At 43.9% G+C, this 457,741-nt stretch overlaps 14 protein-coding genes and 1 long non-coding RNA gene across 50 annotated transcripts in view; 6 read left to right on the plus strand and 9 right to left on the minus strand.

The window, feature by feature from the left end:
- DNAJB12 (DnaJ heat shock protein family (Hsp40) member B12) overlaps window positions 1-227 on the minus strand; it is a 14,106-nt gene extending 13,879 nt beyond the window's left edge. For all 5 annotated transcript variants that reach the window (XR_002439960.1, XR_002439959.1, XM_021400619.1 and 2 more), the window contains exon 1: window positions 31-227. Coding sequence is in view for 3 of the 5 variants with exons in the window: in XM_021400619.1 (XP_021256294.1) it covers window positions 31-163 (133 nt within the window). In the remaining 2 variants the exon portion in view is untranslated. The remainder of the gene's footprint in view (window positions 1-30) is intronic.
- Window positions 396-96,891, minus strand: MICU1 (mitochondrial calcium uptake 1). 6 transcript variants are annotated; one of them, XM_021400614.1, is made up of 14 exons: window positions 96,823-96,891; window positions 94,173-94,269; window positions 83,824-83,985; window positions 66,940-67,117; window positions 60,571-60,733; window positions 51,392-51,435; window positions 37,729-37,734; window positions 36,677-36,791; window positions 27,649-27,731; window positions 22,725-22,922; window positions 13,403-13,540; window positions 7,493-7,601; window positions 2,237-2,326; window positions 396-690 (listed from the first exon to the last, which is right to left on the minus strand). In XM_021400614.1, the coding sequence occupies exons 3-14, from the start codon at window positions 83,982-83,984 to the stop codon at window positions 530-532; spliced, it is 1,446 nt and encodes a 481-aa protein (XP_021256289.1). In that variant the 5' UTR covers window position 83,985; window positions 94,173-94,269; window positions 96,823-96,891; the 3' UTR covers window positions 396-529. The 6 variants fall into 6 exon arrangements, with proteins under 6 accessions (XP_021256289.1, XP_021256286.1, XP_021256287.1 ...); XM_021400611.1 differs by lacking the exon at window positions 37,729-37,734 and adding an exon at window positions 38,003-38,068; XM_021400612.1 differs by lacking the exons at window positions 37,729-37,734; window positions 96,823-96,891 and adding exons at window positions 38,003-38,068; window positions 96,480-96,704.
- Window positions 98,834-180,756, plus strand: MCU (mitochondrial calcium uniporter). 5 transcript variants are annotated; one of them, XR_002439710.1, is made up of 9 exons: window positions 113,860-114,108; window positions 164,101-164,170; window positions 168,754-168,924; window positions 170,140-170,244; window positions 172,482-172,642; window positions 173,111-173,314; window positions 174,775-174,891; window positions 176,219-176,871; window positions 178,276-180,756. XR_002439710.1 is itself a non-coding variant. In XM_021399967.1 (8 exons), the coding sequence occupies exons 1-8, from the start codon at window positions 98,849-98,851 to the stop codon at window positions 176,294-176,296; spliced, it is 1,035 nt and encodes a 344-aa protein (XP_021255642.1). In that variant the 5' UTR covers window positions 98,834-98,848; the 3' UTR covers window positions 176,297-178,185. The 5 variants fall into 5 exon arrangements, 4 of the variants coding, with proteins under 4 accessions (XP_021255642.1, XP_021255641.1, XP_021255643.1 ...); XM_021399967.1 differs by lacking the exons at window positions 113,860-114,108; window positions 178,276-180,756 and adding an exon at window positions 98,834-98,977 and having other exon boundaries at window positions 176,219-178,185; XM_021399966.1 differs by lacking the exon at window positions 178,276-180,756 and having other exon boundaries at window positions 176,219-178,185.
- OIT3 (oncoprotein induced transcript 3) lies at window positions 181,279-211,344 on the plus strand. 3 transcript variants are annotated; one of them, XM_021399959.1, is made up of 9 exons: window positions 181,279-182,038; window positions 189,524-189,898; window positions 190,182-190,292; window positions 193,642-193,764; window positions 196,905-197,027; window positions 201,991-202,151; window positions 202,643-203,058; window positions 206,343-206,442; window positions 207,841-208,800. In XM_021399959.1, exons 2-9 carry the CDS (start codon window positions 189,655-189,657, stop codon window positions 208,018-208,020), a joined length of 1,458 nt encoding a protein of 485 aa, XP_021255634.1. In that variant the 5' UTR covers window positions 181,279-182,038; window positions 189,524-189,654; the 3' UTR covers window positions 208,021-208,800. The 3 variants fall into 3 exon arrangements, with proteins under 3 accessions (XP_021255634.1, XP_021255633.1, XP_021255632.1); XM_021399958.1 differs by lacking the exons at window positions 181,279-182,038; window positions 207,841-208,800 and adding exons at window positions 182,045-185,920; window positions 210,495-211,344; XM_021399957.1 differs by lacking the exon at window positions 181,279-182,038 and adding an exon at window positions 182,045-185,920.
- PLA2G12B (phospholipase A2 group XIIB) lies at window positions 211,494-220,980 on the minus strand. Of its 4 annotated transcripts, none has more exons than XM_021399980.1 (4): window positions 219,909-220,980; window positions 215,445-215,533; window positions 213,972-214,137; window positions 211,494-212,998 (listed from the first exon to the last, which is right to left on the minus strand). In XM_021399980.1, the coding sequence occupies exons 1-4, from the start codon at window positions 220,138-220,140 to the stop codon at window positions 212,880-212,882; spliced, it is 606 nt and encodes a 201-aa protein (XP_021255655.1). In that variant the 5' UTR covers window positions 220,141-220,980; the 3' UTR covers window positions 211,494-212,879. The 4 variants fall into 4 exon arrangements, with proteins under 4 accessions (XP_021255655.1, XP_021255656.1, XP_021255654.1 ...); XM_021399981.1 differs by having other exon boundaries at window positions 215,457-215,533; window positions 219,909-220,892; XM_021399979.1 differs by lacking the exon at window positions 219,909-220,980 and having other exon boundaries at window positions 215,457-217,708.
- On the minus strand, window positions 223,151-252,458 carry P4HA1 (prolyl 4-hydroxylase subunit alpha 1). Of its 5 annotated transcripts, none has more exons than XM_021399960.1 (15): window positions 252,305-252,458; window positions 248,525-248,646; window positions 247,526-247,622; window positions 245,350-245,501; window positions 242,642-242,779; window positions 240,333-240,572; window positions 239,416-239,606; window positions 237,919-238,095; window positions 234,030-234,100; window positions 231,074-231,173; window positions 229,772-229,825; window positions 228,105-228,170; window positions 227,530-227,598; window positions 227,049-227,145; window positions 223,151-226,624 (listed from the first exon to the last, which is right to left on the minus strand). In XM_021399960.1, the coding sequence occupies exons 2-15, from the start codon at window positions 248,610-248,612 to the stop codon at window positions 226,554-226,556; spliced, it is 1,611 nt and encodes a 536-aa protein (XP_021255635.1). In that variant the 5' UTR covers window positions 248,613-248,646; window positions 252,305-252,458; the 3' UTR covers window positions 223,151-226,553. The 5 variants fall into 5 exon arrangements, with proteins under 5 accessions (XP_021255635.1, XP_021255637.1, XP_021255638.1 ...); XM_021399962.1 differs by lacking the exon at window positions 229,772-229,825 and adding an exon at window positions 229,889-229,942; XM_021399963.1 differs by lacking the exon at window positions 234,030-234,100 and adding an exon at window positions 235,205-235,275.
- NUDT13 (nudix hydrolase 13) lies at window positions 252,167-260,402 on the plus strand. 7 transcript variants are annotated; one of them, XM_021399976.1, is made up of 10 exons: window positions 252,167-252,283; window positions 252,660-252,801; window positions 255,188-255,296; window positions 256,025-256,164; window positions 256,775-256,882; window positions 257,251-257,357; window positions 258,237-258,362; window positions 258,509-258,620; window positions 259,248-259,402; window positions 259,967-260,402. In XM_021399976.1, the coding sequence occupies exons 3-10, from the start codon at window positions 255,217-255,219 to the stop codon at window positions 260,168-260,170; spliced, it is 1,032 nt and encodes a 343-aa protein (XP_021255651.1). In that variant the 5' UTR covers window positions 252,167-252,283; window positions 252,660-252,801; window positions 255,188-255,216; the 3' UTR covers window positions 260,171-260,402. The 7 variants fall into 7 exon arrangements, with proteins under 7 accessions (XP_021255651.1, XP_021255652.1, XP_021255646.1 ...); XM_021399971.1 differs by lacking the exons at window positions 252,167-252,283; window positions 252,660-252,801 and adding exons at window positions 252,808-254,320; window positions 254,660-255,098; XM_021399977.1 differs by lacking the exon at window positions 252,660-252,801.
- On the minus strand, window positions 266,732-275,014 carry ECD (ecdysoneless cell cycle regulator). The gene is made up of 13 exons (XM_021398430.1): window positions 274,794-275,014; window positions 274,582-274,699; window positions 274,414-274,501; window positions 273,645-273,823; window positions 273,107-273,299; window positions 272,600-272,728; window positions 271,104-271,229; window positions 270,306-270,391; window positions 269,414-269,520; window positions 268,898-269,075; window positions 268,475-268,542; window positions 268,132-268,352; window positions 266,732-267,591 (listed from the first exon to the last, which is right to left on the minus strand). The coding sequence occupies exons 1-13, from the start codon at window positions 274,981-274,983 to the stop codon at window positions 267,361-267,363; spliced, it is 1,914 nt and encodes a 637-aa protein (XP_021254105.1). The 5' UTR covers window positions 274,984-275,014; the 3' UTR covers window positions 266,732-267,360.
- FAM149B1 (family with sequence similarity 149 member B1) lies at window positions 274,981-290,168 on the plus strand. Of its 4 annotated transcripts, none has more exons than XM_021398433.1 (15): window positions 274,981-275,119; window positions 275,704-275,796; window positions 276,450-276,582; window positions 277,540-277,682; window positions 279,371-279,490; window positions 279,956-280,126; window positions 281,543-281,730; window positions 281,976-282,106; window positions 282,678-282,731; window positions 283,204-283,316; window positions 283,849-284,058; window positions 284,758-284,884; window positions 285,205-285,330; window positions 286,334-286,415; window positions 287,487-290,168. In XM_021398433.1, the coding sequence occupies exons 1-15, from the start codon at window positions 275,070-275,072 to the stop codon at window positions 287,558-287,560; spliced, it is 1,815 nt and encodes a 604-aa protein (XP_021254108.1). In that variant the 5' UTR covers window positions 274,981-275,069; the 3' UTR covers window positions 287,561-290,168. The 4 variants fall into 4 exon arrangements, with proteins under 4 accessions (XP_021254108.1, XP_021254106.1, XP_021254109.1 ...); XM_021398431.1 differs by lacking the exon at window positions 287,487-290,168 and adding an exon at window positions 287,105-287,477; XM_021398434.1 differs by lacking the exon at window positions 287,487-290,168 and adding an exon at window positions 287,136-287,477.
- DNAJC9 (DnaJ heat shock protein family (Hsp40) member C9) lies at window positions 290,229-293,350 on the minus strand. The gene is made up of 5 exons (XM_021398435.1): window positions 293,102-293,350; window positions 292,887-293,027; window positions 292,511-292,765; window positions 291,648-291,734; window positions 290,229-290,909 (listed from the first exon to the last, which is right to left on the minus strand). The coding sequence occupies exons 1-5, from the start codon at window positions 293,279-293,281 to the stop codon at window positions 290,790-290,792; spliced, it is 783 nt and encodes a 260-aa protein (XP_021254110.1). The 5' UTR covers window positions 293,282-293,350; the 3' UTR covers window positions 290,229-290,789.
- TFAM (transcription factor A, mitochondrial) lies at window positions 293,782-301,905 on the minus strand. Its single transcript, XM_021398436.1, has 7 exons — window positions 301,755-301,905; window positions 301,513-301,649; window positions 301,313-301,383; window positions 299,709-299,858; window positions 299,135-299,230; window positions 295,189-295,245; window positions 293,782-294,517 (listed from the first exon to the last, which is right to left on the minus strand). Exons 1-7 carry the CDS (start codon window positions 301,820-301,822, stop codon window positions 294,308-294,310), a joined length of 789 nt encoding a protein of 262 aa, XP_021254111.1. The 5' UTR covers window positions 301,823-301,905; the 3' UTR covers window positions 293,782-294,307.
- On the minus strand, window positions 305,236-320,299 carry UBE2D1 (ubiquitin conjugating enzyme E2 D1). 5 transcript variants are annotated; one of them, XM_021400699.1, is made up of 9 exons: window positions 320,100-320,118; window positions 313,728-313,791; window positions 313,599-313,630; window positions 312,644-312,747; window positions 311,379-311,496; window positions 310,818-310,895; window positions 310,432-310,537; window positions 308,873-308,966; window positions 305,236-306,128 (listed from the first exon to the last, which is right to left on the minus strand). In XM_021400699.1, exons 5-9 carry the CDS (start codon window positions 311,427-311,429, stop codon window positions 306,083-306,085), a joined length of 375 nt encoding a protein of 124 aa, XP_021256374.1. In that variant the 5' UTR covers window positions 311,430-311,496; window positions 312,644-312,747; window positions 313,599-313,630; window positions 313,728-313,791; window positions 320,100-320,118; the 3' UTR covers window positions 305,236-306,082. The 5 variants fall into 5 exon arrangements, with proteins under 5 accessions (XP_021256374.1, XP_021256372.1, XP_021256373.1 ...); XM_021400697.1 differs by lacking the exon at window positions 312,644-312,747 and having other exon boundaries at window positions 320,100-320,163; XM_021400698.1 differs by having other exon boundaries at window positions 311,379-312,747; window positions 320,100-320,117.
- On the plus strand, window positions 320,408-331,738 carry CISD1 (CDGSH iron sulfur domain 1). Its single transcript, XM_021400701.1, has 3 exons — window positions 320,408-320,532; window positions 324,591-324,796; window positions 329,214-331,738. The coding sequence occupies exons 1-3, from the start codon at window positions 320,502-320,504 to the stop codon at window positions 329,301-329,303; spliced, it is 327 nt and encodes a 108-aa protein (XP_021256376.1). The 5' UTR covers window positions 320,408-320,501; the 3' UTR covers window positions 329,304-331,738.
- LOC110400649 lies at window positions 321,585-337,524 on the minus strand. Its single transcript, XR_002439991.1, has 2 exons — window positions 337,237-337,524; window positions 321,585-321,827 (listed from the first exon to the last, which is right to left on the minus strand). It is a non-coding gene; the product is annotated as an uncharacterized LOC110400649 (long non-coding RNA).
- On the plus strand, window positions 337,599-373,609 carry IPMK (inositol polyphosphate multikinase). The gene is made up of 6 exons (XM_021400695.1): window positions 337,599-337,997; window positions 342,286-342,371; window positions 357,045-357,141; window positions 362,551-362,723; window positions 367,089-367,170; window positions 368,145-373,609. The coding sequence occupies exons 1-6, from the start codon at window positions 337,751-337,753 to the stop codon at window positions 368,777-368,779; spliced, it is 1,320 nt and encodes a 439-aa protein (XP_021256370.1). The 5' UTR covers window positions 337,599-337,750; the 3' UTR covers window positions 368,780-373,609.

A 457,741-nucleotide genomic window follows, 5' to 3' on the forward strand; every position in this document is an offset into this window, starting at 1 on the left:
CGCCCCGCGCCCGCGCCCGCCGCCGCTCACCGCGGACCCGCGGCGAGGGGTAGAGGCGCTGCGCCTTCTCCAGGAAGCGGCGGGCCCGCTCGGGCTGGTTGGCCTTGACGGCGGCCAGCGCGATGCCGATGCACCGCTCCGCCTCGTCCCTGTTCGACTCCATGGCGGCGGCGGCCGGCCGGGGCGCGGGCGGTGCTGCGCGCGAGGTGATGACGTCGCGCCCCGCCCCCCCTCTGGCCCCGCCCTGCGTCGTATTGCCGCGAGGGCGGGCGCACGCCGCCGCGGCGCGACGCCGGCGCAGTCGGTGCCCTCCCGGCCCACCGGAGCGGCAACGAGACACGAGATAAAAGCCGTGCGGTTTGTAATGGCAACTAGAAGTGAGGGAGTACAGCGTGCAACCCCGCCCTGCGAGTGAGGGCAGCACAAAACGTCCCCTTTCCTACGCGAGAGGAAAGCGGAGGGCCCGAGGCGGGCAGCAGCAGGTCCCGGTTCTGGGAAGCGGTGCCGCCCTCCAGCACAGGCGGCCCCGCTAGGGCCGGGGCAGGGTGAAGTCCCAGGCCGTCTCCTGGGCGCACTTCCACATAGCGCGCATCAGGCGCGTGAAGCCCATGTCCTTGGGCTTCTCCAGGCCCCGCATCAGCCGCTGCTTCATGATGGCCACAAACTCCTTGTTGCTCAGCTCGCCGTTCCCTGCGAGGAAAGGAATAGGTCAGGAACACCTGGAACCACCGCCAGGCCCCCAGGACACCCAGCCCAGCCCAAAGGGAAGGTGCATTTAATGAGCCACTTTCTTCATCTCAAAGTGTTTTTTTCTGCATTGCATCTAAATGCAAATCTGGGCAAGGAAACTCCGTCAAAGTATCGACGAGTGAGTGAGAGTCTCCCTGGTGCCAGAGGTAATGTCTACAAACACCAGTGGAGCTATAGACCACAAAGAGTTCTGCACTGCATTTCCACTTGATGCCTCCCTCACAGAGAGTGGAAATGGAGCCAGCAACAGTTCTTCCCCACAAAGCTTTGCTATCTAAATATTCAGCAAGTCTTCCTACAAGAGGGTGCCAATGGAGAACACGTGGGTACCCTTCAGTTCACCACAGTCTGAGCATCTGCGTTGAGGATGTGATTGGGAAATGACACTGAAGCACAGAGGAAAATAAAACAGATGCAGCACTGAGTGGTGCACGGCAGCAGGTGGAGCTGAAACCCAGAGGAACTGTAGCCAAGAGGCAGTACAAGAGATGGCACTTTTCTATGCCCCTATTTAAATCAGCAAACAGCGTCCCGGCCATGCATCGTTGCCACTGCATCGCAGCAGGATGGCTGCAGCACCAGGGCACCAGCTTGGGCTCTGGTTTAGATGCTGTAATTTTGGACAAATGCAGAATTTTGCTTCTCCCAAACCAAAACCATATTCCTCTTGCCTTCATCAGTGCATTTCAAAGGCCACTCTGAGGCTTGCTGTGCCCATCCGTAGGTGTGAAATGCCAAATGCCACTGAAACAATGGCAACCGTGGCCTATGAGCCATATTTTTGGGGGAAGATCCTGCCAGATTGCTTTGTGTTTCTCTGCAGTGGTGCCTACAGCCCTGATACACTGCAAGGGGTTATCAGCCAAGGGCCACGAGCAGCATGTCCAGTGCAGGAGGTACTGCCTGAAGCATCTCTAACTCAGGGCGAGCTCAACAATTCCACTGATTCCTGTTACCTCAGCCCGAGGTGGCTGCAGCCGGGCACTGAGGCTTTTGCTACCCCAAAACGTTTGCAGCCTGCAGGCCATTGCTGCACCAAGCTTACTGCAAGGCACAGAGCTGCCAGTAATTAGTTAGGCTGGCATGCGTAGAGGACTTTGGAGCTACAAAGTACCAGACTGGCTGATTTCCAGTGCTACAACACAACCACTCATTTTCTCGAACAAATCAGAGTCTGGTGAGAAAGAGAGAAGCTGCTTCCCACTGCAGCCAACCTACATCCAACACTTCTTCCACGTGTGATGTTTTAAGAGCAATGCATCGGGAGCTGTGCACTATCGGACACCCTTCCCAGAAAGGCAGCTACAGACCTATGGCCACACAGCAGAGCTCAGCGCGAAATGGGTATCTGCTAGCACACAAAACCCGAGTGAACCACTGGGCAGTTTACAAGGTGGCAGCCTTCTCCCTGCACTTCTTGCCCTGGTTCAGCTCTTGCCCATGCTGGCTGCAGCCGGCAGCGGTCACAGGACACTCGGTCACTCACCATCACAGTCGAAGAGCGCGAACACCACATCGCAGACATGGTCTGACAGCTCCACCTTTGCCACTGTCCTGGCCACCTGCTGCATCGTCACTGCGTGAGAGGAAGGCACACGTTAGTGGGACACCAGCACCCGTGGCTGCCACCGAGACAGGCAGAAAACTCTCCCTTTTCCATTTTAGCAGCCATAGACTCAGTGCAGGGTTAGGCAGTTGATTTTGCTGCGCCAAGGAAGTAAAAACCCAAACCCTCACAGGTCCGGTTTAGCCATTCCCTGCAAATAGTAGTGCCCATCCGACTACCTTTTGCTGTCTCTCTGAGCTAGCTCAGCATCATTTGTTGTGGCTGAAGCACCCCACTCTAGCCTCTCCATGCAATGGAAGAGCTCTGCACAAGCATGTTTGCATCTACCCTTCATTCAGCTGAGCTAGAACCCAAGGTGAATGACTGAAGGCTCCCATTAGAAGCAATTTCATTTTGTAATGCATCACCATGATGTGCATTCAGATGGTACCACGGGAGGAAATCTTGCAGGGGTGAGAGCCACCTAGCACTGTGTGCCCCAAAATTCAGCTTTCTGGAGCACTGGCCCCATTTGCACCATTATCTCTATATTTAATTTAAAAAAGCTGTTTTCCAACCAGTTGCACAGCAGCTCTGTGGCACTCCACCGAACTGAACTGGCCCTTGAAGCAGAGCAGTGAGCGGTGTTTGCAGGGAATCCTGTCCAGTGCTACCAGAATAAAGCTGTTTCCAAGTCACTGCTGAAGAAAACCCAAATTAGTTTGAGTCCCCAAGATGCAATGTGGTCAAAGGAATGAACCCAGGTGATAGCATTCCCCAGCCCTACAAAGAAGCGTGTTAATGGTCCAGGATTTAATCAGCTCACACTGACATCAAATGCTCACAAACTGTAATTAAATTCCCAAGCTGACTTCAGCTTCCCCTGCTTCAGGAAAGGAATAAAACCATAAATCTTTTAGCAAAGGCTGGTGCACGCCAGGTCAGAGGCACAGGAGGACATGGTATAATTAGATTATGTCATGCTGTCCTTGGGCTGATGCCAGCCACACCTCTAGACCCTCACGAAATGCCTTCACTGCAGAACTGCTGTTCTTTGCTGACCTACCCTCTGTTTCCTGCCCCTGCAGCTGAGAGCAAGCTGCCTGTCAGCTCTGCTGAACCTCTGGAATAACCCAGCTGCAGCACTGGGAGCTGCAGCAGAAGAGCATGGCAACAAGGGGAGAGCTCCTTACAGCTTCCTGCAAGGAGGCTGTGGCCTGTGGGACAAATCAACATCATCTCAGGTGCTCTCCTGCACTGAACAACACAAGGGAGAAGTCACAGGAGAGTCACAGAATCATAAGGCTGGGAAAGCCCGCTCATCAGCTCACCCACCCCATCCCCAGCCCACCCCCACCTGCCCACTGCCCACATCCCTCACTGCCACATCTCCACAGCTCTGGAACACCTCCAGGGATGCTTCCCCACCTCCCTGGGCAGCCTGTGCCCATGCATTACTATGCTTTTGGAGAAGAAATATTTCCAACCTGAGAAGGAAAGAAGCAGCCCTGGAGGAGAAATGCCTTTGGAGCAAAACCCTCTCTCTAGCCACAGCACAGCACAGCTCTCAGACAGCTTTGCTTTTGTAACAGCATCACAAATACCAAACAGAAGAGTTTGCACGGGTACAATATAGGTCTCTGGCAGCAGTACAGGGGTCAACTCTCATCTTCATGTGCTTTCTCTGCAGGCACAGGAGCAGGAGCTCCCATGACCTGCAGCACACCTGGAGCAAACAGCTGTCAGGGAAGCCCCCTCATCCTCAGCATCCCGGTAAATGGAGAGCCCAAGGCTGTTCAGAGACCTTAACTGGGGCCACAGGATTGGGTTAAGTGCTCAAGCTGTCCCCATGATTGAGCATGTTCATAAATGTGAAAAACTCAAGGAAAAAGAAGCAACACTGGTTTTAAAAAAAAAAAAAAGAAAAGAAGCACTGAAAAAGCTTATCTATACTTATCTCTCAGCTTAATTTTCCCTACCTGTCAGCACATGCTGCAGAGGTGCTGTAGCACACCTAGGCTTAGGGAAGGAGAGAGGCTTTAAGTGCTGTAAACCACCACATAGCCAAGACCAATCATCTCCAACAGCAGAAGCAGTCTGTATTTCCTCAAACAGCAATGCTGAACGTCATCACAGAATCACAGAATGGTTTGGGGATCATCTAGTTCCAACCCTGCTGGCCACAGGCAGAGACACCTCCCAGTAGGCCAGGTTGCTCACAGCCCAGTGTCCTTCAGTTCCCTTCAAACACAAACCTTCCTGAGAGGTGCCAGATCAAGCCCTGACTCCACATTCCTCTGCCGCAGGCACCCCAGTGCACAAGGTGTTTCAATGAGGTAAATAAAAGTAAAGTGAATCCATGAATATAATTTCTTTGCCGTTTTAGAAAATCAAAGAGGTGCTATCTGGGGAAACATCTCATCAAACAGCCTTTTCCCTATTTGGATTTTGTGATAGCAGCATCAATCTCTACGCAGGGATGTCTCTAGGATTTCATGGCATCAAATATTAGTTCTACTATTCCATCTCGAAAGCTGTTTTTCTTTAAAGATTTCAAGTGTTGCAGCTTTACGCCAGCTCCTTTAACGAGCCATTGGAGCATTTCATGCAGGGTTAGTGCACGACAGTTCTCTCTTCCACCCAGCTCCCCAGGATCACACCAAGCAATGCCTCACAATGTGCTCAGCACACAGGGTTGCATGCGTCAGGAACGTGCCAGAGCCCAGGCAGATGGCAAACGTCATTTTTCTCTCTGTCTTGAGATTAATCATTTGGCCAAAGTAACAACAGATGGATGTTCTATCTCACTTATCTTGAAGGCTCTGTTTCCTTCTACTGCTGAAGCATAACTTCCTCTTGCCTATACTGCAAGTCACTCAAAGGCACTGCCTCTTGCCTTATGACGCAGGGGAGCTGTACCGCGGCACTGCCACTGCCAGCAGGATTGCTGCTCAGAAAGTCTGGCTGCAGATGGTGCCAAGCAAGTGCAACTCACACCCTCACCTCAAAAGGGGACTTAGCAATGAATTCCGTGCCAGCCTGCTGCCAGCTGCATGCCCCAGCAAACTGCCTGGAGCCGTCTGCTCAATAACGTTTGTCTGTGATTTAAGAGAACAATGACTACGTGTTTCCAGTGGAACCAGAGAAGGATGAATGAGGAATCTCCATGATAGTTTGTGGGTCAGTTTTACTATCCTCTTTAGAAGAGGCTTCCTTAATTGAACACCAAAAAGGAGTTGCCCAGCTATGGCTGTTTGGTGCCATCCATTTTTCCTGTTTCACATTGAACAGCACTTCTAGAACCTAACAGCCAGTCTCCTGCATGAGGTTAGCAGCAAGGATACAAACTGTTCTTTTTCTCCTCCCAGTAGGATAAGCAATTTTTATATTTGTTGCTTTTTAATAAGCAACCCTATAAGAACTTGGCTTTTGGAGGAGATGTAGCCCACTTATTGCTGATTTGATTTGTAGGTGTAATATCCAGATGAGGTGAGAATGAGCGTGCATATGGGAAACGTGTTGCATGCAGACAATTTAGGTGTGTGAGCATGCAAATTCCTGCTGCAAAACCCAGGCATACTGCTGCAGGTTGATTTGCACCCGCATTAAGGCTGCAGTAAAACCTTCCTCATGCATCCTGCCACAACTTACAGCAGCATCCCTGGGCTGGGCAGTGCAGATAGAGGGAAGGGGTAACTTGTGCCAGCTGCCAGACACAGACAAAGGAGAGGAACTGCAGCACAGCTCTCCTGCCAAGGCAAGAAGGGCTTGAACCCAGGAATGGCAAAGGGGTGGTGGCTGACACTTCTGGAGCACCCACACTTTGAGGCTTTTTCCACTCCTCCCTGGTTTGCAGAGTGTTAACTAGACCTATCCCCGTGGCTTTCCTGCCCTGCAGGCTCCTGGCAGCAGACCTGGAAGACTCCTGGCAGAACACAGCAGCATGAAGCCTCCCACGGCTTCTTCCTTCAGCCAAAAGACTCCTCAATCAACGGCTGTAGCTCCAGCACAAGCTCATTAATTGTACATAATTAAACAGTAATCACACTGATTTACCAACTGCGCATGGACCTAAATACTCCACAAATACATATTTTGTGACTGGGCAATTGCTAATTTACTGAAGATAGTGAGAAAATTGGATTTACTAGGCTATTATTACCACACTGCAGACAGGGCTCTGCGCAGCAGCAGCACATCCATATTTCATATACGGTACATCTTGCTCATTTTCACTTTCAAATTAGAAGGGAAAAAAAACGACAACTATCTGATTCTTTCAACTTTAAGTCTTAAGATGCTGTGATCTAAAGGAAAGAGTACAGATGATTCTCCAAAAATTCAGAGATGAGGAGAGCTGTTGATGCATGCAGGAAAAGATGCAACTCCTATAGCAATTCCACTGCCCAAGAACCTAATCATACCCTAACATTCCTGCAACAGCTGGACAAATAACTTGCTTCTGAAACACCTGATTTTGCAGCTGATCTAACTTGTTAGTAGACAGGAGCTTCCACGAAGCTTAAACTCTGGACAGAGACTTCAGTGCTCAGCCCAGGAACTCAATGGAGCCCCAAATTCACATGCCATTACTTGGATTTTAGACCAGAAGTGCAGCACGTAGCTATTCTTTCTAAGCAAAGCCTCTTAATTTTAAAGAAAGAGGAACCAGTGGTTGTACAGTGCCTACCACCAGCTCCACTGCTGGTTAGTGCACAGAGACCTCTGCAGGAGAAAACCCGCAAGAAAACTTCTTAACATACCACTTGTCATTTCCAACATTTTTTCAAGCATTTGTAAAAGGTTGGAAAGATGTCCCTCCCAAGACTGGTCTGGAGAAGAAATCTTGAGGTGCCTGGGCTGATGACATATTCAGGGGTTTGTTTTGCCTCTGTACACATCTGACCTGAATGGTTCTTTTGAAGAGCTTTATCACAGCTTACTGATCTATTCAGGCTATATATTTCAGCATTTTCTTCCACTCTATATCTAAAATGGAAAAAGTATAAAACCCCAAATCCCTGTTTATCCACGCACTGCAGCAAGTTAAACCTCTCATCACAGGGAAGAGCTGCTGTTTTGTGACATGTTTAATCCATCAGACAGGGCTTGTTGGCCAGCTCTAAGCCCAGCCACACAGTGTAAGCTGTGCTGCCTCATGCTCACAGCATCTATGTGCCTCATAAGCTTCAATACCTTTATCAAGTGAAGCTCCAGCCATGTGGTAAAAGCTCAGTGCCGTGTCCACGTCATTTATATTCTTCAAAAAAGTGAAGAAGTTCTCCACCTCTTCAAATGTCAGCCCCTACAATAGAAAAAGAGGGTCTTAAGTGACAGGAAAGGTGGAGTGTGACTCAATAGCGCGACCTTACAGCTGGGGTTTGGGACACTACTACAAGCAGGTTTGCGTATTAGATGTACCTAAATTAGCTTTGCTATAGGATGCTGCAGAAGGGGTCTATTTGCTCTACCTACCTGTACAGCACACAGGTAGAACAGCTGGTGGCAGAACAGTTGGTGACTGGCGACTCCCATCTCCATTTAGCTGCAAAATGCAGCCCGACGGCATTGACCCCTTTGCATTGCACTGAGAGCTGCAGCCTCCAGACCACCTGAGCTGGTGCTCCATCACAGCAGGGACAGCCATCCGGCTGCCCTCTCTGCAGTGATCAATCAGCCTGTCACAGGAGTTCCGGCTCAGCCTCCTCCTGCCACCTCTAGCCAGAGAGATGGATGCACTAAGACACTGAAACCACAACTGCGTAACATGGCACTGCTTCAGAGTCCGGATGAGAGAGCACACACTGCAGCTGGTGCTGCCAAATATAAACTCCTATGATCTGCTGTCACCCTGTTCAAGCTGCTCCCAACAATTTCCAATCAGGGAAGAAATGATCTATCTTTTTTGAATATAAAGCACTTTAAAAACAACAACAACAACAACAACTTCTACAGACACAGCACCTCTAGGACTGTAAAAAGAACTACAGAGAATTTGTAGCCTACCCAGAAATGCTTCAGCCTGTTCCTGTCCTCCATGTAACTGAGTACGTGGCTGTGCACAGCTGATACATGCTGCAAAGGATGCACACCAACTGCAGCAGCAGGGTTTGTCAGCGCTGGATTCATAGATCCAGAACAAAAAGGATGAAGTAGCAGAGTGCACACATGGACAATGCATTTAAAAAATCCCCAGTCACCGCACAGGGGACTTTCTTCAGATGTGTACCTGCTCTGTTTCCCAAGCGGTATGCTAACAGCCACGTGGCAGAATCAAATATTATGCTGTCCCAGCAAAAGAAAACATCAGGTGCTTTTGCACAAGGCAGCACAAAGACTCCTGCTTTGTACCATGCAGCTACAAGAGAACAAATCTTGGCAATTCAGACACCCACCCATCCAAGCACCTCCCTGCTGGGTGTGTGCGACTGAGCAGAGCACTAACAGTTCAGAAACTCCATGGGAGCTAGGATCTGCACAGCCACTTTCAGGCCAGCAGAAGACACTGTGCTCTAACTTGCCGATCATATGACATCCCATAGTTGTGGCAGCGGCCACAATGTACCCCAGCAACCACTGTAAGCAGAGTCCCAGTGTAGCATTTTCCTGGGAACTTCCACCAGGAAATGGCCAACGTTGAGGCCAAGCAATGTTTCTCTTCATGCCAAGTGGCCCCTTGTTCAGCAGTTTGTGGTGGTTGCCGTTGTTTCAGCCAGCAGCAAAGAAGGTTACCTGCTTATGTACAATCTTGTGGTCCTTGTCACTGCTAGAAAGCAAAAGCAACGACACATGGAGACATCCTACTAATCCAGGCTTTCGTGGGACACACATACTAAACCTCCACAGCAAAAATCCAGCTGGTATTACAGAACTGAAGAAGTAATGAATTCTGTCACTGAGGCTGGCAGCAACATTTACACCTTCCCAATTCTCTAAAACTGGAGAGCTGCAGAATTGTGCTGACAAGCTGACAGCAGTGAGCGATCACTATCAGCCAGCAGCTGGGTATGGGGATTAATCTGTCCCCGTCATTCTGTCTGTCAGCGCTGCTCAGTTCTCCGTAAGTCACTCATGTCTCTGCTGAAAGACCAATAGACACGAACCTACTAAAGGTTCTGTCTTTTGTTCCTCAGGACCATTTCCACCCATATCTGCTTTCTGTGGCTTCTACCTGAATTTTCATTCCTTCTGCTCATGTGGAAATAGCATGCAGAGCAAGTCCTTCACCTGTTCTCTCCCTTGCTCTGCTGTCATCGGAGTAAGAAAATGCAGTCTCAACACAAAATCATACTGCACAGCCCCAGGCAGCCAACAGCCCTGAAGCACGTCCAGAAGATGACCTGGATTAACAGCTTCTGAAGAGCCAGCTTGGTTTTCTGTTGGTTAGGGAGATATAAAACAAATGTCTTGCTTGCAAATACTGCAGACAACACAAGTCCTTTACTAGGAGGAAAGCATCTCAAGGGGGGGTCAGAAACAATTTTACATAAAGCAGCAGCTCCAGTGAATACACAGAGGAATGCACGTATGCACAGTAAGGTGGGATTTTTCAAGAGTACAAGTGAGAGCAGGCGAGCAATTATACAAGAAAATACACTATTCCCAAAGGCAGAAACACAGAATGATGACGTTGGAAGAGGGGTAAAGGTTTGCCTGAAACCACAGCTGTAATGATCAGGGGGCTGGCAGGGTCACTGTGCCCAGAATGGATAATTGCAGCAGACAATGTGTGGAAATTTAATCAGAAAGTATTCGAGGTAAAATGCATTTCCAAGGTAATGCTGGATTAAAAGCTTGCAATGTAGTTACTGTCCAGCTCTCGCCATCCCCTCTCCACACCACACTGCCCCAGCTGTTGTATTCCCACTTTGACAGTAACAGCAAGTCACAGCTCCTGCTGCTTTTGGTGAGATTGCAGCAGGTTACTAAACCATGTGGATAATGGTTTAACATGACTTTAAAAGCGTGAAATGAAGGGATCCAGAGAAAAACTCTCCCCACAACATACTCACATCAAGTTGCTGTGACCAAGAAGCTGTCCAGTAACAGGAAACAACTACAGGACAAATGGTGAAGTGGCCAAGTGGCTTCAGCATCTCTTTGAGGTCTGGAACCCAAAGGGGGGCATGGAAGAGCACCAGCTCCATTCCTTCTCCACAGGTGAAGAGCAAAGCAGAGTGTGATGCAGCAGCTGCTGGCTCTGCAGATGTCTCAGTTGCAGAAGCACTGCCAGCACTGAGCTCCTGCTGTTCCCAGTGAAGAGCACTTCCTAACTTAATGCTACCCTCATTTACAAGGGCAACTCTGCAAGCACATCCCTAAATAAATTAGTAGGGAAGCTCAAAAGGCAATTTTGAATGGCGATTCTGGCAATGGCAGTCCTATTTCTAAAGAGACGAGGAAATTTAAGCGACATAAAAGCAATAACATCTGCACCTGTGCGATCCAATAAAAGCACATCAGCATATTTAGATACAAAGTGCTACACACAGACCTGTGAGGGATACCGTCCTCTGCAATACCCCAGGAGAACAAATACTTTCAGGAAGAGGTTCTCTTGTACAAAAGACATTGCAACGTTAGGCACCAGGCTGGGCTGTCTGTGAGCTAAGGCCTGCCGAAACAGATGAGTGTGGTGCCTAACTTCTGCCTTGCGTAAGCACAGCCTTTGAGCAGTGCTTACTGGTGGCCAGAAGGTTTATCTGCTTCTGGGTAAAGAAGCTGCCACTCCTTGCATCCTTTACTTCTCCCTAAACCAATGTGTATCTTTTTAATAGAGGGACTGTCGCGTTTTAGGATTTGGTTGCTTCACCTCCCCCAGCCTAAGGAATTATGCATATTCTAGCAATTCTGTTGTTGAAAACATTTCTTTCCCCTTAAAAGTTATTGGAATGAAGAAATAAAAAGACTTGCTCAGAATCTGTCTATTACCTACAAATAGAAACACCATCTGGCTGCCTTAGGGATGAGGAATAAGGTAAAAACAAAAGTTCTTCCTCTGCCACAGATGTCAGGTTTCTGACTGACACATGGAAGGAAGGGAACATCTGCTGTAAGAAACCTTCCAAAAATAACTCCCTCTGACTAATTTCTCATACACCCAGTTACTGTTCCACATATATATAAAATCACAGCAGAAAATCGACAGTTTGTAACAATAGAGTTGACGTTTTCTATTCCACAGACATCACTCTGCTCAGCCACAAAGTATTTGTCCCCAAGAAATCAAATAATTCCTGTTAAAACTCAAGGGGAGCAGAAGTATTGGAGGAGTAAAACCCCCAGTGTCTCACTCAAAAATCCAATAAATGGACTCAAAACTGCAGCCTTGGAAACACTGATGGTCTTATTTAAGCTAGTGACCAACGGCTTAGGAAGTGAGATTTCCATGTATTGACAGGCAATTTTCTTCCTGCTTTTGGGCATTGTTTGCTGTGACAAACAATGCATCATGAAAGCACCTGAGCTCAGGCCTCCCCATGGAGTTAGGACAAATGAGATGTTTCTGAAATACAGAGATTGCTGACGAGGTTCCACTTGAGAGAGGCACTCCGGGGATGCCCAAATATGCTCAGCCTCTGCACTGTGCTGGGAGAGATCAAAACTCACTTGACATCGCTTGTTCAGCTTTAAAGGAACGCTCCCAGGAGCATCACCTGGGGCTATGCAGTACATGAGCTATGCTGAGGCTCATGGATGCTGCAGGCTCACCATTTCTGACCAGTATAACATAAAAAGTTTTGATTATGAAGATTATGTCTTCGGTGAACATTACTTTTTGAGATGAGAAAACTCACTTGTGGCTGAAGATCCTGGTTCACAGCTTCCATGTTCACAGCTGTGTACAGAAAGACCCCTCAGCTAAACCAGAGAGTTTTCACCTGGCTGCAGCACTGCCAATGGGAAAAGTCCCAACAACCTAAGGGTGGCAGGAGCTTGACCTCAGGGTATGTCAATAGAGACCTACTGGTGTATGTGCTCTGCTGCTTCAGCGTGTCCAAATTCTCCTGTGCAGTCTCAACACCAGCAGAAAAGGGAGGACAGGAGAAAAAGTCACCGATGCGGCTTTGTACGGACTGAGGATTCCTGAACACTGAAGGAGTTTTGGACAGTTTTATTTACAGTCTCCCCCAAAAGACAGAAAGGACAGACTCCAGCCAACACTGCCGTCCTGTAACACATTCTGCATCTAGATCTATCGAGAAATAAACACCAGTTCTGATTTCATGAGAAAGTGGCTTTAAGAGTCAGGCCAACCCAATGTGTAGGCAAAAGCCTTCCATCCATTCTCATTTTGGTTAATTGTATGTTTATAACCTAGTTAATAAAAGAACAATCTATCTTTACAGAAGCAGACATGAAATTCTAATACTGAAGTAATGCAGCACCCCAGACTTGCCTTACCTGATGAAACATGTCCTTTTAAGTATGCATATTTTATTCCAAGGTCTCTTGCTAGATTAACTGGTGCAGGATATGCAGACTTATTCCTCTCTAAATCATAAGTAATTCAAATCATTTTTCACATAAGTTCATAACTAAATAATAAACTGCCCAGCCAGAGCAGCTAATTAAACCAAGGTCGAGCCAGTAAGTAGGTGTGCATCTTCAGCATTCATTCTGGCTTCACACCCAGAGTGCTGCTTCCTAAACATAAGTTTTGTAAAGTGCAGCATCGTGTCGGTAGGGAGAAGCCTACACCCTGATCAGGACATGATCGCTACACTCCCACCTCCTGCATCTCCCCACTCCTGGAAAAGACTTATCAACTCCAAAGTCAGCATGTCTTTACAGATTGCTTTTCTCTGGATGACACGGATGGCTTGTTACAGAAGGACAGAGCTTTGCATGCCAACCTATTGCTTAGGAAAGTCATTTCCTGCCCTCAGCCCTTCACAGGGTATAAAATCCTCAGGGGTTTCTTCCATCTCTGCCATGAAGCATCACTCAGCTATGAGCAGTTTGGAAAAGGTAGTGGAAAAGACCATCAGTGCAATTTCCTCTATAAGCGTACTCACTGAACGCAACTCACCAGCTCATCCCTCAGCATGCTGCGAGAGATGGTTGCCTGCACCCCTGCCCCCCAGATTCCCAAATTTGACTGACCTCCCCATCTTGGAAGTGTTTCTTGAGCTGCTTCAGCATGACTGTGAGCTTCTTGGACTGCACGCCGCTGTAGGCCAGCAGCATGCTGCCAAACTGGCGCTCTGTGATCCGCCCGTCCACTGGGTCGTGACGCTCAAACTGCAGGGAAAAAAGATGATGAAAACAAGGGTGTAAAAAAGGCATGGTAATAACAAATGAACATCACAGCAGATGCACTTAGAAAAGAAATCCCAACGCATTTGATTAGTTGCTTCTCCAGGACTGTTTCCCTCAGAATCAGTGTTTCCTTGCATGGGCAACTTCTCAAGAAGTTTTTGCACCTAGTCCTCCTGGCTGCATCTTATTGGAGGCTATTTGTAGAACTGGATTTGAATAAGCAGGATGATTATTTTAATCTGAAACCAAGCTTGTGTCCACAGGTCTCCAAAGCAGTGAAATACAAGAAAAAATACTGAGGTGCTCTTTGCACGAGCTTCCAGCTTAGACATTGAACAAGGACCTGAACAAGTGGTGTTGCAGCAGCTTCCTCCCACCTGCTCAAAGACTCCAGTTCCACACATCTCAGCATTCAGAATCCCTTTCTTGATTTCCATAAAGTACATCGGAAATGCACAGCTGATTACAAGCCCGAGGATGACATTTAACAACGGAATTAATTTTTAAACTCCTACGGAACAACTCATTTAGCTCAAGAGTAACACTAATTTGACATAACACGGCTGTGTTAACCGTACCTGCCTCAATCACTTTTCTGCACTTAATTACACGGCTAACACAAAGCCAGCAAGGCACCCTGCTGAGATCAAGGTGGGAGCAGGGGATGAAAGGCAGCAGCTCTGCCCGTGATCTCAAATTGCTTCTGAAGGGCTGAATTTCTCAGGAAAGCCTTGACTCAGCTTCCAGAAACACAGCAACCCTGTACCTGGCTCTACACTGAGAAGCCACAGTGCAGCTCCCACTGACTTACAGGTGGGGAAACAAAAACATTTAACCAAAACACAGGAGCCTCCAGTCAGTCCTTGGCAGCCAGGTACTACGCTCGCTCATACGGTGCGGTGAGTACTGCAGGGACGTCTAAGGAAGGGAGTGATGAAGTGTTACACCTGTAACACCACTGTTACAGATCAGCTGCTGTCTGCTGGGCTCCAGTCTCAAGTACAATCACCACTGAGCTGAGAAAATGCCATTTGCCAAGCAGCTATGTGGCAAAGAGAGTTCAAAACTTGCCTCCGGCTGGTGTCAGATACACTTAAGTTAACTGTGGGAGGGATGAGCAGAGAACACTGCTTAAAGAAGATGCAGAAAAATTTCAGAGGGAAGAAAAAAGGAAGTTTAGGCAAATACCCAAAAGTTGGTTTTAAAATAAGCCTCAATGCTTTGCAGGAAAACAGAGGATGAGTGCAGCGGGGGCTGCAGTGATCCCCATTTCCACCTCTGGGCTTCACAGGTGCCAGCGCTCCTGGATCAGGTGGTTTCTGTGCTCCTGGAAATCACCAACAAAATACATTTCCTGAAATGATACATTATGTGGTAGTGGTGTTTCTTCATCACGAAGCTTGGCTTCAAATGATTTGTGAGAACCTTGTTTTCAGCTTCTAAAAACACTGCCTAAGCTGCAGCAGCCCCTTCCCCAGCTACCTGCCGGGATGCAGGCGTGTTTTCTCCTGCATGATTAAGAGCATATTTCCAGTTATAAATCAAAACTTCAGAGCTGCTGGCTCTCTCTTGGCAAGCAGCAGGCACACTCAGATTGTTGTACACTCAGGTTGGGCAAGCTCTTGGCAAGCCCAGTGCTGCCGGACAGCTTCCAGCCACCACCACTTGGTGCCAGCAATGGATTCTGCATGTGCACAACAGTAAGGCTGCAAGATTTAATAAAGCACAGAGCTCTCCAGTGTCACCCGAGGTGCTGTGCAAATTAGCCTAAAATATATTAGGCAATATCAACAGTCAATAGAAGACAGTGCGATGTGCAGGACAATCAAATGTGCCCCCCAAAAGGGCAGGAAGGCAGAAGAAATGGGTACAGTCAGAAGTCCCCAGAGCAGATATCCCAGCGCCAACCTGGAGCAGCTACCCCAGCCTGGTCCATGCAGCCAGCCCATGTCCACATCAGCCATTAAAGAGACCACCCACAAGCTGAAAAATGCACTTAATACCCTTCTTCCACCCCTACACCAAAAAATTAGACAAGTAAAACACCTCCATGTTTCTCTAAGAGAAATTTCTTATATATCTCTAACAATAAGCTTTGAAGTAGCTTTTGGTCTGAATAACTCAGTCTACCCTCTTTTGCTTCGGTGCATACAGGAAAGGCTTCATCAAATGAAGAAAGCAGAAGGCAAATAAAAAGAGACTCTCTTCTCTGCTTCTGTATCCCCTTAATTGCAGAACTCCTCATTGAAAGGCAATGCAAGAATCCACCACAGAACGACAGACCCGTAATCACTCCGCTCCCAGAGTTCACTGCTTGTTTTGACTAACCCACCCCACCTGCTCCTGGGGGAAATCAAACGCCAGCCCTGAAAAGCACCCAGCCCGAGCTGCTTCAGAGACACCACCACAAAAAGTATCTTTGTTCAGGAAAAAGCTGGGACTTCTTATACAAGGACATTGGTTTCCTCTCATCTCCTCCTGCTGCCACCAGCTGCAGTACTCACGGCTGGGTAATGAGGCAGCTCCGAGGGCTGCGAGCCACCTAGTATGGGCTGCAGGACCTGCCTGGGGTCCTCCCAAGCACAGGGAGTGGACATGGCCAATGTCACCATGGACTCAAGCCATCTGTCTCACAAATGTGGAGTTCTCAGGTCTGACAAAGAATGGGGCAGCAGGACTGAGTGTTTAAGCTTAAGGCACAGCAGCATCACGTCTCGAAGAGCTGCTTGCAGATCCCAGGCTCCGCAGGTCTCGGGTCAGGGCTGCATCGCTGCTCCCTGCCCTGCTTCAATACTGCTTTCATCCACAACACCGCAGTGTTTTGGAAAGAAAACTTGAAGATGATACGGTTGCTTTTTTTAATCTTAGTCCAGAAACAGCTCTCCTTCAGACAAAGGTCAGACTCGGGTACCAGATCCTTCTCAGGGAAGGTTTCTCATGTCAGCCCACTCTCCTCCTCTATACACTTGCCATAAGCAATAATGCTAAAAAGATACGTGCAGGGAATTTCTACCTAAAATCCTGGTGCTGGAACCCTGACTCCTCAGCAGCTGTGAGCACCAGGAACCACTTGAAAGCAAGGAGCAGGGATGTGGCCACCAGACCCAATTGTGCAAAGCAGCACCATGTCTGCACTGCCCGAGGGGGGTGCTGGAAAGCCAGGACACCCAGGGACAGCTGAGCACCATGCGCAGCCCGCAAAGTCCAGGGGACACTGTCATTTGGTTTTTAAACCAAAGCCAAACGCTCACCACCCAAACCAGTAAGAGCCTCAGCACCTGCCCAGCGATGAAAGGGACGTGCACGGCTGGGATGTGTTGATGAAAACACAGCTCTGAGTTTCTTCAACACCTCCCAGACTGTTTGCTGATTGGCTTTGAACTCCCAGCTCCAGCCGGCACAGAGGTCCTCTGCTTGGTATTTCTTCTCTCAGCAACACTTCCAGCAGCCCCGGGGCACTCAGTTTGTGGTGGGACTTGAACATCTTTATTGCACTGCCTTACCCTGTGACAGAACAATTACAGCACCCTGAGCTGCACAGGGGCTTGCTGAAAGCTGCTGCACAACTGTGCTGGTCTGCAAACACCAGGGAAAGTTATGAAACATGGTCACATCATGCAGCTTTAAAAGGGAGATTAAGCACAAAGCACAGCATTCATGCAGTGCAGGAGTCAGCATTTTCAAGTTATTGGTTTTTTTTTTATTATTATTTTTCAGAAATCTCCTAAACCAATCTTCTACAGTTTGATGCAGATTTCTCTGAAAAGCAAACTAACAGCAGCCAGGCATCCCAGTAACATAATGCTTATCCTCTTACACGCATTCCTATCCAGCTGTATTTTAGCAAGCTGTTAAATTGCTAGGAAGGCTTCTAGGCTTCTCCTAGAAAACAAACAATGCATAGGGCCCCTAAAATCTCAAAAGCAAGCACCTAAGAAAGAAATGTATGTGTGCTACTTCTTATTACCTGTTAAGACAGCAGGAAAAATATCTACAAGGGCTTTTGGGTGGAGAGAAGAGCACAGAGGATGATTTTTGAGCTTATTTATGTTGTTTAGACAAGCACCGATAACAGAAATATCACTAATTCTGTCAGTTCTAAGGGTACTTGACAAAGGTGACCTGTTTGGAAAGGTGGCAAAGTGCGTGTAATAAGGAGCCAAAGGGATCTGGGAAATAACGATTTGTGGGGTAATATTCAGATTCACAATCTATGACCCTTTAAAGTAGTATTTGCTCAAAGCTTGATTGGACAGGCTGTAATGCATTATTTATCTGCAAACTGCTGCAGCACTGGTTCTGTTTACTGTTCTGAAGAAACGTGCTGCCAGGATCTCCTGTCAAGTTGCATATACAACTCCGACAGAGAAGAAAAGCACTGTTCATCTTCTTAAAACCCAGCAAGCTCATCTGTCCAGAAAAAAAGGACAATCTGGGAGGAAGCTCTGGTGCTTGCAAGGACACCAAATTAATGCCAGAAGAGAAAGCATAGCAAAAGTTTCTAAATGGTTTTTAGTTGGAAAGATCAGAGGTCTCCAAACAGTCTTATTTGACCAGTTCTGGACACCACCCTTGCACACCAGGATGCCCGTGAAAGTCAGTCCAGAGCTAGATAACACATGTGGAAGCAAACCATGACTGCTCTTAACATGCAGATGTGGCACTGGGGGACGTGCTTCAGTGGACAGGTGAGCCATTTTCACAAAGGAAAAATCCCATCTTTTGAATGCTTTCCCTCTTCTCCCTTTGCTCTTCAAGAGCAGCTTAAGTGAATATGTGGCAGGAAGGTTAAAAATGTGCATCTGTCGGCAGCAGTGAAATCCTCGCAGAACAAGTGCTTTTTAGATGCTTTTGACATTTCTTTGGCCTTGGCACAGAACCACTACCTGCAAGGGGAAAAAATTAATTCCAACCACCAGCAACTTGTTACGCTTTAATGAGCAATTAAAAAGGGTTATGTAAAAATGGCTGTACCTTAACTTCATCCTCATGAATCAAAGTAACTTCTTGCCAGCTCTGAAAGGATCTGTATTTTGAAATCTCAAGTGTTGAGGGAATGAAATGAGAAAAATGTAAAAGAGAGGAATCTGTAATACTCAAGTCTGATGAATTAGAGTGAGGCATTCACCCAACTGCCAAGGGCAGAATGGGATGAGATAGAGTACCTGGCTCCTGCTCTGCCAGCCAAGAGCCTGGCTCCCACTGCTTCTCTCTGCCCTGACTGCATCACTGCCAACGGTACAAGTGACAATCTTCCTGGGACCCAGGTGTGAGGAGCGGAGGAGCTCCTCCATCCCATGTGCCCACTGGATAAGGAAAACACAAAGTTCAGAAATGTAATGAGCTCCTGACCTCTCTGCAGGAAAATCTGTTGGCTGGTTGCACATACCCAAGCCAAACAGTCTGGAAATCCAAATAAAAGTCTCTGTGGAATCAATGCACACGGTTTTATTACGAGTACATAGCTCTTTCACTGCCTGCTAGAGTTCACGCTTTTTCTGCTTGGCCTTGGAGCTCAATTTACCAAGAGAAAGTAAGTTAACTGCACTTTAAATCAGTTTAGCAGAGAAAAGGGAGTGAAAAGGGTAAAGGAGCTGCCCTGACCATCTCACATCACCCATCACAGCACAAACAAAGACAGGATTTTCCAGATGACAGCAGCAACTTGTGGCACCTCAGCCATATTTTCAGAATCCTGCTTTTCATCTCTCTGTCCCAGCACTCAAGACGACATTTTGGTTCAGGAGGGACCACTACTGGGGCATCCCTGATCCCTGGGTAAACAAAGATCTGCAATTGTCCTTATGTTTAAGCATAAAGATACACATCCATGTAAGGATCCAGCTCCTCAACCTATGGGACAAGCTCCTTCATGGGAAGCTGCAGCCACCTCCTTGAAGCACAGACCCCATTTCAGCCTGTACAAAGTGCAGGGCTGCATTAGGACCTGCTCTTCCGAGCCAGCTGAGAATCTATGCCCTCCCTGCCTAACTACCAGGGAAACATCGTGCTACAGAAATCTCACTGCAGGCACTTGCAAAAAATAATTCACTAAGGTTTGACACCGTAGGCACGTACCTCACTGCTGGCAATAAGAGAGCTGAGGAAATAAAACAAAGCGAAGAATGGTGATTAAATCACTGATCTTAGCAGGCTTGGGGTTGCATTTCAGAGAGCAAAGAGGTGATGCAGATGTGGAGAACAAAGAGCAGTCTTTCCTGCATCTACTTAGAGAATCACAGAAAAACGTAGGCTGGAAGAGATACATGGGCTGGCTGGGACTCTCAGTCCAAGAGGACCAAGGACATGGGAAGATCTAGGACAGATACTACCAAGCAGAAATAGCGTAAACGATGATGTCAAGAACTATCCATCTTCCTAACTCACAGAACTCACTCAAAACAACACTATTTAAGACAAATACTGCATATGGGACATACTGCCTGCAGAACCTGCACTGCCTTTTTACTCCAAACTTACCACCCTTTGTCACACTGATAGGAGAAAAGGGAGTTTTTCCAAAGATGCTAATACAACAGAACATGAAAGTGGTAAAAAAAAAAGGCTGAGGACTTGTTCGGGATCCTGTCCCATTGGTGGGTTGGTCCCCAGCATCCAGCCTTGGCTAACCCACATCAACCTGCCACACAGCAAGGATTCCAGCTCCACCCCTACCTACAGGAACTGATTTCAACAGGCAGAGCTGGCACCTGCTTATTGATACCTCTCCTGGAGGAAGCAGCAGCACTTCGCATGCACTTCTGCTCTGGAAGACAACAGGGAAGCAGTGAGATATCAGGGAAACCATCGAAACAGCCAAACCACAAAAAGTTATAACAAGTCATTAAAAGCTTCTCCTCTCCCTCTGGCTGTGGTTAGTTTTCTAATATTTTCCTTCCACAGCTGAGCTGAATGCTGAGTTCTCATGAAGTGATGGAAAATGTACTTTCATCAAAACAATAAGCAAAAGGGAAGAAAGCAGTCGCCACAGTTATTTAAACATGCCGTCAGCATTTCACCCATACAGGACAGGAAACGTCTGGGGCTTTGTCTGAGCTAATCATTCTCAAAAAGTTTCTGCATGAATATTTTGGTAAGCAGAAAAAAACAACCAGTAAGAAGAAAGTGGGTTCAGGTGGTCAGAAACTATTGTTCCACCTCCACAGCTGGAAGAAGAAACTAAACCTCTAGCTGCAGATATGCCTGGATCTGTCTTACCACGCTTTTCAAAGTGCCTGTGTTCATTAGAGCACGCCTTGGAAAAGGAATGATGCGAACCCACCAGGTATTGTGTGAAAAGCCACTTCAACATGAACATAACCATGAAATGTGAAGCAAGGAGAGAGGGTGGGAGATAACATCAGAAGAGATAAAAGCACTAGAGGAGAGAGGCCACGTTACATAATGCTGAGGACAGAAATAGGTCTGTATTACCTAAATCGGTGAAAACTACAAACAGAAAAATCAGGTGCTTTAATATCATGAATTCAGGAAAAAAACCCACAAGTTTGGCAGAACAAAACCATCAGCATTGCATGGGTCAATTTTTCAGTCAAAATCATACAAAAAATGCTAAGCACAGCATGGACCGTGTTCAAGGGTGCATATTCATTAATTTAGCAAGACATCAGTATCTTGTACTGTCCACAATTAACTTGTCAGAAAGGCAACTAACATTCATCAGAAAGAAGCACAACTGACTGATAACATTAAGAACTAAATTAGTACTTAACTGTTGCAAGAAGAACAGAACAAGTATGAGGAAGCTAAAAAAATCCCATTACTTCTTACTGAGCTAAGTGAGAACACACAGATGAACCACACAACTCCAGCACTGGGTTAGAAAAAATACTTCCGTGCCTGAACACTGCCTGACACTGGAGAGAAAGTGGCAGCGGGAAACCAGAGCAGAATGGAAAGTGAGGACAAAGTGATCTCTAGTTCTCTTCCCTTCGAGTTTCATCTCAGGTTTCTTAACCTTAAAAATTATTTCATTGATTTTCAATTTGTAGAGGAGCTGAAGAATCAACACTTCCCAGTCCACTGAGAACATTTTCCACCACCAACCTATTCCCCCTGTGAATGCACAGCCATGCCGCCAGCTTTAATGAATAGTTAAATGAAGCCAACTAGCTGGACAATTGCCCTCATTAAAACATTAGTCCTTGAGTCAGTTCCTTAGAAACTCCAAATAAAAAAGGGATCAATTCAGGTTCAGTTCACAGAGACTGATTTGATAGCAGCTTAATAAAAAGCTGTTCATCAGCTGAATCACACTGCCTGATCACGTGGACATTTGTGCATCAGACAGAAGCACTAGCGATCTCTGAATAGTACCTTAACATGTTATAGTTGTGAGGGGATCCAAGCACAAAATCCTCACTTGTGATTCAAAGAAGAACCTGGCTTTGCTCAAGCCAACTCAAACCTTCAGGCTTTTTCCAGAGAAAGGCAACGCATTAAACTGAATCAATTCCACTTTGGAACCAAGACAAACCCCAAGAAATCCACTGCTGCTGTTCCTGTACTCATATTATTCAAAAGAACCAAATGTTGAAGGCTGGTACTTGAAGTCAAGCTACGTGACTAAGAGGAGGAGTCTGGGAGCTGCTGTTAACTCACAGTAGTAGAAAAATAAGGATGCTTTCAATCCTGATGAATGGCAGAAGACTCAAAATAGACAGACATTTCTTATTCAATCCTAGGTTAACATACACTATAATGGAGGAGACCATGTATTTGGAAGACTCAAAGAAGGCTTGAATGCTTACACAGCAGAAATGTTTAGAGCAGTGAAGCAAAGAGGGAATGAGCTCAGATGAAGAGCTTTGGGAAGGCTGTAGCCCCAGGTCCTTAAGGGCACAGTTTGCTCAGGAGGACTGAGACAAACCTGCCTTAGTAAGGTAGCAGACTGCTCACCACCTCTGTTGTCTTTTTCTAGAGCATCTCAATCATCGTTGGGCAGCACCAAAGCATCAGCAAGGCAAGTACAACATAGAGGTACGTGTGTCTGGGATCCTGCATTCTGCTTCAACTCAGTAAAAACCACTAACAAAAAGAGCTGGAGATGCTCCTGGAAAGTGCAACATGCACTGACAAGTTCATCAGGAAGTCAACAACTGTTATACCACTCTACTCTCTCCCCATTCACAAAAATAACTCAAACCTCCAGCTTCAGAATATCGTGCTGCAGTTTGCGCTGGAAGTCGAGGAAGTGGGAGATGGTCAGCTTCCCCTTCAGATCCGCCCCAAAGAAGTATGTTGTCAGTGCTGAGTTGAAGCCGGTCTTCAGGGTGTTCCCAGTTGTGGATCGGTCTCTGTGGCGCATGCCCATGCTGGTTTGGGAGCGAATGATGCTCTGAACCTAAAAAACAAGAGAGAGAATGTTAGAATCAAAACCACCATGGGGAATTGTAAATCCTGGTTAGCCAGCACAAGGTCCACCTAGCTCACATCACACTTCCTTTCCCCCTGTGGACAAGGTTTGTTTGTTTTTTTTGTTTTTGTTTTTGTTTTACCCAAGGGCACTCTGCTATGGTTTTAAGCCACTAGTGCAGGCTGAGCCACAGACAGGGGCTCTCCAACACAGAGCAAAGGGCTCTTCAGACTGCATTAGCCCAAATGGACCCCCAGCACAACACCACACACTGCAAAAAATCTGAGTTATCAGCAGACAGATATCTGCCCCAACACAGTCAAATGTGAAATCGTGATGTAACAGTGGTATCTTGCAAAACCTCTGCTCTGGGAGCCACAGCAAACCATGTGGCATAGATTGCCTAGTGAAGATCTACAGTCAAGAGGTTAAATAAATCACCCAGAAAGCGAGAAGACAAGGATGCGGGAACAGCATGGAGAGCAATATAGGAACACTGCAAACATCCTCCTCCTTCTGAGCTCTCTGGAAGGTCCCACACAGCTCAAGCAGGAGTCACGGGACAGGGCAAAGACACCAAGGACAAGTTCACCAACTCCTAAGACATGGCAAAAGATCAAACACATCAAAGGATGTGACAGCTAAAAAAAAACAGAAGTCGTCATTATTTTAGGTAGGGTTATTCTTCACTTGACAGTGACTTCTTCCAATGTTCTGCCCAGCCCCAATGGGAGCAGAGCGAGAGGCTCCAAGGGGCTTTTCTGGAGCTCCAACAAAACCCACGGCTTTGCCCTCAGCCTTCTCCTGCTGACACAGATTGGAAGGAAGGAAAAGCAAAAGCAGCAGCTGCACAGAGCTTTAGCTGTCTAAAGGATCTGGGAACCTTGCTATGGCAGTATATAGCATGTTACATTTTTTGTTACAATCCCAAAGGGGATGCACTGGAGAACGTTGTGTACGCTTCCCAGGCTCACTGCCTCCCACTGCAAGGAACATCAAGTCACAGGGCAAAAGACAGAAACAAGGGGGTTGTTTTTCTGAAATATGCACTGTGATGTGAGGAAAGAGTTTGCCCCCTGGTTTGTAATGCTGCTGTAAATAGCAGCTCCTCCTTTTGCTTTGTGCTCCACTTTAACTGCAAGCTCTGCGCACACATTCCAGGCAAATATTTATAAACTGTCTGGAGTAATGCAGTTTACAACCAGCTGGGAAACCTGTCCCTTCTGCAAAGTGAATGCTCACCACATTGCAGGCTGTGTGACAGAGCATCTTCTGAGCATGATTCATATGGCGTCTCACGTTGCAGCCAGACTCATGCCCCTCTTTCCCTCCTCAACCACAGCAAGTACCAGACAGCCTGAACATCCATTTGTGGGCACCAGAGCCAAAACAAATGGCCTAGTCCCTATTTTGGGTAATTCTGATAGCCAGAAGTGCAGGCGCCCGCCGTATGTTCTCCAGCCCAGCCAGTGCTGTCCTCCCCCGCACCTCATCGATCGCGTGGTTCTGCACAGACGCTTCACTGTCTTTTTTTTAAAACACATTTCAGCCCAAGTGTTTGATCTATTTCATCTTTTGTACCAAGCAAGGGAAAAAAAATAAAAACTGATCAATGAAAATAGTTAAAAAGCAATGATTTGAAGAGAAACTCAAAGTAATGCTGCCTGCAAGTTAACTACTTTTCATCCAACATTTTAATTAAAAATAGAAGTGTAACTCACCAATTTCTGGTTTATATGCCGAAGGATGAAAACCTAAAGATGATAGTGATGCAGGCAGCAAGCTATTTAGTGCTACGCACTGAGCATATGCATCAACAGGAAAAAAATCTGTGGCTCTTCGTTGAGGCACGAGCAATTAACACCTTCCGGTTAGGCATTACAGCCTCTAACTCACACATCTGCTGCATTACTGAGTGACTGTTTTCCTTGATGAATACTCCAGATTTTCAGATGTTAATGAGAAGACAGACCTGTGGTTGGCTCTCTCCAAATGGAGTATGAAATCCATGCCCATAGCCAGCAGGGATGGCACAACGCTGAGGCAAACCTTTTCCTTCCCTTTTCCCCAGAACTGCATTGCTCTTTTAATGCTACCTCTAGCAACACACTCCCCAGGAAGGGGCACTTGTAGCTGTCCCTGCCAGGCCCATCTTATGGCACAGATTTTCAAACCCTGCCATCACCCTTTGTGCTCTGAGGCCTTTTCATAGGGAATTAAAAAAAGTGCATTTATTTTACAAATGATTACACATGTGTTTGTACACACACAAAAAAGGACGTGCCTCCCTCTGAAGCAATGTGTTTACCTTAATTACGTTTGCCAAGTGCAGCAAATCAGTTACAGCGCTATGTGCCCAGAGCAGATGGCAGCAATTTGATTTCACTAAGCGCTCGAGTCAAAAAGCTCATGTTCTCAGACACTTCTCCTTGTTTCGATATTGCCACATTCTTCTCACTTTCCAAAACAGCTCCTGCATCCCTTGACTCAAAGGCTCTGGAAGATCAGTCTTCACCAATACATTCTGATACTAAACAGCAATTTTATTCCTTTATATAGATGCAGTGACGCACGTAACAAGCTTAACAAAAATATGTTCCCCTTCCCAGGGATTTTTGTACGGCTTAACACACAGATAACTTCCTGATGATTTGAGATAATTTAATTCTACCAGATGATTTGAGATTATTTAAATCTGTTTTGTACTTTCATTTTCTGAGCACTTCCATAACAAGCATCCTGAGGAAACGTTCCTTCTTACTCTACCCACGGAATAAAAAAGCCAAGTGTGACACCTGCGCTAATGCTTTGGCTTCACTGCAACGTTAGTAGGCACTTAGCCATTTTCTGCTTTCCTTAAACTCATCTATCAATGCACTGATCTCACTTTAGAACATTAGTAACTACCGTAAAGTACCTTTTTGATTTGCTAAATATTACTAGATTCAGCCTGGAGAAGAGAAGGCTGCGAGATGACCTCACTGCTGCCTTCCAGTACCTAAAGGGAGCCTACAAACAAGAGGGGAGTCAACTCTTTACAAGAGTAGATAATGGCAGGACAAGGGGAAATGGTTTTAAATTGAAGGAGGGAAGATTTAGGTGGGATATCAGCAGGATGTTCTTTACTATGAGAGTGGTGAGGTGCTGGAACAGGCTGCCCAGAAAAGGTTGTGGATGCCCTGCCCCTGGAGGTGTTCAAGGCCAGGTTGGATGGGGCCCTGGGCAGCCTGATCTAGTATTAGATGTGGAGGTTGGCAGCCCTGCCTGGGGCAGGGGGTTGGAGCTCGATGATCCTCGAGGCCCCTTCCAACCCAAGCCATTCTATGATTGGATGCCTGTGGTGCAGTACTACTATATTCATTTACTTGTCAAACATACAAAGAGGAGCGGTATTCTTGACTATAAAAAAATCTTTCATTTCCTATTTTTCAAGCTAAATCAGTTTTTAGGGAGGCACTGCTACACAGCACAATAACATGGACATTGCTGTGAATTCAAATTTGCACTCAAATGAAAAAGAATGAACTCCTGGATTTATGTCATAAGCTACTCCTTCAAGATGCGTCGTGTTGGAAATAAAGCACACTCCACTGTCATCGCAGTCCAAAGCTTGCAGCTAAAACTACAGTTGGTCAGATAGATTACACAGCTCTGGAACAAACTGTTAATACCAAACCCACAGGAAATAACTTAAGGAGGATGGCAGCAGAAGAGTGGAAGCGGTGGGGTACATTTAATAGATCTACTTTGCCACTAGCTTTCTACATTCACAGCCAGTGTCCCCCAACCATGACCTCTTACAGGCTCTTCTGAAGTTAACCACTCATTCAACCAACCTCTGAGTAAGAATTTGTAAGAAGATAAGTAAAAGTAAAGGCAGGTTATTTTTTCTGACCACTGAGTCTTCTCCTTTGCCCAGAAGCAACATCTTCCAGTTGTCCATTGAATGCTCAGCCCCAAGAAACATGGAGTAAGAGACACTGTCGGGGCCCCATGGATTTCTGGTAGATGAGGAGATAACAAGGTAGGTAGCAACTTGGTATTCCAAATCTTGGTGAGGGAAGAGCTGAGTCCCCTTAACGCTGGAGAGGTCAGATAGATAGTTTCCCCACTGGCAGCTCAGGTCTTTGCTTTGATCTGTTCTCACCACTGCAGTATCATAAGTCACACCACACATGAAGGCATCACTTGTATCAGACACACAGGCTAAGCTCTTTAAAAAGTCAGCCTGCAAGCTCTTCACTAACAAAACTTTGCACGAAGCAAAGGAAAACTAATGGAACCAGCCCCTCAATAAATATTTTTACAATTACATTGAAATAAATGGGTAAATTCTTCTTTGAAGTAGGTTAGTTCCGGTTATTATCTGAAGACAAAACTAATAAATGCAATAAAAGCCACAGAAGAAAGTAACATCAAAATCCTCTGATACCAGCAGCAGAGTGAAAAAAATTTCTTTACCTGTGACACTTTGTAAAGATACCTTTGGGACAAAGTCTCTGGAAACAAGTTTATACTTAACGATGTTCTGGCTGAATGAAAAATTACATCTTTTTAAATAAAAAAGCAGAAACCAAGTCACAAGAGCAGAGCACAGCAGAAAAGGCTGTAAGCCAGCAGTAACCACAAATATAAACCACAAAACCATAGTGGAGAAGTGCTGCAGGTATGACTAAGATGTTGCAGCATTAAGTCAACCTGCCATTCAACTCACCTGCTCAAACTCTTCCATGTCCACTTCACCATCGCCGTTCAGGTCAAACATCTTGAAGGCAATTTCAAAATTCCTTTGGGGAGCTACATTGAAGAAACATAATAAAAAAGACCAGTTAAAGAGGCAAGTTTAAAACAAGGCACGAGTTACAAGCTCAGAACGACGCTAACCAAAAGTAGCTTTTCACAATACCTTCTTAAGGAGAAAACACAGCTCTCAGGGACCTCTACAAGCGTCATGGTGCTGCTTTTACCAAAGGTCTAGACATGGAGGTTGTTGGGGGAAGGAGATATTTCTTGAACAAAATGTATTCCATTTACAGATGGAAGAGGCAAGAAAACAAAACATCATCTCTTATTTGTAATGAGCAATCAAAAGCAAATGACACCGTAGCAGGAGCTGAAGCTTGTCGGACATGGTGTAATACGTACTTGGACAGCTGATGTCCCTCTGCGTCCTGTACAGCAGCTGCTGGGTGCAGAGCTGGCCAGGGCTTTGGGTAATTCTCTTCCAGACTCAAGCTCCTGTCACTGTGCAAATTTAAACAAATCACTGCCAACCCTGTCTCAGTCCAGCTATAACACGGAGACAAGACACGAGCTGGAGATCACCAGCTGGAAACCAAATGAGACTGTGACACCTTATTTTTCATTGAACTTCATCTGTGTTGTTAGAGTTTATCTAGCCAGAATTGTGTGAATGCATCAAGCTGACAAGTTAGCTTCACAGCAACCTATCACAGCAAAATTGCACTGTTATTGTGTATCCCAAGGAATTCCAGTATATTTCCATTCCAGGCTCTGTAATCCATCAACATTTAAAGCTACAACAGTGCAATAATTTTTTCCCCAAATTAAGCTAATGTAAGAGAGCACATCTTGTTCTGTTACTTTCAAATATATGCCACCTACACGGATTTTGGTATTCATTAGGATTCCAAGGGAATCCACCAGGCTCTAACTATTGCTCAGGTGACTTTAAACAATGCTGCTCAGCCCTCTGTTGTTCTGAAGGAAGTTCTTCCCCCCAGAGCTGGCAGCAGGATGCAGGCCACCAGTGAGGCTCAGCCCCCTTCAACCTCACCAGTTTTCATCCACTTTAATATCTCTTGCAGTGCTCAAAAAATAGGAAGATTTTCTGCAGCCACCTCAGTTCTAGTACCTCTTGGGGATGGGGGCACAAAGAGGAATCACTCAAAGAAATTAATATAGAATTAACTGAACTGGATTTTGTGCATTAGATACAGCTTCAATTTAAGGCCAGGAGATTTTACGTTGCATTTTCCCCTTGCTATAATAAAGTGGAACACTTCATGTTAAAAAGATTAAGCAAACACATTAATGAGGTTGGTTTTCCAATCACTTTGAGACTTACCAAGATGTACAACACCATCAAACCCAACAACAGGAATGGCCTGTCGCTCACCACGTGAAATACGCACCACATACAGCCCTGCAGTTACCATCTCCGAGTTTCCAGTTTTCCCACACTACACAAGCCATTACGTGAGCTTTAAATCACATACATCAAAACACCCCATGTGAGGGATGTCCCCTGTAACCACGTCAATACCCAGCATCACACTGTCTGGTATTTCCCCTTCCCTGCACCATTCTGCAGCAGAAGTGATGCCTACATCCCACTTGTCCGTCCTGCCCATGTGGGGAGATCCCACGGACAGGTCACCCCTAACACAGGCCAACCCCACGAGCCCTCCAATAATGCAGTGTCATGATGGGATTTATACTAATTTCTCATTTCCTCAATGAGTGACAATATTAAGAACCTTCCAGCTGCTTTCCCAATAACGCATCCAGTTCCATTTATTTTAATTGCAAGTTCTGCATGAAAACCCGTGGGCATTTCTCTTCATTAGCCCCAAAATCTAGTGCTGCACCGCAAGTCATTTGCTCTATGAGGAAATATGGAAACATACAAAACTAATCCAGTTACAAGTTGCTAGAAGAGAAGTAATTTACAGGTCTCTTCCTCCCATTTTCTCTGCCATGATACAATAATGTATATGCTGAGATGGTCAAAATTGTTTCTCTTCGTCAAAATATCATAGGGTTTTTTTTTCCCCCCTTTTCTTTAAAGGAGATATAATACCATGTTCCACTTGTGGAAACATAGCACGAACAGAGAAAGGAAGGCACTTATCCTACCCGCACAAAGGCCATTCCTTTCCTTTCCCTTCTCCAAAGGCACTGCCAAGAGCAGAGAAGAACAAGACCCAGAGGAGAATGACATTAAAGTGAGCAGTTCTGCACCAAAATCCTGCAGGGTCATTATTTTCTAGGGACAGGAAAGTGACTTTAAATTGGTAAATTCAATTACTTCATCCCTTTAATAAGCCAGACGGACTGTTTTGTCCTCCAGCCCATGTACCTGTCATCAGCTCTCCCAGCCAACAAGTGTGAATCACGGGAAGCAGAGGGCAGCAGGGGCTATGAGCTCAGCCAGCTCCTGCTCAGGAACACTTGTTCCTCAACGTGTATGCCGCTGGTCCCCGGACAGCTCATATTCATGTGTCCCAAGAGAGATGGCTGCTGCCTCTCCTCTTGGGCGCGATGATGTTGACCAAGATTTATTAGGAAACAATCACTGTGACAGCAGCTAAACCTAGCCCTTTCACACCATGCCCATCACTTGTGGTTACATCAGCCTCTGCCACTTCCACTTTGCTTCCTCTTATGTTGGCAGAAACTTGCACACCATTAAACTCACTGGCAGCAGTTAGCCTGCCTAACATCTGAAACCCACTTCTGGCTTGCCCCCAGTGCTACACTGCATTTCCAGCTCTTTGATGTTGCAAGCCATCTCCTCACAAGCCTCTCTGACATTATGAAGAATCAAGAGTTCTTATTACAACTCATTTCCCTGTAGCAGCAAGTCAGAAACTGGTCAGGGCAACTGCATTTTTTCTCCAACTTTACTTCTAGGCTTTAAGAGTTCAGCAGGAAAGTTCCAATATAGGACTCTCTGCTCATATTAACATTTTTAAATTTGAAATTGGTTGACAATTTAAAACTGACTTTTGTTCTTAAACAATTTGTTCAAATACAGCATTTTGAAACAGAAACGTGGTAGTGAGACCAGAAGGCACACACAGCAGCATCGAGAAGACAGCCAGCCTTCACCAACCAGCAATGCTGCCGCGCTGAGAACACACGCCTGGCCCATCAGCACAAAGCCCCAGGGGACCTCTAAGCAATTAGATGAGGCATTTTTACACCAATTCTGTCATTTTTAACTATTTTGAATTATTCAGGGGACCAATTTGCAGCACTCAATTGCTTTTTATTGCCATTTACTAACACCAGAAGCAACGTATTCTGAAAGGCTCTAAATGCTCACTGATGAGAAATGCCACATTTCGTTATTTTTGAGCTTGTTTCATCTTCTTTTCCTCTCTTTCAGGAGAAAACAGTGCTCTACACTTAAAGAGATTACTCAATAGGTCTTTCCCTGCCACTGCTGTAGGACCTCCTGCAGCACATCACTACAGTCACATCTATACAGCATCCATCTCAGAGGTACCAAGTATTTGGAAACCCACTTCAAACACCCTTGTAAGCTGACAAGATCAGCAAGGTAAATACAGCCAGGCAAGATCACTTTCCTCCAAGTACCTGGGAGTTTGCTTAGCAAACTGCACTCATTTGTATTTGTTCAATATAAATTAATACGCGTGCACTGATCAGGGAATGTTTACAAGGACCGGAGCACTCTCCCCCCAGCAGCAATCTGCAGCTCTTTCCACTACACTATTTCTTTTGGTGAAGAAGAATTAACATGGCTCCTTTCAGATGTAGTTGGAAAATTATTTGCCAAGGTGGGGGGGGGGTGGTGATGTTATTAAAGTACAACTTCTGGCTGCTCCTGCACTCTTATGGAACATCTTGTCTTCGGTGGGAACTTCAGCACGAAGCAGCTCACCACTTCAGCATCCGTTCTGAAGCCCAGCAACCCCAAAAGCAAGTCTAATATGGGAAGGGAGACCAAGCTTCCAGCTGGTGAGCTATTTGGAGAAAAACTAGTTATTAGAAGTTAAATACTCCGATCTCTTCTCCATCTATCACAAAGTTAAGAAAATGCATTTTCCTCAGCTTCAGGGGACATGCATCTTCGTAATCAACTCAAAATTAACAAAGTCCTCCTAAAGCAGAGGGAAATCATCTACAGAGATGGCTGTTAAAGCCTCACAGCTATAGCAATATATACGTTTTTTCCAGGCCACATTAAAAACATCTTACCTTCTCTCTCCCGACAAAGATTAAGCAAGATTTTTCCCCCTTCAGTTTATCAATTAGTAGGGCTATTATTCTGACTCTGCATTTTAGCCAAGAAATCTTTCTCTGTGTTGGAACTGGAACATTTCTATGTGAAGGAAAGAATCGGGGTCAGAGAAAAGCTCACCCTGACAAGACCGCAGCCAGCAGCGGTATCCAGTTCAGTGTATGTGATTACAAAGGTAGCAGGGAAGAATTTGACAATGCAGCTGTACATAATGATCTCCAAATACTGTAATGTTTTTTTGAGAACAGAGTAGAAGCCTTATAGGAAGCAACTGCCCGTAGAAAACAGACGTCGGAACCCTCATTACAATCAAGACAGAGAGAAAATGGAATATCATCATATTCCAGATATTTTTTCTCTTGAATTGCTCCTCTATTTCTGAAAATGAACACAGGTTTAACCAACCAGTTTTATTATTTTTAATGTTAATCTAGTAATATTTATTCACTTGGAACTACCATAATAAAGTCTGCAGCATGGAGTCTAAGCTACAGGAACTCACCACTGGAACTGGTGCTACCCGTAAACAGTGAACAGTCACTTCTTATTACAAGGAAGAATCAAGAATTACCTCTGACTGAAATAACACAAATACATCAGAATTAATCTTAGCATACAAACCCACTAAAATACAGATTTAAGCTTTAAGGCAGACTTGAAATCCCAGAAAATTAAGCTATTTGATTTTCAAACTCCAGTCAAAATCTAAAATACAGTGCTGCCTTCATGAGTGGGAAATAGGTCTTTCCTACACGGCAGAAGTCCATCCTACTTCCGTTACTAGCAGATGCTTAGGACAGGAGGCGGAAGCAGAAAAACTGATGATTTTCCAAGAGTCCTACCTTTGTGCTGGGAAGCAGAAAACGACACCTTTACAGCCCAACAACTTGCCAAAAATGTTACTTCCCAACCAGAACGGCACTGTTTTGGCTGCATTGCCTGGCTTGCTCTCAGTCTGAGACACCTGTGTCCAGGACAGCTGCATAGGTACCACCTCAAGGACCGAGGAGGCTGGTGGGATTGAAGACATCCCCACACCGCTGTGTATGCATACTGGGAGACTGAAGGGCTCGAAAGCTTAGAGTAATGATAAAATTAACATGAACAAATATTCTTAGTAACTCGGAGCAACCTCATTTCCTTTTCTTACAGGAACAAGCTGTATAGCAGTTGGTGTTGCTTTGCAGGATGAAAACACCATCAGTAAGATTACAGATCTCACTTTTGTGCCGAGCCCCACAAAAGGCTCATGATGCAGTCAGAAAATCATTCCCAAAGCTAGCTGCTTTGCCATTTATTTTCTAAACAGGGAAAGAAAAAAAACAACAGAAATTCAATCTGTCCCACACAAGAGACTTCTCAGGGGCCATTCCTGCAATGGCACCGAGAGTTTGGGTGGCAGCCAGGAACAAGGAGCGGGGAAATGAGAAATACCGCTGGCTGGCATGGTGCTTTGGACAGAGCCCTTAGGGCACAGGGGATGCAGCTGCAGGTCAGCTCTGAGAGCGCTGGCAAGGGAGCAATTCCTTTGGCATGAGCCTATATTATTTAAACCTCTTCCCGCATGGAGTAAACCCAGACACTGTGACAGTCCAATTATGGAAACACCACTGACCTATTCTGTTAATGCCCAGCTCCTTCCAGTACCCGTTAATCAAGCAGGCATTTTAGCATGCCTGCACAACAGGCCATGTTCCCTCTAAAAAGCTCCTTCTCCCCTTCCACCAGCTGTCCTGCTAGTCCACAAGGAAAAACCTCATTGCTTAGGGAGGCAGCGTCTGCTTTCCTATGGCACTTGAAGGGGTGCAATCCCACCTGTGTTCTGCACACCCCTTACTCCGCTCATCATTCTACCTCTGTCCCAGAACACAGAGAGCAGCTGAAGCACCAGAAGCCACGTGCTCTCCCCCCTGAGGCCATTCAAGCTCTAATTGCCTTTAATAGAAGGCTGGCTTTCTGAAGCCAGCTATTTTATTAGCTTTTTTAAAATACATTTTCACAGAAGTGCAGCAACCGATGAGAACTGACAGTGCTAAAAGCGAGAAATCGCTTGTAAATAGAATATGGTGACAGACTTCATTTCATGCGCAATATGCAAACAGCTCTGCAAGCAACGTGCAGATGAAGGCTTCAGCCCTCTCCTGCCTTCCCTCCCCAACAGCTGATACTCAGCCTGCATTTCAGGGAATCAAACCAAAATGAGTTTCAGCTGCAGCTACAGAGTCAAAGGAAACAGAATGAGGAGGGACAGCTCTAGCAGAGCCCAGCAGCACCTTCAGTAAGGGCAAGGAGATGGGCACAGGGAGTGCAGGACAGGCATGAGCCACCCCAGCACTCACTGGGCATCACCTCCCCAATGAGCACAACAAGATGCAGCCCTCCAGTCCGTTTGGTTTCCTGTTTCCAAAGGTTAGCATCCTTCTGAGCTCAATAAGCCAATCCAGATCATCAGTGATGTCTTCCTGTGACTTCTGAGCACAGCAGAGGAACATCTCTTCCTCCCACCACACATACTCGACCTCATTGTCCCCTTCTAAGCACCTTTATTGCTCAATAAACCATCCTCCCTTTTCAGTATTTTGTGACTTTTAACTATTTTATGTGATCTACAGCTCCCTCCTGTCTGAATACATTCTCAACATTTGAGTCATCTTGAACTCTCAGGTTCAAGAAACATTCTCTTCATTGTATTTTACTTCATTCCTAGAAGGAAAACCAAGCACTACTGGATTCCTGCAAGGTATGTTTACTACCAGGAGAGCAGAAAAGGTAGAGTGGCGTAACAGGCGATTTCTATCTTCACAAAAGGGCAAGGTTTAGTTTTATTTTATGAAAAGCAAATGCTTTAAAAATGAAAGCACAAGCCTTCACGGGGGGAACTGCTGTCTGACAGCAGCTCTGGAGACGGTCCTCTATCTTCAAGAGCCACTCAGCATGGTTCTTGAAGGACAAACCAACACAAAAATGAGCCTAAAAATCCTGGAATGTTTTCTTTTTTCCTCCTCACAGAATTTTCTACCCTGCCTGCCCTTCGCATCATTCTTCAAAGCACAAACCACCCAATTCTGTCTCCTCTTGTTAGTCTGATCCCCTAGTAATTGTGGACATGTTTAACAGCCTGAGAATAAAAGAGGAAAACCATCCTGCCTGCACAACGCTTTAACACAAGGCTGGCTGCTACTCTAGTGCAGGGTGGTAAATTGTTTTATTCTCATAACAAAGAAATTAAATAAAAGCAAGAAGAAATTGTCTTTATTTCTGCTGCCTGTGGAAGCACACGCAGTTTGTTTGGCACAGTGCATACTTGCTTAGCAGCTTGTTCACAACAACTGGTGCAGCCATAAAAAGATAAGGGCAATGCTTGCTAAGCCACATTCAGTAATGCGATACTATAGGTTTGGGTCTGCCATCTGCAGAGACTTGAATTAAAAGCCCTCACTATAAAAGTGAAAATACCTCAGATAATTTTGGCACAGTCTGGACTAATAGAAGAAAAGAACGGCAAAAATCTTGAGTCAGCTCTGAGACTCAAAGATGCAGATTAAAAATCCAAAGGAAAATCCTTGGCTCAGAGCAGCGTTATGTATCCATGTTTGTTTTTGCAACACGAAGGTCACATACAAGCCTGCCCTGCCAGGGCAGGGTGACAACAAACAGGACCTTGAAGCCCGTCCCATCACAGAGCCCCCAGAGCGAGGCATTCAGCAGACCAAGGGCTGCATTTTTCATTTGCCCATGTTACAGCATGGAAGAGCACAGGAAAAAATACAGCACCTGTCGCTTCTAAAGAATGCCAGTGACTCACCCGACTGACTCCAAGAAAAGCACAAAGCAGGCAGCAGTGGGGATTTAGAGTAAAATGCCAAGTACTAGGATTTCGGTTTTAATAACTTCATCATATGGAATAAAAGTTTGGTCCTATAATTGTGTATTGCCAACACATATAAACATTTTTCGAAGTCTGAAAATAAACTGTCTCCGTTCATTTGGAAAGTGGCATTGTTCTCTTCCAACGGGACTGAAAGATAACGAGGAATTTGTTGACTTCTTTTCTGGTGATATGGCACCTCCCAAGGTGTTTCACAAAGATGTCCTTGCTTTCCCCATGAGCAGAGGTTAGAAATGCCATTCGACATCACCAAAGGCTTCAGCTTCACCCTTCCTTGCCAACAAAATAAACCTAAGTCCCAGCACTCAGAGAGCAGAAAGCTTTGCTGGGACAGATCAGCAGATCACACAAATACCACGAATGTAAGTCAAGCACAGCAGTGAGAGAAGACAGAAAGTATCTAATGATGCTTGTTGAAATGTAAACTGACTAACTTCTCATCAGATTACATCCAGCACAAGTGTGAGCTTACCAAATACAGCTGGAGAAGAGTTTGTACAGTTCATCTAAACACAGCAGTATCATATAGTTAACACAACTCAAGAACATCTGTCCATTTACAGTTTTGAACAGTAGGTCAAAGGACCCGTTCCAGAAAAAGCCATGTTTTTAAATAAGAAATACTACTTTGGAAGTCATTGATCCGCTCATCTTTCTGAACTACTTGAAGCTAAATCTGAGGGAGATGAAGCAATGGCAATTGTTGACCCAGCTCATGTTTCAAGCAATCACCAGCCCCTTTTAGGGAAATGTATGCAGAGTACAAGGGAAAACTTATCGCTGGTAAACCTCCAAAACTTCAACAAAAGCAGTAATTGCAAAGAAAAAAACTGTACTTACTGGAAAGGACTGTCGTGAGGAAAATGTAGTCGGAAAAAGAAATGAGTCCACATTCTCCAAGTGCATAAAATATGCTGTCTTCATCAGCAAACTTCTCTCGCTCCTGAGACAACTTCTACTTGTTCATCCGACCCCATCCCAAAAAGAGAAAATAAGGCAATCGATTAAATACAGAACCAGAAGGCTTGCTTTGCGTCCTTACCACCAAGCCATTCACGTACACTCACCCCTACTGTCACCATTCATATTCAGCGGACCTTTTCCAGCCTTCAAATCTGTCAGAATTGGTCTGCAAAGGTCAGTGCTTCCCTATCTCAAATCAGGGATAAGGAATTGCACAACAGTTGGTTAAGACTAGCTGAAATACAGATAAACTAGGTCAATTTTGCTTAACATTGCCTGAATCTTTGAGGGAATACAGTGCTGTGTAAATGAGATCTTTGAGAACATAGGCTTTCCAAAGGAAATTATCAGATTTCATTAACAGCATTTTCATTTTAGTTGTACTCTGTAGTAGTAGCCAAGGAAGATCTATTTCACATGAATGTGGAGTATGATCAAATTTACTGGAACTCTGGAGCTATCAGAAGCACACAGTTCAGGAGTGGGTTTAGCAAGCTCACTGAGAAGGACCAGGACCAAAATCATACTCTGACTTCCTTGTTCCACTTCTTTTTCAACACGCTGAGGTTTTAATAGAAAATATCACATTTTATCACCTGATCTCCTTTACTAAGCTAAAAATCCAAGCCACTTTGGTCCGCTGAAGCTTCAAAGACTGAAAAGGATCCATAAAACTGTTAGGAGCTGCATACTGAATTCCACACTGGTGACCCATTTTAAGAACATGGCAGGAGGAGGCACTCACACACAGAGGAAAACAAAATTAATGTAAAGAACAACAGGCGTGGATGGGGTTATTTCATAGAAATCAGATCATGCAAGCATAGAAGCGTGGTCAAGGCAGGCTGAATTTAGGATCAGCTTTAGGAAAACCAACAACAAACACCACCACACGAGGGCCCAGCTCCACAGCTGTCCCCCACCGTTACCTCTGTCTAGCGGAGATCCCATCATATACAAGATAAAGGAAAGAAAACTGGTTAACCAACAATACAACAAGCAGACAAAACATAACATCAAGTTGAACGGTTAGACTTGCGAAGAGCAAGAAGGTGTTGAAGCAACCAGGTGGTTGCTTGGACCAGGGGCTGCTACGAAGCCTGGGGCCACATCCCAGCAAGGGTTAGCACCTCGCCCCTGGGGTCAGAGCCACGAGGCTGCAGCCGGCGTCTCTCATCTGGCCCAGTTTTTGAGAGAACTCACCATCACAGGTGGCAGCAGATTGGGGATGAGTTCAGCTAATAATTTAGATGAAAATTTAACCCGTATCTGGCTCGGAAATCACAAGAAAAGAGACAAAAATACAGTTTTCAGGAAAAGCGTTCAACTCTATTGATCAAGCACAACTCTTTACAGCAGCTCTTCATTTGCTCTCAGGAGTACCACAGGAATTTAACAAGAGGTGCATCTCTTACAGCAGACAACATTAATAGCATTCATTTCATGCAAAGTAAGTGATTTATGCTTACAGGATATCAGGTTGAAGCATCGTTTACTAAAAGGCTTTTGCCCCCCCTTCCCATCAAGGTGGTTCCCATGCAAAGCAGCCTTCAAGCAAACACATTAAGGACAAAAACAACACCTGGCTTTCTTTAAGACTGAAGGAAGGATCAATGAGAAAATCAGTTTTTTGCTATTGCTCCCTGGTGGTGCTATCAGCTGCATCTCACCTGCTCATGTGATTTATTGCCCTGATCACCTTCAGCAGAATTTACTATATACTAGCTGCTAGCATCCACCTGCTTCATTTGCTCTAGGACTCCACAAAGAAGTTCCAAAAGTTGATTTTTTTAATTTCCAAGGGTTCCACTTCTGTGCTTAAAATACACAGCTAGTGAACTGCTCAAATGAGTCTCTGTAAGCTTAAAAATGAGATCCATAGAATAACAATAAAAAGGATACTAAGTCAGCTGCACTCTGAAATGTAAAGGTTTATAGACAGATGGGAGAGAGAAGCATTTATTCATTTGCATCTTACTTTGAGTCAATAAAAAAGTCTTTTTTTTTTTCTTTTTTTTTTTTAAGTATTTACCTGTCAAGAACCTGAAGAAGAGGAACATATGCTGCCATAGCAGTGCCCAACCTGCCTGCCGCTAAGAGGAAAGAACATTGCTCCCACTGACCTTCTGCAGGTAAGTTAAGTGCAGCTAAGCTGCCGCAACAACAGCTCACTTGGAGGATCCAAGTTTGGAAAACACACAGCTCTCCCATTTTTTTTTTTCTGGCTTTATTGCTTTCCATGAAGCAGGATAGAAGCCCTCTCCACTATGGGAAAGGCTGAGAGCATCTTTTTCTTCTCCCTACCTTACAGACCATATTCTCATGATTTATATTTCCTCATAGAGGAAAAAAAATGATCAGTCAACCCTTTTCTCAGCGACAAGTGAATTTAGGCTAAGCTGACATTCTGTTGTCAGCTCACATACCCCGAGTCTTGCAGGTGCTCCCCTAACCAGACACCCATAACAGAACAACAGCAAGAATTGGGATGCCTCAGCTCACGTCAGTTTAACGCTGCTTGGGAATAGAAGAGGATCTGCAATTGGTATTCTGTGAGATGTGTAGGGCAAGAGCAGACCAGTGAATGTGTCCCAGCTGAAAACCTCCAGCACTGAGTCCGTACTGTTGGCTGGACACAAAGGAATTGAGCTTTCACAGATGGGTGATGGTTAATTAACAGAGGAAAATGTTAATCAAAAAAGGCAAATACTCAACAGGTGGATTTCACTTATTCATGCATTTTAAATACACACTGCATGTGAGCTAAGGCTTCCCAGCCAGGCAGCATGTCACGCTGCCTGCATTACCAGGCCTGTTGTGGGGGGCACAACCTGCAGCACAAAGTGAGTTTTCAGAGTGCTTGGTTACAAGTCAGACATCTTCAGTGTAATGATTTTCTACATCTTAAGCCTATTCTCCAAAGCAGAATAATTGGTTAAAACCACTCAGTGCTGCCCCAAGCGTACCCTAAGCTGAGCATGTGCAAGTGAGCAGGGCAGGGGAAGGGTTTACAGCTGTGATGTCTCCTGCCATCAGGCAGTGAACCTGTGGCAAGCACACACATATCCATTAACAGCTGCAAAAGAAAGCAAGCTAAATATACCATTCATTTCAGCCCAAGCACAGCTGTGTAAGGTCAGTGACAAACTGCCAGTTGTGGTGAAATAACTTTGTACACACAGTCAGGTAAATTCTCCTACAGTATCTCTAAACACTAACAGCAGGTAAAACAAATAGTAGCTTTTCAAAATGCCAAGCTTGTTGTGCACCTTCCAATTCAGACACAAAGGCAGCAAACAGCAGCTCAGAAACAAGCATCTCTCATGAAATAGCTGGCGTTTTCCCTCCGTTTTACGTCGCATGGGTTAAACACACGTCCGAGTGGCACCCCCAAGTGCCTGTGAATGCCACAAGTTGCAACCCCCCAGATTGCGTGATGCACAGGCTGCAAACAAGCAAAGCACCCAGAGATGTAGCAAAATTTCACATATTCTGCCCCAGAACTGATCAACTACCAGAGCATCCCTCAAGCCAAGTGCACAGTGCAGCTCCCAAGCACAGGCAAACATACACAAGATGGATCAAAGTTTCCAGGTACAAAGGATTTGGAAAACACGCTTGTTCCTTCCTTTGCTTGCTAAATGTCACCTTTACTTTGGGTGACAAAGTGGTTTTCCCATGGGTGAATGAGGAGTGAAAGGTGCCAGGGGAGGTACAGGAGCCCTTGGCCAACTCTGCCACACAGAGCCAGAATCGCTGGCATGAGTTCATGGTTAATAGATCAAAGGACACACTCAGCCTGTTCAATACTGAACTAAGCAAATCTGGAGAAGGATGCAAACAGCGAGTGTTGGTTTTGTTCTGCGCTCCTCACTGCAGCTAGGAAGCTGTATCAGCAAAATCCTTGCAGATCCACTTTGTTCTGCGTTTCAGAACTCCTTCATGAGCAGCACTTGACTTGCCACTTTGGGAAGAACATACACTTGGTAAGTCGCTTCAAGCTGACAGAGTGTGCTCCAGTCTGGAGAAGAAAACGTGCATTGTGCACGTAACACATTTGTGTTTCAGAATCGCCCTTGTACTCTGTGCAGCCAACCTTCGGGAAGTCATCAACCCCACATCATCACCCACCAGTGACTTATGCCTTCCAGAACCAACAAAACAAATGGCAGTGCATGCAAGATGAGCATTTCTTTAGAATCAGAAAGTAATCTTGTGAATTACTATGGAATTTCAGGTGAGCCATAACCATCTCTTATCAACATCATACCGAGTTCATTCCTTTTTAAAAAAACATCTGAAAGTTCCCAGTATTACTTGAGAAATACAAAACCGTGAACGTTTCAAATAGTGAAGGCAGCTTGCTGCAAAGCAATTCTCTTTCAGTCCCAACTGACCACCCTCAGTTATGCAAACGGTTAAAAGACAGCTATTTATACACTTCTTTTATGGTTAACAATAGACAGAGGAAAAGAAGTTTAGAAATGCAGTGTGCTTGGTATAGAAACAAATAGTTTTGTTTCACAGTAGGGGATTCCAACAATTCGCGCTATAAGTTTTCTCAATACATGCGTTTAAAATTTCTCTGATTAGGTCTGTCCTGAGTTTTATGGTTTCATAAGGTGAAGGTGACCTTCTGTATTCTTGCATTTTGGGGATATGCATCTCAAAAATGAACATGCATCTAAAAGAGCATGTGACCAAGGTGGATTTTATAGAGAGCAACCCCCTGCAATCTCATGTCAATCTCTACCCTATTTTTATCCTCCTTATAAACTCTTGCTAATCCACAAACTGAACACAGTCAAAATGGTATGCCTGGGAATTTTTTTTTTTTTTTTGGGGGGGGGAGCGGGGAGAACCACATACTACTCGTGAACACCAAATTAAGCAGTATGTATAAAGATAATGCACCATTAATCATGCTGGCATCCAGCTTGACACTTAGGGGTTTAACTCAGCAGACAGCATCCCTGCAAATAAAAGCCTATTAGGAGCCCTCCACTGCTGCTGGCAGAACAAATCTTCCCATTGTGTTTATTGGACAGCCCATTTAATGAATGCATTTTGAATGGCCTTTAGTACCTACCACCGGCATTGTTTGACAACTTTAAAAGCATTGCTCAGCCCCAGGCAGCTCACCGAGCTGTACCGCATGTAAACGTGCAGTGAGGAGGCTCCAGCTTGCCTTCCCAGAGCCTGCGGGGCAGCAGAGGCTGGCAGGGACAGACCTAGTCGCTTCCACCTGGGAAATGGCTGTGCAGGCGCTTGCTGCAGCACCGCGTTAGCCCATCACGAAAGCAAGAGAAGGAAAAACTTTCAAGAAATGCCAAGGCAAACTGCAGGCAATCTTGCCACAGCCACTGACAATACTGAACTTTGTCTGCATCCAAATGCTGGGCTAGCTTCTGAAATCGAGGGGACTTCTTTATTTTTGTTCATTTTTCTGAAAACAGGAGCTTTACAGAATGAAAGCCATTAATTTAGAAATTTCATGATACAACCCATGCTGGCACCTCATGCCCGCAACAAGAAAAGGGAAAGAAATAGAAAGGCTTTCAGAAGCAGATGGAAACACAGAGCCTCCGTGTTCCAAAGCCCTGTGGGGAAAAAGGCAGGGCAGGTCCCTGTGCTAGGAAACAAGGACAAAAAAGAATTTGAGGGGGAACAGAGTGCTTTAAGGCTTTTTTAAAAGCTAGCTTTAGAATGGGGATGTGAAATAAGTCATTTCAGACAGCGCACTTGGGACTTCATATCAATAAAGAAAAAAAAAGGTGTTTAGGTTGTGAACACTAACTAAGTCACTACAGCCCATGAAAGGAACTCAGTAATAATAATAAACCAGCGGAGAAGTTTATGGTATCATCAGTAATGACTCCAGATGATTTATTATGAATTCTAAGTATTAACATGGGTAAATGCAAACAGACTCTGCATGGCAAATCAGGGTGGTGTCAGAGCACGGGATAATTTGTGACTGCCTGGTAAATACTGCAGCTTATGACCTTTCATGAGCACATTTTAATAAAGAGCTTTTAAACTCGCTACTTATGGGGTTATTTATCTGCCTACACACACAGGAGACACAGATACACAGCTGGGCATAGATGAGGTTGTTCTGCATACATCTTTCCAAATTTGAATTTGGACACATACAGAGAATGAAGAATTAGGCATCAATTATTAGTACGGGTGGTCTCCTGAGACTGGAAAGAGAGATTTGCATTCGCTCCTTCCAGCCAGGCTGGAAATATTCATCCCCTTGCAACAAACGGCACCTGAAACACAAGGCCAGCGTTTGGAATGACCAAGAGAAATGACACAGACTTTCCAGACCCTCGGCAGGCAGCACACCCAGTCATGCACAGGAGGAGGAACCCCTGCTAGGAAAGCAGAAAGGAAATGCTTCTGAAAAGGGACAGTCTACACCGATGCTCCCTGCGCTGCAGTGCCACGCTCTTGGGCCAGAAAGGGGTTGTACATCCCATGCTCCTTCAATCAAATGAGCTAACTCATTCATGGCCACTGTTTTGGCTATAATGGCTAGCAATAGCTTCTGAGGAAATATTTAAACTTTACTGACTACACATATTAGCAGCTGATGCAAGTTCCCCCAAATCTCTCAAACAGGAACATCTGCAGACATGGATTATTTTTCACACAGGGGAAGAGAAAAGCCCTCAGTACTGAAGACAAACCTCTGAGCTCCAGACGTTTTCTACCCAAACCTACAGGAGATGAAGCTCTTCTGTTCCTGCTCTTCCCACAGTGGCCCTTCTCACGCTGCCTGGCGTACAGCTGGGACTCACCTCCAGCATCAGGTCTGCCCAACTGCTGCTGCCCTGAACTATTTTTGTTACATAACCACACACTTTTTTTCCCTATTAAGCACAAAGGGCAGGCAGTGCTTGGGAAATGCACGGACACGAGGTGCCTGTAGGAGCACAGACATGTTTGTCACAGAAATTTGGTGGGGGAGGACTGAACGGAGGCCCTCCATGTCCCAAATCCTGCTTCTGAATTGGAATGCCAATGAACGCTTAGGTCTCTGGCTGGAAGACACAGTACTGCCTTTTTGCATCTCAGCCCACATTGCAAAGATTCATGTGCCATGTTTAGAATATCACCTTCTTCCTCCACCAAAAAATCCCGTGTGAAAGCACAGGGTAAACTAGTTTCATTAATTTCACAAAATTAGAGGGCAAAGCCACTAGAAGCCCTTTTACAAACTCTAGTTCTTGCTACCCTGTTCTTGAACGTAGTTCACCCAACGTACTTCTGTATCTTTTAAAAAAAAAATCAGGAAAGTCTGCAAAAAGCACCTTCCCCAAATTCACACGCAGTCAAACACCCAATGCTTCCCTCAAGCATTTTACGAGCTTAGGCCAGTGAAATGCCTGTCTTTTCTCACAGAATAAAAATAATTCCACGGCCTCAAGCAGAAAATGTCATTTTCCAACAGAGACAGCCTACTGCTGCCTATTGAAACAAACAAAAACGTCAGAGGCCTCAAAAGACAGCAAGAAAACAAGAGGACAGGAAGGTGTAGACTTCAGCATTGCCATTAAGAGATCCCCAGAGGACTGAGTTCTCAACAACCTAAACTGGGGCGTTTGGCCATAAATCCTTTAGGTCAGGTCTCACGGAGAATGAGTTCAGGATTATTTCTTACAGGAGCAGGGAGAAGGGGTCAGCATACACTGTCCCTTTTACATGAGAAGTGCACATTATGAGGTCTGAAGCACAAAGTAATTAAAGCACATGCTGTCTGCTTTGTACCTGCCAGAAATCCTGGTGGAAGGGGAGAGGGTTAGAAAAGGGAAGAAAATGAGGGAACGCTCGGTTACACCAAAACCAAAGCATCATTAGAATAAAGACACAAGTATCACAGATTAGTAGCCAGAAGAAACACCCGCTGGATACCTGGAAACCAGAATGAAAGAACACATAGAGCAACCAGAGCATTTTAACAGGATCTGCCAAATGAGCCCTGTGAAAATGGGCAACAGAGTTAGTAGTACAAGGCAACAGCAGGGACAGCTCCCTTAAAACTGAAGTTTGCCCTGGAGGTTTGGTAGAAGAGGTAGGAAGGGATGGAGTGTGTTCTGCATGTGGAAGTAAAGCAACCCAGGAGTCCACAGGGATGTTTGTGTGCCATGCATTTACCTATGTTAGAAGCAACTAAGCCTTTTCTTTGATAAGATTCATTTTTACCAAAAAGGAACAAAGAACGTGCAGTTCAGTGTCACACAGGTTCCAGTGACCCCCACACAGGAGAAGGCAGTACGGAACACAGAAGTAACTCAAAATAGCCAACCACAGCAGCTGAGGGCCAAGTTTGGCTAGAAAGAGAAAGCCAGTGAGGAAAGAAACCCACAAACATGAGCAGCAGTGTCAGCAAAGAAAGCAAAGAGAGAAAGCACTCAGCTCAGCTCACAGGTTTGCTGATTACCTGCAGTAAGCAGCATCCCTGTTTGCTTTCCCCAAGCCACGGGAAAGAACTCTCCCTGCTGGCTGGTTGGAACACTTCGGGGAATGGTAGAGGAACTTGCATACAGAAGAGTGAGGTTATTACCTACCTGAGGTGCCTCCTGCTTGTAATGTAAACACAACCAGCACTAAGCAGGATCAGAAGCGGAATGAATTTAAAAGCAGGAAATCTGAAATTAGACACTGACATTTCGCAGGGATTACAGAACAAGCTATATGAACGCCTCGAGGAATCTCCAAGCTACAAGCAGCTTTAGCTGTTGCTGGCTTACACCAGCACCTCAAATGCTCTTACCAAATACATCAGCAGGACCTCATACAGCTGAATTCACAGGACTCCTCAACCGTTTCATTACACCTAAGGTAAAGCTCTGAGGATCTTCCTCAGCTAATGAGCTCATTAAATTAAGGGCTCACACACTTCACACTGCATCCTTTTGAGTAGAGGCACTTAACATCAGTACCTCTGATGTTAACAGAGGCACTTGAACATGATCCAGTGCTTGGCCCCTGAACCAAAGCAGGACTTGAAGCTTGTCCTGCTGCAAGCAGGGGTCCACAGCAGCTTACATCATTCTGGTGCAAAAGTCTCATGCCCATATATGAGCAGAGGGAACCCAGAAATTCAAACTAATGCATAAAAGCCCTCTTCCTTCATTTCCAAAATTAGCATCAAGGTCCTTTGATTCACCAGAAAAATCTATACTAAAGACGGTCCACCTTCCTCCAGTCTTTTCCATGGAGACCTTTCCTGAGCTCACTTTTTCAGGCTCCAGAGATGCCCTTTCCATCACCTGGCATGACATCTCCCTCCTGTGTTGCCTCCCAGCAGCTCTATAAGGCTTACTTCCAGGGCAGCTCTTCTTCCATGGACACACACACCAGTGACAGGAGCTCAGCAGATAAACACAGCTGAGGCCAGACCTTGCTCTGGTCCCTTACACAAGCCTGCCACCTGGATGACTGATTTATTTGTGGTACAGAGAGGCTCTTCACAGTGGGAGTGAGTTTCAGATGTTGTAGCGGTCTTTACCTGATTCTTCTGTCCTTATGCTTCAATCTCAATGGAGAATGTAAAAGAAACCAACACAAAAACACCATGTCATTTTGAACAAATTACCAGGATAACACAGAGAACACGAACTTGTAATGCAAGTCAGCAGTTAGAACATCTAGACACGCATCAAAACAATCCCCCTTTCCTTTTGGGAAGCAATAAGGACTGAAATGGATGTCTGCATGCTACAAGCAGCCCTACTTTCTCTGGTAGGGACTGACTTGCTGCTATCCAGAGGGGGAAAATTTCTTTCAGGAAGAGGTACGGAAACCATCAGAAGTATTCACCCTTGCCTTCATTTTGTTATCGCTCTGCATTTCTCTCAAGCATCCCAAAACATCTAGAGATGTGAACATAAATGCTGGCAGGAAGCACTTAATTTCTAAGTTTAATTAGAGGGCAGTGAAAGCCTCTCTAATTGCTTGCTGCAGCAATCATAGCATGAGGGTAAGCTGCTGCTGGGAGGTTGCAGCCTTTTGTTCGTATTAAGCAGCAGCAAGACATTTCTCCCACAGAAGAGCAGAAAGGGCAAGTCAAGTTTATTCAGCACCAAACTAATAAGCGAGCTAGGTTTTTTCTATGCTGTGCGCTCACCACACCAGTTTCCTGCCTTCACTCTTATGTTTATACCAGGCTGCACTGCTGAAAACTCCCTGCTCGGGGTCACCAGGATGGGGACCATGCTGAGCAGTGGGTCCTCTGTCTGCACAGGTGGCAGGGCGTGATTTGGAGCAGGGTGGATATGCAGACTGCTTCAGAGGAATACCACTAACAGGATCGCTTCTCTAGGACATTAAGCTTGTCAATCATTAATGCATAAGCTAAAGGAACAGCAATTAAACAATGCACGGAAAAGGAAATTTTTAAATTACATCTGTAACATGCACACAACATCAGTGAAGCCTGTGCAACTTACAGGTGCTATGAGACAGAATTCTGTTTAGTAATGTGAGAGCTTATTTATCACTATCAACTTGCTAAGCAAGAATGCAAGCAATGAGTGATGAAAGTACAAGACATTAATTTGAAAGTCTGATGCAGGAAGGAAGTCTTCATGCCACTCTCCAAAGTGCTCCTTCTGAAGCTCTGATGAGCAGAATGCAGCTGGGGAACAGTGCTCTGAAGTTCAGCAGGACTGCACTCCTAACAAGAGGGACACCTTCAAAGAAAGTGAAACAAGGAGGGACAAGATATTTTTCCTTCAGCACCAATGAGCAGAGTGCTTTGCTGATGGGCACCCCTCTACTCTGCTCTCGTGAGCCCTCACCTGGAGTACTATGTCCAGTTCTGGGGCACCCAACACAAGAAGGACACAGAACTGCTGGAGTGGGTCCAGAGGAGGGCCACAAAAGTGATCAGAAGGCTGGAGCACCTCCCCTATGAGGAGAAGAGAAGGCTTTGGATGGACCTTATAGCAGCCTCCAGCTGGGAGGGACTTTTTATAAGAGCAGGTAGTGACAGGACAAGGGGAAATGGCTGTCAACCAGAAGAGGGTAGATTTAGACTACATATTAGGAAGAAATTCATCACTGTGAGGGTGGTGAGACATCTGGAGGTTACCCAGATGGGTTGTGGGGGCCGCCTCCCTGGAAGCATTCAAGGCAAGGCTGAATGGAGCTGTGAGCAACCTGGTCTAGTAGGTGTCCCTGCCTATAGCAGGGGGGTTGGAACCAGATGATCTTAAAGGTTCCTTCCAAACCAAACCATTCTATGATATGACAAAATGCAAGAGGAGGAATTGTATTTAGAGCTACAAGCTGGAATCTGTCTGGTCTCACATCAGCCTTGTCACTAGAACTCCACCATCAGCCTACATGCCTGCTGGGGGAAGGTGCTTAAATGGCACTCAGGCTCAATATGATGAACACTTGGAACACTCTGTCCCCCACTGAATGAAGAGGAATCAAGGCCTCTTTCCCTCCGTTTCCAGAGGTCAGCTGGGAGAGAAAGAAGCACAGACAGAAACAGCCAGGGACAGAGCTGCCTCCCTGCACGTTCAGGATGGCAAAGAAAAGGATGGGGTCGTGTTGGGAAACAGATCTGACCAAAGATTTGCACTGTATGAGCATCTCTGGGGTTTTTGTCTCAAAATGAGTGAGGGAAAAGCATTTAGGATCAAATGACAGGAGCATTGTTCCATTAATAAGGCAGTACATTCACTTCCCTCTCCAGCCCCTCTCTAAATCATCACTAAGGAAGAGCAGGAAGAGGTAAAAAAGAGGCATTGTATTCTCACTATGGCATTCAATCACATGCACAGCAAGATGCTTCAGAAACCCAATACAACGACAATAGAGGCACATCGCTCCAAAAGTCCTTTGGCACTATCAGTTCCAATCACTGCACATCATTCAGCTGCTCTGATTACAATTTTAAGTAAATAAAATGTGTTCTCTGAGAAGAACAGCTCATATCTGCATATTAATGGCATGGCATTTCAATCTCAACCATTTGAGCTCGAAATTCACACCAACACTTTAAACTTGGTCCTCTAATATACAATGAAAATGCAACCGGCTGCACAGCTGTTTCTATTCTTTTTTACTGAATATCTTTCCAAATGAGTACTTACATGCAACCCTGGGTAGAAACCTTTGCTTGGAACCAGAATTATTTCTCTTTTCTGCTCTTCAGCCAGTATCCAGCTTGCATATTCCCTGCACTTTTTAGGAGCATAGTTTGCTCTTGTCTGAATACTTACATACTCCTCTTCCAAAAATGAAGAGGAAATTACCAGTGCAGAAGTTTGTTGCTTGGAGTGCATACCTGTACCAAAAGCCCCATTACACCCATGTGACATCTGTAGGGATGCTTAAGGGAACAATGGGCTCTCAGCTTGTTGTACAAGCTCGTTCTCTCTGCCCATGCATGAAATGAAAGGGTAAGAACTGCATCTTCACACAGGCAGAGCCACAGCTGAGCAAGGCCACCCCCATGCAGAGGAGGCTCTGATTCTCGAGAGGAAGCAGGAGTTGGACACAGGCAAGAAGGAAGAGGCGCAGAAGGAGTTGATCCCTTGGGTGCTGCTCTGCAACTTGAACCTGAATGAGGGTTGGTCCTGCAGCACCTTGAGTGCTGCCTGGCAGGGTAAGGTCTGTTTTAAACTGAAGCCCACAGCAATCAACAAAATGAGAAATAAGATGCTATCAAGACAGATCAATCTGCTGTCAGCTTTTCTTTACTGAGGGAGAGCCAAGGCCAACTTATTTCATGATCTCTTCAAACGATTGCCTCACCTGGACGTTACCACCACCCTAACAACCAAGGCCAGCTTTAGTAGGCCCCAAGGCACCTTTAAGCAGACAGCTAAACAAACAAGAGCCTCTCTTTCTTCATTTTCAAAATAGCAAACCGCTTCTAGAGTGTTATTAGGCCGTGAGTAAAACAGGTCCCAGGACAAGGTAACAATGAAGACCATTACAACACCCTAAACCTGCTGCCTCACTTTCAGACCACCCAAATCAGAGCATACAGACATCCAAGTGCAGCACTGCCATCCGTAAGCTGGATAAAACTGTTTCTCTGCTCTAGGGCCCAGAGGAGGAAATGGTTGTTGGTAAATCACATGCAAACACGTTCTGATTTAAGTCCTCAGTGCTGAGACTCAAAAGAACAAGAAGCTGAGTTCAGCAAACTGTTTCCCTTTGCATCTTGTACCTAACATGATAGGAAATGGTTGTACAGTGCTCCGGAACAGAACCACCAGCATAAATCGTGTGGGTTTCAGCATTCCTTCCCTGCAACGCTTGTTTATGCAAAGCCTAAGGGATGAATGTGAGAGCTTGACAAGATAAAGCGATGAAAGCAAGCTGATGTAAAACAGACTGCTACAAACCGGGGGAAGAAACATCTGACATTTTGCAGAGAATACGTACTTATTTTTAAATCACGAAAAGCAGACATCATGGTTGTGGGGAGCGGAAGAAAACAAGTGTTCACAACACACTTCACTTTTATGCATCAGAACAGCTGCCAAAACAATACCCTGCAATTGTCTGTTTTCAAGTCAGCTCCTGCTTTGCTGCCTGGGAAAGCACACATTGTACAGCACAGATGACAGGGACCCCAGGTATCTGATCACCTTATTTCTTTACTTTTCCCTACTAAACACCAAGCATGGGAGGGAACCGCATGCACTCAGCCCACACTGTGTTTATGTGAGTCTTTAAATGCAAGTTTCTCTGTCAAGGCTTCCTAGAAACGCCTGACATGTCAGGTATATCACTTCAGCAAGGAGGGGATCAGAGATGCTTACTTCTCTTTGGAAAAGCAGAAGCTTTATTTTCAGATGATGCAGATGGAATGAAAACATTGCTAGAAGCCAAGGTAACAGTATGTGCTCACAGTGAAAAATGGAAAATTAACTAACCTGCAGTTATCTGCGTTAGGTCAGCATGGGCTGGTAGTCCTAGGGCCAGAGCTACCTCCACGCAGTGGGGATTATGGTGGGGTTAACTGGGTCTTCAGTTTGCATAATAACAAGCAGGATGCCACATGCTCCATTACACAGGCAGACAAAACTACAGAGTATGCTCAGCAATTTACCGACGTGTTTCATGACACCACAAACATCCAGAGCATTTGTGTGCCACTGTGGAAAGGACCTAGGGTTCAAAAGGGGAATGAAGCAGAGGTATTTGATGTGGGGGAGACAGTGGAATATGTGCTTGGGATGCAGAAACAATCTAGTGTCTCCAGGAACCTGGAGACAAGCTGGAAGGGAAAGGTCAGGTGAGTTTTTCCTGAGAAGGCACAGTTCATAGGGCTCAGTCATAATGAAGCAGCAAGGAAATGTGATTACAACATAGAATTTTCTGGCATACCAGTTCTTAAGAGGCAGCAATATTTTGACTGTAAACATGACATTAAGCTCCCTTTAAAAAAAAAAATCTCTTATTCACTGTCACTATATCAAACACACTACAACGCTATAAAACCTCAGAAGACAATAATTTAATTCACTCCTAAGTGCAGTTAATAAGTACAGGACTCTAAGTTAAAAAACCCTATTGAATCATTAGACTGTTAAGTGTGTATGTGCTTACCTTCCCATCATAGCGTTTCACTATAAACTGATCCAGCCCCAGATCTGAAAGAGAAAAGAAGAGTATTTACAAAAAATGCCCTTCGAGCATAAAGTAAGCATTTCTCGGGCTTTCTGGTACTGTAGGGATTGGGAAGTAAAGCACAGTCTAAAGTATAAAGCAGAAAAAATATATTTTACTTCTTCGTGTTTGCAACACTGTATTTTGATCACGAAGGATAAACTCAAGGCATTAGAGAAGGAAATGTCTATCCAGCAGGGACAGTAGCTCCCAGCACTTCCCACAGGATCCAAAATGCCCACCCCAAACATGAGGACTCCTGGTGTGCCAACAGGCAGAGATTCTGCCCGCAACGCTCCACGTAAATACACATTCATAAGGCTTGTTCTTAGTAACAGCTTTTGAACGGTTCACAGATAGCAAAACAAAGAATTGTTCCCATAAATGAGAAATCCTCATACAAATACAAACCTCATTTTTGTTGTAGTATAGAACTGTTCAGAAGTCATCAGATTTTAAAGGCAAAGAGTTGTAATTGCATTTGAGTGCTTTAGCTAGAAGGGCGATTTGGAGAAAGGCAGAAAGGGAGGTTATGTATACTAGGAAATTCTAGCTCATGCCATCACAAAGTACTTGTCTATCCCTAACTGGGAAAAACAGCATTTGCAGAACAGGGGAGCAGAGCCCTCCATCTTAACTGCTGTGCATCCTGTACATAAGAGCAAAATTACAAAAAAAAGTCAGGGAGATTAATTTGAGCTTTGTAATACAAATCAGAGAGAGACATCCTGAGGAGATTAAGCAGAACTTGAACCAAATGCTTTCAGTAGTTCAGGAGCACAAGGGCCAATTTTCATTTCTCTGAAGAATAAAACCCCTCCAAATAGCTACATCCCATGCATTTTCTGCCACTGTTTATGATAATTATCACATGCTCATTTCAATTTAAATTAGAGAAAGATGGAAAAACAAAATAAAACCTCTTGCAGCTCATTCGGAGGAGCAGCGCGCAGCCTGCCTGTGAAGGAAGGTCATAAGACACCTCCCATCCCCTGAAGAAGTTCATAACGGTTACAGTGCTGAAAATGGAGTTATTCATCACTCCAGGGTGACCTCCTCAACCTTTATGAACCAAAACAGCTACAACTGCTCTGTCATCAATGTAAAAGGCAGAGGCGGCTGCCAGAGGGCTTTCTGGGTCTGTGAATACTCAGGGCACCTTCTCACCATTTTGCATGCCTGACAGAGGGAAAATTGCAAATTTGAGCACTTTCAGAATGCAACCTTCTCTCCTTCTGATGAACTTCATTTCTCCTCAAAGTTATATGTGCGAAGGCAGTAGGATGAGTACAGCCGCACCGAGAAGCAGGTTTTGTTTAATGCATGTGCTTATTTTGCCAGAGAGCAAAGTAGCTGGAGCACTACCCTCCTGCCCACCCAGATGCAGAGCGGGGCTGCTATATGCCATGAGTTGTACTCATGTCATTTTTCCTGCACACCCCATCTTCCCAGGCCTGGAAGGCGTGCCAGAGACACATCCCTGACATGTACTCACAGAAAGCTAAAAGAGGACACAGGGTAAAAATAGCAATTGGAAGTATGCCTTAATGGCAAACTGCTCTCACTCGGCACTGCTAGGAAAGCAAACGGGTTTCAAAGGAGACCCAAAACACAGGGGTGTTCAAACATCAAAAGAAAGATGAACAGTTGCTTTGATACATACACACAAATATTTAGAGGAGTTTGTACTTACATACAGGAAGTTATTAAAAAGAGCAAAATACCACCTCTAAAAAGACAACCCCAGTATGTATGCTAAAAGAAGAGGCAAATAATATAAACACAGTGCTCTCCATAGATGTAACACAAGGTGGGGAAAAGGAGAGGCAAAGAGGCTGTGACTGCAGGCAAGTACAGAGCACCTCAGAAGTGACCGCAATAGACAGCTGTGGGGGTGAGGGAGTCAGCAATGAACCACAATGATGAAGTTCTAACTGCAGCGGATTGGCTTCAGGACCAGTTCAGCCAGCACAGACATTTGCTTCCATGCATTTCCTCGCTTGCTACTGCAGGACATGGGAAACCAGAACACCCAGTTAGCCTAAGATTAACCCTGCAAGAGACACACCTACAGCTTTCTCCAACTCCATCCCAACATCCAAGCTGCCAGGTCTGTCCTCAAGCTGCAGAGCTCTGAGCATGTCTGTATTCATTGAAGAAACTGCTTCCAACATCACAGCTGCTACAGAACGGTCATCACTGTTACCTGTATCGTGTCAGGATGATTCACTTCTGAAGAGAGGCCAATAACTTTGTTTTATGCATCTCTCAATGAGGAGAGATTTAAACAAAAATACAGTGCACCAATGTGTCACTTTTGCTGCCCTTATCCATGTTGCTATGCCAGCATGGACTGGAAGAAAGCATTACACATGGCAAGCACAAGCACACTGGCTCACAGCAGCACTTCATGCTCACCCTGCCTCCCAGCCATGCATAACATCCCTTCTTTGCTGCATTACCTTTGCCATCTATTAAGTTCATCTGTAACATTCCCCTTTGCAAGAGGTCCTGACTAAGCTAATTCAAACACCATGAAAGATAAGCCCAAAAGGCACGCGTATTCTCAAGGCATACAGCTTTATTTCATACATTTTCCCTCCTCCAATAGTTTTGTGAGTTTTTTTTGATGGGCTTAGCTGCTTATTTTTTACACAAGTCCTTAATCTTTCAGGCCAACAGAAGGAAACCAAAAGGTGGACTTCTGCCTGATGCCTGTATTCTTTCTTTACATTACATACAAAAAACCAGAAGCCCCTTCCTATGAAAACATTAACACAAATGGAATTCAGCATACACATATGCTGTAAAGTTGAAGTGAGAGCCAGTAAAATGGAAAGGCTGCATGGAGGAAGACCAGTGGGAACAAGGAAAGGCAAAGGCGTTAGTTGTTACATTTCTGTGATCCACTGCCATCATTCTGTACAAAGCAGGGGCTGGAGTGCTGTTCTCCCAGAAACAGATTAAAGGATTTCCCCCTGGAAATGACCAGGAAAACCAGAAATTGCTTCAGGAGGGTTCCAGCAAGCCACGCTGCTTCATTAAACCTCCCATTTGCTGAAAGGCAGCACAAGCGGCACCACGGATACTCCAAGGCAGCTCAGCTCCAGTGCTCATTTCTGCTCTAAAGCACCCCAAGCATTAGCCACAGAAAACACCAGGAGCACCCAATGCACAACAATTTCTTTGTGCAAAGAGCCTTCAGCAAGTCATTCAGCCAAAGTAACTGGCTTGAACTCCACAGAAGAAAAATGAAAAAGCCATCTCCTTCACATATTCTGAAAAACACAGTGCTGCTTGAACACAAGCCCAGCATGAACTCATTTCGCAGGCTTTCTGGGATTCCTCCTGCAAAGTCATCCCATGCCAAAGAACAGCCCACAGCTTGCATTGGCTTGATCTCACTGCAGTTCTTTCAAGTTCCTGAGGGAAACCCAGAGCTACGATCCACCCCTAACCACATCTTTTACTTATGTGAAGCATTGTGCAGCAGCTTGCCCTTTGCTACATACCTGGGTTACCAAGGATCCTTTTGCCTACCCAGCCACAGGCTCTGCACCAGCCATTCACCGCCAGCAGCATGAATGATCTGCAATGATTTCCAAACCTGCCTGCCATGCCAGTCTATTTGTGGTCCTCAAGTACCACTGCATGTTACTCCTACAGACTCTGATAGCACCTCAAATATAAGCAGGAACCAAAAGGAGGGGTGCTGCCATGGGGGAAGCTAATGAAGTAGCATCACCCTATTGCTTCAAATTAGATTGACATCGCTCGGCCACCAATCTCAAAAATGTACTGCTGCACTCTTACTTGCATGATGGCAGGTTTCACAGAACTAAAAAGAAAAATGTTTCAAAGTAAATCAGAATGACTTATACTCACTGTCTGCCACACTGGGGAAAAGGCCATTCAATAGGAGAACTCTGTGCTTGCTTCTTTCATTTGCAGGTAGGAGGGATGTTTTATGGAAAAGAAAATATTGATACAAAGAAAAAAGAGAAAAAACCCACAGAACAACCTGCTGCTACTCATGTTCCACTCTAATAAAAAATCTAAAGTCAAATACTTGTTATGTTCATTAATCAATAGAAATATGTATACTCCACAGGTTCACACAAAGCTAACTAATTACCATGCTTGATAAATATCTGAACGGTTACCAAGCTCGTCATGCTACCCTGGAAAGAAAGCCATGGGCAGCAGATTGTAGACCACAGTTTTGAAAGGTATTTAACAAACGAGCATCCAGAAGAATGATTTCCTCTGCGAGGCCAACAGCTTTCCACTGTGATGGAACAACCTTTTCGGCTCCCTCTGGTCCTTAAATCCTTGTCAGATTTTCCACACTGTTTGGGTAACAGTTACTCAACTGCTTTTCCTTTCCCACTGATCATTACGACACAAACTCTTTCTTGCAAGTAGACGAGCAAAAGGGCCAATTAAGAAGACTGAAGCATGCAACTTGCTACATTAGGGAAGGAGAAAATACTGGATTGAGTTTTCACACCCGAAGCTGTAACCCAGCTTTGGTTTTCAAATTTTTCCCTGAATTTAAAATGTGACCTGCAAGCAAATAATGAGCTGCCTGAGATTTGTCAGAGGATGCCATCCTCTGACATGTGATATGCTGAAGTTAAAAACTGTTTTATTCAAGGAACTGTTCTGTTTACATCCATCTCCCCCTTTTCCGGCCAGCAAGTGAGCATCTCTGATATGTGCACTCATAACACAGCACAAGGGGGAACGGTCTTAAACTAAATCTGGCATCTCTAGTTTACTCTTGGGTCTTAGATATCCTTGTTGCATACCTTTAGGGTTTTGTACAAGCCTAGGGGATCTCTTCCCCTTGTCACAAGACTGAGCAAACACTTGTCACACAGCTCATGACTGCTTACTCTGTAGAACATGAAATCTGTACGTTACAAATCCAACTCAAAATAACAAATAACCACACTCAGTATAGTAGCAATTCAGAACCTATCTTGTGTTCAGCTGCTCGTGTAGCCCAGGTATGACAAATCATTTTAAAACCTGGAATTAATCTATACAGTCTGAACAACACCTTTCCCGTTGCTCCATACAGAGTTTCAGAAAATTTCTTCCAGTGAGGCCACAAGAGCTCTATCCTCCTTCAAGTGTTCACACCAAAGCACTACAGAACATGAGGAGTTTTGCTATGTACCAAACAAATAGTGGTAAAATTCTTAAGTCCAGCACCAAGCATTTCATATTGTGACTCTACATGCTCCAAAAAGTGATACTATGCCTTAAGGTCTGTTGCATTAAGCTGATTTTTTTCCCTCTTTTTACAGATTTGTTACATAAGCCTTCATATTTTTTCACAAATCCCACTCAACAGAAACCTGTACACCAGGGCTGCAGTTCTGCCCTTGAACAATATGGCCTCAGGCAACAACTTGGAAGAGTTCAGGATAGAAGACATCAGATCACTCTGTTCTTCACAGCTCCTCTCCTCCAACACCATCCTGCATGCAAATATTGCAGGGGCACAGCTGCTGCTTTTGGCAGCACGTTGCTGGTTTCTTGCAGACAAAAAGAGAAAAACATTACAGGGGTACATCCAAGACTTCGGGTTTTTGAGCTGCTGCAGAGTGTGGTGGATCTTGAAAAGACACCTATCATGCAGCAGTTTGGGTTAACTAGGGATGTTAATAGGCACGGAAGAACAAAATCGGTTTGGGTGTAACCTCTCACTCTCTCTAGTGTGCTGTCATAAGACACAAAGGCTTTTCTTCTTTTAATCCTTATTAAAAAGACCAAAAGGATAGCACTGGCTTAATACATCGGATCTCCCTTTTAGCTCAGGGCACCAAAACACAAGATGACCCCAGGAGCCCTAGCCATGCAGAAAGGAAACACAAGCTTGGAGAACTTTGGGGAACTCAGACAGACATAGAGGGGAGTGAGCAGGGAGGGCAGATTGCCTGCAAGCAGGTCCAAGCACTCCAAGACTTTCACACAGGCCTACAGCTATGTAAGGCTGAAGAGTGCCAGCAGTGACCTTCAAGTACCAGGCACTAGCTATGATTCCTCCGAAGTATCATAGTGTTGTATACCTTCTTCAGCAAAAGCCCACGCTGTCTTCAAGGAACTGTAAAGCCCAAAGTGGAGCTTTGCCCTTCCCACCTAAGACAACATGAGAAGTAGTGTTGTCAGTAGGTTTAGGGCTGGGTCTGGCTGAAGCATGCAGCAGGTAGGATACAACTACCCCTTCCCATACAGCCTCTCGAGTACAAGAAAAGGTAGGAGGAAAAAAAAGACAGGACTGCAGTGAGCAGATATCACCACCCACGTTTCTGCTGACACTTGGACTTTATAGGCAGCACAAAAACCACTTCATTTTTTAAAGCAGCTTTGAAGTTGGATGCCATTCTTCTTTGGCTTATTTTGACAGATGTTTCCAAGTTCAGCAAGAGTGTGTTAAAGCTTAGGCACTGCTTGCTGGCTTGCTTGGGAAGCCAATGGGAAGACAAAGCTGTGGCACCAAGTTTCACTGAACTATTAAGAGAAAGTAATGTGCATGAGCTAGCAAACTGGCATTCATTTTCCCCAAACTAACAAAAATGAGTATACACACAGAAGTGCCATGAAGAACATGAAGCAAATGAAGGCAGCAGGAGGATTTTCACAAGCCAGCCTAGGCACCCCCTGCAATGAGCACCACCACCCTTGTGCACACAGGCAAGGTGTGCAGGTGCAGGAACACGTTATTGCATGGGACTAGGAAGCAATGGCTTTGTAGCACACACCCAACAACACCATTTGCAGAATATCTTGGGGTCAGTAGGACTGCAGAGAAGCCCATAGTTCAGCTCAAGCATTAACCCATGATTACAGCCCATATGATTACAGCTGGCCATGCAATCGTGTGATGGAGATTTCCAAGGAGCACTCTGAGATGAAGGCAGGATGCTCCCGCCCTAGCGGAGGGCACACCTAAGTTGTGACTAAGGGAGAAAGCAGCCCCAGCACTTCCTTACACACCTACAATCTAGATTATCCTGTGAGTCAAAAGTATGAAACGGATGTTCAGTACAAAAATAAATCAGCCAGCAGGTAGCAGTGTGTCTTAATGAAATTTCTGGTTTTAAAATCAGATCTCTCATCTTTTACTACCAGCTCTTAAAAGATCTGAGAACAAGGTTATAGTTGGTTTGACTTTACTGTAGCACTAAACGTTTTATTTTTCTAGAGTTCATTATGTATTTAAAAACCATTTACCATGATTGGCGCTCATAAAGAACAAACAACCTAGCAGTAGCTTTGTCTGTAAGCAAATCCACAACAGTAATGGTCCTCAAGACAGATTTTCAAGCCAAGAAGATTAAAAGCTACCTACCCCCTGGCTTTGCCCGCTGGTGGGCAGCCAAGGCCCAATTTCTTTCTCATTCCACTTTCCAAGAGTACCTGTATGAATCATGAATGTAATTTTTTCCCCCTTACAGACTGCTTTGTGGCACTGACTGGAAGCACTTGCAGGCTCTTAAAGGCTGTGATGAGCTTCAAAGGGCCATTTAAGCAGCATACCTAGCCAGAATGATAGTTACAGTATAAGGTTAGCCACTTGTAAGATTGACAAATTATTCACCTTGGTTTGTCTGCAAAGCAGATGTTGCTGAGCACTCCTTCGCATTTTCCACATACACTTTAAAATGCACCAACGACTTGCGTTGCATGGAAGAAGTAGAGGAGAACAAGATGTCTTAAAATTAAGCATACGATGGTTTCTACTTTTAAGCAGGCTGAGAAAAAATACCTTAGATGGGAAGACTCACATTCAACCAGGTGCTAATGCTTTTCAAAGCACTAATTCAAAATTTCCAGAAGTTGTTGAAGACATTAATATCAATTCGACAGTATGTTCTAATGCTAATGACAGGATTATTTTTGACTTCCCTCCCACACACGCTTCATATTGTTGTTTTCTAAGCACAAGCATACACAGTATTTATTTAGCAGCTGTCACATCAGTTACGAAAACAGTTTCATAGTTTGTATATAAACCCCACTCTGAAAAAGCTAACATTTGCAGGTTGAGGTTCTACATTAATGCCTGCAGTCAGAAAAGGAGTTTCCTTCTTTGAGATGCACTGTGGGAGAATAAGCAGCCTTGTTTGCTACAGCTCAGCCAAAATACAAGCCTCCTCCAAAACAGAAGAGAGAAAACCTTCTTGCCACCCCACAAAACCCAGCCTATTACCAAATGCTCAGGACAGCTTTTCATACTAGGAGAAACAATGCTCTGCAGCGTGCTGCCTCCCAAACCCCTACAGGTGCCACAACTGATGTGCTTCAGAGCAAACAGCAGGGAATCTGGAGCAGGCAGAGAGGAGCCCCACCCTAGCCAGCAGCATCACAGCTCAGCCAGGCACATGAAGGCCTATACCCCTTTATGTACAAGGCTTTCCTTGCCAAAGCACCTCCTTTTACAGATTTAGGAACTGATCTGAAAGTGTTCCAACTGAAAAAATTCTTTCACTATTAAAATGTAAAAAAGCTATCTATTCAAGTGCTCATATTAAGGAGATCTGTTATACTACAATAGTACTTCAAGCACTGAGAAAGTGATCAGGCTAATCTTGTTTTTGCAGAATAGAGTTGGAACAGCTAGCTTCAGGAGTTGCTTTCTGTCCCCAGAAACCCCGGATTTAAAACTCCCCAGAAGTGTACTGGGATCAACACTTACAAATCTGAATTATCACCATTATCTGGGAACACTGCAAGGAAATCTTGCTTACAAGCTTACATGGACACGCAGCAGGCTCTGCTGAAGCGATGAGCACGGCTGGCACACAGCTGACTTGGTAGCCCTCTGCCTTATTCCTCTGCTCATCACTCCTCTGTTAGCCACTTGCACTCCATCACGTTAGCGTAAAGCGTGGGTTGAAAGCAACTTTTTTTACTGAGGCAGTACCCCAGGCACTAATCAGAGAGCAGTCCCCTGGTTTTGTGCTGTGCATGGCAATACAACAAGACAGATGATGTCTGTTGTCTCCAGCTTGATGGGAAATTTAAAAATCAGGTAAGTAGAGACTGCAGTTCAATCCCTGTTGCTGTACAAGTTTCCCCAATTATTACACACATACATCACTTACTTTCTGGTTGTTTTTCATTAGGTGTTATTGATCTCACGAAATCCTGCGGTGTCATGAAAACCTCAGATTCACCATGTTCATTTATCACTTTCAAAGTGGCAAAGTATCGGAAGATTTTGTCTGGCGTGGAGTAGGCTCTGATCCGGTTCTCATATTCCATCACCTGGGAAATAAATTTAACCAGCATTAGATGCACACAGTTTCACTTGCATTAGACTGGGAAGGTTTTGCCATACTGCAACAAGGTTGGGTGCAGCAGGAATGTATCTGAAACAAAATAATGCTGAAAGGTTCCAAAAAAATCCCTCCTATGCCCAGCTTGTGAGCCACCAGGAAAATTGCATGTTATCAGCTCCTGATGTCACAGGATTAAGAACACTACAATAATTAACTAGTAGTAAGCTTTGTTTCTCCTCTGCCATTGTGAAGAGTAAGATGAAAATAACCCTGAAGACACTTCAGTATCCATCTTAAACATAACAAAGCACCAACAGCAAGTTTGTTAACGCAGCTCAGCATTTCTAACCAAATTCACACTGCTGGAGGGTGTGGCTCCTGACTGGTATACGAACTGATGGAAAAAGAGCAATCACAGAGATGGGAGAGAACTTCACTTCCACGTTGAGGACTGGAAAAAATCACTTGGAGCCACAGCTGTTTGCTTAATCATCCACCCCTTTTTTTCCTCTCTTTTCTATCACCTTGGCAAAAATCAGCAGAAACATTCTTTAGTCAGCCCGCTAGACTCATTTGTTTTTTTTTGGTTGCCAGCAGTGATTATTTTGTATCTAAAACTATTTTCCCCCAAGTGTACAGCTATAATTAATCAAAGAGAACAGAAAACTTTTATAAACAAAATCACTCCCTAAGAGAAAAAAGGCAGAAAGGCCTACACTTCGTTAAGTGTTAGTGCAGAAGGCTTTCCTTATTAGTTTAGCTTTTCATTTCTGCATTATTATCAACCATGTTTAATAGCCCATCACATACTTGAAACCTTCAGCACTTCTGGCCAGGAGCCACAGAACAAAACCAACAATCTGCTGGAAGACACCAGCCAAGATCAAGGGTACTGCCAAGGCATCTGTAGATCATTTACTTCTTTGGTCCCGTTTCAGCCTTGTCCTTTAACCTGAACACCTCCACCTTGATGTTTAACAGAAAGATAACACCCTTTATAATCCATCATAGGGCTTATACTCCCCTGCCCAGGGAGCCCAGAGCCTTTCCCCAGCACGTGCTGCAGCTCAGCCCTCCAGCACCCTGTGCCAAAGGTCCGCTGCACCGGCAGCAAGTCCCACCTGGCACCGGTGGTGGTACTGATGAGGCTGACATTATATCAAGCCCTCCTCCCACTCTTTGGAGTACCACCATGGCTTTTCTGTAATCAAGTCCACCAGGAACACAGAAATATCCCTACAATCAGTTTCTTTTCCTGCAGTCACCTGTCAGTTCACAGAGCTTTTTTCTCACCTCTCCCTTTTGTTACTACCCTTTGCACCCTACAAACGTAACACAAAGTTCTCAAAGGTACTGATACTGGATGGAGACCAACTGTTTTATTGCTAAGTAACAAGACACTGCAGCCCCACTGATAGACACTACGTGGCAACACGCACTTTCCCAGCTCTTCCCAAACGCTTTTTGCTCCAAACCCCCACCTGACAGGCAGAACCTTGTTACGCCACAGCGATCTTTGACTTGCGCTTACAGGCCCTTATCTGACTTCTTCCTGTCCCACCGCCTGACCTCAGAACGGGGAACACCACACCCAACTTGATCAGACAAAAACACAGCAAGGCACTCCTACCTTAGAGTTAGACAACTAGAAAAGCTACAGAACCAAGAGCAGCTTCCTCCATCCACAACACCCTTCAGTACTGCCTGCTTTCTTGTCTATCTGCCTCAGACTTGATCTTATCCCTGATTTTCCAAGCCTGAGGAATAATATCTTGTGAGGCACCGTCAAATGCTTTCATTCAACCCAGGCTCACAGGTTGTACCACTTTTGCTCAACAACTCAGCTGTTGCAACAGAAACATTAGTCTTGATGATTCTGCGAGTAAAACCACGTTGCATTTTATCCCATTTGATTCGGTATCTACAATTCACCTCTCCTCTGTACCTGTTCGGAGATCTTGCTAAGACGCTACTTGGCCAGCCTGCGGCTGCCAGGTGCTCTTGGTTTTGAAGCATGGGCCCAGCAGCTGTTCCTCCCCAGCTGAAGGTACAAAGCCTGCCAGTTGTCTCCTTATCGGATCAACAGAATCAATGCCAATTCTCCTATCCCCACCTTGGGGAAATCCTCAAGGCCTCTGCTTTACTGCAGTGAAGCAGCTTACATTCTGCATTGACTTCAGACACAGCAACTTTCTAACACACTGTTCAGGTTCCACGCTGCATCCCCAAGCCCTGATGATCGTGATGATCATGTCTGGCAACAGAAGGAGAGTGTCCCTTTATTTATTGCATAAGCCCTTCCATTCCACCCACATGTACCGCAAAAGGCAAAGCTTCCCTAGCTGACTCCCAGGCACTCATGGGAAAGCCGTTCTGAACACATACCTTGGGAGCAGAGAGGATGCCACTCCTCCAAATGAGCAGCTGAACATCCCTGCAAAAATAGGATGCAAGAATGCAGCAGGTGGAGAGCTGACCATGTCATTTTGCATTAGGCCAGAGCAGCATCAGACTGCAAAGAAGGAAATTTAAGGGTTTTCTAACAGCGGAGTTTCCTGAAAACGTAGAAAGAATGATCCTGAATAACTTAATCTGGACCAAAAAGAGTAACATCTAACACATTTGTTAGCATCCAACAGGCTGTTCTCATCACAACTGAAATCACTTCTTCCTCACACTTCCCAGAGAAATGAGCAAATGCAGCAATACGTCTTCCCTGCTGCCCACACTGAACTCACCATCACCTCACCGTGGTTACATGATCTCACTAACTGGCAAAAACTAACCAATACGCTGTACAGCCTCTGACCACAGGGCTGGGCTGAACACGAAGGCAGCTCTGGAAAGGAGCGGCTGTGACCTGGCAAAGGGGAACACCTCCCTTGTTCAAGACTCAGTGCTAAGCGGGAAGCAGGCATTACAAGGATGCCCTGACTACAACATATAGGTGTGTTTTTCCTTTCCAAAGCAGAGAAAAAGAGCATTTATGCACACACACACCCTGCTTGTGATGTTTTTACGCTAATTCTAAACAATCTTGATAAAACCATCCTAGACAAGCCTCCTCCCACAGCTCTCTTGCCTACAGAATACTCCAAGAAACTTCCCTGGCAAAGCACACATCCATACAACTTCCTTCCCCCACTCCACAGAATCATTTGAATTGGAAGGGACCTAGGTCATCTAGTCCAACCCCCCTGCAATGAACAGGGATACCCACAGCTCCACCAGGAGCTCAGAGCACGGTCCAGTCTGACCTGGGGCATCTCCAGGGACAGGGCACCCACCACCTCTCTGGGCAACCCACTGTACTGGCCCTGGATGCAGTAGAGACTAGCCAAAAATGGTAGGCCTGTCCCCAAAGAACTGCAGTCTCCTGCAGGAAGGGGCCCCCAGATAGTATGCAACCAGAAAGGAAAAGTCCCTCTTAGGCATTTCTTTGAAAAGCACAGAGAAGAAAGAAGAGCAAGTAATCCCTACTGCATTACAAAACTGAAGCTGCTGTTGAGAGTATCACGTTTGCGCTAAGCCTTGGGTTAAAAGGAAAAAAAAAATCCCACACAGACATGAAAATAAAGCTCTAAATTAACATCTCTGTTCACTTCCAGAGCATCACCGAGGCCTCCCTGACTACAAGAGAAGGGGATCTCTGGCAGCCCAGCTTCACTGCACACCCCAGGCATACTAACACGGTGGATTAATTACTGTTTGTTTTCACGGAGTTTCCTGCTGTAATGCACACCAAGATGAAGTCTCAGCAGAATTACTGCTCCTGAGGCAGCAAACCTGCTGGACCCAGCAACTGCTGTACACAAATCTCCATAAAGCAGTCCTAAAGCTGCATGCAAGATCTTTAGCAAATCAATAAATCAACCCACTTGCATGATATACTCCTGCTTGTTAGCCTCTCAACGATGAAAACCCTTAACCTTTTCCTTTTTCCTTTTCTGCCCTATGCAGTGCACACATCACAACAGCACATGTCCTGCACCTGTCCCCACACCAGTCCTACACCCAGTGATTTGTACTGTAGTTTCCTCCTCGCTGAATCGCCGCCCAAAACAGCAATGTCACTTCTCATTTATTATTTCACCACTGATCAGCTTCATTAAAAGCAACACGGGGATAAGAAACAAGTGTTGAAATTAAGCTTAACCGAAAGCATTTTTCTCAAGGAAAACTCCCACACTATTCTCAGTTAATTACAGGAAGAGCCAGAGAAGATTTTTATTGCATTTTCACTTTGTTTTTCTGAACACACAGAAGAACCAGGAGTTCCCCAGGTGCTACACACAACTGCCAGGGGAGCAGCACACCCTGGGAACAGCCCTGAGTGAGTCAGGAGCCGGGCACACCTTCCTCTGCCATCAGAGCACCCAGGCGGACTGACTCACTGCTCCAGCACCAAGCACCCATCCACAGTAGGCCCGCTCAGCCACAGAGCACAGCGCCTGGAAGGCCACCGTTTTCATCCTGCATTTAATGAAGCAAAAGCAAGACCAGCGCTTGGTTCAGAAAAGGCACATTTGGCCTTCAGGCTGGAGAGAAAAGGGCCTGCATTTGAAAATGATTGTGAGATCTGTTCTAATCTGTACCTTCCCATTGAAGCTGCTGCTCCCAAGCCAAGCACTGAGCCTGAAGGCACACAGGCTGCGTTCCATTCCCACCATACCCCTTCGGCACCCTCCAAACCTGGCTCGTGTCTTACTTAGAAGCACAACCACATTCCTCCTGCCTACTATGGGAGGGAAGGAGCTGGTCAGTGTGGGCATGTCTTCTAATGACTGGCTGAAGTCCTAGCTTGCAAGAGAGCGTTCCCTGGTTTCCACAGCCAAAGCAACAAGACACGTAAGAGAGATCAATCGCTACGCTCACTATATTAAAAAGTGTTCTTTTTGAAAAATAAAAGCATGTGTGAAGGTGGATTGCATCTTTGCTCTTTGCAACCTGCCACCACCTGCCCACACTGAAGAAGTAATCTACTTTTCTTGAGTAGTACTGGCACAAGTGAAACCTCTGCTGAGGCTGTCAATTCAGAGTCAGGTAGCCTGACAAGAAAAATAACAGGAGCTGGGAACTCATATTCCCTGGACAATTCTGAAAATCTCAGTGTAGTAACTTGCAACATAAATTCAGACCAGAATGTCACAACAGGGAAAGTTCACAGCCCCAAACACCACATGGCAACTGAAATGTGTGTAATCTAATCAAGAAGAGAATAAGATTCAGCAGCCTCAAACAAAAGTTATTGTGGTTTTTTTGGTTGTTGTATGCTTTCTTTTGCTTTTGGTTGTTTTTTTTTTTTTTTTNTTTTTTTTTTTTTTTTGGTTTTTTTTTTTTATGAAAAGCTGTTGAGCCACTCTATGACTATCTACATTTTTAATACACAATTTAACAGATAATGCGATGCAGCCTCCAGGATATGGACTTAAAGTAATCACCAGAAGCAAATTATACAGAAAGGGAATTATGAAGAGCATATACTCCCATTGTCCTCTTTGGCACTGCAGAGATATTAAATCATCAAACATAGCCCAATAAAAATGACATCCAGACAGGTTTAAAAAATAAAATAGTGCAGCCTGCCAACTCTCAGTTACAGGACATTCCATCAGGCCAGATTGTACATCCTGTAATAACAGTGTGCTTACAGATAGCACCAAACCAGGCAGACACTTCTGAACAGCCCAAAGCTCTCGGGATTACCCACCAGCGAAGGCAGGTCACAAGGTGACGATACAACTCATCACTCAAGCTTTCCTCCTCTTGAAAACACATCTCATACGAAAATTAAATAGGCACTGCAGACAGACAAACGGGATACTTGCAGGTTTAAAGCCATTCACTGGTTCCCTGTTCCGCATTCACCACCCCAGCAGCTATGAAGCAGAGAGCCATCCTTCAGCCATCTAACAGGAGGGGGTTAAAGGGGTGCCATGATTCAGAGGCTCTGAATGCTGCACTTCCCAAAAAGGCAGGTTTAAATTTCAAGAAACTCAAGGTATCATGCCAAGAAAGTAGGTTCCCAAAATAGAACGGCCATTTTAAAAAACAAAGACAAGTACAGTCCAAAAGCCTGACTGAGTATGTCAATCAGTGCATATGAAAATATGAATAAAGTGTTCATCAAATTCACTCTGTTTTTCCACTACCATGCAACGGCTGCAGGTATAAAATAACTGAGTTTTGCACCTTACGATCCCTGAAGCCAGAACACTTCTTCTTCTTCCCTTCTGGCTGGGCTTCCTCGCTGCCCGACACCACGGCCCTCCTGCCCTCATCGCCGCTGCTCTCCCCCTCCTCCCTGTGCTTCACCTTCTCACTTGGCTCTGCCCTTGAGTCGTGCTTCACAGAGTCTTCTGCGTAGGCCCTGTAACAAGCAAAAAGGAAACACCAGCTCAGAAAGTTACTGAGAGGACTGACTGGGACGAGCACACCATACTTGCTCTAGCTTTAATTTCCACCCATTTCCCCAAAAAACATTTATACAGAAGTGACAGATGTGCATTCCACCACCAGCACTGAAGGATTCAGAAAGAACAGGGTCTCCATTTCAGCACAACTGATGAATTTGTTTTTAATCTCCAACAGCTGACAGGCTGTTTTATTTCTCTCTTCTACCAAAGACTTCTCTAAATTCCAATGTTTTGGGATCTGCAACAACAAAAACTGGAGTTACTCATCCTCACACTGGAAATGCACCTCTGTGTAGGCAGGGCAAAGAAAGGACCCTTCCTGCTGGTTGGATACATAGATCTTCAGCAACCCTGTCTGTAGCCAAGGCACTACTCAAAGTCATTCTGCCTGAGCAACATGCACAACAACTAGCTAGCAGTGGGGAGTTAAACAGAAACGAGACCCACCCATAAGCCCGACAAGGCCACATCTTTCCTAAGCCTTACCTGTAAGGCAGTTGATAACCAGACAGAGTTCAGACAACATAAACACCAGCGGGGTTATAATCTCTATGCATATGTTAACTTGTCACAAACTTTGCAGCTAACCGTTTGGTTAAATTCTTCCTTTCTGAGGACTCTTAACAGCTTGGGCAACCATCCCAGCCTGCCTGTAACTTCAGCTAAGGTACCACTACCTTTGCATTCCTGGGGATTTATTTTGGACTACTTACAACGTACAGGGCTCACATCCAGCTAGGTGCTGCTCATTAGCCAGCAGAGGAAGGCTGGTGCTTTGTGTTCCCTGCAGCCACAAACATGATTATTTACAGCAGCATGACGTGTTTCAAAAAAAGCTGCCCTCGGAGAAAAACAAAAGCTAAACAGGATTTTGGAAATCTCTCAAGCTTCAAGCAAAAGGCTGTGCTCATTTCATCCTACCAGCTTCCTAGCAAACACATGCGGCATGCAAAATAGAAGTGTGTGTACTTTTCTCCAGCAACACAGAGCTTTGCAGCATCCTAGAGTGCATGGGAGAAAACTTCCTGACACAGCTGGTGAAGGTGCCATCAAGGGGAAGCAAAATCTTGGACCTGCTGTTTGTTAACAGAGAAGGCCTTATGGGGGATGTAAAGGTTGGAGGCTGTCTGGGGCAAAGTGATCACGACATAATAGACTTCTCAATCCTTGTTGAACCTCAGAGGGGAGTCAGCAAAACTGCAACCTTGGACTTCCAGAGGGCAGACTTTGGCCTCTTTCGGAGCATGGCTGAGAGAGTCCCTTGGGAGACAGTTCTGGAGGGCACGGGAACCCAGTACAGCTGGGAATACTTTAAGGAAGTTATTTTAAAGGTGCAGGAGCTGACCATCCCCAAGTCACAGAAGACGAGCCTTCGGGGTAGAAGACTGGTCTGGCTGAACAGAGGCCTTAAACTGGAACTCAGGAACAAAAGGAATGTTTATGGTCTTTGGAAGAGGGGGCAACCAACTTATGAGGATTACAAATAAGTAGTGAAGCTGTGCAGGGAGAAAATTAGAAAAGCCAAAGCCCAGCTAGAACTGAACTTGGCCACTAAGGTGAAGAACAACAATAAATATTTCTATAAATACATCAACAGTAAAAGGAGGGCTAGGAAGAATCTCCATCCCTTGTTGGATGCTGAGGGCAACACAGTGACAGGATCAGGATAAGACCGAAGTACTTAATGCCTTCTTTGCCTCAGTCTTTAATAGTAAGACTAGTTACGCCCTGGGCACACAGCCCCTTGAGCTGGCAGATGGGGATGAGGAACAGAATAGGCCATGCACAATCCACAATGAGATGGTTTTGGACCTGCTCTGCAAGCTGGACACTCACAAGTCCATAGGGCCAGATGGATTGCACCATACAGTGCTGAGGGAGTTGGCAGATGTGGTTGCCAGGCTGCTCTCCATCATCTTTCAACAGTCCTGGCTAACAGGGAATGTCCCGGTTGACTGGAGACTAGCAAATGTGACTCCCATCTTCAAGAAGGGCCGGAAAGACGATCCTGGTAACTACAGACCTATCAGTCTCACTCTGGTGCCAGGGAAGGTTATGGAGCAGATAACCTCAGGATACATTGTGGATCAGTTAAAGGTCAACCAGGTGATCAGGGCCAGTCAGCATGGGTTTATGAATGGTAGATCCTGTTTGACAAACCTGATTTTGTTTCATGACAAGGTGACCCGCTTAATGGATGAAGCTAAGGCTGTTGATGTGGTCTACCTGGACTTCAGTAAGGCCTCTGACACTGTTCCCTACAGCATCCTTGTGGAGAAGCTGTTTGCCCATGGTTTGGATGGGCATACACTCTGCTGGGTGAAACACTGGCTGGATGGCAGGGACCAAAGAGTTGACGTCAATGGAGTTAAATCCAGTTGGCAGCCAGTCATGAGCAGTGTCCCCCAGGGCTCATTGCTAGACCTCTTCAACATCTTTATCAATGATCTTGATGAGGGGATTAAGTGCACCCTCAGTAAGTACGCAGATGACACCAAGTTGGGAGAGAGTGTTGATCTGCCAGAGGGTAGAAAGGCTTTACAGAGGGACCTGGATAGACTGCATCGATGGGCCAAAGTAAACTGCATGAGTTTCAACAGGACCAAGTGTCCCGCACTTTGGTCACAACAACCCCAGGCAACCCTACAGGCTTGGGGAGGAGTGGCTGAAAAGCTGCCTGATGGAAAGGGACCTTGGTGTGCTGATGGGCAGTCGGCTGAATATGAGCCAGCAGTGTGCCCAGGTGGCCAAGAAGGCCAATGGCATCCTGGCTTGGATCAGGAATGGTGTGGTGAGCAGGACCAGGGAAGTCATCCTGACCGTGTACTCAGAATTGGTGAGGCCCCACCTCAAGCACTGTGTTCAGTTTTGGGTGCCTCAGTACAGAAGAGACATTGAGGGGCTGGAGCAGGACCAAAGAAGGGCAACAAGGCTGGGGAAGGGCTTGGAGAATATGCCCTATGAAGAGAGACTAAAGGAACTGGAGCTGTTTAGTCTGGGGAAGAGGAGGCTGAGGGGAGACCTCACTACTCTCTTCAAATAACCGAGAGGTGATTGCAGTGAGAGCAGAGTTGGTCTCTTCTCACTGGTGAGAAGTCAAGGGGAAATGGCCTCAAGTTGCACCAGGGGAAGTTTCAGTTGGATATCAGGAAAAACTTCTTTACAGAAAGGGTTGTTAAGCACTGGAATAGGCTCCCCAGGGAGGTGGTTGAGTCACCATCCCTCAATGTGTTTAAAAGCCATTTGTATGTGGTGCTCGGAGACATGATTTAGTGGTGGGTTGTTAGAGTAGTATGGTTAGGTTGTGGTTGGACTTGATGATCTTTGGGGTCCTTTCCAACCTGAGCAATTCTATGATTCTATGAGCCTCAGCAGATCATGTTCCAAGAAGAAATGAGGCCAGGTGCTCCTTCAATTAATTTAGATGTTACCAAGGTAAACAACTCACTCCTTACCAACATTCAATTATTCACTAATAGTTACAGGACAGAATTAATTTCTAAGGGCTAAACAACTCCCAGTATTTTCCCTGTAATCATGGGAAACAAAAAACATTATAGAACAATCTCCCAAAGAGCATGCTTAGGAACAGAGAGGATCATTATGAAAGCAAATTAATTTCTGTTCCTATTGTGATAACTAATTCAGCAAAACTACCAGAAGCACTCCAACAGCTGCCACCAAGTGCCCAGCACTGCTTTGAACACAACAACCCACTGTCCTAAGGCTAGGTTAAAGCAGTTCAGAGACTTCTAGTCCACAGTGGGAGAGAATACATCAAACATAACATTTGGAGAGCTTTATTTAATAAAGCACACAAGTGCTTGGTGAAGAGGCGTACCAATAACGCCTCTTTGCACAAAACAGTAACATGTCAGCCTGTGCTTCCTGAAAAGGTCCTGAGTCTTTAAGTCTCACCATCAGACTTCCACTGAACCAGATCTGGTTCAAACTGCACAGCAGTTGGACAATGTGGGGAGCAGATCAGTGACCACAGGCTCTGTTTCGTTTTGGCTGAGGCACAGCTGGCTCCAGCAGCAGCGCTAACAAGGAAAGCCCTTCTGCAGGCAGGACATCAGTCCAAGGGAGCTCAAAGAGAACCTCTTGGGAAAAGGTTCTGGGGACAAAATAAAAAATCAGTAAAAAATGATTGCTTGTATATACAGCCAAGCTACTCTGTATCAAATATGCAAGAGGATAGCTGTATCAGTGAAGATTTGCTCTTGTAACACTTGACTGACAGCAAACCAGGGAAGGGATAAATAAAACTTACAAATCAACCATTTTCAGCAAAACCTACGCGTTCCTTCAGTCCATCATGCTGTCAAGCCAGCTAGCTATTGTGATGCAGACACAGGCTCTTCAAACACAGCAGGCTCTCCACACCCCCTTTCTAGTTTATCTAGGTAATTAACACTCCTCTACAGATGGAGCACCTTCACACCATACAAGCAAGACAAGATATAAGAATAAAAGCAGAATTCATTGCCTACTTCACAAGCAATGTTGCAAACAGTATCTGTTATTCCTTGCCCCCTGGCCAAAGTCCCAACTACTCACTGAATTCACCGCAGAAGGATCTGCTCCCCACATTCACCTACAATGAGGTAAGGTTATGTCCTTCACAATCCCCCTGTTTAAAATCTTGGCTTCCATCACCTGCAACGTCCATACTGCATCCACATAAAAGAGTTCTTTCTTTCGGCACAGCTGAAAGAACCCCTCAGTTCCAGAATCACACCCTGCTATCAGCAAGCAGAGACTCCACAGCCCTTTTGAGGGAGAACAACTTGCCACCTGTAACTTTGCTTCCATTCCCCTGCTCATATCAGCGTGCCAGCTCTTCAGGCAGCAACAGCATGCCTGCTGCCACAACTTCTATGCAAAGGGGAGAGGAAAGTAATCAAGACTCACTTCATCATGTGCCAAGATAAGCTGCCAGCCTTTCTCCATAAAGCGTGCCTGTCCTGGATGCCAGCTGCCTTGCTTGGAACCTTCTGGTTTCCTTGGGGTTTTTCCCTCCCTGCTGAATGGAGTTGAAGGCAAAGAGTACTCTTTTCACCTACCTAGTACTCTCTCCTGTTAACCCTCAGAGAAAGCCAACAATCAAGCCTAAGGTGGCATTCATCTTTCCCAAAGAAATAAACTTAGCTACCACAGTGGATTACTCAGTACTAGCTTCTCACTTCACAAATCATTCTTCAAAAAAGCCAAACACATGCAACCATAGGATCTACATCCAAGAAGGATCCTGGGATTTGTACCAGGGACTGGAAAGAGTCCAGCTGTAGTCTTCCCATTTAAAGAAGTTACAATTCCTCATTTTGAAGTGTTTTTCTCTTTCTTCTTCTTCTACATAAAAGAAACAGCGCTTTGAAATAACAAAGCTTTGTGCCAGAGATAACAGTGCTCAGTTATTCTAATCCTGAAAGTAGCAGAAGAGTACTTAGCTACCAGGTATTATGTAGGCTCAGAAGGAAACAGGGAATCTAATGAACTTGGGCATCCAGGTGTCAGCAAAGACCTTGCCACAGAACCAGGGGAGATGAATCCTGCCTGACAGATGCATTTGTCAGTAGAATGGAGCCGCAACGCTCCTTGCATATAAACATCTTGTCTGGAGACATCTAAGTGAGGTTTAAAGCCACTTCAGGCTTTCATAATGAAACGCAAGAGCAAGCTTCGTCTGGTTTGGATATAAGAGACAAAAATATGCATCCTCCAAGGACAAGAAGACTAAGTGAGGAGCTGCTCATCCTCAGCTCAACCACAACCAATGATTAGTAGGATATTAAGCTAAAATGATGAATATCCAAAGCCCAATTTTTCAGGACTTCGTCTTTCTCACAGAACTTTTTTTTTTAATACTACTTACTCCCTTATCTTCCAAAGTACTTGACACTGATACAAGTCAGTACAATTAATTTGTGGCCAGAACTGTAATGAAAACATGACAGTATTAAGACAGGTTCCAGAGACTAATAATACGAACAGTTAGATTGAGGAAGCTGCTCTTTGACATCAGCCATTACCCAAAATAGGTCCAAAGACATACAGAAACAGCAACATAGCCTGTGAGATGTGTATGTCCTTCCTTCCACCCCAGCAGGCAGCAGGCACATCCCTACTGAAAGCACATTCACAGCCACTAAAGGTGCATTCAAAGAAAAGCTGAAGGAAACCCAGAGAGCAGCAGGAATAGTTAAGAGTCCAGAACAGTATGGGAAAACATGACCTAAAGTCATCAGGTTGTTGTCAAAAAAAAAAACAGATGAAAAAGAGGAAGCTGAGATAACAGCAATATGCATAAAACAGCTGCTGCAGGGCTTATGTTGGTCTGGTGAGGACAGGACAAGCAGCAGATGTGCTTTGGGATGTCTTAAGGGAAGAGACTTGTACACTAGGGAAAGAGGGAGAAGCATGCGTTTACATGCGTATACACACGCAACCTGTGTAAGCTGAGGATCGAGAAGCACTGGAATCAGCTGTGGGAGTGCATTTATTCTATCACTGCTCTCTCCATCACCAGCCAACTCCTATAAATAGATGAGACATCTGTCTGTCAGGACTGGGCTGGAGGCACCCAGCCTTGCCTTGGCAGTAAACTAGCTGACTGCACACGCTCCCTCCCATTCCCTTTATTCAGTTTATGGGCTGGCACCAATATGCAATGCAGATGGACAGGTCAGAGCTTGAGGACCTCCGCTGCAAGCCCCCTCTGAAGGGGACTGCTGAGAAGAAAGGTGAACCTGAACTGTTTTAGGTCAGTCTTACCAGCTAACTCAGCTCATGCAGGATAATGTGCCACTCCTCAGAGACCTCTTCCTGCCAGCCTGCAGAGGAAAATAATTGCTTTGCAAAAGGTTGTCAACCCTAATGACACACCAGAGGCATCCTGCTGACATTACCCTAATACCCTAGTGAACTGTAAATCTCTGTACTGTAAGTCCTTAAGCCAGGAAACACTGCTTACGTTTCCAAGCAGAGCTCACTGAGTGGCAAACAGGAAGGTGCCCCTGGGTTGCAGCTGACTGATGCACATGGACATGGCTCAATTACATCTACCACACAGAAAAAAACTGAGCCTGGAGCCATAAGCCTGTATTCTTTACCTCTGATGCACTGCTCATCTGCGGCTTTCTTTATCCAAACTGTACTTTAAACATCAACAAGCTCAACAGCATCTTCCCAAATAAAATTACAGTTGCTTTCACTCAGTGCTGCAACTCCCCTTAAGCTTGTCCCTGGTCCAGCATGATTCAAGAGGACCAAGTAATCCTGTAAAGCTGCAAGGTGGGCAGAAACAGAAGTACAAGGCAGGATGATCACAGGAATTCAGTAAGACCATAGCTGGCATCCCATTCTCAATTCCTGGTCCTCCCAAAAGACAGCAAGCTCATCACCAACTGCAGCTGTCAGGCACCTGACTTTGTTTTCAAGAAATAAGATTATCTTCTGCTGGAGAGTAAGGGAGACAAAGCAGTCTCCAATTCCCAAACTTCTTAAGGTACCCCACAGAACACACTCAAGGCCAGTGTGAACCAGGCTTCTTCAGGCTGAAAACTGAACTTGATCACAGCCTGACTTAGAATAACAATCACGAACTGCTGAAAATAGTTTTACTGGATGTTTAATGCTTATACTCAAGGATGAGAAGGATGCCAGAAATACAACTTGAACTCATAAGAAAGCAAACACTAGAAACAGGGAAGCAGAAAAACCAGGAAGGACAAGAAGAGAATGTTAGACATACTGTATATAAATTAAAAGCTAAGTACTGTACAAAATTGGTAAGGGACAAACACCCAAGCAGCGAATAATGACCAACAGATTACAGATTTTTTTTACTGTCAGAGTTGTCAAAAACAACAGGAGCATGTAATAAATGAAGACTGTTTACTGCGTCATTGGAAGTGACAGATCTACAAAAACAGAGCAAGTATTCACTTCAAAACATAGTGGTTTACATTCTCTATATCCTGACCTTCTCAGGAGAGCAGAGACTTTCTCCACTTAAATGGTGCTAAGATCTACCTTACAAGCAACACTGTAGGTATGTATTTCTACCTTTCTGCAAGAATCTGAGGCTTAGTTTTAGTAAGAGCTGGCCAAGACCTTGTGCCTGACTGTTGAGGATACTCAATATGCTTCAACTTGGTGTTAACCATATTTGAAAAGAGTAAACAGGGCAACAGGTGTAATGACAGTCTTGTTATTTAGGCTTTTTAGCTAAACGAGGGTAAAGAAGAATTTAATGACAAGGGCTTACAGAAAGCAAGTCTTACGCTAAACAGATGTCATTTCTTGATGAGATTACCAGCTATGTTAATAATCACAATAACATCCACGTAATAAATGCAAGTTCCCATGTGGCATTCCACTTGCTATTAGACAATATCATGATAGAGTAACACAAAAATCAACATGGCACATTCAATGGATTAAAAATTGATGAATAACATATTTATTTACAAGTATTTGATCATCAACAAGCAGTCGAGTTTCTCCTGAGCTCTGACAAGGGTAAATTCATGGCCCTACACCACCTTATGCTAATGACCTCAAGGAGAAAGTCATTGAGTCCCTTGCAATCCACCAGCAGAGATTCAGAGCTTCAGCCTCACTCACTTGGCAAGCTGAGCACAAGCAAGCACACAACACCCATGAAGATGGCCAAAGAGCGAGGGGAATATCTGGGAACAACAAACAAAGATGCATCTACAAGACTGGTTTCACCCTTCCCAGAAGTTAATGCCTGTGAAAGCCACTTGGTGTTGAACATAACTCCCAGAGAATCTTCCCAGTCACAAGGACAAGTACAGGAGTCTCAAATCAAGGCTCAACGTTACATACTGCTCCTGTTCAGCACTTCTGGGAAGCTGCCTGCATTAGGTCTATTTTCACCTCCAGCAATCACATGCTTTATTTGTACAGAAGCACTACTCATTTAGCAGTCACATTACACACACCAAATATCAATTAAGGAAATACTGATGTGATTGGTGACTTTCAGTATTTACTTGCTCCGAGTTCCTTGACAGTATTTAGTTTCTCTAAAGACAGACAAGTCAAGTTTCTTGAATAATGTAAAACATCAACATAAGTTTATTAACCCAAAGAACACTATTTTCCATCAAGCTTAACAAGCCCGTACCAATAATTAGCCATTGTGAAGAAATTTTAAGCAAGACTGACCCCGGCACCCAGTCTTCTGGTTATTAAAGGCATGAATTCTCATCAACATCTGTGCTACAAGCCATGAAGCGAAAATGTACTACAACATTAATCACTGCAGCATCTGGTTCTGTTGTGCCAGATACAGGCTCAGTCCTGCAAAGCAAGAAGAAATTGGTGAGCCCACTCACATGTACTGCACAAGGCACATTTCCACACCAGAGCCCTTTATAGGTGCCCAACACACAGCACTTGTCCTACTGACCCTGCTTTTCAATCCATCTTCATTTCCACTGAGGAGGACATAAGAACATGAGAGCAAACATAGAGCGCAAATATAGAGCTAAGGTAAATGGTGTTGCCTGAGTACTGAAACTATTTAAGAGTGTTTAGAAATGAAGACAAACTCGAGCAAAAGAGTTGGGAGGAAAGGGAAAAAAAAAGTTTCAAGCATCTGACGGATGACTTCTGTAGTTAACTGCAAGATGGAGTTATTTAAATAGAGCAAAGATGTTATTGCTTTGGATACTTAAAGGACTGTACCATCTGACATACTGGCAAAAAAATATGGAGTATGAGATCACTTTACAGCGTTGCTTCAGGCTGCTTAATCCTCTTGGCCTTCTTAAAGAAGGGGAAGATTACAGGAAGGCAGTCAGAGATGAGGTGATAAGTTTCAGGCCATACAGTTATCACATCTGGAAGCCCAAAGGCAGCCACATCTGGTACCATGTCTGGCTCTCCAGCTTGTGACGCATTCACAGCTGCATACTGCATAGAATTTGGCCTCACGCTCTCCTGACCATAGTTCCAATGACTTCAGCTGCAAGTCAAGGAAGAAGCATTACCCCACTATGTGAATATTAATAACAGTTAAAAATCTCTTCTGCTGCAACATAAATTTAGGGGACTAATGGCATTATTTCCTTTCCATGCAGCCTAACCATCCCAGCCATCCAGGCATCCCTAACCATTCCAGCAGACTGAAAGCAGAAGGGCCACATCCTTTAAATGAAACCTCCTCAAACTCACCAGCCATTTGTTCTCTTTAGCCGATCCCAAGAGGAGCAGTAGTAATGATCCCATATGTAGTCTAGACACCAAATAAAGAGCATATAGGTTTTACCAGCAACTCCCAGCAACAGCCAATTGCTGGTGACAGCTGAAGATGTAGAAGTTTACAAAAAAAAAAAATCGAAACTCAAGATTTCTGAATCCTTAATTACTATGCATTGTGCTCATCCCTACCTTTCTCCCTCCCCACAAAGTCAGTCTTTAGCACAGCCCAGAGAGCACCTGGGACCAGCAGGTGGTGGAAGAGGCTGAACAGCTTGGGAAAGGTGACAGCAGTGACCAGACTTGACCCTAAAGCTGAGACAATTGACACTATTTCCACATCAGGAATTAAAGCTAGATAGGATTAACACAGTGCAAGTACTAAATCTCTCAGTTTGTGCTTCCTCTACTGAGCCAATAAATTATTCCCTTCACTTTGTTCCTCAATGATTTTGCTTCCTGAAGAGATGCAGCTTTCCAGATAGCATCTGAAGGGTAGCAGGGCATTCTATGGGATACAGACAAGGTGCCAACAGGTATGCAGTCTAAAGGGGAGGCAGCAGGTGGAAACTCTGCCACCAGAGGGCACCCATATTGTTTTTTTTTTTTTTTTTTTTAAAAAAAAGAGTAAAAAGTGCAACTTAAGCAATGTGAAAGACCTAGAGTTCCAACAATGCCTATCTGTGTTATGAGAATGAACTCCAAGTGTCACCCTGTAGGAGAAGCAGTCTCAAGTCATTTTGGAAAGTAGCTTCTGGCATTGCCAGCAGGCTTCCCTGCACAAATCCCAGATTTGATTTGCTATACAACATTTAAATAAGATACTGCACACACGTACTGATCCAACCACATGGCTCTGCATGTTTAGGACAATACCTGTGCTTTGAGCTTTGCAGTTCAGCTGAGGTCGCTCCCCACAGCATAGTTCAGATGTTTTCCTAATTCACTCACTTTGGCTCATTCCCTGGCATCAGATTCTTTCCTTCCACTGATGCACATGGGTAAAAATAATGAAGCCAAAAGCCATCAGAAAGGACACAGTGCTCTTTCAAGACACCACTCATAGATCAATGCACCTCCGAGCTTCAATGAAAAACCCTCAGTGCAGCAGCCCCAAGGAGAGCCCCATAAGGCTGTCATTTGTCACCGTGAGAATTAAAAATTGGAGCAGAGCTCTTAAAATAAAAATAGCATAGAGGGTAGTACCTACAAATTTTACATGCTTTCTCTCCTGCATCAGGTCAAGTGGCACCTGAGGCAGCTAGAGTTATAAAACAGGTCTCTCCCTTCTTGACTATAATTTACATGATATCCTTTGTTTTGCTAAAATGCAAAGTCACTTTCAGCTGGCATAAGGCATTTCCATCAATTTTGCTATTAAAAATGTATTCTAAGCAAATTACTCTCAAACTCCTAAGATTTTGCTGGAAAAAAAAGTAATGCATTCTTAAACAGTTTGCTAAGGGCTGATCTAAGCTTCAAAATTAATTCCAGAACCACTGAGAGAAAAGCCACATGAGGAAGACAAAAAGCCGTGAAGGTCAACAAATCAAGGAAGGTGATGAAGAAAGGGTGTCCCTGACAGAGCATATTCCAGGCAAGCAACTGGAGAATTGATACAGGATAGCCCAAGGAGAAAAGGGTTGAAGGAAGGAAGGAAGAATAAAGTTGAAACAAATTCTCAACCTATTTCAGGAGAAGGGGCAGCCAGCACCTGAACAGCTCAGCTTGGCAATGAGAAGTGGAGACTGAAAAACAAGAGCTTGTAACAGAACAAGGGTATACCAACACAGCTAGGAGACACGTATCTCATACTTGATTGCTTCATCTTACACAGAGGATTTGGCAAGAACCAGAACAAGCAAGGAATAAAAACAGAAGAATGCTACCAGCACGTTTGTCTGATGCAGAGAATCCCATTGCCAGTGTTTCAGGGCAAGACACGTGTCTTGTTCTTACCCTCAGTACTAATATATTTACAGAAGGATAAGAAATACAGCATAGCTACATACTTTCAGTCAATCAGGAACAGCCCTAGCAACACTCTGCTTGCAGAGATCCTTCTGCAACCCCCAGAGCTACCTTTGCTCACCCATGTCATTGAATATTAAGTTGATCATACTGACAAGCTTCAGCACCAAAATCCCAATTTAAGGGCTTCCAGATGCCAACCTACTGAGCCAGGATGTTTTGTGCTACCAAGAAGATAACGGTGGCCACTTAATACACCAAACCAGTATTAGGAAATACAAAGAGAATAAAAATTTTTACAAGACTGTATTTTCTTGCAACCATTAAGCTTGCTGCAAGCTAAGATTCAGTAGTTCCCACCCATACATTAATGCCTTATTCAGATCAGCCAATGACTGCACCAAGATTTATTTCAATTAATTGAGTTCATTATACTAACACCTAGCTACTTAATTGCTTCTGTTGTCAACTGGAAATCCCCTGGGTTTAAGTTATTGCTTAGAAAGAGTAAACTTCATTCGTCTAAGCTCAGCTATTTGCATTGCTGAAGCATACACCACCACAGCAGAACTGAGCAGCTTGTACTGTGTAATTATTTAGATGATATATACCACCAAAGGCAGCAGCAGCTCCTGGAGAACAGCAAGAACAGTAAGCTCGAGGCTTACAATGGATAGCTATGTAGAGGGCCACATGCAGGGAGCCTGGGCAGGTGCAGATCCAACTAACAACACACCCACCCAGCCAGCCCCAGACTCAGAAAGTTCGCCCAATCTCGCATCACACAGCCACTGGGGTTCAGGTACACCTTCTCCATTCTTGACTTCTACCCTTGTGTGGGCTTGCTTATCCCAGCACTGGCTTCCGATGACACTCAGAGCACACCCTGCAGAATTCATCCGAAATGCACTGGTTTCAGGCTGCACATAAGATACAGAAGAACCACCTGAGAAGTCCTGTGTCCTCATACTACTAAGCAGCAAGGGTAAGTTCAGATACAGGCACCACCACCTGAATCCCTTTTTGCAAGGTTCCTTGTCATCAGAAATACAAGAAATTTGTTACAAAACAACAAGTTTTGGAATTTTTTTTTTGTATAAGCACTGGTCAGAGATCCAGTGCTACTTTCAAAAGGTAATCAAGAAGCATTAGGTCATTTACACACAGCTCCATGGGGAGGACAAGAAGAACTACAAACTCCTTCCATTACTGCTCTTCCTCTAATACTGCATCACCTCCTACATACCTAGTCCAAGAAGCGTAACATTTTCAACAGCTTCTTAATTTAGTCTATATATCTCAATGCTTTAACTTAAAAAAAAAGAGATTTAAGGAAAGCAGAGTGAGACTTCCCCACAAGTGTTACCTTAAAAGAAAACGTCACTGACAGCCTACAAAAAGGTATCACTTGGCACCTTCCTCACTCAAAGAGTAAGGAAGCATCCCAGCTGGTGAGTGTCAGCTACCAAAGGGACATCATTTCTCTGTGATGCTAAGAGAGCTACACTTGGGAAGCACTAGACCCTCCCAGGAGGCAAATTGTGCAGCACAGCAAGGTTTCACCTGCCAACAGAAGTGCAGTTCCTTAGCCGAAGGAAAATAAACACAGTATCATTGGCATAGCCAACTTACTGCCCCAACAGAATTGGTTACATAAAGAGCCCTAACCTGGCTCCCATTTAAATACTGCTCCAGCATTTAATAAATCACAATAATTCACTAATGTACATATGGACACTCAGACGCATGCTTATATTTCTGTGTGGTATACGAACAGCATTTTCAGTGACATTTCCCTTATTTAATCCCCATAACTCCAGCTAGATGCATTATGTCTTTACCTTTTATAACTAATTCATTATACTTATTGCTGCTTACTGTAATAAACAAGAATATCATTTTGAATGCTTTGCACTTACCTACACGTACATTAATTCTTAAACTCTAACTGCCTGATTTATATATTTTGAAATACGAAGAAAACCTGGAGTTTCTCATCTGTCATTTATTTAGACATGGTTAAAACACTTATTTGAAAGTCTGTTTAAAAGTCCTACAGATGTCAGTACGAAATATTTTCCACACCAAGTATCAGTTTCGTTCTTCATCTTATTTAACAGCTGTATGTCAAGTAATTAAATGAATACCATGAGCCTGTTTTATTACTTCTGTTTTATGACAGATATACTGAATAGCTGAAAAAGAAAGTTTTCAGATTCTGTACATCGGTTTAACATTTTGCAAGTTTGCAGAAGACAGAGGAGAGCAAAGAAAGCAGAAAAATCATAGCAAGCAACTTTCTCCAGATAAATCAGGAGATCACAGGCAACAACACTCCAAAGACACTGCCTGTCTGCATTACCTGATGCTTATCAGTGCCCTCAGCTGAGCAAGATCACATCTGGTGGCAGTTCCCATGGGTCTCAGGAGCAGCCAGATACTCCAGGAGCTAAAAATCACTTCTGCAGATAACCCCTGAGCTCCATCAGGAGCTCAGAGCCCCGTCCAGCCTGACCTTGGGTGTCTGCATGGACAGGGCATCCACCACCTCTCTGGGCAGCCTGTGCCAGTGCCTCACCACCCTTACATGGAAAGTTGTTTTTACAGTATTCAGTCTAAATCTCCTATTTCATTTTGAAACCATTTCCCCATATCCTATCACAACAGACCCTGCTGAACTGTCCGTCCTCTTCTTTCTTACAGCCCCCCTTTAGATACTGACAGGCCGCACTTGCTCTCCCAGGGCCTTCTCTTCTCCAGGTTGCACAACCCCAGCTCCCTTAGCCTGCCCGTGCAGGAGAGGTGTTCCATTCCTTGGATCCATCTGTGGCCCTCCTCTGGACACACTCCAACAGGTCCATGTCTCTCCTGTACTGATGACTCCCCATCTGGATGCAGTACTCCAGGTGAGGTCTCACAACAGAGAGCAGAGGGGGAGATCCCCTCCCTCGCCCTGCTGGCCACACTGCTCTGGATGCAGCCTGGGATATTGTTGGCTTTCCAGACTGCGAGGGCACAGTGCTGGCTGATATCCAGCTGCCATCCACCTGTCTGTCCAGGTCCTTTCCAGCAGGGCCGTGCTTCGTCCTTACATCCCCTGCCTTTTACTGGTAGCGGGGGCTGCACCCCACAGGGGTATGTGAAGAGCAGTTGCCAGTGAAGACTGAGGCAAAAAAGGTCTTTCTCAGCCTTCTCCTTGCTCACTGTTACCAGCTTGCCTTACTGCTCACTGGGGGAGAATATGCCTTCTTGGACTTAACTCAGTGTCTTTAGGACAGCTTTATGTAGGGCATTACATCCTACCTACTTTACGATCATGCAGAAGATCGTTTAAGTAGAAAAACTGCTCACTTCACTGCCTGAAAAGTGTGTTAACTTGGCCATCACCAGAGGTTAAAGCTTCCTCCATGCTGCAGGGCTGCACATTCAGGTCCAGCAGATAAAGAGGCACTCTGAAAATGCACATTAGCAAACCGTAGCATAAGATGACACTGCTGAATCACAGTGTTCTTCCTTCATCTGAGAACTCCTTTTAACAAGCAACATCATGATTGACAAGGCTAGCAATAGCCAGAACAATTAGCATCTTCTTCCTCCCATTATATTAAAAGTAGATCCTTTCAGCCAAACAGGCTAGTAGAGAGGTAACAACAAGCCATACCATATTGGAACAAAAATAAGGTGGGTTTTGAGCAGAAACTTCCCTTTCACACTCCAATTGCAGCCATGAGCTCAAGTGGCATGGCTGGTGCCACACTGCTTTCGTGTTGCAAGAGATGTGAAGGGAGTCCTTCTGGATTTATTTCAGATGTGGCACAGGCACAGAGTTCAGTGAGGGTCATTGCAGGCAGGCACAGGTGCATCACCTTTCTCTACACAGTCAGGAAATCAAGATTTGAACTTCATGAGTTGGTGCACTCAGACTCCAGCACTTAAAAAACATCTTGCTTGCAGCTACCTAACCACTGAAAGATGGAATGCCCCCTTCCATTCCCCTGCTACATTTTTGTAGGTGCATCAACCAGAAGAATACAAAAAAAACCAGCATATCATCCTCTGACCAAGCTCATTGTTTTTGGCAGCCCCCTCAGAATACGGAAGTTTTCACCCAGCCTGGTTGAGTCAACTAGTTTGTTTGCACAGCACCACAGGCCTGTACAGCACAACCACGCAGGGTAAGTAAGCCTGGCAGCAGACCCCACCAAGGGCAAACAGCCTGTGCTGAGTACAGCTACAGAGGAAAATTCTTCAGCCCAGAGATTTTGTCATTTCTGACTACTCAGAACAGCGAGAAGCTCCAGGGGGCCACCAGCAGCGTTTCCTGTTTCTTCAATGCAGCCGTTGCAGGACAAGCAATAACACTTCACAAAGCCTCCTGCAGATCTTAAGCACATCTGCGCGTACTTACCACAGGATCTAGAGCTGCAGGAGGTCTTAGGAAGAAATCAAAAACCATTACCTCTGCCAAAGGAGCCTGGCGCTTGCTGTCACTGCGGTTGTCCCTACAAAAGCGGCCACCACAAGCCGACTCCGGGCCCTGGAGTGATGCGCTGCCTCGTGGTAAAGCCGCGAAGCAGCAGTCAGACCCACTGTGATGGGAAGAAATCGAAGACGGAACATCCTGCCAAGGAAGAAGAACATGTTACCAGAGGAATACTTTCCAGTAGCAGACACTCGCACCGACCCTCAGCGTGGAAGGAGAGGCCAACCAGCAGTATGTCTTTTCCTAAAATAGGAGAAGATGCACAAACTAGCTGCCACAGTTGTTCATTAGCTGTTCTGAAATAGGAGTGTAACTTGTCTAATAAAGTCTAATAAACAGTAAACTACGAGAGTTACATCTTGACACACACTTGGCTAACACACTCAGCTGTCACATCCTACTTAACCGCTCTTACAGCATTTCTTAAATTCCTCTTCCACCTTTCCCCATCACATTTCATTACAAGGAAATACTTGTACTCTCCTGCTCGAGTGCCAGGGCACAGAAGATTCAGGGAGATCTTAAAAGGAACTACAACAAATGAGTAAGAGCCATTTGGCCAGAGGGAAAGACAGTTGGATACCAGAAAGCAAGTAAAATCAAACAACAAGCAAACCAACCCAGCAAGAAAAACTTCAGTCATTTTAAACTTCCCTACAAAATAAAAAAACTACTGTTCTTAAGCTCTTTTTTTAAGTTAGCCTCAAGCAAAACTTTTATATTCAACTTTAAGTAGCAGGCAACTTTCAAAATGTCAACACTCATAAAGGACAATCCCTATCCCATTACACACAACAGTACAGAGACAAATGAGAAACCAGAACTACAAATCTAAATATTATTACAAAGTAGAAATTTGAACTGCAAAAATGCCACCTAATAACAGGCACCAGCTACAGGAGTCAAAGCAATTTTTGCCAGCTCACAAAATTGAAGGCTAAAGGCAAACGTTTGCTTCAGAAAGAAAAGCTGCTGCATTGTTTATTTTTGGGGGGAAAGAAAGGCTTTACTTTTACCAGATGTAAAATTCAGTCTTCTGATCACGGGGGCCAACCCATGCATGACAAAGCACGGGAAGACCTTGATTTAAGAAAAGAAACAGGGAGCAAAATGTTAACAGAATTCCCATGACCAGCAAAAACACTGGAAATGGAAAGCACTGGCTTGATTATTTTTGCTCCCCTTTGTTGTCCACTCTTGCTCTTCTGCTCCAATGCTGCCAGCCAGAGAATACAGAACAACAGAAGACAAAAATAAAATCACATCTAGTGGTTTCTACTTTATCACAGTGCAAGATGCTACCGCACTGTTTTACTAAAGCATTAGCTTCCAACAATGAGAATCTTGGGAGCACTTTGCACAAACACATCCTACACGTGTGGTGTATTAGCCCATTTCAGCTACAAAGAGTGGAACTTACTACTGCACTTGTCCTCCACTGAAAGCAACCTGCAGCCTAGGGTACCAGAACACAAACTGGTGATGCGAACATCAGGAGGAGAAGAAAGGAAGAAGGATCGAAGATAAATCCCATATACCCCACCAAATATTCAGCAGACAATTAGGAATGTCGTTTCTCTTTAAGGCAAGAGGCAGTAGAGATGCATGTAAAGGCTTTACTGAACAACCAAGGCTCAACCAAGGGAAAACAAAGATAGGGACAGCCTGCCTCACCGTTCCATCCTGCTCTATGTGCAAAGAAACACAATCTTGCTTCTCACAGCCAGCGTACCTGAAAGGCACTCTGTTTCCATTCATCTGTGCACGTATTGAAAACAAAGCTTGCACTCAGCATTACCATTTTGTTTATCCCTTTAAAAATAAATAGGCTTAAAATTAAAGCCTTAATGGAATTCAGCAAGTCAACATTGCTTATTCTTCAATCCTCTCCAGCACAGAACAACAGAAGATTTTGCTATGAAAACAGCTCTTATTTCAAATTGTTTCCATCCTACACAAACCTGATGCTCCTGTTTCTTCTCCAGGGATGAATTTCTTACACAGGCAGAGAAAAATCTGCAAGTGTTATTTTCACAGATAAGGTAATGTTGCCCTTATTTGGGTTCCCCTTCCTAATTACAGCTCTACATGCGTAAGATGCAACGGGGAACAGAAGCATTGCCAATATCATTTAATCAGTGAAAATGAAAATCAAGCCCCATGGTGCTTACTCCTGAGCTTGGGAAGATTTTACAACATTTCCAATTGCTGGCTTTAGTAATGCATAAATCTACCATCTGAGCCCTAAGAAGCACTACATTATCAGCTCTGCCCAACTGTTCTCGGTTCCTGAGGGTGCTGGGACACTCACGCAGGTAGCATCCCCTTGGTAGCAATCACCTGGGTGTTGAAAGCATGCGGTTCCTCTCATCATTCTAAAACAAAGAACATGCTTAGCTTAAAACAACAACAAAACCTTTGAGGCTGAATTCTCCACACTTTCCATCTGTGATTTTACTCTATTTTTTTTTTTAATCTCAAGTACCATGCTATTTGGCATGTTTTGTTAAAAGCTCCAGGCATTTAAGCCAAGACGTTCTGAGAAAGTTGATGTGTTTAAAAAAACATTTAAAAATAAGCATCTCACGCTGACCGCAGCAACCAGAAGTTCAATGCCACAACCTCCAGTTGGGTAAGAACTACAACTGAAATAAACTTCGCAGCTCCCGAGATCTGATGTGGTTATAGCTTACCTGAAGAAACAGTGCCAATTTCTGCACAACTGAATGCAATACATTTTTTTTTTTTGTACAGATTCAGACAGTGGTCTTAACCTGAAAACAACGGAAATAGACCAGACAAGTTTTCTTGATGTTCCAGCAACCTGTCCAACAGATTACCGGTACAATCAATCTGTAGGTCATATTTTTGTTTGTAAGAAAGAAACCAGTCTTAACTGAAGCTCAGGCTCGGCAGAACCCTACAGTTACTTTCAGAGCTTGGATTGCACCCCAGCCAGCAACTGTCACACAGAAAGCAGGAAAGGCCTCAGAGCCCCCGCTCTACAGGTACATGGTATTGCTGGCAAGTTGGAGAAGACTAAATCCTCATATATGTGCAATCAACAATAAACACATTGGTTTCTGATACCCAAGAAACCTATGAACACATCAGGAAAGCACCGCTTCCGAGTCAGGAAGCAACAGGTATTGCTCAAATGCAGGCCATGCAGATGGCTTTAAAAAAAATTTTAACAGCTATACACGTTCTTGCTTGATGTGAATGTTTACTTTTCCATTAGCAGAACTCTCTCCGCTAGCGTGTTTTGCAATGAAATTCAGACAGGTTCTCTGCTTTCCCCCTCATGCCACATCCACAGCATCAGTAGTCCAGCCCTGGGTCTTTCAGCACACATGAGAACTGGCACTGTCATCTCTTCTGCCTTTTTCTCAGCTACCAAGAAGAATGAAAAGACTTGTTCCCACATTTCTGGTGCCCTAATTAGCTGACGGTTTTGAGACTGAAAGCCCAGCTTGGGGAAGAGGGACTTCTTTGCATTTGGGTACCCCACAGAACTGAAGGCAGTTGTTCTTGACAGCCCAGAGCAGCCCCCATTTTCAAGACAGAACACACTTAAAACAGCTTTTTGATGTTGAAGCTGGCCTCAGTGGTGCAGGCATGGAAGATGAAGAACAGTAACTGAATAAGCTGACAGATGTTTAATTTTTAATCAGAGAAGGGTTCAGACTTTTTATTTGAAAAATTTTACTAGGACGTGGCAAGCTTGTACATTAGTGCAGAATGTAGATTGTAAATTTAAATAAAAAAATACTTTTATCTACCAAGATCTTAGATGGACATTTATGAGGCATTGCTTGGGCATCAAGTCTTCTGCAGGGATTGGCAGAGGTGGCCTCACTGAAAGAACCTTCTGAAGCCATTTGTCTATCAAAATAACAAAGTTTGACATCACCAGGGCACCAAGACAGCCCGACACAGCAGCTGCACAGCAAAGCTCCTCACCTATTCCCATAGCAGATGCTGTCTGTTTTACCCCGTTAAAGGAGCCAGTGCATTTCCCAGAGTAAACACAGGACAACAAAGCATGCTGCTGCTTGTAGTTCAGAGGCATTTTGTCACACTTAGTGCTTACAGCCTCTAAAGGCATAAAAAATACTTCCCTTACTTGCTCCAGCATCAGATACGACTCTGACAAGGTTAGGGACACTGACTACGAGCAAGCTTTGCCTTTGTTTTTCAAGACTGTGATTCAGCACACATCACAAGGATCAGTGGAACTGCCTTACATCACCAGAGGCAGCTGCCAATGTGGGGCCACGCTCCTCTCATGCTAAGGGACGGACAGAAAGGATGGACAATCCCCAGAAGTTGTGCTAATCCATTTAAAGCTTGAGACCACAAAAATCATAACAAGCGTGCCAGCTTGAGATACTTAAATAAAGGGGAAGAAAGCACTTGGCATCAACCTGCCTCCACCAAAACCCTCAAGTCATGCACTTATCCAAACTGGGTGTGGTGTTTATTTCAACAGGAAAACAAGACAAAGAAGGAACCCTTTGGATACAGAAGACCACTCAAGCTGAAGGCATTTTAGTTGACTGAGGTAAAAAATTCACAAGCTCTGTATTTCAGCAGCAGGTCTAAGCCACAGGTTTCTCAAAATCACATTTGCACATGCACATTTCACACCTATTAATGAACGTTATTTTTGCAAATCACATACCATGAAATCAAACCAAAGACAAGTCATTAATTTGGATTCTCCTCCCACCAATTCCCTCCGTACTTTCCATTTACAAAAATCTCTCAATTATGCTAGATTGTACAAGTGTAATTCGCAGAAAGGTTGTCGAAAGGTGAACTGCAGCTGCACAGGAGCCTGGATCCATTTCTTCCCTCTCCAAGAGAGATCAAACCGTTCCTACATTTTTCCTTCTTTTAACTCCCCATTTTCAGCTTACCTTCTGTAATTTTCAGATAAAGGATTACTCACATTACTGAAATTATTAGCTTACAAAGACACATAAATCAGTTATGAGAATGAAGATGAAATCTAATAAGCAAAAGCAATTTCTTCTCAGGTATGAGTTTAAGGCAATACTTGATAGCATTCATTACCAGAGAGGGGAGCTACATGTGCTTCAGAGCACAATTCAGACTGATGGATAGCATATAAAGCACCAATCCATAATACAACCAGGTCTTCAGCAGAAACCTAAGCCACTGCTTGGCAATTTCTTTTTAACTGTCATTACAGCAAGGGTACACCTCTTCCCAAACAGGTCAGCCCTGAAAACAGCCTGGTCAAAACGCAATCAGATGCTCTGAGCCCAAAGACTTCCTTTTATCTAATCTTTTATCCCTGCACTCTTTCCTTCCCATCAAACTGAAACGGCTTGCATCTTGTCAGCAGGGAGCTCTCACACTGGCAAATCTCCTCTAGCTTCAGCACAGCACCTTCCCGGTATTGTTAACTCTGCTGCGATTCACACAGAAAAACCTTAGCATTCATTAGGAACCTCTTTGGGGGGGGCATGCTACATCCTGCACTACTCCAAAACATAGGAGGAGCCAGCCTTCCAGGCTAGTGTTTGGAGGCAGATGCGTGTTCTTGAGAACTGGACGCTCCCTACAAACAGTAAAGGCTGCAAGAGACAGAAACTCTGCGCTGCACCCCTGAACCCGACAGCACCATTCCTCAGGTGCCCAGCATTTGCTATGAGCCTTCATTCTACTCTGAAAACAACTGCTATTAAAGACACATGGTTGTATTTCATAGCATTTAAAGCTTCAGTCTAATACTAAACTGGAAGACATTTGGGCGTTCAGCAAACACCCTGCTGTTACTGTGGCTTATTTAGTACACCAATTAACTCAGATTGTATCCATTAATATTCCATTATTTATGGCATGCTTATCTCGTCTGTTGCTTTTATTCTGCCAAATGGATCCACTTAGCATTAAGAGACACTTGGAACAAGAATAAGACAGAAAGGACATAGCTAGTTGGACTCAAACCTGTTCAAATACCACTTTTATGCACAGGTGCTCTCCCTCAATTTCATCTGTACATCCTTACTATCAGCTTTATCTGTCTTACATGACATGTAGGATCCTGTTGCTATCAGCTGCTATGGAAATGACAGACCATACTGTGATAGTCCGTACCCCACAGAACAAACAACCCTCCTTCACATGGGCTGCACGAGTCACCCATGCCCATTTGTAACTGGTTGAAGTCTTCCTTTTCTTCTCCCCCCACCCCAATGGGGCCTTATTTTTCTTGAGCTCTTCTACATAGGAAATGATCGTAAGCCCCAGCAGTGACAAACTCTCCAGAAGCACTTCCACAGAAGCCAGCTGATAACAACCGGGGCTGTAAAAAAAAAAAAATTAACCTTGTCCCATATTAAGGATAGCAACTCTGTTTTTACTGAGCTGTTTCTACCTTTATCAGCCCAATGTGGAATTTGTGTTCAAGTAACTTTTCAAATGATCAGGCCACCTCTGAAAACACCTGACCACAGCAGTAGCAGACTTTGGAAGCATTTTCTCAGGAGAAAAAAAAGTACACTGATTTGAAGGAGTCCATACATGTCAGAGCACTGGTAGTGAAGGGGTAGGAAACATAATGCTTCTGCCTTTTCTGTAGAAAATTAAAGCCAGCAGGAATACATCTGCTTAATGATTCCAGAGATTTAACTTGCCTTCCGCAGTTAACACTGATGGGATGCAATCTAGCTATTTGAATCAAGCAAGCAGATGCTTGGGACACAGAGAAAATGAACTGTGTAAACAACACCTGAACAGAGCAAATGCAGTCACCTTGGGCATCCATTAGCATAACAAAAACATACTATAAGGGCTAAAAGGAATTCCCAGAAACACTGCAAAGACCTTTTTTGAAAGAGTCCATTGTGAAATGACAAGGCTTATTTTTCTTGCACCTTTTTCCGGAGAATTCCTAACTTTCACAGCAAACAGAAAGACGCTCCCTGAAGGTCCCGCTGCTGACAGCGACGTACCTGTACAAAACAGCAACCAATCCCAGAGCACTCAAAGGAGATTCAGGAGGTGTTTACAGCTTACTTGCTGCTAAGAGAAGTGAAGTTAATCCTTAACAAATAAACTTTTCAAAACAAAATAATGCTGGAAGAAAAATAAAAGTAAGTAATTAGAAAAAACTTGAAGCCTCACTACACCGTGAACATGTTAATTGAGACTTGAGGTACCTGCAGATACACATTCAACTCCAGAAAAAAAGATTTCTTTTCAGAGGTAGACATGCAGCAGATGATCTCAGAATTCCTCACCATACAATCTGTACCTTTATTTCTTTCTAATACGGAGGACTACGGTTTATTAACTCGCTGAGATCATCATCTTCTGAGACCACCTGAGTACCACCATAGTGCGGCAGGGAGAGATGGCTCTATCTTCAACAGAAACATCACCTAACCCAGGCACAGATGCTTGCTTCTTCAGGGAACTTCTCTCCTCACTTTGACTCAACACAAAGAGAACAAAGAGCCTCACTTTGACTTAACACATCCAATGAGTTTTATAAATGCTACGAAATCAAACAAGAAAAATAAAGCACCTTGTAACACAATAGAAAGAGCAGCAGCAGCAATAGCAGAGTAGCAAGGTCCTAGGCTACAGCAACTGAGAGCTTGCTCAAATGCAACAGCTGTGGGCACAGAAATAAAGGAAAGAAGCTACCTACCTTCAGAGGGCCTCAGATATGCAGGGATCTCCAGCAAGATACCCTCACCTCCACTGCCAGCCCTTAAATGAAGGCTGGAAAGGGGTGGATCCTGGCTCCACCTCTTCCAGTCACACAGCTGCATTGCTTGCACCTGAGCTCCCCTGGGTTGGCCCTGCCTTCCCACCAGGTGATCACTAGTTCAAGCCATGACTTAGCGTTTTCTACTACACACCTGCATTTCATTTGCCAGACAGCAGTTATTTGCTAATTCAACACAAGAGCATTGGTGTCCAAAAAAGGGAAAAGTCTGATCTGTTGCAGTTGCTTTCCAGCAACAGGTTATCGGATTGATTCTGACTTGACAGAGAAAATGGGCACAGGTAAGCCTGATAGCTTGTTTTCTCCTAAAAACACCCTGCACTATCGGAGCAGATCGCTTCCAGCATTTGCAAGCCAGCAACAAACACTTGGCTGTAGCCAAGGTGGCAAGATAGATAGCACACTCACGTTCACTTGCTTATCTAGAAGCAGCACCCCACCGCAGGATGAAGCAAAGACCTGGATGAGTCAGTGTGAGCAGCAGCCACCCGCCACCCCCTTTGCTGCAGTGCTTGTCTATGCAAACAGAAAAGCAAAGTGTCTGTCTGCAGATGGAGGGAGTTTACCTTGGAGTCCACCTAAACCTCAGCCATAAAGGGAGAAAAAAAGGCAGTACTGTAATGGCACTAGCTTAAGTCAGGTGACAATCCTTACATATCCTCCTTGTGCTCGCACTGCAGCGAAGGCTATCACTGAAAGATACCACTGCTCTTCTAGCTCTTGAAGAGAAAGTGCTGAGACTGGAAGTTTGCCTCACGCTAACCATAACATAGCTATTAAGTTAAAGTGGTAGCAGCAAATACTGCCGGTCAATACTGACACTGGTCTGATTCCAACATTGACGTGCTTGGTCTGAAGGATAGAGAAGGGTGAGAAGCTGCCACAGGCTGCACAGACCGCAAAGAAACCCTGCAATGAAATAAAGGCTGCTTATGGAAAGTATCTAAGGCCACGTGTTCATGGTGGTTACACACCGGGACGGGCAGCTCACCTGCCCCAGGCTGTGCATTCCCACCGTGGTGCTGATCGCAGCACACTCAGCTACTCCGAATTCCCAGCTGCAAGGAGTAGTGCTCAGACGCAATCTCCTCCTGCTGTCCCGCGCCCAAAGCAGTGCTGCCCCAAACATGAGGATCCCTTTGCGTGGTACTGCTGCAGCCCAAAGCAGAGGCAGCATTGCAATTAAAAGCTGCTCTCAGAAGTTACACCCAGCACGCATGAAAGAAAACTCCAGGGCACATTTCTATGGGGAAAAATGCTCACTGGAGTCACAGACAAGGAAGAAAGCCAAGGTAACACAAGATTTACTAGCTAAGGACTTTTCAGACAATTTTACCGAAGTTGCAGTAAAATACTGCATGATCTGAACAAACTGCCTATTTTTTTCCTTTTTATAGTGCCTTAAATCTCTTTCAGTAAGGGACAAACCTGTCAAAGATTTGTGGATGGTATGTGCTTAGACAGTTTGTAGTAACTCAGACTTCACTAGGGCTCCTCGTATTTCCAAAGTGTCAAACATCATCCCAAAGAGAGGGCCACCTTCCTCACCAGGAGGCAGCTGTGCCATATGCCAAGCACTTCTCAAATTCCACTCTGTTTGGAGAAGGCCTATGACATAGGTTACAATATTCAACAGCCAAGACAATGCGACCCATGAATTACCTCAATTTCCAATAGGGAAATTCAGGTAGCACCAGCCCACCCAAAGTCACATCCATGCCACAAGACTTTTTTTGCTACCAATACCCTTGCAAAGTCCCAGCAGAGGCGTTCAGAACCTAGAAAAATATTGCAGTACTTTGCTAACCTGTACCAAGTGCAGCTCAGACGTACTGCTGAGGATAAGCAAAACAGACCAAATAAACTGGCATAACAAAGTAAGGGGCAGCCACATGCCTTAAAAATGATACCAATCCCCAGAAACACTTGCAGCACTCAGCCCTGGCCCTCTGAGACTCCAAACAATCTGCAAGTCTTGCAGCTCATCCTGCTAAAGTGCCAGAGGGTAATGGAACAATTTGTCCTCTGCAAACACTGCCACAAGCCCATCAGGGAAGCTGACCTCTCAGCCAAAGAGCTACAATAGGAATCCTCGTGGAGCACTTACGTTAAGACTAATACAACCCAGAGAGCTCCAGAGAAACCTACTGGGCAGAAAATAATGATATAAACAAGGTACGCCATTCATTTTCCTCCACAGCACAAACAGTTCAAGTGTCTTCAATTTGCATTTTTAAGATATTTCCCAACACTCAAAGAAGTTTTGAATGAGTACATACAAACAGTTGCTTTTGTTATATTTATTAACATGGTAGTGTACCGGGCTTTGGTTGAAAGGCAGTGCTAGGCAGCACTTCTCACACTTCAAAAAGGCAACCTACAGCATTAGGAAAATCCTGGGTGAATGAAACCTTCTGAACAAAAGTAATTCCGAGCAGGGGAGCCTTAAGAGTAAGTTTCAGCTAGGTAATTAGTTCAGCACAGCTGGAAGGAACTGAACGCAGGGCCCAACATCGAGCAAACTGTACACCCCAAAAGGCAGTGGCAGCATCCTTACTTGTATTGCAGGTGTCTTCACTCCCGGCTTGTGTTTGTAGGTCAAGCAGTCATGAAGAATGCAGGGAGTTAGTTCTTAGGTACTGAAGGGCTGTGTTCTAAAAATGAGAAAAAGAACAAACATTTTAACTTTGGCTGCCAGCAACATGTTTTGCACAAACCTGTCTCCCACCTGGCAATCACAGTCTGCATATTAGTAGTCACGCATCTCACCCCCAGTACTCACACTGTGAGCACTAACTCTGCGTAACCAATGAAGAAGAAGGGCCCTGCTGTGCCAGAAACCCACAAGCTGTCTTGAGAGACCTCCCTTAACATAGTGGGCTATACATTCAAGTGTAATATAAGCACCAGATTTATTTAGATTTAAACAGAGACATTTTCAAGGTATAGGCCTGCAGCCCTCTCCCACTCTGCTGCAGTTCAAGCATCCCATGAAACTCCGGGGAGCAAATCACTTTTCCTACAGATAACTGTTCTCCAGCACCTCTGCACCTAGAACTGTCTTCCCCACCTTGATGCACAGAAAACCCTGCTGACTGCCTCAAAAAAACCTTTTTCTAATCATTAAATTCTAAGAAGGAAAAGTTTGTTGATGTACACTTGGTATACACATTCCAAAGGAGCTAAGGATAGCCTGATGCTCTCGCTCCCTTTTCCCATCCTTCCCAAGCACCTCATTAAACTAAAGGCAGTATGACGTAGATAAATCACACCATGATGAGAACCAAGCCTTTCTACACTTCAGCAGCTTGTTAACCCAAATTCACTCTGCAGATCTTTCAAAAGACAAAATGCACATCAAATACAGTTCAGCCATCCAACACAATCAAAGTTATTTAATGAACAAGTACTAAGAAAAATTGCTTTGCTATGAGGTACAAAAGCTAAATTAGCAACAATGCATGTAGTTGGGGCAACACTGTTGGCAGTTACTTACAATAACAAGAAAAACAAATCAAAATTAGTTTGGAGAAACTCAACACATCACACAGCATGACACATGGAGAGCTATTGTGCTCCCACTTCTCCCTGCCCCTACCCTACCAACACACGTGGCTTTTCCAGCAGTCCAAAGGCTGGTAGCAAAGGAAAATGAATCTCCTATTGCAGATTTTCTCTCAACGTCTCACACACAGCAAAGAGCAAAACAAAATCCCAGCAACGATGAGGTGCTCTATGAAGGAGCACTGCAGACCAGCCAACACGGTGCTTTAAAGCAGCTTTTCAATGACTGCTGCAGGGGAAAGCCAAGTCAAGTCTTGCTCAGTGCAAGCTTCAGCCACTCCTTCAGCAATGGCTTTCACCAAAAGCACATCAGGTGGCTGGTTTTTTAAAAGGATTTCTAATTTCTCAGCTGTACATAAGTAGCTCCAGGTTGGTATTGCAATTAGCTGACTGCAGGAGCCAGCTATCACTCCTGCACCAACAGCAACCCAGCACATGAGAGCTGCACTCACACTGAACAAGATCCCTGTCCTTAAGCTCAGTCACGCCCTCCCAAGCCCATGTCACTTGCCTGGGCTAGCAGCCACTGACAGCAAGGGGACACCTCCTCACCCAGCAGGCTTTCAGCTTCTTCGAGAGGAGGCTTGTGGCCAACCAGCTTTCACCAGGTTTTTGCGTTATGCTTTGCGACACAAGGAAAGGCTGGAAGGGACAGGTGGTGGCACCCAGCATGGGGCAGCCCTGCAGTCCTGCCTGCCTCGCTCAGTGCCCAGCCACATGTCACTCTCAGGCAGGAACACCTGAACACCACAGTCCACGTACAAACACTAAGATTAATTAATAAAGAAGTGATCACAGTTCCTGTGGCCACACCAAACAGCTAGGCATGAGAGGAGAAGCCACAACATACCAACATCTTGTTTTGTCATCCCATAAAACTTTCTGAATACATGGCAAGACTTCTGAGCACTTTTCTTTGGCAGATTGCAGGATCACAACTTACTGAAAGCTTTCCCCCCACTGCTCAGAGGTGGACAACTCCACCCCCAGCAGCTGCGGCAGCACCCAGAGACCTCAGGCCCACAGGGGCCCATGCAGCACCAGCTGATTCCAGCAGCATTACCCAGCAAGTGCTGGGGGCACAGCCCCATGCCTAGCATGCAGCAGAGGGAGCACAGCCCCAGACCAGCTGCTACTTTCCAGAAAGGCACTGACCGTGTGAGAAAGGCACTAACCATGTAAGAAAAGGCTTCAGTGCACCTGCCAAAAGCAGACAGCAAGATTTTGGCTGCGAGAAGCTTTTATGCTACCTAATAACACACAGGAGGCAAAGGGAGTTAAATTTAGAACCGGCATCGACCTGAAGGAAGGCTTGTCACCAGCAGCCAGCATCAGCTCGAAGCAAAGCTCCTTCCAGGCACCCGGGCTCACCCCGAGCCGCAGGTCCGACTAGCAGCAGCTTTATTTCCCAAGTTTCAGGCTTCGCGCTGGCGGCCGCCACAGCGAGGCTTCACTTCGGCGGCTCCACAAGCAGCGGCCGGCGGGACAGCGCAGCCCAGCGCCCTGCGAGCCGCAGCCCCGCACCCTCAGGGTTCCCATCGCCCCCCCCTGTAGCTCCCCCGGCCTCAAAGGAACCCACAAGCACGTCAATCCACACCCCGAGGCCCGCAGCCCCGACCCCGCAGCGCCACCGCCCCGCTCACCTCAGCGCCGCCACGCCCCGCCCACCGCGCCCGCGCTTCCGCAGGCGGCACCGCCAGGGGGCGGAGCCATCTCCCCCTCACGCCCCGCCCCGCAGAGCGCGCGGGAAGGCGGTGAGTGCGTAGAGGCGCGAGGAGTCTTGGAAAGGGTGTAGTTCTGGGGCTGGGTATGTAGGGCCTTGGTGAGGAGTTTGAGGCGTGATGTGTGGGGTCTGAACACGTGTGGGGTCTAAGGGGTTTGGGTATATAATGGGAATTGGGAGATATTTTTTCCTGAAGATCACGTCTGTATACATATATATATATACATATATATACATATATATATAGGGTCTGAGGGGTTTACGTATGGGTCCTGGAAGGCCTGTGTATAGGGTGAGGGGTCTTATACATAGACCCTGAAAGGACTCTGAATGAGGCATGGTGCTTGTTTATAGAAGGTTATGAAAGGTCTGTGTATGAGAGCTGAGGAGGCTATGTGGAGGTTTGAAGGGATATGTAGATAAAGGTCCTGAAAGAGTCTAAGAGATAGGTGTATACATATGTGTTTGTATATAGGTCCAGCAAGGACCTATATATAATGTCCAAGGGGTTTGTGTATCACTCTTTGGATGTAGTGATTAGAGGATAGAATGAGGTGATTTTGGGTTGGTTTGTTTGTTTGTTTTGCTAGAAACAGTCTTCTGGAAAAGAAATTTGACTGAGCATCTGCTGTCTTGGAGTAGAAATCCCTGCCCAGAGTGATATGTGTCCACATGGGGGGTATGGTTCACCTCAGAACTGAAAAATGGTTTGGGAGCTAGAAACTCAAGCAAACAACCCTCCCCCCAAAGCCTCTTGCATCCACACGGAAGCACATCGCTGGAGCTGCCACACCTGCAGCAGGTGGAGCCTCGAATTAAAGCACTCAGGTAAGCTGATTTAGTTTTCAAACATCTAATTTGTTTGATTTATATTAATATTTTTATTATTGATGCATTCTCTGTAGTCTTCCTTGTCTTTCCTTGGGAAGAAGAAAGGCATTTAGTTTGTTGCCCTGCAGGTGCTGGGGCTGCATTTGCAACACAGACTCTTTGTGGAGATGGGCTGAGAACCTGTCAGCATTAGAGGACAAGTTTTGCTCTAATTGCAGAATCTAACTGCAGTCCCTTTGTGACGTGCTGCTGCAGAAATGCTGTGGCACCACAGATGGGCCCTCGAGTTATATATAGTGGCACTTCACAGAGCACCTGAAGGAAAGCTCTTGGCGATGCCAGCAAACTTCAAGTGGTTGCTGCTGTGCAGAGCCTAAGCGTAGCTGGGCACGAGCCTCTGGATTGCTCGGCTATCTCTGATGTAGATGCTGGACCCTGAAAGATGGAAAGAGAAGGATGCGATGGCAACTCTGAGGCAGAGATGGCATCCATGTGGAACTTTGGGGGCAATTTTTAGTGTGTGCTTTCAGCATTAGGGAAATTTCCCTATGCTGATTAATTGTTCCCCAAGCAATTGTTCCCTGTGGTGCTCAGCTTACAGAATGCATTTTATTTCTCCACAGGCAGACTGACTGCCCTGCCTGCGCTTTCTCCCCAGTCCTGTGCAATGAGCGTGGCAGCGCTGCAGACCACTGTAATCAGCGTTTTCCTTGCAGAAGGGGAGCAGCCACGTGCCACCTCACGGGCGCGTTCCCACGCGCGGCTCCCACCGCTGCTCTAGGACCGGAGCCCCGCCCCTCGGCCCCGCCCCTGAGGAGTTTCCTGCCCTCCAGCCCGCTCGCGGTTCCGCCCGCCGCCCGCAGGGAGTCGAAGGAGGGTGAGCAAGGCGATGACCAATCAGCTCTCTCGGAACGGCGGCTGCGCGGCGCCGATTGGCCGCCCGGCCTGGCTTGACGAGACCCGGGCCGGCGAGAGGAGGGCGCCGATTGGCCGTCGCCGCCCTTCGGCCCCGCCCCGCCGTTCCCCCTCTCCCCCACCCGCCGGGCGGTAGCAGCAGCGACCGCCGCCGCCGCAGCGCGAGTCTGGCCGTGCGCGCGGGGCGGCTCCAGCGCGCGATGGCGGCCTCGGCGGGCAGGTCCCTGCCGCTGCTCCTCTGCCGCCGCCGCGGCGCTGCCGCCGCGCTCTCCGCCGCCGGCTGCTTCCCGGCGCTGGGGCGGCGCCGGCAGCAGCAGCGACACCGGACGGTGAGTGAGGCGGGAGCGCCCGCCGCGGGGCCGTGCCCTTCAGGCGGCGGCCGGGGCGGGCGCGGGGCGAGGGGGCGGCGGGAGCTTTCCGTCCGCCCGCCCTCAGCCGGGCCCGGGGGGCGCTGCGGCGCCGGCGGCAGCTGCGCGTTATTCTTAGCGCCGCGAAACTTGAGCGGGGCGGCGGCCCGCCCCGGGCGGATCCCGGCCCCGCGAACTTCCCTCGGGCCCGGGGGGGCGGGGAGGAGCGGCGGCGGAGCGGAGCGGGGCCGGGACGGGCCGGGCGGGCGCTCTCCGGCCGCGTTGAGCTACCGGCGCGGTGGCGGCCGCCAGGTGGCGCGCGGGTAACCCGCGGGGTCGCGGCCGGCACGCGCCGTGCCTCGCGCCTCACACCGGACGGCCGCGTGTGTGCGGCGGGGCTTCGGCTGCAGGGGGCTGCGAGAGCTGGCCGCTCTGAAGGAGCGGTGAGTGATGCACGGGCACAGGCTGCACGGGGCGTGGGGGAGTCACCGTCCCTGGAGGTGCTCCAGAGCCGTGGAAATGTGGCACTGAGGGACGTGGGCAGGTGGGGTCGGGCTGGGTGAGCTGAGAGGGCTTTTCTAACTTCGGTGCTACTATAGTTCCAATCTGCTAAGGAGGTGAGGTAGGTGTAACTCGCATGCAGGGAGTCTCTATCGCTCAATGCCTCAAAGTGATCATAAATGGACTTCTTTGAAAGAGAGTGGAAATAGCAAATGCTCTAATGGGTGAGACTTTTCAACAGGAATATATTGGAAGAGCCAGCATCAAATGACTTTACTTCTGTGAGTGAATAACGGGTGAAGTATAAAGAATGGTGTTTAGATAACATCGAACGGAGAGAGTATGAAGGTCTGAACTCTCGGGTAAATACTTGGCTTAGGAGGATTCTGATAGCATTGCAGTAATATTGGGAGATGTAGACCTGAAATAAAGCATTTACTGCTTTCTGGCAGTGAAAGCAGTGACTGCACTGCTGTTAACTGGCATGAAAACTTCTCCGGTCCCCTTCTGCCTGGGGTGGGTGGATGGCTGCAGTTTTGTAGAGGAGAATGGGTGAGCCATTCATTCATAGAGCAAAACATCAGAGCTGCTGGTGTGGAGGGAGCTGTGGAGGTCTGAGTGTTGTTAGAACATCAGCCATGGACATGGGCGGTGGGAGAGGCAGGGAAGTAAGATGAGGTAGGAATCTGGTTCCTTTTCCTATGCAACAGTTATGTGAAAAAAGCGGTGAAGGATGGAAGCGGGTGTGATGGGGAGAAGCCTGGCTAGTGCTTGGCAGAAGAGATTTGGGCTGATGCTAGGCATGCTGCGGCAGTGCAAGCACATAATCCCTTGTGCTGACTTTGTGAGCCGTGCCAGCGGAGCTAAATGCTTGGTGGGCTGTCGGGGTATTGGCTCTGCTAACATGTAGCAGCACTCATAGCAGCCCTAGATGTTGAGACTACCTATTGGCAAGGCCTTTGTCCTCCAGTGCTTCCTGCTGCTTAAAACTCACTGCTGCTTTGCCGTCAGATAGCTTGTCCTCAGAAGTGTGGAGAGAAAATGAAGTAGATGTTCCTGAGAGGAAACTTTCTTAGGAAGCGAGAGAACGTCCTGGTTGGCTCCCTGCTCGTTCTGAGAGGTGTGGGTGTTAAGGGTAAGCTGCCAGAGGTAAAAGCTCTGCCGCTGAGATGCGGTGCGGGTGGGAAGCAGCCTTTTGTGAAAAAGCTTACTTCTTTATGAACCTAGATTTTTTTTTTCCCATGCATGATGATAGGTAGACAAAAGACTTAAATGCATGTCAAATGCTTAATCTTCATGGCTTTCACCTATGAAGATGAGTCTCTTGTTATTGTATTTCTTAGTGTATGTACCCAGCTGGTTCAGTTATGTTGGGTTAAGATGTAATCAGATGTTTCAGTTCTGGAGAAGAATACCTGCAGGAATTCAAGGGCTCAGCTGTATGTGGTGCTCTATGGTACTAAATCCTGGTGATTCTGGGTAGATGGCAGACTCCTTTTAGGCCTAAAAAAGGGACTATAGAGACCAAACTGCCCAAAGATAGCAAGCAATAGCAGGCAGGGTTTAAGAGCTGCCCTAGATGAGAACCAGAGTTACCCATGCTGATGGGTGTGCTGAATGGATCAGGTTTTTGGTGAGGGCAGTCTTGTGTTGTATTCCACAGAGAGGAGAGATGTGTCCTGCAAGCCGAGGAGTCCCAGGAGGAATTTGGGATGAGCACTGTGCCCAGGCTGTCTCCGCGTGGGTGTTAATGCATATAGCAGACTTCAGCTGGTCTTCCATGCTGTGGCTGAAACTGTTGCAGCAGCAGCTTTTAAAGAAGCTGTTGCTCGGTAGTGTCGGGGTAATGTGGGCCCAGTAGCTACCTCTAACTGGCCATAGTTTATTGCCATTCTGTTGCCTATCTCTTGAAACAAATGTATTTGATAGGTATTGCTTGAGGGTCACGGAATTCACGGAGTGGTGCTGACAGACTGCCAATACTGCAATTGCTGGAAGAACATCTTGGTGTGGTGTCTGGATTTTTGCTGAGGATGGAAACTTGCAGGCTTCTTTAATTAACTGCACTTCTGTTTTCCTGATCTTGCCTACTGCCGATCATAATTTTAAAATGAATGATTAACAAGCTGAAGAGCTGCTGCCTGTGCAATGGATTGAAGGGGCATAAAACAGTCACGCTCACTAGACCTTTGCCTACCCTGACCTTAAACGTTTCCCATGCTGGGATGAGGAATACTAAATTAAGCCCTTCCCTCCCCCAGGACTTTGCTGTGGAAGCCCATGTGGAGATTTTACAGCAGTTTTGTGTTGATTCTCTCTTGAGCTCTGATTTTTTTTTTTTTCCATAGCGTTGAATGAGTGGTACATTCATTTTCATGGGATCAATGGCGTGTGGGCTGTAGAACAAGAGAAGATGCAGTTGGTGTCACTTGGAAAGTCAAGATAGGATGTGGCTTGAACTGAAATATGAATAAATCCCAACATAGCAGAACTTCTACAATGTAAAGAGCCCTAGCAATTGTTCACTTTGCTGCTAAGATGTGTCTCTCCACCAAAACTCCCTTTCCTCCTGCTTCTTTCCTCACCCCCTTCCCCCAAGGATGTACTTGCTGCCCTGCTGACTCCTTGCCCACCTCGCCCTGGCAGAAGGTGGCTAAAGGGTAACAATTTCTGGTAGCTGTAGTTACCACCTGCCCACTTCAGTGCTGCCTAAATTGATTAAATGCAGGGCCAAATGAGATCTGCCACCTCCTACTAGATTTACTGTTACAACAGAAGTTACAGCTGAATGCTCCTTTGAAGGGTTCAAAAGGAAGGGAAACTTTGTCAGCATTTTAACCACAAATAAGGAAAGAGAATATGTCCTCAGCTAATGACAGAGCAATGGAACTAAGCTGGGAATCTTGTACTGCTTAGCCTTTTTTTTTTCCTGTTGTTGTTAGATTGTACTGAGATTGCTTGCACAACCAAAAATGATCAAGACGACCTGTTAGGTGTATAGAAGTGGCTAAACATTGATTTGTTCTTATAGAGCAAAACAGGTTTTGAAGGGCTGTTGAACTGAAAAAAAGCATTTCAGAGCTTTTGATGTGCCTGTAGCATCTTTTTTGTTCAGGGAATAGTAGAAAGCTTTGTAGTGTCCAGAAAATACCCTTGCAGGGCTGTATGTGTGAAAGGTGTGATACTCAGAGAGGGGTAAATGGTAGCAATGTGTGACAATTACTTGTAAATACTTTTTTTTATATATGCCAGTCTTTGGGAATAATCAAGAGTTTGTATGTAGGGCCTGTGGTGGGAAAGGAAGTTACGGTCATGTTAAGGTTGATCCAGCCATTAATACAGAAATGCCAGGGCAGATTTCCTTCCATATGGGGAATGTTTCTCAGCTATCCTCAGATAGAAGAGGTACAGCTCTGCTTATGAAAGTCAAGCCTGAAAAAGGAAGGGAAAAAAACACTTTTTGCTCATTTTCTGAAGCTGTTTTTTTAGCCTTAAAGATAAGATCTTTCTATGAGATTAGGTTGCATGCAGTCTTGAGGGTGAAACTTAAGTTTTATAACTTCATGTCACATTGGTGCTATAAGTCACTTGCTTGCCGTTCTATAGAATGGCATACAGATCACAAATTGGTCATTTAAGTTACATTCCTGTTTGCAAGTGCTTCCTGTCTGTGGAGATGCAGAAGTGTTTTGAGTTTTGGGGTGTTAGTTGCTTGTTGAGCAGGTATTTGTACTGTCAGCTGGCAGTCAGTTTTCCTGAGAGCTCAACTGCTGCTTTATGCTGTCATAGATAGTCCAGGGCAAGCCTCTCTGTTGAGGAGGAACAATTGCAATCTATAAAGTGCTCTCTAGATAAGAGATCATCTTTGATATCACTGCTTCATTGTTGATTGTGTTTTGGTACTTGCTTTTTGAGGGCAAACTAGAGCGAGTTGGCGTTAAGGAGTGTTCTGTCCTTGAGTGTGTAATGATGAATAGAAAATGATTTGTCTTTTTTCTGTTAAAGTTTTGGCAGAGTTTTCTTCCTAGTATTAAGGCCTCAAAATGATATGTCATCTGAATGAAGATGAAAATATGCAGTACTTGAATGTGACGTGGAATTATTTTCCAGTAGGGCAAGCCTATGGGACATTGCTTATGTCTTATGCGAAATATGAAGTATGGCCGCTATTGCTTTCTGCATTCTTGGCAGCTCTTAAGGAATTAAGAAACATAGAACAACTTGCATAAGTAGGAGAGGAAAAAATGTGGAAGGCAGCCTTGTTTCAGTGAATCGCTTTTATTGGCTTCCCCAGGAGGAAGGGATTGCCATGCGATGAGGTCACTGTCAAATCGCTGAAGCTGTTTATTGGAATAATTGAAACTGGAATTTTGTTTGAATAGATAACTTAGGAAGGATCTGCTGGAGGACGGCCATGGCTCCCTAAAAAGCAAGTTATTAAAGTGTGGCTACTTCAGGGTGACTGAAGCCCAGTGGGCTGCTTTCAAAGCACTTGGTATGAGGTTGTAACCATCCACAGAGAGTGAGGGGAAGGCGTCCTGGTCCATGAACAGACATTCTCCCTGAAGAGCGCTTAAGGGTTGTCTGGTCCTTAATGCTTTCAGAATGGTGGGTTTCCATGGGGAGCACAGCATTCCTGCCAACCTACAGAGTGTGGTTGCTGTGCCTTGGCAGGCTGGTGTGCCTGCTGGGCTTCTGTTGGGCCCGCACCAGGCTGTGCCAAGCACTGTCAGCTCACCTGCTGGGATAGGAGAGCATCTTACCTGCCGCCATAACAGAAACTTTGAATGACTGAGTTTTGCGTTCTGTCTTGCAGCCTTCCAGGAACAAAACAGCATGCTCCATGGTTTTAGCCTCAAGCTTTATGGGGTTGAAGAAAATTATTTGTGAAATGTATTGCTGTTTTGAGAGGATTTTGCTGTGGAATAGTGCTATGATAACCATTTCTACTGCTTACATCATGCGGATCTTTAGCTGTGTATGTAGCTATCTGTTCCTTCTGTTAAGCAAAGCTTACCCGGACTCAGAGAAGTGTGAAGTAGTCCAGTGGTTTCCAGATAAAAGTACAAAGCCAATGCTTTCTAAATGTACATAAAAGCAGGATTTATTTTTGTGTGTGTGGGTGCTGGGGGCACCTGAGCCCTCTCAGACAGGTGCTGCATGAAGCTTCTTGCTGCACAGTGCCTGAATATGGGGTTATGTGAGGATGCCTTTACTACAGCATTTCACTTCCATCATTTGATATAAATGGGTTGAAAGTAGGAAACCAAATAACTGGATTTATTATATTAATTTACATGCAATTTTGGATGGGGAAACTCACCGGTCGGTCCTTGAGTGAAGTGACCGCAGGCAGCAGTTGGCAAACAGCATCCTTTTCTTTCAGATGGAATGGAGTTTCCAGCCTGTCTTCCAATTTTCTAGGTCTGCTGCTGGAAAAGAGTCTAGCAGAGTCTGTTCTGCGTAACCATGTTACCTTGAAAAGCACTGAGCTAGGCAAATCTTTCTTTGTTTTATTTTGTTGTGTTGTATTTCCTTAAGCTGCATACTGAGTTTATTTGCATGGTCTCGTGTCAGTTATGGCTCTACCTTGGAGCTGCTAAGGAAGAATGCGTTCCCTAAATACAGTGATGTAAGTGTTTTGTTTCTACCTTTGGGACATGTATGTTTTAGAAAGCCTAAAACAGCAACTTTAAGAACCATTCAGTTAGGATCTGACATATGTTCCTTGTAATCCCGTAGCTTTGCCAACAATTTGTGAAAGATATAGCTTCCGATGAGCAGGAGGTACTTCTTTGACATATGGGCTTGCTCGCTGTCAGCTAAAATGTGACTTGGTGGTAGCTGCTGAGCCGTGACTGTTTGCTCCTTGTCAGCTGCTTTTCTTTGTATGGGTTCCTTCCTCTGTTCATCTACCTGTCACTTGACTTGGGTACTCCATACCCCTAGGTAAGGTAAGGGGTAAACTTCAAGCACTCTCCGTGGTGGAGTGCGCTAGGAAGTACATGATAAACCCAATAAAACAGTAGTTCTAACTTGAAGTAGAGCTTGGATTTCTGTAACAGTCTTTCCCAGAGTTCTTTTAGCTTAAAAACCCAAGCTTACATGCAACCCACGATGTGGTTACAGTGTCTAGCTTTTAATCTTATCTTTGTGATTAAAGCTTGTCTTCCAGCAGATCCAATAACCTCTTGAAGCGCCGTTTGTAGTCATGCTATGCAGGTTTGCTCTCCGAGGCTCATTGCTCTAGGATGTTCTTCCAATTTCTTTGCTTCTTGGAACTGCGGAAGTTTGAAAACACAGAAAATAATGGTAGATGTTGCTCTTAAACCCTGTTTTTCTTGGACCAAAAATACCTTCTAATGATGCTGAGGAGCTGCTTAAAAGTAATTTAAATTAATTGTGAACCTATCTGAAACACTGTAGAGATTATTCTGTGGGGGAGAACTGAGAGAGGAGGCTGGCAGAGAAAGTAATCTCTCACTCAGATAACAGTGAACTGGAAAAAGGGAAGAGATTTTGCAGCGGAAAAAAATGATTCCTTTTTTGTAGTGGAAATGCTTTAGTTTGTCATGTTACTTGGGAAATCCTCTTGGCTTCCTGCAGGGGGAAGGGGGAATTGCCTGATGTTCCATCAGATGATGGAGCATGGTGTGTTTGTGATGCATAACAGCGTCTGCTGTGTCAAAAGCACCCAAGGGAGACTGCTGCTCACTGCTGGGCTATTCCCCTTATCAAGGGACTTGTTTCAAAGCAGTGATAACAGAAATTCCATTGTCCAAATATTGGATAGAATTTATAATTACCCTAATACAGTGTTGTATTATTTCCTCTGAGTTTGGGGATATTATATTAAGAGAACAGGATTCTTTGTTTGGACTCACGTGTGATTCAAGAAAACCAACTCCAGTCTCTGTCTTAAGAAAGACGAGTTGTATTCCAAGCCATGTGTATTGCTAGTAATGAAACCAGCTCTTAGTGCTCCCCTCTGAATTAAAGGAATATGTTGAAGATTTTTCCCTTCCTGTTACAAGTTACAGATAAGCTGTTCTTGTGCTTTATGAACTGCCTGGAAAAAATACAAAGAAGTGCTCTTTGGCTGTCATTCAGACTGTGGCCAGCACCATGTGCAAGGGCTGAGATGAGGCGGCAGAGGGTGCGTAGTTTGAGATGGTTTCCGTGCAAGTGAAGGCAATGGGAGCAAACATAATGTGAAGATCCAGACTTTGTTTTGGCTGCAGCATCACGTGCAGCTGACTGCACAGGCTTACCTGCAGCCCGCTCGCTGCAGAGTGATGAGCTGTTTAATCACAGGCAGCTTAGCAGCGTACAGACAGCACATTCTTTTCTTCAAAACTTTCTCATTAATGGAGCTTTTCTGATTGTTTAAAAAGATTGTTACTAGAACTTCTTGCACTCTTCAAAACTGTATCACAATGCCGTACTATCTGCAGAATTTACTGGCATAACAGATGAGGTGAGACTCTGAAAGCCAGTCTTCCTGCAGACCTGTTTTCTAGGCACCTGGAAAATTGGAGTTGAAAGGAGCAACCATCACAAATACAGAAATGTTCCTACCTAACTGCTTGATGGAATGATGAGATTCTAATTGCCAAGGAATGAGAAGCTGTTGGTCCAAAGCAGAGCTTTACTTGGAAGCCAGAAAACCACCAACTTCTCTGACCACAAAGCTTAATATATTGATAGTGTCCAGGATTAGTTTCATCTCAAAAATAATTTTATCCAAAGATAAATAACATGACTCAAATTTGCACATGTACTCATTAAAAATATATCACAATTGTGAATCAGCTAGTCACTCTGGTGCGTAGGAATGACCGTTTCCATATTTCCTCTTGGCATTTAATGCTCGAGAGAGTAATCTTAAACAGTTCCACAAGTACTCCTCTTCATAATTTAGCTAAATTGAGTAGGGCAGGATCTGAGACAATGCAGATATGGTCTTTTGAGTTGGCAGGAATGTTAGAGGAAAGGACTGAGGCTTTGGGTGTAAGGCAATGAATTCAGTGGAGCTGCTGTTTTCATGACCTACTTCTTGGGAAAATGTGGAAATGGAAATGGCTGTTGGTGGCACAGACAAGAGATTTGGCTTTTTTTTTTTTTTTTTGGTCTTGGGCTGACCTTGAGGTTAGGAGTGCTGCATCCCCAAATTATTCCAGTATCAGTGAAGAGGAGGAATTGCCTGAGCGTAGGTCAGTTTTGCTTTCAGGAAATAAAACGCATAATTTAATCTCCTAAAGGATTGTTTGTTGTTGTGGTCAGTCTGTTGTAATTAATGTAGTTTGTACTCCAAAGGAAGGGGGGTGTGCAGCTGACTCATCCTGAACACTTTTCTCCACGTTTATACTTCAGGAGGTTTGGCAATGTTTGTGAGCAGAGTTGCTGTGATTAGACTGACATTTATGTAATGGAGTGCAGCATAGGGGGCTGCTCTTGGAATTAGTGTTGAAGCACAGTGGTACTTCTCAAGGCAGTATTTAGATAATTTGTATGGATTTCTACACTAGATAGCCTGCATTGCTGTACAACAGTCAGTTGATAGTTGTATTTCCATGTTTGCCATGTTAGCATATGGGTTTGATGGCAGCGGATGTGATTTATATAGCTACAGGTTGGTGCCAGTGATGCTTCACATTGGGTTCTGACTCAAGAATATGTGCAAGCTTTTTTATAATTGTGGGTATGTGGAAGTTGTGGAAGTGCATGAAGAAAACTGAATTGCTGTAATTGTGCTCTGAGATGCCATGAAGCGTACGTAGGCTGTACTGTGTGGATGATTGACTAAGCTGACTGGAAACTTCACTTTGTTCGAGGTGCTTATCAGTACTCGGGTCTATCATACAGTCTTTGCTAAAAACAGAAGTAAGCCCTCGTCTCATTTCTCCTGAACACACACTCGCCACACCCCCCCCCCCCCCCCCAACCAACAAGCAACACGTAATTGCTTTTTGATAACTTTTCTGAATGTCCCCTCTGATGTAGAGAAGACCACCACATCTGATATTCCGTTCGTAACTTGTCACCCTGCCCGCAAGGACTACTTTCTGTCCCCGGCCACCTCGTCGCATTTACACATCAATATGATGAGCGGCAAAATGGCGTTTATTGTTAAAAGCTACAAAACTATATAGTATATCTTATCTTTTACTAGACTGTTCCAGAAGCTCACGCAGGCCCCTGGCCAATCATATTGAATATCCTGCTCTGGCCACTCACTTCCGAAAGGCCATACACGGAGTTGCTATACACCTTGTTATGAAAACAAAGAAGGACAGCCTCTCCTTCTTATGTCGCGGGTTCAAGTAAAGTGGGTGAACCAATAGCAAGCATATGAGGAAGGGCCTTCCCCGTCACGTACCCGAGTGCCCTGTAACATGCCTGATACAACACCCTGAGATCTGTTAGCCTGCATCACCCTTCAAGCTTTCCTTAAGAAAATGGTGTGAATGATAAAGCTTTTCAACTCTCTGTCGCGTTTTCCAAGTTTAAGACACTTTCAATTTTCATAGTATTCATAAATATCTCATGATTCTTCTCTCTTTAGTTTATGGTGCTTAAGTTCTCAAAAGTATCTACCTTTTTTCCTGTTTGTAAACATGAAGTGGTTTAAAACACATCTAAATGTGTTATTTTGGCCATAATTTGCCTTGAAAAGAGCATCTCTGGAATGTTTCATTTGAGCATGGTTATATTTACTTGCTAGTGACTGGCTCAGTTTGCATGAGAAACTTACTTAATAGAAAGTGATTAGAGCTTGTGTTTTGTGATCTGTATTTATAACTGCAGCTCTCCAGCTTTAATTTATCTCTGTGCTGAGATGAAGCTTGCACCTTGGTATTCATTGTCAGTCATGCTAATCACTGAGACTCGCATGATGTTTTCTTATCCTCGTTAGCAATCTCTTCAAGCTTCCCAGCCTGAAGCTTGTCAGAATGAACAGATCTGCCTCTAGCTTGTCTGTTAACGGAAGAAATAGAAGTGGTCAACAGCATCTGCTCTCTTATTGCAAAGACATTTTGCTGAGTCCTTCAATTTCTATAGTGGGCTGTGTGAGATGCATGAAATGCTGGTGCATAAATGTGAGACAAGCACTGGAAATCTGTGTGGCTCCTTGGGAGGGAAATTCTGATTTATTATATGTTACCTGAATATAAAATCTTTCCAACTCTTGCTGTGGAAAAATACCTACATAATTCATGGCAGAACTGAAGGATATTATGCTGAGAAGACACTGTAAGTATAATACTTTTATCTTCTTTAAAGCAGATAATGAAGTTCAAGGTGAGCAGTATTGACAGTGAACTTGATAACATGCTAATCTGTATAAATCAGTCTCTCTGATTCCCAGGGAGGCTAGTTAGCCAGTCTGCAGGGAAGGATAAGGATAGCTCTGGAGAGAAGAGAATACTAAGAGCAGATGAAGAATGGAGTGCAGCTGAACTACTGCCACCTGTTGATGTTTCATGTGGTGATCTCTTGCTATAGTACTGCAAGGTTTTGATGACACTTCAAAGCACATGAGTGATTTCTTTTAGATTCTTGACTTACATTTCAGTAACTCCTGTGAGAAGATACTGTTGTTACCCGTGATGTGATCTTTTTGGTGCTGTTGCTGCAGTGTAGTTTTTTTTGTTCCCGTACTTAATAGCATACTTAAAAGGAGAACAATTTTTTCTTCAGTAGGGCTGTTGTCTAGTGATAGAAGATTTTCACTTCCTTCCGGTAAGAGTACCGAGTTGTTGTAGGGCTATTAGTTGTTCTTAGAAAATATAAAAAATAAGTAATGAAAAATCCTGGAGGAGCACAACCTTGCACATACCACAAAATGTCTCAGCTTTCAGCAGCTATGACTGGTGGTTGCAGGCTTGTGATGTGGCTTTCACTGATAACTGATTTGATAGGAGAAAAATAACCAGACTCTGACTTGACACTTGCTACTTTTCCACCCACAGATCTGATAAGCATTAGTCAGCTCTTCCTGTACACAGTAACTAGATAGAGCTATGAAGCTCAAAGGTTGGTTGTAGTATGCTAACCACTATGTCCTGAAGAGAGGAGACAGAGGTGTGCCTTCATGCTGGCTGTCGCGGTGATAGTGGCAGTGTAATCAATCCACTTCTTGTTAATTCCAGCTGGTAGGAATAAAAATACTTCTGTTTAGAACAGCTTTGAATTTAGGTGAATAAAAACACATGACAAAGCAATGCCATGCTTTGCTACCAAAAGCTGCCTGTTCCTCTCCTTGTTTGTTGCATTAGAAACATCCTGAGTTCATCCGCTGTACATGCTTTCACGTTGCAGCGTGGGCCTTGTGAATGTTAGCATTTGATTTGTCGGTTTAATCTAGTGCTCAGTGCTTCCTTTGGAGTGCAGGACCTCCTTCCTTTGGAGCAGCAGTCCTTGCTTCATCTCTAGTGCGACAGTCTTCCTGGAGTCTGTGGAACAAAATATGTCTCTTGCATATAGGCTTTTTCTTTTATCTTAAGCTGCTACTTAGATAGTAATTGCCTTTCAATCTCCAAAACAGGCCCCTGAATGCTCCTTGTGGCCTATGTGGTTGACTGAGTGCCGTTTCTTTAGATTGCCAAGAGCTACTTCCAGCTCTTGTGATACTGGAGGTACCCTTGCTGCTGTCATTGCTGATGTGGCTGCTATTCTGTCTTCATACAGGTACATACCTGAATGAGGAACATCTCCCCTAGTTCATCAGTCCTTTCTTTGTAGCGCTTGTTCTTGTGTTTCCGAGATGCTATGGCTATCTGTAGAACTACTAAGTGCGACTAATACCTTATTTGCTGAAAAAGCTAAGTACCAGTAGCTGGCAAGATTAAATGCATGTAATGTGCTGACTTGAAACTCCGGAGCCTCCAGTGATAAATGTCTTGCTTGCACCTTTCTCTGTCCTCTCTCTTTTCTTCTATCTCCTAACAACTATAGTTTCTGAAAGCACGCAGCAGTATGAAATGTCTGCTCAACTAGCGCACAGATTGTTATGGATCGCTCCCAGTCTCAATGTTTCTGCAAATTAATTTTTGATTAACAATTGTTGAAAAGCTGTTTAAAGCAGTACCCTAGCGAACCAGGCTGTTTTAAAACACTGTTGATTGACTCATCTTGTTGAGACCTTTCACTGGTGATAACTTTGAAGCAAGAAATGTATGCTGTAATTCTTAAAGCACTTCGTAGGGATCCTAAAACTTTTGGAGCAGTTTTTGGTCGTGAAGTTGGAAGCGCTGGGCTGTGAAGAGCCTCACCGATTTTGTGGTTAGTTACAGCACGCCCTGGCATTTCACTGTTTCCTGTGGAAAAGGTAATGTTTGGGTTAGAGGACTGCTCTGAGCCTATTTGAATTCAAGGCCTAAAGGTGTTTGTATCTTCATCAACAGAAAGCAGAGCCAGTGGACAGCTTCCCTGCTCAGAAACTGGTTTGCCAGTATGCCTGAGCTGTGAAATGTGCGTGAAGAGAACAAGCTGGTAGGAAGAACTGTGTTGGCATATTCCAGTATCAGTAAAAGTGCGCAAACTGGATATTTTCCAGGTTTTCAGGACTTGTAAGCGTGGGTTAATATGCAGGAGGTGCAGGGTAACCCTTACTTCAGGAATTTGCTGCAACTTGCTTTGTGCCCACTCTGTAGCTCTGTGCTGGGAAAGAGGCCACAGAGGAAGTAACTTCTGCAGTTCCTGCGCAGGCAAGTGATTGACCTTCATGAATCCTTCCTTGTCTGGATGCAAAAGAGCTTTTCAGAGCACACTACCACCCCTGTGTGGATTTCCCTAGGTATGCTGTAAGTAAATGTTTAGTTTCTAGGAATCTCTGCCCTTTGAATGGCATCCTTTGAGTCATTCCTGGAGAAATGAAATATTTCTTGGAGCTCATAAAGGATATTTGATTTGTGATGTTAAACTGGCAACTTTTTCTGTTGTTAAAGCTGCCTTTGGGATTGAGTAGTTCATGTTGCTGAAGTCTGAACTGGAAAGGGGGAAGTTTATTGTAAATAAGACTGCAACCAGAATCAGGCTGCCTGCTCCGCTCTCTGCCCCTGCTGGACTGTGCATATACATCTACTCCAGGATGCTTTGGGAGGGGGGTTTCTTGGTATGCAGCTCTTGTGGTTTGCCAGGGATAAGCACAAATGGATTGTTATTTAATGCCGTATAATGGAATAAATCTAATTAGCATTATACTTATTAGAGATATACAGTTGTACGGTATATACTATATTATTTAGAGATTATCAGAAGTTACTTTTCTTTGCATTGATGACATGTCTGCCTCTGCAATATGGCCATTAAAAAAGTCATATTTGAGTAAATCATTATGCTTTAGGAAATATGATTGTGTCAGGTACATACACGTGACTGTAATAGCACTGGAGTTAAATCTTGATTTGTATGCAGGGTAAATACAGCAGGGTGGTTGCTGCTTCAGATGAGTGCCGGAAGCTTGAGGGCATAAGTGCTTCATAGCTGGGGAAGCTGGCCCTCTTTGCCAGCATTCAGAAGGAACTGAGTTAATATTGCTTCCCAAATTGTACATCTCTTCTACCATCATATTAACTGGGTGTTTTCTCCGTGTGATATCTAGTAAACCTTGCCTTAAGTTTAGTGTTAGTGTTTTATTTCCCTCTGTACTCAGCCCTGGTGAGGCCCCACCTCAAGTACTGTGTCCAGTTTTGGGCCCCTCACTGCAAGAAAGACATTGAGGCCCTGGAGCGTGTTCAGAGGAGGGCGATGAAGCTGGTGAGGGGTTTGGAGCACAGGCCTTATGAGGAGCGGCTGAGGGAGCTGGGATCGTTCAGTCTGGAGAAGAGGAGGCTCAGGGGAGACCTTATCACTCTCTATAACTACCTGAAGGGAGGTTGTAGTGAGCTGGGGGTCGGCCTCTTCTCTCTTATAACTAGTGACAGGACGAGGGGGCATGGCCTCAAGTTGCACCAGGGGAGATTTAGGCTGGACATCAGGAAACACTACTTTTCTGAAAGAGTGGTCAGGCGCTGGAATGGGCTGCCCAGGGAGGTGGTTGAGTCACCATCCCTGGAGGTGTTCAAGAAACATTTAGATATAGCGTCGAGAGACATGGTTTAGTGGGGTTATTGGTGGTAGGTGGATGATCTTGTAGTTCTTTTCCAACCTAGCTCATTCTATGATTCTATGGCAGAAGTTGACAAACTTAGGATAGAAATCAAACCAGTTAAAAACTTAGGTAGTATTAAGGAAATCTGGTTTAAAACCAAAAACCACACAAATGACGAGGAGTTCAGTGCAGTCCCTTCTGTTGTGCCTTGTCTGTCTCTCTCCCCTAATGGGGGTTGTTCAGTCCCTCGAGCAGCTTTGCTTAGTGCTCAGAGTTAAACCAAATGGGTGGAGAACAGCTGATTTGGAGGGATGAGTCGTGCCTGGCCCAGCTCCCTCTTTGGTGCTTGAAGGGACTTGCTGCCTGCAACGTGTATGAGGAGCAGCTGTGTTTGCAACAGCAGAATAAGAAGCAGATTGGGAGGGGGCTGTGGCAGCCCCTGGGACAAAAGCATGGACTGAGTGGCACCTTGCTCAGCTGTGCATCAGCTTTGGCCTTCCTCGATCTGGAGTGTACGGTGAGTAATACATGTTATTTCTGCCCTGGGAGTTCTGGGCTCCTGCTTGAATTAGCCTTCTGTATTATTTAATATGTTGTGTTGTAATTATCTGGCTTCTTAAATCCTCTAACATTTCTTGGTGTTATGAATGCCCCGTGGCTGGGGAGGGAACAAATTATTTGCAGATCAAGAATGGACTGTTTATCACCAGGACAGTCCCCTCTGGGGAAACAACTAATAATAATCAAATATATATGCCTTATTTTCCCATTCGACCTTTCCCCAAGCTTCAAAGGGAGTTTATAGCAACCTTGGAAACTATGGCGCAGATACCTCCAGTGCCTTTCGTACTTGTTTGTGTTACAGTGGTATCTTCATGGGAGATCTCTCGTTCAGGAGGAAACATTTGAAAACTTTACAGACAATACTTGATGTGTTATTGGTTGTGTGTGTACTTAGATGAGAATAAGCCTTTTATATTGGCAGAGCACAGGACAAAGATTACCTTTTTCAAGCATGCAAGTGGCTGGATAAAGTAAATAAAGATAAGACAGTATAAACTTTTATCTGCTAGTTGGGTTGTGTGATGGGTGGGTATGGTGTGTGTTTATGTAAGTTATTTAAAAAAAAAAAACAACCAAAACTTGAGCGTGCACCCTAACTCCGTATCCAGTTTTTAATGAAGGAAAGCTGACTAAGGTTCTTACAGAGTCTCCGTGGAGTAGCTGGTTCTAGGTGAAGTTCTGAGTAAAACCTGGGTCTTCTCTGGTAATTTGTCTTGGGAAAAGGAGTGTATGTTATTATGTACATATTACACATACATGGCTAATGAAGTTGTGTTGGTTTTTTTCCCTTTTCCTGGCTTGCTGCTCTGCCCTGAAGCACGTCAGCTCTGTTCTGAGAAAGGTAGTCTGTAACTTACAGATACGATGGTTGCTTTTTCAGTTATTGGTTACCAACAAAGTGAACACCTGGTTTCTGTTTGTTGCATGTAATGGCATTTTCTAGCATATATGTAGTAGCTTTGAATAAAGAATCTTTTTCCAGTGAGCCTGTGCCTGTGAGAAGTTTGCAGGAGAAGTAGTTTGCCTTTCTGTTGTTTCTTCTTGCTGATGTTTCATGAATGTGTGATGGAAAATAACACCTGTAGTTCTTCCAAAAATAAGGTGCTGTTGATAAACAGGTACAGTCATGTTGTTTAGCGTTCTTGTTCCAAAACCCACAGTATCTGATCTAAATTTATAAATTCCTTTCTCTTGTAAACAAAGTTTTCTTTTTGCTTTTTAACGTAATAAATAAGTCAATATAAAAAAATCTGCAAGTCACATCATCCCACAAAATAGTGTAGGGTGTGATTGTCTGGGTTTTTCTGGAGATGGAAGTCTAAACAAATGCTGCTGGCAGATGTTTTCATTAAATCTTAATTCAGAACTTAAGTTGGTTTTTCTCATGACAAAATCCAAGTCAACTAAATAGCCTCAAGTTCTATGTCTTGTTTTTTTGTTTTCTTTTTCGTCCCTTTAGGGAACAAGATCATCCCAGTCTATGTGGGACTTAAAGTACATACGATCTGGCATATACAGGAGCACAGAGGAATGCTGCTTCTACAAAAATAAGTGCTAACAGAAACCTACAGTACAGTTCCTCCATGAGCTTGCCTTAAACTCAACATAACTATTTTCCTATAGAAAGAATGAGCAAATGAGCTTGCATATACACTTAACCCGCATGAGAAGTGATGAGGAATCTTTTGAGAAGCAAGAACATTAACTAATCACACCTGTTGTATAAGTAGTGTTTATAGGCTGCTGATTTTGCTTGCAGCGTATAAGAGTCTGGGAACAAATTCCATGGGGTTGTTATGTTAGGAGCTGAGAATGGAGATCTTGCAGAAGAGATTTTTGTTATATTTATAATTTTGTCAACGTTGGTAGAAGGTTGAATTTTGCAGGTTTTCCTGATCTGTTATTTAGTGGCAAGCCGAAATGGATGTTGAAAATGATTGGGAAGTGTAGGTTGGAGAGGACCTCTGGAAGCTGGCAACTTTGAATCTAACCATGCTCTGAGTTAATGCTATATCGGATGGCTTAAGGACCTGTCCAGTTCTGCTCTGTGAAGTGATAGCCTTCCTCATCAGTGCACTGGCTGCTCCCTCGCATTTGATGTAGTCTCAAAACCTGCTGCAAGCAAGATCTAGCTTCAGCCTGGTGGGTGAGGAAGGTACTGGTGTTGCCCAAGCATGACCTGAATTATATGTGGGTATGCAACTGAAAACAACCCCACGCTTCCCAATTTAGAGCTCTGCTTTTGCTTTCATATATCTTGCTTCAGTGCCACTTCAGTTGCCTTCAACTGCCTGAAATCTTGGGCTAATACACTTCTAGCTCAAAAATCTGTTTAGAGAAGTTTAGTGTCTGAAGTTAGTGGTACCGTTCTTTCCAGACTTTAATTAAACTCTTCCCTGACTAATGAGGTTCTTTACTGGTTCCCTGCCACCCCCACCGTGTTCTTTGTTCTTTATTGGTATCATTTTGTTCATCGTTTCAGTACTTTACCTTTTTAATCTTTGAGCTTTTGTCTACCAGCATAAAAGTAAAAACCTGAAAGTCTGTAGTAGTAAAGGTTTCCACAAAGGTGTGAGCTGTTAGAATGCTTTGAGAGTAACCTGAAAAGCTGTGCCGTGTATTTGGAGGTCCAGAAGATTTTTGGACTGTTGAGTACATCCTGCTGTTTATTAGCAAGGCTGTAATGTAATCTGGGAGGCACTAGCCTAGGTCTGTTCAAAAAGTACCATTAATCTGTTTTTATTTAAGGCTAACAGTTACTGACAAGTAGCTTTACTGGTAATTTAGAATAGGAATTGTGAATTGTTAAGGTAAGTCAGTGGAAGGTACAGAATGAGTCTCTATTCGATGTCATGCAGTGTTCCAAGACCTGTTGAAAAAAACAGCCAGATGATTAATACAGATACTAATCCAACATTCTTATTCATTCAGTAACTGCACTTCTCTGTCCTGTTTCCCTATGAATGTAGCAGTGTGTAGAATGTCCTGGCAGCTAAAACATGAAGACAAGATGGTGGATGCTTGTGACTCAGGAGCTGTTGAGTGTGGTGGTCAGAGCAGTGCTAGCTAGCAGTTACTGTAGTGCCTTACTGTCATTGCAGACACCAGCCTGCAGCTGAATGATGGCCTCCATTTAGAAATTATTTGTGTATCTTGAGTGCTTGCCTTCCTGTCTGAGGAACCAACTGCATATTTTGTTAGGCTGAGTGCAAGCTTTTATTTAAAGTTTTTCTCCTTAGTGGTTTTCTTATTCTTGCAGGTATTTAAATGGACTTTGTGAAGTTATGTCCTTTCTCTAGGTTGTAATACCACCTTAGATGGTTGTCAGCATGCAGAAGCTCTAGTCTAATGCTCTTGAGGACTATAGAAACCAAGATTTTCTTCAGTGCAGGCAACCAAATTGAGGGAAATTACTGGGGTTCTTGATGAACTAGGGGTGCCTGCTGGGCTGACAAATGTCTCAGCGTACAGCATGGTGCATCCTGACAATCACATTGTTGAGCTTCCTAATATTTGACCCAATACATGATTTAAAGCAAATCAACAGTTCACATTTTTAATGAAAAAATAATGGCATGGCAGATGAAAATGGCTTTTCTGCTTTGTATAACTGTACTTGACTCTTGCTCTCCTTTATGTGGCTTTAGTATGGCTACATGCTATGTGATAAGGCTGTTTTGATAAAGTAACGGCATGCTTGTACGTTCTGCATTATGTGTTTTCTTGTTCTTTTCCTCCTTTTAGGATATGCAGTATACTGAAGGCTGAGCAGGTGGTAAGGAGGGAGTTCTTTTATAACTGCTTCTCTTGTGCTGGAGTCTATAAACAGCAAGAGCAGGAGGACTGGTGCTAGAGGACGAATTTACGTTCTTGACACTTTGATATGTGTTCATCTAGCAGCACTGTAGAACCTTTGAGTACTGAAAGGATGAATTCAGTGTGTCCTGTCTATGTCCTCTAGTACTGCCTTGCAGTAGCCTTTGCTGTTGCAGCATCAATTACTTATTGCTAATGGTTAAAGTGACAGCGGGTGAGCTAGCGTTTTGAGGAGCTGTTGATGGCTTGAAACTAAGTTGGGACTGTATTTAGATCTCAGCTGTATATTTTGGATCGTGATAATTCTCTTGTTATGTTCTATGCATCTGAGCAGACGTACAAAATGTTTCCTGTGAACCTACAACTTTTCTCTCTAACTGGTTCAAATTATGGAGATAAACTTGTTCATGATGAAAATCATTTTACATTTGTCTGTCTCACCTTTATGGCTTCTGCCTGTTCCTGTCTTAGAGTGCAAGAAATATTCTTGAATATTTGTCTGATGGACTTCACGCTCTTGACTTGCATACAGTAGATTTATTTTGTGAAGGTTAGCAGATGCCATAATTAATGACTGATTTAGCTGATATTCTGTAGCAGGTCAAACATCTTGGGCAAATTCTGTTCAGTGAGCTTGTTGCAAATGATTTTTTGCTGAAAGTAAACATACTGTGGGGTATCAGGTCTGTTCTCTACCTTGCTTTTCAGGTAGCTTTTTGTAGTAGATGCAGTTTGTCATCATCAAGAGCCTTTATTTCATCTAACTCCTGCTTTTGTATTTGCAAGGTGCAGCCCTAATGTCAAGCCCTAACTTGTTTTGATGTTAGAATACACATGATGATTTCCTTTTTAGGCAGACTTCTCAGCACATACAGTAGCACTCGTGTTTTAAATGGGTAACACATAATGTGTCTTAAAAGGAGAAAAGATGTAGTTTGAATGTCTATGCTTTTCCTGTTCCTCACCAAAATGTTTCAGCGATGGGATGGGGGATGGTGGGAGAAGTGTGAGAAAGAAATGTCTGCTTTTTCATCTGCAATTGTTTTGACTTAAATCAAACAGCACAATGCTGAGTTGCACAGTCTGCGTTGAGTGCTCTCCTCTCTTCCAGCTATACCACTTCAAAGCTGAAGTGAAACTTGTCACGTTTTTTAATTGATAAATATGGTTCACTTCTAATGGCTTAAGAGAGAAAATGTTTTAATAGGAAGCAGATAGGATAGCTCTGGAATTAGTTCACTGTTTTCTTGAGGATCTCCCAGAGTTTCCTTCTAGGATAAACTTGTGCAAACCTGATCTGTGGCTGCATGTGCAAAGGACTGTTTTGATGCTGCTGTGAGATATTAATGCCTGCAATCAGCTTGGAAGCTGTGGTCTGGAAAACAAACTTTCAATACAATTAACTGTTGTACAGTTAATTGAGCTAACCTCACTCCATACCTTTCTTTCAATGCCAAGCTCACCTTCGGATAAACACATAGACGAAGTTGATGGCAAACAACTTGGGGGGCGGGGGGGGGGGGGAGATAATGGTATGCATGTGTTTTTCCAGGCCAGTGTTTGCTCTAGGTGCTTCCCCTTGTGGGCAGAGACCAAGATGGAAGGTACTGGCTATTTGAATTAATACAGGAGTGTTCCCCTCGGCTCTTGTCTCTGGCTTCTGTAGGCAGTGCTAGCAGCCTGTCAGAGCTGCATTAGAGGGTCTCCTGAGATGTGAAAGAGCGTTGGAAAAGCACTTTCTTCATGTGATGGATAGGAGCTTTGGTGAAATTTTAGTAATACTTGACCATGATTTTTGTTTTTCAGTGCTGTTATTCATTTTCTCCTTTGCCATTAATATAATTTTTGCTAAATTCTATTTGTAGTCTGACCTCAGTCAGGTGCAAAGCTTAGGTTGCCAATTGAAGCATAGAGATTCTGGCTTTGTTCAAACAAGTCTGTCTCACAGATGCAAAGCCAGATGATGTTGGATGCGGAGTTGTATGCAAACATGAATTCTGCAGCTTTATGATTTATTTAGAGCTTACCAAAAGTCTCAGAATCTCTGGGAGAGTACTGTGTATGGCCAGCCTATATCAGATTGTGACCAGCTAAGCTGATGCTTCAGGATGTGTTACCTGCACGTGTGCTGTCCTTTGTACTGATGAGATCTTTCCTTCAGATCTTTGTTTTTGAGAGTGGTTAGATTTTTTTGTTTTGCTTTCATAGTAGTCTGTGTAAATCAAATCAAGTTACTCAGTATTGGTGCTGCTGCCATCAGCTGATGAAAGACTGAGAAGGAAAACAAGAGGTAACTCCATGCTGTGATGTCTTTCATTTCTTCCTTGTATCAGCTAGTCTCATTCTCCCTAGCCACAGGAATTGGATGCAACAGGGATTTCTGCAGCACCTTAGAAATAGCTTTCCTATTTCAAATGCTTGAGTTCTATGGGCTTTCCTTAGATCTTCATGTGGACTAAATGTGATGATACAGTTACCAGCTGGAAAGTGTTTTTCTTGTTTCAAAGTTATATGTTATTGCAAGGGTTGTTACTGTGCTGAGTCTGTGGGAAGACTGAATAGAGGAAAAACAGCTGTGCATTGCAATAAAGGGCCATTTTATGCTCTGATAGGAACAGATGGATCTGAATTTCTCTTCTGAGTAATGAAGTCATCTAAAAGATTGAAGAGAAGTTGCATGGACAATGGTAGTACTTTATAGTACATGAACTGCAGTTACTTACGCTCCCTGTTTTTTCCCCTGATCCTTAACGGAAATGAACTCCTGACAAATGTTGGCTTTTTGCTATAGAACAGCTGCTATCCAGTTTAACATCTGGGTTTCTCAAGTGGAAATGTCAGTATTGCTGTCCAGGCTTCCTGCAGCAGCTGTAATTAAGAAGCCTGGCACATCACAGAATGCCACAGGTGCCTTGAAGATCCAGTTGACTTTAACCTTGTGGATTAAATGTTCTCTCTTCATCGTTAACTGCAGCTGGAACCTTCTTATTACTCTGCTATTTCTAAAAGCTCATAGACTGGTGTGGTCTTGAGTTTGGGGAAAGCAAAGAGGAAATGTTACTCTTAAATGTATTTTTGAGAGACTGTGTGTCTGCAGGCGTTTTCTTCTTGCGGTGAGTTTGTTGGTCTTGTTGGCTTGAAGGCCGTGTTTTCTCAGCCTTCCTTCAAACTGATGGGTGAGGAAAGGAATGGGTGAGATGTGTGGATCATCTTGATTCTTAACAATACCTCCAGGCTGGCATTATAAATTAAGTGGTTTATACTGGCTCAAGTGCTTGATAAAATTTCACTTGAGTTAAAATCAGGTGCTTTTGATTGGCCCCAAGCTATAGCTACTGGAGTGCTCCTGCTTCAGTGGGAAATTGTGGAGTGGTCCTCTGATCCAGGGCAAAGTGAAAACTGATCTGCTGTTGTATTACAGAAGCAATGCACTGACTACGTATGAGTAATTGCTCTAATGTATTCCTACCATCTTGTGTTAAGAGCTTGCCAAGTATATAGATCGAAGTTTTGTTTTTCCTTAAAATGTTCCTTACAGGAACTCTTGACTGGATAGTTGGGTTACACTGTATCTGAAGTGGGAGCTCTGAGTGTTTTGAAACGAGGGGCATACTGTTTTATTGCCTATCATGAATGCTCAACTGCATCACAGTGACTATTGTACATAACTGTACAGGCACATGGGGTATTTTTGTAGTGCCTGTATGCATCTATTCCCCAGCCAGCTTCCTCCTTAGAGGTTTGGGAGGCAGAGCTGGTGTGTGATATCTGCAACAAATCTTCAGTTTTTTCTCCTCATAAACCTGAGGAGAAATTAAAATGCTGTGGATGCTGTCTAGAGTCTGTTGCTGGAAGCATCGTTTGCCTTAAGGCTGTATAATGTATGTGGTTGGCTTCTTAGCCAGATCTAGGAACTGGGAATATCAGTCTTGCCCCATCACAGGTAAGAGGCTTGGGGGAAAAGGAAAGATTAGGTGTGAGGGATTAGGATTATGTGCTGAGCAGCATTAACAGGAGAAGAGTTCAAGCTCCCTTTCAAATTGCCAAGGAACCATGCGTATTTTTGCTTTGTGGTAAGTGTTCCTGTTGATGTAGTGCTGTGTTCACACTGATGTCACTTCATAAAAATGGCACTTTTATCTTGCTCCCATTATAAATACTCAGGAAATGTGTGCTGTAGCCTGTGTATCTGGAGGCCTGTGCCTTGCTTCTGAAAAACAGCTCAGACCCTCTGAGCACCATCTCTGGTACATGTAGCTGCTGCCCTAATCACTGGGTGCCAAGGGCATCTCTGGCTGGGAGCTCACTTAGATCAAAGTGGTGCTCTTATGAAAACTGCCTGTCTGAAAACAAAACCCTGCCAAAGTCTCTGGTATGAAGCTTGGAAGCAAGCTATCCTGAGGCTTTCCCAGATCTTTCAGTCCAACTGTCCATTCATTCAGTAAGTTCTTAGCAATAGGCATAACAATGACCACTCTCTATGAACTGCTTTGTGTGCTTTGAGTCTATATAAGACACTTGCTGTCAAAATCACAGACATCATTAAAGGCCTCTTTCTGATGGAGAGCTTCTATAAAAATGTTTTTGAGATTATGCAAGTTATTTGGTTATTTTTGAAATACTGGCATCAGCTGGAGCTACTTGCTCTGCATTCCTCTTTCCCCTTCACAGGGCGGCTGTAACTAGTTCCGATTTTAAAAACAAAACAAAAACAGCCTCCCCTTCAAGTTACTCTTCAGCGACAGTTTGGAAAAACAATTACATTTCTAAATATATTGGATGGGAAACTTCATTTGAGAAGCCCTCATCTTGAAAAGATCTGTTTTCAGAGTCAGACTTTGTTTGAAATTTGTCCCTGAATAAGTGTTGCCCTGAATCAAAAATGCTACATACAGAGATATTGTTGGAACAGTTCATGTTAATTATAGTAACAACTGTGTGTTCCAATGACTAGTTAACCAGTTTTTCCTTCCACCGGAATACTAACAGCATTGCTGTTATTGGCCATGTCAACTCTAACAGATGAGCCAACTGAGTAGTTTGGATGCTCCTTGTTAAGGAATCTCTTCTAAACTCCTCTTTGTACTTATTCAAACACATGGAAGTCTTTCCCGCTAGGATGCAACAATATTCTTGTAACAGCAATTGAGTATCAGTTTGGTTGATTTTTTTGATCTTTGCTATGTGGTGGGGATGTGGGCACTGTGTTTTCACTTCTCCCTACTGTTTTGGGGAGATAAAAGCTGTGGGCATCCTGCACTTTCCTTATCTCCTCAGATAAGGGCAAACATTCTTCTTTTGTCTGGTGGATGTATTTGGGGCTGTTGTTAGCTCTCAGCTTCATTGTTAGCTGTCTTCGCTGCTGTTAGCTTCGTGTTAGCTCTGGAGTAAAATACATGTAAGAGAGAATAACCTCAGGGTCTCAGAGGTCTCTTCCTTCCTGGGCTCTTCCTGTAGCTCTTGCCCTGATTTGTCCTTGGTGACCTGCCTGGCATGACTGTAGACAGCACATTGCATACAAACGATATTGTAAGGGATTGTCACTGTGGTCATCATGGCCCCAAAGCCTCCTACAACTCAATTTTTGCAGGCAATTGATAGGATTGGAAAACCAATGGAGTTTGAGACAAAGAGAAAAATAGATATACCGAACCAAAACAAATTGTTCAGCTTCTGTTGTAGCTTCTAGGATGTAGCCAGTTGGTGCCAAACAATTATATGCTCTCAGCTGGAAAGAGACTGCTTCATTCCCTCTAGCAGAATACAAAATTAATTTCCTGTGATTGTTTGCTCAGCCCTACTTGAATGTCCTGTTTGGGAGTTCTTGAACTGTCAAAAGGGTGAAGTTGAGGCCAGTGATGAGTTCCCCTGCATTGTGCACAATGTGAGTTGAGAATTTTCTAGCTCAGTTGCAGTGCAATTCTGGAGCTCACTGGCCCAGCCTTCCCATAAAGGAAATGAGTCCTCTTGTACCCCAAATTACTGCTGTGCTTATCCTGTTCCTGGATTAGACTCCTTTTGGTGTGAGAACAACCTTTTTCTATGCATGTAGCAAATGTGGAATGGTGTCCCACATGCATCTCTGGAAACAGTGCTGATGGTCATACAGCATGGAGCCTTTTCTTCTGGAAGATAACTTTAAGAATAAAGCAATAAAGCAAGAATAATTAAGTATTATATATGTATAACTTATATATATTATATTATATATATATATAATAATATATATAATATTATATATTATATATATATATAATCTTGTGTTCTTTCTGCCCTGCCTGACAAGTGTTATGTCAAGTTCAAACTTGCAGAAAGAGTTAGCTTTGGCTATGGGATAGAAATGTTTGTAACTTGTTGCCAGTATTATCTTTGCTCCAGTGTGCACTTGACAGCTGTATCTGAAATGGGAATCAAAGTGTTTGCTCATTTAAAGAGTGCATTTGTATTCCTGGCAAAGCCAGCCATTATTGAAGGGAGGCTTGTGTTGCAGGAGATTACTGATTGCAATGGCCCATTGGTTTTAAGTCCATGTAAACTCTGCCTCCTCTAGTGAAAGATCTGCGCAGCATTGCCAGCCGCAAGCCCTCACCCCACCCCATCACAATTGGCCTTACAACAGGAGCATGAGGCTGTGGTGAAGGTCCCTTAAAATTCCCTGTGCTCAGAAAAACACATCCTTGCACTGTAAATATGAGATGGTTGGTGTAAATGGGTGAAGCTGTGAAATAAATACACTGCAGGAAGAGATCTAGAGGAACGGTGGGCGTTGGTAGTTTGAGCACCTTTAAGCATGCTGCATTGGGTAATTGGGAAGTGAGATACACAACTATTTGGCTATACTAAAGGGTTTTAAAGTCTTATTTGCTGAACAGAAACCTTTTTTTCTCCCGGAAAACCCGTGTAGCTTGGCCTTTCTCATTTGGGATTGTATATGTGGTTTTCTTTATATCTTCTTATCGGCACTGCTGTCCAAATCATGATATTGAAACTTGACTCTGTTACCTGGAGGAAAACCTTCTTGTAGGTGAGATTCAATTCAATTCTGCAGCGTCTAATTCCTACTTGGTGTGTCAAGGAGTTCTTCATGTCTTATGGCAACTGGTCATCTAAATACTTGTCTCTAATTAGCTGCTTGGTGAGAAGTAATTTAGAATTAATTTTGAGGGAGGATTAAACTGCGTTGTCAGCACAAGCATTTAAGCCTCTGGAATTTCCATTGATACTAAGCCTCATGTAATTCTTCAGTTAAGATGCTCTATACCAAAATGACCTTAATTTGGTTTAGCTTTCTAGCTTGTGGGCCCACGTAGAAAACCCTCAGTCATTTTTTTTAGCCTGATATCCTAATCTTGCTTGCTTTGGGGTTTAACAGCTGGAATATACTTGCCTTGGGGTTGTGGAGCTAAATCCTGACTTCCTGCCCATTTGCGTCTTTTTAGAGGTTTTTACAGAGGTACTGCACTGTCGACTTAATTGATGAGCTCTGAATCAAAGGACATCGAAATTTAATTTTTCTTTCAGTGGATAGGCTCTTATCGGGTGTTAGGAATAGCCTGAAATGGCATGCATAGTTTGGGTAATAGTGCAGAATAGCTAGGGAATGGTGGCCACGCCCTGTGAAGCATCCCCCTTTGGCTTCTATACCAGGTGCATCTCCCTGTCTTTGAGCTCTTGATCTCTTTGCATGTTAGAGATGCAGGTGGGGAGCTAATGAGGCCTATGCTTGAGGCAGTTGAATGCCTAGTCTCAGGTGACTTTCAGCACTACCTATCCCTTCAGTCACTCTTACTGGAAAAAGTATAACAACTTCAGCAGAGATTTCTGAAGCTGTTTAGGCCTTTGGCGGAGCAGCCCACTTGAATCTGTCCCTTTCTAGCCTGGAGCGTTGCTTGTGATTGCAGCCATAGAGAGCAGTGGAGGCAGCATGGTGCTTGCACGGCAATAAACAACTAATGCGTTGCTGTGATGTAATGCCGCTCTTCTCTCTTTTTGCTTTTCATTTCTGTTTGTTTTGGGTCATATGTTAGTAATTTCTCCTTTTTCTTCATAAGGAGATTCTTCTGGGCTGCTCTTCAAGTCCTTTGATGTGTTTTGTTCCATATGGATTACTGTAAAAGTTATTGATATATCTGTGCTTCGGTAGGAGGAGAGGAGTCAAAGTCAGTTACATCTCATAGCAATAGTTATTTGGAAATTCCTGTAGTTGTACTACTCCTATTTACATAGGAGTACTTTGGTAAGTGGAAACTATTGATGTTAGCGACTCAATGCAGCAAAATGTGTAGTTACAGAAAAGTACGTATTGAAGACAATAAACTCTCAAACCTCTTAATCTGCTTACTTCACCATAGCAGCAGAAGCAGAAACTTCTCAACTGCTTGAGCTGTACTGGGGTGCTCTGATTTTCCTACTAGTCTTCTCTGTAGCTGTGCCACATAGTAACTCAAAGCTTTCAAGTCAGGCTTCATCTCTTCAGCCTCAAACACTTAGCAAGGAATGGACTTGCAGCTGGTGCAGGTATGGAGTGAAGTTAAGAAAGCTGCCGGCCAAATGCTGGGGTGAGCTGCTCTGAGGAACTGCCCATCCCTGGAGCACTGCATTTCTGGAGAATGGTCACAGTGTTGAGAAGAGGCTGATGTGGGAGACCTGTTCTCTTCTTCCAGTCATCAATGTCTTTGTTCTCAGGGATGATTTTTTCCATTTGTTTTCCTTGACTTGTATTCCTATGGCCTCTGCTGTGGATGCGATTTGGCTGATCACATGGAAGTAATAGTGTTGTCTCTGCCTCTTCCAGGTCATCACAGGGAAGCCATGTAGCTTTTGTTGGCACTGAGAACTGGTCTAATATCATTGGAAAAAACATTAACGTTGCTCTGCTTCTACCCTTCTTAAACAGGATGGAAATACCAGTGCAGACTGACTGCCAGGTCATTTAATAGTCTGTTAAATCAGGTAACAAACCTTGTGTGTGATGGGTTTGTTTAGGCAAACAGACCTTCTGTTAACACATGGGACTAGGAGAAGCTTCTAGTTCTATGCCAGCTTGGAAATTGAAGACATGGTTCTGCTGAGGAATTTTTTTATAAGGACAGAACAAGATCAGTATTTCCAGCAGAACTCTACAGGAGCGCTCACAAATAACAGCATCTTAATATCACGTAGCACTACTCTAATTTGTGAAAAAGGATCATTGAGTGTTGCCTGAGGGAAGACTTGGCAACTTGACCTTTAGAGGAGGACTAACAGACTGAGACTCGGAGCTCCCCAGAATTGCATGTAGGTGTCTTCCACTGGCTGCTTTGTTAGACCCAGCACAGTGCTCCAGGTCAGGACATTTCTATGAATGTGTAGAGTAAGTCAACTATGTCTCTTTATTTTTCTATGACAAACTTGAACCTGGAAGGGCTCATTAAGGTGTGTGTTGGGTCAGAGGCGTGCCCACAGCATGCCAACCTGGGACGCGTGCGGTGCAGCCTTCAGAGCGCTCCACTGTTTTGTTGGAAGCGCTGCTGCTTGAGCACAGCATCGTGGTGTGGGTACAGGTTTGGTTCATTGCCACATGGGCCAGGCACAGCCCAGCCTACCTTCTTTCTCAGATGTAAGTCTACGGTCTCTCAAGATTGTTGTGTTGCTGTTTGGCAAACACCTTAATCCAGAGAATGTTTCACGCCTGAAAGTTTGATCTATGAATATTAAACCTATAGTGCTAGACTGCAAGTTCTTGTTCAGATGGCAACTGTTGTTTCCATTCTTCTGTTTTCTTGTGTGATTAGTTGATGGGTTAGAGAGCAAGAATGCGTTGTTTGGAGAAGCTTTTTTGATAAAAAAAAACCTCTTCTCTGTGTAATTGTTATAATCATCGTCTTCTGAGAGATGGCAGCTTTTTTGAGTGGTACCATTGTTTGCATTTGTTGCTGATTTCTCTCTGCATGTGATACTATTGAAGTACTATTGAAAAGTACTACTGAAACAGTACTTCATTATTTCATGCTTCAAGATGATCTAAGTGAGTAATGAGTAGGGTAGGAGCTCCCTAAAAGTGGAGATCATAGTTATTCTTGTTTTGTGAATAGAAGTAAAAAATAAGATATATATTCTCTTCTGGAGGGGGAGAGAGGAATTTTGTGCAACTGATAACATAGCTTTTTCTTAACTGAATGTATATAACACATATTTAGAGTCTTTCTTTGGCAGTTTGATAGTCTGTCAGGATTCTGAAGCCAGTTTAGCCTTCCATGTGTGGATAAAAAGGGTGGGAAGGGCTTTTTCCTTTCCTTGAGCTTCTCCTAGCCCTGCTATCTTGTTTGTTCAGATGGTGTAAGAGGAGCCCTACTTCACAGACGATAGCTGATTCTTTTGGTTGTCAACTTTGCTTCTGGCTGGCAGGGGGACACTACTCTCCTTAAAAGACTTGGCTTTCTGCTGCAGGGAAAGGGTGGGGATGAGAAGCTATACCAACATAGTCTTTGTAACTGGGTTATCAGGGGAAAGTCAGGTTCTGCAGAGCAATTGCATCAGTAGGTTTCCAGATGCTTTAAAAATGACAGTGCAGACATTACTAGAATAACAGACAACTTTTTCTTCACCCATGTTTCCCTTGGTGCATATCTAGCCCGTGCTTGTTTTGTAATTAAACTGTTTTCTTGATACTGTTGATTCTGTAAATGCTGTACTTTCTCCTGGCTTTTAAGTTTTTCTGCAATACCACAGTTCTTGTCAGAATTATTCTTAGTCAAATTTCATAATTTTGTAAGTCTTGGCTTAAAATAATCTAGCAAAAAATCCAGGAGAAAGAGTTGAGTGCAAGGAATTTTGGTTGTTCAAGGAATGTGACTATAAAAAGATCTGTCTTCTGATGAATAATGCACCATGCTGGCAGCAGTCTCGGAGGCTGATCATAGCTCTGGGTGCAGCATGGGTGGTATAAGGCATGGTAGAACTGCCTGGGCAGCGCCCTGTGCTTGCTGCTGCATCAGCAGGCGTGAGCAAAAGTGAAGGTATTGTGGCACTGCTGAATGTGCAGAGGGCGATTTAGTCTGCTTTCTAAAATCAAAGATAGCATTCTAATCTTTGGAAACATGTCTCTAGCTATTGGTGGGGGGGAATCTATCATTAAATGCAGGGAAATACTGTAGGAACAGAAATATTTTGCTTTGGTCAACAGATTGTGCAAGCACATACCCTGTTCATATAAACAAATGGTGATATGGGTTTACAGTGTACCAAGAGGCCTTGATTACAGTGAATAGCTAAAGTAACAAATTGTACCCTGAAAACCTTGAGTTGTGATGATGATTGCTGGAGAACAAATGTTAGTGTATTGTGAGTTCTATTAAAGGGCTGTTATGACATGTAGCTGCACAGCAAATTGAGCCTGCACTGTGTTCAGTTCTCTTGCAGGGCTGCATGCTATGAGAAAAAGGACAGATTGCAGAAATGCCTTCAGTGTGTCAGTTTTGTCTCCTGCTTTTGGAATCCGTTGTTAGGAATTGGAGTGAAAAAGTTATAAATACATTCCAACTTCAGACGTTGCATCCAAGACTTCAGATGCAGATTAGCAGCTGTTTGAATTACCCAGGAGTAATCATAAACATTCGTCTCTGAGGTATGGCTTTGGTTGTCTTAGGCTGCTGAGCTGTTGTGTGCTGTATGAAGAGTGCACCTGAGTCTAATAGTTGATGCAATGTCTGGTTGCAATCATCATTCATACCATCAGGTATACAGTAAGCATGGTGAGGCACTGGCACGGGCTGCCCAGAGAGGTGGCGGGTGTTGTGTACCTGCAGACAACCAAGGTCTGGCTGGATGTGGTTCTGAGCTCCTGGTGGATCTGGAGGTGTCCCTGTTTGTTGCAGGGGAGCTGGGCCAGATGGGCTTTAAGGGTCCATTCCAACCCAAACGATTCTATGATTCTGGAATATAAGTTTTGCACTTGAAAATGCAAGTTACTCAGGTACTGAGACCATCTGAAAGAGATGTAAAACCACTGAAATCTAAGAGGAGTAGGGCATATGTTTTCTTTTGGGTTGTGTGCTATGACTTGGAACAGATGAAGTTATAAAAAAATAGTTTTTAAAAAGTGAGGACTTGAGTTCTACCTTGAGACTGTGAGAAAATAAGAAAACTGAACACTAGTTAAAATAGTTCAGGTCCTATTAAAAAAAAAACAAGTATCGTAATTGTCAACTTAATGACATCAGATTGCTAATATAGAAAATGATTTTGCACATCCATCACGTTGCCAGTAACCTGGCAAAAATCTCTCATCCTGTAGCACTTCTCTAAAGCAGTTGCATGAGGGATCATGGAAGGAGCATTTGGTGTGCCGTAAGCACTGCTAGGACCGTCTTTGTGCATATGTTTTTGGCTGTGGGTGCCTTCAGGGCACCGAGAAAGAGGTTTTTGGTTACTGAAGTTGCACTGCTGGAAGTGTTCCTAATCTGTTTTGGCTGGTTCTCCTAGGTGGAGGAATAAGGAAATGCTCAGTGCTTAAAATGTAGCTAATACAGAGGAGGATGACAATAAAAAAACAGTGCTGGACTCTTCTGGTTTTGCAGTTGGCTCATGCTGCCCATCGGTGCCCCAGTGGCAGGAGGCCTTTCTGGCTATTTGGCAGAGAGTATCAAGCGCTCGCTGGGGTTTCTGCCTGTGCACGTGACTACATGCAAGGCTAATGCAGCTGCGAACAAAGATGGAGCTATTGATTTCATATTTGAGAGCTGTTAAATACTCATGCTGACTAATATTTAGCTCATGAAAATATCCTGCAGTAATCTTGTTTCTCTCCCTGAGGATATGCAGGAGCAAGTACGAAACAGCAGCAGCTGTAACTTCATGTGAGGGGCTCACAGATCCTTCAGAGGCATGCCATTTCATCTTCCTTGAAATAAATCTTTCACTTTCTTTTCCTACAGCCAAAAAATTTTAATGCTCTGCAGCTTTATTACTGGGCAAAGATTTTTTCAGCTGTAGGTACATTAAGCTGGGCGTAGTAAAAACCAAGATGCAATCAGCTAAGGGTGAAATTGATGTGCTCTGCTTTCTGAAATGTGTGCTATCATTTTTTTCCATAATGACTTGCACAGTAAGGTGTTTTGTAAGTTCTTCTTGCATGTCATTACTTGTAAAAGCCAATAGTAATGAAAGTAAGGCAAAGTTAAGATTTACTGGGGCTCAATTCTGTGAAGCAAGTACAGCTGGTGTGATTGGAAGAGCTGTTTCTGTGATGTATCTGTAGTAGATGGGACGCTTGCCTAAGCGACCTGGGCTTGAATCTTCCTTCACAAAGCTGCACAGGTGTTTTGCATTATTTATTAAAGAAAATGCGTAATCCAGCCCTGTTTTCTATTTCTGTCTTACAGCAACAACAACTTCACAGTAAGAGTAACCTTTCAGAATTCCAAATGCAAAGTGAAATCCTTGTACTGTTTCCAAATGTTTTAAGTCCTGTTACTTTCAGTCTATTCCTCTAAACCCCGGAGTTCACAAATATGTAAGGAAATATTTCTATCTTTTAAAACGATAATTTTCTGCTACTTTGGCTGCAGTGAAAATGATTCAAGTGCAACGTAACTCTCCTCCAGCAAACACACGGGATGAGGACAGCACTAATGCTGCTTGTCACCTGATTTGTGCATGTCTTAACTCATGGGGATGACAAGAGCTTACCTGGAGTTTCATCAGGTGTATTTAGAATAAACAAACATTATCTATTCACAAAGCTGTACTGGAACTGTAGGCTCTTTGGGACAGGGCTTTTCATTCCATGCAGCCCAGAATATGATATGTGGTAGATCTGGAAGCTTGTCCCAGTTGCTATGGGAGGAGACGCAAAGACTTGCTCCTTTATAAGCTGCTTAGGTCTAAGACAAAGCTGATAGGCTAGTTGCCTTCTCTGTGTATTGCAACATGCTGCTGCTCTCCAGAGTGTTATTCGCTATTGGCATTTATCATTTGGAATTGTTTTGTTGTCTTTTTAAAAACAAGCAAGAAAAAAAACTTCGTCTGGAGAAGTATCTGTACACAGGAGGAGGTGGCTAGCTGAGGTAAATTGTTTCATTAGAATCCTTGCAGAGGGAGAAGGTGACTAATGAGATATAGGATCAAGTACATTAAAAATTGCCACTCTATTGGTCAGGCAGCTGCCTAGCGTACAAATTTGGCCTCTATTGTCTTCAACCTGATGTGAGTTTGCCTCAGACTGTGGGTGTCTTTTCCATGCTAGAAATGTGCTGCAGAGTGCTGAGTGAGTCATTCTGGACATTGGGGTTGCCTTCTGATTGGAAGTTTTTTTCTAATGGTACTCAGTAGATTTCAGCTTGGCTTTTAGCATTCGTCAGAGTCGCTAGGGAGCCAAATAACATAATGTGGAGAGAACTTGGATGTCTTTCTAAGCCTTAATGAAAAAACCTGCTATTTTGCTGATACTGCCTAGTAATGTGAGACCATGAGAGTGATCCATCTGAGAAAGCAAACTGGAGAAGGTGGTGGTGCTTGTGTGAAGCTAGATGTTGTCCAGAAGCAAACTGAGGTCCGCAACGTGCGTTGCAGTTTGTGGTTATGTATATATTGCATGCAGCACTGCCATGCATGGGAGGATTTGGATCCTCATATTCCTTCAGTGGCAGGAAGAAGAGTAGAGTACAGCAAAGGAAACCACAACCTTTGCTTGGCCTGATGCTGTTTTCCTATCTGCAACATAGCAGAGCATATGCAAATTGCTTGCTTGTGTTGCTCTTGAGGGTACTGTAGGTAGTATCAAATTCAAATGAATGGAAATTCAGCTTTGCAAGAGAAATTTTTTAACCTGTTTGTGTCACCTTGGATGGAAACTGAAGGCACTAAATGGTGTGTGATTGGAGATGTTAATAATGCAATCAAGCACTCTTCAAATTCGTCAGCTCAAAAAAGAAACACATCACTGACTTTATTTTTTTTCCCAACATCAAGCAAGTCCTTCAGCTCTTGAAATGGGAAAGAGTGCGGCTGATCGCCCTGAATAGGGAAGAAATTCTTTGGAGCAGAGTGTGACTTCAGCTCTATTTGGTGCTTAGCATAACAACCCTGGCATCAGATCTTGCTTTCCAGCTGTTAATGGTAATGTTGCTCCAAATGAATTTCCATTTTTCGCTCAGATTTTGAATGTAACTAGTGGAAGTATGGCTAGATTCGTGCTGGCAAACTCAACTGTGTGAATGGGTATTGCCAAAGAAATCAAATGTACCAACCCACAATGGGAGCAGTGTAAAATCCTTGTCTCTAGGGCACAGCTGCACAGTATGTGTTCTTATTTTCCATATATTTTGATGGGCTTTGAGAAGGTGTGATGTTTTCCAGGGTTGAAGTGCATCTCTGCTGAAGTCGAGACCATCTTCTCAAGCTTTGCAGAGGTCAGTTGGCACTGAATAGTTTTCCTCCTGTTCTAACAGCCTCATAAAAGCGATAGCTTTCTCTAGGTGGGAGGGAAGAGATGGCTGCCGCAGGGCACTGGGGCTCTGCCAGGCTGCTGGTGGCTGCAGTGTGGCTCTTACCTGCGGGAACTGTGGGACTGAGAAACTTGTAGACAAAGTAAGAATCATTCTTGTGCTGGCTCACTTGAATTTGATCTTTGCGTTAGCACGGGGACTGAAGACTTGTTTTACCATTTAGCCTGAATGCTAACATTGCTGTGTAAGAAAAATTGCTGTGGAAAATTGAAGATGCTTACTACACAGGAGCCAGCATAATGGGGTCACGTTGTGTTGTGACGTTGCCCTACATAAATGCAAGAAAAGAGAATTGGAAGTCGTCACTTGGGTATCACAAGATGGAGGGAATTGAGAAGAGATGGTTTTAATGTGAACGTACAATGTTCATCAAGTATGCTGCTGAAAGCTGTTTAGACACCCACACCAAGATCATACAGAGTACATTCTTGTTTCCTGTTCTCCCTAAATAGCTCGGAGGCTGCTGCTCGTGCCCTTGGTGTGCTGTGCACCCACCCTGAGGTTTGTGGGGTGAGGGGCTCTGGGGGAGCTGGGCAGCTGCCAGCGTGCTGGTGGAAGCGTACTGGCACAGCCTGCGTGACGCTGGCACAGCCTGCGCGCAGCAGATGCTTGACACGCTTTCCGAGCAGATCTAATGGAAAGTGCTGCCGGTGCGTGTGCAAGTCATCCAGAGCACACGGGGGGAATGTGGCGTCCCTTCATAGAAGGATCATGCAGCATGACATGTACGGCTGGGGATGTGTGCAAGAGGAAAGCTGCTGAGTGCTGTCATTTTGCCCTAGGGCTGATCCTTCAAATTGGGCTGTGCTGAGAAACGACAGCCGTGAATTTTATTTAATTTTTTTTTACTCTTGAGCGTATCATCTTCTAACTGTATATCTGTTAGGGCATCTAGGTGAAAGCCAAATCTCATTTGAGGAGTGCTGCGGGGTTCTCCAGGTTGAGTTACTTTCTTAATGCATATTACTAACATTGAACTTGGACATTGGTAGCCCTCTACAGAAAAGGTTGTAACGGGATTTGTAAGGCGTTGACAGCTATTTCACCTACCATGCCTGTGTAAGACAGCTCACTGTAGCTGGCATTAATTCATGTGAAATGCATCTGGTTTGATGTACGCGTTAGTTGGGAAGCCCAGTTGAAAAGCATCCTGCAGAAGACACTGTCTGTAATGATGGATGTGAACGCTGTTATTCAATCAAGCTTACAGCAATATTGTCTGTTCATAACTTAGCTTATGTCTTGTCGACAAGAAGGTTTAATTGCCTAGAATACTTACCCAAGTGAAGATATATTTGGACAGATTTTTTTGTAAATGTTTCCGGAGAAATCCATGCTTTTGTTTTTTCATTTTAGCTGTGTCTCAGAATGTTGCGTTCTTTTTCATGGCCATTGGCTGAAATATTTCTCCCTTTGATATTCCATTTAAAGCCATAGTAAAAAGATGCTAGAAATAACACGTGAAGGGAGGAGGAAAAAATAATAATTAAAAAAAAAAAGGGGATAAGCTTGTGTTCCTTCTGGTGTTTTTTTTTTAAAGTGAGCTGCCTGCCCAAGAATATTCCCCGTCAGAGCTATAGCTGGCTTGGATTTGATGGAAAGAAAAGTGGCACTCGGAGTGGTAGTTGTTACCTAAGCACTTACAGAATATCCATGTTTGTAATCCTCAGGTACAGCACATAGTTGTCTTGTTCCTGTCTACCTTGACTACCTGACCTTTGGCCAAATTATTATTTGAAAGACAGCAACATTCTTTGTGCGTGTATGTGACTGACTTGCATGGACAGGTGATGGACCTGCTGCTGTGTGGGGACAATGCTTTGTTTCCCTTTGGGCACTGTGGTCTTGCCTTCTGAGGCTCCTGGCCTGTCATGGGAGTATCTGTTTGGAAACTGCTTTCCACAAGAGCAGAAGAGGTGTGTAAAAGCTACGGGATGACCAGGTGGGATTTAAATATAACTGTTTCAGTAAATGCAGCCCTGAAAACGAATCTGCTCAGAGTTGTGCAAATAAATACCTGAATTACCTGTGCCCCCTTCCTGTGACAGTGTTCATATGGCATTATAGATGCCTTCTGGAAAAGATAAAACTGCCTTGGATTAGTGAAATAACTTAGAGTATTGCTTCTGTTTCTGTTCCTCTCATGCCTGGAGACACAGCAGGCTTTGCTGGAGACTAACCTGGGGTGTTTCCCAGCAGCTAACAGTATGTAGTCTGGGGTCTTGAACATCATGGAAACAGCTCTGTGAGCAGTGCGCTAGGACTCTGCTTAGCATCTCTTGCTGTTGAAGAAGCTGCCTACTTGGAGAGGAAAACATCACGCTTTAAGTGGAGCTTGTCTACCTTTCATTTTTATTTGAGAAAAAAATAGCATTAATATTAGAAGCAGTGCTTCCCTGCATCTCCTGCCTGGCGTTAAGGACCTGAGGTTAGTTAAGCCTCGCAACAGGGAGTGGGATATATTTAGAGCCTGCTTCTTGTCTGAAACATAGATGCTATGATGAGATAATAAAACAGTGCAAGGGGGTTCTGGTGCAGCAAGGCTAGAAAGTCATGTGATGTAAAAATAGAAGAGACAGGAGCAAAGGGGGGTGTCTTTCTGCCCACTTAGAGTTTGTAGTTGAGCAAGAAACATAAACTGTAGCTTGTATGTCCCTGTTTTCACTTATTTGCAAACTGAAATGTCTTATTTGAGGCTTGGGAGTCTCAGATGAATTGAGCGATGAAGAGAAGGGCTGTTTTCATTCACAGGCTGCACAGGGCTGGATGTTTTGAGAGCAGTCTCAATAAAACTTCCACATTGCTGGTTGCTATGTGAATGTGAGTTTATTTTTGTACGCGCTTACAAGCTCTGCCACCTCCATAAGTGAAAAGCATGGCTCACTGATAGCAACATGGGAGTGCAATGGTGAACACAAGAGAGCGGCAGGCTTATCTGCACTCAGTGTTGTACCATCTCTAATGCTTGGCAGGGTCACTCATGAGCGTGGAAGGCTGGTGGAAGCAGAGCTAGGTAGAGTTAATGTATAGCACTGCTCAGAGACGTTTGCTGCCTGGTGTGCAACCATAAGGCTGAAATATGAGGTTTTCCCCACGTTTTCATGCTATTAATATCACTCTGGCATAGATGAAATGTTTTGCTGTTTGCGTGCTCCCCCAGCTATGCAATGATCTGAAGGCTGCTGCCTTTGGGGAAATCATATAGGAGAGCTTCAGAGGGAGAGTGAGGGGAAAAGGAGCATGTTTACTTTCCCACTGATTTCTAAAACTATTGTAGACAGAAATGAGCTCATTGTGGAGCATATGCAGTTTTCTGTGTTACTGTGGATGTCCATTTTCACTCGTGTTAATGGAAACATAAACTAAATGGACATATACTGTCTGGTGAAGAATGGTTGGAAGTATTTCACCTTTTTTTTTAACCCTCCCTCCCAAAGTGTTTTTTGCATCTGTAGTATCCATAACATGTAAGACAACGGTAAACGAATGTCAACCTTCTGTTCTCCCATGGTTTTCATAAAACAAAGTATGTAACAGGATATGGGGTAAATACATAAAGCAAAATAGGCTTGAACCTAATAAGCTGGCAACAACTAACAAGCGCATTGTAAAACATCATACGCTTTGCACACTTTGTCTGCAGCTTTTCCTTCTGAGATCTGTTCTCTTTATCTCCCAGACATGAGCATCGTTGTGAAGAGAGACTGTTTAGTATTTGACAGGCTAAAAGCCTTGTGCAAGTGATTGGGCCGTAACAGAGTTTCACTGTCTGTGTTTTTCCTTATTTTGCACAGGGGAAATAGGTAACCTTTAATGGTGGTAACTGCTTGCTTTACAGTATCAGCACTTGTAGTCTGAGAAGTGTGCATTAGTTAAATGAGATGCAGACCTTGGGGATGGGGCAGCGAGTACTGGAGTTGGAAGGCTCCTACAGGTTTATGCAGGTAGTAGCTTTTCAGCGAGTGGAGTGACTCCATGGACTGTACTTACTGTGCACAGAATCTGGATGGGTCTTCATGTTCATCTCTTCTTGATTCTCTTCTGTCCTAAGGGCAGCAAGTGATAAAAGTGGAGGGTTTTTCCAACCTGACAAGGCAGGGTTTCTCACCTGAAGTGCAGCCACCTGGACTTGGTTGGGTGAGGTGCTGCAAGGCTCCTGTGTGTGTTGTGGGCACCAAGGACAGAAAACTCATTTTTCCAGCTGCATTCACTGAACTAACACACAGTCCCAATGGCTGGTGCTACAGCCTCATTTAAGATCTGGTTTCACCCCTGCCCTTCCTGTAGTGCTCTGCCAGGGCAGGAATATGGGTGATGAGTTGTGTTCTCTGCTTCCTGCTTTTGAATGGCTCAAGTTCCCCATCCCAGCTGTCTTCATGCACATAACTCGCTGAGATGCAGGGCTGTTTGGCTTCAGTGCCAGCACCCAGGCTCCCTTCTGCAGCCTCAGGGAACGTCTGCAGCAAACACTGCTGCCCTGTGTCATGAAGTGAGCAAGGTCGAGTACTGGGGAATTCCTTTCCACTTGAGAATTGGAACCACACTCCTGATACTAATGAATATTCATCATGTGCTTCAGAAAACTTCCAAAGGTGGGTGGTGTGCAGGGGGTGGGAAGTCTTCGCTTCTCAGTTTGTTTGCGGAAAACCTGAAGTTATCTTGCAAACATTAGCCCTTATCTAATTGCATGGTTAGCATCTTTAGTTGAAACAGATGCTTATCTCAAATACAACATAAAAGTCATAATACCGAGTGAGCAACAAGCTGCATAGGAATGCAATCCCAAGGACTCACAGCACTGTGTCCTCCTCAGAGCTGAGCCCTGACTGGTGTGTGGCTCCTGCGGCCAGGTCTTGGCAGCGGGCTGCAGCACTCAGCTGGCTGGTGCAACTGCAGCTGTGGGAAATGCACTGTTTGCTCAGTTCTCCTGCTGGAGAAATGGGCTTCTGGGGGAAGTGTCAATGTTCAAGTTGCTAGGAATTACCCTTTGCTGTTTATGCAGTTTGTTGTTAAGCTTACACACCACAAGCCTTTGCACAATTATTGGTTAGCTAAAGTCCCTGACAAATGACTGTCTTCATCAGGATGGATAAATGCAGAGCAACTTGAAGGGTTAATGTTTTTCAGCTCACGTTACGGATGCATATATAGAGAGAGGCAAAAAATATATTCAAACTATTGTGTGAAGGCTTCCTGCATCATTTTGGGTGGGTAATTTGGTGCGGTCTCATATTGCTTGACTGGTTTTCTAATGCTGTCTCCTCTGTATGCTGATTTTACAGGATCCTATGCTTTTTTGTTATTTCTTTTGCATTTGCACTACAAGTAGTGTAATTACCTCTGAGATAAATAATTTCCCAACAGAAAATTGATGAAGCAGAAGTGTAAAAATGTGTTAATATATTTACTGGGATTGCATGCCTTAGTGCACTCGAAGAACTGGAGTAATGGATGACAAAAATATTCAGATCCGTTCTCTTACCTCTGTATGTTCCTGTGGTTGCCTATCCCCTTAAATGCAAGGCAGAGTTCAGGCTCTGACATCAAAGCACCTGGGGAAAGTCCCTTCAGCATGCAGCAGTGTGTTGATGAGACTGCAGAATTGCCTCCAGTTTCTGATGCGTAGAGCAGGGTTTCCCTGCAGCAGAGGTAATTTCCCAAAGCAGGGGATGCTAACCATGCTCAGAAGGGGAGGAAAGAGGTGGAGATGCAGTTGAACTAAATTCCAAAGCAGTTTTTTTTATTATGCTGTATTGAAATGTGTTCTGCAAAGGCTTTTTGTTGCCAGGGGAGCTGGGATTCCTCGCAGCTCACCGCTCTGCCCCCACCTTCCCTCTTAGCATGCAAGGAATGCTGCATCATCCAGCAAGGGTATCTCCTGTCTCCCGCCTACGTGGCACGCTCAGCACAGCAAGCATCTGTGGGCATGGGCAGCCCCTGAGAAAGCAACCTTGGCGTTCCTGTGGCAAGGTTGTACTGCCTGCAAGCTATAACTTCATTCCCCATCTCAGGTTCTCTGGGGTGCCCTTTGTCTTTGAAGCAAGCTTCCTTCTAAATAATAGAAAGAGAGGGGATTGCCGCTGCCTTTTAGAGCACGCTGTGGGAAATGGTGCTGTTAGAGTAGCAACATTTGTACTAGAAAGCCTGCTTCTAAAGAGTAGCTTTCCTTTTTTAAAAAAGGAAAATACGTAGATAAGGAAACTGAAACAGATGGTCTTGGCGTTTGGTTTGATCAGCAAATGTAGAAACAATGGGGTGTGAGAGCTCTCAACCCAGACTGGGTTATTCTGGGGGGTCTGCGGAGCTGGGAGAGAATGGGGAGGCATTTAATCACAAGGCCTTGCCTCCCACGTGGTGCATGTGAAGTGAAAATCCCTTTGTATTCCTTGCACCATTCAGCCATCGTTCTGAGATGAGGACCTTGGTGTGTGACCTGGCTGCTTAAAGCGATTTTTACATGTAGAGCTTTCCCAGAGAGAGATTTTTTTTTTCCATCATCTTGCTTATCAAAGTGACTCTAATGCTTGGATCTGTAGACAACACAGAAGAACAATTGTCACTGTTAACGAGACTGTTGCCCACCTACATCTTAACATTACTGTCTCAATTTTTCTTGTGGTTATTGATGTTATATGGTGCAGACTGGGGGTGTTAAATACTCGACCTGTACTGGAAAATGTCTCTAGAAATGTGATAATTGGTGTGAGACTGTTTCAGACAGACGTTCATGTCTGAATAGGACATGAAGAGTTTGCTTCAGTTTGTGTTTTTTCAGGTGCCTTGGTGACTGCCAAGCCCCGTAGCATTCAAGCTCTGCTCTTGATGGCTCCCATTTAAAATACCAGTACCACTGTAGAGTTGCACTGGCCTTGGGGAAGGTGTTGCTGTACAAACCAGAAAAAGAAAACAACCAAACAAAAAATAAACCAACAATACTCTCTACATCCAGTCTAGTCTAGAGTCAGAATGAGAACAGTGGAAGTTACCTATGCTGCCAGTCTCTTGGTGGGGAAAACAAACAGAAAAACACTATGAATGCTCGATTTCAAAGGAACAAGGGAAACTTGGGGTTATTTTGTCAGGTGGATATGTATGCTTATGCTGATACAGGTGTGTGTATAGAGACTTGCATGTGAACATGAGTTGCTGTATGCTTTAAGTATATTCCTTACAGTGAGATATGTCAAGTATTTCTACATGCTATGGCCAAACATTCTGGGTTGTGAGGTGCAGTAAAATCCCTCAGTATTTCTGTTTGCTTCTTTTCCCTGCTTGCTTCAAGCCTGCTGAGCTGTGAAATACCAGGCAAGGGGACTACCGTGTGCATAGTCTCTGCAGCTTTGGGTCATCTCCAGAGGGTGTTCCTAGGGTCCAGAAGTACAAACTGCAGGAATAATGTGAAGCACAGACACACTGTTTCTGATGAAGGAGGCAGGCTGAGTGTAGTAAGGATGCTTTCCTCGCATGTGGAGAAGCTGGGTCTTTGTTTTGAAACCTAGTGAAGTTCAGTGGTAAACCAGTGCTGCAGTTCCACACAAACATACCAAGTGAGGTGGCATAACATTGCTTCTCTGTTATTTATTGGCAGAACTGAGAAATCCATCGCCAGTTTCTGTGCAGCTAGAAATCTGAGAAAGGTCTTGTTTTAAGGGCTTTCATGAGCTTTATTTTCCGAATAAATGCTTTCAAAACATGTTCTAAAAGCTTATGGTACTTGAACTGGAACTATGGTTCCTGAGATGGGATCAGAAAGGCGGGGAGGGAGCATGAATTGATTCTTTCTGCTGTGCTGCCCAGAAGATGGCAGCTGTGTTTTAACCTTACTTTCATGCACACTGCGTATGTGAAGGTGTTCTGCTTCAGTCCACGCTGAGTGAACCTGAAGCCAGGCCTTATACCCTGGCAGGCACTGCACGTGTTGCTGGTGAAGTAGTGTAGTAATTGATGAACTCTTTGTTTTCAAAGGGATACTTAGCAAAAAGCTTTGCGGAGCAACCCGCGGTGGACAAGAGGCTGGCAATCATAGGTTTGCGTTTGTATGCATTGGTGTTTTAGGCAGGAGTTCATCAAACTTTATTAACTTGTTTGATTTTTTTTTTTTTACAGTGCTAAAAAGCACTGGAAGGACCTGAAAGAGGAAACAAGGCAGAAAAAACATGTCCTTGGTTTATCCTACAAGCCCCTGGGAGGAGTACTGGAAGCATTCTTGACTTATTCATGCTATGCTTAAACTGTGAGACCTTAAGACATCATTGCTCAAGAGCTCTGGCTTCCAAAAGTAGAAGCCCAAACTGTTTAGTTGCGGTTGCCTGTCCTGCTTGTGTGCTCTTTTCCCCAAAGTCGAACTCCCCATGTAAGCTGAACTGTGTGAGCGGTTTGTTAGGTGCTGAGCACTGTAGCAGAAGCGGCCTTGCTACAATGCAAGGATTGGCATGCTGCAGCTGCCTGGAAATTAGAACCAGGCCAATGTGCAAAGGGATTACTTCTTTGTAAGACAAGAAGGCTGGAGGGGTGTGAAATGTGCGCTGCGGTCCTTGCTCTCTGTAGTAGAGGACTTCAAGGGAATATTTTAAGAATGAGCATTTGCTAGAGGAGAACGTGCATTCAGTAAATCTTGCAGCCATCAGTGTGAAACAAAGCTGGGAGTAATAGATCTGGATTGACAAGTGGGGCATGAGTAACCCTCACATGGAATGGTTACACTTGGTTTTATGGATAAATAGCGGTTGTACAAAAGGCTTTGGCAGCTCTCTCACTTGAGACAGACCTCTACCCTGTTTTACAAAGGATAGCAGAGTCTACAATTATTTGAGGTATGTCCTACTGGGTAATTTGTCTCCAGCTAACCTGGAAAGTAGAGACGTAGTAGTATTACTTTGCTCCCCATGTGTCAGTGTGAGGTTCTGCGTATTTCTTAACTGCCTGTCTTTCAGAGTTTTATGATCATGGGTAGCTTTGTGCATGCTTGCAGACAGAAACAAGTGAACATGAGTGAAGAGTTATGTCACATAGCTGCCAGCAGATCCAGGAGTCTTCTAAACTGGAATGTCTTGGATTGGAAGGGACCTCAAGGGATCATCGAGTTCCAACCCCGTGCCACAGGCAGGGCTGCTAACCACCAGATCAAGTACTAGATCAGTACTAAATCCTACTTCACTCACTTCCTGGAGCAAAGTCTAAGATGTGAATATCTTTTACAGCGATTGTAAAGCATGTTGCTTGAGGTTGAGATTTGCCTTGAGAGGTGGCTGTGATGTGGCAAAGCTTGTCTCTCGAGTAGAAATACAGTAGCAATTTCAGTTAACAGGATTTTGCTTCCTGCCAATTACATTGTTTGCTTTTCCTGTCCATTGAACAGCAGGGAACTGGGCTGGGGGAAAAGGGCAGAGTTTCTTAATCTTGTGTAACTGCAACCCTGAATTTGGATGGGGGAGCTCAAGGAGTTGCTTCTCCAGGGCCATTCTGTATAATGTACATCTCATTCCAGTGTATGTTGCAGCACTGGCAGGCCTGCCTAAGGAAAGCTCTGGGAGATGTTCACAGGAAATCTGTGCAAAATAAGACAAATGAGTTGGGCTGTAAACTTGGGTTTATTACAGGGTGATGTTGGGGTTAATGAGAAAAAATAGCTTTTCTGTGCGTATCTGTAGAGGGCTGATGTATTGAACAGATTCCAGAAAGTGTTAAAGCCCCCAAATTCATAGTGAAGCTCTTATTGAAATGAATGCTTTTGTAATTCAGTAATACAGTGGTCATTGAGAAAGTTAAGGTCTGACCTTGTCACTTGACTGTGTCATTGTGTGGGCTAAAAGGTACCACTGTTCTTTTATGGAAGTAAAACAGGACAATTAATCTGAAGAACCAATATCCTCCCTTCCTGGAGAGCAGAACCGTTAACGTAATATCAGAGATTTTACTTCTCCTCAGCTTTATTCAATTTTAAGCCACTAAAGTTGCAGCTGCCAATTTCAGCCACACTTCTGTGATTTTCATGGAGGAACAAGGATGGATGCAAACAAAGACCTGCTGACAGGTGATACAGTACTTAATAAGATTAAGCTTCCACTAATACTAGCCTTAATTTCTGCTTAGAAAGAAAATGTCAGGCCCAGATCTCAGTAGGGATGAAGAAGTATTTCTCATTTTCCAGCTGTAAATCCGATAGGGAGGAAAACGAGACATCGTGTGGCTGGGCAGCAAGCTGTATTGATTCTTAGCCAGCTGATAACTCTCTGCAGGAGAGCTTGATGCCCAGGAGAATGTGAGAGTGCAGTCATAGGCAGGTGGTAAGAAGACAGCCTCTCACAGCAGCAGGACAGCCTGGGGTCTGCTGAATTAAGGCACGCAATGGATTGTGCTCTGGTAGGTGTGGCTACAGTAGCAGTACTCATGATTGATGTAATTCATTTTAGTGTTAGCATTGACTGGTCCAGTGAAGCTTTGCAGAAGGCAAAAATGCTCTGCAGACACTTGAGCTGGTACAAGATTGTCCAGCTATCCTTGGAGTACTCTACCCTGGAAGTCTGGAGTGGGGAGCAGAACAATCTCCCCATGATTCAGGTGGAAACAGTTGGAAACCTACTTGATCTAGACTGTCACAAGTCCATGGGGCTGGATGGGGATCCACCTGAGGGAGCTGGTGGAGGTGATGGCCAAGCTACGTTCCACCATCTGTCAGCGGTCCTGGTCATCCTCTGGATGGTCCCAGAGGGTTGGAGGCTTGCCGATGTGATGTTGGAACTGCTGTTGGTGTATTTCTTAATCTGGTGGGAGGGGAAACCTGCCTCTCAGAAATCCAGTGGTAACTAAGGGGGGAAAATGAGGATAAAGAGGAAAGCGTGAGAAGAAAATGAGTTACGTGCTGGTCAGCCACTATTTGAGAAATCTGTCTAGAGATGTGGCTTAGACCATGGAAGAGGTGCTGTGATAGATGTATTTACCCTGGGCTCGTGTAGCGTTACTTTGCCTGGTTCAGCACGGCTGTGGAAAATGTCTTTACTGTTTGCACTTGGTTTCCTGCTGCTGCATTGGCAATAACTGGGGCTTTCCTTCACATCCCAAGCAGCACACAGGGACCTTTCTTGCAGGGGAATTGTAAAGGATAGGTTTTAAATAAATTTCTGACTTAGCTTGACTGCTGTCGGGGCAGAGAGAGGAAAAAAAAAAATCTTTTTTGCCTTTGGCTGCTTATACAAAATCATCAATTGAATAGAGTTGGCCTCAGGTGAATAGAGCTGTCCATCAGGGCTGAAGGACAAACTCAGAACTGGAGCTCGTGAGTTCAGCTGGGCTTGAAGGCATCTTCAGAATGGGAGTCTGCTGTTGATCTTGTGCTTCTGGACTGTGTTTCCTTGGGCAAACAATGTTCTTTAAAAAATGCTAACATTGCTTACCTATTGTCAGAGTTGGCTTGATTCAGGAAATAACTGCAAGACAGGGTTCACTGCAAGGGACTCGTGTACTGTGCTTTGAGTCTTGTGGATAGTCTAAGGCTATCTTTAGTTTCATTTTTTTCTGTTGCATGGCAGTTGAACTAATTTTCCCAGCTGGAAGACACCTGTTATTCAAAATGAATACATTACTGCTTGTTCATAGATCGTACCTGAAGGAAAGAGTCTTTTCAGATGAATACCTGAACTATCACGCTGCAGGGTTTATTTGGTCTCTGCTGTGAGAGCCACTTGCACTGTGAATGGAGCACTTGCTGCACTTGGAGCAGCAACACATCTGCTGTGGGGATCTTTGCCCTTTTGGTGTAAGGATGAGCAGTGGACTGGCTGTGAGCAGCACCTGAGTTCATGAAGCCAGTCTGTATCTGTAAGACTGCTCAAAGCTGAAAAAAAAAATAGGTGAGGTTCAGTCCTTACAATAATTGTTAGACAACTAATATTTTGAGAAATGCTAAGTCTGGCTTCCTTGCAAGCTTGTATTTTGCAGTTCCGTCACTCAGATGTTTATTTATACCCATTGATCACTGTAACTACTGTAGTGCTTTTCAAAGGGAATTTCTTACTAGAAATTGAAACTATTTTAATGGATTTCTCAGTTCAGTGCCAAGTTGGGAGGAAGGCGGATTATTTGCATAGTCTTAGTAGTAGGTCAGAGCTGGCTGAGTGAGCAAGCACAGGCTTCTCGCGCTTCGCTTGGCGCTGTTAGCACAGCAGAAGCTCTGTTTGAGTGTTTTGGACCAGATCTCCAGGCAACACAGCTCTGGTGGCAACAGCCAGTGTGACCTGCTGCTCCACTGTGTGTCCTCACTCATCTTGTTGTCCTGTGTGTGCAGCGAAGGCTTTGAGAGGTGGGAAAACCTTCCCTTGCGTAGTGCCTGTCCTTGTCGAAATGAGAATGGTTTGCAGGCGTTCGGCAGAAAAGAAATGTGAGCGATGAGTCACGATCCAAGAAAGGCCTTGCTCCAAATCCTGTGACAAAAAGGAGGTGTCTGCCTTCAGGCTTCTGCTGCACACACCTCCTTTTGTGCTGGTGCTGGAGAGACGGCAGCATCAGGTGAAACTGCTGTTTGCTGTCAGCCTTGCTGGCAGAAGGAAATCACAGAAGCAGTGTTACTGGGGTTCCCTGCTCTACATTTATTGACTAGTTCCAAGCACGGCTGAAAGCAATCAAAAGGAGAATGTGCTGGGCATGTGCAGTGTCATGCAGCTTTCCATGAACAAAACATGAATGGGGAGATTGCTGCTGAGATTGCATTCATTATTGATTTAGTTATAATATTACTCTACATTGTTCTTCAAGTATAATCATTGGCTGACTTCATGAGTGACTTCTCTTACAAGTCACTATGTTTGAACTGTGGGATAGAAGGTGTAATGGGTCTGCTGAAATATGTCAGCTTATTAACTTTTGGGAGGGTAGCAAATAGGGGAAAAAAAGTGAAATGGGCCATAGCTATTACTATATTCTCTTAAGCCTTGAAATGTTGATGTTTCAAAGGGAGCTGCTTTTTGAATGCAGGCTGGTAGGAAGGACTATTTCTCATCTTTGACATCACTTTACAGTCTGTGAATGTCAGAACTGCATTTATGATGTGAAATGTATGTTCTACCCTGGCAGCAGGAAATGCAGGCAGGAAAAAAAAGAAGTGTATGGGACTATACACTTGTAGAAATTTAGGCACCCAAAAGACAAATAGGCTTGCCTATGTTCACTTTTCTTTTTCAGTTTCCATGGAAGTTAGACATCAAACCGCTATTTCTTTTTGAAGTTGTGAAAGTAATTGGTTTAAAGAAACCCCGTTAAAATTGGTATTGAGAAAGCACTTGCCTGCCCCAATCTCCTATTCTGGCTGTTAAAACAAAGCTGGAGCCTGGAGACCAGACATCACAGATCACTTAGCCAGCATTTGCCCACTCCATTTAACCTGAACACTGAACTGTCCAGTGGCTCCAGGGGACATAATGGGTACCAAAACAGAATTTCCACCTAATAATGCCAAGGTAAATCACTTAAGCCAGTTATGATCTCTGTTATTTCTACCCAATTTATTTCAGAGGATTTGGCATATAAAATTCTGGAAAAACATTGTTAGATTTCAAATGGCAATTAACAGAGGTATTTCTTGGGGCTTTTGAGAGCAATGTAATCTGGATAATGCAAAGGCTTCAATCTAAATGAATTGACTTACCTTCACTATGAGAAAAAGAAAACAAGTCTGTTTGAAAAGCTGAGATGAGAAAAGCTCCAACATGGGAGTTTGGGAGCAGCGATTGATGCTCATCAGCTGAGGATTAAAAAGAGCAGAGAGGTTAGTTGTTAAATTCAGTTTTAACAAAGCAAAAAATAAATGTTACTGGATTTAATCAAGCCTGGCAAAACCTCCTTACATAATCTTCATGGTTGGTTGAACAGCACTGTAATACAAGATGGTTGTGGGATGTGACCAAGTAATTCCAAAAATCTTTACCTTTGACAAAAATGCAAGTCACTAAGTAGGAAAACTCACATTAAATAACAAATTGTAAACGCATTTGCCATTTCTGCTTGTAGTATTTTCCTGAAGCAATGCTCATGTCCTGTGACTAGTATACCCACATTCAGGTGCATTGATATGGACATTAGTCATTGCTCCAAGCATAACACCACATTTACTATCTCAGAAAATACACTTGTAATAAAACTAGTCACATCCTGTAAGATAGTAAGTAGTTTTTGAGTTTAAATCTAAATGAGATGTTTGTCTTATTCAACTTCAATTTGAAAAATAAATAACCAAGTGAAATGTAGCTACTCTAAGCATACTTGCTAGATCAACAAATATTCCAGAGACACATCCTTCCTCACCTTCTGCATCCTTCCAGCCTCTGCCTTTACAAGGGTATGTGTTCTCCTAGAAGTCTCTGCTCCCTTAGTGTTCGCCCTTTTCTAATGCAAGGGCAGGTTTACTGCCTGCTGCCCTCCTCTCGTGTCCTTGGGTGGAATACCGACTCGTAGATCAATTGCACATGTTTAACGGAAAAATTGCTCTAAAATATTTTCTTCTGTAATTGGATTGAACAGCATTTGCTCTCCAATTTAATCAACTATTTTATATCCGCTTCAGATAATAGACTGAACTGAATACGTTGTATCTTAACTCTTCTGCATTATTCATAGCCTATTGTCTCTGTTCGCACATTGTGAGATAAATGACCTTTGTTTTCAATAGTTAAATCTGATTTATTGTTTTTTTTCAGCCTGTGTAATATTTGAACAAATCGCAGACAGAGTTGGAAGATAATTTCTCTAAGACGTGAATTGTAGGAGTGCAGTCATCTGGAATCCATTGATGCATCAAAATGATAGCATCCATTTGAGGGGAAAGCAAACCAAGAAGAACTTACTTGAGGACTGCAAGTTTTAGCTTCCACAAACCAATTGTTTTTATCCCTGGCAATGCTAGGAAACCAATTTCTTTTAATCTTATCCTTATCTTATCCCAATGATTCATCCGCTCTTGGATACTATAATGCTATATAATACCAGAAACTCTACTGTGCTTTTTGGGAATAGAACTGTTTTAAAGTTCGTACGTGCCACTTTTCTGGCTTAACACAGCAATTATCTCTTCCAGCATTTTTCCCACAGCCAAACAGACTGTTCTGTAAGGAGTGCCCTGCACAGAACTCAAACCCAAACCACCTTGAACAGGATGTATTTGGCTTGTGTGGCTTCTGCCATGTCTTGGTAGTGTACTTGCTATTTACCTGAATTCCTTCTTTTGGCTCTTTTCTGTCTGAAATCTTAGATTTTGTAGACCCTAATGAGTAGTTTTAAGTTTGCAATTCAGAGATGATTCTTGAATGGTTTCTTATGCAGGCCCTTACTCTAAGGGATGAAGGGTACACATACATGCATTCAGAGAAATGCTGGGTAGTGTCTGTTGCATTATTTCTCCTTTTTTGGCAAGTCATTGAAAATAATTTTGTGATTAACTGAATTGATGTGCATCAGAATGTGGTGATCTCATGGATAAATTTGCTTAGAAAGTACTTTTTCAAGGATTATAGCAACTTTAGCCAAGCACTGACACATCTCTATTTTTTCGTTGCTTCTGTGCCACTAATATTTTAACTACATTAAATATCCTCAGATGTCTTAATGTGAGCCAGTGATAACTTCTTCTCCTCTGTCTGCGAGCCAAGGAGCTAATGAAGACTGTAGAGTTCAGTAAAATATTTTTCTAGGCTCTGCTGCAGTAGGGAAACAGATATGCAGTTTTCTCTGAACGGTAATGAAGGGCGATGAAATGTGGAATGACAAAAAGCAAGGACACCTCCAGAAGGTGTGCATTGTGAATGCCTGTGCCCTGGCCCGAGCCAGGGCTTTAGCAATGTGCTGTACTGATAACAACTTGAGGTCTTGAGGAAGTGGAGGTAGATCTTGCTGGTGGCAGACAGGGCCAGGGCAGCCCCTTGTACCCTAGTGCTAGAAGTGCTAGAAGTGCTAGATGGCTGGTGGCAGCTGATGGAACAGCTGCACCTGTTGGGCATGAGGCTGACTAATATGTTACATAGCCCAGCCATGCACCACTTGTATTTTAGGTTTGCTCTGAAAAGATGAGTAAATCCAGATGACTGCACTACATCTTCAGCCACCTTTTTGTGTGGGTGTTACCTGAGCTGTAAAGATACGCTTAGTTTGTACTGAAGCCCTTCTTGCCTGATTGCAAGTTGTGTTTAAAAAAAAAAAAAGCATGGAGAAAACTACTATCTGAAAAGTATGTGAGCTGCTTGAATAAATCTTGTCCTGTATGTGACCGTGACTTGTAGTTGCCAGCTACATATGCTATGTTGAATAGTGTTCTTGAAGGTCAAAAGAAAAAAAGTATAGAGGCACTGCTTTGAAGAATGTGAAGTTGTAGTAAATTAGTCCTCTGTCTCATCCTTGGAATTGTTTCTTGGTGCATTAGTGTTTATAACTTTCTGGCAAGAACTGAATCCCCTAATTTTTTGCTTCACATACAACAAAAAAAAATTGCTTTCAGATTGTATAAGGTTCTGCAAAGCTGTTTAAATGTTAGTGGTATTGACATAGAATCATTAAGGTTGGAAAAGGCCACTAAGATCTTCCAGTCCAACCGTCAGCCCATCACCACTGTGCCCACTAAACCGTGTCCCTGCTTTTATAGTACTGTCTTCAATAGCTGATGAATTTGCTATTCATCTTCTTGTTGATGGCTATTAAAGCTGCTAGCAGATGATGGCTGTGGAAATGATGGTGGCAGAGGCTTGAGACGCTCCCACTGCTACAAAATGTTGTAACGATGCCCATGGTACAGATCTTAAGTGCTGTCAGCAGCAGATTTAAAATCAGCCAGCTGACTTGGAGTGCCTTCTCCTGTTTGGGCAGCTTGTTCCACAGCTGTGGGGTAGCTTCTGCAATGGTCCCAGTGCATCCTCCAGAGATGCTTGAAACCTGTGCCCTATGAAGTGCTAGTAACTGGGCTTACCTGCCAAGTTACAGCACATAACTGCTGTAATGCTCAGCACAGCTCTTGCAGTCAGTTGTATTTGAGGCCAAGTGAGCAAAGGAGTCCTTTAAAAGCCCATCTGGAATCTTACTTGGTTCTCAGTGGTGCCAGGTGAGCTGGCTGTCCATAGCCTGGGGCTGTAGTCTCTGCTATTGTGGCAAAAAAAAAAAAAGAAAAATAAGGGCTATACAGCAAGAGACCCTGGACTTCTCTCGCAGTGCAGTAAAAAAGTGTGAGAAATATTCATTATGTGAATGCTTTAGGGATTCCTGTTATGTACGGGATAGGGAATGTGTTTAGTCTCAGTCAGACTCATCTTTTCCCCAGGTGCTTTAGCACGTAAGAGAGGAAATGAGAGTTATGTGAGGCGTACTTTCTATGAGGAGCAGACATTGATCCTGCCTTAACTCTCCATCATTATCTCAACCTTCGCTACGAGCGAGCTCTTTGCTTTTTCTTCCTGTTTTCGAGGACCAGATGAAATGGCTTACTGGTTAGGGACACTTGTCTGCTCAACAAGATGTGCCCAGTTCTTGTTGTGTCCACTATTGTGGGAGAAACTTTAGTCACACAGTTAACCTAATCTTTCTGTGTTGTATTAGAACTGGATTGCAATGGTACCTAGTGAGATCAAGCCAAGTAAGTAGATGAAATTTGAAACAGAGTGAAGTAGATATGAACTGTGGGGAAGCTGGGAGGAGCAAGTAGGATATGATGGAAGGAAGAGAGTCACAGCTCCAAAATTACTGGCGTTTATCAGGTGCTTTCCAGTCAGGGGTGAGACTGTGAAATGCCAGCTGTCGAGGCTGTAAATCCATTGCTATGAAGTCTTGACTTGGTAACTGCTTTTCATTCCCACACGGAGGAGGAGGAACTCCTTAATGGCCTGGTGGTAAGGCAGGGAGATAGCTGCTGTGGAACAGGTTGTTGGCCAGTGCGCAGCTGAGGCTGCTGCTGAAAGCACAGAAGAACGGTGACATGGAGGCCAATTAGTGCTGAGGCACAGATCCTGAAGAGGAGTAAACAGATATTTTGCATGTCCCTGCCTATGACTGCTTGATGCTCTGGGAATGAATTTGGGCATGATGACTTGTTAAATGATTTCCTGCTGTTTACTTACTATCCTGTTTAACGGTATCCTTAAGATCCTTGAAGATGGAATGGGGAGAAACCCATTTCATGAAACATTTCATTTGTAGAACATAGAACTTGTTGTTAGGCAGCGCCCTAAACTTGGTGTTCATTTGATTTAGCCTGCTTCAGGTGGATGTGAGGCACAGGAGCCTTTTTCAAATCAAAGGAGATGACTGAATGTGCTGATAAAGCACTGTTTCTGAGCTGGGGCTGTTTTGCTCTAATGCCACTTACTAGGAGGTGTCACAGGCAAGTCCCAAGCTTCAGGGTTGTAAAATAAATAAAAAGGAGGAGGTGTCTGTGCACAAAGGAGTACAGGTAGTCTTCTGCTGGCTGTTTTAGCTGCTGTGTACAGTAATGCTGAAATTACCAGCACATCACCCAGGTGTTATTCTTCTTGGGTAACCTTGGGAGGAGGCTAAAGTCACACTTGGCTTGCCTCTGTTAATGACAAGGTGTGGGGCTCCACATGTAGTGTGTTACCAGCTGTGCTGTGTGCCGGTGTCATCTAAGGATGTGTGGTGTTTGTTTGTCCCTGAAGTTCCCTCTCCCTCTGCTATAACAGAGCATTGCTCTGTCAGCTGGTAAAGATACAGCATGTCAGCTAATGATTTGCTTAATAGTGCAGTTAAGCACCAGTGAAATCAATCTAGTGTCAGAGTTAAAATTATATCCTAGTTACATGGGGAACTGAAGTCTCATTTTGGTGGGGGGAGGAGGTGAATAGGGTAAGACTGCATTTAAATGCAGTTCTAGGAAGTGTGCGGCATGTAGGGAGGTCTGTCCCCTCACTAAAGGGTAAGCCTGACACTTGGGTTAGTTATCTCTAGCTGGATCAAAATGAGCATTAAAGCCTCTTACTGTGTTGAAAATGGTGTGGGAGAGCTTACTGCAATTGGTTTCAGGCTATGCAGGCTTTATTTCTGTCATTTAACTTCCTAACTTTGTCTAGACAAGCTCCATGGGTGCTTGTTTTCCTTGCCTGAAAATATGCCCATGTCCTATAGGTGTTGATTCTTGTGTGCAGACTCCCTCTCTGGGGGGAGGAGGGGCAGTTTTGCATCATCTCCCTATAGATCTCCTGCTACTCCAAAGAGGACAAAGCAGCCCTCTGCCAAGCTGCTGGTGTTTGCATGTGACTAGGCAGCGCAGAGCTGGCTGTAAAATGTGCGTCCACAGTTTGTCTGGAAGGCACAGGATTCCAAAATAAAAGTTCAGATTGGGTGGGTTGAGAATAAGCAATGCCTGAGGAGAAGCTCCCTCAGCCTCCAGATGCTTTTGCGCAAGCCTGTCAACAGGTTTTCTCACCTGTCCCCCCCAAAACAAAAGGGTTCTGGTTCAGTGGGCTCAAGTAATGCATCTGAATGTTGTTATCTGAAGAGTGAAAGTTTCAGCAAGCCTTGATCATCCACAGTTACGTTGTCTCACTCACTGAATTGAAGGCCTTAAACTTAAATACATCTTCCCTTCCTACAGTGGGCAAATTAAAAATAGCAGACGACAGTTATTACTGATCAGACTTGTGAAATGTTATTCTGTCAAACTTGCATCTGTATTGTTAAATATACTGCATATATCAACAACAAACTCCGTCTACCATGAGAAATAGAATGGCTCTCACAAAAGGTTCCCAACAAATGACCTCAGCCTATGTTCTAGGCTATAAAATTATTCCTGTATCTCCTTATGGTTATTCATTCCAAGGTTGATATATTGTGTGTTGTAAACTATGTGATGATAGCAGCCTGCTGGTGTAAGCAGAAGCTTGTGATAACTTAAATTGGTGATGGTCTTGATCTGATAAGCTCGGCCAACCAGTGCTGTCCTGGTCTTTCCTTAGCAGCTCCAGCTGCACAAATGCTACTTACCTGCTGCATGCTGAGAACCTGTCAATGCCCCCAAAAACTGAACCAATAAACTTGAATTAATTCTGTTGTTCTTGTCTTTAGGCATATTGAAATGAACCTGCCTCAATTTCTAATCTGGGAAGAAAATGTCTTTAAAGAGAACAGTGTGGTGGTGTGCTTTTCTCCCACTATTCTGTGCATGCTTCCACAGGCTACAGTCAAGCTCTTGCAATTGCAACTTGATCTTCATTCTTTTCCACACAATTTTCCAATTTAATAGTTATGTCCTTGAATTACAGGAGTGCAACATGGAAGTGACTCTTCTGCCTCTTTAAATTGGGTAACTTCATAGCACTTCTAAAGCACGTTGTGCCCACTATGAGAGAGCGCAAGGTAAAAAGGTTTGCTTGCTCTTAGCTTGCTATTGGTACAGCCACAAGGTTATTCCAAATGCCAGCACAGGAATCATGCTCCTCTGTGGACAGACCATTTCTTCTTGAGTCATGTATGCAGAATGCGCTTTGAGTGGATTTGCTGTATTTTAATGTTCTGGAAAAATAACCCTAGCAATTGGTACAGGGTCCTGCTGCACCACACGTGCACTGCAGCAGGGCTGCGACCTGTCTGCCTTCTGCTTTGCTGCTCACTGACTGGGTACTGCTTTTCAGGCAGTGCCTAGTGAACACATTTGCTTTTCCATCATGACTAATTTCCTTCAAAAATTAATGATCTTTGTTAGATAATCTGTACTTGTTTTAAGTGTTACTACTTCCTGTGTCTAAAATAGTGGAGCCTTCCTTTTTTTTTTGCATCTAGAGCTATTACAGCATTACCTAGTTTCATGTGGACAGCCATTTATACTGCTTACAGCCAGCTATTTTAGTACTTCCCTATTAATGCTTTTTCAATGGCTAATGTGTTTGCACTGCTGCACTGGAAGCTGAGACTGTGTGTGCTATCTGAATCAGTTAGAGTGCTATCAAGGGACTTGGGCTGGGCAAACAGAAACTGCCAGTAAAGCCTGCTTGGTTGAGAGTGTCAGGACATGGTGGCTGCACTCCTAACTAGGAATGTCTTACTGCCTTCTGTCATAAGTAATAAGCTTTGTCTTTGTTCAAAAACAAAAAAAAACAAAAAAAAACCAAAAAAACAACAGCAAGCAGTGTGAAAAGAGGAATCTGCTTTCTGTCTCTTGAGAATATTTTTGGACATGCAAGCTTTTAGCAGAGGCAGTTGGAAATGATCATAATTAACAGCTGTGATGGCCAATTGTGATTCATTTGCAGGTTATTTTGACCCAATTCACTCATCAGCTAAATGGAAATAAGCAGGCAGGGATACAGGAAACTGCTTGTAACAGCACCCTAAACCTGAATCATTCTCCCCTTGCATCTGGATCTTCTAAGCTGGTTGATATCTATTTGGGAGATGGGTGCAAGCTATGTCTTGGTGTAGGTACAGGACTGCAGAACTGTGAATGAGGAGATGTCACAAGCAGGGTGTTGCAAGGAAAACAAAGCAGTCCTACCAGCTGTGGAAGTTAGCTCCCTCCATCATCCTCTTGCTTCATGTAGCTGAAACATGATTACAGGAAGATTCATGCTGCAGCTCTGGCCTGCTTTCAGATAACGGCATCTTGAAGTGGGAAGCAGCCCTAGAGTATAGGGCTCTTGACTTTTTTTCAGTAAGAAGTGACCTAAAACTGGCTGTTCCATCCTGATGGATGCCTTGATCACCTTTTGGTGCGTTGGCTCTGCTGCTGCTCTGGGGCCTGTAATGTGGGTGACATGACAGAGTACAAGCGCTGCTTGCCCATCAGAGCTGTGGCTCTCTGCTAGTAACTTGCAAAACTTGTGTGGTTGGAGAGTTTTCAGCTCATGGCCTGTCACCAAGGCAGATGGTAAGTTCAACTTCACGCATCCTGTCATAAGGTGTGGGCAACGGGGAAACAGGGGCCTTTAACCCAACGCATGCGGTTTGCAGCCTCCAGCCTGCTAAACTATTCACGTAGAGGGGAAGAAATTGTGGTTGAACAAACACTAATAATTAGCACTGGGTCAGAGGAAAAGTACTGGTTCTCAGCTCTGCTTACTTCAGTGAAAAAGTTGTAAGGTTCTTGGAGTAGTGTGGGGAGCCTCATTCTGTGCTGGCTGGGTCAGACTCCTTCCCTTGGTGCCTGTCCCTCCTTGGCTTTTCCAGGCTTGTTTTTTTTGCTCTGTTTCATGTGTGTATTTAACTTTCCTGAGGAGGATGATTCAATTTTCATTAACTAGCTGAACCTGTCAAAGAAAATACAAACTGTAAAGGTGTCTCTGACAGCTTGTGTAATTCAGAGCCAAGTGGTAAATTGCCGCCTCCTAAACCACTGAATACTTATCAAAATATATTAAACCAGTTGAATCAGTTTGGAAAAGCTTTAAGGAAGTGACCTAGCCAAACATCTCCATTGCTTTCTATTCCACTCCCACTTCTCCCCAGGATAATCTCTTTCCCCAGGGCTGTTAATTCTTCAATGGTCTCCATTTTTCTAGCTCTTTGTTTAATATGAATTAAGCCTCAGTATTCATAGCGGAAAGAAATGTGAACTGCAAACCCATCATAGCATGTACATTTGATATGTGTCTTACAGACTGTAATTTGGCAGTGAGCTGGCTTTTCCGGACTGGCTGCTGTAAACTGATTTACTTTGTGTTAAGTTTCTTTGTCTTATTCTTTGGGCAAAACTGCAGTGGTTTCTGTGGGAAACATTTTTAGATAGAGACATGAACACTGTCAATGTTAGATTCTGAATTTTTTAAAAAAATAGACATACTTGAGCTGAAACAACCTGGAAAAAAAAAAAGACTAAAATCTTACTAAACTCCTTGTAATCCGAATGACAGAATTAGTAGAAACCAGTATTTTTAAACCGAAAAACAAAACCAAATATTTGGGAACTCCTTTGATAATGCTCCCCTGTAATCCTAATTTATTGTGGACAACTAGATGACCATTGAAATGCATAGGAAGAGTTTTTGGTATGTTTTTCTTTGGGATTCTTGTAACTAGTGATTCAACATAGATCATTATGTAAACTCGAGGTATGCTCATGCATAGCATGTGTCCATAAACCTAGCTTCAGCTCATTTCCCCAAGATAGTGGAGGGAGGTTCAGGAAGTGGCAGAATTAATTAGCACTGATGAGGACCTGGCTGTGGGCAGCTCCCTGCAGCTCTGCCATGGTGCTGCTGGGCAGAAGCCCTTCCTGAGGGCATCCAGCCTCTTCCCCTGCCGCTGCTCAGCCTGAAGGCGTGACAGCCGTGGCTGAGTCTGCTCGGAGGACAGCACTGGCCTCGGATGAGATGATGGACTGAAGTTACTCATTTTCCTGAGTCTGTTTTAGTTGTCGGTGCCTCCGTTGCTCTTTGAGGCTATTAAATATAATTACATTGTTCAGTTTTGTAGTACAGTAATTCCATGCAGGAGATGCTAAAATGAATAGCTTTAAGCAAGCTACTGGGAGATGCTGTTAGAATAACTCATTTTCCAATTAAATCCTTTTGATCTCCAAGTCTACGCCTTACCTTCCTGGAGATGGCTGATGGTGAAGTGGTTGGTGCAGGCACTGGCATCCCAACGGCCCATTCACTGCCCAGGTCAGGAATAGGAGGTTTTTGGGAGCAGCCACACAGCTATTGAAAGCTCGCCTTCTTCAGAGGAGCAGGTTCAAAACACCTTCTCTGTACACTCACTAGTCAGACTTGTCACTGCTGAGGAAGTTGTAGAAATAGAGCTAACAAGCCTTCCTGAAACTATGCCTAAAATGAGATAGATGCAGTTCTGTATGGCTGTTCCTCATCTGGTATGGAAGGGGTCAACCCCACTTTATTTCTCTTCCCCTTATAGAGGGAACAGGTGAGATGAACTGAAGGAAGTTTGTCTGGGAAGCCTCTAGACCTGAATCTAACATACTGTCTAATGTCAGATTCAAAGTGAGTGTGCACTCTTAGTGCCCTCGATGAGTACACCAGACATGTGCTCCTGCAGAGCACTGCTTTTCACTTGCTTAACTTGTGCTTAACTGCCTTTTCTAGGCAGGCACGGTGTCTAGTGGAAAGATGTCAAGCATCCACTCTTCATCAAATGGAAGATTTTTCCAGGGCCTTGTGATGAGGTATGCGTAGGACTAGCAGAAGGATTGATTTTTTTACTGATAGCACCTGGTAGTACTTGGAAGTAATGTGAATGGAATGTAGGAAGCAAAGAAGCATTTCAAGATGAGTGCCCTAAGCTTTGATACATTTGACAGAACAAACTTGGCCTATACTAATTGGCAGTGGGTAGTTGTAACCATTTACCAAAGCCATGGGTTTTGTCTTAGGACCTGCACCTCTGAATGTGAGAACATCTGGTGCTTCTGGGTAATATATTTCAGATAAGTTTTAGCTCCCCCTACTTAAGTGCCTCATGAGGGATCCAGTCCTAAAGCCAGCTGGGTGTCTGAGCTCCTTTAGAAGTTTTAAGTCTTTCATGCTTGGACTGACTTGGTGTGACTTGGTGGGTGGGAAGGAGCTGCCTTGCACTGCCTGAGGCGCTCCTCAGCCACAGCTACTTGTTTCTCCTCTGCCAGTTCACTTTCTGAACCGAAGCCACATAAGGTTAGCTGAGTTCTCTCTTTCCTGCAGGAAAATGAGTAGGGAAGGGGTGGCGTGAGACTCCTCCAGCTCTGGGGTGCGAAGGACTGCAGTGGCCTGCAGAATGCTGTACCTCTGTTTCAGAGCATGCACTTTCTCTGAAGCTGTACAAGTGCTGGCGCTGGCCTGGAAGTCTGCAGGAGCCTGCTATTTCTTTTCAAGAGCTGAAAGCAGGCTTCCCTCCTTCCTGAGTTGATTTCACTAGAAAACCAGTGCGAGTTGGCTCCTCCCAAGTGTGGACTGAGGCGAAGGGAATTTCCTTGCACTTGTGGAAATTCAACTTGATAACTCTGCTTCTTGATTCATTCTTGATCGTGTAAGTGCCACGGTATGCCAGTAGGTGTTTCCTCACCACGAAGCTCGTGCTGCCTTTATGCAGAATGACAGCAAGGTGGGAGAAGAGGGGAAGGAGCTTATCTGCAAGCTGGCTTATATGCAGGGAATTGTCAAATGTGGTTAGGTAAGAGCTAGAGACAAAATCAAACAGAAATAACAGTGAACTGCTGTGCAGAAATCAATCTGATCCCATCTGTCTGCTTATACGGTCCTCAGATGTCAGTGGCTGAAGAAGGCAATCATGCAGCAGAAGAAAACTGAAATTAGTGGAATGAAAACAAACCAAACTGATGAAACTGTTTCTTTAACTTTGGAAGCCCCTTTCATTTGAGAAGAGTTAACAGAACAAGATTTGAGTAGTGAGTTGGGGAAAATTCCACTCTGCCTTGCCTTTGTGTTCAGATTGCAAAGCTGAAATGGGCTTTAAATATGGAATGGTATTTTGTTAGCTTTCCTTTGTATTCTGAAAGCCTGAAAAACAGAATTAAATTCTGAGGTTTGTTATTTTTCCAGTAACCATGAGTGCTGTATAAAAGAAATAGTTCAAACCAATCTTCTCTAGGAAAGCAAAAATATTTTAATAGTAAAACCGTGAGCTGGCATCACAAACTGCATGAGAAATGTTCCAGCCCCAATTTTTGACTGCTTGAGGTAGAAATGACTGTGAGAGGCTGAGAAGGAAGGAGTATGGTGGTCTAGAGTACTGTGGTTCTGTTTCAGGTCAAACAGGAATAGTGTAACACTCTGCAAGTTGTTGACAGTTGCAATAAAATTATCCTGAGGATTTTTGTTGTTGCTGAGAGGGGAGAAAAGTGGGACAGTGAAAGCATCAGGAAAGCACCTGATTGAAAGCTACAGGGACTGCTTGAACAAAGTGCTTAACGTGTCCGTTAAACTTTACCTTGCATCACCTCGCCTTCCTGCTCCTGCCCTCCCATTACAAAACTCATGGTTGCAGCATCTCCACGGCAGCAGTAATGCTGTGAGAGAGGTGCAGCGAAGAACAGGGAGCAGCTGCTTCACCCTCTTTAAATCTCCTCCCTCTTCCCCCCACCTCTTCGTAGACACTGGAATACCTGTCTTTAGAGGCAGATGGGCAGAGGGAGCAGGATGACAAGGTATTTATAGCTCACCTCCTGTTTGTGTTCCTCTCCTAGCAGATGTGATGTAGCTCTGTCCTCGCCCTGGGAGAAGAGAAAATTCAGGCAGGAGTGAGCAAAGTGGTTAACCAGGGACCTCATGTGTAGGTTGTACCAAGTGCTTCAAAACGCCAGGATTAACACTTCCCACATCTCACTGGCATTGCCTCTTCTGTGTCCATCTCCTCAGCCTGATTTAAAAATAAATACAGAAAGCAGTACTGCTGTTCAGACTGGTTCTCATTTTGACCTTCATCCACAGAAGCATTGCCCTGTGGAGGCAGTAGGTGCAAAGTGGTTTTTTTGAGGCAAAATGTGACTTTGCGAGTGGGATATGAGCAAGGATGTGCTTGGTAAAGAGCAAGAAATGAGTTCAAGCCAGTGGGATTTGGTCAGCTCCCAGGAGACGAGCTGCATGGTGGGAATGGCAGTGAGATCTTTCCTTCCCTGCCCCGCTTCAGCCTGTGCTCAAATGGTTGGTGTTTTTGTTGCAGGACATCAAAAATTTGTAGGTTGAGTGCTGCTTCTGCAACAGTAAGGGCTGTATCAGGGTGGCAGTGTGTACTTTATGGTATGCCACACTCCCAAACAGAAGCACACTGTGTTCTTTAGAGGAAATGTTTCATGTAATATTTCCTGTGTGGACATACCCAGAGACTTTAGCAGCAGTAAGTTGGAGGGACGGGGGCAGTCTCATCCTAATGGCCCCTCTTCTCCCCACATCTTGAATCTGAGCTGCAGTTCCAGGGCCAGATAGGATGCGTGAACAAGCTTTGGTATAGAGACCTGAAATGGTCTTGTCTGTGCTTAGAGCCCCTCAGTGAGGATGGTGGTACCCCTGTGGAAGTGAGCTGAGGAAAGGGCAAGGATGCTGAAAGAGAGGAATGAGAGTAGAAGAGAAGTGCAAGGAGCAGCCCTGTGAACCCTTTGGTAACCTTCACCTCCAATTTCTGGTCAGAACACCATTTCACTCTGTCTACTCTGCTTTGCAAATGCACATTGGTGTAAGAGGGGTGCGAAGTGAGAGGGCAGGACCGGATGACTTAGAATGGAAGCACCATTTGAGAGAGATCAGGATGTCACAGGCTGAATGTTGAAGGGAAAGATCAACAAGGGGAGCCCTTCAGCACTGCTGGCATGGCTGGATGGGGCAGGTGTGTAGCTTGGGGGATGCCTGCAGCAATTTTTGTCACTGAGATGCAGGCCAGGAGGTTTAATGAGCCAGCAAAGGTGGGATTTTTTTTGGTGCTGTGACAGTGGGGGGAGGGATAAATAGCAACTGGAAAGTTGAGCTGCTTCACCTGTGACTTGAGGCAGCTTCTGCTGAAGGAGGCCCCTTGGAGGTGGGTGATGCAGCTGGTGCTTGCAAATGTACCTTTTGCATTTCTCAGCATGTGTGAATTTATTTTACACAGGCAAGGCTCTGTTTCACAGAAGCTCTGTACCTGATGGTTAATGGCGTTCCAGGTAATGACTTAGCAGCATGTTTTACTTGTGTTTTAGACAGGTTCATCTTTTATCTTTTGCTTTATTTTTTTTTTTGAAAACTTTTCTCTGACTTTAGTCGGCCTTGGGAGACTTAGTACTCCATCATTTTGTTTGGTAATTGCACAACATGCAGAAGGTGAGCCCTGCCAGAGTGAGCTTGCTGGCCTCTAAAAGGTTGGTTTTCCAGTTTCAGCTTTGATTAACTTCATTGCTGGTGTAGATTTGAACTAACTAGTCAGACCTCTAGAGATGCTGGAGTTTTACCGTTGGATTGTCCAATGTAGACCTTGACAAGGCAGGAGGAAGTGTTATTTTAGACAAAGATGCTGTTGGTGCAGGCTTTTTGGTGGTTTTTTTTGTTTTTAACTCTTGCTCTCTTGATGGTTCTGGGAGTGAAGCTGCTGTGTAACCCTGAGCTTCCTACCAACACTAAGATAGGAAAGGAAGAACTGAATGGCTGCAAGAAGTAAATTCCTGCTTGTATTGTGTTCAAGTTCACAGTATCATGCTGGTACTTAGAGCTCCCTATTTCACTGCTGTGTGCTTTTCATACCCAGAGTACCACTTGCTTTGGAAGTCTCAGCTGAAACCTTGCTGTGGTTATGCCACACTTCGAAGCAGTGAGCTGTTGATGGTCTGCAGATGGTGAGATCAGGTCAGCCAAGCCTGAAACAAGTTCCTCTCCACCACCCTGTACTTAGTTTGATCCAAAACTTCAACCTTCTGTCACAGCTGCTATTGAATTACAGACATAGGATAAAAGGTTTGGGCATTTTGCTCCATCTCAATTTAAAAACAGTAGCCACCCTTCAAGAATAAAAATGATTGCTATTCCTTAAGCACTTACAAATCTTGGATGGCAGGAGATTATGTTTAGGTCTCTGCTGAGTTTATTTGTTTCTCTCTTTTGCTCTAACCAGTGGAGACTGCTTCCCTAGATAGGAGATTTCTGACAGCAGCATCGTAAGGTGCAGTTCAGAGCTGCAGCAGTGACAGGAGTAATCTAACCAGCGTCTCCTTGTCTAAAACGTAGTGCTGGTTACTGCTGTGTGGTTGGTGGAAGAAATGGTCCAAGATGTTAAGCCTGGGGATGCCTCAGCCTTTTCATTAGTCATCTGACATGCCCTGTTTTTCAACCCATTGCCAGTTCCTGTTCTTGCCTGTATTGTGTAAAGGCAGGGAGACTCAGAGCTTATGCCTGTCAAATGCTCATGGCCTTAAGGTAAATTCATTGCAGATGCTAGCTGATAATATCTTTCAGTTATATAGCTATTTTGTGGTGAGATAAAACTGGATTTGGTGCGTTTTAGGACTTCCTGAAAACAGCTAGTAAAATGCCTGGGCTGCTGTGCAAATCTGGTAGGAAGACAGGCTCCTGGTGAGCGGTATTTCAGAAATAATGGTTGCCACTATGCAAAAGGGAAAAAGAAAGCAGTGAGAAGCAGCCCTGCCACACGACTGGGTGAAATAAAAATGTAAATGGGCCTGTGGGGAAGTCTTTTCACAGGCCGTTCCATGTCCCACTTACAGTTGTATCTGATGTGATGGGTTTTTTTTTAGAAGAATAACAATTGAAGTTCCTGGATTCAAATAGGAAAAGGTCTGTTGGTTGTGGGGGTTTTTTGTTTGAATTTATAGATGTTTCCCCTTCTCAGGTAGCACTTGATTCTGAGTTCAGGCTCAAAACTGAGTTCACAGAATGATAGCGATGCTGAGACAGGACCTTGATTTATTTGAAATGCATGGCTGCGTATGTGTCTTCATTTTTTATATTTAAAACATCATCTGGCACGTTGGGTAGATTCCTCGTTACTTAGTAGTTGCACAGGAATGTTTATCAGTTCGGGAGACTTAGTATTTTCAAATGCCAAAAGGCAAACTTGCCTTTTGGTTCCCACTGTATAGGTGTTTTTAATGTTACCTCTTCCAAAATGTGCTGTTTCCCACTTCTGTGCAGTTGCAGCTGTTTAGTGCTGAGTTCTCCTTTGCTGTTAACTACCTAACTCGATTGTGGGAAGCTGAAAGTGCAGTTGCGGCAACAAGCAAAATTGAAAATGACTTCAGTGATTTCTATTCTCAAGACTGAATGGAGTGTAAATACAGCACGAAATAGTGCGTTTCCAGAGCTGTCAATGCATTGACCTTCTGGGCAGAGGTCCTGACTAGAGGCTGATGGAGCTGCGAGACTATCCAGGATTTGTGCAGCACTCTTCAGAAGAAAAGTGTAGTAGTAGAGAAAGCTAGTTGAAATAGGTCATTGAAAGTAGCTTCATAAATAATCAACAGTGCGGGTTTAGACTGCAGGCTTCCATCAGAAATCTTCTTGAAACAAGTCCTGTCTGTGAGCTACCTTCATAGACACGCAGGCTCGGCAGCTGAATTTCGGTAGTCACTTGACTGTATACCACTGTAAGCAGGTGAGAGCTGCTGTTGAGCTTAATTCTTTTCAATAATGCAGCTCCTGTTTGGCAGAATTAGAATTTTACTGGGTGGATGTGGTGAGTTCACGTCTAACCAATCTTAAATAACATCCTACAGGACAGATCTTAAATAGACTTTAAATCTGTCTGATTGCATGTTTTTATGAACAAATTGCTTCCTTACCAAGGTTGAAGAACATAAGAGCTATTCATGCACTTTCTTCTTTTATTAGACTGACTCTTTTTATAGCTCAGTATCAGGGTTTTTGTATCCGCCTTGGACAACTTGTTCTATGACCAGGCGTGTTTCCTACTTGTATCTTAGCTTGGCTTCCTCCTCTTTAAGGAGGAAAGAAAACTAAAGAGAATGAACCTCTTAATCAAGAACTCCCTCATTCTTCACCGCTTTACACTCAGAGCGTTGAGAGTGAAGTGTGTAGAGGTGAGCTTGGCCGAGGGGAGAGCCCTGCTGGGTGACAGATGGCAGAGCTGGGGCTGTTCCCGCAGGTGCTCCGGGCTGTGGTGGCTAGGAGGAAATGCCTTGCGCAGGCATTAGGGCGGGGGGCAGGAGGCGGCAGTGGGCTGTGATTCCTCCAGGCAGCGCGACTCAACATTTGTCCTTTTGCTGTGCTTGTGTTTTCTAGGTGCATCAGAGGCTTTCTCCTTGGCAGAGTGTGAGAGTGGTCTATTGCAGTACGGTAGTGCCCTCTGATGGTGAGTGACACAGAGAAACTCTCGGCTCGCTTTTGGCTGAGGTCGTGTTGCTTTGACCCCCTTTCTGGTTGAGACTTTACTGACTAGGAGGTAATCCCGTTTTGAACTGAGAAAGTGACAGGTCAGTCAAGAAGAATCAAGGAAATGGTCAACTTTTCTAATAACTGCCCTTATAGAACTGGACGGGCTTTACAGTGAAGGATGTAATTGTGTTTAATTGTCCAAAACTTTTGCCAGGCTTCTTCCTGATGTGTGGCCTTGAGGTCCATGTGATACGTTTCAGGATATTGTGTGCCTTGTTAACTTCTGTGTAATGAAAGTGTGGTTCATCCCAGGCACTTCAGCGGTTGAAAGCGCTGTGCCTGCTGCGGTAAGTTGTGAAGCCACGGCAGTTTTGTTCCTTTATTTAAATTCTGGGACAGCTCAAGCATTACGCTTTTTTTTGATAAGGTGGTTGTCATAACATAAAGCAAAGGAACACGCTGCTGAGGTAGGTGGAACTTTAAAAATCTCAGTATGTAAAATACAAAGAGGAAACAAACAGCTTTGAGACAACTGCCTGCTAAACATTTGCATGCTGCGAACAGAGACTGGAGTGCTTATGCTGACTGACACAAGCAGTCAGTGGATCCTCTTACCATTAAGGATTGTTAATAAAGCCTGAAGGCTAACAAAGTAAACGGCTCGGCCACAATTGCTTTCCCTGCTAAGATAGTGACTGTGTGCAAAAACAAAGGGAACAGGACTGCTGTGGAGAACTCAAAATAATTGAACTGGAAGGCTTAAACAGGTAGAAGAGCAGGGCACAAATACAAAGTTGAGAGAATAATCTCTATAGCTGCTTGCCTGATGAGAAGATAAATCTCATATTTTGCTAAAATATTTTCCTTTTTACTTTTTCCAATAACTTTGTATTTACCAACAGTACATGGACAAAAAGAAATCTGTATTGAACATACCTTTTTTGATTGTAGCTTGCTTTATAAAGTACTTGAGACCTGTTACTGGAGTACATATGTTTCAAAACTGGTGCGTGGATGGAATTTGTACCTCAAAGCAAGATCATGTTTAATATAGTGTGTAAAGCTTTTAAAATCCTTCTTCATCTTATTTAGCAGTGTTCTTGGCCAGGTTGTATAGGTTGTCTGTAAACTTAAGTGTTTGTGTACAATTACTTGTATATGCATTTAAATAGTGGCCTGAAACTTGATTAGTAATGATTAGCCCAAGTATTATTTCTAAGTAGGTGAATGAAGCATTTTGGCACCTCAGTAATTGTAATTATATAAATATGATAGAAATATTATATTAAATGTATGTATTGTATAAGATGTTTTGTCCACTTCATTGTAGTTGTCTTTTTGCAGATCATCTGTAGCGTTGTCAGAGCAGAAGGAAGCAAAGCAGACAGCCATATTGCTCGTTAATAACTTTTAATGGAGTTCTGTTGCTCCTTGTTAGGTTTGTGTTATTGACAAGCCCTTCAGGTGTTTGATTTGGTGTTTTTAACTTTCTTCTGAGCTCTTCCCTCTCCAATGCAGTAAAAACTGGACCAGACAGCTTGTGTGGGAGGTGATGAGAGAATCAAACTGCAATTATAGACTTTACTACCAGTGAATTGAGCTAGAGAAAGACTTCTTACAAGCTTCTTGTAAGGAAAACATAAGACAGCTGTAATTCTGGGCTTGCTGAGCCTTTCCTCAGAAGGAAACAATTTGGACTCTAATGCTTCCCTTAAGCTGCTGGAGCTAAGAGATTTTGTGCATGCTGCCAATGATGGTAACTGTTGGTACAGCCTGACCTATTGCATCTGTCACCATGGTCTCCATCAGGGCTGTGCAGGGTTAAAATGTGACCAGACTGGTGCTGTGCGTGCTTTCTTCACAGCTGGCACTCAGAGCTGGGCTGCTGGCTTGTGCCAACAGGATGAACAGAAAAGAGTTGGTGCAAATCCTCTTCTCTTCTGTTCTACAATAAGCTTGCTCACTGCCTATATGATCAAGGTAGCATTTTAAATTGCTTCTTGCGTCAATTGAGTTCTCTGCAGCAGTTGTGTAGTTATGTAAGCAGTACATAAGTTAATATTGTATATGTTGCTCACAGAATCAATGAATTCAATACCTAAGTAGCTGTTTTAAGCTTCTAAATGTGTTGATCCTACCTTGTGTAGAGAAATCACAAGGGTAAGCTAATGCTAATGTATTTCTTACCAGCCTCTTTCTCAAATACTTGAGTCAAAAACAGCAAAATCTGATGGCTGGTGTCAGAACAGCTGCTCATACGGAGCTTGAAATTCTGTCTAACTGTGCAAATAAACTGGCAGTGCTTTATTTTTTCAGTGAATATCTGCCTGAATTTTAAGAATCGAAACACTAATGCTACCAAAATCCTGCCAGGTGTGTGACTTTCGTGAATAAACATTTATCCCTTTCCAAGTACTGGGGCCTCTTGAGATGCTTTAGTCATTTTAGATGTCCGTATCTGGTCACTTCTACCTAGTCTTAAAGATGGCATGAGGACATCTCTGTCAACACCGGATAGCAATCTCCTGGAAGAGGGAGAAGGCCTTTGTATACTTCATTCAAATTGTGAAGGCATGTGGTGGTAAGCTCAAAGCCCTAGTGAACTCTTTTTGTCTTGTAATAATGAGTGATACATTGTGTAGCTTTCTTTTCAACATCCAGGAGTTTCCTTTTTCAGAAAAACATGTTGCCCCCAAGATGTGTCCCTACATGCAAATGATCCTGTTTTAAATGAGTTCATCTGGCAGCAGGTAACTCAAACGGGGAGGTATAAAGGCTCTTGTTGCAGAGCTCTCTGAATAGTGGAATGCTGAGGATTGCTTCCTTTGTTGGTTAAAATTACTTACCTCCACTTCTATTTGCACTGATTTTTTTGGCCTGCTGGTTTTGGTATTAGTTGCTTGATGAGACTTGGAATGTCAGTACAGGAATTAGATGAGTTAAGGTATGTAAGTTACTCTGAAAGTAATGCTCCTAATTTGTTTCCATGGAAACATGCAACAGATACAAAGAGCACAATAACACTTCAAGGCAGCAAATTCTCAGCTACAAAACTCTTTTTCAACACAGTTACCACCATCACCTATGCATTTTTGCCAGCAATGAACAAGAGCTTGCGTGCTACACTCATAACAGTCTGCACCAGTGAGGTGATCCTCTGCTGCCACTTCTGAAATGCACCACCCACCGCCTTGCTGTGCTCACATCCACTGTTTGGTCTCCATCGGTGTTCAGCCAGCATCAATGAATGTCAGTGGGTGCAGTTATTTCTGCATGGAAGAGTTCAGTTCCACACCTTGGCTTCATACAAGCCTTCCGTGTTGGACTCCATTTGGTCAGACTGCCCCTGTACTGCCATCTGTCGCACAGCAACAACATGTAACAGGGTACTGGTGGGAAGGTTCAACATCTACTGCCATACCATCACCATCTAACATCATGGGCCAACAGAATAAAATGGGAGGCATTACTTTTGGAGCAGCCCTTATAGATGGTGTGGTTTGTGTTGCTGGCCAAAACTACAACAGGTGGAAATACCAGGTGTCGTGTGGGTGGGTGTGACTGCATAATCTTTGAGACACAGTTTGCAACAAAAATGACAGGACATTTTTATGTAAGAAAAAGAAATGCAACTATTCCAAGAGACTCATTTTTAGGTATGCTTGCTATAACTTAACAATTACTACATTTAAGGAGATTTTTGACTGTTCATGACTCAGTATGGGGCTTAGGGAATGTGAACTTCTAACTTTTCAACATATGGATATCCTGAAGCACCCGGAGTGCGTTGTCTTCCCGGTGGTGAAATCATAACTAGCTTACAGTTCATACAGATCACCACAATAAATTCTAGGAAGGTGCACTGAAATCCTTGAGAACACTTTTGAAAAAGCTCCTGACAGCGCTAAGGAAATGGAAAAATCTACACTGAAGAAGTAATGTCTGTCTTCTAAAGTACAGAGTGTATTGATTCCATGAATTTTAAATGAAGTGACCTTGAAAGTTAAACTCAGAGTGCTGTTCCTACAACTTTATGCTCCCGGTGGCTCTTTTAAATATTTGTTGCTTCAGGACAAAGAGCAGGAAACCAGAACATAACAAGAATAAAAAGATTTGAAGTAAGCCTTCCTTGATATTTCCTAATGTACGCTGCCTGCCTTTGTCTTTTGGGCCATAAATCCTGCTAAGTGGTGCATGGATTGGTCTTACACAGTCGGAGATACTCTGGTTCTCAAAATCTAACCAATATGTGCCGTGCTGCCTTTAGTTACGAAGGTGATTGCTTAACCTAAATAAATACCTTCTTTTACTTTTCCATGAAGCTCTGGGAGTGTAATGGATACTGCCAAGTAAAACAGAACGAAAAACTATAGTGTCACTTAGGTTTTTTTGTTTTGTTTTTTGAAGGACATTTTGGTAGACAATGAACCAAAAACTTACTTTGTTTTCTGTTGAGCTCATAACCGTATTTTCCTTGTCTCTGTGGGACAAATACAGAACTATTATGAGAAGATCTGCTCATTTTTAAGGGTAACTTTATTTTCATCTTCTTTTTTGTAGAAGTGACGGTGGTTTACCAAAACGGCTTACCTGTGATTTCTGTGAATCTTCCATCCCGCCGTGAACGTTGCCAGTTCACGCTTAAACCTATCTCAGACTCCGTTGGTGTGTTCTTACAACAGCTGCAAGCAGAGGACAGAGGAATTGATCGGGTTGCAATCTACTCAGCAGGTACTCTTGTTTACAAACTCATTGATTTGCTTGCCAGATATTTTTATCCAGCCTTTCCGTTCTTAAGTAAAAGCTTGATATAATGTAAGTTCTCAGACGTTCCCAAGAAAGTAGAAACGTTATTTCTAGTGTAGGAGTATTCCCCTAATTGTCTCTGGTGTCAGGTCCATCAAGGAAATCAAATTGTGGTGTGGAGGAGGAGGAAAATGTTCTTAATGCTTAGCTTCAGCCTCTAAGATACTCTCACAATAAAGACGTTGTCTTTGTTGCATCTCTGTTTGCAGTTTGAATGATTTCAAAACACATAGTGAATGTAGAGATATCCTGAGCTGGAGCACTGCAAATTTACACCAATGCATTTGGGGGGATTGCTGCTTGAGGCAATTGATAACATGAACTTTATATTCAGAATGTATATTGTTATGTTACGAAGAAATAAAAAAGTATAACCCTGTGTTCAAGCTACTGATGATACGTAAGCAGCTGCTCTAGGTGGTTTTGTCTGAAAGCCTTAATTTTTCCAAGGTCCTTTTTTTTTTTACCTCTATTAGGACTGATGTCTGTGTTTCAGGTGAGTTTCCAAGTGTTTAATCTGAAGGTGCAGGGTGCCTAAATAGAGTTTCTAATCAATGTGTAGGGAACTAGGTGTGAAAGGTGGTACAAGGGAAAGAGTTTCTTATTTAGCTATAAATGCTGTTTTATTTCACGTAATGGCTTATTTTGCTGTGCTTTGCTCAATTACTATGCATCTGTTAGTCATCCAAGCACTAGAACATCATTAGGATGTCTTATGAGAGTGCTATCGAGGTGGTTATTTCTCTGAAAGTCTTGGCCTGAGAGAGGTGTTTATTAAGTTAATGAAGTCAAAACTGTCCAATATTGGAGATGGAAATAATCATCTCTAATCATCTCTCTAATGTCTGGGGGGGGGGGGGGGGTGAAGGTCCCTTAAGTGGATTGTACTGCTTAAGTTTGGTAAAACATTCAAGCTGCAGAGATGAAAGGAATTGCCTTTTATTGGATGACCCAAAATATTACCAATTTAGAAAGCAACTGCATCATAGGTTGGCTAGGGTTTGCCCTGTAAGTTCACTTTGCCTGGCTTGACACACAGTGTTGTCTGCAGGAAAATGTTGAAGTCCAACAGTCAGATACGGGATAGTGTTACAACTTGTTTAGGTCCTTCTACTAATGAGTTGTCTGTTTGCCTTACAGATGGCACTCGTGTTGCTTCCTCCACAGGCATAGATTTACTTTTACTGGATGACTTCAAACTGATCATCAATGATATCACATATCATGTTAGACCACCAAAGAGAGGTAAAGCAGCCTAGTTCTTATAAACTTCATAAAATCGTTTCGGCAGTCAGTTGATAGTAAAAACAATTTAATGTGCATGTTTGAGAATGAAAAGTATTTTTGAAGGAAACCTTGCAGTTTGTAACCCTACCTTTGCAGTCTAATTTAGCTGTATCCAAGTAGTGATAAAGTAGTGATGAAAAGCAAATGTTCACTCTGTTCAAGGCCGTTATTCCTCATAAGAGGAATAAAGGAAGAAATGAAGGGAAAAGTAATCTAATAGTTTTAACTTACTATGAGGTAGTTGAATACAAAATGAGAACTAGCCTGAAACTTATGTTAGCTGATTTTAAAGAATCATTCTCTTGTTTGACGGTGAAGATTGGTACTTTGAATGTTGGAAATGAAAAATCAATTGTAGTGTGTTATTGTTCACAATATAGAAATACTGTCAAACACTTTTAGTATTTTCTGATGATTCAGGGATCTGTGTGCTTAGCATGCAGGAAAACCAATTTTGGGAGTGAAACATTGAATGTGGTGCCAGTTCTTTCCTTTGTGTGAGTTAGGCTCACCTCTGCTAGAGAGAGTTTTTTCTCCTGTCTCCTTAAAAGCACTGTAAGAGAACTCTTCATGAAGACTTGGGTATTTAACTCCATTGTGGAACCACACAGAGACTGTTGCCCTCTCCTCTCCCACCCCCTGTGCACTATATCCTGGATGTAGTGTTTTCACATGTTTAAGACTTTATAAGCCAGAGAAGTGGAGCAAGGATTTGAACAAGACATTTTTTCCAGCTGTTTGCCTAGCTGTCTAATCTGTAACTTTCAATACAACTAAATGAGAGTGCAAACAAGGTGTCTGTTTCTGCACTGAAGAAACTGTTGTGCCAGGGTAAGCCAATTCGTGTGTCCCACTCTGCTACTGCTGGAGAGAGCCAAGTCTGTGCAAGGAGTTGATATCATTTTGGTTAGCTTGTTTATACGGTATGCCCACAGTGTGCTGACAGGTGAGCTCAGGGATCACCTGGGTTACTTGAAATTGCTGCCTCTGATTCATTTGCCAAGGAGATTTCTATAGTTAGCTTGTATTAAAATGATTGTACCTGTAAATAGGCTCTGAGATTAGTTCTGTTCAACGTTTTAGCTATTGCTTTTCCATTTTAACAAAATCACCCTGTGTATATTGAAATGTTAATGCCAGGACAGAGTAACTTCAAGTACTAAGGATCTCTTGTTGATGACTTCATAAGGTCGCAAAGGTTCTTTTTCTTCACAGTGGTATAGAAGATGCTTAGATGGGAATGAGTGGTGTTTGCCTACCATTTGCCTTGGCTCACACTGCTGAGTCATTTCTTCCTCTGGGTATGCTGGTGTTAAAGCTTAAGCTGTTAGGAATCAGAGCTCTTCCATTTGTTGCTCAGTTACAGCCCAAGTCTCCCTTTCCCAGAATATGAGTTGCTGAAGATTTTCTGTTAGTTGCGTTTTTTGTGTTGGTAAAATGGTACTTAAGACAACCTAAGGTTCAAGCCCAAGGATGCTACAATTTTTTTAAATATTTTATTTTGTTTGACTAATGTTGAGTTTTTTGCTTTAAACTTGCTTTTTCCATATGAAGTATGTAATCCAGTGCCACTTGTCACAACTTCTTCGTAAGCTGATTTCCTTCAGGAATCTTTTTTGTGTTGAAGTACAGGATTACAGACTGTTCCAGTTAGCAGCCATGTTATTGTCTTAAATTTAGTGACAGAGACATTCATTACCGTTAGGCAGCTCAACAGAGGGTTTGCCCACTGTGTATTTGGGAACAATTCCTGGCATCAGTACTTGAAATAATTATAAGATTGTGTGTTCTGGGGCTGCTAACCTAAGATCAATGGCTGCCATTGTCAGTGAGTATAATTGTTGATGATCTGTAGTCTGAATTCTGTTTCTTGACAGTTGGTGCAGTGGATCATACTAGTGGTTCATTTGTCTTTGAGTCTTGCATACAGCTACGGATCTAAAGCAGCTGTTGATCTCCGGCAAACTACTAGCATGCATCTTTTTTGTGTTCTTGTCAAACTTCAGAAATACCCAATAATAAAGCCTAATTTACTTTTGAAGATGTTGCATTGTCTTAATGTGCTGGAGTTCTTCCAAAAGCTTTTGCGTTAAAGATTGTTTCACGTGTTTCCGCTGCAGAATAATAGCAGTTTCTGAAGAGTGTGTAAGGAGTCTTGTGGATAAACGCACAAAAACAGTTTTTTTCTGTCTTAGAGCTCTTAAGCCATGAGAATGCAACCACGCTGAATGATGTCAAGACATTGGTTCAGCAGCTGTACACTGCCTTGTCCATCGAGGAGCACCAGCTGAACAAAGAGAAGGAGCTGATAGGGAGACTAGAAGAATTGAAGGAGCAGCTAGCACCGCTAGAAAAAGTGAGAAGCTTCCCATTGTATTTTATTTTTATCCTCCAAATGCAGCTTTAATTTATTTCTGTTTTTATTAAACCCTAACATGCTTCAAATAATTTTAAAATCACTGAAGGAAAATTAGCCACTTTGTATACCAAACCATGTCTGTTTCTGATGCCTACAGAAATATAGTTTCCTTTCTCTATAATGGAAATGAATCTGTTAGGGTAGACTGCGGCTCTAATTCAACAGAACATTTCTGAACACAGAGATAAGAAGAACCTTTGTAAAGTGTCCAAAATACACTCAGAGTAAAATAAGGATGATTGCGAGATATTGATGGAGAAGTCTAAAGTTGTTTATGTAACCTAGACTCAGTTATGTCACAACTTAGCATTAAACACAGATGTGTTATTTTTACATTATCTCTGAATGGTATCAACTCTTTTTTTTTTTCTGAGAATACAAGGCATGCGCTTCTGTTTTCTGCAGGTAAGGCTGGAGCTCAGCAGGAAAGCGGAGAAGAGGACAACCTTGGTGTTGTGGGGAGGGCTGGCCTACATGGCCACTCAGTTTGGAATTCTAGCCCGCCTCACCTGGTGGGAGTATTCTTGGGACATTATGGAACCAGTCACCTATTTCATCACCTATGGTAGTGCCATGGCAATGTATGCTTATTTCGTAATGACTCGCCAGGTAGGACTTGTTGTGCTGACATCAATGCTTCACTAGAAGACTTTATTTGAGCTCTACTCCCCAGGAAAGTAGCAAAATCGTGCCCGCTGGAAGTTACTTTGCCTCTTCCTTTCCCTGTTGGAGCTTAGATGCCACTTCAGTTAATTTTTGCTACCCAGGTTGATGATGTGGGGTTTTCTAGTGCTGGTCATAGCTCATTTGCTGGTTGTCTACCCATAAGCATTCATGTGCATTCTCTGACTGCTTCAGCTATATGGGTTCATACACTGACAGACCATGGTTTCCGCATGCATGCGCACACACTGACTTGCACTAGGGCCTGTAAGTGTTGTGACTTCTCAGCCCAAATAATCTGAGATACTTTCTGAATTTCAGGGAAGAACACATCTCCAACGTGAGTTGTTCTCTTTTTCTGAAGAGACAAGAAAGGCTCAGAAATCATTTTAGAAATGCCTTTTGTTCAGGTGTCTCATAGATCTGGCCTCCTAACCAAATGAAGCAGATACATTTGACTGCCTGCTTCTTGATGCAGTTCCAGATTCTCTGACTGTCAGGCTCAGTCTTTTCAAAAACTAGACCTGCTCTAATACTGCAAAATCTTTGTGCAAAGTGCAGCTATGCTTGTCTGGGTTCTCGTAGTTGTGATAGACTATCAGTGCAGATTTCTATTATGTGGTTTGTCTCACCGTTCCCACTGAAATGAAATAATCCCACTTAAGTAATGAGGGAGTAAGGGCTCAGTCTCTGCTGTTGCAAGACCACTAGAATAGATATTGTGTGTATTCCAGCATGATGTCCCAGGGCTCTGCTAACTGTGTCATTTGAGGGGCTGAGCACATTCACCCGTGTCACAATATTTTCTGTCAAGTACAGCTGTAACTTACCATGCTGAGTTCAAACACGGCAGAAAACATCTTCACCTGTATCAGCTAGTACCTTTCCTGCCAGACTTGAAATCTCATTGTTTCAGAAATGGCGTAACTCTGAAAACAGCTTTTTTTCTACCTGACAGCCTGATCGTTGCATGCATACCAGATGGAAGTTGTGTGATATACCAGTGCGAGGGAAAGTTAATTTCAGCAGGCAGACCTGTGTTGAAACTATGTGGGATTTGGTGTTAACAGCTCTGCTGCTTAGGGTTATCTGTGCTCTAAAAAGTTGTGACTTCTTGCAGTAGAGTATCCCAAGCAAAAGCTGCAGTACTGGACTCCTGTTCTTGCCTTTTGCCCTTCCAATTCTTTCAGTGACCCTGCTGAAGAGAAGTGGACAAGTGACTAGGTGGGAGCTTAGCTACCAGCTAGAGTCACACCACCTCACTGGTGGAGAGCTTAGTCAATGCAGTCTGGTTTTGTGCCTTAACTATCAGCAGCTAACTTGCAGAACACATCTGATATATACTATACTAATAGTATCCCATGTTGTGATGCTTTATTCCTAATTTCTTTTTTTATTATTTTTAGGAGTATGTTTATCCAGATGCAAGAGACAGACAGTACTTACTATTTTTCCATAAAGGAGCCAAAAAGTCACGATTTGATCTAGAGAAATACAATCAACTCAAGGATGCAATTGCTCAGGTAATAAGAGTTTTTTTTCCTTAGATAAGACAGATTACTGCTTGCAAGTTCTTCATCTGCTATTAATAGATGCATCTCAAATAAGAATGATTCTTAGGTTTTCAGCCTATTTTCTTGTCACAGCCCCAGTGCAATCACTGAATTAGCTTTGATGTGCCCAGGAATAGAACAGCTAGAAGTGTAAATCAACATGAAACAGTTCCCTGTATCTGTCTGTAAGGGCCTTTTTAGAGGCTGCTAGCAAATCTTGAGTTGCTTCAGGCACTTCATGCCTCAGAGAAGCCTAATTCAAGAGTTGTGTTCTTCTCAGTTCCTACATACCAGATGGATTTAGTGAGGACTGAAGATTTGCATCCATTCAATTTGTCTCTCCCTCACACAGCAATTCAGTGCACTGGGCTGCAAACCTGGAAAATAATGCTCAAGAGCTGGAAGAGACCTTCAAGGTCTTTTCAACCTTTTCATCTTGGAAAAGACCTTCAAGGTCATCTAGTCCAACCGCAGCCTAACCATACTACTCTAACTCTAACAACCCATCACTAAAGCATGTCCCTGAGCACCACATCCAAATGGTTTTTAAACACACTCAGGGATGGTGACTCAACCACCTCCCTGGGGAGCCTGTTCCAGTGCTTAACAACCCTTTCTGTAAAGAAGTTTTTCCTGATATTCATTGTTAGAGATGATGGCACATTTCTTGTAGAGGAGTGTACTTGTGGTAGGCTGTCCCCAGTATGGGATCTTACAAGCAGAAGAGTTGAGCAGAGACATTTCTCCTCATTTTTGAGAGACTTTATATTAAAAGAAGACATGAGCAGGAAAGGTAGAGCTACCACTTTCTCCTTCTCATTCTTCTATATCACTGTTTATTCTCGGGCTCTGCAAATGGCAATGCAGGATATCCAAGGCAAGATGCATTGCCCCTCTTTTTTTGAAGAAGGAGCTGCATGAAGAGTAGAGAAGAGTAGAGAAAGATCAGAGCAAGGCTGTGTGGAAGACTTGAGGTTTTCTTTTGCTGATCAATACTGATAGTCTTGGCCATTCCCATTAATCTATCTCTTCTTAAGTATAAAAGTTCAAGGAGATCAGTTCTTTCCTACCATATTCATTCTGAAGTGGTTGCATGTTAGCAAGTTCAGAGAAGTACAGTGCACGTGTCTTGATCTGATAGAAATGATTTTCCCAAATCTGAGCCTGTGACTTTTTCTTCCCTTCCAGACAGGAAAAATGAGGAAATACAGAAATTATTTCCATTTTGGAAAGGGGCACGGGGATGGGGAAAGGTGTACTGGGAGCTTGTTCTTTATAATGTTTCTTTTACTTTTAGGCAGAATTGGACCTTAAGAGGCTTCGAGATCCACTGCAGGTTCACCTGCCCATCCAGCAAATTGATGAAAAGGATTGATCAGCAAAGAAGCTCTGAACCCTGGCAAAAAACCTGTTCATAGCTCTTGCCTTTTTAATTAAAGCGTTGCAGGTGGAAATTGGGAGGTGGTGTGTGGGTGGAGGGTTTTTTGTTTTTTGTTTTTTTTACCTTTAATCAAGAGAAAGGACTGTAAGGGGAAAGCTCTTAAACTTGAAGATGGGGCATTGTGGAATGTTAGTTCTGAAAAGGGCTTGGCAGATAGTCATATTTAAAACTGTGTGAATGGTAATTGTGTACAAATACAGGATTGGGGGGTTCATGAAAAGAATGTAATGCTGGGGTAGGGATGTCTTCTTCCAGCTCTGCAGAGTCTGCCTCTTGATAAGACACCAGCAGCCTGCTTAGCTTTTTAAAGTTTCCTTTACCTGATTCAGTTCTCTCTTTCTCTCTTAACAAAAAAATAAAAGGGGAAAAAAAAGAACAAAGAATCCAAGCCACCTGGAGCTATGGCTGATGATCAGAACTTGCACTCCACCACCATTAACACGCACACTTCTGATCAGACCTGGTCTCTTTTATAAAGTTACTAGAAGACTGCTTTCTACTGGAAAACCGTGAGCTTCCCCTCCCCAGCCCTGTCCCATTTGCTCCATTGACTTCCTCCTTTGCTTATTTGTAGCACAGACTGATTGTGAGCCAAGTGAGAGAAGGAACACGTTCTCTTTTGGACATTTGATAATTGATATTTTGGAATATACCTTAATAATTATATAAACTTGTGTCCCAATGCCCTTGAGCTCCTTCTAAAAATAAATGGCAGCATTGCATGAGAGTTTTTATATTCAGTCTTAAGGGGTGGAGATTCCCCTCTTCAAACACCAAATCTGATAGCCACCTGGACTATGGAATTATGAAGGCTTAAGGGATTATGAAACTGTGTCAGAATCATGACTCCTGCTTAGCTGAACAGTTTTGGAATGTGGTATAATTAAACTTGATATTTGACTGTTTGTGTAATGGAATGAAAGGTCTTGTATGGTCAAAGCATTTTCTTTGCCCAAAGGCTTTTTGAAAGCCCAGGGCTCTTACAGTGCAAGACACAGAACTACTTCAGTTCTTCAGCACTTTCCCCTACTTAAGTAGCTTTAAATGACCTTTGCACCCACAGGTCATGATTTCTTAGGAATGGCTAATGACATCTCTCGTTCTTAGCTAAAAGAAATGGAGGAAGGAAAGTCAACCCATTGCCCTCTCTTCTAGCCAAGGCTGGCTGATTTCTAAGCAGATAAAAAGCATCTTCATTCAAAGCCAGTTGGTCTCTTCAGCATCCTGCTGATAAATACTGTGGAGACAGGATGAAGGTGGGAGAAGGGCACTAAGCTTTATGTATGGAAAAGCTTGCTGCTTTTTTGAAATTTCACTACTGTTCCTCACTGTGTCATGGAAAGAGGCGTCTGTTTTTGTTTGTTTCTTTTTTTGAGAACCATGTTTAAAAAAAAAAACAAACAACAAACAAATCAGTGTTAAGCAGATGCCAGGTGCCTTGCAGATGTGGATATACAGCTGGGATTGCTGCCTCTTCTCACTCAATGGCATGTTGGACCGAATGGGTGCATGTTTCTAGTTTTTTTCTCCCTTCCCCCTTTCCTCTGTCTTTCAATTTAATTACATCGTGAGATTATTTTTTATCTGTTATATCCTGTTTGTGTGATGAGTTTTAAAGGGGAAAAAAATGAACACAATCCTGTAGCTGAATCCGTGGTGTGTGTTTGGGATGAGGGGAGGGAGCATGGAGAAAAGTCCTTCTTTAAAAAAAGAAAACACACACAAAAAACCTGAAAATGTGTAAAATCCTGTATCATTTATGAAATATGTATAAAAGAGCAATGTACTTCTGGAACAATAAATAACTATTCAATTTTTTTGAATTGGTGCTCTTGAATAACATCACTTTCCCCAGCGATATACTGTATGTGTGGCAGCCATCTCCTGAGTTTCCTCCATTTCTTTTTGTTTAGGTGGTTTCTTCCTGACCTTAACATCACTGAGGCCATGGTGGTGCAGATAATAGCTTTCCTGAAGAAGCTCGGATGGAGATCTTGCTGCCATACCTAGCTGCGTAACACAGGGATCTCAAGAGCAATCGAGGTGGTGAGGTAGAAGTAGAGATGTCTGGTCTAACAAAGGTGGCTACCTTTGTTTGACCAGCATAGTAGTTCCCTGTGGAGGCTGACACCATCTGCAGAATAAGAATATATATGAGTAACACCCAGCAACCTAAAACATACCAAGCAGTGTTAGCATATTTCTGTAGTGCATTCAAATGCTGTTTCAAAGGAAAGTTCAAGTTTTAAGCTCATATTCCTTCCTTACTGAGCCTTTCAGTGGCTATGGTCTGATTATTTATGATGATATATCTTGAATTCCTTAACTTTATGTATCACCAGACTGTGTACTTAATCCTGACTTTACAGAACATTAGGATGAGATGTTCAGTGCCAGAAGATTTTTATCACGTCTGATTGTAAAATTTCATGATTGTCCGGTTTTCCAACGATGAAGTCTCTTGTATGTTTTTAAAGTCAGAGATGGGGGACTAGAGGCTGCTAATGGTGGTAAGATGCCTTTAATCACTGCTGAAAGTTCAGCGGTGCTGGCAAACCCTTTTCCTCCAAGCAGCCCTTGTCTGCTGCCATGTGGTGGCAAACAGCTCAGAACAATTGTGTAAGAACACATCCATTTTGGCATCCAGAAGAAAGTTTTGACACTTAACACCAAAATCTCTATTTTGAAAGCAAGAAAATGCTATAACAAAATTGTTCCTGCACGTACTTAGATGTTGTTCTACAGATAATAGTGGGGGAAGGAAGAGTAAAGTAAGAGTCTATAATTGTATCCTGAAATATGGGCTGTCCTGGGGGTCTTGTCAGTCTGGAAGCTTGCTGTCTTACTTGTCCGGACACTGCTGCACATGTGGTCTCTGCTGAGAGTGATACCACACACCTTGACTCAACTCTGTTTCTACTTTTGTTGACGTTCAGTACTAACATCGAAGGAGTTGACGTGTGTTTGTTCTCCTTTACACTGTTGTGTACCAACATCAGCAAAGTGTTTTGCAGTAGCTATTTCAAGCCTAGAAGACAGATGACTGAGAACTGGCTGACTGGCAGAACTCAAAGGGTTGTGATCAGTGGTTTAGAATGTAGTTGGAGGCTGTAACTAGCGATGTTCCCCAGGGGTTGATACTGGACCCGATCTTGTTCAACATCTTCATCAATGACCCGGGTTAAAGAAAGGATAGAGTCTGCTCTCAGCAAGTTTGCTGCTGGTACGAAGCTGGGAGGAGTGACTGACACACCAGAAGACTGTGCTGCTGTTCAGCAAGACCTGGACAGACTGGAGAGTTGGACAGAGAGGGGGTTCAACAAGGGCAAGTGTAGGTTCCTGCACCTGGGGAGGAATAACCACGTGCATCAGTGCAGGGTAGGGGTTGACTTGCTGGAGAGGAGCTCTGAGAAGGACCCGAGTGTTCTGGTGCAAAACAGGTTGGTCGTGAGCCACCAGTGTATCCTTGAGGCCAAGAAGGCCAATGATATCCTGGGATGCATTAAAAAGAGATGGCCAGCAGGCTCAGGGAGATGATCCTCCTCATCTACTCTTCCCTGGTGAGTCCACATCTAGAGCACTGTGTCCAGTTCTGGGCTCCTTGGTTCAGAGAAGACAGGGATATTCTAGAGAGTCTAGTAGAGGACCATAAAGTTGATGAAGGGTCTGGGGGATCTCCCATATGAGGAAAGGCTGAGAGACTTGAGACTGTTCAGCTAAAACTGAAAGATGATACTGTCTATATTTCATAGAATCATAGAATGGCATGGGTTGCAAGGGACCCTAAGGATCGTCAAGTTCCAGCCCCCCTGCTACCTGCAGGGCCACCAACCTCCAGATGTGGTACTATACCAGGTTGCCCAGGGCCCCATCCAACCTGGTCTTGAACACCTCCAGGGATGGAGCATCCACAGCCTCTCTGGGCTGTTTATAAATATCTGAAGTGCAGGAGACAAACAGATAGGGCCAGGCTTTTTTCGGTGATGTGCAGTGACAGGACATGGGGAAGTGGGCAAACACTGGAACACAAAGTTCCATACAAACACTGAAAAACTTATTTACTGAGAAGGTGACAGAGTACTGGAACAGACTGCCCAGATTAGCTGTGAAGTTTCCTTCTCTGAAGGTACTTAAGGCCTACCTGGATGCTTTCCTGTGCAACCTACTGTAGGGAACCTGCTTTAGCAGGGGGCTGGACTCAGTGATCTCCCGAGGTTCCTTCCAACTCCTGTGATTCTTGGAGAATTTGGCAGCCCATGGATTGGACAGGTATGCTCTTTGCTGGGTAAAGAACTGGCTGGATGCCTGGGCCTAGAGGGTGGTGGTGAATGGAGTTAACGTCAGCTCGCAACCAGTCATGAGTGGTGTTCCTCAGGGATAGGTTTTGGGATGTGTCTTGTTCAGTATCTTTATGGATGACCTAGATGAGGGCATTGAGTGCACCCTCAGTAAGTTTGCAGATGACATCCAGCTGGCAGGAAGTGTCGATCTGCCTGGGGGTAGCAAGGCCCTACAGAGAGACCTGGACAGGCTGGATTGCTGGGCTGAAGCCAATGGGATGAGGTTCAACAAGACCAAGTGCCGGGTCCTGCACTTTGGCCACAACAACTCCAGGCAATGCTACTGGCTTGGGGCAGAGTAGTTGCAAGACTGCGTAGAGGAAACGGATCTGAGGGTATCAGTCAGCACTCAGCTGAGCATGAGCCAGCAGTGTGCCCAGGTAGCCAAGAAGGCCAATGGCATCCTGGCTTGTATCAGAAATAGTGCAACCAGCAGGAGCAGGAGGCAATCGTCCCTCTATACTCAGCACTGGTGAGGCCACACCTCAAGTGCTATGTTCAGTGTTGGGCCCCTCATGACAAGAAAGACGTTGAGGCCCTGGAGCATGTCCAGAGAAAGGCAGCGAAGCTGTGAAGGGTCTGGAGCACAGGCCTTATGAGGAGCAGCTGAGGGAACTGGGATTTCTCAGTCTGGAGAAGAAGAGGCTCAGGGGAGACGTTACTGCCCTTTACAACTCTCTGAAAGGAGGCTGTGGTGAGGCAAGGGTCTACCTCTTCTATGTAACTAGCAATAGGACAAGAGGGTATGGCCTTGTTTTGCACCATGGGAGATTCAGGTTAGGATGTTAGGAAATATTTCTTCTCCGAGAGGGTAGGCAGGCACTGGAATGGGCTGCCCAGGGAAGTGGTGGAGTCACCGTGCCTCGAGGTGTTGAAGGAATGCTTAGATGTTGTACTGAGGGACGTGGTTTCATGGGAAATGTTGATGATAGATGGATGATTGCACTGGATGATCTTGGAGGTCTTTTCCAACCTTGGTGATTCTGTGATTCTCTAGTATGTTCTCGTCCCACTGACGCAGTTTTAAGAGCAGACGGTGCTACCAGAATCTTAATGCAACACTGTGTTCTTAAGACCTCATGAAGGATTAATAGCAGTATCTACTGCAATGTTCTGATGCCTCCTTTTCTACCAATTTTATTGTTCATTTGTTTTTAATCTCTCTCTTCTCATTTTCTGTGAAGGAACTTTCAAATAAACAAGTTTAAAATTGTCTGGAGAAATTTGAGATTCCCTTCTGTCATGTCTGCAAGGCACCAGAGGAGATGTTCCTGGCCTTTTTCTTGAGGACCACAGAAGAAACATGTTTTCTTTGTCCCTGTAGTTCTTTCACCTGGTGGGTAGTCACAGTGATGATCACTTTGCTGCAGCTTCTTACACTGATGTTTGTTTGCGTTTTGGCTGTCAAATCATTGTACTGCATCAGTCAAGTAAAGCTGGCTAAGCTTGCCTCACCTTTCTAAACTGGTGGAGCAGTTTATTTGATCTATGCTGTGTTTGAGTGTGGAATTGTAAATGGAAACTGCATTCCTCTGCCACATTGTATGACAATTTAGTTTTCACATGAGGGTTAATTTTTGTTGTATCTAAAATATTTTTTCTACCTGTTCCCATATTGCTCTTAAAATTGGTTTTATTTCTGCATTGACATAAAAAGGGTGAGAAATAAAATACAGAAATGGAAACTAAACCTGCAAAGTATCAAAACCCTGGACTATTGGAGAAGCTGATGTGACGCTGTGTCCCTGTAAGGTTGTAAAAGATGGATTCTGCCTGTTTCTGCCTGAGTTATATAATTGCAGGTTTGCTGTCTATATGGTAATTGGGAGTCATGGAAAAAACACTGCGTACTGTAGGACTTTTGGAGAAACTTTCTTAAACACCAAGTTCAACATCAGGGGGCTCAGGAAGGGAAGGGGAGTAACTGCTCTTATGCACTGGGAGTTGTGTACTTGTCTCATTTTAATATGGCTTTTGTGCTTTATGTCTATTGAGTTTGCTCGTACTTCACCAAACTTGTGCTCCCTCTCTGATCTCAACAGCCCTTCCCCTTGGGACTGTGTCCTGGGACAAATTGTTTACAGAAACAAGAGCTATCTCAAAGTCCTTGACATTCCTGCGATCCATCTCAGCTGCCTGTCTGGGCTTATTGTGAACATACATCCTCAAATCAATCGCAGACAAGGGTCCTGTCACGTGTGTTTGAGCTGCTCTTGCTCTTGGTGCAGGAAGTGCTGATTAGCTCTTCCTTCTGGGCAGGCTGCAGAAGCTGCCCGTGCCCAGCAGCTCTTCTTGGCACACTTTTCATCAAACATTGGTGGCTGAGAAAAGGCCGGTCTCAGCAAACACTGATGAAGCATCTTGATTTGTTAGTCTGTTTCATATAGCGTAAGACTTTCCAGCCCAGATCGTTTTTTGAAGAGTATGAATTCTTTCTGTAATGACAGTGAAGCCCCACATTTCTGGGAGAGCTGAGAAATGTTGCCACCTACACCATGTGCACCATTTATGGCATTAAGAATAGACATAGCTAAGCTTAGCAGCAAGAGTGGGAACTCCTGTCTGTTAGGTACCAAAACAAAATCCCAGCCCTCAGTTTTGGTATTAATTTTCTCTTCATATCTTTCAGCCTCCACCGATGACCAGTTTTAAGTAGTACTACTTTGATCCTCATTCTTGTTGCTGCTTGGGAAGTCAGGATTGCTCATCTTTGGTGGGAGGAAATGGAGGTCAGAAAGAACAGATTTGTCAGGTCTGCCTAGGAAGTGTAGGCCCTAGGGTGCTCCTCTGGACTTCTTTTGTCTCTTGGAGGGTCTGTTTGCAGCAGACTTTATTTCACCCTCAGGAATAATTGCTCCGGTCCCCTGAGGCAGAGATTCGCAGTGTTCTGCTCCAGTACAGAATAGTGTTATTTCTGGTGGAACCAGGCCTACGTATGTCACCTGAAGTAACTTGCATAGCAAAAAAAAAAAAAACACTGATAGAAGAGTTGCCTCAGCTGGTGCTTCTTCTGGAAGACTCAATCTGTCTTTCCTGTGGATCAAAAAGATGTTTAGATGTAGTGTGCTTCCTTCTTCTTCAACTTTGTACTGTTTTCTTGTATTAGGCAGCTACAGTAATTCAGGGTAGAGTCATCTCTGGGAATGCTGGGGCGACTCTGGCTTTAGTTCCTTATAGATAACTTAAAAGAGACTGTTTATGAGATCGTTGAGGCTTAAAACTGCTACGATGCAATTTATTTCCATATGTTAATTGCTAGTCACTTACATGTGTCAAAATACTTCTGTGTCAATCCTAATATACTACTTACAGGATAAAAGCAGCTAGTAATAAAATGGTTCGGAGAGAAGTGCACGTACCTCTAACACAAACAGAAAATTCAATTCAAAGCTGTCAGTTTTATTTACCCAAGAACTTAAGTATGAATCAACCTGTGAGTGAAAATGACACAATATAACTTCCTGTGCCTCACTGTATTATTCTGTGTTCAATTTTAGTTTCTCTTCTGGGAATTCACATAATCACCTTCTGAGGGTTATCTGCCATACTAGCTTTGCATAGTGAATTTTTTCTCCTTTCCTGTGTTTGAAAAAACTTTCCTGGTGCTGTAGGCTGTCAGTGTGATACAACCACAAATATTTTTGGTGTTGGTGGTGGGAGCAACAACAGTCATTTATAAAGCAGCTTTTGTTGTTCGCTGGAGTCATTCGCTACTGAGAAAGACCCCAGTGCTGGGGTGTAAGGTATATTGCACTATACTGCCAAGGGAAACACAGAGAGAAACCATTGAGAAGGTTTTATAGCGTACAGTGCAGGTGGCCTGTCTCCACAAAGTAGTCAAATACTTGACTCCGTGTCTCATGCAAATTCAAGATGAAAAGAACAAAGCCATTTTTTTCCCTCTGGGATTTGAAGCAAGCGCATCTGTCTTGATGTTCTCCCTTGCACCAGCCCACTGCAGAAATGTGGGGTGTAAGAGAAGTGGGAAAACTGCTTGACTGTGCAATTGCTGTAGGCTTAGCTTTACTCCTGTGGATGGAGAGCTTGCAGATGATTTCCTGGGGGAAACCGTACAACCCGTTTGTAAACAGGGAGAGACCTGTGTATGTATGGATGTATGTATGTACATATATGTTTAAAAGCTCTGCTTTGTCTGTTCTCTGTAATAGGAGTTACATCTTAGTGGAATTAGAAGGATCCCTTTGTGTTCCTTCACTCTGTTCTTTGCATATCTTGTTGACAATCATGGTGCTTGGTTTGCTTTGGTAGAAAGAGGTTTCAGTAAGCTGAGGACTAGCACAGTCATCTCATCTACAGACAGCATGAAGTTGTGACCTGTAACTTAGCCTAGCTGCCTTTCAACACGTAAGGCAGAGGTCCTCAATTGCTCAGTCTCATGTTGAAGTTAATTCAGTACTGTTTGGTTTCTTGCTTTTATTACTGAGACAGAAAACTTAAGATTACTACAGAAAGATGTCTTAGTCTTGCTTGATAATCTTGCTGCAGTGATTGGGTTACGTAATCAGAAGTGGAAAGGGTCTTTGCCTAGCATAGGAACAGCTTACTTCCCTGTGAGACACCATTCCATCACAATGAGTGATGTTCCTATTGTAGCCTAAGTCCCAGAACTCATTTGCAGTCTCTGCTCAGGATGTTCAGTTCTCCTCCTTTTGATCACTATTTCCTGTAGTTAAAGCTCTTTAGCTAGCATTTTGTCACTGAGGGGGAGCTATGAAGTTGTATGACTTGGGGAAGGAGCAGAGATAACAACAAGCACCCATCTGTTCTTCTTTTCCATCCCTTTGGGATGTCCGGGTGTCCCCTGGTTAGAATTCTTCTCCAGATAAGATAGTGGAGGTGTCACTGTGGGGCAGTCAGGCAAGAAAACAATAGTGAATTGAGTCCAAAACATGAGATCGATCAGTAAGTTGACAGTAAGGAGCAGAGCTGCTCCTTGAAGGTCAAGGCTGGAGCTGTATCCCACATCCCTTCAGCTTCTTCCTCTGATAAACTTCCAGGACAGCTATCGTAGTTGCTTTTCAGAGGGTTTGGGGTCAGAAGCTCTGCGGAGGGAAGGCAGCGCAGAGACGTTGTGTGTGCAAGGTCTTTCAAGGCTCTGTTACTTGACTGTTAACTGTTCCTTGGTTGAGTGGGATGTTCCAGTACTTGTTTTTCTGTTTCTGCTTCGTTGTCCAGCTGCAGCCATTGTCTTCAATGGGTGAGTGAAGAGGCATTGCCTTCAAGCTTATTCCGTTCCTCATCTTTAAGGTCCATGGCGGGCATCGGTATTCTCAGGTGAAAGGCTGTGAGACGTGAGAGAGATCTCTTTTCTTTGAAGGTGGTGTGAGATTCCCTCCAACCAGAAAGATCTTAGCAGAGCACAAAGCCTTCCATACTGGGAGAATCTTCACTGCCAAGTGCTGTGAGATTTCCTTCTCCTTTAGAAGGAGAGACTCCACAAGTAGCTACTGAGCTACTTTTTCGCTCACTTCCCTGACAAGTCTTAACTGAATTTGGAGTCATAATGCAGTGCTGCTCATTTCATTGCTTATTCGTGCCAGAGCAGAGACTTCGAGTTACACAATGCACACAGGATCAATCTCTGCAGAATGGTGGGCTTATGAATGCTTGCTAGAGCCTGATTTGTCATCTAGTATATGTGCTAGCGTGTCAGCTAGAGAGCTAATGATATCATCAAGGTTACAAATGGAAAAGCTTTACTTGATAGCTGGTGCTTGTCAGACTGAATTACTTCGGCCATGCAGAAGGCGTTGGGGAGGAAAAAATTGAGCCAAGAAAAATGAGAAATGGTGGGGACTGGAGACCATTGTATGTCTTGTGCAAAACCGTAGTGTTTGCAGCCTCTGGGGAGAGCGGATGAGAGACTGATTAGTTTGTCCTACATTTTTGTGGAGTTCCTTCTTAAGAACTCAAGTTAGTTTTTGGTAAGCTGTGCTGCCAAAGAGTGCCTGATGTCTGCAGGGAAGTTGGCCTGGGGCAGCCTTGGCAGTACAAGGGTGGCTGTGATGGTCTGTGGTGTTCCAAAGAGCAAAGTCTGCTTTTTCACATATCTGCCTCCCCTTTACTCCTGCCTGAACCTCTCAGATAAATGGAAGATGGGAGGGTGTGCTATTTCATTCCCCTGAAGTGCCTGCTTCCAGCTTCCTCTGAGCCATTGCATCTTCATTTCAGTAAATTTTGTCCTTAAATTATCTCCTGTCTGTTTAGGAGACAAAGTGATCTCCCTGAGTGAGCCTTTGCAGAGTCTATCTACAAAGGATATCTCATAAAGTTAATTACACTGTATGAGAGCTAATGAGCGTGTGTATTTTTGGTGCTGCCCGGCTGGGAAACCGACAGGGCATTCCTTGCTTTGCCTCATTTGGCTTTTAACACAAGAAGTATTTAGTATTAGTCAGTGACTCACCCTTAGGCCATACCAAATCATGTTGTGGAAACCAAATGCGGGTAGCCCTGAGGAAGCTGTTTTCAGCTGTGCACAAAGAAGAGACGGGACCCATCTTTAACTGCGCTGAGAAGTCAAGCAAGCTCTTGGAGGGTGGGATCAAACAGTGCTGCTGCTGCCTGTGGTTAGGGGGAGGCAAAGAGAGGCAGGAAAGAGAGCTCATGGAGAACCGCCTGGTGAACCCCATCAGAGACTCCTGCTGCAGTCTCCCTTCTCCTTGGGAATCCTGAGGACTGCTTTTGGTGGGAGTGAATTTGCTCCTCTGTGCATCTTGTGAATTGCTGCGTTATAGAGTCCCTGTGTAACTCAGACCTCTTCTCCTTGTGCCGGCTTGCAGCTCTGCAGCACTCTTGTGGGTACATCAGCTGCTCCTGTTTTTATACTGCGTTAGAGGCCAAACGAAATATGTCCGTGGGTGGTGATGGCATAACAGTTTTGTTCAAGAGAAACGTTATATTTATGAGAAGGTACAAGATAGCATGTCAGTGAGCAGATGTTTACAGAGGGTACAGCTCAAGTAGGGTGACTTGAAGCCCATTTTCGTAAGCACATATAGTTGTCACTTGAAAACCAGTGAAGCAAATCAAAATTCTGAACCAAGGTTTGTCCACATCCAGACCATTTTAATAGAAACAACGTAATGTCCCCCCAGATTGCATCCCGCTGTTGTTCAAACAAAATGAAAGGACAATTTTAGAACTTGAGATGTGACATGGAAAGTACAGTGTATTCCAGTCTGAGAGGCTTTAATCAGAATGATTGGTTTTATTAGCCTAATTCCAGCAAACAGAAATCAATTCTCCTTGCTCAAGACAATATTAGCATTTGTTTTGCTTATTAGGGGATTGCTAGTTACGGGTGGTGCTTAATCGGATATTAAATGTATGTGGAAATGAAACCCCTAGACTTCTACTGAGGAAGGTGCCAAATCAGGGTTAATGAGGAGAATGCTGAAAATGTAATGAACACTTCAATTCTTTTTTTTCTCCCTGTGCTGTTCTTCTGATGTAATTGTTTGCATAAGGTTTAGAAAGGCCTCTAAGAAGGGGCATGCTCCTCGAGCATGACATGTACATACCAAGAGGTTTGTGTGTTTAGATTTTGCCCTTTGCAAACACTCCATTTACATACAAACATCTGAACCCTTACGGAGCCAAAGAGGGTTTGCTGGCCTACAAGGAACATGACTGAGTAGAGTTGAACATTTTTTGTACAGACCTTCACGTGCTCTAGATTTTAGATGATGAAAATATGTGGGGAGGCTGTGCCAGATGCAGTGAGGCAATGTAATCGCACAAAAGCTCAGTAGATGCTGTAAATCATAAAGGTGGGCCGCTTTTGGCAGGGGGGAAAGTGGGCGACAGAAGGTGAAGAAGACCAGGGTACATCTAAGTGGAGCTTTAAATACAGGGGACTGCCACAGCCCCACTGCTGTGTTTAACAGAGCGTACAGACTTGAGTTATATCTCTTTAGTCTCAGCTTGGTATGAAAGTACAGAGCTATATGAGACATGATGAAGAACAAAAGTCCAGGTAAATGGAGCAGGGCCACTTTCTCCTACCTCACCTGTCCCGGTTAGAGACAGTCTGCTGGGCTATAGATCAGTTCCGTTGTGATCTGAGAGAGCAGCTGCTATAATTATCTGTTTAAAATTGTGCCCTGAAATGAGTAGGAGCTGTTAAATTATACTTACAGATTACTTGCCTTTATACGGGTATCTAATAATTGAATATTTTCTTTCTGTGCATCTTAAAGATAGCATTCCGGTTGTATACCTTGCAGTTTGCGTTTTAACTGATGCTTTGCAGGTGATCTTGAACTGTGGTTATGACAGCTCAACTGTGAAGGCTGAAATGAGCTGTAGGAGGATTTTCAGAGGCTGCTTAACCTGTTTGAATTCTGGTCCTCTTCTCCAAGGCATGTGGCAGTGCCACTAGGTGCTCACAGGTGCTTGGTTAGCACCTAACTCATGGGTGGATGTCCTAGGCTTGATCCAGTGCTCTCAGAACACATTTTCTCTGGCAAAATCGCTCCCCAGGTCTCAGATTTGCTTATATGTATATATTTCTGTCACTGTCCACAGCAGCTAAAGGCCAAGTCACACTGTTGCATAATGTTGTCAGAGCTCTGTTAGTTCATTTCTTCAAAGACATTTGAGTCAAGCCATCAGAGAATTTTCCATGAGGTCGTTACCTGGTATTGCTCTCTCACCCCAGGGATCTCTGTCTATCACAATGATTCCATTATGTCAGGAATAGAAAAAGAAATTATTTTGTATCCCTTGCAATTAAAAATCAACAACTCAATTTGATATCTACTAGATGTTCTCTCTTGTGTCTTCCTGCATACCTCAGCCCTGGACCCCTGCTCTGCCTACATCAGCCTGAATGAGCCCTGGAGGAACACCGATCATCAGATAAATGGCTCCCATGGCCAGCCCACGTGCGATAACCAGATCAATGGGGAGTGGTACCGCTTCACCGGCATGGCTGGCGACGCTATGCCTACCTTCTGCATCCCTGAGAACCACTGTGGGACGCATGCTCCCATCTGGCTGAACGGCAGCCACCCCCGGGAGTCGGATGGCATCGTCTCACGTCAGGCCTGTGCCAGCTTCAATGGGAACTGCTGCCTTTGGAATACCACAATTGACGTCAAGGCGTGTCCGGGCGGGTACTATGTCTATCATTTAACAAAGCCCAGCGTCTGTTTCCATGCATACTGTGGGCGTAAGTAACTGCAGCGGTTGCTTTTCTGAAATCTGTTTGTCCTTGTGATGCAGGAAAGGTGGTGAGAATCCATGTTCCTCAGAGAGTCTGACTGCGTTCTTGCTTTCTCACCCAGAAACATTAAACTAGACTCTGATCAGCTTCCAACAGTTCAGCTTTCTTGTTGTGGGACAAGTCTGTGACTGATGGGCTGGCTGCAAGCTGCAGAGGTGATGGTACAAATACAGTATTTTCAGTGTGTGGTCAAGTGGTTTGTATTGAAAACGCTCCTGTTGTGCCCTAGATTTTTATGACATCTGTGACGTGGTGGATTGCCAGGGCTCCTGCCTGGACACCAATGACTGCACGTGTTCCCTGGGGACTACACTTGGACCTGATGGACAGACGTGTCTTGGTAAGTGCAGAAACAAGTGGCATCAGTTACTGACATTTTCTTTCCCTTTTGTTTTTTCTTGCTCACGTTTCAATCTATGGTCTTGAAAAGCAGTATAAAAAGAATAAGTATGCTGACATGAATTTTCCCTGCGCTGCCTCGAACAGGTCTTTGATTCTGTAAATGGTTCCTGATCTCTCCACACGGGGCGATACGCAACATCGCACAGCTGAATACCTTCGTGCCCCTAGAGCTATGGCAGGCGGAGAGGCTAGATTTGCTTTCTTCATGGTCCAGCAGCAGGTTGCCCATGCTGAGGGCAGCCAGTAGCACAGTCTCTTTGCAGGATCCTGGTACAGCCTCATTGGTATTCAGGGAGGGCTCTGCACTCTCTCATTAGATATTTCCTCTCAGCCGCTCTGCTGAATGCCTCTTTCCTCCAAGACTCTTGGCTGGCCTAAGGCTACACATTAGGCTTTACCATACTTAGCCTCCTTGTGCGCCATTGTCCAGGGCCTGGAGTTGGAGAAAAGCAAAAGGATTGTAGGTTTCAGCACAGCCTCAGGTATTTCAGCAGCATGACACAGTGGTATTCAGTGTCTGGCACTTGGTGGCTGCTCTGCCAGAGTCCAGCATGTCTAGGAGGGATGGAAGGCCGTTAGTGAGAGCAGAGAGGGAAGGTGACCTTCAGGAATTTGAGGGGATCTACATCATATCCCCTCAGGATACGGACAGCTGTGGTTATCCATGTGGTGCTGGGTGGGCTTAGAAAGGTAGACTGTGGGGCAGTGTGAGGGGCCAGAAGGAAGTGGCTGTTGAGGACCTGCAGATCCACACTGATGGAGAGGAAAAGATGATGTCAGGGGAGGAAGGAGCGCTAGTATTTGGGGGAAGTAGGATCTCATCTTTGAGACTTGGTTTGGTGGAGAAGTTGAGAGCAGAGTTGGTCCAGGAGGCTGCGTGGCAGATAAGATTTTTCCACGCAAACTCTAGCTGACCAAGTAGGCATGGGTGGTTTTTCTTCACACTTTGTGGGCATGTCTGTGGGTATCAGAGTAGGGGCTGTGGTGGTTACAATCTGTGGATAGAGCAGCCTGCCCCTGCTGCAGATCTACACTTGCTCATGCTTTCAACAGGATGGTTTTGCTGAAGCTGCTCTACCTCTCCAGCTGAGTGACTGACTTAGCTCTCACAGCTAATTAAAAGCATCTATCAGCTGCTTCTCTGCAAGACTTCCAGGGACAAGTGCCCTTGCCTTGCACCAGCACTCAGTAAATATGTGGCAGGCTCTCAGGAAAGGAATTCCCACGGTAGGGAGGCACACAGGAGTCCTGAGTCCAGAGCCTGTCTGCACATGCTGGAGATACCTTCATCTCTCTGCAGCCAGGCAGGGCAGGATTTCTGCTCTGCTGCTTCTCCTCATGATAAACAGATGGCATTGTCTCCTCTGTAGTAATCACGCTGGTTTACCTGCCTGCAGCCTCTAGTCATATGGTACAATCTAACTTCTAATGCCTTTCTGTTGTGCTAGCTGCACAATCACATCTGCTTTGAATGCAATCCTGCTGACCTTCCAAAGAAACAGTATTAGCCTTTGCTATGTGGAGATTATTCCTCCTTTCCCAACTCACTGGGAGCTGGAGATGCTGCAACAATGCTAAGCAGCTCGTTTCTGTAAATCTCCTTTACTATGCAGACTTCTCTTCAGTGTATTATATGCTTTGAATCCCAGAGTAGAATTGCTGTTCTCAATTTATATTTCCATTTGAAAACTTACATGGAGGTTAAAATTAGCTCTTAGGTTTTGTCGTGGATCTACCAGCTCTGTGCATTGCCTTTGACCTCTTGAATACCTGGATCCATCCACAGTTAAAATGAGCTTAGTGCTTTCCCAGCCCAATCTCAACAAAACCAGCATGTGTCCCAGCATTGCTGGTTGTTGCTGGTGTGGAACAGCAGAGACAGATGTGCTGTGTGTTGCAGGGTTTGCAGGACCAGCAAGGTGTACTGCTGGGTACAGCCCTTGACCAAGCCAAGCTCTAGGACCTTCTAGCAGTATCTCTGTGCCTTTGCCAGTAGCCCTTTCCCTCTTCACCCTCTGTTTTTAAGCAGCTTTAGTTCTATTTTTATAAGGGAAAGCATGGAACATGTCACAACTGTGGAAAGTGAAGCATCTATGTCTCTGCTGAACATGGTTCCTCCCTCCCAAAGCTAGGTACCAGCCATTCCCTTGGATAAAAATACTTAATTCATGCTGCTTGTGGAAGGAGACAACACCGCCAGTTGCAAGCTGCAGATGCCGTCTATGTGTGGGACCAATTTTATCCAAGAAATCTCATCTCTGACCTGTCTCTTAACTTGGGATTTTTCTTTTTTCTTGTTTTTGGGCTTCTGACAGCTAGTAAATGGTAGCTTCTGAGCTGTTTGGGTGAAACCCCCCTGTGAACCTTGATTAATAACCTCAGCATTCTGGCCTGCCTAAGGGGAAATCATCGGCTCTGTGGCTCAGCAGTACCAGTGGTCGCACCTTCCTCTCTCCTGTTTGATTCACTTTTTCTATGAAGAGATTAAATAGAGCTGAAGAATGGCAATCTCAGAGAACGAAGTACCTTTCAAAAAAAAAGATGGATACAGACAAACTTTAGCCTTTAAAAGAGAGAAAATTAGAAGTTTTCACAGCTTTACCAAGAGATTCAAAAGCATCTTGTGTGCTTTTTCCATCAATAAATACCCTCAGCATCCCAAGGGGCTCTATGCAGCCAGCTCAGAAATGTTTCTTGGGAAAACTCCATGGAGTTCATTATATGTTTTGCTTTGATTTCAGCTTCATTTATATGTTTACAGTGTTTTTTTATTCTTGTGTCTTTATTTTGAAATAAAGGTTGAAACATTTAAAATTGCTGTAGGATAATTAGCCACGTGTAGCAGTAGCAGGTGCGATACAAAAATAGATAGGGTTTATTTTTGATGGGTTCTTGTATTCAGCTAGTTTTATTGGGCAGCAAGGTCATGCTCACTTTGTTTTAATGTCTTTGTGAGCAGGTTGGGAAATGGTTTAGGATGAGAATGTGGAACCAAATCGGATATTTCCCAGTGGGACTGTGTCCATTTTTACTCTGAAACAGCTGCTGTGAGCGTTCAGTCTTTCCTCACAAGTATGCTTTGTTCCTGAGTTAGACTCAGCATGACAAAACACTGCTACTGTCAGCAGACAGCAGCCTGTAATGTTCAGTGGGATTGCGCTGATGCATACCATGAGCCCAGGAAAGCCACCCTGCAGCCCAGCCAGCACTCACACGTAGCAGCAGCCCCTTTTTGCCAGCTGTGTTTACCGGGAGGCAGACACATTGTGACACTTTGTTCTTTGCAGATGAAAATGAATGTGAGCAGGACAATGGAGGCTGCAGTGAATTTTGTGTTAACCTGAAGAACTCTTTCCGCTGTGAGTGTGGGATTGGACGCACCCTGGGAAGCGACGGGAAAACCTGTGAAGGTGAGGTTTCAGCTATCGCAGTCTGCTGGGAGCACTACAAATCATTAAATCATTCCCTTCCCCTTGCAGTGCTAGTTCTGTCTTGGCTCCTTGAAGCTGGGATGGAACATCATTCCTCTCGCTTCCGTGCTTGCCAGTGGTTCTTTTACTGAAACAGCCTTCTAATCAAGCAGAGAGATGCCTCCTGGCCGTTCTCTCTGCCTTGTTCATTTCTGTTAGGATTTGCTTGTATTTATCTCTGTGGGAGGAAAGGCAGCAGTGGATCTATGAGGTTGGTTTTCCAAAGAGAGCCAGTTATTGCTGGAGATACTGGGATATGGCTCTGCAGATTTGTATGATGGGGGTGAAGGAACAGATGTAGCATTACTCTTTTTTGACAGGTGGCACTAGGCATAGGGTAATGTCATGACTTTAGAATAGAGTGTGAGGATTTAATAGCTTCCCATAATAGAGACCAAGGAGAGAGAGATCCAGTCTGTGGAGCAGAAGCTGGTGTTAAGATGAGGGCTGCATTTGGACTGTTTGTTTTTTTGTAAGCAGTGAGTTGTGTCTGCCATGAACAACGGCTGCAGCTCCCTCCCAGAGATGGCACTGCATGGTAGAAAATCCTTGAAGGGTTTAGACTGGTGCCCCGGCAGGGACTTAAAAACTGAGGTATTGTTTTGTGCTGTTGTCACTAGCAACGTGCAACAATCTTTGGGCAGAAATATGAAAAGCCAGCAAAAACTGACTGCTCCCTGATGTTTTCTGTGGTCAGCTGTGAAAAGCACTGTGGCCCTCACAGACAATGCTGCTGTCTTGCATGTTCACATACTGTGGGGCTTTAGACAAGACTAATAGCTAACAAAGTGCCTTTCTTTCAAGCCACCAATTTGCCAAAACTGAACACATCTGCAGCCTGTGTGCAGCCTTACTTAAGCTGCAGTGTGGCAGGCATCCATAGTGCAGAGATGGAGAGAGGGGTTGCCATTGTATTTTTGGGCTGGACACCACCCTTCTTTATGGTACTTTGACAGATAGCTCCAAGCTGCAGCTTTTGTCCCTTTTTCTCCCATTTGATAGCAAACCACCTTTCATTTCACTTTTGTGAAAAATCTCCTCTCCGAGCTCTGTTAATAAAACATCAGTCACCCAGATGACACTTCCCTGAGGAAAGCTGCTGTGCAGTGTGCTCCTGCTCTGCTTGTTAATTTGTGTGAGGCCAAAAGTGATCTGTGGGCTTGGTCCCTTCCACATCCAGCACTGAGCTGCTGGAGAGTCACATAAACCAGCTGTGCAACACGACAGTTTTTATTCTTGCTCACTGCACACTTCTAAGAGGGCTGAAATAGTCTGTGCTTGGAGACTCGTTTTTTTTTTTTGCTGTTTCCAAAGTTGGATTTTCGCACCCTTGATATGTCATTTAATTTCCCCTTCTGTAAGAAGGATTGTGCTTTCCACGAGTTTAACACTGCTGCTGGAGATTTTTACAATCTTGTTAGTGAGTTTTATTTCTAAAGATGTGCCCTCAGCTTTGTGAGCCATTGGAGTATGTGATTTACTTGAACCACTTCACAGCTGTTGCTGAAAAGAATGAATGTAAGAGATTTAGCTTGATTGCATGAACTGATGAGATGGAGTAGGGTTAAGAGTATCTCAGTATTTCCTTCATAATGCTTTACCTGCTGTTTCGACATATCTTGATTTTCACAGTGCTGTTGCCAATGCTGAAACGTACCACCTCGCTGTGCTCATATTCACTGGTTGGTCTCCGTAAACGTACAGCAAGCATCGATGAATGTCAGTGGGTGTAATTTTTTCCACATGAATGACATTTCTTTGCGTCATATGTACTTCCTTGTTGGACTTCATTTGGTCCGACTGCCTCTCTGCTGCTATCTGTTGTGTGGCAGCAACATATAACAGTACTGGCAGGAAGGTTCAGCCTCTACTGTCATACCGCCACCATCCGCCTCTGATGTCGTGGACCAACATAATAAAACAGGAGGTGTTACTTTCGGAGCAGCCCTCGTGTTTTGTCTTTGTGGTTTGTGTATATTATATTTATTCCCTGTTTTGCTGAGAACATCTAACAATGTTCATCCCAAAGGGTTGCAATAACAATCTAGCAGTGAAAGTTACTTAAAACAACTGCCTCCCATTCTGATATTTACCTTCTTATTTTCTTTGTAATATAAAACCAGCAACAACTGAAAATGATCTTACTTTCTTTAAATTTTCAAATATTCAGAGTATTATTTGGATGATCTTTCCAGGCTCTTTTCTGTAGTTGTAGAGGCTGGGAATATGTTTTGAGAATCTGAATTTTCATGCAAAGAATTGCCTCGGCTGAACAGCAACAGTGTAAGAAAAGACACGAGAAATCCCCCAATTAGCTGTGCTGCACACTTTAGACAGAAGGAATTTAGGAGCAGAATCAATCTTACACCATGAACTTCGTCATTCTGTTCCTGTAATAATGCACCTCAGGGCAACAAGCCAAGCCTTTAACTTGCACTGAGCAAGCAGAATTTCTGGTAAACTCTTACAAGCAAAGTTTCCTCCTCAGTTTACAAAGGGAGTGCAGGAGTATCTGGTACATCTACATCCATCACAGCTGGGAAAACCCCAGGTAGAGAGTGTGTCTTCTCTTTGCTGTGCCCTGCTGGAGATGGAACTTGGCTGTATGTGAGTCTGTCCTCCCTGAGACACCTGCCTTGCAAATCGCAGTGCTTTAATTCTGCTGTGACTAAGAAATGGGTACGGTCCTATGTGGCAGAAGTTTTGGGAAAGTTTTCCCTTGTCTTTTTGAAGTAAGAAACAACATAAAAATTTAGATTAAGGGAATGTCCCAGAAGCCAGAAAGGGCAAAGCTGAAGATTGCCTACTCAGCCACGTTGTGTATGTCAATTATAGCGTATGATTTAATTTGGTAAGCTTTTTCATGGAATTTCTTGTTAACTTCATGATAAAATGGCAAACAAAGGAAATCGGACAACTGAAAATAAGTTTCCATTGCATTTTCTTGAAAGCAAGCTCACTGTGCTGCTGCCTTCAAGCTCTGTGCTGGTCATGCTATTTGTTAGTCAGCCAGGAGTATGCTCCTGGGCCCTGACAGCTGCCTAAGAAGCAGAGTGTGCTGATTTCCCCTTCTTTTGCAGAAATTGAAGGCTGTCACAATAACAATGGAGGCTGCAGCCACACGTGTATTGAAGTGGAAGACACATACCAGTGTGAATGCCCGAGGGGACTTGTTCTGTCCGAAGACAACCACACCTGCCAAGGTACGTTGAGGACAGGAGACCCAGCAAAGAATCTCCCTTGACAGCCTGTGTTCCTTGCATGTGAAAAGTGTATTTGAAGGAAGTTTTCCTCTGCTTTTGTTGTTGAGTGCTCTTAGTCTCCCCTTTCCAGTTTGGTTAATGGAGCTTTGTCATGAATGACTGATCATCCAAAACTGAGAGCCTGGGGACATGGCTCTTTTTACCAAGCAGGAGAAGAGAGACACAGGACCCAGCTGGGTGCCTCTTGCATCACAGGAGGGTTTAGCAGTGTTCACTTATAATTAAGATTGCTTAACATCTCCCATTATATTTCTCTGCTTGAGCTGTGCGTGCCTTTGTCAGATTTATGCTGTTAGAACTAAAATTTTCCATGCCTCAAATTGGGCTTTTTAAACTTCAGCTGAAGTGGTTCAGTCACTTCCAAGAATGAGGTTAAAAGACAGGCATTTCTTGCTCAAGTTAATTTTCTCTGTAGCTGCTACAGTCAACACTCCCATATCTTGCAGGAGGAAGCCTTGGTTAGGTTATTCTATGGAAAATTGTCCAAGGTAGCATCTGAAAATTGACCATTGCTTCTGCTGTGCAGAGACAAGGGCGATATTATCCTTGGAAGACCTTGCATCTGAAGTCCAGTCCCTTCCTATACACAAGGAGTCCTTCTTGCCAACCTACCCACACCTGTGGCATGTGCCTGGAATAAACAGGTTCCCTTTCCTGAGTTGCAAGAGCTGAGTGAGATTCCTTTCAAATATGCCCAGGCTCCCAGGAGTCAGTCTAGCTCTAGCAGTGAGTGCAGGGAGCAGAGCATTAAGGAAGGAAGATCCTGAGGACACTAAGAGTTAGCTGGGGGTCTGTAGCACCTCATGCGATGACTTCTTACAATTTCGTTCTTGCATCCAGGATTCTTCTGAGTCTTAGAATCCTACAGCTAGCTGACCCACAGGGTACTGAAGGAATGAGCAGCCTGGATGTCTTAAAGAGATCTACTATGATCCTCTGCTGAAGAGACATACAGTTTAAGACTGCATCTTGAGGAGAGCCACGTGTGTATACTCTGGGGGCCCCATCTGGCTTGCAAGTCCACTTTTCAGATCTGGCAGGCTCAGTGTAAGTTAGAGAAGGTCACTGCTGCCCTGGTGGGGACAGACCAAGCTGGTAGCTCTCCACTCGTGCTCTACCTTGGTGGGCCCATGAGGAACCTGTGCAGTTGCTTTCAGATATTTCCATGGGACTTTGCTAATGGGCTTGGGCCATAGTCAGGGCAAGAAGTAAAATGAAGGAAACAGAGCCTGTCATGATCTGATTGCCTTAGGCTTTAGATAGTGCCAGAGAGGATGCATTCAGAGCTGAGTCTGTGGTGGTTTGATGTCTTACAAACTGCCCAGACATCTGTAAGAGATACAAATCCCGATATCATGGTGACCAGTGCAGCAGATCTGCCCCAGAGGGGAAGGTGAAATTGTTCCACTTGATGCAATTTCTGCTCTTTAAGCTTTTTAGAAATGCAAGCCATACAAAGGCACAGTGATGTAAAATCACCACCAGAATTAGAAGAAAGGCAAGTAATGCAGTAATGAAGACAATTCCACAGCATCTCTTCTATCTCATGTGGATGTGACTTAGTCTACATCACAGGCATGTTCAGTGCAAGGGAGGCTGGTGATCTTGCATGATAGGAGGCTGTTTGGTTGTAGATCTCATAGGTAGGTAGATACATGGTGAATGACATAGGGACATGCCTGGAAAGAAGCAAGTATTGCTGTTGAGGCAGGTTGGCTGCCCTTCTGGGATGCTACATCCCAACCTCACTCTCTTGGGAGTGACAACGGCAAGTTGTCAATGACAGTTCCTTCATCCCCTTCTCTCCTCCCATTTAAGTACCTAAGTGCTTGGAAGTGCTCGTGCAGCAGAAAAGAGATGCCAAGAGCTTGTGAGAAAGTGCGGCATCTGCAGAGATCCTGTGAACACTACTCTGCTGGCAAAGCTAAGGCTCATGGCTGCCTGCAGCAGGGCTGAGTTGCCCTCTGTCGCCTGGATGTCCTCTATTTTGGCATGCTGTAACCTGAGCTTGCTTTTCACACACAGAATCAGTCCTCTGCCCTCCTGTTTACAGGGTGAGCACTGCACATTTGAGTTTCAGTACTGCTTACTGCTCCACCAGATCCCAGTGGGGAGAAGGTGGTGGGGATTTCCAAGAGCTGTGATTATTCATATTGATTGAAGGTGTGACTAATGGATAAATGCCAGAAAAGAGCAATGTTCTTTAGTCTTGGCTCCCTGAGGCATCCCCAGCAGGATTAGGCGGCCATGCATTTCCCAGCCAGCATTTTTTCTTCTTTGGCGGCTGCTAATGAGAGCAGCAGCACTGCCGGGTGCCAAGCTGGGGCTTGCAATAAGACATCTCATAAAGTGAGATTGCTCCTCCTTTTGCATTTCATGAATATATGTCCCTATCCAATGGCCTGCAATTTTGAGGAGCTATGACAGAATTTATCAGGAACTGCACCGCACGTTTTTTTTATGGCATCTAATCAGGCTTACAGTTATATTATTACAGTTATAATACTGTATATATAATATATTTTATAACAATAATTATAACTGTATAATTGCCTGGAGCTATTATATCTGCACCATATAAGCCCTCCCCTATGCTGCTTATACATTCAAAACAAATATTAGTCTTCTTCCACAGATATGAATGCCTGAGCTGGAATCTACCCACAGGGATACCAGCCAGCCATACCACTTGGAATTTGGTGGACTTTTTTCATACCCCACCTCTTCTTGAAATGTGATTGTGAAATGCTTTTCTCCCCTCTCCCACATCCGAGCCTTGTGTGCATTCCACAGGGAATGATGATATAACTTATTTCTGCTTGTAGTAGTGGCTCAGGGTTCCCCAACACCAGAAAGCCTGCACACGAAGAAAACCCCTGCTCCAAGCGGTTGTACTTCGAAAGCCTGAGGAAGGAGCCACAGGCCAGTCAAGAAACAAGGTGCCAGCTGCTGGCAGCAGTGTAAGCCACAGAACTTGCCACAGAAACTTCCTATGGTGGTCAAGGTACCATACAGGCATTGACACAAAGGAGAATTTAAAGCGCAAAATGAGGAGGCCTTGCCAGCACTCAGGTGCTCAGCTGTGTGTGAACTGAAATGTTCAACTGGCAGAGTCTGAGTGAGGCCACTAAACAGGTAGAACCGAAGCTCAGTTCTTGATTTTGATTAGTCTTCTGAGTACAAATGTCTAATGTGGTTTGAATTACATTACCCGTTATTCTAAGGAGGTTTCCAGTGTGTTTTGCTAAGCAGAGAGTGAGCTTGAATCAAAAGTAGATCTGCCCATAGGAGTAGTGATACTTGCTTTCATTCATTTCCATGCACAGGTGGTAGGGTACACGTAGTTGTCTCCTGCAGCACCAGAGCAGAGGTTGAATGGCACAGCTGACTTACATTTCTCCCCTTCAGTGCCACTCAAAGACATTTAGAAACAGAGATGGCAGGAAATTTAGTCCTGAACTTTGGAGAATTGCACTGGGGATGCAGACCCTCTTGCCCAGAAGTACACCTTTATAAAAACACTACATGTTTCTGTTCATCAACAAGTCGCTAGAACAGTTGTCCAAAGGATGTTCTTCTTGCTGCCTGCATTCTAGTGTTCTCAAAGTCCCTTGTCTCCTTGTCTGCTTTGCATTTGACTTGCTCAGTTATTCCCACTTGCCTTCTATTGTCAGTGGAGGAAAAGTTAAGGTAATTCTTAGTTCTTTAGTTTTCCATTCTAATGCAGCAATGTTGTTAGGAACACATATTGCTTTGGGCACACTGCATACATTTTAGCATATCACCTTGAAAATGATGAGCTTTTTTTTTTAAAACAAAAAAACAGTTCCCTGCAGGTACACAGTAGCTGTTACAAATATACGTTAGCTGGGACATGAGAATTTTGTAACTGGGAGTAAAAGGCAGGTTTTAGCAGCTTTCCTTGTATCCAAAATCCATAATCCAAGATCGCATAAACTTGATCAGAATAGGGAAGGCAGATCATGAGATTCAGAATATAATTAATTTTAGGGAAAAGCTTAGGGAACTAGTGTATTTGCAGAAAGTTTTGTCATGTGATTTTAAAACATTGGAAATGGGGAGGATTCTGGGGGGATTCGTTTTGCTGGCTGAGAAGGGACTAGAATATAAGCAATAGTATGCTTGTCCTATATGTAGTTGAATAGATATATATACACTCTAGGGGTATGTGTAGCAATTACTTCTTTAATGAGAATTATTTCCTCTTTCCTTTTTCATTTTGCCCAGTCTCTACGCTTCTTCCCACTTCTTGTGTAATAGAGTTAATTGAAAAAAAAAAAAAAACTTCCAAGGGAAGTCCTTTATGAAAATTAAATGTAGATTGGAATGAAGGGGAGATTGCTAATTGCATTTGTCAGAGCCAGGTACGTTACTCATAAAAATATTGATTATCATGGCATTTTGAGACGCTTTTATTGGCATCTCTATAGAATCATGCTGCCTTGTTTTGATGTGTTCTGTATTTGATGCAAAACCTGACACAGGGTCTTAAAAAATGGCTTTGCCTGCAGCATTGTGAGTTTGCTGGCTGTATCTGGGAAAGGCTATTCCCAGAACATAGCAGTGCTAGGGATAATCAATCAGAACTGTGCTGACCATCAAATGCAGCTGGAAATATGGCATAGCTATGTTTCTGCTGCAGCTCTAGCTGTTGCTGTTGTTGTCTTCTGTGGCATCATTGCATTAGAAGAACTTGGGGCAGTGGTACGTCAGTATTGCACAGATGAGAGTTTGAGATAAATAGATTACTACAGTAAGATGATAATCATAAATGCCACATGTGTTCCCCCATTTTTTATCTGTCAGTAATAATTGGTATAGCCCTTACCCAGCTCCCTGCTTGATTTGTACCCCAGACTTCCTCTGACAATTTTTCTTGTAGTTCCAGTGCTCTGCAAGTCCAGCTCTATTGAGGTGAGCATCCCAAAGGATCTGGTTGGAGGCTTGGACCTTTCCCTCATCAACACTTCCTGCAAAGGAGTATCCAATGGCACTCACGTCAACATCCATTTCTCCTTGAAGTCCTGTGGCACTGTTGTAGACGTACGTATACCCATTGCTTTCCTGCCCCTTGGGATCACTCAGAATTGAGGACTTGGTTGATAGCCTATTTGGGAAATAAGGTTGATTTAGCTGACTGGGGCCAATTCTGGTGCTACCATGCAGCTGGCCTCAGACTAGATGTGGGATGGCATCCCAAAGCAGGGAGAGCTTGTTCCTTCTCCTCTCCAGTGGTGTGTGTCTGTCAGCAGGTGTACGAGCTCACCCAGCACTTCACAGAGGTGCCTTCACCATCATCCTGGCGTGGAAAGGCCAGTAGTGTCATTCTTCAGCCTCCTGTTGAGGCACCCTCTGGTCCTAGATCATATTTTGAAGGTTGCACTGGCAGCTGTTCAGGAAGATGAACGTTGCTGTGGTTGCAGAGAACTTCTGTCTAAGTTTCCTGCACAAGGCAAATTCTCCTGCTGATCTGAACTCAGGGAAGCCCTTCTCGGTGATCTTCCTTTTCCTTTAAACCCTTTTCTTTCCTGCAGGTCATAAATGACAAAATCATTGCCACCAATCTGGTAACTGGCTTGCCAAAACAGACTCCAGGCAGCAATGGGGACATCATCGTCCGCACCAGCAAGCTGCTGATCCCAGTGACCTGTGAGTTCCCACGCCGGTACACAATCTCTGAAGGTTATGTGCCCAATCTCAAGAACTCACCCTTGGAAATAATGAGTCGCAACCGGGGCATCTTCCCCTTCACCCTTGAGATCTTCAAAGATAAAGACTTTGATGAACCCTACAGGGGTGCTCCTCCCACCCTCAAGCTTCGGGACTCTCTGTACTTCGGGATTGAGCCCTTGGTCCATGTCAGTGGACTGGAGACACTAGTTGAGAGCTGCTTTGCCACTCCCACCTCCAAAATCGATGAGATCCTAAAGTACTACCTGATTCAAGATGGGTGAGTTCACTGTTCCTTTGCTTGCTGGCTATTAGATGTAAGGTGGCAGTGGGACTGAGTTGCATCGCCTGTGTGACAAAGGAAGTGCTGTCACTTCTCCACAACAGGTTATCTACCATGTTCTTAGCAGTCACCAGCAGCCTGGCTGTCAAGCTGAAACCACCCGTATTATCGCAGCAATTGGGAGGTAGTGAAATAAGTTTCTCTAAGCCTTTACAGGGCATCTTTTTTTGTAATTAGCTTGTGGATAATTGAATTGGCTCCTATAAATGAGATTCTTGCTGACATCCTCTCTCTGCCAGCCTGCAAAGCGGCTGCCTGTTTGGCAGAACCCCTCTGGCTGTGTCACTGCCATGCAGCTGCTTCAGCGCTGGAGGAAGTTTCTTAATTATTTTCCCATACTCGCCTTCCTATAGCATGTGCCAGAAGACTCCCTGGCTCATTCTGGCTGGAGCTCCACAAGCTCCTTTTGCTTTGCTCTTTCTCTGATACCTATCAATCACTGCAGTGGATATAGGGTCTCTCTGTTTGGCTGTCATTTTCTAGAGTGTTTAGGGATAGTGATCATTCCAGGATGTGCTGGAAAAAAAAACCTCAGGGTGATTCTCTGGATTTGCTGGTCTCCTAGGGATGGCTTATATGTCAGAAGCTGGGATCTACTATGGCTTCTAAGGTGACCCCTGTTCAGAGGCTAACATGACAGTGCCATGGTGCTGTTCAGGGAATGTTTGCATCCAGCATCTGACAGCCTAACCAGACAACACGGGAGAGATCACAGTTGGGAGCAAGTCTGCTCTACCCTGGGCAGGAATGTACAGCCAGATAAGGACTCAAGTGTCATAGCCCATCACTTAAGGAATTGGGCTTATGTAAGTCCTGGGTTCTGTCTGCCAAACTGTTTAATGAGGACAGCAATTATTTCCTTGGCTGCCAGGCTGAATTGTCCGCTGTCACAGTTGATGACAAGTCCTGTACAATTGCCTTGTAGCAAAAGGGTCCTGCAGAGTACAGCACACAAAGATTCTGTTTCCATTTCTCTTTCACAAAGGTTTCAGCATTATTTTCTCTCTCTCTAGCTGAGGCTACAGTCCTTCAGCTCATGACATTTATGAGCAGATTTGTAATGGGAGGATTGATTTATCATCTCCCTAACCATCCCTGTGGACTCTCGCAGACTCAAGGCTCCAAACAGTCCTTCATTTCCCACCATGAGTGCAGATGATCAGTATTTAAAATAGTGGCCAAAGCCTGAGCTGAATAGAGAAGGGAGAAAATGTTATCTCTTGAATTTATCACAGCACTGGCCTGAGGGTTTACCCGGTAAGAAGCCAGAGTGTTTCTGGTAAGGGCCTTTGCCTGCTGCTGGGGAAGGCGCCAGCAGCCCCTTTGGTACTGCTATCCTGCAGAGGGCATCAAAACTTCACCAAAGGGAAAAATGGGCTGAAGCAGGCTGACTGGAGTTCATCCAGCCTTCTCAGCTCTCGGGCTGTCACTGCAGGCACTGGTGCCCCCAGCCAGCCCCCCACGCTGGGCTCTATTTAAGTGGTACCGCTCACTTAGACCAAAGGCTAATGGTGTGCTGTTGAACTAACTGAAGCTCTCTGTCTCTCACTGTGCTCACAGCAATTAAAAAGTAAAATTAGCTGAATACACTGCTGATTTGTCTGTGCTCCAAACAGTTCTGCAATAACCTTGTTTCTTTCCATCAACCCAGCCCCAAAGGCCCAAAGCAATAAAGACGAGGTTTTTAAGTTGGTTTGATTGTCTAGGATCAGATCTGCAGGAGTTAACTGCAGCTGAGACTTCCAGAGGGAAATGCTGTTTACATGTGAGAGGGTATGCCTTAGACTGAGAAGTGGGAAAACTCCCTCTCCTGCTTTCTTCCCTGCTATTTGCCCCCCCCATCTCCAGCTGGCCGGAGGTCGGACTCCTCAGCTCCTCTCCCTGCGCTGCAGTGACCACACTGGAAATCAAGATTTTCCCAGATCTCTCCTCATGGGCTCTGTAATATACTGTACTACTGCTAGCCCAGCCAGCCCCAGAACAGCTCTTCTGCTTCTGCTCTTGCCTTTCCTATTTCTCAAAAACAAAATAATTGAAAGGCATTGACCAGCTGCATGGGTGATTAACACCACAGTTCTCTGGGGCATCCAGAACCAGGTCAGGGCACTGAGGGTAGTCCTGTGTGATCTGGTGTGCTCAGAGGCTGCAATTGATCCGAGCATTATGTGGTTAAGGTAGTTGTGCTGCGCTGCTTGTCCCATTGTACCTGGGGCTGCCCTGTGTTTGCAGGCTGAGGAGGTAACTGTGCTCCCCAGGCACTCCTCCCTATCCTGCACGCTCCCCCTGCTCCCAATAAGAGGGTCAGAGCACAGCTTCCATGGCACAGCCTCTCTTTGCTCCCTTAACACAAGCACATTATGCACAGAAAAGGGTTATTTTCCCTAACCAGGGGAGTTGACCCTGTGACCTGGGGGCTTTCTGAACTCTTCTGTGGTGCTGCAATGCTTTTGTGGCAACCTGCTATAAGACAGACTTAGGGGAGCAGTAAGGTTTCTGTGCATCTATCCCTGCTTCTTCCTTGTTCCTCCATTTTCCCCTCCCTTCCCCAAACTGGTTTCTTGCAACCAGAATGGAGAACCTGCAGAGAAACTGGGATTTAGGAGTTGGTTTGAGACAGTGTTCAACAATTATCACAATTTATGTGCTCATAAATGAGGACATGCTTCTGAGTTGACTTTGTCATTCTTCACAAGCGAGCGCCTTTAGGAATGCTGCTTTTACAAGCAGCTTTATCCTGTGCAATGTAGTAACAGCTAGCCTTTGGCCTCGAGGTGGAAGAACCTGTGCCGTTTTCCTGGATGCGCACTGTTAATTTATTAGTTCCCCATGGATAACTTGATGTTTGCCTCCCAGACAAGCTGACTTGTAGACAGGGACACCTCTTCAGAAATTCAGAATGTTGTGCTGGAAGATGAAATGAGGACAAACTTGACTGCAGCTCTCTGGCAGTCCCTCTGCTGAAGGGGCTGGACCACATCCTACCAGCTCTCTGCTGCTGAGCTGCTTTGTCTGCAGATGCTATTATCATCGCTGTTGTTTTTCCCCGTCATTCCCAAATTTTCTCCTGTGGCCAAAAAGGAAGTAACAGGAATGGCAGCTTAGCTTGACAGAGCCAGGCTCTCCTTTACTTTCTTTGGTTAAATAGACCGGGTTGAGTTTTTTTGTCTCTCTTTTTCCGTTCCTGGAAAAACCATTAAAGCCAATCCCTCTGTTTTCTTCAGCTGTGTTTCTGATGATTCGGTGAAACAGTACACATCAAAAGACCATCTTACCAAGCATTTCCAGGTTCCTGTGTTCAAGTTTGTGGGCAAAGACAACAAGGTAAGCTCAAAACTCATCTCTCAGACACTGCATCATCCCTGATCTGACTGAGGAGTCTCAGCACAGAATCGGCTGTGTTAGAGCACTAGGAGGAGGAACGGCAGGCCCAAGGCAGATTGCACTGTACCTGTTCTAGCTGCTGCTTCTTTCAGGAGCCTGGAACGGGTTCTTTAAAAGAGAGTAACAAAAACAAGTGAAATTAAACTAAATACAAAGGACAGTCATGGAGCAGCAGTGGCATAGCTGGCTAAAATAGTTTTTTTTCCAGTGCAGTCTTTGGGGTCCCTCATATGCTGGAAGAGAAAAGCGTTTGTGTTTCCAGTCACCAAGCAGAAATCTGGGAAGTTAGCCGTCTTGCGTAGTGTCCTGTCTTTAAAACAGAATGATTTATAGTTTTCAATCTCATCAGCTTTTTCTAACATGTGTTTGAACAGATGCCCTTCAGTTTTCTAGATATGGAGGTTTCCAGATACCATCGAACTCAGTGTGAAACCAGGCTGCCCAGGCTGGTGGCAGTTTGGGGCAGAAGCTCTCTAGTAGCAGGACAGCAGAAGGGATAATGACATCTTCCTAATGCAAATAGCTTTCCTTTTCTGTGCTGGAAGAAACCAGGTCTTTCAATCACTGTTATGCTCGGCCAATGCTGCTTGCTCCTAAAGGCATGAGGTTGCTTCTCCAGCCCCTGCAGAACCTCAGTATGGTTAGAAAGAATGAGATTGTCCAAAATTCACAGATTTTGCTTGGCCATCTGTTTGACATTTCTGTCTCCGTGTGCATCCTCCTGTGCAATGGATTTTGCTTTAAACCTCACCATTGACCAAACATTCACAAATGTTTGCTTCCCCAGTCGCAATTTGCAGGGATGTAAGCAGCCCTTGTCATTTGTAGGGCAAGGAGCAGCAATCCTGTCGCTGTCTGCCTCACGTGTGCAGAAAGAAGGGGCAGCTGTCTCCCTGCTCTTTGTGCTCTCCTTCTTCCCTCAGCTACCAGCCCGAGCCCCTCATCACCTTGCGTTCCCCTTTGCCTCTCAGGCACCGACCTTTATGTTTTCCCAGCTTTTGTCAAATTCTCTTGCATGTTTCTATCAGTCCATCTCCTTGTGAAGCTTCATGTGTTCTTGGCCTGATTCCTACCACGCAGCTGCTACTAGATTGTGCAAGCTCTTCCAAGCTAATGCCTGGTATTTTCATCTCTTCATTTCACGCCTTCCTATTCCCCAGCTCACCCCTCGCTGAGAGCAGGCACTGTGCTCTGAGGGGATCTCAGCCCTCTCCAAGGCACAGGGGAAACTGATGGGGCATCCAGCTCACCGTGGATGGCCGTGGTGGCTAAGGACCTTTTTGCTGTGAGACCAGAAATAGCTGCATGGCGTAACTTCCATGCCTGCTTTCTCTCCAGGAAGTGTTCTTGCACTGCCGCATCCTTGTGTGCGGGGCGCTGGATGAGAGCTCCCGCTGCGCCCAGGGCTGCCGGCGAAGGGTGCGCAGGTCAGCTGGGACGGAGGAGCAGGACAAGTCTGGGAGCTTGGCAAACCACCTCCTGACAGGCGGCCCCATCAGAATTGACTTCGATGACTGACACCCAACCCCTGGAACAGCATCTCTGCCTGTGACCATTCTTAGCGGTGCCTTCTTTCCTGGTTGTTTGAGAAATGAGAGGTGTTTGGCAAAGTCCCTCCTGAGCCTCAGGCCTTGTTCCCTAGCCATGTGATGGCTGGTTGTGAAGTACGCTTGGCACTTGAAGCAGCAAGCTGAGTGCAAGCCAGACAGCAGAGTGGTTTGGTTTTAGCTCCGTTCTGTTGGGTTAAAGGACCCTGCTGCTTTGCAGGCTTGAACCGTTACCCAACTTTGCCTTTGCCTTTCCCTATGCCCACCCACAGGCTCCACAGGACTGTTCGTCTTGAGCTCAACATACTATTCAAGCCCTTCTTTCATCAGACAATAAAAACGGTATTGTAGCTGAACATGTTGCTATGCAGTTCTGTGAATGATGCTGAAGCTTTCGGGTGTCCTGCGATTTTAGATGACCTTTAATAAAAACACGTATAAAAATATATATCCCAAAATGTGCAACTTCCTTGGCACTACTGAACAGTTGTCGTTACAGGCAGCTGAAACTAGGTCTATCACAGGCACATTTGAAGGTTATTTTAAAATAGTCATAGGTATTTAATAACATTTTTTAATTGTCTTTTGATAATTGCATGCGGTTTAACAGTGTTCCTTGTATTTAGCATATCACTGTTCTTTCTTTCTCTTCTCTCTCCATCCCCTCCAACAACGTGATGCCTATTGTAAGTGCTATGGCACTGTGGTTTGAAGAAAAAGATCATTAAAAGTCTATACATGCCCACCCCAAGTGTGCTGCTACCAAGTCTGTGTTTGGAGGTTGTGGTGATGCATTACCCTGCACAGGAGGGGCTGTGCCTCTGCCAAAGGGATTTGAGCAATGCATATTACAAATGATTACTGTGAATACTTTTTGTGGATGGTTGCTGGGACAGGGGTGTCCCCAGTGAGCCTGGTGACAGGAGACATTGTGATGTTGTTTGTGGTGGGTGAGAAGTGGCTGGAGATGCAATTACAGGTGACGGTGGAAACACGACGCTTGTCAGGAATCCCTCTGAGCCACCAAAGTCCTTCCAAAGAGGACAAAAAGGGTGATAGCTCAGGGCCGTGAAGGATTACAAGTGTGGATGGAAGGAGGTGAGCAGTGAAGGACGAAGAAAGAGTTGGGACCAGGGGGTGAAGAAGGAGCTGTTCCCACTGGTGGCTATGGCACAGCGGTGTGCTCATGTGGTTCTCTGCCAGAAGTCTCACCATGTGCAGGTTCAGAGGTGTGCTGGAGGTTCCCCCCAGTCTGCATTACTGATTTTCTGCTTCAGTTGGAAGCAGCCAAATTGCTGCCAAGGCCGAGATTTGTTGCTGCTCTGAAATGGAGGGTGAGTCTGTGTGAGGGGGCCATTTGGAAGGGAGTCACAAATCACCCCAGCAATATTCCATTCCTCAGATTTATTTCTTCTGGTGACTGACGTTTCAGTGATGAATGGGTGTTTGATGGGCTGGGAGTTTAGTGATTTTTCTAAATGGCTTCGTGGCTGCTTTTCTGCTTTGGGAATATATGTTTGTGTGCATCCATGCTAGGCAGAATAAATGAAAATTTTCCTGGGGAAATAAGTATAAGTGGAAAGACATTTTTCGTGTTATCTAACCGTATGCGAATGAAAAAGAAATGAAAAAGCCCCCTACTTGCACTGCGATGCTCTCTTGGTTCTGCTGATTCACTTCTGCATTAAGACCACGCTGGCAATTTCCTGCTGCCACTTCTTTGCTCAGGCAGCCCCTGCTACATGTACTTATTTTGATAAAACAAGAGCTGGGAAATGAAATTAATTAGCTGGTGCATTCTGGAGAAGCAAAGGATGTTTTTGTTAGTGTGAGAGGGATGTGGGGAGTGGTGGAAGGGGAGATTCTCTGCTTGCTCTAGTTTCTGTGCACGTTGTTTGGTCCTTCCTGACAAATTCATACAAAGCAGCCTTTCTGCTCCACAGCTTTTTGTTAAATCGTTTGCAGGAGCCGTAAGGAGGAAACACTGCTCTGCATGGCCACGTGAGCGGAGCACTCTGGGAAGGTGCTTGGTTTGTCCTGCAAGCAGGATAGCGGCTCTGCTGTCTGCCACTGCCCTGAGCTGTCTCTCCTCCAGCAGAGAGGGGAATGGCTTCTAGGCGAAGAACTAAACCATTTCTCCAAGTCTTATCTCTCCCCACTTTACCTTCTGCTTCCATCTGTCTTCTTTGTCAGCTTTACATCCTGGACATGAAATCAAAGGCCAAACTTGTGTGGGAGCCAAGGGATTTGTTTTTCTGTTTAATTTAATCACCCATGCCATGGAGCAGAAACAAACTGCACTGCAGAAGCAGGCACTGAACGTGTGTGGCAGTGCTCCTGACAGCCCCTGAGCACTGCCGAGCATGGTTCCAAGTCCAAGCAGTGTTGGTGCTGCCTGACACGTAGGGCTGGTGTTCTGGCTGGTGTCGCCTCATTCTCTTGTAGGATGTAAAATGAAAATCAGAATGGTAGAGGTCCTGGAGGAGCCACCCAGTACCTGCCATTCCAGTCCCTGTGTTTGTGTCCTCTGTGGAGACATAGAGGTTGCTGGAAGAGGGCACGCTGACCAAACAGCTTGAACATCAGCAAGAGCTGAAGTAATCCTGCCAAAGCACAAAGCCAACAGGAAGCCTCCAGGTAAGCACGGTATCTTTGTCCTGTTCAGAGCACAGTGGAAACAAAGATGACCCGAGCTTGAAGTTTTGAGTTTCCTTGTCGAGCTGCTCATGGCTTTTTTCATATTTCCACAGTTTACCATTAGTGGAAAATGTGCTTCTTCAGTAGCTGCCCCACCAGCAGCAGTCTGTATTGTTTTGGTATGAATGGCAGTTTGAAAGCACGGAAGAATTATTTATGTTAGCACTGTCTCCAAAATGTCAGTGTGTGGACAGAGATTTTGTTCAGAACCCGTGGAATCTTCCAGTGTATGTCATTATCTGTCATCAGTTGCTTGCCCTGGCTTTAATCTGGTATCAAGCCACTGAGCTTAGACAAGATATATTATTTAAATAGTGTCATTTAATCATGAGAGTGTGCTAACATTTAGAACTGGCAACAGGCACGATTTCACCAATGAAATGGAACATTTGGGAAGTGTTTGGAATGAGAAATGTTTCCTTCCCATCCCTAGCCAAACGAATGTGTTTCTTAGATGGCAAATTAATGTGTCCAGCCTCATGCTCTGATAGACGCACGCTGCAATGAAGTTTGGCAGTGCAGTATTCACTCTCCAGAGGCATTAGCACAGCCAGGAAAGGATGTCATTGCAACTGATCACTGTAAATGAAGGTCCTCCTCTACGGAAGGCATCCCAGTGCACCTCGTACCATCACTTCCAATTCCCTGTTTTCATACCATTGGACTCTTGTTCTTGCAGGCTATTTGGGGCCAGACCAATCTCATCGCTGTTCACTATAAAGCAAAGATGACTAGCAAGAATAGGAAGACAGGGCTTAAATAATTTATAGCTCCACACATCCATTTAAACACAAACTAGAAGAAAGATAATGAAAACAGACTCTTTCCATTCTTGTTATATTACCTTCTGTAGCCTTAACTTTCCTGTGACAGCTAGAAGAACATAGCCATAAATATGTTTGCAGAAAACTGAAGAACTTTTGTGCCATGGCACGCACACCCAACAGCAACTTCCTTTCAACAAAAAACACAGATGAAAGCTGTCTGCAAATGTTATATGTCAATGAAATTCTGCATACCGCTTTAAATTCTAATTTTACATGCCATAAAAGCTCCCAGTAGCAGGTAGAAGTATTAACCACATTTTAAAGAGTGGCTTCTGAGATGACTGATCGCTCTCAGCTGGCAGTGTCTCTGCCCCACCAAGGTAGCAAGTAAGCCCTGCCATCTGACAGATAAGTCTCCAGGGTTTGGAAAATCTCATCCACGGCAACAGTGAGCTTTGTGCAAAAGATGGAGGTGGGTACCCGGCCATTTAGTGTTAACAGGGATCCAGAAGGGAAGGCCTGCTAGAAGATACAGGAGGAAAATAATTAAACAGATACAGTCTGGATGTCACTGAAAAAGAAAAGTGGCTTCCTCTCCTGAGAACGTGGGAGAGTGCTGTAGGTGTGTAAGAGAGGCTGTGGATTAGTGCACTGCACATCTGAGATGTGATGGGCTTTGGTCCTCTTCTGCCCAGGTATGAAACACGCCAGTGTCACAAACACGCCGAGTCCTTCTCATGTTACCAAACTCCTGGGTGTTTTACATCATTTCAGGATCCACCGAGTATTAAATAAGCAGGGTAGTCAGAGAGTGTAATGATAGAATAGAAAATGTCAGAGGTGTTTGTGAGCATCGCACTGAGAGCAAATAACCCCTCTCCTTCAGTCTCCAGAGATGGAAAAATGTAAGTAGTGCAGCCACAGGCTGAGCTTGTCAGAGGCTGCAGAAGCCTAATGCTTTGCACTGCAAATTAGAAAGTTAAGGGGCAGGAGAAGCTAGTAGAGTGGTGTAGAAGGCAAACAAACAAATAAAGCCCCTTGTTTATAACCAGCACTATATCCTGCTTGCCTTTCCAGATCAGTCTGCAGAGAAAATTGGCATCAGGTCATTCTGATAGAGCTGGAAAGGGATAGGGCGGTGTAACTGCAGCTGCGGAGGACAGCAGGCATCTCTGCCCTACTTGCCCAGGCTGCCTCCCCTTTTGCAGCCTTCTGCCCCAGAGCTGCAGCCGGTGCGTATTGCTTGGCCCAGGTACCCCCATCCCGTGCTCGGCCAGAGGGCTGCTGGAAGTCACTGTGATGAAGTGCCATGTGTGAGAGGGAACGCTGGCAGTGGCTCACGGAGGCCGGGGGGATCTGCTCTGCTTCATAGCTCATCTCGCTCTTCCTCACTGCAAATGCAGGCGCTCCGCTGGCTGTTCATGAAGGGCCGGCAGCCCAGGGTCCAGACAGCATTGAACACAGTGTCTGCGACGGACTCGCAGGCTGCGGGGAAGGAAGAGATGAGGCTCATCAGGAGCAGGCTCCCCAGCGTGTCTGCAGGCTGAGCCCTGCGCTGAGTCCTGTGCTACTGCAGTTGGATGGACTGTTTCTCTCTGGCTATTGCATTTGTACAAATGCAGAAGTTACCGTCAGTGAAAGTGGGGACTCTTCCTGAGGTGGCGCAAGCTTCCCTCCCTGCAGGCATCTCTCTCAGGCTTTTCTGCGTGGTGGATCCCTTGGGGGCACCGCAACTAGCACTGCGTACCAAGCAGGTTTCCCACTAGAGCTCTGCAGTGCAGTTTCTCCTGGCTCCCTCTCCTCACAGCTGCTTATAGCCCCTACGAACCAATCTTTGCAGGTGTTTGGAAATTACGGTGCCACCACGCTGTGCCTGCAACAGTGTGTCTGACTGCAAGCCCCTTTCCTTCCCCTAAAACAGCCCTGAAACTGCTTGTCAGATCAACAGGTTAATATAAGGGCTTTTAAGGTTGTGGCTCAGTGGTGTCATCCGTGGTGCCATTGTCATCTCTCCCCTGTGAACCAGAGCCCTGTCCTTGGTACTGCCACTCGCTGGCCCTTGGCCATGTGCAGGTTTGAGCATGTGGCTCGCAGGCTCTGGAAGACTTTTTGGTCTTCCATGAAGGCTTCTGAACTCTCAGGGAGGGCATCCAAGGGTTGAAAGAATTGCTTCTAGGGGTTTTTGGTTTCGTTTTTCTACTTTCCACACATCCTTCCTAACATGTCCCTGTGTAAATAACTTTAGATGTCCAGCCCTGGGGTGGGAGCGTGTGTGGACAGATCTCAGGACCATGTGTTCTCCCTCAGCTCTGACACATCTTTGACACTACCGGACAGACACACTGCTCCCTCCTGCAGCTTTCTCCTTCCTTTGGCAAAGAAGCCTCTCCCTGTGCACACCCTCCATTCCCTGCTACCACTTGTTCCCTGCTTGGGGGATGTGAGCTGGGGAACCTACCTTCCACCTTGGAGACAAAGCCGAGGCTGCGCTTGAGGTCAGAGCAGATGGAATGGAGGCACCAGCGAAACTTGGCGTCGCAGCGGTATTTGTTGGCCCCGCAGGTGTCATAGCAGATGTCCAGCTGGTTGCAGCACTTGGTCATGGCAGGGATGCCCAAATCTAGCTGAGAAAAGGAAGAAAAGGAGCATCCCTTGGCTGCATCCTGGCCTCAGATTTGCATAGCCACGACTGGCAAAGATTTTACAGTGTCCAGCTGGCTCTGTGCCCAAACCAGAGGTATGGCAAAGCCTCCATTTCTCTTTCCTCCATTTCCCACAGCCTGCTTCTTGGCCTGGTAAATCAGCTATAAGAGTTATCAATGCCTTGTTTCTTACAGATGTGCTTATGAGACCAATTACAAATACAGCTCACTTGGAGGTAAGCTGCAGCTTAGCTAATAACTGTGGGGTGGTGGAGCAGGTCTGTCTCCTAGAGGGACAGGACTCATTAGCTGGTTAGAAATTCTTCCTATTTTTCGGCATTCTTCATGCAATATTTATTTAGAAGATGTGTTTTTTCTTCGTTGCGTTCAGTGCTCATGATTGCCTGCATAAGGAGGTGGTACCGCAGAAGTGCCCACAAGGTTTGCAATGAAACGTGGTTTAAGGAACTAATCTAACATGAAAAATGGGCTTTAAAGGGAGGGTTTTTCAGAGCAGGAATCGGCCTAATTGCTGCAGGCTTCATGGGCAGCAGTAATGCACTGGCTGAATAGTAATTCCTGTTCTAAGAGCCTCCTGGGAGAGCTCTTCCTGGTGATTCCAATATTATTTCATTAATTGCCTTTAAAATAGTGAGAGGTTGCAGTATTAAAGCCCTCAAGTTTATTTCAGTGCTCAAGAGAGGCAAAAAGCATGGGAGGGACGAAGGGCCTGGCGAAGATAATACATTCAGCCATTGCTGTTTGTGCATTATGTTAATGCACAGTTAGCATAGGCACTGAGCTGCCTGCTGTTGGGTGTTTCCTGTCCCAAGGGCAGAGAATCGATAATATCACGTTTTTCCGCACTGATGCTCTGCTTGGCCAGCCCTTTTCTTCTTCTAGCACTAATCTGCTCAGGAATCTTTCAGTATCTACAGAGCAACAGGTCAGGCCTTCATAAGCCTAACTCCTGCCTACATGATTCCTGCTTCACTTCCATTAGCAGTTGAGGTTTTGTGCTTCCCTGACAGACAGTAAATGGAGCTGTGCTTGGATGGAGGCCTTCGTCTCCCCAGCTGATGGCACCCAACCATGTTTCCTGGCAGTTCCGGCAGACAGCTCATCCCCAACACAGCCCAGTGGTACTCCCTCCCTCCAGAGCTGGGAAGATAAGCATCGCACGGGCAGCATGCAGCACAGCTAAGCATTGTCCCCCCCCCCACGTCATTAGCTGCTTAGAGATGGTTAGTTATGATTAGAGAATTGCATTAGTTAGGAACAGTACATACACTTTGGGGTACCTTGAGCCCCAGGAAATAGGAGCTGCAGCCATTTGGTTCTTGGGGCTTGTAGTGAGGCCGTGGCATCGGAGCCTTCCCTGAGGAAGAAAGGATAAACATGAAGAAAGCTGATCTTCCCAAGAGCTGTACCAAAGAGCTCTGGGGCTCTCCCCAGCTCTTAGACATGGGCAAGTCCCTCCTCACAGCATGGGGTTTTGCAGCTGAGGAGCTGGGGCTATCCTGCTGTGTTCTTAATTCCTCCAGGAAACTCCTCTCCATCCCCAGTCTGCTTGGTGTCAGGGAGCTATGGATCTCTGCAGAGCCATTCCTGGCTGATCTTGGTCCCAGCATTTGGTGATGCACTGTTCTTTTAAGCTCCATTTCCTCTGTTTTCTTCTTGTCAGCACTGATAACCATTCCAGATGCTTTTCCCCTTTTTTCTGCCACGGTACCTGAATTACCTGCAGTTAATACAGCCATAAATCTGTTACATTCTTGGGAAGGCCTCACAGCAGAATGCCTCAGAAGGTTACGTGCAGGAGTGTTCCAGCACCTTCTAAATTAAAAACTGCCAGAGCAAGTTTCTTGTTTAAACAACAAGCTTGCGACAGATAGCAAACCAAAACACTGTCTGGCTGTGGGATGTCAATAAGCAGCTTTCCCCAGCCCTACACAAATGCAGTTGCTTCAGGGATTTAGCTGCCTGCAGGCCGAGTTAAAGCTCTCCCACTGACATTCCCAGCAGGCAGTGGCATTTACGTGGGGAGGTATTTCTCAGTGCCGTTGTGTTTTACCTTTTTGTCCCCTTCAAATAGATCAGATCTGGATACTGCTCCAGATAGTTTTCTAATGCAGGAAGCATTGTTATTCTGAGCAGGTAGAATTGAGTTCACAGTTGTGAAAGAACACCAACCAATTGGCTACAGCATGCTGCTCTTATGGGATTGCCTTTGCACCAACAAATAACGTAAGTCCATTGAGGTATGCTAGGAAGGTAATTTCTGAGTTCGAGATAGATACATTGTGCGTTACACTATTTTGGTGGTTATGCCATAGAGAGGAGGGATTGTGTCTATAGATGGGCTGAATCTGATAACCCAAAGCAATAACAACGAGAGGAGGACTGCTCCCTGGCTGCAGTCTTGGAAGGGGCCAAGAGTTGGGACTCAGAGTTCAACCTGAGCTGAGGAAGGAAGCGGAAGCAAGTTCACAATTCAAGGTGGATTTTGCAGGAGATCAAATTTTAATGACTTGCTTGTAATATTGGTGGTAAGTTATGGTCCTGCAGTGCGTTGTCAGTGATGGGGTAAGAAGGCAGAGCAGGAGCGGGGCTATTTTGGGATACGGAGATAACTGTTTCCAGAGAAAATCTTCAATAAGCTTAAGCTACATCTATCGCAGTGTCTTACAGAGGTGGCTGGGGAGAAAAAATCTCTGGTGAGTACTGTGGAATCAACAAGAATGCTCAGATGAGCCTGTGTTGGAAAGCCACCTCCTCCTCACTGACAAACTGAGCTTAATCATTTGTCAAGTGCACCCTTCTGAACCCCTTCTCAGCTAGATAAAGTCTGAGACACCACGGTTAACCTCTCTCCCGCATCTTGTTTTGCAGCTCAGGAAAACAAAAACAAAAGCAAGGCACCAGTTATAAGTTCATTCTACACGCTGCCACTCCGTGCTTGGTATCAGTTAGTGCTTGCCTCTCCTATAGGCACACCTGTAATGGGGAGGGGATGCGGTGGGTCCTGCAGTCTGCGTTTCATCACTTGCTACACAGCCCTGCAGAGAAAGCCTCTTCTGTAGAGGATATATTTCAGGGCACGGCCTCGTTGGCATCATAGAGAACTGAGGTTGAGCTGCTAATGGGAAGTGAGTTTCGCTGATGCATTTTAATATCTCCACGCTGCTGTAGCTGTACCAAGGGACTGGAGAACAGCCAGCTGGCTAGAGGAGACCTCTGGCCCAAGCAGGTCTTAAGCACTGCAGTGCTGCTACAATGGGGCATGGAAAGGGAATACGTTTCTGGGTGAACAGATAATCTTGGGGTCCCTCACTGCCATCCTCCAAGTCCTGCCTGCCCAGGCAGCTGGAAGAAGATATCCAGGGATTTACTCCCTGTTCTGGATACCGTTCCCTCTAAGACGCCCAGAGAGGTTTCATAGGGAGGGGAAGATGTTTTCCAGTAATACTTGTATAACCAAAATTTCCTGATTTAAGGGAGTAATCCGTCATGTTGTTTGTTTTCTGACCTCACCAGGTGCTGATAAATCCAATCTAGCAGCCAGAACAGCCAGTGCTTTGTGCTCGGCTGAAGATGGATGTGTCAATTACAGGTGAGTCTTGACCTTTATCGTGGCAGAATAAGCAATTATCAGTATCCCTTGTCTGAAATGAAAGAGTGGAAAGCACCAATTTTATTCCTTGGCTGGAGAAAGAGCAATCAGGCCCTGATTCAGCAGCAAGGCAATACAGATGGTTGGCATTCGTTCTTCAGGGCACAGGCATTTAGTCTTGCTGGTTTGGGATCCTCACCGCATCCCCTCTGACTGCAGTTTGCCTCGTCTGAGCTAGAGACCAGCATGGACAAATTGGTCCTGGGAGGGCCCAGAAGGACCCACAGAGGCATGTGGGCAGTGTTTGAGAGATGCTCCTTCAGCCAGTGATTAATGAGCTCTTCAGTAGGGGACAAAAACAGTGCTAAAGAAGTGCTTGTTGTTTTCCTTTCGAGGTAAAGCACTTCTCTGATATGAAGCACGATGTTCCAGAGGAATGGGCAGGCCTTTGCACAGGACCAGGGCAGTGGGGCCAGGACAGGGAAAGCCATGGCCTGAGAGCAATGACTCCTCTGGAATTTGACAGCGGAGAGTCCTGAGCCTCCCTAAAACGAACTCTATTACCTATCTTCCCTTCCTTGGCCTCTGCACATGATAGCATCTGTATTTCTCCCAGTGTCCTCCCCACTGTGGGCTCAGGAGATGCTTCCATTGGGCTGGGGAACATTGCAGATGGCCCCACACAGTCCAGGGAGACACAGTGTGCGGCCCACTTCCTAGGAGAAGTGGGATGTGTGCCGACAGTAACTGAGCTGGGAGGATCTCTTCAAAGCATGGATTCCATGTCTGTAAACAGGAATGCTTGGGCAAGAAGGGTTGGAAACATCTCAGTGCTCACAGGCACCTTGCTCAGGCAGTCACTAGGAACGTGGGATGAAACTGGGAGGAAAGGGGCTGGATGGGCAGGTGACAGAGGGCTGGGCTCTTGCTGCGAGGACGGTCACAGGAGGCTGGCAGCAGGATGTGGTTCCTGCTGTTCCCAAACAACAGGTTAAATGTTAAGAAAAACTTCTCTGAAAGAGTGGTAGTGTATTAGAACAGGCTGCTCAGAGAGGTGGTGGGGTCACTGTCCCTGGAGGTGTTGCAGAGCTGTGGAGATGTGGCACTGAGGGACGTGGGCGGTGGGCTGGGGTTGGGCTGGGTGAGCTGAGAGAGCTTTTCCAACCTGAATGACTCCATGATTCTGTGAAGCAGCTTGGTAACCTGCTGCTGGCTACTGCTGCCCAGGCCCACCCAATGCCCTGCATCCACCCCAAGGGGGTGTGGCACAGCCCCATGGCCCTGTCACCTGCAGACCTCCAGGCTGCCTTTGCCTGCTGTCCCTTGTCTGCCACAACCTTTGTCTGCCCCCACAACAAACCAAATTCTTCCTTTTTGGTAAATCTTTCAAAGTCCAAGGCAAGCAGCGCTGCCTCATTCCGCCTTGAGTTCTAAAGGTTCCTCCATGGTGACATGGGTTCCGTTTACTTTCCTATTATCACCCCTCCTCCAACCCTTGCTATTAGCTAACCTGCAGCTGCTGAATAACCCACTCCGAAGGTTGCTGAGATTATGGCTACCAGTGCCACCACCAACCCCTCCTGCCTCAAGGCTGCTCATCCTCCCCAGCAGGCCTGGTAGCTGGCAGCCTGGCTGCCTGCATGCCCTTCCTGTATCATCTGCATCCCCTCCTCTTGTTCCATTGTGCCTGGCACAGAGCAGGCTGCTCTCGGTTAGAGGGATGACGGGGTGAGGGTTCCATGTGCTGGCACCAGCAGACCAGCCATGACCCATCTGTGCCAAGCAGGGCAGGAGTTTGGTTATGGGTGCAAGAGGCTGTGGTCTCGGGGAAGGAGAGCTGAGTGTCGGGTAAAGAGGGGAAAGAAGGAGCAGGGAGAGAAGGGCTGGGTGGGGATGTGGGGCAGCAGCGTGGCTGAGGGCTCCATCAACATCAGGTTAGGAAGGTAGTAGAGCGTATTTGTCACTGGCATAGAGCAATGTGCACAATGTGTGGCCAGGCCGACTACACTGATGGCCCTCCTGCCCTCTCCGAGGGCTCCTGTGCAGAACAGATGGCACCTATCACAGCAATTGAAGCCTTCCCCAGCCCCTGGCACAGCGCTCTGCCCCATGGCCCCAGTGTGGGACGCCCCTCACTTACCGTATCGACACCTGTACTGGCAAACGCCATTTTTCCCCCCGAGCAGTTCCAAGAAGGAGTCGAAGTAGCTGTTAACAGTCTCGAAGCTATCCCGGATGGCCCCGATGCCCCACTCTGGAAAGAAGGACTCTGTGGAGGAGGTTTGGGCGGTGTTCTCCTGCGTGGTCTCCTCAGTGCCGTGCCCCAGGCGCAGGGTCAGGCACAGAACCGCTGCCTCCAGGAGCAGCCGCATCCTGCAGCCCGGACGCAGGCCCTGTGCCCGTGGGCAGGGAGCAGCGGGAGCGAGCTGCGTGCGTGGGAGGAGGTGAGCACCCCACTGCCCCGGACTTTAAACACTGCTGAGGGACCGGGATGAGGTCACGGCAATCACAGTGCAAAGTGCACCATGGGGTTTGGACAGGTTGGGCTCATGGAGGAACACCGGATTTGCATTTGCACAATCCCACTGGAACCGGCCCAGCCCTCACGGCACCAGGCGTTCGGCTGCTGTGAGAAGATCCCCCAGAAAGGCCCCTTCTGGAGGCTGAGCAGGGGCTGCTTGCCCTTGAGGAAGCCCTCCTCTGCTCACCGTGCCCTGCTGCTGCCTTCGGGGTGGGGAGTGTCTGCCTGCTACCTCCCCCTCTCGGCAATAGCAGCACTGCTCCCGTGTGACACCGCTGATCCCGAATGCTGGGGCCTGTGGGGCACACGTGGCCATGAGGGGGTTCAAAGTTACTCATTAAAAGAAAACAACCAAACAAAGCAACAGACAGCGCAAACCACTGATAAAGGGTAGGGAAGAGAAATGGCTGTGCTTGGGAAGCTCCGCGTGTGTCCTGCTCAGACACAGCTGCTCCGCAGCCTGCACCAGCAGCTGCCCCAGCGGCCACTTCTTTTCAGGTGCTGCACTGTCGGAGGCTCACTGGAGCCAAGGGGAGCCAGGCAGTGGGCTTTTCAGATGTATAGCAAACGTAAGTGCAAATCCTGACACATTGTTTTTCAGGAGACTCAGCCCTGCGGCTTGCTTACTGCCCAAGCGCCAGCGCCCTGCAGTGCCTGACTGCCCGCACCTTTCTGCACTCTGCCCTGTGCTCCAGTTGCAGGATGAGGAGGGACCACCATGGCCCAGGCAGGTCTGTGGGGGAAGAGCAGGCAGCTGGCCTGTTCCTTCCCGAGCAGTGCAGAGCTGGAGCCCGCTGCTGCTTTCTGGGACCTGTTCCTGCCCCAGGAGCACTTGGCAGGTAGGACAGGAGACCCCAGCCTGTCCAGCTGTTCAGGCCGTGCTGGGGACCCGGCTGGTGATTGTGCAGGAAATGGGTGGCTGTTGCTGGGATTTTTGTCAGACAGCCTTAGTGAAGCCCCTGGGTGGCTATGCCTGGTGCTATGCCTTTAAGCAAAGCCCTTTAGGGTTGCCCTGGAGGCAGTCTGGGCACGGCTTTGTCATCTCGTAGTCCCTGGGGGTGATCCACGTGCCACCCAATGCAGACAAGCAAGGGAAGAACACTGGCAGGGCGGCAAGGGATGCACAACGCAACGCCTGGTGCGTGAGCTGTGTGCACTGCGCTGTGCAGGACGTGCAGGCTGGAGGCTCTGCGCAGCGAGCGTGGAGCCAGGGCCGCTTGCAGAATCAATCAGGATCTGTTAGGAAAGTTGGACTGGGCTGGGGAGTAGCTGACAGCATGTGGGGCCGGGGAAAGGAGCTTCCCTACTGGTTTGTCACTTGTGCCAAAGTGAAGGCCTGTGAATGAAAAAGCAGCCCTGGGCTGCTGCCCCAGAATGTGGCGGCTGCTCTGCCCTGCCTGGGGTGAGCTGCCCTCCCTCCCTCCTCCAAATGAGGCTGCAGCTGCCCCCACCCTCTGCCAGCTTCTCTCTCTGCATGAGGGAGGTATGGGCGGTGGTGAACTCCGACAGCCGCTTTCTGAACCTCATCCTGACCTCAGGACGAGCAGCTCCGAACTCCATGCATTCATTTTGGACTCTGTAATGCTCAGATATAAAGCAGCCGGGGGCGGGGATGAGTCACTGCTCCTAATGGCACAGTCAGTGCTGGCATGGCTGCAGCGTGGCGGTGGGGAGCACCGTGTGGGCAGGGTCCCGCAGGTGGGCTTGGCTGGGGCCCTCCCTTCGTGCTGTGCTGGGGCTGTGAGGGAGCATGGGGGGACTGCACCCTTTGGGGGTGAGGTGCTGGTGCTGGAGGCAGGGGAACCAGCAGCCTATGGTTAAAGTTCATGCTTAATAGTGGCTTGGTCAAAACCTGACTTGGGAGCCAGGTGAGTCACTGGATATCCACGCAGCTGGGTGATGAAACACCTGTGTCCCTCAAGGGGCAGCTCAGAGCCTGGCCTGTGGGAGGGGTGGGGGGCTCTGCTCTCATTCCAGCAGCCCTGCTGGGTGGGCAGTGTCACCCCGCCATGGCAACGCCTCAGTCCCTGGGCTGTGTAGTGAAGCGAGGGCAGTCCCCAGGCTGCAGGCAAGGGTTGTGCCAGCAGCACAGCGCTCCACTCCACAGGCAGCAATAGGGCTTGTCACCAGCCCCTGCTCCGCTTTAGTTATTTCTTCTGTTATTTTCCCCAGGTTTTTGACAACTGCAAGTATGAGCTCCACTGTTTTTAGTGAAGCACGGGGACAGCTGAGGTGGATGAACTGTGGCAGAAGTCCCAGCTACGGAAGCGATCAGCCTGAACGTCCTGTGCCAGCACTGTCTCCTAGCATGGTGGTGCTAAGCGGACAGTCGGGCTACATGTCTTAGAGATCTTTTCCAACCTTAATGATTCTAGGACAGTCCGATGTGTCCTCCCTTCCCCAGAACTGTTCAGAACTGGGTGTTTGACCACCCGTCAGGAAATGCAAGTATTTATTCTCCCTGACAAAAGGCTCTTCTGGCAGCTGACCTTCTGCCAGGCTGGTTTTGAGAAGCGAGCCAGGAGTGCAATTACTTTAACAGCCGCTGTTACATCCCGCAGCAGCTACTGAAAAAATGGAGACCAAGGGCTGAGCCGCACTCCTCCCTCAGAGCTCTTGCATGCATGCTTCCAGCCCAGCATTAGCTGCCGTCCTCTCCTGCAGTCCATTAGAGCCTTGTGTTTCCAAGTGAAACGCAAAGCTTGAGTCTGAGGATGTGCTTCAGAGGAGCTGGTGATACGAGCATCTTCCACACCTGTCTGCCTGGATGATGAAGTGAAGCAAATGAGCTCTGTTTCCAGGAAACACATATGGTGATAGGAGTCTGCGTGATCCGATTTAAAACAGCCACATATGACGAGTTTGATGGGGAGGATTTTTCACTGCTAATGGCAGTGGCTTTTATTTTAAGCCCATTTTTTTAATATTAAAATTTTTATTACAAAAAAATGTAACAGTAAGGCAGTTTCTCAATTGTCAGTCACTGCGAGCCAAACAGTTTTCAATCATCTTTAATACAAAACTAGATTCACACAGGAGCCACGCTCTTGCTCCACAACAGCCCTTGGAGAAATGAAGGGATAAGGCAGAGAAGAACACCACCACCTGCATCACCACTCACACACTGAGGACAAGGTGTACAAACACTGCCACAGTGGAGGAAGATGAAGTGCGGATCGTCTGCAGCTTAAAGGAATAAGCCTACACTTTCTCTACTCCTAACCTGGGATGTTTCAGCCTGATGTGCCTCAGCAGATTTGAGATTGAGTTTTGGGAGATCTTCCTTTTAAACCAAGTGAAACTTTCCGCTGTCAAAAGACAAATTGTTTCTTCTCTGAAGAAGTACACGTTGCTGTGTAGTTCACTGATTTGAAAAGTCCTGCACTAAAACACTTGTGCTCCCCAGGTGCTGCCTCTTTAGAGACCGTTCTTAAAATGCAAGTCAGCCTTGGAGCTACCTGATGGGAGCTGAGGGAGGGAACTGCTCAGCAAACTGCCCTGTACGTTCCACAAGTTCGTTTGGGCTTGTTGTTCAGCATTTGGTTTTGAACAGAGATGGAGGAAAAAACTGCTTGATAGAAGGAAATGGTGATTTCTCATCACTTCAGCCCTGCCTTTTTCCATCCAACACGTGCGAGCCCCCAGCATTCTCTTACAGTGTCACAGTGCTACAACAATCACTGTCACATTTATCCAGAACTTCTACCTCATAAATTGTAGCTTTGAATTATTTGAATATGTCAAGTAATTCCTCTGCTTACCTCAGAAAGAAACAGCTGCTCGGTTAATAGCCAGACCAGATGCATGGTGGTGATGCATCAATTCTTTCTGTGCTAGTTTACTGTGCAGAACTGGCTTATCTAAAACCAAAGATGCCTCTGAGCTACTGGCAGAAAATGAATGCCCCCAAACAAGACTCCTAACACCACACTGCTGCCTGTTACTTGCAGGGAAGGGACAGGACTCAGCCGCAGCCACCCCTGCCTTCTCTTGGAGCTTAAGAAAGGGGAGAAGATGGGAAGGAGAACACAATGGATGGGAAAAGGCTGTACTGACACCATGTAAAAAGGTGAAAACTTTGGTAAGAATGTATGTATTTTTCTTTATTATTACAACTTAACTTAGCTATATTTTTTGATCACTATATATATATATTTGTGAATCATTTCTATCAGATCGATACTGCCCCAGTGTGCCAGCAATTTGGAATAAGGGAGCAGTAGAGAAGTGTGGTGGAGCTGTTTCGGACTTCTCTTTTTGTTAAGTGCTGGATGGGGCTTTGTTTTGCATCTTTCAGAAACACAAACACAATGCAGGAAGGTGCAGGGCTAAGGATAAAGTTATGGAGGCCCCATTGCTAACAGGCTCAGTAGAAATTTAACAAGTCATCTTCTAGCAAAGATTTTAAAGTGTCTTCTGAAAGTATGCAGTATTTCAAACTCTAGTACCATAAACTGCATTCTCTGTATTCCAGAGGTATTTCTCACATGTAACTGTCGGTTTCTTCTACCTTCTGGCTCAATTTTCAAGACTTTGTGGAGGCAGAAAACCCAATTAACTAAATTTGGAATTTTTTCCTTGGTAAAAACTTCAGGCTTGACTCCCCTAAATCAGTAAGAACCATCAGCATCCAACCAATCAGACTGTTTAGGCAGAGTCTGGTGCGGGTCACTCTGATTCTTGTCCTCATGCTAGTGGAACATTCAGCTAAAAATCTCGCTGTTGAAGAGGGATGGCTCGGGAAAGGGAACCTCCTGCAGCCCTGCCCTGCCCAGCTCCTCCTGTGGTGGGGGGCAGCAGGGACAGCAGTTACTCCACCTACAGGAACCTCAAGAACAGAACAGAAGTCCAGCAGCTACAACAGCCACAGTCTCATCTCCCTCAGCAGTTTCACTGTCATCTCAGTTTAAAGAAGTCTCGTCACAAACGAGAATCCCTGAAAGTCACTGTGAGCGAGTTCTTCCACTGCATGCTGACATGGGGACAGTGTGTGTGTGTGTGTGGGGGGGGGGGGGGGTGGTCAGCGCAGCTCCAGCCTGGCTCAGAGGACTGGCAGCAGCAAAGTGAGCAGCACCAGAGCCTCTGCAAAAGCCTTTTCCCAGTGCTTCCCTGCACACCAGCACCAGGCCCAGCTGATGGAGCAGCCTCGGTGAGGTGAGTGACAGCAGAGCATGGAGAGCAGGCAGAGCCCTGGCCCCCTGTGTGAGCAGCATTCCCTAACTAAAGGCATGTCACTGCTGCCGGCTGCACGTGGCGCCCACAGCAGCAAAACCATCTGCAAAAGAAAAAGCATCTAAAAATGATCTAGGATTATAAATAGGCCATCTATTTCTCACAGAACTGGAGAACTGGGAGGGCAGGGGTGGAGACCGTTCCGTGACAACTGCGTTACCTCATCACCTGAAGTCTCATAACCAATTTGAAATTCCAGTGTCCTAAGGCACGATTACTTCTATTAATGAAGATGGAAACGTTCCCATCCCCACTACCCAAGGAACAGATGTGTTTACTACGAAGACAGAATAAAAGCAGCATTTGTTTCTCTTGATGTGGACAAACAATAGAGAAAAAAACAGAGGAGATGGGCCCTGCTCACTGTCAGGCAGCTCTGACGGAGGCATGCGTTTGATGTAACACTGCTAAAGAATTTCATTGATGCGTACGCAACTGCTGGCTCACGTTAAGAGTCAAATTCACCACAGAGGCTAAGAAGGAAGACAGATCAAAAACTTGGGCTTTTGTGGAAGCAGGAAAACAGGCCAAAACAACTAATGATAGCCTCTTCCCCCATAAAGACAAACCATGGCCACGGTTTTCATGCGCTCTAGAAAAGCGAGGAGTCAGATGTCTGAAAACAGAAGAATAGGAACTGCTTTAATTCAGCCTTCCTTAGAAAGGAGCCCTCCCACTGAATCATTGGGCAACCAACAGTTGCAACAAGCCCAAAGCAAGCGAGCAGTGGCTGGCTGTGGGGCTATGGTGAAGAAACACCACACAACACCACTCCTGGTTGTGGCCCTCATCTGTATTTTGTCCTCTTCTTTTTTCCTGTAATGCTCAGAGACCTTAAACTCAATATAATCTGTTTATAAAATCTTAAAGGGGATATTTTAGAAGGAACTAAAAGCATGTTTGTTTTGTCCACAGATGAAACACTGGTGTAGCTGAAGACTGAATCTGTAGTGGAGTGTTAGTCAATTGTAAACTGGAGGAGATGTGTGCATTTTACACAAACTGAATACAGAGGAGAAGGACAAGTCTGCATCATTCCAACTCTGATAACGTGCACGGCCTTCGGAATTCCTGTCCCCGCTCGTGGAGCCATTTATTGGATACTGCAATGACATGAAGGTATTTGGTCACTGCATCCTTCAGCTCATCCTTCTGGCTAAGCTAAGCTGAGCATGGGATTTTGTTAATTTTCTTAGGTATTTTAACACACACACAAATGTGAAGTTGGTCTAATGCAGCAAAGTGAAAAAATACGTTCCGATAGCTACAAAACTAGGTGAGACTATTAAAGCAAACACACTACTATATTTTAGATATCCAACCTTTAAATGTCAATAAAAGATATATAGTATTACATATATAGTAATACTATGTATAGAGAGAGAGATTTCTTCAAAGGGGCTCTAACATTTCTGCCCGCTTTTTATTCCACTGTGAGGTCCAAAAGAAAAAGGAAGCCAAAGCAACCCACAGGCACCCCCAGAGATCCAGGTCACAAGCAGCAGGAACACCACCATGGACACTTACCCCATTTGTTTCCAACTAGTACTGGGCAGGCCGCGTGCCGTGTGCTGTAATCTCCCTCTCCACTTGGGAAGAGATTGTACCAGAATACAGCTGTTCCCTGGAAATTGCAGTGGAAATCCTCAGCATTTTGCTCTGCGTGACACCAACTTACTCAACAATAAGATAGAAGAGCATTTATATTTCAAAGGTTCCTTTTAAATTGAAGGTTGTTTTCCTTATTCTAACATTTCTTTGCCATGGAATGAGACTGTTGACTCACTCCATGTCCAAAATGTAACTAGGAGCCGATATGCAGCAGCTCAGAGGGCCCTGAAGCCGCCAGTACAGCTCCAGCAGCTTCACTTGCAAGCACCCTATGACCAGGGCTCTTTTTCACATAAACTCACTATAAAGCTTTCTTTCATATGCTCAAACATACATGTGTTACAGTTTTGTGTAGGTGAAGAGAGGATAGTTACACTGGACAATAAACCCTTCTTACCTTTTTAGGCCAAACACTTGCTCCTACTTCAGGAAAGACGGTAGCTCCCCCTGCTGACACATCGCTCATCTGGAAAGGTGGGAGAAGGCACAGGTAAGCTGCAAGCCACGGCGTTCCTCAGATGTCACATTTTAGTAAAGCAAATTACTCAGCACCTTATTTTCTACCTTATTTTTCTCCCACTTATTAAGCAAAGGCTGCATGATTAAAAACATTAAATAGGGCTAAAACCCACCTGTTTGGTTCAAAGTGCAATAGCCAGCCTCCTCCCTGAATGCTAAGTGCTGAAATGTCATGGCAATGAGCATGCTGTAGATCCTGATGCAGATATAAAATATTTGGCTGTCTATTCATTTTTATGTTGCTACTGAACTTTGAGAGAAAAGGACCTCCTTAAGCACACGGTTGAAAGCCACGACTTACAGGTAAGATACCTGTATGTGTTACTACTAAGCTGATGGTTACCTTCATCTGCAAATCGCTTCAGTTTAAACAAAAGTAATGGAATAATTCAACTGTACAGGATGTGCAGCGACATTTTTGGCAATAGTACATGGCAGAAATGTATCACTTACATAAAACAACCAAGTAGCAATTCTGTTGCCTGTTCCCAATTCTTTAAAAGCATCTGGCTCATCTTTCTGTGAATAAAAGCAAGTAGGTTTAATAAGCATTTCATTTTGATTATTGAGAGGAGCCAATGACAGACAGCTGCAGAGCCAGCAGCAGACAAACTCATGCAGAAAAATTAATTCATTCCCTCTAGTCAGGGGCAGGAACAGAAAGTCAGTGTTCCTATTAATTTCAATAAGGCATTTAAAATGCTATGGGACATGGAAGTGATGAGCCCAAGTTGCTAATGTGTAAGAACAACTGTACCATCTGAAAATGAGTATACAGATCCTCTTCACAGCCACAAGGCTAATTATTTAATTGCAGCCACTTCTGCCTTCTCATCCTCCCCAGAGAGGAGCACCGATGAGGGCAGCTCTCCAGCCCCAGGCTCAGCCAGCATCACTCAGCAGGAGCAGCTCCAAGTGAGCCCTGCTCCCCGCTGCTGCTCTGCCCTCCACCTCCTGCGCTCCTCCCTGGCACACAGGCTTTTGGAGTGCCATGAAGAGCCCCACAAGTGATTCATTCAGCAGCATGCTGTATGGCAGCCACAGAGAGTCTGTGGCAGCCATTCCTGAAGCTTTTGACAGGAGTGAGGTAGGTGCATGCTAAACATGAGCATGCATCTTGGTTTAAGTAACAAAACCCCACATTGGGGGTAGGAGCTTCTGTCACACCTCTACTTTTGTTGGTTTTTGTTTGCTTGTTTTCTAAACACCCAGAGCCCACCTTCTGTGCCCGTTATTTGTGTGTGCTAAGATTTCCAGCAATCGATCATTATTTCAGAAACTAACCCAAGCATTTCCAAATAGAAACTGTTAAATCACTTGCAATGCTTTTGAGCATGTGCTTACAGAGCGGAAATTCTGATTAATAGCTGGTAGCTTGGATTCACAGCATAAGGATCATTTGAAAGCACTGAATCACAAACAAGTATGCCCAGTAAATAACCAACTGAATTCAGCGTAATTATTTCCAGCACTTTGAAATTCTCTGGAAGAGAAATAAGTTATGCATTTCAGTCAAATAAAAGGAGGATTGTGTAATGAGAAGAATTCAGTAGGCCTTCTCCAGTTTAAGTAGTCCGTCAGCAATCAGCAGCTGAAGTACAATAACAGAGAGCACTTGAACAATTTCTTCAGCAGCACAGAAGATGCCTGTATCTCAGCTCTGGCAGAAGAAATTCTCTCTCTGCATGGCACAGCCCGCATGATAAGCTGCAATGCAAGTTCTACTATGCTGCCTCCAGAACTTTCCTTCTAGGAAAGAGCATCTATACAGTTTGTATGTTCTTCAGTGGCTTTACATTGCCAGTACCTTGGTCAGCTAAAATAATTCTAAACATGGTTCCAGTTTAACAACAAAGCAAACGGCACTGGCTTTACTAAATGTCTGTCATCTCCTTAAGATGACAGTCCCTTATAAACTATGGTTTTGAAGAAAAACCTTGTTCCTCCACGCTGTCTGAAACGTTTCTCAGTTCAGCTGGTGGTTTAGAGGGCTTCTCCACTAACATAGATTAGAAAAGTTGAAGAGCTACAAAATTTAATGCACAATAAACAATACAAGTTGTGCCACAGCCAGGAGGCCCAGGCTTCACCAGGTGACTAGCTCTCCTCCATCTACTTGCCCGTGCAAAGTCAAAGTGGGGTTCATACTGTCCTCCCACTCCATAATTTGCCACCTGAAAAAGAGAAACACAGCGCTTGTGAAGAAGAAAGAGGTGGAGACAGAAAACAGGACTTACCCTTCCAAAATCAAAATGAGGCTCATACTGGCCTCCTACTCCGTAGTTGGCTACCTACGGTGAAAGGAGAAGCACAAAATCTAGTAAAGCTGTATTTTATCCAGACAAAAAAGGGCAAGAATTTGACTATCAGTTACAGCCTCCTAATAGATGAGGTTTCATAATAAAGCTATAAGAAATCACAAGTCTCTGCCCAATGAAAAGAACCATGCTCTTCAAAGTCCCACTGGGTTTATTCACAAATGAGATCAGATTTCACTGAGACATCCCCCCAGTACACCAACCTGTCCAGAAGATGCAAACCACTCTGAGCATTCCTGCTTGGAGCAGCTCATTCTTTTTCACACCAGCAAATCCTTCCCCCACCCTCCAAGGCAGAAAATATTTTTTCTCTGTAGAAACACTACAGGTGCTATTCTTTTCCAAATAGCTTGTAGCATTTCTACATCATTCAAATCTAAATCACTTTTTGACCTCTATGTCCTTCTCACATCTCTTTCTCCTCTTCCTTGCATCCATAGCATCAATTTTCAGCCAGATACTTGGACATTTTATCACCAGAAGGCTTGAGGGAGAGGTCCAGCAGCTTTCCTGGAACCACACTCCTGCTATCTAGGAGTGAGACTTTCTCAGTGGAGCAGCACACTTAAGAGCCTCAAGCAAATGAATTAAAGCACTTTTTAAAAATAGAAGATACTCAGATTACATTACAGAGACAACACTGTTGGCCCTCCAGGACCAAGGATGGGACTGCAAATCTAAACAACCATTCTCTCCCCATTTCTGTAAGCAGCCATCAAGCTAAACTTCTCCCTGTCATCCCAGAGAAAAGGTTCCACCGTACAGCCACAAAATTCAGTTTCATTAATATAAATAAAAGGAGTTACATTCATTCCAATAACCATGTGAGCTTCAGTTATTACTATTTCCCTGCAGCAACAACAAGCTATTTCACACTAGAGCAAGTGCTACTCTGCAAAGACATCTGCTTCTACCTCCCTGCAAAAAGTAACAGTCGTTCTTGCCATGGTCTTAGATCCAACCAGATACCAAATTAGCTGGCCCTGGATTTAATGAGTGTTTGTGTCTACCTCCCACACAGGAGCACTGTTCTGCATGCACTGCCATCCAGAATGAAGCTCTTGCTGACACCTGTCACCATACTTGCTGAGGTCAGTCACTTACCTGCAGTTCCTCTGCTGTGGAGACATCAAGCCCCGTTAGATCCTGTATCCTGGTGTTAATGCGAGATACCACAGGGCTTTCGTATCCAGACAACCAAGCACTAAGTGAAAAAAAACAATAAATAAAATATGGGATTGCTTCAGATTTGAGATAATTATTTGTAGCTTGCAAAAAATTGGTAGGTCAATCAGAAATACTTCCAAGAGCTGCATTCAATAAACATGCTCTAGAGAACACTCAGGACTCTGGCTTAAGGCAGCTCTAAACCTAAGGGCCCTACTTCCCATATGTGACCAGCAAGTGACAGAAGAAAGGGTTCCGAACAGTGACCTTTGGTTCATGCTGTGCTTCTAAAACAGGGACACTACAGTTCTGCTCTTACCCATTCCAAACAGCTAATTAAGACCGCCCGTTTGATGCAGCAGTTGGGAAAAGAAGTAGTAAGTTACATTAGCATGCACAGGTTCTATGTGAACGTAACTCAGCTCTTCCATGCGTCACCATTCACTCACAGCTGAGTGCTGTGCATTCTGTCCTCTCATATTACTTACCTGTGCAACGGTACTAAACATCATTATGAAAACAAATAATGCAGAAAACTCTTCATTCTCCCTGTTGAATAATTTCCACCAAAACAGCCTATCACAAATCTGGTATTTAGCACACTTCGGGCAGTGATTTTTAAGGGGGAAAAGTATATATATTTACAAATGTGAAGAGTCAGCCTCAGAGCTTCAAAGACGTCATCTTTAAATATCTTCTCTTGGCAAATCAGGCATCCACACACCAATGCCAGCATCCTGGGGCTCAGCAGTGGCTGCTGCTGCTTTTATAAGGCTGCTGGACAGAAATACCTGTGCACAGCGCCTAGCTGCTAAGAATGTTGTAGTATTACTCTAGAAATGAACTTTCCTCATGTCTATGATAAAGATCTGTTTGCTTTAATCAAAAATTTCTTATTTAAAAAACACTAAAACATGTCGCATGGGAGGAAGGGTAGCATGACACGTGACAAGACACTGACACAGGTTACAGAATCTCTACGAGCATGGATTTCTTTTTTTTGAAGAAAAATGAACTGCATGTAAATGACTTGCACAAACACAGACTCATCTGCTTCTGAACAGTGTTAGTAAGTATAAGAAAGTGTTACAACGCAGCAGCCTTGGGTGTCAGGAGAAAGCAGAGAGCATTACATGAAGCATTTCGCAAACAAGAAGCAGCGATGCAACACCATGCTATGCCACGTGCAGGCAACAGCCATAAGCACCGTGCACCCCACACTGAGTTTGTGCCCAAAAGCAGCCCCTAGGCCCTCCATCATCTAGGAAAACAGCACGCTTCTGTACTGCACTGAGAATTTAAAATTGCAGGGGCTGCTTTGAGTCCTTCCCTGTGGCAAACACTGCCTCCTCTCATGAAGTAGAACCACTACACGTTTTAAAAATGAAGTTAAGTGCCCCGAGGTACAAAGGCAGCCTGGCAGGCAGAGGACTCCAGGCCGTCATCAGGTCATCCTGCATCAGACTCCGCTCACTGGAGGATGCCATACTCCCTTCTTCAGTACAGCGTCAAAACCAGAAGTCCCAAAGACTACAAAACAATACTATTTTCATGTCCCGCCTGAAAAGACAGCCATGAACTGAGCTGGTGTATTACAGAAACTAAAGAATTTCACTAGGAGTGCTGAACTCATGCTGAGGGATGTTTTTTCTTTCCTTCCTCCCACCATGAGCTGGCTTTTAACAGCACTTAGGATTGCTGTGTAATGACATCTACACGCCACGCTGGTACATCTGCATCACATCTCTTCCGACACAGATTTTAACAGCAGAAAAGCTACCTGCAGAAATAATGTTACAGCACTAACAGCGTACGTGGAAAAACGCAGCCCACTGCCCACAGCTACATGACACAGGTGGGCCTATGTGCCCCCTGCACAAGCCAGCCTCATACTGGGCACCACAACGGCCATGTCCTTAGCCACAGCACAGCAGCACCGCACCAGAGTATTTCCACACTGCTATTGCAGCAGTCACTGCTCACACAAAACGCTGTCTTTTCCTTTTAAGAAACTTTCCAAAATGTATTTATCTGAAAAAAAAATAAAAATAAAAAATGGTGGAGAGGTAACCAGGAACAAATAAAAGCCCAGCCTGGTATTTCTGAATTGGAAACTTTAACATACGATACGGGTGGCTGCTGGGAGGAAAGGAAAAAAGCAGCTCTTTGAAAGCAGGGTCAGATCCGTGCTGGTGCTGCATGCAGCACGGCCCACACGTGTCCCTCGCCCTGCTGGCAACGTGCCCCTTTCACACAGCCTGCCACGTCCCACACCGCAACAGCAGTCCTCTCACAGAGGAATGCTGTCGTTTCTACGAGCATTTGCTAGGAAAGAATGTTTGATGAGGGAAAGCAGTCAGCTGTTAAAAAAATAAAGCAAGCAGTTTTTTGCTTTCCGGGAGCAATGATTCATCTGGAATCCAAACCAGCTCCAGCAGCCCAAGGCAGGAGCACACTTGTACCAGCAGCTCTGCATGAGAGCAGCCACCTAGCACCGACCGCACGAGCTCCTCATGCTCCTTTCCAACGAGCCCTGGCTCACACTACTCATCTGGATCACAGCAACGCATACCAATACTGAAGATTTGCGGTACAGGTGAGAGACGCATGCAGCCTCTTCCACTGTCAGGGTGAGTAGAACATTTTAGTCATTAGTTGCACCAGGCAAGGCATGCTAAGCAAACTTGGGAACTCCCATTTTAGTTACCACTAACACGTGGAAGTATTTTCTATCTCAGGTGACCGCTTGCTTTGTTATGAGACAGCTCAGTTAGAGAGACTGAAATTAAAATTAACATTAATCCAACTTTGCACCACACTTAGAGATGAAGCAGTACAGCCACAGAACAGACTTCCTTGGACTGGGAGTACCTTTGGAAGATGTTCCCCTTACCTCTTAGAGACTCTGTAATGTGCTGTGGTCAGTTTCCCAGTCTCGGGGTCATGAACAGTAGCACGGCTCAGCTACAAAAAGAGAAAGGACAAGGGCTTACCCACCTAGCAGGCTGCTTTTTGCCAAGCCACAGGTGTTTGAAAGGGTTCCGATTGGTCTGGATGGTATGCAATGCTCTTAAATTAGCAATATTTGAAGGGCAACAGAAGCTGTAGCTGCCATGTCCAAATCAAAACAAATCAGTTGGAAAAAATTTGGTTAGATTGTCCTTTCACTTTTTTCCTCCTTTTTTTTTTTCCTTTCCTTTTTTGCTGTAAACTAGAGCCTTTCTGCAAAAAAAAAAATTACAATGCTGAGTTTCACAGACAGTTCCTCTTCATGCAGAAGTTTAAGTCCTTTGAGAATTTAGGCTTAATGCAGATGGAATGCGTGGCCAATCTTTAATTACCTCTACTGAAACTGGGAGGGAGGTCAGGGGCGCAGTTCCTTTCAGAACCACCCAGGCTTTCTCCTGAAGCAAATTTGGAAAACGTTTGTTAAATGCAAGACTTGCACTACTTTATAGATGAAGTGAAAAGAACCAGAATAGGAGACCAGTCAAAAACCAAACTTGCTTTCTGCCAGATTTGTGCTGGCAGGAGGCAAAGGGCCCAGGCAGGAGCAAGGGGCACTCCTGGGCATGGATGCTGTGTGACTAATAGACACGCTGTGCATGCCAGTCCAGCTGTCACCATGTGGCAATGACCTCCAGCACCTTTCCCACGTGTTAAAGCACTTCAGGTGCTCTGCTAGATTTTGCATAGAGAAGGAGAATAATTTTTGGCTGGTGACAACAGCAAAGAGAAAGGGAGTATTAAAATCAATGCAGTCCACTGAAGGTTTTGCAGCATTGAATATTTTGTATGCTGAATTAGAGACCTGCTTCTCACACAGAGAACACATACTGAGAAGGCGACCAAAAAAATAAACAAACAAACTGAAAGAAAGCACTTCTCCTAGCTGAAGGAAAAGACTGAGAAACTCAGCAGTAACAGCCTGTTACAGGACCTGCGTGTAACAAAGCGATGGACTACAAAGCCAAAGTTGTCTTTATAGACCACCTCTTTTCTCCCCATAATGAGCAGAACCTACGTACTCATTACAGGCACAAAACATCTGGCATAGAGCTCTCTTACCTTTTGCTAATTCTGTAATGTGCCGTCTCCAAGGCTCCTGTTATGGGGTTTGAAATGGTGGCTCGCCTCAGCTGTGAAGCGAACCATCAGAACAGTTGCATTACAAAGCACATACTGCATCACAGCAATCCGACCACTCAGAAGCCTAAGGGGAAATGTCACATAAGCCTCTATGCAGACCACCCAAACCACCCAGGCACCTTTCAAGGTGGTTTTTCTTTTATGGAATTGGGGAAGGAAATCACAAAGCTGTGATGAGGAGGAGGGGGAGCCTCCAATTTCTTTGGAAAGAGAGTTTAGGAGAGAATTTGTGTGGGTTTTCCTGTTTGTTTTTCAATGTGTATGTGTACATATATATATGTACACACATATATTTTTTTTTCAGAGCATTAGAGATCAGCTTTTTCAGGAAGCAGTGCTTGCACTTCTGGAGCAAGAAGAGCAGCTGTCTGAATAAAGCAAGCTGGAAGCTTTCCTTTTCTTCATACTGCAACAACTGCTGCAAGCAATAGAGTATCATGATAAGTGTACAATCGGTCATTTGTTACTCTGTCCTGTACAAAAGTTTTTCAGTTACACTGAATCCAAGCAATGCTGTGACCTTGTATACATGAAAGATGAGCAGATGCCTACCTTCTGAATATTTCTGTACCAAATGCAACACTGCAAACTTCTTTAACACTATCTGCTAAAAAAACCTACTTGCTTCCTCTATGGGCACATTTCCATTGTGTTCCTGGAGTGAGAGGCTTTGCCCTTCCCTCTACAGCACTCCATTTACTCGAAACCATCCCACCTGCATTAACAGCAATTCAGATTCTTTGTACTGCCAGACACTCCGTCGTTCATAACAGAAAGCTTCAGTTGCAGAGCTTATATTTTGGAAGAAGTTGCACATTTTGGTGGGCTCTAGGCACAATATGGCACACCAAGTCCCGCACCAAACACAAATAACATTTTTCTGTTCTTAAAGGAAACTAAGTACATCAAAACCTCCCTGTCCCAGCTGGCAAGAACAGGTGCTGGGAACTCTTAATACGCAGCTTCTTATCCCATCCTGTGCAGACACTTGTAAGAATCAAGTCACAAACTTTGATTCCGGACAGACTCCCAAAGCTGGATGTTAAGGCCCCCTCCCATCAGCTCATGGCAGAGCAGCAGAAGGTTGGCACAGATCACAGCGGGATCTTCTAGGAGGCAGCAACAGCAACATCCCCGGCATCAAACAGGGGGCAGGCCATCCTCCTGCCTCAAAAACAATGCTCCTGCTGCATTGGTTTCTGAGCTCTACAAAGCCTCAGCCATAGCAAATACGTCAAACACCAACAGCATTAAGATTCTACATCACTGATCTGTGAATCTGCAGTCTTTGACATGAGCCAAACATTTGATAGGAAGAACATCTTGGCAGCTCCTGAAGTTTAAAATAGCCACGTGCCCAGAGATCCTTTCAGGCTTTTATTTTCAGTGCCAAGACTTATTTCTATGCCATCGAGATACGATTCAGTCATATTTCATGGATATAATGCCAAGTTTTGCAGCAAAGGGGCTTCAAAGCATCAAGAGACAAACAATCAGCCCTCTGACTGTTAGACCTGCAGCAAGGCTGCCAGCAGAGATTTTACAGGTAAGTGAAGAGAATCACTCGTACTTCCTTATAGCTCTGATTGCCACCTCAGAAACACAATGCATCAGCCTTCAGGAAGCTTTAAAATCCACTTCAGGCTACCTAGTACCTGGTGTGGTGGCCAAGGGCAGCCTCATCTGCCATGTGCCCAGATATAAGCCACTGCTGGCTTACTTTGCAGCAGATCAAGCTTACAGTTTGTCCTGTACTTAATGCACTAGTCTTCATTTGCTCAGCACTCTCTGGACAATAAGCCATTTAGGCTAGAGAAAAGAAGCAGGAAAATTATATTTAGACAAGTTCAAATCTTATTTTACAAGTAACTCATAACTGATAGGGAAATAACTCAATTTCACTAACTACATCTTAAATGTACTTGATGCAGTCACACCAGCTGGATACAGATGGCAGCTCGGTCAGTTCTTCATTTATCTTGGACACTCCTGTTCACACTAACAGCTGATTTGGCCTGGAGCCAGGCCCTCAGAAACAAGAACCTTGGAATCCAGCTTCTGAAACAGGATTTGAAGAGCTGGAATTGTGAATAAGAAGCAGAGTAGCACTGACAAGTACTGCCCCACTGTAGCTCTTTCACCTGCAGGTAACTTCAGAGCCTGGGAGACAGCAGTCATTTTTGTATTTCTATACTGAATGGGCCATTTGTTATTGCCTATACAGTAACATGGCACTCCATGACGAGAAGAACACCTGCCTCTCCCTAGAAGGCTCTCTTTTCCATGTCACAACTGTGGCAAACAAAAAAAAAAGGGAGAGCCTATCTGATGACAGGTATACTTCAAGGCAGCATAGCTGCAGTACATTTGTTTTCTGATGTATAATGTTCTCCTTCTCTTCTGAAACAGTGTGCACTGAAACTCTGTCTGCTGCCACCTGGCTTTTAATTACACAGGAATTCCAGCTTCCCCATCGTCTCCTAGAAAGAGTGTGTCACCACAAGCTGTGAGAGAAGCTACGTGTCAGCACGCTGCACACAGATCTGTGTTCAAGAGAGACAGTCACACACACTCGCATAGAAAGCTACACATGGATTTAAGATCAGAAAGGCAAGGAAATGTAAGGCATTTACCCTTGGCTTTGCTAGCTCTTTCACAGTTTCAATCTCTTCATCGGAAATGATATCAAGAAAGCGAACAATTCGAGGCTTGTCCCACTCATCCTCCTGTTTGACAGGGCCCAGAATGTACCTAGGATTCCTGTTTCCATCGTAGTAGCGGCAGAATAGTCTTTTTTGTCTCCGAGGAGTCTGAAAGCAAGGTGGGACAAAAGAATCAGAGAACTTCCATTAATATCTCTAAGAAACAAAGATGTCCTGAGAACAACGGACCCTTTCCCTACATCAGTATTATGTTAAAAATTTAAGAGATGCTTTAAGTTTGTGAAATCATAAAATTACAGAATAGTTTGAGTTGGAAGGGACCCTTAAAGGTCATCTTGTCCAATCCCACTGCAATGAACAGGGACACCTACAGCTCCATCAGGATCTCAGAGCCCCATCCAGCCTGACCTTAGGTGTCTGCAGGGCCAGGGCATCTATCACCAATCTGGGCAGCCTGTGCCAGTGCCTCACCACCCTTCTTGTAAAAACACTTCTTCCTTATATCCATTGTAAATCTCCCCTGTCCTGGTTTGAAATCATTTCCCCTTGTCCTGTCACAGAGACCCTGCTAAAGAGTCTGTCCCCCTCTTTCTTACAGCCCCCCTTTAGATGCTGACAGGCTGCTATGAGCTTTCTATTCTCCAGGCTGCACACCTCAGCTCTCAGCCTGTCCTGGCAGGGAGGTGTTCCATCCCTTGGATTGTATTTGCAGCCTTCCTCTGGACACACTCCAACAGGTCCATGTCTCTCCTGCGTTGAGGATTCCTCATCTGGACACAGTACTCCAGGTGAGGTCTCACAGCACAGAGCAGAAGTGCAGATCCCCTCCCCCTCAAGCTGCTGGCTACACAGCTTTGGATGCAGCCTGGGATATGGTTGGCTAATCAGGCCCAGCTGGCCAGTTTACATACATACATTCCAACTGGCATGGCAAATATGCCTGGCCTATAATTCCTCATCAGCTGGATCCAGTGGAAATATTCACATTATTTTACCCCACATCAATATTGGTGGCATTACAGATTTGCCCACTTTAGCCCATTTTCTGCTGTGATTGTGCAGAATTCCAAGATTAATCCCTATGAGCACTATGGTTTAAACCAGCTGAAGCCTGTCAGTGCTTTAAGCAAATTAATTTTACTCTGTAATACTGCAACAAGCAGTACTTTACACAGTCCTATTACAAACAATTTTGTCACTAAAAAAACCACCTCTGTTCAATACCATACATAACTCTGGACTTCTAGTTCAGTACAAATATTTACTGCGTTCAAGCTAGTCAGCAGTAACACTTCTTTCCTACTGGACAGGATGGAACAGGGAATAACTCCACCACACACCAGCCCTCAGCTTGAGGGACGCAGCCACCAGCTGTAACAATTCCTTGCTTCCACACCACACACAAATTCTGGACATGTTTTGTTACGATTGGTTTCATACATTTGAGAACAGTCTACTCCACTTTACCATTTTGAGACCCTCCCCACGGCACAGCATTTCGTACTTCCTTCTCTCAGGCAGGTAATCCTTTTTCTTAACCTCAGTTTCCTTCTCTGTCTGGTCTTCTGCATCCGTACTGGACTTATTGGCTTCCTTTTCTTTGGCCATGATATATTCAAAATACTTCATGTTCCCATTTGCTCTTTGATGCTCAGGATCTGTTGACAAAGAGACAGACAATTATCACCGACAAGTCCACAGCTTACAAAGAATTATTCAGAAGAGGCAATACATAAAAACAAAAGCAACAGATGCACACCGTTGCTTCTCAAACAGAAATCAGAAATGTCTATTCTAGTCTGAGAGTACTCACAGGATAATTAGAACTCCAAGCTAGGCTAGAAGAATGTTAGCCTGCAGCGTGGCCAGTAGAAAATAACATGAGCTGTCAGAGCAAAGTTCAACTCATTCACAGTTAAGAAAACAATTACTGTGAGGCCAGGATCATCAGTACATGCAGGTTTCCAAGCACAATAAGCAGGGTTTGGCCATTCCAGCCAACCCGAGCAGAGCAGGAGCACCAAGGAAATGACAACAGCCAGGCAGAGCTGGGACAGCGTGACTGGCTTTAAGCTTAACAACGTGGGAATTAACATTTCTGGTGACCGAGCTTTTGGCAATCATTAACCTTAAAAAAATTTTTTTTAAGCTTCAGTACACTAATAAATGGTTCTCACTGGCCTTCGATATACAGATTATGTTTACATCTTTTACACAGTCCATCACTGGGATATTTACAGAAGCATGAATTGTTTTGGTATCTCATTTTAAAAAGCCTGTAGACAAGACAGGAAATCAGCAAGAACAAGAGTCCTTAGAATGGGTAACACCTCCTCAACCACAGGGCTACATCTCGCTGAGCCTCAGCTCTCTCTTTCACATACCCAGTTCGAGAAGACGCTTGGTCAGCATCATTGCTTTGCTCAGATCCCCCTGCTGATACACAGCATAACTCAGGTAGTCCAGGATATAGACTTTATCTGCAGAAGATACTTCTCCCTCATCCAGCTGTTTCAGAGCTTGTTCCATCCAGAGCTCGGTGTGGTAGTAATCTGCCTCCGTGTACGCAATTTTTCCCAGCTCAAAGCAATCTTCAGCTGTTAGAAAGGATTTGTGCTTTACACCTGTATTTGAAACAAAACAAAACAAAGAGTTTACACAGAATACTGTTCTGGATCACTCTTCAGAGCCACATTCAGCTACTTCCTATTCTTCAGAGCACCACTCATTTTTTTTGCTGTTGTGGTCTTTAACATCTCCCTCCTGTGGTGGCTATTTGTGGAACACCCAGTTTAAGCATTTAAAACCTGCAAACCCTTGGCAGAAGACAGGTTACACACAGTTTGCCATTGCCAGAATACCAGAAACCAGCTCAGTGCCTTTACAACTTGTGCAAAAGAAACCCCCCTTCCACAAAACACAAGACACTTTGAGCAAAAGTAAGCTAAGTAACAAGTTCCAGAAATCTGTTTTCAAAATGTTACTGAAGCACACCTTGTGTCAGCAACAACTTGCAAAGGAGGAAAAAAAGCGTCAGAGAATTCCCAGCTACTTGAGGTTTTTGAAATCAGTCTATTTTAGAAACATCTGAAGGGACCTCTGGAAGATTAAAGTACTAGTAAGCAAATTACAGATTCCTATTTTTGCCACTGTAAATGAAGGCCCATGGAAAAGCCAGTTTCTTTTTGTAGTAAACAAAGCATTTGAGATAAAGTAAAAAAGGAATCTAAGTCACAGATGGAAACTTTTCTTCTTGCCCAGGACCCGTCAGCTTTACAGCAATACTGAATTCCTGATTACATCTTAATACATCCTGGATTTCTCCCAGCAGCTCCCACTGCTGCATTCCAGCAGGGGAATTCCATTGAAGACATGCCTTAAGAGATTAAAGAACTGAAGAGATGGTCCTCAAGAAGGAATATCCTGCAGAACTGTGTTTCTGCTCACTAACACCCCGTGGTCCAGCCTGGGATGGCCAGTGATTTCAGGTTTCTGAACATGAAGCCACCTGTAAGCTCTAGGGCAATGCGAAGCTTAGGGGATGTGTTACGGAGGTGGGCTGAGTGCTCTCAGACAGGCACAAAGAGATCCTCCGGAAAGAGTAACAGGTTGCAGGGCCATACTCTGGTAACATCCATATGTGAAAAGGCAACTTAAAAGAGTGCTTAAAATCATCAAATGTGGCTGATAACTGATGTAAAGAAACAGCACAGCCTGTCAGGCAAGAAGAGAATCAACAAGCAATACAGCAGCAGTTAGCATGCTGATCAAAACTTGCCCACCTCGCAAATGGAAACTCTCTGGGAAAGGAGACAAAAAACACAAACAAGTGACCACATGGCACGTTCCCCTCTGTAGCTCTGAAGGCCAAAAAAACAACTTATTCTCTTTTATACTCTAGAGCTTTTGGGTTCTGCAATAACACTTGATCATGCACAGTTTGGACAGCTTATTGCTTCAAAAGAAGCAATGAAATGCAGTCCACCCAAAGCATTTTGTCTTCTATTTTTGTGCTGTTTTAGGAAAAAAATAATGAACAGCTTATTGTAGTAGAATGAATCTGTAGCTCTTTCAGACAGTCTTGAACGAAACCCAAAAGCAAGGTTATACAGCATAACATATAAAGCCAATTACCCTTAATTTTATTAGACATCTGACCACAAGAAGTGCTTCCAAAAACACAGATGGATTGTGTGAAGTTGATTTTTTGCCAGCTGGCACAGTACTGGCTTTGAGCAGAGGAAACAAGATGAAAAACCAGCAGAGAAGAGCCTTCTGACAAGGAAGTGTGTCTTCTGCATGTAAACCTGTTCCTCTTCGGTAGCGCCACATAAGCTCAGGTTCTTCTGCATGCATGTGATAACGGTCTCTGCCCTTGTTTTTCCAGTTTATACACTCTGTGAAGCTGAAGTTCCAAGAAATACAACTAATTTCTTCACCAGAAGGACAATACTCACTGCAGCATATTGATTCTTTTCATTAAAACCTATTAACACTATATTATCTCACCACTACTTGAAAAAAGACACAGAACTTAACTAAAAGGAAATTCTCAAGCTCTAGCACAAGGAGACTGGTGCTGGTAGCTTCACACAACACAGTTAAACAAGGTGGAATATAGTGAAAAGATCTGTGATCAGGGCATTTAGCAGAAGTTCCCAGTGTTACTGCAGATAACATCTGTGACCCTTACCTGGAAGATTCCCTCTTGAGAGGGTGTCTGTATCCAAATTATACGTGTCTTGAAGCCGCAAGAGGGCTTTTGCTGCACCAGTCTGATCTTCATCATTCGGGAAAAACTGCCGCTGGATCGTCATGTTGGAGATGAAGCCTGGAACAACAGGGAAACACCTGGCCTTCTTTGTCCCAAAAACTGAACCAACCCAGGGCATGAAATGAATTCCAGGGAAAACCAACGTTTAAGAAAAGGCCATTACTGTAGATTTGTTTCTCAAGAACAGGAGTAATCCTGAGGCTTCACTCAAACTATTTATGCCTTAACATGCCAAAAAAACCCAAAACGTTACATCCAGCACATAGCATAGGCCAGGCCCCAGCACGCTGCAGTGATTTGTGCCTCTTTAGGATCCCAGGGTGACAGCAGACCCTTTCCAAATATTCTACTAGATTTTCAGGATCCTGCAGCAGCTCCGACGTGAAGTTCCAAACGCTGTGGGGTGCCCATTGCTCTGGGCACCTGCCCATACCACCCCACAGCCCTGCCACTCAGATCTGTCCTGCCTTAGGGCAGATCTCTGCTTGATACCCTACAATAATTGTTTAATCTTAAACATAACCTGAAACGCGTTCATGACACATAGCAATAGGAGCATGCTGGTTTGAACATCCCATGGATATTCAAAATTCTCAAGAGTTATTGTAACTAGCTCTTGAGCTCCAGGGAAAGAAAAAAAAAGTGAAAGGGATGCTGAGGAACTGCTGGAAAGCATCCTCCCCTATCTCCTCCAAAGCCAGGCTCCCCAAGGAAACAAAGCAGAGTGTAATTACTGATAGTATCAACAATATGGGTTCCAAAGCCCAAAGATGACTGCAATGCCAAATACACACAAAACAGCAATTTCTCAGCTGCCAGTTTTATCATAATATAAACCAAGGCCACACAGCATAGCAAAACAAAAACCTTAATCCAACCCCAGAGATGACGAACAATGCAGCAGGGAAAATAAGCAGCAAGCACAGTGCTACACAATATAGCTCCATGAGAAGTCTCTCAAAGAGCTCCATAAATAGGGAAAAAATTAACACTGTGACCAGTACTTATCAAACTACCACAGCACCCTGTGTTAACACACTCCAGTCAAATCTGCTGTTATCTCAACCCTTCGAGCCCTGCGCTGGGCACCAAAGTGCTGCTGTAATCCTCTTTTCAGAGGGAGGACTGCCCATTCTGCTTCTACAGTCAGGAGACCCGTAGGCTGTTTGTACTGAGGAGGGAAACAGAGCCCCACAGAGCCACCAGAAGGAATGGCATCAGCAAAGTCAGCCACGAGGACCCAAGTCTCAACAAACCAACAGCACCGCCGTTGTCAGAAAGTAACTCTTCTACCCGATAAACTCTTTTGTCCCAAAGCACAAGTCTTACAATGTTCCCACTCCAAGTACAGGGCCAACGAGATGGTTGTTCTTATCAGTGACTGCAATGGTTTTGTGATTTCCGGTTGTTGGTATTCCACATCATAACATCATGTAGTGAATGTACCTGGTTCTCAGAAGAGAAGGACTACTACATTCCCCACGGCACTTTGCTCCTCTGTTACCATTTTCCAGCCGGAGGGAAAAGATAAAAGCTCGCAGTATAAAAACTTGCAGATCACGAGACCTCGTCCCTTTTTCCGCCCGTCTCTCGTCTTGGCAGCACCTTGCTCTCCAGCCGTCTTATCGTCGGTAGTAGAGTAAGGCCTACCTTGATTTTGGGACATTCTCTCTCTCTGTATTGGATTTATCAGCTTAAATTGTAATTATATTGTATTATAGTGTGTTGTTTTGCATTCCGATATCTTATTTAGTAAATTAGTTTGTTTCTCCTCAGATTGTTGCCACTGTTCTTTGCTCTCAGGGCCATCTCCTTACCCTTTTTCCCTTTTCCCAGGCCGTGGACCCATGGATCCCCCGTCCCCTTTGTCACGGAACCGGGCCGGACGCCCGTAAACCGTTGACAGTGACTAACACTGGATCTTTTTTGAAAGCTCCATTTGTTACTATTTTCTACTACAAACCTACACCTACCGTCAACTACTTGTTGAGATAGATTTTCACAAGTCAAATATAATCAGCCCAGCTTCCTTGCCACTCAAGATCTATTTCACAGTCAACTGATACGTTCATTTCTCTACTGAAGAGTTTCTACTCTTGCACAGGAAGAAAGGCAGCCAAGCATTTACTAAACTCATTCAGATCTATTTCACAAATGCTCAGACTCTGCCAGGATTGAGGTTTCACACTGTTACACTTTAAGGGCACTGGGCACATCAGCAGCAACAGCTCTTACTCAAAGATAAATTCCCCACGTTGTGCACTCTGAAGAGGTTTTTCTCCTTTTTTTCTTTTCACTGGAGCTGTCAAACTTATAGGTGAAATGCCCTGAAAGACTAGCTTGCTAAAACTGTGTGAGTACGTGATACCTTGCCCAATGTAAAGCCTCCAAAGAGATTACTCCATCCAGTTAAATGTTGTTGTTTTTTTTTTTTTTTTTTTAATTTTTGTAAAACTCCAATAATAGCACACTGACATCAAGATGGCAGGTCTTCTGGGAAATATTTACTTTCTATGACAGCATCTCAAAAGCAGACTTATGAACGTAATTCAAAGCACTATCTGTGAAAGACAGTCAAGGAAGTACCATCATAATGAGCTTGTTGCTTTTGCTACCAGCATACTTACCATCTGACATGTCCTTCAGAACCAGGCTCTCCAGCTCACCCCACTCTGTGTTAAGCCGTTTCATCAGCTTGAATGCATTTACAGGATGTCCCAAAAACCCCTCGGGGTCTTTCGTAGCAGTATCTGTCAGCTGATCTAATTTCTCCGCCCATCTAGAGTGAAGATACACATTCATTAAAGTTTCTTGTAAAAGCACTACAAAACTGATTTCAGGCTACTCAACAGTCTCAGACAATAAAAATCCCAAAACAAATTGCAAGCTTTTTTCTATATATCTAATATATATATATTATCTGTATATCTCTTCTGGAATCATTTTTTGGAAAAATCTTCTTTGGCTGCAGCCAAAATCACAAACTCGTTTTTTTTGTTTGTTTTTCTTTGTTGGGATGCTGCTGAATGAACTCCTTCCTACAATGCCAGTGCAGTATGCTGGCAGCTTTCATGCACAACTAATCAAGAACAAAGCTTTATGCACATTTTTGATAACTCCTTTTTAAATGCACCTTTTCCTAGACACACACCCCTAGATCTATCACAAGCGCATTCCCTCCTCCACCACAAGGCTGCCTTCCATATGGTAAGCTTGCATTAAAAAACATGCAGCTCTCAGGTTCCTAAATGAGAGCCCAGATCAACTTTCTGTGGGGCCGTAATTCTGACTCCGCAGACCTCTCTCGCTCCTTAGAGACATCATCCGTTCACAGCTCCAATGCACTCTGAAATATGCAGCAACGACTACTGTTCGTCTGTGCAACCCCAGAACAAACAGCAAGGGAGTTCACTCCAGGCTGATGCCAGCAGGCACATCAGTCATGCTGAAAGCACCAGCACCGTGCTACTACATGTCTGCAGACAACGCAGCTTGCCCTCCCTGGACCAAACAGTGCGCTTGTAGAAATGAAGGCACGCAACGACACCCTGACAACAGGATAAATTCATGTTAGAAAAGGCCACGCCCTGCAGAGAATACCAAACATCAACCACAAAATGGAAAGCAAACAGAAAATCTGAAGCTGCAGAGGACTCTGTACAAGAGCTGGTGTAGCGATAAGCAGGACTAACACGATGGAAATAGCGTTACAAAAGGTGGAAGGAAAATACAGTGCTCACCCGGATCGGAAGATTTGGGGCTTGCAGGAAAAGGCTCCCACCAAAGAGGGATCTCCAGGAAGAGATCCTTCCTCAGGGGCAGTCAGCCCTTAAATGAGGCCTAGGAGTTGCACAGGTGAATTGCCTTCACCTGTGCTCCCAGGGCTGATTGGGTCTTTCCTCCAGGTGCTCAATCAGTGGTTCAGGCCATGACTCAGCAGTTCCCATACAGCTGGTAATCAGCTTGCTCCAAAATTTGGCTTGTCTGAGACAGGTACATGTTCACTCTGACATCTGCTAGATGTGCCACAGCATTCTTCCCATACTGTCTTGAGCTGTTTTCCTACACTCTGACAGTCCCTGCCTGCGGTTCTGTCAGCAGCAAAGTAACCGACAGGGTTCTCAACCAAGCAGTGTGCTCCAAGTGCTCCTACGGACCAGCTCCTAACAACACAGGAGGCTGACTTGAAGCGAGCCTGAAGAAACTCGTGTCAACAACTTGTACATTCACAACGCACATGCACAAACCCATTTCCCACTCAATGGCTATCAAACTGCAAACTAGGTGAAAGTCATTGCCACTATCAGCCACAGTTACAAGGCCAAGATTTCTGCCAAGTAGCTTCTCTTCCATAAAAACCTCGACAAGCCATACACAAGGTGTGAGCCATCCTCCCTATTCCAGTGAAATACCAGCTTTCATTCAGATTAAGTCAATGCAAGCTACCAATATCCTTGAGAACAGAGCCCAACAAGCTCTGAAGATGCAGGTGTTCCTCCCAGCTTCTTCTCTGTCAGTTATTTCAACTTTTTCCCAACAGCTGTCACCTCCAATATAACAAAAACAAAGCTGTGAAGCTTATCTGATTAGCTATACTTACACATTTTTTGTTGTTCAATCTGCTTGGATATAATAAAACAAAACTAGAAGTTATTTCTGGGGACAAAAACCCGGTAACAACTTCTAGATTAATCTTTGCCTCAGAGGCAAAATTCCTCAGGTGTACTGAGCCTTGGGAAGCACTTTTTACATAAGGCCGGACTCAAATTATTAGCTATCAGCATCATCAAACAAGCTGCTTACTTTTTGATCTGTTCCAGCTTGCTTTCTTCTGCCTTGATGTAATCTTTCAGTGATATCACCAGATCTTTCTCTGTATTAATTAAGTCTGTCATATGGCCTAGAAAAAAGTTGAACGGTTTGGTTAAACAAGGAGAAACAAAAACAAAGAAGAAAAACTGAAAACTGAAGAGTCTTATTCTCTTCTGTCTTCTTCCTCTCTTCCTTCCCCAAAATGCTTCCACATCCTGTTAGCTAAACTTGAAGGAGTACTTGAGTAAAGCTTCTTGAATTTTCTTTTTTTGAGAGAGAAAATCTCATGCTGGACGAAGTTCGTTGCCATGGAAATTAACATAATATCACATATTTATTATTAGAACTAATTCAGGATTCATTTGGAAAAGGAAGTCGGTTGGAACAGAGTAAGCTTTCATCCAAACACACATAATGCAGAGCAAATAATGACAAAGTTAAATATACAAAGAATTCATCTTTGATACACAATAATACCTCAGCGTTTTACTTGTAAGCTTACTGGCATGACTTCCATAGGACCCAAACAGCCTTAGTGATTAATTAACAATTGTTTCCCTTCCTGCAAGCAGGCAGAACAGGTTCACCATGAAGAGATGCAAGTCACACCTTCAGCTCCGTCCCATTGGGACACAAAAGAAGGTACGCTGACATATTGCTATCATTATGTTCCTCCAACAGTTGCTTTGCTTGCTTTTATAAACGCGCATCATGCCACACTGAAATTGTGTTTAAAATTCAATACCCATAGGAATATATAACAAAATAAAGCCTCACTTCGGTCATCAGACTAATTGCACTGACTGAATTAAAGCATATTTCTCTCAGAGGCAAGAAAGAAGCCAATCGGGCCCTAAGAACTAATAAGTGGATTTAACTGTGTACCCAATAAAAGCCTTGCACTCCATTAACACATCACTGCAGAATCAGTTTGACAGTCATAAAGAAATTCTTTCAGCTAAGTAGCATACACGCCAAAGCACATCTCACCAATTGAGGTGAAGAAGTCTGTATGGGCATAAGAAAAAGGCAGCAGAAATCCAAGGGCAATGGTGTACCACATCTTGTTGGATGCCATGGCTGTAGCTCAAAGCGGTCACCTCACCAGGGATCTACAAAAGAAACAAAGCAGGTAAAACACCCCTACTCACTGCACACTTGACTCTAAGAGACAGCTCATTCTCTCACTAAGGAATATCTCAACAGTCATCAGGCTCTCTTGGAATTCACATTTTGTTGCTTCCCCCCCCCATATGTGAAAGCTTAACCTCTCGGGTATTCTGTCTCCTCGAGGTGAATCAGAACAACCACAGGTACTAACAGAAATCATTTTACAGCTCTTCTGAAGGCAAGATGATTAATTTAGGGAAAAGGAAGAAAAAAAAGAAGTAATGCTATAAAGTGGCTCGCACTGCCCGTTTAGGGAAGAAAAAAATTTGCTTTGGATTGAGTTGCAAAGAAAAATCTGGAAAGAGAAAGCTGGCGGCCTGCTTTCTGCCCACACCAAGTCAGAGCCCTCAGCCTCACTGGTGCTCCAAAGCAGCATTCCTCACCTCCTCTCCTCACCTGCTTGTTCCCACCACGGGCAGCCAGGCACCAAGCTAAATCCGACTATTGCAAACCCAATTCATCTAACACAAAAAACCCTGCAGCTCCCTTTCTTCCCCCAGCTCAGCTCCGATTCCATTCGCTATACAGCCGCACAACATCCATGACAGAGCAGCTGGGAGGCAGAACTGGCAGCCAAAGACAGTAATGGCAGGCAATGTTGTTTCTGGTAGCAGCACAGGTTTAAAGCATTTGTGGAACTGCAGCCCAAAATGCAGTAACAGAAACCCAACTCTCCAACTAGCCTGAAATGCTCACTGTTTTCAACATAACCCAGAGATACTGATAATATCTGCACAAGAGCTGCTTATCCTGTGACTGATGTTAGCCTCATTAAACAAGAGCTCCAACTGAGTTAATTGCTTAAGTTAACAAGTTGCATTCGAAAGCAAGTATTCTCAAAGACAAATTTCTTGTTGCTCTGCCCTTAAAAAAGCTGCGTCCAAACACACCGCTCAGCTCCTGCTTTGCTCTGCAGAAAGCCGGGTGCTTCCCGCTCACTCAGCAGCCAAGCCAACACATCTGTGAATCAACTACCAAGCACAGTTTTACTGCACGACAAATGTTTGCTAACATTATCAGTCCTCAGAATTCACTGAGCTGTTTGTTTACCTGCTCCTAGCTTCACCAGCACACTGTGAATGAATGGGTGGCAATGGTCACAAATTGCAACAAGGGAAACTCTGTTTAGGTACAAATAAAGTTTGTCACAGTGACAACAGTTGGGCATAGAAGAGGCTGCCCAGAGAAACTGCATTTCCCATTCCTGGAGGAGTTTCAAATAGGCCAAGTCCGTGTGCAGCCCAGCCCAAGCTCACCCAACTCCAAGCAGAAGGCTCAGCTGGATGACATCCAGAGGTCACCTCCAATTTCATTTGTTCTTCACACTCTCCAGCTCTCCTGCCTTCCGCGAGGGCTCAGGTCCTGCAGCAATGTGCAGCCACCCAAGATGCCTTCCCTCCCAGCTGGAATTCTGAGCTGGAAGCAGAGCCCAGGGCAGCAGCCAGCTGAGCAGCTTTCACTGCCCCAGCAGCAGTTGCTAAGTAGCGTGGATTTCAAAACTTCTGCTGGAGGATCACTACAGGTTCCCAAATCAAAGAAAATAAAGCTCAGTTAAGAAAGGTGCTGGAAGTCTCTTACACACATGAGCTGCCAAGTAAGTAGGCTTAATTTTTTCCTGTCAGAGACATGCAGTAAACCGAGATGAAATTCCTCTGTTACTGCTGTCAGTCTGGCTCTCCTCCACAGCTGTGCCGCTCCAGCACACACCAACATGGCACGTGAGCATCTCGGAGAGGGGGGATCCTGCTGCCCACATACAGAGGGAACTGTTCCAGTGGGAGTGTGGCTGACAGCTTCAACACAGGAGTTCCCCAACTTTCTGTAAGGAGTATGTTTGCTAAGCTTTGAAACTGTGAAACACAACTGAGTGGGAAACACGAATGACTGGGAAAAAATAGCAAAGAAACAAACATGAAGATACAAGTACAACAGAGCAGTGATATTGCCAAGTGTGACACAGAATTCCCCTAACAGTAGGGACATGCAACAAACGCTGTTTCAAATGACGGACCTTCAAGGTGGTTTTCTGAGGACTTCTATAGAGTTGCCAGAGTTGTATAGGAGAGGATGTGCACGGAGCACCCACGCAAGCACAAGGAAAAGTGAAACTAAGACCAAGTACACAGTGAAAAAACCTCACAGCAGCAAAATCAGGATAGACGATGGCTGAAGACCAAAGGGTCTGGCAGACAGTACTATTACACAGCAACCCTCGCCATCTACTCCAAGCTCCCCAGTGCCTACCAGGATCCAGAAAGCAAGAAACTGCAGATAGGAAACAGAAACTGAGCGTTGACTTTGGAGCTGGAGCAGCTCTAACTCAATACCAAAATAACCTTTTTTTATTTAAGTAGTAAGCAATCTACTTAAATGTAAGAGAGCAAGCAGAGTTTGGGGGCAGAGGAGAGCACCACAAGTAGTGGCAGCTGCCCCCTGCAGCAAGGCTCCCTCTCTGAACAGGGCTGCAGCTGGAGACTCGTGACTAGAATCCTTACCCAAAATGAAAGAACTTTCCCCAGGTTGTTAGGCACTGAGTACCGCATTCATAAAGCCTTCCGCTGATCACCTTCTGTGGTACTTTGGCCTTTTTGCTGGTTTGTAGCACACATGAAGGACTTTGTGTTCCTACTTCTATTTGAAAAGAATTAAAAGCACCAGATCCTACACCTCTAAGACCTTAAGTACGTCTTCCAACTCCTGCACAACAGAAGCTGTTTGCCAGTAAGAGACGAGAATGAATTTCAGAGCCAAAATCGGTACTGTGCTTGAAGTTTTAATCCTGCAGAGCAGGGGAGTCTGTACACAAGCATGTCACCAGGGGATGGAAGCACGTTGTCACTGGGTTTCTCACACAGGGGGACTGAATGGAGACAGCCCTCCCAAAGCACGCTTGTTTCTACTTTCCAAGCCAAGACAAAGAGCACTGGCAATGCAGCAGAGCACTTATCTTATTAGACACAACAAGCAGAAGGCTACCCTCCTATTCATGCATTAGCAGAATATCCATAGGGATGATTTTAGAATTAAGAATGATCACAACGAAAGCAGGAAAATCCCAGTGATCAACAGCTGGAAAACTGCAACAGGCGGGAGCTCTTCGAGGCTGGATGTGCAACCGCACAGGTTGTTCTGCAGCAGCAAAAAGCCCCTTCCTCTCAAGAGGAGCAGCGACTCTGTCTGACGTTACTGAAAAAAGCTGCCCAGAAACACACAGAGCAAGTGACAGCAAAGATACCGCGTCAACACGGGCTTTACTGACAATCTTTGTGTTACACAGACTCAATTTATTAAATCAGGTTCGTTCCCCCACCCCCGCCCCACACGCAAAGAGCGCAGAGCAGGAGCCGCTCGGAGCAGGGCAGTGGCGTGAAACGGGGCTGCCCCGCAGCCCCCGGCCCCTGGCCCCGCGGAGAGGCCCCTCCCGGCGCAGCGCCCCGGACAGCGGTGCGGGCCTCGGCCCAGCCCGGCGCCGCGCTCCCGCCCCCCCGTTACGTAAGGGCCGGCAGGGCCGGGCACCGGCGGCGGAGCGCCTGCCACGTATCGCCCCCACCCCCCCGGAGCGCGTCCCGTCCCAGCACGGTAAGAGAGGCCGAGCCTCACCTGAGGGAGCGGGCGGCCGCGCTCTGCCGACGGACCCACACAGCCACCCGCCGCCGTCACGCTCCGCGCGCGCGGTGCCACCCGCCGCGGCTTTTATAGGCGCGCAGGCCACGCCCCCTCGGGCCGCGCGCGGAGGGGGCGGGGCGCGGGCGGCAGCCGGCGCGCTACGTGAGCTCGGTCACAGCGGCGGCCGCCCTGGTGCGCAGGCGCCGCTGCCAGCGGCGCTCCACGTGGGCGTTGGGGTCCGGGCGCCGTGTGGCGTTGTGGACGTCCCGACCTCCCCCGGGGGAGCGCGGCCGCCGCTGATCCCGGTGTGGATACGGCTTGCGCTGCGAGTGCCGTGTCGCTGCTGCAGGAAGAGAGCCGGGTTCCAGCGGAACCGTCCGTCAGAAAGAAGCCTCCCTCCCTCTCGCCTTGGTCGTCCTCCAACAGAAACACAGCTCCTCCGGCCGGCCGGAAACGGGGAGCGGCCCGCCGACATCCAGCTGAGGCGTCTGGTGAGAGCCCTCGGCCAGGGAGCCCGGAACAGCTGGGCCGAGGTGGAGCAGCAGCTTCTGGAGATGTGGCAGGAGCACTCAAAACTTACTCCTGCAAACAGAACGCCTCCCTAGCTTCCTAACCTGTAACGTTTTGATTTTTAACTTCACTTTTAACAGGATTTTCCCAGGCTGACGTGGCCCATCTTGTTTGTTAAGCAGTAGTGTCAATGCCAAAGATGAGGCTGCTGACAAAATGAAACTGATCCTGTACAGAATTCTTACAGTTGGAACAGTCCCTCAAAGCCCTCCTGTCCCAACTCCCCTGCAATGAACAGGGGCAGCCACAGCTCCATCAGGAGCTCAGAGCCCCGTCCAGCCTGACCTTGGGTGTCTGCAGGGACAGGGCACCCACCACCTCTGGGCAGCCTCAGCAGTTATGGGTTGGTTTGTATCTACAGCGTAATGACAGGGAAAGACTACTCATTAACTTTCTGTTTAAAGAAGCGGTTTGTCTTTCCCCGGCCTTTTCCTAGAAAAGAAACATCTTTTAGCAAGAGGTTCTACTGGCTTGTTTTAACAGTAGCGTACTTCCCTTAGAGATTATAGTTCAATCCTCTATCTTATTAAGGGAAGTTGTTTTGTCCATGAATCCAATTAGCCTTGTGGGTGAATAAGATTGTGCTTCCTGAAATAGAGCAGGCCCACAAATAGCATAACTACACCTAAACTCATAAGCAATGCTGGTAACCAGAGTGGTATTTCCCTGCATCCTCTCATTATTTTTTACAAGCAATGCTCTCAAGTTACGAGACAAATCTCAGTTAGAACATCTCACCAAACAGCAAAAGGTGCTGAAAACTTGTACACGTAGATAAAGTTCCCTTTCTCCTCAACATAGGCAGGTAGGTTCTGGTAATGTTTTCAGTACCAGAGAAACATATTCAGTTATAAAGGCATGAAAAATACGTGTTGTTATTCTGACATCCCTCCTGGCAAAGGGCACTTTCTAATCAGAGCCACTGCAAATTCCGCTGTGGGTCCGGGTGCTACAGCACTCAGCAGCTCCGTTCTTAAGACGTGTTTAGCTGTTGGCATATTTTCCTCTTTGGGGACGTACAGTCCTTAGCTTCAAACAATGCCCTTATGCTACTGACAGAAAACAGAGAAGCTCGCAGAGAAAATAGAAACTAAACAAACAGGAACAAATACTTTCAGAATAGCTCCAATTATTGCAGTAGCGTTGTTCCCGTAATAGCTTCTGCTTGGCAAAGTACAGTACGTCGATTCCTGGCGGAACGAAGCGAGCAAGGAGAGCTCGTCCCCGGGCAGCCCCGCAGCTGCAGGAGCTGATCCTTTGCCCAGGGTTTCCGGACTACATTTCCCAGAGCTCCTGCTGGGGGAAGAGCGACTCGAGGCGGTCAGACAGCTGCTGTTATCTCTGCTTGCTGGAGGAGCAGCACTGCCAGCTGAAGACAACGGCGGCCTTTCGGAGCTGTTTCCTGCTGCTGGAGACAGTACGCCTTCTGCTCCGAGCGCAGTAAGTGGACAAAGCGTTTGTGAAGTCTCGATCCGCCTCCTGCTGGGTGGGCAGAGATGTCAGGAGCCATCGTGACACCTCCACACCACTGAGCACAGAGACTGCCTCCCTGCAAGGAGAGGAGCCTCTGCTCAGGCACCACCCAGCTCAGGAGCCGTCACCGGCCTTCCTCAGAGGAAGGACTCGCCACCTCTTCCTTGGCACAGCTTACACATCCCAGCCTGCAGGACGAAGGAAACACAACTTCCTCCTTAGAGAGCTTTGAGATCTGTGGTTGGAAAGTGAAATACTCAACATAATTGCTGAGGATTGTGAATCATAGCACATTTTTTTTTTCAGATGAACACTTGAGGTGTCAGTTTCTGGCTGTTTTCTGGAGCTGAGTTCAAGCTGCAGTCTGCAAGTGCCTGAGCCGACAATGTGGTGGGATCCTTTGACACAAAAGCCATTCTCAGCTGGAGATGATCCAGTTCAGCTGCAACTGCTGCCTCTCATCCAGCTCTGGGAATTCTCTTCCGCCACCAATATTTTGTCTTTCATTCTCTTCTGGCATCGATGCCTTTCCCACAGATCTGCTGCTTGCTGCAATAGGATGTTCAGTTGGATGGAGGCCATTACAACTGCGTAGGAAACAAACAAGAAGGCGGCCACTTCCACTGCTCTTTATCCCACTGGTACAGGAATTTAGGACAGGAACATTTAACCTCGTCATATAGCACTTTAAGACCTTCTGTGCACACTTATTTTAGAAAGCAAATGCCAGCATCCTGTAGGCTCTGTAAGCGCATAGCATTGGGTTATTGCACCTTTTAAATCAAACTCACCTTTGCAAGGCCACTGTGTTATGTTCTGTGCTTCTCTTTTCAGGCACAGACAGCTTCCCATTGGTGCTGATTATGGCTGCGATTTATCAAGCAGCATATAGAAGAGTTGCTCTCTTCTGCAGGTCACACTCTACCTATGTGAGAAAAATGAGGTAAGTTCTCATCTGATTCTTGTTTGTGCTGAGACCAGGATTTGGCACTCTTGTTCACTGTCACAAGCAGCCCTACCCAGATCAACCTACCAGGTTTCATCTTGTAGCAGTTTAGCAGTGATCCAGGAGTGCTGCATGTGCTTAGTAAATGGGAGCGGTCAAAATCTCTCCACTTCCTTCACTATCAATGAGAGCTAGTTGTCTTAGGCTGAAGCTCTCTAAATGAATGCCTGTGCTTGCTAAAGAATTAAAAAAAAAATTAAGGCAGACTTGAAGCGATGCTGCTCACCTCATTTAAATACTACTTTATACAGTCTGAAAGAAGCACATCTCAAGACCCTGTTTCTAAAGATTGCATTTTCCAACTCAGAACCCAGTTAGCTGGGCCCTAGGACTCAGCTTGGTCTTTACGTCCCATCTCGGTGTAGCAGGCAAACCATACCCTGCAGTAATGCATGCAGCTTGATGGGGAATATACGGAAAATTTGAAGCACCCACTAGTCTTGTTGAGCAGGACTTGGAGCCTTCCAGCCTGGGAGCATAAAGGGAAAGATCGAGGTTTCCTGCGCACAAATGATCGCATCCATAAAAGAGACCTCTTGGACTGAGAGACTTGGGTTGCACATCTTGGGTCTGCTCTGCCTGACATAAATGTGTCCAAATAAGCGTAGCACAGGTAATATCAACATGATCTTGAATTCATCTTCCTAATTGTCTTCTTATTGCAGATACTTAAATAAGCTAAAGGAAGATGACAGCTTGTGTAGACAAGCCCAGACCTCAGGAACTTTCTACCTCTTTCACAATCTCTCACCCTTCCTGCAGGAAGTCGGACAGAAATATTTGATACCACAGCTCAGTGCAGCAGGTAAGCAGGTGTCCAGACAAGGCATCTCCCAGGTCATGCAGCTCAAATGATACGGGCTCATTTGCAATAGGCAACACCTTACATGGGGTCACAAATCTTTCAAGACATGCATGAAACATTTCGTTATATACAGCGTGCTATTTGTTACCGAAAAAAGACTATTTGGAGTTAAAACCTTAGCATGTAGAGGTGAGCTCATGCTCCTCACGTACATATGGTATTAAAATTTGCCTGAGCTGTTTTTAGATTATAATCTTAAATATTTGGGACCGTGACTTCTGAAGAGCTGGCAGGATAACAAACAACAAATTCTAGCACCAAAGCATTGAGAAATTTGAGGGAAAGTTATCAGCTGGTGTAAGAGAGAAATGGGATGGACAGCTGTTCCCCAAGCATAAAAATATTTGCATCTTTATCTTGATATGGTCAAAAGATCCAACAGGTAGGAAGGAAGCTACTCTTCTGGTCTCCACCAGTCTTCCCCTCCCTCTCAGTGAGCACGCTGCCTTGAGCCCAGATTGCACGAGCCTTGGCAATGCAGAAGGAGCTTCATGGTCGTATGAATTAACTTTCCTTACGGCTTTTCCTTCCCCTTTCTCCTGCTCTTTAGAGATGAAAAGGATCCTGGAGAAATTCAAAGAGGCTGAACAGTGGATAGAGAAGTCGGTGCTGATTGGTTGTTCAGATGAGCACGTACCACACTTTGCCCTGGATTTAGGTTGGGATGACTCCTCTTCCATCTGTGTTGGCATCACATTTGATGCACTGAGATAAAGATGCTGCTGAGGCAGCGTCCCTTCTCCATGCTGGGTGATTATTTACTGCCCAAGAGGACTCAGTTGATCCTCTGTAGGAGCTGCTGTGAGCATAGTGATTGAGCCACCGCACTGTACTGTGGCTCCTCTGGGTGTGTTTGTAAAAGTGGGCTGTTTGCAGGTCACTTAACATTTGGAAATGTGTACCACTGATGTGATGTCACTTCCACGGGAACTTCCAGAAATTGTATACTGGCACACTGAAGGGTGTAAAGTTGGGATAAGAACTGCAGTTCATGCGGTCACAGATTTGTTGTTGTTTTTTAAGCAGGATCCTTGGAAAAATCAGTCATTGAGGCTGAGCTCGAGGGATCATTCACTGACTTACGAAAGGCTCTCTTTGTAGTGGATGAGAAGGATTCTCCTTTCCTGGCCTCGGTAGGTTATTATTCCTAACATCTCTTTGCCTCTCACGTTGTTTTATGACTTAATATGTATTGTGGAAGTACCTACGGTAAGTTTTTAGCCAACTAGGTACAAAGATGCTATAATTTTTCAGCTCTTCTCCCACATTTGCTGTCACAAAAGTAAGCTGCAATGGGAAGAGAAAGAGACAAGTGGCTTAACAATGATTGCAGTAATTTGCCTTTTAGCATAAACCTGCTGTATGCACAGCATGAAATATACTGATCTCAGCAGCAGCAGTTCTCTCAGCAATTCTGGTTTGTCCTCAGCAGTTAACACACATGGCTTTTCTGTTGTCCTCTTGGCAAACTAAGTTTCAAGAGCAGCCTTACAGATCTTCTTTCAGAGCTGCTCTGTTACAACTGCACACTTACAAACTGTTACTCTCCACATGCTCTGTTTGGAAGACCTAAGAAAGGACCTGTGTGTGAAAACTAGCTGTCCGAACTGATAAGCAGAAGTAATTAACGTTTCTCTTCCCGCTCTGTAACGTTTATGATGCTTGGGCTATTTTTCACAAAAAGCATTTGGGGTTGGCATCTCCTTAGGATATTTCAGTTCCCATTACTACTCCCATTGTATCCCAATAAAGAACAACTCTTCCTCCACCTCCCCTTAAAATGATGAAATTTGGATGCTAAAGCAATAAACATAAAACACCAATTGCAGAAGACTCCATTTATCAAAACAGTGCCCATATTTCATTGACCTTATAGAGGCTTCCAAACATAATCAGAGTTCATGCACATAATAACATGCTGGGGAGAAAACAGCAAAGCATCACTCAGGGAGACTGCTCTGAATCATCTCCTGGCTCTGGGCATCCATAGATCTGTATTTCCCTCTTCACAGGCCCAGGCCCTTCTCCGGTGGCATGATTCCCACCAGTACTGTAGCAAAACTGGGCGGCCGACTCAGAAAAACGTAGCTGGCAGCAAGCGGGTGTGCCACGCCAGTGGAGTAACTTATTACCCACAGGTAAGCACCCAAGCAGAACAAGTAAGCACAAGGTCACTGCTGGGCCACGTGGACCGTGTGGAGCCCCATCCAGCTAGGAAAAGTTGCCATGTGCGCTTACATGTTTGGTCTGAAGTCCTTCCTTTGTGCTTGGGTGCATTTTCTAGATGTCTCCAGTAGTTATCATCTTGGTGTCTGACGGCAGCCGCTGCCTCCTTGCACGACAGCGCTCGTTTCCTCAGGGGATGTACACTGCTCTGTCTGGCTTCTGTGACCTGGGTAAGGTGGCCTCTCATCCAGCACGGAGCCTTCAGACGTGCAGAGCTGTGGGACATCAATCAAGGGCCTGCTCACAAAAGATGAATGACAATGTGGATGATACCACAAAAATAAGGATTGTGTCAGCAGCGTTATTCAGATGGGATTCAAAATAGTATATAGGTGAAGAGAATGGGTGAATTATGAGTATGTATCAGTTGCTGTAGTCCCTGATAGTAAATTCAGTTATAAGACTTCCCAGAATAGAACCCCCAGATACTTCTTAGTCCATTTTGTATCTCATACCATTTGGGTCAGTAAAAAAGCCCCCACAAAACTACAGGCCTCTTATTACAGGAGGGAAAGTGGCTTAAAAAGGAGAGCAAAGGGGGCAGCCGCATTCTGTCCACCAGGTGCATGCAGACAAAGCCAAAAGTGTCTCTGATGGCTCTGGTTAAGGGAGGTAAGCACTGGCAGCAAGATGCTCAATTCAATGAGCAGGCATTCCCAGGTCAGCACAGCCAGAGCTCCCACTCATGCTTGAGCAGTCAGCACTGGAACACCTCAGAAATTAGAGTACCTACATTTTCTTGCCGTGGTTTGCTGCCTGATGCCAACCTGCCCTTACTCAGCTATGATTGCTTCTAGGTGAAGCTGTGGAGGAGACAGCCCGGCGAGAGGTGGCAGAAGAGGTGGGCCTGGAGGTGGAGTCACTCTGGTACTCAGCATCCCAGCACTGGCCCTTCCCCAGCAGCTGCTTAATGATAGCTTGTCACGCATTGGTGAGGGGACAGCAGATGGAGGTGAGTGGACTCAGGTTCCTCTGAGGCATTTTAATGCCAGCCTTACATAGCAGGATCTCTTTTGGTCCACAGACTTCAGCTTGGATAGCATCAGCTCCTCTCTAAATGCTGTTTTCAGCTAGCTTCCAGAAGTGAAGAAGAGACTGGAAAATAAGGATCACTTCTGTTCTAACATGTAAAATTTTGCACAGGTCACTGTATGTACAAGCCCAGAGCACAATGCCTCTACTTTTTTTTCCTCTTAACTCTGCAGAGCAGGTACCTTCTAATATTCAGAACATATTTGCTGTAGAACATGCAGTTTCTGCTACGTTAATTACTGTACTTGGGCACTAGTACTTTGCAGACCAGTGCCACAATGGAACAGGGCTAACTGACTCGTGGCTTCCCTAAGCAAACACCGGTGGGCAGTCATGTTCTCTCCTGTGCTGGCATCAACAATTCAAGTGTGAATTAATCTGTCCAGGGATTCTAGCATGGGATCTTTCTGGGTGCAAGAACGAGGGACTGCTGCCCACATTTCAAGCTGATTTAAGGAACTGCTACTCTCCTAATTCTTTCCAGATCAGTATGAACAGCCTGGAGCTGGAGGAAGCCCGCTGGTTTGGCCTGGAGGAAATCTTGGAGGGTCTCAAGCGAGGACCCAAATCTGCAAAGCAAGATGATGGAAGTTTTTTACCCTGGTTCCCTCCCAAGCAGGCCATTGCTCACCAGCTGATCAACGAGTGGGTTAAGCAGCAGACTTCTCATCCGCCTCAGGTGCAGTGACTTCACCACGCCTCCATCTCTACCAGAATTACTAACGCTTGACATAAAAGCTTCCAGAGACGAAATCTGTCGTACAGCAGGTGTAACCTGATGGCAGTCCTACACTAGGATACACAGACCTACACAGCCAGTTCTAAACCGATCATCCTCAGACAACAACTTGTGCAGTGGATCACCTTTGAGATCTATTGACTTGTAGTAAATGTACAATAAAATTCTTAGTCCCAAAGCACAAAACATTGTCATTTGTTGCTGGTGTTGCCCAGTGAGCAACAGAACAATGAGCCCTGTGCGGCTATATCCCCTTTTTCTCCATTTTCTCCATCTGGAGGTTGTGGATGGATATCTGAACCCACCATTTTTCCAGAAAAAAACATTAAGGGAGAGAGGCCTTTTAGTGTTCACACGTGTATCAATCTGGAGTGACTATCAAAGAAACAATAGAAAAGGCAATGCCTGTATGCTCTCCCCTTCTTCTGTTTCCCTTCCCATTAAATCTTCCAGTTTCATATGAAACTTTTTTTTTTTTCCCCAAATGTCAAGCATACTCCTACTTTGATGATACATCTGAGTAACTAGAACTGCTTCTGGAGACACTGTTTTCCCTGCCAGCAAGACAGAGCATGACACTTCCATCCCAAAGAAGAGAGAATAGAGCTACCTGGTGGTAGAGAGTGGAAGAGCAAGCCTATATATGAGCATATTAGGAGAATCCAAATCACTCAAAGGTGAGGTAACATTACTGAAAGGTGCGATGTCTCTCACCCTGTGCCAGAAGTCTGTGGCTTGCTTGGAGAACTGGTCTTTGTTTTACTGGTGAAATGGTATCACCTCTGCAGGGAGAGTGACAAAGATTTGGGGAAAGGAAAGCAAAGGAGGCAGATCTGCTGTTTTTTTTAGGCTCAGTCCTTCCTGCTTACTTGGCCAGACTTCAAATGTCAAGACTGCAAAGCCACCAGTACAGATACTTGAAGGGGGTACAGATAGGTGCATTGCTGGTGGCTCCCCTCCAGCCCAGCCAGACCCTTAGATGATCTCACACACCACTGAACTTAACCACAACTCTCCTGCATTCAGTTTCCTTTGAAACATGACTCGCTGCCTCTCTTTGTGGTGGTTGCTCCCATTTTCTCTCCCATCATTTTAATACTCCATCATTTTTCTCTTCCTCTCTCATCTCTGAAATGTGCCATTTCCACTTTCAGCCCCGCTGCTCTCTTCCTCTTGTCTGCAATAAAAACACTGAAGAGTCAGACTCAGCCAGCAGGCTATTTGTGCTTCTCACGCCCTTTCCTCGTTCTTCTTAATGCCTCCCCACCTCACCCCATGCAGTTCCATAATGTGACCCAGGCTCGCTTCTAGATTACAACTCATCTTGATGTGCTCAGTGCTTTCTGAATATCCACACAGGGTCTGCTCTCTATGGTAGAAAGAGAACTAAGAAGTAAAAGCAGCAAAAAGTAATACACCTGAAAGAGCAGAGGAATGGCTGTGGGACTTCTGCAGCAATTTGAACTCTGTGAGTATGCAACTGTTCTTCTACTTCACAGTATATGTCTATCAAACCAGCTGCAGTATGACCAGAATTTGATATTGGGAAAACTGACCTCTGCTGGGAAGCACTGGATTACTGCTTACCAAATGATGCTTTGAACACCGGCAGGCAGGCCATCAGTGGGCTCCAACTGAAAGAACCGACACCAGCTCCTTCAGAACTGTCCCCTCTGCATTGCTGATACACAGCTGGCTTGGCAGGTCGTCCCCACGGGGTGATGTGAGCTGATCATAGAATTGCTCAGGTTGGAAAGGACCTTCAAGATCATCAAGTCCAACTGCAACCTAACCATACTGCTCTAACAACCCACCACTAAATCATGTCCCCATGCACCACATCCAAACGGTTTTTAAACACATTCAGGGAAGGTGATTCAACCACCTCCCTGGGGAGCCTGTTCCAGTGCTTAACAACCCTTTCTGTAAAGAAGTTTTTCCTGATGTCCAACCTAAACCTCCCCTGGTGCAACTTGAGGCCATTTCCCCTTGTCCTGTCACCACTGAGAAGAGACCAGCCCCGCTCTCACTGCAATCACCTTTCAGGTATTGGAAGAGTGCAATGAGGTCTCCCCTCAGTCTCCTCTTCCCCAGACTAAACAGCCCCAGTTCCTTTAGTCGCTCCTCGTAGGGCATATTCTCCAAGCCCTTCCCCAGCCTTGTTGCCCTTCTTTAGACCTGCTCCAGCACCTCCATGTCCTTTCTGTACTGAGGTGCCCAAAACTGAACACAGTGCTTGAGGTGAGGCCTCACCAATGCCAAGTACAGGGGCAGGATGACTTCCCTGGTCTTGCTCACCACACCATTCCTGATCCAAGCCAGGATGCCATTGGCCTTCTTGGCCACCTGGGCACACTGCTGGCTCATATTCAGCCGACTGCCCATCAGCACACCAAGGTCCCTTTCCATCAGGCAGCTTTCCAGCCACTCCTCCCCAAGCCTGTAGGGTTGCCTGGGGTTGTTGTGACCAAAGTGCAGGACCCGACACTTGGCCAAGGCTGGCACCCACAGACTTCAGGACAGCAATAGGAGTTGCAGATCTGTGCATATTCAGATTGTAACAGGCTTTCAAAGGGCTTCACATTTTATACTGCTTTTTAAAAATTCCTTAGCCCATGCGCCTTTGACATCCCTCCCCAGTTATTTCTATTGTGCTGTTCACAGGGAAGCACTGCTGAAATGAATTTGGCAGCCCCAGCCTGCAGCTGCCATTTAGAACTTGTTCACCTTGACTTAGTAACAGATGGCAAGCAGCTGTGTGAGGGTAAAAACTCTGCCAGATGTCATTCATGCAACACGAAGCTAAATAAACATGCATGGGACCAGGACGAGCAGTTATGCAGCTTCATCGAACAGCACCCGTTGGTTATTTGTGTCACAAGAACACAGCAAGAGCAAAGAGAAAGCACACAAACTCAGTCTTGCTGCTCTGTCTGAACTGCGAGGACCCAGAGAGGTTTTATTAGTGAAGCAACATACATCTCCAGTCACAAGGAGTTTGCAGCAATGATCCACAGGAAATACGATAGTTAAATATGGATGTTGTCAGTATACAGACCACAGGATGCGACAGCTAAATCATATCCCACTTTACAACAAAACTAGAAGTGTCAAAGCAGTGCTATTGCAGCAAAATAAGCAGTAAGAAAGTGACAGGAAAGACCTATGGCGAAGAGCAGGAATAAAACAAACTGTGCCATCTCTTAAATAAATTCTCAGCCATCAGCATTAACAGTCAATGGGATATAGTTTCATTTAACATTTAATCCTTCATCAGCCCTATAACTATATGGCCTTATTACTGCAGGTACAGTTAATAACCCTCACCAAGCTAAAAATATCAGGGCTAGTCTGAGCTAACTTAGATGAACATAACTGCTGTCATTGGATTTCATTACTCCTTTTCCCCTATCTAACTACAACACCTGTACTGGAAGTATTTCACTCTCACACCTGAGCCCATGTCACAGGGCAGTTTCCTCACCTGGAAGCACAGCCAGCATGTATTCATACACCTGCATGTTGTTTCTGTCCTACCTCAACAGAACAGCTTGCCTATATTTTACTGTAAGAGTACATACAAAAGATAAACTGAAACCACAATGGCAATCTCAGCTATGTGCCCTAAAGGCACAGGTTTTGCTATTGAGTTAATTATTATCAGCACCTGGAATCTGTAGTAGGAAACCTTACTCATCCTCATGAGGTGGTAATCTTAATGGTGGCTGAGAATACACTCAATGCATATCAACCAAGGCTTCACTTTCCAGAGTCTTCATATTTTATTTATAAACTAATTATTACTTTTTTTTTTTAAGTGGCTTTGTATTTGCTTGTTTATGCCAAGAATCCCAACTGCCCTCCACCATGGTATTTTCTTAGGGGAATAAAACAAAGTTGGAGGAAGAAATACATTTCCATCTCAGACCTGCCAGAACAGATGCACTTGCATTCTGTTCCAAGACAGAAATGCCAAGGGGGAGGAGCAGCTGCTGCTGCAGCCTCTGCAGCATCCCACGGGACCCTGAGGTAGTACAAAGGGCCTGCCCTGACTCCTGCTGCTGTTGAAAACAAACTCCAGTTTCTCAAACAAATTACGTAAGTAGCTGCAGCAGGAGCTCTGCAAGCATTCGTAAAAATTGCTGTTGCAAGTAATGCGTGCCCTGGAGGTAACTGTTACTCTTATTTTACAAGGAAGGACAGAGAAAAGTCCTGCGCAGGATGGTGATCCCTCATGGCAAAAGGGAAGGCTGTCATCTGCTTACTTACACAGCAAGAATTCTGATAACTGTTTATTTGCAGGAGATTGATTAAGGCATGAGGACCCCAAATAGCAGGCAACGCCACCACCACTAAGCTGCATTTGCACAGAGCTAGCTGCACTTCAACACCGCTCCTCTTGAGCTGCACCTCCTCCTCAGTGACCAGAAAGGAGCTGAACTCACGCTGACACCATTGCTGGCCTGCGAGCTGCTGGCTTCTGGGCTGAACTGAACACCCCCTGTTAAAAGTGATTAATTAGAGGGTTCTCTTTCTTCGGTTCCCATCTACTCTATAGAGCTGATTGGCGGAAAGAGTGGCAGCTGCCAAACTGGCCAGGTGTTCCGAAGAGTCTGAACAAGTTCAAGATCTCTACCATCCCCTGGGATTGGTTTCCATCTGGTACACAGACGATGAAAGATCAGTTAGTTGTTTTCTTGCTTGCAGCATACCAGTCAACAACCACTCCATTCAGAACTGGGGCTCCGAGGATCAAGCCACAGACAAGGAAACTACATTTCTGGGAAGGGTCAGAAGTCCTGGGATAAGCAAAGCTGTACAAACGGCAGATGCTCAAGTGAGCAAAATGAATAGAGTTAGCTGGAATGCAGTACTGGTTCATAATATTCATAATAGAATGGAAACTTTGATAGCAAGCAGTTGAAAGGGAAACATGCTGCACTTGTCTTCCCTAATTAATTCCACCAGGAATCCCTCGCTGCAAATATTCTCTTTCAAAATTAAAAGCAGAAACGCCTCGTGTGCTACTTCAAAGCAGTGCAAGAGGCAGTGCTGTGCAAGTGCAGATTCTTAGATGGCAAATTCTACAGTGAGCAGCTCCACAGTCCTGAAGGTCTCCACTGTGAAGCTGCAAAACAAATGGAAGGAGTTGGAGTAAATGCAGCCTCATAGAAATAACAGTCTGTTTGATGGAAAAGTCATATTACCCAAGAAACAAGTTCAGCTGGAGTGCCTCCAAAAGAGCTGCTTTGTTCTGAGCTTAGCTAGGAAGGTTTTTTGTTTTTCTTTTTCAGATAGCACATTAGAAGAGTCCTCTGATGATGACCTTTTGTATAGTACAGGCCACGGAGAACTCAAACTCTTAAATCCAAGCATATTTGTCAAAGTATCTAAGTTTAACAACTCAATGGAGAATGTTAGATAGTTTCTGTCTTAATTACGCTGCATGATAAAACATAAACTCTTTCTAATGTTCAAGACCTGTTTTTCAGCACTAACTGCTCGTTATCCTTGCCTGCCAGATGCAATAACTGTTCCTCAGTTTCTGGATTCCAGCGTAGGTTTATCTAACCCCATCCCATTGCACCTCACCACTGCAATCCAAACTCCTGCAGCTTCAGCAGCATCTTTGCAGCCCCTCATTCTTACACAACATCAACAGAGGACAAATGCAGAGACAGCATGGCCATTGCATCCTTGTTCACACTCATTTCATTCATTCATGTGTGCAGTCTCCATGTTCTTGATTTGTACTGGAGCATCTTACAGGAAATTCCTCAGTTACAGAACAAACAAAAAACCCAACCCAACAAACAGTAGAAAAACACAACCCAACACAACTACAAATAGAATAACAATTGCAAAAACCACCATAGTACAGATTAGTTGAGAACTAATGCAAGCAAGCATTAAATGTAAATTGTGACGGGCTCTTGAATTTCAGTGGAATGATGGAAATGTGTCACTTTCAAAGAATTTTTTGTGCCTTGGTCAAACGTTGTTGGCACAGCAGTTAGATGATGAAACCTGCCATCCAAAGAGCGCCCATGTTTTTCTGAGTATGTTCCAAAAAAGCTCACCACCAACTAAAGCTCAGCCACTGAACTTCTCTTCTGCTCGCTCAGACACTTGACTAATTATTGTGTGGAAGGCAAAACAGAAAAGACTTGTAGAAATCCAATGAATCCAGGAGATCTGCCTTCTTGCTCTCTATAGAGCAAGAATTGCTACATATTTTCTTTCATATTTACCTGTTTAAAACTTACTCTTCATATCCAGAATAGATTATTCATTCTATGTGAAAGCAACTCCAGGTTACATTTTCCCTAAAAAAACAAACCAAACCATTCAGACTGAGCTCATACACAGCTACTGCTGGCACACTACCAAAGCTCAGTCATAATGGAATCCAAAAAATGCCCCATTGTGAAAATGCTGTCACTCCAAGAACTTCCAACACTTTGCTACAGAAGTTATGCATACCTTCAAAGAAAAAAGCAGCTCCAGCAATCAAGTTGTATTTGTTTTTATTTTAAATAAATTCAAAAAATATAGCAATATTTACATATTCTATCAGATTACTCATCATCAAATATTCCTCATTAGTAAAAAAAACCCCAAACAACAAAACATTCTTATAGCAATTATCAAATGTTCTTACAATGCAGCATTTGTACTTTTGGAAAAGTGATTAAATGCATGATGAACATTGAATCAGCATTCTCAAATCCACACAAGAGAACACTGTTCCTCCAGCATGGTACTCCTCAGTCTCCCCCTGAATGCAGCAGCATTTTCCAGATATTGACAGCGCCTTGCTATGGATAAAGGATATTTTAGAAACACGGCAAATTGGAATGTCAGCTTTAAAGACAAGTTTTGTAAAAAGAGTTTCATTCAAGTCACAACATCATTTTGCAGTTTTCTGAAAACATATTACTACAGGAAAAATCCTAATCCTGTCTAAGACAGTATGCAAGTAGGCAGCGATTCCAGGTAAATTCACTTTACATCTTTAAAGCCACACATAACACTTTTAAAATGCTTTAAATTCAAACCTAGTCTCTTCTCCCAAATGCTGCTACTCTTTCTGCGTCTCTTTTCCCAATCAGCCATGTCTTCTGTATTAAGACAGTCTCCTATTCTGTTGCACCCTCACTAGAACCAATATGATCTGCATTTTCAGGTAAATACACCCCCATGCTCTGTAAAATGTTAGAGGTGGGTCCTGCCAGTCCAGCCTGAGCACTGTAAGATTCGAGCAGGTTAGTTACTAGGTTCATATCCACATCAACTGGTGTTAACTCAGCATCTTCCTCTTCAGAATCAAGGCCAGCGTTTTGAGAGGTAGTTGCTTTAACAGAACTTGCCTGTAATAAGTACAAAGAGAAAGTTTCATCACGACAAATCGTATACAAACCACAAGAGAGGGAAAAGAAAAACAAAAAGAGAGTAAAAAGAAAACAGTTCTGTCGCCAGCAAAGTTCAGGATGTTCTAATCTGCCTTGAGAGACGGAATTTGGTCACCAAATACTCATGCCAGTTAGAAATCATCACTTTCCATTATACAGATGAAGTTCCAAGAGAAGGACACAGAGGGTTAGTGAGTCGTGGCTCAGTTTCCCACGAGAGTAATCTACAATGGAAACTCGAGAAGTCAAACTGCAGCTTGCAGGGATATGAAACCAAGTCTTGGAATCAACGTGCACGTTAAAGCTGAGCTAAGTTTTCGTTTCAAAAAAATACCATGGTGCAACTGCAGCACATTTTGCTTGCACATAGGATTATTTTTTTTTTTAGTAATCAGCACATGGGTAGAGGACAGAATGACTTCTTTTAGCATATTCCTTCTTTCCTAACACAGCTCTCAAAACTATTACACCACAAACTAGTATTAAAGGCATACCTACCCCTTTCTTCTGAGTGGTAAAACTTTTTCCAATGTTGGTGTGTGCCAGTTCACGGTCCATTTCATCCATATATGACTTAAGACTGCCTATAAGTTCATTAGGTGATACCTCCTCGTCTTGCCTTTGATTTTCAGCATCTAGGTCATTGTCATCCTCATCTGAGAAGTTAAACTCCTCCTCTTCATCCAGATCATCGGAATCCAGCTCTTCTGAGTCTGCCCCTGTGTATTTTTGTGTAAGCACAGACAGCAAGGAAATCAGCACAGTGCACATGGATCATCAGAAAGCCCAGAGACACTAAATAACCATGAGATATTCCGACAAAAGAAACAAGCAGTCTCACCTAAAATTCTGTCTAATGCCTTTGTAAAAGAATCTACATCAAAGGTAACATTGGTTTCATCAGATGACCTGAAATAAAAAATGTTTTCAATAAACAAAGTTCCTATGCTTGCACAAGCCTAACACAGAGATGGACTGGGTGCCATACTGCTAAGCTAAACAAAACAACCCACAAAGCTAAGCAGGAGCTCTGGCAGATAGAGCATCTTCCACCATTTTTGTCTGCACCAGAGATGAGAGTGGTCACCAAACTAGTTTAAAAGCATGTATGTATTCGCTACTAATACAAGTGTTCGTTTCAGCCCTCTGCTAAAGAAAACACTTTCAAACTTTGAAAGATCAGAGAATCACTGAAAGGGCTGTAACTGAATGAAATCACATTCCACACTAGACACCAAACTTAAAAAAAAAAAAATACCAGTACCATGGCATTTCTGCTCCTTCGTGTGTTGAGACTTTGGACACAAAAGCCTTCATACTTTCAGCAACTGCTTCCAAGTCATATTTCTGCTCTTCTTCATTTGAGGAAGTGTGGGATTCACCTGTTGCCTCCTTCAGCATCTGATCTAGATCATCAGGAGTAATCTCCAGCCAACTGTCATCTGAAACAATTTAGGACATACTTTCTATTTGAGCACCAGTCTGTTAGCCCAGAAGTCCCAAGCTAGATGGCTGAGAGTACTGCTTGCATTTTGTAGCTCACTTTACTGCTGCTATCTAATCAGAAACTGGATTGCATGTTTTGTCAATTAACAACTCCAGACTTTGTGTCTTACACAAATGAACTGGTTGAGCCAATCTGAAAAGACTGCCCATGAGTAACAACGCTAGCGGCCACAGGACATGACAGAAGTAGGTAAAGAGATTGTACAGTTGCCCCTCTCTCACCACCAATAAACGTTTGTGATGGGAAGAGTCCACCCCCCATCATCCTGCTCACCATCCTCCGGAGGAAGACAAGCTGCTTCTCTCTCGAACTCCTTCACATCAAATGTTGCTGTCCGTAGCAATGTCAAGATTTCATCACCGGGACTCACTTCAACAGATCTAAAAGGAAAAACTGTACTTTACCGAAATGGGTTTTTGCTTGCATTGCCATGCCAATGGCATCCGATACTCCACACACGTTTTCACTGAAATTCCACATTATTCCTTCAGTGCAAATAAGTAAAAAAGTGAATTGTGCGGAACTACCAGGGTACTACACAGACAGTATTAGCCAAAATAAGACAGTAAATTAGTGACATTCCTTGTTGATGTCTCCAAAGCTCATTTCTCTTCTGCTTCCTTTGTTCTTAGTGTTTATTTTGTCTTGGTAAATGTTCAGATAGGCAGATCCCAAACAGCGCACACTGGAACTTCAAGTGACTAACAGTCAAGATATTTTGAACTGGCAAATCCTCAGATATTTTTGCAATGATTTATTTTTTTGGATTGGATCTTTTGGAGATATTCATAGCCAGCTGCCTTCTAGAGTAACGGAGACAGATTACTTCTTATTTGTTATTCACTGGGATTGCTTCTCAGTGAGGCTTAAACAATTTCCACAGCCAACCAACCAAATGAATAATGCTTTTCAGTCACCTCTTAACCCACTTGGAATAGCTTAATACTTTAAAAAAACAAGATAAATAGTTACTCAAGCAATAACTTTTACTAATTGAGAGTGTACTAGAGGACTTACTACTCATATGCCAAAGCCACAGCAGCTATATTAAGCGGACAAAGGGTTCAGACTTTTTTGAGAAAGTCTTAAAAAACAAAACAAACAAACAAACTTAGTTGCAGAACTTGCAGGTACTATGTATTCACCAATTACACAGAGCTCTTACCTTTCTGGCTTATTAACAGATTGCTGGAAATAATGTTCTGCCATATGCAACAATTCCAAGTACTTTGCAGAGCCTTCCATTTCTCCCTGTTTAATCCAACACACAAGTATGAATGCAAGCAATTCTCCCTCCACTTGCTTTTCACAGCCAGATTTCATAATGACAACTATTTTTCAAACTGATATTTTTTGCTGAGAAAAATCAGAACAAGTAATATATTGCTTTGCCATTTATACTTGTAGCACAACACAGGAAATGGGCCTAAGGTGCTTTCGCAGTCAGATATAAAGATATTCTGCTGCAATATCATACAGCCTACATGAAAAACAATCAAAGTGAATACTATAATTCCCACAGCAGGGCAGATTTACTACACTGAAGTTACAGTTGTATACAAATTGTGAATATATCTCATGATGTTTGGGAATTACTTTGAGAAGTGGCGCTGCGATACTGTAAGAATGTTCCCCATCTTCCAATGACTAAAGATAATAAGCTAACCATTCTGATGGAATTTTCCAGTTTTACAATCTACAAACCTCAAATAAATAGTCAAAAACAACTTTTCTTCCCGCTTTTCCCTTTTTAATTTCCAAAATAAATAGATTAATTTTGAAGGGGAACAAACCACATCCGCCTCCTTTGAAGATAATTGTATATTTTCCATAGGTGGAAGCATTAGATTTTGTGCCCTGCTAGAAATACTTACACAAGTTCAAGAGCTAAAAGATGTGTTGTTTTCTTTTTTTTTTTTTTTCTGGGAACATGTAGAAGATACACATGGACACAATACTTCACCTTAAAATAATCTTTTTCCTTCAGGCTGCTGAGGTATCTCTCCCACAGGGGACCTGTGAACGCATTTCTCTTCAGATCAGGAGACACTTTACTGCATTTGGAGCACAAAATTTCAAAGCCATGAGCCTGTACAAGAGATGCAACAACGAGATATTCTTGAGATGTGACAAATTTAAGCACAGCTCTAAATGTGCTTAAGAAATGCATTAAGGACTCCATATCACTGAGCACCCAATTCTGACATCGGGAAGTAGAGACCAAAGCTGACTGTAAGGTCAAAATGGTTCATTACTGCTGCAGGAAGAGAGATTCCAACTTCCAAAGCAAGATATTACAACCTGACTTACAAAGTTTGTCTATAGGGAAAGCCACTGAAAAGCAAACTATAAGAGGGATCTATAGCTCACCAACTCCTGCTCATGTACACACCAGTACTTTAACTGAATTTACATTCTGTGCTGAACTGCAAAGCTGTGTAGCCTACACAAACATGCTGCACTGAGGCACAAGCCTTGGGACAGGAAATTTCAGAAGAGAAAGCTTGCTCTCAGATGTGGCTGTGAGCAGAGACCAAGGGCACACTGAGCTTTCTGCACTTCCAACAGACAAATCCCACTCTGTTCCCATCTCAACTGTTGCGTACGTTTGCTCTGTGCTGCGAAGATGCACTGTAGCAAGTACTACGTGCTTCATACCAAATTTGAGGTGCAGGACAGAGCCACTGGCTGTACCAGCCTTGAGACTTCAGACCTGATTGGGATGGTTTCTAGTGATGGAAGCGCAGGAGTACTCTATTCTGTAAGTAGTCCCCCACAATATTGCATTTACAGAAAAATCAGAACTGCCCGTTTGCTCACACTTCTCTGTACAAGCAAACCACCTACAAGCAAAGAGTCAGCTCTCGGACCAAACACCAAACAAAGCAGTCTAAGCACATGTCACGGTTTTATGATTTTCAGTTATTGGTACTCCACATCATAACATCATGTAGTGAATGTACCTGGTTCTCAGAAGAGAAGGACTACTACATTCCCCACGCTACTTTGCTCCTCTGTTACCATTTTCCAGCCGGAGGGAAAAGATAAAAGCTCGCAGTATAAAAACTTGCAGATCACGAGACCTCGTCCCTTTTTCCGCTGTCTCTCGTCTTGGCAGCACCTCGCTCTCCAGCAGTCTTATCGTCGGTAGTAGAGTAAGGCCTACCTTGATTTTGGGACATTCTCTCTCTCTGTATTGGATTTATCAGCTTAAATTGTAATTATATTGTATTATAGTGTGTTGTTTTGCATTCCGATATCTTATTTAGTAAATTAGTTTGTTTCTCCTCAGATTGTAGCCGCTGTTCTTTGCTCTCAGGGCCATCTCCTAACCCTTTTTTTTTTTCCTTTTCCCTTTTCCCGGGGCGTGGGCCCGAGGGTCCCCCGTCCCCTTCGTCACGGAACTGGGCCAAACGCCCGTAAACCGTTGACAGTACAAAATCAATATAAAGTAATTACCAGCTTCATGCCCAGCTCGTGGGCTTTGTACTGAGGATGGGATGGAAGGGGCAGCGTGTATCCACTGCGCCTGTCTGGAGCAAACTTCTGCTGCACGAGCTGTGCATACAAACACTTGGTGAATGTAACCTGAAAAGGCCAAAGCAAGAGAAAAACACTCACTGTGGTGTAACTGTGCTCTGTATGGGCATCAACTTTCCAGCAGTTCCATCTGAATTTTATTTTAAAGCACCCATATTACTGACCTTATCTGAGATAGTATTTCAGGTATATATATAATTTCCCTAAGGTGAGTCACTTTTTAGATTTTATACAGAATATTCCAAGTTCCCAGCATCTCTAAATAAACATGAACTTCATTCAAAATAATACATTAAAAAAAAAAAAAGCAAAACTCAGTATTTATGCTAAAAAGGTATATATTTAAAAAAAAAAACAATGTGAGGGCTTAAGTAAGTTCCCAGAGAACTTAATTAAGTGACAAGTTGCACTAGAGGGACCACTTACTATGGTCATCACACGCTCCTCTGGAGGGAAAGTCTGAAAAGTGCGACATGCCCGTAGATCTGCGGGATCCCGCAGGTAGAAGGCCTGGACCGCTGCAGCCACCAATGACGGGCGCTGCTTCAGCACTGCCACGATGCCTGCTGGGAGGTAGCAGTGTGCTCGGTGGTAAGAGGCCTGGATTTTCTCAGGATAGCTGTGTCACACAATTGCAACACTGCGTTAAAAGTGCACTGCAAGCCCCAAACACTCCTTTTTAACTACTGTTGCCATTTTCTCTAGAGTACTGAAGAAGGGCAGGAAGGAAGGTAACTCCTGCCATGGGCATCCCAGCAAGTGAACCACCACCGGAGTCCCCACATAACACAACAGCTTACAGGACAGCGGTCCCCTCTTAACACAATGCCCCCGGAAAAATTCTAGCTGAAAGAGAACCAGCTCCACTGAAGTAACAGGAAAGAGACTTAATACAATGAAGTTCCCCAGACAGCCCAGAATCAGTACTCTCCGTTACAGAATACCAAAGAAACCATGCACATACCCACTGATGCGTTTATACACTGCTCTTCGAATGGGTTCTGCTGCCAGGAACTCCTCTGAATGGGCAGATAACAACGCCAATGCTTCTGAGATGGTTAGGCTTTCAGCAGGTAGCTCCCACTGCTGCTCTTCGGTCTCTGACAGCGGAATGATGTGCAGCTCTCCCTTGTAAAAGAACACCTGGCAAACAGTAACAATGTCATCAGATGGGAAAAGAACAGTCACACAAGCCATGCAAAGTTGTGTTTCATGTATCAGAGAACCACAGAATGTCTTATGTTGGAAGGGACCTCAAAGCCCACCCAGTTCCAACTCCCTGCCATGGGCGGGCTGCCCCCCAGCAGCTCAGGCTGCCCAGGGCCCATCCCTGGCCTAGGTCCACGGTTTCCAGGTTTGGTCAAACACATCTTGTTTCCTTAACACCAGCAATACTGGAAGTTTCCCTTCAGCTGGAGATGTGCCTCAGGAGAACCCTCCAGCAGAACCACGGGTGCAGGCTGCAAACTCTCACGTGTGAGTGCTCAAGAGCACAGCAAGAAGAACTGCAAGTGGCTACGCAGGAGCCAGAGAGCTCACTCTAATGCCAAATGGATTCTGAGTAGAAGGCACTGTATGGCACTTAGAAACCATGCTGTAGATCAAGGCAAGCCTTAAGGCCTGACCTCACCGACAACAGCCAGAAAATCTGAATTTTCAGCAGCTAGAGGTGTGAGAGGGAATTGAAAGTGGTGCACAGCAGGCTGTGGTGAGCCGCCTGCTGCTACGCTCACCCTGTTCTCGCTGTTCTCAGGACCCATCCACTTCGGGAGGAAATCGGCCGCTTCTATCAGCAGGAACTCCCCGTCGTTGTCATCGACCCTGCTCAAGAAGCCGGTTTCTTACCGCTGGAGATAATGCAGGCCGCCCACCGCCCCTCCACCCCACAGCCCGCACCCCACCTGGCCACCAGCTCCGGGAAGGCGCGGGTGATCTCCCGCAGGAGGTACACAATGAACCACTCGTCCTCCACGTTGTCCCCGAACAGCGTGGTGCCGCCGATGTGCTCCGGAGTGTCTCCTGCCGGAACGGAGTCACAGAACCATTCCGGTTGGGAAAGCCCCCTCAGCTCACCCAGCCCACCCCCACGTCCCTCGCCCCGCGTCCCGCTTACCGCGCGGCGGCACGTATCGCAGGCAGAAGTGCTGCCGCTGCCAGATGTAGGCGGCCAGCAGCGGCGCCAGGCGCACCGCGATGCCGTCGGCGCAGCGCCGCAGCCGCTCCTCGCCGCCCGCCCCCGGCACGGCGAAGAGGCGGTAGCGCACCGCGTCCTCAGCCGGCGCGGCCCTCCCGCAGCCCTCCATCGCGCCGTGCCGCGCGCAGCGCTCCGCCTCCCCGGGGCGCCGTGATGGCGGCGGGCCGCTCGGCGCGGCGCTGAGGCGGGCGGAGGATGATCTCGCGATACGCTAGGAAACCGGTGCCTCCCGGCGCTCTGCAGCCGTGAGTGGCCGCCGCCGCTCGGGCCGAGCCGAGGGCCGCGGGTGGGGCTGAGCCGGGAGGGAGGCGCGGGGCCGGGGCTGCCGGGCGGCTGCCGTGCGGGGCCCGCGAACGCTCCTCCGCTCAGGGCGTAGGGCGCGGTCTGTGCTCCCGACCCCGCGGGGAACTGCAGCTCCGCACGACCGGGGCGAGCGGCTTTGTGCCCGCGGCGTTGTTTCCCTCCCAGCTGCTCCTCCCGTCTCCCTGTCCCCTACAACCAACACAGAGCTAGCAAATGCTGCTCCTAACGGTTGCCCAGGCCCCGGCCGGAGGCCGCTCTTGTCCCGTCGGTGCTCTCGGGGCTGCAGCCCATCCCTGGAGGATTTGGCCTGAAGGGATGGTACTGGTTTCCAGGCCAAGGCCCCTAATTCCGTGTTCAGCCTGCAGTTTGTCCTGATATCTTAGTTCTAACATGGATGAGGCTAACAAGAATGAATGAGTTCGGTTATGCAAGCTGGGGCATTCCTTAAAAAGCAGAACACACATAAAGCTTAGGAGCTATGCAGATACTCCCCGTAGTAATGTTGAGGGTCTCCTCTTGCTTTTAGACAAGGCCTGACGCAGCATGCCTTGCGGCACCACCCGCTGCCAGAACCCAGCCCCGTCACACCTGCATCTGAGAACTGCCGAGGGGCTTCAAGGTATTCATCACAGCAGAAAGCGGATCTTGGTCTGGAGACCATGGGAAAAGCTGTCACCTTTGTGTTGAGTTGTATTGACAGCAGTAATGCGGTCGGTAGCCTTAGGCTTCACCTCAGAACGGTGTCATTTCAGAACACAGCCTCTCTTTTTTGGACATCAGTGCGTAGCTGTGTTCTGTTCCCAGCTCACAGATAGCCCGAGTCATCTAATTTTATGACAGAAACAAGGGGGGAAAGGAGAAAAATAAGTCTTGAGTAGAACCGTGACTGGAAATACTATCCAGCTTAACAGCAGTAACGTGGGAGAAAATTAATATTCTGCTTGACCACTAGACAGCCTGCATCATCAAGGCCATCAGGAGTCAGAGCTGACAGCATGCATGCTATGCTTTTTGCTTAAATGCTTCTTGAGTAAATAATTTACCCCATGAAAACTCTTAGAGAAGCCTTGCAAAGAGCTATTCTATACCGGGAATTGGACTCCATCCTTATGGGTCCCTTCCAACTCAAAATGTTCTACGATTCTGACATTTTTATTTTTTTTATTTTTTGTACAGAAGGAAAAGCCTACCTATCCGCTTTTCTGTGATTGTGTTGTTGGCTTGTGTTTTATTTTTCTTCCTTTTTTTTCCCCCGCAACATGTGCATTTCAGTGAGTCTGAAATCTCAAAGGAATCGGACTACCGTTCTGTTACTCCAACTGATGATGGGAATTCATGGTCTGCTAGTCCAAGTTACGCAGGCACCTCCACCGAGGACAGTTCCATCTTCTCTTGGGGCTATGATGTGAGTAGAACAACATCATCCAAAACAAATCTACCACCGTGAGTAAAGATATTTGAAAAGTTGTAAATACATTGCAGGATAAAGCTGAGGACTGGCTCTGTGAAGAAATTGTGATATTGGGGATAGAAAAAACATCCTGTTGGCCTTTTCCCCATCTTTACATTCGCTCAGATCAAAACATAATAGGCTTATATTATTCAGTTAATATTCTGCATTTCTGCTCTAAAACTTTGGAAGTACAAATCACCTAATGTGTAAATATACATCCAACATAGTAAATGCTGTTATTGTGGAGTCCAGAACAGGAGATGGTGACTTTCAGATACTTGATGGACTTCACTTTGGTGCAAACTTCTGGATATTTGTATGTTACTCAAAATACATTAAGCTTCTTCATCACTTCTATTTTGTTTTTGATTTCCTATTTACCAAAATAAAGTGTGCTATTGCTTTCTGTGGAATGAAGATGGAAATTGATTAAATTTAAATTACCCAAGAACCAGCCTAATTTTTTAGCTGTGTGAGAACTTGTTATTTCACAACGTGAAAGCATCACGTTCCTGGTCTTTCAGACCAGTCTCGTGTTGGGCACCACAAACGAGACATCTTTCATTTCATCAAAATATTGCTGAGAATTACCATTCCTGTTCTGGTATATTTTACATAAATTACTGTCATTAACTTGATATAATAATACAGATATTTCAAAACATTTTAGTAGCTTTTCTTTTGCATCTGTGTAAGCTTAAGTCCTACCATGATTCATAACAGCAGCCCACATCACCTCCAGGGAACAGATTATTTAAATTTAATGTCTTTCTATGCAAAAGATTGTTTAAACCAGTCCTGCTAAGCTTTCAACAAACAGATGGTCTTTTACAACTTAAAAAAAAAAAAGTTTGAAAAGATCTTTAAATGCTATTCACCAGGTCTTTGACGGATAGCTTTCCTTTCTAGGAGTTTGATAAAGCTGCCACACAACAAGTTCAGAACATGTTCAGGCAACTCGATGAGCTACTCTATGAACAGAAAGAAAATGTGCACGTTGAGGGACTGCAGGAAGAATGCCAGCAGTGGACATCCAACTTTCCTCATCTCAGGTATTTTATTAACAGATTAATGTCAGTAGCAACACAGTTACAAAAGGTAGGGATGGTAACAGTTGCTTTTAAAACAACATTAACAGCAGGGTGGTTTTATGCAATTTTATAGCAGATAAAGAGATGACTCTGTTAGTCTGCCTGCTATTGTCATAAAAAAGCATGCTGCTAATGGAGTGGAAGCAGGAACTGGTTACCTGGGAGGACTACAGAGAAGTTGTTTGAGCAACCAGGGATCGGGTTAGGAAAGCTGAAACCTAGATAGAATTAAATCTAGCCAGGGACATAAAGGGGAACAAGAAGAAATTCTACAGGTGTATCAGTGATAAAAGGAAGGCCAGGGAAGATGTGAGCCCTCTCCAGAAGGAAACTGGAGATCTGATCATGAGGGATATGGAACAGACTGAAGTGCTCAGTGACTTCTTTGCCTCAGTCTTCACCAGTAGCGGCTCTAGCCACACCGCCCAAGCTGCAGAAAGCAAAGGTAAGAACTTGGAGAAGGAAGATCTGCCTGCTGTAAGTGAAGATCATGTTTGAGACCATCTAAAGAACCTGAAGGTGCACAAGTCCATTGGATCTGATGAGATCCATCCACAGGTTCTGAGGTAACTGGCGGATGAAGTTGCCAAGTCATTATCCATCATATTTGAAAGGTCATGGCAGTTCCCACTGACTGGAAAAGGGGAAACATAACCCCTGTTTTCAAGAAGGGAAAAACAGAAGATCCAGGGAACTACAGGTCAGTCAGTCTCTCCTCTGTGCCTGGCAAGATCATGGAGCAGATGCTTCTGAAAGCCCTACTAAAGCACATGGAAAATAAAGATGAGGTGATGGGTGGTAACCAACATGGCTTCACCAAGGGCAAGTCACGCCTGAAAACTTGGTTGCCTTTTATGATGGAGTTACACTGTCAGTGGGTAAAGGAAGAGCAACTGACATCATCTGCCTGGACTTGTGCAAAGCATTTGACACTGTCCCGCATGACATCCTGGTCACCAAATTGGTGAAAAGTGGATTTCATGGCAGGACAACTTGCTGCATAAGGAATTGGCTGGATAGTTGCACTCAGAGAGCTGCACTCAACAGCTCAGTGTCCAAGTGGAGACCGGTGATGAGTGGTATTCCTCAGGGATCAGTGCTGGGACTGATTTAACATCTTTGTAGGCAACATGGACAGTGGGATTGAGTGCACCTTCAACAAGCTTGCAGATGACACCAAGCTCCCTTCCAACCCGAACCATTCTATGATTCTGTGATTGTGATTCTATGATCTCACATTTGGTTCCTTGCCAGATGTTTAGTGCTATTTGCAGCTGACTTAGCCTTATGTATAGTATAGCTAAAATCCAGCTTAAAAATAATTTAAAAAATCCTATCTAGCTCAGCCAGTCCTTACGGCTGTCTTGAAAGTTTAAAATTTTCATTACATGTACACAGTTTTGTCTGTATTCAAGTCTTAGTATTAGCAGGGCCTGAAAAAAATCAATCACATTTTTCTTAATGGATTTACCTGACACAAAGCAATCTGTAGTAGGGAAACAACTAAAACCATGTTTAACTATTGCCAAGAAAATTGCATAGCTTCCCAATAGAATTCTTAAGATTTGCTTTGGCATGTTCTAATACCCTTCCAGAATCCCACTTGGAACACTTTCTGATTTATTTATCCTTTGCTTTTGCCCTGGCAGGGTTGTGGGGAAGCAGATAGTGATCCCCAGAGATGAAGGGTATGAATGGTATTCGAGTTCACCTTCTGCCAGTTTAGGTTCATCAGATGTAAGCCCATCACAGGAAGAAGGCTCTAATGAGTAAGTACCAGCAGTTGATCCAGACTGTACCACGGTGGGAAGGTAATTTTTTCTTCAGTGGACTACAGTGGTGGGCTTCTTAAACTGTGAGCAATATGTGGAGTGATGGTTTAGCTTTTTTGTTAGGCTGGGTTTTGAACATAGCATGGTTTTGTTTGTTTCTTTCTTTTTCATTTTTAACTGAAGAAAGTTACATTCAGAATAGCAAGGGCATCCAGCTGTCCTTGTTGCTCTCTACAGTAAGCTAATCAGTAAGTAGAAATACCTTTGCCACTGCTGACTTCCAAAGGATATGTAGATACTGTAGCTGGTTTTATTGTTAGCCATTTATTAAATGTGCATAAATTTGCTGGCTTTAGCTGGCTTTACCTACCATGTTGTTTCTCAGCTTACTCAGTGCTACTATTGGAAGTGGAATAACAACTTCTTTTTGTTTCTGCTTTCTGAAAACTGTCGCCTGTTCAGATTTAGTGTTTTTGGCAAGAAGGTGCCTCTTTCTGTTTCTCCTGTTCTCAAGAAAGCCAACCATTCCAAGTCTCCGACTTTGTGTTCTCCAGACAGCGAAGAAGGTGAAGATGGAGTAATTGTCTCTGAAGGCATAATGGAGGAATATTTAGCATTTGACTGCAGAGATGTGTAAGTCTTGAACATTGAGATAGTACTAGCGTCCTAGAACTTCTCCTCTTAAGATACAGATGTATTTGGTTTCTCTATTGATTGGTAAAGTATTTGATGATTTTTTAAATGCTTTTTCCTCTAGAGAATTTTCAAAAGCCTGGGGTTGGTAGGGCATTGGAAATTTTTCTTTATCCATCTTCTGGAAGCATGCTTCTCTGCTTCATACTGACAAACATTTTGGCTGGAATTGTACCTTCCCAGGTTTTTAGTTGTAATTTAAGAATCAGTGCTTGCCTATAAATAATACCACTATTTTTATCTTAAGAAGGGATCGAGAATGGCATAAAGAGGATTCCTTTTGTCTCTTTACTTTGTTCAACTGAACAATATGAACATATGGCCTGACTAAGAGCTCTGGGTGGTAATGTCACTTACTATCTGTTTCACTGGTTTTAATAAATAAAGCCCTTTAGTTGCCTGGACCATGAGATTCAAGTCAGTAGGTGGCATGCTTTGACCTGGCCAGAGATAGTGTTGCAGCAAACAATATTGCTGCCTCTATAAGATAGTGGTAAAGTATAGGATAACTCAATTTTTCCAACATTTTTAGCTTTTTGGTGGTAAGTAATAATTCAAGGAACAAATCTGAAAGCCGTAACGACTGTGCTCACATAAGTATTATTTTCTCCATTATACAAAATGTATTTTGGCAGATGAACATACGCTTTTTCAAGCAATCATCTTCCAGGTTTTCCTCCTAACAATGTGATGAAGAAATATCACTGTAACTACTTCCATTTATTTTTAAATGGAACTTTGATCTCAGTTGTAAAAGATTAGCAATGAGGTATAATTTATAGTGACTCTACATGGGGGAACTAAGATGTGTAGTTGAAAAGGTGATTGTCTCAGTTACTTCACATTTCAGGCATCAGTAAATTCTGGAAGAAATACAAGTTCAAGTGCCCAGCATACAGAAATGTTCCAGAAGCACTGGAAAAATATACTTCTTTCAGTATTAGACTAAATCATTTGATATTGCTATTTATTGTACTGTCAGCTCTTAAAAAACAATATTGTACGATATTGTGTGATGGTAGATGTCCCATCCATGGAGACGTTCGGGGTCAGGCTGGATTAGGCTCTGAGATCCTGATAGAGCTGTGGGTGTCCCTGCTCATTGCAGGGGAGCTGGACTAGATGACTTTTAAAGGTCACTTGCAACTCAAATGATTCTATGATAAATGTGAAATTTCTCCGGAAGTAATGTCTTCGAGCTATTCAGCCAGCTGCCTTGACTTGTTTCAATTTAGGAGAAAACAGGGCATAAGTGAAGCCTTAGGTGATGTTTTAATCCTGCTGAATAAGTGGAACAAAAATATAGGAGACAAAGAATGTGTGTTTGTGGTACGTATAATGCCCCTATTTTTACAGGGAGGAGGAACTGCATGAGAGGAAAATTGGACTCTCCTCTAATAGACGAAAATTGGGGATTCCTCCAATCTCTCCATATTCCTGCATGAAGGATTCTGTGCTCACGTTTGTGTTTGATGATGTGTGGAGTGAAGTGCTAGGCTGCATGGAAGAACTGATCAGCAGACACTGGGAAGTATCAGCCTCTGGTAAGGATCGCAGTTAAACTGAAGATTCAGAGAGGATTTTAGTTACTCAGTTTTGCAAGGATGCAATGAGAGATGCAATTGGGAATACTCTCTTCAGGGCTGAAAAAGGTTATTTGCTAACAGTGTAATATGTGCCTTTAAAAGATTTAACAGAGCTTAATGTTTAAGATGACTCTCATAGTACTGTGCACAAATAAGAGTGTCAGTAGTCTGTTCTGACAGGGATTCTCTCTTGCTTTGTGTAGATGATGAGAAAAATATCATAAAAGTAGAAACAATTCAAGCAGATTCTGGAAGCCCCCAGCAGTTTGATCCTCTGCCAGCGCTATTACCTCGTATGCCACAAATTCAAATGCCCTCAGTGACATCAAATCTGGTAAGTACTTCTAGCCAGCTGGTTTGTGTAGGCATGACTCAATACAATGCTACAGAAGTGAAGATTCAAGTACATCAGGAACTCTTTAGCTACATGACTAGTTTGGATTGTGCATAGATGCTGACTGTCCTTGCTAACCAGTGAAGTTCTGTTACTCCTCAGCTGCAAGTTTACTTATTTTTCTCTTTAAAATTGTACATTTTACATGTGTATTGGAATGCCATGTGGTGAGTGCTCGTTAATGATGTAGCTCTTTCTACATTTAACAGCGTTGGAATTAAATTGTGAGATGCAGGACTGTGTGTGTGAGATCCCATTCTCACTAGCCTATCTGTAGTTAACTGGTGAGGGAAGAGAGAGTAAGTCTTGGTGAATTTGTACAACAGTTGTTTTTTTTTCCCCCAGACTCTGAATTTGACTGCTTTAGATTATATGCTCCTAGAGTGGTGAGCATCAAGTGTTATCTCTGTTCATTCCATTTTAATTCAACTCTTTCCTTTTTATTTCTTTTTACTTCTCCTTTATTTCTACCCCCTGCATCTTCCTCACATTCCTGTTACTATATGTGTAGTGCCCAAAAACCAGATGTGGCCGCAAAACCAAAAAGAGGAGAAAACCACCTCAAGTATGTATGCTGGAGAGATTTAAGCTCTGTTCTTTTCTGTTTGTTATTGTTACGGTGGGAAGAATGTCATGTTTTTCAAGATCAGTCTGTATTCCTGGAGAGGAGTTTCCAGGTCTGTCCTTGACATAAAATAAATGCCAACATACACTGGAAAAAAAAAAAGTTGCGTAAAACTCCTGATTATAGCCGTTGTTGAAGATCATGTCATGCAAACAAGAGGCTCAGTTGGCAATTACTAAAGGTGACATAGCATCATCTGATACATTGTCTAAGCACTACCATTTGCAAGAAGAATGAAATGCTAAGATGCCTATCTTAGATGGAGGAAATTGTACAAATGAGTATATATGTACATATGGATTTCTTGGATGAAATGGGTTTCTTTCTTTCAAAAGTATTAGAGAGGACAAAATCTTTAAATATGGGTGTATGTCATTGTCAAACAGTAATTTATTTTTTATTTAACTTTCAGGTAAATCTCTCTCAAGGGTCAAATAGTGGGTCTCAACGTAATCTGAATGGCTTGATAGTGATACATGGGATCCACTTACAGCAAAGGAATCTGCCTGTAATGGAGAAAACGCTGTAAGAGCTATAGATTTTTTCTGTTTTAAAGCAGAGCACTCTCACAGTGAGAGGGATTTAATCCACAACAGTATGAGATAATCTTCCACTCCAGATAAATTAATTCTCGGTTATTTTCTTGCTTGTTTACATCCCTTATTAAATGTTGTACTTCTAGTACGGTCTTTATATCTAATTGCTGCTGATGTACCTCTTAGTGAATGGCTGCGGCATTAGTGGTAGCACGTATATGCTATGAAGAATTACAACTTTTATACTGACATATTCAATCAAAAAGTTAATAGTTCAGTAAATACATATGTATATGTGTGTGCATACATACACACACACATTAGATATAGGCTTTTTTCTTTCCCACCTACCATCATTTTCTAATTTAGCTGTTTTGTTTGGTATTGAGGAAAACCAAACCAGAAAAAAAAACCCAAATCACCTGTACATTATTACTGTCACACAGATGAGTACTGCAGTGGCAGGGTGGTTATCAGTCATGGCAAATGTATCTCTTTTGGTTCTGTGATTCTTTTATTAGGGACCTGGATGACAAACGCCCAGGCTCCAGTTCCATCCTCTCAAACAAAGCATGGCCAAATCGTCCTCCTCTGGAGCTCAGTACATCACCTCTGTCTCACAGCTCAAAAAGGCGAAACCCACTGCCACGTACCCTGCATCCTATCGACACGAGTCAGTCTCGCACTGGGACCCCACGGTCTGTGGATGATGTCTTCAGGGGAACTCGACTGTATGTTTCCAAACCAGTTTCTCATGGCAAATTACCATATTTAGAGAACCTAACTTACACAAAGAGCATTCAGTTAAATTAAAAGAACGTTAATTTTTTTATTTTTTTAAAAATTGATTATATTTTCCCTGAGAAAGCTTAGTTGACAGTTAGTTTACCATGCTACAAGCTGTGATTCAATTAATCACTTCATGCAGTTTTGAATGACAATTATATCCTTCAGTCTGTCCAGTCCAAGCAGAGCTGCTTTCTAGACTTTGTGCAGTAATGGCCCATGAAGGCACCTTTATCTAGCCTTCATTTTGCAGTACCAGCCACGCAGCACACTCCTTCAAACTGTGCTGGATGACGTGCAATTTAACCACCAGCTAGCCTGTGTATACTCCCACCATCAGGGTACTCATTCTCAGACTCACTTTACCTACAAGCTGAATATTAAACACCCTAAAAAGCAGAAAGTCTTATTAATAAATTAAAGAGTTTTCTGCCAAACTTCACTCACTGCAGAGCTCGTTTTTTAAATCTAGTCTCCAACAGTTAGACATAATGCCAGCATTTCACAGCAGAAGTTCTGCACCCGTTGCTCTTACTGTAACATTGTTAGCCTACACAATGCCAAACAAGCTTACAATACTGTATGTTTACACATTGTCAAGCATATAAATGGTATGTTTTTCTGTCCTTCCCGGTGCCTTGCAGCCTGACTGCACACGAGCAGCTGACCTCACCCTCCCCACTGCTGCTAAACCGAAATAATCTCCTACCACCTATTGGTACCACCGACGTGGCAGAACATGTGAGCACCACAGGATCACAGAGGCAAATGGTAACAGGCAGAACCATTTGATTTTCCTACTGGACATTCTAAAACTGTAGTTACTGCTGATGAAATTACCAGACACGGGAGTTCCAGTTTGTTCGTTATCTTGTGACAGCAGCTGAAATTTTGACCATGCATGATTTTTTACCAACAGCATCATCTAGAGTTGAATGCTGCAACTCCAATAAGTGCCAGAATTTTCTTCCTCCCCATAAGTACGTGTGGAATGTTTTGTCTTGGAAAATCAGCTTTAAATCTTATAGTAGTTAAATTAAATGTACCGCTGCAATAAGGAAAAGTAATAATTATATTGTTATTTAATACAGAAATCTCGAGGAAACTCAAGTCGAGCTCACAGTGTAACAACACATGAAGATACTCACCAGCAGCTACACGAGAGGTTCTTCTTACCTGATCATTTCTCCAGGCCTAAAACAACCAACGTATTCTTGGTAAAGCATAGCAATTGATACCACGTCATCCTCTGTTACTGAACAGGGGGCTTTGACAACTATCACAGATAGATTACTTGAGAACCAAATGCCACAGGCAATTGATACCATCAGGTTTGTCACTAGATGAGATACACACAGGTTAGCAAAAACATCATTGCTTGGCACTTCTGAAACAAATGGGAAGTCACTTGTGTATGGGCAATGGTCTCACTGAGCTTTCCCCAGCCAGCTCCTAACTACAGCTATGCTTGGCTGGTGGTACTACACTTCTCTTGAACAACCCTGAAGCTGAGATGCTGGTATTATAAGCTAAGTATTACTTTAACTATAACATTGAATTTATCATATCCATTGGTCATCTAGCATCTTCTGTGAAAGCTTTATGAGAATTATGGGGTAGTAGAGGATGCTTTCAGGTTTTATTTTGTAGACTTGAGGAAGTCATTCCTACAGCTATATACACAGACACAAGCTTAGGATAGTCTTAATTGCTTTCTGGCACAAAGTTGCTGTACTATGTATGCAATGCCCAGTGTATTTTGGTATCAAATGTTCATTTTAGTTTAAAGAAACACCTAATGTACTGTTAACTTGTCCTATCTGACAAAGTATTCTTATCTAAGCTTCAAAAGTTGCAATTTCAACAAGAGCTTTTAAATAGCGGATGGTTTAGTTTCTGTGTAGAATTTTAACATCCTTGGCTGTCCAGTTACCAATGTGCAAACTTTCTAAAAACCTATATTGAAACAGAACAATTTTCAAAAGTATTAAGAATCCCTCTAAATTTTCAAATGGTCACATGTTAGGAAAGAGTATTTTCTTCTCCCGAACATGACTTAACCTTCCTTAAACATGTAAAAGCTCTACTTAGAACACTGCAAAATTTTGCAAATTTACTATCGTAGGAAAGAAGTACAATCAAGTCGTTTTCAGTTGTGTTATAATCTTGATGTTTGCATTTTTTTCATGCAAACATAAAGATCTTGAACTGTCTTTTCAGCCGGATCCACAGCATCGCCGTTCTTGCACTGTTATTGATTGTGGTAATCACTCTTGGACAAGCAGAGGATCAGCAGGTTCAGGTAAGCTCATCACTTACTGAATTTGAGGAGATCAAGGGGGAAGTAGGCTTTTCAGACAGGCAAGCACTTCCTGCATTAAGGAAGTTTTTCAAGGTTCTGTTTTGCATTTAACTTTTCGCTATGCAAGTTAACTCTTCTACTCTGGAACAGCTTTTCCCACTGCTGTCTTTGTAGCTCTCATGGGAGCTCCCCTTAAAAACTCCCTGCTGCCCTCAATACTAAGGCAAGTCTTGTCTGCACCTGGAAGGGGTGGCACAGAGCAGGGGGTGAGATGCACTTTCTGAAAATTAGTCCATCAGGAAAAGTTACCCTGGGTTCTTCTCATCACTGTGTTTTGGGATCCTCAATGGAGTTATGAAGATTTCTCACATAAGAAGAGTATATATACTAAAAAGATGGAATTAAAGCTGCAAAAGATAACAGCAGCTGCACAGGATAAGGGATGACAAGCACATATGTGATGATTAATGGACAGGAGGGGACTTTTAGCTTGTTTAATATAACTATCACTAATATAAGTGGTATGGGAGGCAACCTGAGTTTTATTTAATAGAAGTACTAAATTGAAATAACTTCTTTTTAATTAAAGAAAGAAGGGTTTCCTATGAAAATGAGGTCTTCCTTCCCCGCCCCCCCTCCAGCCAGCATATTTAAATGCGAGATGAGTTTTATGACTGTTGTATTGACAGAAAAAAAATTGAAATTACAAAAACTTCGTAGACATGAATGCTTCGTGGGAGATCAAGAAACAGAGCAGATCCCAGCAATGATGAAAGCATTCCTTTCACCCCTTTTGGAAGGACAGCCATATCTAAAACTTAAGTTTCCAGTTGATCACGTTGTTTGATATGTGATTACCTTCCTCTTAAGAAAGCCTCATGCTGAAAGAAACAGCAAATTACCTTGAAAGTTATGTGAAATAGTTTTTAAGTTACTGATGAACTGATTGATTGCTACAATAAGAAGCCAGAAAACCCCACCGTCTTAGTATTAAGATGAAGGAGCTGCATTTAAGTGCTTAGCTTCGGTAACTTCTAGAAATCTTGAAGTTGTACGTGATCTCTTTATTAGGTCTTCAGCCACATGGTTCTGTGAAAGGCCAAAGTCGAAGTGGATCAGTCACAAAAAGCAAACAGGGGTTCTAACGTGTCACGTGAAGAAGTGTACATCCATCTCCAGAAAAGTCACAGATGCCCTCTGAGCAACGTCAGGGCTGTTTACAGAGAGCCTTCAAGCACCCTTCTGTATGAACAGTCTTATTTTTATATAAGTCTAAGAAGCAACTGCCAAAGATTAGAAGGGATATACTTGCACATTCCGTTTTCTACCAGTACAAAAAGCTATCCTCCACTGAAACCTAACTCCTAGAAAACCTAGCAAATACTTTAAATCACTGCTGTTTTCTATTAATTATTTCTGTTTTGTGACTGGTTCATGTTACAGGCATGTATTGCAGGACCTCCTGATTTTTCCATCAGCTCTATGAAAGATTAATCAGGCATTCCATAGCAGTAGTTTTTAAAGTTAAGTTTAAAGCTCTATTTATATAAAAGCAATACTATACTATCAAAAGGAAGCTGTGCATATGATACTGCTTCTACAACTCAGCGTAGACAAGTTATGAATTCTGTAGTAATTGCAGCAGATATTAACACAGTTTTGTAAAAATAAGGTAGCAAAATAGATGAAGGGAACTGACAGCTTTAAGGGTAGCATACCACTGAACCCTCCTTGTTATATACTTCTATATACATATTTCTCAGTGTCTGAAGAAAGTTTAAGGGACAAAAAGGACTCTTAACTACAAGCAGTTCCAGAGAGTATTCAAAGAAAGTATGCTGTCTTCCTGGTGAGATATTTCATGTAGTTTCACAAAATAGGTCAGTCTCCCTTTCTTAAAAACAAAAACCAAACAAAATAAAAAAAAGAAACAAACTCCCACTGCAATTATGTAGGTATTTCTGCACTCCATCCTGAAGGTCTCCAACACGCACCATGTGAGAGACATGGCGGAGGTACTAGCTTAGTTGCCCTTGTGGCTCCAAGTAAAATGAAAACACAAAATACAGACTTTCCAAAATAAACTATTAGTTGAAGGTCTTTCTCCCAAGCAGTATATGCCAGATGACAAGCAAATGTAAAGACGAGCTGAAGATAACCACTTCCTGCATTTTAACAGTTACTGCACTGCAAGAAAACAGTTGATTCTTTATAATGCAATTTAAAAGCACTTTTTCTGTTTCCTTTTTGTTAGTATTTTCCAAGTTACAATTCAGAATGGAAACAACTTGCCAGGATTTCTTATGAAGTGGCTCCTCTACTTTCCACTGTAAGCTATGCAATCTAAGTGTTAGTGGTACCTACAGAACAGCTAATGATTTTTGAACTAGTTTAAGTTCTTCTGTTGATTGAAGCATCCAGTTGATTCAAGTGTGCTCTGATCAAAAAGAATGGAAAAGAAAGCAAAGCAGAAGTGTACAAATGTAAGCGTAACTCCTTCCTTTGCATTTCCAGAGGAAGAAGCAGCTTTGGGCTCAGTCTAAATCTCTTAGGTTTGAATAGAGATAGATGGATGCCTAAAAGCAGCCAGCAGTCACTAAACCCTTTCAAAACACGGTTTCTGTAGTGGTTAAGACTAGCAGAATGCTGTGCAGTGTATCATTGAGTTATCTGAAGCTAAGTGGAGATAAGCATCCTTCTTAAACCAGTGCCATTCCTCAGGGACCAACGTAGTGCTTAAGAGTTACAAAAATACACAAATAAACTTGAACAGACTTCTAGTACCATAATGTAGTATTTTGTAGCCTAGGGCAGGAGGCAAGGCATTAAAAAAAATGAAAGCTGTCTTGTCATAAGGTAACTTTTGGTTTCTACACAAATGGTTGAGAGATTTGTCTATACTGTTTGATATCTGTTTTGTGTAGCAAGAGTTATGTTCAAGTCCTGTGTGTTAACCAACACAGTGACCTACTGAACTCTTTCTAAATCAGGATGACTGTTTAAAGCAGCTAAGTAAAAGGGAACTCATTTCCCATTCTACCTCTGGCTTCCCCTTAGGAAGCTCTAGTAAACAGTTGCTGAATTCTATCACTGAAGTGATAGGAACCTTCAACTCAAAAGTAGATATTCGTCTTGTGGCTCTTCAGCCTTTGAAGAATGATCCATATATACAGCCAGCCTCATTTCTTTCAGCTACAGCACGTTACCCTTCAAATTCATACCCCAACCCACTACATAAAGCAGTTTTAAAAGCGTTAAAATAAAAAATAAAAAAAAACAAGTTCTGTATATTTGCACGTCGTAAAAGAGCACTTCTGAAATAACAGAACCATTGACAAACACAGAGCACACTGAAGCAGGAGTCAGAAGTAATCCCCATCATCCTACAGCAGGAGTGTGATGCCATTGAAATAACAAGCAATGCATTTCTAGGCTTTGGAAGTCCTCATCGTGAAACATCACAAATCCTAGAAACACACAGAAGCACATGTGTTCTGTGGGTTTATTAGTTTGATTGCATCATACCAGCATGTTAGAAGGTGTTAGAAGATTTTCTGCAAAGTCACTCACATGCTTGCTGCAGTCTCATTTTCTTAAGGCATCTGCTTATGTGCCACTGTCAGAGACCAGCTGATAAATAAGCGGCCCTTTTGCATAACTCCGTAATACCAGCACAGTTAACAGTGCAGATGTGTTTTCAGCTGCTAAAGAAGTATGCAGTATTCACTTCAATAAAAATAAGCGCCAATGTTATCACTGTGTTTCAAATAATTAGAAAACACAGAGGGCATGGGGAAGCAAGATAGCACAAAGTTCTGCAAAATCATTTATTAAATCTTCTATTTTCAAAAGTTTTTATAAAACCCATGGAATATCTGAAAAATACCTGTTGAGCTGTACTGCAAAGATCTTTAAAAACTGCACAAGATTGGTTAGAAAAGAAACGTGTGAACAACAAAAAGATTTGTTTCTAACTCAGAAGCCACAGGAATGAGTGGCAAGGACTCTCAGAGGTGTGGGATCACTTTGTTTCACCATCAGCAGTACTGGCACTCCTTACGTGTTGGAGGGAACGTGATTCAGCACAAGTTGAATAAACAGGCAGCCATCCCAGGCATCTCAGCACCTCCTTACTGTAACAAAACTATTAGCCAAAAATTGGCTTGACCTTAACTAAAAAGCATCCAAATAATTTTAAACAGTGGTGCTAGAATGCTTTGTCTTTCTTGTTCATGATGTGTTCTGCATCATGCTCCCCAGTTACAGCAAGTTGATGCACGCACACTGAAACAGCAGTCCAGAAAAACTCTGAAACTCCCAAATCCACATGTTCCCAACCAAAATGATACTTGACACTTCAGCATACACAGTCCTTTATTTCTTTCCTTTCTTGGCTGCAGTCTTCTTTCCTCCCTTTTTAGCATTATTGCCATATTTTGCTTCCATTCGGGCCAAAAAGTCATCCATTTCCTTTTTTCGATCTTTATTTCTGCTCTGGGGGAGGAAAAACAAAACGAAACAAACCTTTATTACTGCTCAATATGGAACATTCTGATGTAGTTAGATAACTACTTCAAACCCTGGAATACATTCAATAGGGAATATAGGCTACCGAAAGCAGAGTTCTGTCAAGCAGAAGCCTACTTCATGCTTGAGGCTCTATACTTCTGTAAAGTATTGTATCTGTAAAGAGGGGCTTTAAAAATTCACAACATACGGCTAGAAAAACAAATAATTTCTTGTTTAGATACAAAACTTAATACAATCTGAGGAATGATTTAATATCAACATCCTATTTTAAGCCCACTGGACATTAAGAAAGGCAAGACTGAAAAACAGAACCTAAACAGGGTATTTCCTTCCTCATTCCCCAAAATACAAAAGCAGAAGAGTAAGACCGACCAAATTTTTTATCCTTTTTCTCAGAAAGAAATAAGCATTAACACTCCTTGTCCAACCACCTAAAACTAGAAAAGTTAAATAGTTTGATTGTGTATGCAGTAAAAATGAGCATATTATAATAACTTGCTTTTTTTTTTTTTTAAAGATACAGGTAATAAAATCCATACCATACTTTGAATATTAACCGAAGTACATAGCTAGCATTAAGGTCGTATTGTAATCTCAGGAAGCTTTTATGGTAAGAAGAGCTGCAAAGATCCTACACGTAAAGATGCTCAGGGATAACACAATTTTAAGCCAGGTATCTTCAATGAGTGCTTAAGACCTTACTTGAATCAGCGCTTTCAAGTCATCTTCTCCATCACCAAGGCCCAATTCTTTTCTACTCTCTTCTGCCTCTTTAGCTTCTTTTTCTGCCTGAAGTAGCAAATTAGCCTTTAGAAAAGTACTTAGCATGTTGATGTCCTAGAATAGTTACTAAACACTTAACTTTTGCATTCCTACACAAAAAGCCACAAGGAAACACAGTTTCCAAGTTTGGCGACAAATGAATAATCACAGAGAACCCATTCTGATTTCCCAATTTTATACAGTGGCTGTGCTGTTTGACAGTGCAGAACACTATGAGATATCCATTCCCATCCTCGTTCTCCCCACCCACACTTCTTTTTTGTCCTAGCAGCCATTATGTTTTCTATAAGTGAAAGGTTACTGTTATGTGCAGGGTACAAAGTGTCAAAACAAACAAACAAACAAAATAAAAAAAGTAAGTTGGAGAGAATTTTGCCCAGGCTGTTATTTCACACTTGTCAATAAGCAAGCAAATATATTTCTCCCACGTACTCTTCTTAGCTCCAGCAACTGCAGCTTTGTAAATGAATGAAGGGACATTCTGACCTGTAACACATGACTGTGGATAATGCTGAAATAGAAGAAAGAAGGTATGGGCAGCAGTAGCCTGTGACTACTTGAACCCTCTCAAAGATTTGACTGGAATTGGTATAAGCGATAGTTTTGGAGGGGGGTGGGAGGTGGAAAATAACAATAATCAAGTGTGGAAGTGAGAAGTACTGAGCAGATCTGCAATTTTGTAGCAAATGTATGTCCTAAGTGCAACTTAATTAGCTTCCACCAAGAGAGATTAAAAGCGCATCGTGCACACTGCTTCCTTTTGGTCCCTGGTTGGTACCCACCCGCCTCTTCCTTGCCGTCATTTTCTGCTTGGACTCTTTCACAAAAGCTTTGTAGGACGGGAGTTCTCCAGCATCAATGGCTCTTTGTATAATCTTCCTCACTCTTGGCTCATCCGTGTAGTCCACACACAGTACCGACTCCATTATTCTGTCCATGTCACCCTCAAAATCCACGTAGGCTGACTTAATATCTGCTAGCTCTTGCTCTGAATCCTTGTAGTTCTTCTCAAAGTCTTGAATATCTTTGATGGTGATCTGAAGCAAAGAGAACACATACCCGAGTTACGCGATTTGTTTGCAAGATGGAAGGGACAGCAGCAAAAAGCAGACTGCGTGCCAGCCTGCAGCAGAGAGGTGCCCAGCCCCCGGCCCTCACCTTCTTGAACAGCAGCCGCCAGTACTCCTGCCAGTCCCGCTCGGCCCGCAGCGCCTCGCCCTCCTCGTCCACCGTGCCCTGCTCGTCGTACACGGCGCGCTGCTCCGCATCGCTCAGCACAGCGTACGCCTTGCCCAGGATCTGCGGGGCCGGTCGGTAATTCAGTGAGCCAGCCAGCCGCCCGCCCAGCCAGCCAGCCGCCCGCCCGCGCTCACCTGGAACCGCCGCGTCGCCTCCTCCTTGGCATCGGGCTCGGCCCGGTCAGGGTGGACGCGGAGCGAGGCGCGGTGGTAGGCTCGGCGGATCTCCTCCGGCGAGGCCTCCCGGCGGACGCCTAACACGCGGTACAGATCGGCGGCGCCGAAGAGGGCCTCGCAGTCCCCCAGCAGCCCCATCTCGCCCGCAGCCCGCCAACCGCCGCGCGGCACGGCGCAGGCGCGAGGCGGGGCGGGCGGCGAGAAGCGGGAGGTGCGGCCCTGCGGCCCTCCCCTGAGAAAGGCGGTGCTTGAGCGGCTGCTCCGCCCCGTGAAGTAACTCGGGGTGGTACCCTTCACTTCCAGAGGGAAGCCTGGAGCGGTGTTGGGTTCGCACATAGATGTATACAAAATACAAACAGGGACACGTGATTAGCTCCTTACGTGAAATCCCCCAAACGAGTGAAAAAGTTGGCCTCCCTTCTAAAAAAACAGATCCTCCACAATACCTCCAAGACATCCACTAAAGCAGAAAGAGGTCCTAGAAAAAATAAATAAAGCAGTAGCTCTTCACAACACTGGTATTCATGGCATCTAGAGCCAACACACACATATTTCCTCCTCCCTGAAGGCCGTCCCAAACACACCAACGTGAAAGCAGAGCGGTTTGTGTCCCAACAAGAAAAACACTCCAATGGAGATACGTTTATACAAAATTCATACGGTCTTTAATGAAACACCATGTAAGTGGTATACACAGATTGATACATACAAAAAGACCAAACCAGAAGTTAGCATTTCACATTTCCTGCGCCTTCTCTTGTAATGTTTTCTTTCTCTATCACTACAATGGAGGGATTAAACACAGCAGCACAACTCAGATTTCAGCTCCTAGTTACAGAATTTAAATGGTAACATAGTAGAATATTCTTGCTTTCATAAAAAAAAAAATCTTTATAAAAGCTAGCTGGTATCTACCACCATAGGAGAGCTCTGCTGATGTCAGTGAGTGCCACCATTCACAGCTTGATTAACTGATTCTCGTTACACAGCTCAGGTTACACCTGCAATGATTAAGTCAGTTCCAAGAGACACTGAATTCTCTCTTTCCCCATCACCTTCCTTTCCAATCTCTCCAGCGGCCCCTTACGGGTTTTCCAAACTTCAATCTTAACCCTGACTGCAGCATTAAAACAGCAGGATAAAGACATTACATAAGTAACCGTTTTATTCTTCGGATTTTTTCAACTTCAGTTTTGCCAGCCTTTCACGCAGTGAAGCTTTGGAGCCTTCTTGGGCAGTGTCAGTCTTCTTTTTTGGCCGCTGTTCTTTGGAACGTATCAAGTCTTCACGTCCAAGTTCAACCATTTTGGCTTCCCATGATTTCATTTCGTTTTCATACCGAATTTTATCATCTTGAGCAAGCTGCAGATATGGCTGAAAGAAAAGCACATCTCTACAGTCAGCAAAGGGGCTGTATATGGGTAACTGCCATGCCACATCCTCCCCTGTGACAGAAGCTCTGAGGGGTCTGGAGCACATGTCTTATGGGGAGTGGCTGAGGGAGCTGGGATGGGTCAGTCTGGAGAAGAGCAGGTGCAGGGGAGACCTCATTGTTCTCTACAACTCCTTTAAGGAGGTGGTGGTCAGCCTCTGCTCCCAGGTAACAGCGACAGGACAAGAGGCAATGGCCTCAAGTTGTGACGGGGGGGGGGGAGGTTCAGGTTGGGTATTAGGAAATATTTCTTCTCCGAAAGAGTGGTGAGGTATTGGAACAGGCTGCCCAGGGAGGTGGGAGAGTCACTGTCTCTGGAAGTTTTCAAGAAAAGGGTAGATGTGGCCCTGAAGGACATGGGTTAGTGGGCATGGTGGGCTGACAACCGTACTAGATGATCTTTGTGGTCTTTTCCAACCTTAATGATTCTATGAAAACTTGAAAAAATATGAAGATTTATTATCAGTATAGCACTCCTCCATTTTCAAATAACAATCTGCAAATTTGTATTTCAATACACTGTTAAAAGCCGTCAGAAAAGTATCCAAGGCAAAGTTAATAAATTATGTGCAAAATCGCTTTTACTATGCATCATTAAAAGCCACAGACATACCTGCTTTTGAGAACTGGATAGATTTTGCCATGTTTCAAATAACTGCTTCAGCTTTGCCTACGGGATATTGAACACAGAATACATAAACATTATTTTAACACCAGACAGATCACTGAAAGTTACAGATGAAAGCCGGGTGTAAACCAATGTAGAAAAGCAAGTCAAGTAATGCAGCTTTACTACTCCACACTCTTGACATAGGTAAATAACTAAAGACATGGTCTGACAGCTTGCTGGGCATCATTTGAGACACTTCTACAGATAATAGTGTGTGCCGGAAAGCCCAGCTGTGTGCCGGAAAGCCCAGCTGAAGTGCCTTTACACTAATGCATGCAGCATGGGAAATAAGCAGGAGGAACTGGAAACCATGATGCGCTTGGAAAATTATAATCTGGTTGCTATCACGGAAACGTGGTGGGACGAATCCCACGATTGGAATACTCTGATTGAGGGCTACAGGCTCTTCAGAAGGGATAGACAGGGCAGGAAGGGAGGGGGAGTTGCCCTCTACATTAGGAAGTGGATAGATTGTGAAGAGCTGTGTCTGAGTAACAGCCATGACCAGGTTGAGAGCTTATGGGTTAAAATCAGGGATTGGTCCAGTAAAGGAGATCTACTGGTTGGGGTCTGTTACAGGCCACCTGATCAGGGGGAACCTGCGGACGAGGCCTTCTTGCTCCAGCTGCAGGAGGTGTCGCGTTCGCGGGCTCTTGTCCTGATGGGGGATTTCAACCACCCGGATATCTGCTGGGATAGAGGAAAGGCGGGGGGCAGACAGTCCAGCAGATTCCTGGAGTCTGTTGAGGATAACTTCCTTGTCCAGGTATCAGATGAACCGATCCGAGGTGAAGCCTAACTGGACCTGGTGCTCACCAACGTGGAGGAGAGCATTAGAGGGGTTAAGACTGGAGGCAGCCTGGGCTGTAGTGATCATGCCCTGGTGGAATTTGTGATCTGGAGGAATGCAGGCCTGGCAAAGAGTAGAGTCAGGACCCTGAGCTTCAGGAGAGCGAACTTCCAGCTGCTCAAGGAACTGCTGGGTGGGATCCCCTGGGAAACTGTCCTTAAGGGCGTAGGAACAGAGCAGAGCTGGCAGCTCTTTAAGGACACCACCCTGAGAGCACAAGAGCTCTCCATTCCCCAGCAAAAGAAATTGAGCAGAGGAGGCGGGCAACCGGCATGGCTGAGCAAGGACCTGCAGCTTAAACTGAGGGAAAAGAGAGAAATGTACATGAAGTGGAAGCAGGGTTGTGTAGCCTGGGAGGAATATAGGGCTGTTGTCCGCATGTGTAGAGATAGGATTAGGAAAGCCAAGGTGCAGATTGAGCTGAACTTGGCTAGGGATGTGAAAAATAACAAGAAGGGGTTCTACAGGTACATAGGCAAGAGAAGACAAGTCAAGGAGAGTGTTCCCCCTCTGGTAAATGAGGATGGAGAATTGGCTTCCTCAGACGTGGAAAAAGCCGAGGTGCTCAATAAGTGCTTTGCCTCGGTCTTCACCGGTGGTCAGGCTCCCCGTGTCTGCCAGGACCCTGAACTTCGAGGTGTGGGTGAGAGGAGCGAATTCTGTCCCACTGTAACAGTGGAACAAGTTCGAGACCTCCTCTTGAAACTGGATGCGTGGAAGTCCATGGGGCCAGATGATATCCATCCTAGGGTTCTGAGAGAGATGGCTGATGTGGTTGCCGAGCCGCTCTCCATCATATTTGAAAAATCATGGCTGTCCGGTGAAGTCCCCAGTGACTGGAGAAAGGGAAACATTACTCCCATTTTTAAGAAAGGGAGAAAGGATGACCTGTGGAACTACAGGCCTGTGAGCCTCACCTCTGTGCCTGGGAAGATCGTGGAGCAGATTCTCCTAGAAGACATGTTAAGCCACATACGTGACAAGGAGGTGATCCGAGACAGCCACCATGGCTTCACCAAGGGTAGATCTTGCCTGACCAATCTGGTGGCCTTCTACGATGAAGTGACAGCATCGGTGGATGGGAGGAGGGCGATGGATGTCATCTACTTGGACTTCTCCAAAGCCTTTGACAGGGTCCCTCACCACATCCTTCTCTCCAAATTAGAGAGGTATGGATTTGAAGGATGGACTGTTCAGTGGGTTAAGAACTGGTTGGCTGGTCGCAGCCAAAGGGTTGTGATAAATGGTTCTATGTCAGGGTGGAGGCCGGTCACGAGTGGTGTCCCCCAAGGCTCAGTCCTGGGACCGGTGCTCTTCAACATCTTTATCAATGACATAGATGATGGAATCAAGTGTACCCTCAGCAAGTTTGCAGATGACACCAAGCTGAGAGGTGCAGTTGATACATTGGAAGGGAAGTCATCCAGAGGGACCTGGACAGGCTGGACAAGTGGGCCCACGAGAACCTAATGAGGTTCAACAAGGCCAAGTGCAGGGTGCTGCACTTGGGCCAGGGCAATCCCAGGTATTTATACAACCTGGGGAAAGAAGTACTTGAAAGCAGCCCTGCGGAGAGGGACTTGGGGGTCCTGGTAGATGAGAAGCTGGACATGAGCCAGCAGTGTGCGCTGGCAGCCCGGAGGGCCAACTATGTTCTGGGCTGCATTAAAAGAGGAGTGGTCAGCAGGGAGAGGGAGGTGGTGGTCCCCCTCTACTCGGCTCTTGTGAGGTCCCATCTGGAGTACTGTGTTCAGGCCTGGGGCCCCCAGTACAAGAAGGACGTGGAGCTCTTGGAACGAGTGCAGAGGAGGGCGACCAAAATGATCAGAGGGCTGGAGCACCTCTCCTATGAGGAAAGGTTCAGGGAACTGGGCTTGTTTAGTTTGGAGAAGAGAAGGCTCCAGGGAGACCTCATTGTGGCTTTCCAATACTTGAAGGGAGCGTATAAACAGGAGGGGGATTGATTGTTTGTGAGGGTGGATAGCAATAGGACAAGGGGGAATGGTTTTAAGCTGAGACAGGGGAGATTTAGGTTAGATATTAGGAGGAAGTTTTTCACACAGAGGGTGGTGACGCACTGGAACAGGTTGCCCAGGGAGGTTGTGGATGCCCCGTCCCTGGAGGCATTCAAGGCCAGACTGGACGTGGCTCTGGGCAGCCTGGTCTAGTGGTTGGCAACCCTGCACTTAGCAGGGGGGTTGAGACTCGATGATCTTTGAGGTCCTTTTCAACCCAAGCCATTCTATGATTCTATGATTTATGATAATACTGGCATAGGTAGTTTAATTTACTCAGGTTGCAGCAAAAGCAGGCAGACCTAACAGATTAAGTAACTTCGTTAACATGACTACCTCTGATCCTTCATATTGGCTTCATTTAAAACAAAGCCACACAGGAATTAACCATGTCCACAGGAAATTTTGTATCACTCCAGGAGTATTTAGCAAGGTGCTTGCCAAACTGGGCCTCAGCTGACTGGAGATGCCTGCTGTGTAAACAGAAAGCTGAGGAACACCATTATTTCCACCATTCTGATTTAACTGCTGCTAAACATATTAACATCCTAATTAATCTGGTCTTAATTAATACTGCACGGTGTTTCTGCAAACAAGCTCCATCGTATCTTTTCATAGCAGAAGTGGTAGCAGATCAGTGTAACCATTTGATCAACTCATGTATTTCTAGCTTGAAACAAAGTAGAGTGACATGAAATTTCTAACTCTGACACACACAAAGTACAGGAAGTATTTTAAGCCTGTATATCCACATAGCAGTTTACATAGGACATGCCATGAGCAGAACAGCCAGATCAACATAGTTAAAAAAAAAAAACAACACAACAAAACAGACACAAAAAACCCACTTGAGCATAGGAATATTCAGGCACTGAAATGTTAGTTCAAAGCATTACTTAGAAAGCAACAAAATCCAAGACAGATTTTCTGAATGTAACAGTTATCACATTCAACTTCTTTGTTGAGACAGATATCACTACCATACGTAAATACTACTAAAATAAACACTTCCTAGCTTGCTTACCGTAGGTGAAAGTCCTTTGCTCTGCTGAAAGTTTTCTGATACAAAAATGTTGAAGCCACTACGAGGTCTTTTAGGTTTTCCAAGCACAGTCAATTCCTTTAAAAACAATAAAAGCTGTTCAATCCATCCAATACACATTTTTCAAAAAAAACAAACTTCACATCTGTGTTCACATTTTATACAAAATATATATATATAGACTGATTCTTACTTCATACAAGTCTGGTTCTGGAAACCAAAGATTGTTACTAAATTCCATTCTGCAAGAAAATGATGATGATAGGTTTTTTATTATTTTCATACAGCTTTGGTTATGGTGTGTAATACTGTGTGCTTGCAGAGAGAAGGACAGGTGGGTAACTTTGTGAGAGGCACGGCTGAACAGAATTAGCAGATTTCCAGGGGAAAAAAAAACCACCTAGTTTCTGCTATCAGAATGCTTTGTGTACAGGAAAGGCAGGGAGAAAGTACAGCAAATTATGGATGTGGCTGCACTTCCTGTTACTGTTCTCTCCAGCCCTAACGTGTTCTCACGGTAGCCTGGGGTGCTGTACGTTACCTTGAGAACACTTACTCTCTTTATCCTGAATGATCTTCTTTTTGCCAGCCGTTTTCTCCTTTCTTCTTTCAAAGCTGCAGCCTGGGCTGGAGTTAGCTGTGCTTTGTATGCAGCCAACTGCTCTTCATATTTTCGCCAGTCTGTCTTCCTTGCTTCCTCATAAACCTACAGCACAATTATCAGCCTTAGCAACATATTTTCATTCAGCTAGCATGGTGCCTTTAAAACTACTTAAAAAGGGAAATGGCATCCTGAAACATTAATTCTGACATACCACTATCTCAGTATCAATGCAACAAAAAAAAACAAACCAAAGCCACCTACATCTAGGTAAGAAAGGTACTTCTGCAAAAAGCTACATCACTGCTGAGTTTCAGTAGCCTGCATTCTCAAATCCATGCACTTGAAGATTAGAAGCCAACGCTTCTAACCTACTAGTTAAAAAAAAAAAAAAATCACATACTACTGTACAACTTAAGTTCATAGACTGCAGTATCAAATTTAAGTCTGTTTGATCAGCAGAATAGGTTTGAAAGAATGGATTCAAAACCTGGGTGCACCCCATTAATTACCTTAATTAATCTGATAACACGGCATCTGACCTTGGGCAGATCTTCAGATGCAGCTCAGTGAAACAGTAATCTTCCACAGATGAAGGGAAAGCTGAAGCTCAGTTGAAATAATTCCTTTTCACTATGTAAACCCATGGCAGCACACAAGTACTTCAGTCCCCATATGCATTCTGACAAACACTGAGTATAGAGGCATCATAAAATCATGGCCTTGGAATCAGAGCACCAAGCATCCAGGTAGGTCTGGAAAAGCATTATCCCTTTCTCCATTTCTGACATACCAATGAGAAGACAAACTCTGTACTAAGGCACACAGAGCCACAAGTTTAGAAAGGGTGTAAGCATCAACTGCTTGTGACAAGGGTATTGCTTGTTCAGGTAGGAAAGGAACTAACTGCTAACGGGAATCAAGGAAAAACACTCATTAATTTGCTATAGTTGGCACTTACAGCAATGAATGGCAACTGTATTTGTAGAGATGTTTTACACCATTATTTGAAACTGCCACTCTTAATGAAACACAACTATCTATAACAAAGAACGAGTTAACTAGACAAGACTCAAAGGAAGTTAGTTAAAAAAAATCAGGTCTCAGGGTAATAAGCAATTAGGTAAGAAAGGTTGGTCCTTTAATCAAAAATTAATTCAAGCCTCTCATAACTTACGCAAAGACAAGCAGAACTTGACAGTACTTCATTACGTATGTGTAAACTTCCACAATTATAATTCATAGGAAAGTGAGATGCGTTCCCAACCCTACAGCCCAAGATTTCCGTCATCCGTTTTGGCTAAAAATACTGAAGGTAAGGCAGCATAATGACCAAAATACCATCCCTGAGTGCCTTAGAGCTCCCGATTCTTTTCAAAGTAGTTTCTGTATCTGAACCTTTGTACACAAGCCTTTCTTGGTTTCACTGTATTTCGTTTTTAAAATGAACAGACAACAACAGCAAAATAAAACAAAACAACAGGACAAAAAAGACAGGCAACCAAGAAAAGCAGCTCCTAAGATTCTATGGGGCTGACCGTACACTGACGTGAACTGACCTGCTTCTGCGAGGCCGGCAGCTCCCTCCAAACACCCGCCAGCTTTTTCACCAGCTCCAAACTGTTCAATTCTGCACATCAGACAGCAAGAACGGAAAACATTGTGTTTTCAGTTAGTTTTTGTCGAGAAAAGCTGTCACTAGCATCTTTCTCCTGTACATTTCCTTCCTTCCGTAAAACGAAGTTACTCGCTGCCCTACCTGGGTTCTGCTCGCGGAACGCCGGCTGGTTGTCCCTCAGGAAGCGGAAATAGGCGCTGAGGGGACGCTTCGGGCGCTCGGCCGAGCTCATGGCCCGAGAGCAGCCCACCTCCGCGGCGCGTGCAACGCCACAACCCCTGCGCGCAACACCAACAGTCAGCACCGTGGGGAGCCTCGTCCCCGTCCCCGTCCCCGTCCCCGTCCCCGTCCCCGTCCCCGTCCCCGTCCCCGTCCCGCCGCACCTGAGCAGCCTCCGCGCGCCGTTGGCGAGGCCCGCAGCCCGGCCCAGCAGCGCCAGCGCCGCCGCCATGCCGCCCGCCGCCGCGGGGCACCACGGGACACCACAGAGCACCACGGGATGGCCGGCGGCGGCCGCACCGCCCAGCAGCGCCGGCCAGAGGGGAGGCACCGCCCCACGCGGCGCCAAGGTGACCCGAGGGGGAGGGACCCGCAGCGGGCCGTGCTGGAATCGCGCTGGGCTCAGGGCCGCGCTTCCGCCTCACGCAGCCGCGGAGAGGAGGTGCTTTTCCCGTTGTGCGCAGCTCATGGAGGTATTGGGAACGTACTTAAGGCACAAGGCACGGAACATCCGGAGTTGGACGGGACCCGTAAGGACCATCGAACGCAACTTCTCCGTTACCCCTCAGGCAGAAGAAACGAGCTTTGCGAGCCGGCGCTGCCGCTACTGTAAGCGCAAAGGAAGGCCTAGGCCCCTGGCCCGCTGTAACAAAGCACTCCTTTCATAGGAACACAAAACATTCCATCAGTTTACAATCGAGAGTGAACAGAGCTATTTTAAACATCAGTAGAGCTACTCCCCATCGAGCTTGTTTCAGCGTTCATTGATACTGCACAGCTGTAACATTCACCTGCAAAAGAGCAGCTTACACAGACACACTTGTAAGTCAGCACACATGCAGACAGCAGGATCCCACAGGCAGAACCAAAGCTCCTACTGTGCATCCTTCCCTCCCACTCCTAAGGCTCTGTGTGGCACTCATTACAGTGAAAAACACTTCCATCATCTTAGGTTGTTTATTATGGCAACTGTCTCTGATGCTTTTTGTTTCACCTGCAAGGTACAGAGCGCTAGCCCTGTTTCTAAGGTTGACACTTGAGAACAATCTACAATAGGAAACAAGTTGTTCTGTCTTTCATCTACTGTAGAAGATCATCCCTCTCCAACACTGCTGGTTTTGTACATGGACAGTCTGAAGTGTGATAAGATGTAAAGTCGTTTGTTCATTGTAAAGGGAAGTGCTAACGACCCGGCCGTTGGGTGTACAGGCTGCGGGCAAACATCCTGATATGGTGATAACTGTTAGGCAAATCGAGAACTGCTTTGTAAGAAGCCCCCTTGTCAGGACATCAGGAAACATAAACAATGTTACAACAACGGAACCGCTGGAAGCGGTGAAGATAACTACGAACCTTATCCCAGACGCCGACCCCCTAGCAACGGCCCACACTGGAAGGTCACGTATACAGGAACTAAGGACTGTATAAAAGACGGGACTCAAACCCCGCTCAGATTGCGTGCTGTTGCGGAAGTTGTGACTCCCCAGCCGCCCAGCGCTGCGTTTTGCTTGTGTTTTTGCTTACTCGAATTAATATTTTTCTATGATTTGATTTGATGCGGTCTAATTTATAACATGAAGCAAGTCAAGTAACAGTCAAGGGATAAGCGAGCTTCAACTGTGAGATTGGACTGTAACATTCTGACATTGCTAATACACCCTCTTAACTGGCACATTGGATGTTCAAGCACTTGTAGCATTTACTCCAAAAGGATGCATGTAATACACAATTCAACTTGTTGGAATCCTACAGAAAGCAGCGGGTACAACATGCTAAGCAAATTAGGCTGAACCTAGCATGAGTTAATTGTAACACAGGTCTAAGTAGTATCTGACGCAGGGCTTGATTTCTTAGAATCATAGAATCATAGAATTAGCTAGGTTGGAAAAGATCTACAAGATCACCTAGTCCAACCATCCACCTACCACCAACAACCCCACTAAACTATGTCTCCCAACGCTATATCTAAACATTTCTTGAACACCTCCAGAGACGGTGACTCAACCACCTCCCTGGGCAGCCCGTTCCAGCGCCTGACCACTCTTTCAGAAAAGTAGAATTTCCTAATGTCCAGCCTAAATCTCCCCTGGCGCAACTTGAAGCCATTCCCCCTCGTCCTGTCACTAGTTACAAGAGAGAAGAGGCCGACCCCCAGCTCACTACAACCTCCCTTCAGGTAGTTATAGAGAGCGATAGAGTCCTCCAGACTGAACAATCCCAGCTCCCTCAGCCGCTCCTCATAAGGCCTGTGCTCCAGACCCCTCACCAGCTTCGTCGCCCACCTCTGAACACGCTCCAGGGCCTCAATGTCTTTTTTGCAGCTTTTTGAGCTGGGCCTTTGCCTTTCTAATTTTCTCCCTGCACATCCTGGCAACCTCTTTGTACTCTCCCCGAGTTGCCTGTCCCTTCTTCCACAGGAGGTAGATTCTCTTTTTCTCCTGGAGCCTCAGGAAAAGCTCCCTGTTCATCCACGCCAGTCTCCTTCCCCGCTGGCTCATCTTGCGACTCAGGGGGACAGCCTGTTCCTGCGCCTTCAGGACTTCCTTCTTGAGGAGCAACCAGCGTTCCTGGACCCCTTTACCCTCCAGGACCGAATCCCAAGGGACCCTTCCTACCAGCCTCTTGTACAATTCAAAGTCTGCCCTCTGAAAGTCCAAGGTCGCCGTTTTGCTGTCCCCTCTACTGGTTCCACCAAGAATTGAGAACTCTACCATTTCATGGTTGCTATGACCAAGGCAGCCCCCAACTTCCACATCCCCCACCAGACGTTCCCTGTTTGTAAACAGCAGGTCTAGCAGGGCACCTCCCCTGGTAGGTTCTCTCACCAGCTGCAGAAGGAAGTTATCTTCCATACACTCTAGAAACCTCCTAGACTGCTTCTTCTGCGCCATGTTGTATTCCCAGCATATATCAGGGAAGTTGAAGTCTCCCATGAGGACAAGGGCAGGCAATCGCGCAACTTCAGCCAGCTGTTTATAGAACACCTCATCTGTCTCTTCATCCTGGTTAGGCGGTCTATAACAGACCCCCACCAGGATGTCTGCCTTGTCAGCCTTTCCCTTGATTCTAACCTACAGAGCTTCAACGTTGTCTTCCCCAGTTGCAAGTTCAATAACATCATAACAGTCTCTAACATAGAGGGCCACACCACCACCCCTCCTTCCTTGCCTATCCTTTCTGAAGAGCTTGTAGCCATCCATTGCAGCACTCCAGTCATGGGAGCAATCCCACCATGTTTCCGTAATGGCAACTAAGTCATAGTTTTCCTGCCGCACAAAGGCTTCCAGCTCCTCCTGTTTGTTGCTCATGCTGCAGGCATTGGCATAGACGCACTTCAGCTGAGCCCCTTGCCTCACCCCTAATCCCGATGCCCGCCTAGGCACACCTCTTGCAGGGCTGATTTTATCCCCTTCCCCCTGCCTCTCTAGTTTAAAGCCCTCTCTATAAGCCCTGCCAGCTCCTGGGCAAGGATGCGTTTCCCCCTTTGACACAGGCCGGACCCATCAGCAGACCTCAGGCCTGGTGCCGAGTAAACCGCCCCGTTCTTCTGTTTACGATAAACACATACTTGAAATTTTGATGTCCTAACATGAGAAAGCATTTTAAGAATATGCACGATTTAAAAAACAAAACAGCCAAAACAGATAGTAGAAAATTCATTTTATTTATATGGAAAAGGCTACATTTAGATTTGTAAAAGGCCTGTGAGTGTTATGTTGCCCACATGTCAAAAAATCAGGTGTGAAACGCAACAAAAAGGTTACATATTCTTCTACATAGCAGTGCAATTAGTTCACATTGCAATAAAATTAAGTCAAGTATGCAACAGAATCAAAAACAAGTGTTTCTCCATAATCAGCATACAAAGAATTACAGTGCAAAGATCATTTTAGGCTTTAAGAAATCTGCAGTCAGGTTTTAGAATATCCCAGCAGGCAGGATATCCCAGTTACTTTCATTACTAGCAGTTGTATATTGTCAATACTGTGCATGAGAGAGTAAGTCTAAAATGAAACGACTTACACTGTAAATAAAATATATTTAGTCTATACAATTAAAAATACAAATTATATAAATGAACTAGCAAAATGAAATCCAAACACACGAAACAGACAACATGTCTTAAAGACACACATACAGTATTCATCACTTAAAAACAGCTACTTTTTCCAGCAAAAATAATTTGGCTGCTTTACAACTGCATTAAGGATCCTGTAGTCTGAAGATGCAGATGTCCAACTCTTAAAAACCATAATAAATGTCTTCTGCAAAGCATACAAAGAGGATAAATATTCTCATCACAGTCATAAGGTTATTTTTGGAAGTTTTCCCTTGCTCCAGAAACACACTTACATGGTGGAAAAATAAAATATTCAAGGGGCATGATGGTACTCTGAAAGGGTAAACTGTGCTCCATTTCCTTCTACATTTGAAAAAAAAAACAACCTAGGATTTACAGTACTCTGTGGTATATGAAAAAGTCTTCACAAGTTCACATTGCATATTTCTGAGTCCATTCTCTTGCATGTCTGTTGTATCTGTACGTGCAGAAAGAAGGCATTACAGTGAAGAGCTGTTAGTGAGACATTGACAATGGCCATGTATTTACTTCATACAGATACTACTGAGCATTTCACTTCTTAACATTCACTTGAGGTTAAAATTCCTAAGAGCCAAGAAGAACACAATGGGTATGTTTGGTTTTCAAGGCTAGCTATCAAAGCTACTTAGACTCAAACTCAAAACCAATCTTACAGGTTTGCATTGAGAAGCCTATCATTGTGCATACTGAACTTGCATGTCACAACTGATTCCCTTACTCGTACATTAAGTGGAATTGGTTGCCAATTATTCCCAAATGTGTATGCTATTAGTAGTCTGATGAAGTTCACACGTTTAAGTTGTGTAAAATTCAATATAATTAAGCAGTGTTGGAAAGGGTGGGGATGGAAGACACACTGATATCATTCTCCATTCTGCACTTCCATCTTCATTTCAGAACTTGAAAGGAAAATATCCTGAAAAGTGGACTAGGTATAAGCCTTGCGTCTTTGCCTTTTGCTATGAAGCTGACTAGCATTCCTAAAGCCAGGTGTTCTTGGAGGGTCTGTAACTTTGCCTCTTAGTATTTAGTAACATCCTAATCTTCAGACTAGAATCACTTCCTTCTGGGTCTTCCAGAGCAAATGCTGACAGGTTTGTTTTCTAAAATCAATTCTCCAGATCAGCACACCAACTCTTGTACTAACTGCTCTTGTTCCTAAGAACGTCATCATGCAAGTCTTTGGATTTCTAGTTATACTAACATGTCCATACATAACTGCTTGAGATAACCAGCCCTCTCTTTCATTTCCCAAATCTTACAGGACAGTAAAAATGTAGTAGGTAACATATAAAAATACAGAGCCATAGTCAAGAATTTCACCTTCTCTCACTTTCAATAACAATTATTAAATTTCAAGTTGCAGAAGGAAATATCCATTGTCCACCTCCTCTAAAAAACAGGAGGATGAAGCAACTATTAAGTGGTTCAACGAAAGCTGAGGAATGAACGAGTAGAAGCTGAGGCACAGCTTGTTCAACTTGTTCAACTTGTGAACAACCTGCTTTGCAATATAAGCTACAGACCAAGCACTCCTGAAGCAAATTATATTATTCAATAGTATTAGACTTTTAATAATTCTCACTCTAGAAAAGAATACCAGACCATAAACTTCCATGTAGCTTCTGCCTCGCTTCTCTATCTGGTCCTCAAGGTAAAAATAATACTCAGATCGTTATGAAGATGTGCAATAATCAATAGGCTATTTCCATACATTCCAAGAGGTCTTCAGTAACTCAGTACTCGTAAGTAAAACTCGTAAGTACCAAATATTTTTTCAGTTAGGTAACTACAAGGTAATAAACATTTCTTGATATCACAAAACTCCCACAGAATCTGAAGCAGAGATTTTAACAGTTAAAACACTCAACATCAAGGCTACTAAAAAAAAAAAAAACAACCCACAACCCTTAAGTATTAAGCATGAAAAACATGCCCTTAAGTAAATCCCTAACATCTTCCATGTCTTCAACAAGAAGGTAGATTAGGCTTCAACAAGAAACTGTGGTTACACTGTCTATGAATGTGCTGCATGTCTATGACTAATTTACCGTCACAGCCACCAGCAGTTTTGTGGCAGGTTCTTTCTTTCTTGGTAAACTAGAACTGATCTGTTTGCAAAACCTTTGTCTCACAAGTAGCATTTTCTCCATGGAACATTTGGAAACCACACAGTCTAGTCTGCACAGTAAAGGGCTTGAACTTCTTGCCACCTGTAATTGCTATGAACTCTTAAGAATCACTTTCCTTGGCTATCCACAGATGTCGCTACTCAAAGTTGGAGTGCTCAGAGAAGCCACTCTGTGAACATAGTGCTCTCAAACAAAACTCCAAATGTGCCATTTGGCACATTTGCAATGTTCACTTGCAAGTGAACTTGCAAAAGTGAACTTGCAAGTGAACTTTACATCAATTATCTGATATTGTGAGGGTTCAGCCAGGCAGGTAGCTGTATCACAGCACTTCAAAACCCTCTGTCGGAATGATGTATGATGCAAGCCTCAAAAATAAACTGTGGAAAATACAGAATGTTCAGCAGTTAAAGACTCCAGAGTAGATGCTTACATCGATATAATAGTTACAACATCCCAATTCAAAATCAGCTGTGGTCCACAAGCAAGTAGTGCTTCAGTTATCTGCTGCCTGTGTTACCCCCCCAAGATCAGAAACTTCCTTTTAAGTTCGACAGTGTTCCAGAAAGTACGGAGAGGTTCTTGCTCTCCTTAAGATGTTATAAATTGTAACAAATGTGACAATGATCCTTAACACTAAGAACAGCAAAGTACTACTCTATCCCATATTTATAAAATTGTGCCCCAAACTTAGGTTCATTGTTCATACCTGAACATTGTACTAAATGCACAGGATTTATAACCAGAAGTCTGCAGTAGCAACAAGTAATTCCTAGCAGGGAAATTACTCTTTCTATGCGATGAAAAATGAACAAAACCAAACATAACGGTATGATAGCTTTATGCAAATAGGAACAAAAAAATACCTAACAGTTTCATATGCCTACAGGTTCCTGCTTGTCATTTTACTAATAGACATTTTCAATATTTCAATATCCAATACTCTCCTATAGACATCTATATAGAGATTTTTCAAGAAAGTTAAAAGGTTGCATAGCCAATCACCATCTGCAAGTACCACACAAATATATATCTGTGTTATACTCACTTTTCCTTGTCTGACTTGTAGATCTGTGCAATATCCGGTACTAAAGGATCATCTGGATTAGGATCACAAAGTAAGGAGCATATGGACAATAAAACTAAATAAAAGAGACACTAGATTAAACAAGTTGGTTCACTTGGTTTCTATAGTCCTTTATATATTCCAGTACACAAAGTGGAAAAAGGAAGATTGGAAAGCAAATACATGAGTATTAAGCTTTCAGACAGCAGTTCTGCTCAGGCATATTTATACAGCATCATTTCTCTAAGTCTAAAACAACACCTGATAACAGCCCAGAGAACTCACAATCCACGCACCTGTACTTGTAATGATCTCTTTCCCATATTTTAGCCTATAAACACAGAACAGACTACAGACTACTCAGGAACACAAATATTTTTTCAAAGAAAGCCCTTCTATCTGCAATTAAGATCATCATTAATATTAAGCTATCATGCAAATCCTTCTCCACTTCTGTGCTGACAATTATTTTCCTTCATATGAACACTTCGCTTATTTGATACACACGTGACTTTCATTTGGGGAAATATTGTATTACTCACTCATGATTCTGTTTTCAATTCCTGCTACTCCTGGGATACTTGATTTTTCTAATACTTTCTGCACATGCATTAATTTCAACTCTAAACTTACTAATATTAAAAGCATACAATTCAACAATCAAAAATATGCTGTGAGAGGGAACTGGATGCTACAGTAAGAATCGACTGATTTTTTTGTTGCTGCTGTTGGATGCACAATTTAGAGAGCTCTTAACAAGAAAGATGTGCTACCACTTAACCTTTGGAGTCAAGCGACAACTTTGTTTAATATGACTAAAAGCACGGCTAAGAATTTTGAAGACTGCTGAGAAAAATAGCAATAGCAGCCACACTTGAAGCAGCCTTTTCAAGTGATGCAAAATGCCTACCAAAGAAAGACTATAGCCCCGGTGTTCCAAAAAATATAGTGTACCAATGTGAGAAAATTTAACTACAAGATTAGAATATAACTTTCTTACCAATGACTGAGAGAACAGCTACATCTTAAAATTCATCTTGGAGAAATGCAAATCAGAACAATTTATTTCTTGTTAAAATACAGCGTGATTAAGATCTCAGCCCACACAAGTATGCTCAAGCAACCAAAAGCCATTTTGATAACTCAATAAGCAATCAAAGAGGCTCCCCTACATGTCAGTAGGGAATTTTTCCGTTTACATTCAAATTCATTTGGTTTTACAGCTCTGTTCACAGATTTCTCCTCAATTCTGCATGCGCAGTCAGCTATAATAGAGAAGCCACACTTCAGGCTAATTGTACTTTATCTCACTCAACTTGTTTCAGAACATTTCCTTGTTATGTATGTAATACATGACACAATGAGACGGTACAAACACGCTGTGCAAGATACTGGTTCATAACAAGGATTCGAATGGAATTAACCACTTCTGTAATATGCAGGATAAATGAGCTCCCACTGGCCCCTTTAGACAGTGCAGCAACACATAAAAAAATAGCATATGCAATTTCATAGATCCATTAGCACATCTGTGAGCTTACCTTTAGATACAGTCAGAGCTGGTGACCATTGTGATCTCAGGATATCAAGACAAATACTCCCATTACTGTTTATGTTTGGATGGTATATTTTTGTTGTGAAAGCAATCTGGAATTAAAGAAAGTAAAATTTGCAACTAACATCAAATTGTTTATTGCATTTGGAATCCTTGACACTCTCTTCAGTTCCAGTCATATTAAATCTTCCATATCCAACACAACCTATTGTGAAGTTGTGCATTTTATCACTCAGTTTTAGGATTCAGTCATACAATAGATGAACACCCATTGTACACGTACCCTATCCTTGTCTTTCTGGTTTTAACTTACAGAAGTGAGCCCCAAACAGCAAGGATATAGACACAAAAGTTTGTAGACAACGCACTTACCTTTGGAGGTTTGAAAGGATAGTCCGTTGGAAAGTGGACTGTGAGAAAAAACACTCCCCCTTGATATGCACTATCAGGCTGGAAAAAAAAAACAAAAGAAAAGCCATTAATACATTTCAGTTATTTTGGAGCTTCTCTTCAGATTGCAGAGAACCTCCCAAAGCGATGAGTATCATACAAAACTTTTTTATCCCCAGTACACAGTCCGTAGAGTGTACTAAGGATACTGAACCCTCCCATTGGAAAGCAAAGCTACAGTAGAGCCAGCCATGGCTACTACTGCAGTAGCCCAACATGGCTACTGAGTGCTGCCCTTTTCGGGGAGGTTAAAGGAGGGAGCAGTGTTTGACCGGTGGAGCTACAAAACTGCTGATCCATCAGCTCCAAACTAGCTCCCTCCTCAGTATCTGGGCTGCAAGGTGCTGCTGGAGCTCAGCTCCATGGCACCAAGGGGAATACAAAGATCAGAGCAGGTCTTCCAAATCCTGCCTCCGTCCAACACCATAGCTGCTCTGCTATATTCAGGATCTTCCTCCATCATTAAGCTACAAATATACTTACCTCAAGAAGTGGTTTCTCTTTGCAGATGCAAAGAGTACGATTTTCCAACATAATTCAGTTGATCATGATGACATCAGGGAGTTTTAAAACACACAACATCTTTGTGACCTGCACAAATCTGTGAACATGCATTTTGTTAGAGAACATGTGCACAGGTTTACGGCCAGGTTGCACACAGTTAGAGAGAAATAACTTTGTTGCAGTCATCTGTTGAAGAGATTTTTCATTCTTATTTTCTAGAAAAGTTGGAAAAAGAAGTCTCAATGCTAAATGACAGAGCAGTGCTTCAAGTTCAAATTAAGGGAAGAAATTCTGAAAATCTCTCTTATTGCTCGAGAAGTTTAAAACAGCAAGAGAGGAATCCAACCTCAGCTAAGCTGAGGGAGAACTTTGTGGGTTTTCTTATGGGAGCAAATGCAGGCTTTTTTTTTTTAAATATCGTGGTCACACCTTAGAAGACAACAAAAATTGCAGTTCTAGAGATGAATAGAAGATATAAAACCACAAATGGTGTACTATGACGTCTCCTTTTGCATTCAAAATGCAGATAGTTACAATGTAAGGCAGCCTATATATAGTACTGTTAAGAAGCCAGTGTTAAGTAACATCAGAAGAGACTGCCACTGTACCTAAAATTAGGTAGGAAATGGCTGCTTGCATGCATACTAAGTTGATCTGTCAAAGTTAAAGCTGAAGACAAGTTCAGTGCCAGAGGTAAAGTCACACTGTTTAGTAGGTAAGGTATATAAAATGGATGATGCCCACAGACAGAAGAGGTTATCCTACTTACACACATCATGAGTGAGTTCTGAAAGTAAGTTTTAGTCCTACACTTCCCTCAGCCCCTCAGAAAACATACAGGATGTGCATCCCTCTTTCCTTACACTATCAAGACAAAGGATAACATGCTAATAGTTAGGGCTGAGAAAGGTTGGCAAGAGATGCTCACTCTTATTTTCAACTACAGAAATGTGAGGAACCTGAAGTGAAGACAAGTATTTTCCACTACAAGATATGAAAGGTGAATTGTGAACTAACAGAAAAAAAAAGACTTTAAGTTGGGATTTAAATGCTAGTGTTTCCCTTACTCAGGTCATTCAGGACAGAGACATCACTGGCGGCAAATCAGCATACAAACTTTTTGTAACCCTATATTCTTTGCTGTTCTGCCATTCACCTTTAAATAGTGCAGAAGGTCAAGAGCAGAATGACTCAGTATGTGAATGAACATGGTTTTTAAAGAACAATGGCAAAAGTATAACTACCTATAGAAAAGCTTTTTGCGATCACCAGAGTTCCTGCTGTGTCATCACAACGGACTCCAGCTCACCACTGACAAAACACTCACTGATCTTTCACTGCTTCAGAACTGTGATGAAAATGCAGAAATAGTCCCAAATGAGTCACAATTTCACTTTTCTCCACCATGCTGCATCTCACTGGATTAAGCACTGTCTCAGTTTTCCAGCTCAGTATCAGAACCACAAGCTTTTTCCCCCAAAGCTACTGCATTCAAAAGAAAAACACTAGGAATACCAGCTTCTTGCCATGGTATTTGCAAGCACCCTTTCTCTCAGGTTGTGCTTTCATTCATTATTCTTGCTAACACCCTTGCCCATTTTCCTTTAGAACGTTCTGCTTTCAAGCTATGTTGCCCTTTCTTGTGTCACGTCCTTCAAGAATCATAAATCACATCTTTCAGAGGTTTTCTTTGGGTTGAGTGACATCTTTCTCACACGGAAACGAGAAGTACTCACAAATCACTGGACTACAGTTCCCAAAAGCCACCCATTTTTGCCAGAGACACATCACAGTCCCCTCCTAAATCCTAACAGCCCCCAAGTCACCCTGTACAATACCAGTCTTGTTTACAGTTAGCAAATCCAACACTGGACTATGTAAACTATTTCTCCTTTCAGATGGCTAAACCTTTCAGAATTGAAATGATGATCTTAGAAAATATCTTTTCACCAATTCAAGCATTGCAGTTGACTGATTAAGCATCCCTAATTTCAGGTCCAAGAAGACAGATTTTTTGATCAGTTACAAGAAGAAATTAGTACCAGACTACCAAAAACAACAATGTAAGACCCAAATCGTTAGTCAACACACAGCACAGCTGAATTTGACTGCCACGTTAACAGAAACCCAAATGAAAACTGCCATAACGTAAATGGAAACAAATCTACTTTCTAAGGGGGAATGAATTATTATACTTACAGGTCCCATAATAGTGGCTTGCCAATGAAACACTGCAAGTCAAAAAGACAAAATAATGAGAGCTTTTCTAAGCTTTTTCTTAACTGAAATAAGGTGAGCCTCCATGGCCATGTCCCAGGAGGAGCTTACAGTCATCTCCAACAGGTCCAGCAGAACAGTGGGCTGGGGGGTCTCGCTGCAGATCACTCAGTTCCTGTAAGAAACACACAAATATTTGCAGCTATCCACACAAACACACACCACACAGCAGGGCCACTTCAAAACAAAGAGGTTTTATTAAGTAGATTTGGAACAATTTGAAAGTAACCAAAACATGAAGTGCCCTATGATAATGGAAAGATTTCTTCCAGATAGTTTAGCAGCTGAGATGATATCATGCTATAGATTAATATCTGAAAGTATTTAGGAGTTGTAACCAAGTTCATAATACGTTTGGATCTACTGAAGCAGAAACATAAAGAAAAAAACTGATTTCTCTGTAAACTCTGTGCTTAATTTAGAAATGTATGTGCTCATCCAACCGTTCCTTTAGCTTCTGGTTTGACAAAAGATTAGCATATTGGCCTAACCCATGCACATTCGTTGAGTTAAACCAGCTCATAAAATGACTGCAGAGAGCTTATGAAGTAAGAAAGGATGCTAAGTGAACAAGAGAAAAAAGCAGAAATAGGAGCTATACACCTTACTTAATGTACCTTGATGCAATTCCCTACATGCTTTATTTCTAAGTGACTAACAGAAAATCCTGAAGAAAGCTGGAATTTAAGAGAAGCGTTCAGAGAAGCTTTTGTGTGTCAGCTGACAGTTCACACTGTCCCGTGTAACTTAGGACTGTTATTTAATAGTACAGAAACAGCTCAGTTTTTCATCTAAGTCATCTTTATCAAATACAAAACAAGTCAGGCATTAATGTAGTTCATTTTGCTTGTTTAACTCAGTATCTTTGTTAAAACTTTGATATCTAAAGTTTTACTATACTAAGAACAAGCTACACACTTACTCTAACTCCAAGCTGCTAGGAACTGTGCTGCTGTAAATTTAAGTCTTGTGTAAATACTTGCATTGAAATAAGCTAAAAGATATGTGTTAAGTCACTGTTCCTAAGTTGCCCAACCAATAACCAAGACCATACACATTTAAACCAGTAACTAACATAAGCAAGTCTGCAAACGCCTCCTGAAGTTTAGTTGGAGGAGTAACAGAGGACGCATTTCCACTCTCAAAAAAAAAAAAATCATCCATCAAGAATACTATCGCAAAATAAAAATCAAGGCTTAAACAGGCACCAAGTTTACCTCAAGTAAAATTAATGAGTGCAGTATGGTCAGACCTTTTGCACAAGGTGAAGGGTCAAAACTGCACTTCCAACTGCTAGGATATATTTATCTTTTAACAACACCCAGTGAACGCTCCAACTCGCAGTGCCATTCTCCAGACACCTCATTCACCAGGGACAAGGTGCCTAGCACCTCAACTTGGGCACACTTCTTACAGGTAACTCTTGGCTCCAGATTTACAGAAAAGCACAGTATTCAGCCGCTTCAGAGCAAGTAGTAACATTAAAGCTTCACTAAATCACTCCTTCAACTATGTGAATGAAAACAAGAGAGATTTCCTTGCTATACTAAAACAGCTCAGGCTGCTAACTAGGATGAACTACCAGCCCCCAGCTTCATCACTCAGGGGAACCCTACGCTGCTCCAGAAGCAGCACCCTGCCTAGGCTTGGCCTAAGAGGCAAGAGCAGAATCCTGTACAAGTGCAGTTGCTTTTTTATCTGTGGATTCAAATTTCATGAAGAAGCAGTACAGAGAAGGGTAACCTATGCAAAGCCAAGTCACTGCCTGCACAAGAAGTCAACAAGTCTCAAATTTCCAGGCATCACGAGACTGCATGAACCATTCCTGCCACTGTCTGCTCTAACTTGGAACACAAGGTCCAACAAGAGCAGACTGAGTTATGTAAAAAAGCAACGGTAAAAACAAGAGTAAGAAAGTAATATGCACAAGACTGGTGACCAAAAGGGATGAGTCAAAACCTAAAAATCCCATTTTAAGGCAGTTATATTTGACTACTAAATTTAAGGCAACGATGGGGAAAAAGGTTTAAATTCAACATCTCTAAAATATGTGAACACATTTCCTTGTGCATGTGCCCCACCACCACAGCTGCCAGGCAGGCACCTCATCTTGGAGTCACAAGTCTACACCACCACTTCCATTTGTTGGATGCTTTCATGAAGACTTTCACACAAAATCACACTAATTCCTTCACTCATATGAATACTTGTACTTCCAAACTGGTAGGAACTAGAAAGGTGTACACTTCTAGCTTGTTCAGGCTAAAGACACTGACAATTGTCCACTATAAAAACATGTTTACTTGTAAAGATTTGAGACTTCACATAAAGCAGCTCAAATCAAGCTGTGATAAAAATCAAGTAACTATTTCTTAATTATTGGTTATTGTTATTATTGGTTAATTTTGCTGCTGAAGCTTTGCACTCAAAATAAATCATCTGGAGAGCTGTACAACTTCAGCAGGCTTCAAGCTTTCCTACACTTTTTGCAGTGCTCTAAGGAGACAGACAGAATCTCTCCCCCATGTCAGAGTGATTTGCCAATGTCCAGAGCTGAACTACAGAACAACTGTGATGGTTCCCTAGAGTAAAGAGATGTAGAAAAGCTGCTTCGTGACTTATGTAAAGTCTGGTTGTCCCAAGGCTTCAACTACACCCATATTTTTAAGTCAGTGGTATAGAAAACGCTGGTTCAAGACTCGAATGTACATATGCTAAAAACAGGAGTTGTAACTCATGGCATTTTAGATCCCATTTTTTAAATGGAAACCGAACACCGCAAATTACAGCATACACCAGAGCAACATCTTCTGCGAGCTCCAACATATGCCATGCTTTATCCCAATAGAGCCATAATCGACTCAGAGAAGACAACTAAGCTAAGGACAGTGGTGGGAATAAATCTTCTAATCCTCTCAAGCACTGAAAAAATTACTGAGCAGAATAAAATATTGCTAATTCTATGCCACCAACTGGTTGCAATTAACAGGTGCAACAACTATTTCTCCTGTTCCAAACTACAGAACAGCAGCAGAACCTAAACGTAAGCAGGATCCAGCACAGGGCTGCTAGTAAAGGAACAGAAGCACAGTGTTAGAGATGTTAATCACCAGCTACTGGAGAGGGACACAGCAAAGCCTCCAAATTAACACCTTTCATTAATTGCACCACACACACTGTAATAGTTCTGTGGACAGTGTGAGACAAAAAATTATAAATCAAGTTTAACTGACGTAAAACACGTAATGATAAACTGTAAAAGGTGGAAGTATGTCTGAAGTCTGTACAGACTAGTGCTCACTGCTGAAGTATATTATAGAATATACTTCAGAATTGTAAAGCTGGTGAAGACAGGGCAGCTGCTCAAGCAGTTACATGCCTCACTAAATACAGTTAGATATTGTCTCTTCCAAAGCCACTGGCACGAGATTGAAAAGGATACTTTGACAACAGGGAAATGGATGTTTTAAGCATAGTACTTACGGACACTCAGTAAGCAGGAGTACTAATAAAAGAGTCCTAAAAATATTCCTCATTTTTACTGTTAAACAAGCCTGCAGGCTATCAGGAGACAGAAATAAACTGCAGGCAGAATCACTAGAAGCTATTTTAATTCTTTAACATACATGAAACCACAACCAGAACCTTTTCCCACACCATTATTTAAAACAGAGGTTTTTAAGTTTCCCAGCTACGTTCCTCATTTCTTGCACAAAATGCACTGTCCTTCCTACTAAGTGCACACATCCACCACAGCTCCTATATTAATAGTGATTGGAACCACCTGAAGAAAAGCAACTAAAGCACATATTATACTGAAATTAAAGGATTCTCTTTTCTTTCTAAGTTTAGTAAGTGTAAAACAAATACTTAATCACAACTCTTTTAATGTAAAGTTTTATTCAAGTAACAAAGGATTTAACCTATTTTTATATGCTGTCTAATGAAAAATCCATTCTGTGATGTCAGAATTGATGTTCTGGAAGTGAATGAAAACATTTTATATTACCGATCCAAAAGTTTCCTTAGTATGCTTATTACCATCCAAAGAAAGTATGCAACTCAACAGTTTATAGTCAGAACACAAGTTATTTTCAACATAAAGATGTAAGTTGGCACGTCCTGCCCATCCACGCATATATGAAACACATCCTGAAACAGACATTTAGTTCAACAGCATATCTGAATGTTGGAACGCTTCCATTCTTACTGAGTAGCGGGAGAAAAACAATCAAGCACTATGCTGACAAGATGAAAAACAACAGCTATTTTCAAACCAGTCTTCAAATATGTCAAAGACGACATTGCTGGTTTCAAAGTCTCTAAGTAAAGAAGCCCAATTTTTTTAAGCTGGTAACAAGAGCAAGAGAATACAGCATTTGGAAGTGGTTCAAAATAGTCTATGTCATTAACTATAGGAAACATCAGCCCCTCATTAACACCAGAGGGGCACCCAGAGTTACAGGACTTAGGATGAAAACCATCCTGCCAGATGTAATACAGAACCGACAGGATAACAAACTCACAATTAGGTAAGTAAAGAAAGAACTCAGAGAAATGCTTCCTCACAGGACCAATAAGCAGAGCTGACCTATGCAACTTACATAACCCAGCAGCCTGAATTATCTTCTGCTTGGCACAATAATCACAACATCTCCATTTCCAGAGGTGGTAACCATAAGGACTTCATTTAAAGCATTGCTTTAAATGAACATCATTTTAAGCAGTGCTCTACAAGCTACAGTGACATCAAGATACTTTGTGTTTTCTAACTTTTCCTCCTCATTTCAACTTTCCATTGGAAATAATTCTATTTGTTTGCCACTTTCCTCTTCCACAGAAAGTGACTTGTTACAAAACTGCTCTGGAGCCAAGCTGCTGACAAATTGGTCCAGCAGTGGTGTTTATTTATTCTGGAATAACAGTGGACAGTGATGAGAGGAGTTACTGAGAAGAAGCAACCGAATGGTAGTTATTTCTGCAGCAAACTAGAAGCACAAAGCAGTCAGGTTTGGACCTAATCTCAACTCTTTCAGTAGCTCCTTCCCCAGTATTACTTCACGTTTCATATGAAAGCTATTGCATAACCAGGAAATCTTATACAACCTTGGAGTTAGCACTTTTTCACTTTCAAAGAACAGAAGAGCAATCTAAAAAGACTAACAGGACATGAAATACTCGCTCAAGGATAAATTTCACATCTATTGAATACAGAGCTTGTAAATGTCACACTAAAGAAAACTGTGGCTTTCTGATACATATGGAGGTCACTAAAGCAGAAAGAAAATTTACACAAGCAAAATGTAAGAAAAATACAGAAAACAATTCTATTGTAGCAAGATCTCATTTGGAAGAGCACAAGCCATTAAAAAAAAAAAATACCAGAACACCACCAGATTTCCCACTTGCTTTGTTTGCTCATCTTAATAGAATGAAACTAAGCTAGAGGAAAGCAGGTATTCAGAACAATCCTTCTCTTCCAAACACAAGACTAGAGAAGTTCTCAGAGAAAAGCTGAGTGATTAAAAAGCCAAGAAAACACAAAGTATTACCATACCACGTAGGGGCATATCAGAACTTACTGCTAGAGAAAAAACACTTAGTCATTTATGTGTTGGTTGCTCTGAAAGTAATGCCTCCTATTTATTTCCATGGAAACTACAATAGATACAAAAAGCACAATGATGCTATTTGATAGAGCAAATTCTCAGCTACAAAACACTAATTTTCAACATAGTCACCACCATTAGCTCTGCATTTTCGCCAGTGCCGAACAGGAGCCTGTGTGGTGCTCTCATAAGTATCTGTGCCAGCAGAGGTGACCCACTGTTGCCACTACTGAAACACACCACTCACAGCCTCACTGTGCTCACACCCACTGGTTGGTCTCCACGAAAGTTCAGCAAGCATCAATGAATGCCAATGGGTGCCATTTTTTTCCTGCATGGAGGAATTCAGTGACGCACCTTCGCTTCATATGCATTTCCACAATATACCCCATTTTGTAAGGCCATCTATCACAACAAAACGTCACACGATATTGGCAGGAAGGTTCAACTTCTACTAGTACACCACCAACATCCACCTCTGACATCATGGGCCAACATAATAAAACAGGAGGCATTACTTACAGATAAGCAACTACCAACTCCCGGCAGAAACCCTCGCATATCGTTCCTGTAGGGTATTCTACAGCTAGCTACAGGGTTAACTGGGCATTACTGAGTTCTGCTTCTGCAATATCCCTCTGCCCTCCCCACCCTGCGTCTGCTCCCCTCAGGGCAGGGAGAACGACTGCGGCGCTCCGAGAAACCCAGCCTTCCCCTCCACCCAGCTCCTGACAGAGACAACCGGATAACGGCCCTCCCGCCGAACCCCCCGGGCAGCAGCAGCTCGGCGGCCTCCCCTCCCAACCCCGCTCACTTTCTGTATCCGCTTCAACGCCATGGGAGCGCAAGGCGACGGCAACGAAGAGCGCAGCGGGGGAGGGGAAGGGGGAGGGGCGGGAGACGAACGGCATCCGCACGCGCCGGCGGAACGGGAAGTAACAGTACGGGGAGGGGCACCGGGCCCTTTGTGTCCGTCTTCGCAGGGCACGCTGGGTAGCGTGGTCGGAGAAGAGTGCGGCAGCGCGGCGGCTACTGCCCCCTCGCGGCCCGAAGGTGTACGCCTCCGCTACCCGCTCGCCAGCTTCCATGCCTGCAAGGTACCGCAACCCTGCGTTGCTCCTCCCCTCGCCCCTTTCGCGGCGCAGAGACCTTCAAGGGGCGGGCTGGGGCGCATGCGCGCTGTGGAGCTGCGTGTGTCCTCTGTGGAGCGGGAGCCATGGGGCTGGGGCAGAATGGCGCCGTGCGGGGTGGGTAGGGGTGCGGGCACGCGCGGGGCTGGGGGGCTGCGTGAGGGGAGGAGGAGGGGACGCCGCCACGCCCGCCGGGCCCCTGCTGACAAAATAGCGGTGGAGCGCCCTCGAAGCCTGCGGGTTGTCGTCCCTGCGTCCTTCGTAGCCGGCCGTGAGGGGAGGGGTCCGCCGATCGCCCGCTCGAGGCGCGGGGGCACCTTGAAGGGCCGTCGTGGCTGTGGGAGCAGGGCAGGGCTCTGAGTGCGCGTGGGGATCAACAGGCGGTAAGCCTGAGGGAATTAGCGCGGTTCCCGTGCGTTGGTGATGGAGGGGGGGGCCTGGTCTGTGCGGTGGCAGGAGGATGTGTTCTGCCGCCTGTTGGGCGCTGGGGAGCGGCGGGCGGGGCTCCGCCTGGCGGCTGGTGCTCGGGCCAGCGCGTAGCGGAACGGTGCGCCCTCAGCGGCGGCCGGTTCGTGGGAGGTAAAGCGATAGGTGTGGTGAGGAGGACCGTGTGCTGCTGGTGGGGCCAGCACCATCTCGGTTTGCTCGTGTGTTGGTCGGTGCGGGTGGTAAACGCAGCACTTCCTGCAGATAAAATCGGTCCGACTTCTGTGGCGGATCTGGAAAGTGCTTCTGTAGTCCGTATCGGCACACATCCACTGTAGTCGCTGGCTGGAGAGGGAGAGAAGGAAGCAGAACTCTGTGACCCAGCTCTCCTGTTCCTTAGAATATGGCCAAGAGTGGAGAAGAAAATTGATTTCCCATCATTGGCGTTTAGCCGTTCTTGTCTTCTGCTTCCTTTGCTTCTTTGTTTATTTCTGCTCTCTCAGGACTGTGTTGCTTAGATGTGGGTTTCCTTCCTTCCATCTCTCTTCTTTTCTTTGTGTATTAATTTTTCTCGAGTATCAGCCAGAACTTGTCTACTGGTTACCAGCTATCGATTGAAACCTTTTCAACCATTACAGCATTGAAACTTTTTTTTTCCCATGTGAAGTGAGCCTGTAGTGACTTGTAACACTGTGTTCCAGTGTTATTATGGAGTAAGGATTCGTTTAATAATCACTCAGAAGTCGCTACAAATTGTTTTATTTTTTAAAAAAAGTAAAGAAACTTGATGTTCCTCATCAGTGTCAAGGTGCAACTTCAGGTAATACGTGTCTGACCTCAGGAGTTTATTAGAAAACTGTGGAATTGGTGCTGGAGGCCTCTTGATGTGGGGTTAAAAAAGTTATGAAAAGTGTCTTCTTTCACAAACAGTTCTGTGATTGAGCTTGAAGGATGAAACGGGCGTTGTAGCTTTTCCAAATCTGTTTCTGAAACAAAGCAGTGGATAACAGTGTGACTTGGTGACTCTGAACCCTTATTGGACAATCCCAGTATGAGAGTCGCTGCACTTGTTCACATAGCTTGCATAAACTCCAATGGTGTTTATTGAGCTGATGCTGAAATGTAATGGATAGGCAGCTTCAGGTATTTGGATTTTGTGCGTTATCGGTTGGTAGCATTTTCCTCCCTGATACAGCTCCAGAGAAGCGATGATAAAAACTAATATAGTGAAAAGCAAACAAGAAAATCTGTTATGAACTATTATAAGAAGAAGTATATTAAGCTGTTTGTTTATATACAGTCAGCCTGTGTGTGTAGTAGATCAATCTGTCCCTCAGGAAAAGAAGTAAGGCATAATTGAAATGTATGGTGACAGGTATGTTAAATTAATGATCTCTCATTGCTGCGCTGAATGTACTGTGCTCAATTACCTTGCCAGAGGGATCTGGGCTAGCTGCAGATGCACAGAATTGCTCTTTCTGGATGTGCTGGAAGGCCTGTGAATTTCCAGCTCACTCTGGCTGTTGCATGAGTATTTTCATGTCCGGAATCTTTTCTGCTCTCTGGCTTTTTTTTTTTTTTTTTTTTTTTTTTTTTTGACTAGGGGTGGGTGCAATACAAGATCAGCTTCCATTGTGTGTAGCACCGTAAACAGTGGTATTGTTCTGGGAGTCGCCACTGGGCATCATTAGAGTTGTTCTTTTCCCTGAGTTCCTCCAAGGGAATTAATGTGAGTTATCACTGTCCTTCTATCAGTTAAAAATTACAGTTAAGACTTGATCAACTGGGAGCACATCAGTTAGAGTCCTGGGCAGTCCTTGCTCCTGCTGCTGCTTTTCTGAAATCTCTGCTATGGGCAATACCTCTGTTTTCCCTCTTATTGTTATACCTGCACTTAATGTGAAGTTACTCTAAACTTGACAGTCCGGTGTGTCTGTGAGCTGACTGGGTACCTCCTCCCCTCTGTAGCCCTGCTCCGCTCCTGGAAATCTGCTCAAGGTGAAAGGGTGCTGTGGGCTCTGTGGTGGCTTTCCCTGGGGAACTGCTGCCTTGTGTGAGCAGGGACTGTCCCTTAGGTCAGTTTAGACTGTGTTGCTAAATTAAAATCAACTTTTGTGAAATTTCTCCTTTAATTTCACCTCCTCAGTTCTTACCCTACACCTTTACAATTAATGCATTATTTCTGCTAGTTTGTAAAGAGAACATAAGGAGAAACACTGTACACTTGAACACAGTGTGTTCTCTGGGTCTTTTATTTTAAGAATGCTCCAAGTAGGGAAACATGCCTTAAATTGTTTGATGTGAAGATGCAGAAAACCATCTTTCGTCACCTTGCAGTTACGAGGAGAGTTTGTCCCTCATTTGCAAGGGAAGCCTCAGTGTCTGCTGATCTCTTGTTTTGTTTACAAAGAAAATGACTTCAAAAGATTTCTGTATCTTGTTCTGTCCTAATAAGACAGTTAGCAAAGTTGCCTATCCCCCTTCCCTGATCTTACAGGTCTGCTTTCATCATATAGACATTTGACTAATTGCACATTGTGTTACATCCAGACCCTTGTGGATCAGCGTGGTGTGCTGGCCATGGAAAGCAGTATGAGCTAACAAATGCTTTTGATTCCTTATCCTAAATTCAATGCATTAGTGTCTCTTGCTCCAATGAGACCATCTGACTTGGTATCTTTCTAATGCAATATGGACTTTGAAGGGCAAAAGAAAAATTCCTAACGGAAGGCTGTTCTAGTTTTCTTAAGCTGTGTAAATGTGCTAAAACTTAAATTCCTGTTTCATGTGTTTTTCTGTGGAGTCAGCTGGACTCTCTTCATACATGTCAGGAGTACACGTGCATACAGAAGCGATGGATAAAAAGCAAAACAAAACAGCTGCTGTTAGGGCAGGCAGGACCATTAGGCCAAAGTCCAGGATATTGGCATGAGGCAGAGAGAAAACAATGGAGCTACAAAAAATAGGAAAACTCCTTGTAGAAAAGGAAATGATAATAACTGAGCAAAACCATAAAGTTTTCAGAGATGACGGGGGGGGGAAGTGCAGGTGGGAGGTAATGGTGGTTTTAATGGCAATGCTTTCACAGAGCCAGGACCTAATCTGGTTAAATTTGTGCCATTAAATGTAATCCTTTTGGATCCATGTTCTTTCCTGTACCACCACAGTAGGCTTTTAATCTAAGCTGTTTTTTCTTACTCTTGTGGAGTGCTAGTAATTTCCCCATTACCAAACACCTCTTAACTTCTTTTGGTGACAGCATGCATTATATAAAAAAGTTACTCAGTACCCATACTCTGGAGGGATCTGTTTGGGTTGCTGATGCTTAGTGTTTGTCTTTAGTGACCTTCCTGGAACTGAAACACTACACAGGCTTTTTTGCTTATAGTTAGTTTAATGCGTTGAACTTGGAATCACTGTACTCTCCAACCTTGACATCACAGGTTGGTGAAAAAAAGGTTAAAAACAAACCAACCAAAAAAACAAACTACCCTGCCACTTTAATCACCCTTATGTAGAAGGGACTGAGGTGAGAGAGAGCTCTGGTCAGTAGAAAGGAGCAGATTAACTAGGTGTGTGTCAAAATAAAAAATCATTGTTCCAAATTGCTGTGTTTCGCCCAGAGAACAGAAAGATCTCTTGGAAAGTTGGAGGTGTTGTCTTGAGCATGGAGACATTTACTACTGGGAGTAGTTTTAATAGAATATTGTGGTCAGCAAACTCAGTCTATTTTCTTCTTTTTGTTCTAGTTGAATGGATTGCTGCAGTCTCCTTAGCTGCTGGAGCAGCTGCTGTTGGGTATCTAGCTTACAAAAAATTTATCTCTAAAGACAAATGCTGCAAGGCAATGGTGAATCTCCATATCCAGAAGGATAACCCCAAGGTAGTCCATGCATTTGATATGGAAGATCTGGGAGACAAGGCTGTGTACTGTCGTTGCTGGAGATCTAAGAAGGTAAGAGAGACATTCCACAGCACTGGAAAATTTATTCATTTTTTCAATAAAACCATTTTACTGCTTAATTTAGCAGAAACTAGCTTCTTTTCACATAAGCTATTCTGTAGTGAGATGTAGCAGTAATTCAGTCCGTAAAGCTATGTAGATTTATGCGGAGTGAAGCCTTCAGATCAGCGCTAATAGCGAAAACAATGTTTTTGTGGCTCTGGAGAAGCGGTTTCACTTGAAAGGAGAGCTGTTCTATAGACTAATCAGTCATAAATATCAGATCCCATTTTGCCACTGACATTTATCCAAAATTATTGGTCTGTTGGCAGATGAAGGAGAGCTCAGAAACCACAGTCTGAGAGGACCTTAAATGCCTTTTACTGGAGGAAGTTGGAAGCTTACTTTGTCAATCAGAAAATTCCTTGCTTCTAGTTTATGCGGGGAAAAACAAAACAAAACATTAAGAAGTCTCTTGGTATACTAGAGCTGGTGTCAAATCGTCACTTGACATGCTTGAGCTCAACACTAAATCCTGTGGACAGGGAGAGTTCAAAATTGGTTTGGGAAGAGCTTTGCTTGTGCAAATGGTGGTGGTGCTGTTCTGTCCTGCATTTACTGTTGCAGTATTGCTGTGTACTGTAGAGAGCTGCCTTTTGCCACACAAATGAGTACAGCAGCAAATTTGTTTCCAGTGGTGATGGAGGTAATCCAAAAACAAGTTGTGGTGGCCAGAAGTTTTTGAAGAATCTTAACAGATGGACTTTAAGCATTTGTCTTTGCAACCCATAGTTTTGTGGGTAGTCCTACAGAAAAGCCAGTGAAACTATGCTGGCATACTTTTAGACTCTGTTTTTGAGAAATTAAGAGTCTGACCTAGACGTGGGTTCGTCCAACTTGGTTGCATATGAAGGTGTCTCAGTTCTTAACTTTAGTGTTAAGCACCACACCTAGACTTTCAGAAATGGCGTTAAGATCAGCTTCAAATCTGAGTTAGATGTGTGACCTTGAATGCTATTGAGATCTCAATATGTAGCACTAGTTCTGGGATCTGTAATGAGGAAAAAGTGGAGGGAGTAGTCTAGTCTGTTTACAACTGGCACACATTTAAAAGCTGTTTTTAAGTTGAGGTGCTAATGTGTGGGTTAAATCTCAACTGAGAGCCAGAAATACTAGTGCTGGAAGCTGCCCTGAGTCCCACAGCTTCAGAGAAGAGAGAGGTGGAGGAAAAAAAAAAGCTGCTGTAAGTATTTGCAGTTGGTGGTAGTATCTGGACTTGAGTTTAATTCAGGTTAAAATACTGTAGGCATCTCCTTCAGTACTTGTGCCAAAAAGAAAAGAAATAAAAAATCCTAACTTGACACTTGGTATTTATACTTAATACCTCCTCCTCTAGAAAATAGAAATGGAAGACAGTGTCTGGATGTAGGGTTTGCATTGCAGCTCTTGCCATTATTCTAGCTATTGTTTGATACAGTCTTTTTTTGTGTGAAATCAGAATCTGATCAAGTATATTTTGCCATATGTTGAGGGGCATTGTCGGTTCAGGAACGTACTGTCCTACCGAGGCTGCTGTAACCTCATGCTAAAAGTAGGTGAGGGATATTGTATAATGAGTCTGTTCTTAGAATGTGCATTATTTGACTGTGTAAGCTTGTCTTAGCAGACTAAGCCTGATCTGAGGCACGAGGCTGTTAATGGAACCTGTTGCATTATGCACCATAGGTTATTTCAGTGTGCTAATGGTGTGTGTGAACTCCAGCTAGCTTGGTATGGTTTTCCTCCTATACTGGGAAGAAACAGTTGGTCCACATGAGGAGGGTGTTTTTGGGTAGCATAAAAAAAAAAAGTTAATCATCAGTTGTGTGGTTTTTTTTGGTTTGTTTTTTCTGAAACAGAGTACTTCAAAGGAGTGGTGGTTTTTTTTTTTTTCAGTTTGTTGTTACTTGTGCTGGCCAAAGTTCTAATGCTTACTTTACCCTTTGTAGAAAGCATTTATTTCTTTGAAGCTTGTGGTACCTTCAGATATGTCTGCCTTGGGATGCAGCAGTCTGTCAAAGTGGGCAATAGGTAGCTTTTTTTAAATGACCCTTTCCTATTCAGTGTTGTGCTCTGCAGGGGCTTCATAGCACTGCTTGCTGAGTTTCATGGAAAAATCCTCTGTATAAAAATTATCAGTGTAGAGGCAAGAGTTTTGCTTTAAAACCAAACAGTAATTAGTCTAAAGTTAGAGCATCTGTTTTCTTCAAAAACAGATCAAAAACAGCTTTTCTAAGCTTTTGATCTAGAAGGAGAGGGGTGGGGTGTCTTAATTGGTTTATTTGTAATTATGTGCAATCTGTGTGTCTTCCAAACCAGTGTTAGTCCCCAGGCTGCCAGCTGAGTGCTGCTGCAGAGCATCAAAAGAAACAGACTTGTTCAGTGTCAAGAGAAATAAACTGAGCTGTGCAGACCACTGCACAATTCCTCAGGGCTTGAGCTTTGACCGCTGTTGCTAGCCTGCTGTATCTTAAACAAGGATAAACATGCTGTGTCAGGCCCAGCTTCAGTCTTGAAGGTGACCAAGTAGATGCCCTAAAAAAATGTGGTGCTTTTTATTGTATGCAGCTTGCTTGTTTGTGCCTAGTGTTCCATCCTCTGGGAGCTAGTGGCTTAGAGAACAGCTGGCCCAGAGGATACAAAGCAGTCCAAGTTGGTAGCTGTTGAAGACACTTTGATGCTAGCTGACGCTTATGAATGCCACCATTTTTGTCACCTGCAAATTTGAAGTGGTGTTGTTGCTGCAGCTGGACCGCAGGCCTGTCTTCTTGGGACATGTGAGATGTGTCTAATGTAAATTGGGTAGGTGCTTCTGCAAAGGCAGATAGGCTGTGGTGTTGTATGGAGAAACAGCTGGTCCAGGAACATCTGGGTGAGAAGCTGATGAGTATTCCATGAACGTATGTTCTTGTTTGCTTTAATTTCTGCCAAATGGCTGTCAGTACCTACTCACTGAGTCACTAATAATTGATTTGACAATGAAGTTCCTGTGTGAATCAGCTTACGTGACTGTTCTCCAGAATCTGGGGGTTCTTTATTTAGAAAATTCACCTGCCATTTATAGCATGCATTTTGACATTTTGTAACTGTGGAAAAACAAAAACTTTCACTGCTCCCTCTGATTCCACCCTACCCTGCAGGCATATAGCTTTATTTTTAGTACTCTGACAACATTTGTTTCTCCCTAGTATGTTGTCTTCAGGATATTGCTTTTATGTGATACATGGAAATCTCTTATTCTAGCTAAGCATGGGTGATTGGGTGTTAATTTTAATCAAGGGCTATGACTGGGCATGAATACTGGGATCACCAGGATGTCAAAGTTGGTTTGGTGGTGACCATGAGGGGAATATTGATGTCCTAAGGGCACAAGCGTAATAACGCCCTACTTTGATTCCAATTATTCCTAAGCAAACAAAATAAAAGCTGAATGCTAATACCGGTACAATATATGTGATTGTCTCTACAGCTTCCTCTGCAGAGCGGGCACAGCCCTGAAAACACATCCTTGAGAAGTGCTGGGGTCTGGTCTAACTCTCTCTGCTTCTCAGAATGTCCTTTGGCTCTTGTATATGAAAAGAGCTGGGAGCAGAGTGGTTTTGAGCAGTCCAGGACCTGGGCAGTTACAACTGGCTAAAGAAGTCCCTCTGGGTCCTGCTCTGACTGGCGTGTTCCAGTTTTGTTGATTGAACTAATGTTTCTTTGAATTACTTCTTCTGTATTACCCTTACAAGCCCCTGATGAATAACTGTGCAAATGGGAAGTGTTTTATTTCCATCATCAGGTCAAAATCCTGATGTAGAATCCAGCTTTTGCAAGTGGACTTTTGTGTCAGTGAGATAAGCTGGCTGTGTCAGATTAAGCAAAGAAGGCCTGCCACTCTAGCTGTCTGGTGGCAGACTAATCAGTCGGTGTGTCTCTTAAGAAAGAGATGATCTAAGGAAGCTGTCCTTTTACTCATCACATGTTAAGAGAAACTGGAGGGGGGAAAAAAGCTTAGCATCTACTTCTGTTTCATTTCCTCTCCCACTTCTGTAACTGCAGTCAGCTCTTGCTGTGGCTCAGGAAAATGGAGTGTTGGGCAAGGTTGAGAGCAAGAAACTCCAGATAGGTTACAGTTGAAGGTCAGCTTGGACTGCATTTTCCTCGTGCTGACCTGAGGCTGGAACACCAAAAGCAGTGGAGTTGAGTTGCTTTGTTTTTCTAACAACCCTCTTGTTCACTCTCTGCACACACGGACAGAACTAGTGTTCAGCTAAAATTCAGGGACACCTGAAATGCTGGAGTGAAAGTTAAAATCTGCAGTCACAGTGGATCTAATGAGAATACATTCCAATGAACTTTCAATGCAGGTGAGTGTACTTAATGTGTTTGTTCTTTCTCTTTTCAGTTCCCGCTGTGTGATGGCTCTCACACACAGCACAACGATGAAACTGGCGACAATGTCGGGCCTCTGATCATCAAGAGGAAGGAGGCATAGAGTGGACAGTAGAAGTTGCAAAATGAATGTCTGACAAATCCTCTGCTCTCTTGTAATTGGGGAAAAGCCACAAATTCATTGTCGTGTCACTGAAGAATTTCCGGTGTAGTTTATACATCAGGCATGTTAATTTTTTCTGGGGCTTGTCTTGTTTTAATCACTACAGTGCATAATTTACTAACTAGTCATAGTTTAAATTTTTTGTCCTGTAATGTGTGTGTTCACTCTCATTGAGTATGAAGCTAAACTGACGTACAGAATGTATGAGGCCATTCAGCGGAAGTCATATTCAGAAGGCAGATCTTAATGTTTTTGAGAGGTTTGAAAGTTATATGTCTGGATAGAGTTCCACTTAAAAAGCAGTGGCAAGAGAGAAATCATGGTGCCAAAATGCAGCTTAACTTGTAATTATGCTGCATTTTCCACAGGTGTTATGTTTGGCCTATTACACTACTGTTTTGTGTGGGCTCTGTAAAAGAACACGCTTAAAATTGCTAACTAGGAACAGACAGTGTAAAATGCTTATAGCACGATGGGGCTAAAGGGCAACTTTGCCTTTGATTTTACAGCGGTGTTGAAACTTGACCCTACTCCTGTGTGGTATCATGAATGTACTACCAGAACTGCAGACCTGTATTCAGAGCAGGATTAGGAAGACTATCTCTATGACAGCTTTCTCAATAAACAAGTGGAAGGATATGCTCTGAGTGATGGATGAAGGGTTCCAGGGTTGTTTTTGCTGCTAGAAAGCCTTAGTTTCCTTTGCAGTCTCTGACAGTGGAGCTAACTTCCCCAGACCTCAGGACAGGGAGGCTATGCTGATTTATTCCAGAAGCTAAAATAAAAAGTAAAACCCCACCCACTGCTTCATCATTGCTCTGATTGGTTCCAGAAGATGCTTCCCACTGCTGCAGAGGGAGCAGGCACACCTTTCCTTATTAAGTGGCCTTAGGCTCTTTGTGTCTTAAATAGCTCCTGCTGTCCTGGGCTCACTGCTAATGTGGATCAGCCAATTTTACCAAAACAACAAACTTGGTCAGGCTTTGGTGACAGGCAGAAATATGGAGAAAAAGAAGGATGAGGCAAGGAGGACTCATGTCCTCCTTTTGTATGGCACTCATCTGCCTTATCTAACACAGTTGCACTAATGGCCACAGGTCTCCTTAATTAGCTTTTGATTTATCAGTGTGTAAATAACTACAAAGCAAAACCCAAAGAGTGTGGTGGCAGAGGGCAGTTTTGTATTAAACCTGGTCCACTGGCATAATTGCAGCACATATAAGATTCACTTCTTAATGTCAGGAGAGAGAAAGGCTACCTCAAAGCTAGAGAAAACGTCTTCTCAAGAAGTTGAAATTTTAACCGTAAAGGTTCTTCCAGATCATTGGGGCAGTAGGAATTGTATTTTTGTTAAGAGTATGTTTGCTACAACCAGTTAAGATTAGAGAAAATGATTTGCTTATCCTCAGTGTGAGACTTTCAGAGGCTGAGGTCTTAGCTCAGCAGTTTGAACTTTGGCAGAAGGCACAGAAAGCAGAGTAGGCAGCATAGATGTAAAGGAAGGAGGGTTTGCAGGTAGAGTACTCTAGTGGGGTCAACTACTGTCTGTGAGAGACCTCTACTTGTAAGAAGCTGTGGTTGAATATATTTAGTCTCATCTTTCTCTTCCTGTCTTGACTTTAAAGGTACCTGTTATTTTTTTTTTTTTACTTTGCCAAGTACTGATGCATATGGAAAATTGTTTTAATCTTAAATTATCAAATACATTTGTTTTATCCAAAACAAAGTTCTTTCTGTATTACTAGAATATGGCACTGGATATTTCTGTATTTCTTTCATATAAACACATTTGAACTCATCTTGATCTCAAGGTTGTAATGTGTGTGTTCTCATAGGTGTGCTGTTTGTTTCGAGGAAGAATTGCGCTGTAAGTAGTGCTGTATTCCAGTGCTGCTGTAATCATAAACCTGTGTCTGGGTTGGGTTTTCCTTCTGAGATTTCCTGTTAGCAGCAAAGTCTGGCTGCTTTGGAAGGAATGAAATTTCACTGAAAATTGCATTCGTGTTTTAAGAGATGAAGTCCTGAAATCTCAAATGGGTCTTCTGAGTCATAAGACTGTTCTGAGTTTGACAGTAAAACACTTCATGGTGTTTGAGCATCAGGGAAGTGGGCTCCACGAGAAGCTCTTCTCCCTGAGAGGAGAAGATGCAGGGGCAGAATCTTTGCTGATGTACATCTTGGTGAGTTTGTTTTGGTGAAGTGTCACATTGAAGAATGTTGACATCAAGTGTTTGTGGTTTATTTCAATGCACATACAGTTTTCTGTACTGTACCTAAGAGTTTCTGCTACTTGTATATGTGAGCTGTTAGAACACGATAATGAAAAGAGATGCCTGAATTTGAGTAAATAAAATTGCTGGTAGTCTTGAAGAGCACCACAAAGTACTACTTTTTTTTTTTTTTGCCTACATACCAGAATAGGTTATAATCTTATGATAGTCTGAGTGCTTGGCTGATCCAGGGTTCTCTGAAATCTTTTCAGTGCTTTCCTCAAAAACACTTGAAAGTATGACGTGGTTAGACCTTTGCCAAGATTAAACCTTCAGGAAATTATTCTGCAAATGTGCATCTTCACATCACATGGAAACTCTTACTTGAAAATATGGTAGAAGTCCTTCATAGTTAAAATAGCAAAGGATTTCTGCCCCAGAGTAAAAGCATATTTCTATTCTACATCATTATTTTCCAACGTGTTTATTGGTAAGGTGAACAACTTTATTGATTTTGCAGCAATTAATTCTGACATCAGAGTAGTCTGAATGCCGAATACTGAAGTGTTTGTAGAATCAGAATTCTTGAAGAGAAGGCAGCTGTATGTTACGAGGTACTTTCTGTACGTGTTAATTCGAGCACCATTAAGCTCGGTCGATTTCAGAGACCAGCACTGCGATGCCGCACCGCTCCTCTAGGAGGAGCCGAACGCTATGCAATTGGTGGGGCTTGGCGTGGGCAATGCTGCTGTGGACGTGGTTGTGTGTGTGCATCTATTTATGCATATTTTTTCAGGCTGCTGTCCTTCTGAGCCCAGGTATCTAAGAGCACCCTCAAAACACGCTTGGATGAACTAGCTTTTCATCTGTGGAAGCTTGTGGGTTTTGAATCCAAGGACTGGTTATTACCACCAGCAGCCAGCAGCAAAGCTAGCCACAGCCCCTACGAAAACCTTGGGGATGCCTTAGAGATTCAGACCTCTTTCTGGTGCTCTTGGGGCAGCCAGCAGCAGAAGTAGGGGTCTGTGAAATTGATTCTACACAGTTGTGTAGCAGTTGCACTGGGATTTTCCTTTAAGTGTTATACAGCATGCTAAGACCTTGAAAGGTGAATCAGTAGTGCTGTATCACCACTGCTCACTCCAGTAACAGAAGAACATTTTATAATAGCAGGAAGGATAACAATGTATGTGTGAAACTAAATACTGGTACTGCAAAGAAACTGTGTCAGCTGGCTTCTCTTCCCCCATTCTGAACACATCTCTTAACAAATTAGGCTTTTCTTTGAACTTCTGAAGCAACAGATGATAAATTAAAACAAAGGAAGCAGTGTATTGCATTTCACTATACCTCTTATTAGAGTGAACCATAGGATATATAAGTGCCTCTTCGTTAGCTTTGGTGACTGAGTGGTTTTGTTAGCCAAGAACTTGCTCTTCGGAGCCCAAGGGGTTACCTGCCTTCAGCAGACAACTTAGTTACTGTGTTTTCTCCTCTTGAAGTGCTTGTGAAATCTTAACTTTTCTCAAAATACTTTTCTACAGCTGGCAAGTGTAACCATACATAGATAAAACATGGTTAAGATGCACTGTGTTCACAGCTGGCACTCCTGCTCTAGATGATGGCCAGAGCAGACCTGCACTTCAGTAATGATCAAATCTGTTGCTCTTTTCAAACAGCGTGGTCAGGATCTTTCAATCCCTTCTTGGCTCCAGCATCTGTGCAGGTTAAATTACTTTTTAAGGGTTGAAATTCTGTTGATTTGCAGACAAACGTAAGGAGCAAAACACTGTTTAATAGAAGAGGCTTTTTTTTTTTTTTTTTTTTTAAATACTGGTTGGCAGTGGGTTTAGTCAATAAAGAGGTGTTCAGTTTTACTGCAGATGGAGGCAGTGTAACTAGCCTCTAGGGAAAGACACAGAGGCATTTTAAATAAACCTCTTGGCATGTTAATCATCTTAAATCAAGTGCTGGGGTTACCCTAAAGCATGAAGATGTGACTGGTAAAATGCCATCATGCATTTATAAAACCTGAGCAACAGCCTGACGGAGATAGAAGGCTGCACTTGAAAAGTGTTTAGAAAGGCAAAAGGAGTAATCTTTAGCTACCTGTAATCCATGAGATCAGGAGATAGTGTTAAAGACGTTGGCTAATGCCTCTACTTCAGAATGAAGCGTAACTTGTTGCCCCACGATGTCAAAGCTACACTTCTCTTGTTGCTGTTTTCTGGGGTTGGACACAGCAAAAACATGTTTCACGAATTCAAGCTTGTCACAAACCACGGTTTAATTCTAACATCTGCATTGATTAATTAAGGGTATGTTCCTATCCTCTGGGAGAGACCAAGTGCACAAGCTGGACTTGGTATGAGGCATGCTGAGGCGATGCAAAGCAGCTAAATGGTGCCTTTTGTCTTCCTCAGCGCTCTTTCTGATGTTGCCCAACACTTTGTTGGCTTTTTTTGGCTGCTGACGCACGCTGAGCTGATGATCTCAGACTACTGTCAACAGTGACTTCAGGATCTCTTTCGTGGGCTGTGACAGCTACTTCCAGGTGCAGCATTGGGAAGCTTTGGTTTGGATTGCTTTCCCATGCATGTGTTATCTTACATTGATCCACAGGGAAGTTCATCTGCCAATGCTGGGTTGTCTAACAACTAATGTCAACTAACAAATGTCTAACAACTTTGAGGAAGGAAGAAACTATTGAAATGAGCTTTGTGAGTCCTTGTCTGCTGCTATATGAGGTTATGTGAGAAAGCATGTAGATTTCTAGTACAAAACAGACTTCTCAAAATCCAAAGCTGTGGTTCAGTTTGTAGAAAAGATGGTCCAGAAAACGCACAACTGTAGCAAATTACTTTTGAAATAATTTTTGAAGTGTTCTGTATTATTTCTGGAGAGTGTAGGCTGTTTTATGACAACCTTGCTCTGTTTTCAAACTGCAAAACCCCAGGCATACCTGGTTGCTGGGGTGGAGAGTAATGTTGAAGAGGTTGCATTAGGCACGACCAAATAAAATATTAATGAGAGAGGCTCCTGTTGTGGGACCTGATGCTGAAATGAAAAGGCTATAGCTAGGAAAGAAAATGGGATAGTGCAGTAAGTTTTAGAGCTACAATAGGCAAGGGTAATTGACATTTTGGAGCAGAAAAGACAGCATAGAACTACTGTGAATTCACCAAAGGATTAAAAACCCTAAGCTATTTTAAGAGGATGTGTTCTGCTGTGAAAAAGAGAAGAAATTCAGCACGGCTACAACTTCCACACTGCTGCAGTGATGTCTACTGTATGAGCAGGCTGGGCCCTCCTGTTGACAGAAGGACTGCCATAGATGCTCTCATCTCTCTCCAAGTGTTGCTTTCGCTGATGGACGTTTTTTATCAGGACCACAAATTTGTTCAGTCCTCATCGTCTCTGTTGCAATCTTTTTGGCCGTCAGAAGCTACGCAAGCGTGGCCGTGTGCTGCAGGAAGTGGCTCTGCGGGCAGCAGGATTTGCTTCTCGTTCAGACCTTGCCATGAAGACATGGGCCTGGCAGAGGAGCAGTGGTTTGGGCAAAACAGAGGACAAGTGGCAGTGAGCCATGCCAGCAAAAAACCCAGCAGTGCCTGCTGTCAGCATCCCTGTAGAGTGTGAGTGTTTTGGCCAAAATCCAGCAGCACCGATCTGTTTACCTAATGTCCCCCCTGCTCTTCCACAGAGTGTGAGCTTATTTCCTGTACTAAACTACTGTGCATCTTGTGGTTAGTTATTAACTGGCTGTTCTGAAGGGCTTTATTTCAGCAGAAAGCAGTTCTCTGCTCCTCCTAACACAGTTTGGCGGAGCTTTGCAATCTGCCAGTGAGAGACCCTCTTGCAGCACGCAGCAGCTCATGCAAAATAAATGCGTGTGTAGTATTTTCTAAACATTATTGGTATTTACATTTTCATCTGGCCAAGTGAGGTAAGATTGTTCTCTAACAAAAGAGGAGAGCAATCCAGAATTAAGTGTACTTTTTGCCAAATGCATTCGGTTGTTGCTGGATTCCGTCTCCTGCCTGTGCTTTGGGGGCCATTTGCAGCTTCTTTCGCTTTCTCTTTGAGTGCAATTGCAGAGCTCTGAGCTGAGAAGTGTCCCTGGGAATCTTGCTAGTAGGTTCAGCTTTCTTACAAAAATCATGCTTTGTGGAGAAGTTCATTATTTATCTGTTTTGGTACTCTCTTGGTTTCACTTGTTTTATTTTAGGATAAGCTTCCAGATTAGATTAGTGAACTCCATGTGCTGAAGCATGAGGGTGGAATGAGTGAGCCGAGTCCCACGTCACTTGATTTCTATATGCATAAATCTGACTAAAGCAAACACCAGGATAAAGGATCTAGTTGGTGTTTACTTATTCCAATTACTCATGCTTTTGTATTTCTTTCATCCCCTCCAGCTCCACTTCTGTTAGCTCTAAGGACATCTAGAAGGTATTCATTCAGGACTAGATTTTTGAAGAGCCTTGCAATTCCAATTTTTTAACCTTTTAATGCTATTTTCTTTCCAGTGAGATTTCAGGCTCATGTAGATCACACTGTTAGATGGGCACTGCCACAAGTCTGAAATGGCAGATGTTTTTTCTCTCTGCATTGAGATCCAGATCAGCCAAAGCATCTTGTACTGCAGGGGAAAAAATCTTTCCGGTGGCTCAGGTCAACATCTGAGCCTTACAGCAGCTGCTGTTGCTGACACTGGGGCCGTTCTTCCTGCCAGACACAAACCATTTGTGCCTTTTTTTTTCACAGTGCCCATCAGTAAGTTTTTTTGTGCAAGGGCTGACCAAACTGCACTAGGTGTTTCTTTCCTCCGTCAGCATCTCCCTGAGAAAACGTGACGCTGGGGAGATGAAGCTGGGAGCTTGCACTTGCAGCCATCTGACTCCTAATCTTGAAAGCTGGATGCTACCGAGTGATGAAAGAGAGAAACATAACTTTCCTGAGTCTTGTTGGTTCAGAATGGACCTTGCTTTTTTAGCTAGTGAAGACAGTGAAACAAACTATTGCATGGGGCTAATCTTTCACAGATTGATATTCCATCCTCTTTCCTCTCGGTCAGCTTACTTCAGTACTCTCACTTCTGCTGTGACCTTCCTGTTCCTCTGATACTTGAACTAACATGGATCCCCCAGGCTCCACCAAGCTCTCCCAGTCACCTGCCATGTCTCCCAGCTATGGGGTGGGAAAGATGTGGCGTGTGATACCTGAGCTCACCACACCGCCCTTCCTCAAATGTCAGTGCTGATTCCTCTGTACGTCAGCCAGTTTGGATAAGACTTATAGGAATTACATATATCTGCTTTGTTTTCCATCTCCGGCCTTGTTTTCCCACTCCTCTGCCCTACTAATACTAAACATGGTGTCAAAAGCGAAAGTATAATATTTGCAGAGTTCAATACGATTTATAAAGGAAATAAACAGCCAAAAGGAACAGCAAGGATTACATGGTGGCAAACACAGCTGATGTAAACCCTAGGGAAAAGAAACATTCATTAAACACTTGGGCTCCGCGGTGCTGTGAGTGAATGCAGGGCTGCATCTACCCGTGGTGGTAGCATTCAGAACAGAGATTAAACCTTTATCCAGTCCTGACACCAGACCTCGAGCCTGAGACAGCGCTCTAGACGTTTTTAAAAGACTCTTACCCACTTCAGAGGCATCATGCTATCTGCGTGCTTCAGTTTGCCTGGAGCCCTGTGGGCCCAACGGAGAGAAAACGACCTCTGTGACCCGCGGCCTGGCAACCTCGGGTGTCCGCAGTACGATCTGGAGAGGGTTTGGGCCGCGTTTCTGCGCACACAGCGCCGGCGCACAGCCAAGCTCTCGTCCCGCTATGGGCACCCGCTAAGGCGGGGCTGCAGTACGGCAGCTCCGGGCCCGGCCCCGGCCCCGGCCCTCGCCTGACGGCGGCGACCCCTGGCGGCCCCCGCCACTCCTCCGGTGGGCGGAGGCGGAGCGGCACGGGGCGGAGCGGGGCGGTGCCGCCGCCAGTCGCTGCCTCAGCGCCGGGGTGGGCGGCACGATACGGCTCGGCTCGGCACGGCAGGGAGCGGGGTGATGGAGCCGCGGGACCTCGCCGCTCGCGCCCTGGCACGCAGCGCCCGCTGAGCCCCGCCCGGCGCAGCGCCGCCGCTGCTCGCCTCCCCTCCCCCTCGGGAAATGGCCACGGAGCCCCCGCGGCCGGCGCCACCCGCGGCCGGGCACCCCGAGGGCGGGTGCGGGCGCTGCGCGGGCGGCGGGCGCGGCGAGGCGGAGGAGGCCGCGGCCCAGCAGGCGGGAGGCGCCGCCCCGGGCCCCGCGGTGGCCGTGCTGCCGGCGGCGGCGGGGGGCCGGCGGCGGGGGCTGAACGGCTGCGTGCCGCTGTCGCACCAGGTGGCCGGGCACATGTACGGCAAGGATAAAGGCGGTGAGCAGGACCGGGGGGCGGTGGGGTGGTGCGTTGCCGTTCTCCTCACGTCGCTGCCTACCTGCGGCCCGGAGCGGCGCGGCATCCCCGGGCCCGGCGGCGCGGACGGCGCTCGGTGCTGCGCGAGGTTACGTAACGGCGGTGGGCTCGGTCGAGTGCCTGCTTTGCTGCTTCCGGGGGGCTCTGAGGGGCCCGGGGTGGTTCCCTTCTCTTCTGGTCGTTCTCTGATGACACTGGTGCGTCAGGACCGCTGAGCTGGCTGGCAGGCTCCTGGCAGCCGTGGTTCGGCTTCCATTGACCTGATGCCTTAACAGGTGGAAGTGAAGGGAGCCGTGCTGGAGGCCTGGTAGGTGCGTCCAAGGCACTGAGCCGCAGGTGGCCCACATGCCTGCACGTGTCAGGGGCCCGAAGCAGCTGATCACCTTCCAAGCACTTCTCCGCAAACACATATATGAATTTACATGGAAAGGGACAACTTGTGAGGTGGTTACCAATTTGGTGGTACGTACAAGCAAGCCTAGAGTGGTGGCTAATGAGCAGCACAGTGGTATGGATATTGTGAGGATGTAGGGTTTTTTAAAGCATGTTTCCACCAGCTCTTGATTTTCATTTTGATTTCAGGCCGAGGATAGAGGTGCTGGCCCTTCCGATAAAGGTTCCTTTCAGCAGAGGCAGCGGTCAGTGCAGAGCCAGCATTGCCAAAGGGTGCTCTCACCTTTCTGAAACATCAAGTCGGGTATAACTCCTGCCTCTGAGCCAAACGTACACATCCATTCAATTTCCGAGGTGACCTTTGAGAATAGCTGTAAGGGGAACATGCTGTTACGCTGCCTCTGAACCCTGCCCATGGGAGCTGAGCAGGCCGAGGGCTGAACTTCACCAGCCCTTCGCTGTCAGTGGGTGGAATTGCAGTGGTGATGGCACCGTGAGCTGGCCTTATCTGCAGCTCGTGTTCATGGTGTGTCCTGGTGCCGATAATTTGTGCAGCAGGGTAATTCTCGTCCCCTGCCCCTGCTGCACCAGTGCAATAGATATCTAGGGGGTATAGTCGCTCCCGTACGTCTACCTCACTTATCATATTCTGTAACATGGAGTGGGGTTGGGCAAAAAGGACTCACCTTTGGCACGTCACTTCTTATCACTGTTGTCACCTGGGTGGTGCAGCATCCATACTGTGGGCATGGCTCAAATGGATCAGATAAAGCCAGAGCCACTAGATCTAGGAGCAAGACTCATGCTTTCTTGCAGGGGTTCTATCCCTGCTGTTCTCACCCTAGGAGCTTGAGTTTTGTGTTTTAATGAAGACCAAAGCTGCTCCGTGGTACTCACAGTTCTCTTATTTTCATAACCGAATCTTCTTGTTTCGTGTCTTTACAGATAATGTTTGTAGGAGTACAGGCAGTTGAGATGCTAAAGATATAGGGTCATGTATAATTCCGCAGTGCTGCTCCTGTGGTGTCTTTATTATGAAGCTAGTGGCCAGATGTGAGGATATACGTAGTTACTAATAGCACTGGTAAGGAATATCACAGATGATCTGTGCACCAGAATCTGTGGTAATTGGAAGTCTGTATAAGGAGATCAGTGTGTATTGTACCTTCTCCACTGCTTTTTCTGTCTTTTCCTGCAGTAGTCGCCCATTCCTGCAGTTTTCTATTCTTCTGTTTCCTACCTCATTAAAACTTCAGCATTTTAAAAAATGAAAAAATATAAAACCAGTACTCCTCTTTATTTGGATATCTCTGTTACTATGTACAAAACATGACAAATGTGCCTTGAAGGATGTACCCCGTTGGCATTTGTATTTGAACTATTTGCTGGTTGAAACTCAGAGCCTTCCTTCTTTTGCCAAGCTTCTTCCTGCATGTCACTGTTGTTCTCTGGGCTCAGCTTCCCTACTGTCCCCACATACAAACATATGGAGGACTTGAAGGTATCCAAAGTATTTTTTTTGTTGTTGTTTTAGTATACCTTAAAATCTCTCAGCTGTCAGTTCTCTTCCTTTCTAATAACGTTTCCCTTTTCCATTTACTTCCTGTGGCTGTCACTGCTGTGCAAAAAAAAAAAAAAAAAAGGGCTCCAGCAGCCTCCCTGCACCACATGTATCAGACTTCTGGGCATTTGGAGTGATGCGTGGCTGAATGTTCTGTTCAGTAGTGCCTTCCCCCAAAGAGAGCAAATCCCATAGTACGTAAGATAGTTGCCTTGGGCTGTAGGCAGGAAGAGGTAGGAGCTGATGAGATACGCTACTTTTTTGAGCGTTTTTGTGCAAAACAGGTGAAGAATGTGGACTGAATGTATCTTTTAAATTTTTTTTGGAAATGTACCTGTGTATGTATTGGTTATTTTTTCTAAAGATCTGAGCTTCGGTATGCTCACAAGCTTAGCATGCAGAGCAGTAGAAAAATATTACTGAGGTATTTCAGTATTTGGATTTTGGTGTAGTTCTTACTCTTATTCAGAAATGTTAAATTGCCAATTCATTTATTAAAACAAAATCTTCCCCTGTGTATACTAAAGAGCTCCGGGAACCCTAAAACAAAGCCATGACCAATGTTCTTACGTTAGTATGATCTGCAGGTGGTGGTATCTCTTGTTGTAGATCAGGAGGAGATTTTGGATTTTGTGGTGAGTGCTGAAAGATGAGTCTTTAGTTTCCAGCATGTCTCTGTTGCATATGCAGGGAAGGAGCTCTATTCAGTCAAGAAATCCTGAGTACAAGGGGACTTCAGACAACACCATGTTATGTTAATCTCTTGTCATCCACCTTGATCCAAAGTGCCGCGTTCTGGTGGAAAGCACTTATTTGGCTTCCAAGTCCAGGTTTCTCTTTATCAGTGGAGCAGTTTGTGGGTTCTACTTCTAGGAATGTTTGCCTGGTCTTTCTGCCTTGTAGATTGTCCTCTTGTCTTATCACTAGTGCTAATGTGTAGATCTCGAGGTGCGTTATAAAACCATTTTCAGTGCTGTGAGTGTAAGTAATTCGTTCAAAACATGTCTTGCAGAAATTCTGTGCACTTTGCTAAGTGCTTTCTGGTGCATATGGAAGGGCACAGGGTGAAGCTGTTGTGTCTTGAAGATGTGATAGTTAGTGTTGTATGCTTTCCAGAACTAGAAAAATAGTACAAAGCCCAGCTTTTAGCAAGCAACTTGAGTGCCGCTCTACACAATTTTTTTAAAACCACTCTGTTTGTTGGCATAACCAACTAATAAACAAATTCTGTAAGTTGTGGTTGTTTTACAATAAGTATCTTGGGCTCTGCAGATTTTGTTCTGTTTCCAAGACTGCACGACATTGCCCATTCAGAGATTATGCTTTCCAAAAGGTGAAAACAATTGCTGTTACAACTACAAACTGTTTTTGGGGGCACAAAATGCCTGGCTTGTTCTGCTGCTTCTCATCTCAAGTGGTAAGCTGGTGATGAAACTTATTTTGGACGCAGTTGACATATTTTTATCTTCCTTTTAAACAAAATAAATTACTCTATGCAAAGCTGTGATTAAATCGAAGGAGCAAATTTCAATTCCAGAAGTGGATTTTCCCTTTTCCCCTGTAACTGGCGATGTTGAAATTTAGAGCGCGTTTCACAGAGATGCAATTGCTTTTCTCCAGTGTTGTCTGTATCCTCTGATACTGAGTTTCCTATGCAGCTTCTCAGCAGCAGAGTGGCTAAGGCTGTCTGGGGAGGATGTTGTGCTTCTTTGGGGGCATGATGAAAATGGTTGCCTGGGTGAGATGAAGCTGTCTATGTTGTGTTGTAACTATGGGTGATACAAACAGTAGTATCTAACTAGCGTGAAGTGCTACAGGGATGTTAGTTCCAGTAATGCAGAAGTGCTCTTTCAATGAAGCTTGTATAGAAATTTGTCCACAGGCCATGTGTTTCTAATGTAGCTTGTAAGAAGTGTGTTAAACTTCGTACTAGCTCTTTTAACTTCAACTTCTTAGTGTTGCTGGAAAAGCAACTTATCAGTTATTTAAAAAGGGAGTGTCTGTATAATCTTCCATAGTCAACTGAATGTTTTTTTTGGGTGGAACTTTTAATGTCAGTTCCCTGTTACTGTGTTGGCCTTGAGCAGAGTTAGACGTGGAAAGTCATCTGATGGCTAGAAAAAAAGGAATGCAAGCAAAACTCTGCTAAGGGCTTTCTGTGGGAGCTGCCAATTTCTTCTCTGCTGTGCACGTACTGAAAACCAGTAGAACTGAACAAATAGGCTGTCCCTGATGTGCATTTGCTATTTCTGAAAAAAATGAAAGTTGTCCCTGAAGGAACTGCTTCTCTTCTAGGTATACTGCAGCATCCGGATGGGACTGTCCTGAAGCAGCTGCAGCCCCCACCTCGAGGTCCCAGGGAGCAGGAGTTCTACAACAAGGTGAGGGTCCTGCATTGCAGGGAGAGCCACCTTGTTGAGCTGAAGTGTGGCTGTTCTTCGCCTACAAGTCTATTATTATTATTGCTGTTTTAAAAGTGTAATCTGAATATCTGAATGGTACATCACTGACAGTCTTGTCACAGTATCTACGCTGTCCAGAACTTTCTCCCCTTTGAAATCTGTATCCCCGTGCTTATTTGCTTATGAGACATCAGGGTTTTCACAATATCCGAGACTTTATTGAAAAGCCTTGTGTGATCTTCATCTGTGATTAAGGAGTGGTATGTGGGATCCCTTCGGTTTTCCTTCTCATGTTGCTGACTCTCTTGGAATTAGTTGCCTCTAAAATCTAGTCTTTTATGCGCCCATCCAGTCTGGTTTTATTGCTTTAAATATTGCCCGTTCGCTGTGTTAAAATCCAGTTCTTTTAAAATGTCAATAGAAAGAGCAATTCTCTAGCTGCTTTAACTTCAGTTTGTTGTATTTTCCTTGTGAACCAAGCCTATTGCTCATCTCCAGTTGGCTTTATCAGTAACCTGGATAGAACACACCAGGAAAGTTGTTGCTGGTTATCTTACTTGAAGGTAAACTGTTTTTACAGTCTTGTTTCTTTACCAACCACCTGCCTGTTGTAGGTGACCACGTTTTTTTCAATATTATCTTGATATATCATCCCTTTATACCAGGTACACATAACTGTAGAAATCTTCATGCAGGGTGAATGAAGAGCCTTGAGACCCTTGAGATGCTCTCTTCATTTTGTTTTTTTTTTTTTTCTTTTAAGGTTATTAATGTCAGTTACCAAAGATGTTATGTGTTTTGTGGAAATGTTTCACATAAAACTAGCTGAGCGACGTACTCTAAGCTATCAGTGTGTTTGCATACTAGCGTTACTCAATTCTCATGATAGGACTGCTAGACAAAACAGCAGCTCTTGAGTTAGTTAGGAGCTCAGCAGGAGCCAGTTAAACCTAGAAGTAAATATTTCTCTGAGGTTTCCCAGTGACTCCTGTTTAGGTGAGGTTAAGAATGATACAATCCAGGCTGAATGGCAACTCTTCAGAAGAAGGAGAAAGCTTGAACGGATGCCTTTGAGTGCCAGGTTGGTTACTATTCTGTGAAATCCTCAAGTACTATTACTGTCTAAAGCCAGAGGGCAAGAGGAGTAAGCTTGACCATGGCTCGGAACAGCTTGACCTTTCTCAGAACAAGGTTTTTCACTTGCCTGTTGCTCAGACTCATGTGAAAAGCTGTGAGCAAGACCCTTGGCAAAAACTTGAAGTAAGAGTGCCCCTGTTATCAGAGCCTGTCGTAGGGGAAGAAATCAGGTCTTAATGCAACTGAGTTTCAAAGATATTCATTTATGTCTTCTGGAGCCTTGCCAAGTCACTTCTGACACTGAGTGTTTTTTGTTTATGAGCCATCTGGGAAAAGGGGTTGGCAATTCTTGAAGAATGATGCAGAAAGGAAAAGATGTGTACACGATTGCATGGATTAGGAAGCCTTTCTGTGGGAGAAGGGAAGGAGAGAAAATGCTATATAGGTGAAAGTACAGGAGAAAGGTCTTGGGGATTTCTAGCTCCTCAGTGATTAACTGCTATCATGTTTGCTCTCAGGCAAGAACCACATGGTGCCAAGTATAGACACCTAAGCACTCCATATGTTTCTAACAAGATGAGGATTACTGCAGGTTGTAAGGTTCAGTGTAAGGTACGGACTCCTACATCTAGCTTGTGTTGATACAATAGCTTATTGCTGCCAAAAGGGAAAGGGTTTTCCTCCTGTTCAGCCATTTATCTTACGCTGTGCTGATGCTTTCCAGGTGTGGATGAATACAATCGACTTGTTGGAAGTTTTCTCTAAGTTAAACTGATAAGCAGTGAGAACAACAGCAAGACTGCCCCATTTTGGTGATGTGGCTCACTGCACTTTTAGTCTGTGAAGAGACCTTATTACCTTGGGATAGGCTAATGAGCCTCCAGAGAACAGGGGAAGGAAAATTTTACCACTCCTTGAGACAAGGGGTTGTTTAAAAGGCGATCAGGTAGAGAAGGTGATGAGAAGCAGTGCAGAAATGAAACAGTTGTGCTTCTAGCTAAACTTATGTTGAGATTATCTTCTGGAAATAGGTGGAATAGAAATAGTGTCAGTTTGGAAAGCTAAATCTTTTTAGATCCTCTAAAGCCTTCTGGGACAGAGGAATTGGTGTGTTCTGCAAGGACAGAGCTGGAGTAGATTTGAAGGTTGTTCCTCAGGTCTTCTCTGCTGGAGCCTTCATCAGTTGTATCTATTGCACCGTGAAGCGTGGGAACACAGAATAGTCCCAGACTGTCACTTCACCAGGATTAGACAGTGAGTCTGTTGATAAGATCACACCAGAAGGTTCTCTCTGACTGTATGCAGGTTAATCATGCTATCTTTTCATTTCTGCACCTATGACTTCGTAAGCACCTTTAACTATTTTCTCTATATTGATATTATCAGTTATCTGGGCCAGAAAGAAGCCCTCCTTCACTTGTGGGTAAAGCAAACCACTTCAGCTGAAGCCATTGAGAACCTTTGTAGTTTATGGTAGCAAGAATATGCTGCCTGCATCAGGAAAGCATCAGAAGTTTGTTCCTGTTGGGCACACGAGGGATATTTTCTGCTGAGCACAAAGCAGAGTGCTGGCTGGTACAGCCCAAACAAAAGGGGCTACCTGCAGTGTTTGAAGCTGCAGGAAACTTAAGCAAAACGCTGTAGTGCAAAATACTAATAGCGATCTGAAATTATGATGTGTATGCCAGCCTGCTCAGAATTGGACAACGTTGGAAGAATTTCCACTCTATCAAAGTGGAAAACTGGGGAATCTCTAATAATCCCTACTCAGGCTGCCATTGATTTATCATTCTGTTTTCCTGGTGGTATGTTTTCAGTTTAGCAGTTAAGAAAATAAAAGGGAAGGGGGGGAAAAAAAAGCAAACCTAAATTCTGTTGTTCTTCATTAAAAGGTTATTTGATCAAATAAACCAATTCTTTCCTCTACTACAATATTATGGCCATTCTCTACTGGTGGGAAAATCACAGAATCATAGAATTGTTACAGTCGGAAGGGACCCCTAAAGGCCATCTGATCCAACTCCCTGCAATGAACAGGGACACCTCCAGCTCCATCAGGAGCTCAGAGCTCTGTCCAGCCTGACCTCGGGTGTCTGCAGGGACACCGCCTCTCTGGGCAGCTTGTGCCAGTGCTTCACTACCCTTATAATAAATAATGTTATTAATTCTGTGTTCTGAGGGAGGGGAAAAATAAAGTATGACAAGTTTATCATGAGTTGCTTCTGTGATAAAATGAGAATAATAAGATGTAGCTGTTACTTGTAACTTGATAAATATAGTAAGCTTAACTCACGTTGGAGCATGATTTTCCAGTGGTAATGTCCTCTTTCTATTGAATTCTGTAAATATGAATAATTATTGAATTAATACCATCTGGTTTTGTTCCTGCAAACTTGCTTCCTGTACCTGAGGGTGTGAACTTCATATGAAGCATAGGCTGTGTAACCACGAAGTGTTTTAGCAGATCTTCTAGTACCCTTACCTGGTTGAAAAAATTGTTGTTTTTTTTTTTTTTTTTTAACCTTGAATAGCTACCAAATACTTTGTTTTCAGTAGATATGAGCAGCAAGATCTGGAGGAAATAATTGTAAGAGAGTGGTTGCAGTTTTTTAAGGAGTATCTGCACTGATGATCGGTTGTTTCCATCTAATGTAGACTGCTTGGTGAGGGTGCGTAGGCGGACGCACTGCAAAGGACTGCTTTTAGAGGAGTTTCGGGAGGCTGCAGCACGCAGAGATGTGGAAGCAGAAAAACAGCCGTGTTTGAAACTTCATTCTAATAGATTATGCGACTTGTTTCCAGTAAAGAATGTGAATTGCTACAAGGCAGCGTGTGATCACAGTAGATGCCTACATGTGTGTACTAAGGAATCCATGAAAGCAGGCTACTTCTCTGCCCATTTCAGAATTTAAGTTCAGCCTGCTTCGTGCCAGTGCATGTGTACATGCTGAAACAGTATGATTAATGCAGCGGTGTTAGTGGAGGGAAGGGAAGAAGCCTGCTGGCCCTCCGACTGTCATCTCTTTGGGTAGGTGAGTTGGGACCTGTGAGCAAAGCGTGCTTGGGAAAGGTCAGTGCAGTCTCTGGGTGAGGTGAAACCTTCGTGCTCTGCTGGGAACGCAGTTCTCGTTTCAAAGTGCCAGGCTGTACCCAAGAGCACTGTGTGCTAACATGACTATCCTTTACTATTTAAGAGCTGTCATGTTCAGTAGAGGGTTTTTATTCATTTGTCACATCAAGAATGTAGCTTTGCAGAAACCGCTGTCCTGCTGGTGCCGTGAAGAGGGGGAGGAAGTTGGAATGTCCTGCTTTAAATAGGGCAGCTGCTTCTGTGGGCCTGCAAGGATAGAGCTTGGACAGCAAATATTTAAAGCTGAGGAAGAGAATTTACAGTTGTTGAAGCTAGCTTCTCAGCTACATTTTCTTACGAGCTCTGTGTTTATCAGTAAGAGATGGAGGGCTTCTCTTCTTGCATGCAACAGGACAAGGGAAGGTTGCTGGGCAATTTAAAGTGATAGCTCCTTCAGTTCTGATTTCTGACACTTGCTTTGTGGGGCCATAGACCTCTGTTACTATGTGTACCTGCTCTGAGCGCGGCATACTGAAGTTTTAAAGGTCAGTAACTGACTAGGTAATACACTAGGATTTTATAGTCAGCGAATCAATAAATGTGCCCATAAACTTTTATTTGAATTGCCCTTTTGCTCTCCTACACTGACTGCGTGGTGCTTGGGGTTCAAGAAGTACACCTTCCTCCCCTTGTTCTGCCTTTTGAAAACTGTCCTATCTGATAAAGTTCTTGCAGCTTGGACAGCTTCCAACAGTTAATTTTCTTTCCTCTTTGCTAGCAGCTGCATGTCAGAATTGTCACAGTTGGTGCTTGTGACATTGCCACGTCATGGCTCTATATTACATTATCTACCATACTGATGTTTCCAAGGCTGTGCTAAGGCAAGTCCTACTGTAATTCTCACACACTCTTGTCCCCGAGGTCACATCTGTGATTTTGGGGGATTGGAGTAAAAAGACAGGCTGGGCTCTCTCTGTCAACCTCTACCTCTACCTGAGTGCCTGGGAATTGAGAGCTGATTCACCGCATGTAGGGTTGGGAGAAGATAATTGCAGCGGTCATCTGGCCCTTCTGGAGAACAGATCTTCATCCCATTGCTAGTTCATGACAACTCTGCTAACTGCTTTAGCAGTTGTCTGGAAGTTCAGAGTTCAAGCCCTGCTGACATATAATGTGAATGCAAGGAAGCTGTTACCACTGTAGATAATAGAAATTGTTTTTCACTCTTGTTACATGTCTTGAAAACAAAGCCAGGATGTAAGAGACGCAAATAACTCCAACTTGTAAAAGAGGTTTGTGTTAGGTGAGAGTCCGGTGCTTGAAAGCTAGGAAGTCATGGTTTCATGGTTGCCCGCACAATTGTTATTGTGAACTTTTGTTGGATGCATTATAATGTGACTTTCAATAGGGTGATGACCTGTCTTTGTGTGTTCTTTCCTCTAAAGAACTTAGTAACTCATTTTACAGCCTAGGCACAAGGCAATTAATACTGCTTGTGCAGCTTTTTCTGGCTCTCTTGTAACTGTTAGTCTGAGTTTGTGACTAGAGGATAACGTGTGTCAGAGAATTACCAAGTACATGAATGTTCCTTGTGTTCCGTTGGTTACAGAGAAGGAGAAACATGCAGGAAGTTTGCCCATTCGGACCACTATCAATAATCTTATCCTTATTTAATTCTCAATAACCTGCTGCAGCTCTTTGTTACAGCCTGATGCTTCTTTTTCCTTTTTGCATTGCCTAATTTTAATTAGCATTCATGCAGCTTTAGGCAGTGCTGAAGACTTCTAGTGACTTCCCTCCCTCTCCGTGGCATAAAATCAAGCCAGCAGCCTGATAGATGTGTTTTGGCCTGGAAGCTTTTGCACGGAGTTGCAAGAACTGACTCATAAGGCTCAGCCATCTTCCAGCCTATCTAGCACAAATCACGATAAAGCAGCCTGTGTTCTGTAAACTGTTCTCTGCTAGTGACAGAAGATGACAGGGATCAGGGAGGGAAACTGTGTCTTGCTTCAGGATGAATTGCCCTATTTTGTAAACTCAGCTAACTGGTTTTATAGTCTTAATTTAGATGATAATTCTTGACTGAAAAAGGAATGGATGATGGCCATACTGCTGCTATTGTGTGCGAAAATATCCTTATCCTGTGATCAAGTCTCCAGCTGAAGTTCTGGTTGTAAGTCTTCTATGGACAAAGTTTCAAGAAATAGCATGCGCAATTCTCTCAGTGTCGTATTTGAGGGATGCAATGCCTCGACCAAACCTTTAATTACTGCATTCAGAGCTGAAGCTCGGTATCTTGAAATGTTATCTTTTGTTGTGCCTCATTCAGATCTACTGCGTCTCTAGAAGAGGTGATGGTACAGGAGTATTACAAATTAGCTATTTGCAAATATAGTGGATGTGTTCTGATGCACTCCCTTTCTGCCCTTGGCATCGTCCCTTCAGTTGAGAAGTTGTCCTGGAGGCATTCTGTTTTGCTGGGGATGTAAGCAAATTTAGGTTTCCCCAGCAGTGTATGAAACTATCTTGACTGTGACCATGTTTTCTGCACTCGAAACCAGGAGCCTGGGCAGTGGTATTCTAATAAGAGGAAGGACATGTGGTACTCTTCAGCTAATGAGAAGGAAATGACTCTTTGACCAAATTATGAAATACTTGCCACTTGTAGTTGTTTATTTTTTAAATAACAACAAGCAAAAGGGAATAACAAGCAAAGGGGAATGAAAGATGAGCACTGAGAATCTGCTGAGTTTCTTCCAGTGTCTTATGAGCCCTCAGATTTTTTTATGCTTCAGATTGCTATGAAGTGGCTTAAAGCCTCCCATACCAGGACAGTAAGTCTTACTAAGTGTGGCAAACTTTTGTGATTCTTGAACCCTCCAGCAAAAACAAGTCTGGGAGGGACATGCTCTGCAGTAGAAAATGAACGCAGGTGAGTCTGATGAGCATCTGTTCTCTGTACTTGTACATTGTGTGCCACACAATAATCTATAGTCCCCTTTAATAAATCTAAGAAAGACTCATAAAGGGAGACAGTAAAAGGCTGTTATTGCAATTTGATGCTAGCAAGGAACTACTGGGTAGAGTTAGTAATAAACCAAGTATCTTACAGTCCATGCAGTGCAAGCAAGCAGGAAAAAAAGTCCTGTTCTCATCAACCTGATTTTAAGGGAGAATCCTACTGAGAGTAGGTAATGCTGAAAATGAAACAAAGTATGGTTTTAATGTGCATATCCACAGTATGTTACATTGGATTAAGTTGCATTATGACATTCTTGCTGCGCTAGAGGGCTGTGCAAGCAGTAACTTCTTCAGACTTGATCAGCTACTTAAGAGAAGTTTCAATTCATTTATGGTGAACAGAGCCCCTCTTCTTGAAGACAAAGCAAAGTCAATTACTTGGATCACCATGTACTCAGATTTTGTTTTCCCTTTGCCTTTCTGCAGCAGACTATGGTGGAAGGCTTGCCAGGGTTTCGGAATGCTGTTATTACTGTTTTTTTTTGTTTTATCTCCCCTTCCTTCTGTGTTCTGTCCCAGGTACAGCACTGCTTCTTTCCTTTCTTGCCAGTGGTGAGCCGAGGGTTGTTTGCGGGCTGGGGAAGCAGCTGATGAGCTCATCCACCAGATGAGTGAAAGGAACATGTGGGCCCATAGCTGATTCTGTAACTTCCAGTTTTGCGCAGGGCAGAAGTGTGTGGGACTCCAAACGCTGCTATAGGGTTGGGATGAAAATGTGTGTGAAGCTGTGGCAGCCCAAGCCTGAGTTGTTTTAAACTATTGTGAAGCTGCACCTTCAGGGTAATGCTATGGTAAGCTCTTTGCGGGGGCTGCCTGTTGCAGTGTCAGAAAAATCCAACTTCTGTCTGTCAGGACTTGTCTTCCCTTTCTGTCTCTTTGAAATGCAAAATTAAATTTCGCCTATATAACTGCTCCAGGGTTCCTCCCACCCCTTGTTCTCTGTCACTGCCTGGTGTGGCTCTTCAGCTCTGATCAGACTGCTTTTCAGAAACAAAGGGTAATGCTTGGTAGTGTTCACAGAACGCAGGGCGGTGATGCTGGCTTATTTTCCGTTCTACCATTTTACTTCTCTTTCAGTACTTCCAGTGATAAACTTGTTAAGCAGTTGGATTTACTCCAAAAACATCTTAGAACAGAAAGTTTGTGTGCAAACCCTCTTGGTACCATCATTTCAGCTTGGTTTTGCATCTAGCAGGATTTGGGTGTCTCAAGGTCTTGGTTTCTCACCAGGTCAGTATCATCCCTTAATATGCAAAGCAGTACTCATGTTGCGCCACTTCATGTGTTGCAGTAACAGAACTGCAACAGCTGTAAAGATAGATGAGAAAACTGCTTGTACCATGCTACTTCAAGGGAATTAGCAGAGGGACTGACTGGCCTTAAGATTTGCTAGATTTCTCTGGCCACTCGTGGTTTGAGTTGTTGAGTGAGTTACTCCAGGACAGCATCACTACAGCACTGTTGGGTGAATGGTAAATGTTGTTGAACTAAGAAGGAAGAGTAGAATCATAGAATGGTTTGGGTTGGACGGGACTTTTAAGATCATCTAGTTCCAAACCCCCTGCTATAGACAGGGACACCTCCCTCTACACCAGGTTGCTCACAGCCCCATCCAGCCTGGCCTTGAGTGCGTCCAGGGAGGGGACGCCCACAACCTCACTGGGCAACCTGTTCCAGTGTCTCACCACCCTCACAGTAAACAATTTCTTCCTAATATCTAGTTTAAATCTACCCTCTTCCAGATTAAAGCCATTTCCCCTCGTCCTGTCACTACATGCCCTTGTAAAAAGTCCCTCCCCAGAGGGAGAAGTATTTAGTGTCTTAAATTTGAAACTTATCAGATGACTAGCTAGGTAATTTTTTTTTTTTTTTTTTAATTTCAACTTTCGTGGAGAGTACCAAGTGTAAATTCTGCTCCAGTGTCTGTTGTATGTGCACTGACCAAACATAGGTTTTGGAGTAGTGAACTTCATATGCTTTTTGCTATGTATTTTTGGACTATATTCAGTTTAAGAGTCTCTTTACCTACTTAGAAGGCAGCTTAACATGTTCATGCTGTTAATGCAAACACAGCCATCGCTACTTTCCTGGGTACTTTCTTTAAGTGTGTGCTTATTTTAAAAAATAAAACCAAAAGCTGCATCTGGTTACGGTGCCTGAGGGATCGGACTTTGTGGCACATCCTGAAAGAATAATTATCTCTGACTTCAGAGAGCTCTTGTTCATTGAAGACTGCAACTCCTACCCAAGAGACATTGAACTTAACATCTGATCAAGTCAAGGAGTTTTAAACCTGGGAGGGCAAGGGGAAGCTCAGTTCTGTGGCAAGAGGTGTGTGAGGAAACAACCTCTAATTTTGCATTTCTCACTGAGAAGGTCGTGATGCCCACTGCCCAGTTCTGTACCCAGTTGGTGGCTTGTAGCAGATACAAAGGGTGTGAGGGGGTAAAGTAAATAATTTAAACTTGCTTTATTGTTAATCTTTTGTTGCTTGGGAATCTTGTGGGAAGAAAGACAAGATGCAAGTTTGCTGTCTTGTGAAAAGGGAAGCAACCTTCTTGCCTTGCCTCTGTAAGAAGTGGAAAGAAAGAGGGACCAGGCAATCTGTCTGCACCCAGCTCGCCTCTTGTGGTTTTGGAGCATGTTGCTGCATGTGGCATCCACTGCTGTTCATCATGGCTCTGCCATGGGGTTTGTTCAGCCTTGCCATTGAGCCTGACCACTGCCTGGTAGGTTCTGCTGCTGCTGCTGCCTGCTGAAGGTTTGAAAACTGCTGCATCCTCAGAAACGGGTCAGGATTTGCTTCATCTCTTGTGAAGATTATTCTGTATGTGAGGCTGCAAATCTTGCTAGAGTCAGCCTAGTTTTGACTATATAAAACATGTGGAAGTGGATAAAGTATGACTTACTCTTTTTTTGGCATTGCTAGAAAATGACTAGTTTGGCAAACGTCACCAAATAAGTATATTCTGGGGGAGATTTCTCATTTTCCCAGCCTTCGTTTTGTGGAAGTTCAGGTGACTGACTGCTTTCTCTAACTTTTTTTTCCCCTGAGTCTGAGGAGGAGGATGTAATTGCTGCGGGTGTACACCATTCTTATTTGCAAATTCATTTGCATGGTCAGATTGTGGAAATGTAAATATATACTGATTTGTTTTATGTCCTGATTTTCTTTCTGCAGGCATCTTCTATGAATAATTATAATCTAATGTATAGTACAGCTCTATTTTGAATAGGTAAGCAACTCAGTATAATAGCATTTAGCGTAATAGCATTTGCAAATGCTTAACTTTTGGAATTATTCTGGTATCAGAATCTTTGAACATAAACAGAGCTGGCTCAACTCCAGGCGTAGCTGAGAAATCCTGCAGACACAAGTCAAAACGTGATGCTACTACACTGAAAAAGAAGTGAGAGCTTTGAGTTGTGAAGCCATGCAGTTATGAATTGCTCAATTCACAGCTGCTGTTTCAACCTCAATTTTCTGGCCCTCATGCTTGCCTGGTGTAACTGGGTGATGCAGGAGTCCGAAGGGAATTGCTGTGTGCACTCAGGTAATTAAAGTTAGTGTTCTAATGCGTACACATAAGGAGACAGAATTAAGGCTGCCTTATCATCTGTAAGTTTTAAACTTGCTAATTTGAGTGCGTGGCTTATTAACTCTTTCTGCCCTGCTGTCTGGGAGCCCCTCAAAAACGCATGTGAAAGTGAGCTGTGTGGCAGCTGGCTGTGCGCGTCCTGAGTCTCTGCAAGCAGCAGCACTGCTGTTCTAGGGACAGCTGATGGCAGAGAGCAAGAAGAAAAGGTGCAGTATCATACTGATAGGTCTGCTCTGTCATTCAGTGGCTTCTGTTCAAATGGCTTGAAAATAAATGGATGTTTAAAAATAAATATTTTCTAAATCAACTCTTTTATGGTCTTTAGCAAATTGTGCTCGAACCACTTTTCTGTCATGGTGGTGTCTTCTGCCTGGACTCTTGGAGACAGGTCTCTACCGCCAGAAAGGGTTTCCTGTTGGAATTTCAACATTGGTTCTGCCATCCTTCAGTCAGTTGTGTGATTAGTAGTCTTTGCAAAACAAAGAAGAGCTGGTGTCACGCTGCATTAAATAAGGAAGAGAACATTCCCATTCTCCCAAGCAGCCCCTGTTTGCATTAAAAAACAAATGAATCTGTTGGATTAGATTTACCAAAACAGAGTGCACTTTGGATTGAAAACTAAAGGATGGTGAATTTGCCTCAGACTTAAAACATTCTGAGTGGCTGGAAATTATGACTTCATGGTGTCTATTGGACTACTGAACTGCCACGGAATGTATCTGGGGCACGTTCTTCCTATGAGCTAGCTGCAGTGATTTGTAATGGTCATGTTGTGAGCCCTCCAAATGTCAGCATCCTGTTTACTTGCTTTTAAGCCCAGCAGTGATTATGTTTTATGTCTCCAGTTTGTGCTATTGGAAGAATGTAGCCTGTGTAGGAGGGATACCTACCCTGGCTGAACTGACACTGAAGTGTTGTGCAGTTATAGATCTGTTGGATGAAGATATTATGTGCAGTGAAGCAACAAACAGTGTATATTTATCAGTGTAGGCTCAAGAAACAGACGTTGTTACGTTCAGGAAACAGCAGCTGCTTTTCCAGTAATGTTGGTGCATTGCTGATGTAAACAGAAGTACAGTGGTTCACTTCTAAAGATTATCCTAGGGTGGGTGACAGCCTTTCTCCTCCAGTGAGTTTCTCAGCTCTGTCAAGCAGCAGTACCTTCTGGGTATGGGATGTGTGGTTCATTTCTTGTCTAGTTTGAGGATGTTTTTTATCATAAATCCACTTACATTTGTCATTCCAAATGACATCTAAATGTCCAACTTGCCACTGGGTTGGGTGCAGGGAGCAGAAACGCCTGTCATTGCTGTCTGAGGCACTTTGTCATCAGCACAAGTTGTTTTCTCCTGTGTAAGAATGGGTATGATTCCTGAAAGGTCCATTTTCCTTGCTTTTGCCCATGCTAAATGACTTCCTCTGATCTTTATTAACTGAGTGCTTATTCCTGTTTGACATATAAATATATTACAGGCTGAGATTGAGGTCTATATTAAGGTCAAGTAAGTGATTTGTGTATGTTACGTCAAACTTAGAAAGGGAGTTTATTACTGCTTCAGGGGGCAAGATAACTTCTTGAGAGACAGGAATAATGTATTTCATTCTGTTATGCTGAAGTACTGATACTGAAGAAGGCATTGCCATGAGTTTTCCACCTTTAAAGATGTTTGATATCAGTGTATTAAGGATGGGCTATTTAGAAGATAGCACTTGGGGAACGTTTTCCCCCATTTGACCTTGACTTTGGGCTGCTACACCCAGTTGTCTGGCAGTCTTCATCATATCCTACTGCTTGGAAGTGCTCAAGAGCATACTGTTAGTTGTTTGCTCAGTCTTTAATAACTGAACCCTGCTGCTGGGGAAGGGATTAAAAAGTAAGTCAGGGCAAGAGTCTTTCCTCTCTCTTGTCCTGTCCTAAATTGATGCGCAGTTTCCCTGTCAGGGCTGTGCCTTGGTGGTATCTGAATTCACCTCAGAGAAGAGCATTTGTGCTGGGTGCAGTGCAATCCCCATCAGCTGGCTGAGAGCTGCTGCCGCACTGAGCTCCTGCAGTGAGCAGAGGTGGGGCTTGTGGTGTTGTCTGAAAATAAGCACAGTGTGAAGTCGCTCCTGTGTTCTGTGCTGGGAGTCCCGGCCCAGAAATGAGATCAGCGGTGGCTGCTGTAGAAGGTGGTAGTGACTGGGGCTGTGCCTCAGCGTCTGCCTGGGGCTGATCCTTCTCTGTTCCCCTTCACCTCAGTTGTTTTCTCCATTTCCCTCTTCAAGCTGGTAAGTAAGAGCAAGCTACGCTGTGGTCTCCTTGGGAGAGCACTGCCTTCTGCTGCCAGCACCTGAGGCTTATCAAAGGTGTGTTGCATCAATGAAAAGAAGCAGCAGTGCTGAGCTCAGAGGCTAGCGAAGTTTTCTGTCTTGATGTGCAGGAATATCGGCGTACCAGCTTGTGTTAACCCGCAGCCTGTGCGCTTGAGATAGCTGCTGTCAGGGCAGAGGGTATGGAGTTAGTGTGTGCCTGTGCTCTGTGTCGTATTGTGTGTGTGCTGGTGTGGTTTGGGCTTCAGAGGTTCTGCCGCCTCCGTAGGAACTCTGAGATGGGACTGACACCAGGAGGCAGTCCAAGGAGTGGGTGTTATTGGGTGATCCGACATAAGACAGTGCACACGTGGTTGTGGCAGCCCGGTCACTGCGCGGTATCAGTGGTATGGCAGCGCCCTGGCTGGGGCTGGCTGCTGGGCCAGCAGAGCCTGGGGACGTGTGCAGAGCAGCACCTTGTGTTTGCAGTGCAGTGGCGGTTGGAGTTTGCCCTGCGTGAGGTTTCTGTGCTGAAAACTAAATTTAGCGCCAACCTGCAGTGCCTAATTTTAGTGTTCTGCTGCTGCATGAGGCTCTGCCTACAGTTATGCTGCAGCGGTGCTGGTGGCTGGGGTTGTGTGGGGTAAAACAGTGGTGGGAGTGCGGCTCTGGGGCTTTCCCTCTACTGAAGTGTCAAAATGCACCCCCTTAGATTTCTAATGTTGATATGCACACTGCTTGTAGCTTCTGTCACCTGGTATTCCCCCACCATGACTAACTCTTGGTCATGAAGCAGTGAGCTGAGCCAATGCTGCAGTGCTCTGTTCTGGTGCTAATGCTTTTGCATTGCGTTTGACTTTGCAGTGTGTTCTAACCACGCTTCTGTTGGTTTCACGCTGAAGTGGGAGCAGAATTGGGGGCTGCTGCTGTGTAGCTGCTGCAGGGTTGTGGGGTCGGACACTGGTCTGATAACATCAGAGCTGAGGGAGTGGTGTGGGGATGGCTCCTAAATGCCATAATAATATTGCAGCCTGCACTTGTGCGTGTATGGATCTGTTCATCTGGAAACCATGTTACTCAGAGCTGCTGTGGGCTATCCCCAGTGTCTGTAACCCGACCTTCTGTGCGGTAAAAATAATGTCCAGGGAAGGAGTCTGAAACGCTCTGAACAACAACAGAGAACTGGTGGCAGTCATGCGATTCTGTAACAGAGTGTCCAGAACTGCATTTGAATGGTGAAAAAAATGTTCTTCAAGGAGTATAGGGCAGCTGCTGAGCCCAAACTGTTCTTGTTTTTCTTGCAGTAATTGTAAATAATTAAATAAATAAAGAGTTACAGCAAATGAAAACAAACACATTGGAATTGTTCTTAGAGTTGATACATCTTTTCCACTTAAAAAAACTGAAAGAAAGGATTCCACTCGCTTATCTCAGTCTGTGGTAACTCTCATCTTGTTTGTTTTTTAAAGGTGAAAGAGAAACCCTAAAAATTTTGCAAACAAAGGCTGTAAGAAGTGGTAATTATGGTACAATAGGAAGTATGAAGTGAATGTTATAAACTCATTATCTGCCCCCCCCTTCTCTAATTTATTTCAGGTTTATGACTCCGACTGTTGCGACAGCGTTCTTCTGGAGCTGCGAGAGTATCTGCCAAAATACTTCGGTGTCTGGTCACCACCTACTGCACCAAATGGTACTGTTCTAATTTTATCTGTTAATTTAAACCTCCTGGAAAAATCCTCCAGAGCCTGGTTTTTGGCAGTTGCAAGCTCTGTAGGCTTCTTTCCCTCTGACACCACATTCCAGTTTGCAGTCCTCTGGCTGGATTTGGTCTTTGGGATTATCTCTGTGGGCCAGGAGTGATTGGGCATGACTATTCACATGGCACACATTTCCCAACTAGCTGAACCTGTTGCTGTGGCCCCAGAGCTGCTGCTTTGGTTTGGACCATGCTGGAGGGATGGTCTGGGTGCCTGATTGTGTCTGGTCAGGTTGTCATAGCTGGAATCTGATGCTGTGGGGAAGAAAAAGCGTGGTCCAAGGCAAGGCATTCAAACTGGGATCTGCTGCCGCATCTCCTGAGGTTGGATCCCATTGCCTTGCCACATAGTAAAAACCATTTCTTTCGGTAGATGTGTTGCTTGATAGAACTTCTGGTTGTGCTGTGATACTGCTTGAAGTGGAACAAAGCCCTGGTATCTGCTATTCTTCAAGAGAAGATGGATATTCTTGATATATATTTAAAATAGTAACATTTTTTTTCTGCTGCTCTTTCTTACTCACATTGGGGAAGTGGAGCTTCTCAGACATACCAAAATAAAAGATGCCAGTGAGTCTATTTAAATGCAAACATACCAAAATTAGAAGCTGTGCTCCTTTACAATATAACTCTCTTCTTTTGCTTATGCTGTCCCTGATAGACTTGTTTTCCAGAGACAGCAGTAAGGTGGCATCCAAAGGCACTGTCTGAGCTCTGCAAAAAGAAGTGCGGTGAGGACTGTGGTAGTACTTAATGCATTCTTGGCTTAAATTTCTCTTCACACTTTCATATTTGGCATGAACTCAAATAGCTTTACCAGAGCTATCTTTTTCCTTCCTTAATTTTATATGTGTTATGGAGCTTGCTTAGTGTCCCCTCCAAGCTGCAAATCAAGTTTTCCTACTCACAGTATGATCTTAAAATATTAAAATATGTGGTCTAACTGTGATATGGTAATTCAACACATCCCTAGTTTACACTGGTAATCACAGAATCACTAAGGTTGGAAAAGATCTCTAAGATCATCTAGTCCAACCATCCACCTATCACCACTAGAATTAACTAGCACTGTGCACCATGGGGCTGAGCAGGAACTACCGTGGGTTAGGAGGATTTATTTTCATAGAGAGAAACTTAGGAGGAAATGTGAGGCAGCTATGCTTAAAAATGTAGGTGGGTGGACAAAATTGCCAGCTGAATGGGATTGAGTGTAAATCAGAAACTAGGAATGGCCATGCCAGCCCTTCATGAGATTCATCTAGGATTTGCTATCTGGCACAGAGCAAGAGCACTTACCCAAGTATGCAAGAAGGTTCTGCTTATTTTACTTCTGCTGAACTTTAGTCCTCTCAGCAGAAAAGATGGAGCAATCTGTATCAATAAAAGCTTGTAAAAGCACTGTCCTGTTACAGAGAAACTATGTAGCTAGTGCTACTGCATGGGAGCCAGTGAGAGATGGTTGATGCTGTCTCCCAAAGCGCATCTAAAACTGGAGCGAGGCAATTGGATTTCAACTTTGGGTACAGTGGCATTGTCAGTGTCTGGAATTTATTAATCAACAAGTGGAAGAGTTGAAAAGTTGTTATAAAGATATGTAGGAGCATGTTAAGCTTCTTATATCTCCTGCTGAGACTTCTGCTATCGCTGTCTACTTGATGCTCCTGTGTATTCTTTGTAAGCAGCTTCACTGCGGCTCATTGCATACTGGACTGTAGTTTCTGTTGCCGAAGCTGAGAATAGGGTAGATAAATAGCAGGCAACATCAAACCTCTCTTTGCTTTTGTTACTGGGAGTAACTGAGGCTTTTCCCTGCTTATTCGTGTGTTTTGAGAGGTGTCTTGTAAATTATGAAACCAAGTCAGATGCCTGGACTTATTTTGTCACTTCTGACTCCAGCGACGACCGAATGCTTCTGCACATACATACTGACGTCTGCAGTGGTTCGTGCCATGCATACTTACTGAATTCTGGTGGTCTTTTGCTTTGTCTCCTCCTAGGGCTGTAATAAATTATGTAAATAGTATTTCAGACCACATCTTCCTGCCTCTTTCCACTGCAAAATAGAAAGGGGGGAAGAGAAGCTCTGGGGAATGATTTGTTTAAATGCTTGAAATATATCTTCAGGATTATCTCCCAAAGCCAAGATACAAAAATCCTTATTATGAATTCTTTTATCTGCAGGGGATTTCAATTTAACTTATTTTTGGATAGCTTGAAACTTAATTCATTGGTATGAAGTATGTCTGTACCAGAGATTTTTATCCACTTGTGCAATAGAATGCTATTTTTCTTGGTGAATACATGATTTTCAGAAGCACTTTGGGCTAGTAGCATTCTACACAATCATGTAGAAAAACTGAAGTGCCTGAAAAATAGGCAGTTTTCTTTTTAACAAATGAGGAAGGAGAGCTCTCTGGTTACCTCTGCTCAGCTGCACACTTGCTGCAGACCTTGGGAAGGGTACCTGGGCTCGGATTCTTGAAGAGTAGGTGAGGGCTGAACTTCCTTTACAACAGGTAGAGCAGCAATACATGTGTATGTCTGAATCTGTGCCTACATCCATCTGTTCTTATTTTAGCTCAGCCTTAGTACTCTACAAGGTACTGTAGGGCTAACTGTATTAAAAGCTGTGGTCCCAATCTTGTGGATTTGGGGTTAGTTGATTGTAGATGTTGTATGCAACGTGGACAAGAATGACATAGGATCCTCCCTACAGGACAAAAAGCTTTTTAAGGGTGGGGGTGTGCACTGAGCAGAGGTAACAGAATCCTAACTGAGCTAGCAGCTAGCTAAAGATGAACACTTTAATTATAATTCCAAAAAATGTGTGAGAGAGGAGTCATTTCTGAATAATATGCAGACTTTTCCAAGTAATTAGTATTTCCCAGGGTTAGTGTTAGCCTCAAAGTTATTTTAATGCTTCATTTTTTAAAAATAGTCATTATGTTTTTAGCAGGTCTCGGGGGATACTCTAGCTTAACAGCTCTGAAATAGGAGGAATAAAAAGTTAAATATCTTAAGAGATGCTGGATTTTGGTGCTGTATGCTTAAAAAGAGGAATTTGGGCAAGTGGAGCAGACGACAAGCACCCATGAGATTTTCTGTGTGCCTTTGATGGAAACATGTTTTACACTACTTTCTGTACGTGTACTTTAGGATTGATGAAACAGCATGGAAATAACTTGTGTAATTTGTGGTAACCTACGCTTCCTATAGTTCTGTAAGTTTGAGTCTGGAGCAGCTCACAACATAACGTTTGGAAGGACTGTAGCCAGTTTCTGAGATGTTTTTGCACCCGCCTGCCCCAATGCCATACCATATTTCTGGCTTCTTGCTTTGGGGAGCTAAGTTCTGAAAACCTTGCATTTTGTTTCGTTGCTGTTTTCTGAACTGATTTAGAATGATGGCACAAGTATATTGGTTCCAGTAATGCAAGTAATAAGCAAAAATGGTAGGTGTGAAGGATGGTGCTTAGATATTTACAATTCTTGTTGTAATAATTGAGAGGTGAGAGGTTGTATGGACACCCTTGCATTCAGCGGTTGTTTCCCAGAGCTTTGCCGATATCTGGCTGAATTTGACCTGCACGTGAAAACTTGGAATAGAAGAAATGTCCAGGTGATACAGAGTCCCCTCCCTTGTAGGGAGTGTGTTGGTCTCCTGTCCCGTTAGGGAGCATCTAATGAGCAAATGTGTTTGTTTGCTGCCTGTGGCTTCTCCAAGTTAAGTCTGAGTTTTTTTGGCCTCTATATACCTGTGGTTACAGTTAGCAGACCTTTTACATGAGTGAGCTGGTCTGTAACTGAGGTTTTTGCTGTAGATACATTGATTCTGTAGCCCTAAGGACATGGAAAAGTAATGTAAGCTCAGGCAGTGAGTTAGCACAAGACTGGGGTTTTACAATAGTATATTGATTTAACACAGTTTTTTTGAGCATGGTTATACATTTAAAAACATGCTTAGTCCCATTTATAGACAGAGAAAGCATCTAGGGCTTAAATGGAATCTTTTTCTCTGATTGATGTGTGTGCGCTTTGGGGAATTGGATCATTTCATCATGATGATGATGGTGTAAAAATTGAAGCTCTGAATAGAACGTATAAAATAATAAAAGCCAATTTCATTTCTTATCCTTAAGAAGGAGCCTCTGTCTACTGAGTGGAAACAGAATATTGTTGGTTCTCTTTTTCTGGACTCCAGCTGGTTTGCTACCTGTCTGTACAGCTGTGAAATCAAGGCGCTTTGCCCTCTTCAGTCTTTACATTTTAACAGCAGAGTTTTTGGCTTTCTTGGGTAATCCCATTTTAGATTATTCTAAAGGAATGTGGAAGAACACAGTGTTCATGAGTATTCAGATTTCATTAATACAAAAAAAAAAAATTAATACAGAAAAAAAAAAAGAAAGATTTTTCTTTTTTTTTTTTGATTTTTTTTCTTTCTTAAAGTTTGTGGGTGATAAGAGCTGGCTTTCAGGAGCTGATATGAAGAAGGAGAAGGGCGTTGATGCTCTGCTTTTTCTTAGTACACAGAGTGCCCTGGCAAGGGCTGGAGACCCACCCAAGCTTTCTGCCAGCAACTTGAATGCAGTCACTGGAGGAGTTGGTTTACCTGCTGTGCTCTGACAATCAATGCCATAAATCATGTTGGAAAATAATCTCTTACCCGTGTTGGAGAAAAACATAAACCTGTTTGACCGGGTCTTCAGCACTGCTTTAAATCTTCAGGTGCTCCAAGGGATTGAGGGCTTTTGCTTCACCCCCTCCGCCACCAAAGGGACCTGGGGAAATGGTTGAGAGGCATCTGGGGTGTGAGGAGCGTTCTCCTCAACAGATGTGCTGTGAGGAGGGAGAAAAGAAAAATGAGTGCATTTCTGCCTCTCCAGGGAGGCACTGTGAAATGTTAGTTCTCCTTTTTAAAATGACAAAAAAACCCAAAGACATTGGATTGAATTCTAGCCTTCTCACACGTAGAAAGAGAACACCATCTCTGCTGCAAAAACAGCCGTGCAGTAACTGTTTGTATGTGCTTGTTAATGTGATTTAGAATATGCTAATGGCTTAATAAAAGGCACTCATGAGTTTCATCTGGGCAGTAATTGGAATTTGAGTGCTAGGCCAGCACACTTTAATTATATATTTTCTAAACCAGAAGGCATTTAGGATTTAGTGCTGACAGAGTCTGTGACTGCCAGCGGCCGTGACTTAGGCTGTGTTCAGAGGCAAGTCCTGACATCACACGAGTCCTTTAACTGTTCCCCCTCCTGCACAGAAACTCAGTGGAAGGTATTTTGTTGCTTCTGTTGCTTTCACCCACTGCTAACCTAGGTTTTGTTTATTTCAACAGATATGTATCTGAAACTGGAAGACGTGACCCGTAAGTTTAATAAGCCGTGCATAATGGATGTAAAAATAGGGCAGAAAAGTTATGATCCATATGCTTCAGCGGAGAAGATCCAGCAGCAGGTCAGCAAGTACCCGCTGATGGAAGAGATTGGCTTCCTGGTACTCGGCATGAGGGTGAGAACTTGCTTTGGTTTCAAATTCAGCTTGTGCTCTGGCCTGTTGTCCAACACCAGATACGGCAGCTAGTTTACCCGGCTAGTGACAATACTCGGAGTTTTATGTAAATAAAGTATTATCTGAATGTGTTGGTGGGAGCGGTATCAAACTTTGTGTGAAGTATGTTTCAAAACATTGCTCTCCTTTCTTGTAAATAGCTGCTTGCATTCTGCGCTGAGCAAAGCTTTCTGTCCAAAGAAGACACCTTGGATGCTTATATGCTTCAGAAACAGTGGTCAGCAGGAGGTTAGCGCGAGATGGATAATGTCTCTCAGAGGCCCGTAGAAACTCTTACATTTCCTTGAGTTTTAGATGTGTGAAGAACAATGAAGATTCAATGTTTGTGTCTTGGCTACTCTAAAATATAAACAAAAGCTGTACAAAATGCTTATGGATTGGTAACACAGATGTGATAATGTCAGTAACTCATTCCTGATGCAGTGCATTTGAAGTATTTTTTCTGCCCCAACTGACGCAGAATAACTTTGGTTTTGACGTGAGGTTTGTTCGTGTTCTCACGTAGATGCAGCTAGGGGTACTCGAGCTCTGCACCAGCAAACAGAAATGGCTGAAGCCTTAGATAAGCCTCTGCCTCGCTCAGATAGTGGCAGCACCCAGATTGCACCATTGTCTGAAATAATTCTAATATCTCTGTAATGTTTTGTACTTAATTGCCTAGGCTCCGAGCCGTAACTCTGTCTTGAGATAAGCTTTTACAGCTATAAATTACAGTGGTCATGAGTAGTAATTATGTAAGCCTATGAGAGAGAACATGGGAGTCAAGTCAAAAACCAGTCCAACAGTTTAGATCGAGAGGGAAGGCTGAAGGTTACAGCTTTGGATTTGGCGTATATCATTATATAACATACCTTATCGCATCTGTAGAACAACATAGTTCATGTTCTCTGTGTCTTCACCTAAAATAAATGTTTGCATCTGTGCTATTTGTGCTTGTAACTATTGTTTGCAACGTGGTCATGTATTGGTATGTCTGTCCCGTTGCAGCACAGTCATTTGATTCCCTAATTAAAACTGTGTTTATAATGATGGTTCTCCCAGGCACTGGAGTTTCCCATCCGGTATTTAACTAGATGAGATTTGTTGTGCGCGTTTGGAACCAAATTGCGTGCTGTAGTCAGTTTCCAAAAAGATGTCAGAAGGTTCTTTCTCCCCTCACACAGCACTTAGCAAAGCCCGTGCTGACAAACAAGGCTTTTCTTTGCTTAGCTTGCCTCCTCCTGGTTGTGGGGTGCTCTCTGCCTGTCTTCTTGCAAGATTCTTCTTCTTGCTTTCTTCTTGTAAGATTCAGGCTACAGTGTGAAAATCCTCCTGTCCAGGCCCTGTCTGCCTGTCACTATGCATGTGCTAGATAAGGGATGCTGGTGTTTGCTGGACAAAGCATGGTGTAGCACAATCCAGAAAGTAGAGGGCTTAGCTGTAATCTCTCAATTCACTGTTATTCTTAATACGCGGGGCTGCTTATTGTGTTACTATTTCAGAAAAGCTTGAAAGAGAGAAAGCCAGGAAAAAATAAAACGAAAAAAAATGCAGTTATCTGCATTTTTTAAAGCACATGTCGTAAAAGCTGTCATGAAGAAAGATACAAGCAGAATATGTGTTAGTTTTTTGTTGTAATAATTGTAACACCTCGTGGGGAAACAGAAGCCAAGTGCAGGTTGAGAAAGTCCAAAAACAATCTCCACTGTCAGTTAAGTACCAGGATTGCTTGACACACTGTCTGTACAGAGTCCCTACAACTAATAAGTAAAAAAAATTAATGTGGTTACGTGCTGGATTACGGTTCTGTTTATGCAGAAATTTCAGAGAACTGCTTGTAGGCACAAGTAGGAGCCCACGTGCCACCCCATCCTCTCCTGATGAGGATGTTCTGATCACTCAGGAGTTTTCTTGAAGCTGGTGCTTGGTGGGTCACATAAGGAGTTTTCTTTGTCTTGCGCTACGCAGTGAAACTTGTATGAATGCAGAGCAAACTTGTAATGAGCTGCGGCAGGTGGACAAGAAATGAGATTTTCCTGTCTAATAGTTTCTTGGCTGTTGCTGAGGTTACAAATTTGAGTTACTTGGCTTGTCATTGTTTTGACAGAAATGGGCAAGTACAGGCAGTCGCAACTACAGGGATACAGAAAAAAATTGGTTCGAAAGCAAGTATCCTTTTGGGAAGGGTGAGCAGCAGATGAGTAGCAGCGATGGCATGAGTGAAGCACGGTGCAGCAGGAAGCCTGGCGGCTCACAAGCTGCTCTGCCTCCTCTCCTCCAGCTCTCTTTTTTTTTGGGGGTAGGTGAGGATCGAGCAGGGGCTGATGAAAGCTGACTGCGCTCTGAACTTAGGCTCCTGTTCCCTGCTTTCAGCACAAGGCTGAATGCATTTGTGTTTTGGCGCGGTCTTCCAGGAACAGCTCAGGCAGCCTCTTCTGTGCTGCTGAGAAAGGGCTTTGAGGAGAACGAGGAGACAGCTCGTTGCTTAATGTGGGGATTGCTTTCATTATTACTTATATATGTGTCAACGGTTTACGGGCGTTCGGCCCGGTTCCGTGACAAATGGGATGGGGGACCCACGCCTTGGGAAAGGGGAAAGGGAAAAAAAAAGAAAGGGTAGGGAGATGGGCCTGAGAGCAAAAACAGCGGCAGCAATCGGAGGAGAAATGAACTAATTTACTAAATAAGATATCGGAGTGCGAAATAACACACTATAATACAATATAATTACGATTTAAACTAATAAATCCAATACAATGAGAATGTCCAAAAATCAAGGTAGGCCTTACTCTACTACTGACGTTAAGACAGCTGGGGAGTGAGATGCTGCCGGGACGAGAGACAGGCAGAAAGAGCACAAAGTCTTGTGATCTGCGAGTTTTTATCTTTCCCTCTGACCGGAAATGGTAACAGAGGAGCAAAGTCCCCTGGGGAATGTAGTAGTCCTTCTCTTCTGAGAACCAGGTACATACACTACATGATGTTATGATGTGGAATACCGATAACCGAAAATCATAAAACCATGAGAATATGTTGTCCTTCAGTGCTGTTGTCCCGAAGGAAAAAAACTCCCAAAGAACTGCAGCCAGGCCCTTGGGTAACCAGGGGTATCCGCGACTGTTTGTCATGAGATAGTTAACATTGTGTGTTGCAGGGTTGGTAGTTTGTCACTGACTACTTTATAGAGTTAGAAATGCACTGTAAATGCAAAATGCGCCTGCTGAGCAGGGCCACCTGGTGCTGCTGGAGGCAAAGCACAGCCAGGAGCAGTGTTGGTGTAGGCTCCAGCCTCCTGCTCGTCTTCGAGAGGAGTAGCCTTCCTTATTCTTGCTTTTATTACCTTTGGCTTGTGGTCCCTTTAAATACATTAGAATCCACGTGCTGGATTTGGGTTCCCTGGGGACACTGAATACAGTTCCCCTTATCTTTGTTTGAGATGTTTCCTTCTAGCTCCTGTGCAGAGCAGGAGTTGGGGCCTGTGTTTTTGTACTGGGGCCATGGGGCTGGGTGGTCTGAGTGAGCACCAGGCAGAAAGCTTCTGCCAGAGAGCACTGTAATTGCTGCCAATAGGAATTGTCTGCTCTCTCATAAATAAGTTAGACTTCAGCGTGGCTGGCTGGCACGCTTCTGCAATGGAAATTATTTCGGTTAGAGAGAAAACGTGTCTCTGTGGAAAGCACTTTTGAATTAAGTTGTTACGCTTGTGCAATTCCTGATATGGGCAAAGCTGTGCCCATGTGAGCTGCCTCCCTGCCAGGCAAGTAGCAAGCGCTGTGGGTGCTGCCATCCTTCACTTTGTGTAACCTTGCTCATACCCCAGACCTTCATTTCAGATGTGCCTCTTGTTGCTGGGCCCTCCTGGGCACATCACAGCGTTGCTTGCTGTTGTACTGTTGCAGTATATGTTTCTATAGTTTTAAGAACTGAAAAACACTAGTAGTGAATTCCTGAGTATGCATGTCTGACTGATGTAATGTTTGTAGTAACACTGGTAGGAGCACGATGGTTTTATGTCTTAGCATTGATTTGCAAGGCATGTGCTGTGTAAAATGCTTCCTGCTATAAATAGGTCGATTTGTTTTCAGCTGATATAATGGTGCCTTTCTGATGCCAGAAAATACGAAAGTCATAGCTTAAAACCCCAAGATGTGCACAAGGTTTTGCAGATGAGAGCACTAGAGGGCAGTGCTGACCTCTCCTAGTAGCTGTACAGCTACAGGGGGGATGGATGGGGCCAGGAAGCCTCATCTGTCTGTGAGCTGTCTCCTAACTCTGCAGAAAACCATGGTTGCTCTGAATTACAGTCTTGCTTTTTTTGTTTTGCAGGTTTACCATGTCTCTACTGACAGCTATGAGACACAAAACCAGCACTACGGGAGGAGCTTGACGAAGGAAACAGTGAAGGATGGTAAGGGAGTGTGTGTACCAGAATTTAGTACTCTTGGCTATTTATTGTCATGATGTTAGAACTATGTGTAAAAGTAGTCTGTGTACCCCCATGTTAAAAATCCTGCTCTCTCCTCTCCCAGGTGGGTCTGTGGCTGTCTCCTGTATCGCTTGAACTATCTGTTGACCCTCAGTTAAGTTGCCAGTTGGCTGTGACAGCTGTGTGTCTTAAAGGAATTTCCTCATCACGTGTCTTTTATTACTAATAGGGGAGTAATTGTGATAGAATAGAATTTCCTTGCAGGTTTGAGGTTTGATACTGTAATGAGGTAGAAATCCTTTGGTGGTATTTATGTTTTCAATCTGTGTAGTTTTATCTCCGATTGTATTCTGTGAAAAAAATCCTCTCTTTCATATTAAAAATACATCTTTCTCTGACCTCCACAGTTGAAATCAGTCCTAACTTTGCTCAACACTAACAATAAATAAAAATGCTGCCCTCATATGGCTGTTTGGTGATAAATATTTCCAGCTAGTCATTAACTGGCATTTGTTTGTCTGTCCCCCACCCAGGGATGGAAGGGCAGATAGACAAGCCCTTAGAGCTGGTTCTGACTTGTCAGCTCTGCCACTCATGATAAAGGAGGTGCTTGAGCTTGTTTATCCCTGGAGAGTTCAATGGGCCCCTGCCCAGCACGACTGGGATGCTTGCTTTAAATGACATGGGGAGCAGGAACTGTGTTCATCTGCAGTTTGGTATGCTGATTTGCTGGTTTCCTCTACAGTCCAGAACCAACCTATATTTCTGTACAGCAGAACTGAAGGTACCTGAATTCCTTGGTTTGGTTCTGATTCGTTTAATTATTGCGCTTAAAACTGTGAACACTGCTTTTTTCTTCATAGCGAGAGTTATTCTCATCCCCAAATAAACGTTGAACAGCAGTTGATTTCTTTTCAGAGGTGAAAATAATCCTCAAAAATGTCTATTTCTTGTAGGCATCTCAAAGTTCTTCCACAATGGGCACTGCTTGAGAAAAGATGCGATCGCTGCCAGCATTCAGAAGATTGAAAAGATTTTGAAGTGGTTTGAGGGCCAGAAGCAGCTCAACTTTTATGCAAGCTCGTTGCTGTTTGTTTACGAGGGCTCAAGTCAGACACCAACCGTGCGGCTGAGTGACGTCACCTTGGCGGAGAAGAGAGGAGTGCCCAAAGGACTGTTATCAGGTGGAGACATACTGGAGTATAATAATAACATTCATGTCATAAGTTCTACCGAGAATGGAAAAATTGAGGCCTCTGTCAGTAAAGGCTTGTCCAAATTTTATGCACTTCACAAAAAGGCATACTCAAAGAGGCACCACAGTCAGCTCTCGCTAAAAGTTGAAAGCTTGGAGCAAGACAATGTGTGGAAAAGCAGCACTTGCATCGCACAGGAGCATCTGAATGGAAATGTTATACCGCAACTGGAAAAAGTTTTCTGTCACATGCCAGCAGAGATCAAGGAAAGCGCAAATGTAGAAGTCCGAATGATAGATTTTGCTCACGTGTTTCCCAGCAACACAAAGGATGAGGGCTACGTTTATGGTCTGAAAAATTTAATCACAGTACTTAAAAATATTTTGGATAACTAGATTCTTTGTTATGGTTTTTACTGGGGGCCAACAAAAGAAGAGCAACAACATGAAGAATTTCTGCACTTGTAATGCTGTATAACTGGGTTTGTATTGTTCTACTATATCTAATTTGTCTTTGTACTTTTGGTAGAAGGGTTTAACTTTTTATAATCTCACTCAGGAAAATAGGTGATAGTGAACTGGGGAGTGTGAAAGGGTGAAGATACTTGAGATTAAGCAGGATAGGTAAATTAGCAGGGTGAAATGTGTGTGGTTGGCTTAAATCCAAGCCGTACCGTTGTACAATAAGGAGGGGTTGTGTTAGTTCCCATAAGGACTTGAGCTTAGGTAACGTTTGCCCACTTAGCCTTGAGACTGAGCCATATCTCCATTAACAGGTCTTTAAAAAATGGACTGAAAACTGTACAGTACAGGACTGGCATCCTCAGTACTGCCCTCTTGTGTTTACTATGTTGGAATAACTGGAGTTAACCCTACTTGGTGAAAAATCCCATTTAGATTCAGTTCTCTGACCCAGGAACCAGCGTATCCAAAAGCGTTTCTGGGTGTAGCAGGGCGGTAGCGCTGTGCTTTTAGCACTGATGTAGGCGCTTCCCCTCCTGCTGGCTGTTGGTAGCTGGTGGTCATAGCTGACAAGCTGCAACGCTGTTTGTGTGAGGTGCTAAGGAAATGCTGGACTAAACTGTGGTAACAGTCTTAAGCTGCACAACTGCTAGAGAAACTTTGTTTTGAGAAAGAGTGAATTAAAAAAAAAAGAAATGAATGCAAGATATTTCAGGAGCTAACTTGGTTTAGGAGAGAAGGTCAATCTGTTAATGGAGTGTGTGATGTTGCTCCTTTGTTCTGATGGCCCTTTTCCAAAAGCATTGCTTCTAGAAGCAAACTAACTGAACGGAGATACAAAACGTTTTGGGATAGCATACAGAGATGTCCTCAAGCTGTTTGCCACTTGTGTATTTGCAAGAAGTGATTCAGATTTCCACTGCCGAGGAGCACCAGCTGGGAGCAACGCAGCGAGGGGCCGTGTGCTGCCAAGAGCCAGCGCAGCCCGGAGCGGCCCGACAGAACCTCAGCTAAAGCCATCTTCATTTATTTATTTATTCATTTTATTTTTTTCCCTAATTGGCGCGCAGACAAGTTGTATGATTTGAAAATTGTCCCACTCCCTTTTTTTTTTCCCCCCACAGGAAAAAGTAAGAATTTAGGTTTCATGTGAATGTTTGAGATGGGGACGGTGATGCTCTCTGTACTTTGCACGTGGCTGTCCTAATGTGCATATACAGGCAGCTATACCAAAGTGATGATGGAGAATTCATGCCATATATAAAGAAAGATTTTAATGCTTTAAGCAAGCTCCACAAGTCAACGTTTTTAGAATGGATTTAGTCCTTGGAAACATGCAGCTTTTAAATGTGGACTCAGCGTGACAGTGTGGCCTTGCTGCTCTCTCTGAATGATGTTCTGCACTATGCACTCATCTGTGTACACATTCTTACGAGTTCTCAGTTTGACATCTGTTTTCTTTTTTTGAACAAATGCTCTGCTTTAAATAAAGTTGAAGCTAAAGCTCCTTTTTAGATCCTGGGTTAATTGGAAAGAAACAGGGTATTGTGTAGAACTAACATGATTTGTAACATTTTTTTAGATGTTAAAGCTAATATTGGCCAATACATTGAAGAATCAAAACAGCAAGGAGATGGTTTTGAAGCATGGGGGAGGATGCTTGCAGGTGGAGCAGTGAGATCATGTTAAAGTTATTCTGCAAATTCTGGTGATGGCAGAGGGGAAAATATTGGGAAGATCGAGTGTTTCTTCCAGCTGGTATTTCCACTGCACCGTGTTGTTAATGTGTTCCCAACTCTCTGTGAACTAACTTAGCCATATTCTAGGAAGAGTTTGTGGTTTTGCTGGGTGTAATGCTGGTTTTTGTGTTATGGTTTAGATGTTTTATCCCATGAATAGACAACACTAGAATAGTCAAGGCTGGTAGTGGCCATGTAACTGTAGACTCACAATGCTTTTATAGAAAATACAGGGGAAAACATTTCTACTCCTGATTTTTTTTCCACCGTAATTCATCTCTCCTGGATTTTAATCCATTTTTGTGCCAGAGAAATCGGACATCTGCCTCAAAGGAGTCAGTTATTGAAAGTGATCTATATGCTCTCAGTGTAAGCGTGTTCTCCTGTCTCTGCATTAAGATAAATGTCTTCAGTGTTTGAATGCTCTTTAAGTATTGATTGTTGTGTTGACTATGGCAGTGTTTGTAATGCACCTGGAATATTGTTAAACTGTCAGATTATTTTGAATAAAAAAAAGTAAAATAATTTTATCAGTTTTTTTTAACCGGTAGTTATTATGGATGTATTTCTGTTAATTTAAAATGTAGCTTGAGAGATAACAGTATTTTTAATTGGAAGTTGTGTAAATAAAGCGTGCTGTAGAGGTGTTTTGGCATAGTACCAAATGTGAGTTTTAAGCCCACGGCAGCATTCTATTCACATTGTTCTTGCACACTGTAGATTTGGTGTTTGTCGTGTCTTGTACCTGGTCAGATCAGTTTGTTTTCAGTTACAGTTGGAGCTGTATTCACAGAAGTAATAGGAGAATGCAAACTTAGCACTAAACATATGCATTGCCTCTGAGCTCTCTCCCTGCCAGTGACACCCCTGGTTTGTTGTCCACGCAACACGTACAGGACTGGCAGCAGATCTGTGGTCATGTCCACAGGCTCGTGGGTATTTCTGTCCGACAAAACTGAAAGCAGGTTCCTTCCCTGGGCTGGTGTGGGATTCGAGTGCTGCTGTCGCTGATGAAACCTGTTTTCATTTTAAGCAATAAGAGAGAGATTGAGTAGAATCAATTGTCAAAAGGGAAAATTTGTGTTGTTGTTCACGTCTTCTCGAAGAATATACTTATTCTGAAGACTTTCTACCTAGGTGATAATGAGAACTGTGTATAGGCTTACCTAAGGAGAGTTTGAATTGTATACGTTTTTATAAAAAAGCATTTACATATATGGTATTTTTGGATATGGGTGGAATTTGCTGCATAAATTACATTGGAAAATTATTATACCATTATGAAACATTGAAAGTATTTTAACCAAATCATTGTAAGAACAAAAATGGAGACTTTACATGTATCTGTGGTTCACATCAAACTTGTACCATTTTCTATTTTTCTGCTGTAACGCGTAGCCAGAATGTTCTGTAACTCTACAGATTTGTGGAGGATTTTCCAAGTCTCAATCAGTAGCTACTCCCTTTAGTTTGATTAACAAAGTACATGTGGTTTTGTTCTTAAAAGTAATTTCAGTGTGTTATTCCTCTGGGGCCCCGAGAGAAGCATTCCTCACCTGCAGAGAGCTCCCACTGGGGTGAGTGTGGATCATGTGGGGCTGTGGGTGGGACTCACCACACGTAGCAGCGACAAAGGGAAGGCATGGCCTGCACTGCCGTGTCACCAGTGGCGTTTACAGCTTGAACTTAGAAACCATCGCCACTGCTTTTTCACTTCACAAAGTGAAGTATTGTCAAGTGTTAGACAGTGGTAGGTTAGAGACTCATACTTGCTGTTCCAAGTTCGGTTGTTCATTCTCTCCCCTGTGTTTTTTCCATTAAGCTTTCCTCTGGAGTGCCTTCTTCAGTCCTTGCCCTGGGACCACGGGTGACCTCCTGTAGCATCTTTGTGGAGCGATTTAAAACAAAGTGTTGATTTCCTAAAAACAAAACTGCTCATGCCCTGTAACTGCTCTTAAGGGGTGGGTATTGAAAAACACCATCAAAATGCCTCAGAAAACACGGGAAATGCAATTTCCCTTTCCTACTTTTTAGCGTGAAAAAGTAGGAGTGGCATTTTAGCACAGAACGTGCTTGGATTGGAGAGTGGATAGTAGGTTTTGTGAAATTTGCTTGTGTGTGTTTTCCAGAGAATATTCTGGGGGCAAGGTGAGTGACAGCTGAACTGTGCATGAGATTTTCTTACTGCAATCAATGCTGAGGTTTGGTTTAAGGCAGCGCAGGGGGAGTGTGCTGCCTTTGGTGTGTTTGTGGCCATCTGCAAGTGAAAGCTGCAGAGCAGGTTGCCCACAAAAGGACACATGTAATTATTCCAGCAGTGTTTGAGAGGGCGAAAATGAAAAAAGCGAAGGAGTTCATGGTGGAAAATAGTCTTCAGGAAACATCTTTTCCTGTGGTCTTGTTTGCTGGAGATGGGCCCCCATGTATTTGGAGTTTAATTTCTGTGTTGTACAACATTCAACAGAAAACAGTCACCAAGAACAAAGGTACTTTAAAAAATAAAACCCCTTAATTTGAATTGTGTACATTGGTTCAAAAAAAATTTTTTTTTCTAAATAAAATAACTGAAATGACTTATGAACTGACTTCTAAACATGTGTATTGCACCTGACTATGATGAAACCAGAGTGCACAAAGGCACTTTAATACTCTGGGAACTGTACTGGAAGATAAACGAAAGCATGTGAAATTGCACCTGATGCTGTGTCGTTAATTGTTTTTAAAATCTAAAGTTCTACATTTATTATGCTTGATGGATGAATGTATCAAGTCTGGTCTCAGTTTCTTTAATTCAAGAGTCTAATGCCGTCACTCCGTCTCCTCTGATTTTTGTGTTTGTCCATAATTTCATTTGCTATCTTTGCCATTATTGGACTGCAGGGGGTATTGTTAATATTACATGTCTTTATTTTATAGAACATTGTACTATGCTATCTACCAACTTTTGTAATTTAATTATAATTGATACTTAGGGTAATTCTAATAGCTGTATATTTGGCAAAATATTAAAATTTTCTGCAAGTGACTTGGAAGTTGAATTGGTTTCTTTTCAAAACAGGGAGGCTGTTGAGAAAGTGTTTTCTTGGATATACCTACACTGATTGATTCCTCTTCCTTGGCCAACATTTCTTTGTGCTGTGTGTGTACACTGGATCTAATAGGTTTGGTTTACCACCATGTCATGGCATCCATTGCCATTGGTTGTTGGGAATACCTGCCTTGGTATAAAAGAGTCATCTCTTAAAATGAAAACAAAATGAGAATATGGCTTTTCAACAGCAGTCCACACTTGGTTGCATTGCATGTCAATTGTTGGTCAGTGTCACATTCAGTGTCTGCAGTAGTCTAGTCTTCCATGAAACCTTTCCTGCCAGAAAGCTCTTCTCTGAATAGAGAGGATGTTGGAAAAGACTAGGCCACCCCCTAAATGAGCCAAAAAAGCAGGAATTTTCAGAAAGTTGGGACAATTCAGGCCATGGTGAGTAAGTAGAAAGTGGCTATTGTATTCCAGATGAATCAAACTGGAAGTTTACCTTTTATGTTTGATTGAAAGCTGTGAAATAGTCCCATGTTATGGGGCTTTAAGCTGGCTTAATTTTCATCTTGTCCTTTGAGAAGAGGGCAAATAATCATCAAAAGGAACACAGAGATGGTAATGGAGAAAAGCTACACCTCACCTTTGTGCTTTGGATTGTAAAGCAAGAACACAGGGGTTGTCCTCAGAGGGCTTAATCTGAGCTGTGTGTGAAATGGGAATGAGTCAGGCATTCAAAGCAGGCAGATTCTTGCTGTGCATCCCAGGGCCGAGGTCATGAAAATGAAACAATCTGTAGGCGGAACTTTCTGCATTACCCAGCGGGGGTGGGCCAGTAGTGCTGTTTGCCTTCTGTCTGATAGCAGAATTCACAGGAAGGAATTTGCTGCCTGTGTTAGGACAGTTATTGCTTTGCAGATGTGAAAAACAAATGAATCAACTGATGGGTGTCGTGGTTGTAATTATATTTGAACAGTTGGTGCCAATTAATAGTATTTTCCAGCTAAGGGATGCTTATAGACAGTGCCCGCTAGATATTCCAGAATCTGGAACACAGTGGTCTGACTTCACACCATCCCTTTGAGTAAATTAATTAAACTGTTTATGCAGGATAACATTGGGGGAAAAGATGGGTAAATAAAGCACATAACTTCAGCAGAAATCACTTTCAGAGACGATAAAGTTATTACAGTTCCTCGTATCGAGGGGCTATGAAGAGACATCAGTATGTAAATTTGCTGTAAGAAGTCAGTCTGGAAAATACACGCAGGTCCATGAGGGGGACAGCGTATGCTGTTGATTACAAGCTCTTTTGGATCCATGACCTGATCTGAATATCTGGGAGAACAGCCTTCCAGTTGCACTGTCAATCTGGTTTACAAATACCAGAAATCTTATAAACGTGTTCAGTAGTCTCAGTATTTTCCTGTGAGTGTGTGCAGCCTTCCTTCCTGTGCTTCAGAGTTGGAGAAATGAGTAAAAACAGGGTGAGGGTGGAACAGTGGCAAACTGTGGTTTTGCAAGGATCTAGTGTTTATTAATTTTTCTATTGTAAAAAACTGAACTATGCTTATGCATTGAAGGCTCCACTAGAAGAAACCTCGGTTTCTTGGTATTTCAGAGTGAAGGAGGAGTTGTGATCTCTGTTCCTTGCTCCAGTCGCTGGGCGGAGGGCTTGCTGCTCTGCCACAGCTCTCTGCTGTCTCCTTCTGCATTTGAGCAACTGCACAGGGAGCTGGGGCAGGGAGCTGATGTGGCTGAGAGCCCCACTCAGCCAAAGGAAATTTAACACGGGGAGCAGCAGATGCACAGAGCACACCACAAGGCAATCCCTCCAGGATGGATGCAGGGATTTTAGACTGTTTATTTGGGTATGGCCCTGTGTGTAGCATGAACCTGCTGCTATCACAAAGACCTCCTTGCAGGCCTTTGCTGTCACAGCTATTGGGTTTGGTATTAGAATCATAGAATCCTTAGAGTTGGAAGGGATCTCTGAAGGTCATCTAATCCAAGTCCCCTGCAATGAACAGGGACACCACAGCTAGATCTGTTTGCCCAGGGCCTGATCCAGCCTCGGCTTGAAAGTCTCCAGGGAGATAGACTTTGTCCTGTGTTGCACGAAGCATGGCTGATGGATACGAGGCACTAGTCCCCCTCTTGCCTTGCTCTGGGCAATCCACTCGTGCTTTCTTTCCAGCTCAGCTGAGGATTTCTGCATTCAGTTAATTCAGTGAGCTGAACTCATTGGAAACTAAGCCCACACGTAAATTGCTCATTTTCTGCTCTCTTGACTTCCTTGATTGGGCTCCTTTGGGGAGAGGCAAGTGCCTTTTCTGGATACAGTGGAATGGTGGCTGAGGAAGGGGAGCAGGGTTGCTAGAGAGCCACTAAAAAGGCTTAACCTAAACATCAGACATTGCATCTCCTGTGGCTGATCTTCTATCTCTGCACAAGATTTTAGGGTAAGTGTCATCTAGAACAGGAACTGTAAAATATCTGCTGTCAAGATGCATTTTCCTTTAGTCATCGCTGCATTTAGTTAGATGCTCAGCAGAGTGAATGCTACCTATGTGCTGTGCAGTGTACCTGAAGGGCATTTTGCAGCCTGCTGCCATGCCTGTACTCACTGCTGGCAGCAGAGACACTGGAGCTGCATCAGCTCATGCTTGGACTGATGGAGCGTAAGGAGAAATTGAGTGCAGCCCATTTTCCTACAGCTATGTAAGCTTTGCAGCATGGCTAGCAATAGAAACTTGCTTTTGTTAGCAAATTGAGTGGATATAAATTGGGCAAGCAGATGGGAAGCTATCAAATATATACTGTGCCAAAGTACCAATTTTGCACAATTACTTTCTAAAAGAGAAGCCAGAAACAAACCAGGAAATGCTACCATGAAAATACTGACTTCTCGGACTTTGGTCAACACAAACCTTTCATTCTCAAAGACTGGGACTCTGCAACAGGAACAATGTCTGCTTTGGGATGTTTTGGCATCCTCCTCACGGACAAAAAGCCATTCCTGTTACCTCCAGCTACTCCAAAACCCGTTCCGGTAACTTCGAGGGCAGGAGAGGTAATTCCAGGAGAATATCAACTTCAGTAGCAATCAGAAGCTCTTAGTAATTTGTATTGAACAAAAAGAGATGCAAGTAGAAGATAGTGTTAAGCTACTGCATAAGTATGTAAGAGCAATGGGTCTCCTATAGCTTGAATGTTCTATTTTCAAAATACTAGCAGAAAGCAGAGCTGGATGGACCCTTATGCCGAGTCACACAGCCTCTCTTTAGGTCTTACCCCATTTAAAGTCACTGTGATCTCTCAGCTGGGGATGCTGCGTCTCTCAGGATCCTGCTTGGGTCACCTCTCTATCTGCAGGTAGATCAGAAAGTTCGTGTTGACCGAGTTACTTCTTCATATTGCTTCTCTAATCCATCTGTGGGGAAGAAAAAACAATATTTTAAATCTGTAAAGCACCATGAGATGCTCTGGGATATAAGCAGTTGGATTGACTACCAGAGACCTTTTCCAGCACTGTGCTCTCAGCACATAGCAGAACTCCAGCGTACCCCATGAAGCTGCAGTGTTTGGCACAAGCGTAAGTAATAACTGTTAATAGTGCAAGCTTCAGAAATAAAAATAATGTTATTGTGAAATGACAGCGTAGCCTCAGCCTTCCTGCTTTCTTCTCTTAAATCTGATATTGACTAAACTTGCATATTAGACCCATATTTTTAAATTTAATGGAGAAAGGTACATGTTTTTATCAGTTCAACTGATTTTGTGGTCTGTATGAGGAAAATGAAAACAATAAAATGGAAAAAGAGCAATGCGGGCAGCAAAGCAGCAGTAACAATATGTCTGGGTCAACAGATGTATTTTTATGAGCTTGTAATTATCACCGCAAATTAGAAAAATGGACAGCATTACCGAGAGACCACAAGCCGGGCAGTTTGCACAAGTGCTTGTCTTTGCATTTGTGCTGTTAAACAAATGAAACCAAAACCATGACCTGCATGCGTCCTTTTCATTAAACTTGTTATTTGTAAAGCTAATCAAAACCCATATAGCTGGATTTTTGGGTCTGATCAAATCCCAGCAGCCCACACAGGTTTTAGTAGGTGCCTTTGGCTGCTCCCCATTGGGCTTTTTGCTTTTGGCCTTAATTTATTTCAATTAAAAATAATTTTAAGGCATTTTTCGTAGTCAATGTTTTGTTTCAGCTGTATGATTCCTTTAGCTGCCCAGTGAGACAGCCCCAGACCAGCGTTCCGGTTGCTGGGACAGGGAGTGATGAAGTTGTCAGTCCTGTGTGCTGCCCCTGGGTTACAGTGGAGATTTGGTTTAACAAGGACAACATTTTGGACATCAGTCTACGATTCCCAAATAGATTTGGATTTTAAAATTAAGATCTGGGAGGGCTACGCTACCTTGCAAATTCAGGTAGCTACAAAGAGACCTTCTAGAAGACAGAATAAAGAATATAGGAAATGGCAGATCCTCCAGGAGGAAACCCTGTGGCCTTTGAGTGAGATATGGATGAGGACAAAGACCCCAAATCCTCTGTGCATCCTCCGGAGGTGAGAAGCAAGGGCGGGTGTGATGGGGAGGGAGGGGGACGCTGCGGCCTCTGGACACGTTTGGCAGATGGGATGTGGCACAGATCCCAGATTTTGCTTCTGACTGAGCCTTCATCCTCTCAGCCCTCCAGATGAAACTCCTTAATCAGTTTCCTCAATAAACTGGCCCTCAAAAGCAGCTTAGAGATGAGTTGATAACCAGCTGCACTGCCAGGGTCAAGAAAGAAAGGATTCTGAGCGGGAGGGCACCAGCAGCTCCCAGCAGTGATTTCTCTTGCCCCTGAGGATGGCAGCAGTGATTGCTGTCAGCAGCAGGCACAGCTGTGCAGTGGGAATTCAACCAGAAACCTCGCCAGAGCGCATGAGAGCATCGTGTTAACCTGTTGGCACACTGAAAACGAAGGAAATGGCTGTTTTTTCAAAATCTCCCTCTTTATTTAATACCGTAACGGTTGGTGGGAGAGCTTCACTCAGGCATCATAGAAGTAGAGCTCTGGAAATCGGGGATGGTACTGAAGTCCATAGGGCAGCTGAGGAATCAATTATTGTTGAGAATGCGTAGGAGAAAGTTACCTCACCCTGTGCAAAGGGACAGATGAGAGCCCCTTGACTGCTACTGGGTTTTCCTTGGATTTGTGCTACCAAACCACCCTGCCCAAATAGCTGCCTTGATTTTTCAGTATGAGGACTTTGCTGGCTCCCACTGCCCAGCAGGTGCCTGCAATGTTTCCCAGGCCCTCGGTCCCCAGCTCATGTCTGCACATACAGACGTGAAGCTCCTGAGATGTCAGAAGGAAGGCAGCTTGTATTTTAAGGGAATCCAAATGGATATAAAAGGAAAATGATAATGCAATTTCAGGCCTCTCAGCTGCTTCTCAGCCTTTAAAAGCATTAATAATGCTGCAAAATAAAAGAGCTATTTGTGGAACATATGAGACTGTTGGAAGTCATTCTGATTTTCTTCCCTACTCTGATCCTCTCATCTTCCCTCCAACCACTCGTTCTTGCTGGTTGTCGAAATAACAGCTACAAAGATGTTTTTAATTAAATATAGAGGAGAGTAGAATACCTCCAAAGCATGCTTCTGCATTGATGCCAGGACAGCTGCCTCTGACAGGATGATGTGTAAGTGCCTGTTCCTACTCCTGCACTGATGCACTGAGGTCTGGGATTATTTTGGAAGCATTTGAGTAAGATGTTAGGTGATAACTGCCTTCACTCAGCACACACACAGCTACAGACAAAGCAACCTAGCATAGACGTGTACTGTTGCAGAGGTAAGGTCTTCCCACAACTCTCTTGTCTCCCCTTCACGCTAGAGTTGACTTATCAAAGCCTCCCATTAGCTGTATTAATTGCTTGGGAAATGGCAAAATCCGGCCTTTTCTGTTTCATGTCATTGTTTTTCATCTGGTGAGAAACACAGTTCTCTGTTGGCTTTCCTGAGAGAGGTGGAAATATCAGAGTGACTGACTTGAAAATTTTGTGGATGCCTTTTCCTTTTCCTTTTCCTTTTCCTTTTCCTTTTCCTTTTCCTTTTCCTTTTCCTTTTCCTTTTCCTTTTCCTTTTCCTTTTCCTTTTCCATTATTGCTTCTCCTCAGAACCATACCTGCTCTCTGCCTGCAGCTCCTTTTTGTTGTTTCTGGGGCAGATCTGTCTCCTCCAGGGTGTCCTGTCTGTCCAAGGAAGACAGTGAGTGGCTGCTATGTGCCTGCAGTCCTCATACCTCCTCCTGCTTCCCTGAGTGTTGCTCTGTCCTTGGGAAGAGGTGACTTCATTTGCTTTCAGTCAGATCCAATTGAGCTGGTGCCACTCTGACGTGTGTACCATTGTGGCATTTGTGACAATTTTTATTTATAAAATGGAAAAGAAGCTCCCACACAACATTCTGCTCTCACTTTTATGATGTGAAGCAATGTAAAACCTGTAGGAGGAATAGTAATGTCTCCCATGAGCCATCGTGGACTAAGTAGTACACCTGTAGGAATGATTGCTTGTCCAAAAGCTCAGTAGAACAGAACTTTTTGGTGTGGACAAGCCAGATCTGATCCATATTCATTTCAAAGTGAGCAGGATTCTAGGTTTTGTCCAGTGGCTTTGGGGAATGGCAACCTTGATGGCAGGATAAAGACAGCGGTAATGTGGTGCTTGTAAGCTACTGGTTGTTACCCCATGAGATAGAAAGCAGCAGCAGGGCAATATCAAGGCTAGCAAGGATGCTAGAGATGCAGAATTGCTTTCAAAGTGAGTGCTGTAACTGCTTCACAGGGTGTGACACCTGGGAAGGCCCAGCCTTTTGTTCTGAAATGTCTTAAAACCTTCTTCTAGCATTATCTCAGATCTAGTTTTGAAACTTTGGGGCTGAAATTGAAATAGCTGCATCTGCAGGGTATCAGTTCAATGTTAACAAACAGTGGTGTAGCACTAGATGTCAGTAGTGCTTCACTAGTTTCCATGTCTGACCTAGCAGGCTTTATTTGCTGCTGGCCTTTGGTGCACAAATGTGCTCTTCTTGCTGCATGTTTTGCAGTTTTAACATGTACAAATATGTTGTCCTTCAAAACTGCATTTTCTCTTTTGCTGGTGTCCTTGGTGAATGACGAAGTTGGGTCACTGACTTGCACAAATGACATGTTTTGTCATTTCAGTACATTATGCATAGTTGTTCTCATTAATTGAGCTATAAAGATAAAATTGCATTTAGGCTTCTAATCTGGCAAATATTATTCTTGTTGTAATTGCTTATTGAAACCCAGATGTGAAAGCTTCAAAAGTGCTTCAGACATTTTCAGAGAACCTCTTTCTAAAGAGATGCCCATTGTCTGAAAGCTCTGGTTCAGCTGCATGCCTTTATTAAACTTAAACCAGATCCTCTATCAGATGGATGTTTAATGAAGTGTCTTTAACACCTCAGGAGAGCAAGCATTGAAAGGAAGTAGCATAACTGGCTGAAGGACTTTGCATTCTGTCTTATGGAATACTGTAAGCAGGAGATATATTTGCGGTGCTCCTGGGCTGATCCCTAGCTCATACTGAGTAAGGAATACTGTAGCTGATGTTAGAACAGAAGCCAAGTAATACTGCTGCTACTTGCTTCCCTAAAAATATTTGATATGTTAACATTAAAACTTATCAAACCAAACTTTATTGAAGAGTTCCTGAAGGTTGTAGTTATTCAACCTGTATCACATAGTTATGCTGCTTGGCTTTCAGGATGGAGATAAAAATTTCCTCTGCTGCTTATTTTCTTCCTTCAGCATCATATTATAATCCATTTCTGGGATTTTTTTAAAATGGTGTTTGCATGTACCGGGCTTGCTTTGCTCTTCTGGGTAGGTTAATTTCTGTGTTTATTCTGGGTTGGCATCCTTTATGTTCTGTAAAGTAAAAGAAGTGTGAAAAATCATTAGGGTGCTTGTGGTGTCTTAGCAGAATGAAGTACTGTCAGCTGCAGTCTGAGCCTAAACAGTAATTAATTCAGGGGTGGGTACTTCCCATTTATGAAGTAGCTTAAGGGAACCTTAGAAAACTCTGTAAGAGAAGAATTAATTCAAGTGAACATGATGCAAAGTGGCAGGTAAATTTCAATTTTTTTTTTTTTAATTTACTTGTGAACAAGGTAAGGAAGTGTGCACAGCTGGTTGTACTGCAGGAGATGGGGAACTGTTGGGTGATGGCTTGGACTGGTGATTTAGCACCTGGTGAAGGAGTGCAGCTGGCCCAGGGACCACAGGCAGATTGCTTGCGCATGTGCTTCTCAGGTGACCAGAAGGGGTGGGCCCAGAGTGGAGCCCCCCCCGGGGCTCATATAAGGGCCGGCCACTAAGGGACATCTGTTTAGCCTGGGCTGCTTGTTGAGAAGGAGTGCTATGTGGCTAAAGAGCCCCATCACCAGTTGAGCGTGTTCAGCTCTTCTTTCTGTATATGAGTTATTGGCCTACCTGGGAGCACTTTGCCCTGTATTGCCAAGAGCACGTCAGGAGCAATTTGGCTTTTTTGTGGATAGAACAGCATCACACAGTATTCTGTAAGGCTGAGGCTTCCCTCTGCTTCACAGACTTCTCAGGACTTGTGAAGCTTACACAGTTGTTTTAAATTCTTTACCTGCTGCTGCCTGCTTGTGCTTTAGTTCTGTTGTAACTCATGTTGGTCTCTGCACCAAACAAGAGTGTGATGCTGCTACTCACATCTTCTAGCTGAAATGGTGGACTAAGACTTGCCCCTTGGCTGAGAGGGCAGAGTTTGTAGAAGAGCTGTTCATAGCTGCTGTTGCTTATATGATTCAAAAATTGATGCTGAAGAGAAGCTTTCTCAACTTCATTCCCTGCACTGAACCCCGGTATTACGTTGGTCTGTCTCCTGAGGGCCGGACAAGGAAGACTGCGATGTTGTTGGTTGCAATTCCTGTAAGTCCGAATGCTTTGTGTTTATACAGGGATACAAAAAGCCATATTGCTCATGCAGGTAGTATCAGAAGTTTTTTTTTGTATTGGAGAAGAGCTAAAGAACGGATTAGTAGGTACAACATCTATCTGGGGTAACTCAGCTGGGTTAAACCACTCTCAAAACATCCTTAAACAAAATACCGGGCCTGCTGTCCATTATGTAAACACAGATGTGCATGACATGGAATGCATATGTGTGTTTCTGTTAAAAACACAACCTGTTGCAATTCAAGTAGGTGTGTGTAGGAGAGGTCAGAGTTACTGTCCTGTCCCATTCTGAGAAGAACTGTGAAGTGGTGCTAAAAGCTGATGAAGTAACACAAGCGTTGCAGATGTGAAGGAGATTATGCAGTTGAGTTAATCAGTACAAACAGCTTTGTAGTTATGTTGTGCAGAACTAACTCGACTGAGCATGAGCCAGCAGTGTGCCCTGGTGGCCGACAAGGCCAATGGCATCCTGGCTTGTATCAGAAATAGTGTTGCCAGTAGGAGTAGGGAAGTCATTGTCCCTCTGTACTCAGCCTTGGTGAGGCTGCACCTCAAGTACTGTGTTCAGTTCCTGGCCCTTCACTGCAAGAAAGACATTGAGGCCCTGGAGCATGTTCAGAGGAGGGCGACGAAGTTGTGAGGGGTCTGGAGCACAGGTCTTATGAGGAGCAGCTGAGGGAGCTGGGATTGTTCAGTCTGGAGAAGAGTAGGCTCAGGGGAGACCTTCTCGCTCTCTCACAACTCACAACTCTCACAACTACCTGAAGGGAGGTTGTAGTGAGCTGGGGGTTGGCCTCTTCTCTCTTGTAACTAGTGACAGGACGAGGGGGAATGGCCTCAAGTTGCACCAGGGGAGATTTAGGCTGGACATCAGGAAACACTACTTTTCTGAAAGAGTGGTTAGGCACTGGAATGGGCTGCCCAGGGAGGTGGTTGAGTCACTGTCCCTTGAGGTGTTCAAGAAACATTTAGATACAGCGTTGAGAGACATGGTTTAGTGGGGTTATTGGTGGTAGGTGGATGTTTGGACTGGATGATCTTGTAGGCCTTTTCCAACCTAGCTAATTCTATGATTGTATAAAACGTAGCTTAGCAAAGCTACTTGCTTCTTTGCTACTCTTTTTCCCCACCTTGATGCTTCAACATTTATTACTGAGTAGATCTGAGTGGAAGCAGCCAGCCAACTAAACATCTAAAACAGGAAACAAAGATATAGATCCTGTAGATTGTATAAATAGTTCCCTGGAAGCTGAGTGGGATTTTCTCTTCCAAAATAGGATTATGAATCTTAAAGGATTAAATACTTTACATCCCTTATGGATTGTGATTAGCTCGATTTTTTTTTTTTTTTCCCCAGAGAAAATAACTACAAAGGTAGGAACCTTTCCAAACCTGTGGTGGTAGGACTGGATCCTGTGAGTGGCAGATCTGGCCACCAGGGACACATAGTGGTCTGTGCAGCTGTGATCAGTGCCACTGAGGTCTTATCATAGAATCATAGAATGGCCTGGGTTGAAAAGGACCTCAAAGATCATCTAGTCTCAACCCCCCTGCTGAGTGCAGGGTTGCCAACCACTAGACCAGGCTGCCCAGAGCCATGTCCAGCCTGGCCTTGAATACCTCCAGGGATGGGGCGTCCACAACCTCCTTGGGCAACCTGTTCCAGTGCATCACCACCCTCTGTGTGAAAAAATTTCTCCTAATATCTAACCTACATCTCCCCTCTCTCAGTTTAAAACCATTCCACCCTTGTAAACAATCGATCCCCCTCCTGTTTATACGCTCCCTTCAAGTATTGGAAAGCCACAATGAGGTCTCCCCGGAGCCTTCTCTTCTCCAGACTAAACAAGTCCAGTTCCCTCAACCTTTCTTCATAGAAGAGGTGCTCCAGCCCTCTGATCATCTTGGTGGCCCTCCTCTGCACTCGTCCCAAGAGCTCCGCGTCTTTCTTGTGCTGGGGGCCCCAGGCCTGGACACAGTACTCCAGATGGGGTCTCACAAGAGCTGAGTAGAGGGGGACCACCACCTTCCTCTCCCTGCTGGCCTCTCCTCTTTTAATGCAGCCCAGAACATAGTTGGCCTTCCAGGCTGCCGGCACACACTGCTGGCTCATGTCCAGCTTCTCGTCCACCAGGACCCCCAAGTCCCTCTCTGCAAGGCTGCTCTCGAGGAGTTCTTCCCCCAGTTTGTATAAATACTGGGATTGCCCCGGCCCAAGTGCAGCACCTTGCATTTGGCCTTGTTGAACCTCATTGGGTTCTCATGGCCCACTTGTCCAGCCTGTCCAGGTCCCTCTGGATGGCTTCCCTTCCTTCCAATGTATTGACTGCACCTCTCAGCTTGGTGTCATCTGCAAACTTGCTGAGGGTGCACTTGATTCCATTGTCTGTGTCATTGATAAAGATGTTGAAGAGCACTGGTCCCAAGACTGAGCCTTGGGGAACACTGCTTGTGACCAGCCTCCACCCTGACATAGAACCATTGATCATAACCCTTTGGCTGTGACCAGCCAACCAGTTCTTAACCCACTGAACAGTCCATCCTTCAAATCCATACCTCTCCAATTTGGAGAGGATTTGGTGAGGGTCCCTGTCAAAGGCTTTGGAGAAGTCCAGGTAGATGACATCCATTGCCCTCCTCCCATCTACCAATGCCATCATTCCATCACAGAAGGCCACCAGGTCTTGCTGATGCTCTTGTGTCACTGTTCCTTTGGTGAATTTCCCACTGCTAACTGATGGTTTTCTTCTCATACTGGGGAAATGAGATGTGTTGTAGTGATGAGGCAAGAGTGAAATAGGCCAAAGCTCTTTGAAAAACTCTTGTGTTGGTGCTGGAACATGGAAGGGAACTGATTCCCCTTTTTGTGTATGACTTCCTCCTCCGCCAGGAAATTAAAAACTGGCCAGAGTTGAGTGGTGAAATCAACCTGACTGTTTGAGCTGCTTTGGCACTGAGGCTATGATTTTCAGGATTAGTCCTAGGGTCTGCCTGCTATTTCAGAGCGCAACTCCCTTGCCTGTGCCCCATACCAGCTCACCCCCTCCTTGCTGAGTTTCTGGTGGGCTTTCCTGTAGCCCCACCAGAATCAACCCAGGCATACTCCCTACACTCAGCAACAACATCAGTCATCTATTAACGCTTCTTTGGCTGATATGAGGACAAAAAGAAATTTAAGACCTCCTGCCAGATAATGACCTGGAAGTAGTTACACAGATAAGAGACATCTATCCTTAAATGGAGAAATGGATTCTGGGGAGGAGGAATGAATTGTGCTATGAGGATTGTGTTTGTTTTGGAATGGGGCTGGGAAGAGGTTAGCACGGATGGTGGCAGGATGGAGTGCAGAAACAAAGAAGCAAATTCCTCAGGTAGGACACATTGCAGAGAGGCCTTAGATTCACAGGGCAAAGGAAGGCTGTGCTGATAACAGTACTCACATGCAACTCAAGAGAGACAGGTTTTGTCCCTGGCTTTGCTGTTGACTTCACACCTCTCATCCTCTGCCTTGTGTATTTAGTGTTCCTTTGTACTGGGGCCAGCCTGCCCGAGGGCATGTGTTCATTCCTGACCTCAGCCAGGGACTGCAGGCACTTTTGTCATAGAAATAAATGGCATTTAAAATGCACAGGAAAGGTGTAGAGGCTGTGATGAAGGCGATGCTCTTCAGTGCTTTTTTTTTTTTTTTTTAAATAAGCTGGTAGCAGCTTTCAGCATGTAAAGGATTATTATTTTGTAAAGCAACCTACTGTGCTGAGGGAAGGTGAAGAACAGAGGCAACAGAAATTTGGAAGAGGTTCATTAGTGGCATAGTGTCTGTCAAAGGAGTGTTTGGGAGTCAGTCCAGCTGTAAGAGCCAAACAGGTATTATCCAGGAGGGCTGTGGGGCTGTGCTAATGAAGCGCCTGATGAATGACTATTTCTAACTATTGAATTCAGCTGTGCTGCAGCATTTGTGAACGAAGGCAGGTGAGGAAAGGCCCAATCATAAATATGCTATTTTAAACAGTTTCAGATCTGCTACTTGATAGATAAGAGTGAAAGAAGTGGGAGTCTTCATAGTGATGGACAGACACAACCAAACCTGGAGATGTCTGCATTATAGGCAAAAGATAACTGGGTATATCATCAGAAGTGCTGTTTGAAATGACGAGTTTTAAAGCAGAAAATGTAATAAACTGGGGGTAAAGAAGCAATCAAACTTACGTATTGTGAAAAGAAATTTGAAATCTGAAGTGCTTTGAGTAGAAGATTGTAACTTGAAAAGCATGCTGTGTGCAGTGTACATCTGCATCCCAGCACTGGGGTGGGCTAGATGGAGGTCTGTACCTGGGACCACTGTGCATGGTGGATGTGACTGCTGCAAGGGCTGAGCAACAGCAGTATGCCAGTCATTGTCCATCCTCTGTGAGCTGTGGGCTGCTCCAAGACCCAAGTGGTATCGCTTTGTCTTGAGCTTGGAGAAAACAAAATCAGCCCAGGAAAAAAACAAGTGCAGTTCCTTGTGCTGAAACCCAAGCTACTCAGCTAGTTGTCATCTGCTGTTTGTTACCAGCCCTTTCCTGCTGTGGGATCTTGAGACTTAAAAGCCATTTTACTGTTGGGGTCTCTCTGTACAACAGAACAGACTGCCTGTAAAACACAGAGCAGCCTTTTTGACAGCTACTGTAGGAAAAATTACTAGGAAATGTAGCCTGAGGGGCTGAGTGCTCTGGGAGTTTTTTGTAGCAGTGTTATTTCCAGAATAAAGCTATTAATTTTGCCTCTTGACTCTACTCATGTTCACTAGGCAGATTTTGTGCCTTGAAATGTGAGTGTCTTCTTAAATAAGAGGAGGATAAGAAAGGTCAGTGGGGGAAATGTGAGAAGAGAAAAACAAGCAAAAATACACCACTAGGTAGAAAGGGAGTGGAGAGGTGGTGCTGAGGTGGTAGAGCCACCTGCTATTTTCAAGCTGAGGTTGTTGCACTGGGGACTGGCTGGGAAGTGGGGAGCAGCAGAAGAATGAGCATCAGCGGTGCAGCAGCTGAGGTGGTCAGGGAGGAAATCCCACGGTGAAGCCCGTGGTGCAGGGGGTGACGGTGGGTGGAAATGCCTCCCTGCCTGGGAGGGAGGAAGGAAAAGAAGCATTCAGAGCTCTGGGAGCAGGAAAGAAGACCAGCTTTTTTGCCACTCTAGAAAGCAATTATTAGACGGGGTTCGTAATTGCTATCTTTTCATGAATTGACTGAGAAATGTGAAAGGACTGTGCAGGAATTGCCATGGCACCTGCTGTTGATTAGCAGGTAAGTGCAGTCCAGTGCCTGCCCCTGTGGGCTTTACCTGATGGTTTTGAGTCAGTCTGTGTGGCGGTGCATTAAGAAAAGGCCATGTGCTGTGTCTTTGTGCGGGCTTGCTTTTTTTTTTCCCCTGTTGTCTTTCTGCCTTTTTTAATCAGCATGAAAATGTGGGCAGCAATCTGTGTAGGAAAACCATAACCAAAAGCAATGTAACTATTTTAAGATTTGTCTCTTGAACTTCACAGCGAGGTTATGTCTTTAGGGTCTGAATCAAGCTGGGTTTCATTTTAGGGGTGGGCACATGGCTTAAAGCCATTACTGCAAGCATGAAAATAGCAGGTATTGTTCTACAGGCTGGGGAGAACTATAGAAAATCCTCTGAACTGGTACTTGGCCAACAATGCCACAAACAGCGCTGAATGTGTGCAGTGTGTTATTTCTTAAGAATGCGTGTGTTATTCACTTAAATATACCATGATCTTAACGCAAAATGACTTTTTAGAGAGAACCCCTTAAAAGTGTAGGGGTTACCAACAGCACTGTCCCTGCTGTAGCTAGGACAGGAGGACATGCCCTTGTGCTGCCTGCTCAACCTCTACCCACATACCCAACGGTTACAAGACTGCTAATGGGAAGCTTTTTTCCCCCCCCCAAAGATCAAAAGCTTTGCTTTAATCAGTAAAACGATGAGAAATCATGTCTGCGAGACTTGAAGGGTTCCCTAGCATGTTTTTTGGTCTAAAGAAAGTGAAATCCCTAACTAGCTTATGTGGATGTTGTGAAACAGTAATGAGATTTCTGAGTATAATTTGGGACTGTTGCGTTGTTCACCAGTAGTGACATCAAGGCATGTTTAAACCAAGCCTTCACCAGGTAGCTTGAGAGTCACTTGGCCATAAATGTAAGCTAAAAGGTAATCAAACTGTGGCGGTCTGGTATATGTTTATCAGAAATTCCTGTTTTATTTCAGTAAACTATTTTGAACCTGTCATGCTTGTAGGCTGGTTATCTGTTTCCCTTAGTTAACAGAAACAGCTAAATCTGAGCCATTACACATATCCACTGCTGCTTTTGATTGTAACGTGGGATCCTGCTTCCACATAAAATGCAGTGAGATGATTGACTCCAAAATTATAGTTGCCCTTTAGAGAGAAATAAAATTGGTCTTTCTGTTAACTGATGTTTATTATAAACCTGAGTCTATCAAAAGCAGTGTCAAAGCAGTGAAAATGCTTCCTGAACAACATTGCATCAGATGCATGCACTGTTGTACTTAGCCTTTGTACCCCTCAGGGGACCTGTTGGGTTTGAATGTTTAGTGTCCTGGAAGTGTTGCAGCATCTTTAGTGTCATTTGTCTCCTAAAGCTGTCAGTAGTGGACGTGAAGTGGCTGCTCTGGGTCTTAAAAGAAAAAAGTTGCTTGTTGGGGGAAAATCATGACAAGATGTTACCTTGCAGGCAGTCCTGCATTGTTCCTTAAGAATTTGGATACACGCAGTACCTACTGCTTCTGCAGTGTATTTCATCTTGGTATGCAGTCTACTGCTGTCTGTACCTTAGCACACCTCTTGTGCCAGTAGTGTTAGGCCTGTGGACTATCGTGTTAGTTAATGGGAAGGATAATGTCAGGGAATCTGTCTCTGCAGAGATTTGGTGCAGGCATCTAATAGAGCACTCTGCTCTTCTTGTATGTTTGAAACACATCCTGGAAGGGCCATTACCAAGCTGCAAGTTGACATTGGCTTCGCACTGCTTAGAAGCCACAGATGTATGTGCCATATATGCTTTGTCCTTATCACACCTTATCTGAATCATACATGGCCTAGTTAGAAATCTCTTGAATTTCTATTTGTGCTTATCTGCCTTAAATTAATGCAGCTATTTCTCCCACCGTGCAAAGCATGCTAAGGCAAATGCCCCTAAATGCCTCTTAAAGTAAAGCTGAGGATATATAAATCCCAATCATAGAATCCTTAGAGCTGGAAGGGAACTTTTCAGTAATTCATCTGCTGGGTTAAAAATGCAGAGAAGGAATTCAGGAATCAAATGCATTGTGGAGGTGGAAATAACTGTTGTGTACTTTTATTTCATGTCTTTGTTTAAGTCAGCACTGAAGACTAAATAATTACTTGGTGCTTTGGTATTAAGACTGAGAGCTTTCATTTGTAGGACGCTTTTTTGCAGGACCAACTGACATCTGAACTCATCTTATAATTTTAGAATCCTGCTCTTAGAGCAGACTTGTTTTTAGACCTATTTCGCTCACTGGAGTGCTGAATGGCAAAACCTGAGGCTGTAGCACTGTAACACAACATAGCTCACCAGAATTTTCTTCAGTGATGATTTAAATGAGTATTATTTAAATTTGTGACAGATTTTTCAGGATAGGGGACAGCAGAGAGTCCTCCATTCTTCTTTCTCCTCTGTAGTGGCTGTAGAAGGAGTCTTAGAAAAGTGTCAGAGTTTCCCTGTTCCGTGCTGTGTATGTGGGGGAGCAGCATGTAATGAGAAGCATACAGAGGAACTGATGACTGGCAGAACAATTAATCTGGAAGGAGGTAATAATGATGGGGACAGACGTTTTGACATTGCAGATGTGACAAATCAAGAGAAATTGGTTTTGAAAAGATCTGATTTGTGTCAAATGGACTCCATGCATCTGTCTTGATGTAAGAAGGGTGTGCAGGAGCACCGTGTCATGTCAGCAGACCTTGGGTACTGTCTGGACTCATTTTGCTAGCTTTTATAAGAGCCTGTTAAAATAATGGAGAGCAAGTATGATCTCCCTGGAAGCAGAGATGGCTGCTGAACGCTAATTTTTTTATGCCCTATATTAAAGAGAGAACTCAATATTAAAACAAAGCAAAATGTCAATTGAAAATCCATGTAAAATTAATTGTGCTGAACTTATTAGCATTGTACTTTGACTGAATAATATACATTTTTTCTTTATCTCAAGATGCAGACCTTGTCTGTTTCAGCTTGCTTTCCTTGAGGTGTTTAATGGTTAGCTCAGCAGAGGTGTTACCAGAGCTGAAGAAGAGGATCTCAACAAGAGTGAGATGGCTGAGCTGCCAGAGTGTGCTTCTGGACTGCTTCTGGACTGCAGAGTTATGAAGTCAATCAGCAGAGAAAGTAAACTGGCATTTTGCTGTTAGTCTGGCTGATGTTTTCAGGGACTGATCAGTGTTTCTACAGGGGAACTCCTAGTTCATCCCATTCATTCTGTTGCATAAACAGAACATGCTGCACAGACCTTCAGGGATGGGCCTTTGACAAAACATGTTAGAGTTGCATTTGATTTTTAGACCACAGAGGCAGAGAATATACATGTTCCTTGGACAGTTCCTCTGGCCCTGGTGACTAATTGCTTAAGTTGTTTTAGATATGCTGCCTGATCATAACTTTGGCTTTAAATTCCATGTACTGTTTTTCAACCTTTCTCAGATAAAGACTGATTTATTACTCAGTATTTTCTTATGAAGTATGCCTCTTCTGACTTTGCAACAATACTCCTCCTTCTTGCTTGCAGGCATTAGGGAGAGATAAGCAACTGGCTTTTCCTTTAGGAAGAATTGATTTAAACAGATCAGCATGGAAGCAATGTGTTGCAAGCTTCGTGCCTGCTGCAGGCAGGCCAGGCACTTGCCTTTCCTGCTGTGGGAAGAAACTCTTACTGCCATCATCTTGGGGACAGAGCTGCTGCCATCCCAGGAGGTGATGTTCAGGCTCTTCCATGCCACTGATGGCTTCCACGGAGGTATTGGCACTTCCCTTCTAAAGTGCTACCTCTGTATTTTGTCAAGAAAAACCACACCAAAACAACCAAAAACATCTCAGTGCAATTTTTTTGCCAAATGAACTGAACAAGTAACCTAGCACCTTTGCTCTTCAAAATATTCTCATCCCCAAAAGTAGACTCAAAGAGGACACTTGTTATGCATTAGCCAAACACCCAAAATGATCAGGTTCTTATCTGTTTTTGGAGCTGTTCACAGGATATGAAAGAAAAAAGCAGCATTGCTCTGAAGGGACGCAAGAATGAGAAATAGAAGGGCTTTGTGTGACACTAGATGGTGCTCCATATCCATGTGGTTGTCAGGGTGCTTTTGACAATCCTCTTAATTCCTTCAGCATTATTTAAGTCTTTTTAATCTAATTCAGGTTTAGTTGTGATCCGGTAGGAGAGTGTTTGTTATTCTGGAAAATATCATAGGTAGAATTCCAACTTAAATACTCAAATGAGACCACTGTAAGATTGACAGATATTAGGATATACTTCAAATTTTTTTGAATATTAACTGACTTCAGTGGGTGACAGTGAAGCTAACTGAGCAATATATCCACTTTATAGGTCATTAAATTAAAGCACAGTTAGATTTATTGACTGCTGGAAGTCTTGCAGCAAGACAGTGGCAGGGCTGGGAATAAAACCCAGTAGTGCTGGCTTGCACTTCTCTCTTCTGTTGGTTAGGTGATGATTCATTTGAGCACAGATTTATGAACAGAAGTAGAATTGGATGCTAACAAAGCTATGTAAGGTAAATCATTGCTTACTGTGATGGGCGTGTTAGTCTAGGTGTGAGCATGTGAATGTCATGTTTCTTGGTCTAAAATGCCTTAACTGGATATAGCTAAATAGTCTCTAATTGAACAGTTTTGAACTGCGGAGTCTGATTGTACCTGGCAGCACCCAAATCCAGGCAATCCGCACATTCCTCTTCATCTTCACCAGCAAAGCTCTCTTCCTATTGCTTGTTCTTTGCTTGTCTGATCTGAATAGAATTGAGTTTATCCTCAGGTTATCTGCTACTGTTACCTTATCTGCTCTCCTTTGGCCTCCTGTGGACTTCTGTGACTTCTGCCATCAGGAATCCTTGGGTCTGTTCCCAGAGAAGTGATACCGGGGTAGCTAGGAACACTGCTTTCCTTCTGGGGAGGCAGCTAGCTCAGTTAAGTACTAGAGGCTGTTGCCCAACTATTCAGTAGCAAGCTGTGAGAGGCAGGGAGATGCTTCTTGGTTTCCTCCGATGGCCATACCACCTTCCATGGTCCTTTTTTTAGTTCACATTCCATGTAGGGAAGGCTTGTTTGACACTGATCTTCCCAGCTAAGTGAGTGGGAGCACATTTGTGATGTGAACTGAAAACTTTGTTTCTGTCTTAAATGGTCTTATCAAGATTTCTGTATGGGGTTATGCTGAGGGGAGAAGATAGAGGCTGAAAAAAAGAACCCAAAATAAAGTATGGTGTTGTAAAGTAGTACGGCACTGGAGTTAAATGGCAAAATTTTCAATGCAGGTCTGTAAAGACTTGGTTTAAAAGCTTGATCAGTGATAGTTATTACATCAGTCCATTTCAGCGCAGATGTATGGACAGCCTATTCAGATATCATTACACATGTGTTAGAGTTTGAGATGGCACTGAGGTATCTAAGTGATTATTGGGAAGTTGTGCTACTGAAACCATTGTGATGCAAAATCACTATTGCAGAATGATAGCATCAGTGTGAATCTGTAGATGCACCATGATTTTTTTTTGTATCACTGGGTAGGATATGTTATACAGAAAATATAGCTGAAAAACTGTCTTAAAATAACATTGGAGTCACTACACAACTTTTGCAGTGAGAGGACCTGACATCTATAAGAAGCTGTGATGTTAGCAGAACTGCAGAGGCCCCATTGAGTGTAACAGCTGTAAGCTCATGGAGTTGTGAAACAAAACCTTTCTTTACGTATGTATAGCTTTGACTGTATAGTGCAAAGCTGCAGCCAGAGTGCAGAGCATCTGCTGCGGCATGCAGACACGATGAAATGGTGCAGGTTCCTGTCCCACTGTCTCACCAGCAGAATTAGCCAGCCCATCCTCTGTGTGAGAGGCTAGGAGCATGGGAACCTGGTTTTAAGAGAGGGAAAATGTGATGGGTTTGAGCTACAGAAAGAGCCACTAGAGAAGGGTGTTGGAGAAGTGTTTCTGACAGTAAGGATAGGGAAATAAATAATGTCTGGCTTCAGTTGACCTCCAGAGGTGGATTATTTGCACTTCTCTGTTGCGTCTGTGTTGTCCACCACGGTTTTATCTGTCTCTACCTTTGCTTCTCCTTCGATACTTTTCTGCTGGATTAAATTGAAGAGATGAGGCTGGCCACCTGACCCTTCCTCCTCTAGCAAAGGTGACAGTGCAGCTGTCTTTCCTATCATTCAGGCTGGCAACCTGTAGTTCACTTATGTTTCTCCCTGTTGTCCTCTGGGTGTATAAGCTGCTTCTTAATCCTATTGCTTCTCTAACTCTTTGGCAGTCACCTGCCTTTTTCCTTTGTCATCTTTCCTACCCTTCTTAAAAATTAGTGTGGCATTGCCTTTTTTTCCAGTCACCAGGGACTTCACCTGACCACCATGGCCTTTCAAATACCATTGAGAGTGGAATCATTGATTAGCGGAGAACTTGCTTCAGACAAGCATCCTCTCATCCCCTGATTCCTTCCTACTTCATCATTCTTCTCCACCTTATTTTTCACTTCTCCTTATCTATTTTGATGCCTTGTTAAAGCCTTCAGGCAGCTGCTTTTAATGGATCTATGAGTTCATGACAAAAAGCCAGCCAAAACTACACCCCACACAGTCTTGTTGGGTACAAGGTGTCCAGGTTTCAGAGCAAGTTTGAAGGCCAGGCACTGTGCCTGCATCCTCCTTTCCAGAGGGTAGCAAGTAAGTGACTTGCCTCATAAACTGAAGATTCCTTTCCTTTTGCTTTTTGGATTTTTTTCATTTGTCTTCTTTTTCTTCCAAGGAGCAGGCTATGACTGTCATAACAGAAGATGAATTCCATCTCTGCAGCATTTTTGCCTTGTATCAGAAAAGACAGCTGCTGCTGTCTTGAAGATTATCGAGTGGGGTTTCTGCCCTCTCCATAAAAGATATCTGCAAAACAACATCATTTACTGCTAAAGGAAAAATATTTGCATGGAAAATGAATTCATTTTTCCAGCTTTTTTGCCTGTGTTTTCAGAAGTTATTTCCCCAAGGCCTTAGCTTGCAGTGGAATCTAGTAGCCACGATGCCTTTATAACTGACAAATCAGACCTTAGGTATTGACATAAAGCTTGAAGATGTCAGAATCACTCTAAAATTTCTGGCTTGCTATGGCTATTTATTTCACTAGTTGAGGCAATATTTTAGGTACTTCTGGTGCTAACCCATTCCAGTGGATACTATGGGACTGTCCAACCCTATGGGCAGGTAGCATGGGTAATCATAGGTTTTCACAGCTGGTTGAGTCAATCAAGATACTCTTGTTTGGAAGAAAGGATAACATTTTGATGCTGAGTTTTCAACATGGTGATTAGCACAGTGTGACCCAGCCTTCACAGGAGGTGAGGTAAGGTACCCTGATGGAATAACCTTATGACAGAGGAACTAGCTCATGTTTTTGACACCTGGAGGGCAATTGTTGCTGATTCTGGTGTAGATTGGTATTCTTCTAGTGAACATTTCTGTGGAGAGTTTCGGCAGCTTTCTGCTAGGCTCCAGCTTCTGGACTCTTCTAATTATATTGTGTAGGCTTGATGTTGCTAATACTCTGCGCTGTATTGCTGAAATTGAACAAATCCTGGCAATCTGTAGCCTCCCTTACCACGAGCTTCCTCCTTTAGCTGCCAAGAATGTATTCTTGTGTAGCTCCTCACACAGAGGTACTATCCACAAAACTCTGCAGTTAAGCAGCTTCTCAGCAGGGAAAATCCAATTGCTTTGCACTGAGTGACTATAGCTAGTGTGATATTTCTGATGGCTGCAGAGACATTGATTTCCTTTGCTCTAAGGCAGCTTCAATCACTCTAGTCCCTTTGCAAAACACGTGTTTCTATCTGGTTTTAGGTCTTTTCTGGAGTGGAAAGAGGATGGATGCCTCATAAAGTAGAAAAAATTGCAGAGATGCAAACATACAAAACACAGAATAATAATTTAAGGTTTTAAGAGTATGATTCTATGAAAGCAAATAAAGCATGGAATGACAGTAGGGGTGCTGTCAGGGAATTGGTAAGTGAAACCATCTCCTCACTGATAGATGACAGAAATGAGCTAATAAGGAACGGGACAACACAGGGAAAACTTCAACTCATTTCATTTTCTCAAGGAAGAGAGCTACGAAATAGAAGAGATGAAAACAGAATTTTCTGAAGGAGCACAGTGTTTTCACTAATGGCTTTTTAACAGAAGAATTTTGGTATTGGACGGTCTAGAATTCTGGGTTATGCTGCAGAAGTGTCAGTGTTCCTCTTAGTTTTGTCATTTTTTGACTTGAAATAACTTGAATAGAAAATGGTTAGATTGTGATTTCCACCCAACACAAATTCAGATTAGTAAAAATCAGAAACAGCAATTTCAGCTTATTTTCTTGAATGAAATAAGGATGAGTACATGAAGAGCTATTTCTGAAGACTTCCCTACTTAGGGCCATTTTGCATTGGCTCTTGTTTCAAGCTGTTAAGCACTGTGTTACTAAAGCTATCTCTGTGAATTCAGTTCAGTAGTGAGAGTCTCCTCTTCTGCCTGATTGTCTGGGAAGATTTATCTCCTTACAGCATCGGGCCCAGCAGAGCACAACGTCCCATGTTGTTGCAGTGATGTGGAGTTTCATTGCGGTGGTACAGTGCTGCAGAGCTAACCTCCATCTCATCTGCTGTTACACTGAGGCTCCCCACAATGCTCTGGTCTCTGTTCTACATTATTAAGGTTATTTCTGTTGTTTTCCCTTGCAAAAAGATGTTCTGGCAGCTCTCAAGTCTGTCTTGGTAAAACATCTCTTACCTGTGCAGAATTTCCTAGCTCAGTGGAGGTCAATTACTTTTCAGTGTTGCATTCATGTACAAAAAAAGCTTCCTGTAAAGCCTCTATTAGCTGTGATTTAATAGTTATCCAATGGCGCTGTTCTGAGAGAACCTCTGCATTGCAGGAAGTGATTTCTTCTCAGTTTGACATATGAAATAAAAAGAACTTCTTTGTGCTGAGTAACTTGGACTCTACCATATTAATGAATAGCTAATCCAAGTCCAAAAAGTAAAGCCCTGCAGTTGCCGCCTTACATAAATAGGAAAAAGTTGCTAAGTACCAAAAAGAGGAGCATAGCTCAGAAGTTGAATACAGTAGGGCCTGTTTGTATTTCTGTTACCTGTTGAGGCCTTAAAAATGAGGATTAAAACAGAACCTTAGTGCATGTAACAGCACAAAAGGGAATCAGCCAGGTGAACACAGAGCAAGTAACAAACTCTGTGTGCTGCCAGAATTCAGTAAGTAAATAAACTCAGCCCATGTGCAGCTGAATTCATTCAGCAAACCATATCCCAGAATAATAGGTGTCTGCATGTGTTCCAAATGAGGTGGAAAAAGTCAGGTGTGTGAAGTCCAGATAATGCAGAAATAAGCATTGAATCTGGTGCCTCCTTTGCATGGCAACAAACGGAGGAAGCACTATGTTAGCGAATCTGCTACTAATGATCTTGACAGGGCAAATTAGAAATGGATGCGGCTTGAAAGATGGCAACAGAAAGGTGGCTTTTGCATACAGGTTACTGTAGTGAGGCGCCAGAGGATGAAAGTGGCATCCCCCAAACCTCCTGTTGTGCTGGCAGCAAACTTCTGGTAACAGCTCCAGAGCAGAGGCAAAAGGCAGACTTGAGGCTTCCCTGCCACAGCGTACCCAGAGCCATCCACAGCAACCTGACACAATGCAATTACGTGTTTGTTGCTTGGAGCAAAATGAGGACAGCAGCATGTGTATTCTTTGAAAATGTACAGGCTGGATAAAAGGAAGAGATTCTGGATCATCTCAACCTTGTCTTAAAAACTGCAGGAGATGCAATTCTATTTTTGCCTGGCTTTTAATTTTACGCAGGAAAGTCACTTTGTCAATATTTTCTTTTCAATCCTGTGCTATAGGCACTTCTGCCAGAGAAGTACTTGAGGGAGCACTACCGAAGAAGATGCCATATGGTTTCCTTAAGGGCATATTTCAGATCAAGAATGCTTAAAGTTCACTCCTCAAAATGTGCTGTTGGAGTACAAGTTGGCTTCTATGCAGTGTGGGATCAAAGCTAGGGTAGCTTGACTCCTCTTGTCCCTGCTGTGCTTCCCCTGTACCTGGGGTGCTGCAGGCCCCAGGTATGAGCAAGGATGTGTCCAGTGTGTTCTCTGAGCTATTCCATCTGTGATCTGCCTCCTGGTGCTTCTGTAAAATGCTCCTGATACAGAGTCTAATTCTGAAATAAAGGCTGCTTATATTTTCTCCTGTGAACTTTCTTTTTTCAGGAAGTGATAAGAGCAATATTTGCTAATTTTCTTGAATCTTTTATTATTTTTTTCTTTTAGAGTTTTGACATGGATGGTTGACTGCCAGAGTTGAGCTTTACTTGACCTGAAGACACCCATGTTTTGAACAGAGGGTTTTTTTTTCCACGAGACATGAGGCTTTTGTTGACCATGCCTTAATTCACTCAAAAGTGGGTGACAGACTCCAAGGGATGGCTCAGGCACGTAAAATGGTTGCACCGTCGGACCTTGTCTTATCCCCATACTGTGTTGGAGAAAAAGACCTCCTCAGGCCCTTTTCCTCTGTTGTAGGATTTGGAGAAACCTTTCTTCCTGATTAAGGGTCAAGGGACAAAGGGGTAAGGAGCTGATGGAAGGAAGTCAGACATTGCTCTTGTCATCACTGATTTCTCCTCATCCAGTTGGTTTCCCATCTGGACTGATCTCAAGTTTGTGTTTCAAGAAGCAAATAAATAATGCTGCAATTTGATGATGACTGTAGGTGAGAAGAGACAACTCACAGTAGAAATTCCCCAAACAGGCACTTAGTTCATTGCTGGATGTTTGGTTTCAGTTGTGCAAGACATAAAGCAGTAGGAGAGAGAGGACGAACCAGGGAGGAGGTGAAGTTGTGTTCAGAAAAAGCCTTCTGGATGTTGAGAAACAGATGAATTTGAAACTTAGTGAAAATACTTTGCCTTTATCAGGGGTTGAAATGCATCAGAAGTGGCAAAATGCATGCATCCTGAGCGTAGAGTTTGATCATCTGTGGGATCTACTCTATTCCAATTAAGGGCTCAGTGAGGAACCTGACCTGCAGTTTGGAGGTGCTTATTAAATTCCTTTGCTTTCAGCCACTCACTGTGATAATACAGGAGAAAAATTTTACTTAAAGGCTAATAAGAAACCATTTTTGTTGAAAACTTTGATGTGATATCTTCAGAGCAGATAAGAAATTGCTAATACGTAATGAATAATCTAGCTGCTTATTTGAAACTTCAGACTTCCTTCAGCACTGTTTCATGCACCAGCTGTCTGTGATGTCTGTCTCATGACAAATACAAAGAAAAATGTCTTATCTGTGTTGGAGGAAATGAAGTAATGTCAAGGGGACTGCCAACACGGGCAATGAATAAAATCAGAAAGGTGGAAGGGCAGACAGAATATCAAATGTTCTGTAGGAAATGGCATTGGTAATGTGCTGAAATGGGCTGGGATAAGATCAAGCCCTCTTCGGGGGCAATTGGTGGATGTTGGTACATTAGTCAGTGACATGAGGAAAGGTAGAAGTGACTGTAGTGCAAGGAGGGAAATCCCTGCGGGCAAGGCTGGAGGAGTGACGTGTAGTTGGGGTGTTGTGACTGACTATTTTGAGTCAGTTAATCATTACTTCAGCAATGATTATTTCTGCTGCCTCTGGTTGGTATAAAGTGGGAAAAACCTCAGAAGAAATGGCCGCAAAATTTCTGAAAAGAACACAGTAATGACTCATTTGCATCTCAAATAGCAGTGTTGATGGTGCTTGTTTCTATTGCGACATAGTAAAATGAATTCTACATTTAACAGAAGATTTAATAGTGTAAGCTGTTATGCATTAATGTTTATAATGATGTTTTAATGGCTGGAATGAATTTATTAGAAAACGTTTACTTTACCAAATGTGGTCCAAACCCAACAGGAGATGGAATACAGCCATTAGGACTAAGTGCGTTATGGAAAGTCCTGGCAGTTAGCTTTTATCTTTGAATTGACGTTCGTATTGAATTATCAACAAATCAGATATTAGGAATAGATGAAAACTCACTTGCTTAAAATACCTTATCACTGCAGGCTAGCTGCCTTGTTAATGTAACCTCTGGTAAGACAGTCGCTGCATGATCGCAGGTTTGCTCACAGAAGTGTAGATTCTTGTTAGGCTTCTTTAGGACCAGTCAAACTTTGCACAGCGAGTGGTCCACTTTGTTTTTTTTTTGTATGCTTCTTCTAAGCTCTCTGTATTATAGAAATTCAGTTTACTTGCTGAGAACCCAGGGAGCAAAGCTGTTTAAATAATACAGATGGCAAAACAGATATTGCCTGTATTTTTAGGTGCTTGCTAGTTTTCATATTAAACAGTCCAGATAGACATAGATAATCTAAAAATAAGAAGCTGTTAAGTAAGCATTGGAACTACATGCTGTGAAGCTTCTTACTGCTACTATTGTTATCTGTAATGTGTAATCCAAGGCATAGATCCATAACATCAAGTGTACAGATGAGTAACATGCAGTATGGCATGCACAGTTCTATAGTTCTTCAGAAGGGAACTCAGTGTTTAATTCTTTGTGTCCCCAAAGAATTTTAGTTCATAATCTTTTTAGCCTCAATTAAATAAGTACTTAAATTCTCATTATTGGGCAAGAAAACCAAATCATTGGTGGAATTTCATTTCAATATGCTACTTAACCTCTGCACCTCAAATTGACATGGAGAGTAATTGGTGGAGAGACATGAATTCAGTGCCTCTCCAACCAGCAGTGCTGTGGTTAGGGAATGGGGGGAACTGCGCTCCAGGGTGGTTCTACCTCACTCCAGGAGTGTTAATTCATTGCATGGGTATATGAGAGAGCAAAACCATATCACAGAACAGTGTCAATATGTGTGAAGTTAAAGGTGCCTGACTTGTAGTGATGTTTCAGGGACTGTTCCCTCTCGGGTCAACTCTGTCTTGCATGACGCATTAAAACAGAATAAAGCCTGCCCTTCTTCCATTTTAAGAATAACAGTAGTGTTTTAGGCAGTATTATGAGGTATGATCTAAAGTGATCTTCATCACATCTGTGCTTCATACTAAACTTCACCTGCTTTTTGAATAAAGTAAAAGGGAGAGAGAAAGGTCTGAAGTTGAAGAGTGATTGTTTATTTTGTTTAAATGGGAATAGAAACACACTAAATTCTGAGAACTTTGAGCACTGCAGTGGCTTGTGGTTAGGATTTATTTACCCTATATTCAGAAGAGATGGGAAAGGTGTTCAGTGACCCCCAAATGCGCTGTCACTACATAATGGCCAAATACCACTGTGTCTGACCTTTGAAGCTGGTAATACACCAGACACATGGATCCTGTTCAGATGTCTGTAGTGTCTGATGATGCACAAGCTGACACAGAGCATCAAGTTTTAGCTAAGAGTCTTGAGCTTGAAATCCAGGCACAGGGAGTCCTTTCCAGCAGGGCTGTGCTCTACCCTTTTGTCCCCCACCTTGTATTGACGGTGGGGGCTGCAGCAGACCAGGTGCAGACTTAATACTTGGTTTGTTGAACCTCATGAGGTTCTCCTGGGCCCACTGCTTGGCCTGTCTAGGGCCCTCTGGATGGCATCCCATCCCTTGGGTGTTTTGACTGCACCACATAGCTTGGTGTCATCCACAAGCTGCTGAGGGTGCACTTGATCATGCTGTTTATAATCAATGAAGGTATTAAAGAGCACTGGTCCCCCTACTGACCCCTCAGGGACACCACTTTTCACTGATCTCCATCTGGACATTGAGCCATTGACCTTTAAGATACCTAAGGTAGCTGGGCCAGGCCATGCAGTGATGCCTGCTGCTATGCCATGAGGGAAGGAAATGGGCCAGGAATGGAGTAAGTGGTTTTTGGGGGCTGCTGATTAAACTCTGTCCGGTTTCACTCTTTGTTGCTAGTATCAAATGTCCTCAGCTGGAGAGGCAAGAAAAGGGGCTGGTTAATGAAGATTCCAGGGGGAAGAAGAGACCTCAATAAAGGGAAAATTATTGGAGCAGGTGAACTGATTGTACTGTGAATTAGGAAAAAAAAAAAGGGGATTCTTTTGCTGATATTTACCCAGAAAAACATTCAAGTCTATTAGAATATGGGGTATCTGACAAAGGAAAAAAAAAAAAGGAAAGAAAACAAACTGTAGAATTGTATTTCTGTACAAGTCGGAATTTCTGTTAGTCGGAGTTACCAGCAATAAATTGCATTAATTTTTGTGAGCAGTGGGAAAGATTTTTCTTTTGTCTAGTAGCAGAAATAACAACCATTTCAGCTTCATTGAAAGCCTGTTGAAAAAAGAAATAAACATGTAAATGTTGCCAGAGAATCATTAGCTAGTGGTGATAAATTTAATAAGAGGCATTAGTGCAGAAATGGCAATGCTAGTAATTTGTATGCATTAAATTTTCTATGAGGCTTGCCATAATTCAGTGAATGAAAATGATGGCACGGTACCAGAGGATGATGCTGTTGCTTGGTATGTGTAGTGTGAAGCCAACTTGTTTTTATAGCTGTAGGACCAATCAACATGTTACAGTTGAGAAGGAAATACTTTGTGCGTGAGGATGTTGGGTCATTCTGATAAAAGAAGATTGGTTAATGGCTTTGAAGCAAAGAGGTGCGCTGAGGGGGCTCTGAGATTGTTTGCAGAAAAGCAGAAGGCAGTGAATTTTGGAGGAAAAATTTCACCGTTACAAAGGTGTGACGTGCATCTGAGTCATGCTTTCAGCTGCTCATGTGATGTGTGGAACTGGCAGATATGAGCATGTGCAAAACCTGGCATTTGGTGCACAGATGATATAGGTGTGCACACAAAAAGACGTGCAAATAATGTAAAATACAGTTTTCTTCAGAGGCAAATACACATTGCTGTTAGCTGATGAGCTTTTGCTTTGTCCTCTTGTATTTGCTCTGAAAGTGTCTTGGACAGAAAAATCCTTACCAGAAATGCAGTCAAGGAAGAGATTTGGTCTACTGCTGATTGTTTTGATCTAACATGAAAGGTGATATCAAACAATATATATTTTGCCTCTATATTTTAACTAAAATAGTGCTGTGGGCAATTCGTAAGGCCTCTGCATTTCCCAACAATGGTAGTAGAACCTGAAGATTTCTTACATGGCACAATGAACTTTGGGCTCTTATCTCCAAATATATGGAAGGACCACGCTTCTACTTCTGGAAAACAGAATACAAAGCTGAAGCCTGAGGAGGTCCTTAGATTGCAGCTTTCCATGGTGGCTTGAAGCTCATGTTGGTCTTCATAGGTACACTGAAACTGCCTTGAGTGCCACCAAGCTGGGACCTGAGGCTGCTTTGTGGTTTTTGCAAACTCTACTGGTTTTCACCAAGTGTCACTTACAGGTTGCTCCAGTATTAGCTGCTACATTCAGATGGAGATGTTGACCCTCTGGATTTGGAGGCAATGGCAGGGACACGATCTCTTGTTCTTGTGGTTCAGATTATTTCACTCTGTAATAAAAACTTACTGAAGTTAAATTACATGGTCTATTTCACTACCTCTGCATATGGATCTTGAAGACAGAGAAGCAAAACAAATGTCTGAATTTTACCATCGGAAGCATTGTGACTATCTTCATGTTCAGTGCCAGATAATACATTCAATAGCATTTGTTGATGGAAGATTACATACTTCTGTCTTGATTCTTAGTTTGAAAAATGTCCTAGATTTCTTTGGAGTTGAGCTTTTTCCCATAAATCAAATATACAAGTAGGTTTTCTGATAGAGAAAAGCACCAAGGCTGTAGATTGATTCACGATGCCATACTACAAAGACAAGTTATTTTTTACCATTTGTTTACATTAGCAAGAAGAGCAATTACTAGTTGTAGCATGAACATAACTGAACAATATATTTTAGCCCACTTTGCACTTTGATTGCAGTAATTTCAACACTTGCATGATTTTTGAGACATTTAGAAGAAGTAAAATCCCTGTGTTAAAGAATAAGAATTTAAAAGAATCTTCTGGTACATTAGAATTCTTAGAATTGGAATTTTTTCACAAAACCTGGTTCAAATTTTGTAAATAAAGAATATTTATGGTGTAAGATGGTAAGTTATGATCCAGGTAAACCATTTAACTCACAGTGAGGGAAGAAAAGAGCATCCAGAGTAAGATATGCTTTAGTGTTCTGATGTCAGTGGAAGAAGAGCAGAAGTAAAAACTATTTCTCAGACCATTACATCTAAAGCTTCTGGATTAGATGAAATTTGAAGTTTAACTCTGTAATTTGCAAGTGTTAGGAAACTACAGATTTAAACTTGAACAGAATGATTTTAGAAGAAAAACATACATTGAATTGCCACTGGTCAGCCCTGCCCCATCCCTGCTTTTAATCTCCATGATGTCAGTGGTACAATCTGGAAGCACAAAGGATGTGAGACAGATATGCTAAGGAATGACATCTGGAGGTTTTCATGTGAAATGTCAACTATTGAGGGAGAAGGTGGTTACACACTTGTTCAAATGCAGTGTGAAGCAAAAGGCGGTGAGGACGTGCTCTGCACATCCCAGAATTGGGCTGTCCCTGGGGTTAGCTCTAGATACAGTATCTGTACGATGCAATCTCTCTAGACTTTCTGTTGTCTTTGTTATTAAAAAGTATATAAATAAAATAATACAATAAAATATATTAAAAAAATTAGGGGGGTGAAATGCAATATTGCTGAATGTGAGTGGCAGCTGTGAGTAGTCTATTCCAAAGGTTTATCAGAGTACTTTGGGGCAACACATGAAGTGTGGCAATCTGGCATCAGCTGCTTCTCTCAGTTAGACCTTCGGAAAATTCCCTCTCCCCCTCTATTTAACAGTCAGTTTTGAGGACAGTTTTTGTCCTGCTTTGACCAGTAAGTCTTTCCCTTGTTGGCCCTTCCTTGGCACTCCTTGATTTGCCATGAAATCGGGTCTTCTAAGCCCCCTTGTCTGGTTGGTGCAGTAGGAAGAAGAGAGCTTGCTGTGGATATGAGCTGGTTTGATGCTCTGTTCCCTTGCCCTCTGGAAGCTGTTTCTAAGCGCTTTCTCAGCAGCTTTTTAGTCTCTTGCTTCTCTTATAAGTACAGTTCTGGATGAAATTAAGGTATTGTTTACCCATACCTCCAAATTACTACTTCTGTAGCTCAACTGCGGAGGCTAGCATGTTGCTTCCTTGCATCTCACCTCTTGCTGCCTTTCCTTTTACTGCTGGGCACAGTGCCCAGCAACCCACTGCCTTCTGCATACAGCTTCAATGTAATTAATATCCAATTTTCTCTGACAGATAATCCATTTATCATGCCCTGCGGTGCTGCTGGCATGGTGCTGTGGCCTCGCTGTGCTGTGATTGCGCGTGCTAGGTCAGGAGGATGCAGCACCCCAACACCCCCTTGGTATAGTGTGTGGGTGGGAGAGGTCCATCATGGTTTTGTTTCTATCTGTCCCAGGCACTGTACTAACAGGGATGGACTGAAGTACTTGAGTTGTGTCAAGCTCGAGATGATGTTCTTGTGTAAATGGTTCTGAGCTGTGCAGGTCTTCCTGCCACAGCTGTTTCATCAAAAATCTTCATTATTTTTAGCTGTGTCTCTGTTTCTGTGGCGCTGCACACTTTCTGTTAGCAGCCTCTGTTTAGAGGAACTTCCACTGTTTGCCAAGGTTAAAATGCCTTGTTGGTGGCAATTCAGATGCTCTTCTGCAGTATTTTATGCCTCAATTATTTTTGCATGCTTTCTTTTTTTTTTTTTTCTAGAGAGAGAGATGTACAGGAGATACATCATTTGGGTTGGACACAACATTTCTGATAGCTGTATTTCATGTAATAAAAGATTTTAAAAATACAGTATTGCTATTACTGATTGTGTACTTATGAGAGCAAAAAAAAAAAAAAAAGGAAAAAGCAAGGAATTAAGGAGTTAGTTACATTTAGCTCTTGGATATTTGGTATAACTTGTGAGAGATTTACTGAATGAAAAATAAATTACAGCACCTCAACCCCTGTGAATCTGCCTGCGTTTTTCCGTTCTTGCTAAAGGAATAATTTTTGCTATTACATTTATTGAGCACTGTTAAGAGGTACCAATGGGAGACAGTGTTTCTACTTCCTAAACTGAACACAATTATGTTAAATATAAATGACGTGAAGGCAAATGGCAAGCCTGACCGGTGTCCTCTCCTGTGAAGGTGCTGAGCTTCCATGCTCATCTCTAGGAGCAAGAGCTACTTGGAGATGGTAGAAAACACTTGATTTTTAAATGGTGCACAAAAAATGTACAGCTAAAAATGTCCTTAGGATGTAGTTTCATGCTTCTGTCTTTGAAAAGCAAATCAAAAGGGAAAACCTTGATTGTGTTCCTTAACAAGAAGTAAGATACGATTTCTGTTATGCTGGAAAAAAACTTAGCTAAGAAACTTGAAAGGTTGCGTTGTTGCAGCTAGTGAGGAGTTAGGAAGGACACTCACCCCTGGTAGGGGTTAATCTGTATGTTGGGGAGAGGAAAGGGCTGGCAACTCTGGGTGCTCTCTGCCTGCCCCTTCTTTTTCCCTCCTGAAAGTGTACTCTGAGAATTTTAAAAGCATACAGGGATCTTGTGGCTTGAAATTGTAAGTGCCAATAAAGCAGCTATGATGCTTGCATGTAGATCTGTAATTTGGGTAAGGAGCAGCACTGCCTTGACACCCTGCAGTGGATACTGGGGGGGAAGTTTCTGCCTGACTTGTGCTTTGTGCAACTCCTGGCTTCTCACATGAGGAGTGTGAATGTGGCAGAGTGTTATTTCCTTTCAAGATTAGCTGCACCACTGTGTCTCTTTGATAAAAATTTGCTGTGCTGCTTTGTCAGTGTCTCCAATGTCAGAGATCTCAAGGCTTGCTTTGGAATTGTAACCTAGTACTGCTCTGTTCTTACTCTCCAAAAGTTTCACTTCTTACCTGACTTTGACTTTCTTTGCCCCAGCTGAGGTGTGTTATCTCTGCCTCTATCCATGAGGACAGGACAGATCCTTCCTTGTCTTTCTGCAGCACCCTTTTTTGTAGTCTGTCATTTTTGTTTCACCTACTTTTCTTGGGGCTGAGTAATGACAATTTATGCATTCTTCCCTCCTTTGCAATATTTTTAAGACCTCCAAAGGGAGAAAGTACGTTTTAGTTCAAATATTTTGAATAATCTTTCTTGTGCAGCTTATTTAAAGAAAATGTCCAAAATAAACTTATCAGTGCACAGTTGCATTTTGTCAATTACACCTGTGGTGAAGATTTACCTACAGTATTTGTGTGTTTTTTATTTAGCATCAAATTGGAATGTGATTTGAAGCTTCATGGGAAGAATGTACTTTGAAAATCCATTATGGAAACTTCTAACTCAGGTGGTGTTATAATATCTACTTATCCACCAAGCTACCCAAATAACTGGGGCATGCATCAGCCACTTCTGCAGCACTTGCTTTATTCTGCATTTCAACCTGCTCTTTGAAAATTAGCCTATTTAAAAACAACCCCCAAAACCCCTGAGTGTTGCAGAGGTAATGACCTTCCTAAAAGTCTCCTGCCTCGTTTTGCAGGATGTTTAGAGGAGTTCAGGTTATAGGTTTGGACGGAGGGAAAAAACAGGTTGAATTGTTGTCAGAAACAACCCAAGTGATAGAATCATAGAATGACTTGGGTTGGAGAAGATCTCAAGGATCATCAAGTTCTAACTTGCCACAGGTAGGGTTCCCAGCTGCTAGATCAAGTACTAGATCAGGGCCAGGGCCTCATCCAACCTGGCCTTAAATGCTTCCATGCATGGGGCATCCGCAACCTCTCTGGACAACCTCTTCCAGCACCTCACCACTCTCTCAGTAAAAAAAAGTTTCCCCCTAACTTCTAATCTAAATCTCCCCTCCTTGAGTTTAAAACCATTTCCCCTTGTCCTACTGCTCTTCCTATGTTGCATATCCCTTCTAAAAACCTTGTAGCCCTCAGTGGTGGTGTCCCAGTTATGCGAATCATCCTACCAAGTTTCCATGATGGCAATAAGATCAAAATTTTGAGTGCACCATGGATTCCAACTCCTTTTGCTTAATTCCCCTGTTGCACACATTAGTATAGAGGCACCTGAGCTGGGCATTCAGACACACTGCCTTCCTAGAGGAGCCCTTCCACAAACCTCCAGGACAAATCTGCAGTTTTCCTCCACTGTTTCCTAGAGTGACAGCATTCCCTGGCTCCCCATCACTCAGCAGTACATCCCCTTCCCCCAGCAGCTCTAGTTTAAAACCCTTGCAATGAGCCCAGCTAGCTTGCTCCCTGGTATGTTTTTGCCCTTCCTGGTCAGTTGCATCCTATCCCGTGTCACTGTACCCAGTTTGTCAAACGTGCAAGTCCATGCAGAAAAAGAATCCTGAAGATGACCTTACAGATCTCACTCCCCACTGCCTTTCACTCTCCATCCCCTTGTCATAGAGGGGCTTGCACCCCTCTGTTGATCCGACTGTGGCTGCACACCTGATTTTTTCCTGATACCACTTACATAAGTGATCCGTAACTGGGGACACACTGACTTTGATAGTTTTTGATAATGAAATATTTCACTTTACCTTTCTAAACAGAATAATCTCTTGCAGTTTCATGATATGGCTTTATCCAAATGGACTGTAATAAATGGAAGCAGAGAAGTTTTTTTCTACCCCATTTTTCAAAAATTTTATTATCAGTGTCTTCATCTTCAGTCTCCACTGATGCTGCCTAGAAATGCATTTAGAAAGGTTAACGTTCAAAAATAATGAACCTATCCTCAATTGTACTGGTGGCCAGGATATTGTGTGGTAATAATGTCTTCTGCTGCAATAAAACATTCTTTAGATGATAGTTTTGAGAACCTTTATAATTCAAGGTTAAAGATACCAAGATAAGTCAAGCTAGGCTTAGTGTTTTTTTTTAATGGCATTCAGAAGAAGTCCTTTGCAGCTTGTGGAAGTGGCTGTCTTAAAGCGATGTTTCTCTTTGGCAACTGATCAGCTTGCTAGGTGAGAGACTAATGAGAAAACAGAGAGTTTCAGGAGATACCTGTTGTAATTTTTGATTGGCAGAAGTGATTTCTATTCATTGTGGTCAAATAATTGACATACTACAGTCTGATCTGAATTCATAGCTGTATTACCTCAGCTTCAGAAAATATTATACTGTTATAACTCTGTGCATTATAGGAGAAAGAGAAATTGAGATTTTTTTGCTCCCCTTCAAGCCCTCTGCCAGCTCAGGATTTTAAAAGGATTTTGGTGAGCCTTCCAGGGGAGCAGAAGAGCAAGCTGGCCCCAGATGAGGCTCTTATCCTGAAAGACAAAGCATATTCCTCTAGTCTGTGCAGAATCACCCCTTCTCTATTAATTTGTTAAGGCCCAGTAGAGGGATCTGGACAGGCTGGATCCTTAGCTGAGGCCAACAGATGAAGTTCAACAAGACCAGGTGCCAGGCCTCCACTTTGGCCACAACAACCCCTGGCAATGCTACAGGCTTGGGACAGAGTGGATGGAAAGCTGTGCAGAGGAAACAGAGCTGGGGGTGTTGGTCAATGTTCAGCTGAACATCAGCCAGCAGTGTGCCCAGGTTGTGGCAAGATGGGGGTCGGCTTCTTTTCCCAGGTAACAGTGTTAGGATAGGTGATGGCCAGGAGGGAGGTTCAGACTGGATACTAGGAAAAAATCTCTTCTCTGAAAGAGCGGTGATGCAGTGGCACAGGCTGTCCAGGGAGGTGGGAACGTCACCATCCCTGGAGGTGTTGCAGAGCTGTGGAGATGTGGCATTGAGGGGTGTGGGCTGTGGGCAGGTGGGATTGGGCTGTGTGAGCTGAGAGGGCTTTTCCAAACTTAATGATTCCCAGCCTGTACTACAATATGGAGAAATGATTTCAGAAAAAGCTACAGAATACAAACCTGGTACAGCTCTGTCTGGGGAATGGTGAACTGGTGAAGAAGGGCTAACAGTTTTAAACTGTTGACAAGATGAAGTACCATGGCTTCTCAGCTCCACCAAGGTGCAATGCTGTTAGTCACAGAAAGCCAGCATCACCTGGTGGTAAGATATGTTTAACAGTACTGCCCATGTTGCAATGATATTGCAGGCAGTAATTTGAGCCATGGTAGTAGAAGCTTTCTCTCTTACCTCTTTTAAAGGTAAGAAAACACATGAAGTATTTAGCAAGCCCTCTTCTTAAAAGAAGCAAACAAAACAAAACTGGTATTGAGTGACACATTTATTTTGCATTTCTGCTTTGCCTCAAGGTAACTAACTGTTATTTGGAAAAAATAATTTTCTCCAGGTGTTATGTGATGCCAAACAATAAAACACAGGGTTCAGCAACTATTTGAAGTGGAATTGGAGCAGTGTTGCTTGTCTGTTGTCAGTCATTCATTTTGCTATGCAAAACAATTTGTTGTAGCAGATAACAAAATGTTCCTGTTCTGTTGAAAGCAGAACTGTGGAATGGGGATCTTTACAGGGCTGACATCTTTTAGACCAGCAATGGATGCCTGAAGATGAGAAAAGAGACAGGCCAACTTGCGTGCCTCCAGATTGCTGGCTGATTCCTGGAAATATCTGAAGCCTTAAATTCTGTTTTTTGTATTGCATGTTTTGGAAGACTGGTGCAATGCTTCTGAAATGTGTTTAATAGGGGCAGGGCCACTCTCTGCTTGCTTCGGGAAAATCTTTCATGTGTATTTCTGCCTATGTAGGTATGGGTGTGTGCCCATATGCATGAATGATGTTACTTGCCTGGCACATCTTGCTCGGTGCTCTACACTGGGTACTGTGACAGAAACTCGTGTTACACCTTGGAGGTTGTGGAGAAGGTGTAATGAGGACAGTAGTCTTTGTTGTCCCCATGCTCCTGGTAGGGACTCCAAAGGGTTGACAGTCCTCCCACTGATGGCACTGCAAGCCATTGGGCGCCTTGATGGTACCAACATTCTCTCCTTGTTGTCTTATCCTCCTATGCTTTGTTCTTCCCATTTTATTCTTTATCTGACTTAGATCTTACGCACTTAAAAATTTGGAAGTTGCGTCACTCCCTTATGACTTCAGAGGAATTCCCCCAACATATTAATTTAAAAGCTCCAGCACAGACTCCCCATCTCATGCTGTCTGTTGCTTGGCTCCTTGGTCTTTTAAAGCTTTCAGCTGAGCTTGGGCTTGTGATGCGACTTGGCTGTCATCTAGAAGGGATTAAAAGCAAAACCTGTCATCAGATTACCTAAAAGCTTTTACCTCTTCCTAATATTTAGACTATGAAAAGACTCCCCCCTGCTAACTGCAGTCAAGTCAGCAATCAATCAAAAAAATCAGGAGTCAAAAATCACCTGTTTGCCTCACACACTCTTCTCTTGCCTCTTAGCTTTGTTTCTTTTTAGCTAGATCTCTAGTTAATTTCTAAACAAGGTGTAGAGAAGAACCATGGTTTAAAATATATAAAGCTGATCTTGTGCAGTAAAGGTGTAACTGTAAATGCTTTGAAGAGGTTTGCAATGGAATTCCTTGAGTGTTTATTGATGGTCACAGGTAGGCACTTTGTGCATCAATGTGCTAAATGAAATGGGAAATGATGAGGTTGCAATTAGCAGTTTTAATTGCTGTGAAACTCTCTAAGTTTTTTGCAACCTGTGCTAGGTTTGAAATGTGATCAACTTAATCTACAAGCAAGCAAATCAAGGTGGATGTGTCTTACTTTTGGATATGGTACAGCTCCTAGCAGACTGTGCTATTCCTTAGTGCAAGAGGGAGAAGATGGACTAGCATGGTAGGAGGGAGAGGAGCAGGAGTATTGCTTCTGCTGGCAGCAAAAGGTGATGGCACAAAGTGTGGGTTACTAGCACTGCCAGCTTAAGGGATGCAAAAGATGTAAATTACAATTAATTTAGTCTAACACTCAGTTTTCTTTATTCCAAGAAAAATGTCCCAACGTTTTAGAGAAATGCTGCAGAGGCACTGCTGCATGTCCTTGTAGCAAACTGCCACAAGTGTTTAAAGCAGGCATTGGAAATTTGGGTATTATGTCCCCTCACACAAAGAGAAAACTTAAGGAAGTCAGCAGCTCTCACATGGGGATAGGTAGCAACCACATACCAATTTTTAGGCCGACTTAAGTGAAGTCCTTGAGCTTGAGATGAGCACTTAAATTAATTTCTGAAAATTGTTCCTTCAATTTTATGTTCTACCCATGATAATAAAAAAGAGTACATCTGTAGGTTTATGGCACTTTGGGGCCTTGTTTGAACTGTTAATCTGTCCAGAAATAGTATAAATGAAAATGTGAGCTGCACTTCATTCAGTTGTTCTGGTTAGAGAGTTGTCCTCAATAGCAGTTCCATGGGATTTTCAGAGATTTTTTTTTAAACAGTATTTGGCCTCTGCCTGCTCTTCTTTCCCTGGGACCAGGAGCTGTCTTAAAACTTCTTTTCTACATTTTTTTCTGCCTCATAGTTTTAAATCAAACATTTCATTCAAGTTCAGGCTGGAAAAAGTGTGAAGTCTCTGCCTATGGTCACAAACTTCCCAAAGCTCTGCTCAGCAAAAGTGAGGCAGTCAGCTTAGTCAGTTCTAATTTGTTAAAGTTAGGGATATCCATCTTAATCATAGAATCAGAGGATAGCTTGGGTTGGAAGGGACCTCAAAGATCAGCCAGTTCCAACCCCCTGCCATGGGCAGTGTTGCCAACTGCTAGATCAAGCACTAGATCCAGCAACCCCATAAAAACTGTTTGCCTCCCCCCTCCCAGAAGAAAGCCAACGGACACAAAAAAGAACACCTAGATGTCTCTCCAACTGAGAAAGTTGGTGGGATGCTTTGTAAGCTTCAAAAGTTTACAGAATGCTATTCTAGATAATGGGAGTAGTTGTGTTAAATTTCACAAAATGCTAATGCTGATCTATTTTTATTAAAGTGACTGTTTTATTTATTTTCCTCCCACAAAAAAGTAGTGTAAGTAACACCACCATCTGTAGTGTTTGAGTGTTTTGGTATCTTCATCTGGTGTTGGAAATGGAGAAGAGGTTTGGGCAATGTGGAGGAAAGCCCTGCAATGTCTGGGCCCTAAATATATTGTGCTGTGAACAGGATCTGAAGTCCTGATGAGATTTCAATATATATTGAGGAAACAAAACAAGTCTGTTCTGGTATGGCTCATGGAGAGACTAAAAATGTTACTCTTCTGCTAAACAGTAAGTGGTATTTCTTCCTGATAGAAATGGGTATTTCCTTACAATGCCAATGTTGAAGTTCGAAGCAAAATAATTGAATGCTCTGAATTCAGTACTAGTGACACGCAGACATCTTAGTACGACAAGGAATTATAAAGCCTGATTTACATCTGTGTTACTGTTTCATCCGGGTAGAATGTCTCAACACATTAAAAATGGAAAATCCAAACACGTAGGTTTCCCTCTGCCCTTGTTCTTTTTTTTTTTTCTTAAATGAGATCTCTTCCTCCCCAAACTCATATAGCAGTGTGATATACAAGCAATGTAATTTTTACTGCACTGGGTAATTGGCGTGGTGGGGTACCTCAGTGAGCAGAGACAGGTTTTGTCCCCCCACTCTGCACGTAACACAGCAGCTTGTGAGAGGCAGCTCCATGAGCCCACCTTCTCCAGCAGCTTCTGCTTGAAGTTGAGCAGCCCAAGAAGCAATCTGTCAGTTGGGGTGGCAGCTACTAACAATGCTCAGGCCTTTCATCAAATCTGCCTTCAATTCCTTGAGACACAGCAGGCTGCCAGTCTCTGGTGGCTCAGTGTGCATCAGAGCATGGAAGGAGAGGAGCTGAACTTCAGCAGCTCGGTTAATTGTTTTTGTCTGCGCATCCCTGTAAATTTTGTGCGATGACATCTGCTCTGAGTTGTAGAAACAGCTTTTTTTGCTCACAACAACATAAAAACCACTGTGCACGTTACTAATTTTATGACTTCACTTTGCTATCTCTACTGTTTTCTGTGAAACTATTTCTATTTTCTCTTCATAGTGTTGGTGACATCAGAAATGTGCTTTTGTCTCTTCATATATAGTTGATCTTCCTCCTTCAGACCCCTGGTATGCTGCAGTAAAGAAATAAAAGGAAGGTTCTATACATGCAGTAAATCCCATTTTTCTTCCTTGCCTTTCCTGTTGCATTTTCTTCAGCTATAGACTGTAATTTCTACCAGAGCCCTCCAGTTTCTTTTCATTCTGTGTGTTCAGTTCTGCGACAAGACTGCTGTTACATTTCTAGATGATTACTGTCTATGTTCCTTTTTTGTTTTAAAATGCTTCATTAACTTTTCCCTCAAACCAACACTTAAGAGAAACAAGGTTATCAGAATGCACTGTAAGTTTTGGGTTTATGTACAGACTCAGAATGTGAGTGAGGGCAGACTTAAGTAATGTTCATTGTCAGTGAACTTTGCAGTTAGAATATCAGCTGTTTGTGTATATATACACATACCCCACTGTTATGTTGATGCTGAGGCTACCTCTTTATTTCTATTAGGACGTGAAAGTCTCAGATAGGTCTCCTCCTGAAGTGAGCTAAATGAACCTTTAACGAAGAAATCGGTATTTCCCAGTTTTTCAGTTTGCACAGGGCTCTAATGGACGATGAGAGTACAGAGCTCAGAAGGTTCCAGCAGCACAGGCAATTGATAGACCTTGTCTGATCTGTGTTGAGAGAGGTGGATGGTGGGGGGAGTTCTCTTTCTGGCTTGTTAGATGCTTACTGGGCTGTCACAGGGCACCTTGACCTGTTCGTCTATCACTTCTTAAGGAGTAATTCTTTGTGTTGTCAAGTTTGCCCACTGTCTAATAAGGCAGACATTAAATTGGAGACCTGGATATACTCATGAGGTGCATTGCTTTGCTCCCAGCACTGTTAGTGTGTGGATAACAGCATGGTCCTCTTGGGCAGCCCCATCTCCTCCAGCAAAACGCTGGCCACTCTCATCGTGTTTCTAGTACCACACTTGCTGTCAGTGTAAATTTTTTGCTTTTTAAAGCAAAATAGGTGAAGAATAAGATCTGTTTACAAAAAATGCTTTGAGTGTGCTTTACAGAAAGGCTTCTGTAACCTTCCCTCAGCTACATTGTGGCATAATGGTAAAAGTCTAAAGGCAAACTCTAATGAGAATACAGCTTCATATAGTGCTCCTCAAATGCTTTAGATTGCTTTGTGGCAAGTTACTTCCAGAGCAGTTGTGTTTTCTGGATCTAAATGCTTTCTGTATTTGGAAAAGGTCAGATCAGGAACTTGGATTGACATTTCATATGGGTTGTACTTCTATGAAAGATCAGTCATAACTTCCAAAGAAGGTCTTCGGATCTTGAATCCATGCTGAAGGAGAGTTTTCAAGATAGGGGTCACTTCTACTGAGTGTGGAAAGTGCCTGTCTTGGGGAAAATGACTTAGTGTGAACACACCAATTCTCAGTTGATCTTGAATAAAAATGAAGCATTGAATCTAATCTAAAAGTGTGAGCTGGAGCTGCTATGTGTGTAAATACTGAAAAGTTGAAGTTGGTGACATTACATAAATTCACGAAGCTAGTGATTTTCCTGTAGTTCTTGAGGATGGTTGCTGAGGACCTGCTCTGATATGTGTTGTGAGTGATGTCTAACTTTACAAGATGTATTAGCAACTTAAGTATGAAACATTTGCAAATCCTTTGAGATTAGGAGCATGCTAGTCTCCAGAAGGAATTTTGTGCTGCAGCCAGCAATTACCTCTAGGCAGATGGTAAATCTGGCTGGGTTCTGGCTCCTATTGGAAAGCATGTTGCTACAGTGAGGAAGGGAGGGTGTTAAACTTCTGCAGAATAAAGGCTGAAATAGAAATGAGTGTCCATTTAGTGTAAAATTAAGATGTTACGAATAAAATTAGCCAAGACATGAAAGGGAGAAGAGAAACGGTTACCATTTACCTGTCAGTACTATGAACCTGAAAAATAGACAAGAGGACCTAGGATAGCTCACTTGTGAGCACAGCTCTGACTGCACGGTATTGCTGAAACCTGGCAGTGAAATTGCGTGGATAGAATATTAAAACCATGGGTCTGACCTGTTTTGCAAAGCCTGAATGAAAAAGAGGAGTATGAGTGCTGCTGTGAAGAAAGGCATTATCACTTGGAGACTGATCAGAAATATTAGTTTGAACAGCTAGTGAGAGGCCAGCACCAGTGGGTCTGAGAATATCTTTCTGTCCCCTGAGGCAGGAGCCGGGAAGAAGCCAGGAGAGTGCTCTTTGAGGAAGGGCTGAGCTGTTTTTGGAGATGGCTCCCTGGGTAGGAGGCAGGCTGTGCAGAGCCCAGCGCTCCCAAAGCTCCTGCTGACATTGCTCTACATGCAAGGTAGAAGCCTCCTTTTGAATAAGAGCCTAAAAGTGTGGTTTTTGAGCTGGAACGTTTTCTCCTGTGTCTTACAAGGGCAAAACCTACATTAGACTTTGCTCTGGCAGGCTAAAATTGAAACACTGGATTGAAAATTGAGGGTGGGTAAGATACAGTGATCATAGCTTACTACATGTGTAATGTGCATGGAATAAAACCCAACACATTACGATCTTAGTGCTTGAAATAACGTATCTTAAAAGCTGCAAAGACCATTAGCTAAGCAAGTAGGAAGGTGTGCAAAGGTTTTGAATGATGAATGCATGCCCAGAAAGTAATTGGCCTTATATGACAGACTAGGTAGAAAATGCATCTTGAAAACAAACAGAAAAACCAAACAAAAACTGACCACTCGTGATAAAAGTAATGATGTTGATGTAGTATATTTTTCTGTGAGATGTTAATGTCATGATATTCTAATTAAGAAACAAAGCATCCAATACCAAATGCCTTGTAAAACAGCTAACCATGGGGACCACAGAGGGTGATAAAGTGTAATCATCATTGAGTTGTGGGGTTGGAGTGGTTTTCCTGGCAGGATTTTACATAGCTGTTGCCTTGTCTCCATGCTATTTTGTGGTTGAATTGGTGATTTGATGAAGAAATAAAGCTGGTAGGATCATTTGCAATAGAAATTTTCAGATGGCACAAATAATTGTCATCTGTAAACTCCTAATCTGGGGGAAAATTGTAGTGATAAATAATGAGAAATCAGATCATTTGTTCAGTGCAGTCTGGGTTATTTGGTAAATTGGGTATAATATTCTTTGTACTAGGACTAAATGTGAAATGGGGAATGGATGAGCTGATGTGACCATAGCTGTGCATGCAGCCTGTGGGAGGGGAATAGAAGATACTACTCTGCACATAACCCATAACCCAGCACACTGGCTCACAAATGTAAGCCAGCCTCATGCCCTGCTAATTTGGGGGCAGCCAGGGAGCTCTGTGCAGCAGGGGGGTTGGGCTTGAGAATGGGTTGGGATTGCCTTAGGAGGCTCAGGCAGCTCCATGTTGGTTTAATGATGAGGAATTTGAAGGGCAGCTCCAAGGGAGCAGATATTTGATGTTTCGGCAGATAAGATTTCTCCCTCCCCCCCAGTGGCACAATTCTCTTCATTGTAGAATATTTTCTATCACTGTTTATTTTAGAAACTAACTGTTCCATTTTTGTACACAAGCTATGATTCTGATGCAAACAGGATTTAATTCTGGGAAATCCAATGAGCAGTATGCCAGATGAAAAGATCATGCTGTCTCTTTCTCACTTTACCTCGAAGATATTTGACTGGGAATCTCATCTGTACAGCTTTCTCAGCCAAGAACTGTCTTTTATCTTATGTATGATAGGACCTTTTTCTCCCCACTAGGTACTATTATTTTTTTCTGGTTAGAACTTTGCCCCAGAGCAGGTGTATGTGGTTGATAGGCTGTGTTTGCAGAGTTCTCTCGCTGCATTTTCAGTGCAAAAATCTGTTCCTGTGGGACAGCCTGGAGGTAGAAAAGCCTGCAGGACATGCCTGCAAGCTGGGTGGGTTTCCAGATGTACATCCTTCAAGGAGACTCTAGTGTGGATCTTGTAATGGTAAAGAGCACTTAATTCTCTTTCTACTCTGAGGCAGAACATGTTCAAATGCATCTTATCTCCTAGCAGCATCAATTTCTGTTTAGAATTAGTTCGGTTTCACAACTGCAAATGGAATTTCTATTTCCATTCTAGCTCTTCTTATTCCAAGGTGCTTGAGATAAGAAAAAGATGATCTCGGCATCACTGCAGTCATGAAAAATGCTGCAGTCCCTTTTGTGTCTCTTTCAGGTCTTTGCTGCAAATTTGAGCACGATGCTATAAATTAAGAACTCTGTTTACCCCCTAGAAAAGCAGAGCTGCCTTGTGACATTGAGTTTAGATAAGTCCCCTTTTTGTCCCCAAGCTTTCATCTAACAGATGCAGACAAACTGCTGAATGCATCATAAATTCTCAAGGCAACTCTAAAAAATGCTTCAAAAACATGATTGTTTGTGCAGAAAAGGTCTGTAAATTTTGAGCACCAAGCAACACATAATTCAATTGTGCAGTGAATGGCAGTGCAGTGATTTAGGGAGCTGGAGATCTGGCTTTAAACAAGTCATTTAGTTTTCTTCCTTTTTCCTTGTATTTAGTCGGTTCTTTCCTCCTTGCCATCCCCTTCCTTCCTGTGTTGTCTCCCAGCTGTCTCCTCCCTGTGTCTCACTGTGCCTTTTCCTGAAGAACTGTACAAATTAAAGATGTAGAAGGACACTGGAGTGTACTTAGGCCAACAACCTCTAAGAAGAATGAGAATGCATTTTCCTTTCATGCAGTATTTGGAACTGTTGGAACAGACAAGTGCTGGGACATTGGTAGCTTTACTCAGAAGACTGTCCCATTGCTTGATGAATAACATAATCATGAAACTTTCCCTGGAGTCTTGAATCTTTCCTCTGTTTTCTTCATTTGATAGCCCCTAAAGCGATATTGATACACCGCGAAGCAATAAAAACTGTTAAGAGTTAATGGATGCTGCAGTCTATGCTGTGTAGTGATTGCCTTGCAAAGCAGAGCCAAACTAAAGGGAGCTCTCTAAAATGTTTCTTACAACAAACTGTACTGTACTGCTTATGTCGCAACTCTTCATATGTTGTTGCTGTGATCCTGGCAATGGTGCTAAGAATGACAAGATAAACTGCCTCCAGTTTGGCTGTACCAGGGCGGTGTGACAGTATTATCTTCCTTATGATCTTCAGTGTCTTTGCAGACTCAGCCTCAATTTGATTAGCTTGTTTTCATATCTGAAATGTGCAACTCTCCAAAGATGGAACAAATTATTGTCTACTCCATACTGACATAATCTTGATCCTGACAAAATTCATATTGGTTTAAGTGAAGCAGCAATGTCTTTATTTCACCTAGTGTTTCTGTTTCTAGGTCCTTCTCTCTCCCCTTCATTGAACCTTGCTATGCCCACTAATTTAGCATCAAGTTCCCCTGCTTTTCTTCCAGGTGATGAAGGCTATAGGGTGAAAAAAGAGCTTAAAACCTTTTCATTTTCCTGAATTCTTCATGTATTATAACACGAGGTGCTATTTTCTATATAGCTTTTAGCCTGTGATTCCTATGCTTCAGAATCAACTCAAATTAATTTTCAGGTGTGCCTTCTTAAGACTCTTCTGTGTAGCTAAATGATGTTTCCCCTCAGCCTTTAGTTTGATAGCATATATCTAGTAGTTATCTGACAGGATGAGTTCTCGGTGAATCTGTGCTGTTTCTCTTTGATTCTGTTACTCTCCAGATATTTACAGCTTTTTTTACACTGTTCTTATATTTTTTTCTATTTAAACATGTTTTTCTTTCAGTTACTTAGTTGTGTTGGTTTGGGTAAAATTACTTTTATAAAACACACCATTGTTACTGATAGTTCAGTTATCTTTGTCTTGATGTATTCTGAATTTTCCATGTGCAAACAAGCAGAGTTCAGTCCTTAGTGACATTTGGGGTGTGACTCCCACATTTCTACATACATGCTCTATGCAGGGTTTATGCTCCTGTGCCCCTACCTTTCCTGGCAGCCGTCTGCTCTGGTTCTGTCAGAGCTTTCGGAGGTTTTAGGGATGCACCTTTTATATATTTACACAAAATATCTCTTTCTTGCCAAACTGCTTTAGCTTGTGCGAGCTCATCTGTGACAGAGTCCAGTCATGCTTGCTTAGCTTTGTCTTCCACCTCAACCTGAGCACTTTGCTCTGGTGCTCAGCCTCCCAGATGAAATTGTATTTTCACTGCAGAGAAGGCTATGGTGGTAGTAAGGGACTTTGTCTGTAATGATGCTAGGAGGGACCAGAGCTCAGCTGCTTGTGTGTGGAGCAGCCCTGGAAATGCTTTTCCTTAATAACTTGTATGTGAACCAAAGCTGTCAATAAAGCACTCAGAGTCTTCATCCTGCTCTGCTGGCGAGCTCCACAGGGCAGTGAGTGGTAACAAGGCCAAATGCAGGGTGCTGCACTTGGGCCGGGGCAATCCCAGTATTTATACAACCTGGGGGAAGAACTCCTCGAGAGCAGCCTTGCAGAGAGGGACTTGCGGGTCCTGGTGGACGAGAAGCTGGACATGAGCCAGCAGTGTGTGCCGGCAGCCTGGAAGGCCAACTATGTTCTGGGCTGCATTAAAAGAGGAGAGGCCAGCAGGGAGAGGAAGGTGGTGGTCCCCCTCTACTCAGCTCTTGTGAGACCCCATCTGGAGTACTGTGTCCAGGCCTGGGGCCCCCAGCACAAGAAAGACGCGGAGCTCTTGGGACGAGTGCAGAGGAGGGCCACCAAGATGATCAGAGGGCTGGAGCACCTCTTCTATGAAGAAAGGTTGAGGGAACTGGACTTGTTTAGTCTGGAGAAGAGAAGGCTCCGGGGAGACCTCATTGTGGCCTTCCAATACTTGAAGGGAGCGTATTAATAGGAGGGGGAATGATTGTTCACGAGGGAGGATAATGATAGGACTAGGGGGAATGGTTTTAAACTGAGAGAGGGGAGATGTAGGTTAGGTATTAGGAGGAAATTTTTCACACAGAGGGTGGTGACACACTGGAACAGGTTGCCCAGGGAGGTTGTGGATGTCCCTTCCCTGGAGGCATTCTAGGCCAGACTGGACATGGCTCTGGGCAGCCTGGTCTAGTGGTTGGCGACCCTGCACTCAGCAGGGGTGTTGAAACTCGATGATCTTTGAGGTCCTTTTCAACCCAGGCCATTCTATAATTCTATGATTATGTCTTAGGTCCTAAGGCCTCCTGTTTCCGTTTGGCCTGTCTGGCCCTGTGTGCTATAGGTTTATGTCATCCCCAGTTAAAAATAATTTTTTGGCTGAAAAAATAATTGACCTTTCTTCTGAACAACGGACTAGAATTGGAGTGACTTGTGAGTTGGGAAATTATGTGGGGAGGGGAAATTTGCTGTATTTTGCCTATGTGCATCTCGGTATATTCTGGACAGGCTTGAGAAGTGAGCCCACGAGAACTGAATGAGGTTCAACAAGGCCAAGTGCGAGGTGTTGTGCTTGGGCTGAGGCAATCTGAGATGGGTACAGACTGGGAGAAGAACTGGAGAAGCAGTCCTGCAGAGAAGGACATGGGAGTCCTGGTGGATGAAAAGCTAGACATGAGCTAGCACTGTGCTCCTGCAGCCCAGAAGGCCAAAGATATCCTGGGCTGCAACAGCAGGGAAGGGTGGGGAGAGAGGAGGCAGCAGGGCTGAGTAGTAATTGTCCGTCTACCCTGACCTTATGAGGCCCTATCTGGAGTACTGCGCACAGGCCCAGGGCCCCCAGCACAGGAATGACATGGAGCTGTTTCAGCAGATCCAGAGGAGGGCCGCAAAGATGATCAAAGGGCTGGAGCACCTCTCCTATGAAGAAAGGGTGAGGGAGTTGGGCTTGTTTAGCTTGGGGAAGAGGAGGCTCTGGGGATACCTCCTTGCAGTCTTCCAGTTCTTGAAGGAAACTTAATAAAATGGGGAGACTGACTTCTTACACAGTCTGATAGTGAGAGGACAAGGGAGAATTGCTTTAAACTTAAAGAGAGAAGGGACATGTAGGTTAGATATTGGAAGGAAATTCTTCACTCAGAGGGTGAGGAGGCTGTGGCACAGACTGCCTAGAGAGCTGTGGGTGCCCCATCCCTGGAAGTGCCCAAGGCCATGGATGGGGCCCTGGTCAGCCTGACCTGGTGGGAACAAGCAGCCCATGGCAGGAGGAGTGGGACTGGATGATCTTTACATGCCTTTCCAACCCAGGCCATTCTATGATTATTATTCATGAGATGAGGAATAAGAGTTTGGTGTATCTCCTGAAAAGAGCCGAACTTAATCTCTGTGGAGGGATGCTGTGCTGCGATCCAGCATGACTAGCCGTGGTTCATAACAAGATGTCTGTATTAGGAAGGGATTTGTAGGACACCACTGTAACATCTCTACAGCTACTTAAAGCATTTGATGGAGACAGAGCACAAGAAGATTTCATTTCCAAATCTATTCTAATAAAATATCATCTGGACACTGAAATAAGGATTGGTCATAGAAGCACAGCACCTTAAGCTGCAGTCCCAAGGTTGTTTGTTCCTGCTAAGCTTACACTTTCAAATTGTTTAGTCAGATGAAAATAAAAAAGTTAATGTCCAAAGAAACATGATTTGCTAAAAAATACATTTTTCAGGAATTACTTCCTTGATCAGCTCCAGTACATTTTACTCAGCCCGCTGAAGCAGTAAATACACATCAGCTCCTCAGCAGGCTGACCTTTGCTGTATCCTGTGAATGTTTTTTTCTTCTTTGAGATTGAGCTCCTTTTCCACTTCAGTGATCTCCTGATGATGGTAAAGTGACTGAGCTCTCTGGATCTTTGCACTGATATGGGTATGGCACTGTCTGCTTTGAGCCTGCAGTTCTGCTGTTCTCTTATGGGAAATAAGAACAATTGCAGAAAAGGCCTTTTTGCCACTTCTTCCAGCCCCATGCCCAGCTTGGGTGGTCTGCTGGTACCTGCCTTGTTACTTGCAGAGAGGCTGCAGACCATCCTGGGGCAGGTGCTGAGCTAGTTTGGGTGGTGAATTTAGGAAACCCCTGCCTTCAAGCTTTAGACTCTTCTAGCATGTCAGAAAATCCTGTTGCTTTTCAGCAGTTTCTTAAATTATGTCTAATGAAAGCAAGATCATTGTTTCTAGCTTCAGAAAGAAGGAAAATCTGAATGACATAATGGATTACATGCTAAGTAGAAAGTGCTGATGATTCACTAAGCTGAGCATTAAGACAGATGAAACTGCATAAACTGTTTAATGCATTTTAGTGGTTGCTGAGTGTATTTCAAAACTTCAAGTTCTTCTGCATAACCAGGATTTTCTAGCAATCCAATTGTTCTAACGTTGCTGAGAAGCACTTTTACCAAGATTGCAGCCCAGCCTATTTTCTTGGCTGTTCACTTCTATAGGCAAAAAGCCACCTCTGCAGACCTGGCCCAAAGCCCATTCATGTGTGGGAAGTGCGGTTGGAGTCCTTTCCCCGGTACTTATTTATGAACAAGTTTGTTTAGATTTGGTTCTCCTTGACCACATGGAAGAGAAAACCACATGCGGACAAAACCCCTGTGTCACTCTTACCCTGAAGTTAAGAGAAGAATGAGGTGCTCCCCCCTAGAAGCCTCTTGTACCTCGTCCATGGGATGCTGACCTCTGTGCTGGTGCTGTGGGATGCCTCAGGACAGGTCTGAGCATTTTTCACTGGTGGTACCGGAGGCGGTTTTTGCTGAGTAACTAACTGAATGACCCCTGAGGGAAATGTCTTGCTTTTCATCCTGACATGCTCAACTGTCTGTGACCAGCACTTTGAAAACTAGGCTTTTGGGGAGAAGTTGAGAGTAACAGGTTACTGTCAGGTTAAAATCAAACATTTCTAATTGTCCTGATAACATGAATTGCCTACTGTTAAAAGTTAGGTGTAGCTTTAGGAGCCCACAAGGGCTGGAGCGATGCTAGTTGGACAAGTAGGGCTGAGAATTAATTGGAGATATCCAGAAGCCTGGAAGGATTTGTGGAGGAAGGCTGCTGGGAGGTGGAGGCTGATCTTAAAATCCTGTGAATCCTGTTGCAACAGACATAATCTGAGAAAAAATTCAGATCTGGGAATTATAGAGTTAAAAATGAAATAAAAAGAAAAGACTGAAGCAAAGACATGCATTATCAAAGTTGGATTGATGGGGACTTAAAGTCTGGAGGTGGATTTTTGCGAAGCTAGCAAAAAGACAGAATCAAGAGTTTGGCTTAATGAAGATAAGTGAAAGGAGTAATCTGAGGATCACATCCCTGCACATCAGTGGTTGAAGTTGTTTTACCATCAGTAGACAGGTATGGTGATAGTGGAAGTTTTGGAAGACAAAAACATAGCAAATGCTATTTCTGAGCCTTCTGCTGTGTAGTCTTGCAAGAGTTCTATTGCAGGTACTTCAGGAAAGAATAACTCTCAGTATCAAATTGTTGAGATATGGAAGTGGTGTTTAATTTGTGGCAGATATTAATCTCTGATGTTTAATGATATGTAGCCCCAAAATGTTACCTTTAATACTGAACTCCCATGCCTGTTCTGTTTTAATAATGTTTTGGTATTAATGGACACAAAACTCCCTACCCCTGAAGCTGGCAGGATGCAGGACAAGTTGCTGCCATGAAGACAGGGAGATGCTGGCTTCGTGCAGACGGTGCAGCTCTCCTGCTTCAGCTGTATCTTGATTTGAGGCCACAAATGAGTTACCTCAAATGTCCTTACTATGTGCTTGTCTAAATAAACAACTGTTTCAGTGGACAGACAACTAAAACAAACCCCAAACCTGGAAAAAAACGACTCAGAAACACAGCTGTGAACATGTGGTCAGTATATGCCATGGGTCCTTTCTCTGCTCTCTTGACAATATGAGTTCAAAAGAACACATTTTGATAAAAGGTAACACTTTTAACTTGGTCTATGCCAGCTTAGTATTCAAAGAAGGGATGCAAACCATGGCTATGCTGCTCCTGTTTCTAATTTACTGTTGTTTTAGTTGCATAAAGCTCAGTCTCCCCTTCTGTAGCTGTCCTCTGTAGAAGAAACTACAAGCTGCTGGGCTGGGTGGCTGTCCCATGTCAGAAAGGAATCCAGTCACAGGGCTTTTGAGTTGGTCTCTTTCCAACAAACATGGATCCAGTTCTGTGATGTGGAAGAGTGGCAGAGGCTGAGATGGAGATGTTGGGGTGTTAGGGCTGAGGCAGCCCAGCTTCTGCTGTGGCAGTATGTGGCATTGCCAGGAAGGGTGTGCCTCATTGCTGGCCCTTTTTCAGAGGAAATGTAGGGAAGAAAGGGCTGAATAGGTTGGTGACTGCTGGAAATCCTTCAGGTTGGATAAAAAGAGTGAGATCCCTAAAACAGCTGTGTAAAACCAGTGGCTTCCCCTAGGCAGGGGGAGCCCCAGTTGTTCTCAGCCTCAATTTTGCTACTTGCTGTATCCCTGCTGTATTAGAGAGGGCTTCACATTTAATAGCCCAGTAATGTTTTGTGCGTTGGAGATGTACAAGGAGGTGCTTCTTATCAAGTATAGACCTAATGATGTGATTCAGTTTTAACCTTTGGACTTTCATTCTTTTGAATTGAGCAAAACAGCATCTTTTGTCTTAAATGTATGCTGATGTGTGGTACATCAACATACACTTACTTTTATGGGAGTGGCAGCCACGGAGATTATTAAATAATATCCTAAATCACTGCAGTGTGCTGAATGAACTACTAGCTAAAATAACTCGTAGCGTTTGGATGCTATTCTTTCTTTCTAGCATAAGTAGGGGTTCAGATGGTGCACGTGGTGATTAATCTGCACACCAGTAAGAATAAATGTCTTCTTGTGGTATGTAGACAAGCCCTAAGGCTGAGTGGTTGCATTCATACTGATTCAGAATCAACAAGAAGCTTTGGAGATGAGATATTGCATGGTAGCAGGGTGCTCTGATGGTGCTTCCTTTTTGTTGTGCTTTACTGGATATTGTTCTTTAGTATTTTAAAGGCTATTAGTCAACTTGGGACTTGAATAAAATGAATAGAGTGGTTGTGACCTGCTTTTATTAAGGTGAGTGGAGAAAAGTTGCATGCAAATTTAATTTTAGCGACAGGGTGCAACAGCTCTCAATTGGGCTGCCTTGAGTGCAGGTCTAAATACCTGAACCTATTGAGGGCGGAGGCTGATGGAGCAGCAGCTAATTGGGGTCTCAGCTGGGGTGCACATCTGCGTTAGCTTTATCTTAAATATATCTAAAAGCCAGAAATCTGAATATGATGAAGACTTTCAGGAAGCCACCAGTTAAGGTTTGAAAGAGTATTAGAGCTACATGTGAATACTGAGACCGAATCTAATTTTAAATTAGATTTAATAAAAATACCGTTAATGCTTTCCTTGTTATACTATTCCTAATTGATTGTTTTCAGATTAGGGAATGAATGTAAGAGGGGTGGGACTTCTAGTGCATTTTAATGATTGTACTCATTTAGTAGAGTAATTAAAATGTGACGTATTTTGATTGTCACAAAATGCCTTAAATGGTAATGAGACCTTTATTATTTCTGATTACATGTCAAAAGGTTCAAAAGCATTTTGATCCCAATCACCACCTTGCTTGTGATTGCATTCTTTGCTCCAAGGCTAAATAAAGAAAACATTATGCAAATGGGAACTCTTATCCACTTGGAACAATATTAAATCTATCTGAAAGCATTTGGCATTAGTTTTCGTTACACGCATATTGCTGATCTTGCGAGGGCTGTTATGGATTTTGACCAGTGCAGAAGCAGGATATGACCAAAGGCTTAAAGCTTGATTAATTCCTCTTCTATCCTTTCCCTTCCCGGAGTGACCAAATTGAGGGAACGCAGAGTAAGCAGACAATGGCAGGTTTGAATATTGTTCTTTGTTTTTGTGATTATTAAACAGTCAAGTTGTTTATTAAAGATGTCTTTTGAGTCTAATCTGAAACAAGTGGCTTTTGAAATGATTCCTGCAGGCAAGTCTCTTTCTGAACCATCCCTGCCCCTTTTCAATTAATGTGCTAGTAATGCTGAATGAGGTCCTTCACAGCCCATGGCTTCTCAGAAGCTCTCTGACAAAGAACATTAAGCCTTTTAAGTTGCATAATTTGATTTTGTTTGGCCCAATTTCTTCTGCTTTTGTATGATAAGGACTGGGCATAAAGTAGTAAAACAGCAGTTAAAGACATTACAGCATTAGAAGTTTATTGCTGGCTTTATACACCAAAGAAAACCTGTTCTCCTTGGAAAAGCCATCAATAAAACACGATGTGCTATTAATTCCTTTATTCTTTATTCACCTTGAAATCTGATGAGGAAAAAAAAAATCTGTGTAGTCCTAAAATGAATATCAGTTTTGAGTCTGAAATCATTGCTTGGGCTTCATGGCAGACTGTGGAGATAGAATGAAGTAAAAACTAGCTTTCTGTGACAACTCTCACCCAATAAACAGCAATGTTGCTATTTTCCAGGAAGTTAGTGTCTGGAAAACACAGAAAAGGCAAATAATGGGGACCTAGGGGCTTCCTGGTTCCTCAGCTCAGGATACAGAGTTCCTGAAGACATAATAATGTGCATAAAAGTCTTACAGAAGGAGCTCTTGATGCCTGACATGCAGTGTAACTGCCTGGCTGCTCCACAAATTTGTTGCTTATTTTCTTACTGATGAACAAATACTGTTATTGATCTTTATTCTCCAACTTCTGTGGAGTTATCTTGCAATTTGGGTATTAAGTGACTTTCCAGGTTCTTAAAAAGTATTCTATTTGCAATTTACTCATCTGTCAGTCTATTGATTAGAGCTGAAGTGGTGCATCCTTTCAGCACCTATTTATAGAAGATTATTTATTCTCTGCATACCGTGACTGAAAGATGCAAGCCCTTATTTTCATGTTTTTAGAGGCAGAGCAATTACCTTCTGTGAGGAACCCTGTGCAGAACTTTTTTTAGCCACTGCTAAAACCTATCCTTTGATCTAGCTTCTAGGACTTGATATTATTTTTCCAGTTGCTTAAAAATGTTTTTCCCCTTCCCTCTTCACTCATTCCTTAGACACTTGGTGCCATTGCCTTGAGCGGATTTGATTTCCATGTGTTTAGTGCACCTATATCTGCCCTTGAGCTCAGCTGCCCTGATATGGCAGCACTCCCTGAATTAGTTCCAGCTATACATGAAAGGTAAAAGATTTAATCACACTCACTGAATTCCATTTGTTTTGGAGCCACCGGGATGTGAGCTGGAAGGTCACAGAATCTGTAAGATCCCCTCATACAGAAGTAGATCAGTTGTGAGGTTGATTTTTCCATACAGTATTAACAGTAATTATACTCTTCTATTTTTCCTGCATAATGTAAATACTCGATACATGAATTGACTTCAACAGGTAGGAGAAGGAGAAATATCAGAATCAAATTTAACAGCCTGAGATGTCTCTGAAAACTGATGTGCGTTACTCCTAACAAATGTCTCCAGGAACACATCACCTATATATTTCAAAAGAAGTTTCTTAAATGAAATATTTAGGTAACTCTTGTGTTCAGAAAACTTCTGAAATTTCAAATGCTTCTGAACTTCTAAAAAAACTCCAGCCAAACCAAAAGAAACAACGAAACAGCAAACACAAACCAACAAAAAATGGGGAAAAAAAAAAAAAGCAATGACATTCCCCTCTAAGACTGTGTCTAAAATTTAGGAAGACATTTCAGCAAAATGTATTTTAGTGAGAACTCATGCTCTTGATTTTTGTTTGATGAAATGACTTGATGTGTTCCTTATCAAATTGATGAAAGCAGGGAATGAGCAGCACAGGCACTTAAGACAGTCATATTTCTGACTGCAGGGGTTCACTCACTGGGATTGCAATTGAAATGTTATGAACTGACGTCATTAATGTTTGAATGCATGTCATCACTATCTGACGGCTGCTTGGAGGGCTGGGTAAAAATGAGCTTTTGAGCTTGGCCGTTGTTTTAATGTGACTGGATGGCTGCATCACAAAAATCAACCCTGGGAAGTGTTGGTGGCTTTCCACCAATTCTCATTTGGATTTAACTCAGTATTTCTCATACTACAACAAATCTGCATAGCCTTGGTGCTAACACAGGGTATCAAATTCTCCCACCTGAAATTGAACAATGATGTCACTTGATTTATCTAGAAAATAAGGATGGAGACAGAGTAACTTTTAATAAGCTGTCTTAACATACATGCATTGAGTTGGAAACAAGTAATAAACACTGGAATCTTATTATTGTCTCCCCAGTTTACTCTGCCCTGGTGAGGCAACAGCTGGAGAACTGTGTAGAATTCTGGGCCCCTCAGTTCAAGAAGATCAGGGAACATCTAGAGAGAGTCCAGTGGAGTACCACAAAGACAATGAGGGGCCTGGAACATCTGCTATAGAAGAAAAGGCTGAGAGACCTGGGGCTGATCAGCCTGGAGAAGAGAAGGCTGAGAGGGGATCTCATCACTATTTATAAACATCTAAAGTGTGGGAGTCAAGTCAGAGGGGGATGACTCCATTCAGTGGTGAGGAGCAACAGAACAACAAGGGGCAATGGACAGAAACTGGAACCCAGGACTTTTTTTTACTTTGAGGCTGTTTGTGATGATTACTCCTCAGAGATCTGGGTGAATCTAGTTGTAACATTATTAACAATTTTCTATTTCGCTGTGGTTGATTTAGGTAGTGTGACAAATATCTGGCACTGTGGGAGGTCCCTGGATATTTTACCCTCCTAATGTGCTTTTAGGCAAAGCTGCCTAAAGATTGTACTTAGCTTTCATGTTGATGCACTTGAAGGAAAGGAGAAAGTGAATAAACTGTAAGCAGCTCTTGGGCAAGTGCTCTTACCCAACAAAAAATAGCCCAAATTTGCAATTGCAGGATTCAGGCAAGATTTTGTGAGGTAATAAGGAATTACTTGAAGTAGGAAAATATTTACCAGGGTTGAAGATGGATTAACCCTTCTTTCTGCAGGAGTCTCCGTAGGATCGAGGATTATATGCCAAGATGGGAGCATCCTTGTGTCCTTTTCTCCCTGTGCACAACTTGAATTCGTACAGTAATGGTTGGAGTTCTGGAAGGCATTAACACCCACCCTAATGTGTCTAGCTTTGGGGCCGACAGTTTTTTTTTTATTATTGGATTTCTAGCTGTTTTCAATGGGAGGCATATCTTATGTTCCACATTAGAAGTAATGAGGGTGTTGATTTCCCATTTTGCAAACACTAATATATTTGTTGTAAATGTTATGTTGTTTGGTTTTAAGCAGCAGTATAATCATAAACATCTTAACCATAAGTTTCCTGTGATGTGAGAGCATCTAAACTCTGTATAGGTTTCAGTAGCTTTTAGCTATTTTGATCCAGCTTAAACATGTTGAATTCATCTTCTTTACAAGCGTTAGGGCATTTGAACTCCCTACTGATGTCTGGGGAATTGCACCAGAACGAAAGGCCTGCAGCAGGAATACCACATGCCTCTCTTGAATCATATATTGTGTCCTTTCACAAGCAGCCAGGAGAGAGATCAAAAAATGTACATAAAATATGAATTAGTCAAATACGGATGGTTTGGAGCAGTGATCTGTGAGCCTTTCTTTGATAATCTCAGTGCTGTCTAAACCGAATAGATCCCATTAGTGAAGCCCAGTCACTTTGCAGGAGTGACGCTTATACATCAAACCCATGCAGATCTTCCAGGAGGTTGCTGATACCACTTGTTAGTAGTTCCAAGGGTACCCAGGCTTACTAAGTATTTGTTAATGTAACATCAATAAAAGGTTTAACCTCTGGCTGGGCAGAAGTGATTTCTTTGGAACACTGCAATGGAGAACTGTGCTGTAATACAGCCTGTGCCCAACATCTGACTGATAGTTCTGCTTGCACTTGTTGCTCCAGTATGCATCCATATACGGTGTGTATTTTAACACAGATGATGCAAGGTATATTTTGCACAGGAATTTCAAGAGAATGAATTTCTGCTAATGTATTTGAACCACAGACTTAACATTCTTGTGTAGATCTCTGTAGTAAGAGTGCAGTCAAGTCTCTTCATGACACTTCTTGACACTTTAGTAAAGTTTTCCAAGTATGAAGAAGCTTCTGTTTTGTAATGGTCTTGCATTTCTTTTCTACAGACCTCAGCAGCATCATCTCAAATCCCGGTGAGCAGGGACACTGAACCCAAATCTGAGTATGCTGAAATCAATTTGGAAAGGACACAGGAGTAGCTTGGACTTATAGTTAATTGGCATAAAAACAGCTGCTTAAAAAGTGTAGCGTCATTTTTGTGATGAGTTTAACTTCACTGTTTATTTTCCTGGCATGAGTAATCCCTGCATCTGCGCTACTTGAACAACTATGCTTAGCATACAGATTTGTTGCGTGGTGAACAAAAGCAAAAGGAAGGTACGATAATCACGAAAGGAATGAAAATGTACAAAGCACTGATGATCTCTTGCCAATAGATAAGTTTCTACTCTCTTTTGGGCTTTTCCTTATATTTTGGGCAAACTGTCTGCTGGTGTTGAAAGGATTTATTTTCAACTTTAAGTGTCCAGATATTTATAAATAATAGAAATAAATACACCTCTTTCCTTCCTTTGCTACAGCTTAAACAGATAAAGGGCAACCTACTTCCTGCTTTGTCACAGTACAGATAGGAAGACTAATAATTGATTCTGGTATCTCTGACAGAATATGCCTCTTCTTTGTTGCCTGAGTTTCAGCATTGGGTAATAACACCATGTACCATAATACCATTGTATTTAAGGTGCTCTCAGCTTTTTCAAATGCCTTAAATACCTATCAGATGTTAATAATGAAAACAGAATGCAATACCATCTTCAGCTGAAAATGCTATTATGCAGTGTAATGTTGGGATTTTTCCACCAAAGAGCAATTTTGTGCTTTGCTACATTCTGCAAAGTAATTGACTTCAGGGTCTATCACTTTTCTCTATCACTTTTTCACTGGAGTGTTTAAAGGAGCTCTTCTGTTGGCTAGTTTTCCATCCCAAGTGGCTGTGTGCGTGATGTGATGACCATCAAGTTCACATGGAAAACTTGTGGTTAAACTCGAGAAAGGATGTGCATGGGCTTAAAAAAAGGCAAGATACCTTATTTATTTTTCTTTCCACCAACAGTTTTTCTCCAGTATATTTTTTTCCTCTACTTGTCTGATTAACCAACTTCCTACTTCAGTAACTGAGTGTTGTGTACATACAATGCAGTTTTTCTCTATGAAGTTCATTGAGTAAAACTAAAACCAGAATGAGTTCTCAGTTTTTCTCCAGCTATTTTGCAAACCTGAGTAAATGCAGCAGCACTCTTCTCAAGTGGTGCTGGTAAGGGCAAGAGTTTGATCTCTGCAGATAGTCAGCTGTCTGTGGGGCTTTAAATAGGCTGTCTTAAAACAGCACCAAACTTCTAACACTCCATGAAAGCTGCAGTACCATTTATCTTGTTGTAGGTGAACTGGGGTTATCAACAATGGGAGGAATTGTACCATTGAATTCCCCGATGAAGTAAAAATTGTGCGTTTTTAGGGGAATTTCTGATATATTTTCTAAGGAAAAAAAATATATATATGTTTTAACCAATTGTTTCTTGGCTGATAACCAAGAAAAAAGGATGGAGGATTCAAGGTCAGGCTGGACAGGGTTCTAAGCAACCTGATCTAGCTGTAGGTGTCCCTGTTCATTGCAGGGGAGTTGGACTAGATGGCCTTTAAGAGTCCCTTCCAACTCAAACAGTTCTATGATTTCAGCTGTATCTCTGGAGAGGCTGTATACTCTGAGAATAAGGAAGGGTTTTTTTGACACTCATCCACAGGTGACACAGCACTTCTGCTAAAGAAAACATGAGCTGGGAACACAGAAAATGGAAGGAACTGTCTGTCCCTGAGATACCAGACTAACACTGGAGGTTTAGAAGGAACTTGTTTAGGAATTCCAGGCACAGCACAATGAGCAAGTAGAAAAGCAGTGTAGTGTAGATGAGCAAAGAGCAGTCTGTAAGGAAGCTATTTTATCTAACTACATCTCAGATTCGGATCCTAGCATCAAAGGAAGCCTTGGGTGATCTGTAGGTGAGAACTTAAATGTGAAAATAAAGGCAGTGTATGATGAGTCCTGTGCCAGAACAAATTTATCTTGTATCTGTATTGGGCAGGCATATCCTGTTTTTGCTAAACTCGGCTGGTAAAAGTTCCTGTTCATTGCTATTTTCAACAGCTCGTGTTTGCAGCTTTCCCTTGTGCTGCATTTTATTCTGTTTCATAGCAGTTTTACTTAGTATGTCTGAATTCAAGTCGGGCATGTGCTATTTGTAACTCTTTGTCAGGAACTTCTATGCCTCCCTTGGCATTGATTTAAATAATTTAAAATGTTATCTTTCCCACTGGTTTCTAGCCCTGAGCAAGGAGCCATGTCGTGTTTAGGTCCCCATACAAATGACCTGTTAGCTGAGCTGGGTTTTTGATAACCTGAAAAATGGTATACTGCTGCCGCTTGCGCTGCTCTGTAGCCATGGGCTGTAACAATTTACAACACAAGGGGACTGGTGCAGCACAGAATTTGCAACACACATACACATGAGTGAGTTATATCAGAGTTAGCTTTATGCCTTGAGCGATGCTGTCTTTTGTGCACTTGCAGTCAAATCTTATGTATGTCAACGTCCTCTGCTTGGAATACAGAAAGGAAAGATGTATTTTCTCAGACCAAAAACCCTTCTGATCTCGTGTCCTGCTTCTGGTAGTTGCCAGGAACAATTGGGAGCTTGAGGACTTGGAGGCTTACAGGGACTGTCAAGTTTGTGCTGGCCAGGTGCCTTTTGCTTTGGTGCAAGGATGATTTTATACTTTTTAGGGGACTGTGAATTAATGTCTTAATTTTCTGGCCTTAAATGGAGTTGAGAAGTACACAAAGTTGAGTAGGGAGTTGCTTTTGCACGCAGAATGTTTTTCCTTCTGCATGAGGTGAATTTATCCTGTCACCTTGTCCATCTTGGTCTGCCTTGGACACCAAATTATTGGGACAAAATTGCTTTTCACAAGACTTCTTCAAGGAGCGAAAGCAACCTTTACAGAAGCAGACACAAAAACACCTCTAATGAGCCTGCCTTTGTAAGGAGTCTTGGGAAGTCTTGCCTCTGATGAAGCCACAGAAGACACCATACATGGTAGAGATGCTGTGTTCTTGCTCTGGGCCTAGAGGTGCATGCTTGATAGTGAAGTGCATAATCAGATGTGGACTCACTAATGCAGACTCTTTGCATCTCTTTTCCCATGCTGGCCAGGAGTAAACAGTCTCTTAAAAAGCATGTTGTTGTGAGGAGACTGAACTCATCAGCATGTGGCTGAGCCACTGCCCTCTGAGCTCTTAACCGGAAGTCCCTTGCTACAGCCTATGCTTCTATGCTAGGAGGTTCCTTCCCACCCATCTATTAGCTGCAGGCTGGGTGTTAGTGCTGGCTTGCTTCTCTCCAGAGTGGTCCCTGAGTACTTTCACGCAGATACTACTCCTACCCACTGAATGCTTCATCCCGAAGAGTGAGCAGATAGAGCAGCTTTTTTAGATTTGCTTCACACACCCTAGTTAAGATTTTAATTCCCCTAAGCATCATATGCATTGTAAGTGTGCTTGGGCTGAAATTGAATCCATGGCTGAAACAGAACAGGAGCTGTGATGGCACAAATGGAGCAAACTTTTGCACTCAGAAAGCTGTAGAAGCCTATAAGTGAACTGAAGCTGCTTTAGTGGCCATCTGTCAAATCAATACTTGAAATATTTGAAATTTCTACCCAGAGTGGGACTGCAAATGTAACAAGAACTATCACGACTGCGCTTATTGTGGTGAAATACAACATTCCATGAAGGCATCTCAGCCAGAATATTCTGATGCAGCCATGTACTTTGCTTGCCTTCCTAGAGAGGTTGCAGTTTGGTTTTTCTGGTCTCCTTCTTCTGAAGTGGCAGATACCTCTTGGCATCTGTTTGTTCAGGCTTTTTTGGGTTTCTTTCCTTATAGAAGTCCTAGCTTTGGGACAATGGTTTTCACCTGTTGCTTGTGTTTGGGGAATGTGGGACATTCTCGCCTGCAGGGAGTGTGGGAGGGCCCAGCTGGGAGTTGGAGCTGAAGCTTGGTAAAGTTGATCCAAACAGCAAGCTTCCTCTGAGGCTAGACAAGAGGAATTTTTGTTCTCACTCTGGTTGAATGTTTTGGGGAAAACAGCATTTGAAATTATTCTGAGAAGGATGAACATGTCCACAGACAAGTATAATGCTATGTATCACTCTTCTTTTGCAGCTCAAAATTCCTTTTTTGCAGACGTTCTTCTGCTGAGATGTGTGCTCCTGAGAAATGTGTACATCTCAACAAGGCAAATGATTCTGTAAATGATTCTTCATACAGAATTTGGTTAGATCTCAGTTTTCTATATGAACTTCTGGACTTTCTGATACAGATTGCTATGAATATTATAGTACATTAGTAATGATGTTGAAATCTATTGTCATAAGAAAGTTGCTATCAAGTTTTTTACACAGAGTCTGTGGTTTAAAAAAAAAATACTCTAGGCTGCATTTGATATATTTCTTTCTACTTCATTTTGCAGCCTCAATGGACAGCATTGAAAAATGCTGCCTGTTGCAAGATCCTGCCTGTTATGTATTCCTTCTGTAGTCTTTATGTCAGTACCATTAGCGATGGCAAAGAAACATTTGGTTTCTATGTGCCTCCTGGTTCCCCATGTATCCTTTTAAAAGCAGTTATGTGAGGTTGTATCCTGGGAGAGAGAGGAGCAGTGGTGTCTTGACATGGTTATCAATAGATAAATGCTCACTGAACCTGCATTAGTTCACAGTATAGTTCATCTTGAAATGGGTCCCTGAGTAGGAAACAATTTCTTGATTTTGATTCTTGATATGACCTCAAGGTAAAATTCCTGTTTCTTCCATCATCTCTTAGACAGGCTCCTGATACCAGAATCCAGAGTCTCTTCTAATTTACAGCATGCTTAATAGGGAAGCAGTTCAGTGCCTTCCTTACAAGTAATGTTTATAGAAAAACTAATGTATTAAAGCATAGAAATTAATTTGATGTCTTAAAAAATACATATTTAATTCCTTTCTTCTGCTTTTAAATTTTATGTGTTCACCCATCCTTTAACATTTGTAGGTGTTTCTTCAATGGTTATTTAAATTTTTTCCATTTTCTTTTTCCTTCAGGGCTACTAATAAAACCAAGTTAATGTCACAGTGTAAGGCTTGGCTCTTATCCTGCTTTCATATCAGGTACGTCTAATCCACCTTGTTGATAAAAGTAACTACTTTTAGCTGCAGCAAACTGCAGTATTACTTCCAAGCAGGTCAACTACTGAAGTGATAATCCCATGGCAGAAGAGGATGTGTGAGGCGATAAATTTCTCCCCGTTTCATAAACATGGAGACCTGTAACCCATCTGTTTATGCCTCTAGGAGACATTTACTTGTCTGTGGTTCAGCAGTTTCTCTGGGAATACTCTGTTGTATGACGAAGAAAGGAAATAATTTGCCATGAATTTTTCAGGCTTAGTTTTGGATTCTGACACAGTGAAGGAACAGCAGGTAGGAGAGTGCAGCAAAATGCCTTGAACTGCGGATACTCTCTGAAAATCCAGCTGCAGGACTGGAGGAGTTTTTTGGGGAGAGGAAGGGATTACCTGTCAGGGCTCTTGGCATCCCTCTTGGCTAAAGAACTCTTGAAGTTGTAGGTGCATCCAACAATAACCCCTCCATTAGGGCTATGTTGTGAAGAAGGGGACAATTTGTACAGAAAACAAACAGTAAATCTGCAGTGTGCAGTGATATTTATTCTGAAATCATTGATATTTAGGTGTTATCTTTCTCTCAATATTGTCTTTCCTTCTGAGAAGTTGCCGGCCGAAATGCAGACTTTCTTTGAGCTTAAAAAGCTCAACCTTTTATATTGCAGCTGCATACCCTTGTGCCTCAGCCATATGTCTGCCATGGTTTAGTGTTTTCCAGATCAATAAGAGATGCTTAGGAACTTGCTTCTTATTAAATTAAGTGGGTCAGCAGAAATAGTCCTTGTGGCTGCATTGTATCAGAAGTTTCTGGAGTAAGGCAAACTATCCTATGGGGAGCTGAATATTTCACAGGAAGGACTGGAGTGGAAGATTGTCCAGCCAGCAAGACAGGGTTGTGTTTGTCAGGACTAGCCACCTTTCCTGGGGAGCAATGAGGGAAAAATCTTTATTTTCTTTTCTAAAGGGAAAACAACGTGCACTGCCATCCTGGCTTGTCTCCAGGTGTGGCATTGCTATCTCATTCTCAGGCTGGCCTAGGAGACTTATAAATGATGCAGTAGAAATCAGTAAATGCTGCAAATGTTTGCTTCAGTGATGGTGGAAGATGAACTGTTGGAACCATACGCTTTTTGGGTACCAGCATTAAATTTCATCCAGTACAGTGTATTCTCAGCAGCTCTGCTTAATGACTGTTTTGGAATTTAGGCTTGCAAATTTTCTTCCATATCTGCTGCTTCCTCAGGTGTCTAAATGGGGGATTTATAATCACATTAAAGCACCTGTGTCTGAGTGTCCTAATTCATTCCCAGCAAAAAGATTTCTGAAGTTAGCTGACATATCAGTAACACTCCCGGTAACAGCTTAATAGCAACTACGGACTTAAAACCTCTCCAGAAATTTCTAAATAAAGATATTAATAGAAATGAAGTTCTCATTTGGAGCACTGGTAATTGCAGGGAGTATGACACTGTTCTTAGTGGAAGCTTAGACTGATGGCTGGCCAGATCCCGCTTTTGGGCAGCCGCCCTTTGCAGACAGGGGCAGGTGCACTCTCTAACAAGATCCTGTTATTCTGCTCTCTCAACAGGCTGCGAATAATGTGATTATGCAATTGGATTTCCTGTGGATCATGCAAAGAGATAAATGATGTACAAGCCCCACTGTTATTGATTCACGCACCATTCGCCCCTTAGCTCACTCAAAGAAACATAATTACTGCTGTTACGCTTCATTTAAAAGAACTGCAACTTTTGAGCAGTGCAAGCAGCTATTGCATCTGAATTGATATTCTTCCTGGGCCAAATCTTAATGTGTTGTTTTATGTTTTCCTGATTGCAACCGAACAAAACTTTGAACTGTGCAAAGCCATGTCTTGCCTGTTACTTTTCTACTGGTGCTGCCCTACAAAACCAGAGTGTTTTCAAAAAGCAAAACACAGCATACAGGTTTCCATCGTTTATAACATACATTATATTTGTAGTTTTATAAATGATTGTATTGAATGCAGTATTTTGCTGCTGTAAGGCTCAAGCTGGATTTTAGGCTCAGTGCAAACATCTGCAATTTCAGTTTCTATGGAACAGAGTGTTAAGCAGATAGTAATCCTCAGATCGCAGTGTATTTGCATGAAGCTATGAGTTCAAGCCTCTCATGCTTCATGGGGACTGAACAGCTTGCTTAAAAGTAAGTTATCTTACATGTATACTTCAGCCATTTTAAATGAATAGAATAGAATGACAGTAAGTGTTTAAAGAGAGAAAGCACAGGTGAAAGTATGTGGTAGTGCAACTCTGTGTACACACAAGGAGGACAGGTAATGATGTGGCTCAGTAACTGCCTCAAGGTGTGAGCACGCAGCATGTGCTGGGCTTTGGGGTGCTTTCAGCAATGGCCTTGCCCTGATTTTGCTGGAGCTGACAAAACCATAGGATCCTTAGAGTTGGAAGGGACCTCTGAGGGCCAACTAGTCCAACTCCCCTGCAATGAACAGGGACACCACAGCTAGATCAGGTTGCCCAGGGCAATCAGAACTTAATCAGAAGTTTCGTCATTGTCTTAAACTGGATCAAGAGGAGGATAGTGAGGAACCTGGTTATTGCTGTTTCTCAAGCTTAAAAAGTAATTTTCTTTTCTGGAGCAATTTACTTGATGTGTGAGAAATCAGTGCTACTTCCTCTAATAATATAAAGATGATAGATTTACTCTCAAGTCTGTCTTTTCCTCCCCTAGTAGCTTTCATTGGTAATAGGAATCCTGCCACTGAAGGGTGGGGGTGTCAGGTCTGCGTCTCAGGTGGCTTGTCCTGGGCAAGCTGGTGTCTGAGCAAAGCTACTGCCCATCGCTGGGATGGGGTGGCTCTGAGAAGCAAGAATCACGAACGCACTGCGTTGCTGCTATTTGTGGTTCCCGGGCTTCTGAAAGCTTTCTGCACCAGGCAAAGAAGGTTTAAGTGGGCTTCTCTGTGCTGACTCCTTATGGAAGGAGGGATTCACAAATGCAATAAAAAAATGGAAAAAGTGGATCTTTAGGGGCTGAAAACTATCTGCTATCAATAGAAAGGGTCCTCAGAGGTATGTTTTGGCATGAATTTCAGACTTAATCCTTTAGCGAACACTGGGATGCAGACTGTAACGCCTGAGATTTCCAGAACAAGTTTTCCTCCCTGAGTATGAGTCGTGTTGAGAAATATGTCCTGTAATCAGGAAAAGAAGCATTTTTGTTCAGAAATGTCATTCCTCTCAAATGGAAGGCACCAGGGAGAGTTTGTTTTGCGCTACAGTAATTTCTCTGCTGTATTTTTTTCTGTTTCATTTACCCTCTTGAAAGCAACTTTTTAAATGACTCATCTTAGTAATAAGGAAAGCAGGAGCTTTTCCTTCCTTGCAGTGTGGCGAATTTGACATTTTTAGTGGTGCTTCTCTGATATAAGTGAAGAAATAAAGCAGCCGTATGGCTGAGCAGTGATGGGAAGCCAGAACAGGGCTTGGATCAGTGGGTTTTTGTCTCAAGACATGGTCCTAGCGTCAATGAGAGTGAAAGATAGAGGAAAGGTTGTGTTAGAGTTCTTGTAATATCTTTTTCTTTTAAATAAATGAGGCAGACTAAATACTAAAATAAACTCAGCCAAAGTTTTTTGTTTTTGGCCTAGGTTGCTTCTGAACACATGAAAAAGCTAAAGCTGGGATATACAGGGATGCTCTGCATTGACAGGGTCGGTGGGACTCACCAGTGACTTGGAAAGAAACAGAGCTGGGAGTAAGGTCAAGTGTTTGGCTTTATCTTGACACACCTAAATGCCTGAATTCTATTATTTAAGTTCAAGGAGAAGCTGTTTTCCCAAACTATTTCACCTTGACAGCATTTTATGGGAAGACAACTCTGTAAAATTCATGAAAGTTTTGCAGATTCTGCCAAACTTGCAGCCTCCATTTTGGCTTGGTTTCAGTTCAGTTGTGCACCACGGATGGGCCCAAGCCCTCCTCCCAGTGCTGGCTGGCAGCAGCTTTCTGGTGTTTTGCTCCATGGTGTTTGCTCTCATTTCTGGCCTGTGCATGGCTGTAATGAACTCAGCTATTAGTGAACAAAAAAGGACTTGTGGATGCTTCTGAGCACTGTGAAGCACTGTCTTGTTCAGTTATTTCTGTGATCGTTTTGTACCTGTGTGAAGGGTAATGATTATCAACAAATATCATGCTTACAATGTACAAACAGGCCTTTGTATAAAACTGCAGATATCACCCAGGGGAACTAAGCAGATGAATGTATGAGCTTTTGTGCTTTTCATTCAAACTCCGGTGCATACTGGTAATGAGACTTTACATTCTTATTCTGGAGTCTTGATGCTCTATGTGACTGACATTGTTTGTTTCTCCTCTAATTTCCATAACAGGGTCCTGTTTGTGTACATCAGGAAGTCTGGGATGTGATGGGATGCAATGGAGAGGAGATGGCAGCCATGAGTGGAGAGCAGCCAGCCTGGCCTCACTGCTGTCATGAGGAGCCTGCCAGGATGGAGCAGTTCATGCCATCCATGAGTCATCTGGCTAACTGAACCCGAGGTTGGGAGCACAGACCCACTACAAGGTTGCTATGGGCAAGAGGAGAGTTGCTTATAAACCTCATCGCTGTTTTGTCTTTGCTTTAAGCTTGCCCTGTTGAAAAAAAAAAAAAAGGCAAAAAAAACAACGGGTCTAGTTCTTCATTCAAATTGAAACACAATAGGGAGCTCAGTTTAGGGAAATCTGCCTCAATGCCTGGAACACTCCAGGGTCCCAGCATGCTGCTTTTTGTCTTCTGTTTGCAGTGATAGCTCTTGGGATGCACTAATTTCAAAACAATGCCAACCTCCCGGGTACTCCCTTAATTGGCTCAGTGAGAGAATGATGATGATGATCTGTATGCCATTGGTAGCATGGTATTACAAACTCCAGTAATTGCACTCAAGTGTTAAGGTAAAAAGGTTGTGAAAGCACCAGTCATGGTGCTGTAACACTGCAGCGTGACTGGAAGCAGACGCTTAACTAGATCAATGCTCTCTGAGGACTAGAAGTGTGGTAGAGGACTTAAAAGTATACTCTTGGCCATTCATATTGTCTTATTATGTAAAATTGTGTTTCCCATGCCATCTTGAATAGTTGATCAGGAAAAGTCATTGCAAAGGTTCTGTTTTAAAAGGATTGAGGTAAGAGTGCTTCATTCATTGAGAGACAGAAAAACCTGTTAATATGTTAAACAAAAGGCATGAAGCTGCCTTGCCAGGAAGTCAGTGTTAACATAAGAGTGATATGTCCCAGAATGACTGTAACTGATGAACCATTTAGATCAGCTCAAGATGATGGACTAGACGAGCTCTTCGGATCTCTTCCAGCCCCATCTGTGATTGTGATACACATCCTTCTAGGGATGGAAACTGTGTCTCAGAGCTGCCTCTGCTATCAGAAAGGTCACATTTCAGAGCCAAAGGACAAGAACTGGGTTGCTTTCTGCAAGAGATTTTACACCTGAGGAAAATTTCCTTGCGTTTTATGAGTAGCGGGAATGAGAAATGCTGCTGGTTTGTAGGCTTGCGCCTGAATTTTTTTCTTAGCAGTAAATGAGAATGCAAACTGCATTGTTAAGAAATGACCTTTGGCTGTTTTATGTTGAAGATGTTTTCAATTTTTACATCCTGCAGAAATGTGAGCCAGAATGAGAGAATAGCAGAAAAATATTTTTCTGCCCCTTGAGTTTATGCTAATTCTGATTTGCTAAAATCAGCATGAATTAACATGAGATATGAAGTTAGTTTAAAACTGTATTCCAGTCCAAAAAACTACTCTCAGGTGACCCACAAATAACAAATGTTTCGTTCTTGTGCCCAACAGCTTGGTTTTTCCTTCTGAAGTGTGGGACACACAACTTGAATCCTGGTGCCTGTACCTGGCATGTATTTCAGAGCCCTGAGCTTTCAGTGTGCTGGTGGCTGCTCCCATACATAGCTCATAGCGTGCTTGCTGAGCATACACACCTCTGTGTTGAGCAAAAGGTGAATGCAGATGTGCCCATCACTTACTTGCCTTGCCTGAATGAAAGCAAAGTTTATGAAAATGGGTGTTGAGCCTTGATTAACTATGTGTGCTTGGTATATACACTCTATTCTCTGTCTAGGAGTGACTGCAGTATTTATTTGTGAAATGTCTGCCTATTTTAGACTCCTTTGGACAGTCCATGAAGCTCTGGAGGGGGGATTAGGTTAAATGTAAAGAAGTGTTTTACAATAAGGGTGGTGAGGCACTGGCACAGGTTGCCTGGTGAGGTGGTGGGTGCCCCGTCCCTGAAGTCAACCAAGGTCAGACTGGACAGGGCTCTGAGCTCCTGATGGAGCTGTAGGTGTCCCTGTTCATTGCAGAGGAGTTGAACTATGTGACCTTTAAAGGTCTTTTCCAACACAAACAAGACTGTGATTCTATGATTCTCTTTCTTGTGAGAAGGAGACGGTTTTTACTTTAGGAACTAAAAGCAGTTGCTCACCCTAGTAATGTTACACTTAAAATGTGTTAGAGGCATGTGACCACAGTGTAAGGCCTTCTTCACAATTTCCGTGTGAAATGTTATGGGCTGTCATGCAGTACAATCTACATATACCTTTGATACTAGAGGAGAAATCAATAAATCTGCTTTTGAGATGTTTGTTGAGGATGTAGCTTGGGAAATATTTACATTGTGTTCCAAGTGTTTGTTGTAATGGCTACTCTTCAGTAAGGAAGATAATAAACTTCTCATGAATTGGAAGAAAATAGCGGAGAAGGCTTCTAATAGTTTGTCTTAAATGAAGACTTCCACTGATGGTCTTCCTTCTTTGAGTCCAAGGATACTTGAATGAATATTTCAGTAATAATACCCAGCTTACACAAAATTCAGATCCATACGGTGAATCCTTCAGCATTCTTCCTGTGGGCTCTTTCTATCAAAGGACGTACGCAACAGAGCAGCCTTTTGGATGCAGTAGACAATAGGGGGATGGTATCTTGGTGAGCATGGCAGGTCTGATTGCTCTCAGACCAGCCAACATTTGGGAAACTGCATGAACTTCTGCACAACAGAAAGCTGTCGCAGAACCTTTAGGGGCTCAAACAAACCTGACTGCTTTGGAGCCTATGTTTTCTGTATGTTTTCTGTATTTCTAAAGAGATAGATTTAAAAAACAAGCAACCATGACACCTACCACATCAAGGTTTTCCTGTGTGCAGGAAGAGGATTTTTACACACAACTCTTACAAGCCACAGAAGCTGCTGTGTACATATATCTCTGTGTGTGTGTGTGTGTGTATAGTTTCAGTGTCTGTCTAATGTATCGATGCTGAGTACAGCATGGTTAAATCCAAATAATCATGCATAATTTTTAATCCTGTAATTTCTTCCAATTAACAAGTCTTTCCCTTTCTGTTTTAGAGGAAAGAAAAAACCAACAATAAAAAAAACAAAATCCCATTTAAACCCCAAATCAAAAAAATCCATCTCACCAATGCAAATCCATAGGGGGCAAAAACCACCTTAGTGTGTCATTACTTGTGTTATTGTTTACCTACAGGAAAGATGAAGTTATTGCCATTCAGAAATTAGTTTCTATCACTATGCAGAAATGTGAATCAGACGCCTGTTAAAATGAATAAACCCTGGTTTATCTGCATGTCCTTAACAGCATTGATCTTGCTAGGTTCTTGTGAAAGCTGCATGCTCTCCTACAACTTATTTGCAGGAGCTGGCACCAGGTGCCAAGGCTCAGAAGCCTGAATCAACTCTTTGTGCCAACTGTGGGGGGAAAAAAGCAAACCCAGAGCCTGTGGTGTTTGCCAGCAGGCACGTGGAGGTGGAAATCCAGTGGTGATGCATGAGTTTCACACCATTGCCAGGAGTGGGTGCCAGGATGCTCATGGTGGCTTAGGCTTTTCTTGGCTCATGCTCCCTCCCTTGGTACGCCAGCAATGTGCATTGGGCTCGAGCCAACATTGGCATCCTCCTTCCAAGAAGAAAGCAGGATTTTTGCGGCCCTTCTGTGAATGTTTTCTTTAGTAAAACATTCCAAATGTGAAAAGAAATAAATTGTTTTTCTTTGGAATCTCTAAATAAATAATAGAGGGTTGGCACATGGAGCTAGAGGTTTGCCATCTGGAAGTACAGCCCCCAGCAAGTTTAGCATGTTGTTATGGCGAGTGAATGCTTATTTGCTGAAATGGACTGTGATTTCATTGCTCTAGCACTGAGCAAGAGCATGCAAAATTATGATAAATTTAATAGGGAGTTTTTTATGAGAGTATTTTGTGGATGGAGGCAATGGGTTCTTTAAAAACAAAATTAATGGGCCACCATAAAATCGTGTTTAAATTATCTGCTGGTTTAAGTTACTTAGTGAAGTTAATTATTTTGTATTTGAGTTAGATATTCCTGTAAGATGTGCTGATGCCTGATGATGTAGTATAAAAAAAGTACAGGACATAATGTTGGTGTAGCACAATACACTATTTATAAGATCTTTGCAGATGTTTGAAGGCTTATTTTTCCTGGAAACAAAACTAAATGGACGCAACTAAAACAGCAGTATGCTTTTTATTTTTTGTTGAGTTAATAAGTGACTTTTCAGTTGCAGCTGAGAGCAGCTGGGGGAGATGATGTGCAGCTGTCTCGGCAACAGGACTGATTACTTGAGGGAGCCAATATGAATTAGATATACAGAAAAACAGAAGACAACTGACAAGTGAGAATCAGAGTGAAAAACATAGGGATGGAAGTGAAAGGAAGATGAGTAACATGTGAATCATTTGTTGCAGAGCATAAATGGTGTAAGGGGATGAAAAAACAACAGCTTGTTATCTTTAATCATAGACTCACCAAGGTTGGAAAGGACCTCCAATACGACCTAGTCCAGCCGTCCACCTACCACCAATGTTTCCCTACTAAACCATGTCCCTTAGTACAACATCTAAATGTTTCTTGAACACAAAAGATTTGGTGAGATAAGCCTTGAGAACTGCAGTGTATTGCTGGGATGAGCCTTGGGAACAGCTGTATTGACTGTTCTCTCCAAGTTTCTTACGCATTGGAAAGGGAGTTTCTTCTCATTTTGTTGTTTGACAGTACTGGCAAGACTCAGCCTTCAGTGAATTAAGTGCCAAGATTAGGTTTAGATTGGACTTGATGATCTTGAAGGTCTTTTCCAACCAGAGCAATTCTATGATTCTATGATTCTGTGTACATGGAGAGATCAAGTCTGCAGAATTCCTCATGCAAATTTACAGAATAAGAAAGAAGTTTATACTTGGGGAAAAGATAACGATTACTGCTAGTAAAAGTAGGGAGGGAAACTGAGAGGAGGTTTTGACATCAGGAATTGAGATTTTATCCCACAAGTGCTCTGCTGCTGCCCTAGGAGTACTCTAGGAAGAGTTGGAGGACTGTAGCTTTGCTCAGAGTGAAACAGACGGTCTGGCAGGTCAAGGAGGGAAAGCGCTTTGGCCTTCTTCAGTTTGTCTGCTCCCTCTCTCTGGTGGAACTAGTTTCTTTTTCCATCTGCCTGTTGTAGAAAATATGGATCCCTTTAGATAATGAAGTTCATTTCTAAGGCCCACAGCTGAAAGCAAAAGGGAAGTATTGGACAATGATTTTGAATACTCAATGCAGAAGACAAATGCTGTTCTGAAGCCCTAGTACTGTTGTACAGCAATAGCAGCCTTTATCAAAACCTAATTGTAACCATGCTGTTTTGTTGAACAAATTACTTCTTGATATTAGTTGACAAAGAAGACCAAATCTGCCAGTTGCAGTGAGTTGGAAAACTATTTTAATTCAGATTCTCACAATCCCCCTCGCAAAGCAACAATTATTGATCCATAAACTGTAATTTTCAGTTGAGTTAGATGTTTTTTTCCACGAAAAAAGACCAAGTAAAGACACTTTAATGAGCTCTCCGGTGGCATTGTTAACCTGCTGCTTCATTTTTTTTCTTTACTGCTCATGAAAGATGCTGAGCTGCCAGCAGGCTCTTATTTACTGGAGAGGCATGGAGTGAACTCTGACATTACTGCACCCTCTGGTCACCTCTAACATAGTGGGAGCCTGGCCAGCTGCTGCCTTGGACTATTAAAAACTCAGTGCCTGTTGGGTATTTAACTTCTCTGAGAAGTTTTCTAGTGAGTATATCTGTTAATGAGTGTTGTGTGAGCTCTTGGCTGTGCTGCTGCTGCTGCTGCTGTAAGATGTCTCACTATTACCAGTATTAGTTAAGGAGAGATGTTCAGCTTTCTTTAGTGGAAAGTTGACTAACTTCTTTCATCAGTCTGTTTGGGTGTTAAACATGATGTCTGCAAGAAGGAAGTGTAAGAATAAAATATTCTGCTCAGCGTTTGCTACAGATAATCAGAAATGGTGTTATCACATACTTCCCCTTGAACCACCATTTACTTCTAATATCTTACACTTCTAATACAAAAAAGAAGCTTTTTTTTTTTTAGAAAGAAGCCTTAATTTCTCATCCATCATTCTACAGCCTAAAATGGATGAGCGTGTCCCTCACTAAGGAGACTAGCAGAAACTGGGGATGGGTAAGTGGCTTGTTCAACATCCAGCAAAATGTCATAGGCAACAATGACAGGGACCAAACTGCATATTTCTAGAGTCAAAATGCATTTCTTTAAATTTCCACTTTTTTTTCCTTAGCTTCCCCTTCTGATTTATCCTTCCTGTGGAGGTCATTGAGAGTTGAGCTTCTTTGCTCTGGTTAAACTGGTAGTGATGCTGAATGTCAGATACGATCTATCCCAAAAGGGAAAATAGAGAATCTTTCTAGCAAATCCAATTTTTCTTGAATGTGTCATTTCAGAGAACCTCCACAGTGAGCCAATATTTTATAACACGCTATTGATTTATCGTTCAAATGCCACAAATCCTCCACAAGGAGGTCTGATGATAAAAATTTATGGAGAATTTATGGCTTGAAATGAGGGAGAAGACAGATTTATCTCTAAAAGCATTGACAGTTAAGTTGGATTCTTTTTTGTCATTGAATGCTAAAAGTGGTATTTCATTAAGTACCCTTAGACTTACATCCAGCATGTTCATCTATTGTTTTGGTAGCTAATATTGGAGAACAAACTAATTGCTGCCAGTATTTCCCACTGGGGGCTCTTGCTCTAATGCACTGCAGTATACAGACATGCATTTTGATGGATGTGCAGTATTTCACTTTTATAACAATAACCAATGATAAATTCGGCCTGGAATTAATATTTCTCTAATAAAAATGATATAAAATTGTCCATTGCTTACATATGTAGCCCTTTGAACTCTCTCACTATTAATTAAGCTCTTGTACTTGTGCACTGTAAACATGCAAGCACAGGTGTACTTGTGGCACGCTTTCTCACTGAGGTGAAATTCCTTAGCTGATATAAAAGGACTAGGTCATTAGATGACAATTTTCACAACAATATGATCAGACGATAATACCCTCCAGCTTTATTTTATAGGGGCTCATGCAAGAAACAAAGAATTACTTTGCCTTCTTCAGTAATTAAAACCCTATTACTAAATACAGGTCAGTCAAATCTCTGCCGAAGGCAAAACTCATAAGACATAATTACCAGAGCTCAGTGCTCTCTTCACATAACTGCGTGTCAGGTATCTTAATCCCTGGTCACAAGAATATAAGCTCTCTTGCTGTTAACCCTAGGGCTATTTGCTCTCAAGCCAACAGCCTTTTCTCTCTTCAAGCACCATGATGAGGAGCTGGGTCCTTACCCTGGGAGCATGGGTTTAAGCGCTGCTTTCCTCAAGTGACTGTGGTGTTGCATCAGCTTAGAGTTGGATTTATCACCAGGTAATGTTTAAGAATAAAATAACGTCTTAACATGTAGTCTGCAGCACTGAAAGAAAGTGGAAAGAAAATGCAAGCGTTGAGATGATCCTCGGGTCCTTAAGCATCTCAGCTAGCTTTTACTTCTCCTTCACCTCTGGTTTACCTGGAATCTTCCTCTGTTGACTTGAAGTGAGCTTTTCTTTGGCTGTTTAAGGAAGCTTCTTGGATGTTAGAAAAAAACTCCTGGGTGTTAGGAGAAATTCATTCTCCGAAAGACTGGTCAGGTGCTGGAATGAGCTGCCCGGGGAAGTGGTGGAATCACCATCCCTGGAGATGTTCAAGATATGTGATGTTGTACTAAGGGACATGGCTTAGTGTGGAAATCTTGGTGGTAGGTGCATGGTTGGATTGGATGATCTTGGAGGCCTTTTCCAATGTTGGTGATTCTATGATTAAAGATAACTGAGTTCCATTCTTGACATGGAGCTCTGAGACCTGTTGTAATGTGTTGTTCATCTCAGCTAGGGCCACCAGGGGAAGGGGAGCTCTCTATTCACACCAACGTGGTGACCATCCAGCGCGACAGGCAGGCTGAGGCAGAAATGCAGGCGGGAGGCTTGCAACCTCTCTGCACTGATGAGTGCACCCAGATAGACATCCCAAGAAGTGAGAGGGTGTCAATGGTTTATGGGCGTTAGGCCCGATTCCGTGACGAAGGGGACGGGGGACCCACGGGCCCATGTCCCGGGAAAAGGGGAAAGGGGAAAAGGGTAAGGAGATGGCCCTGAGAGCAAAGAACAGCGGCAACAATCTGAGGAGAAACAAACTAATTTACTAAATAAGATATCGGAATGCAAAACAACACACTATAATACAATATAATTACAATTTAAGCTGATAAATCCAATACAGAGAGAGAGAATGTCCCAAAATCAAGGTAGGCCTTACTCTACTACCGACGATAAGACAGCTGGAGAGCGAGGTGCTGCCAAGACGAGAGACGGCGGAAAAAGGGACGAGGTCTTGTGATCTGCAAGTTTTTATACTGCGAGCTTTTATCTTTTCCCTCCGGCTGGAAAATGGTAACAGAGGAGCAAAGTACCGTGGGGAATGTAGTAGTCCTTCTCTTCTGAGAACCAGGTACATTCACTACATGATGTTATGATGTGGAGTACCAATAACCGAAAATCATAAAACCATGACAGAGGGCTGCACAGCCTGGTGGCTGTGTGGACACCTGGGATCTGGAGGCCAGCTGAGGGACTGAGGAGGTGCTGTGGGTGCAGCTATACCCAATGCGACAATCCTTCTGAGCAGCAGACCAGGCTCCAAGAGGAAGTCACCAGGCTGAGATGTATCCAACAGTCAGAGGGAGAGCTGGATGTCAGGTATTGTGCAGTGGCACGGGCTGACAGACAGTCCTGTCCTGGGGCCTGGCCAGGGAAGGAAGATCAGCAGCTTCCTACCTGACAAGGCGAACACATGCTGGGAGAGGGATACGGGACTTTCATCTATGCTTGGGGCAGAAGGAGAAGCCCTTCCTTGCTCCAGAAGTCACATTAACCAATAGATATCAAGCTCTGATGTCAGAGAGAGAAGAAGGAATGGATAGCGACTCCAAACCAGAAAGGGGTGATCACGTTGAAAAGATCCAAATGAGGAACCAAGTCACGATTGGTGCTGCTAAAAAAAGAAGGGTCTTAGTAATTGGAGACTCTTTGCTGAGAGGCACTGAGGCTCCCATCTGCCACTTAGAAAACCTCTCTAGAGAAGTTTGCTGCCTGCCAGAGGCCCATATTTGGGACATGAAGAAGAGGATATTGGGTAAAATAAAGCTGAAGGAACGCTATCCCCTTCTGGTCTTCCGAGTTGAGTTGTGCAAGGCTACAACCAGGAAATTAAAAAATATAAGAAAAGACTTTACATCCCTTGGGAAGGTGTTGAAGGGATTAGGAGCACAGGTAGTGTTCTCAGTCCTCCTGGTTGGAGATGGGGATCCAGACAGGAAAATGGACCAGCTGAAGGTCTGGCTGCATGGGTGGTGTCAAGCAAAGGGTTCTATGACCTAGGACGCACCTAGGATGCACAGATCAGGAATGTTCATGAGGGATGGGTTGCAGCTGAGCGGGGGCGGGGGGGAAACTGTGGTGCTCTTGGAAAATGATGATCTTGTTGCTAGCATGGAAACATGGTGGGATGATTTACATAACTGAAATACCTGGATTGAGAACTATGAGCTTTTTAGAAGGGATAGGCAAGGTAGGAGGGGTGGGGGAGTTGCCTTCCATGTTCGGAATTGGATAGACTGTGAGGAGCTGCCTCTGAGAAGCAGGCAGGAGCAGATGGAGAGCCTGTGGGTTAAAATTAGAGATGGGACCAACAAAAGACAGCTGGTGGTCTGGACCTACTCCAGGCTGCCTAATGAGGGGGGACCTGTTGACCAGGTCTTGCTTCAGCTGCAAGAGTTGTCGCACTCACCGACTCTTACCTTGATGGGGGATTTCAACCACCCACATATCTGCTGGGAAACAACATGGTGAGCTGCAAGCAATCCAGGAGACTCCTGGGGTCCATTAATGATAACTTTCTGGTTCAGGAACTGGACAGACTCAGTCAGTCTGTGGTTCTTTTTCTGCAAATAGTTCCTGGTTGTGCAGCAGTGAGGTGCTCAGTACCTTATGTCCACGTTCCCCTGCAAAGTTCTGTGCAGGCACTGACAGAGAATTTGTTCACACAATTAATTTATTGACATTGATGCACAGGCTGGAGCTCCCAGAGGTCATGAAATCTCTCCAAGTCACTGCCTGCATGCTAACAGCTCTCTCTTGCAAGCCTCCACGCAGCATCATCTTCAGTTGCACCAAATCAGATTCCCCAAAATGTGACTGGTGTCAACAGTTTATGGGCTGGTTTGGCCCAGTTCTGTGACTAATATGGTGGGAGAGCCACGCCCTGGGAAAGGGGGAAGGGGATAAAGGGGAAAGGGTAGAGAGATGGGCCTAAAAACAAAACAGCAGCAAAGGTCTGAGGAGGAAAGTTCACTAAATATGAGATCAGAATGCAAGATAACACAATACAGTATAATTGGAATTGAAGCTAATAAATCAAATAAAATGAGAGTGTCCAAAACTAAAGGCCTTCCTCTAATGCTGAAGGTGAGACAGCTAGGAAGCACACACTGCAGATGAGCAGAAAGGGAAAAAGGGACAACTCATGATCTGTGAACAGTTTTATCTTTCCCTCTGAACGGAAAATGGAAATGAAAAGTCATCTGGGGTAGATAGTTCTCTTCTGAGAACCAAGTTCCTGGAAAATCAGCAGTCCGTGGAACTGGAGCATTAACTCTTCAACTCTCAGTGCTCTACATGATGTTATGATGTGGAATACAGATAACAAAAATAATAAAAACATGACATTCCACCCCTTCTTCCACAGAGGAGAAAATGTGCGGGAGTGATACCCACTGCCTGATGAGCAGTATCTGCTGCTCAGTTCTGGGGCACAGGCACCCAGGGGGGATCTGGGATGTGCAGGTTCTCCACCTTGCCCTTGGTGAGCACACCAGGGTCCATTTCTGGCCATGCTGTACTTGAGGCTCAGGAAGGTGTTTGAGTCAAGCTGCACTTCAAGCATCATCTCAATGGAGAAGGTGTTCCTGGAGGGGGTGGTCAGCTTGATCTTGCAGAAGCTGAGGGAGGGCAGCACCGTCAGGCGGCAGTCACGTGACTGAGGCAGATGCCACCAAGCTGCTTGCACCTGGCACTGGATCCAGCAGGCGGTTTTCTCCCCGTGCAGGTAGGAGCCCTTGCAGAAGCTGTCTAGGAGGCTGGGCTCCTGTTTCCCCCTCAGCTCGTCCTGAGTGTGGTGGAGAAAGCACAGCATGTCCCCCCAGCAGCCGCTCCCTCGTGCAGGTGCACTCCAGCTCCACGCACAGGCAGGACTTCCTTGCCGAAATCTCCTCTGCATCATCTGGCTCCGGGTGGAAGGTGTGCCCGGGGGGAGGCCTCAGGGGCGTGAGCAGGTGGTAGAGAATGTTTTCTCCAGGGTTGCTCCATCCTTCATAGACCCAGGCCACCCTAATGGCCTGCTGCAGCCGAGAGGTGAAGCTGTGGCAGGAGAGGCCTCTGCAGGCCCAGAGAAGGCTGTCTACCAGCTGCTCCACAATTTGGCGCTTGGCAGCCATGTACAGTGTCGGCCACTGGCTGCTCCCAGCCCAAACTCTGCCCAGGTCACACATCTCATCAGAGTCGCTGTCTTTCTCTGCCTCACTGTCCTTCTCCTCCTTGCTTGAGGAACTTTCTGACTTTCTGCTGCTCTCCGGCTTCTGTCTCGTTTTCCTGAGGTTCTGGGAGAGCCCGACCAGCAGGACAAGAAGCCCAACAAGGAGCCCAGGAAAGGCCCAAAGCTGCCAGAGTGACAGAGTGCCTGCTCTGCTCCTGGATCCCCTGCTCCATACCGTGCAGCAGCCATGCCATGGCCAGACACAGCTGCTGCACGCTGCTCTTGTGCGCATCCACATCCACGTGCAGAAGTTCCAGCTCAGGCTTCTGCAAGATCTCCAGCAAAGCCAGGGCTGTGAAGATCGCCTGAGCCATGGCCCTTAGGAGGTGTATGCTGCACTCGCCAAAGATCTCTAGGGTGTGGAGCTGCAGCGCTGCCCCTTTTATAGCGTCCTGACACCCCCCCACTGTGACTGTCCTGCTGCTGTCACAGGACCACAGCCACATCACTGCACTCTTCCACTCTCATCTCTCCAGAATGACTGGGCACCTGCTGGTCAGGCCCTACTACAGGCCGTCTGGTCAGGGGCAGCCTGTGGATGAGGCCTTCTTGCCTCAGCTTCAAGAAGTGTCGTGCCTGCAGGCTCATCTGGATGGGGGATTTCAAGCACCAGGATGTTTGCTGAGAAAGCAGCATGTTGGGCTGCAAACAATCCAGGAGACTCCCAGGGTGCTCCCAGGAGACTCCAGGAGAACTTCCTGGTCCAGGTATTAGACAAAGCAACCAGAGGTGAAGCATTACCAGACCTGGTGCTTATCATCACAGAGAAGCTCATTAAAGAAGGTAAGATTGGAGGCACTGTGGGCATTAATGACCGTGCCCAGGTTTAGTTAGTAATCCTGAGGAAGATGGCAAAAAGCGAAGTCAAGACCCTGATCTTCAGGAGAACAAACTTCAGGCTGTTTAGGGAGTTATTGGATGAGGTTCCCTGGGAAGCTGTCCTTAGAGGCAGAGGAGTGGAGTGAAGCTGGTAGCTCTTGAAGACTTTACCAAGCACAGACTGGGAGATGAACTCCCACAGAGCAGTCCTGCCGAGAAGGGCTTAGGAATCCTGGTGGAAGAAAAGCTGGACACGAGCCAGCAGTGTGCTCTTACAGCCCAGAAGTCCAGTGGTATTCTGGGCTGCATCAATAGAGGGGTGTCTGCAGGGAGAGGGGCGTGACTGTTGCTTTCTACTCTGCCCTTGTGAGGCCCCATCTGGAGTACCACATCCAGGTCTGGGTCCCTCAGTACAGAGGGGATGCAAAGCTAGAGTTTGAGCGGGTTCAGAGGAGGACCAGGAAGATGATCAAAGGGAGGAAGGACCTCTTCTAGGAAGAAAGGGTGAGGGAGTTGGGCTTGTTTAGCTTGGGGAAGAGGAGGTTCTGAGAAGACCTCACTGTGATCTTGAAAGGAGCTTACAAGCAGGAGGGAGACTGACTTTGTACACTGATAATGACAGGACAAGGGGGAATGGCTTTAAGCTAAAAGAGGGGAGATTTAGGTTAGACATTAGAAAGAAATTGTTTACTTGCATAATGGTGAGGCCCTGGCACAGGCTGCCCATGGAGATTGTGGATGCCCCATCTCTGGATATGTTCAAGGCCATGTTTGATGGGTTGCTGGGCAGCCTGATCTAGTGGTTGGCAACCCTGCCTGTGGAAAGGGGATTGGAAGTAGGTGATCTTTGAGGTCCCTTCTAACTGAAGCTGTGATTCTATGATAAAAACATAATTTTCATACTGAATTTGAAACATTTCTGTGAGCATGGTAGAATAGCTTAATATGACAGCGCAGGGAACTTGAAGGCACACTTGGATGACTTCCCACTTGTCACATAAATGGCTTTGATTTCAATCAGTCTTTCTGGCAATTGTATCACAAATAGATACTTTTCTGTACTTAATTCTAAAGGGATTAATGTTGTTTTTCTTTCCAAACTTTAGGAAGAATAGCTGGATATACAGTGTGTTTCAAAGAAAGAAGTAGAGCCATAGGCATTGCTGTCAGAGGACAGCAGCAGTTTTATTCTGTCAGTTGAACTGGATTTCCTGATGCTGAGAAATGAGCAGTGCTGGGCTGAATTTTTGAAATACTAATGGATTGCTGGTTATTTAAGCCTCTGACACCCTGCCTTAATTCAATCTTCTGTGGAGCAACTGATTAAATAATAGGCACAATTCAAACAGTTGCATGTTATTTCTTTTAGGGAAAGAGATGTAAGTGGGAGATAAAAAGACATAGATCTCATTTTCTAGCTGTATTTCTTGCCTTGCTTTGTTTTTGAATGTCATGCAAGCAAATTATTATGCATCCATCAGTGGAACGCAAAAAACACTTTGCAGAGTTTTGTATCCAATTTCTAAATTACACAGTAATAAAATACCAGGAATCCCTTGTTCTGTAGGAAAAGTTTTAAGCTGTGTTTGTGACTAAGTAAAGGAACTTACCTGGGATTTTACTAAAATGAAGTCAGTGTTTCCTAGTGTGCCTTCAGCAAGGAATATGATCTTCTTCTGGTAGAGATAGAAGAGGTGAAAGTTGAGTATCCTTTAGTCTGTGAGTCACTTAAGGCAAGGCAAGACTTAACTGGAGAACAAATCCTCTGAATCATGTGGGAAAGTGTTAATTTTCTTGGTTGTTATGTAACTATCCCTTCTACTTGGCATTACTTGCATCCATGATGCTTTAATGGGGTTGATTTTTTTTTTTTTGTTTGTTTTTCTATCCGTCTCTGTTCATTGTTACGTATTGCCAGGATTACTTAAGAATTTCTTGTTTCTGGCATCTGGATTCAGTGTCTGAAGATGACCAAAGAGATAGGGTTTCAAACTCTGTGGCTCTTGTCCAATTCTGTTAGGAATTCAGAGGAGCAAAGATGACACCATAGCTTACAGAGAGGGATTGTTGCATGAGCTTACCTGTAAGCAGAGATGGAGGAGAAAGACTGCACAGTTTCCTTGAGCCCAGTGTAGGCATGGCTGCTTATACCAGTTTATACCTCCAGCATACAGAAGTGCTTGCTTGTACTGTTTAACTGCCTGTCAGGTGCTGCCTCGGTTCTCTAGCAGGCAGGTACATAAATGGGAGATCTTGCTCATGGGCATCACCACAAACCTCTCCAACCAGCCATGTGAAGTAAGGAGAAAAGAAGGAAGGTGGGAAAATCTGATATTGCAGAGTTGCTTTTGGGCTCTGAAGGGTAATTCCAAAGCAACATCTCTGCAATAACACAAATAAGCTGGGAAAAAAAAATGTTGATGTGTTATTGGACTAATCTGTGCTTGTTCTTAGGACTGCACTGTGGGGAGGAGCACTCTAAGAGGTCCTATGTTATGCACGTTGTTGCCACAAGCAACTTGTGCTTAAAAGCAGCAGGATTGGACTGGGAGAGGAGATAGCATTTAAGGTCTCCTTTGAGGTTAAGATTCTGTTTGCATTCTTAAAACTCTGGATGTCCTCAGAGCCCATTGTATAAGCACACTGACTGAAGGTTAGATGTTAAGTGAGTGCAGTGTTTTTTTTTCCTAATATTAGCTGGGATCTTATACCTTTTTTTCCTTTGATGTAAACATTTACCTCTTAGTGCTATGGTACGGCAGAATCTGCTTTGAGTTTTGCTGTGAATTTACCAGACTCCAAGCAGCAGAGCCCCTGGCCTCATGTTACTCCATGGCTAACCTGTAAGGCAGCACTGATGTTCAAATCTGTGATCACTGTAAAATGGCTTTGTTTTCCAGCCTCTGAGGAGAAACGCATCACCCAACCTTGATGTGAAATCTTTGTTATTATGATTCTGTATCAGAAAGAATCATGTAAAATTTCTTGGGAATATTATGGTACTCCAAAATGAGTCTGGAAGTTGAGTGGGCTAAGCTGCCCTTTATAACAAGTTCCACAGGAAAATGCTCAGGCTGTGCCGGGAGTCTTTGTTGAGCTTCTGCACCACTGTTAGTGGGAGTCAAAACTGAAGTTCTAGAGTGTTGATGAGCCTTTCCTTTCATCTGGGTAACCTGCAGCTCTCAGGGCAGGGAGACAAGAATAACCTGTAGAGCAAGGCTGCCCACCCCTCTCTGGAGGGGAAAACCAGTTAGTGAAAATAAGGGGAGGGCCTATGAGTATTTAGATCGATACCGAAATAGATTAACACCTGTTTTTAATTTAGCAAATTCGTAGAGCGTTTCATGATGTAAAGATGAAAAATAAAGAAACAAGACAAGGGAGCATTGCTCTTTTTTCCCCAATGATGACACTAGGAAGCTAAGATTTAATATAACTGATGAATAAAGAGCAGATAAGCTCAAATGGGATTAGTGGGGTTTCAGATGAAAAAATACGGCAAAAGAAATAATTATTATTGTCCAAGGAAACCTATTTCTGCTGACAATTGCAGCTTCTCCTCCCAGATCCATGCTGGAGGCACTGGGAAGCTACCAAACTGTCACATATCAAGATCTGTGGAGATGTGGCACTGAGGGACGTGGCCCAGGGGGCAGGTGGGAGTTGGCTGGGGTTGGACTTGGTGATCTAAGAGGTCATTTCCATCCTGAATGATTCTATGATCCTGTGAATATCTTGCTACTGAAGTGATCTGCTTCAGAAATGGAGCAACTTTATGCTGAGTAGCTCATTACGGATGAGCTGAAATGATAATGTGTCCTTTGTAGAAATACTGTCTGCTAATAGAAAAAAGAGCTTAAATGTCTCTGCAGGAGGATACGTGTTCCAGGATGGTTTGGTGTGTTCAGCCGAGCAAGAGCAGCATGGTCTATAAATAAGGACAATGGCCAGTCCTGCTTCAACTGTTCTACCTGGAAAGGTTCTTCTTAGAAGATAAATTTCCCACTGAATTTCCCACAAGAACAGACACTACCATGAAGGAAAATGAGAAAGATATGGAAGATATTGGCAAATGAGCAAACTCTTTCTCGGCTATTAGACATCTGGGGACCTTAAAGGTCTCTTTTTGCTGTCAGTCTAGAGAATGGGCTGAATCATGGAATCTTCTGCTTTATGTTGGGAGTGTGTGTGTAAATGCTGTTTTCTTGCAAGCTTTACATCTTTGCTTATGATTTAAAATTAATCTCTGTTTATGGTCTGGAAGCCATGGCAAAGCTGCTTGAGTTAAAATCAGCAGCAAGTATCATGTGATGCCTTTGAGTTTACTCCGTGCTGTTCATGTATTCTGGACCTACCAGAACTAAGGTCTGGCACCTCTAGGTGGCAATGGGCATTCAGCTTGCTCCTATTTCATTTAAACAAGAGTGGGACACATCTTGCCTGTGCTTGTGGCCTGCCATGCTGGCCTTCTAATTGATGGCACTTACATACAGAGGACTTTGGAGAGAGCTCAAGCACTGTTCTCTGCATCTGTTTAGTGGC

Source organism: Numida meleagris, chromosome 5 (assembly GCF_002078875.1).
Source record: "Numida meleagris isolate 19003 breed g44 Domestic line chromosome 5, NumMel1.0, whole genome shotgun sequence".
Taxonomy (NCBI): domain Eukaryota; kingdom Metazoa; phylum Chordata; class Aves; order Galliformes; family Numididae; genus Numida; species Numida meleagris.

Coding starts and splice junctions, on each gene's coding strand:
- FAM149B1 (XM_021398431.1), top strand. CDS start 275,070: ATGATCTCGCGATACGCTAGGAAACCGGTGCCTCCCGGCGCTCTGCAG. Junction 276,583..277,539: donor TCTTCTCTTGGGGCTATGAT/GTGAGTAGAACA, acceptor TTTCCTTTCTAG/GAGTTTGATAAAGCTGCCAC. Junction 280,127..281,542: donor GCATTTGACTGCAGAGATGT/GTAAGTCTTGAA, acceptor CTATTTTTACAG/GGAGGAGGAACTGCATGAGA.
- CISD1 (XM_021400701.1), top strand. CDS start 320,502: ATGGGGCTGGGGCAGAATGGCGCCGTGCGGG. Junction 320,533..324,590: donor GCAGAATGGCGCCGTGCGGG/GTGGGTAGGGGT, acceptor TTTTTGTTCTAG/TTGAATGGATTGCTGCAGTC. Junction 324,797..329,213: donor GTTGCTGGAGATCTAAGAAG/GTAAGAGAGACA, acceptor TTCTCTTTTCAG/TTCCCGCTGTGTGATGGCTC.
- ECD (XM_021398430.1), bottom strand. CDS start 274,983: ATGGAGGGCTGCGGGAGGGCCGCGCCGGCTGAGGACGCGGTGCGCTAC. Junction 272,729..273,106: donor AGGAGCGTGTGATGACCATA/GTAAGTGGTCCC, acceptor TGGCCTTTTCAG/GTTACATTCACCAAGTGTTT. Junction 268,353..268,474: donor GGCATTAGACAGAATTTTAG/GTGAGACTGCTT, acceptor AAAAATACACAG/GGGCAGACTCAGAAGAGCTG.
- PLA2G12B (XM_021399978.1), bottom strand. CDS start 215,915: ATGGCTGTATTAACTGCAGGTAATTCAGGTACCGTGGCAGAAAAAAGG. Junction 214,138..215,444: donor GGCTCAAGGTACCCCAAAGT/GTATGTACTGTT, acceptor TCCTTTTCTCAG/CTAGATTTGGGCATCCCTGC. Junction 212,999..213,971: donor CTTTGTCTCCAAGGTGGAAG/GTAGGTTCCCCA, acceptor CCTTCCCCGCAG/CCTGCGAGTCCGTCGCAGAC.
- TFAM (XM_021398436.1), bottom strand. CDS start 301,822: ATGGCGGCGGCGCTGGCGCTGCTGGGCCGGGCTGCGGGCCTCGCCAAC. Junction 301,384..301,512: donor GTTCCGCGAGCAGAACCCAG/GTAGGGCAGCGA, acceptor TCTGATGTGCAG/AATTGAACAGTTTGGAGCTG. Junction 295,246..299,134: donor GCAAAGGACTTTCACCTACG/GTAAGCAAGCTA, acceptor AATATCCCGTAG/GCAAAGCTGAAGCAGTTATT.
- MCU (XM_021399966.1), top strand. CDS start 113,875: ATGGGTGGAGAACAGCTGATTTGGAGGGATGAGTCGTGCCTGGCCCAG. Junction 168,925..170,139: donor GGTTGCAATCTACTCAGCAG/GTACTCTTGTTT, acceptor TTTGCCTTACAG/ATGGCACTCGTGTTGCTTCC. Junction 173,315..174,774: donor ATTTCGTAATGACTCGCCAG/GTAGGACTTGTT, acceptor TATTATTTTTAG/GAGTATGTTTATCCAGATGC.
- IPMK (XM_021400695.1), top strand. CDS start 337,751: ATGGCCACGGAGCCCCCGCGGCCGGCGCCACCCGCGGCCGGGCACCCC. Junction 337,998..342,285: donor GTACGGCAAGGATAAAGGCG/GTGAGCAGGACC, acceptor CTTCTCTTCTAG/GTATACTGCAGCATCCGGAT. Junction 367,171..368,144: donor GAAGGAAACAGTGAAGGATG/GTAAGGGAGTGT, acceptor TATTTCTTGTAG/GCATCTCAAAGTTCTTCCAC.
- OIT3 (XM_021399957.1), top strand. CDS start 185,857: ATGTTCCAGTACTTGTTTTTCTGTTTCTGCTTCGTTGTCCAGCTGCAG. Junction 189,899..190,181: donor TTTCCATGCATACTGTGGGC/GTAAGTAACTGC, acceptor GTTGTGCCCTAG/ATTTTTATGACATCTGTGAC. Junction 206,443..207,840: donor TTGTGGGCAAAGACAACAAG/GTAAGCTCAAAA, acceptor CTTTCTCTCCAG/GAAGTGTTCTTGCACTGCCG.
- DNAJC9 (XM_021398435.1), bottom strand. CDS start 293,281: ATGGGGCTGCTGGGGGACTGCGAGGCCCTCTTCGGCGCCGCCGATCTG. Junction 293,028..293,101: donor AGGCGACGCGGCGGTTCCAG/GTGAGCGCGGGC, acceptor CCGGCCCCGCAG/ATCCTGGGCAAGGCGTACGC. Junction 292,766..292,886: donor GGCGGCTGCTGTTCAAGAAG/GTGAGGGCCGGG, acceptor TCTTTGCTTCAG/ATCACCATCAAAGATATTCA.
- MICU1 (XM_021400611.1), bottom strand. CDS start 83,984: ATGTTCCGTCTTCGATTTCTTCCCATCACAGTGGGTCTGACTGCTGCT. Junction 60,734..66,939: donor CTGGCTTCAGGGATCGTAAG/GTGCAAAACTCA, acceptor TTTATTTCCCAG/GTGATGGAATATGAGAACCG. Junction 7,602..13,402: donor AACACTTCCAAGATGGGGAG/GTCAGTCAAATT, acceptor TTTCTATTGTAG/GGGCTGACATTTGAAGAGGT.
- UBE2D1 (XM_021400696.1), bottom strand. CDS start 320,123: ATGGCGTTGAAGCGGATACAGAAA. Junction 313,792..320,099: donor CGTTGAAGCGGATACAGAAA/GTGAGCGGGGTT, acceptor TGTTTCTTACAG/GAACTGAGTGATCTGCAGCG. Junction 306,129..308,872: donor TACAAGTCAGACAAGGAAAA/GTGAGTATAACA, acceptor CTGCACGTACAG/ATACAACAGACATGCAAGAG.
- P4HA1 (XM_021399960.1), bottom strand. CDS start 248,612: ATGGCATCCAACAAGATGTGGTACACCATTGCCCTTGGATTTCTGCTG. Junction 234,101..237,918: donor AAGAGCTAGCAAAGCCAAGG/GTAAATGCCTTA, acceptor CTCTTTTTGTAG/CTGAGCCGTGCTACTGTTCA. Junction 231,174..234,029: donor CATTACAGAGTCTCTAAGAG/GTAAGGGGAACA, acceptor TTTTTCACTTAG/TGCTTGGTTGTCTGGATACG.
- NUDT13 (XM_021399970.1), top strand. CDS start 255,077: ATGCCAGCATCCTGTAGGCTCT. Junction 257,358..258,236: donor ATTCTCCTTTCCTGGCCTCG/GTAGGTTATTAT, acceptor CCCTCTTCACAG/GCCCAGGCCCTTCTCCGGTG. Junction 259,403..259,966: donor TGAGGGGACAGCAGATGGAG/GTGAGTGGACTC, acceptor AATTCTTTCCAG/ATCAGTATGAACAGCCTGGA.